General features: G+C 36.7%; 2 protein-coding genes and 2 pseudogenes across 3 annotated transcripts; 1 reads left to right on the top strand and 3 right to left on the bottom strand.

Annotated features, from left to right (window-relative positions):
* Positions 1-178,067: 178,067 nt before the first annotated feature.
* DYNC2H1 (dynein cytoplasmic 2 heavy chain 1) lies at positions 178,068-503,323 on the bottom strand. 2 transcript variants are annotated; one of them, XM_045817992.1, is made up of 90 exons: positions 503,084-503,323; positions 497,693-497,863; positions 497,208-497,343; positions 495,481-495,599; positions 494,078-494,222; positions 493,145-493,377; positions 490,668-490,796; positions 490,452-490,565; positions 490,225-490,336; positions 489,768-489,892; positions 488,744-488,919; positions 486,512-486,707; positions 483,844-483,939; positions 480,896-481,048; positions 476,432-476,530; positions 475,294-475,433; positions 474,982-475,210; positions 473,764-473,891; positions 463,609-463,724; positions 462,601-462,728; positions 458,746-458,895; positions 457,863-458,068; positions 456,968-457,123; positions 456,761-456,875; positions 456,093-456,263; positions 454,707-455,089; positions 453,047-453,179; positions 452,825-452,942; positions 451,164-451,276; positions 449,458-449,577; positions 445,670-445,820; positions 443,804-444,009; positions 442,318-442,500; positions 441,542-441,724; positions 439,695-439,918; positions 439,007-439,122; positions 430,195-430,394; positions 428,917-429,181; positions 427,425-427,632; positions 424,624-424,753; positions 421,169-421,324; positions 418,706-418,965; positions 417,657-417,903; positions 416,640-416,791; positions 415,480-415,624; positions 413,758-413,860; positions 412,997-413,164; positions 407,581-407,711; positions 406,195-406,443; positions 405,611-405,719; positions 402,182-402,295; positions 398,981-399,123; positions 396,599-396,683; positions 393,096-393,250; positions 391,324-391,461; positions 385,674-385,787; positions 384,627-384,787; positions 383,571-383,694; positions 382,705-382,826; positions 380,431-380,517; positions 375,160-375,286; positions 373,496-373,637; positions 372,804-372,913; positions 368,180-368,200; positions 366,018-366,116; positions 364,157-364,280; positions 359,134-359,297; positions 357,113-357,232; positions 356,439-356,573; positions 348,725-348,868; positions 345,035-345,124; positions 338,165-338,230; positions 336,372-336,422; positions 334,948-335,025; positions 330,578-330,709; positions 329,541-329,613; positions 311,267-311,427; positions 308,660-308,785; positions 305,696-305,806; positions 301,708-301,863; positions 297,165-297,240; positions 292,791-292,999; positions 289,397-289,501; positions 262,086-262,202; positions 239,482-239,691; positions 224,326-224,415; positions 205,185-205,294; positions 203,939-204,020; positions 187,938-188,054; positions 178,068-178,435 (listed from the first exon to the last, which is right to left on the bottom strand). In XM_045817992.1, exons 1-90 carry the CDS (start codon positions 503,276-503,278, stop codon positions 178,277-178,279), a joined length of 12,939 nt encoding a protein of 4,312 aa, XP_045673948.1. In that variant the 5' UTR covers positions 503,279-503,323; the 3' UTR covers positions 178,068-178,276. The 2 variants fall into 2 exon arrangements, with proteins under 2 accessions (XP_045673948.1, XP_045673949.1); XM_045817993.1 differs by lacking the exon at positions 368,180-368,200.
* Positions 458,949-459,067, bottom strand: LOC123805655 (annotated as a pseudogene).
* Positions 466,242-467,046, bottom strand: LOC123805431 (40S ribosomal protein S6-like). Its single transcript, XM_045817991.1, has one exon. The coding sequence runs from the start codon at positions 467,027-467,029 to the stop codon at positions 466,319-466,321; it is 711 nt and encodes a 236-aa protein (XP_045673947.1). The 5' UTR covers positions 467,030-467,046; the 3' UTR covers positions 466,242-466,318.
* A 23,604-nt stretch (positions 503,324-526,927) lies between the features above and the next one.
* On the top strand, positions 526,928-528,245 carry LOC123805383 (annotated as a pseudogene).
* The last annotated feature ends 48,471 nt before the right edge of the window (positions 528,246-576,716 follow it).

Below are 576,716 nucleotides of genomic sequence, written 5' to 3'. Positions count from 1 at the left end.
AAAAGTAATCTAATCTTATTCTCCATCATACCCCAGTCTTGTCTCCCTGACCTTCCTGTAATTCCTAGAGCACATAAAGAGCGCTCCTATATTTTTTCCTTTTGCCTGTCTGCTTCTTTTTGGAAGCATCCCATGACTGGATCCCTTACTCACTTTAAGTCTTCCCTCAAAAAATGTTCTTATCACAATAACAAGTGCTGGGAGAATGTGGGGGAAAAGGAAACCCTGGTGCACTGTAGATGGGAATGCAAAATGGTACAGCCACTATGAAAAACAGTATAGAGTTTTCTCAAAAATTAAAAATAGAACTATTATATAATATAACAATTGTACTTCTCAGTATATATCCAAAGAAGATGAAATCACTATCTCAAACAGATAACCATATTCCCATGTTTATTGTAGCATTATTTACAATAGCCAAGATACGGAAACAGCCTAAGTATCCATGCCATGGGTGGATAAATGAATAAAGAATATATATATATATTTATACACATATATATATGAATATCATTCAGCCATAAAAATGAGGAAATTCTGCCATTTGCAACAACATGGGTAGATCTTGCTAAGTGAAATAAGCCAAAGACATATACTGTATAATCCAACAAAATCTAACTAAAAAAGCCAAACTGATAGAACCGGAGAACGGAATGAGGGATGCCAAGCCAAGAGGTGGCAAGCTGGGTGGGGGTGAGGAAGGGCAGCAGGTGGCAAATGGGGAAATGCTGGTTGAAGTGAACAAACTTCCCAATAAGCTCTGTGGATCTAATGAGTGGCATGGTGACTACAGCCAACCATATTGTGTTATACACTTAAAAGTTGCTAAGAGAGCAAAGTTTTAAATGTTCTGTCTCAAAAAAAGAAGAAATTATGTGAGGTAATGGATGTATTATTTAACCTTGTTATGATAATCATTTCACAATATATAAGTGTATCCTATCATCATGGTGTAAATCTTACACAGTGTCATATGCCAATTATATCTCAATAAAACTGGAAGAATTCTCTCATCAGAAAGGACTTTCTAATATTCTATAGAAATTAGTGTCCACCCCTGTCACTCCCTATCCTCTTTATCTTGCATTCTCTTTTTTTAAGCCCTGTCATTTTCCCATATTATTATTAACTTCAGTATTTCTTTTTGAGTTTTTTAATTATACTTTTCCATTACCATTTATCCCCCTTACACCTCTTCCACTTCCACCCACTCACATACCCCTTGCAATCACCACACTCTTGTCCATGTCCATAAGTCCTAATGATCCAAATCCTGAAATGTAAGCTCTTTAAAGACAGGAACTTTGATTTATTCACTGCTATTGCTTAATCACCTAGGAAAGGTCTCCCCATGGTGATTATTCGGTGACTATTTGCTGAGGTATAACTTCCTGGTGAGGAGACCTGAGATGGTAAAAGCCACTCCCTCCCCCCAACCCCAACCGCCATCTCTATGTGGAGACCTAGACCTCCACAGAAAGGAAACAGGGATTGTAGAACTCGGCAGGACTGAGATTCATCAGAGGGGGCGGTGGAGCTGGCTCCTGGACATTCCTTCATTCACCTAGTCCCCTAATGTTCTGTAGATTGCCCTGATAAATGGTCATGTCTGTGGGGTCATCTCTTTTTAGAAATTTTAGTAGGGAAGCAGAATGCTGGATATGCATATTATCTAGAAATAGCTATTATTTACTGAACTATCATATCCTTAAGTACTCAGCAAGGTTTTCTTATGACCATCTGAAAAATGTAAGTACTATTACCCCTATTTTATAAATGAGCAAATAGACACTATTAGAGATGAAGGTAAATTATTCAAGGTCACAGAGCAAGAAAAAGTCAAGTTTATTAATTTTATTGCCTTAGTTTAGTTTTCCCCAAAATCAGACCCAGAGTTGAAGATTTGGGTACAAGGAGTTTTTTGAGAAGGTGATCCCAGGAATCTGGAGGAGACACTGACAAGAAAGGAAAGCCAGTGAAGGACACATTAAGTAATGGGTCACTGCTGTGGGAAACTGGGGCCCAACTGCACTGAAAACTGCAGAGAACGTGTGGAGAGCCCACCTCAGAGCCTCTTACAGACGGCCCAGGAAGCCGGGGTATTTCTCCAACAACAATGCCCCTCTCTGGTTAAGGATGGCTCCCAAAGTTCTAACTGGCCCACACTCCTGTCCTGGCCTGCTTGTGGACTGAAGCAGATGCAGGAGGTGTTTCAGCCTGAAAGGGAACTGGCCATAGGTGACCGCAGGGTAGGCTGAGGGAACACTGACAGGACAGTAAGAGTGGCTGCCACATGTATGCAGGTGGAATCAGAGAGCACAGCCCAATGCTGCCCAGATGTTACTCAACCACTAGCCCTATTAGCTCCATGTTGAATCTCAAGTTTATGAAGAATTCTTGGACCCACCTATTCCCCACATCCTACAATCCTATAATCCCCATGGGTTTATTTTTACTTACCCAGCTCATTTCACTCATTTCTTCAGCAAATATTTGTAAAATCTCTTATTTGTGTCTGATCAAGGGATAGGAACACAGTAATGAAGAGGGCATAGTTTTTCCCTCAAGAATTCTGCTCACAGGTTAGTAGGAACGACTTGGGAGAGGCCAACAATGTTGGGGAGACTGCAATGGGAATGGGTGAAGAAGGAAGCAACTCCAAACATTTGTCAGAACCCACTGAATAGCACATTAAAAATGGATGAGTAAGTGATAAACTTGTAAAAATTGGTATGTAAATTATACCTCAATAAAGCTGACAAATATGTAAGTTACCAAAAAGTTAGGGGGGAAAGATAAGCAATTAGACATTAGCACAGCCATTCTGATGTAACATTTTACACCCCCCGTATGCAGAGAACACTGTAACAAAAAACAGACACTGAGTTGCAAAAATTTCTCAAACTTTAACAGGTATCTGAATCATATAGAAGGCTTATAAAAACACACATGGTAGAGCCTATCCCGGCATCTGTAACTCAGTACATTAGAGATGAGGCTGAGAATTTGTGCTTGTGATAGATCCCCTGTAACAGAGATGCTGTTGATCACAAGACCACACCTAGAGAATCACAGCTCTAGAGAGAACATGTTGCTAAGGAAATTCATTCCAGTCACAGTAAGAGATAGGCTGTAGAAGGCAACATTTGTACATAAATAATAAGGGAACGTTTATTTTATTTAGAAAGTTACCCTGAAGCATAAGAGGGCTGCTGGGTTGCTAGTCTGTTTCTTGATATGGGTAATGGTTATATGGAGGTGTTTACTGAGACATTTCACTGCATTTCACTGAGACAGACACTTAGGATTCCTGCACAGTTCAGTGTGTCAAATTGAATAAAAATCTTACTTTGAAAAAGAAGAAAATAAGGACTGTGTAGTCCATTTTCATCCAAGCAGCCTCCTTGCCAAGGGCATTTTGACACATGAATATGTATGTTTTATTTAGGGCCTCTGATAACCTGGTATAAGAAGGAATCAGCTTTCATGAACTTTCATGAAAGTTTGATCACCCCCTGGTGTTGAACCTGTGGAACAGCTTTCATGAACTTTCATGAAAGAGGCTGAGAGGTATGTTCTTGCCTCAGACATTCCTATATAATCCAGAAAGATGTGATGGTCTTGATGCTTGGCTGTCAAAGGAAAAACAGAAAATTAACTAAACACATTTTCTTCATACCCTTTGAGTAGTGGATGGAGGCTAGTGTTTGCTAATAGAAAACACAGCCCCGAAGGAGCTATTCAGAGGCAATCACAGACAATACTTGGTACAGCTACAAAGCAGTTTTTGGAGAATTGCACTGAATTTCTTCCTTTCACATATCTTTCTGGAGGTTTTTTGCCATGGAGCATTTCCAAGAATTGGAGAGTCACAATAACCACAAATACTGCTAGCCTGAAGAATTCCTGGCACTGGAGTTGCTATAGTGACTAGTACATTAGGAGGACATATGAGTCAGTGTGCGAAGTTGTGTACAGGAAAGGAACATCGGGTTCCAATAGCACCTGTAAATTACCCAACATTGTGTAGCTTGAAGCAGGACCATTCCCTGCCTTCTCTTTGCTGTGCAATTGTTTACAGTTATGAGATGCCATGTTTTTCTCCCTCTTGGCATTAAACAGCAATCCCACTGAGGCTATAATAATTGTACTGAGCACTTGTACACCTGTACAGTGCAGAGCCACGGCAAACGTTCTTGACATGCTGTGTTATGTTGATCAGAATCTGTTGAGTCCAACTCTTCCCTGCTTCATGTTAGAGCTCAGCTTTGGAGAAGTGGTCAGTAGAGTGACGTGCTTTGATCACCCCCTGGTGTTGAACCTGTGGAATAGCAATAACTTCTGACCTTGCAGTCCCTTCAAAGCAAATCAGTGCTAAAGGTGGATTGATCAACCGAGACTGCTGAGCATGAGAGCCAAAATTTTGAATAGCCTCAAAAATAGCCTGTAAGTGATGAAGCTGGGGGCGGGGTGAAGGGGAGGAGAAGAAAACTAAGATGTAAGATGAGCCTTTTCTATGGGAATGCTCTACAGTCATTTTCTGTGAGCTAAAGAGGGGAATCATTCAAGTACACTGTTGCAGCACTCAGATACTCAGGACACATCTGGATTCATGAGGGGCAGTGCCTGCCAGGGTGCCCCAGTGGGAGCGTAGTGGGTGGAGGTGCAGCCAGCCATGGTGACTGAGTCCTTCTGCTTCAGCCTACACTGTTTACTGAAGGATTGGTTGAAAAGAATGAACCCCATCCATAAAATAAACCATAGGTAGTGTACTAAAACTCTCTAGGTCACACATTTATTTATACAACAAATTACAAATTTGAGTAAACTATTACCGCCAATGTCTAGACCTTATTTAGCTACTGATTTCCCCTCATTTGAATACTTAGGGTGGCCTGAGCTAAAAATGTCTCGGAAGTGTCCTCAGCCTGGTGTTGTTCCAGAATGTCTTTGCCATACTGGCTTTATGTTTTGATTCAAGTTCTCTTTGTCTACTTCTCACATTAATATGTCTGTTTTCTGGTATTATTAACACACAAATTACAAAAAATCCACTGCTTTCAGCCATAACAGAGATACAGGTAATTTTCATTTTCTACTGTTACTGTTACTGTCCGTTTCTATTTCCAACTTCACTGAGACACACAGCATACAACTTGCAAAATGTGGAACTCCCTAATGGAGAAAATCAGGTCCTGGGAGGACTGGAGCCTGCTCTACACCTGTAGCTTCATCATGTTCCATTTCTCCATCACACCAGCTACACTGGCCCCTTCCTGGTTCTTAACATAACAAGCTGCCTCTCACCACAGGGCCTTTACACGTGCTATTGATCTATCTAAAATCCCCCATTTTTTGTCCCCCATGATAGCTTCCATGTAGTTAATTCTTTGGACTTAAAATAATATATTTTTAAGTCAGAGTGCCTGTATCTGTCCTGCTCCCCCAGTTATTGGCTATTTATCTTGGCCAATTTACTTAAATATGCATTGTCTATAAATATTACCCCTATTACCACTGCAAGGTGTGGTTGTAGGAATTATATGACAATACCTGTATAGCACTTAGAAGATACCTGACAGCTATTATTATTATCTATCCTGATATATCAGCTCACAATCACTTACTCATGGGAGCTTCCTCTAATCCTGGTTGACATTACATTCCTTTGTTAGATGCTTTCAGAAGACTTCTGCCTTTCCCTTAAAGCACTAATATAATCTGTAACTTAGACTTGTAGTTTCACATATGTCTCCTCAGTCTAGAATTTCCATGAGAAATGAGGCTATGCCTGTCTTTTCTTATTACCACGTCTTCAGGTCCCAACACCTAGTAGGTGGTTAGTGAGTTTTTGCCTATTATGATTGCTAAATGAATATCTGAATCCCCCTGAAAGCCATCTGCATGTCTGTGAAAGGGGGAAGGGAAGGGTAGGGAAGATACTTCTCTAAATAGAGGCTGAGTGGAGATCATAATCTAGACTCAAATACTCTTCCTCTGTGCTTATTTCCAGTCCCCCAATCTGTAGCAGCCAAGCTCAGGAGTTTCCATCTTACAACTAAAAAGTGTTCTGTTTGGGGGCTATGATGTCTTTGTTGTTTAACTGTTTGGGGTTCAGAATACATGAGTTACTAATGCCCTTCAACCACCTGGGTTCTGGGGCAGCTGGACCTTGGAGCTGTGGGATCAGGCTGAAACTGGCCATTGTGTGAATTTGGCCACTAGGATCCCTTTTAATAGTAAAGGCATCCCTTTTCATTATAAGTGATTATTGTCTTCTCCCATAAAATTGAATGTTCACTTGGTTTGACCTCCCATGGCCCCAAACCATTCAGGAATAGTAGCTTAAGAAGGTTACAACAGTTACACCAGCTATTCTGGTGAGTTGTGGCTTCGGATTTTCAATCTTGTTAAGTCACTCAGTCAGCCAGTGGGTCAGTCACGTAGACTGACCCAGTCTGGATATGGAAATTACCTCCAGTATATGGTTGGTACTGATTAAATTTATGTTTGGAATAGATAATAAGTTGGCTATAAGGGGAATGGATTAATGGGGAAAGATAAGTCCAGGCTAAAACATAGACTCTCTATTTGCTTTTGGCTGTCAGTCCATTGCCCTGAAGCTTTCTCATGGGGAATTCTTTGTGTTTTAACAGGGAACAAGGGCAAAGGCTGAGGCCTTGACCGCATCTGAGTGTAACCCTGGGATGTGAGCAAGTGGGTTCTTATCTTCTGGAAGCCCATGACTAGAAATAACCTGAGACTTAGGAAGTGCCAATAAATATATGATGAATTAATATAAGTCATTTAGAATAGGATGTTACATGTATTTGCCAATGCTAAGACCATTATCACAGTGATATAATCATCCACATCATCAAAATAACATGTGTGAAATGATGCCAAATGGCCCTTAAAATTTGGTTCTGTGTAAAATGTCCATGACTACATTTGATTCTGTCCAAAACACCCACACTTAGAAAATGTCCCTGGGTTCAAGCAGTCCATAATTTATACTTTTGGTTTATAGGATTAATATATTTAAAAAATACTATCATGTTTCACTAGTCCAATAATTGTGGTACATGGGGTCAGGTAGATGGGCTGGGATTTGAATCCTACCCCAGGGTTTAACTATGAGCCAAATGTCTCCATGGACATGTTGGACAGGCAATTTCAAGGGCCTTTTGGTGTGAACTGGGTGTTTCTGTGGATGTTTTAGGCAGGACTAAATGTCCTGCAAGGTCTCCATCAATTACACATTCTCAGTGTAATGGGGTAGAGCAGGGGTCAGAAAAAAGACCCCAAAGCCCTCATAAGCCTGGCTTGGGGGATCAGAGAAGCAGATCATGGTGATTGGGAGACTTTGCATATCTATGGCAACTTGGCTAGCTTCACAGTTATGCAAAATACCCGTGCCAGGGAGATGGGCATGACTTTAACCTATGATGTAGCCAGGGCTTGCTGCACCTGCACCAGAGCTTGGAGGCAATTCACTCTGTGTCACAGGGCCATGCCTTCCCGGACTAACAATGGCAGCCAGGGAAAGGCAGAAAATACAGGGCATGGACAGATATATCCATCCCATTGTGGGAGGAGTTGGAAATGGGGTCACACAGGAAGATCCGGGCCAGGATTTAATGTAGGCACAGCAGCCATCCACGCTCTTAGTCATGCAGAGTGAAAGGGCGCAGAAGAACCCCCACCAGCCCACCATGAGGAGGTGCCATGCAATTTTGGATTTGGAGCTGGAGAACACAGCGACATGGGTGATGGTGCTGGGGATTACAGGAGCTGTCCAGTCAAGTATGGGTTAATGGGAGATGCTGGAGATGCTCAACTGAGACAGGGGAATACAGAGCTGTGGACCTCTGTTTTTGTTGTTCTTGTCATTGTTGTTGTTGCTTTCCCTGAGAGACAGTACCTCTTACTGGTATATTCTGAAAACTGGCTTGATTGGACAAAAGTGATGAAGGAATGTGTGTGTGTGTGTGTTCCTAGGTATTTTATAGGGAGTGGCACTTAATGGCAGAGTTCTGCCATTATTCTAAATCTATATAACTTTTAAATAAACAATTCCTTTCCTTCTTACCATACTTTGGCATTGGAGTCTTGGCAGTGGGCAATCAGGCCCACACATCTGGTTCAGAATTGCATAGGCTGGCATTCTGTAACATCAGCATTATCTCATTTTCTATTAAATGTCCTTTGAGAAAAGTCACCTGCATAATTACCACTAGAATCTCTGTTAACACTGAAAAGACAAAACTCATCATCCAGAACTTCTGTGTCAGAGATAAATTATTATGAGATTGTGAATATAAGTGTCAAAATTTGATTTGTGGCAACTTAAGTAAGACATAATCAGCTGTGATAAAATAACATCCTTTAGAAAATCCAGACATGGGGACTAGCACAGAATGTACTCCTTCCAAACCTAAAAGCATGAAAAGGGGGTTACAAGGGGCCCTGGGAGACTTTTGGAAGTAGTGGATATTTAGTTATGATTTAATATGTCAAATGCTGGCAAATTGTATACTTTACATATGTATGGTTTACTATATTTCAATAATACCCCAATAAAAATGTACATTTTAAAAAATTATATGAAGTCAACCTTACTTGGCTGAAGTTTCTGAGGCCTTGGATTAAGAACATATATTAAATTCATTAAAATTATCTCTACATGACTCTGTACTGGCATGGAACTTACCAGTCTCTGTAAAAAGTACAGAGTAAGTTTCTGTACTTTTTAAATTAAATTTTGTACCAACCCTGTAAACTAAAAACTAAAACTCAAGGAAGATAACTTATTTATTCAAGATCCCAAACCAAGAATATAGGTTATATGACCACAAATCCAATATTCTCTCCATTACAATTACATATTTGCTCCATTACAAATATATATATCAGCTTTCTATGCCATTGCATCTTTCCTTTCAATAATAATAGTTTTAAAAGCATATTTCTTGTCTATGTAAACTTGCTCAAAGTAAGACTCATAGTTTAACTACACTATATTGTCACCATTATAATTTCCAAACTGAGTCATTTACCTTGAACTAAACAATAAGACCAACCACTGGAGTTCATTTCTCAATAAGTCCTTTTTAAGAGAGGGTACAATTGCCAATACATGTCTGCAAAAGAAATTGTGGCTATTTTCAAGTAATTTGGAGAGTTTGTCATTTCAGAAGAGTTTAAAAGCAGGAGGCTGATATCAGAGAGCTATTTGATAGAGGCAATATTCTGCAACCACAATGCCCAGGACCTAATCCTTGGCTCTGAGTAAATGCCAAATTCTCTTCCTTTGGAGGACAATAAGCAGGGAAATAAAACTAAACAAATGTATGCAATGAGAGACTCTCGCTGTGGCCATTCAAACACTGTTAAAATTCTCTATTAAAGAAATTGAGAGGCTAAACACATCATTGGCAGTCATTTTTGATGAAATTTCTATGACATGCTAAAGGTCTGTCTGTAGAACAGAAAGTGCGGAAACCACAATCTCTATGCTTGGGTTGCCTTAGATGGCACGAAGTTTGTGTGGTAAGGAGCTCATATATAAACCCACACGGACCAGAGAGAGTGATATGAAAGTGGAGGACTCTGAATCCAACCCAGATCTGTGCCATCAGCTCATAAATGTCCCTTCTTGAAAATCACTCCCAGAACTCCACAAGGAACCAACTGTCTGGTTCACTGAGGCCTCTTCAAACTTACTGATAGTATGAATTATCTTATTCATTCCCCACTCCTGTCCCAAAAAGCTTTATTCCAGATGATTTCAACCCAACAGTGGGTTGTGAAATCATTTTTAATAAATTGTGTCTCTCTTACCAGAAAATACACAACTCATTTCCTCACCTGGGATTCAGTTAACATAAAGCAGATGGATAAGCGTGTGGTTGTCCCATTTTGAGAGGTGGAGAAAAATTGGCTGTAGAGAAGCACTCTACTTTAAGCCATAAGATCTATCCAGAAATGCAAATTGTCCCATTGATTGACATGTATAACTAAATATCCGGATGGCTAAAAGCATTGACAGAATTCATAATTGCAAGTTTTAAAATGGAGTCCATTTCTTTTTCTGCAAAAAGCTTCCAAATTTAAAAAAGCAGCAATGAACTAGCAGATAATAAACTCTGCATCACTGATAACAAAGCCTTTTGGTCACAAATTTAATACCCTGCTATTTTATAGTCCCTCTAATGAATACATAGTTACGACTTTCTTTCAAACATCATGCACAGAGACCAATTCAGGGATTTAAGTCACTCATGCCACAAAGCTGTTTTCTATTCATGCTTGCTTAAAACTGCACGGGAGAATAATTGGTGTGTTTCTTTCCTCTTGTGGTTGAACATAACCCTGCTCTAAGTTAATAAAAGTGCAGACATCTCATTCATATTCAGAAGGCAGACGGCAGCAGAGAAGCTCCTGCCACTGCAACCGCCAAGTCATGATAAGTTAACCTAACATCAAATATGTATCACTGGAGTTGCTTAAAAGAAGCACCTGGCCCAACACTTTAAATTATAATCTAGTAGCAGTCACTGAAAAAGCAAAAAGATTTAAGATTGTCATCCTCAGACCAATAAACAAACCAGGCAAAGACAATATGCAAAAAGATTCCTAAGGACTTTTGGTGAAGAAACTCTTCACGTTTTTTGATTCAAGGACAGAATAAAATTCATTGAGAGTCCTACACATTCATTTACTCGACAATATTCCTCAAACCCCTACAGTGTGCTGAGTGCTGTGCTAGGAACTGGGGTACAGAGATACAAGTTAACACAGAGTTTCTTCCTGCCTAGAAGTTATATTTAATTTGGACAAATGAGCAAAGTATATAAGAAACCTGGTTCTTTAAATTATTTTTTTTTTATTTTCAAAGATCCTTTGGAAATTTTATGGGCCCAATTATGCCCAGTAGACACTGGGAACAGACTGGGTCAGTCTGGATCCAGGAGGAATGGCTGCTGAAGTAAGAGTTGGATCAGGAGCTTATAACAACCTAGATTCTAAGTTAATAAAGCATGTCAAGGACAGAGCAATCAGCTGGGCCAAATGCTTTTGAGAGTTTTAAAAAAGATAGCTATGGGGGGCAGTGGTTAGGGGGTAGAGGGATTGAGCAAAAAGGAAAAAGGACTCATGAACATGGACAACAATGTGCTGATTGTTGGGGGAAGGGAGTAGAAGGGGACTAAAGGATAATGAAAAAATATATACAATAAAGATTAAATAAAATTAAAAAACAAAATGAAAAAGACACAATTCACATTGGATTGAAATGTGGTGATCATTCTGAAAAAGGTGAAGAGAGTGAGTGAAGACAATATTTTTGGCACTTCCAGCCAAGATGGAGGTATAGATAGGTATACTTTTCCTCCTCACAGAACCAAAAGAAGAACAACAACAAAGTTAAAAACAAAAAATAACCAGAACTGCCAGAAAATTGAACCACATGGAAGTCCAACCACCAAGGAGTTAAAGAAACATTCATCTATACTAGTAGAAGAGGAGGAGACAGGCAACCAGGGTGGAGAGGGCCCACAATAAGGCAGTATCTAAAGGACCAGGGTGCGAGAGGCAGTGGCTTATAGACCAGGCAGTCACACATTTGCATGTGGATAAACTGGAAGGGACAATGGGGAGCGAGACAGACCACACAACCCAGAGTTCCAGTGCATGAAAAAAAAATAACAAAACACCTCTGACTGTAAAAATCTGTGGGGGTTACAGTGGCAAGAAAACTCCCAGCTTCACAGAAGAGTTTGTTGGAGAGACACACAGTGTCCTAGAACTTGAGCAAACCCACCCACCTGGGAATCAGCACCAGAAGGACCCAATTTGCTTGTGGGTAGCAGGGGAAGTGACTAAAACTGGCCAAGCTAAGTGGGGCATTGTTCCCTCCCGGACCCCTCCTCCACATACAGCACCACAACACAGCACTGTGGGTTTGTCCCACCTTGGCAAATACCTAAGGTTCCGCCCTTTACTATGTAACAGATACCAATTAAAAAAATATGGCCCTAATGAAAGAATAGATCAAAGCTCCAAAAACAGAATTAAGCTATGAAGAGACAGCCTATCAGATGCAGAGTTCAAAACACTGGTAATCAGAATGCTCACACAAATGTTTGAGTATGGTCACAAAATAGAGGAAAAAGTGAAGGCTATGCAAAGTGAAATAAAGGAAAATGTACAGGGAACCAACAGTGACAGGAAGGAAACTGGAACTCAAATCAATGGTTTGGAGCAGAAGGAAGAAATAAACAGATAAGCAGAATGAAGAAACAAGAATGCAAAAGAATAAGGAGAGTATTAAAAACCCCCAGAACAACTTTAAATGTTCCAGCATCTGAATCATAGGGGTGCCAGAAGAAAAAGAGGAAGAACAAGAAATTGAAAATGCATTTGAAAAAACAATGAAGGAAGAACTCCCCCAATCTGGCAATGGAAATAGACTTCCAGGAAGTCCAGGAAGCACAGAGAGTCCCAAAAAAGTTGGACTGAAGGAAGCGCATACCAAGGCACATCATAATTACATTACCCAAGATGAAAGATAAGGAGAGAATTTAAAAGCAGCAAGAGAAAAGGAGAGAGTTACCTAGGAAGGAGTGCCCATAAGACCATCAGTTGATTTCTCTAAAGAAATCTTGCAGGCAAGAAGGGGCTGGAAAGAAGTATTCAAAGTCATGAAAGGCAAGGACTTACATCCAAGATTACTCTATCCAGCAAAGCTATCATTTAGAATGGAAGGGCAGATAAAGTGCTTCCCAGACAAAGTAAAGCTAAAGGAATTTACCATCACCAAGCCCTTATTATATGAAATGTTAAAGGGACTTAGCTAAAAAAAAGTAGTTGATCAAAAATATGAACAGTAAAATGATGACAAACTCACAACTACCAACAATTGAACCTAAAACAAAAACAAGAGCAAACTAAGTAATCAACTAGAACAGGAACAGAATTACAGAAATGGAGATCACATGGAGAGTTATCAGCTGGGGAGGGGGTGGATTGAATGGGAGAAAAGGTACAGGGAGTAAGAAGCATAAATGGTAAGTAGGACATAGACAGGGAGAGGTTAAGAATAGTACAGGAAATGGAGAAGCCAAAGAACTTATATGTACAACCTGTGGACATGAACTATAGTGGGAAAATGCTAGTGGGAGGGGAGGTGAAGGGTGGAGGGGGAAAAGGGGAGAAAAAAATGGGACAACTGTAATAGCATAATCAATAAAATATATTTAAAAAACATTTTTGATAAGTTTTGGAATTTAAAAATAAATATATAAATAAATGGAACAATAGCTAAAGAAAAAAGTGAATAGTTTGAATAGAGGAGTTACTTTTAAGAAGAAAAATATCATGGCATGTTCGCATTCTGATGAGAATGATCCAATAAAGGGGAAATTAATGCAAAGGACAGTGGATAAATACAGAAGCATTTATAGTGAGCTCTTTGTCTCCATTGATGGAAAAGGGCAAATAAATGAGTGAATGAAGGCCACAGCTTCCCTTTGTCTTCTACCAAATTTGTTGAAAGACCTGTCCATTAGTGATAGTTCCTGACCAACTGAGTTTGAACTCTGTAACATCCTTGCCCCCTCCAACTCCCAGCAGGAACTGGTGCTTGTATTTAGGACAAGGACCTTACCTCCTTTTTTCTATGCCTATTGCAGTATGAGCCTCTGAAGAATGATAGAATGAAGCAGAGAAACAGCAGGGTCTATTGGAAACCAGAAGAACAACCAGGTAATTCATACTTTCAACATTAAATTGTGGTACATTTTTTTTCATGATGTCATATCTTTGTAAAGTTGGGTTTTGGCAATTGCTGTGTCAAAAGACAATTACTTCTTGAAAATTAACAAGGGACAGGAAAATGAAGGTAGTGATATGGAATCTGATTCTGAGGTCTGAGAAAGTATGCAGTGTCTAACAAGCACACTCATATTAGTATAGAATCACTTATTTCAGAATAAAATTCATGTATTTTTTTCTTTTTAAAAAAAATTTAGGAGAAAGAATGGGTTCATTCAAAAATGGGTCACCAACCAGCCACATTGGTCTCTGTGGAAGTCCTAGGCCCTAATTCCCACTCCCTCCTCACAGACCACTGCAGAGCAGCCTGGACAGACTAGCGCTCTCATTCTGACTGAATTTCTACAAGAAATCCTCATGGAGAATTTATGATAAATAAAAATCTCTACCTCATTACACATTCAATTATTCATGTATACTTTCATCCATTCATGTGGTATGTAGAGAAAAATAAAAGTTAGTTAAGAAACCAAAACAGATTTCTTTGTGAGGGAAAAGCAAACTGTCTTTGTTTAGGAAAATACAGTATATGGATGGGTCACTTTGGGAAAGAAAGAGTCCAGGAGTTAGACTCAAGAACTGATGCGCTGCTTTGCATAATGAAGGGCGTATTTGAGTTTCTGCCTGGCATTCTCACATGGAGGAAAGAAATAATTCAGTAGGCCCCCTTGTCTGCATTTCACTTTCTGTGGTTTCAGGGACCCACAGTCTCCATGGTCTGAAAATATTACATTTATCCAACCATCCACCCCTGCTGTGCCTGACAATTCAACCATTCATATCATCATGTCTTCATGATCCACCACCACCCTTATAAACACAGATATCTCCTCATGGCCCCAAGCCTTCTATGAATCTTTCTATGCTTATAGTCCTGAGTTGGTGGTACTTGGGGAAGAGGAGGAACTGTAAGCAAAGGAGCAAAGGCCAGACACAGGGAAAGTCATCAGCTTTCCCAGAGGAAGTGTTTCCTGTGCTGGATCTTCAAAGACAAAGTGTTTTAAAGAAAGAGAAAGCCAGTTCAGAAGCAAGGGAACACAAATCATTGGCACCAGTTTAGGAAGCAGAGCTCTCACGTCAATATAATATAGAGGATACAGCTCAAACTAATGGTTAAACACTCCTACCCTGTCCTCAGAAGACCTGGGTTGGAATTCTGACTGTTACATCAGTTGGGCCAACTGGGTAACCTTAGATGAGTTATCTAAGCTCCCACTGCCTTAGTTTCCTCATCTATAAAATAAAAAAATGACAGCCTATCTTGTAGTATTATTGTGAAGAATAAAAAGGCAATACATGACAGGGTGGGGGTTGACTGTGGGAGTGGGGGGTGGGCAGGTCAGGAGAGAGCAATGGGGGAAAACTGGGACTACTATAATAGCACAGTAATTTTTTTTAAAAAAAGGTAACATGCGTACGAAGGTTAGCATAGTATCTGGCCCATGGTAAGTGCTCAATAAATGTCTTATTTGAAATGGATTCATGAGGAGAATATTTTCAAAGCCCTTTTGGTGCCTTGACAATCACCCCACATAAGTCAGGGCTAATTCTCCCTATATCAGTTTCCTGACAAGGATGGAGGTAGTCCCAGCCATGCTTCGTATTTATGTAAGGTCACCTAGTGGTTAAGACGACTGCAGGCCGGTTGTCAGACCTTTATTGAAGTTGGCAAAACAGAGTGTATAAACATAACTTTGATTAAAAAAAAGGGAGACACCCAACAAATTTTGCAGAAGGAGCTTAGCCTTGCCATCCTGAAATCTGGTATGTAAGGTTTTTCAGGGACATGGCCTACTTTGTATTTTCTGTCCCTGGATACAGATATTTCCTTCCCAGGCTGCCTTTCCTTAATATCACTATAGCCAGACTACATTGGGCTAAATGGAATGAATAAATACCAAAATCAGCATGTCCACTGTCCCCTACCTAGCCACTGCAAGATTCTAGAAAACAGCACAGGGCCTGTCCATCACCATCCTTTTATGTAATCTAAGACCAAGGGTTTTTGAAGAAAATGAGAGCTTTTAGAATGGCACAGAGTTTAAAGAAGAAAGCTCTAAGTTCCATCTTTACTTGGTAAAAGCCTAGGAGTAGAACACTACATTGGGCCTGAGCTTAGTTCCTGAGAGAGGATTAAGGCACTAACACTTTATTTGGAAGGTCCAAGCCCAGGAAAGTGAACATGGGAGAATTACCAAAGTGAGCAGAGACGATGCAAAGTAAAAGCATGTGACACATTATCACACTTGCTACTGCTTTACAGCATGCAGCAGGGACATAGCAAGCCATCCAGCAGACATGTTTTCTTAGCATGCAGGAAAGGAAGAGAGCTTATCTTCCTAGAGCCATCCCATCTCCTGTTTTCCATTGATCAAGATTCCCCAAATGGAGAGCTAAGTCTGCTGAGTTTCTGAATTGCACCATCTGGCCTCAGGAAACCAGAGTCAGTATGAGGTGAGCTCACTGAGGCATTTTAACCAAGTCCAAAGTTACCTGGCATGGATTCAGGTGCTATGAAAAGTATGGAGGAGTCAAGGGCTAACACTCTACTCACCACTTTACATTCTTTCCACTGGCTTGGAAACCAGCAAGAAGTGCCTTTTCAAATTATTTTTAAGATTACTTCACATAACAAGAAATAATATAATCTGATTCGGATCCTGGCTCCTGGGGTCCATGGTGTTATGGATGAGACGAGACAAATTCACACAGACTACCAAGTCCTGTGGAGGAAAAGGGATGGTGCAGCTTCTCTCTCAAGGGGAGAGTACCTCAGAGCACCTCAGCCACTCTCTCAAGAGGAGAGCGCCTCCACCCTTGCCTTGACAAGCTTTTATTGGTTCAATTTGCACAGGAATACAGGGTGTATACATAAATTTCATCAACCATTGTCAGGCAGAAATTATTAAATAATAGACAACATTCAAAGAACTCTGAGGGCTTATTCTGAGTCAGGGTCAGATAGTTAAAGGGCCATAAAACTTTGGGGAACAAACTCATTTCATGCTTGGACCCTTATCATTCAAATTGAGGGTATTAGCAAAGTAGGTTTCATAGGATTTTATGCATTCTTTCTTAGGCCTGATTGCCCTAGGGAACCCACCCTTTCCAGCACAGGGCCACACCCACCTCCAGCATTGTTTCAGGCTTACGGCATCATTTCAGGCTTAAGTCAGGCAGGGGAAGTAAGGCAGCCAAGAGATTAGGAGACTTCTCACAGACAGAATGAGGACTCAGGCTATGTCAAAGCCGAGGGGTGAGGGTCCATCACCCCCTTTTTCTATAGCTCCCCAAGTCCTTCCCTGAGGGCCCCTTCATGACTGTACCTGTCTTAGGTCATCCCTCTTTTGAGGAATCTTATCTGTCATTGGCTAACCAGTCATCTGTCCAGGGCCAAGCAGGGTAAAGAGAAAGGGGGCAGAGGTGAAGCCCCTACAAGGCAGATAAACTTTGTCTCCTACCTGGCTTATGGTCTCAAGGTCCTTTACTCAGCCTTAGCCACGGGGGATTACAACTTCGGAAACCAGGCAGGGCAGTTCCCAACAATAATCTAATATAGGCTAATCATCCCTTAATAATACACCATATCCTCCATACACCACACCCATGCTTGGGTTGTGCACTCCCCATATTCCTTTGAATAAAAGGTTACTGTACCTTGACCTCTACTTTGGGGTCTAAATGACCTAAATGGTCTGTTTGTGTTTCTATGGGGAAAAAAATCTCTATCTATTTATCTATCTATCTATCTTTCTCTCTTCATAGGCTTGCTACATAGTCTCTGTAGATTGGATCTGCTGTGAGTATACTACTAAAGCAAGGTCCAGGCAATTAAGCCAGAAAGCCCACCCTCAAACGTTAGGAGAGTCAAGGAATAGCCTTCATCTCTACAGTAGAAGCAAATGCCATTGAGCTATGCAAGCTCAGGATTCTTGTTCTCTGTAGGAGAAACAAGAGGCATTTCTAGTTACACTCTTGCTGAGATGGTCTGTACACCAACAAGCAAGCTCTAATATGTTCGCCCTACATATCATTCATGCACATATGAGATCTGCTAGTCTAATCTCCTGGATGAAGATTTTTAGGGGAAATTAACAACCCTGATAGGATATGGTGGCTATCTATGGAACATGGACAGTGCTTAGGGTTGGGGTTGATAAGGGCTGTGGCTAGAATTGAGATTAAGTGTTGTTATTCATATACTCACACTCTGCATCAGTGACCAAGAGACAGAAAGGAAGAAGTGGTCCAAGCACTCTAAGAAGTTTCACAGGTTTTGTGTCCCAATAGCAGAGGAACACGATTGCCTGTTCTTTAGTCCAGTAAGCTTAGCATAAGATTACTCTACCAATGATAGCAATGGACTTGGAAACACCAAGCATGTTTGCTTAAAGCCCACTAATAAACATATATAGGGTACCAAATTACATAGATATGATTTCTTAAGAAAGAGATGATGATTCTTTAAAATAGTTGCTATTTGGTTTTATTTATGTCTACAGAGAAATAGTCACCTTGATCAGATGTTCTTCAGGGTGGCCACTGGACTATTCCTTTGGTTATCAAGATGCAAGCTGCTTTTTCTTTATCTTGCTAAAACCACACGGCTACAAACTAATATAACCAAGACTTGAGTCCAGCCAGTCTAACATTAGAACCTATACTTTTAACAACTAATGTTAGTGTAGTCACTAAGGTTATATTAGCATGGTGCTCACAAATAGTGGTTAAATAAATATGAAATGCAGTTAAATGATGTGTTCTATCACCTTATTTGAGGTGGCATAGCACAGTGGTTCAATATTAATTCAACAACTCTTTGTTAACTATTTATTCAGTAAGAACAGTGGTTCCTGAGGAAAATGCCTAGGTCTGTGCTAACGGGGGAGCACTGGTCTGATAGGGCTGTTGAGCACTTCAATTGTGGCTGGTATAACTGAGAAACTAAATTTCCAAATTTTAGTTAATTTTAATTAAATCTAAATTCTAATATATACTCAATTCAGGCAGTAGAAACATTCAAGGATGCTTGAAACAATTTTGGTATGTGAACCTACATCTTTAATTATAAGTTTGATAAAATCTAAAACAGACGAAATATTTCAAATGAAAATTTAATGTCCAAATTGAGATGTCCTGTAAATGTAAAATGCATACCAGATTTCAAAGATATTACCCAAAAAGTAAATTAATGATTGTCATATTGCCTACACATTGAAATACGTTTTATTTATTGAATTATATAAACTCTAACAATTAAAATCACCTGTTTTATTTACTTTAATATGCATAGTGCAAAATTTTAAATGACATAGATGGCTAACATTATATTTATATTAGATAGAGCTGGTTTAAAAGCAAATCCTGACTGAACCACATGTAAGTTATATGTGTTGGCAAGTTACTTTACCTTTTTCTACCTCTATATTCAGGTCTGTGAAATAAAACATAAATCAGTACATATATGATGATTGCAAGAACTAAATGGATTAGCACATAAATGTTTAAAGTGCCTGACACATGCTAAACTCTAAATAAAAGTTAACTGTTATTACTACTAATACTAATTTTACACATACTATATAGAATCATAATACTAATTTGATCATTTCAATGGCATTGCCATGAGAATAGGCCTACAGAGACTCAGAACACATAAAAATAAAGGTTGCCATACTTAGGGTTTTACTTGTATAAGGATTTTCAGAGGAGACTGTGGTTGTCATTGAGATTAATTGCCTGAAAAACTTTTTTTCTGTCAGAGCCAGTGTCCCTCTGACATTGGAGGATTTTTGTGCTGCTGCTTATTTGCAATTTTTATTATATTTCAACAGAGAGCCTGGCTTCCTCCAGAGCTATTAAAATTGTAAAGCGGTATACATAATGAGATGGTTTATTTCATCCAACTCACAGTAAGCATTGTAGGTTTTTTGTCTCTTTCTTCATGAAAAATGTGTATTCAATTATAGGGCATTATTCATATTAACATTACCTGAATGTTTCCTTGAGGGATAAAACCTGCAGGTTGAGAAAAGCTCACAACTAGAGGATGGAAGTAAGGGATATCTTCTTCTGGAGTCATCTGCCTCATAAAGTGTCATGCACCACTCCCTTCCTCAACAATGGCCTGAGTCACTTTTCCAAACAATTCTCCAAATTAAGAGAACATTATTTTAGGTGTTCTGGAGACTTCCTAAGTAACTGCAAGATATCCTTTCTTTCCTCTAGGAGTACTGAGATGCATATATTGTGGTAAACACATAACTTCAGATGTAGGGTTCTTTAATCAAAGAGCCTACAGTTGAGTGGGTGACACACACACACACAAAAGTACAGTTAAAACAAACTCACAGACACAGAGAACAAACTGGTGGTTGCCAGATGGGAGAGAGGTTTGGGAAATGAGCGATAAAGGTGAAGGAATTAAGTACATATTGCCAGTTATGAAATTAATCATGGGGATGTAAAGTACAACATACAGAATATAGTTGATAATATTATAATAACTATGTATGGTGTCAGATGGGTAGTTGACTTACTGGGGTGATCCCTTCCTAAGTTATATAAATGCCTAATCATTATGTTGTACACCTAAAACTAACAATACTGTATCTCAACTGTAATTGAAAAAAACTAGAGGGATACATGATCTAGCAGCTGTGTATAAAAGGTGCGGTGGAAGCACAGAGGAGAAAGACCGAACTCTGCAAGAGGTTAGAGGGAGCAGAGACTCTCTCAAAAGGAAAGTAGTCTTTGGGTAACTTACTGCCATGACACTCAGATTCAGCACCTGTAAAAGGAAAGCATAGACTAAAGAACCTGTAAGTCGTGATCCTCTAGTAATCTTCCAAAGAGAGTCAGAACTGCCATAGACCATGGCCACCAGTTTCACTTTTAGCCTTGAATTCCTAGTTGATTAAAAAATTGTAGAGGATTGTCCACCAAGATGGCAACATAGAAGGTTCTCCCATGAACATACCAAATTTACAGATACACACAGAGTGACTACCTCTGAAATGAGCAAATGCCCATATCAAAACCAGTATGAAAGACTGAGACACACTCATCATAAAGCCCTCACCTGGCATCACTCCACACCATTGGGAGGAAACTCCCAACTCCCAGATTCTTCTGAGGAGTGAAGGCCTTGGACCCCGTATTTAGCACCCCAACTTTTAAGAATCCCTCCCAAGGAATGGGCCCTCAACATACCTAGCTCTGAAAGTTGACAGAGTCTGTATCCACAAGATCCACAAGACTATAGAAAAAAAGAAGCAGCTGTTAACAGGTGCTCCAGCACTAGCCATGGCTGTGCCCCCAGCACTCAGCACAGATGGAGCTGGAAAAACGCCCATCTCCTAGTCTTTCCCTGAAAGGTGTCCTTCTGCATACTTTAAAAGCAGCTATTTGCAAGTCAGACTTCAAATGTAGCCCATATCTAACGGCTATAACTTTGATCCTTCCCAGGAACAGGGAAAGCTGACCGATATTTCCCCCATCTTATCCCTCTAGCCTACTCCAAGTTACCTGGAATGAGCTCATACACATGTCTGGGCCCCAGCTATTGTGGCTGATATCCACAAGATGAGTCCCCAGGTGTCCTGGATCTGATAGCCAACAGGTCTTCCATTCACAAGTCCTACAGAACAAACAAGGAAGCAGTTCTCAACAGGCTCAGGAGAAAAACACCCTCCACATGGGCCCAATGCATACTGAGCAGGCAAAAACACCCATCTCCCCATCTCTCCTTAAAAGGGACTTAACTACATACTACTTTCCCAGCTGCTGCCTGAGCATCCAGCTCCCCACCAGCCTTGATCTAGGTGGTGAGTGCAATCAGTCCCTTGAAAATATGGATGGATCTGGGCATATCCTCCACCACTTAGAGCCACTAAGAACAAGAGAGGGGGCTTGGACAATCACAAAAGTTTGAGAGACATTCAGGAGCTTAGGCAGGTCTGATTGATGAAGTTCATCTCCGATATGAAAACACTCTGTTAAGACTGGAGAGATGCATGTTTTATCCCATGTGCAACACATGGAAAGTCAAATACAAAACAAACAGACAAAAAAAAAACCATGAAATATGTTCCAAGCAAAAGAACTTCCAAAAACATATGTCAATGAAACATACATAAGTGATTTGCCTGAACGAGATTTCAAAATAATGGTCATAAGGATGTTGGAAGCATACTTCTTAATTTCAAACTATATAACAAAGCTAAAGTAATCAAAAATATAGTATTTACATAAAGACGGACACACAGATCAATGGAACACAGAAAGCCCAGAAAGAAAACTCTACTATACATGGTCAATTAACTTATAGCAAAGTTGCCAGGAATATACAATGGGAAAAAATTGTCCCTTCAAAATGGTGTTGGGAAAACTGAGCAACCACATGCAAAAGTATGGAACTAGACTACTATTTTACATTACACACAAAAATTAACTTAAAATGAATCAAAGATTTGACTGAAAGACCTAATAAGTCACAAAACTCCTAAAGAAAGGTAGGCAGTAAGCTCCTTTGGCTGATTTTTTTTTAATCTGACTCCAAAAGCAAAGGTAACAAAAGCAAAAATAAACAAATGGGACTACATGACACAAAAAGCTTCTATACAAAAAGGGGAATCAGCACAATTAAAAGGCAACATACTTGACTGGGAAAGAATATTTGCAAATTTTAGATCTAATAAGGAGTCAGTATTCATCTCAATACCAAAAAGTAATAAATAAAAAAACCATCCAATTAAAAATGAGCAGAGTATCTGAGTAAGCATTTTTTTCCAAAAAAGACATATAGATGGCCAACAGATACATAAAAAGATATTCAAACTCACTAGTCACCAGGAAAATGTAAATAAAAATCACAATGAGATTGTTATAGAACAGATGGGGTGGGGTATGAATGATATACTATTACTGAATGAACCCCCCCTTTTTCTCTGGGGGTTCCCCCCACTGTACTAGGTTCACTTTGCCCTCTGCCTGAGAAAAGATATCTCTCAATGCCAAAGATTGGTGAAAAGGAAAGAAATTATTTATTTAAAAGTTATACAGACTTAGAGTAATGACTTAATGTCTTCATTAAAATACTAAAGTTCTTTAGAATACCCACAAATGCACAGTCCTTCCTTTTCCCCTTTGCCCAGTCCAGGATACCATATCTCAGGAAAAGAAGTAGAAGCCCGGGATTCAGGGTCCCAGCACCATCAGCTGTGTCCCAGCCATGATCTCCGGTTAATCCAAAGCCATGTGGCACCTTCTCATGGCCCACCAGCAAGAGTCTTTTCACCCCTTTTCTTCCCAGCAAAGTCTCTCCTACTTCCTAAGCCATGTGGCAAAATGGAGCACCCCAAAGCCACATGGTTCTGATTCTCGCCCAGAACCACATGGTCCCCCTCTCCTGCCACAGCTGCACAGTGATTCCCAACTGCTCCAAAGCCACATGATCCTGACCTCTGCCCAAGCCAAATGGTGATTTCCTGACTCCTTTAAAGCCCTGTGGTCCCCACTGGTATGGCTGCCATTCCTGGGTTTAAATCCCTGCACAGTCTTCCTCTGCAGCCCCATTTCAGATTCCTCCTACAATCAGTTACACCTGCCAGCATTCCTATATCCTTCCAGCTTTACTGGGCTGCCATCACGAGTCTGCGCAGGGCTGGCCCCATGTCGTGCAGCCAATCATCTCCAAGCTCTCATTCAGGCTCTGTAACCAGGGGGAGTTGCTTCCCAGTTACATCCTGGGTTGAAGTCACTCCCATCCCCCTGGCTCAAAGCAAGGCCACAGCTATTTAACATATCTATGAAACCAGTTAAAGGTTATAGATATGTTAAATGACCATGCTAGAGGTTAGCTGCAAAGCTATTGCTATGCAAGACAGCTCTCAATGGCCCTGCTCCATGTGTCCCTTCCCCCAGCTCAGACTGGTGGGGGTGAGGACATCATATATGTGTGTGCGTGTATGTATATATATGTATATGTATATATGTGTATATATATACATATATATATTTCTCTAATATTTCCTGAATACCCTGAGTTCTGGACCCCATTACAAATCCCTATTTGGGCCCCCCCTTGACTGTACCCTGTTACAAGATGTCACCTCATCCATGTCAAAATGTCTATTCAAACATACCAGAAATAACAAGTGTTGTCAAGGATATGGAGAAATAGGAATCCTCATATACTATTGCTGGGATTGTACATTGGTGCAGCCACTATGAAAAACAGTATGGAAGATGCCCCCCAAATTAAAAATAGAACTGCCATATGATCTAGCAATTTCACTTATAGGTATTTATCAGAATAAAATGAAAATATTAATTTTAAAAGATATATGCATCTCCATCTTCGTTGCACCATTATTTACAGTAGCCAAGATACAGAAACAACTTGTGTCCATAGATGATGGGTGAATGAGTTAAAAAGATGTGGTTTTTATATATGTATACAATGTAATACTATTCAGCAGTAAAAAAAATGAAATTTTGGCATTTGTCATAACATGGATGGGCCTTGATGACATTATGCTAAGTGAAATAAGTCAAAAGAGAAAGGCAAATACCATATGATCTCAAATGTGGAATAAAAAAAAACAAGCTATAGGTACAGAGAAATGATTGGTGGTTGTCAGAGATGGGAGCAAGTAAACTGGGTGAACAGAGTCAAAAGGTACAAACTTCTACTATGAAATAAGTAAGTCGTGAGGACATAATGGACAGTATGGTGACTATATTTAATGAAACTGTATTGTATATCTGAAGATTGCTAAAAGCATAGATCTTAAAAGTTCTCATCATAAGAAAAAATTCTGTGACTGTATATGATGACAGAGGTTAACTAGTTTATTGTGGTGATCATTTTGCAATACATATAAATATTGAATTATAACATATACCTAAAACTAATAGAATATTGTTTATCAATTATACCTAGAAGAAAAAAATGGAGCTTGTACATTAAAAATGTTAAAATTGAATATAAATATATTTATAAATTTATGAATTATGAGCCTATATTAACTTTTTAATATGCAATTCTGTGTGCTTATGCACTCTTTCACATTGTAAAAGAAATTGAAGAGACATGAAAATATATTTGCACACCCTTGTCTTTTTTCTATCAGTGCCTGTTTCTCCTTGCTGTTCTGTTTCTTGCTGTTCTCCTCCTTTAGGAGACAAGGAATTCCCTGCTACTTGGCTGTAGAAGAGATTGGCAACATGAATAAGGCATGAGGATGGAGTCCCTTTTGCTTTCCTCTCACTTATAATCAGAAAGTATGACCAAGAAGTCAAAACCTGAGCAGTAAACTCAATCTTTCCTTTCACTATGAAAAAGCTTGGGTGGGGGAAAAATAGAGACAACTGTACTTAAACAACAATAAAAAAAAGAAAAAGAAAAAGCTAAACATGGTACTGAGTTTAGAAGAAATACTCTGGCTGATGAAATGCTAGAAGCTCCGTCTTCAGGTGAAGCTCATCTCTCCTTTCCTGGCTTCCTGTACTGGGCTTGTGGGCTGTGGGAAAACCTGCAGCTGGGGAAACTTTCACAGTCAGCTCTAGCTGAGGGCCTGGGATGAGAGTGTTGATCCCACTTTCATCAGGAAGGACACTTCTACTTCCTAGGTTTACTGTCCCTTACAATGGGAGACTGTAAAAAGGACCTCTTGTGGGGTGGGTTTGGAGTGAGTTCTAACTTCAGCATAATTCTTCTTAAAACTAGCCTCACTGTCCTTGACAGGAGGGGTTATGGGCTACTTTCTTTCCTATTCTGAGTAGAAAGCTCTGACATCAGAGGGAAGCTCTTTATGCATATAGACCATTGTCCTCCAGGTCTCATCACCAGGCTGATTTGATAGCTATCTTCTGCCCCAAAGCCATCCACGCCCCTTTCTGGAAGGACTCAGCATGTCTAGTCCATTTGTAGGATGCTGGCCTTGTCTGAGATTTATTCTTTACAAAGTCTTTTTTAGGGCACAATAGCTGTACTCTAATTGGCTTTCACCAACTCTTTCTTCTGTGGTTTGGAGTCTGTGAGACACAGTGGTGTTTACTTAGGTTCTGATTTCATTTGTCTCTCTGAGATTTGGGAGGCAGCCCCAAGGCCAGGGCATGATTTTATTGGAGCATTGAATGTAGTATCCCCAAGTGGTCATGGGCCTGTTTTTTAGCTCTCCCTCCTCTTTTGCCTTTCAAGCTTGCAGTGTGGTGTTGATTTTGTCCTCACAGGAAAAGCATATGTAGTCCCTCTTCTTGTGTACTTTTGTAACAGGGTGCAGCAAAGAGGGGGGGGGGTGCAAATAGGGATTGGGAATGGGGTCCAGAACTCAAGGTGTCCAGCAAATATTAGGATGTCCTCACTGCCCCCCCTACCCCAAGGTATAAGTTGGGGGAAGGGACACATGGAGCAGGAACACACAGGGCTGTTTTGTATAAGGGCTTTGCAGCTAACCTCTGGAATGGTCATTTAACATATCTATAACCATTAACTGGTTGCATAGATATGTTAAACAGCTGTGGCCATGCTTTGAGCTAGGGGGATGGAAGACACTTCCACCCAAGATGTAACTGTGGGGCAGGTCCCCCAAGAAGAAGAGTGAAAGGCCATGAGAAGGTGCCACATGGTTTTGGATTAACTGGAGATCCTGCCTGTACAGCAACACAGCTGATGGTGTCAGGAGCCTGAATCACGGACGTTTGCTTCTTTTACTGAGATACAGTACCCCAAATTAGGGCAGAGGGAGAAGGAAGCACTGTGGATGTCTGTGGGTATCCAAAAGGACTTTGATATTTTAATGAAGACTTTAAGTCTGTATAGCTTTAAATAAACATTTCTTTTCCTTTTCACAAATCTCTGGCATTGAGAGATGTCTTTTCTAAGGCGGCAGACAATTGAACCTAGTGGGGGTCCTTTCAGTAATAGTATACAGTAACCCCCTTGGCCCTATGTGTGGGTTTGTTCCATAAAAGTTTTTGGTGTCCCTGGGTGGGCCAATAATTGCCCACACATCAGTCTGTTCTGTAACACTTTCTAGGCTCCTGGATATTCCAGTTCTTGAGACTAACCCCCCAAAAAAGTAATAAACTGGTTAATAAATAGAGAACTCTTTCAAATCAAAGGAGCCACATTACAACTTAGCTGACTGCAGTAATAGATGAGCAGTCTAGGAAGTCACACAGGCCCTGCATGTGGTCCAAAACTCTGTTGTCTCTGTGTTGAAATTGTCTTTTGAATAGGAGGACCTCCTTTTCATTTGCACTGGACCCTGAAAATTATGCAGCCAGTTCTAATTTGTCTGTGAAGTGATTTAGAAGATAAAATTATAGATATATAAAAATAATAAAAATGAGATATGCTGCCACTTTTAGAATCAGCATACTCTGCTAAGCATTTAAATGCATCATACAACTTAATCCCCACAACAACCAAAATCTAGGCCTGATGACACCACTGAGACATTACCACTGAGAAAGACGAGCTCCCAGAGGTTAATGTAACTATGTAACATATATAGAAGTAGTAGACCTCAAATGCAAACTGAGCCTCTGCCTTTAAAACTCAGGTCTTTAACCACTGTTCTGATGATTACTGATCATAATTATAACATATTTATATGTAAATCACTTATTTCTACTGATGGGAGAGGACAGGAATCCCACTTATGTCAGTCACCCAAGGCAAAAATGAGGATTGGACTGAGCAATCAAACATGGCACGAGCTCCTTGCAGAAAAGTGTCGTGATGCCACTGGGGAGGGTACAGATAGACTTTCCCAGGGGGAGTCTGCACAAGCAGCCCTATAGCAGTTAAGGAGAAAGGAAAGGTAGAATTGATAGGGTACTAAAGAGTTGGAAAATTTTAGTTTAAAGTAAATAGTTATAAGCTTAGTAAGTAATGTGTATGTTAAAGCTTTTGTTTCAGATCCTACAGATAAGGCCCATCCTGGCACCGGGGAAAACCGCCGACTCCTGGGGCACTGCTAAAGATTACCTCCTGGAGACAAGTGGAGGCATCCAGGCCTTTGTGTTCCAGGGAGAGACAGATGACCCACTCCCTCATCCCCTGGGAACAGCTACCTGCCCAGGACAGGAATTTTGCAGTTTTGTTCACCTAATCTTCCCTGAACTTCAAAATCCCTCACTGAACCTTGTTTATTCCCTACTATAAAACCTTGGCCTGTAAAGAAGACATGACTGTTCAAACCTACCATTTTCTCAGATCACCAGCCATCCAAATACAGCATCCAAAAAGATTCCATCACTGTCATTGCTTATTGGGTTTGGTAGTGACAGGCAGTCCAAACACCCGCGTTTTTTCAGGTTTCAGAATGATATTCGATTAACTCCTAATTTGTTGTTGCATTTTCTCCTATACTCAGTCTTCTCTAGATCTTGCAAAGGAATCAGGTGCTTGAAGGCTGCTAAAGTATTAAGAACAGTGATTCTCCACAAGTGTGTAGAAAGTCTGTTCTTTCCTTAAAGGGCATGGGAGCAGAGGGTTGCCAGGCAAAGCTCCACTTATTCAGACTTAATTTTTGGAGTTTAAGTTTATGACAAAGTTGGGAGGGACTTACAGAGATTTTCCAAATACTCCTGCCCCCGTGTGTGCATAGTTCTGAATGTCAATATCACTGACTCAGAATGGCATTTTATTGCAAAGGATGAACCTATATTGACCCATCATAACCCAAAGCCCATAGTTTACCTTAGAGTTCAGTGTTGGCATTGTACACTTTGAGTTTGGACAAACATATGACATGTATCCTTTGTAATATTATACGGAGTGTTCTCACTGCCTTAAAAATCCTCTGTGGTCAGGGTCCTCTACTTTTAATCTGTCTTCCTTAATTTTTGCCAAGAAATGTACAGTGTGTTAAGGAGTAGTGTAGCTGTATTACTCCTTTTCCTGAAAGTTATCAAACCCCTCCAAAGTCTAGGGTTAGGACACAGGGTTGGCTCTACAAGGGAGAATTGTCTTGGGTCTTCCATAACTAGGAACAAGTCTGCTGGGACACCTGGGAAAGGCTGTCACCTCTGGGGGAGCCATAAAGAATGGATGGTCTGTACACCCTGTGCTTAATTAGGGAAGGGGTAGTACACCTAGGACAGAAAAACCCTGTCTGTACCTGTGAACACTCTCTTCCCTTAGCTCCATGCTCCACAGTCATGCCCAAAAGTGCAGACTAACCCTCTCCTGAAGTCATTCCCTATGAATGTTAAGCAGGCTTTTCCTTCTCTGACCTACTTTGAGCCTACTAATGCCCATCCTGGCCCTTTCCTCTTGGTATCTCACTATGTTACAGAACAGATTCATGGGGTGGGATGATATATTATTACCAAATGGACCCCCCCGCCTTCTCCTGGGGTCCCCCTGTACTAGGTTTGTCTTGCCCGCCACCAAGGAATTACATCTCTCAATGCCAGAGACTGGTGAAAAGGAAAGGAGTTATTTATTCAAAAGTTATACAGACTTAGAGTAATGACTTAATGTCCTCATTAAGATCCTAAAGTCCCTTAAAACACCCACAAACACACAGTCCTTCCTTCCCTCCTTTGCGGAGTCAGGGGTACCGTATCTCAAGAAAAGAAACAGAAGTCTGTGGCTCAGGTAGCCCCTGGTTCTTCCCAGTAAACCATGCTTAGCTGGCAGGCCTCCCGTGGTTCCTAGCACCATCAGCTGTGTCGCTGCTGTGCTCTCCAGTTCTTAATCCAAACCCATGTGGCACCTTCGTGCTTTCCATCTTCCTAAGCTGCATGGCAAAGACGGCCCCAAAACCATGTGGTTCTCCCTTTTCTCACCAAAAGCCACATGGTCCCCTCCTAGCATGGCTGCCACACTTGGGTTTAAATCCCCGCACCAATCTTCCACTGCAGCCCCATTTCCGACTCCTGTAATCAGCTACACCTTCCAGCATTCCTGTAGTTTTCAAGCTTTTCTGGGCTGCCATAGTAAGTTCGGGCAGGCATGGCCCAGTGGTCTGGAGGCAATCATCTCCAAGCTCCCACACAGGCATCATAACCAGGGGAGTTGCTTCCCAGTTACATCCTGGTGGAAGTCACTCCATCTCCCTGGCTCAAAGCATAGCCACAGCTATTTAACATACCCATGAAACCAGTTAAAAGTTATAGATATGTTAAATAACCATACCCAAGGTTAGTTGCAAAACTTGCTATGCAGAACACTCTCAATGGCTAATATATATATATATATATATATATATATATATACACACACAAAATATATATATATACATATGTATATATATACATGTACATATATACATGTATATATATACATATATATGTACATATATATATACAAAATATATATATATATTTTTTTAATATTTCCTGGACACCCTGAGTTCTGGACTCCATTACAAATCCCTATTTGGGGGCCCTCTGGCTGCACCCTGTTATAATTATACTTTGTTTTTCTTCAAAGTAACTCCACATTGTTACTCTTATCAAAACACTCTCCCTACAACACCCATGCCTCCCCAGGAAGCTGGTTTCTCCTACTGGTGGGGCTTTCCTTGCCAGCCATTTCAGTGGTGACAGTGTCAGTGTTTGAAATCCCTGTGTCTGGGGGCCCATCCTCCTGGAATCTCACTGTGACCTCCAGACAACTGCTTCCTACAATGCCTCACCCTCACACCCCCCTTCAAGAGCAGCCAATGATTTTCCTCCTCATTTTGTTTCATGGTCGCTGTTGACCCACACAGGCATTCAGTACACTCTTGGCTCAGTTTTTCTTTCCTTCTTCTTAGGTAATATCAGTGTTCAACTGGACAAGCTCAGTGATGTCCAAATTTCTGCTTATGAACTGAAAATATAAGAGGTGCATAAGAATCACCCAGGAAAGCTGTTAAAATGAAAAGATCCTTTGATTCATCCCAAACATCTTGAAAAAACCTCCTGGAATGGAAACTTAAAAGGAGTTTCCCAGATAATTCTGATTCACACACATTTGGCAACTACTAGAGTAGACTGAGCTCTTCTTGGGATAGAACACTACTTACTTCCCTTTCTATCTTTAAGGTCATGGCAGAATTATTTACACAGAAGGAATTCATCAAACTTGTATTATACTCAGCTGAAATGAGTGGATGAATGATACAACCAGAGGATCTCTAGGCTCACAATTTACTACTATTATTTTTGCCCTCCTCACTTAAGCAATCTAGTACCATGACAATAGCCTGTATTTTTTTCATCCCTTGGAAATAACTATCTTGAAATTCTTCAGTACCAAAATTCCATTTATTAGAGCTTTCTCCCTTGCTTTGCTCAGCAGTCACTTTTGAGGCCCTTAAATTGTCATTGGTTTTGACCCCCTCATTCCTGATCTAATCCTAACCTGCCACGGAGATCCTTTATTTCCCCTGTGCATGGAGTTAGCCCTGTTGATCTGGACCCAAGGTTCTGCATGCTTGAAGACAGGCCTGGGGAGATGAAATGTTTCAATAAAAGAAACATGGCAAATACACCTGAAACCAATGCCAAATATGAAAGTAAACTAATTGAAAAATTAATTAAAATTAAAGAAACATGGCAGATACCATCCACTAACAAAGCAGGCTTTCCAATAAGCTTTACCTTTTTTGGTCCTATTCATATGTAATGCCTGCCTTAGTTTCCCCTTTTGGTACTTAGGACTTGTTCTAGAGCCATGTTTGGCTTTATGGGTATTTTTACCTCGTGTCCTAGAGCCAGTTCATGCAACCAGATTAATTCATAGAAATAGAATTATTTCAGAAGACAAGGATAAGCCCAGTGCATAAAAGTTTTAAGAAAGAGCATTTTGATTTAAAATAGAGTAGAATTTTCTGACAAGTGGGTCTGTGCAACAATGAAATGGACTGTAGCAAGGCACTGCATTTTTATGCACAATGGACAGCTTAAGAAAAATTAATAAATTGCTTATTAATTGAAATTGAAGTTAAATTAGCTGCATTGATTCCTATAGGAGGATTAAAATCACATATAGGGTCACCCATGTGTACCCATATGCTTTGTGTATATACCTCTTGTCACTTAGCTAACCTATTTTATAAATAGAAGACATAAGTGAAAAAATTTAACCATGCTGTTTATACATTAAATGCTAATATCTGAAGATATCTGGTTCAATTTGCTAAGCAGTTGTATTTTAACTTCTGTCTTTTGAAGGATTTGTTAAAATAAAAGCAGAAGTGTAAAAAAGGCCTACAATTCTCAAAGGAAATAAGGTTGGGGTGATCACAACCAGAAATTTTCACCAATTGCTGGAGGGCAGACAGCAGCGATTTCTTAGCTAATGAGGCCACCTCCTTGAGCCACTGGATGGCAGAGGCCCTGTGGGAAGGAGGCAGATCTACCTGGCAGTGATTAGGACTTCCTGTTCCCCTCAGGCTGATGAAACTTTACACAGGTTTCTTCCTGATTACAGGCCCTTGACCTGCCTTTTCTGAGAGCACTTACTTTTAGAAAACTTGCCATTGTAAATTCTTTGTCCCTTGAGATGTAAATCTTCTCCCAGCTTCCTACCAGTTTTACAGTCCAGAAATGTCTTTCTGAAGGAGTTGGGAGCCTTCCCTTTGAAATGTAATCATCAAGGAAGATGAGACCCCTGCTCCCTGGTCTTCATAACCTAACTTGGTAAAGGTAAGTAATAAGCAGCAAACACAGATGGGCTAATCAAGTTGACCAACCTCCTCAATATCCTCCAGTAATTCTCCACTAGCCCACCCCGGAGCTTACCCACTCTTACCCTGTGTCTCAATGGAGTTGAGTTCAGTCTTTCATGTCTATTGTAACAGTCTTGAGATCTCTATTGCTAAAATCTTCCTTGTCTAACTCCATTCAGTGCAATTTTTTTTTTTTTTTGGCAGCAGAATCTTAATTACCCTCTTCTGTGGTGATGGAATGCTGGATCAGAGGAAGATGAGTCATGTACACCCAAGCAGCACCTTAGCCTCCAGTTTCCCACAAAATCTTCCTGAGCCATACTGTGCTACCAGGGCTGTTTGTGGTCCAAATAGGAGTCCCTTCATCGGGTCCTCACTTCCATTGAGGGATCCAGTCCTGGCCTTAGCATGTATCTACACAGTCAAATCCTGCTCCTTAATTAAGAATTCTAGAAAGGCCCCTCTCTCCATCAAAGTGGTTGCCCCAGATGCTCTTTTGCCCTCATCTGTGCACTTGCATGTGCTGAAAAGCTGTGGTTGAAATTATATTTAGTTATACAGCAACATTAGCATAGCTATCTCCTTTAAAGTAGAAGACAGATGTTGTAGAAGAAATTCTTTCACTGAGCAGGAGGATGGCCTGTGGTAAACTTAGAATCATCTTCATATTAGGTTAGCATGATGCCTATATTATTAGTGTTAGTTTTCATTATTGAAAATGTTATTTGGTAGAAATGGAAACATCTTAAAGATCACAAGTTGAATATATGGCGTAGGGTGAGTACTAACTGTATTGGAGGGATCACTTTGTTTACAAAAATATCTAACCACTATGCTATACACCTGAAACTAATATTGACTGTCAACTGTAATTGAAAAATAAAATTTTAAAAATATAAACCTGTAACTCTCCCTTAAAAAAAAGTGGAGTTGAAATTGCTAGCTGATGGATGTCAATTAACTTGGTGGGGGTTTGAATCCCTTCACAATATAATACATATATTAAGTCATCACTTTATACACTTTAAGTCATTGCATTTTGTATTTCTCAATTATACTTAATAAAATAAATAAAAATCCAAACAACATCATGAAGAAAAATGTATGACTACATCTCCCATCTTGGGAATTCAAGTATCTTCAGCCCCTTCCTCACTCTCTACTCCTTTAGTCTGGAAAGTGTGCTTTTGAAAGAGAGTGGGCAAGACACACATACAGAAGCTTACTTTTTTTTATTATGTTGCAAAGAAGCAGTGATGAATTTTAGCACAAATTAATGTCATATCCATGTGATGCTTAAACTATGATTATAAAAGTGGGAAATTACTTAGTCTATCTTGACGGATTGTGACACAACCAACTGATTTGATTTCCCCATCTTCACCCCAAAACTGAGTTGAAATGGATTGTGGAGCTGTAGCTCCAACTAGACACATCTGTAAATATAGTTAATAGTGTGCACATGGTGGTCTGAGGGATATCTGGAAGGCTTTTGCCCAAATGCTCAAATCCACCAGCCTACGGTATATAAAAGGCATTCTACATTATTCTTTGAATTAAATCAGATGTCCTTTGAAAGTAAGACATATTTCACTTTAGTGGTAATCATCATTTCATCACTGGTGCTCATTAAAATGAGATTGTTGATTGACAGACACGAAGTTACACCCTTCATGAAGCTTCCAATATCAATGGAAGGGTAGTGCAGAGACACAGAGAAGTAGACCATTTTCAGACAGAAGTGAACAAGGTGAACTAGGGGTGGTGAAATGGAATCAGTTTTGTAAGGACCCAAGAATGATCAAAGCACAATCCTTACCCCCAAGAAATTTAGCATTCTGGAATGCTATATGAAAGGGGACCCCAAAAAACAATTTATTAATTAAAAACTTGTGTATTTATTATTACATGTTTAAACTTCAGTCACCTTCAAAGTACTCTCTACTTCATGCAATACACCTGCTGAAATGCTTTTTCCACTGCTCAAAACCATTTTTAACACATTGATTCTAATGCCTTGTAGTGCTTCTGCCATTTTTTGTTTCACCTCTTGCAATTCATCAAAACATTTCCCTTTGAGGACTTTTCATCCAGGGGAACAAAAAGAAGTTGCTCAGGGTGAGAATAGGTGAACCACAGGAGTCATGCCATTTTGGATCACAAAGAGCTAAACACTCACTCAGTGCAGTGTGGGCAAGTGTGCTTGTAAATCACCCATCATGAAGTGGGCAAAAGTGTTGAAAGAGTCTTCAGAAAAATTCACTGAAGCCCAACAGCCTCTCACAACACTGCCAGCTGATACACTGATACCAATGGGTTCCTAGAATACTCATCTGGCAGGGAATGCCTGTACATAACATTTGTAACATAAACATTTGTGAACTGATTTGTACAAGGGGCCTGCCCCCCAGAAGATAATTTTGTGTTTTGGGGGGCTCCTCCTCATAATTAATGTAGACTGAATGTTATGAAATGTCCATAAACTGAATTTAGCTTTAACCTTCTCCACAGTCGCTCACTAAAAGATCATGAAGTCTCACCTGGGGGATTTTCTAACTAGTACCACCAACACACACACACCACACATACATACACATGCACATACTTCTAAAGTTGGCCCAGGAAGAAGTTCTATATCCTCTTGCTTTCTATATACTTTTACTGCAGCCATTTTCATTTTCCCTCATGATATCAGGGTAACCAGAACAATGAAATCTCCTCTTCATCATAAGGTTTTATAAAACTGTGGTTCCCATATTTTACCTGATCCCTTATCTCACCACAAAGACCTGAGGCCCTGAGAGGTTACATGACTATCTCCTTCTATTCACATAGCCAGTTACTGTCAAAACCTGGCCTTGAACCCAGCCCCAACTGTCAGTCCAGAGCTCTTTCTAATAGATCACACTGGGAAAAAATCTGGCTTGTTTTTGTCAAAGCAATGTGCCCATGCTTCCTGGAAATTGCACCTACTGACAGCTGCATTGCTTTTCTAATAGCTAATGCATTTTCTCATGAAAGCATATTCTTCTCTCTCAAAGTAAATTAAATGGCATAATCTTCCCATAAACTGAATTTAGTAACATATTCTCTATGATAAACAGCATTCAAATCAGAATCACCTCCTCTGCAATGTGAAATTGAAGTTTATGTATTTTCTGTTAATGACAATTGACTATAAATGTAAGACCATTTAGTAAGCAAATAAACTATTCAGTTAGGAGGTAACATAATACCCAGCAATTTTTATAAATCTCTTTTCATCTTGCTTTTCTACTGGTTTGGAAGAATTAAAAAGGACACTAAAAATGCATTAGGTAAATTGTGATATTAACAATGCCATTTAAATGGTTGTCATGATTTTTGAAAATATGAAGAATAAAAACATACCTTGGGACTACAAATACAAGTTTAAGAAAGTTGTTTTCCAACAGAATTTGCTGGAAAATAAACATCTCAAGGGTTACCTGGGCAAGAGCAGCAGTGAGGGGAGTTTTGCCAGCCCCCTTCCCAGCCAGGGCAGATTTCTTTGTAATGTCTGCATTTTGTGTGTGAATTCTGTAGATTTCATTTACAGAACGGGTTCCAAGGCAGACAGGAATGGAAGGAGGAAGGAAAGAAGGAAGGAAAAGATTGAAAAGCCCTATCACTGCCTTTGTTATTTCAGGTAGAACAACATACTATTTGTCAAACCTCAGCCCACCCCACATGTTCATTTTATGGTAACATAAACATTTGTGAACTGATTTGGACAAGCACTATAAAATATTAAACATCTCTAAACTGACCATGATTAAAATAATATGCTAATGATATAAGTATAAGTAGACACAGATTAATAAAATGGAATCTATAAATCAAGTCAGATTAAAAGGGAATTTTTATAACTTTCATGGGCTTGGGGAGCACAGCTAGACCAGACTGTTGCATTAGACAGTTCTCCAGTAAACAACCCTAAATGTATATTAAAATATATGTAAAATATACTGTTGGTATATATACATATAGAAAAAGACTTATATACATATAGATGCACAGAGAGAGACTTATAAGAAATAGAGAGATTTATTATAAGAAATTAGCTCACACAATTATGCAGGCTAACAAGTTCCAAGATCTGCTGGCCAGCTGGAGACCCAGGAGAACCAATGGTGTAGTTCTAGTCCAAAAGCCAGTAACTCAAGAACTAGAAAAGCCAATGTTTTAGTTGAGGTTCAAAGGCAGGAAAAAAGCTTATGTCCCAGCTCAGAGTAGTCAGGCAGGATTCAGGCCTTCAACTGATTGGATGAGGCCCACACACATTAGGGAGGGCAATCAGCTGTACTGTCTGTCAATTTCAATGTTAAACTGAGAAAAATGTCTTCACAGGAGCACCCTGAATAATGTTTGACCAGATATCTGGACACCCCATGGCTCAATCAACAACAATTGTCAAATTTCCAGGTTGAAGATTTGTGCTTTCTTTTTGTTTTAAAACAATTACTGCAGATGAATATTGTTCTTTCTTGGTATGGAGAAGGCCTTTTAAGTGCATAGAAAAAAACAAAATTCTAGTGTCACAGGTTAGATTCCCAGTCAGGGTACATGCCTGGGTTGCAGGCCATGACCCCCAGCAACCACACACTGATGTTTCTCTCTCTCTCTATCTCCCTCCCTTCTCTCTCTAAAAATAAATAATTAAAATCTTAAAAAAAAAAGAAAAAAACAAAATTCTGTAAAGAAAAACATCAAGAAATTTAGTTACATAAATGTTTTACTATGGCAATAATTTGCATCCCTTAGTTTGCTTTATTGGTATTCAAACATTTTTAGAGCCAAGGAATCGGGGATAAGAATTACCTTTGACCTTTAGGAACTATTTCTTCAACATTTCTACAAAGCCCGAGCCAACCAATGTCAATCCTTTGCTCTTTTTTTTTAAAAAAAAATACTGTATTGGGAAAGATATATTTAAGGTGTCAAAAAATTATTCCTACTGTTAAGGTAAACAATCAACTCTTTAGTGATGTTTGTGAGAACAAAGAACAATACTGAAGTTTCTAGAACTTGCCCTAAGCTAAGCTTATTTGTGATTTTTTTCACATTTATATCTTCTGCAGCATATGGTATATAATTGTTTCCTGTTATGCATATAAATTTAAGGTCATCCTAAAGTCTACCAATTCTTTCCAGGAATTAATTCTATGAACAAGTTGATATCTAGCATGCAAATTGAGTCACAAATTTGTAGACAGTTGTAAAGACAGATTTCCTTTGCTTGCTCTAAGTACTGAAACAAAATTGTTATAATATATCAAATGAGATGGCTATTTTTGCAAGCAATTGAGTGGGATTTTGGACTTGATCCATAGAAACTTATTGAGCACTTACATAGTGATATAATTTGCAATGTGCTGTAGTGGTCGTCTCAGTGGCCACATATTAAACTGCCTATAAGATATGCACCAATGAAACACAGATTTCAATGACATTCCTCTTCACTTTAGAAGCTATTACTTCATGAAGATAGAAAATGTTTATTTTTCCCCCACTGGTGTTTGATCAAACATCGAACCAAATGAGGGCTGCCCCATTACAACACAACTAGAGAGCTGTGCAGATTGGGGTGTGGGTCACCTGGTACCGTACACAGGGCACAGCACCATAGACCAGTGAAAAGCTCTGCCTTCACAGGTAAACTGATTATAGCAAACCTCTTCATAGAGTAAGCCATAAAATACGGCAGTTTTAATCCATATCTCCCTTCAGTACCCATCTGAAGAAAAGGGGACTACTTTGTGGTATGCTGGACCACCTATAACTGGCTTGTAAGAGCTGAATGTACACATTTTTTCCCAACTCTGTGTTCTATAACAATATGTTGGTAGCATGAAATAGGCCATGGATGAAATATCTACATCATAGAAATCTGAAAACTATATACAAGGCTTAAGAAAAAAAAATTTTTCCCTAGAGAACTGTTTGTTAGACACCACTGGACTCTGTTATGGAGGACTGCGCAGACTTTCTAGATTATACTGGGAAACATCAGCTAAAAGTATAGGTTCATACACTTTGTTAGGAAAAATAGGATTTAAATGCTGCTCCTAGCTATCTACCTAACATACAGAGGGGCTCACTATAAGAAAGATCTAAGAGTCACGTTCCTACCCTAAGTTTAATCAAAGGGTCAATCATAAGAAGTGGTAAAACACCTGAAGCATTCCAAAAGCCTTTATTAAAAAAAAGCCTGACAATCTCTGAAAGGAAGGAAACAAAAAGATAGAGTCTTCTCAGTCCCTAGCATAGCTACACCTTAGGTCTTTTACAAAAAATACTCTGCATTTGCGAATTCCATAAATGAAATTTCAGATTTTTAATTTGTACCATATAATCCATATTGGCTTTACTGTCCTCCATTGTCCACTCTGGTACTCCAGTACACTCTCCAGTGTCACAAGACCTCCCCTACCAGAGGTACAGATGCATCATGCAAGTTTAAAGAAAAGCATTATGAAATGTAAGAGCTTCAGAATTATACTTTTGTCAAAAATAAAGTGAAAAATAAACACTTTTCACTATATAATAAAAATACATTATATTGTCTGTAATGTGCTTTTAGATGTTTTAGCATGAATTACATACTATGTGTGTGTGTGTATATATGTATAATACATACATAATCTGTGTTTAACTTTAATCCTCACCAAGAACAGAATACCTAAAGTAATCTAATCCAAAGTTTACATGTATGGCTTGGTTAGTAAGCATTCAAAACACCCTAACCCAAATGTGCAGCATTGTTTATAATAGCCAAGATATTGAAGCAATCTAAGTGTCCATTGGTAGAAAAATGAATAAAGGAGATGTAGTACATATACAGAATAGAATATTACTCTGCCATAAAAAGAACATAATCTTACCATTTGCAACATGGATAGACCTAGAGGGTATCATGCTAAGTGAAATAAGTCAAAGAAAGAAAAATATGATTTCACTTATATGTAGAATCTAAAAAACAAAACCAAACAAACTCATAGATACAGAGAATAAACTGATGGGTGTCAGAGGGGAGGGGTGTTGAGATGTTGGGTGCAAAAGGTGAAAGGAAGAGCCCTGGCTGGCGTAAATCAGTGGATTGAACGCGGGCTGCAAACCAAAGCGTCGCAGGTTCAATTCCCAGTCAGGCCACATACCTGGGTTGCAGGCCACGGCCCCCAGCAACCGCACATTGATGTTTCTCTCTCTCTGTTTCTTTCTCCCTTCCCTCTCTAAAAATAAATAAACAAAATCTTTTAAAAAAAAAGAAAAGGTGACAGGATTAAAAAGTACAAAACTGACAGTTACAAAATAGTCATGGGGATTTAAAGAACAGCATAAGTAATATAGTCAGTAATATTGTAATAACTATGTATGGTGTGAGGTGGATGCTAGTTTTATTAGGGGAATACTTTGTAATTTATATGAATGTCTAATCACTGTTCTATACATAAAACTAATATAATATTTAGTGTCACACTTAAATTTAAAAAAAAATTAAAAAGAAAATCCCCAATCCACATTCCAGAATAAGCAACTCCAAGAAACTTCTAAAATGATGAAGTCAATACTAGAGTGATTAATATTATTAATTAGCATAAGGGATGTTAAATGTAATTTTTATTGGAGAAATGAATAGTGTTCCAGATATGTTTGGTTGGAAAAATTATACAGGCTCCTCCATTTTATAGGAAAACTTAAAGACTGCAGCAAGCCCAGCACCCTAACACTTTCATGTTTATTCAAATGAAATAAAAGCATAAGGTGAAAATGAGCAGCTGTTACTTTGAGTAAAAAAAATCACAGGTACTTCTTTGCAGTAAGATATCATTGCTTGTTGACTTTTTCTCTCAAAGAAAATTCTGCAAAATATCAATAAAAAGATTTGTTTGATCCATTTTATTAAAATACTAACAACAGAATAAGCCACTTAGTAACATGTTTCTGTTGTGTAAAAGCTGACATGCAGCAGTCTTTAAACTACGATCTGCAGTGTTTGAGAGCAATTCCACCTCAAAGGGTTGCTCCCCTCGGCCTCAATGCACAAGGAGAACAAGATCAGTTAAGATATATCAACCACTACTATCAAACAACTTCCAATTACATTCTTTTGTTTTTAGTGTATTTTCTGTGGTTCATGTAACTATTTCATTTATTTTTTTAAAATTTTAGAATATTTTTAGATATACAAAAAAGTTATAATGTCAGTGAGAGGATTCCTACATAAGATTTGCCCAGTTTCTCCTATTATTGTCCTACACCATCATTGTCCATTTATCACAACTAAAACCAAGACTAGTACATTAATGTTAACTGAACTCAGCAGTTTATTCAGATTTTATGAGTTTTTCCTCGGTGTCTTTTCTGCTCCAGTCTCATACAGGGTACCACCTTATGTTGTCACTGTGTCTGCCTGGTCTTCTCTGATCTATGACAGTTTCTCAGACTTTCCCTGCCATTGAAAACATTAAATTTTGGAATAGCACTAGTCAGAGTTTTGGCAGAAACTAAGTTTTGTTTTGTTCAATGTTTTCTCATGTTCATACTGGGATCATGGGTTTGGGGGAGAAGGACTGTAGAAGTAAGTTGCCATTAGCATCATTCACGTCAAGAGGATATGCTGTCAACACGACTGTCTCTGACGATGTGTGCCTTGATCCCTGGATGAGATCACCTCTGCCAGGTCTCTCTACAATAAAGTTACGCCCACTCCTCAGCCCTTCCCAAACTTTGCTCTTTGCAAGCAAGTCATTAAGTGTGGTGGGCGTGCAGTGAGAAAGGTGGCATGGGAAAGAAGATGAAGAGCAGCTGAACTCTACTTCTTGGAGATGAGACAGGCCTACGTAAATTATCTGGAATGTTTTGAAAGGAAGAATAATCTCTTTTCTTCCCCTTATGCATTTACTCAATTTATTTATATTTAGTGTGGACTCATGACTATTTTAGACCTTATATAGTCCAGCACACTTTATTTACTTGATTGCTAAAATTGTTCTAGCTTTGGCCATCAGGAGTACTCATTTTATTTTTGCAAACGTATATTTCTGTAAATAATTTTGAAGGCTGAAGAAGTTCCAAAGTTTTATTTTTAGAAGTAACAAGAGTTGAAAATTTTGTTTTAAAGGAAATGAAATGATAAAATCTGTATGAGCCATTGATAAAATGAGTATTCAACTTTGTGCATTCTTATTAATAAGAAGGGACAAATAAATTCTTAAATACTTTATCTCTGATTATTCCAACTGGGGGGAAAAGTATATTAAAACCTCTGATAATGTATGTCAACTGTAATTGAGTTTTTAAAAAATAGTTCTGAGAATAAGTTGCATATTGCCACAAAAAATGTTTTTGGGGTGATTTTATCCAAAGATAATGGATCAAGGTTGTATCTTATGTCATTAAAACAAAAATGCAAGAAAAATTAGAGAGGAATATTAAGTGACACAGACACAGACCTGCAGTGCCCATGGCATTATGGATGAGATATGAGATAAATTCACACAGACTACCGAGTCCTGTGGAGGAAAAAGGATGGCACGGCTACCCTCTCAAGGGGAGGGCACCTTAGCGTGGCCTGGCAACTCTCTCAAGAGGAGAGTGCCCTGATCATTGCTTTCACTGTTTTTTTTTTTTATTGGCTTTTAATTTGCACAGGAATACAGGTAAATTTCATTAATCATTGTCAGTCAGTAAGGATCAAACAATAGATAGCATACAAAGAACTACAAGGGCTTATTCTGAGTCAGGGTCTGTTAGCTAAAGGGCTACAAAACCTCAGGAAACAAACTCATTTTCTGCTTGCACCTTTGTCATTTAATTGAGAGCATTCTTAGCGAAGCAGTTTTCACAGGGGTTTAAGTATTTTTTCTCAGGCCTGGGGAACCTGCCCTTTCCAGCACAGGCCTGTACTGCCTTCTCATTGTTTCAGGATTAAGTCAGGCAGAGGAAGCAAGGCAGCCAAGAGATTAGGAGACTTCTCGCAGACCGAATGAGGACTCAGGCTTTGTCAAAGCTGAGGGGTGAGGGTCCATTACCCCCTTTTGCTGTAGCCCCCCAAGTCCTTCCCTGGGGCCTCCACATGATCATGCCTGTGTTAGGTTGTTCCCCCCTTGGGGAATCTTACCCATCATTGGCTAACTGATCAAGCATTGGGGCCCAGTTATGAAAAGAGGAGCAGAAGTGGTGCTCCTGCCAGGGAGATAAGCTTTGTCTCCTTAATAGTTTCTGGTCTGAAGGTCGCTCACTCAGCCTTAGCCATGGCGGGGTTACAGCTCCTGAAACCAGGCAGGACAGCTCCCAACAATTAAGTACGGTATTTAAATGGTAAGCCATCATTTTTCAAAGTGTTTTTCACACTGCAAGTACAATTTATTAGTCGATCATGAAACCAATTTAGTGGGTCTCAATCTGAACTTTTTTCAAAATTTAAAAAATTCTAATAGATACTAGAATAAAAAATATCAAAGTGCATGTATTAGATTCTACAAACAGAACCAATATGATACATATGTATGTGTGTGTATATATTTATATATGTATAGGTATGTAGTCATATCATATAGATCTACATCTGTATCTATCTATTTATTTATAGAGAAAGATTTATTTTAAGGACTGGCTCACATGACTGGAGACTGTTAAGTTCAAAAATCCGCTGGGTAGACCACCAGCAGGGAGACCCAGCAGTTCAGTTGCAGTTTGATCCAAAGACATTCTGCTGGTGGATTTTCCTCTTCCTCAGCACAGATGGGTTTGTTTGCTTCTATTCTGTTAAGGCCTTCAACTTATTAGATGAGACCCATCACATTGTACAGGGTAATCTGCTTTACTCAAAGTCATCAATTTAAATATTAATCTCATTCAAAAACTATCAGAAGAATATTTAGCCAATATCTGGATATTGTGGCCTAGCCAAGGTGACACATAAAATAAATCATATCATGTTTTTCAGAAAGAGGTAGCATTTTTTGCAAAACTTTCATGGGCATGAATAGAAGAATTATTTTATAAATCAGAAACTGATATTCAAAAGTTTAGGTAATTAAGCCTATAGTTATACAGCTGATAAACTACAGAAACTTGAACTCAAGACTGTATGTCTTCAAAGCAGATTTTCTTCCCTTTATGTGAGGAGTAGCAAAGAGGTCCTGACTCTCTGCGTGCTTCAGGCATATTTATTGAGAAGTGAGAGGTTCCATGTGTGCTCAGCAAAGGAAGGAGCCTTGTCACGGAAGCAGAATAACGTGTTCATATCTCATTTCTTAGCTCCCCATTATATTGTTACAAAATTGCAAGGAAGATGAAGTGAGCAATTTACTCAAGGTCATTTTTCAATATGATAAGGAGAGAATTTAAAATTCACCAATTTTCAACACTTAATATAAAACTGCATTGTTTATTTCTTTCAGGATCTCATTAGCACTTCACGCAAGTAGTTTATTTGGGTGCAGGCAGAGAAGATCAAGAAATGTAACCTTGTCTGGCAAAAGGCAAGGGAGAAAAAAATAACTTGTGGGTTTTTGTTTGTTTTTTTTTTACCTTTGAAGCCACCATGGTGTCTCTGCACATTCCTTTTGTACATAGGAGCTTAACTCTAAGGCTTTCTTTGAACTATTTCAAGACCACCTTATAAAAAGTTTATTTCAGCAGAAAAAAAATAAGGCCGGTGCATGAGATCTAAGACATCACATTATCCCAAACTCAATTCCACAGTAAGTTACTGGGATGTTTCTTTCAAGTCCTATGAGGTGTTTCTTCTCCCTTTGTTAGACCATGACAGTTGCTATCTGTTTCATCCTGCATACCTTTTTCTGAGAGATGGCGTGTAAATGTGAGACAACCGCTGCAGTTTCTCAGGTGAAAGAGATTACCTGCAGCCACACTTTTATATCTTTCTCTTTTACATTTCTATTCTGTTCTGTTAAAGAGTTTGCAATTTTTTTTCTTGAACTGTGAGATGGACTTGGAGTGTGTGCACAGCAGCACAACATACCCTCTGGGATAGTCACAGAACTTTATAGGCAAACTCATTCACCCCCCAAAGTGTATGAAGGCAAAATTTTCAAAACATAATATTAAAATCTTTACAAGGTATTATTATTCCTATAGTGATAACAAAGCAAAGAATTAATTGAATTCTCCATAGATCCCCAAATTTTCAAATACAAGTCATTAGCATGGCCATTTCCACCAATATAAACTATCATGTTTTACTAAATGAGTGCCCCTGGTTAACAATCCATCTCAGGTGAATGATGGAAATGGCACTTTTATACAAAATATAGTATTTTATTTCTTCATCAGTACTCATTTGTGATATAAAACATGAAAACACTATTTAAATTAATATAAATGTTACTTAGGAACCTTACCTCACTATTTTCTATTGCATTTCCTTTAGGAAGTCTTAACCTAAAAAAAATGATAGCCAAGAAAAGTCGGACAGCAGTAATAGCGTTGTTCACTAGCAGAGAGGAGGCGATGTCTCCCGTGCCTGTCTGCTTACACAGGCTCCTCAGTCACTGTCCACCCGGAGGGCCAAGAGCAGATGATTCATTTTGGAGCCTCATTTTGGCTCCAAAATTGTCCTGTCTCCTGTATACTCTTTTTTCACAAACATACGAAAGGAAAAGGGAGGATGTTGTCAACTTCACCTAGGTTATTAATAAAACACAAATATGAACAAAAATTGTGTCTTTGCTCATGCAGTTAATAACCATCTGAGATGACCTTCACCCATGAGTGATGGAGGAATTATCATCAGAGATATTTGAAACAAGATTGCACAGAACTCTTGTGAAATAATTTATAAGACCAAATAGGTAGAGAGAAATATATAGAGTGATATTTTTTCTTTTTTTCATTTGGGGCTAAGATCCATTTTGTAATTCCCATTCATCCCTCCTAAATCAAAATCTGACAGAGGGAATAGCTCTTTAAAGTTTTTTTTTCAAGTTAAATGAATGAGCCCTTTACATATTGTCAGATTTGAAAAATCACAACTGTTTTGTGAAGTCCCTGTAAATAAGGTTACCATTATTGTACCCATTTTATAAAATTTAAAGAAGTTAAATGGTTTGTTCAAGATGACAAAACTAGTTCTAGTCATAGAAGTGAAATCAGCTTGTAATTATCCCTTATTCTATTACTAGTGAAATACTTTATTACTGGTAAAAAAGTAAACAATGTAAATATATATATTTACTTTTAAATTTTAAAACCTAAGCTAGTCAGAATCCAAAACTAATAAGAGATGAGCCTTGATGGAAATAAAATATAATCTCCTATATTATTTACTGAGTTTGTTTCTCTGGGACATATAAAGATATAATTTTATTAATATTAATAACTTACATTTACTGTTTTTACTACATCATTATTTCATTTGATCCTCATAATGAGTCTATGAAGTATTATTATTAATCCCATTTACAAATAAGGAGAGCTAAAGACAAGGGGTTAAATAATTTGCTCAAGGTCACACAGTTAGAAAGTTGCAGGCTGGGCTTTAAATTGAGCTTTGTCTTATTATAAGCCTACTACTTTTAATCACTACATTCTAGTGGTGAACCTAGCAGTGAGTGAATAAATAAGCAAATGAATGAATAAACCTGGCAATTCATTCTTTTTATTGACATTATTCTTAAAGTCTAATTATGTAAATCATATTTCTTGTTACAAAGGTAGCTGCCTGCATAAGGCTCTTCCTTCAACAGGATTGTGACTCAGCAGGCATAATATGATTGGCACATTCTCAAAAAAATCATCTCTGATTAAACCAGTGTAGCTGAGCAAAGGCCCCAAGAGGCTTTTTCTCCCAAGGGCCTCAAAGATTATAGGTAAAAGACCCTTCCTATTTTTGTGCAGCAGCAAGTCATAAATACTCCTCTTGACAAGAGTCCAATCATCTCAACCCTCCAGGAATCCTGTTATCAATCACCTCTCCTTCAATGTAAATGTCCTTTGTATGCTAATTTAAAATTTCTATGATCTATGCTCATAGCAAGCTCTCTACACTGCAAAAGGGTCTGTGGTCTTCTAAGAGTTCATCTTGCAACTGAGACCAACATTTCCATGCAGAAAGACGTCAAAATGACTCTAGAGTTTGTTCACATCTTTCAGATACCTTATGTCACAGAAAAAAAAAAGGGCCAGAGATTCTTTCTGCTAATGGAATTGTGTGTGTCTTTTTGCATTCATATGAAAATTTTTTCTTGAACAAATTTAGAATACTTTCTCTTCTGTATTAAGCATATTGAAAGTCTCTCTTTGTGAATGTTGATTTCTCCTTCCCACCTCCCACATCCCTCCTTCCTCCTCAGCCTTAAGTGTAGGTTTGGTCTCCTCTCAGCAGTGAGGGAAGGGTAAGTGATCTAGGAGGGCGGGGTGAGAAAACTGTCCCTCTTACTTTGCTAGGGCCCTTAGTGCCAGCTCCAGAGCACACCAGTCACATGGCATTTTGTGAGAACAAGGCCCCTTGGAGATATACACTGTAGTTGTCTTGCCATGGCCTATCTTAAACCAAACTATGAAACACAAAGTTGGCCATAGGCCCATCTTATTTTTTATTGTTTCTCTCTTTCAAAAGGTGATGGTCTCTGCCACTCCCCATCCTCCCTTTCTCCTCAGCAAAGCACTCTGTGTGTGGTTGGCATGAGCAGTCAGCATGTGTGGTTGGCCTTGGTTTCATGCCTTATGAGCTGTAATCTTGGGCATGTTACTAACTTCTTTTTGCTTCAGGTCCCTGACTGTAAGATGAGGTCACAGGTGGCATCTACCTCCCGGGTTGTTGTGAGTACTAAAGGAGGTAAGTGAAGTACCTAGCTCACTGCCTGGCCCTCAGAAGAGTTCGTGAATGCAGTTTTACTGCTGTTATCATGATAACTGCCATCCAGTTGCCCAACCACCAAATACCCAAAACACAAGAAGCTCTTGGCATCCTCAAGGAAGAAAAATGGAAATGTTAGTTAGCCCTAAGGGATCTAATAGAAAATGCAAGTTCATTCTTCTACTGTCAGATGAGTTAAACTGAGGCACAGAAATGACAGGAAGTGCCCTAAAATGCATAGCTGGTTATGGAAGAACTGGAGACAAGAACTGAGGTCACTGCCTCACAATCTAGTACATTTTTCAGTGCATCAAACATTTGATGAAATTTCCATGGGACCATCAGGCTTCAGGTATCAAGTCTTCAATCTTGAACAATTTCAATCAGGCACATGTATTTGGATGATTATAATCAGCTGCTAGGAAACAAAGTCCTGATTGATCTACTCATTTCCATCCTCTTCTCCCTAAAATGGGATTAATGAGACATACACTTTGACTTATAAATTCATAGCAGTGAAAGGCAGGGAAGTTTAGTGCAGGTCTACTCTCCCAGGTCCCTGTAATACAGAGTTCACTCTAAGCTGTGCCCCCAACTTTCCTGAGGCCAGAAAACAGAAACAAACCTGTGAGCCTGAGGGTTGTCTTGTTCGAGTTACAGAGCGAGGTTTCTCTTTGCCTGGGTTAATCCCACTTGCTCTTGAGAGCTCAGCTCAAACCTCATTTCTTCAGAAAAGTCTTTTCTCCAACCTCTAGACTAGGTTAGTCCCCACCCCCACCCATTATGTTCCACAGCCTTCAGAGTAAATAAGTAGTGCTATCTATGCCATTGTTACTGGGAGATATTTTTTGGAGAAGATCATGTTATCATGTGTTTTCAGGTTATTTTCCTTCATGACATTTTACCAATGAATTCTGGTTTTTCTCTGGTCACTAACACAGTGGGAAGGAAATTCTAAACTTTTCATTCTGTTCTTCATCTAACCCCTTTTTCTGCTTTAGAATACCACTGCATTTGGTATGTTTGTCTTTTAATTAAAGGGCTTAGCCCTTTTCATTTTGTGTGATTTCTAATAATCTTTAAAATTATTTTTAGCACCTTATATTATGCTGTTTGCACTGCTTTTGCTGCTTCTTTTTCTTAGATTTCTATTCTATGAATTAACTTTTTTATTTGAATCATTCACCTTTGTCCTTAACTAGTATAGAATTTATACAAGTGATTTTCTAATCATTCAGTCATTATTCCAGAAATTTAAACAGACATAATAGCCTAAAGTCAATCAGTGTTAACTCCAATCACCTCCCTTCCAAAATGCACACTAATATTTCTAGGAATTCTAATCCTATCTTGTTTTAAGTCCATTATATATTCTTATTGTTTTTTATACAATGCTTATTTAGATGTAGCAACATAGTAAATTTTATCTTTATATCAGCCCATCTTTCACCTAAGCCTGCCCATCTGAGGTATTTTTTCCTTCTAACTGAAATTATTCTGCCAGTAAAGATCTATTCGTGGCAAAATGCCTATTTATCTTAAACAATGTCCTTATTTTTTCATCCCTCCACTGTAGTTATAGTTCTTTGAAGTTTCAGTATTATATGGAGATGGATGATAGGAAGGTGGTCTCATTTTATCTCCTGTCTCCTGTGCCCTTGGTAGCCACCAAACTAGCAAGGCAAGGTTATCAAGTTTGGCAGATGTCACCAGGATGAAAGCTAACATCAGAAATAGCTTACATTTCTGCAAGTCCAGGTTCACGTCATTAGAATCTAAGGATTTCTTACCATCTTGCTGTTTCATCAATGTATATTTAAAATATTTTATGTGTCATCTTTAGTCATTGTCAGTGGATCTGTTTAGCATATCAGACTGTGACTGACTAGAACAGAATCAGGAGAATTTAAACACTACAGGCTCGCACTAGAAGCAATTTTCCACAACTCACCACACGCCCCCCGCCCCCCAAAATCACTGTATAATTCAGCTTCCAGATACTGACTTTTTGGGAGGTGGTGAAACTTAGAAAATTGATGGAATTTCAAATCTACTATATTATCTGATGACTAGTTATTAATCTCTCAAATTATTAAAATATTTATTATATTAGTTCATTAAAACTTCTGTGGTAAATTACCACAAACTGGGTGGCTTAAAATAACAAGTCCTCTGATAGTGAAGAGGGATGGAAACCCAAATCGATATTGGAATGATTGGTTCCTCCTAGAATCACTGAGGGAGAAGCTGGCCTCACGACTTTCCTAGCTTCTTGTGACTCATGGCCATACTTGGTACTACTTGGTGTGGAGACAGATTGAAGTGAAGTAGCTACATCTTCACATAGCTTCTCTCTGTGTATTTCCCTCTTTTTGTAAGAACACCAGTCATTGGATTTAAAGCCCACCCTAATCCAGTACCACTTCATTTTAACTAAATACACACAAAGAATATTTCCAAGTAAGGTCACATGCAGAGGTTGCAGGTGGGCATGAATTGTGGCGGGGGTGGGGGGGACATTACACAACTCTCTAAAACCACCTTAAGCTTTCTCCTAAAGATAAAGATCCATGTTACTTGGGAAAACAAATTTATATTGCATCATATTAGAACACACTTGTGGACCTAACGTCACTTCCCTTTGTCTTACAGTGTCAGGCATGGTTTGCTACTATCTTTTGTATTTAGATAAGTTATTATGTATTTCCAAAATCTCTTTCAAGGACTTCACAGCCCAGAGTTTATTACTTCTTTCTTCCCAACATCTGAATTACATTTTCTAGGCAAAATGACAGCTTTGAATTCTCAAAATGGCCCAGCAGAACACAGCAAGCCATAAAAGATTTAAAAATATTGAGACTTTCATGGTGCAACAAAGCAAGCTGGTCAATTAAATTTCAGCAGCAAACTTCATCTATCAAGGACATTCCATAGTCTGGCTCCAATCTAACTCTTCAGCATATCTCTTGCCAGAATTACTCCCCTACCCACTCTCTTGCACTTACATTCTTCGCTTTGGAAATATACAATTACCTGTGATTCGCTAAATGTGGGGTACTACACCATGCCGCTGTGCATTTGGACAGCTTGTTCTTTCCATGTGGCATGCCCCGGCACCTCTCGTTCAACTGGTGATCTCCTACTGCTCCTTCAGGAAACTGATTGATAATATTCTCCTCCATAAAGGCTTCTCTGATCTACCTGTTCAGGTTATTATTTTACTCATAACCTTCCTAGATGTACCAGTATCTTCCTAGGGGTCCTTAGGTATAACAGTTTCATATTCGTGATCTTAGTGAATTTAATGTAATCGTTAATCTTAAGTCTCTTTAGCAGCATGTAAATTCTTGTACGCTCAGCCCCGTGCTGACTCTGTTACATGGTTAGCACCTGCAAATGAGTGAATGGATTCAGCAAGATAACTTATTATCTATTTATATGGCAGGCACAACTTAGTAGAAATAAAAGAATAAATAAGTCTTGATTCTGACTTTCTGGGTATTTGTATTATATCTCTATCAACCTCCACCTGGTAACATGAACTTTCAAACTCAGGATTTGCCAGTTGCTTGCTCAAAACAATTCTGATTTTTAAGAGATGTGATTTATTATACTGATGTCACTTCAAACTTACAAGCAAAACCTTTTAAGCCATCATCCACAATTACTTCTAGACAAACAAATGCTCGCTCCTGTCTGCCAAAATTACTTTATTAGTATATTAACCCCTGGTATCTCTGCAAACAGACATGCACTTTCATCCTTCACTTCATGCTCATCGGATCAGCCACCTCCATTCCATTTAGATTTGATAATGTAAGCCTTCTGAACAGAGCACCTTTTCCTAGGTGTAGGTATATGTACCATTCAAGTTATTTAATAGAAAAATCCATGGGTCATCCTACAAAACTCTAATTCTTGTTAACAAAAAGCTTGTCTTTGTCTCCCTAACCAATCCATTCTAAAAAGCCTTATTAGCTCATTTCTCCTGCCCCATGTTTCTGCCTGCACTTTTCTTATCAATGTGCCCTCACATATCTAAGACAAAATGCCTGATATTCAAATAAATGAGAATCTATATTTAAAGCATCTTGGCTACTGTCAATATACATCTTCACAAGGACTTGGTAGTACAATTATTTCACTTTTTCAAAAGCTTTCCTCTAAATAGAGGGCAATCTTACCCTCTGTACTTTCAAATTTTATAATTTTAATTACAGAGTTTACTGTGTTTTATTTTTTAAATCACTATAAATGAAAACTTTAGGGGTTTTTTTCTGTCTTAGAGATTCTGTGATAAGAAATTCTCTGAAAAATTGAAGATATGAATCAATGTCTTGTTCAACATAAAGGCAATTTTGCTATTGTCCTCCTGAAAAAATAATCTGTGAACTTTTGCGAAGAACTTAGGTTGCTAGTCTAAATTAGATCCTTTCATGCCAAATAGTATTATAGTATTTAAAGTATTATAAATCATTCATTTATACTAGTTTTTCTTTGCGCTAGAGAAATTGAAGGGTACTTCAGTCAAATGTCATCCTTCACTGTTTTGTAATCTGAGTTTTCTACTTACTAGATTAAGTACAGAAGTATAATAATGTGTACTTGGGGGGGGGGGTGCTGGTGGTGGTGGTGCTGGTGCGAATGGTGTATATGGGAGAAGTTCCTTAACATGAAAGGTAATAAGGATATGGATCTGGATGATTTTACTACATGACCTTGGAATATTCCAATAAACTATTTCTCACTAAGTAAATTAATTAGATGTTCTCTATGCCCCTCCTGGTTTTAACATTCTAAAACATCATTGATTATTGAGACCTGACTTTTGACTTTTACCCACAGCAAATATAGACACAAGTTTTCCAAGAAAATTTCAGAAGTGTTTAGAAGATACCAGAAATGTCATCCCTCCCCTGGAAGGCCTTCATTTCATTCTTCCATTTATTCTACAGGCCATTATTAAATATTTATTTCATGCAAACATCAAACAACCTGCTTCCATGGCACTTAGGCATATTTCCAGCAGAGCCCTCACCATATCGAATCAAATATCTGATTAAAGTCTGTCTGCTCCTTCAGAATGTGAACATCTGCAGGGCACCTAGTGTGTTTCTTCCATCACTGTCTTCCCCGGGATCTCACCTAGTGTTGAGTGCATAGTAAATGCTGAATTACTGGTCCCTAAACTATCATAAAGCCAAGGAAAGGAGACTCATGACTCTGAAACTTCACCTTGGAATTAAAGTGGACTTCCTTGAGAAGCACAGTTTGAGGTATATTTTAGTGGCATTGTTGATTTAAGTCTTTATCTCTTACTAGACATGTAATTCCTAGCTTAAGAGTAGTGATACTTTAAACAAAACATCATCTCTGTGAGAAGGCCAGGATAAATTAGCATTCCTTTCTTATTGACACTTTCAGAGACATCATTTTAACACCCTCACCCCAAATAATAAGTCAAAACTTTTTAAAAAACCTTTGTGATGAGTGCATATAGAGGAAGGAAACCTTTATGACTACTACACGTATAAAGGGATAAAACTGTTTTCTCTTTTAGGGAAAATACAATATTTGGAGAAATACTTTATAATCATTGGGGTAAGGGTATCTTATTTGAAGCAGACTGTGAAACAAAGGAGCTTATTTGGGGGGTGAACTCACAAAACATGGGAAAGGAATGCAATGAGAAGAAGAAAAAGAACCAATCAACTATGTGTTATCCACAGGAGCTGAAATCTGCTGGAGAACTATGAGAGCTTGCATAGAACACAGGTGGAGAGTCATCCTGCTCAAGGAGGTGAGGCACCTGGGGCAGCCATATGAGGACATCCGCCCGTCATTGGTTGAGGACTGCCTGTAGAGAGGATATTCTTCAGCCACTTCTGGCTTGACAGAACATGGGCACAAGTGTAGCACAGGTTCTGACAACCAGAGAAAAACCCCAGACAAAGAGATACGGGTGCTCACTGTTAGCTTTCAGACCTGCAGGCACTGGTGTGGTATCTGTAGGAGGAAATAATAGAGATTCCAGGATCAAGGGAGACAAGGATGTAAAACTAGAATGGAGAAATGGAGAAACAATCAAAACAAAAACTACTGCTTTGTCATCTGAAACAGCAAACTAATATCCCCAGCAGCAAAATGACTGATGAAATTTTATAAACAAGAATGTTTAATGTTCAATTGGTGGTTGCTTGTATTTCTAAGATGTAAATGTTTCCTCTATGACAGCCCAACTCCAAATTTTCTGCATAGTCTTCTTTACATAATGCCTGTGAATGGGTGTTTTTTTTTAATCAATGGAAATCAAGAAAAGGCTTAATTGTTATATTTTGGTTCAATGTGATTCAGAACAAAGTCGGGCAAGTGAGATGCAGGGATGACACTTGAAGTCTTCTAACTCAGAGTAAAGAGAAGTTCATAGCCACAGCTAATCACGAGTCCAAAAGCACCTCAAGAATTTTCAGATTTTTTTTGAGGAAGGAAGTGGTGAAGTTATTTTTTTAAATAGTGGTTTGTGGAAACTTATCCAAATCTCAAAGATCAGAAGATAGAGCTAATGTAAGATAGCTCTTGATTCCATGTAAGATATGCATGTAAGATAGCTCTTGGTTCCATGTAAGATATGCATGGAATCAATCTTTCACATCTTAACAGTCCACTTCCCACCACTCCTACCTGCCTGCTACAAGCCTTCAATTTATACATGAAAGGCTATGTCACACAAACAAAAATAATGGTTGAGAAGTAAATCATCTTCCACTTTCCCAGAACAATGATAGGACTAAAATGCCATGTGGCCATGTTCTGGGCCATGTTTCTGTAGATTGCCTGTGAGACCCGGAGCACCCAGCAAACTCCTTGGTTATCAGTTTCCACCCCTTGCTGAAAGAGAAGTTTGAAGGGAGACCTTCAAAGTCTTCCCGTATTTTACTAACTCTTTTAGATTCTCAATTTGATTCTAAACATTTGCAAACACGTAGAATTAGACAGCAGGAATGTTGAAGGCCAAGGTTAAATTTCATTTATATTATTTTGATAAGAATGCTCCTCATCATTTTAATTGCCCTTCTCTCATTGCATCCTGTCTACCTGTTAACAGTTCTGATAAGCACTTGTCACATACAGTGTTTGCATGCATCCAGAGAGTGAGCTCCTTAAGACGGGGCAATAAATGTTTGCCTCTATAACCCTATCACTTAACATAATACATGAATGTAATAATTACTTAATAAATGCTTGCTGAATAAATTAGTAAATTCATGACTGCCATTGCCCCCACAATTCCTAACTCACTTTGGTGATGATGCAAGTTAATAAAATCTGTAATAAATTATTTTGTTCAAGACCTTCTAGAATTGTTTCAAGGCATTAGAGAGGTAGTCAGAGTAATGGAAGGGCAAAGAGCTGCTTGGGTGTGAAGTGAGTCTTTTTGTTTTCATGTAGATTAAGACTGTTTTGAATATCTTCAAGTGACAGTGTTTAGGGTTTTAATTTATACTCTTAACTCCTGATTACAAATAGGTGAGAGAATTTGTCTTATTCTGAATTGCTTTTTCTGTTTCAAGACACACCAGAGAAAAGTGATTAGATTTGATTCACACAGGATTATTACTGTCATAAAATATTTATTGAGAACCTAGTGTAGTCGAATCTTTGCTGGGGGTTACAGAACATACACAGTAGAAAATGTGGCTCCTGCCACCAAGGGACTTCTTTAAACTGGGAAATGAGCCACAAAGTGACTGTTGATAGATCTGCCCAAAACAATATGCAATATGTGTCCAATGGTTCTTGTTACGGAACTCAAGTTTGTGTGGCCAATGTTTCAAAAGGCCAAAACTCAAAACATTAAAGTGTAAAGAAAGGTTTCTTGATCTAGAAGGCAACAACCAAGAAGATGGGAGACCTAATAGTGCCTCAAACCCATCTGGCTCTCACTAGACAGAGTTAAGAACTTTTAAGGGGTTAAAAGCAACAAGTATATAGAAGTGTTGGTGAGCAAGATTTGATTGGAGAACCTTAGAACTTGTCCATTTATGGCAAATGCAGTGTCAACACTGCTTCTTCCTGGACAAAAAACCCTTTGCTTCTGAAAAGGTTCCAGTGTTCAAGTTTCAGTATGTCCTGATCCTTTTGTTCTGTGAGCATGGGTGAGTGAGATGTAAGGTGTTGGTTCCAGGTGCAGCTGGAGGGCAAAGTTCTCTCCTCTGCACATAGTTCCACTCCATGACTTGTGATTTTTACCTGTTGTCTGAAAAGCAACTCAGAATCTCATTAAACAGAATAGAACTATTCTGAGCTGGTTCTGTGGTTGTGTAAGAAATTATGGAAAGCACTTAACATATTGTATAACACATTTTTATGCTCAATAAGCGTGAACCCAGAGCCAAAGTCTTAACAGAAACACATACATGGAACCAAAGAACTAGGATATAATAAGTATTTGAACACTGGAACCCTTTCAGAAGCTAAGAATCTGTTTCCAGGGAAGATCCAGCATTGATGTCCCATTTACCATAAAGGGACAAGCTCGAAGGTCTGCCAATTAAAACTTGCCCACCAGCACTTCTGCATACCTGTTGCCCTTAATCCCCTAACAGGGATGGGCCACATACAGCCCTGGATGGCTATAAATTCAGCCCAACACAAAAACATAAATTTACTTAAAACATTATGAGATTTTTTTGTGTGATTACATGTTGCAATGTATTTAATGTTTGTCCCAAGACAACTCTTCTTCTTCCAGTGTAGTCCAGAGACACCAAAAGTTTGTGCACACCTGCAAAATGTTCTTAACCCTGTCCGGTGAGCAAGATGAATTTGAGGCATCACTAAGTCTCCCCTTTTCACAGTTGGTGCCTTCTTGATCAATAAACCTTTCCTTGCTCGTAACCCTGAGGTTTTTCATTTTTGTTTTCAAAGTATCAGGCACATAAACTTGAGTTCTATAACAAGACTGAAGCCCTTTGCTTTCACCTGCAATCTGTGAGAGTACTCAGAAAGACCTTGGATTTTAAAGATTGCCACTAGTTATTTTATTCAAGACTCAGTATTGCATATGTCATTTGTACTAAACCTTTTGGTTTTGAGGAATCTTTTAACATATTTGAGAATTCTGAATTATATTCCAAAGGCTCATAAAAGTATCTGAAGCTTGTTTGGCTTTTATCTTAAAACAAGTGTTAAACAAACAAACAAACCTTCTTCCTAGGCTAGAGTGTCATTAATATATCATGGTAAAACTTACATAGTCACTTTAGGCCCTTAATATGAGCTCTGCGTCCTTCAGCACTGAATAGAAAGGCTTTTATGATTATGCAGGTCCAGCACTCCTAGTGTTTGGTGGAATTTGTGGAATTCCAAGAATGTTGTCATGAGCACCCAAATGCAGGATAGGAAATGACAATTTTAATCAGCAGTTGAAATTAGTTTCAGACTCTGAGCCTAACAAAGAAAAAGACCTGTAGACAATTAGGCCTCCTGTGGTTGCTCAGGGAAGGACTAGTTGAGAGTTTCTATATTCTTCTGTAATTCGTGATACAAATTTATGGTCATTGTGTTCTGCCTAAGATCAGGACATTCGTTGCCTGGTTGAAGAAGAAGCATTGTTTACCATGGTAGCACCCAACTAGCTTCATTAAATTAATAAAATAAATAAGTTGGCCTAGAAACTTTAATACTTAAATTTTTAAATCCTCACCTAAGGATATGTTTATTGATTTTAGAGAGGGAGGAAGAGAGGGTGGGAGAGAGAGAGAGAAAGAGATATACATCTATTGGTACCCTCCCTGACTGGGAATCGAACCTGCAACCTTTTGGTATATAGAACAATGCTCCAACCAACCAAGCCACGTAGTCACAGCTACTTTAACACTCAGACACCACGTATGATCCTGTAGACGGTCAGGATAAACACAGATGCTACAATCTGCTGGGCCTGCAGGCTTTGTCTTTATTTCTCATTGACCCTTAGCCCAAGCTTCAGACATGTGTTTCTAACTGCTTCCTGAGTTGACGGTCTCCCAGCAAAGACCATATCTAGTTATTTATTAATTTAAAACTACAGGTGCCTTCTCTTTCCTATATTTTCCAGACAACAGTACTATATCCAAAATTAAACTCATTCCTCAAAATCTCTTTCATCTTTTCCATTCTGTATCTTGATGAGAAGCAATATCATCCACCCATAATAGCCATGCTCACCCAATGTTTACTCTCCTCATAAATCTGCTATAGAATTTTTAAGTTCCACGTTCTGAGTATACCTTGGCTGCATGTCACCTGTCCATTCTCATTGCCAGGAACCTATTCATGGATTTAACAACTTTCTCCTGAACTATAACAACTGTTTCATAATTGTTCTATGTTTCTCTATTTTTTATTTTAGCAATGTTTACATAGCTAATTTTCTAAATGTTTAATTTTTGCTAAACACTTAAAATGTATTTTCTTTTTTAAATATATTTTATTGGTTATGCTATTACAGTTGTCCCATTTTCTCCCCTTCATTCCCCTCCATCCTGCACACCCCCTCCCACCCATATTCCCCCCCTTTAGTTCATGTCCATGGGTCATACATATAAGTTTTTTTGCTTCTACATTTCCTATACTATTCTTACCCTCCCCCTGTCTATTTTCTACCTACCATCTATGCTACTTATTCTCCGTACCTTTTCCTCCTCTCTCCATCTCCCACTCCCCTGTTGATATCCCTCCATGTGATCTCCATTTCTGTGGTTCTGTTCCTGTTCTAGTTATTTGCTTAGTTTGCTTTTGTTTTTGTTTTAGATGTGGTTGTTAATGATTGTGAGTTTGTTGTCATTTTACTGTTCATATTTTTTATCTTCTTTTTCTTAGATAAATCCCTTTAACATTTCATATAATAAGGGCTTAGTGATGATGAACTCCTTGAACTTGACCTTATCTGAGAAGCACTTTATCTGCCCTTCCATTCTAAATGAAAGCTTTGCTGCATAGAGCAATCTTGGATGCAGGTCCTTGCCTTTCATGACTTGGAATACTTCTTTTCAGTCCCTTCTTACCTGCAAGGTCTCTTTTGAGAAATCAGATGACAGTCTGATGGGAACTCCTTTGTAGGTAACTGTCACCTTTTCTCTTGATGCTTTTAGGATCCTCTCCTTAATTTTAATCTTGAGTAATCTAATGATGTGCCTTGGTGTGTTCCTCCTTGGGTCCATCTTCTTTGGGACTCTCTGAGCTTCCTGGACTTCCTGAAAGTCTATTTCCTTTGCCAGATTGGGGAAGTTCTCCTTTATTAATTGTTTAAAGAAGTTTTCCACTTGTTGCTCTTCCTCTTCTCCTTCTGGTACCCCTATAATTAGGATGTTGGAATGTTTAAAGATGTCCTGGAGGTTCCTAAGCCTCTCCTCATTTTTTTGAATTCTTGTTTCTTCATTCTTTTCTGTTTGGTTGTTTCTTTCTTCCTTCTAGTCTACACCATTGGTTTGAGTGCCAGTTTCTTTCCCATCATTATTGGTTCCCTGTACATTTTCCTTTATTTTAATTAGCATAGCCTTCATTTTTTCATTTCATTTTCGACCAAATTCAACCAATTCTGTGAGCATCCTTATCACAGTGTTTTCAACTGTGCATCTGATAGGTTGGCTATCTCTTCATCAGTTAGTTGTATTTTTTTTCTGGAGTTGTGATCTGTTCTTTCATTTGGGCCATTTTTTTTATCTTGACACTCCTGTTATGTGGTGAGAAGCAGAGCCTTGGATATCACCCGGGTGGGGTAACCCACGTCGGTGTGTTGTGATGCTATATGTGGGGGAGATGTCTAAGAGGAAACAATGGCACTTGCTCCACTCTCTGCCCGATTTCAGTCACTTACCCTGCTTCCCACAAGCAAATTGAGCCATTCTGGTGCTGATTCCTGGGTGGGTCTCTCCAAAGAACTCTCCTGTGAAGCTGGGAGTTTCTCTTGCTGACTCAACTCCCACAGGTGTTTTCAATCAGTGGTTTGAGGCTTTATTTCCCCATGCTAGGGCCCTGGGTTGCACAATCCTTCCAGCTCCCCAGTAGTTTCTCCTGGTTTATCTGCACATGAACGTGGGACCAACCACCCAGTCCACAATCTGCCACCTCGCCAGGTCCACCTGCTGCCACCTTGCCAGCCAGCTGTAGCCTTGAGCACCCCACTCCACAATCCACTGCCTCACTGGGTCCCCCAGCCACTGCCTTGCTGAGAGTCCTCTCCACCCAGCCACCCATCCCCACCCCTTTTGCCGGTCTGGATGAATATATCTTCTTTAACTCCTTGGCTCTCAGACTTCCATACAGTTGATTTTCTGTCAGTTCTGGTTGTTTTTTGTTTTTAAATTGTTGTTGTCCTTTTATTAGTTGTTCAAGGAGGCACAGTTTGTCTTCTTACACCTCTATCTTAGCCAGAAGTCCTCTAAAATGTATTTTCTTAGTTAAACCAATAAAATCGGAGAGAAAAAAATCTTTCTTGTATTAACCTGTATTAACCATACAGGATCAAAAACTAGGAGTGTCTATATTATTAAATTACTTTGCTATGCTAGAAAATTCTCATTCATGAAGGTAAAGTTGTAAATGTTATTGTTTGTCTAAGAAACATTCTTAAAATCCATTCATCTACACAACAGACTTCTCAACAAACCTCCTCTTCAGACAACAGACTGCTAACCAGGATTCATAGCTCTTGTAATATAATAAAAATATATTTGGTCTTTGCCCCAGTTCCTGGCATTAGGTTCCTAAAATCCTTGGAATTTCCTGAATTATATGAATGTCTTTTGTTGTTCATAATGAGTCCTTTTCAAATATACTTAAGTTGATGTTGATGAGGTTGTGAGGAGCCCTAAATAGCTTCAGGATGGGGACTGGTTACCAAATGAACCAACTTCGTGATAAGAGTGTTGGAATTTTTAACCCCACCCCCAGGCCTCTCTATGGATGGGACAGGGACTGGAAATTGAGCTCAATTACATAGCCAATGATTCAGTCAATCATGCCTATGTAATGAAACTCCATGTAAATCCATAAACAGTGAGGTTAATAAAACTTCCTGGTTGGCAAACACATTGATGTACAGGGAGGGTGAGGTGCCCAGAGAGGACGTGGAAGCTCTGTCCTCATCCCCAGACCTTTTCCTAATCTTTTCATCTGGCTATTTGTATCCTTTATAATAAACCAGCACTCTTAAGTGTAATGTTTTCCTGGGTTCTGGGAATCATTCTAGTGAATTATCAAATTTGAGGGAGTGTCATAAATCCCCAAATTTGTAGTCAGCCTGGCAGAGCACAAGTAGTTTGGGGGACACCTGAGACTTGCAGCTGGTGTCTGAAGTGGGGGTGGTCTTGTGCCCTTAACTTGTGGGGCCTACACTAAGTCCAGGTGTTACCAGTCCAACGTCCATATGCCTGATGCTTCAAAAGGCCAAAACTGAAAACATTACAGTATGGAGTAAAGATTTATTCATCAAGAAGGTGCCAACTGAAAACCTGAGAGACCTAGCAGCTCTTCAAATCCTATCTCCTCACAGTACAAAATTTAGGCTTCTTTTTTTTTAATCCTCACCTGAGAATGTTTTTATTGATGTGTGTGTGTGTGTGTGTGTGTGTGTGTGAGAGAGAGAGAGGCATCAATTAGTTACTTCCATATGTGCCCCAACCAGGGATCGAACCCACAGCTTAGGCAAGTGCCCTGACCACAAATCAAACCTGCAAACTTTTGGTGCATGAGATGCACCTGAGTCACCCAACCAGGGCAGTTCAAGCTTCTTTTATGTCAGCAGAAGGGGAAATGCATAGGGCAGGAGGTGACTGACCACTGTAGACATCTGAGCACAAGTAGGAGTCCAAGAAAGATTGTGCTAATGGATGTGAGTCTAGTGACAAGGTTCCTGCAAACCTTTGACAAACAGTACATATTTCCCTTATCTCCTCAAGCTACAAGAAGAATTCCTCTAATGACTAGCATTTCTATATGCAAGACTAAATAGAAACTATTAGCCTGAGGGCCATAAGAACAAAGCAGGCTTGAGAAAGATGGAGTCAGAGAAACAGAACATTTCACTCTTTACACAGGTAATGTCAGAATTAAAGTGCCAGACCAATAGTTTGCTCAACTCTGAGAACTCAGAGAACTATGTGTTTTCTAAGATCATGACTTCCAATATTAAGAAATGTTTGCTATTTGGAGAAGAGTGTGGAAAAAGGAGCAGCACTCTTACAAAGATACAGTGAGTAGGGGTGATCTTTCTGGATAACCCAGCGGATAATCATTCACATGACTTGCTGGCAATTCACTTCAAAATGTAGCTATAAGCAGAGATAAATCATTCTACTTTGTTTTGGGAGGAGGCAGCAAAATTATGCTCCAGAAACTAATTTTTGTCTTTGCCAGCAATTCATTTCGCACAGATTCTCCGTGGGAATTATCGTTTCTCAAGCCAATAGCATACAGAATAACACGCCTTAGTAAGCTGATAAAGAAATGACATACTCCAAACAAACGGTAGGTTAATCACACTAATGTTACAGTCAAGGGGAGGCAAAGGAATAAAATCCAAATTTAATGTGAGGTGTACCTTTTTATACAAGGAGGCACTGGGGAGAGACAGCAACAAAACAGAGCTGATTTCCAGCTGCCAGACCAGAGGTAAGAGTCCCCTGTTGCTAGAACACATTGCTAGGGAAGGAAGATGCTGGTGTTGGCAGGCAGGCTGATGTCCTTTATGGGGCCACTGGGAGGCTTTTTGCCACTGCCAATAGGAGAGTAGCCCTTATCAGACAGCAGCTAATGCCCCAAGGGCCTTCAGAGAATTTTAGGTTAGCAAAGAGACATTCTCACTGAAACTGAAACTCTTAGTCCTCACAAACTCTCAGTATTTATAGTGTAAATGTTATTTTGCCATATTTGCTTCTTCATGAAGTGATGATATCCTGAAACAACATACTTCATTCTTATGCAAAAACAACTTTACTTCTAACAACTTCTTTTTTTTCTTCTTCACAAATGGGTGGGTTAAAAAAATTAAGTCATAAACAAGTGGGTTGGAGATTATATAAAGTCAATTCTCAACACACATTTCCGGATTCTGGCCTGAAAGAATTGTTTGGTGAAATAAGACCCATAGCTATTATCTTGCATCAGTTTCCAGTCTTTGAATACCCAGTTAATGTGGTCACAGTGAGTTTCATCCTTGCCATTTCAGGTTATATAAGCCATCTCCCTAATGACTTAAGCTAGTTCAGGATGAGTTTCTGTCACTTACAATACCAGAGTGTAATTCATTGTATTATTTTTTAATGATAAAAAGAAATTACTTGCCATTTTACTTTTGAATTGCCCACTAAACAAAATGACCTTCAAATTAGCATGGCTCAGAAGTATTTAAAACTCAAAGTACTGAGGCGATAATGAGACAGTACATAATTACTAAGGATAGAACTCCTGGTTCAGATATAATGTATGTCAGGATACTGGAAGTAATTTTAGACTTGTTCATTATTGCCATCCACAGGAGCAATGTTTTAACAACCCTAAAGCAAGTACAGGAGCTTTGGACCTAGACTGACTCTTAAACTTGACTGCAGGAGAAATAACTATAGACAGACATTTCAGAGAAAAACTGGGCACGCCCTCATGGTCAGAAACTCTATTAGGGGATATATCTCAGGATAGATTAGAAACTTGAAAATAGATCAATACTGTTTTCATATCCTAAAGTATCCCAGTTAAAAGAAGAAAGTTTGATGTTAAATTTGAAGATAATTTCTACATAAAATTACCTTGTCCCTTTTGTTAAATATTATAAGTATTGATCTAGGTGAAATCATCAGAGGCATATAGGTAACACATAGTTGACATCTGTCACCATCTCAAAGGACAGAATCAAAATTTAAACCAGCATGTTAGTATTAGAAGCCCTAATCAACAATATAACATTTAAAATCCATTGCCCACTGCCCTAAATCATACCCTCATCATCTCTCATTTAGATAACTACAACAACTTCTAATTTCAAAACTTATCCATGATCTATACCTTTATACCTTATTCTTCTAAAATACCAGAATATTTAAATTGTTAAAAAATACAAATCTGATTATGCTTCTCTTGTGCTTAAAAACTCCCACTGTGTCAACATTTCCTACAGGATAAAATTTGAAGCTCTCAGTATGATGTACAAAGGTATTTTAGGACAATGTCTCACTTCAGCATTGTCCCATGCATCATCTTCCAGTGTCTCTTGTGGATTCACCCCAACAAATCTCCTGGCATTCCTCAAACAGAGCCAGGTACTTAACACTCCTGCAAGTCTATGCACATACTTCTCCTACACCTCAGTGTCCTCACCCGCTCTGTACCTGGAAAATCCATTTGTCCTTTAAACTGGTACCAGAGCCCTGACCGGTGTGGCTCAGTTGGTTGGGCATTGTCTTACAAAGTGAATGTTTGCTGGATGGATTCCTGATCAGGACACGTGCCTAGGTTGAGAGTTCAGTTCCCAGTCAGGGTGAGTATGACAGACAACTGATCAGTGCTTCTCTTTTACATAGATGTTTCTCCTCTCTCTCCCCTTCTCTATCCCCCTCTTTCAGATTTTTTTAAACTATGTAAGTAAAATAAATAGCTAAAATTAAATAACTAAACTTTGACTGGATGTCCTTGCCCCTGATCCTTCAGCTTTTTAGCCATTCCTCTCTCTCCACTCCCACAACACTCTTTTAATCTATATTTTAACACTTACACATGTTTTACCTGTTTTCTGCCAGTGACTTGACCTGAACATGAATACTTCCAGGACAGAGATAAGGTGATTTTTGTATGACTCAGAAGCCAGATCATCTGGAGTTGATTTCTGACTCTTCTATTTCCTACCTGTTTTTAGTTCAGCCAAGCTATCTAATCCCTCTTTACCTTAGTTTCATCATTTATTATAGGTGGATGACAATGATGTCTAATTCAGTGGGTTGTGTATGGATTAAATGAGCCAATATGCATCCAACTTTGGTGGCATGTCTCCAAATATTTCTGCCTCACTTTCTGACCAGGGGCTTATATGACTCTTTATTTCAGTTTTGGTGGGATCCAGGAAACCACTAGTGACAAAGACCCTTTGGGGTACCAATGAGAGCAGAGATGGAGAGTGATTACACTCTAAAAAAGAAAACTTAAGAGTGAAGACTTTGATATGTAGCATTGCTATGAATGAATAAATGAGTGAAATTAAGCGACCATCCAATAAGTGCATGTATGAAGGAAAGGACAAGATGAAAAAGATGTGAATATAAAATATCGTTGACAATACAAATAACTCAAGTGTCAACACAAATAACAATATAACATATAAGCATCACTTCAAAATCATGACACTTTGCAGTGTAGCATTGATTATTTTACTTTATAATGGAATTATAAGCTCACATTTGTTGAGCACTTGTTGCACATAGAATCATTCCAAGTATTCTATATTTACTCTCTCATTAAATCTTCAAAACGATTCAGTTACAGATGAGGAAGCAGTCATGAGGTTAAGTAAATTGCTCGAGGTCATACAAATGGGAAGAGGTAGACATGGGAGTAGAACCAAAGTGGACTAGGCTCTTAGCCACTAGTTACAATTCAAATGCATGTGAACCTTGTATACATTAAGAAATTTCAAGTACTGGAGTTCCAGCCAAGACGGATAGAAACCCTTTGCTTCTTTGAACAATCAAAAGGAGGATAACAACCAATCTAAAAACAATAAACAACCTAAAGTGCCAGAAAATTGAATTGCATGGAACCCTGACAACCAAGGAATTAAAGAAACAATCAACCAGACCAATAAGACCAGTGCACCAAGACAAAGAAATATGACCCAAATGAAAGAACAAAGCAAAACTCCAGTAAAAGCTAAGCAATGAGGAGATAGCCAATCTATCTGATGGAGAGTTCAAAACCCTGGCAATGAAGATGCTCACAAAACTAATTGAGCTTGGTCACAAAATAAAAGAACAAATGAAGGCTACCTGAAATGAAATAAAGGAAAATATATAGGGAATCAACAGTGACAGGAAGAAAACTAGGACTCAAATCAATGATTTGGAACAAAAGGAAGAAATAAACATCCAAGTGGAACAGAATGAAGAAACAAGAATTCAAAAAAAAAATAAGGAGAAGCTTAGGAACTTCTGGGATAACTTTAAATGTTCCAATATCCAAATTATAGGGGTGCCAGAAGGAGAAAAACAACAGCATGAAATGGAAAACTGTTGCGGGCCACCCTGCCTGGTCTCAGGAAGCTGTAACCCCCTGTGACTTAGGCTGAATGAAACACCTCCAGACCAGGAGCCACTGAAGGAGACAAAACTTATTTCCCTGGCATGATCGGCAGTCAATGACGGGTAACAATTCTCTAAGAAAGAGAATGAATCTAAGACAGACACGATCACGTGGGATTGCCCTGAGAGAAGGGGCTGTGGAAATGAAGGAGTGATCAGACATCAACCCCTGCCCCCTTTGGCTTTGTCAAAGCCTGAGTCTTTGCTCTTGGATGTGAGAAATCCAAGTTACCTGGCTGCCTTTGTCTTCTCAGGCCTGCAGGGGCAGCCCAGACCAGAAACAGCGGACCCCCGGGGTAATCAGGCCTGGGACATAGAATATGCAAGATCCTGTGAGATCTGTTTGCTGGAGGATGTTATTATCTTGGAATTTAAAAGCACAGGCAGGACTCTTGGAACCTGTACCTCTTTCATATGTTAAAGACCACAAATCTTACCCAGAATCTCAGCAGGAGTCCTGTCCCCACCTTTGTAAGTTGTTTACATCTTTTGATCTTTTCTGCCAGACTATGAATCAACAAAGTCTGTTTTCTCAATAAATATCTGCTTGGGTATGGACACGGGGTGCTCCCCACATGAGGAGTGGCCATTCTGTCCCAATTCCCCCACAGGACCTGGTTGTCTCTGTGTATGTTTTTCTCATGCTTCTATGAACCATCCACAGCATTCCGTGCTCACTGCAGGCAGGTGGGCACATGTCAGAAAACTTATCTGAAAAAATAATGAAGGAAAACTTCCCCAATCTGGCAAAGGAAATAGACTTTCAGGAAGTCCAGGAAACTCAGAGAGTCCAAAAGAAGTTGGACCCAAAGAGGAACACACCAAGGCACATCATCATTAAGTTACCCAAGATTAGACATAAAGAGAGAATCTTAAAAGCAGCAGGAGGAAAGGAGAGAGTTACCTACAAAGGAGTGCCCGCCCATAAGACTATCAGCTGATTTTTCAAAAGAAACTTTACAGGCAAGAAGAGGCTGGAAAGAAGTATTTGAAGTCATGAAAAGCAAGGACCTACATCCAAGATTACTCTATCCACTAAAGCTATCATTTAGAATGGAAGGGCAGATGAAGTGCTTCCCAGATAAGGTCAAGTTAAAGGAGTTCATCATCACAAAGCCCTTATTATATGAAGTGTTAAAGGGACTTATCTAAGAAATTGAAGGAAATCAAAAACTATGAACAGTAAAATGACTACAAAATCACAGCTATCAACAACTGAACCTAGAAAAAAACCAAAAACAAAAATGAAAACAAATGCTAAGCAAACAACTAGAATAGGAACAGAATCAAAGAAATGGCCCTGATTGATATAACTCAGTGGACTGAACACAGGCTGCAAACCAAAGGGTCATCAATTTGATTCCCAGTCAGGGCACATGCCTGGATTGTGGGCCAGGTCCCTAGTGGGGGCCAGGTGAGAGGCAACCACACATTAATGTTTCTCTCCCTCTCTTTTTCCCTCCTTTCCCCTCTCTCTAGAAATAAGTCAATAAAAATCTTTAAAAATAAATAAATAAAATGTTTAAAAGATAATCAGAGAAATGGAAATCACATGGAGGGTTTTCAGCAGGGAAGGAAAGGGGAAGAATGGAGGGAAATGTACAGGTAATAAGAAGCATAACTGGTAGGCATAAAATAGATGGGGAGAGGTTACGAATGATATAAGAAACAGAGAAGTCAAAGAACTTATATGTATAACCTATGAACATGAACTAAGGATAGGGAATGCTGGTGGGTTGCATGGTGCAGGGTGGAAGGAGAATAAAGGGGGAAAATTTCAAAAACTGTAATAGCATAATCAATAAAATATACTTAAAAAAGAAATGTCAAGTGTTGCAGAAAATGCACAGCTATTCATGGTTAGGTGCCAGTCCAAAAATATGCAGCCAGAAATTCTTAGACCCTAACATTTAATGTGATTCCCAAAACAAAGAAATTTATCTCAAATTCTAAGGTCAAATCACTTGAAATATCAGTATTCAGATATGCTTAGAATTTTCTGATGGTCAGTGTGTATAATAAAAGAGGAAGAATGTAAAGGTAAAGAAAGGGAAGGAAATGAGGAGAAGGATTATTGGCCCCAATACTATAGTAATTCTGAGTCACTAGCTGCTTCCTATTACACACTTATTCCAGTAAGCCCCAATGAGAAAGCAGGCATTAAAGCTAAAGTTATTTCATTGCACCAATTCCCTTCAACAAATACTTACTGAGCTAAGTGCTGCTGATTTAGCAGCATACAGAAGCTCATCCTCTAAAGGGGGAAAGAGAAGTAAATAGACCACATGACACTAGCAAGTGCTGTGATGGAGGGACAAGGAGGAAAACATTTGAAATATCCTGGGACTTGGGAAAGTCTCCTGAAGGAGGGGATTCCTGAGGCAAACCTTTTAAAATGTGCTGATAGAAAGAAGGAGAGATGGGCACTAGTAAACTTGATGAGAAAGGGGTGGTTCTTTCAGGGCAGGAAAAATAATCTGAGCAATTGTTCAGAAGTTTGGTATGAGCAAAGACCTCCAAGGTCTATGATGCAGAGAGTTCTGCTGCAACATTTGTTGTGCTTCATGTTGAGGTGGGGAAGGAAAACACTTTCCTCAAAGTTCTTTAGGCTCATCTAATAATCAAATGAACATGAGGCAGATTAGCAAGAGAAAATAACCAAATCTAATACATACATATGGGAACCTGACAAACATGAGAGAGCCAGAGGCCCTACATGCACAAGAGGTTCAGTGATAGAAAGAATGACTGAGGTATGTAAGACATTCTGAGCTACAGATGAGATAATGCACCTTGGGGGCTTCAATGGCTCATTGCTGGATGATAAGAATGGATGTTTAGTGAATAGAAGTTTGCTCTACCATATAGATAGGTCAAAAAGAGATTATTTCTGATAATCTCTTTTTATGGGCATGGCCCCTAATTCAAGTTTTTCTTGGTAGTTAAAGAAAGGGGCAGCAGTTTTTCTCCTGAGCCTGAAGCTAAAATTACCTTTAACTCAAAACGATCCCCATAGCACAGAAGTACATCTTCTGGGTGCTTTGCTCTGAACAAACCATGCCCTGTATCCAACATCATGTACTAATTCATACAGAAAGGATGAACTGCTTCAGGATTGCCCCCATTTAAACACATAAAAAAGAAATTGCGTTATTTTCCATTTGTCTCCCCTTCCTGTCCTCTCCTATGGAAGTCATCCTCCACTAGTCCATATAATCAGTTTAAACAGATCTATAGAAGCAAACACATTCTTGTACAAGGAATCTGTAAACTTCTATTATATAACCCTTAAAATGCGGAAGATATCTATTTTATGCAACTACAATACCCATACTTGATCTGCTCCAACACTGATGAGTGCTTTTTGGAGTGAGAGACTACACAATGGCTTTATGTATCTTTCCTGAGCGACTTGTATGTGGTAGACATCTTTATTTTGCTACTGCTTATCTGAGGATGTTTAGGTGCTTATACATTAACAATAGAATTCATAATCCTCCTAATTGTGATCTAAGTCTTCACATGCACATCTATTGTTTTGGAATGTGGTATTTGAGCCTGAGATTCTTAAAGTTCTGTGGAGTCATTTGTTTTGAAGTTGGTTCCTGTAAAGTAATGGATAGCTATCCCTATCCAGTGAAAACTGTGGCAGAATTTTTATTACTAAATTGTGCATTTTTGGGGTGTAGTGGACATTTGTTAACTGCCTTTCTTCCATTTGATTCATTCACCCTCCTTTCATAAGCACCAAGATCTTCATTTTATTATCTCTCAGGAAACCATGGACTTGGTACATGATTGACCACTTGTCTAGATTTAGGAATGACCTTGATTATTGTAACCCAGTGAAGGTGATCTAATTCTCACTAGCAGAAGACCAGACTTAGTAAATTAATGCATGGTATTTCTCTAGGCAGAAGAATTGGGCATGTAACCCAATTTGTTCTAGTAAAATTTAAAGTTTTGGGGGACTTATTAGAAACAAAATCTCTTGCTATTCTAAGGGAAACATTCTCTCTCCTTCTGGTTTACATAGTCATATAATGTGAATGTAAGTCCAGGAACTACAGTAGCCACTTTGCCATTATGAGGGGAGCTGACCTGAGAATAAAGCTAATATTCTGAGGAGGGCAGAACTGAGAGAATTATCACAGAGAAATAGAGCTAGTGTCAAACCATGCCCGATGCCCATATTTAATGTAACTTACCACTTTTATGAGCCTGTACATCTCTACTCAAAGAGAGTGTGTCTTACAGCTCTTCTCACTTTAATCCATTATTATTATACTGGAACCAACTTGGCTTATGGAAAAGAAGGCATATTCTATAATCATAATAGATTGTGATTAAGATTATATATTCTGTAATCTTAGCATTTATGTGGGCCTGTGTGTCTGGGCAGTGGCTTCCACAAGAGTTTCTCATCTTCAGTGGAAAAGTGTTTCCCCACCTACTTCCCTACTCTTGTCTTTGTCACCAAACTATATCCTGAAAGCCCTGACTCTTTTCACTGTGTCTCCAAATCCCTCCCCCAACTTCCTTCAATGAGAAACAGAAAGCTGGAGGGAGCTGGAATCATCCCTCATTGATTAGGTGGGAATGGAAGAATTTCAAGCTCACCTCCTTGCCCAGCTCCCTAGTCCAGAGCAGAGCAGCTCACCACTTTACCCAACTAGTTGCCTCTTAACTCCAGTTGTTCAGTTTTCTCTGGAGCTGTGTTTCCAGGTGAAGAGTTATTTGGGAGAGATGATGCCAGGATGAAAAAAAATGTTGATGGCGATCCTGATTCAGCCTGTGACCACTCAAGCTTCTTCAAGAGATCCTTCTTGTAGTGTTGGAGGTTTAGTAGCCGCTGAGGAGTTTTATGTGCAAGGCTGGAGAATACACATTACACAGATGTTTTAAGAAATCCCTCTACCTTCTGGGACACCAGTTAGGAATCAGAAGAAAGGTGGGTTCTACTGCTTGGACAGGTCACTGAAGGGAGCTTCACTTGATGCCTGAAGCTCTTCATGCTCTACTCAGCTAATGCTCATTAAGCACTTGCTGAGAAAGTGATGAGCTTAGTAGTTAATTAACAATTACTCATAAACTGAACTTAGTTATTTACTGGTTCTGATCACAAAAAGTTAAAATGTAGATTGGAGAATGACTGAGCCTGAATACATAAATTGTGTAAAAATCCATAAAATGTAAAGATATCCATAAATTCTTACCATGTAAAATTCCTGCCCTGAAGGCATCTGGTTTATGGTGAATGAGCCATGTGACCTTTAGTATTTTAGTTCAGAATATTGCTTGAGGTGAAACATGTCTCTTGGGCTATGTATTTACAATGCATGTGGCCCTGCTCTGGCCACAAAATGACGAGAGTAGAGTGTGTTTAAAACAGTAGTGCTATGCACAAATAACCATGGACAAAGACAGTGGGGCAAGGGAGTGGGAAGGGTTGAATGTGGGAGGTGGGGGGTAGGTAGGGCAGGGGAGAGTAATGGGAGGGAGATGGGGACAGCTGTCATGGAACAACAATAAAAAAATAAACAGTTGTTCTCTCATGACACTAAACAATACAAGTGTGTTCTCAATTCTCGTGCCTTTCAGATGTTTCAAATTTCTGGTGTTTCTGCCTGGAGATACTGCCTATGCCACAGCTGTCTCCTGACAGCCCTGTGGTTATGAGCTGTCACATGTATGACCACCAGTTCAGAACACGTAGAGGAGATTTGGGGTCTCCTGTTGGGCTACAAAACAAATATTTATATTAACTTCTATGTCCTTGAAAATGTCTTAGATTTCTAAATCTCTACTTACCAAGTAGAATGTCTCAGTGATCTACCTCTGTGGCACTGTTTTGCCTGGCAGAGGGTAGTAGTAACCTCAGGCAATACCCTGTGTTCCACATTTGAATCAGAAGCTAGGTCACAGAACAGGCTCCTGAATGCTTTGTTTTCACCTGTGATACTGAGAGCATGAATTTACAAGATGTCTGGCTGGAGAAAGTGTGCTTGTCTTTGGCTGGGGAACCTACAGTGCACTGTAAATGCCTGTGTCCCCACTGCACTGGGGACAGGAATGATCCTGCAAGCAGGGACAGTGCTGTGCCCACAGTTGTAAACCTAGCTCTTAGAACACAGAAGCATACTGTGTCTACAAGACAGCATATAGAAGATGCTCATAAATATTTGTCAAACTAAAGAGTAAAGTCAGTGTCCTAGTTACTACCAATCCTAGGGAAAAAAAATCTTCAACCGAGGGTGGAGACCTTGGCAGGACTGCAAGGTTACCAGAGGAAGGGTAAGACTGAACCCTCACACTGGACACTGGGTAGGGCTGAGATCCTACGGTTGGAGGGTGTGTGGAAGATTTCAAAAAAAGATAGAGAATGGGTTTCCATTCTCTATATTCCAAGAAACAAACAAAAAATGATGGTGGTTATGCTTGGGGATAGGAGAATGAAATGCTGAGAATCCACTTCACTGTTAGCTCCTTTGTGACATTTAGATAAGTCATAAGCCCTCTCTCTCTTCCTCTTTCCTCAACCTTCCACCTTCTCCAGTCTGCCAGGCTGACTGCTGCTCCACACTGTTTTGCCAGTGATTGCTACCCTTGTTCATAGTCCTTCAGCAAGCTCTCCTCCAAGACAATCTAAATTAATTTTGCAAATAAGGTTTCACAAGGCACTGCATAATATGCTTCAATGGAATCAAAACATATTATATTTACTGTATATCAAATTAGCAAATTAGCTTTTGCACAGATTAGAAGTTACTGTTTTGCACAGATTAGAAATATGCATTTCATTACATTTCTCTCCTTTTTTTCCAACTATAAAAGCTGCCTAAATAATCTGTCTTGAATAATACAACATGTTCTCATGTTACAGCTCAGTAGAATTTTTTTCACACACATGCCACATGGGTAATACTGAACTATACAATTGTACAGAAGTTCATTAAAGGCAAACTTTTAGAAAAAAAGTCAGAAAAGAAAATCATATCTTATGAAATACACATATAGAGTTCTGACTCAAAATCTAGGGAAAAAAATGAATCTTAGGTTTATAAGAAAATTTTGCAGAAATCATTTGACATTTATGACAGCCTCATGCCTATGAAAAAACTGTTTGGTGTCTTAGGTTGGTTCAAGTAAAATAATTTTAGCACCTGAAGCTAGAATGTGAGCTACAAAGGCATGCAATGGCACACAAAGGAGCTGGCGCTTGCTGTTAGGCCTGCTAAAACGTCCTCCCTGCAACAGACAGAAAACAAGCTTCAGAGAGAAGTCAGCCTCCATTCCTGAGATGTCCATAGTCACTCTGTTCTGTGCGAGCATGTGTGGATATGAAGGTAAATGAGGGCAGCGTGTTGATCTTGAGTTGTGACATCACTGTGACTTTTGCACAATCCTCATTAGCCATTGCTCTAACTTAGCAAATAGACATGCTCTGTGGCCTCTAGGTAAGGGCGGAAACATTTCTGAGTACTGGCCTTAAATGACTCACTTGTAACCTAGAAAAGAAAGGTGGGTTATGAAAGGCAGATGGAATGAGACATAATAATACTTCTCCAAGTTCTTTTTTTGTACAGGTGTCTGCTAACGTGCCAAACATCGACACAGCTGCTTCTGTTGGCACTCTACATGGCTTAGAGCTAAGTGTTAATAGGGAGTAGGATGGTACTAGAAAACATTTTTGTGCATTTGATCTCTTCAGGTTGTGAAAGGTGCTTATCCTCAGCCTACTGATGCAAGATGTGTCTAAATAACATAGCTGGTCACAGAACAAGGAGGTTTGAATCCCAAACGAAACATTGCTCAGGGCATCAGGGGGTTGTGTGGTGAGGGGTATTCAGGAAGAAAAAAAAATTACTTTACCCTTCTAGGTTGTCTTGGCTGGTCTACAGATTAAATTGACATTAAGCAGATTAACAGGAGAAAATAATCAAATTTAAATATGTACATTGGTACATAATGGGGTTCCATAAGAATATGGGACCCAAGAGCAAGGTGGGCAGGTGATGCTTATATGCCATCTTGAGCTACAGAAAAGAGGGTAGTGGTTTGGGACTTGAAATGAGAGGCAATTCGCATAGAGATGGAAAAACAAATGTTTGGCCATGCAGGGACAGTGGGTCACAGAGTGGACACTGATCTCTAGCCCCTGCCACACCTAACTCACATTATACTTTACTTATCTCTGGTGATAGCTCCCTTCCTGAAATAAGCTCTCTATCTAAATTCTTTTAGGCAGTAAGTGGGAAGGTCAAAGATTCTTCCCTAGTATTTTGTTTCTTAATAATAGAATAATCCTCATGCCAGAAAGGGGCATTATGTGGTGGCAAATTTTGCTTCCCTACCAAGGGAAAAAGTTCCCTACACTCCACCCCTCTTCCTTTTCGTTTTAACAAATCTTGGATTCATTTCCTAGCTATGAGAACTTGGGCAAGTTACTTAAAATTTATGAGCCTTAATTTCCAATTTGAAAATGAGAATAAGATAATTTCTGTCAACCAATGGTCATTGGAACCAATTAAACGCCAACATGAATCCCTAATTTGGGGTGTGGTGAAGAAGGAAACTTTATTTGGTGCAAACAGTTCAACAGTGATACTGCCCAGCTGTGAAAACAGCACTGCTCTGGAACAGTTCAATTGTGATGCAGCAAGGCTGTAAAAACAGTACAGCTGGGAGGGCCAAGCCCCAGGTCTGCTCTGCTGAGACATCCTTATGTTTCAGCTCTGGCCTGGAAAACACAGTCTTCAGTTTCCTATGGAAAGTGGGCTCCCTAAATCACAAGAGAGCTGGCTTAGGTAAACAGAAGTCCCCGCCCATGGTCCCTGATTGTTCCATCCTCATGTAAATTAGGACTCCAAATCATCACAGTTTGATTGGTCCAAAGGCACTACCCTGACTGATCAGAAGAGAACCACTCTGATTGGTGGAATCTGTGCAGCTCTGATTGGATGGGGAAAGCTTCAGTCCCATTAGTTGAAAGAGGACTCCAGAACTCCTTTATAAGGTCTGGCTCAGATGGCAGAAACACAGTGCAGAGGCAGGCAGTTTAGCACGGAACCTTCTTCTGGAAGTGTAGTTTGTGTGTGAGGCCTCTGTGCAGGAACAGCTGCTGGGATCTGGCCTTGTTTTGTTTTTTTGCCCAGTTAGCCACTGGGAGCCCTTCTTAGTAAGTGTCTTTTTTTTTTTTTTTCCTTTCAGAGTTCACACTTACCTTTCCAGATTGTTGGGACATTTGGTAGATGCTTAGGAAATAATAGTTGCCTTTCTCTCATACTAATCATTGTCACTACCAAACAATAAGCATTTGAGAACCCTATGTGATGTATATGGAAAAAGTGGCTGCCGGTTGTTCTGTTAAGTGCTTCTGTAGCAGGACATTAACTATTCCTCATGTGGCCTAGGGATGCAGCAGTGATTATTGTCCCTAACAAGAAGATTAGTGCTTAACTCCTGTAAGATGAGAGCTTTGTAAGTAGACATTACACACAAACATGTCACAATTCCCAGGAAATCTGTGTAACTCACTCTCAGTACCCCTCTTTGAAGTTATATAATCTTCAGACAAGAGAATTGTGGGTGGATGTCTTGGAATCTATCATCCTCTGCATCCTAGGCACTCCTGAGGTACTCAGGAAGGAGCCTTCCCACCCACCCAGCCAAGCTATAATTAATAATAATGGAAACATAAACACATCATTGTAGAATTTTCTCTTTTAAATGTGAGAATAGAAAAAGAAAATAATAATTATTACCTCTATTTTCTCTCCTTTTTGGTTTAATGTTCACATGCCTCTGTTCAAAAATTCTAGAAGTAATTAGACTCAGTGTTGGTACCTCTGACTATAGGTAAAATCTATCAATGCTATCCAATAGAATTTTCTGCAATGATGAAGTGTTCTCATATCTGCTGTCCAATATGTTAGCTACTAGCCACATGTAGCTATTGATGACTCGAAATGTAGTTAGTGTAACTAAAGAACTGAGTTTTAAATTTTATTTAAAGTTTAAATTTAAATAGCCACATAGCTGGTGTCTCTTAAGCAGTACAGGTATGTGCTGTAGATTAGTTTTGGCTTAGTGAATAAAATCCTAAAGTAAAGAAAGATTGGCATTAGGAGGAAATCCATCTATTGCTTCTACTTCTATCTGTTAAATTGGTCTGGCCCTCAAGGATTTACAAACAAAATGGAATTATTATTAAATGTGACAACTATCACATTTCTAAGCAGTAATGTTCCAAACAGGATTACATTATCGTGCCATTTTTGCAAGATTTGACATCAACATTTCAAAACCCAACTTATTAGAATTGCTTGATTATAGTCACTTCCATATGAGAATGTTTGCCAATAGAATTTATATTCAAATCATTGTGCCAAGGGGCTTAATTGAAGAGATGTTTATACAATATATCCTTACCCTTCTTCCTTTCCTCGACACATCAAAACTGCCACTGTCTTTTCCTAAACCATAACTCACTATCTTACTATGTTTTTAAGCTGCTACACACATATAGTGCTTACTAGGTCAGGCACTATTTTGGGACAAAATGTCTTGCCTACCCATCTTCATATTGTAAAAGAGAACATACAAAAGTGCACTGAAATTTTTACTGATATGTAAAATTGATTTTGGCTCAAACTGAAGAAAGTAGCTATTGAGGTGATACCTGTGAGCTGAAGTATTAGATTGTCTCATGTAATGCAGATGTGTAACAAAGTATAACCTGGCAGGAACAGGATATTAGCAACATGGTACTGTATCTGACTGGCACCAAGGAAAGATGGGGTCTATCTGTAGCATGCAAAAATATATAGATATTATACATTTTATATATATTATATGAATATATATATAAATATAAACAAACTAGAGCTTGCTCAGGGCAGTCAATAATTATCCTCAGTTACATGGTGCTAAGTGGCCAATTAGTGACTGGTAGGTTTACTGTAGATGCTTTTGTAAGAGACACTGCTGTACTGTTGCAGAGTTTTGATTATTTATGCTACTTGTACTTTTTTGGAGCACTTGAATATTCTATTCTCTTGAGCATACCCACCAAAGTCCTAGGTGGGTATATTTAAAAATGTATGTACAAAAAATAGCATGCAGACCATTATTATATAATATCTGTATTCTCCCCCCAAAGAGTTATTTTGTATCATTCTGAATGAATCCATTCTTTTTATCCTTCCTTGCAAAAAAAAACCCATCCTCAAACCCCCCAGTTTATCCCCAGAACTGTACCTCTCATTTCTCCCTCCAAAATAAGGAGGGACTCTGTATCCCCATCATAACTATTACCAGAACAGAATGAGCCAGTGCGTCTGGGAGCACCATTTCCCTATAAAGATACATGGACCAAAAAAGCTTCAAAGGGAGGAAATCATAAATATCTCTGTAGACATTAAGATAACTGTGCATATTAGCCTGTAATCGGAAAGGGAGGAGCAAAGGCTGCAGGATAACCATGCCCATGTAGACTCCCTCCTGGTGGCCTCCTTCCCCACAAAGGAGGGGAAACTGTCCCCATAGAACTACATAGAAAGAGTGCAAGCAGTACTTGTCAAGCATGGGATTGGGGAGCTTGAAGACAACAAAGTTCAAGGAGCCACTCTTTCGGATTCTCATTTTTTTCTAGTTATTAAATTATTATCTCTTCCTAGCTCACCCTTGAATACTTTGTTTCAGGATGCAGGAGCTGGGACTTAGAAAACCATTTCTTCTTTGTTAGCGGGGTCCTTTAGGCTCTGCCAGTAGGGGGCGCTAGAGGAAGACTGATCTGCTGGAGAAGGGAGAAATGCAAGCAGTTTCCCTTTGCTCCCTGTGAGTTTCCTGTAGGTATTAGAGTCACCTCAGCAATGGTCTTCAGCCCAGCAGTTGATGAATCAGTTTTGGTTTTTCCAACATTTGCTTCATTGTGTCTCACCCTGGCCTAGAGACAATAGCACCAGGCAAGCTATGCTCTCTCTCTTCTTGGAGACCTGGGACTGAAATCCACAGGGCCTCCTTCCAGGGTTCAAAATTGAAATAATCCCAACCTCTTATCTCTATGTTCCTTCAGCCCTAGGAGTCATAGCTGCTTCCTGCAGTTGCCATCCTCTGAGTTTTGCATTTACCCATTTACTTACCTCGTTACAACTTTGTATCTAGTTAACCATTCTTTATATTCAATTCCCTCTGATCAAGTAACAGGTGTAGTTTCTGTCTCCTTACTGACACATTCATGAAATGGCCATTTCAATCAATTTGTAGACACAGAGGTACCAAAAGTTAATGACTCCTTTTGTAGAATGGTAAACTGGGAGATCTGGCTGCACCTCGTGGTGGCTGCGTGTTACCAGGTGGTGGCAGTAGCTGAAGAATTCCACAGTAAAATTCAGTCATGTGAAGAAATCACATGAAAGTGTCCCAAGTCATATGCTATTTGGATGCTCTGTTTCTTTGTCTGTCTTCCAGATGGCAAGCTCTGTGAGGGGAGTAACAATACTGTCTATCTATTCTAGGCTTTACCCTAGTATTTATTTATATTTCCTGAATGAATGAACGAATGAATGAATGAAAAATTAAACAGTAAAATTTTAGGTGACAACAAATTTAATAACATGGCCAAGGATCTACCTCTAAAGTAAAAGTCTGAAAATCAGGCTAAGTAAAAAATTAAATACTTAGTGCAGTTTTAGATTATTTAAATGGGAAATAATCAGTTTAAATATGTACGGGTGGACAGTCCATATTCTCTTTTTGTGTCTTCAAAACGTCTGCCTCCTGTGTTTCCAGACAAGCCTGTCAGCTGTCTAGGGCCTGAGTGCTGGGAGCATCATTAACTACCTTAAAACGTCACTCAACTGTGGCTGTCTTGGCAATCTTATTATCTCAGAGGGACAAGGAGCAAAGATTAGTTGTTTTATCACTTAAGTAATGAGAATTTTACACTTCTCTAAAGAGATTTATGGGAGTAATTAGTCTAAGCAGGAGTTTTCAGAATGTTATTAGGTGTAGTAATTAACCCTAGTGGGGTGAATTACTAACAACTTAACAATCATTGAGGATGGCATGAAATTTCAGTTTCAGGCATTTGAAAATACATATAACTGTGCATTATAATAATTGTTTAATAAAACATTAGATTTAATTATAAAATTATGAATATAAAAAATGAGAGGCCAGCAAATTTTATACATCTAATCAATACCTTATTTTCTCATGTTGGAATGCAATTACTTGGCAAAGAAACTGGAGGGTGGTATGATATCTAAGCAAAGTGTCGGTCTTAGATTTAGACCTTAGCTCTGCCATTTACAGACTCTATGAGGCTCAGTAAGTTATTTAACCATCTAACACCTTGGATTTCTTCAGCCGCGAAACAAGGAGCAGAACTAGCCATTGAAGGGCCTTTCCAGCCCTGGCCATCCATAACTGCAGAAGACATAGACATGCTTAAGTCTGGCACCAATAGTTGATACCTAGGCCATCCAGGTTATGAACTGAGCTCTTGATCCTTAAAGAGAAAGTAAAATTAGGATTTAAGTGCTTGCTATGTGCTACAACTTTTTATAACCATGATCTTATTTATACTCCTTCAAGTAAGAATTATATCCCCATTATATAGATGAGGATAGTCAAGAAATTGGAGGAACTTGCAGAGTAGGTAAAAGTTTGATTCAAATCAAGTATGTTCAAATATCAGTTCCATTACTTTCTGGGTGACATCTGAGAATGGGGATAATCATGTTTTTACCTTACAATCCCTGGGAAAAAAAATGAAACCATGCATGTGAAGTTCTTAATAAAATATCTGCACAAAGTACACATTCCATAAATATTAACTATCACTGTGATGATTTTTAATACCTATGTCAGTCAAGTTTTGTACCCATGTCATTTTGGTAATATTCAGTAAAACCCATGAAGATTTTATTATAATCTTGATAAACTATGAGAACTTGGAAAAAATTGTTTCTTAATTACTATGCATCTCTTTTCTCTCCTATTTGGAAGCATAACTAACAGGTTAATATATTAACAGACATTGATTTTATTGTCAGTTATAAAACACGTGAAACAAAACTCTCTATGTTACTTTATATTTCATTAAATCAGATCCTATAAATGGCAAAATAAGGATAGCTTACTTTAAAAGACACTTTTAAACAAATTAGTCTGAACCTAAAGCAACTAAAATTTTAGTTCTTTGGTTTAATTTAACAAGGCCCTAAGTAACATTATAGCAATTATAGGACTTAATCAATTGGTAGGGGAGTGGTAGGCACATGTCATCACTCATAACCAATGTCCAAATAATTTGCCTTAATCTTTCTTATTTTAGAGAGTTTTTTTCCTGAGCCACAAAATACAGAAAATTATTGTAGTACTTATTTTCTCCATCTTCCCCAAAGTGGTACATAATTAGTACTTCAGAAGATTTTATTTATCATATTTTCCAAAAATGGAAAATACATCCCTTCCCACATGCTTTTTTTACAACATGACTTTGATATTTCTCCATTAAGAGACAGGATCAACATTCTTTCCTCTTGAATCTGAGCAGGTCTATGTCTACAGCAGAAATGATGCTGTGTGATTTCCAAGGCTAGGTCATGAAAAATTTTTCAACCTTCTCCAACTTGCTTCCTGGTCGTCATAGAAGCTTTTCCCTAGAACTCACTGTGTTGTGAGGAAGCCAAACAGCCATGAAAAGGTCATGTGTAGGTATCCAACAACAGTCCCAGCTGAGATCCCAGCTGAGATCCCTGCTGAAATCCCAGGCAACAGCCAACACTGAGTGTCAGACCTATGAGGCCTTAAGAAGATTCTGGCCCTCAACCTTTGAGCCAGTCCAGCTGACTCTGAGAGGGACAGGCACAAGTTGTTTTTAATGAGCACAACACAAATACAGATTTGTGAATGAAATACATGTACTTGTTTTAAGCTACTAAGTTTTTGAGTGCCCTATTATGTAGTGATGATAATCATAATAACCATCATTCAATATATACAATTGGTACCTTAAAGCAGTAAAGCTCATTTTTAATTCAAAATCAGTTAAGTAAGCATTAAACAAATGATGATTCTAATTAAACACACTCTTTTTTTTTCTGCAATAGTCTTATTCTTCATATAGAAGGAAAAAAATTCTCTTCTACCCTTCTATGTTCTGGCTGATTTAGTGATCAAATTGACATGAGCAGATTAATAGGCAAAAATCACCATATTTGTTACATACATACAGGATTCTGTAAGAATATGAAACTTAGAACAAATCAGGCAGTTGACTCTTAAATGTCATCTTGATCTAAGAAGAAAGGAGGGTAGTGATTTGGGCCTTCAAAAGGCAGGAAAGCAATTCACATGAAGACAGAAAAACAAATGTTTGATAAACAGATATTTGCTGGACCATTTTTAACAGTGGGACGCAGAGAGGACTTTGATCAAACTGGCTTTGCCAGATTCCTCCCTGTGTATCACTCACTAGTTCATATTAAGCTATATTTATTTACGATTATACCCCCATTAGGCAGCTAGGCAGAAGGTCAAAGGTTCTTTCTCAGTCTTTTCTTTCTTAAAAATAACCAACATAAAATAATCAATATCCCCCAAAAAGACATATTTGGGAGGTAACAAAATATGTTTCCCCTCCATATTTATATAACTATAGATATAAAAGGTATAAACTAATGCTGTGAGAGGAAAAGAAATTATGAGATTGATTTTAAGTTAAAAACTTCAAAAGAAAGCAGATTTTTAAAAATATCAGTTTCAGCATCTTGTGATCTTGTAAAACAAATAGACTGTTGTAATGGGTACAAGCCATTGGGAATATATAAAGCACCTCAAAAGACTTAGACGACCCCTGATGTGGATGGAGGCTGATGAGAAATGCACTCTGCTGCTATGTGATAACTATCTCCTTTTTGAACACTGTACTGTCAATTTCCAACAAATTAACCCATAACCCTCTTTCAGGTACTTCCATTTATTTGTTCTCACTGCAGAAACAGCTTTAAAAGAGATCTTTTTCTGTTTTTCTTCCTGTCCATTTTAATTGGTGTTAATCCTAGACAAATTTTTCAACCCTCTCCAATCCCCATACGCCATTTTGGTCCACGCCGTCCTGAGTGGTGCTGTCTTCCGTATTGCAGCACCTCTTCCAAGTCCTACAATTGTGCTGTTTCCCTGGACTGCTCATACCTGTCCAAAATATTTAACCTTGGTCAGTCTTCTGAGTTCTCCTGTCAATATCCCAGAACATTCCCTTGCAGTATCTGGAATTTTAACAATTGGCTGAGTTTCAGGGAGATTTAAAGACGCATAAGGAAGTTATTTTGCTCTCAGGATGGGCTATGAATTATACAGTTAGTTTTCCTTTTATTGTTTACCCTTTAACTATGTTAACAGTATCTAACAATCACCTGACCCACATCCTCCTACTTCCTTTCTGATGCCAATCACGCACATCAATAACCAATTATGATATTTCCTGCTATACTCTGACTTTCCCTAAGCACCCTTCATTTTTTACATAAAATATTTGAATAATATTGCACACAATATTGACTTTAAATGTTTGTCAGAAGATATTAATACATAATTCCATCAATACACGGTTGCCCAGTATCAATCAAGACTTCTTAACTCCATGCTTTGTGTGACTTTAATTTTGATAGAGTCACATAGCAATGGAAGATGTGTCCTGGCACCAAATAGCATTTGATGAAATGTAGAAAGTTTTTAAAAGCTAGACATGGATTATAAATGTAACAACCACTTGAGCAGGTCACCTTAATTTGGTTGATTTGCATGTCCATGGCAAATGACAAAGTTCCCGAGGCACTGAGTTCTTTCTCTTTTTCAGTTGTCCAAATCAACAACACACTTCTTGAAACAGGATCCAGGCAGCCATGACCAACTAACCTGGAAAGAGAAGAGAAAAAGAAGCCTATTTGTCAACTCAAACATGCAGTAACTTAACAAGCCCTTTGTTCTTCTGGGATGAGAACATTGTTCCAAGTTTTTGCATTTTTAGTCAAGGTGTTCTCTTGTTGTTACCGGTTTTTAAGTTGTGATGGGCTTCCCAGGGTTCCCAGTACTCATTCAGAACTGAGTGTTATTCTTCCATAATTTTTTGCAAGTAAAATAGGTGTAACTCCTACCATATGTAAAAACAGGCTGGGCTCTGACAAGTTAATGCCAACCAAAGAGCCTGTCACATAACACTTAGATTTTCTTTGGTGTCCTTTATTGCTAGGTGATGACCTTGCACAATGTATTGCAACCAGAAAGAAGAAGAAAGCCAATTATGATATTAAAATTAGAAAGAAAAAGAAAAACATCATACATTACCAACTGAGCATTTGTTTGCCTCTTCAAGGGCATGGTGAAAAGGTTTGAATTGTAGAACCATCATATACTAGTGCTTCTCCATCAAGAAAAATTTCAATTTTGGAATGACATAGACAATTCAATAAAAATAGTAAAATTGTTGATGTTTCTTTTCAATACCTTATTTTACTTTTCCCATTGTTGGTTTTTTTTTTCCTTCTCCTGCTTGATCACACTTCTACTAGTAGTATCTATTAAGGCCCAAGGTGGAGTCCTATCAAAAAATAAAGAGGTAAAGGAAAGAAGAAAAAAATCAACAGTTAATTTCTGTAAGTTATAAGCCAGTAAAATAACATTGTCATCCACATTTAGGAGTAGCTTAAGAAACTATGGAGGGGGAAGAAGGGTTTTCAGGAACCACTATAAAGGACACATGGACAAAACCAAGGGGGAGGATGGGAGCAAGGGAGGGAGGTGTGTTTGGCTGGGGTGTGGGGAGTGGTGGGGAGAAAATGCAGACAACTGTAATTGAACAACAATAAAGTAATTTATAAAACAAACAAACAGAAAGAGCCAAATTGGTAAATAAAATGGAGGTATGATGGAGACTACCACCTTGCATCCTGTAGAATAGGGTCATTAAACTACAACCTGCAGATCAAATACAGATAGCTTTATGATTTTATAAATAAAGCTTTATTAGGAAAAAAAAACTATGGTTAGAATCCTCTGACATCTTATTAAAACCCTGGATGAGAACAGAGTACAATGATGGTTAGGGAAGTTTATTGGTATGAAGGGAAAAAAATATGTTCTGAATATTGATTCTGATCATTTCTGATTTGCAGTCTTACTTAAATATGCTTGAAGGAAAAATTACTTGAAGGAAAAATCCCATGTTACTATGGGATTTTTATCCCTCTCCATGACTTTATTTATGTTAGATATGCCTTTATTTTTAATAAATTTTACTAAACAGAATATTCTTATAAAGATTATCTAAAATGTAATTTACAATTCTTTCTAAGAGAGCTCATTGTCCTTAGTGACTTTCAACAGACAGATTTGCAATTCTTTTCAGTAGGCATTGTGTAGTAGCTGCTTCTAGTTTGGATGTTTCAGATCAGGTGAAATTGCCCGGCATTCCATATACCCAGTGTCTGATTAAAGTTACTCCACAGAGAGAAAGAGAACTTATAAAGTTAGCATCATCAGGAGTTGATGTGTCATCACCTAGAGACAATGAGCTCTGAATTATTGATTACGACCAGACCTTTTGGAAAACACAGGTATGATGAGAGTTAGAAGGGCCATTCCAAGAGTAAAACAATAACATTTCTCTAAGACACCTCTTGCATAGACACCAGCTCTGTCAATCACAAAGTAAGCAGTTTCATCTGCCCTAATTAATTTGGGAACAAAAGGTAGATGGCACATACCAAATGGTAATAGTCTGAATAAATTCAGCAGCTGCCTTTGTTTACAAGTTGTGTATACAGAGTCAGATGGAAAGATTTTTAAAAGAACAGTAAATGGCAATCAACATGGATAATGAACTGGATTAATGTAGCAATTAAAGTTTATTAAAATGAAATATTACCCTTAGACAGAACCTGACAATGATGTAAAAGCTGAGAATCTGCTTTCAAAAATTGAGGTTTAGCAAAGGAAATTTAAATTCCCAAGAAGTTATGAAGTGCCTTGTGAATATGAATGGCCATGCTGTGACAGTTGAGGTTTGAGAAGTAATCTTAGAAGAGTGAAAGATTGAGATTGAAGATAATTAAATATTTCTCATCTGGGATGTAGGTGTCCCTTAGAGAAAGGTCGCAGGGTTTTCTGCTGCTAAGAGTCTCCTGAGGGATAATGCTTTGTTCTTATTTTATCATTACAAATAAAAACTTGTAAATTATAAGTACTTCACCTGAAATGCAAAAAGTAGATGGAGATGGGAGTATAACAGGAAAGGAGATGGTGTATCAATTACTTTACAAATGTAAAATGAGGCATTTAGGTGTTGAGAGAGGCTTGCAGCAAATGAATAAACCTATTCTTAGGAGGTGGTTGAAAGGATAAGATTTTATTAAATCCCATTATACAGATTATACCCAAGGCAAAGTGGAACTTGGGCCTTGAATTTTTCTAATACTCCTTGGTAATATTGGGGATGGGGAGGAAGTTATGAAACTGGAAAAGTCAGTGTTTATGCTGCCTGTCACTACTAGGACCAAAAAGCAGAGACAGGGATTGAATCTATATGGGCACTTTATTCAGATTGCCGGTGATCTGAGAAGACAGCGGGTTTGTACCCTAGGAGACCATCTTATGTTCCATTACAAGCTGACCCTTTTTTTCATTAACTTTATTTTAATAATTCAAGTACAGTTTTCTGTCCTTTACTCCCATCCCAGCCCACCCTCCCATCCCCCCCCAGCACCCTCCCATTTCTACCTCCCCTAGTTTTTGTCCATATGTCCTTTATATTTGTTCCTGTAAACTCCTCCCCTTTTCCCTTGAAATTCCCCTGAAATTCCCTCTCCTCTCCCCTCTGGTCACTGTCAACCTGTTCTCTATTTCAGTGTCTTTGCTTATGTTTTACTTGTTTGTTTGTTTTGTTGTTTAGGATCCTGTTAAAGGTGAGATCATATGGCATTTGTCTTTTACCACCTGGCTTATTTCGCTGAGCATAATGTTTTCCAGTTCCATCCATGCTGTCCCAAAGGGTAGGAGCTTCTTCTTTCTTTCTGCTGCATAGAATTCCATTGTGTAAAAGTACCATAGCTTTTGATCCATTCATTTACTGATGGGCACCTAGGTTGCTTCCAGCACTTGGCTATTATAAATTGTGCTGCTATGAACATTGGGGTGCATAGGTTCCTTTGGATTGGTGTTTCAGGGTTCTTAGGATATACCAACCCTTTTTATAAGAAGAAGAAACGTGTAGGTAAGAGGTTTGAAATTCGGAATAAAAGCTTTTTCAGATAAAAAGCTGCAGCATTCTTTCATCTGTTTAAGTGATTCTTTATCTGTGTCCTGGGCAGTGGACGGCTCACCCTGGAGGACAAAGGTGGAACTGCTGTGGCCTCCGGGAGTCAGGGTGGGTGATACCCTCAGTTCCTGAAACAATAGCTTTTTACATGCATTAATTACTAAGCTTATTGACTATTGCCTAAAACTAAAATTTTCCAACTCGTGAGCCCCTCATCAGCTTTTCAGAGAGAATAAGCATCTAAAGTTCCCCAAATTTTACTATTACAGTTTGTTAGAGTTTTAGTGTGAGGTTTTCCTTTCTGCTAGGTCTTTTATTATTATATTTGGTTTGTTATCAGCTATATGCAAACATGAAGTACTTTTAGTTTTCCTTAATCGCTGTCCCCACAGGTGCTGTGTTGAATCCCTTTTCCTGGTGTGGTGAGAGATAAAATAGCCTTATGTAGAAAACATCAACTTCTAAGTTATTTTATGTGCAGTTTAAACTTCCATGGATTGAAACCTTCCCCCACTGTAGCCAGACTCAGTCTTCCAGGAACCCGACATGGTAAAAAGGTGTGGTCTGGTTTTGTCTTTTTGTTTTGTTTTGTTTGGTCTGTCTTTTGATTCCTCCTTCCTCACTTTTACCTTGAAGTAGAGGAAAGATTTTAATCTGTTCCTGTAACTCCTCTTTCATCCCCTTTCATAGGATTTTTGGAAGTTCTCAACTCCAGCTGCTTATTAACATAACCAGGGTCCTTTTAAAAAATAACTATCCCAGGATCCTCCTCAGTCTCATACAAAATTTTAAAGGTAAGAGAAAAAGGGCAAGTGTTCATTATTTCAAATGCTACTGGTATTGTCCTCTGTGTTAGTTTTGACTGGTTTTCATGGCAGCATTGACTGCCATTGATATGCTCTAGGTGGCAGGCACCCAAATGGCATGGTGGAGGATGAAGTGTATGTGGAAAGAGTCTTCAGCTGACCACCCCATTATACAAAGAGAAGTGGAACATTTGGCCCCAGCCTGGCCTCTGCAAAGCTCCTTAATTCCCTCTCCTGACAGCACCGGCGTTCAATCATTGTGCTCTTGCTGCTGGGCTGTCCTTGCCCCAAGGCCACCTCTCTCGGACGGTAAAATGGCTCTTTATCAGCTATAGTCAGTCATGTCTAGCTGAGCTGTAAGACACTCCAACATCCTGAATACACCTAAAATGTTGAGTGGGTAAGCAGATAGTCCCGCTGCTGCCCTTGGTCCTTACTGTGCCAACTTCCTTTGAATGCTTTTCCTCTGCTCAAATAGCAACAGGGTGCATTTCAACATAGCCTCTGTATAAGCAGATTACCCAGTGATGGGACACCCTGCTCTGCTTTCTGGGATATCCCAATATTTACACCTGATGTGGCCAATGCCATCTTCAATTGGCAGGAGGTGGAGTGGGGAGTTCTTAATGTTCCAATTCGAAAGCTCAAGATCTTTCCACTAGGCAATAATGGAGGTAAAAGGAAAATCAGGACACAGAACACAGATGTGAGATGGTGGGAATGCTTAGGATAGCAATGCCATGCCAGAAGCTACTTCCAGATAGAGTCTTCCCTTGATACAATCGGAAGGACTTGGCGTTTCTCTAACATTTGACGTGTGCAATTTCTCTTGGCAGTGTTTTTCAACAATAGAAACAATAACTAATTTAGGCATAAAACTAGAAACAAAAATCCACTGCTCATACAATTACAGAATACTTGATAAAGTGAGAAAGAGCACAGTTCCCTTCTCAGATGTACAGGTAGTATAATAGTCTTGTCCTTTGGGGGAATTTAATAGGTATAATAATTTTTAAAGCTTCACAAAGCAATTATTTATAATGCCATGGTGGCAGATTTAAGATAGATGAATATTTTAATAAGCTGATTTCTAGAAGTTTCAATGACACTGATAGGAAAATCTACCTGTGCTGTTTAGCACTACATCCTAAAATGTGTACTAATATACAGACCTGAAAAGGACTTCCAACCAACATCTTTCCTCGGGTACTAGGTAGGCCAAAAAGTTCATTCAAGTTTTTTCCATAAAATGGCTCTAGTAACACTTAGTGGTCTTTAACTTCATTCAAAAACAATTTTGTTGGATTGTATTGTGACAGCTGTCATATCTTTAGGTAGGATAGATAGCAAACCAAGGCAGGGAGGAGGAGGGAGACATCTCTGCCCACTCACTCAGCAGTCCTGAGCCTGGTCCAACGATATTGCCAGATGTTCCAACACTACACTAACACCAGAGGAGGAAAGTCCTTAAAATTCTATGTATCATTTCCACTATCTGAGAAAGAAAGCCTTGAAACTATGTATTCATCCCAAGGCCTGAAAGATGAGAGAGGGTCCACAGTGCCCAAGGAAGAAGCCCATGAAACAACTTTGGTTAATTGTCTACCTCTGGTCACTATCTGTTTTACAAGGGAGTTCCTAATGCTGACAGAAAGAGCCCATAAATAACTTTGAGTAGCTGCCCCAACTTTAATGAGTGGCCTTCTGTCATGTACCTATTTTACAATAAGATGAACAAATGGAGTCTGGAGCAAGATAAGGATTCGGGCTAACAGACTTCCACACATACCTAAGTTTGAGTAGTCATGCCCCACCAGGAAAGCTGATACCACCTCTACCCATGAATCAATATGTAATTTCTTCACCCTCATCCTGCCAACTATATAAGCCCTCAAAACAAAGGACTCTCTTTCTGCTCTCTGGCTGCCTTGCCTCAGGCCATCCGTGGTGCACACTTGCAACCCAAGCCTTTGGCTGCCATTACCCTGCTTTGTCCTGAACTTATGCCTTCCACCACCCCCTGAGCAAGGCCTATTCTCTTCCATGAAAATATATCACCAATAAACCCTGCTTACATGCTAATATGTTCGCTGATCTGTAATTCTTTACTGCACCAGCAGGAAGAATTGAGTTTCTCGGAGTTTCTCCTATAACAATATCAATGTGCATTTAAAAAAACTTATCGAAATGGGTGATTTTTTTGTGTAGCCATTTTATTACTGAAAATGGAAGAAAATATGCAACATTTCTGGCATATTATGCTTTATTATTTCAAGAAAGGTAAAAATAAAACTGAAATGCAAAAATAAAAGATTTGTGCAGTGTATGGAGAAGGTGCTATGACTGATCAAACATGTCAAAAGTGGTTTGCAGCCCTGGCTGGCGTAGCTCAATGGATTGAGCACGGGCTGTGAACCAAAGTGTCACAGGTTCAATTCCCAGTCAGGGCACATGCCTGGGTTGCAGGCCAAGACCCCCAGCAACCGCACATTGATGTTTCTCTCTCTCTCTCTTTCTCCCTCCCTTCCCTCTCTAAAAATAAATAAATAAAATCTTTTTTTAAAAAAAGCTCTGAAGTCATATGGGGAAATTTTTTTAAAATTTATTTTTAAAAAAGTGGTTTGCAAAATTTCATGCTGGAGATTTCTCTCTGGACAATGCTCCATAGCTGGGTAGACAAGTTGAGGTTGATAGAGATCAAATTGAGACATTGAGAACAATCAACGTTATACCACACAGAAATAGCTGACATACGTAAAATATCCAAATCAATGAAGTTATTGGTGAAAATTAGAAATTTGTCTTTTATTTTATGGAAAAAAACATGGACTTTTTGGGCAACCCAATATGTAGCGATGCTTTTAACTCAGGTAGTCACCTAGCAGATCTGATACTCTGTGAGAAGTGGGTAATTTCACTATAGGGACAACACAGATATAAACAATAAAAAATTTACTCCCTGACCGGTGTGGCTCAGTAGACCGAGTGCTGGCCTATGAACCAAAGGGTCACCAGTTCTATTCCCAGTCAGGGCACATGCTTGGGTTGGAGGCCAGGTCCCTAGTTGGGGGAGCATGAGAGGCAACCACACATTGATGTTTCTCTCCCTCCCTCTCTCCCTCCCTTTCCTGCTCTCTCAAAATAAATGAATAAAATATATGTAAATCCTATACAGAGGAAGTTGATAGCATCTAGGACTTCAAATCATTTCCTCATGTATAATGAATGTTACACAGAGATAAGGTATTATAAACAAAAGCAAAAGAAATAGTAAAGAGCAGAAGTAAATGAAGGGCTCCAATACTAGAGTTAGTGAGCACACCTTTTAAACAACTAAGCCTATATATTCAGGGAAATGAAAAAGAGAAATTAAAAATTGGGGCAACAAATCAAGAATTTTTAAAAAGAATCAAATATATGGTTTTGAACTAAAAAAGTAATAACTAACATTAAGAATACAATGGATGGGTTTAAAAGCATATTAGACATAGTTGAATAAAAATTTGATGAACTGGGATATGGGTCAGCTGCAAATATCCAAATGAAGTATGGAGATATCAATGAATAAAAATGCAGACAAGAACTTAAGAGAGAGAGGGGAAATAACTAGGTCTAACACAATAGTGACTGGAGTTCCAGATGGAGGTGAGAGAGTGAGAACAGCAATACTTGAAAATGTGATGTTGAGAATTTCCCAAACTGACAAAAGTCTTCAAACCACAGAATCAAGAAGAAATTCTCACCATAAGCAGAATAAACACACCAAAGCACAGGTAAAAACTGATAAAACTAAAAAATGGGAAGATAATTTTTAAAGCAGCTACGGAAAAAATATAAATTATCATCAAAGAAGCAAAAGTCCCAACCCTAGGAAACCAAATTAAAGATACACTGTCAGAAAGTATATCTGATGCACAAGGTTATTCATTGTGGCATTATTTTTGATAGCAAACAATTGAAAAAGAAACAGATATCCATTACCGAAGGACTTGTTGCATAAAGCATGGTGCCTACACAAAAAATACTGCTCTGGGACATTCAGACACTGTGTGTTCCCAGTATGAGCTAACAAAGTTCGCAGCAGCCCCTATGAAATATTCTTGTCAGAAACAGTTGATCCTGAATCTCATTGGGTCTTTAGAGTTAACTTCTAATTTATAGCACAAATGGGACTAAAGGAACAAACAAATGACACTTTAAGGAAACAAACAGACAAATCCAGAATTTGGGACATTCTCCAGAACAATAAATTTCAGCTCTTCAACAAGACACTGGCATGAAACAAAAAAGGTAGTGGAAGGGAATTTAAAACATATCAACCAAGTGATGTTATGGGACTTTTTTCTAATTAAAGTCATTTAAAAATAGTCAAAGCCATTTTTAAGACAATCAGGGAAATTCAAATAATGACTACCAATAGGTTACATAAAAGAATTGTTGGTTATGTCAGGTGTGATAATGGCATTGCTGTTAAGTAAGAAAATGATCATGTTTTTAGAGATGCACCTTAAAATATTTGAGGGTAGAATGACATGAGCTAGGATTAATGTCCTAGCAATGACTAGGATTTGTTCATGTGCCATGGAATCCCTATCTTGCAAAGTGGACTATTTAAAGCAACCAGTTTCCCTGTGTCTACTCTGCTTAAATATACTCTGTCTTTCACTATACTTCAATTTTAGCTACTCTGAACATAAAACTATGTCTCTGAGATGACCTCCTTAGGGCCCTCAATGCAAATTTTGCACAACTCATAGTATTTATACTTTGAATATATGTTTCTGGAACATACCCCGCTCCCCTGATTTGGTTACAATCTGCCTAGCTGATTATACATCATGTGGTAGCAAATCAACCAACACAAGCTTCATTTTCTTTATGCAATTTTAATTCTAACAACAATCTCATTGTAAAAGCATTGATAGTCCCACTTTAGAGATGAGGAAACAATAGTTCAGGGAAATTAAGCAACTTGTCCAAAGTAATGACCTAGGATTTTTGTGAATGAAATCAGTTACCTATCCACCTCCACCCACACCCCCAAATACATTCTCACAGCTTAGGTTCATACCTGAAAGGGCAATTGAAGCAGAAATCTTGTTGGTAGTCCCCAATATTAGATAAGGGATGTGCTAAGGGGCTGGTAATTCTCAGCTAGTTGAAGACTGTTGCAACAGTTCTAGAAGTGCCGGTTGAAATAAAATGTCATTATGACCAAGTACAAGACAACTTCCCAGGACTGTATTGAACAAATGACAACTTTCTATTGAATTCATGCTTATCTTCCTCATGAAAACATGTTCTGAGTTCATAATATAATTTTTTAGGAATTGTATAATATGTGAGGATGTCACTTTCCCTTCTATCTCAGCTTGGCCCATCCCTTATGTTTATCTCATTGCTGGTCCTTGATTGGACTTGACTCTCCAGTGTGGTCGATGAATATATGGAATACCATCCTGGATAGAGACACATCTAATTCCCAGAAGCAGAGAGAATTGCAACAATGGTTATGTGGTTTAAATGAATATAGCAACAGTAATGCCAACACAATGTATTCCCATGGTGAAAGTAATTTAGCAACCCTGTTCAGACATCTCCTGCTCTCCACTAATTACCAGATCAGCAAGAAATGACAAATTCCAATGGAGCCACCTGGATAATTGTAGAAGTCTTTTCCACTTGCTTAACCCAGTGATGCTGGGCAGAAAGCAGGGCCGAGAAAGGCCCATTACAGCAAAGCAAACTTGCTCCTGTTTTTCTTTAGCAGCCTCATTCTGATGCAGTGAAACCTGGAATAAGTGGCTTTTTTTGTTTTATTTAAAATGCAGCAGCACTCTTCAAATCCAAATGAGGCTATGCTACACTAGCAACAGCTTCTACTTCTGGGTGAAATGGGAATATTTATGAACAAGGTAATAGTGAAACGCTGTTAACATTTATGGAATGCTTATTGCACATACATTATATCATTCCACATAGCAATCTTATTTCCACTTTTACAGACCAAGAAACTGAGGCTGAAGAAGGTTCAGTAACTTGTTTAAGCTACTAGGTGACAGAGTTTGGCTTCAAATTCAGGTGTTTCTTTGAGTCAAGAACCTGTGTGCTAAACAAATATGTCCTGCAGGCCTTACATGCAGTATTTGAGGAAGGCTTTGTCTTTCTCACTAGTGTAGGATGCCCAGTGCTGCAAGTAATGGGAAAACATAGAAATGGCTTAAACACCAGGCATTTATTATTTCATTCCACAGGGCACCAAATACCAGAATAATCCAAGTCTTATTCAGAGACTCTACAGTGTCATGTAGGACCTGGGTTCCATTTCTCTCACATTTCTCCCCTGTGATTATGGGTCAGTGGTTCCGGTACAGCTTTCCTCCTACAGAATCTTCCAGATGCCAAAAAATGTGGGGTTAAGGGAAGGTTTCTCCACATACCTCTCATTTTTACAGTAAGGAAAGTCATTTCCAGAAGTCTCTCTGGAGAGTTTTCTTGCTGTGCAATTTGCCAGGGTATAGTCACAGCCCACACTTACGGCTGTTACTGATAATGGTTTTGCAATGACTGGTTTAGCCTTATCAAAGTTTACCACCCCCACCCCAAAAGCTGGGGAGAAGCCCCATGAAGCATATGTATTTCTTTTTTGTGTGTGTTTTGTTGATTATGCTATTACAGCTGTCCCATTTTTCCCCTTTACCCCCCTCCACCCAGCAACACCCCCACTCCCTCAGACAATCCCCCCACCATTGTTCATGTCCATGAATCATGCTTACAAGTTCTTGGGCCTCTCTATGTCCCTTACTGTACTTTACATCCCCATGGCTATTCTGTAACTGCCTATTTGTACTTCTTAATCCCCTGATCTCCTCACCCATTCCTCCATTACCCCCTCCTATCTGGCAGCCAATCAAACTGCTCTCTGTATCCATGATTCTGTCACTGTTCTTCTTGTTTGCTTAGTTTGTTTTTTTGGTTCAGTTGTTGACAGATATATATTCATTGCCATTTAATTGTTCATAGTTTTGATGTCCTTTTTCTTAAGTAAGTCTCTTTAACATTTCAAATAATAATAATTTGGTGATGATGAACTCCTTCAGTTTTTTCTTGGCTGGGAAGATCTTTATCTGCCCTTTGATTCTAAATGATAGCTTTGCTGGGTAAAGCAATTTTGGCTGTAAGTCCCTGCTTTTTATGACTGTGAATATTTCTTGCCAATCCCTTCTAGCCTGCAAAGTTTCTTTCGTGAAATCAGTTGACAGTCTTATGGGGAATTCTCCTGTAGCTGACTAACTTCTTTTCTCTTGCTACTTTTAAGATTCTCTCTTTATGTTTACCCTTTAGTATTTTAATTATGATGTGTCTTAGAGTAGGCCACTTAGCATTCATCTTGTTTGGGACTCTCTGTGCTTCCTGGAGTTGCATGTTTAGTTCCTTTATCAAATTAGGGAAGTTTTCTGTCATTAATTTTTCAAATAGACTTACGTTTTTTTTGCTCTTTCTTTTCTCCTTCTGGTACCCCATGATATGGAAGCTACTTACTCTATCCCCATTTGTTTTTCTTCCCATTCTTTTTTCTTCTTGTTGTTCTGATTTGTTGTTTTTTGCTTCCTTGTGTTCCAAATCATTGATTCGATTCTTGGCTTTATCCACTCTACTGTTGTTTCACTGTAAATTGTTCTTTATTTCAATTAGTGTATCTTTTCTTTCTGACTAGATCATTTTTATGCTATTGAGGTCTTTGCTAAGTTCCTTGAGCATCCTCATAACCAGTATTTTGAACTCTGCATGTAATTGCTTATTCCCATTTTTTTGTTTTAGTCCTTTTTCTGGAATTTGATCTGTTCTTTTATTTAGGCCATGTTTCATTGTCTCCTCATTTTGGTAGCCTCCTTGTGTTTGTTTCTATGTATTAGGTATAGCTAGTTTGATTCTGTGTCTTGGTAGTGTGGCCTAATGTTGTAGGTGTGTCCTGTAGGGTTCAGATGCATAGCCTTCCCTATCACCCAAAATGGGTACTCAAGGTGAGCCCTTTGTGTGGGCTGAGTTCACCCTCCTTTTGTAGTTGAGCCTTGATTACTGTTGACAGGTCAATGGGAGGGATTTATGTGGGAGGGCCAATCAGCTGCAAGGGTTGGCTGTGTCCACTGATCACTAACCTCCACCCTCTGTGGAGGATCAGCTGTGCAATGGCACAGTGGTGATAGTACTATGATGTGGTCTATTGCTGTCCACTGGGTGCGTTGACCCTGGGATTTCCCAGGTGGGGCAGGCCAAGGTCATCTCCCACTTGTGTTTTGCCTGGGGCCACTTTGCCTGAACTATAAAGCAAGCTGAGTTGGCTGTTACTTGTTCTGGCTTTGGAGATTACCAGGAAGAACCAAGCTGTGATTCTAGGCTGGTTGCTGCTAGTGCCAGGCCTGGGAGCACTTAACAAGAGGTATGTGTGGGTCTTGGGGCTTACCAAGGCTGCCTGTTGCTTATTTGGGAGAATTTAGGAAGTTGTGAAGCACGAGCCAAGAGAAGCCATTCATATGGAAAAGCAGCTCAGGTGGGCCCATAAGTTGGGTGGGATGGAATGTCAAGAGATCTCCAGAGTGGGACAAACAGTGTTACCAGGTTGATGGAGTCTCAGAGATGGCACCAGCCTGCAGGCTCTGTGGCTCTTTGGGGGGAAGGTTGAGGAAAGGGACAATGGCCCTGGCCTTTTTATCTGGGGAAGGCTGTCTGCCAGCTCTCACCCTGATGCCAGGTACTTCACTTTCTCCCTGTGAGCCTTTCAAGCTGCTGTCCCGGTGCTGGAGCTCAGAGGGAGTGAGTAAGAGTAAGTCTGTGTGTGGGTTCCTTAAGAGGAACTGCTTGGGACTCCATGAGTGTCTTCCATCCACTCAGTCCCCACTAGTTTTAGCAGGCAGAAATAAAGGCTTATCTTTCTGGCACTGGAAACCTAGGTTGAGAGGCCAGGTGTAGGACTGGGACTCCTCACTCTGGAGATATCCGTCTTGAATTTGTATCCACCACACGTGGATGTGGAACCAGCCCATTCTACATCTCCACCCCTCCTACCAGTCTGGATAGATGCATTTTCTTTAATTCTGTAGGTGTCAGACTTTCACTGAACTCAATTTCTGATGGTTCTGAGTGAAGGTTGTTCTACATTTTAGTTGTAATTTTGATGTTTGTGCAGGGTGGCGAGCCATCCTTACCTGTGCATCCATCTTTGTATATGCATTTCTAATACCAGAAGGGAATTGAAATCTTTAAACAAGGCAGTACATAGTGACAAGCAGAGAGAATGGTTACATATCCAGCGATAGTTTACCACCTTCTACACTTTTGGCTGCCTGATATCCACCTGTGCCATTCTTTATGCTAAAAATAATAGTCTCACACTTAACATTTATTCTTCCATTTCCTGAAGGGAGAAAACTTCAGGTCTCATCCATTTTTACATCTGGCTCCAGTTCCTGGACATCTGGGTGATGGAGTTTTCTTTATTGGTTCCATATGTTCAATCCAATAGCTAAAAAACAAGCTATCTACCCCATAACACACAAGTGTACACTGGGACAAATGGAAGAAGATAATGTTACAAAACTTACACTTAAACAGGAGCATAATGATAAGCAATACAGAGACCCTGGTGCGACCATTCCTACTCATCTGGACAGTCAGCTCCCAGGACAGCCAATGGGAAGCCAAGGTTTGGGCCTTTAGGAAAACGTCCCTTGTCCATTTTCTTCAGTAGACCTAGTTCTGCCATCTGGGAGGGTCTCTCTTGCCCCCTGCCCTACATAAAACTGGTTCTGCTCTCTTGGTGGCTCATCCTCCCTGACCACATCTAAAAAGAGCGGCGTGAAATATTTCTGAAGGATGCACACATTTAGCTGCTTGCATCCTGTTGGTTCAGGTTTAGAGGCTGCAATTTCCTTAGAGGTTGAGCATTCAAGCTGTTCTCCACCAGCATCAGGTTTTCCTCAGCAACAAAGTGATACACAATCACGGCAGACACTTCCAGTCATTTACAAGGGTTATAAATCAAAGGTAAAATTTTTGATTTGACATGGTCGCTACTTTTGAAATATTTGCTTCCCACCATTGTCCTTTGACCTCTGTTCCTCTCTTTGGTTTCATGGACTCTACATTAAGACCTTTGAAAAGCGGTCTTTTTTGGAGAAGCTTCCACCTTTATTCATTCTTTGCAGACAGGCTTGCCTCTCTTCCACTTAGAAATAATTAATAATGGGGCATATTTGCAAGAGAACTAAGGCACTAAACTTATTAATTATATTTTCTGATAAGTCTCCTGTGTTCCAGCTGCTTCATAAGACTAGCTTTAGCTTGTGAGGGGTAAGGAGACAGAAATGACTTTTTCAACACTGTAAGACTTCAAATTAAAAGACTCTCAGCCTATTCAGTTTTCAGCCTGCAGGCATAAAACCTGCAAAGCCTGTTTTCTTTCTCTTTGTTCTCATGGGGGCCACAGTCAATTTGTCTCTTTCTTGTAGAACCTTACTGAAGGAGTCTACAGATAGGTAAAAAATCCTCATGCACTGAAGTTTAGTTTCTTCTAAACTAAAGGCAAATCAAAATGTAATCTGCATCCCTAGGAACAACTGGCTGTTGGAACAAATATTCTGTGACTACATAACATTTATCTCCAATTTCCTAGATTGGAGTAGTGCATCTCTGTCCTCTGTTCTACTTCATTCAGCAAGTTCTATATGTTCTGGTTTGTTCCTTACAGCTTTCTAGAACAAAATTTGCATCATGCTGATGCTCTAAACTTTAGATAACAGCATATTTAATGAAGAGTACTTGAAATTATATGACTTATCTCAACAAGTACAGTGATAAGATAATTTAAAGGTTGTTTTAATCATTGATAATGTTATCAAGAACACAGTTTTTCTCTCTTTCTTTTCCATCATCCTCAGTGTGTTGGCAGCTCAGCTTACCCTAGAATCTGGCTGTAGGAACTCCAGATATTATCTCCCTTACAGAGCTTTTTCTAAAGGCAAAGAAAATTTAAAAAATATAGCAATGGCTTGATGCATTTCTGTCTTCTTTTGGAGTGAAACACTTACCCAAAGACTTACCATTTTATCATATTAACCAAAGTGATATTCCATGCCCATGCCTATCAAGTGAATGGAATTCTAGTTACTGGTTTGATCAAATCAATATTCATCACCTTGAACTAGAGAAGGGCCCATAATATTCAAGAATCTTTTTGATGAAAAGACAAAAGGAACGATTGTTGGGTAAGTAACCACATTGTCTCTAATAGCCTAAACTTATATTTTGGAACAGTGTTTCTTAAAATTCATGAATGTAGTGTTCTGATTAATATAAACATGTACCTGGACCCCACTCACACCTAAATTAATAGACATTCCAGTATAAGGTGCAGGAAAATTTTAACAAGCTCCCAGGTGACTCTTTAGCACATTAAAGATTGAGAACCACTGCAGGAATCTTTGGGATCTCATCTGACTCCAATTTATATCCTCATGTCCTCTATATAGAACATTGTCCTTGGTAGATATTTAATGGAGCTTAATTAATGTCATGTTCAGAAAATGATGGATTCTTCTTTTCTTTAAAAAAAATTTTTTCCAAAGATGTCTAATTTCTTTATTACTTCCTATGGGATCAAGCACTTTAGAAGCCCAATGAAGGCCATTTTAAAGGGTTGTATTTTCCATTTCTACTAATTTTATTCCCACAAATGAACTAAGAGAAAATATGAATTTTTAAAAAAATTAGATGGAAAAGTAAAAGTAAAATTCAGTTTTTATTATACACTTTTGAGGAAAGCATTTTCTCTGGGCTTGCTTTGATGAAAATTGACATAGCATCTAGACTGAGAATGAAGTAAAGATAATAACATCCTAAAATTGTATAATTGTTCATATTAATCACTTGATGGCTGCATAGAACTTTCTTCTCCAAAGAAAGCTAACTTATTTCCTACTCAGCTTGTCACTCAGATCTATACAAGTTTCTCATCCATTGTGAATGATTGATTTCATTTCATGGGACAGATCATAATAAGAGTTAATAATTATAAGTGCTAGCATAGTGCTTACCATGGGCTGAGCACTATTCAGGTGCTTTATTTGTATTAACTTACTGAATCCTGATACCAATTATTTGAGGCATATACCCTCATTATGTCATAAGTCCAATTTTACTAATAAGAGAACAGAGGCAAGACAGATGAATGACTTACTCATTCATAAGGATAAGGTGGGCATTTGAACTTGAAGTCTGGCTGCAAAGACTGTTCTTGTAACCATGAATCTGTTAATGGCCCTCAACCGACACAAAAACTATTATCTTCTTAACAACTGATGGCATGTGTTGAGTTTGTAAAATTTTGTAACTAGTTTAAAGCATCTAAAAACCAACAGAATACTTTTAAAAAATTCTGGATATGGCATTTACTGAAAAATCAGATTTGTGCTGACAATATTAGGCCAGGAACATCCCATGGCAACCAATAGTTTGATCTGAGTAGAAAATATCCCGTCAAAGGATCATTCTCCTGTTTGCTGGTTTCTCTCACTCCCATTACCTCCTGAGACTGATGCTGGGAGCTTCTGCTATTTGTTTCATTATAATAAAGTCAAGGACCCACAGCTCTATTTAAGGGAAACAATGTAATTTGGTGATTAAGCACATTGATTCTGGAGCCAGGCCACTCAATATATTATTGTATAATCGTAAGAAGTTACTTAACTTTTCTATGCTTCACATTGCTTATCTGTAAAATAGGGTTAATAATAATATACACTAAAATTTTTGTTATTAAATGAGTTAACACATGTAAAGTGTTTAAACTAGTTTATGGCCCCTGTGAGTAGCATGAAGTTATTTTCCCATCAGAAATGGGAAAATGAAAGATGGACCAAGAGCACCCTTGCTTTGTGGAAAATGGATGAGAGCATATCACTTTGGATAAATGAAGAATCTTCCTATGTGATGTTCAATATGCAGACAAGTTTGCGACTTAGCATAGGTAGATTGGGTCCTATCCCACTGCATCATCTCAGCTCAATTTCTAAAGAGCAAGGAGCAGGGAGAACGTTTCCTCTATCAGTCTCCAAGAGTTCCCTGTTGAAGAAGCATTACTTCAATCCACTTTTCATATCTGTGGAGCCTGAGGCTCAGATTGCCCTGTGACTCCACCTCATGTAATGCAGACTTGCAATGCCAGAGCAAGGACTCACAGCCCAGCCACCGGTGCCAGAGGCAGGATGCCTTCCACCAAGCCTCCCAATCCCAAGTTCTACCACCTCATTGTATTTACTATGAAATAATTTATTGCACCCAAAATCATCTTTGAGGCATTCTGTGTCACTGCGTCTTTAGTTTACTTCTAAGTGGGAAAGTCAGGGGCTTTTTGACTCCTGGGTCCATTCTTACATCAGTAGTTAAAGATTAATTAATTTTTTTAAAGATTTTATTTATTTATTTATTTAAGAGAGGGGAAGGGAGGGAGAAAGAGAGAGTAACATCAATGTGTGCTTCTCATGTGGCCCCCACTGTGGACCTGGCTTGCACCCCAGGAATGTGCCCTGAGAATCGAACCTGCGATGCTTTGGTTCGCAGCCTGCGCTCAATTACACTGAGCTATGCCAGCCAGGGCTAGGATTAATTAATTTGTTTGGGGGTGTAAACTTTACTGTTTTCAAATGTTATGCATTTTTTAACTTTATCCAGAAGTTTGAAAGGTCTCTGCTTTTGCTAGTTTCCAGGTGAGGATGCTGTGGGCAGTGATGTTGAGGAAGATCACAGCTCCTTTTCACTCTCAGAATCTGCACAAAATGAATAAAATGGCAGGTCTTTTAGTGGTTCTAATACACTGTTTCTGATTAGCATATTCTCATTTGTTCCTTTATCCCACATCGCCTTACTTAAAACATTATCATTCTCAGGTATTTTTTAATATACAGAGAAATTAATCATTAGAAGGAAATGTCAGGGTATCTAATGCATCCTCACACTGTATATATTTTCCAAGAAAGTGTTGGGTGAATAAACTCACAGAGTAAGTAACAAAGTCCTAACATCATGGCTTGATATTTAAGACTCTCCATAAACCAGCACCAATAAACATCACTCTAAACCTCAACACACCTCACAGCACCTGGCACAAGGGTTTTGCTGCCACCATAGTGCTCCTTCTGCCTACATCTCAGGCATTATGGACTCTAAGAAGTATTTCTGGATATTTTATTTTCATTACCACAGGCTTTATCACTTCCTTTTTTAAAATATCTTTAAAATATGTACCCATAGTTCTGTCTCCTCCCACAATACCACGAGGTCCCTGAAAGGGGAGACTGTGTCTCAGGTTTCTGCTTAAATTAGTTTTATTCACTTAATAATTTTAGTTTTTATTTTATAATCTATAATTACCATGCAAGCATTCTTTCAAGATAGGTTGAAAGACAGATCCCTTTATAATCAACTGTTTATTTTCCACTAGCTATTCTAGGTCCACTCCAAGTGTTTACATAATTTCACAATATTCTGGCACAGCACAGATACCACAATAATGGCTGGTATATATTGAATCTGAACTATGGCCAAGGTGTCTCTGCTGCACTTCATAGTTAGTATTTTATTAAAAATGAGGTCAGATCCATGTATCATCAATCCCAGCCTGGAGCCAGGTAGGTTATATAAGTACCAAGGCAAGTGGTAGGGCAGACATTCAGAATCCACACTGCGCTTTCTCATCTACTGCTCTACACAGCTTCTCCAAACAGTATTTGTAATCTGCCCATTTTACACTTGACATTGTATCATCATTTGCCATATAATTTAGCTTTTAGGGAGTATTTATATAATAGCAATGCAAATAATTTCAAAATCCAAAAGACTGTTAAAAAAGGAAAAGAAATCAGTAACAAGAAATGTCTTATTAATTTACTTCTCAGAACCTAATACAAAACTTGTACTTGAATTGTGGAATCTGTTGATTTGATTTTATCAACTTTCTTAGATCTCTATAGGAAAGTGTAGAATCCTTGTCTAATAGGAAGTGTTTCTCCAGGGAGACACATGCTTTTTAGAAGAACAAGAAGCATGGTTAACACAACCTGGATTTCTCCTTGTGCCACCACTGCAGGGCATGACCCGTAATGGGTGTTTAATACATGTTCTTTCTGTAATTCATGCATCAGTTTAGCTGAATCAATCTTGGCAAAGATGCTGAAATTTTGGACTGAGCAAATCAAAACATTTGTACTATAAACAAATACTTTGTAGCACTCTTGAAAATTATTTGAAATCACACATATTTGTGACTTTGGAGAAATCTATAAACCATCTTCCCACTGTCTCTTGCTGCATCTTTCTTTTCCTTAATGCCATGCAAGTGACAAGGAGACATGCTGAGGGCTCCTGGTTTGCTGACAGTGCCTTTGGTCATGAGTGTGTTGCTGAAATCCAGCTTTATCAAGTTGCAAGTAACAAGTAATTACCATGCAGCACATCACCTGGAGTGCCATTATGCAAATTTGCATATGGCTCAGCTGCACAGTTTAGACAAATATTTATCATTGTCCTAAAGCCTGCCTTGCAAAGAGAAAACAGGCCAAGCGGTATTCTATCATCGCACATTCTCTATTTTTCAAAACAGAAATGAACTAGGCTGTGTTTATCTAGGACACTCAAACTTTTCAGATGAAATATCCTATTAGTCTTTTGTAGAGGAAGGAAGTTTTAAAAAAACTTTGATTAACCTTAAAAAGAATTCAGAGAAGAGAGCTGTCTTTCAAAATGTAAAAGGCTGTCATGGAGAAGAGAAAATAAACTCGATTCTGTTGTTCTGAAAGGCCCCTTTGGAATACGTGGGTCAAAATAAAAATTACAGAGATAGTTCTCAACCCAATCTAAGGATCTAAGGCAGAACTTTTCCCCAGAGAGGCCATTCGGGGAAAGTTGGACTTTTTTTCTTTTTTTTTTACTGCTTACATACAAAGCGTTTATATTCTTTAAATTTTTGGATTTGGGTTTTTTGTTTTCTTTTTCAGAAATGAAACAAACATCCAGTTGAATATGTTGCTTCCCAAATTGTCATCTTAGAAGGTAATAGTTATCCCAGAGAGGCTACCTTTGTTAAGAATTTCAGAGCACACCAAGTGAAGTCTCCAAGAGAAGAGACTTTACAGTCTATGGGCCATTTTCCTGAAATGCTCTGCAATGGCAAATCCTTGGTATTTGTTTTGTGAATTGGTCAAAGGTATCCAGACCCAACACTCTCTCATGAATAAAGTGAGTAATGGAGCTGGGTGACACTTTTGAAAAATTAGAATGTCAAAATCAAAATGAAGGTGGTACTGTCAGAGCTACTTGGGAGATGTGCAGAACCAATTCTTGTGGAGAGGCCCCCAAAGATCCCCTTAAGCCTGCTACTTTGGGAAGTGGAGGGTCAGCTATTCACCTATGCAGGAAAAATTTGTGTATGTTTTTCTCTCATGACTCAAGCCAAAAGTAGAACAAAAGGACACCACATCACATGCTAGAGATGCTCTTCAAGCTCCCAGGAATAGAGAAAAGTGAACCATGACAACTGGTCGGGGGTTGAAACCATGGCTCTGCTGCCACCAGCTGGGTTAGGGGGTGCATGACAGCACCTCTCTGAGTCTCTGTCTCCTCGCCTATAAAATTAGAATGATGACAACTACGTTAGAGGAATGTTGTGAGAATTTAAATATATATTGCAAATAATTATCCAACATGGTGCTAGGCACATATTAATCTCTCAACATATCATAGCTGCTGTAAGTACTATTACCATCGCTGTTTTAATTCTGAATCACCCTTCTCATTATACTTCCTCACTTCCCCCATTCCGTTTTGCCTAATTTTAAAATTATTTTGCATAAATCCATCTTAATAACTTTACCAATTTTCAGCCCCCTGTAATCTTCTTTAAGGGATTTTGTCAAATTCCATGAGAGTATTTTTATACACAATGTGAGGTTTAGAAAACAAAACTGTCTATTAAACAAGTTTTACCATCCAACCATACACAAACTGCGTTGAGTGTACCACAGTACAAGCTAGTAAAAAATTGTAATTTTTTTACAATTCTTTAAAGGAATTCTTTAAAGATTTGGGACAAGATTGTTTGGTTTGCTAGGTTTGCTATGAACAGGAGATCAAGCATATGGACACTGGAACAGACTGCTGGACAAGACACCCTTCCTTGTTCTCTAATCCTGGGAAAGTGTCCTGATCTTTAGACTGAGCATAAAACAGGACATACCTTATAGCGCTGGTGTGAAGACTGAATGGGTAAAAATATTTTACTTATGAGCAAAGAGCACTTAGTAAGCTCTCAGTGTATGCTAAACACTGTTCTGAATGGTAGCTATGATTACTGTTGGTAGTAGTCCATTGTAGCAAAGACATAGAGATTAAAGTTATGGAGGAAATAGACAGAGTAATAGAAATAGTGGATGCAGATATTGTTTTACAGAAAATATATCTCATTGTGGTGTCCAACATAGCTTGTTAAAGTTTTCTTCTGATTAACTGTGGAATGCAATCAAGTGACTAACAGGCATGCTATAGAAGGTTATATAGGGGCATCAAACTCATTTTCACTGGGGGCCACATCAGCCTCACAGTTACCTTCACAGGGCCAAATGTAAGTTTAGGACTGTATAAATGCAACTACTCCTTAACAGTTAAGCGAGACTTGGCACTGCTGCTGGGTAGAAACAAGGTGCTTGGCCAGATAAAACAAGGTGGAGGGCCAAATTTGGCCCATGGGCCTTGTGCTTGCCACCTTTGTGTACATGCTGTAAGTCATGATGGCCTGCCAACTGATCTTTATTCCTCAGCCTTCACTGCCAAGTCCAACATGGACTACCTTTGAAATCACTCTTCAGTATTCATTAGATGTCATATTAAACATTTTCCCCTAATTACTTTTATATCTGATGCATAGACATTAGATGCATAACTTTAGCAATACAAAAATTAATTTGTGAGCACAGCAAAAAATGCTACATATTTGTGAAAAGCAAGAAAATGATAAATAGATAAAGAGGTCTACAGCCTGTGTATAAGTCCCAGGTCACCTAGGAATTAGCTGTACTTTGGGCTACTCACTTGTCTTCTGGGCCTCAGATTCTCCTATGGAAAGGAGAAAGTGTGTCAGTGTTTCCCAAACTTTAGTCATCCCTAAGAACTTTACAGTAGTGCCGTATTAATTCTATATAATAATATCCTTGAAAACATAGAGTTCTTGCACTATTTAAATTTTACAACACATATTAAAATAAATATTTATTAAAATTTTTAAAGTAATTATTCCTTATACAATCTAGAATCATACCTTGTACAATTTAGAATAGACTCTTTGGGAAACATAAGATTAGATGATCTCTGAAGTTCCTTACAATTCATAGACTCAATCATGCTATATGTGGGGGAAAAAAAAAAAGAAAAGATAAAGAACAGTGGGGAGACAAACAGTCTTTACTTTTGTAATCTTGCATGATTTTTAAAAATATATAATGTTTACTATATTTTCCATTACCATTTAGACCCCTTATTTCCCCCTCCCCCAAGCAATCACTACCCTGTTGTCCATGTCCATGAGTCCTTTTTCTTTTTTTCTGCATGATTTTTTAAAAATGTTCAGTTAGAGGAGCTATAATCAAGAAAATATCTCTTTAAATAGAAGATCCATCTAATCTCAAAGTCAATCCTTTGACCAACATATAACAGACACTATTAGATACAGCAAGAAAATTGGCAAGCCAAACCATAAGACTGTCCAGAGAACTGAGGCACAGCCATCAGCACAAATGGGGGGCAAGAAGGCATGAGCCAATTTCAACCTGGGAAAAAGTCAAGATGTGATACAAAAGGGTAGCATTTCCACAGTGAAAAAAAAAAATGAGGAAGATGAGATGTGATGACAAGGGGAAAACAAAACGTTTGCTCCTTCTCCCACTTACTTTTTCTCAATTGTCATTTTTGTCATATAAAATGTACTGCCTCAAGTGAATTAGAACATCCTAGTAGGTTGTTAATGACCTTCATAAATCAGGTAAATTAGTTATTTTTTCTTACCATTTTTCTTCTTCAATGATTTTATGATCAATTTATGCTCCCTCTCATTCAAGAGCAAAAGTAGGGTCGCTGCCTTTTGTATGTAAGGGAAGTCTAATGGGAACCAAATGCCTTACCTCACCTGATATCTGCTTCTATCCTTCCTAAGTCTCAGGGCCCTGTCTCTGTCCAGGTTGAGAACTGTCCAGGGGGTGGTGGGAGCTAGAGGAAGAATGGAATCTTCCCTTTGAGGGCTGAATCTGAAATGGTCGTCTTTGGAAATGCCAAACTGACCACTTCGGGATGAATAAGAAGCAGGTGAGAGGGAGGACCTTTTGCTGCCTTGTCTGCTGGTTTACTACTGGGGCCTGAAGCTCTGCTCCCTTATAGCCTGTGTCTGAGTTTGTTGAAAAGGACCCTTGGATTCCCACGAGTTATCTTGTTAGAGATATTGAAATAATTTACTGATGGCAAAGGGAACATGCAGAAAAATGTCAACATCTACACTAGTGTCACAGAAAATTCAGCAATAAGCTGAACCCACAGATAGACCCTAAGAAAGATTCCATAGTTTCACTCTGTCTACTCAGCTTCATTTTCTTCCACTGCAGCAATGAATTATTCCCCCATCTAGAAAATTGTTCTTATTCTTGAACCAAAAAAAAATTGCTCACTCTAACTGAAGATTTGTGGGTGCATGTTTCTGATGGTTTTCTTTTATAAAATTAGTCACTCCCAATCTTCTGAAAGTGCACAGAAAGGGATAATATGCATGTCTCAGATTTCCAAGGAATTTTAAGCATTTTTCATATGTGCAGGTTCCCAAACTTTTTCTGAGAGGTACACTGCCTTTTCCCAAAGCCTTGAAGTGTCCATGTGAGTGTACATTCCTAAGTGCACACAGATGGTGTTGGGGCTGTGCATCTCAGAGAGACCATTGTCGGAACCCCCAGTCACCTCTGTCGCCCCCACTCCCAGAAACTTTCATGAGCCTCCAGAGAGGAGAATTAATCTGCTGACTATGGATTTCTGCCCTATTTCACTAAATGATTACCTTTAGATAGAGGTCAATTGATGCTTCATTTTATCAATGGGGAAAATGAGCCACAGAGCAAGGTAAGAATCCTTTCTCAAACTCAAACCTCATGCAGAAGTTGCTTCTTGCTCTTTGTAAGCCTCATGGCTCTTTCTGTCCTAGTACTCACCCTGCCGTAAGTACCATTTAACTGTTGTTAGGGTTTAAGTGACACATTGAATTTCACATAACTCAAGAAACAAAAAGCTCCAACTATGAGAGACTAACATGGAAAAGATAAGTTTGGTGTGCTTACAACAACAAAGTTACCACCATTCTCCAAACAGGGCGTGCTGCTCCAAAATTTTCCATATACCATCCATACTGTCTAAAATGTCTTTCTCCCGCCCTCGTCTTTGCCTGTCAAGCTCCTATTCATCCTTCAAGACCCAACTCAAGTGTTACTTTCAGTGAAGCTTCTACTGGCTTCAACCTGGCTTCTGCTGCCCTTTTTTGGTAAACTTACTGTAGCAGTTATGACAGTAAACTATAATTGCCTGTTCATACATGTGAAAACTCCATAGCACTGAGAATGTTAGGCACATAGCAGACCCAATACCTTATTGAGTAAATGTAATTCCACACTGACATTTCAACTCATAGTAATCTAGCAGGAATTGGAAGCAGATTGTACAAACACCCCCAATTAGAAAACCAAATTACACATCATTTGGGATTTGTAAAGCAAATTGTTGTCAATCACTGTCCTTCTTCTCAAGTGAGATGATAATTAATACAGCCACAGCATAGAAGTGAGGGGGGAATATGCTATAGAGTGTACAATTGATATTAATCAGGAAAAAGAGTGTAGTATGCAGGGATTTTACACCTGAAAATTATTTTGGAGGCCACTTTCACCACTTTTACAGGAAGACCTCTCCACTGCTTTGATAACTGAACACAAGCAGGTACTATTTTCTACCTGTGAATACTAATGAGTCACTTTATTATGTTATTTTCAAGTCCCTGCACACAGTGATTTGTAAAGCCTATTTTCTTCTAGCCTTTGTTTTGTCTGGCATGAGCTCACACCCTGAGGAAAGAGCAGCTACCTTTACCCAAGTGCTGCTGTGTCTGGAATCACTAAGTAGGTGAACAGCATCCAGTAAAAGAGATAGAGGTTTTATGTGCCTCCAGAGAAGCGATGCGATGTGACTTGAGGTAACCGGCCTAAGTTATGAATGGGCATGATCAATGCCACCCCTGATGGATGACTGCCCTGGGAGCCTTTTAAGAAACACAGCAAGACTATGAGAAACACCATGGAGGCATGAGTACCAAAATGAAAGATGTAGCTTTCTCCCTGGAGCATCAGGTCCCACTGTGCTAATGCTGAAGCCATAAAACCCTGGCTGTACCCACTGTGAGAAGGAAGGTTTCAGCAGTCATCCCTCATACACAGGTAATTACCCTTCCTCTCCCTTCATTGTCCTGCTTCTGTACACGTTCAGCTTGGAGGCAGGTCACTTACTTCCCATTGTGATGGACTGTGTTGTCCACTCTCCCTCTCCGAGCTGCCAAAGGCCACCCTCATCATTTCAGATGAAAGATCTTTCTGTAATCATGGTAACTGGTGAAGCAAAGTGACCATTAACCAGCACGGAATCCTAGACAAATACACTTGACAACATGTGTAGTCAAAAACCATGGGCTCTTTAGTTCCCACAGTATAAGAAGCTATTCTGTTATATTTCTTTAAAACACTTTTAAGATAATTTTCAAACAGCATTGCAGATAGTTTTCAGAACCAAGTAGGCTGACATCTTCCTTTTGGACAGAACTATGCATGCAGCATGGTATAGTGGGAAAAACGTCGTCAGCAATCTGAGCCCCTTATTAAGCCTATGACATTTGGTTATGTTATTAATGACTCAAGCCCTGGTTTTCTCAACAGTAATACAGAGCTACTAATATTTACTCTCGAAGGCTATTGTGAAGATAATATACATATATACAAATGTTTCTGGCATAAAGTCAGAAACAATCAATAGTAGCTTTTAACATGATTAATTATATTGTGATTTTATGTCATTCTTTCCCCAAATTTATACCTGCATCTAACAAACCCTGTCCCCTTTCATGGCCATCACAGCTAAGTATGTCCGTAGAGGCAGTTCTGGGAAACTTAGCTTTTAGTTAAATCTTTAAAATAATACCAGATTTTATACACCTTGGAATTTGCAATATTAAGGTACTGTCCTACTTTCCTAACAACTTAGATGGTAAAATCAAACCCATAGGTTATGGGTAGAAGCAGGCTCCTCCGACAGCTCATGGGAGGACATTAGAAATTTCTGCCAGGCCCATCACACAGAGAGACCCAGAACAGGGGCTTGGAGCAAAAGCTATACGGCAAAGCTCTTAGGCTTCTCTTACTTATAACGTAGTGAATCTAATAGAGACATCACAGCACCAAAAATTCATGGTGCATTCACTACGTGCCAGGTGCCCTTCTGGGCACTAGAAATAAAGTAATGAACGGAATGAAGTTCCTACTCTTCTAGATCCTTCCTTCTAGTTGAGGAACTCAATTAAATAAACACATTGATCTGTAAAGATAAATACTACAAAGAGAATTAAAGCAGTAAAATAGGGCAAGGAATTGCAGTTGTGGGAGGGGGTGGTGACGTTTTAAGATGACCATTAAAATGATCAGGAAAAGCTTCACTGAAAGGTGATATTTGAGCTGAAACCTAAAGGAAATGAGGGAGCAGCCATGTGGATATATGGGGAAAATTGTCACTCATAGGAAATAGCAAATGCCTCTGGAAATTTTTGAACAGGAAAGTAACATAATATGGTGTGTGTGTGTATATATGTATATATATTCCCTCTGGATGCTATATTGGAGGTAGATTTTATATAGAGATCAGAAACAAGGACACCAGCTATGAAGCTAATCCAGGGAAGGAGGTAGTGCCATGGCCCAAGGTAGAAGTGGGAAAGGTATTAAGAAGTATAGAGTTTGGATGTATTTTGAATAGCCAAAAGGACTTCCCAATGAACTGAATGTGGGCTATGAGAAAGGCATGGATAACATGAGTGTATTGTGCTGAGTGTCTGAGAGAGTGAAGGTGCCCTTTACTGAGTTTAGGAAGATTGAAAAAGGAGTAGGTTTTTGGGAGAGATAAAGAGTTCCACTTTAGACATGTAAGTTTAAAAGACCAATTAGACAAGCAAGGGTGGCTGTTGAACAAGCAGTTGATTATTCAAGTCTACAATCTTAAGGAAAGGTCTAGCATGAAGATATAGATTTGTGAGCCATTAGTTTATAGATATTTAAAGCAATGATGCAAATGAAATCACCTAGGCAGTGAATAGAGAATGGCAAGAGAAGAAATTTGAGTACTTAAACATTGTTAAGCAGTCAAAACAGATTAAAATAGAAGTAGCATACAATTATATAGACTCTCCCCAAATCCGATGTTTTATAGAAGAGGTTCCAGAATTTCTTCCTGCTCTGTGGTGGAAAAGGAGACTAGTTGATATTGCTAGAGGGCAAACCTGTAAGGAAAGGTGGCTTTACTGGGAACAAGTGGTGAGAGCAACAAAAAGTTACCAGGAAGACACTCAGCCCTAACCTGGACCAGGTGGGGGACTGAATCCTTAGGCTTTGACTGAATCCTTAGGATCTGACTCAATCAAGAAAGAAAATATTTGAGTTCATGAGCTGCAGACTTAACCATCAGGTGCCAGCAGGACACCACACGCCAGAGAACACAGGGCATTGCCTGGGCCTGGGGAACCACGATGCTACGAGGGCCTAGGCACTCAGCTTCAGGATGGTTCCTCTTCCTGTCTTCATGTAGTCACGTAAGCCCCTTCTTCATCTTTCCAAATCCATAATGAAGAGAAGCAGAAATGGGAAAAGCATAAAAACAGATTTATCTAAAAGACTGAATTATATGTCAGATGCTATGTAAATTAGCAACTGAGTTTAATGAATTAGACTAAGTTTAGTATCTACTCCCATCTGCTATCCAATAAAGAAGGGCTTCTTAACATGATTAGATGAATTATGAAAAATACAGAAGCTGTACTTTCTTTGCATATTAAATGTGGTATGTAAATTTACAATCAAGCATCTTGTCAACTGTGAAATATTTAGCCTGAGAGTGTAGGAGTGTGAGAAGTCCCAGAGTGTCAGGAGTTTGGAACCCAGAACACATATTTGGAAGTTACCATAAGCCCGTGCTTAGGTAAGACTACTAACAGATGAATTAGACTTCAGTGCCTGGGAAGAAAACAGGACTGAAGAAGACGTAGTCACTCTCTCAGGGAATTGACAGTCACGTCAAATATTATAAGTTGTATGATGTGTTCAGGGATTTAAGAAGCAACTTGTCTTATCTTTCATGTGTTTAATCAAATTCAAACCAGTCAAAGCCTAGTAGGCCAAATTATCAGAAAATCCAGGGTCTATCTTCCTTTAGAAATTATCCAAGAACCATGGGAATTTAGTTCAAAGGAATGGCATACCCTGATCTGCCTGTCACTCAGCCTGTAGAGATGCAGCATAGAAGACCTGCATGTCAGAATACCTAACCAGACCCTTCAAGTGTGTGGCACAGGCAACTGGATCCCACTCCCTAGGTGAGTGTTCCACAGATGGGGCAAATGCTCCTCTCCTTAGCTAAACACCTGATGTTCATGTCCAACTGACAGTACACAACCAGTACCACATGGAACCTTAGTTTTTCTAAAATGAAACTGATATGGAGTGTGTAGATCTCATCCGTCTGGACCAAAGGCACTGATTTCTCCAGCCACCCAGAGGTTTGCCAACTAGTGGCTCACAGCTGAGTCCCTAGCCAGAAGACAGTTTCCTCCTCCTCAGTGTATGCACCTTCCTCTGAGGTAACTCACACTCAAGGACAGACAAAGACAGCCACCTGGTCTAAATTTGGGACACCTCTGAAGAGCATCTCAGCTTCCACACTGTTCACAATGAAGTGCATCACAGTTCAACTTCTTCCTATGGCCAGTCCTGTTGGGCCTGTGCTTTTACATGTGTCGCTCCTGAGAGCTCTCCCTAGTAACCCACCCAAACGCAAGTCTCTACCTCAGAGTCTGTTTCCAGAGTTTGTAACCAACCCTGACAGGTGGTTAGTGATCTTTTGACTTTAAAAGTCTTACCCATTTTTTTCCTCCCCATTCACATTTTCCATTGCCTGGATTCTGTGCTGGATTGGAATACCTCTTGGGCGAACAAACCTTTTCCATTCAGTGCTCAATTTTTGGTCTCTTAATCTTTATTGGGAGGCTGTTCTATCTCCCAATACTTCAGGGAGGTAAACAAAAGAATCTAGCCAGTCTACTGTTTTCAGACGCTTTTATTGTACTTCACCACTTTCACCTGTTGTCCCTGTTCAAACCAAATTATCAAACCAGCAGAAATTCCATCCTGTCCACTGCAGGGCTGAGGCTCTTGATGGTTCTCCACACTAGCTTTTTAACTTGCTCTTCATACTCAGATACAGCTCACAAAGGTAGCCACAGTGCCAGGATAGCTGGAGCCTGAAGAGCTTGCAAGTAAATCACAATGGCCAAAACCAAGCCTCTTCCAGTTACAATCCCAGCCAAGGTACTGGCCATGTAGAGTTTTCTCTTAGGGCTCCTTATTTTTTTAACTTCTTTTTATTTGTTGCCCTTCAACCTCATCAAAAGCTTCTAAACACAACAGAGAGTTCTTGATAACATTAATTTCAAACATTTCCCAAGTAAAAAATTTGAAATTCTTAAATGCATTTCTCCCAGGAGATTTCAAGGATTAACTCAATTTGCTAATTCCCTACCCACGAATTTAGAAGAGTTCTATTATTTCAGGCCAAAGAGCCTATTGATCACATCTACATCACTAAGACAGCTCTGCCCAGACTCCAGAAACAGCACCCAGAAGGCAAAGCCACTGGTAACTGTTAATGAAAGCTTATTTACTTAAAAATAATTAAGTCCCTCAAATTAAGCAGTCCAGGACATTACTAAATACTGAATTCTGACTAATAATTAAACCATTAAACTGCAAATAACAAATCCCTTAATCTACTGTTTATGCTTAATTTCAATTTTTAATTTGTTTAAGCTGTTCTCTAAGCTTTCTTATGGAGTTCCAATAGAAAATATAGACTGAACTTTTTTTTCCCCCGGGGAAAGATTACAGATTAACAGAACACAAACACAATTTAATTGAATAAATTATTAATAGGTTTCAAAATGGTAATTAAAATAATGGCATAAAGTAAATTTATATACCTTGTTTGTTTGACTTGTAAATAACAGTTCATGAATATTTCTGATTTTTCCCTGCAGTGGATATTAACCTATCCTTGGATTTTGCCTGAGTTGTCCATCTCAGCTTACTAGATGAAAACATCGAGAACACTAAATAAATAGGGAGGGAGGGAAGAAATAAGTGGTAATGTATTATTTTTGCTGCAGTTTCCCTTTTGAGGCAAGACACTGAATTCCACATCCTACCCCAACACCATAAATTTGAACACTTCTTGCTTTTTCTGTCTTGGTAAATAGCACCATTTATCCAAGCAAAGGATCCAGAGATTGTTCCAGCTATCTCTCCCACACATCAAATCTCCCACCTCGCCCTCTCTGTGCCACATTTACAGAGCTCTTCTTCATCCTTATGCTCCTCTCAACTCCCACTTCTACTTCCTTCCTCAGGCCCTCTCCCTTCAGTTTCTTAGATTCTTGCAACTATTTCCAAACAGGCTTCCTGACTGCTCATATAATCCACCTCTAATCTTTCCACTACATTACAGTTAAATTGACCTTTCTAAAATGTAAATTGAATCAAGTCACTTCTTCCCTTCCCTCTGTATAATCTTTCAGGGGCTCTATATTGACCAGAACAAAATCATTTTCCCTGTCCTTAATAAGCCTCATCTGGTATGTACATCTCTGATCTCAACTCTTGAAAATGTGCATGTTATGTTCTAGCCTCACTGAACTCCATACAGTTCTCTGAATACTCTGTCCTCTCCCTTCACTCTGTGTCCATGATACTCCCCAACCTCTGGTTGAATACTTACATGCTATCCCCTTTATAATATGCTGCAATCTCTAACCCTTCAGGGCAAAATCTTTACTTCCGTGTATTACCGAACTGTCCTGTTATAGTCCCTTGGTTACAATAGTTACACCACACAACTATTAGCTAGCTGTACTTCTGTCTTTGTCTTCAGGTTCTACCATCTTTAAGAATAGGGGCAAAGGTTTAAGTTTTAACCCCCAGTGAATAGACAGAACCTAGTAGTTAACAATTTCTCAGTAAAACTGTTGAATGAATGAATGGATGAATGAATGAATGCAACAAGAATATATAATAAGTAGTAGTCTGGGTTTATTTGACTCATTGCCATCCGATATAATTGCCATATCATTCAGTAGCAAACTTAGCGCAAAAGTGAAAAAGGTGTTGCTACAAAAATTTTTACCATGAAGGTGTACATATACAACAGACCTGCAATACACACTCAACTGGAAAAAATAAATTAAATAGGCTATTGATATATAACAGGATCACATCAGTTAGAAGTCTAATTTGCTAGTTACAAGTACCCCAGTGGCATAACCAAGTAAAGGGTTATTCTCCTATAGAAATGAAGTTTGAAGACAGACTTTCCAGGGCCAACTGGTTAGGCCTAGAACACTAGCAGCTCCACAAAGTCATCAGGGACCTAAACTTCTGTTTTCTGCTCTCCCAGCCACACTTCCAGGCTCCACTAGCACTCACAGCATGACACAGCAGCTAGGGCTGCACCCAGTACATCCATGGTCTCAGCAAGAGAAAGAAAAGAATTTGCCTCCTCCTTTTGAAGGCATCTTCCTAAATCTCCCACTCGATATTTCAACTTTCATCTCATTAGCCAGAATGAAAGATAGAAAACATAATTTGTCATTTAGATACTTTGTCCTGGATGTCTATTCTGTATCACTTTTAGTAGGAAATCGTCATTAATATGCTTCATTGTTTTACTTCTATCACCCATTTAATATTCACAACAATCTTAGTAGATAGTTCTATGATTATTCCCATTTTTATAGATGAGCTTAGGCAACAGGTACAAAAGGTGAAGTGATTTCACCAAGGACACAGCAGACAAATGTGAGAAATGTGGAGGGAGGGATGTACCTAGGAAAGGCATTTAAGAAACATTAGGATCCTTATTTCTTACTTAAAGACTATGTATATTAACTGAATAAATATTTACTGAACACTTGCTTTTTTGAGATAATACATTAGGTTTTAGAGAAAGTATACATATATTCTCTCTCTCTCTCTCTCTCTCTCTCTCTCTCTCTATATATATATATATATATATATATAGTCAGTGAACAAGAGAGATAAGCCCTTTGTCTACACAGAGGTTACATTTCAAGATCAGAGAAAAAAGACTAAATAAACCCATAAAAAGGTTACAGACTATGAACTAGCAGGTTATGCTGCAGGAAAAAATAAACTGCCTCCACTTGTACAAGGTGGGTTCTCAGGGGTCCTCTGCTCACTGTGATCAGCCAGGTACAGGCTGAGAGAGGCACCGGATCCACACTCCACAGTCACAATAGCAAAAGAAGAATTGTGCAGGTTTCACAAAGGTAAAACTGCTTCCTCACAGAAGCAGTAACTCATGTCACTTCTACTCACATTTCTAGTCAGGCAGTCACATGCTGAGAGGACCCTGTGCCATGCATAGGGAACAGAGTAGGTGAACAACTTGGCCTGAAGAGGCAGAAGTGCATGCTCTGTTCTGCAGCAAGAGGCTGTGGTAACTTCACCTTCCGGGGCACTTCACTGGCGATACTCTCAGGCCCACGTTGGATCTGCTGATCATTATTTTGTTTGGGATATTTTCTCTATAAACACAGAAAGAGGCAATCATGCCTGGACGTCCACCTCGTGAAATACACTCTCCTCTTTACCACAAGGGTTTTTTATTATACCCTATGAATTTGTTAGTATTATCTCTGTCATCTTGGCACCATTAGTCAATTTCTCCCCCTAAAACTACCCATTCAAATCTGAAAGAAGCAATTCATCACTCTGTCAACTGCTTTTACTGAAAGCCCAGTCACAGTGACTCTGGTGTTTTCTAAAGCTGCAATGCCAAGAAAGTTTTGTTTCATGGTGTAAAACCTTAATCAGACTCAGTACTCCATTCTGGAGGGTATTTTATAATCACCAATCAGAGTTCTCACTGGCAGAATGTGTCTATGTTCCTACTGCTTTCTCTGGATTCAGTAAGAGGGAAATGATAATCTCATTTCTCATGGGGCATAATTGGTCTACATCATTAATTTTACTAAATGGTTTCACTACCTGGTGGATCATTGTAATTTTTTGAAAACTGATAAAATTTGTGAGCCATCCATCTTCTCTTGGCACCTTTCTGCTCTTTGAGCCTCTAATGGTTTCCATGATTTCTTCCCTTGTGATATACTTCTCTAATTTTTCTTTATTGCTCTGTTGTTACTGGTGCATGGCTGTTTTGTAAAGAAATATTGAATCCTGGTATACCCTACAAGTTTTGTTCTGATTCATATTTATTTTTATGAAATGTTACTAAAGCAGAATTAATTTAAAATTGGCCAAATTGAAGCATTCTAAAGCCTACTTTTAAGAACTGGAATTGTGCCAAGTATTTTATATTAAACAACAAAAAAATGAACAATAATTTCCATGTTCATGAATAAAATGCCAATGTAATAATTTTGTCCTAAAAAGAACTATTTTAGTATTTAGTATTTACAATTTGATTCACGTTAGCTGATGTTCCTGGCTCAGGGATATGATTCAGCCTGAATTAAATATATGTTGTACTAGACACTGCTATTTGCTTATTCAATAGCTATTCTCCCTTTTCTTAATAACAGAATGCAGTTACACTCTGGTGGGCAATGTGCCTGTCTAGGAACTACAACTCCCAGCTTCCTTTGTTGCTAGAATGGCCCTAGAGCTCAGTTTGGGCAAAGGGGAGGAAAGTGGGCATCCTTGGACAAGGTTTCTGGGTGGCTACTTAAAGAACAGGCTAACTGAAATGTCTTACTTACACTAGTGATAGTGAACCTTTTTCATCTCATGACACATATAAACTAATTATTAAAATTCTGCGACATACCAAAAAATATACCTTTGCCAATTTGACAAAAAAAAAATAGGCATAATGTTGATTCATTCATACTGGATGGATATTATTGTGTTGACTATTGTCATTTTTTAATCTGACAGTCTAAGGGAAAAGAGGTCAGTGCCCCTGAATAAATAGTCAGCTATTGAACATTTTAAAATTTCTTCTGACACACCAGTGTGCCGCAGCACACCATTTGAAAATTGATGCCTTCAACACTTGCCCTTGACCTTCCCCCTTCTTCAATTATGGATTGCAAACATGATTATAAAACAATTGTCTTGAGTTGATAAAATTATATCAGATACTAAGTTTTTTTAAAAGCAAAGATGTGACAATGTGTACATGTATGTTAAATTTTCAATATTTCTGGGGTTTTAAATATGGGTTGGGATTTTAAAACATCCAACATAGACTTTACCTTTTCTACCTTTATTTTATCCATTCAAATACTTATTGAGCATTTTCTCTGCTTTAGGAATAATGCCTCCCATGGGCAGTCACTTCATCAGTAATCCTCTCTTTTTTTCCATATCATCAGCCTTTCCTTCTCAACTCTTTCCTTGCCTTCAAGCCTTAAATTTTTCCTTTCCATCAACACCCTGCCCAACCACCCCAAACAAAGTCTATATTATACTATAGCTAATAATCATCTCTCCCTCTTTCTTTAAAGGCAGGCTTATTATAAGAGCTACATATGCTCACTAGATACGATCTGCCTTCAGTTATTAATGAGTTACATCTGAAAAGACCCCAATACTATGCAATGAGTACTATTCCAAAGTCTCCAAAAGCTTCTAAGCTGAAAAAAAAAATTAGTATTTCCTCTTCCCCCTCTCAGTATGTGGCCTCATTGACCACAGCGTCCGCAAAGTCTGTCTCTTACACGCTGCGTGGCCGCGCTCTGACGGCTCTCCCCCAGCCCTGCAGAAGGCCCCCTTCAGGCGTCCTCAGGATCCCTCCTCTTCTCATCCTGCAGACGCTGACATCAGCCCATTTCCATCCTCCCTGTTTTCTCTGCAGGCCGCCCTCCTTTCATGTCCATCCAGATGAAACAATTTAAAACCCTTTAATTTCCCTTGCCAGATTCAAAACAATAATGGTTTTGAAAGTTCTTTAAAATAAGGATAGTGCTTTATAGAAAATCACATAAGAAACACAATTTTGTGGGGAGTGTCTGAGGGGATGTAGGCACTAAACTGGTGTACTGATTTTGTGGAGTGACTTCTTAAGTAAAGGTGTGTAAAGAATAAAAGTGTTCATCAAGGTTATTTTGAATGTTTCAGTATCAAAGGATTATATCATCAGAGGACATTTCAAACAATTTGGGAGGCTAAAATAATGTTCAAACATGTAATAATTATGAATAAAACGTAATCCCCTGCCTAATTAAATATAGTACTAAGGTCAAAACTAAGTGAGGGGAATTTCCAGTTACCAGAAATGAAGAAGAAACTAAAAGCCACAGAAGTGGCTTCACAGATGAGACACAAACAGAGGATTTAGGCCTAAAATATAATGCTCACCAAGGCAGAGGCATGTATTTCTAGCTTGTTAGTGCCATGAAACAGCTCTCTGTATTACTTCAGCAGTCCTATCAGACTGATCCACATGTGAACTGAATTCTACAATAGAAGATTTCTGTTTGCCAACAAAGAAGAATTTGCACATTCTCTATCAAATCAAAGCCCTTATATAAAAAACACAGATATTATAAAATATATGCAGATAAATAATATTTAATCATTCTGCTAACACCTGACTTTTATAGCACCAACACTCATGGATAAATGTTCGGAATTAATCTTTCTCTTCAGGCACAAAGTTAAAGTGTGGTCCAGGCCAGAGGGTATCGATGGGCCCTAGGCAGAGGCAAACTCAAACATTTTGTGAGCACCCTTCCAGAACTCTACATCTCCAGAGGAGATAATTAACTGGAACAGGAGATGCCACATTTAAATAAAAAGTTATAAAGCTCCCTGACTGGTGTAGCTCAGTGGATTGAGCTCGGGCTGCGAACCAGGCATCGTAGTTCGATTCCCAGTCAGGGCACATGCCTGGGTTGCGGGCCATGACCCCCAGCAGCCGCACATTGATGTTTCTCTCTCTCTTTCTCTCTCCCTTCCCTCTCTAAAAATAAATAGATAAAATCTTTAAAAAAAGAAAAAAGTTATAAAGCATGAAAATAAACAAACTACCATAATGAGAGAATTAGTATCCTGAGACCTGAAGAATAAAATTATATGAGAGGGACTTTAAAATAAGCATGCTAAAATGTTCAGAGAGACAAAGGAAAACATAAAAATTATATGAAAGGACAGAGCAGTATAGAAAAAGAATAGGCAGTTTGAAAAATAAGAAAATAGAAATTTTATAATTAAAAATCAAAACAATCCTCAAATGCTGATTACTGTAATAGAATTCAAGAGAGTCAATGAACTGAAATGAAAATATGAGACTAATATAGAGATAAAAATATGAAAGGGAAGTTAAAAAATTGAGAAAATGTAATGAAAAAATTGAGATATATATGTTTGTACAAATGCACACATGTGTGTATGTTGAAGTTCCTGAAGAAGTAAATAGAAAAAATGAAAGGGAGGTAATATTCAAAGAGATAATTAGGATTCCAAGTGGTGGAGGAGTAAGAGGAAGATGTACAAACTGGAATTACAACTCAATTTTTATTCAGAGAAATTATCCCAAATAACCAAATGGAGACTAGCTGGAGAAGAGCCTTATAACCAAGACAGATAGAAGAAACCACTTCTCCACAACATGACTGGTAGAGAATGCAGAGGAGGCACAAGAGGGCTGGCTGGGCTCCCACCAGAGGGATATTTCAGTGACCTGGAGGTTACCCTTAAGAAATGTGGGGTCTAAACCCCAAGCTGGGTTCCAATCCTATAGCACCAGAACTGGGAAAGGAACCCATCTAACATCCAGCTGCGAAAATCGCCAGGGTTTCTGTCTGCCAGAGAGAGATGGTTGGAGATGCAGGAGCCTCATAAAGGGCCAATACATAAAATTCCATTTGATGACACTTACCCTGGGCTCCAGGAGACAGCAGGCAGAGTAGACTACAGGCACATGAAGAGAGTATGGGGCTGCTTGCTCTAGGGAGAGAACTGAAAGAACAGAACCAGGATCCTTGTGCTGAATCATTTCCCATACTGCAGAGGCCATCTTTCTCAGGCACATCGCTCCTCTCCAAGTGACATCAGCCTGAGGGGAAGCAATAGCCCCACCCACAGGAATTACTTTGCCCCACCCTACGGTGCTTAAGTTCCACTGCTAAGGAGTACAGCTGGAGGATAACTCAGTGATTAACTTTAACAACTAAGGTGAATCTCTGGGAGATCTGAGACTTTAGCTGACCCTGCCCTGAGCCCAGTCCTAGTAAAGCTGGACTTAGTGCACAGCCTGGTTCTTTCTGCACACATTAAGGACTAACAGAGGGAGCCACAGATGTGAATGGCTAATAACTTCAAACAAGTGGCCCAGGGACACTCACATGCAGGGATTGACTTACGCCTACACCAGAGCCTTTGCAGATCTACTTAATATATGGAAAGAAACACAAAGAGGCAGCCAAAGAGGGAAAACAAAAAAAAAACAGGCCCCAAATGAAGGAACAAGAGAATCCTCCAGAAGAACTAAATTAAAAGGAGGCAAGCAATTTATCAATATAGAGTTTAGAGTAATAATTATAAGGAAACTCCACAACATGAAAAAAGACGTAGACACAATAAAAAAGTACCAGTCAAAATAAAGAATGCAATATATGAAATAAATAATACACTGGAAGGAATAAACTGTAGGTTAGATGAAGCAGAGGATTGAATCAGTGACTTGGAAGACAAGGTAGAAAAAATATTCAAGTGAAGCAGTGAAGAGAAAAAAGAATTTAAAAGAATGACAAGAGCTTAAGAAACGTTTGGGACAATAGGAAACATAACAACATCTGCATCATGAGAATACCAGAAGGACAAGAGAGTGGGCATGGGATCAAGAACCTATCTGAGCACTTTCTCGGATCACAAGGGACTGAAACTAGAAACCAAACCCAAGGAAAAAAATCCAAAATACTCAAAATCATGGAGATTAAATAGCATGCTATTAAACAATGAATGGTTCAAGAATGAAATTAGGGAAGAAATCAAAAAGTTTCTGGAAACAAATGAAAATGAACTCACAACAACCCAAAACCTATGGGACACAGCCAAGTCAGTTCTGAGAGGGAAGTTTATAGCGATACAGGCCTACCTAAAAAAGATAGAAACATTTCAAACAAACAACCTAACCCTACATCTACAAGAACTCAAGGAACGACAACAAAGATAGCCCAGAGCAAGTAGAAGGAAGGAAATAACCAAGATCAGAGCAGAATTAAGTGACATAGAGACTAAAAGCACAATTCAAAGGATCAATGAATCCAGGAGCTGGTGCTTTGAAAAGATAAACAAAATTGACAAACCTTTAAGGAGGCTCATCAAGAATAAAAGAGAAAAGACCCAAATAAACACAATCAGAAATGAAAGAGGAGAGATTACAGCTGATACCACAGAAATACAAGGGATTGTAAGAAATTACTACAAAGAACTGTATGGCAAGAAATTTGAAAACCTAGGTGAAATGGACAAATTTCTAGAAAAATATAATCTTCCAAAACTCAATGAAAAAGAAGCAGAAAGCCTGAATAGACCAATAACAGCAAAAGAAATTGAAGCAGTAATCAAAAAACTCCCAACACACAAAAGCCCGGGACCAGATGGTTTCACAGGAGAATTCTACAAAGCATTTAAGGAAGAGCTAACCCCTATCCTTCACAGACTATTCCAAAAAATCCAAAAAGATGGGAGTCTCCCAAACTCTTTTTATGAGGCCAGCATCATCCTAATCCCAAAACCAGACAAAGACACAACAAAGAAAGAAAACTTCAGGCCAATATTGCTGATGAACATAGACACTACAATCCTCAACACAACATTGGCAAACCACATCCAACAATACATTAAAAAGATCATACACCATGACCAAGTGGGATTCATCCCAGGGATGCAAGGATGGTACAATATTTGCAAATCAGTAAATGTAATACATCACATAAAAAAAAGCAAAGACAAAATCACGTGATAATATCAATAGATGCAGAAAAAGCATTTGATAAGGTGCAGCACCCATTTTTTATAAAAACACCCAGCAAAGTGGGAATAGAGGGAGCATTCCTCCACATAATAAAGGCCATACATGAGAGAGCTACAGCCAACATCACACTCAATGGGCAAAAACTAAAATCTTTTCCACCAAGATCAGGAACAAGACAAGGATGTCCACTTTCACCACTTCTATTCAATATAGTACTGGAAGTGTCAGCCACACTGATAAGACAAGAAAAAGAAATAAAAGGCATCCAAATCAGAAAGGAGGAAACAAAACTGTCACTGTTTGCAGATGACATGATAGTGTACATAGAAAATCCTATAGACTCGGGCAAAAAACTGCTTGACCTAATAAGTGAATTTGGCAAAACAGCAGGATACAAAGTCAATATCCAGAAATCAAAGGCATTTCTGTACACCAACAATGAAACAGCAGAAGCAGAAATCAAGAAAAAAATCCCATTTGATATAGCAAAAAAAATAAATAAATAAAATACCTAGGAATAAACCTAACCAACAAGGTAAAAGACTTGTATTCAGAAAACTACATAACACTGAAGAAAGAAATCAAGGAAGACACAAACAAATGGAAACATACAGCATGTTCATGGATTGGAAGAATTAACATCATCAAAATGTTCAAACTACCCAAAGCAATGTACACATTCAATGCAATACCTATTAAAGTACCAATGGCATATTTCACAGACATAGAACAAACACTTCATAAATTTATATGGAACCATAAATGACCCTGAATAGCTGCTGCAATTCTGAGAAAGAAGAGTAAAGAAGGAGGGATCACAATACCTGATACTAAACTGTATTACAAGGTCACTGTAATCAAAACAGCTTGGTACTGGCATAAAAACAGGCACGTGGACCAATGGAATGGAACAGAGGGTCCAGAAATAAACCCAAGTCTCTATGGTCAATTAATATTTGACAAAGGGGGCAGGAACATAAAATGGAGTAAAAATAGCCTCTTCAACAAATGGTGTTGGGAGAACTGGACAGCTATGTGCAAAAAAATGAAACTCGAACACCAACTTACACTTACACAAAAATAAATTCAAGGTGGATAAAAGACTTAAATATAAACTGTGACACCATTAAAGTTCTAGAGGAGAACATAAACAAGAAAACCTGAGATATTTCATGCAGAAACACTTTTACTGACATGTCCCCTAGAGCAAGGGACATGAAGGAAAGAATAAATAAATGGGATCTCATCAAAATAAAAAGCTTCTGCATGGCTAAAAAAAAACAGTATTAAAATAAAAAGAGAACCAACTGTATGGGAAAACATATTTGCCAATGATACCTCAGACAAGGGTTTAATCTTCAAAATATAAAATGAATTTACACAACTCCACTCTAAGAAGACAAGCAACCCAATTAAAAAACGGGCAAAGGACTTGAACAGACACTTCTCCAAGGAGGACATACAGAGGATCCAGAGACACATGAAAAGATGTTCAATATCGCTAACTATCAGAGAGATGCAAATTAAAACCACAATGAGATGCCACTTCATACCAGTCAGAATGGCCATCATAAACAAAGCAACAAATAACAAGTGTTGGAGAGGTTGTGGAGAAAAGGGAACCCTAATGCACTGTTGGTAGGAGTGCAGACTAGTACAACCACTACGGAAAGCAGTATGGAACTTCCTCAGAAAACTAAAAATGGATCTACCTTTTGACCCAGCAATTCCACTGCTGGGACTATATCCTAAGAACCCTGAAACACCAATACAAAAGAACCTATGCACCCCAATGTTCATAGGAGCACAATTTACAATAGCTAAGTGCTGGAAGCAACCTAGGTGCTCATCAGTAAATGAATGGATCAAAAAACTATGGTACATTTACACAATGGAATTCTATGCAGCAGAAAGAAAGAAGGAGCTCCTACCCTTTGCAACAGCATGGATGGAGCTAGAAAGCATTATGCTAAGCAAAATAAGCCAGGCAGTGATAGACAAATACCACATGATCTCACCTTTAACAGAAACCTAAACAACAAAACAAAGAAACAAGCAAAATATAGTCAAAGACACTGAAATAGAGGACAGGCTGACAGTGACTAGAGGGGAGAGGGGAGGGAATTTCAGGGGAGAATGGGAAGGATTTACAGGAACAAATATAAAGGATACATGGACAAAAACTAGGAGGGTGGAAATGGGAGGGAGGCGGAGAGGGATGGGTGAGTGGGTTGGAATGGGAGTAAAGGACAGAAAAATGTACTTGAACGTTGATTAAAATAAAATTTAAAAAAAGAGCCTATTTGAGCAAATAATGACTGAAAATTCCCTAGTCTAGTAAAAGAAAGACACACAAGTCAAGGAAGCACAGAGAGTACCCCAAAAGTTGGACCCAAAGGGCCTACAGCAATATACATCATAATTAAAATGGCAAGGCTTAAAGACAAGGAGAGAATCTTAAAAGGCACAAGAGAAAAGCTGGTAGTTACCTACAAGGGAGCTCTAATTAGACTGTCATCTAATTTTCAATAGGAACAGTTCAGGCCATAAGGGAGTGGCGTGAAATATGCAAGGTGATGACAAGCAAGGACCTACAACCAAGGCTACTTTACCCAGCAATGCTATCATTTAAAATGGAAGAATAAATAAAGAGCTTCCCAGATAAGAAAAAGCAAAGAGTTTGTTAATACCAAATCAGTACTGCAATAAATGTTAAAGGACTTGCTTTAAGAAAAAGAAGAAAAAAAGAGGAAAACAATTTAAAAATAAAATGGCAGTAATATGTATCTATCAATAATCAACTTAAATGTAAATGGCTTAAACACTACAGCCAAAAGACATAAGGTAGCTAAATGAATATGAAAACAAGACCCATATATATGCTGTCTCCAAGACACCCACTTCAAATCAAAAGACACACATAGATTAAAAGTAAAAGGATGGTAACAGATATTTCATGCAAATGGAAATGGGGAAAAAAGCTGAGGTAACAATATTTATATCTAACAAAATAGACTTTAAAACCAAGGCTATATATAGTAAGAGAAAATGAAGGACGCTGCATAATGATAAAGGAAACAATTCAACAAGAGGATATAACCCTAGTAAACATTTATGTACCCAACAATAGAGCACCTAAATATGTAAAGCAAATCTTTTCTTAAAAGATTTTATTTGCCTTGGCTGGCATAGCTCAGTGGATTGAGCTCGGGCTGTGAACCAAAGTGTCACAGGTTCGATTCCCAGTCAGGGCACATGCCTGGGTTGCAGGCCACGGCCCCCAGCAACCACACATTGATGTCTCTCTCTCTCTCTCTTTTTTCCTCCCTTCCCTCTCTAAAAATAAATAAATAAAATCTTTTTAAAAATCTTTAAAAAAAAGTGCTTTCAACTTAAAAAAACTGACTATACTACTACTACTAATAAAAATATTTTATTTATTTTTTTTACAAGGAAGAGGAAAAAAGGAGAAAGATAGGGAGAGAAATATTGATCAGGTGACCAGCAATAGAACCAGTGAGATTTTTGTTGACAAGCCAGTGCTCAGCCCACTGAGCAACACCAGCCAGGGCTGTCAAGCAAATCTTGATAAACATAATAAAAGAGATATACAGAAAAACAGTAATAGTAGAAGATTATACCACCCCATTGACTTCAACTGATAGATCTCCCAGAATAATAACAAAGAGACAGCAGCCTTAAACAACACACTAGATGAAATATATTTAATTGATATCTTCAGAGCATTTCACTCCAAAACAACAGAATATACATACTATTCAAGTTCACATGGACAGACCACATGTTAGGATACCAATCAAGTCTCAATAAATTTAAGATTGAAATCATATCAAGCATTTTCTCTGACCACAATGCTATGAAACTGAAACCAATCACAAGAAAAACACTGAAAAATATACAGAGAGACATGGAAGCAAAATAACATGTTATTAAACAATGAATGGGTCAACAATGAGATCAAGGAAGCAATCAAAAGTTATCTTGAAACAAATAAAAATAAGGACACAATAACCCCAAAACAGTGAGACACAGGGAAAACTATCCTAAGAGGGAAATTCAAGCATTATAGGCCTATCTCAAAAAAACAAGAAAAAACTCAAATAAGTAGTCTAACTTTACACTTAAAGGAACTTGAAAAAGAACAACAAATCTAAAGTGAGAAGAAAATAAGTAATGAAGACCAGAGCAGAAATAAATGAAATAGAGTCTTTAAAAAATGATACAAAAGATCAATGAATCCAAAAGCGGGTTCCTTGAAAAGATAAGCAAGATTGACAAACCTTTAACCAGACTCATCAAGAAGAGAGAGAGAAAAAAGACAGAACCCAAATAAATAACATCAGAAATGAAAGAGGAGAAATAACAACTGACACCAAAGAAATTCAAAGAATTGAAAAAAATTATAAACAACTATATGCCAACAAATTGGACAACTTGGATGAAATAGATAAATTCCTAGAATGATATAATCTTCTAAAACTAAGTCAGAAAGGATCAGAGAATCTGAGTAGACAAATTACACCTAATGAAATTTAGGCAGTAATCAAAATACTCCCAACAAACAAAAGCCCTTGACTGGATGGCTTCACAGGTGAATTTTACCAGACATTTGGGGAAGAACTAACACCTCTCCTTCTCAAACTATTTCAGAAAATTCAAGAGGAGGGAAAGCCTTCAAGCTCATTTTACAAGGCCAGATTTATTCTAATTCTAAAACCACATAAAGACACTACCAAAAAAAAAAAAAAAAAGAAAATCACAAGCCAATACCCCTGATAAAATCTAGCACCCATTTATGATAAAAACTCACAGCAAAGTGGGAATAGAGGGAACTTGCCTAAACATAATAAAGTCTGTCTATGACAAATCCACTTCCAGTATCATACCCAATGGGCAAAAACTATAAGCATTCCTCTTAAGACTGGGAACAAGACAGGGATGTCTGTTTTTGCCTCTCTTATTCAAAATAATACTGGAAGCCATAGCCAGAGCAATCAGACAAGAAAAGGAAATAAAAGGCATCCAAATTGGAAAAGACATGGTAAAACTGTCTTTATTTGCAGATGGCATGATACTGTACATAGAGAATCCCAAAGATTCCACCAAGAAACTAGTAGAACTGATAAATGAATTCAGTGAAGTGGCAGGATACAAAATTAATATCCAGAAATCAGTTGCATATTTATATGCCAGTTATGAACTAACAGAAAGGGAAATTAAGAAAACAACCCCATTCACAATTGTTTCCAAAAGAATAAAATACCTAGGCATAAATCCTACTAAGTTTGTAAAAAACCTGTACTTGGTAAATTATAAGACACTGAAGAAATTGAAGAAGATACAAATAAGTGGAAGCATATACTATGTTCATTAATAGGAAGAATTAACATTATTAAATGTCCATACTACCCAAAGCAATCTATAGATTCAGTACAATTCCCATCAATATTGCAATGACATATTTCACAGAACTAGATCAAATATTTAAAAAATTTATATGGCACCACAAAAGGCCCCAAATAGTAAACATGATCCTGAGAAAGAAGAACAAAGTTGGAAGATTCATGCTACTTAATGTCAAACTGTACTATAAGGCCATAGTAATCAAAATAGCATGGTACTGGCATAAAAACAGATACATAGATCAATGGAACAAAACAGAGAGTCCAGAAATAAATCCACACCTTTATAGTCAATTAATATTCAACAAAGGAAGCAAGCACCTACACTGCACTAAAGATAGTTCAATAAATGGTGTTGGAAAAATTGGACAGATATGTACAGAAAAATGAAACTAGCCCACTTTCATACACCAAACCCGACAATAAATTCAAAATGGATTTAAGACTTAAATGTTAAATCTGAAACCATAAAGATCCTAGAAGAAAACATAGGCAGTAAAATTTTGGACATTGCTCATAGCAATATTTTATCTGATATATCTCCCAAGGCAAGGGAAACAGAAGAAAAAATAAATGAATGAGACTACAAAATAAAAAAGCTTTGCACAGCAAAGAACACCATCAACAAAATAAAAAAGACAATCCATGGAATTGGGGAACATATTTGCGAATGCACGTGACAAAGGTTTGATGTTCAAAATGTATAAAGAACTTACAAAACTCAACACCAAAAAACCAAACAACCCATTTAAAAAACGGGCAAAAGACCTAGACACTTCTCCAAAGACATACAGATGGCCAATAGACATATGAAAATACGCTCAACATCACACTAATCATCAGAGCAATGCAAATTAAAACTACAATGGGATATCACTCCGCGCCTGGCAGAATGGCTAACATCACTAAACCAACAAAGAACAAGCGCTGGCAAGGATGTGGAGAAAGGGGAAACCATTTGCACTGTTGGTGGGAATGCAAATTAGTACAGCCACTGTGGAAAGTGTTATGGAGATAACCTCAAAAAACTAAAAATGGATCTGCCTTTTGACCCAGCAATCCCACTTCCAGGAATATATCCAAGGAATCCCACAATACTAATCTGAAAGAACATAAGCACCCCCATGTTCACTGCAGCATTATTTACTATCACCAAGATATGGAAGCAGACCAAGTGTCCATCAGTAGATGAGTGGATATAACAGCTATGGGATGCTTACACAATGGAATACTACTGGGTTGTAAAAAAAAGAAAATTTTACTCTTTGCAACAGTGTGAATGGACCTGGGGAACATTATGCTAAGTGAAATGAACGAGTCAGAGAAAGAAAAATACCATATGATTTTACTCATATGTGAAGTCTAGCGAACAAACTGAACTAACAAGCAAAATAGAGGCAGACTCATAGATAGAGAGCAGGATGCCAGCCATTAGAGGAGGAGGTTAGGGGGTGGAGGGCTTGAGCAAAAAGGGAGATGGGTTCATGGACAAGGACAACAGTGTGGTGATTGCAGTGGAAAGGGAGTTACAAGGAGTTTAAACGGTAATGGAAAAAGTACAATAATTTTTTTAAAACAAGAGTTAATTGAGCTAAGACATTTCCAAAACATATGGAATACATGATTCCTTAGGTTGAAGAAACATGCCAATATTTGAGGGGAAGCAAATAAAAACAAATCCAGTCTTGGACACACAGTAGTAAAATAGTAAACACTCAAGATATTCGACAGCTACTAGAGGGAATAAACCTTGAAATACTGATTGTCTTTGCTTATGAAAACAATGCATGCCACTGGATTACTCAAAAATCATTCTTCATAGTTAGGGCTTATATTTAGAATTATATCAGATTAGTTCTAATATATGGAGAATTTAAAACAACTGAAGTTATACCATGGGCTTACTAATTCATAGACAGATTTTGGTTTAATTGCAATCTTCCTGCCTAACTACTTAACAAAACTCTTTATCCCTTAAACCCGTGCTGATGTTGACAGCACTGTGTGTGGTTTTGTATACAAGTCACTGGCTACATCTCTAAGTCATGTTCATCGTCACTGTCCCTGGGTCTCAACTTATTTGATCTTTGACTAAAACCTTTCTGAGGGAGGGTGAGACAATTCAATGTTTGTATTTACCAAAAGGAAGAGTCCTTTAAGATAAACATGTCTATTTTAAAATCCAACACCGTATACAAGACTCTACCTGCTCCTTTCCCCACTGAACCTCTCCTTAACGTTTCACACAAACGGTCACTCTCTCCCTTGGTTACCTTTCTCCCTCAGACTGCTGTTTCCTTCTCCCCCTCTTCAGAGAATCCACCTGTGGCCCATATTACCTTGGTGGAGTATTAATGGGACATCAGAAAATACTTGTGGAAGTAAAGGTAGATGTTAAGGTGAAAAGAAAGATTATATCTAAATTCTAAATTTTTTAGTATGGCATATAGAATTCTGCCTCATCTTGGATCTCATTTTCTATCTATCCTTTTTCCTCCTTGAGGGTCAACGACTCAAAATTGTTTTTCCCTAAATTAATAATGCTGACACAAAATAAATGTTGGTTCAATAAAGGTTGTTAAACAAATAGCTGCCTGAAGCCTAGTGCTCTAGCTATTAAAAAAAAATCTGTACATAAAAGATCTACCAAAGAAAGTCTTCCCGTGGGCGGACATGGCTCACCCCTCAGAACTGTGGGTCCTGCTTTGCGGTTCCAGGCTGTGGGGTGAACCTCACAGCTGGCACGTACAATTGTGTGTTTACTGTGGTAGGAAGTCAAGAAATACTACACTACTACTTCTTTTTTTAGATGGAATAATACTTATACTTAGAGGAGCTGTGGTTCCTAACTTCTGATTGGAATTTTTTCTCAAGATGTTAGGTGGAGACTGATATTTTCCATCCAAGAGTTGGAAACAAACACACCAGGAAGCTGGATTTCCTCTTTCCCTCTTCTTTCCTTCCCCCTCTTTTTTTCCTTCTCCCCTCCCTCCCTGCCCTCCTTCCTTCCTTCCCTCCTTCCCTCCTTCTTCTAAGTTCTAATTTTGGAGTTGGCAGGCTAGAGAAAACACCTTATCATTTTTGAACTCCCAGATATTTCTGGAGAACACTGCACAGGTAACAAACCCCTAGATGCCTTACTGCTTCATTCTCCTTTTGCATGTTGCTCCTTGGACATTAGCATTCCATACAGATTTTCTATTGCAATTCTTTATTTTTGGCCACAGCCAACCGCACCCCCACCCCACACCTGTCCCCATCGATACACAGAATACAGACAGAAAAGACATTTAATTATGTTCTCTTTTGAAAATGAGGAATGACATTTATGTTGCCCCATAACACAGCTATAAAACAAACTTTAGAAATGAAGAGACTCAGGTGAATCTCATGACCTGAGCAAGGGCCAAGATGACAGGCGGTGGCTAATCCAGGGCAGAAACAGACTGCAAGGCCAAGAGACTCTTCTCTGTCCTAGGTCACTGTGAATCAGACAGAGTTTAGACTGCAATAACTAACCTGTTCCCTTTCTAACCTATGGCCTTTTTCTAGGAAAAACAATCACAGAGTCACCTTCTTTCCACGAGCATGACTGACATGCCCCTGAGTCCCAGATCCCACAGAGAAAGAGGAGGTGGGGTCTTTGCCTCTCTTTTCACCCCACCTCTCAAGTCACATGCTAAGGAGAACGTCCAGGCTTGTCACCAATGACTCAGAGAAAGAGGACATGGATCTGAAGCAGCAAATGTCCTGTCATCCTGGGGGCTAATGCTACGTTCCTAAACTGGCCTTATTTCTAACAGCCACTCACCCACCACCACCATCTCTCCCCCAACTAGTCTCTGCAATTCTGTTTTCTGCTTCCCCTGGTATCCTCCTCTGGTTTCTCCTGCAGCAAAACCTAATCGTAAGAATGCTCCGCCTAATAAGCCTCACCTTGGATTTTGCCATCAGGGCTTTCCTCTTATGTTTGGGAATTAGGGAGAAAGAGGAGGAGGTAATGGTTTGTACACATTTTCTGAATAACCTCAAGAATCTGCAAATTTTAAGTTTAAGATACGGAATGTGAGTCATCTCAGAGGGATATGCTTCCCAATGTGGCCTTGTTTGTAGCAGAGCTGTTTTTGAAGAAATGTGTCGTTTAATATAGCTTTGCAGAGAGATTCACTGAAACCCCAAGATTTCCTGGCACAACTGATAATACTGCTGTAATCAGTGATAAACAGAGTTGAGGCCCCTTGAGAGCAGAAGCTTGAAACATACTAATGTAATTGCTTTTCACCTAAGTGAAACCCTTATCTTTATTTACAGTAATGCTTCTGCCTCCAGACCCCCCAAACAAAGCCAGATTCTCTGCTGATGCAGAATTGTGTAATTTCCTCCCAACTAGCTCAGAGAGCACTCTGGCTGCTGATGCTCCCAGCTCCTGGAAATGTTTTGACGTTGCAGTTCCTGGCTTAGAGCTTATGAGCTGTTCTTTTTAGCTGGAAGTGAATAGTGTTCCTAATGCAATCTTGTTCTTTTCACGGAAACACCGTGTTAAATCTTCTCTTGCCTCCTTCTGAGAAATGAGGGAAGATCCTCCTATAACCAAGGACACCAGGGGAAAGATGCAACTGAGAGAGGGATATGTTTCAAGGTAATTTTAAGGAAGGAAGAAAGTCGGGCTCTCTTCCTAAAGAAGTAGTTCCAGTCAGGGCACCTGGACCTGGCAGTGAGCAGGCATTGTCCACGCCCAAAATCTGAGAGACCCACCATCTCCCTCCTATGGCAGCTCCCACCCAAGCACCCCCACTTCCTCAGACATCAGACTCTGTAACCCAGACGGGTTTTGGCTCTATTAAGACTGTAGCCCTGCCTCTCCACTTTTTCTATTTTACTTAATTTATCCTTGTCAGTGTTGTTCATTTGATTATGAAACAAATTATTTTAATCTTTTGGGCATTCCATTTTTTTTTCCAGTAAGTCATTCAGAAAACTGGACCAAAATGTTTCCAAAGGCAGGACTGTTTTGTGCTGCTTTCCTGTAGCCCCCTGGCCACAGTTAGGCTGATGTAGAGACAGTGGTGTTCTGGTAAACTCACTCTCTGGAGAGAAAATCTTCCTAATGCGTGCTGATCTCCAGGGTGTAAATACCACCCCACCCCCCCCAGCTAAACTGAAGCTATTAGAGTGGAGTCACTGAGTGCAGAATTTGGGAGAGATGTGCACAGTCAGCTCTTCCAGGGAGTACAAGCTGGCCAGAGCAAACCGAGTCTCACCCTACTTACAGCAATCTTCTGAGATTAAATTATTATATCATAGAAATGTAAGGAATTCAAATTGTAGGTATTTTCTCAAACTTAATTAAACAATCGCCCCCCCCACACACACACACTTCATCCCAACCCTTCTTGTGTGGAGGGATGGAATCAGTAAAGAAGTTAACCATACGAGTGGAAAGTAACATGGAGTCCAATTAATTTTATTTTGCTTTTTCTTTCTGTTAGGAATACACTTTCTTGTGGTAAAGCTGAATCTCTAGAGTGATGGAATATCCTTCCCGCAACCCCCTACCCCAACTCCACTAATCCTATGTCACCTTCCTATTTTAAGCTCCATTGATCGAATGTGACATTTTAAAGATAGCCATGACTTTGCAACATTCCTCCCATGGAGGGGTGAGATCTCTGTCCCTCCTCCTGTATAACTATTTACCCATAGACTGTGGTAGAAGTGATGCTCTACCAGTTTCTGAACCTGAGTCTTAAGAAAATAGCAGCTCCCATTTCCTGGCTCTTGGAAATACTTGCTCTTAAACCCACCTGCCACTCGATGAGGAAACCCAAACGGCCCCATGGATGGATCTGTGTGAAAGGAACCAAGGGCCCTGCCTAGCTGATAGCCTCTATTGACTGAACTCCAAGTCAGTAGCCAGTACCTGTTTGTTAGTTACATGAGTGAAACCTCTTAGAAGCAGATCTTCCAGCCCCAGCTGAACTGCTCCAGCTGAAGCCACATGAAGCAGAGATGAGCTATCTCCAACGATCTTGACCACTTCGCACATTCACAAGCAAAGTGATTGAACGTTGTTTAAAGTCACTAAACATTAGGAAGAATAATCAGAATATTGATCAACATATCCCTCTCTTTCTGTCACTACCTTACCACAATTAGCACGTGAAGTATTATCTGCCTGGAATGAAGCTCTTCCCCTTCCCACTCATCTTCCAGATCTAATTCATATTGATCTTTGTGAGGCATTTCAAGTGTCACTTCCTCCTCTTCCCCAGCCCTCCTCCACTCCATCTGGGTTAAATGGCCCACTTCTCTGTTCTGTAACTCTGTGCGTCACTCACCATGCTGTTCAGATCTACACCACTTACCTGAAGACTGTAGGGCCAAATATGTTTTGGAACTTATACTTTTCATCTTTTAAAAAGGTGATGTGGTACATATAGTGGATAATATATAAACTGCAGTTGAGTCTATAGCAGCACCATATAATCAAAAGCCAGTGGGCTAAGTAAAAACTATAAACAGGAAAAATAAATAGGCTTTAAGAATTACAGCTAAGACATTGTGGATCAGTATTCCAAATTCTAGATCAATTATCTTTCCCTTCCACTGGGCATCGAATCTTTTGAAGACAGAACATGCTGCCTACATCTAGCTCCTCTGCCTGACACATGATAAGGTTGCCAGAAGAAAAGATGCTGAATTTGTCACACACATACACACACACACAACACAAACACACCACCACCACCACAGGGGTTATCGACACAGACTGAATTTCTGGAACCATGTTTGTTTCTGGAAAGCACACTGAAGCAGAAAACACCTTGTACCTCTCACCCTGGACTTATTTGGATCAATGGTGTGAACTAAAAGCTCTCTGCTTAATTTTAATATTTGGTGAGGTGGTTTGGCTGCAAAAGGAAATAAGATTGCCATAAAGTACTAAGTAATAAGATTTAAATAAACAGCTAGAAAACGAAATCCATGATAGGATTACATGGACCACATATAGGACAGTGATTTTCAACCATTGTGCTCTAAGAATTTTTAAAATGTGTAATATCTGACTATTTAGTCAGGTGCACTGACCTCTTTTTCCTTAGATTGTGTCAAATTAAAAAATGACAACAGCCAACATAACAATAGCCATTCAGTGTGAATGAAACCAAATCATTCCTATGTTGTGTCAGATCAGCAGAAAATATATTTTTGGTGTGCCACAGAATTTTAGTAATTAATTTGTGTGTGCTGTGAGTTGGAAAATGTTGAAAATTTCTGCCATAGGATAAAAAAGTTGTTTCACGTCCCATATGCTACTTAAACTTCATTTGCTATTTATGAATCACATAATTATTTTAAATCAAAAACTATGTTTCAAGTTTGTGCCTTTCAGTAGACAAAGTATCAATAATAGCACATTAGATAATTCTCTCAAAGTATCGAGATTACAAAAGAAATGATTTCATTACTCATCTCTAACTCTTCTGCTCAGTTGAATACATATCATCTGTGTTTAATTGAAGATAATGAATTTTTACCACTTGAGAACGAATCATGGCAACACACATCCTGAAATGTGCAAGGTCATCAACTGCTTAAATATTAGCCTGTTTATTCATCTAAGATCACCTTTCCATATGATTGACACTTGAATTGTTTAGTGACAAAGCTGTGTCACTCTTTTAATTAAATTCATTTTTTGAATTATCTGAAGTACAAACAAGATATGAAAGAAAAAGAATGAAAAATTTACAGATCTTGAACATTTCAAACTTCCATTTATGTCTGAATAAATTTGAAGAATTGAAAATGGAAGGGAAGACGGTGCACACTACCATAATTAAAACGGGTTCCGTCTGAGCTTCTTCTGACACAGGGCAGATCACAGAGCTAAGTTTCTTTTCACAATCTTTATGCAAATTGTAGAAGAAATCACTCATAGCCCATGCCTGGCTTGCAAAATCAGATAAATGAAATAGCATCCTTGACACATTGCCAGTTTCATATAGTAATACATTATATTTGGGTGCTAGGTAGAGCTTTGGACTTCATTACAGTCACATAAAACTGAAGTTTTTTTTTATGATTTAGGGATAACTTTTTAATTTACATCAAACAGCTCTTTGAGAGCAGGCTTATTTTTTTCTATGCCCATTGAACATTCAGGTTTTTAGTTTAGTTCAATAAAAAGAAAAAATCAGTCCTGGAAATGGTTTCTATAAAATCGTGAGTACTAAATGTCAGGCCTACATGACTCTAAAGTGAGACCAGGATGGACTGACAATGCTCATGAAAAGACAGTTCAGAAAGAGGCTTCACTTTCTCTGCTCCACTTAGTGCTAGGTGCCGTGCCAGACATCATGTGTGATTTCTGTCATTAGCAACCTTTGAGTCTGAGTACAATTTCTTCCTTTCTCTGTTTTACTTCATTTTACTTCTAGATTTCTATTTGTAGAATTTCAGGAAAACTTTCAGTTAGCGGTAATTTAGGAAATGACGGAATCCTGGCTGGTTATTATTCTGGACGCTACAATCTGAAGTTGTTAGTTTTCCCACTTGAATTTTTCTAGAATGAGGAACTGCCAGTGTGACTGCATACAGCCTTCCCTGGCCGGGCTCCCTGTTATTCACCTCCCACAGACAGGTCATGGTCTTTGGCCTCACCGTTTTAACCTTAGGACCTAATTGTCCAGACATTTCTAGATCCTTTGGCCAGAGCTACTCATTACAGAGTCAAATAGAATAACAGGATACATGAAGAAGTCCTTTAGAAGGAGAAAATCAATAGAACTGATAACTCTTGAAATCAGTTAATGAAAGGGATGAATCAAAAATGAAACTAATGTCTCAAAACTGAGCTTAACAAACATTTGTCATGAGAGGTATAGGTATTTATCAGTCTGAAATAAAGAGCTAGAGGACCCAGTTTTATGTCTATTAGTGAGTCTATACCACATTCTTTCACAACAGTCATATAAAACATATAGCTTATATGGCTAGAAAGACCAGATAGGAAGGTCATTACATTTGAAAAATGTAATTGAATGAAATGTAATGTGAACTTAATCCTTATAATCTTAAAATTTGAAGTGTTCAAGCTTCTTCCTTGAAAGTTCCACTTGTCTACATGTATCTCTCCCCCACAGAGTAAAATGCTTCCTTTTCTGGTAAAAATATAGTAATGCATTAATGTTCTACAGTCACCTGAGGGATCTCAAGAGTAGGAAGATGGCAACAGAAGGTGGAATTCCTGATCACTCCCACGGTGGCTCCAGCGTGGAGCCCAGAAGACCTGCTCATCGAAACAGGGAGCATGGCTTTGCTATTTGAAGATGAGAGTAGCTGAGTTCACCTGCTTTTCTGGAGTTCTCGCATTAATTACATTGCCCTCTGTGGCATCACAATAACAGCGTGGCATTTCTCCACCTGAAGGCTCATGGGTTATTTTTGTGTGTTGTAGCCATGCCCAGACAGTGGCTGCAGTAGCAGGGGGAGTAGGCCACACACTTTGATGTCTCTAATGTAAATAAAACAATTGTCATCATTTTCAAGTTCCAGATTTGTGGATAGTTTCTGAGCATAAAATGTTTCTATTTGTTAATAGTGCATTAGAACTCTCCAGAGAAACAGAACTAGTGGCATATATAATTTATAGAAAGAGATTTATTATAAGGAATTGAATTATGGAGCCTAAGAAGTCCTGACAGCTGCAGTCAGCAAGCTGGAGACTCAGGGGAGCCGATGGTATAGTTTCAGTCTGGAGGCTGGCAAGCTTGAGACCCAGCAATGTTCTAGTACCAGTCCAAAGGCAAGAAAAACCTGTCCAGTCCAAAGGCAAGGAAGGTTTTAGTACCAGTCCAGAGGCAATAAAAAACTCACATCCCAGCTCAAGGCAGTGGGGCAGAAAAAAAAGAGTCAGACACCCCTTTGTTCTATTCAGGCCTTGAGCAGATTGGAAAGGCCCACCACATTAGGGAGGGCAATGAGTTTGATATTAAAATTCATTGAAAAACTCCCCCATGAAACATCCAGAATGATGTTTGACCAGCATGGGGCCATCTCGTGGCCCAGTCAAGTTGGCACATAAAATTAACTATTACAGTTAGTATTCCCATTTGATAAGTTACTTTTGGTAACCAAACATTATCTAGTCAATGTCATGGCCACCATCTTCCTATTATGAAGCCTTCTGGAAATTGGAAACATGATTAGGGTTGGTGAAGTCCACTATCATCATCGATATTGTGATTAAGAAGAGCTAAGAAACTGGGACTTGGAGGGTAAGTCAGAAGTAATGTCTAAGACTCCAGAAAAAAAAGAAATCATTGTAGCCTCACCAACACCTTAAACAGACCAAATTAAGCAAAGGGAAGGATTTTAAACCCTCCTTTTCCAGAGACTGGGTTAAAAATGACAAATTCTAGAATTTATATGAAATATACTTATCAGCTAAAGATCCAAACACAAGGCTACCTTAGCATCCTTTTAATGTCTTTACTGCCTTAAACATTTACTGAATACAGTAATCATATTGTGGCTTTAAGGAGATTTGTAATTATATCATAGTTTCAGAGAAGTTTCTTTTCTCCACATCAATAGGACAAATAGCACTGGCAAATCATTTGCTAAAGATATTGAATATCACTCCTGGCATGGGGAAAAAAATAGCAAGGACATCATCTATTTATTTATAATGTGTCATGCAAATGATGCCTTATATCAAGCATACAAATTAGGTTGTAGCTTCTTAGACTTACTCCCTTCTAAAGAGTAAGTCATACAACCAATTCCCATCTGTGTTATGTAATGTGTCCATAAAGTATATTTAAAAAGTGACATATTCAAAGTCAAAGAGAAGAACTTTGTGTGTTTGTGTGTAGGTTACTTCCTTGAAACTAAAACCTTATAAAAGCCAATAATATTTTGCTTTTTAGAAACAATTTTTAAACATTTCCAACATTTAAATTATTTCTAAATTTTCATTTGGTTCTATTTCTTCATTGCTAACAGCCAGCTGAATTCATTAAGCATCTAATTGGGGCTAAAAGTCACTGCTTCAGCTTATGTAATGATGACTTCAATTAGGGTGAGTTCAGAAGTACTGTGCTGCTTCCTGTTGGCACAAGCATGTTCATTTCTCCCACTGCACTCATTTTAATAAAATAAAAAGAGCAAATGCATTGAAATTTTCAGATAACTGGACAAATACTATTAAACAAAGACAACCAACCATGTAATACCCCAAAATGCTTACCAGCTAAGGGCAAAAGTTTGAATTTGACAAGAGGCAACTGGATATCAATGTGCAATGTGTGAAAGGGCTGGTGTTCAAAAGCCTATGATAAGGAGGACCCAGGAAGCCATTCTAAACCACACCATAAATGCAGCAGCAGATTAGTCCATGACGTATTTATATCTGCTGTTGAGGGGAGTTTTAGGGGATACTGCGTATTTTAATTTCAATACAGCAAACCTCCTCCATGATTACTCTGAATGGTAAGCACATACTTTAAGAAAAACATTATGGCTACACATGTTCATATTATAATTTTTAATAAAACAATATTTATGAAAGCAGCAAAGAACAGATATAAAGGCTTTACCTAGCATGGAATCCTGAAAAATAAATTATAAAAAAAATGCCTGCCACTGGATGCCTTTACTTACTAATCCATTCAATCTCAAGGCAGGAGCCGTTGTGGGGGCTGGGAGTGAGCACTGTACACCCACTTAGAACAACATACCAAAACCACACGGATGCAGTTTGAGAAGCATGCTCTGAAGTTGGCTTGGCTTGGCTTTGTTTTTAATCACAGTATCTAATTGATGTTTTCCTTTTTTGACTCTATTTCTTTCTTTATTAAATATTTCATTGTTTGAACCTCAAATAATATAAGTGGGGTGTTTTATGTTTGTACAAAGAGGTTAAGGATATTAACAACTGCTGAGAGCCCTGACTGGTATGGCTCGGTGGGCTGGGTGGCATCCTGCAAGCCGAAAGGTTGCGGGTTCTATTCCTGCCTGGGTTAGGGGCCAGGGCCCCAGGTGGGGGCATGCCAGAGGCAACCTATTGATGTTTCTCTTGCAGAGAGGTCTTTCTCTCCCTATTTTTCTCCCTCCCTTCCCTTCTCTCTAAAAATAAATAAAATATTTTAAGAAAAGAACTACTGAGAAATATTAGTCTACTACCAGACAATGACACTTTAGAGGCATTTCTAAGTTATGAAAAATTGATATAGGCAAATTTTATGTAATATATTGTATGAAGGTGAGAGTAACATGCAATTTGTTAAATAATGTACTTTGAATCTGTAGCCAAGCTTAAGTAGAGAGATTGTTTAAATGTATCAGGAATCTTGCCCAGGCCTTGGCATAAGAATAGAATTTCAGGGGGCACAAGAATAAGAGGGAATCATCTTAAAATCTTTGGGGTCTTGAGTATATTCAGACTAAAGTTCAGTATTTTAGTGAATTTTAAACAAAGCTACTCTGTGTGAACCTGGAGTATATTGGATGTGGAAGAAGCTCCAATGTATAAACTTCATCTTAGAGTTATAAATATTTGTCTTTGTCTTCCCCTTCTCCTGTCAGTCCTTTTGATTTTTCTTACTTTTAAAGTTTCTTCTTCCAACTTGTGAAATCATCCACTCTTAACTACTGAATCTCACACCGCTTGCCCTCCCTGCCTGCCCGTGTACTGCTCTCACTCCGCATTCCTCCACACTGAAGATCCCACTAGAGAGACACAAATGGAGCCCATTATCTCCTTATATTTCTCTGACACATTTCAGCAGAGAAGTCTCCTCCACCCTCGTGGTCCTGGCAGAGGCCCCCAACTGTTCGCCTAGCTGGAGGTGGCATGCAGATATCTCAAACTTGAACAGAACAGTTCTGACCCTAACCTCATTATGCACCTCACTCGAGGCTGCATTAGCAAAAACAGATGGTCTAGCTGCAAAGCCACAGATGCCAATCCGGTACACTGTGGGCAAACATGTTCTCTAATCAGGCCCCTTTCAAGTGGCATCTGCTTCTCTTTCCCTGTAGGTATAGGTAATGATTCAAAACCTTCTGTGCATTTCCTGTGGCATGTGGGGTCTAGCAATGCCCTCCCAGAACAGTTTCCAGTCTAACGCAGGCCAGCTTACCTAGGCCAAGACAGAAAGGCAAGCTGCAGGACTTCAACTTAGAGACTTGCAAGGGGCACATGTATATCTGGACTTTTCTTGTGGGCGTGGAGCTGAACTTTGGAAAGAGGGGAAGTGAGGCATAAAGGGGGAGTGACGGGACTTGCTGCTTCTGGCATCACAGAGGCTGACCCAGCAGCTGAGGGGAAAAATGTATAACACTGCTAGACTAGAAGATAATATAAGAGAACATATATGCTCACGTGATGTCTAAAGACAGGAAAAACTAATTTACAGTTATAGAAATCAAAGCAGTCATTACTTATGAAGAATGAGTGTTGACTGGCTGGGGCATAACAGATTTCCTGGGGCGGGGGAACAGAATGCTCTGTGTTTTGATTAGGTTATACTCATATGGATATACAATTGTTAAAGCTTATCAAACTGTTGGCATGTCTTTTCTGATTATAAGTTCCATAAGAGCTAGGACCATGTCTTTTTATCACCATTTCGTATTTATACTGAGTACAGTATCTGAAGTATTATAGGTATGTGATCAATATTCATTAAAAGGAAGGAAGGAGGAGAAAAAGAATAAGAGGAAATCAAGGAAAAGCTTGAGAAGCCCGTTTTTGTCTTTGCCCATTTGAGGTGGAAGGGAGTGCTGCTTGCCAAACCTCAGTCTTCTCCCATCTTTATGTCATTGTCATAGCACAAAGACTCTCAGCCTGATTAGGACATGTATTGCCAGATATTAAACAAAGTATTAAATATCATGATGAAAATTACGTGTTAGTAATAAAGACATAGATAAACAGCAGGCTTTTAAATCTTCTCAAAATATCACATCACTTCCAATCATATTTCAGTGGCCAGAACAAGTCTCACAGCCAAGAATGATATCAGTGCTGGTGCAGTAACTGACACAATTTTCCATAGAGTCTGTCTTTCTTTCTTCCTTTTATCCTTACCCAAGGATATGTTTGTTGATTTGGGGGATGAGGGAAGAGAGAGAGACATCGATGGGAGAGAGTAAAAATAGACCAGTTGCTTCTCATATGAGCTCCAACAAAGGATGGAGTCTGCAACCTAGGCCCACGCCTGACCGGGAATCAAACCTACAACCTTTTGGTGTACAGGATGACACTTCACCTGACTGAGACTCCTGGCCAGGGCTTTAATTAAAAAAAAAAAAACAAAAAAAAAACACTTTTCAGAGACAGCGTTTAGTTGATGGGGGGGGCGGGGGTGGGGAATCAAAAGACAATTTTAAAATGTAAGGCCAAATAATGCCAAGCCACTCACCTGAACTTAGAAAGTGACTTCACTCAGGAGGTTTGTGAAGGTGTTGGCTCCGCAAGCTGGCATGTGGAAGAGGCACCCGGACCCCCAGAAGCAGACCACAAGCAATTCCTGTGGCCCGTGTTATCTCTGCAAAGCTCAGGGCTCAGAGACCAGCGTAGAGCCCTCAGAAAACCTCTGCCTCGGAGATATCACAATATGATTCTTCCAGTGTGAATGTTTATAAAGAATGTATAGGAATGTTTTATATTGTTAAAGAAAAAAGGCAAGAAGCTTGTTAATGTTAACCATGTTAGTGCAAACTCATTTTATAAAGACTAGGAAAATTTGCCTTTGCCAAAATTATAAAGAATAATTTCCTCTGATTTTCTTCAAAAAATGTAAAGCTTTATTTAGGAACAATTGAGCATCAATAAACTTCACATGTTTAGTGTTCAACTTGATAAGTTTGACATTTGTCTACAACTGTGAAACCAAAACCATAATTAAGACAATGAACATTACATTATACCTAAAAGCTTTCTTTTGCTCTTTAAAATCCTTTCTTCCTTCCCTTACCCACCACTATCCAAAGGAAACCATAACTGTATGCTTTATGTCATTATACACTAGTTTGCATTTTATTAGAATTTTACTAGAATTTTCTAGAAATGGAATTATAAAGATAAAACTTGGACCTTTCTTGGTTTGATTCTTTTCAATAAGCATATTTATTTTCAGAATTATTTATTTATGTTGTATGTATCAACAATTTATTTCTGTTTATTGATTAGTATTATTCAATCATCCACAGTTCATTCATCCATTGAAGAGCACTTTGGTTATTTTCCATTTGTTTTTATTACAAATAAAACTATCATAAAGATTTGGGCACATTATATGTGGACACATGCTTTCATTTCTCTTGGGTAAATTCCTAGGAGTGTAATGACTGAGTAATTGAGGAGTTCATGTTGAACTTCCTAGAAAAGCAGCACACTGTGTCCATGTTTCCAAAGTAGTTGTGCCATTTTACATCCTCACTAGTGGTTTGTAAGAATTCTAGGTACTTCCCATCTTCAGAAATCATTTTGACTAGTCCTTTTAAATTGAAACATTCTACCAGTTTTTATATTTCCCTCAGTAAATAAGATATTGACCCTCTTTCCATTTGCTTATTTGTCATTTATATATCTTACTCAGCAAAATGTCTGCTCAGTTTTCTTAATGTGTTTTTGTATTGAGTAATTTGTTTTGTTATTGAGATGTAAGAGTTCCTTACATATTGAATATTTTTAAAGTCCTTTGTCAGATTTATGTTTTCTAAGTATGTCATCTTAGGGTCAAGATGTGTCTTTTCATCTTGTGTCTTATGAAGAGCAAAAGTTTTAAATTTTTATGAAATTTAATTTAAGAATTTTTTTCTTTTACACTTTAAGCTTTTTGTGTCCTCTTACAAAAGCTCTGCCATATTCAAGACTAGTAAGAATATCTAATGTTTACTTACATAGTTTCATAGTTTTAGTGCTTACACTTAAGTCTATGATCAATTTCTTGTTAATTTCTGTGCCTAAAGAGAAGTAAGGTCAAGGTTTTTTTTTTTTCGTTTTCTACATGGCTGCCCAATTGTCCCTCTCATTAAACATAGTTTTTTTTCCTCATTGACTTGCCATGATGACTTTTTCAAAAATCTATGGAATGTATAATAGTGTTTATTTTAGTGTCTATAGTCTGTTTCTATAATCTATATATCTATTTCACCCCAGTGAAATATTGTTTTCATATTTATAGCTCCATAATAAATCTTAAAATAGAGTAATATAAGAGTTTCAACATTAGTGGTTTTTAAAAAAAATGGGGGGCTGTTATAAGTCCTTTGATTTTTCTCCACAAATTTTAGAATAAGTTCTAAAAATTCCTACCAAAAAAAAAAGGTTGCTGATATTTTATTAGGATGCATTGTATCTATAGCTCAGGTTGGGGAGAATTGGCATCTTAACAATATTAAGTTTTCCAATCTGAAAACACAGTAATTGCTCACTTATTTGGATCTTTTTCAGTTTCCCTAAAGAATGTTTTTTAGTACTCATGAACATGTCTTGCACATATTTTAACAACTAAACTGGTAAGTGGGGACCAGGAAAGCGCACACCCCTTAAGGTTAAGGGTTAAGAAAGGGGACACATGCAGAGTGCATCTCAAGCACAAGGCAACCTCACACCAGCACCACCTGACACACACTGAAGAGAGCAAATTTTAAACACTGGGTATTTATTGTAAGGGATATTTAACCAAATAATTATTTGGTAAGTCTAGTTTGATTCCAAACTTGCTTTCTTAATCACTATGCTGTTTCCCAATCAAAAACAGGGATGATAAACACTATAGTGTGCTGATTTACGCTTTGTTTGTTAACGGTTTCAATTCAAAAATTAACTTTAAAATATTTATGAACATACGTAAAAATAATTTTATTGGCTTCTCCATTCTCTCCCCTCAGAACTCCACCAGTGCTCACCCCATCCTCTGCTCCACACCCTCCATCACATACCACATTGCAATCATTTATATTAAAGCTCAGTGGTTCTTTATGCAGTTGCCCTTTCTTACAAAGTAATTCTTTCCAAATGGAATTGCTAACATATGACACCTCATTGGACCTTCTTTAAGGGACTAGAATGGAATAATTTCATTCTTTAAACATAAAGGTTTAAAAGAAGATATATAGTATATTTTGTGTGATGAATTTCTAATAATACTCCCATAACTTAGATGCACTACTATCTGCTATGGTAAAATAGGGTTTAGTTTGAATAATCTATTTACTGTCCTGATGTCATTACATGATAAAGGCACGTTCTGTTCTTCCCTGTAGTATAAATTTCCTCTTTTCTGTGGATTCCTCAGGTTGAATTCAGCAATGGTTTGTAGGCACATTTCAAAGGCATGGCTCAAATGCATGTTTCTCCATTAAAGTCTTTAAAAAGGTTTTGTCGCTTATATGTTATTTAAGATATTTATCTTGAGTGCTGCTAATGAAACAGAAGGCAATCCATCCATTCCTGTAGATGATAAAGTTTTGTGTATTGTTAATATGAAGTCAATTTCTGTTTTTAGCTATTCTACAAACAAAAGTAATTGTCTTCTCTTTTTCTTGATATCTCCCTCAGCTTTCTCAAGGTTACTTTGCCAGTTTCAAGCCTCATGACAGATTGAAGGAAGAAGGTGGGGCCCTCAGAAGTCTAACTTTCATCTTCTCGTAGGGTGAGAAGTTCAGCAAACTCACAAGGATATATGGGGTTCCCAGAGTCCTCTGGGCCTGCTGCAAGCAAAGCCTGAAAAGTAGGCTTGTAGGGTATGTCGTGACAATTCAGGTCAGCACTGGGATGCATCAAAAATAATCTTTCCCTCGAGGATTTAACCCCTGTCTTTTTTACCATCTAATACTTAACAGGCTAAGAAAAAACAAGGAGTTGATTCTTATCTAAGAATCCTCACTCATATGCCAAAAGGTCATCCTACTTAGATACTGCTTAGGTCAAGAGTGAGCTTTACATGTATATACTTAACCCCTTCTCTCACATTTCCTGAAGTTTTCCAAAATTCTGATTCCACTTACTTTACCTCGCTTCATTTTTACTCATCTACTCAGTCAGTTTGTTTTGTTATGTACTAGGGATTTAGAAACAAGTAAGTCAACATCTTAAACCAGGCATTCATAGTCTGGTTAAAGTGTCAGACAGTGATCAAACAATTCAGACTTTTAAATCAAACAGTCTGACTTCAATGTTTTGCTTTATTACTACTCATTAGCTCTGTGACCTTGGACAACCTACTGGTCCAAAACCCAAGGTGATAGTTTATACTGAGAAGAAACAATTTTGGAACATATGTCTATATCATCCTATGCTGCCAATACGTCTTCCAGTCTCAATTTCTCCACCCATTATATGGAGATAATAAATCACCTACCGCATGAACTTGTGGTAAGGATTAAAGGAGATAAAATAGACAAAATCAACACATAGTACTGACATTAACTATTACCTACACAATAGAGGGTAATAAGGGCTAAAGAGTTGGTTGAGGATATGAGACTGAGGTGCAAGGTAACATCTGAACTATAACCACAGAATTTTTACAGGCAACATAGAGGAGAAAGAGAAAATAGGCTTGGTGGGATGGTATTTCTTTTGGAATCCAAAAAAGGGAGTAGAAGAGAGGGCAATTTTACAGGTTGTTTCAAAAGGCGCTAAAAGAATTCAAGTGCAGTTCACTAGGCAGTGGGAAGCTATCAAGAGTCTCCAAGTGGGAAAAGGACATGACAATGTCCATGCTCAGAAAGGAATGGCTGATGACCATTGAGGTGGTTTTACAAGCAACCAGTGAAGCAGGAGAGAGGCCTGAACCAGGAAGAGAAATGTGGTGATAGAGAAGGACGATGCAGCTCTGGAGCAGTGGGAGGGATCAGGGATGCCTGAGGGCAAGCACCTGCTGATTTGTCTGAATCTGCTGATGGCTACAATATGAAATACTTAGCAAATGTCTGTTTAATGAAGAGAGTAAGGAAAAATAAATAAAAATTAATGAAGATCTAGAGGTAATAAGATGTACAGTGAACTATAGCATGGGATAATTGAAAATTAGGATGAATATTTTTCTACATCACTAGGGAAGAAAAGATATTTTTCATTTAATTTCCTGCATCAGTCAGGATTTAAAAAATATACTTATATTGTGTGTTTGTACAGGTGTACACTATGTGCTAAAGGTAGACCATGATTTATAAAAAACAGAGAATGAAGTCTTGGAAATGGGCATTTAAAAATCCCCCCAGTGTAAACTATACTTTGACCTCTAGTGCATTTTTCAGACTCTAGCTGGGCCTCCTGCTAACCCTTCCCCTTTGCTCCTAATAACTTTGAGGGAATACGATATCCACCAATTTTAAAGCCTATCCAAATTCCATCACGACCAAACCTGGGAAGATAAAGGAATGGTGTTTCCCTCTGGTTTTGATCAGCCAGGGCCACTCAGATGGCAGCGTCCTCTCATGGTAAGACCCCAGGCTTTCTGCTGCATTAGACAAACCTGGAATTGCACTACTGATGCTTTATAATTTTGAAAGCATTAACAAACCACTCACTTCCACTTCCCCCTCTATAAAGCAGGGATAATATTGCCTGCCTTGCAGAGTTGTGGGAAGAAAGTAGGATGATGATGTAAATGAAACAGGTGACAATGACCATGATTTTGCAGCTCCAGGCCCAGTTCTGGGTGTTCTCCATATCTTCACTCACATGATCCTAAAGTAGTTGCTTCTACTGTACATATGACACATTTAATAATAAATGCTTAAGTAATGACTCAATCATGTTTTTTAGAGAGAGCAGAAGGGAGGGACAAAGAAAGGGAGAGAAACATGATGCAAGAGAGAATCATCGATTAGCTGCCTCTCTCACATGCCCCAACCATAGATTGATCCCGCAACCTAAGCATGTGCCCTGACCAGGAATTAAACTGCAACCTTTAGGTTTATGGGACAATACCCAACCAACTGAGCCACATGGGCCAGGGTGGAGTACTGGGTTTTGATGTCATAAATTAAGACCATATCACTCATTAGATCTGTAGGGCCCCAGGCCGAATAGCTGAGAGTGACTTGTCCTCACAAGAGAAGCACCTGGACCAGAGACAGTAGATTATTCTTCCCTGGGCACGGCCATGAGAGCAGCGTGGGATTTTTGTAAGGGGTGGGTGGAGGTGGGCTTAGCTGCAAGCAAGAGAGAAAGGAAGGTGGCTGGAGGCTGTGTGCCCACACAAATCCACAGTGACACTGCCTGAAAAGGTACCAGCTGTGCTCCAAGGCGCTTCCAGGTATGATAAGAGAAGACAGTGCCGAGTGTGGAGAGATGTAGGACAGCCACAGAGTAGGGGGGCCAGAGGCTCCCTGAGCCCAGAAATAAGAAAAAACCTTGTTCAATCTTTGGTGACTTGAGTGATGTGATGATATTGTCATATGGAACTTAAACCCCACAGATTTAATATTTCACCTCGTTAGCAAGAGGTTTAGCAATTTTGGGTTTGTCCTTTAGTTCAGAAGAGCCAAGATGTCCAGTGCAGCATATTTATACCAGGTAATGTTTGACCAGAGGGTTACAGACAGAGAAGCAGGGAGGTAATATAGAGTGATATGCTGAAAACATGGCAAGTGGTCCCCAGAGGGATCTGTTCCAGCCAGGTCACTTCTCATCCCACGTTTTCTCTTCTGTTTCCCTCTGGGTCTGATGACCAGCTTCCTTACCCCAGTGACTATGCCACCTTCATTTCTGGAGTCAAGTCCTATCCACGGAGGCAATACAAAACCCAAGGACCATGCGGGCCCCGCCCTCTAGAAGTTTGTATTTGCCATATGCTAGTACAGTAGTGGAATGAGCACTTGGCCAGAAGTCAGACGATCCAGATTCTGGTCCTAACACCAATGTTCTCTAGACATGAGCTTGGAAATATTTATTCAGCATCTCCAATCCTCACTCTCTTCAATTACAAAGGGTAATTATTCAAATTTACCTCATAGATTTACGAAGAGTATCAAATAATACAAAGAGCTAACATGTATATAAACCATACTTTTTGACAGGCACTGTTCTAAGTGCTTTTTATATGCCATTTGATTCATAAACAACCCTCTCATATGCATGCTAATATTATCTCCATTTTATAGATAAAGATCTGAGGTACACGAGGATGAGGACCTTGTACAAAGTGACAAAGCTAATGAGGAACAGAGCTGGGATTTGAATCCAGACTGTCTGCCTCAAAGTGGGTCCAACCACCAAAACACGTAAAACATTGTTCAACTGAGGGGTCATTGTTTCTACAAATTGGGATGCAGAGAGTGGATGGACTTTAAAGAACTAAAAGAAACCAACCAGCACAGATCCACCTGGCACATCCAGTAAGAGGTGCACATCCTGAAACGATGCTGCAAACGTTTCCACAAAGGTTTCCAATGAGTGGCTTTCCCTATTAGGTAAGAGAGGGGTAGACATTCTGAGAGTACCTGCCTGTGTGTCAGCGTCCTTGGCAGCACAATCATAGGGGCCTCGATGTGTGCCAGATGGGATCTTTGCTGAAACAGTGCTCCTGCCACGGAAACTCTGTTTCAAAGTGATCATTCAATGTCGATTATCCAAGCAAAAAGAGCACAAGCACTTCCATTTCTGTGTCCTCTGGTGGTTTGCAAGCTCCTTCTCCACGACGGGCACTCAAAAACCAATTTAAAGTGAGGCTGAGAAGAAGGCACTTCTTTACAGCTCAGGAAGCATTAACAGATCACAGTCTGGAACATATAAATAAAGCCTTGGTGAGTTTATTGTCAGTGAGGATGCACAGGACTTATTTATAAGTAGGTTACACAGCAAGGCAAACAAAGATTCTGGAAAAACTAAGTGTACTGGATCCACACGTTTCATTTAAATCTTATACTCAATTAACAAGTTAGAATCTGGTGGAATCATGCTTAAAGAACTGAAAAATTAGCCCTGGCATAGCTCAGTGGATTGAGCGCAGGCTGCGAACCAAAGAATTGAAAAATTACTGTGAGGACATACGACTTCCACACAGCTGTAAGGTAATGTTTACTTGCAGATGTTGGACAATGTTATCAGGAAGATGTGAGTATAGCTGTTTTGCAGGTAATATTTTACTTGGGGTAGACTTTAGATTCAATAAGACCAGAAACAAACATATTCTCATTATTTTCCCAAAATAAACACACCCACTCTATGAACATGAGCATCGGGAGTTGTAGTTGGGTGGTGAAGGCTTGAGAGATAGTCTGCTCTAAGTGTCAGTGAGAAGTAGACTCATTCTCTCTGCTGGCACATGTTTGAAACAAAATACATAGTCTGGCACAGACAGCATCCCATTTTTATTATAAAATCATACACATGTAATTCTGTAACATAACATTATCACATTCAGGCACACCATTCTGACATTTTAGGTGAAATGTTCAAATTAAAACTCTAAATTATTACACCCATATGATTGCCCTACCAACCACACTCAAGCAGGCATTACTTCTGCCAGACCCTGTATTTCTCGGCAATTCATATGACTGCAATGACCTCAGTGGCAGCCTTGCCAATTCTGAAGGAACGAGAAGCCATGACACTTGGTGTCACAGATCTGCTTGTCACCTCTGGCATCAACTCATGCTGGCCCAGTGACTGGACTGCAAGAATGTGTCATGCACTAATCTTGGAGTGTCGAAAAAAAAGCAGAGCTGAAGTCTTGACGTATGTGTCTTCTGTCTCGAGCACTCTCCGCTGGGCTCTGATGGATGCACAAAGAGGTGACAGCTGAGTGGAGTTTTGATTAACTGTGCTGGTATATACCCACTCAAGCTTCACTGAGACCGTGTATTGTCAGTCAGCTGTCTCCTGGGCACTGAATTCTCATTTAAGCTTTTGTATTTAACAGGAAAATCAGAGTTCTCTCACACTCTGGAGTTTCAAATGAAGTTCAAATCAGATGTAATTTACAGTTTTATGAAGGCTGTGTAATATTGTCTGTCTCTGTAAGTGGCTCAGAAATGGAATTGCCTTTAATGATGATGACTTCTCATTCTCAAATTTGCATTAATGTGTGCTCCCTAACAAGATAAAACCACTTCTCTACAAAGCACATCCAGATGGGGGTTATGCTCATGCATGTCAGTGTTCCCAGGTATGGAGCTGCCTTGTTTTAGCTGCTTTGGCTTAACTTCTGCTGTTTTAAGGGCAATTTGAATGCATGGGGCTCACTGAAACACAGATGCACTCTCCCTACCCTTCAAAACAATCAGCGGTTAAATTAAAACAGGCTGTGATTAATGTGGGGCTAGCATGGAGATGCAAGCCAACGTGTGTCTAATTGTTTAGCAACAAACATAGACCCCCATCTAAAGCTCTGGAAGTTCACATTCTCTTTGAGAGTGAAATCAACTATTACTGTTTCATATAAAATAATTTTTGGTGGAGGTCTGTGGATTTTACCAAGATCTCTAAAAAAGCTGAAGTTTGCTAGTCTTACCCATACATTGGAATTTAATGTCAGTACCACTTAACCAAGCATAAAATCTGCAGTCTGGGTAAGACAATTTCCTTATGAAAGACATGTTAATCGAATACTAAAATCTGACCTAGGTGAGAGCAAATAATTGTTTATATTCTACATTTCAAAACTATTTTGAACATGTCTTCAATGTGTTCAAAAGTAGTTTGAACACATAGAAGTCAGAAGCTTATATATAAGCTTCTGAAAAACAACCGAACTTTCAGTGATATCCCCCAAAATCCGCAACAGCCTCACCTTAACAGTGGGGGTGTAACAGGGTGCAGCCAGGGTCCCCCAAGTCTGGCTGGGGCATGGAGACATGGAGACATGGAGCAGGGCCATTGAGAGTTCCTTGCCATATCAATAACACACTAGCTTCATACCTATATGCAAAAATGGTTACTTTGCATATCAACAACAGGCTAGCCAGAAAGGTATGCATGGCTTAAACCCATGATGTAACTGGGAGGCAGCTTCCCTTACTACACCTGCATGAGAGCTTGGAGATGGTCCATGGGGCCACACCTGCCCAGACTGACTATGGCAGCGAAGAAAGGCTGAAAATACAGGACTGCTAGCAGGGAAAGCTGATTGTAGGAGCAGTCAGAAATGGAGTTACGGAGGAGGTTCCAGGCTGAGGTTTAAACTAAAGGCGGGTGCCATGTGGAACAGGGAGACAAGGACAATGCGAGACCATGTGGGAAGGAAAAGGGTGAAAGGACTCTCACTGGTGCGCCATGAGAAAGTGCCATGTGGTTTTGGATTAAGAACTAGAGATCCTGGCGACACAGCTGGTGGTGCCAGGGACTGCGAGAGATCTGGTCAGTTGAGCACAGTTTACTAGGAGGAACCAGGAGTCTAATCGAGCTACAGACTTCTTTTTCATTTCCTGAGATGCGATGCCCCTGACTTGCCTAGTTGAGCAAAGGAGAGAAGAAAGGATTGTGTGTGTGTTTGTGAGTGTTTTAAAGGGACTTTGGGACTTAATGGTAACATTCCACCATTACTCTAAACCTGTATCACTTTTGCATAAATAGTTCCTTCCCTTTTTACCAAACTCTGGCATCGAGAGCCACCATCCCTAACACCTGGTGGTGGCAAGACAAACTCACAGTCATACAAAGACCCCGGGGCAGGGGACTTCTTTCAGTAACAGCATCTGGGTTCCCCATGGCTCTGTTCTATAACAGGAGTCCCTGTTTTTACAACCGATGATGTGAGACGTCAAATAAACATGAAAAACTTAAGGAGGATCAGTCAGAGTCCACTCAGGAAAAAAGAAACCATACCACTTATGGGAAAAAAATATATATATTATATATATATTATACATATATATTATATATATAAATATAGTTTATAAATATATATTTATATATATTTTATATATATATAAAATTTTATATATATAAAATTTAACCGAGGGCATTGTTTAAACAGAATTAGAGAACCAAAACAGCAAAAAAGGGAAGACAGAGGTAACAGAAACTGGCTGTCGAAGGCTGCCACCACCACCCAGGACCGGGGAATGAAGGGAAGGGGTTGGGCTTCTGAGAGCCTGTTAGTTTGAACCAGAGCTTCAGGGTGTGTGACTTAAGCAGCCACACAGCAGCCCCCACTCAGAAGAGTCCCATGCTCGGTTTAATGCTCTGCTGTCATTGCCTTGTGATTCTTAATATTTTTGACAAGGTCTCCTCATTTTTGTTTTGCCCTGGGCTCCACAAATAATGCAGCCCGTCCTGGTATGAATTGTAGAAAAATGGCTCTCTTTTTAGATCAAAATGTTCCAATATCAGCAATTTCATATGATTCAACATAATAAAAGCTAAGGAAATGGGACTGAAATGCCAGGAGAAAAGCTAGCACTAGAGTCTCTAAGCAGTCCATAAGACTTGTTCCAGGGAGTGAATAAAACTGAGGTCTGAAAGCAACTGCCCCTGCCAGGAAAAAGCCATGTTACTGCAAAGGACACTGACAAGAACAGGAAGCACACAGGAATGTGTATCCCTTCCCCAAGTCCAGCCATCCAGCCTCCACTGTTTTCTCATGTCCTGTTGGCAAAACTGAACAGGGAGACACCTGGAAAAGGAAAAACAGTGCTTTGTAGAGGCCCAGGCCCGACTTGCAAAGAAAGGAGGAGTGAGGTTGGAGCCCAGAATCAGTAGCTTAGAAAATACCCAATCAATACTCCTCAAATCAAGGAAAGAATGAGTATCACAGACCACTGGAAACTGAGACATGAAGAAGAAATGTAATGTGTTATCTTGGATTAGATCCTGAAACAGAAACAGACTTTAGTGGAAAAACAAGTGAAAACCACATAAAGTCAGTAGTTTTATTAATAACAGTGTACCAGTGTTCATTTTTGTGTTGTTACAAATCACTACAGTAATATATGATACTCACAGTGGGAGAATCCAGGTGTGGGGTGTTTGTATTTTCTATAAATCTGAAATTATTTCAAAATAAAAAATTTCTTGAAAAAAACATATTAAACTTAATTAAAAGCTCTGGCAAGCTAGGTGGATATAAGAATAAGCATTAAAATCACAAGTTATACTAATATTAACAATAAAATAAAAATTAGCCCTGGATAGAGTGGCTCAGTGGATTGAGCACTGGGCTGCAAACCAAAGAGTCACTGGTTCAATTCCCAGTCAGGGCAGAACAGGTTCCCAGTAGGGAGCGCTTGACAGGCAACCACACATTGATATTTCTCTCCGTCTCTTTATTCCTCCCTTCCCCTCTCTAAAAATAAATAAATGAGATCTTTTAAAAATTAAATGAACATACAACAGTACAACTACGAAAATTTTTAGGAAAAAATATGAAATCTCTAAAATTAGTGTGACCTGAATATATTGAGTATAGTGGTTTATTCCTGAAAGGGAATATTTAATATTTCAAAGAATTACTAAATCTTTTCCAATTGATAGGTATATTTAACTTAATTCCCAAAATAAATTTTATATAACTACAAAATGATAATAAAGATTACATTTAGTAATCAATATTAAAAATTGAGAAGAAAATTTTGAAAAACACAGTCAAAGGAGACTTACCTGATAAATATTAAAACTTCTCAGCAATCTTTCACTAATCAAGAGCAAATGACTCAGGAATAGATAGAAATAGGTGGAATAGGTGCAAATAGTGGAACAGGTGCAAGTGTCCACAAACAGATCAAGACAACTTAATGGATGAAAAAGACAGCATTTCAGTTAATTTTCAAGCCAACAATTTTCTAATTAAATCAATTCAACAAATATTTGGTGAGTGCCTACTAAGTATCAGATACTAAGATACAGTAAAAAACAAGATAAGCTAAGTCTGTCCTCAGGGGATGTTCATTCTAGCAGGTGAGAAAGATGATAAGCAAATGTACAAATAGACATATTACCAGGTAGTGCTAATGAAAAAAAAATACAACATGAGAATAACAGAGGAGTGAGAAAACTCTTTTTTTTTTTGATGAAGTGACATATATTACAGAGATCTGAGGAAAAGGAAAGGTTAATTTTACAAATATTTGAGCAAACCATATTTTTGAAATAGGATAAAGCAAGTACCATAACCCAAAGGTGGGTGAATCTTGTCATGCTCCAGGAGCAGAAATAAGAATAGACAAGAATCAGAGAAGGCTGGAAATGTTGCTCAGAGTCAGAAAATGTCACACTTTGCTGGCTTCTGGTCTGACTGAGATACAGAGATTCTGGGGGTTGTTTGAATAGGGGAGATTTGACTTATTTTGCAAAAGAATCGCTATGACAACTTTATGGCCAATAGGCCACAGAAAGTCAATAATGGAAATGAAGAGCCCAGTTAGGAATCTATTGCAACATTCCAGGAGAAAAAGAGATCATGGTGGCTTGGACTAACTCTTAGAGAGGGTGAAATGTTGGGTTCTCAATATATTTTGAAGGCAGAGCCAACTGGCTGTGTTTACAGAATAGATGTTGGGAATAAGAGGAGTGAAAGTAGGATTGACTCCAAGGATTTCAGGCTGAGCCACGGGGTGAATGATGGTACATTTTTTTAAGATGGCAAACTTAGGGATGGAACAGGGTTTTTTTGTTTGTTTGTTTTAAATTGGTGGAGAGCAGTTGGTGAGTTTAATAAAAATCAAGAGCTCAATTTAAATTTTTGATGACTTTCTAACATTCAAGACAGATGTTGAGGAAACATTAACTATGAATCTAGAATTCATAAGAGATAAATTTGGGAATCATCAGTTAGAGGAATCTAGAGGACCAGGCCTGGTATCCCTACTGGAGGTTGAGAAGAGACTAGGAAAGAGAGGCCAGTGAGATGAGACAGAAGCCAGAATCCTCTGACCTCCCTAAGGTCATATGAATAATGGAAAAAAAGATGTGTTAATCAATGTGTTAAATCTAGCTATAAAACTAAACAAGATGGAGACGGGGGCTCAATTTTTGTATTTAGCGATGTTGAATGCCTTTTCTTAAAATGCGAATAGCACAACCCATTAATAAAACAAAGCTAAATTTATTACTTACTGAGTAAATTGCTTCTGGATAAATTAAAAATTAGACATGTATTCCATATGATATACAAACATTTGGATTGTCTAATTGTGAAAAATGAAACCAAAATATAGTATATTTTTTCTATTAATATAACCTTGAGAGTTTTGGTGAAGAGGGAGAGTACAGCTCTTGAGTGAGATAGGAAACCCGGAAGCAGTGAAGGAAAATATATAGATTTTTATCTCAGCCACTGAGAATTTCCATATGGCAATAGATCTCTGAACAAAGCCCAAATACACTTTTAAAAGAGAGAATGAGAAAAAATAGAAAACATGACAAGCAAAAGGTTCACAGCACAACTATATCAGGAAGTCCTTCATGTTGGTAAAAATGATACAAAAGAAAATCTTGTAAAAATCCTGGCCAATATGAGAAAAGAAAATGTACAAAAGAGAAAATGCAAATACCTAGTAAATATATGAAAATGTACTTAATCATACTAATGATGTTTTAATGCAAATGAAAACAATAATGTCCTGTTGCTATCACCTTATTTGCACAGTTAAAAAGATCAATTACAACAAGTACTGATGAGGGTATAAAAAAGTGAACTGTCTTTTTTACTATTGGTATAAGGGTCAATGGCTATTTTCTTTTTTTAAAAAATATATTTTATTGATTATCTATTACAGTTGTCCCATTTTCCCACCTTCACTCCCTTCCGCCCTGCACACCCTCTCCCACCCACATTCCCCCCCTTTAGTTCATGTCTGTGAGTTGTACATATAAGTCCTTTGGCTTCTATTTCCCATACTATTCTTACCCTCCCCCTGTCTATTTCCTACCTACCATCTATGCTACTTATTCTTTGTACCTTTTGCCCCTCTCTGCTCCTCCCACTCCCCTGTTGCTAACCCTCCATGTGATCTCCATTTCTGTGGTTCTGTTCCTGTTCTATTTGTTTGCTTAGTTTGATTTTGTTTTTGTTTTAGGTGTGGTTGTTAATAATTGTGAGTTTCCTGTCATTTTACTATACATGTTTTTTATCTTCTGTTTCTTAGAGAAATCATTTAACATTTCATATAATAAAGGCTTGGTGATGATGAACTCCTTTAACTTGACCTTATCTGAGAAGCACTTTATCTGCCCTTCCATTCTAAATGAAAGCTTTGCTGGATAGAGCAATCTTGGATGTAGGTCCTTGTTTTTCATAACTTGGAATACTTCTTTCCAGCCCCTTCTTGCCTGTAAGATCTCTTTTGAGAAATCAGCTGACAGTCTCATGGGCATTCTTTCATAGGCAACTGCCTCCTTTTCTCTTGCTGCTTCTAAGATTAGAAGCTGCTCTCCTTAATTTTAATCTTGGGTAATGTAATTATGATGTGCCTTGGTGTGTTCCTCTGTGGGTGCAACTTCTTTGGGACTCCCTGAGCTTCCTGGACTTCCTGGAAGTCTGTTTCCTTTGCCAGAATGGGAAAGTTTTCCTTTGTTATTTGTTCAAATAACTTTTCTACTTGTTGCTCTTCCTCTTCCCCTTCTGGTACCCCTATAATTTGGATGTTGGAATGTTTAAAGATATCCTGGAGGTTCCTGAGCCTCTCCTCATTTTTTTGGATTCTTGTTTCTTCGTTCTGTTCTGGTTGAATGTATGTTTCTTCCTTCTGGTCCACACCATTGATCTGAGTCCCAGTTTCCTTCCCATCACTATTGGTTTCCTGTACATTTTTCTTTATTTCACTTAGCATAGCCTTCATTTTTTCATCTAATTTGTGACCATATTTAACCAATTCTGTGAGCATCCTGATCACCAGTGCTTTGAACTGTGCATCTGATAGACTGGCTATCTCTTCATTGCTTAGTTGTATTTTTTCTGGAGCTTTGATCTGTTCTTTTGTTTGGGCTACTTTTTTTGTCTTGACATGCCTGTTATGCAGTGAGGGGTGGAGCCTTAAGTGTTCACCTGGGCAGGGTAACCCACATCACTTACTTGAGATGCTGTTTGTGGGGGAGGGGTCTGAGAGAGAACAGTGGCACTTGCTCCACTCTCTGCTGGTTTTCAGTCACTTCTTCTGCTTCCCACAAGCAAAGTGGGCCCTTCTGGTGCTGATTCCCAGGTGGGTTGGCTTGTGTATGTTCTAGAACCCTGTGGGTCTCTCCAATGAACTCTCCTGTGAGGGTGGCAATTTCTCCTGCTTCTGCCTCAACCCTCACAGGTGTTTTTAATCTGAAGTTTGAGGCTTTATTTGCCCACGCTGGAGCTCTGGGTTGTGTGGTCTGTCTTACTCCCCAGTTGTTCCTCCCAGATTATCTGCACACAAATGTGGGATTGCCTGCTCCACTAGCCACTACTGTAGTCTTGTCGGCCAGCTGCAGCCTTGCGCACTCTGCTTCACTATCTGGTGCTGGGTCTGCCAGCCGAAGCCTTGCGCGGTCCTCTCTGCATGCCCATCTCTGTCCCTCCTGCTGGTCTGGATGAGTGTGTCTTCTTTAACTCCTTGGTTGTCAGACTTCCATACAGTTTGATTTTCTGTCAATTCTGGTTGTTTTTTGCTTTTAAATTTGTTGTTGTCCTTCTTTTGGTTGTGCAAGGAGGCACAGTGTGTCTACGTATGCCTCAACCTTGACCAGAAGTCACTATTTTTTTTCCTTAAATTAATCTGGCAGCATCTATTAAAATTAAAGAGGAACATGGGGTTTTATCCAACAATTTTAGTTATAGTTACCTAAGAGAAGTAAAAATATATACCCACAGTTATATTTTTTTAAAGAATTGCTGTTAATAGCAAAAGAGACCAAAAAAATGAACCCAATTACATAAGAATGATAAAATAAATTATACTGAATGTAGACTATGCAATGTTATTTTGTAACTACAGGAATGACTGGTGAAATGTCTATGATACATTTTCAATGGGTTTGTTGAAATATAACTCACTAACTACAAAACTCACCTATTTAAAGTATGCAGTTCAGTGACTTCAGTATATTCATGGACTGTGCAACCATCACCACTAATTCCAGAACACTTTTATCCTAAAAAGAAGCTGTGTACCCATCAGCAGTCACTCTCTCACTATACCATCAAACCCCAGCCAACTACTCATCCACTGTCTGTCTGTTATGGTGTTGTGGTCTGAATGTTTATATCTCACTCCATACTTTCTATGTTGAAAACTTGATGGCCAAATATGATGGTATTAAGCAGTGGAGCCTTTGGGAGATGCTTAGGTTATGAGGGCAGCAACCTCATAGCCGGGATTAGTGTTCATATAAAGAAGAGTTAATATCCTTTTAAAAATGATTCTTGAATTTCTTTTTAAAAAGATTTTATTTACTTATTTTTTCTTTTTCTTTTCTTTTAAGTGGCATCTTTTTTTAAAGATTTTATTTATTTATTTTTAGAGAGGGAAGGGAGGGAGAAAGAGAGAGAGAGAGAGAAACATCAATATGCGGTTGCTGGGGTCCGTGGCCTGCAACCCAGGCATGTGCCCTAACTGGGAATCGAACCTGTGATGCTTTGGTTCACAGCCCACACTCAATCCACTGAGCTATGCCAACCAGGGCTATTTATTTATTTTTAGAGAGAGGGAAAGAGAAGGAGAAGGAGAGGGAAAGAAACATCAATGTGCGACAGAAACATCGATCAGTTGGCTCTCATATGTGCCCTGACTATGAACCTGGCCCACAACCCAGGCATGTGCCCTGACTAGGAACAGAATCAGTGACCTTTCAGTTTGTGGGACAATGCCCAACCAGCTGAACCACACCAGTCAACATGGTACTTGAATTTCTTAAAACAGATGACCATAGTGAAAAAATGGAGTATGCTTTGAAGTAGAAAATCTCCCAGAAAGCACATGACATGGTTGGAAGTGAATGGTTCTCTGGTATTACTCCTGGTCACTGACCTGCTACACAGCTTGCAGGGAAGCTCAGCCTTGAATGTGTAGTCTTCTACTAAAAGCAAGTTACTAGAATGAAGTTTTAAAGCAATTTTCCATGTGGACAACAAGACCCATTGATAACTGTGAGGATCGGAATGTCTGTGACAATTAGAAAGAAGTGCCTTCTTGCTAGAGGCTGCGGCTCTACCCCTGAGGGTCAGATGGGCCAGCCAGCTGCACTTTGAATTCCAGGCCCCCGTCAGCCCTTAGAGGGTACAGCCGGCACAACCAGGGCAATGGCTATGACCAAATCACCAAGTATGTCAAAGTAAACTAGAGGAAGGAAAAGCAATCTGACCCTTATGAGAAAGTAGCAATGCAAAAGAAACAGAAGACGGCAGAAACAAATCTGTGCTTCAACCAGTTCTAATCCATCATGTAGGTTTCCCTCATGAAACAGAAGAATGAAGTATCTAACCTAATGAGAATATCTGTAATTCATTTTCAGGGAGATGGAAGATCAGAGCAACATTATGAAACAAGGAGAGATCAGGACAAATTCCATGATAAAACAGACACTGACTAGAATCATGAGTAGTAGGATTAATGTTTCAAAAACAGATGAAAAGAACAGAAAATAGACTTAACATATACAGACTGCAAAAGAAAATAACAAAATGACAGTTCAAAAGTGGATGACAAAGTTATAGAAGATAGGACACAAAGAAACAACCCAAGATTAATTGAATTTCCTAAAGGAGAATACAGAACAAATGGGAGAAATTTATCAAGAGTATAATTGAAGAAAACTTTCCAGAATTTAAAAATACTCTGGAAACTTGAAATTGATACCCAGATACCAGAAGAACAAATAATAAGCAGGCTCTAGCATTAGAACACATTTTAAAGGCATTCTTGATCTTTAAAAAAAAAAAAAGGAAAGAAATTCTTATCTTTGAAATAAAAGTAAGGAAAAAATTGCAAAAGTGATTTCTTTAAAAAAGTTAACATGTCTACATGACCAGAGGAAATAGGTTTGACGTTTCTTAGGGAGAGGTGACATGATGCTATAGAAATAAAAAAGTCTGAAATTTCTAAAAAGTAGCAGAAAAGCACAGATTTTAAGTCTCAAAAAAATTTACCCCCTATGTTTTTCTTCAAAAATAAAAAAGAGAGTTATGATCTGGAAAGAAGTGTAGCATTTACCTCCACTGTTGTGCAAAATTTGTTCTCAGTAAGGACACCAAAAATCAACTAATTGCAAAATCTCAGTGGTCAGTTTTCAATGCAGATTTTATTAGATTTTTCTATGAAATTTGACTTTTGTATAAAATTTGAAATTATTAGCCACTTCTTCCTTGAAAAATGTTTCTGTCTTAGACTCCGCCGTAACACCTCTTTCTATAACAGTGGCTGTCATAACCTGAGAAGCTCACTAAAGGTTAGTTTCCCAGGTCTCACTCCCAGCATTTCTGATTCTGAAGATCTGATCTGGGCCCAGGAATCCCATCTTCTAAATAAGTACCCCAGGTACCTTTGAGCCTGCAGACAACTTTGAAACACATGCTGTTAGTCATCTTCTCCTCCACCATTGCTCCTCCCTCTGTGTCCCTCTAGCTGCCCTGACACCAGCCTCCTGAGAACAGGCTGTACGTGGGGCTCAGTGCTCACCTTGTTGAGGCGCCCCTTCTCTGGTGGCACTTCACCCTCTGTCACGCTGTCAGCTGTCACTGATTTGTCAATAACATCCAAGCTCTTTCCTGAGCCCCAGGTCCATGATCCCTCTTGTGTTTTGGACCTTTACCCACAAATATCCCACTGCCACCTCAAAATCAAGATGTGCAAAGCCAGTTTAATCTTACATCCTTGAACCTGTTCCCACTCCTAAAAGCTCTTGGACAGAAACGGCACCCATCAGCCAAGCTAGAAACCTCAGCTTCCTACATACGCAGCAAAGCTGTCACCAAATAAATTATAACTTACCATTACAAGTACTATAACAAATTATGAATGTAGAAGAATATATAACATAAGGAATCTAAGTAAGATTGAGGAGCTATCAGAAAATATTTCACAAGGAAAGGGACAATGAATACATCTTTCATGCCTCTCATTTTGCAGGAGCTGGAATAGCCACATGCCAGGACTCCCCTAAGCACCTCCCACCCCACCCAGCACACTGCCTATGCACGTGGCAGGCTTTCACTGACTCGAATGTCACCTCCTGAGCAATGTGTCTCATGCCTGTACAGGGACAGCCTGCCACTCCCTACCTTTCAGACTCTTCTATCTTGCTCTCCTTGGCACATGGCTAACTTTAGTGTCTGTCTACATCCTAAAATGGTTTTTATTGCAATATTATCTGGACACACTTGTTTGATTCCGGTTTTCTCTGAATCACTACTCTTTTCTCCCTTAGCATTCCTGCTGTGATCCTCATTATTTTCCATATGTGGAATCTCATGAACAAACTGAACTAATAAGTTAATTGAGACAGGCTCATGGATGGAGAGCAGAATGACGGCTCTGGGGGAGGGCCATTAGGGGGTGGAGGGACTGAGCAAACAGGAAAAAGGACTCACGGATGATGTGGATCCTGGCTACTGGGGTCCGCAGTGTTACGGATGAAATGAGACAAATTCACATGGACTATCAAGTCTGGTGGAAGAAAAGGGGTGGCACAGCCACTCTCTCAAGGGGAGAGTGCCTAGGAGGACCTCGGCCATTCTCTCAAGAGGAGAGTGCCTTGACGCTTGCCTTGAGAGACTTTTGTCGGGTTCAATTTGCACAGTAATACAGGGTATATACATAAAGCTCATCAACCATTGTCAGGAAGAAATGATTAAACAATAAATAACATTCAAAAAACTCTGAGGGCTTATTCTGAGTCAGGGTCAGATAGCTAAAGGGCCATAAAACTTTGGGGAACAAACTCACTTCCTGCTTGGACCCTTATCATTTAAACTGAGGGTATTAGCAAAGTAGGTTTCATAGGATTTTATGCATTCTTTCTTAGGCCTGATTGCTCTAGGAAAACTGCCCTTTCCAGCACAGGGCCACACCCACCTCCAGCATTGTTTCAGGCTTAAGTCAGGCAGGGGAAGTAAGGCAGCCAAGAGATTAGGAGACTTCTTGCAGGCAGAATGAGGACTCAGGCTATGTCAAAGCCAAGGGGGTGAGGTCCATCACCTCCTTTCTCCATAGCTCAAGTCCTTCCCTGAGGGTCCCCTCATGACAGTGCCTGTCTTTCAAAGGTCATCCGTCCCTTGAGGAATCTTACCCGTTATTGGCTAACCAGTCATCCACCTAGGGCCATGCAGGGTGAAGTAAAAGGGGGCAGAGGCAGCATCCCTGCCAGGGAGATAAGCTTTGTCTCCTTAGTGGCTGATAGTCCCAAGGTCTTTTACTCAGCCTTAGCCATGGGGGGTTAACAGCTTCTGAAAGCAGGCAGGGCAGTTCCCAACACTTACTCTTCAGTTTGTCACACATCCACTTTCACTCTCCCTTTACTGTCAGATCTTTCTGTTCCAAAAAATTCCTCTGTATATCACAATATCTCTAGCATTGCTATGCATGGCTTGATTCTAGCTCTGACTGGCCAGATGTAAAAACAGTTTCAAAGTTTGAGCAAAGATAAGCTCTGACAAAGATTTTTCACATGGAACAGAGGCACTATAAAAAGTGGCCCATGGGCTGTAGTCTTAAAAAATATTAGTGTCATACAAGACAAAAACAAGCTGGGGAACTGTGCCAGATCTGAGGAGACTGCGGAGCTGCAGTGAGTAAATGCAGTACATGCTCTGCACCCTGTGCTGAGGGAAAACTGTGCAGGAGAGGATGTTTCTGGGCAGGTGAATTGACAAGACTTAAATGGACAATAGATTAAAGTCCTGTTTTCATGTTAAATTTACTGAAGTTGGTAACTGTACTCTTGGTGTGTAAGGGGATGTTTTCTTTCTCAGGAAACACACTGGATTGCTTAGGAGTAGAGAGCCATGATGTGCACAGCATATTTTCAAATGTTCAGGAGAAAGAATAATGTGTATATCATGCTTATAAAGAAAGCAAATAGGACAAAAATATTAATAATAGATGAATCTGCATAAAGCATATAAATATTTTTAGACTTTGTTCTGGGATTCAGTTAAGTTAGTTGGAAACAGTTTGATGCTTTCAAATCTTGCTTTTAACGTTTGCTACCCTGGACTACAGTACTGCTCAGTCTAAGGCTAATTACTGCCTACTACTGAAGCCAAGTGTATGCTGTGTATTCTATCCAATGCTCTGTGAATCTTCCAGTTTTCTAGTTGTATTAGGCGCTGTTCTGGGAACTGTTAGCTCTAATCAAAAATTTTAAGTGCTCTCTTCCATGACTTCAAGTAATCGCCTCACACATATGAGCTGCTCAGTACTTACCTGAGTGCTCAACTCTCTGCAGATCTCTGGAGTTTTCTGTCTGTGCAACTCTCTTCTCTCTAGTACTCTTTCCCAGGAATGCTAACTACCCTGGACTCTAAAAAGCAATTCTGCAATTACAGAGTTGGCCAAGCTCTGCCTAGGTTTTCTTTCTCTGTACTTCAGCCTGGAAATTTTCTCAAGGCAGTAGAATGGGACAATCATAGGGTTCACTGCTACTTTGTATCTTTTGCTCATTTTTTGGTTGTTTTAGATAGGAGGGTAAATGCATTGTTGCTCCATCTTGGTTGGAAGTGAATGTCCTATACAATTTTGCATTGTACTTTGACTCAACAAAGTTTCACTGAGTATCCAATCTGGTACAGGACCCATTCATAAGGAACAATGACATCCAGTCATGTTCTGCTGATGATTTGGTGGTAAAAGAGAATGGAGTATAATCAGGAAGTGATGAGAAGTGTGGATTAGTTGGAGCTCTAAGAAAGTAGCAGGTAAGAAACAAAGAGCTGGTTTGTGAAGATTTCTAAACAAAGTAAATTGCTGAATGAAGATTTGAATTAAAAATCCAAGTCCAAACCATAGCAACATTGCCTAAGTGCCCAAATCTGGGCAATCTTGAAGGACTCATGTTAGCTATTCCTGACACAAGCTATTGAACTTCTGGACTCCACAGGGATTTCTCCATGGAGGAGAGGCACTAACATTTCCATAGCTTTTTGGGTTTTTCCCAAAGCTTTTTGGGTTTTCCCCACCTACTGGATGGGGATAAAAGGTTGAGGAATGAGTTCTGAACGAGGTAGAGGGGAGTGCCTCCTGGTTCTGTTTGACCAGAGTGTGCAGCACCCTCTCCCCACCCCGGTTTCTCCCTGGTCCCTTCAGCCTCCCTCCCACAAAGACTCTTCACTCTCCATTCTGCACATCCTCTTCCCTTCTGTCTACAAGACATCCTTGTTTAATCAAGTTCACTCCTCCTGCACGAAGGGTATGGATGAGAGACCTGTTAGACTTTGGACCTATTGTATTAATTCTGCAACTTACGGTGACTATATCTTTTTGTTAATATCTAATCCCAGGTGACTTTTGAGGCCCCATGCATTTCATGGGTATTGGTTCCCCCTACTGACCAACACCAAGACCTAGAAACAGGAATTTGAAATACATTCAGAAATCAAGAAGGAGTATTACAGTGGCTCTAAACTTTGAGTCATATTAGAATTACTTGCAATGTTTTTCTAAAAAGCCGTAAGCCAGTGCCCTGTTTCCATTTTTTGATTATTGGTGAGGATGGTTCCCAGGCATTGGTATATTTAAATAAACTCAGTGAGTTCTTCCACTCTGCACCTAAGACTGAGAATCGCTAGAGTATTGGATAAGTAAGGGTCACAGTTAGGAGTATAACGGGTGCTACAAATTAATTTGTTTAAAAGTAAGTGGTAAGGAAATTGATAATTACATCACACTAAGAAGACTGAGTAGAACATATGCCAGGCCCATATCTCTGAAGTGAAAAGACTGAGGACATTTTAGGAAGGGGCATGTATGAGATTAATTTGTAATTCTTTGTTTTCCCATGAGTTGCACTGTTATGTAATTTAAATCTGTTGACCCAAAACATTAACATAGCTACACATCCTTGAGTAGGTGTACTTTTAAGGGAGAGAAGATCAAAGGCCAGTCCAGTAGGGCGACAAGGTGTAGGAAACAGACACACAGCATGGGAGCAGCAGTCGAAGAAGAAGAAACGAATAGGGGGGAGAGAAGAGCTGTGAAATCTCAGCGCCCTTCACAGCACCTTCCTTTATCTCCAGGAGCACCCAGAAATACTGCTTGGAAAGCATTTCTTATTCAAGTGTCAATGAACAGCCAAGCTCAAGAAGACTTTTTGGTTGTAAATACAAAGCTTGGAAATGACACAGTTAAAAAAATAAAATGTTTCAACTTTTTGTCTCAGAAGAAAGAAAGAATTTAAAAAACAGGAATTTATTTCAGCACTAGCTGAAGTAGGAAGAATGTCAGTCAAGGTCAATTTAAAATCAATGTGACCGTAATACTTAACATAATTTTCTCAGCCAGAATGTCAGTTTTCCTCAGTTCAGCTCCAGGGACAAGGTCTGATGAAATATAAAGCAAAATAACGTGACTGATTCTTTTATATCTAATGTGGGTTACATTGGTCCTGCTTATGTCACCAAAAATATTCAGATCAGCTCTTTGTTTTGTATTTTTAAAATAAATTTCTCTAAATATCAAAGAATCTTTATTATCTACATTACTTAATCATTTTTATGCCATAACAGTAAAGTTTAAATGTTTTTTCTTTTTTATTGTATTTTTTTCCATTACAATTTATCCCACTTATACTGTTCCACCCACTGCAGCCACCACACTGTGGTCCATGTCCATCTGTTGGGAACTGCCCTGCCTGCTTTCAGAAGCTGTTAACCCCCCATGGCTAAGGCTGAGTAAAAGACCTTGGGACTATCAGCCACTAAGGAGACAAAGCTTATCTCCCTGGCAGGGATGCTGCCTCTGCCCCCTTTTACTTCACCCTGCATGGCCCTAGGTGGATGACTGGTTAGCCAATAACGGGTAAGATTCCTCAAGGGACGGATGACCTTTGAAAGACAGGCACTGTCATGAGGGGACCCTCAGGGAAGGACTTGAGCTATGGAGAAAGGAGGTGATGGACCTCACCCCTTGGCTTTGACATAGCCTGAGTCCTCATTCTGCCTGCAAGAAGTCTCCTAATCTCTTGGCTGCCTTACTTCCCCTGCCTGACTTAAGCCTGAAACAATGCTGGAGGTGGGTGTGGCCCTGTGCTGGAAAGGGCAGTTTTCCTAGAGCAATCAGGCCTAAGAAAGAATGCATAAAATCCTATGAAACCTACTTTGCTAATACCCTCAGTTTAAATGATAAGGGTCCAAGCAGGAAGTGAGTTTGTTCCCCAAAGTTTTATGGCCCTTTAGCTATTTGACCCTGACTCAGAATAAGCCCTCAGAGTTCTTTGAATGTTATCACCTTCCCATATACACCTGTATGTCTATGCAAATTAAAGCCAATAAAAGCCTCTCCAGACAAGGATCAGGGCACTCTCTCATTCAGAGAGTGGCCATGCCATCCCTTTCTCCACCGGACTTCTGCAGTCCATGTGAATTTGTTCATCACATCCACAACGTCATGGACACGGCTGGCTGGAGTCCACATCAACTAAGTTCTTTGAAAGCAGTATATGTATATATGTACTTGTATATACACACACCTACACACACAGCCTTACATGAATATACAGTATACATACACACAGGGCAGGCAAAAGTAGGTTTACAGTTGTTAGTACGTGAGACAGTTTATTGTTATTTTATTATTTATTACTGTATTATTTTCCATACAAACTGTAAACCTACTTTTGCCCCATCCCGTGTATGTGTCTGTGTGTATACATACATATTCTTGTACATAGATATAGATATAGGTATGTTGCACGTGGGTCACCGGCCAGCAGTGACCACGGAACGCTGTGGATGGCTCGACGAAAACACGCGAGAAAAAACACATGCACAGAGACAGACTAGTTTCTGTGGGGAAGTAGGGACGAAATGGCCACCCCCCTAGTGGGGAGCACGCTGATTTACCATCCATACCTGCTTTTATTGGGCTCACTTTGCATAATAATTCAGGTAAAGTACAGTACTCATTAGGGGGAAGTAAGGAACCATAGAAAACAAAGAACTCTGCCGGTCTATTTTGAGTCGGGGTCAAAGAGCTGTAAGACTGAGGAACAAACTAACTTCCTCCTAAGACCCTTCTCACTCAACTGAGAGCATTCTAAACAAAGAAGGTTTCACAGTAATTTACATGTTCTTTCTTAGGCCTGATCACCCCGGGGAATCCGCACTTCTCAGTACAGAGCTGCACCACCCTGTCATTGTTTCAGGCTTAGGTGGAGCAAGGGAACTAGGGCAACTGGGAGACAAGGAGGTTTTTTCCCAGACGCTGACAACTCAGGCTATGTCAAAGCCGAGGAGCGAGGGTCCATCACCCCCCTTTTGCTGCAGCCCCCCCAAGTCCTTCTTTTGGGGGACCTCCCAAAGTGATCATGCCTGTCTTAGGTCGTTCCCCCCGTGGGGAATCTTACCTGTCTTTGGCTAACCAACCAAGCTTTTTGGGGTTCAGTCATGAATAAAGCAGCAGAAGCAACATTCCTGCCAGGGAGATAAGCTTTTGTCTCCTTGCTGGCTTACAGTTCCAAGGGCGTTCCCTTAGCCTTAGCCTAGGCGGGGGTTTCAGCTTCTGATACCAGTCAGGGCAGTTCCCAACATAGGTATAGATACAGATATAGACATATAATCTTTAAGACAAGGCTTAAAAGTAGCGAAGGAATGAGAACTTGCTCTGTCCATCAAAGGGAAGCAAAGAAGATGGAACCAGGCAAGAGGTCCTCCCACTGGCTAACAATGTGAGATATAAGTATTATCAGTTGATTTTAAAGGTGGAGCTTGGGAACTTCCGGCCGAGATGGAGGTGTGGGTAGACACTCTGTGCCTCCTAGCACAACCAAAAGAAGGACAACAATTTTAAAATAAAAAAAAACCAGAACTGACAGAAAATCGAACTGTATGGAAGTCTGACAATCAAAGTGTTAAACAAGACATTCATCCAGACTGGTACGAGGGGTGGAGACAGGCCAAGCAGAGAGGACTCACGGTAGGGCAGTGGCTGGAGGACCAGGGCAGGCAAGATGGAGGCTGGCAGACCCAGCAAGGCAGCAGATTGCGGAGCCTGTGGTCCCACATTCACATGTGGATAAACCGGGAGGAACACCTGGGACACATTGCACAACCCAGGGCTCCAGCTTGGGGAAATAAAGCTTCAAACCACTGATTGAAACACCTGTGGGGGTGGAGGTGCCAGAGGGAGAAACTCCCAGCCTGACAGGAGAGTTCTTTGGAGAGACCCACAGGGTCCTAGGACGTACACAAACCCACCCACATGGGAATCAGCACCAGAAGTGCCCACTTTACTTGTGGGAAGCAGGGGAAGTGACTGCAATCCAACAAAGAGCTGAGCAAGCGCCATTGTTCCCTCTCAGACCCCTCCCCCACATATAGCATCACGACTAAGTGACGTGGGTTACTCCACTCCAGTGAACACCTAAGGCTCCGCACCTTACTATGTAGCAGGTGTGCTAAGACAAAAAGGCCCAAATGAAAGATCAGGTCAAGGCTCCAGAAAAAATACAACTAAGCAACAAAGAGACAGCCAACCTATCAGATGCACAGTTCAAAGCACTGGTGATCAGGATGCTCACAGAATTGGTTTAATTTGGTTGCAAATCACATGAAAAAAAATGAAGGCTATGCTAAGTGAAATAAAGGAAAATGTACAGGGAACCAATAGTGATGGGAAGGAAACTGGGACTCAAATCAATGGTGTGGACCAGAAGGAAGAAACATACATTCAACCAGAACAGAACGAAGAAACAGGAATCCAATAAAATGAGGAGAGGCTCAGGAACCTCCAGGATATCTTTAAACATTCCAACATCCAAATTATAGGGGTACCAGAAGGGGAAGAGGAAGAGCAACAAGTAGAAAAGTTATTTGAAAAAATAACAAAGGAAAACTTTCCCATTCTGGCAAAGGAAACAGACTTCCAGGAAGTCCAGGAAGCTCAGGGAGTCCCAAAGAAGTTGCACCCACAGAGGAACACACCAAGGCACATCATAATTACATTACCCAAGATTAAAATTAAGGAGAGCAGCTTCTAATCTTAGAAGCAGCAAGAGAAAAGGAGGCAGTTGCCTATGAAAGAGTGCCTATGAGACTGTCAGCTGACTTCTCAAAAGAGACCTTGCAGGCAAGAAGGGGCTGGAAAGAAGTATTTGAAGTCATGAAAGGCAAGGACCTACATCCAAGATTGCTCTATCCAGCAAAGCTTTCATTTAGAATGGAAGGGCAGATAAAGTGCTTCTCAGATAAGGTCAAGTTAAAGGAGTTCATCATCACCAAGCCCTTATTAAATGAAATGTTAAAGGGATTTATCTAGAAAAGAGAAGATAAAAAACATGTATAGTAAAATGACAGGAAACTCACAATTATTAACAACCACACCTAAAACAAAAACAAAATCAAACTAAGCAAACAAATAGAACAGGAACAGAACCACAGAAATGGAGATCACAGAGAGAGTTATCAACAGGGGAGGAGGAGGGGGAGACAGGGGGAAAAGGTACAGAGAATAAGTAGCATAAATGGTAGGTAGAAAATAGACAGGGGAGGTTAAGAATAGTATAGGAAATGTAGAAACGAAAGAACTTATATGTATGATCCATGGACATGAACTGAAAGGGGGGATCAGAATGTGGGTGGTAGGGGGTGTGTAGGGCGGAGGGGAATAAAGGAGAAAAAATGGGACAGCTGTAATAGCATAATCAATAAAATATATTTAAGAAAAAGATGGAACTTGGTATTTGTCTTCCACCACCTGGCTTATTTCACTTAGCATAATGCTCTCCACCCATGTGATCACAAAAGGTAAGAGCTCCTACTTTCTTTCTGCTGCATAATATTCCACTGTGTAAATGTACCAGTCTTTTGATCCACTCATTTACTGATGGCCCCTTAGGCTGTTTCCAGCAAGTGGCTATTATAAATAATGCTGTTTTGAACATTGGGTGCGTGGGTTATTGGATTGGTGATTCGGGACTCAGAGTATAGTCCCAGCAGTGGGATTGCTGGATTGAAAGGCAGTTCCACCTTTAGTTTCCTGAGGAAATTCCATACTGTTTTGCACAGAGGCTGCACCAGTCTGCATTTCACCAGCAGTGCACTCGGGTTCCCTTTTCTCCACAACCTCACCAGGACTTGTTGTTTGTTGATTTGTTTATGATGGCCGCTCTGATTGGTGTGAAGTGGTATCTCACTATGGTTTTTATTTGCACCTCTCCAATAGCTAGTGATGTCAAGCATCTTTTCATGTGTCTATGGGTCCTCTGTATGTCCTCCTTGGAGAAATGTCTGTTCAGCTCCTTTGCCCATGTTTTAATTGGATTGTTTGTCTTGCTGGTGTGGAGTCTTGTGAGTTTCTTATGTATTTTGGAGATTAAACCCTTGTCTGAGGTATCATTGGAAAATATGTTTTCCCATATAGTTGGTTCCCCTTCCATTTTGTTGATGTTTTCTTTAGCAGGGCAAGCCAAGGAACCTGAATAGAGGACTCGTGGGCACGGACAATGGGAGGACTGACTGTGGGAGTGGAGGGGGGGCAATGGAGAGTGATGGAGAAAATGGTGGGACAACTGTAACTGAACAATAAAAAAGTAAAATATATGTATCTAAGTAATACAACTTAGTATAAAACTTAATAATAAAACTAAGTAATGTTTTAAGAAAAGAAAAAGATGGAACTTGGGTTCCTGAATTTGGACAAGCTGTTTAACCTCCTAAGTCTCCGATTACTCCTCCCATCTAATAATACCTGATCTGTGGCCCTCACAGGGTCATTTTGGTAATGTATGCAAGATCACTTTATAAGTCATAAAGCACTGTACGCATATGGTCCTTACTATTGTTAGCATGGACTATTTGACCTTGGAAAAGAATTCCTGAGGGTCTAATCTTTGTAATCTTGCACAATCTGTCCTTAAAGAGCCATTCTACTCAGTATCCTATAAGATCCCTCTACTTCTGCCACATGTAACCAAGTATACTGTTTTCCTGGCTTGGAGACCTTGCCCTAAAGAAGTGACCAGCTCATAGGAAAAGATGACTGATCCATTCCCCCTTCTTTCCTAGTGCCCTAGTTTTGCCATGGGCTATGTATGCAATTCCAGGGCCCCAAGAATGGCCTGGATTCACATGGAGAGAGAAACCCATAGGGAAGAGGATGTGAAGGGAAGTCTTACAGTGAGGAACAAAGTAGTAAGGAAGAGAGCATGTGACTATCAGCAAGCCTGCCAGGCCTTCCTGGCCCCCTTCTGCTTCTGCTTGTAGCTTGTCCCTTCTGTCCCTACAGCTTCCTGGGCAAGCATCCCATCTACAGCAGCTTTCCACAAAGTTTCCCTTTCAGTGAAAGTCTAGACTGTAAGTACCCAGAAAGTTCTTCTTATTGTTCTGGCCATCAAGCTAAGTCTTTTTTTCATTGTCACTGAATCATGAGCTTCAAAATTTAACTTCTATACAGGAAGCCCTTGTTCATGAATATGTTAGGCACATTACCTGCTTTACTCTCTACTCATAAAATTCTGCGAATCAACTCTCAGACTCAATTAGATTTTTCATTCCTTTGCCCCTTGGATAGTGACATGTTTTTCCAGTATAACTCTAAAGACATGTGATATCTTAAGACATGTAAATTTTCTACCTGATGATTACCGGTCTAAATTGGTAGACACCTATGATGTGCAAGTTTGTTCTATTGATAATAAGACCTCAAACGGACAAATCTTGTACTTAATAAAAAGAAAAAGCATTTACAGACACCTAAGTTAGATGAGACTTGGCAAGATAGCTAACGATCAGGAAAACAAGCGACTGAAATTAGCAGCAAAACAGACTGTTACTGAATTTATGATTATGCAAAACTTATTTTATGTATCCTCTAGACATAACCTATATTTTCCTAAGCTAAATTTGAGCCTGAAGCAATTTGGAGTTTTGACTTTAAAACCCTGTACCAGCAATCTTCCCCCAAAGGCTATCTACGTAGAGACATTCCCAGTGTGTTTGCATGAAGCTGTTAAACTTCTGCTTAGAACTCACTTGTCTCGGAGTTTTCAATTCTCCTCTAACAAAAAGGAATGAACTCTTACATTGTTTCTTTTTCTTAGCAGGTAACTGCTACTGAAATGATTTGCAACTGAATTTCTGATGTGCACATGGCTTCATCTGATTTCTGATTTAAAGTTACTATTTGGAGACATTCTACTAACAAAAACCAAAACTTTAAAATGGAACGGAAAAAATGTCATTTTAATGACCCTGGGAAAATAAACCAATGGGAAGTCTGAAAAATTCTACTACATTTAAGCAAAACAAAAGTACTCATCAAAATACAACATGAAAATGACAACTCAGGACTTCCAGCCAAGACAGAGGCATAGGTGGATGCACCGTACCTCCACGCACAACCATGATTGGGACAACAATTTAGAGGCAGAATAACATCCAGAACTGACATAAAATTTATCTGAATGGAAGTCGGACAGCCAAGAAGTTGAAATAGGCCCGTTCATCCAGACCAGTAGGAGAGGTGGAGACAAGCAGCCAGGCGCAGGTCGCAGAGCAGAGAGCAGAGAGCAGAGAGAGTTGGGCGCAGAAGGCATCTGGGGTGTGCAAGATGGCAGTGGGTGGACCCTGAGTACACAAGTGGCAGCTGGTGGACCCAGTGAGGTGGCAATTGTGGAGCAGGGCAGAGCGTGCAACCCAGGATCCCAGAGAAGGGACTGAGGTCTCACAGAGAACGGAGCTACTGCCATTATTCCCTCTCGACCCCACCCCCACATACAACGTCACAATCTAGTGACTGGGGTGCCCAGCCCTGGTGAACACCTAAGGCTCCGCTCCTCACTGTAACAAGAGCAACCAGACCACAAAAAGAGAGAGAGAAATGGCTCAAACAGAAGAACAAATCAATGCCCCAGAACTCATCCTTTTAAGCGACCGAGAGATAGCTAACCTATCAGATGCACAGTTCAAAACACTGGTGATCAGGAAGCTCACAGAATTGGTTGATTTTGGACACAAATTACATGAAAAAATGCAGGTTACAATAGAAGAAATGAAGGAAAATGCACAGGGAACCAATAGTGATGGGAAGGAAACTGGGACCCAAAACAATAGAGTGGACCAAAAAGAAGAAAGAAACAACCAAACAGGAAAGAATGGAGAAATAAGAATTCAAAAAAAATGAGGAGAAGCTTAGGAACCTCCAGGACATTTTTAAATGTTCCAACATCCGAATTATAGGGGTACCAGAAGGAAAAAAGGAAGAGCAATGGATTGAAAATGTATTTGAACAAATAATAAAGGAAAACTTCCCCATTCTGCAAAGGAAATAGACTTCCAACAAGTCCAGGAAGCACAGGGAGTCCCAAAGAAGTTGGACCCAAGAAGAAACACACCAAGGCACATCATAATTACATTACCCAAGGTAAAAATGAAGGAGAGAATCCTAGAAGCAGCAAGAGATAAGGGGACAGTTACCTACAAAGGAGTTCCCATCAGAATGTCAGCTGATTTCTCAAAAGAGACCTTACAGGCAAGAAGGGGCTGGAAAGAAGTATTCCAAGTCATGAAAGACAAGGACCTATATCCCAGATTGCTCTATCCAGCAAAGCTTTCATTTAGAATGGAAGGGCAGATGAAGTGCTTTTCAGATAAGATCAAGTTAAAGGAGTTCATCATCACCAAGCCTGTATTTTACAAAATGTTAAAGAGACTTATCTAAGAAGATAGAAAAAAACATGTGTAGTAAAAGGACAGCAAACTCACAATTATTAACAACCACACCTAAAGCAAAATCAAAAGAAACTAAGCAAAGAACTAGAACAAGAACAGAACCACAGAAATGGAGATCACATGGAGGGTTAGCAACAGGGGAGTGGGAGGAGGAGAGGGGGGAAAAGGTACAGAGAACAAGTAGCATAGATTGTAGGTTGAAAATAGATAGGGGGAGGGTAAGAATAGTATGAGAAATGTAGAAGCTAAAGAACTTATAAGTATGGCACATGGACATGAACTAAAGGGGGGGATGTGGGTGGGAGAGGGTGTACAGGGTGGAGGGGAGTGAAGGGGGAAATGGGACAATCGTAATAGCATAATCAATAAAATATATTTTTTAAAAATGACAACTCAATAGGAAAAATTGGGCAAAAGATAAAAACAGCATTTCACAGAAGTCTCAAATGGACAATAAAAAACAAAAAAATTGCTTAACTTTATTTGTAAATAGGAAAATGTAAATTAAAATTACTGTGTAATACCATTTTATATCTACCAAGTTTTCAGAAATGGTACATATTAATAAAGACTCAGAATGACAAGAGCTCATATGCACTGTTGGTTGGTGGGACTGTAAATTTGTTCAACTACATTAATAATCATAATTACAATGAAACTAATGCTAGGTACTCTTTCAAGTGCTTCACATATGTTAAAGCACTTAATGAGATAATGGCAAATGATTTCCCAAATGATTAAGTTGATGATATTCCTACTGGAGACTCAACAATTCCCCTGCTAGGTGTATGTCCTACAGGGAGTCTCATAAATGTAAGTCAGGAGACTTACCGAGAAAGTTTACAGCAGTGTAGTCTGTAGTAGTAAAAAGCCACAACAATTCAAATGTTCCTCAAGAGGAGATGAACTAAGCAAATTGTAGTCAATTCATATATTCATACTGAATGAAAAAGAAAGGTATGAAAAAGAAAGACCTCACAAAACATATGAGGTCTGTCCAGAGAGAGTTTCCAGCCATGTACTATGAAAAATAGAAATTTATTGAAGAAGATACAAGAAACTTCGTACATAGGACAATGATGCCTTCGTCACCTTCAAGTAGGCATCTTGGGACCTCACACAGTTCTCCCAGTTGCCATTTGATGCCTTGTCATATTTTCCTGACTCTCATTGAAGTTCTGAAATCTCTTCCTTTTCAAAGGTGATTGTAGTTTTGGGAAAAGCCAAAAGTCACTGGGTGCTCAATCTGGGCTGTAGGGGAGCTGAGTCACCTGGATGATTTGAGGTTTTGCCAAAAAAGTCTGCATGAGATGTGATGCATGAGTGGGCATTTTCCTGATGAAGCAGCCAATCACCAGTTACCCACAACTACAGCCTTCTGAATCATCTGAATAGTTTCTGTGGAGGAATGTTTAAGCTTAATGCTAAATTTGATGCAGATTCACTGCTCTACTCAGTCATTTTTAATGTGCTGGCCACACAGTACACATGCTCACTCAACAGCGTCTACTGTCCCCCACTTACTAGTACAGTGAAGTCCTCATTGTTCACACATGCACATTCCAGTCCACTCTCCTCTGCTGACAGGTTACATGGATGTCACACAAACTGTTCTCATTATATTAACAATGGCTGGACTTTTCCCAGACAGACCACGTTGTGTACTGCTTATGTAAAAATGAAAACTATATAAAAGTGATAGGGCTAAAAAGGGGGTAGAGTGGCCCGAGGAGGTTGGCCCAGAGTGGGAGCAAAGCTGTGGGGCAACAGTGAAATGCAGCACCCAAGTTTCCTCCACTTGCTCTGTTCACCTGCTGGCACTCTCCTCTCCACTGGCTAAGAGGAAAGACAAAGTGAAGAAGGGCGGCCCTGCCCCGGGAGCAAGTGCATGGAGTGGACCTGCACCCCCAGCAGCAGAACTGCTGCAGAGTGGGTTTCAGCAAAGGTTCCTGTGAAGCCCAGCTGCAACGCATCCTGTGCAGGGTGCCAAGAACCTGGAAGAAGGAATTTGGATCCCATTGCAAGTACAGGTTTGGGAGCTGGAGACCATGTGATGGGGTTTGGGCACCAAAAGCCACCAAGGCACCCTGAAGATGTGGTACAATGCCCAGTGCCAGGAGACAATCTGCACAACCATGCCCTACAACCCCGACCAAGGGCTAGTGGCCAGGCCTAAGTGCCAGAGAGCCCCTGGCCTGTCCCCCCTCCCACAGGCCCAAGATAGAACCCACTATGCCTTCTGTTAATCGGCTTTATCAGTCATGCCCTGCCTCGTCCCTTCTCCTCCCCCCCAACCCCAAGGACCCAAAGTGGAGACAGGGATTCTGGGCCACTTGAGCATCTCCCAAAGGGATTTGATTCCCGTGCCCCTTTTGTTGTTACCCACAACGATCCCATCACCAAGAAAGGAATCAACTCACTTTTTCCTAATAAAGGTTTTTAAATAAAAAAACTGATGGGAAAAGGCTAGAAATAAATTGTTATTCTCATTCAGAAAAAAATGTGAAGAAACCCAAGGGAATTATAAAGACAAAAATTAGGGGAATCATTGTCTTGGGTGGAAAGTGGGAAATGAAATAGTGACTGAAAATATACTGAGGAGCTTAGGTGGAGTTAGGGATGTTCTTTTTCTGAAGCTGTGTGTTGGGCACAGGTGTTTATTCTATTATTGTTTATACTGATATATATATGTGTACATACAACCATACACATAACATAAACAAACATATATGCTTGAAATATTTCAGTGTTCTTCCTAAGTCAAAAAATAAAAGTGGTTTTGATTTTATTTCCTTAGTATAGTGATAGAGACAGAAAACCCCCAAGCCCTAGAACAGGACTGCACGCAGAGGGCACTTGCTGTTTGAAATAAAGGAAGCTTAGGTTGATCGTTCTGAGAGCTAAGTTCACAATTCAAAGCGTTCCTCTGCTCCCCGGCATTCTTTTCCTTAGTTTTATAGAGGTAACTTTTCAGTGAACATGGAATCTGACAAATGTTTTGACTGTCACTGCCCATGCATTTTATCTTCTTATCAGAACCTCTGCTGCAGCAAACATGCGTCAGAATGAGGAACTGACCAACACGGGTGCTGAGCTATCTCTGCTCATTTCTGCCTGCATACTCAGCTCCAAGAAGACATGTGCAGGAGAACTCACCTTTGCTGACTTTGTTCTTTCCTTGAGGAGGGTAGGGGGAGTTGAAAGAGTGAGTTTTCTCCCTTGCCACTTTACCAATTTATTAGTGGAGCAAGTTACTTAACCAGTGTGTCATTTTTCTCATTAGTAAAATGAATATTAGTAAATGAATGGAGTATCTATGCATTTATATGTCTATTTATATACTTACCTATGTATTTACTTACCTACCTATCTATCAATCAATCACTTGGAGCAGTGCCTAGCATCATGTACTCAGTGCTATCTAAGCCTCAGTTATTATTATTATATATTGGTAATATATAGTCCATTAGTTTTGAACAAAATTCTACAAATGAAAGCTATTTGATTAAACTGGTTTGTCGTATGAAAACAGCATGGATCTTCAACACTTTAAATATAGAAAATTGTAAGATTATCTTATATTTTATTAAATAATTACAATGCAAACATAGTAGACACATTTACTAGTGGTAGTATATAGAAAATATACTATTTTAAACATTTTACCTAAAACATTAAATTACTGTGCTGTCATTGCCCATTAAAATAACACCCAGTGAGATCAACAACACAGAGTAACTGTATGCTAATATTTTGAATTAATATTTCAAATGTAGATTCAACATGTATTTTATTTGAAGCTTAAACAAGAAATGTTTCTTTTTGCTAGATTCTACTGATTTTTCAGAAACAGAGCTGCTCCACATTGGATCCACTGGTCTTGATCGCCTCCACACGGAACGTCGATATTGGTCACCACACGGTCCCTTTCAGCACTTGTGTACACAGGCAAAGATACACACTCTTCGGGGGAATATGGGCCATATGCACCCTGTTTAAAAAATTATTTTTGTTTTAAAATATACCAATATACTGTTTTGAGGTTGATCATTAGGCAACCTAAGAGACAAACACAATATCCTCTCAAATAACTTTTACTTAAAATTTTATTATGAAATATTTTAAAATAAAGATTACCATAATAAAATGCTATCATCCAGCTGTGGCACAGAAAATTTTATCTATAAATATATAAATATGTGTAGAAATAAAGCAAATATCACAATAGCACTATAATATTTGAAAATATTAATAATATCATATATCTATTATCTCAAAATTTAAAAAAATTATTAGAACCATAATTCAAATAAAGCCCATACTAGCATTTTGTTGATATGTCCCTTATGTCTTCTGAATTTATAGGATTTTCCTTTTTTGCTTTTCAGTTTGCTGAAGAAACTATACTGAAGCACTTCCCACATTCTGAATTTTATTGGCTGCTTCCCATGGCACCACGTTCATCTGTCCCCTGCATTCTCACAAACCGGGTCTGGAGGCAAGCTCAGATTCAGATTCAATTTTTGGCAAAAACACTGCACAGGTGGTGCTGTGTATTTCCCTCAAGAGGCATATATGTCTGGCTTCTCTCTCTAGATATTAACAGCCATGGTGATCATTATTACATTCAAGATTATAAAATGGTAATTTAATTCTGCTTTTCCTTTTTCATTTCCAGGTAGGAGTATATCCATGGAGAAAAATTTTTACTTATCAATTTTTTGATTACCAAGACAATTCATAAAGTCTAGATAAATGCTGTTTGCTTAGTTTTTTTTTAAATTAGGTTCAGTTGTTGATAGTTGTGAGTTTGTTGTAATTTTACTCTTCATAGTTTTTGATCTTCTTTTTCTTAGATAAGTTCCTTTAATATTTCATCTGATAAGGGCTTGGTGATGATGAACTCCTTTAACTTGACCTTATCTGGGAAGCACATTATCTACCCTTCCATTCTAAATGAAAGCTTTGCTGGATAGAGCAATCTTGGTTGTAGGTCCTTGCCTTTCATGACTTTAAACACTTTCAGGGATCATTTCTGTAGTTCATTTCTAGTACCTTTTCCAATCCTTCTCTCCTCCCTTTCTCATATACTGACTCTTTGTCCCTGATAGGCATATCAGTTACGTCCTTTAGACTACACATTCATTTCTAAATCTTATCCTGATTTACATATAACAAAATTCATTTTTTAATGGTGGATCATTGACCAAATATATAAAAACACCATTTGCCCTGTATCTTTCTATTTTTTCTTCAGTTTTCTAAAGATTCTGTCAGTTATTCATCTCTCACTTAACAGTATTTTATGTGTCAATGTGTGTCTAGAATTATAAAGGCTAAGCATTTCAGTGTATATTTAAGTAAAGAAAATAGTAATCTTCTTCGAAGCTTAAAATTTATTTTAGGAAAAATATGTATGTGAAACATATAGTATATAATTTTTGAAAAAATGATTACTTTAGAAAACAAAATACTATCTTAGGATGTGTTAACCTAAGAAGGATTAATGGATAGAATCCTGGTTGGGCCTGACCAAAAGTAAAGGATATGAAGTAAAGAGAATTTTCAAACATTATTAGTCACTGCCTAATCTCTTCCCTCTTCTCCAATTCTGCTTATATGGCAAAGCTTTAAGATTCAGAAATTTCTGTAATTTTCATAACTCCTTAGCCATTTCTAAAGTTAATAACCTAGTACAAGCTCTCTTTTGGTGGTGCCTTTAAATTCTTTAGCAAGCAGCAGATAAATATCATATATTTGTTGGACTGAAATGATCTGACTCTATGAATGCCTAGTTACAATCCCAGGAAAGGTCTTAAATTATCTTTCTCTACCACCTGATATTTGCTTTGCTGCCTGTAGCTTCTATGGTCAAAAACAAAAATAGAAACATCATATTGAAATGTTTTACAATGCTATTCCTTTCTATTCAGGAGATTTTAATCTATATTTCTTCATTTTAATGCCAAGCAATTTTCTCTGTAAATTAGGAACTTAACAGTAATGCAAAGTTGATTCCTTACATATTCAAAATCAATTTACTAGTTCTATATATATTTCCAAATACTTCCAAACCTTCTTTGGTTATAGGCTTTTTGCTTGTTTTAAAGTGAGGGTATAAATATTTATATCAAGACCTATAGTGTTTTAAAAATAAAAAACTGGTTACTTCTTAAAATTTTGTTCGTCACTTCTCAAAATCTCTTAAATGTTATAATCTTCTGTAAAAAACAGTTGAACAAACTTGCTCTAAAGTCACCAATAAATTATCAAAATAGTGAGCTAATTACTTTGACATTCTCACTGTTAGCACAAGACCTCATGTGCTAGAACTTCATGAATGTCATTTAACTAAATTAAATTCTTATGACACAAGTCCTTCTTTGCTATGTTTACTGAAGATATTACAGACAAAGAATTAGGCTCTGCTGGACTAAAATACTTGGATGAAACTAAGACTTTATTAATAACTATTAGCAAATACATTAAGTGCTTGATTAATGCAAAATAGATATTCTAGGAAGACTTCAAATAATTCATATTATGATATGGAAACAAGTTAGTTTGATGTAAATAAAATATAATAATTAAAAACCTATATATTGTGATTACTCTAAATGGTTAATGTACTTATATCCTACTTCATTAAAATAGAAAGTGGTCCATTTGGCTCAGCCAATATTGAGGCTAAACTTTGAAATTTCATACTCATGCCCATAGGAAGTAACTTAAAAGTACACATGTATTACAAGTAGCAGTTGAGAGGCTAATACTTGAGAGAAGACAATGTATCTGACAAAGGTAAATGGTGATATTAAGTACCATTTAGCCAAAATCCAAAGAAAATAACAAAATAAAACAAAAACAGACAAAATCCCCCAAAGAGAAAACAAAATTACCTAGATTATGTTAACTATTTTAGTGATTTTAACTCAATTTCATTACAATAAAACATACATGAAGGCAAAGCAAAATGTAGCTCTCATCACATTGTGCATGAAGTTGAACTAACTTATTCTAACACATGTTTTCTGAATGTTTATAAACCAAGTCGATGAACAACCCTTTTTTATAAAAGATGTTAGGAAATCAGGCCCTGGCTGGCGTAGCTCAGTGGATTGAGCATGGGCTGAGAACCAAAATGTTGCAGGTTCGATTCCCAGCCAGGGTACATGCCTGGGTTGCAGGCCAAACCCCCAGCAACTGCACATTGATCGATCTCTCTCTCTCTCTCTCTCTCTCTCTCTCTCTCTCTCTCTCTCTCTCCCTTCCCTCTCTAAAAATAAATAAATAAAATCTTAAAAAAAAAAGAATTAAGAAGTAATTATTAAAAAAAGATGTTAGGAAATCAGAGCTTTAATCTACATAAAAATGGCATAATTTATTAATGCAATTCTGAAAAAAAAATACACATCTCAAAACAGGAAACAAAACAATTTTCCAACAATAAACATTTTGAGAACTGGTTCTATCAAGAATGTCTAAGTACTCTTTAAAATGTATTTTGGTAGAAAAACACGTCTCACTTATTTTTCAATAACATGATGCTAACAACAATGCTTTCTTAAGTCCTTAAGGAAAAAAATACTGTCATACAGAAAGGATATTAATTTAATACTTATTTTTTTAACTAGAGTGCATATTAGGCAGAGCTTTTGGTATATATCTTTTGAAATACATGCTGATAATATATATAATATATGTAAAAGTAATGTAAATGTTGTGTTTTTGAGTCACTTACAGAGTAATTTTACAGAAGTATTTTCCCTGGAAATACAATTGTTTCTGAAATTGAATTGTCAATTGTGGTGCCTCTAGGGAGGTCTAGGCCAAGGGCATCAGGCTGGCCGATGGACCCTAAACAGCACCTTTTACTGAAAAGATAGAACATGGGCAAACTGACATCCTGTGGACTGTCAAACAGGGCATCATCTCAGACTTCTCTATCACATTTGCAAAAGCCGTGTTTCCAAATGGCATTACATATCCCAATAGATCCAGATGAAGGATGGGGTGTAGGTGCAGGAAAAAGTTGTGCTAGGGAATCTTTGGAACTTCTTGGAGTTTTTATTATTCTCAAATACATCATGAATTTGCAAGGCCAGAGAATATTCTGGTTATTAAAACAGTTCACTGAATAATTTTTCACAAAGAACCATTATGAAATAATGTATAGACTACTTTTTGGGAAATGCTTTGGAGAAAGGCAGTGCTTTTTTGGGCAAAATCCCCTAAGGAAACCTTAATTTAGACCTATATTAATTTAGCCACCAACACTGAGCTGAAACTGGAACTTCAGAATCTGCATCACGAGAAATAAATATATGAATAAACAGGTGTGAGAGTAAGTTATACTATCTTGATGTAAATAGATAAACAGAAACACTAGGAACATATTACTTTTAATTATCCTTGAGAATTCATAATTCTAGTTTTGTCAAGTGGCAAAGTACATTCCATTTATAATAGAAGCAATGGAGAAGGGGAGAAGCTCCCTTCTCCCCAGAGAAAGTCTTAGAATTTGTTGCTCATATCCTTATGTACCATCACATATTACAACAATGTCAAAGAAGTTCTTCGATTTCTTCAATCTAAAATGTTCTTTAAAAAATGGAGGTACTATCTACCTCAAAGGAATATTGTAGAAATGATGGGTTTGTTGGGCATGTTTCTGCTGAAATCAGGACTATTAGGTGCCAGATAACGTTGCATGGGTCCCCGGCCAGCAGTGACCACGGAACGCTGTGGATGGCTCGACGAAAACACACGAGAAAAAACACACATGCACAGAGACAGACTAGTTTCTGTGGGGAAGTAGGGACGAAATGGCCACCCCCCCTAGTGGGGAGCGTGCCGATTTACTGTCCATACCTGCTTTTATTGGGCTCATTTTGCATAATAATTCAGGTAAAGTACAGTACTCATTAGGGGGAAGTAAGGAACCATAGAAAACAAAGAACTCTGCCGGTCTGTTGAGTCGGGGTCAAAGAGCTGTAAGACTGAGGAACAAACTAACTTCCTCCTAAGGCCCTTCTCACTCAACTGAGAGCATTCTAAACAGAGAAGGTTTCACAGTAATTTACATGTTCTTTCTTAGGTCTGATCACCCCGGGGAATCCACACTTCTCAGTACAGAGCTGCACCACCCTGTCATTGTTTCAGGCTTAGGTGGAGCAAGGGAACTAGGGCAACTGGGAGACAAGGAGGTTTTTTCCCAGACGCTGAGAACTCAGGCTATGTCAAAGCCAAGGAGCGAGGGTCCATCACCCCCTTTTGCTGCAGCCCCCCAAGTCCTTCTTTTGGGGGACTTCCCAAAGTGATCATGCCTGTCTTAGGTCGTTCCCCCCGTGGGGAATCTTACCTGTCTTTGGCTAACCGACCAAGCTTTTTGGGGTTCAGTCATGAATAAAGCAGCAGAAGCAGCATTCCTGCCAGGAAGATAAACTTTTGTCTCCTTGCTGGCTTACAGTTCCAAGGGCGTTCCCTTAGCCTTAGCCTAGGCGGGGGTTTCAGCTTCTGATACCAGTCAGGGCAGTTCCCAACAAGATAATATTGTAGAAACAATTTGTAAAAAACAAACAAACAAGCAAAAAAAAAAAACCCCAACCAACCAAACAAACAGAAAAACTTCCTTCTGGCCTAAAAGGAATTAATCATTAAAGTTCTAAACTACATTATTTCATCTAGGTTCACAAAAGGATTCTGTACTTTCTGCAATAAGGTAGACATAGACTAAATGACAAAACTAACTCTTTTCACTGGCTTACATGAATGCATGTTGATGCTTCTTTCTGGTTTATGCTGGTTCCTTCCCTCCCACTAAAAATGCATTAGAATGTTGATGTCCACTAATCTTTTCTGTAAAACTTACTAAAAAATAAATATGGCTGCCCTAAAAAAAGTCCAGCAGAAGTTGGAGAGTTTAATAGTTTGTACAGAGTTGTAACCTTTTCTGTAAGGGATGTGATGATATATATTTTAGGATTTGTGGGCTCTATGGTCTCTGACATACTACTCAACTCTGCTGTTACCATCTGAATGGAGTCATAGACAGTATCTACATAAATGGAATCATTCTTTTCCAAACAAAACTTTACGGACACTGAAATTTGAATTTCATATAATTTTCACATGTCATGAAATATTATTCTGAGTTTTTCAACTATTTTAAAATATAAAAACCATCCATAGCTCACATGGTTATGGGCTCTGTGGGCGGCACAAAGGCAGCACACTGGATTAGGCCGGTGGGCTTTAATTTTCCAAACTCTGGTTTATATTATTAGGTTGGTTCAATATTAGGCCCAAGATATAAGAGCCATTACCTGATTTTGAATCTTATTTGCCTACCTATTAATATGTTATTTTGGTCAAGTTTTAAACTTTAGTTTTCTTAGTTTAAAAAGAGATGGCAGCCCTGGCTGGCATAGCTCAGTGGATTGAGCGCGGGCTGCAAACCAAAGTATCGCAGGTTCGATTCCCAGCCAGGACACATGTCAGGGTTGTAGGCCATGGCCCCCAGCAAGGCAGCAACATTGTTTCTCTCTCTCTCTCTCTCTCTCTCTCTCTCTCTCTCTCTCTCTCTCTCTCTCTCTCTCCCTCCCTTCCCTCTCTAAAAATAAATGTATAAATCTTTTAAAAAAGATAGAGATGACAATTCCTATTCAAAAATTTTTAGAAAGCCTAAATACCTTGTATTTCAAATATTCTGCACAGTGCCAGCATATACATAATAGAAATAAATGCTAGTTACTGCACAATGCTAGTGCTGTCATTATGGGGCCCATAACCAATCACTAAACTCACCTAATTCTCAGTTTCTTCATCGGCAAAGCAGAGAATAAACCTGCTTCACCAAACTCAAAGGATCACTGTGAAAAGTAAGTATAACTGTATTTCACCCTGTGCCAGTCAAGCACCCTCTCACTGTTAGACTGGTTTTACAAAACCACAAGTCAGATCTTAACCACACTCCTGTTCTAAATTCTTTATGGCATACTACTGACCATAAGATGTAAACTCCTTGGCGTGGCTATGTGGCTTGTCACACTTGGTTCTTGGCCTTCCTTTCTACCCATAGCCCCTACCACTCTACGATATGAACCATACACTTCCAGATGTACTATACTTGCAGTTGTCAGAATAACTTAAGTTTTTTTCATATCTCTATGCATTTAAATATGTTACCCTCTATCTGGAATGACTTGTCCCTACCTTGTTTGAATTCATCCTCTCTTTCTGAGGTCACCTGACTTTCCCTCAGATGCTCACACGTGATTGAGTTGAGGCCTCCCTCATCTGCCAAAATACTGTATGTAAACCTCTGTAAGTGTACATGTAAGTCCAAACTATAACAGTTCCTTTACCTGTTTGCTCCCCATTCAACAGAAGACTTGGATGTGTTAATCAATCATTAATGCAGCCACTTTAAAATGGATCTGGAGCTGCCATGCCAGAGGAACTGCCCCATACATTTTATCCCTCTTTGGAATATTAGAACAGGGCAAAATAACCTTTGGGATATTAGAACAGGGCAAAATAACCTTTGGACTTGGCCCAGGGCAAAACCGTGGCCTATACAACTGTGTGCAAAGATAACAAGAAAGCAGTTACTATTACTTGGCTGATTACTACTGAACTCAGTGCTAAAAATCACTGTTTACAAAGAACATAAATGCCTCCCTTCTTTTGATGGGACTGTGCCCCTTCTCATAAACACCCCTTGCCTTTGTCTTTTTATCGAAACATGACGTGGGCTTCTGCCTGAATCATTGCTTTCCGAATAGCTCTGCTCATTGATCTCAAATAAACACTTGCTGCCTCTCACTTTGAAAGGCCTCTTTTCTTCTAGATTAACACATGGAAAAGGTTTCTTTATCTTTGTAACCCCAATATTCAGCAGAATATATGGTATATAGGAACTTAAGAAGTGAGGTAATGAAATTGGATAGAAATGATACATGAAATAAATACTGTGGAGGGATAAATTTCTAGTTTTGCAACATCATGTTGCTGTTTACCCAACCCACTAACAGACTGGCTTTGTCCCTAACAACACTACATTCCTGATTTGCATTCAGTCTGTGGTCAAGTATGTGGGTATTGCTCCAGAACATTTGCTTCTGCATTTATGCCTACTCAGTTATTCTTCATCATCTACTTTTATTGCTGGGGTTTCTTCTTAAGTAAATCAGTTTATATGTGTCCTACTTTCTTTTCTCCCTATGTGGCTTTTAATATGGTTTGCCAGAGAATTAATACTTCATATAATTTAGATTCACTTAAGTTCCTCTGTTATCATATATAACCTACAACCACTGGCAAATTCCAACCTTAACTCTTGTATATAACTTGCAATTTGGTTCACATACCTAATGTTTGTAATCTCTAATTTACCAGCCTTTTGAAAGAAATTTCTTATGTAAAATAATAGCCAGATTGAAATAAAAATAAAGATTATTCCAACTTGTCCCCTATCTGATATGTCATTCTAATATTAGAGACAATGAAGCCAATGGGGGGAAATAAGGGACTTCACAGGTATGTACGCTCCTTTTGGTCAGAGTATAGCTCTCTGAGTAACGACTTCTGATTATTGATGGTTTTATTAGTTGTGTTTTTAAAATTATTCTGATACTTTGATTTTTATTTTATAAAGAGAATTACAATCAGAAGACAATTCAAAGTAGTATAATTGGAAAATTCAAGGTGTTATTTCCCAGTGAGAAAACTCATTTTCTTCTAGTAAAAGCAGACTATGAAATGCTTTTGTTAGTCCTTAGATACAGAACCAGAACTGTAAAGTTTTTTCACATATTCACACTTATATTTTAAAATTATATTAAGTAAAAGCTATGTGCTTCATCTATAATTATGTTCTATTTTAAAAATAAATATCTCCCAAGTCCTATTATTGAAAATTTTAATAATTGAAGATTTTAAAAGGGGAAAAATTAATCAAACAAGTCTATGTCAAGACTTTTCTTCATCTGCCTATCAGCAGCATAGTGACAGGGTGTGATAGAAAACCAGGTGTGCATTACCACCTCGAAACTGTCAATTTCTGCATGTCTAACTATGGAGATGTCATCTAATATGTGTGACCATGCATTTCCTCACTTGAAAATGGGAATAATAACTTACATCTTGCAGGGCTGCTCTGAAGAGTATACGAGGTCAAGTTTGTAAAGCATTTAGCACAGTGCTGAAAATAACAGGAATATAAGCATGATAGTTCACATTGTCATTAAAGGCTACATATTAATTAGAAATTAAAAATTATAATGCTATTCTTTCCATTACAAATTAAAGATTTTAAAATGTCCCATACATCTTAAAAATTATAAAGGACACAATATTTTGACTGTCAACTTATTCAAATGCAGGTGAGATTAGAAAGTAAAAATGCATAGGGTAACTATATCTTATTAAAAAGATAAAAATCTAAGAATGAATTGATTAGTTAAAACTTTTACCAATTAAAAGTGTATTACCTGTGAAATCCAGCCCATAAAACAAGGGAGAACTGATGATACACTAGGAGAATCATGCTGATTTTCAGAAAGTCGATTTCCATCAAAACTGCATCCTTCCAGTAATAAGCCACTAACCTATCATGGAAACACATAAACCATTAAACTCCATATTAAAGTCTGAAACATCAGGAGTTACTGTATTATACCCTAAAGGTAACACTGTGACTATGTATTCCAAATGATATAAAACAAAAATTATAGTATTTTATCTGAGAATAAAGAAGGTGAAGACCTGGACCATTGGGTACCGTGAACTCCCTCTAGACTGAATTCTCACTGTCAGCAAACATTTTAGGAAAAAAATACAAGTGCCATCATTTATATAGCTGCAGGTGCCCTAGCATTATATCAACAAAAATATAATGGTAAAGGCCAAAAATGTCATTCTTTCTCCAGGAGGGGGAAAGCAAAGCATAACTACAAATCAAGAACATGTGTTCTCTGATTGAAATTTTAACATCATTTTTTAAGGAACAGAAAAAAATTCACATAATTTAATGCAAAAAATTCTTGACATAAGATACAGAGCTGAAAGAAGAATTAAAAAGAAAAAAGCATTAATCCTTTTCTCTAAATTAACCTTAATATAAATTTAAGAAATTATGAAAATAAATATATACTTATTTTTGTGATTTTGTTTCATATTTCTTTTTAAGAGTGTTCTATGTGCTTTCAGTTTCTGCAGTGTTAATCTACCCTAAGTTTATCTAAAGGCAACAAATGTATAGTCAGTATCTCACATTCAGAAACACATCTATGATCTCATAATTTAAACTTCATAGAAAATATAAACAAATATATATTATTACATAGTGCCTAAATTTTAACATGATAAATGAAAGTACCATACAGTTTAGAGTCAAGGTAACACTTTTTGTTGGAAGAATTACAATCATTTTTAGCTGTACTATAAGTTTGGGAATGGTTTAGGTACAAGGAGGTACTAGGGGAGAATATGCCTTGACAAACAATTCTGAATAGCAAATTTTACAGTCGGATTGCTCTACATGGACAAGATAAACAATTGTTTTTTGTGAAAGAGGTGAGATAAAAGTATAATTGTTTAAACCCTAAATTCAATATTCTTTCTCTGTACCACTGATATGATGATATACACACCACTTCAATAGCTGCTGAAGTATTTTGGCCTTCAAAAAATGTAAATTAAAATTTAGAGAAAGCCTACTAATTTCAGTGCTAGAAAATCTCTAGGTAAGACAGTTCTTCTAAGGCCTCTTCTAGAAATGTCATTAAGTTTTAAGCTCAATTATTTTGCATAATCTATAAAAGTAGTTCCTACTGATAGGGCCACAACTTGACAATGTATGATGCATAGATACTGAGATATAAACTCATCATTTTCCTCTTCTAACTTGCAAGTGGGAAGGGTGAGGAATGCTATTCTTGGAGCCTTGTTTCAGTCACCAGCACTATTGACCATGTAGTTGCTTAATCAGACCACCTGGGAAACATTCTTGGTTCCTTCTCCCAAACTTTCCCCATGGCCATCAACTACTATGCCGTGCCACTTCAAATAAATATTTTCTAAATCTGTCCTTTTCTCTCTATATCCTCTATTACTACCCTATTTTTAAATGTAATTTGTAGAATTTAAAGAAAGACATTCTTGTTCCTGAAAATAAAGTGAAAACATAAGGAGGACAAAAAGCCATACTCTATTGATGTTTATATACTAAAATGGTAATAAGTCAGGAATCGGAGTGGGAACAACAAATGGTAAACTGGAGTTCTGCATTAGAAGGAGTAAAAGCAGACAGGCCCCTACATATCACCTTCAACACTGAAAAAAAAATGGTTTGGAGGATACAGCCGGTCTCCAGGCAAATGAGCTTTCTAATACTAAATTCAAGAATTTGGCAGGCTTAACTTCTAGTTACAACAAGACTAAGCTAAGGAGTCAACTGTACTAAGTGCAGAGACTCCCCTGAAGGAGCAGAGCAGAATGTGTATACCCAAGACAAAAGCATAAGGAAGGTGTGGTATTCAGCCCTGGGTTCCTGACTCAAACTCATAATCAGATACAGTGACTTCTCTCCTGGGAAGGGAGGAGTGAGGTAGAAGGTAGAGGAGTCTACCAGTATTCACATTAGTAACTCTCTCTCCACACAGAAGAAAGCAGGAGTGAGAAATAAGAAATCCTTTCTAAAAATAATTGGAAAATTGCCTGATACAGAGTAAATGCTCATAAGTATTAGCTATTATTGTTCATTAATCTAATCCATCTCCTAATTACTAGACATTTAGCATTATTTTATATAGTGTATCCATTCAAGTGAGGCAAAATAAAAGACTGAATAGAAATTACTTGAATAATTTCAGTCAAAAAACTTTTGCCTATCATATTTAATGTGCAAAATATTTTCTAACATTATTCTGGATCACTGAGTCTACTCTATCACTATATTTATACATCAAAGAACTAGGTGAGATAGAAGAGCATGCTTTCTAATTTTATCAGTGATGTACTTCCACTCTCTTTTTCACCCCCATCAAATGACAAACCATTTAAAAATGCTACTTATACTTATGTATATACTTATGGGATACACTTCATACTTTTTACTAAATTTTTTAAAAGTCTGTGTTAGTCATTAATACCTTATTGTGCACGACACATATCCCTTGGATGCAAAGAAATATTTATTGAAATGACAGCTCATTTGTTTACATTATATTAAAAGAACCACATTATTCAGGCTACCTCTTGACATCTGTACAAATGTACTATTTGAGTCAAATGCAAATAATTAAATGAAAGGCATCTAAATGCCCATCACTTGTCATAATATAATTTCTTCTAATTACTCTTATTTTGCTTATAAATGCACAGCTTTCAATTTAGCAGAATATAAACAGTAAAATCATTAAGCCAAAAAGAAAAAATCTGTACTCAAATAATGTTAGTCACAAGTGAACCTCTGATTAAAATATCTGAATATTTACAAGAAATTCTGGTTTTGTTTATAGTTTCAAAACAACATTTAAAGAGATGGTGGAGGTCAGGCTGACCATAACTGCATAAGTATATTCCAAATAACTAATTGCCATGACTCAATCAACTTTGAAAGAAATATTTATAACACCTTATCCAACTTTCAATTTCTCACCTCAAAAAGGGTTAGCAATAGTAATAGTAATAACTGTGTTCATTAAAAACACAAAGCTACTCATTTATTTCATATACGATGTTGAATTTTTAAAATTTATTTTTAATTCTTGTTTATTCTATTACAGTTGCCCCAATTTTTCCCCTTTGCCCTCCTCTGTCCAACACCCCCCTCCCCACAGTCCATCCCCACACCATTATCTATGTCCATGGATCACTCAGACATGTTCTTTGACTAGTCCCTCCCTCGTCTTTCCACCATCTTCCCTCCCCTCTTTCCTCTGGCAGCTGTTAGTCTGTTCCCCATTTCCATGTCTCTGGTCCTGTTTTGCTCATTAGTTTATTTTGATCATTAGATTCCACTTATAAGTGAGATCATATGGTATTTGTCTTTCATCAACTAGCTTATTTCACTTAGCATAATAGTCAAGAGTTTCATTCATGCTGTCGCGAAGGATAGGGATTCCTTCTTTTTTCTGCTGCATAGTATTCCATTGTGTAAATGTACCAGTCTTTTGATCCACTCATTTACTGATGGGCACTTAGGCTGTTTCCAGCACTTGGCTATTATAAATAATGCTGCTATAGACATTGGGGTGCATAGGTTCTTTTGAATTAGTGATTCAGGATTCTTAGGGTATAGTCCCAGCAGTGGGATCATTGGATCAAAAGGCAATTCCATCTTTAGTTTTTCGAGAAAATTCCATACTGTTTTCCATAGTGGCTGCACCAGTCTACATTCTGTCAACAGTGCACTAGGGTTCCCTTCTCTACAACCTCACCAGCACTTGTTGTTTGTTAATTTATTAATGATGGCCATACTGACTGGTATGAAGTGGTACCTCAATGTAGTTTTAATTTGCACCTCTCTAATGGCTAGTGATGTTGAGCATTTTTTTATGTGTCTATGGGCCCTCTGTATGACTTCCTTGGAAAAGTGTCTATTCAGGTCCTTTGTCCATTTTTAAGATGGATTGCTTCTCTTTCTGGTGTAAAGTCATGTGAGTTTTTTATATATTTTGGAGACCAAACCCCTGTCCAAGGTATCAATGGCAAACATGTTTTCCCATATGGTTGGTTTCCTTTTCATTTGGCTGATGTTTTCTTTAGCCAGTCAGCTGCTTTTTATTTTGATGTGGTTCCATTAGTTTATTCTTTCCTTAATGTTCCTTGCCCTAGAGGATGTATTGAAAATATTGTTAAGTGGGATATCTGAAACTTTTCTGCCTATGTTTTCCTCTAGGACTTTCATGGTGTCACAACCTGTCTTTTATCAATCTTAAGTTTATTTTGATATATGGTATAAGTTGGTGGTCCAGTTTCATTTTTTTGCATGTGCTTGTCCAGATCTCTCAACACCATTTATTGAAGAGGCTATTTTTACTCCATTTTATGTTCCTTCCCCCTTTGTCAAATATTAACTGACTGTACTGACACTGGTTTATTTCTGGGCTCCTATTCTGTTCCATTGATCTATGTGTCTGTTCTTACGCCAGTACCAGACTATTTTGATTACAGTGGCCTTGTAATATAGTTTGATATCAGGTATTGTGATCCCATCTACTTTGTTCTTCTTTCTCAAAATTGCTAAGTGTACCACAGTTCTTTAATCCTTTCATCCACTGATGGACACTTAGGTTGTTTCCACCACTTGGCTATTGTAAATAGTGCTGCTATGAACAAAGTGGGGAATTTCTTGCATACTTCAGGTTTTAACTTGAATTTAATACTCAGTTTTCACTCAGTCTTCATGTTATACTCAGTTTTATTCTGATAAGTTATTATATAGTTTTATTTGCCAGAACCCCCCTTTTAAATTTAAAAAATATTTCAAACACACATAAAATCATAAAAATACATTTTAACCTATATGTTCTTACCACTCGTTTTCATTGGACTTTCACATACAGCCATGTTTGTTCCATATTTCTAAGCAAATAAACCATAACAGATATAGCTGAAATCCTCTGGATATACCTTGCTTTTCCTGTTTCTCTTCTGTTCTCACCTTATACTAAATGTCATTATACTAAATTTGGTTTTACATGATTGTTTATGAGGTCTGTCTGGAAAGTATCCAGCCATGCAATATGAAAAATAGAAATATTTGTTGAAGATGACACAAAAAACATTGTACATAGGACAATGAGACCTCACTCCTCTTCAAAGTAGGTACTTGGGGATCTCACACAGTTCTCCCAATTGCTATCAGCTGCCCTGCTGTATTTTCCTGAATATCACTGAGGGTCTGAAATCCCTTCACTTTCAAAGGTGATTCTAGTTTTGGGTAAAGCCAGAAGTTCTAGGGCACCAAATCTGGGCTGTAGCGGGGCTGAGTCACCTGAGTAATTTAAAGATTCACCAAAAAACTCTGCACCAGATGTGATGCACACACAGGGGCAGTGTCACGACGAAGCTGCCAATCACCAGCTGCCCATAGCTGCAGCCTTCTGAATCATCTGAATAGTTTCCATAGAGGAATGTTCAAGCTTAATGCACCATTTGACACAGATTTAATGTTCTACTTGCTCAGTCATTTTGAATGTGTTGGCCACACAGAACACATGCTCACTCAATGGCATCTACCACCCCCACTGACTAGTTCAGTGAAGTCGTCATTGTTCATGCATGAGTATTCCAGTTCCCTTTCCTTGGCTGCCCATTGTTGTTATGCAAACTGTTCTTGTTATATTAACAATGGTTGGACTTTTTCTGGACATAAACAATAAACAGTATTGTTTTTCTTATTTCCAAATTGTGTATAAAGGGTAGCATACTTTATTATACTATTTTGTTACCTACTCTTTTCTTTCTTCATTGATCTAGGGGCCTTCATTTTATTCTTTCATTTTTAACAGTTGCAAAATATTTTGCTGTATTGACATACAACACATTATTTATCCTTTCTTCTACTATTGAACACTTAGTTCATGTCATTGTTTACTATGAAAACGCTAAAATAAAGATTAAGTGTCTTCTTATACACCTCTGCATGGACTTCTCTGGATAGAAATGAAATTGCTAGATTGAATTATACTCTCATTTTCAATGATACTGGCAAATTATTCCCAAAAGTAATTCTATCAATCTATATGCTCACTTACCATGTACAAGAATTTACATCATGCCACAGAACTGCCAGTACTTGATCTGCTTAATTTCTTATGCTTTCATTCCATGCCTTAATCTCAATAATTTAAGAATTTATTGTTTCGTTCTGTTTTTGTGTCTATATTTATTTCATTCATTTATTTATGTTTTGGAAGTTTTTCCACTGATGGGCTGACAACTACAACTGACAGCTGACACTCATTCACGGAGGATGTTATCTAAACCTCGTAACTCCCACTTCTGATGGGCACATTTTACTTACAAAACTTCAAAAGTCTAAGTGTCTAGTTTCTTCACTCCTTTAACATGTGTCCTAATAAACTCTGTGAGGAAGGGAACTGAAATATGAACAGTAATATAATGACTTTGTACAAGGGCAGTTTCTAGCCTGACATGAAGCAACGGAGGTCACCTGGCAAGCACAGTGGCTCTATGACTCTACCGTGTTCCAAAGAAGCAGCCTCTTCTAGGTACACTAGGGAATCATGTTTAGGATGCAGGAAGAATGGGCCTGACTTACCAAGGCAGAAGAGTCATTTTGTCTTTTGTGTGTGGTGTTATCGGTAGGATAGCCGGTAGCTGAGAGCTCCCCAGACTTGCCAGGGCAATCCTGTCTGTCTCAGCTGAGGGCAAGACCTAACGTGCAAGCTGAACAGGAGCTTGATTTATGCATTTTCCAGTACTAAGTTTTAAAACTTCTGTTTAACAAATTATCTATCTATCTACATATTTTCTTAAGTGGATCTGGAGGGTTTGAGATACTGATTGATTGAGGAACTATAGCCTTCCTCAAACATTCTACTGATTTAATTCAATCTTGCATGGTAGATATTAAAAAATTCAAAACTGATTAAATTGTAGAGTGACAGATTTCAAATATAATTCAAATCCAAAGTCCTCCCATTGAAATAATGATTTTGTTAAAATTATGATTAATAAGAACCTAAGTGGATTATTTAACTTACTGGGTTTACCAAGTGCAAAAATAAAGAAGCTAACAAAGACTTCTAATCTGACAAATATTGCTGGAAACTATAGGTGAGAAAGTTAGAAAACATGCTTTAATAGCTGACATAAATAAGGAGCCAAGAGATGAAAAAGCCTGTGGGACTCCCTTACACCTCACATGCAGGGGTGGCCTTTCTTACCTCAAGTTGTAGGTACATTCAACTTACAATGTTCTTAAATATAAATATATTTATATACCAGTGAGTGTTTTAGTTTTTAACAATAAAATATCTTGTGAGTGCTAAATGAAAAAAATGTAAGAATTCTGCTTTACTAAATAAAAATATAGAATTTTTTATGAAAAACACCTTTGTTTCTAATTAAAAATACTGCCTAATAAAACATAATCCTAATTGCATTGAGAAATAATAAAAATTGCACATGCACACATTTTCAGAGATCCTTGTAATAAGTATGTCAAGGAAGTTATTCACACCCATTGATAAATGAGATAACAGAAGCTCAGACTGCTCCATTAATTGCTTTAAAAAGTCACATGGCTCTCTTTTTAAGCACTAAAATTAGAATCTTGTTTTACTGTCAGCCTTTTTCTTTTTTCAACCATATACAAAACAACATATAAGCTTAAGATATTCTTGTTGTAGATGATTTTATCCTCAATTTGTAAGAATAGGGGTATCACAGTTCTGGAAGTATTAACAACTTTGACACAGAATAAATCTAGTTTCCCATGCTTTTTATACCACCATATCTGAATAATAATATTGCATACTATACTTGTCCAGAGCTACCAGAGACGATAAATTGGGTAAAATATGTGGTTCCTGGATTACATGTCGTGCGTGCTCTTCCTCTACTGAACATCTGGGCAACAGTGTATAACGACCAGTAATAGCTAAGGTAGCTCACTGTATGTGCTAGAAGCTCAGTTTAAAATAAAATGCAATGGGATGAAAGAGAACTTTTCTAAGTCTTTTAGTTTCCAGGGAAAATTTTGTAGCAATATACACAGCTAAAAAAAGACAGATCTAGCTTATTATTAATGGCTAATTCTGGCATACTATTCCATTGTAGTTGTTGCTAATAAAACCTACTATAGTGCCTCATCTATTTACTATATGCCCTCAAGTAACAATTCAATAAGGGTTTAAGTGAGTGCTATTGTTTGAGACATCTGCCATACAACAAAATGGGGGGGGGAACCCTACTCTCATGGGACTTATATTCTAGTGAAGTAAGATAGACAACAAACAATAAACACAATATATTATATGGTATGTTAAATAGTAGTAGTGATATGAAAACAAAATGTTCAACTGGGAATTAGAACTATATAAACAGAATTTCCGAAAAGCTTGTTCCCTTAGATTAAATTAAAGAACTACTGTCTTATATTTATTAAAAAATTTAATTATATACAATCGCACAGGACTAGATACTGGGGATCTGAAGATAGATCAGGCAGTCTTTGTCTTTAATAACATCAGAGTCTCATAAGACAGACCAATATGAATGTGCAGAGATAATCGTACTACAGCATGCAACACATGAGCAGTGGGAAAAGACGATATGAGGACATTGCTATGTGTGGGAATAGGAAAGAAGAAGCACAGAGAATGCTACTGATGTGAAAGAAGGCTGGAGTTATTTGGGAATTTCCATTACACAATCTTTTAATTAGCTTTGTTATTAACATTTGAATGATCATCTGTTATTATCTATTTAAAACCAATGAATTTTTAACAAGAAAGTTAGCTAGGAAAATCTATACTGCAAAAGATGATCTTTTTTTTTAACACAGATGGCTTGATCTTAACAGCAAATCAATATATTCACAAAACTACACATACTTCAAGGACAAGATTTGGTCTATTTTTTAAATTTTGTTGATGTTATAGGAGTAACCGTGGTTAAAAACTTATATAGATTTCAAGTGTACAATTCTATAATACATCATCTGTACACTGGATGTATGTTCACCACTCAAAGTCATCACTTACTGTCAGGATGACCCCTTTACCCTCTTCCGGATCCCCTCCCCGCTCCTCCTCTGGTAATCACTATGCTGTTGTCTGTTTCTATGAGTTATTCTGTTTCTACTGAATCCTTTCATCTTTTTCATCCAGGCCCCAAACTCCTTTTTTTTTCCTGACAGCTGGCAGTCTGTTTTCTTTATCTATGAGCCTGTTTCTATTTTGTTTGTTTATTTTCTTCACTAAATTCCACAGGTAAGTGCAATCGTGTGGTATTTATCTCTGAGTGGCTCATTTCACTCTTCAGGTCCATCCATGCTGTCGAAAAAAGTAAGATTCCCTTCTTTTTTTACAGCTGAGTAATAATCCATTGTGTAAATATATCAGAGTTTCTTCATCCACATATCTACTGATGAGCATATAATGTTTCGAATTAGTGTTTCAGGTTTATTTGAATATGTTCGCAGAAGTGGAATTGCTGGGTCATATGGCAGTTCTATATTTAATTTTTCTTTTTGAGGAAACTCCATACTGTTTTCCACAATGGCTGCACCAATCTGCATTCCCACCAACAGTATGTGAGGGTCTCATTTTCTCCACGTCTTTGCCAACACTTGTTGGTTGATTTACTGACGGCCATTCTGACAGGCATTTGTTGCTATCTCATTGTGATTTTATTGCATTTTTCTGATGATTAGTGACATTGAGCATCTTTTCATCTATCTATGTGGGCTATCTGTATGTCCTGTTTGGAGAAGTGTCTATTCAGATCATTCATCCTTTTTAAAATTGGATTTTTTTTTGGTGTTGAGTTACATCAGTTCTTTATACATTTTGGATATTAACCCCATATCAAATATATCACTGATGCATATGTTCTCCAATTCAGGAGGTTGCCTTTTCATTTTGTTGATGGTTTCCTTGATGTGCAAAAACTTTTTAGTTTGATGTAGTCCCATTTGTTTATGTTTTTTGTTTCCCTTGCCTGAGATAACATCACAAAAAATACTGCTATTAGTAATGTCAGACATTTTACTTCCTATGTTATTTTCTAGAATTGTTATGATTTTGAGCCTTACATTTAAGTCTTTAACACATTTTAAGTTTATTGTTGTGAATTATGTAAGAGGGTGGAGTAGTTATCTGTCCAATTTTCCCAGCACCATTTATAAAACAAACTGTCTTTGCCCTATTGTATTATGTTCTTGGCCCCTACGTCAAATATTAATTGACCATAAAGACATAGGTTTATTTTGGGGCTCTCTATTCTGTTCCACTGATCTGTATGTCTGTTTTTATGAGAACACCATAATATTTTGATTACTGTGGCCTTGTAAGATAGTCTGATATCAGGTAGCGTGATTCATCCAACTTTTTTTTTTCTTTCTCAAGATTGCTGTGTCTATTAGGGTCTTTTATGGTTACATATAAACTTTTGGAATATTTGTTCCGGTTTTATGAAACATGTCATTGGTATCTTGATAGAGACTGTATTGAATATACAGATTTCTTTGGGTAGCAAGGACATTTTAATGATGTTAATTCTTCCTATCCATGAGAATAGTATATGCTTCCAATTATTTGTATCTTCTTCAAGTTTTTTCTTCAGTCATAATTTTTCTGAGTACATGTCTTTTACAACCTTGGATACACTTATTCCTAGGTATTTTTTTTATGGAACTGTAAATGGGATCATTTTCTTCACTTCTCCATCTATTAATATGGTTTTTATCATTCATGTTGTTTATGTAGTATGTCACATTTATTGATCTGCAGATACTGTATCTACTTTGCATCCCTGGAATACATCCCACCTGATCATGGTGTATAATGTTTTTTAGTCTATTGCTGGATATGGTTTGCTAATATTTGGCTGAAAATGTTAGCATCTATGTTCATCAGAGATATTGGCCTATAATTTTCTGTCTTCATAGTGTCCTTATCTGGTTTTGGAATTAAGATAACGCTGGCCTGGTAAAATGTGCTTGTAAGTCTTCCCTCTTCTTGAATTTTGGAATAGTTTGACAAGGATATATTTATCAGAGAATTCTCCGTTTTTCAGAGAATGTTTAGTAATATTCACCTGTTAAACCATCCAGGCCATGACCTTTGTTTGTGGGCAGTTTTTAAATTAATGCTTCTATTTCATTAGTTGTAATCAATCTAATCAGATTTTTAAATTCTTCCTGATTCAGTTTTGTAAGATTCTATGTTTCTAGACATTTATCCATTTCTTCCAAATTATTCAATTTCTTGTCATGTAGTGATTTGTAATATTTTCTTATAACCCTTTGAACTTCTTTGGTGTCAGCTGTTATTTCTCCTCTTTCATTTCTGATTTTATTTATTTGGGTCTCTCTCTTTTTTCTTGATGGATATGGGTAAAGGTCTGTTAATTTTATTCATATTTCCAAAGAACTAGCTCTTGGTTTTATCAATCTTTTCTATTCATTTTAAGACTCTGTTTCATTCTGTTTTGACCTTTATGATTTCCTTTTTTCTACTTACTTGGGATTTTATTGTTGTTCTTTTTCAAGTTATTTTACATGTAAATTAGATTGTTTGAGATTTTTTTTTTTTTTGAGGAAGGTCTGTAATGCTATGAATTTCCCTCTTAGGGGTGCTTTTGCTATATCCCATAAATTATGGATTTTTGTGTTCTTTTTCTCATTTGTGTGAAGGTATCTTTTCATTTCTTCCTTGATCTCACTGTTAACACATTGTTTAGTCACATGTTATTTAATCTCCATGTGTTGGTGTGTTTTCTATTTTTCTTTTGCTTGATTTCTATTTTAATACCATTATGGTCAGAGATGATGCTTGGTGTGATTTCAATCTTCTTAACTTTCTTGAGACTTCTTTTGTGTGCTATATATGATCTACCCTAGAAAATGTTCCATGTGCACTTGGAAGGAATGTTTATTTTGCTTTTTTGTGATGTAATTTTCCAAAGATATCAAGTAAATCCACCTATTGTACTATGTTATTTCAGGTCTCTGTTTCCTTGCACGTTTTCTGTCTGGGCTATCCATTCTTTGATGTCATTGGGGTACTGAAACCTCTGCTATGACTGTTTTTGATCTCTCCCTTTATGTCCATCAAGATTTGCTTTAAATATTTAGGTGCTCCTACAATGGGTACATGAATGTTTACTAAGGTTCTATCCTCTTGTTGGATGGATCCTTTTATCATTTATGTAGTGTCCTTCTTTGTTTCTTATTATAGCTTTTGTTTTACAGTCCATGTTGTCTGATATAAATGTTGCTACCGCAGTTTTTTTCATTTCTATTTGCATAAAATATCTTTTATGTGTCTTTATGTTTAGTCTGCTTGTGTCATTCATTCCGGTGTTGGTCTTTTGTAAGCAGCATGTATATAGATCATGCTGTTTTTTTTCCATTCAGCTATCCCGTCTTTTTTTTTTTTTTTTAAGAGAAGGAGAGATACATCAATGAGCGGTTGACTCTTGCATGTTCCCCACTGGAGAACCAGGCACATGCCCTGACTGGGAATCGAACCAGCAACCCTCTGGTTCAGAGGCCAGCACTCAATCCACTGAGCCACACCAACCAGGGATACCCTATGTCTTTTTATTGAAGTCTTTAAGCCATTTACATTTAAAGTGATTATTGGTAGACATATAGTTATTGCTATTATTTTATTTTTTAAATTATGTTCTTCTGCATTTTTTTCCCCTTAAGGATGACCCTTTAACAGTTCTTTTAATTGGGGAAAACAGTTCTTCAAACAAAGTTCTTTAACTGTTTGGTGGTAATGAACTGCTTTAGCTTTTTATTGTCTGAGAAGCTCTTTATTCTTCCTTCAATTTTAAATGGTAGACTTGCTGGGTAAAGTAGGCATGGTTGTAGATCCCTGCTTTTCAAAACTTTAGATATTTCATGCCAATCCCTTCTGGCCTGAAATGCTTCTGTTGAATAATCAGCTGACAGACTTATGGGAGCTCCCTCTTAGGTAACTGTCTTTTTTTGCTGCTTTTAAAATTCTCTATTTGTCTTTTTGCTTTGCCATTTTAAGTATTATGTATCTTGGTGTGAGTTTCCTTTGGTTTCATCTTGTTTGTCACTGTCTGGGTTTCCCATACTTGTGTGACATATTTTCCTTTAGAATGTTAAGGAAGTTTTCAGTAATTATTTCTTCAAACAGATTCTCAATCCCTTGCCTTCTCTCTTCTCTTTCTGGTAACCCTGTGTTGTGGGGGGTGTTACTCTTCATGTTGTCCCAAAGCTCACTTAAACTGTTTTTATTTTCTTAAAATTTTTCTTTTTGCTGCTCTGAATGGGTGCTTTCTGTTATCTTGTCCTCTCTCTAAATCACTGATTTGATCCTCTGTTTTATGTAACTTACTGTTTATTTCTTCTTGGGTATTCTTCATTTCTGACTGGTTCTTTTTGTAAGGTTTCTATGTCTTTTCATGCTGTTATAGTTCTAAGCTCCCTGAGCATCATTATAACCATTTTTAAAAATCTACTGTCTAATAAATTGATTGCCCCCATTTAATTTAGCTCTATTAATGCAGACTTCACCTGTTTTTTCATTTGGGGCATGTTTGTTTGTCTCCCCATTTTGGCTGCTGCTTTGTATTTGTTTCTTTGTATTAGATAGATGTGCTTCACCTCTGATTCTTGGTATAATGGCCTTATATAGTAGGTGGTGCAATCTCCCTAATCACCTGAGCTGGGTGTTCCAGGAAGGTCCCTTGTGTGGGTTATGTTAGCCCCCCTGAAGTAATTGAGTCTTAATTGCTATTGGCTCATTCCTGTCTGGGTTCAACCCTCAAGTTGGCTGACTCTGAAGACTGACTCTTACCACAGTGTAAAAACTGCTTTGCAGGTACTGACCAAAAGAGTGGAATTTGGTTCAGCAGGGCTTAGTGCTTGCTGAGATCTTTCTTTGGATATGCCGCTTGTGAAAGTATTTGGGTACTGTTCTTATGTTGCCTAAAGCTGGCAAATTGGTGTGTTTGTTCTGGCACCTTTTGCAAGGGACTCTAGTGCAGGTCGACAACAGATGCTGCCTGAGACTGGTCCCAGGGAACCTGTTTGGTGATACAAAGTGATCCACAGTTTGTGGCTTCCTTTGTTGGACCTGTGTGTGCATGAGAAGGTTCAAGCTGTGCACCAAGTACCAAGCCAATACTGAGCCTGCGGGTATGTAAGCAATAGGCACAAGGTATTCCAAGATATGCCTCCACCTGACTCTGCCTGCTAGCTGCCTGTTAGGCTCAGGCACTGATAGAACCTCTGGCAATAGTCAAGTTGCATGAGGCAGGCTCTCAGTGAGTCACCAGGTAGAGGCAGATTTGATACAGGTTAAAATTTGGTGCTAGTACTGGGTCTGAAACTACCCAGCAAAAGTCCCACTGGGTGCCCATAGACCTTTGTTGGACGGGGAGGTTCTCAAGGAGTCATTAGGGTGAGCCCTGCAGAGTTTGGTTCAAATAGACCAAGATTGGACCTTGTGAAGGAAGGGCTCTACACGGTCAGGTTGCAAGGGATAAATTGGTCCCTGTCTTAGAGACACTCAAAAAAGTCTGTATCAGATTCTGCTAGGAACTTCTGGACAGCCTGAGCTCCACAATGTGAGGCCACCAGGAGTCAAGAGGGTGGGGCTGATAGATCTCCTATGAGGGGGAGGTGCGGTGGCCAGGATCACAAGAAGGTAAGGTAATGGCCTTCACTTCAGAGTTACACAAGTCATCACTGACACCCCCTGATCTGCCTGAACCTCTACATGTTGGCCCAGGTGTGAATTACATGAGACTACAGGGAGTCCAGAGGGTGGGGTTACTGGGTTCCCCCAGGTGAAATACAGTATCTGCAGTGTGTGAGAGGGACTTGGTATGGCAGCTGTCCCTTCAGCTCTTCCTTGGAGCCACAAATCCCAGTCTCTCTTCACACAACTCTAGTTTGCCCCACCCTCCCTCTTTTGGAACCCAGGATGAGTAGCTCTGAAAGAGATTTTGTACACTGGCCCTTTAAGAAAGCACTTTGGTTTCTAGCAGATTTCTATCTCTCCCTGGTAGACAGAATCCCCACTGTTTTTCATAGCCAGATGTTATATGGACACCTCTTCCTGGCTCAGGTGCTCTGGGCTGGGAAGCCTGGCTTGGGGTTGAGGCCCCATGCTCCTCATGGAGTCCTCTGTAGCTGAAATATCCCTGCAGAATCTTAGCCGCCATACATGAGAACAGGGCCAGCCCTTTTTATGTCTCCGTTCTTCCAACCAGTCTTAATGTGGATTCTTCGGTAAATCCTTGGTTATGAGACTTCTTTTCAGCTAGTCTTCAGTTGGTTATTCACATGATTGTTCTATATTTTAGTTTTAATACCAGTTTAGTCTTGGAAGGAGGTCAGTAACTTCTATCTACTCCACCACCATCTCCTGGATCTCCCAGTCCATTTTTGTATGTTATATTTCTACATCTACATTCTTTATTTATAGTAAATATTTATTGAATTGAATTTTAGAAAAGGTAATCTAACATAACTTTGAGATTTGTATCATCTTTTGCCATTATTTTCAAATATGTTGTATCTCTAAGGTTCTTATTTTTGCCTTAGAAAAAGTTGTATTTTGTACAAGTCCTCATGCTAAATCTTAACTTATGTGATTTCTCACGTGTGTAATACAATCTATCTCTGTGAATCTTACACTATAAAGATAGAAGATTTTGAGATTGGAATTACATAATATTTTCATCACAGTTGGTAAAAATGGAATTTTGAGACTTAAAAAAACATTTAGAATTAGTCTAATACCTTAATCTGCAGCTTTGCTTCTTGCAGTCGACCTTTCCAGGAGGCTACAAATTTAAGGCTATCCACAGAACAGCCCATTGCCCTGCAAAAGTAAAGCATCAAATGTTAGAGGAAGGACAATGTAAAGAGTAATAGAAGCCCTGGCTGGCGTAGCTCAGTGGATTGAGTGAGGGCTGCAAACCAGGCATCACGGGTTCAATTCCCCGTCAGGGCACATGCCTAGGTTGCATGGCCCCCAGCAACCGCACATTAATGTTTCTCTCTTTCTCTCTCTTTTTCCCTCCCTTCCCTCTCTAAAAATAAATAAATAAAATTAAAAAAAAATTAAAAAAGCAATAGAAGATACATATATTCTAATTTATTTAAAATTAAAACATTTACAATGTACAAGTAATAAAAATCTCTTAAGGTAGAATTCTCACTGCATTTTTTAAGTTAACTGATGTTATGTCAGTCTCCTCTTCAAGGTTGTATATGTTCCTTGTGGGTAGGGCCTTTATTTTACATTCTCCATTTTGACCATCATCCTCAAATTCAGACATTTGAAGGGTATGGAATAAACATTTATTAGCTGAACTAAAATATTAATATTTATAATATGATCCTCATGCATTATAAATTAAAACCCCCCTAAATCACTGAACTAAATTTTATCCAGTATATTTTTGGAAGTGTCTCTTTTTTTCCCATTCTATCTTTGTTAAAAATTATAGACTATACATGAAATTATAATGCAAATTTGTCACAAAAATAACTTAATCATCACATACTGTTCCCTATGAAAAAGCCTGGTTACCACCATCCAATAGAATTTTCTGCAACGATAAAACATTTTCAAGTAGTCTGAAATTATAGCCACTAGCCACATGTAGCTTTTTGAGCAATTCAAATGTGAATAATATGAAAAATTATATTCAAAACTTAACTTTATTTCATTTATCTTTAATTAGCTCTATTTGACTTCAGCCTACCATACTTTTCACGAAAGGTCTAGATAAATAAATAGCCAAAGTTTTAAAAGTTAAATATTACCTTTTTCAATTCTAATAAAAAACACATCATAATTAAAGCAATACCTTTTAAACTAAAAGTAAACTGTATAATTAAAAGTCAAGTATTAGGAAATAACACAACTATCTGGATTCAACAATAATTTATTTCTTGACAATTAAAGGGATATAACCAGAAGTGAATAAAGAGAAGTATAATTACCCTCACAGATAAATAAGCATTTCTTTTTAATTACCTTGCAGTTTCTTGGCGGAGAGCATTGAGAAATGTGTCTGGGTGAAAGAGTTCTGAGAGGTCAAGTGTATCAGAGAGAAGAGTCTGTATTTCTGCTTTCTCTACCCAGCTCTAAAGGGGAAAAATGCACACACACATACATTTTAAAACTTTGTAAATTTGAAAGATAAAAAACTCTATTAAAGGATTATTATGCAGAAGTCATTTTCATTTGGAAACTTATGCTGTTCTAAATGCTTTGAAAGGCTGCCTATAGAAAACAAAGATTTCCACTGTACATTGTGAAACCTGTTATAGTTTTTGACATAATATCCATTCAACACAAAAAAAAGCTTCCTTGCATAACTTTTTGTTAGTAAAAATCTACTCAAAATGAAAAGTACAAAATGTGAAAATTACTCTAATATATGGTGTTTCAGTTGGGCTGGCACTTTTCATAGTGACTCTCCTCTCAAAGCATGCTTAGGAGACATTGAGGAACTGGGTCTAACTCCAGAGTCCCCAGGGCCCCCAAGTCTTGGCAATGCAAACTGAATGAGGGTTCCAGCTTTATATCTGACAGTGAGTTTGCCAGTTAGTGAAGCAAGTATTACAGCGGAGGGCAATGTCCAGAAAAAAATAACTTTTTGTTAAATGATGTTTTTAAATAGTCTTTTCTACTTATCTGCCATTTGGTACAGCAAATTATACACCATTTAAAAAAATAATACATAATGATAAAGAATGCTTAATGAGTATAATTAAATTGCCATTTGGAACAAATAACAAAAATAACATGCAGTTTTGTGCAACTTTTACTATATATTTTCCATGTATCGACCAAATTATGCTTACCACAACCCTGAAAGTCAGTATTAATATCCCATTTCTCAATGATGAAATAGAGATATGGTGAGCTTAAAGTCAGGCCCAAGGTCACAGAGTTAGTAAGTGCTGGAGTCGGGTAATAAACTCAGGAAGCATTATGTGATTTGTTTCTCTGTAATATTTGCTGGAGGTGCTATGTGCCTTAAGAGGAAGATAGCTTACTGATGACTTTTGAATCAGTCTGTTATTTCACCTGCTGTATAGAGATGATACCATAGTAATGTCAGCTATGAAAAACATGCAAAATTTTCTTTACTAAGTAATTTATTATGCATGCTTTCTAAACAGTCTAAGAAAAAACTGTGTTAATTTATTACAGTGTAGAGAGGCTGTGTCTTGTGTACTGCAACACCCTGTTAACCACCCACGCATTTACACTTGTCAGCCAGGTCTAGAATAAGAGAAATTAAAATCGCCACAGCTAGGGTGTTTGTATTTTTATCTTAATGCATTTGACTACTACTCCTACATTGTAACAAAAGTGTTCCTATGTTCTCCAACCAATTGAAAATATATTGATTTTACGTGTAGAACTAGAGATCATTTAACAAAGTATGATTGTTGCTTCTTGGATATTATCCTTTATGATAATACAATTTCATAAAGTACCTACTTTCAATTAAATAATTTAAAATTATGAACATTGCATATTATTTACTCCCTATCAAATGTGCTCATTCTATTATCTGCCTTCTATTTTTATTACCTAAACAGTCAACAAAGATGCTTACATGATAATATTTATTTCTGTTATTTTAAAACAGTTGTTTTAAAAAATATTTACAGAGATTTCAAATTAGATTATTATTTCATTGAATTTTTTAAAATTAATTTTGAATTTAAAACCCCCAAAAGAGCCCTGCCTGGTGTGGTTCAGTGGATTGAGTGACAGCCCACGAACCAGAGGATCACCAATTTGATTCCCAGTCAGGGCACATGCCTGGGTTGTGGGCCAGTATGGAGTGTGCAAGAGGTAACCACACACTGATGTTTTTCTCCCTCTCTTTCTCCTTCCCTTCCTCTCTCTCTAAAAGTAAATAAACAAACTCTTAAAAAAAAAACCCTCCAAAAGTTTATGCCATAAATGGGTATGCACATGTTCAACTTAATTAAAAATTACAGTGTGGCAGATGGATTTTTACTTCATTAATGTTTAATTAATATAGTTATTTTCCACAAATAAGAAAATGAATTAACACAATGATAGATGGTTTTCATGTTTATTGAAACATGTAAGATAGGATCATCCTTAATAATTATGCAAATTTAAAAACTAAGTTATGTTTTTAAGGTTAGCAGAATGAGGAATGATAATACTCAAATGTTAGTAAGTGTGCAAGATGGATAAAATTTTAGTAGAAATATATACTAGTATGATATTTCTATAAAACAATTTGGTAAAATGTGCCAAAGCTTTAAACATATTCAAGTTATTTTACTCAGTAATTCCTTTTTTTGAAATGTATTTTAAGGTATAATCTAGAGGTGATCACACATGGTTTGCTCACTTAAAATTATTTATCATATTAAGAAACTGGAAGCATAATTATATCAGAAACTAGAATAATTTATAGAAAATAGAAATTAGCTAATAATAAGTATTAGCTAATTAAATTATGGTACATAAATACAATAAAAATTGTGTAACAATAGAAAGTCATCTTTGAAGAATATTTAATGACACTGGGATCTGCTCACAACCTAATGAATTTACCAGAATCTAAAAAGGTATGCATAGTGTATTTATGTAACCTAGTTATGTAAAAACAGTATTTGAATACATAGAACAAATATTGAAGGGAGAATATCAAAATATTCAGCTGGGACTGGCCTACAGCCTATCTAAGGGAGAATATCAAAACATTTCAGCTGGGACTGGCCTACAGCCTACCTGTCTGCATGCCTTGGCCTGGGTAGCTCAGTTGGTTAGAGTGTTGCCCCAATACACCAAGGTTGCGGGTTCGACCCCCAGTCAGGGCACATACAAGAATCAAACCAATGAATGCATAAATAAGTGGAACATAAATAGACACATCTTGTTTCTTTCTATCTCCCCTCTCTCTCTCAAATCAATAAATTAAAAAAATTAAAAAGAAAAATCTGTCTGGAGTTCTTTATTCACATATAATAGCAATTATTTAGTATAAAATAAAATGCATTACTAAATTTATACCATTTTATTTCATTTTAATGCTATGTGTTCCTAGAAAAAAAAGTGTTTAAGGCAGATAAGAAGTAATTTAGGTAATTGTTCTTTTCAATGTGTCTTTTATATTCCTTCATCTTTTCTTCAAAATTATTTAGTATAAATTTCAAGTCTTAAAAATCTGAGAATAAATTCATCAACAATTAAAATCTAATTTATCCAGAACAAAAATAACACCTCTAGGTTATTGTTCTGACCAGAGTAAACAGAACATTAAAAGTTATTAGCATGTTAATAACCCAGGGTATTTCAAGTTTCTCAAATCACTGGATGAATAGATGGCAATAAACTGGAGCTCAACAGCAAGGGAGATTACCATGAATTATACTGGAATTTAAAATTTCAGAGTCATTAAACAAATACAATATTTCTTACTAAAGTTTGTTGTACAAAATTCAAGAAGTAATGGGTATACTACTATATATTTGTCATTTCCGAGTCTGAATTTTTCCTAAACTCCAACCTGGGTTTACATTCTTCTTCTTCCAAACTTGTGCATTAGATTTAATAGTTATATTATCTAACCATAGGAGAAAAAGATTAGTTTTTTTTTCTCCCAAGTTTAATCTTTTGCTTCTCAATCTTAAATCATCTTTAAGGAGACTTCTGAGATTGGATATAAAATCTGTCTGCTTACCCTGGCTAGGGTAGCTCATTTGGTTAGAGTGTTGCCTCAATACATCAAGGTTGAAGGCTCGATCCCCAGTCAGGGCATATACAAGAATCAAACCAATGAATGCATATATAAGTGGAACATAAACAGATATTTCCTATTTCCTTCTCCCCTCCCCCCTCTTTCTCTCTCTCTCTCAAATCAATAAATAAAAAAATTTAAAGAGAAAAATCTGTCTGGAGTTCAAGAGAACAAGATTGAGTTGAAACAGTTTCCTAGAGTTTTAATCATTTTGACTATATGATCTTTAAAAACAATTTCTTGCTTCACATACTTCATTAATAAGGTAACCTTGCCTACCAATTTTAGAGAACTGTTTTAAAACATGTATTGAGTACACTGTAGTTAAGATTCTATCCATTAATGTTTGGCTATCCATTTACATTGACTTTAATTCTTTACATCTCCCAATTTTGATGTGTTGTGGTTTGACATTTATTTAGCTAAATTCATTTCTAGTTTTCTGTTATATCTTCTTTGACCCATGAATTATTTAAAAGTAGGTATTTAATTTCCAAATATTTTAAGATTTTTCTACAAATTTATTATTAATTTCTACCTTAATTTAATTTTTGCCTGAGAGCCTACTTTGTGTGGATTAAATACACTTGTATACATCTACCTTGGTAAAATTCTGTGTGTACTTGAAAAGAACACTGTGTATTCTGCTGTTGTTGGTTGGAATGGTCTATAAGTATCAGTTAAATTAGTTAATAATGTTGTTCAAGGATTCTATATCCTTACTGATTTTCTGTCTACTTATTCTGTCAATTATTGAGAGAGGTATGTTGAAATCTCCCACTTTGTGGATTTATCTATTCCTCCTCACGGAAGTATCAATTTTTATGTTTTTGCATTTGAAACTCTTATTAGATATATAAATGTTTAGTATTGTGTTCTCTTGATAACTTGATCACTTTATCATTATAAAATAACACTCATTATGCCTCGTTACAGTCTTTCCTTTTAGAATTGTTTGCTTGGTATTAATACAGTTGCACGAGCTTTGCTTTGATTAGTGCTTTCGTAGTATATCTTTATTCATCATTCTACCTTTAAAGTGCAATGCCTTGATACCTAATGCCATCACCATTAAATTTTATTTTATCCAATCTGACAATTTTTACCTTTTAGTTGGTTGCTTTGAAAATTGTCAATTTCTGAAAATTGATGATTTAATATTATTCAGGGAAAAATGAGCTTATAAATTGCCATATCTTGCGCAGGACAATTTTAGAGTTTAGGCTGAGCAAAATCAAATTCAATGAGTAAAATTATGGCTTTAGTAATAATTATTATATCAGTAACATAACATAATTACATAATAATTATAACATGTACTTCCCTAACAGTAGAAATAGATGTCCTTATAATAGCATATAGGGCCCTCGCTACCGACCTCTGCCCCAATTCCAACCTCCCTCTCCCAAATCATAACATTCTAACCTTGCCTCCTCTGACCGCCTTTCTGAAAAAAACTCTCTGCTTCAGGGTACTTGCTATTCCTCAGCTTGAAACTTTCTTTAGCGGGCACAATTTCCTTACTTTCTTCAAGTCTCTGTTCAAATACCACCACATCACAGATGACTTCCCTAATTCTCCTATTTCAACACCACAGGTTTTCTGTGTGTTTTACCTTTATATACAAAACTCTGCATGCTACTAATAAGAATGAGGAAAGAAAAAGAGAATCTAAGGTCAAGTTGGTCAAGTTAATTCAAAAGCAATCCCCACCCCTCATGAATTAGTTAAAGTTTTCATAAAGGAAGGACTTTACTGATGTTGCTTTTCTGTCAGTGTTTCAAAGAAAATCATCTAAAAAATCTAAAATTTCATTTTCCCATTTTCATATTCTTAGGCATTTTATCTCAATCAACTTTGAAAGGAACAGGTGTGTTGGCTTTTGAGTCTTCAGTATTACATGCTTATAAATACATTCTGATGTTCTTGGCCACTCTCACCCCCATCAAATCTAGAGACATGCTGAAAGCTGCCTAAACCGCAAGAAACCTCTTGGTGCTGTACTACTCTTTAGTGTGGATCTACATCCCTAGAAGGCTGGGTAAGATTTCTTAATCACTTCCATTTCTCCTCCTAAGACACAGAAATCATATTTGGAAATAAGACCTTGTTTTTGTGGTAATTTAACCTTTATTCATTTTTGAACTCCTTATGAAGACGCTAACTATTCTGTAGAATGTGAATGCCAGGATTAGTGGGTAGATCTGGAGCCACAGTAAAGTAGGTGCTATTTTCCTGTAAGATATCAATATTAACTAGACTAGGAAATTTCTCCACACACTGATTTATAAATACAACTTGACATTGCTAAATGGTATTGTAGAAAAAAATATACACAAACTGAACACCCACATTTATTTCAGTGGAAAAAACTACATATAATATAGTAATCTCTTCCCTTTGCTTACTATTTCTTTAAACTTAATATCTTAATTTTCCCACACAATGTTAATATTTTCTTCCTGTTTTTTAAAAATACATATATTGATTTTAGAGAGAAAGGGAGGGAGAGAAGGAAAGAAATATTGATGTGAGAAACATCAATTGGTTGCCTCCCATATGCGTCCCGACCTGGGATTGAGCTGCAGTCTCGGTATGTGGCCTGACCAGGAACCGAACCAGCAAGTTTTTGGTGTGTGGGATGATGCTCCAACCAAGTCACACGGGCAAGGGCTATTTTCTTTCTGCTGTAACCCTTGTCATAGTGAGTACCATGCCTGCCTCCGTGGGGATGAAAAAGAACACTTTTGAAGGATTTTCAAACTATTTGCAATTTATTGTTAGGCATTCTTTATAAGTGCTTCTGGTATTTTAAAAAAAACTAAGGTTTACTACCAATTATTTATTAGGCAAATTGCAAATAATATAAAAAAAGAAAAACAAAAATTTCTAGTACTTTGGGTCAAACTTTAATGGTTATTAATATCTGGATTGTCAAAAATACTTTTAAAAACACTCCCAAACAAAAAACCACCCAAATCTGGGGACTTCCAGCAAGATGGAGGTATAGGTGGACGCACCGTACCTCCACGCACAACCAAGATTAGAACAACAACAATTTAGAGGCAGAATAACACCCAGAACAACACCCAGAACTGACAGAGAATTTATCTGAATGGAAGTCGGACAGCCAAGAAGTTGAAGTAGACCCATTCATCCAGACCGGTAGGAGGGGCGGAGAGGAGCAGCAGCCGGCGCAGGGCTCGGCCTGCGGAGAACAGGGAGAACTGGGCACTTAAGGCAACCGGGAGCGCGTAAGCCATAAGCCGTCTGGGTGCGCAAGCGGATTGCAGCGGGTAGACCCTGAGTACACAAGCAGCAACTGGCGGACCCAGTGAGGCTGCAATTGTGAATCAGGGCAGAGCGCGCAACCCAGGATCCCAGGGAAGGGACTGAGATCCCAGGAGAATGGAACTACCGCCATTGTTCCCTCCCGCCCCCGCCCCCGCCCCCACATACAACATCACAATCCAGTGACTGGGGTGCCCAGCCCCGGTGAACACCTAAGGCTCCGCCCCTCACCGTAACAGGAGCATCCAGACCAAAAAAACAAAAACAAACAAACAAAAAAACAAACAAAAGAGAGAGAGAGAGAGAGAGAGAGAGAGAGAGAGAGAGAGAGAGAGAGAGAGATGTATCAAACAGAAAAACAGATCAATGCCCCAGGGCTCATCTTTTTGAGCGACCAAGAGATAGCCAATCTATCAGATGCACAGTTCAAAACACTGGTGATCAGGAAGCTCACAGAATTGGTTGATTTTGAGCACAAATTACATGAAAAAATGCAGGTTACCATAAAAGACATGAAGGAAGATGCACGGAGAACCAATAGTGATGGGAAGGAAACTGGGACTCAAAACAATAGAGTGGACAAGAAGGAAGGAAAAAAAAGCCAATCAGGAAAGAATGAAGAAATAAGAATTAAAAAAAATGAGGAGAAGCTTAGGAACCTCCAGGACATCTTTAAATGTTCCAACATCTGAATTATAGGGGTACCAGAAGGGGAAGAGGAAAAGCAACAGATTGAACACGTATTTGAACAGATAATAAAGGAGAACTTCCCCATTCTGGCAAAGGAAATAGACTTCCAGGAAATCCAGGAAGCTCAGAGAGCCCCAAAGAAGTTGGACCCAAGAAGAAACACACCAAGGCACATCATAATTACATTAGCCAAAGTAAAAATGAAGGAGAGAATCCTAGAAGCAGCAAGAGATAAGGGGACAGTTACCTACAAAGGAGTTCCCATGAGACTGTCAGCTAATTTCTCAAAAGAGACCTTACATGCAAGAAGGGGCTGGAAAGAAATATTCAAAGTCATGAAAGACAAGGACCTCTATCACAGGTTACTCTATCAGCAAAGCTTTCATTTAGAATGGAAGGGCAGATAAAGTGCTTCTCAGATAAGGTCAAGTTAAAGGAGTTCATCATCACCAAGCCCTTATTTTAGGAAATGTTAAAGGGACTTATCTAAGAAAAGAAGATAAAGAAAAAACATGTATAGTAAAAGGACAGAAAACTCACAATTATTAACAACCACACCTAAAGCAAAATCAAAAGAAACTAAGCAAAGAAGTAGAACAAGAACAGAACCACGGAAATGGAGATCACATGGAGGGTTAGCAACAGGGGAGTGGGAGGAGGAGAGAGGGGGAAAAGGTACAGAGAATAAGTGGCATAGATTGTAGGTTGAAAATAGATAGGGGGAGTGTAAAAATAATATGGGAAATGTAGAAGCTAAAGAACTTAGAAGTATGACACATGGACATGACTAAAGGGGGAGATATGGGTGGGAGAGGGTATACAGGGTGGAGGGAAGTGAAGGGGGGAAAATGGGACAACTGTAATAGCATAATCAATAAAATATATTTAAAAAATAAAAAATAAATAAAAAACAACCCAAATCTTTAACAAAATAAGGAAAGAACCAAAAAATGTCACTCAAATTAGTGAGATATCCAAAATAAACAAAACAGTAGTAAACCTAGGTACTTATGAAATTGAAAGCTTGTTACAAAATTCTCATTGCTTTAAATGAAAAGCAGCTAAGATAAACTTTTTAAGAAGAATAAATTATGACCATGTAGCTTAGTAATGAATACAGATTCCGGGACCAATTAACATCTAATATGAATTTAGTAAGAGCATGATAGATACCTAGAAGGCTACTTACATCTTCTAATTCTATAGTTGACTGGTCTAATTTTTAAAATGTAAACCACTCTCTAATTGGGTTCTGTTAATTGGGTCCCTCACATTGTATAGATGACTGAAGCACCAATGACAACAACAACAACAAACCTCAAGCTGTACAAAGGATGTGAGGAAAACTTTAACCTCTATAACTGTCTTGATTAAATGATTTTTGCTAGTTTGTTTACAATATTAACTTAATAGACATGGACTTGATTGATTAGAAACAAACAAAATATGCATTTGTCTTACCTTTGGAACAGGAAACCTTTACTTTTCTTCTACCCTCAATATATACACCTATTAGAATACTAGAAAGTCTAGCTAAACAGAATATTTTTTAATTTGAAAAAACTAAAAGCCATAAATCTGAGTTTCTAGGCTCAATGTTCAACACAAGGAAGTGTTATCTTTCAACAGAATCCTGTGATTTTCTTTCACGACTTTATAGAGAAAACTCTGGAGAACAAAACTTGATTATCTTTGTTTTATTGACTTCTCTCTGACTTTTCCAAAGACATGAATGAGTTGAGATGCACGGTTTAAACCCAAACAGGCTTCAAATCTTGTGAGAAACCTGAACATAGCAAATCTTGTGAGAAACAATAAGATTATTAGTAATGCCTTTTGCATAGTACTTAATTTTTAGTGTGGCAAACCAGAAATCCAGAAAGGCTACTCTATTTGCAGGTCCCTTCCTAATGATAAGTTATAATTTATGATTAGTCCAAGTTCCTATTCAAGGTTAATCCTTCCCATGTACAGGGAAAATATGTACAGGGACATATTTTTAATTCTTTCCAAGAATTTCACTCCTAAAATTAATTCCTTTTTCTTGCATTGTTAATTTTTTATCTTTATTGGATACAGAATGGTGAAATATCTCTCATATTAAAAATCAGGCACAAGAAAAACTAAAGAAAAAGTTCTTCCTTGGTCCTTCACCCCACCAGCTACATATTTACCTGTGACACCTTATAACAAAATTCCTTTAAAAACTATCTATGGTCTTATGGTATTTGACACAGTTGATGACTTTGACCCTTCAAAACACTTTCTTCTCTTGGCTTCTTGATCACCATCATTTCCAAGTCTTTCATCTGTCTTCCTGACTAGTACTACTTGGTCTTCATTATTGACTCCTCATCCTTATCTGGATTTCTCAGTACTGGAGTGTACCAGTGCCCACTATTTGGGCCAACTTTAAATCTCTTACTATAACCTCTGTCCTTCACCTACTTCCCTGACATTTTCACTTTAATGTCTAAAAGGTATCTAAGCTTAACATGTTCAAATCAGAACTCTTAATTTGTAAAGCCATCTCCCTGTTCCCTAAGAAATATGCTCTATCACCATATCCTTTAACTCAGTGAAAAACTCAACCAATTGCTTGGGCCAAAACCTTGAAATCATTCTTCCCATCTCTCCCCCATGTCCTATAGCTAAATCCATAGGTCTAACATTAAAACTTACCATTGCTTCACTGCCACATTCACCACTCTAGTCCATAACACCATCATAACCTCAGTTGCATTAGTTTGCTCCCATTTTTTTCCTTACAGTTTGTTCTTCACGCACCAACATAATAACCTTTTAATCCCCTAATCTCAACCATCCACTGAGTATCATGGCTCAGACTAAATTTAAAGCCTCTTACCAAAGCCTTCATGAACCTATGGCAGGGACCCTGGAGATACATTTAGCCTCATTTCCAGTGGCACTGCTCTCTATGTGCATGTTCCAGCCACCCTGGCTTCTTTTTTATTCCTTAAGCAAGAAAGTACATTCCTTTCTCAAAGATTTTGCATGTGCTTGTCTCTCTGCCTAGATTCGCCCCCGCTTCCCCAGCAAGATGTTCATGGTTTGCTTTCTTATTTCATTAAAGTCTCTGTTTAGATATCGCCCATTAAGAGTTCATTTAACTTGACCACTCATTCCAAGGTATTAACCTCTCCAACCCATTCACTTTCTAGCTACTTTAATCTATATATTTTTTATAGTATCTTGATGTTTACTAGAAATAAAATTCAGTTTAACTTAAGTATTTGACCAAGATCTATTATTTGCCTTCACTTTCTTGTTGGCCAAATAAAAAATAAGTGCCTACTTTAGAAGTGTTCTGACAGCCTAGAAATGAGCAATACATATATTTGTATGAGCACAAATGCTACTACCCTATTTAATAAGTGTAACAAAGTTCTTAATGTCAACAAGGCATGCCATTTAGATTTACTTTAAATATTAGATTACTTACTATCATATTGAGATGGCCATTTTATATGCCACTTACAGTGAAAATAACCCCTTATTATGCTTACAGGTTAAATTATTTTAGTCTAAATTTTGGTATGCATGCATTATTGCAAGAGCGAAATTTAAAAAATGATTGTAAAAACTTAATTTTATGTAAAAATTAAGAACTTTAGAGTTTAATAAATAGAAAAATATGGATAATAATACAAATATGAGAATGCATTAAGTAGATAAGTGTTAGGAATACTGTTAGAAGCATTTTAGCTAAGGAATAGTAATAAAAATTTAACTAATACAAATAATCATATACTTATCTGGCTATGTTGAAATCCAGATCTTTGTAAAATTGCTTGGCATACTTTGGCAACACTATATAAAATTACTTTTAAGGGCAAAATTCAGTTATGGGTTATTTAATTTTATATAATGATGAATACTTCAAAGGTTAGTCCTAGATGGGCACACTTGCTACCTTGTGAGGATGAAACAACAATGAAACACTTCAAAATGAACATCTCTGCCATCTCAAAATTTCTCAAGGAGAAAATGCCCTGTAATGTCATCTACAAAAATATCCTGTATAAATCATCTTCAACCCAGATATAAAAATAAAAAAAAAGGAATTAGGTAGATTAAATATTTATTTCTCACAAAATTTCAAACCAAAAGACATGAAAAAGAATACTTACTTAGGAACAATTTTTAAATTGAGGTTTTGCATCCATGAAGTTTAAAAAAAAGCCTGACAAAATCATTGATATAGATTACAAATCATTTCAGACTATGAAATCAAGGAATTTTGAGATTTCTTTAACCTGTGGATCTTATGTTCAAGATTCTTCCTAGCAAACATAACACTGAAATATATTTTACTATATACAAAAAAATATTATTAGTGCTATTATTAAATAGCCTACTTCAAAATTATGGGCAATAGACAATTAGATAAGCATATACATCACAAAATCCTTTTGAAGTGACAACATGTAACTTAGTAATAAAACCTATCACCATTTTCCTTGTTTGTGAAGTTTTCCAGTTTGCAAATAGATGTCAACAAGGTGAATCTGATAGAAGATATATTATAGAATGGAAAATCAGTATTCAATTATCATTGACAATGGAACAAATTTTGCAAAGGCTATGATTGATTTGGAAATTAAAAGCACACAATATTTTGTTTATACCCTTCCACTATATTTTCAGAAATATTAACAGTATTTGATAGGACAGACTCATTGACTATAGCAGAAAAACTGTCAATCACTATTATTGTTGTTCTTTAGCCAAAGATAAAACTGTACGACATAAAAGAAATTTTGCAGTTGTCTTGTTATATACTAATAAACTATATTCAAATAAGATGTAATAGAAGCTTTCAACTGGTAAAAGTGGCTGCATGAACCAAGGAAAGCCTATCGAAAGCATTTGGAGCACTATTTTGAAAATAAGGACAACAATATAGCAGGGATTACTAACAGAATCCCTCCTTACTTGCAGGGAAAGTAGTTTGTTGCTAGAATCTGCTTATTCTTTAAGAAACCAAATTTGTCATAAGAGTTTAAGTATTCTCTGCATGTTCTCTGCTGTAAAGATCCTTATTATGCTACTCCAAAGAGATGATGAAATTAGTATGCATGTGATGAAAGCTGAGATGCAGATAAAAATTCAGGGAGAATTTTGCTATGTTGAAAGCCAATTATGTTGCTATACTGTCACATTTCTAGAACCAAGATTTATCTTCTGCAAGCAGTACCAACAGCATGGTTTATGCGATTGCTTCTATCACACTGCATATCATCACAGACCACAGACTACTGTTTAGTATTCTAAATGTGCAAGATAGTTGACCACAGGCAGAATTTATCAGCTGACAGTGTTGAGAAATTACTGTCTCTGTACAGAATTTGACTCCTAAAATTTTATAATACTACTGCTACAGCAATACCTGCATTTTACTAGATAGAATTTCAGATATATAGCATAAGTTTATTTTATGATGATGGTAATCCAGTTTAAAGTCTGGCTGTATATTAATCTTATAGCTCAGGTTTTGGGCCAAGATGTATTTTTCTATGCAATTCCACTATTAATATATTATTTGTTTATATTTCTATCACCTTCACTAACTGTAGAGTTTCTGTTGGCAAGAATTTCTTGTTTTCTTCTCTGTGTGAATTTCCAGCACTTAGAGAGGTAGATAGTACATCATAAAAGCTCAATAAATATTCACTGAATGAATAAAAAAATTAATGGTTTTTGCAAAATTAATGCATATAAATAAAAATATCTATAAGGTAGCTATTCTAGCTGAGTATAGTATATAAAAATAAGGGTGCTGGAGATCTTAGACCAGATACAGACTACTTTTAGAATTTTGTTTATCTAAGTATTCTTATAAATGATATTACTGAGTACCTACTATGTGTAAAATACTGTGAGAGTTAATTAGGGTAAGTTAGGGTGTAGACTTCCCTTTTTCAGGAATGTGAAGTACTGAAGAACCTTTAAAAATAGAGTGAGACACCTCAGAAAATGATTAAAAAATAAACATTGCAATTTTAATAAGAGTACTTTTAAAGTTTGGAATCTTAAGACAAAATAAAACAGTCTTCAAATGTTAGATTGTAGAGGAGGGTAAAAACAAGAATCTTCACTGGACAGGTTTAGACAGAAGCTAAAATCTCAAATACATCATGGGTATTGTAGAATACACCTAAATCATGATGATTGGGAAACATGAAAAAGATATATGTCAGTTTTCTTGACAGTAGCCCTAAGATTGACTGAATCATTGACTTATTCAACAGAAATTTATTGAAAAGCCTACTTGTGCAAGCCACTGTTCTACATTTTTGGATAGAAGAGTGAATAAGCAAAAATTTCTGCCCTCATGAAGCTTCCATTCTAGTGGAGGAATACAGAGAAAATATATAAATAAGCAACTCTATTTATTGTTTCAATCTCCCCAGACTTCAAGATCCCTACTGGTTGGTATAAACAATAAGATTCCTTCATAAAAAGGAAAGGTGTCAGGATTTGGTAGTATGTAAATGTACCAGTCACTGACTGGCTTGAGTTATACCCATCACCCCTCCCCCCCCAAAGAGGGGAGTTTAAGAAGTCATTATAAATTTAAATTAAATTAAATTTTTTTAAAATCTCATGTTTTCTTAGAACTTTATGGCTTACTTTTTTAAAAAAAGATTTTATTTACTTTTAGAGAGAGGGGAAGGGACGAAGAAAGAAAGGGAGAGAAACATCAAAGTATGGTTGCCTCTTGCATGCCCCCTATTGGGGACCTGGCCCACAACCCAGGGATGTGCCCTGACTGGGATTTGAACCAGCGACCCTTTGGTTCCCAGGCTGGGGCTCAATCCACTGAGCTACACCAGCTAGGGCAGAAGTCATTATAAATTTCAAAACCAAAGACATAGACCCTAAGGAGAAGCTCAGTCCTAAAAAAATGAGCATGTGAAAGCTTGCCATTGGCACATGGCACTCCAAGTCTGATAAGCAGAAGTATAATGAGGAAATATTCAGGAATCCATTATACATCTCTAGAATAGTGGGTCTGTTTAGCATATTCAGATCTAGCTGAGTACTGGAGATGAAGATCTGTGAATCCTAACTTAGAGTTAGTTCATGAGTTAGGTTGGAACAAAAGTCATAGGTGCAGAGTGAAGGGCTCCAACTGTGAGAAGCTGAGAATATGAAGACAGAGAACAGAGTGGCAAATGCTGGCACCATAAGATTTATAAACTGGATAGAGAACATGCTGGAATTTAAAGTGATCAACAAGAAGAATCAGAGTATATTGGGGCGATGGGCTATGGGGACTCATTCTGCAGCCCAACAGAAAAACAAAAGTGTGGAAACTGAAGAAACTCTCATAAGATGTTATTTCTAAAGAAAAGACAGAAGAATTTGAAGTTAGGAAAATAATTCTAGGTTCCCAAAGAAAATAACCTATCCAGTCCATTTATTTGTTCATTCATTAGTTCATTTATTTATTCAGTGGACAATATACTAGGTATTGGAAATACAATGGAATTAAAAAAAATCCTTGCTCTACAGATCTTAGAGTGGAGACCAAAGAATGAATACCAGGTTGCCTGCAAGACTCCCTTTGGCTGAGATTCCCTGAGTACCTAAAGGTTTCCTGGCTTCTTTAAGTTACCAGCATCAGAGGAGAGTCCTAAACCTTATACCGCCTTTGACTCTATCCATATTGGAAAACAGTCCCTCTAAAACTTAATCTGATTTCCCTCATTCATATCCTGCAATGTTGCCCTTTTCAGCCTTTGGATCAAATATAATTCCTTAACATAGTGACATGACTTGGCCTTTCTTGCCCCTCCAGCTTAATCTCTCAATACCTGTTTTTCTCACACTCCATGCTGCTTTTAGTTACTTGAAAGCACAAGGCTTATTCTTAACTCTGCCCCTCCCCTTGTCTGGCACATTCTTCCCTCTCCTCTTCACTTGGTCTATTCCTACTAAGTTCTCCACTTGAACATCACATCCCTGTTCCCAAGCAGGTTAGGTACTCAGGGTATTTGCTTTCATAACACCGCACTCCCATTTCACTCTTACTGTTGTCATTCAGTTGTCTACCTCTTCTGATAAATTGTAAGAATAGTTTCTTGGGATACAGTGTAAGTCTATTTCACTTATCATCCTACATTCAGCAGCTACAGCATAGTGTTTAGCACCAAGATAGGAACTATATATATTTACTAAGCATTGCATCTCCAGTACTTTATTGAGAGTCTAGCATAAAGTAGCTATTTACAATATTTTTGATTCAATAAACAAACAAAGAAACAAACAAAGCTGCCCTCGATCCCAGTTAGTCTCACCTTATTTGTACAAAACCCTGGTACTGAACAGGCACTACGCATGATACTCAGAGCTGCTTGTTCTGTTTTCCCATGTTATGTCCTAAAACGAAAGGCTCTGGGATCTCAACTAATATAAACTTCACCTGAGGACACATTTATTAATTTTGGAGAGAGAAAAAAGGGAAGAAAGAGAGACAGAGACAGAGAGACAGAGAAGTGAGAGTAAAACATCGACTGGTTGCCTCCCTATGTACCCTGACCAGGGATCAAACCCACAACACAGGTATGGGCCCTGACTGGGAATCAAACTTGCAATCTTTTCATGTATGAGATGGTGCTCCAATGAAATGTGCCATCCAGCCAGGACTTTTTAAAAAAAACAATTTTATTTTATTTATGGTTTTTTTTGGGGGGGGGGGGCATTAAACTATGGCTGGAGCAGGGCTCAAGCAGCTCTATGCTTCTTTGGATTCAGTCTGATCATTATACTTTCATAAGAAAGCAAAAGCTGCCGTTTTCCTTTGCAAACAGGACTTCCAATTCTCTGTGCCCATCCTTCCCTTCCTTCATCCCTTCCTTCCACACCTGTGTAGCTACATTGCTCTTCTAAACTTCACAAGCTGCTCTGCGCATGAATCTATGATATAGAGAAAGCATATCTGAAAACAAAGCTCCTAACATATCTTGCAAGAGATGGAAAGTGATTCCCAAATATTAAAGCGTTAGTGGGGTGGATATTTTTGTACATCTATAACTGAAAAAAATATTAAGGCAGGAAAACAAAACAAAAAAGTCTCTAAGTGGTGATAGAAATAATGAATATTACATAATCCCTGGTTGGAAGGGATACAAAATAAGCTATTATTAAGCCTGAAAGTTATTTGAGGGTTAGGAGGTATATTAGCATTTCATTTAAGGCTAAATGGCTATGAAACTTTTAAGAAAATTACATAGTAGAAAAGTTTTCAGTTTTGATGACCAGTATTCGATACACTCAGTATAAATCATGCCAGAAAAATGTGACAATTTATGTAAAATTTTTATAACATTAATTTCAGTATCAACAATAGATCGTTACATGCGCATAGCATACTACTGTTTATTTGTACATACAGTGTAATGTAGGATGACACTGCAACAAATGAAGTCTCTGCCCTTTACAAAACTAATCGAAAGCAAACAACACTGACAAATACATGAAGCGGTAAATTATCACAGCCATGCAATTATAATATACCAAGACCTTCAGAGCATTTCTGTATTATTCTAAGAATATTGATGGACTATTTGTCCTTTCTTTCTGCCTTCCCTATCCTTCTTCCCCTTCTCCCCTCCATTCTTTTGGCTTTTACTGATAGATTATATCCAGGCATATACACAGCAGGTAAATGATTAAATCAGAATACCTGGTTCTTCCCTACCTCCTAATTTTAACCTCATTTTCATAGCCAGTAATTTTTCCTCCAATAATCAACAACCTAAAGCTTGAAGCCTAACAAACATTCAGATGAGTCCTGGTCCCTTTAAAGGAGTGCCATTTGTAGGCTGACAGGATAGAGTATGAAGAGAGGAAAAGATGTAAATACAGAAGAACAACAACTCATCTCTTGGAGGAAGTGTCTAAAGAGATGAGAGCAGAGGGAATCAAGGTCTAAGGATGAGCTCTCAACAGCAGAAAGTCAACTTCTTTGGTATTGGAGCAAAAATGAGGAGGGTGGGCTCATACAAATGCTAGGTGGGAAAGAAGGGTAGGAATTTTCAAGTGGTCGTGTTTCATAGCTTGTATTTTCTCTGTAAAGAAAAGGTGGTCTGCTAAGAAAAAGGGGAAGCAGTGACAGAAGGGAAGTCTTCACAAAAGTAATGAAGGTTTGAAATAGCTGCTGCAGAACACAGGAGCAGTGCTCAGGGTAGCTCCAATACTGAATGCTCTACATCTGAGGTTTCACTGGCAGAGCTTGTGTATGGACAGAGACTGATCCAAGTTGAATGTTTTTTTTTAGGAAAATAAAACATGAAGGAAAAATCAGTTAGCATATTGAAGACACTGGACAGAGAATGGTTCAAGTTATAAGCCATAGATTCCACGCTGGATTGGGCAAGATCAGGACAAAAGGTAATAGACTGGGAGAACACTGAGGAGGAACAGTCTGGAAAGTCTAAGAGAGCGAGAAATTAAGAGGGAAATACAGTTGCAGTAAAAGAGGGATATATCCATTTTAGGGATCCAAAGGTGTAGCAGTGATGAGTGATGACAAGGTTACAGATGTTGGCATGAGTGTGCACTACTGACACAAGCATCGATGAAGACTGCTGCATCCAGAAGGACACTGGTCAAGTCACCATATGATATTAGAAGTTGATGTGGTAAAGAAGGCTGTTTGTGAGGCAGGTGCAACAGCAGAGAAGACAGACAACAGTGCAACATCACAGGAAAAGGGATACACTGCATCCACTAACTATCCTGCACCATTACACACATACATATATGCACAGCCCATGGACACAGGCAACAATGTGTGCAGGCTGGGAGGAGGGCGGGAGCTGGGTGGAGGGGAACGAAGAGGATAAAATAGGGGACATCTATACCAGGGTCAACAATAAAATAAACAAAATAAATGAAGTAAAATAAAATCACTTTTTTCTCCTCTATGTCATTTCTTATTCTATTCAATTTTCCTGCATTTACCTATTTGTATCACTCTGAAACACACTTGATCAATTTGAAAAAACAAAAACAAAAACAAAGAAATTTAAAAAGCAGCTTTCTATGGGGGGAGTTTGTGGGGGGTGGTACAAGCCCTAAAGCAAATTAGTCAGAGCTATGAATCAGTTTCAGTTACTGTACAATCCATCTATATTATAGGCTTTTCTCTAAATTCTCAAAAATTATAAAAAGATACACTAAGCAAAAAAAAAAATTAAAAAATTTTATAGAAACTCACAGATGACAAAATGAGAGATAAACAAATGGTGCTTTATGTACAAAATCATGATATTCTCACTAGTTGCTAGCAAAAAGGCTATCTTGATATGCATGTGTATAATATAATATAGTCAGACAATGCAATATTAAATAATTTAGTCTTACCTGTATTGCAAGGGCCCGAGATACAAGACCTCTGAGGTACTGTAAAGGATCCTCTGGGCCTTCCCACTTGCTCTGCCATATGAGAGGGCACTGCAATTTAAAAAGGGCCCAAATTAAGTTTATATATACCATATTACATATTTGCAATAGACAAGATATGGAAGCAACCTTAGTGTATACTGATAGATGAATAAGTAATTAAACTGAATATCATTCAGTCATAAAAAAGAATAAAATCTTGTAATTTGCCTCAACATGGAGGGTCCTAGAGGGCATTATGCTAAATGCAAAATTCAGACATGGAATGACAAATACCATATATGTGGTATAAACTTATTTGGGGAATCAAAAAAAGAAAACATACAAACAAACAAAAAAACAGAAACAAACTCAGATTCAGAGAATAAACTGATGGCTTCCAGAGGGGAGGAAGGTGGGGAGATACATAAAAAAAAAAGGTCTAGGTAAATAAGAGGTACAAACTTCCAGTTATAAAATAAGTAAGTCATGAAGATATAATGTATAGGACAGGAAATACAGTAAAAAATATAATAAATGTATGGTGACAGATGGTTACTAGATAAATAGTGGTGATCACATTGTAAGGTATATAAATGTTAAATTACTATGTTGTACACTTGATATACATATTGTTGTACAACTAATATAATATTATATGTCAACTATATTTTAATAAAAAACAAAATTTTAAAGTGCTAAGATACCATTTTTGAGATTAGATTACAAAGTCCTATCTTCATAACCTAGCTCACTCTTACTCTCTCCCTTCCTCGCTCTAAGTGAAAAAGTTACCAAGTCGGAAGCTGCCTCAGGAAGAGGCCCACGTAGTAAGGACCTGATGCGTTCAGTCAACAGTCGGTGAGGGTCTGAGGCCTGCCAGCAGCCAACTCCTCTGTGCTCCTAGAAGCTGCAACCATTGAAGCCTTGACTGACTCCTGATTGTAGACTTGAGGGAAACCATGAAACAGAACACCTACTTAAGCTTTGCCCAGCTTCTCAACCCACAGAAGTTGTCACTTAATACATTTTTGTTATTTTGTGCCACTAAGTTGTAAGGCAATTTATTATGCAGCCATAGTTAACTAAGAGAGTTACTGATATTAGTGGCAGGTGTAATACATTAAATCAATAAATGGTTAAGTCCTTATTATTCATCCATTCAGCAGTTATGTACTGAGTGCCTAAAATGTACTGGCACTATAAGATCCTTAATATCATAGAGCTTGTATTATACTGGGGGATAAAGGCAAAAATATATTATTCATTATAAGAATAGTACAGTATGTTGAATTCTATGTAGGGAAATACAATGTAATATGTGATACAATAAAAGTAATATGACATTATAGTGATATGATAGAAGATTATGGGGAATAAAAGAATAAATATAGTCTTTACTCTAAATAGCAATAGAACAAAGGTAGAAAGGACCACTAAATGAGATACACAGCTAAAATCCCTTGCAGTACTTTAATAATAGGTTATATTGGGTTGGCCAAAAAGTTCACTTGTTTTTTCTGTAAAATGGCTCCAGTAGCACTTAGTTGTCTTTAACTTCTTTCAAAACAATTTATTAGATTGTATTGTGATAGCTGTTACATCAGCATGCATTTAAAAAAACTTATCAAAATTGATGAATTTTTGTGTAGCCATTTTAATATTGAAGATGGAAGAAAATATGCAATGATTTCAGCATATGTTTTATTGTTTCAAGAAAGGTAAAAACATAGTTGAAATGCAAAAAAAAAACATTCATGCAGTGTATGGAGAAGGTGCTGTAACTGATTGAATGTGTCAAAAGTGGTTCAAGAAGTTTCCTGCTGGAATTGTCTTGCTGGATGATGCTCCACAGTTGGGCAGCCAGTTGAAGTTGACAGCAATCAAATCAAGGCAACTAATTGAGAACAATAAATGTTATACCACACGGAAGATGGCCAACATATTCAAAATATGCAAATCAATAAAATTATTGGTGAAAATGAAAAATGTGTCTTTTATGGAAAAAAAACCACAAGGAGTATTTTTGGCCAAACCAATATATCAAAGCTGGAGTTTCAACAGTAAAAATGATTTAATCAAGGAAGTCTTGATAGGGAGGTAGCTGTTAAGCTTTGAAAGTTTATTGGATTTTGACAAAAATAAAAAACTGGGTGCTTACTATGTGTAAGTAACTGTGCTAAGTGCTTGATATGCACCATCTCATATGGCGCTCACAATAATCCTCAGAAGCAGGTAGTATTATAGCTTCCACTTTACAGAGGAGACAATGGAGACACGCAGAGGATAGCCTGCCCCAAAATCACAGAACAGGGAAAGGGCAAGTCCAGGATAGGATCCCACACAACCTGGTTCTAGAGTCCACTTGTCAGCATCAATACTGCCTTCAACATATTTCACATTTTTATAGTGCTCTACATATACTACACAATTTGAAATTAAACATAAGATGATATATATTAAGAATTAATATTATAATGATGGGGAAATTAAGGATTTAGAATAGATTTATTTAACTAAACAAACATTTTTAAAAAATATCAAAGGACTTGAACCAGGTCTAACACTAAATGTGACATAGTTTTGCTCTCTTATTCTTTTTGTGAGATATCACAGGAACAGAACAGGATACAAGCAGTTGTTCATTTGTCCATTCCCTCTTTGAAGTATCAATTAATTGATTATTTAGCAGGCCTCTATCTGTTCAATAGCTGCTATTTGGAAATCATTTGTTAGGTGCTGGGGATACAAAGTTATAAAATAATTTCTGCCCATAAAAGCTTGTGCTAGAGGAGGAAACAGAGAATAAAAGACACAGCTACAGACAGTACAGTAAGTTCCCTGGTCATGGCAAGAACTGTTCTTGTCAAACATAAAGATGAGCTACACCAAATCCAAACCAAGTATAAGAGCAAGAGTCAGGAAAGGCTTTCTGTTGGAGATTGCTTGAGGTGAGTTTCAGAAGATAAAGAGCCTACAGTCAAGTATAAAAAGACACACAGAGAATAGCCTGCCCCAAAATCACAGAACAGGGAAACGGTAAGTCCAGGATAGGATCCCATGCAACCTGGCTCTACAGTCCATTTGTCAGCATCAATACTGCCTTCAGCAAATTTCACACTTTTATAGTGAAGACAGCAGGGAAAGGAAGGCACACCAATAAAGTAAACATGGGAGAAGACAGCAGGGAAAGGAAGGCACACCAATAAAGTAAACATGGGCTGATGAGTTAAGGACAAGACCAGGAAGTGTTTGAATGTTTATCCTAATGAGTTTAACCTGGAAAGCAATGCTAACACTAAGTCAAGCTTTACCCAGCAAGGTGACACAATCAGATTGGGTTTTTAGAAAAATTACCCTAGTGAAATAGGCAGAGCAGGCATTGTGGGGATAAAACTACCATCAGGGAAGTCTGGAAGCTACTTCAATACAGACATGAGTCATTGAGGATCTATGAGAAGGGCAACAGCAGCAAACACTTCTGCAGCATGTACGTGTGCAGGCACTGTTCTAAGCACTTACTTATATCAACACAGTGACATTTCCCAACAACTCTCTAACATGGATATAATTATTATCCCCATTACAAACATTTAGAAAGAGAAGTAGGAAAGGTTAAGTTACGTGCACAAGGAAATATTCCAGTACAATCTTGAAGGTTTAAATTCCATTACACAATCTTATTATGTTTATTATCTGACTTTAAAAAGAGGGCTACTTTGGGAACTCTTCCTTTTTCCACGTAATAATGTATTTATTTATACTATGGTAATTATTAGTGTAACTATATATACTAATTATTCTACTGACAGACACCACTATCCCACTAAAAAATATAATGCACTATTCCTCAAATATGAGTGAAATCCCAGTAATCCACTACCAGCAGCCTGCTGAAAGTAAACCAACACCAGATTTAAGGTTTGTGACTCACACTTACTGCAGTGCCTGAAACAGGGAGACAGCACTGTCACTGCTGCTTATTGCAAACACTAGAGGATGCCCTGGGCTTAAAGTGTGTGTGGGGAAAAAGGATTCAGTTAATAATATTTTTTAAAAAAGAAGAAGGAAACACAGTGAGTTAATTTTAATGTCAATTTTACACGAAAAAATTAACAATAGGTATAGTTTACAAATTATCATTAACTTCTACACTAGCCATAATTTAAAACTTTATACAACTAATTAAATTAACCTACTCTATTTCAGAAACATATACATAAAAAGAATATTTCAAAAGAATAAAGATAGATTCAAAGTAAAATGATTTCACAGTAACAGAGGCCTTATTGTTTATACATAAAAGAAAGCACAACTCAGAAGATAGATGATATGTGATAAAAGTTAGAATAGATTCCAATTTAATCTTACTAAGGCCTTTGCTTAGCTTCAAAGCTTTCAATTTTCTTATTAGTACAGAGGAAAGATTTATAAAACAGCACCAGGACAAAGTAAAGACTTTCAAATCCAAGATATTTATTTAATCAACTTATTCTCTTCTTAGATATGAATCTAATTATCATTTTTTAATTTTGTGTCTTCCCTTCTTTTTTTTTAAGATTTTATTTATTTCTAGAGAGGGAAGGGAGGGAGAAAGAGAGAGAGAGAAATATCAATGTGTGGTTGCTGGGGGCCGTGGCCTGCAACCCAGGCATGTGCCCTGACTGGGAATCGAACCTGTGATGCTTTGGTTCGCAGCCCGTGCTCAATCCACTGAGCTACGCCAGCCAGGGTGTGTCTTCCCTTCTTAAAGAAACTTATTTGTTTTCTCAGAACATGTAACTTTTAGTTTCAGTTAAAAAATTATAAAATACTTGGTAAGAGGTTACACTAAGTTATAAAAAGGGAAAAAGATGAAAGCAAACCGAGTGTTCATCAATAATGAATGGGTAAACAACATATGGCATATGTCCATAAATGGAATATGATTCAGAATTTAAAAGGAAAGAAATACCAACGCGTGCTATAGCATGGATGAACTTTGAGGACATTATGCTAGTGATACAAGCCAGTCATGAAAAGATAAATGATTCTACCTACATAGGTACCCACAGTAGTCAAGCCAAATTCAGGGAGTGTGAATGGTAGTTGCTGAAGGCTGGATGGTTGGAGGAATGAGGAACTGCTGTTTTCATGAGTTAAAGTTTCAGTTTTGCAAGATGAAAAAAGTTATAGAGATTGACTGTATGACACTGTGAATGTACTTAATGCTATTGAACACTACACTTAAAAAGGTTTAAGCTGGTAAATTTTATGTATATTTTGCCACAATTAAAAAACAGCATTGGAAAATGTTTTAAAATCTAAATTGTATTTAAAATAAAGTTAAGAAGGACCCCAAACTCATTAATTCCTAATTAAATTATGACATTATCATGATCTATGTATTTCTGATTATTTATGTATGTTGTATTTGTAAGGTGAGAAGACCATTTTCAGTGTGCTAATGGGCATCTCTTCCCAACTCCATTTAGTCATCTGGCACTGGTAATTTGCAATCAGCCATGGTAGGAATATTTATACCACAGGAATCGGTACTTGGTACAGATCAGGGCTTCTTTTTGGGAAAGAGCCAGTTAAATATTTGCCAGAACAACATTGGATTTATCCATATTGTTGCATAAATCAATGCTGATTTTTTAAAATTGCTGATTAACTTTCCATTTTATAGAGACATCACAATTTGTTTACTATTTCATCTGTTGAAACTTCAGTTGTTTCCAGTTTTGATTATTAAAACTAAAGCTGCTATGAACATTCATAAATATTTGCATGTGCTTTTACTTCTCTTGGGTAAACACCTATGAATTAGTGGGGTTATATGCTACATGTTTGTGTAACATTTTAAGAAAAAGCCAAGCTATCAGCAGTATGAGTTCCTCTTCCTCCTGTTGTTACATGGTACAATTTGTCATTTCAATTTAAGCCATTCTAATGGAGACACAATATTGTCTCATTGTGATTTTTAGAAATTTCCTTTTTATTGAGCTATAGTTCATATGACATAAAATTCACCCTTTTAAAGTGTACAGTCTAGTAGGTTTTAGTTGTTTCATAAGGATGTGCAACTATAACCACTATCTAATTCCTGAAAATTTTCATCACCCTCTAAAAATACTCTGTATCCATGGAGTCACTTTTCTATTTCCTCATGAACAAAAGATCGCTTTCATTTATTTGAGTTTTCTTTAATTTCTTTCTTTATAAAGATTTTATTTATCTATTTTTAGAGAGAGGGGAAGGGAGGGAGAAAGAGAGGGAGAGAAACATAGATATGTGAAACATCAATCAGTTGCCTCTCGCATTCCCCTGTCCTGGGACCTGGCCTCCAATCCAGGCATGTGCCCTAACTGGGAATCAAACCAGAGACCTTTTGGTTTGTGCGACAACACCTAACCTACTGAGCCACACCAGTCAGGGCTTCTTTAATTTCTTTCAAGGCTGTTTTACAGTTTTCAATGTAAAAATCTTGATATTTTTTGTTAAATTTATTCACATCTATTTATTCTTTTCCATATTATACATAGAATTACTTTTCCTAATTTCATTTTGTATACTATAAGTCTTTATAAACTAGCATTTATTGCTATTTGTATAGAAATACAACTGATTTCTATATATTTATATTCTCATTATAATTTTAATTTTCATTTCCCTAATAACTAACTATACTGAGCTTTCTTCATGTGCTTCTTGGCCATCATATATAACCTTGATTAAATGTCTATTCAAATCTTTTTTCCCTTTTTTAAATTGAGATATTTGTCTTTTCATTATTGACTTGTGATTTAATTAAACATTTCTAGATACATGTCCTTTGTTGGATATATGTATTGCAAAGCTTTTCTCCTAAGACTATGGCTTATTTTTCATTTTCACAACTGTGTGATCAACTTGGGGATAATTTTTGTATATGTTTTGAGATATGGGGATAGGCTAATTTTTGAGAGGGGAGGGAGTTGGCTATTCAATCGTTCCAGTAGCACTTGTCAAAGAGATTTTCCTTTCTCTGTGCAACTGTCTTAGTATATTTGGTGGAAATCAATTAATCATATCTCTGTAGGTCTGTTTGGGGATTATTTATTGTGTTCTATTAAGCTACGTATGTATCTTTATGCCAGTATCACACTGCTTTGACTATAATATCTTCATAATGAAGAAGACTAAGACCTTCCATTTTATTCTTCTTTTAAAAAATCATTTAGACTGCCCTGGCTGGCATAGCTCAGCAGATTGAGCATGGGCTGTGAACCAAAGTGTCACAGGTTCGATTCCCAGTCAGGGCACATGCCTGGGTCGCAGGCCACGGCCCCCAGCAACTGCACATTGATATTTCTCTCTCTCTCTCTCTCTTTCTCTCTCTCTCTCTCTGTCCCTCCCTTCCCTCTCTAAAAATAATAAATAAATAAAATCTATAAAAAAAAGAAAGCTGCTTAAAAAAATCGTTCAGACTAAACTAGGCCCTTTGCAATTTTGTAAAAAAAAAAAAAAGAAAAACATTAGAATCAAATCGCCAATCCCTACAAAAAAAAATCCTGCATAGGTTTTGATAGGGATTGTGTTGAATTTCTACATCAATTTGGAAAGAAATAACACCTAAACCACATTGGGCCTCCTGATTCATGAATATATCTCTCAGCACATCTTTCTACTTACTTAGGTCTTCTTTAATTTCACTAGTCATGCTTTGTAGTTTTCAGTCTATAGAAAAGTTTTACACATCTTTTTTCAATTTTATCCCAGGACACATCATCTTCCTGATACTATGGCAAATAATGTTTTTAACTTCAATTTTCAATAGTTTGTTTACAGGATATACATAATTTTTTATGTATTTACCTTGTATTCCATAATGTATACATTCACTATACATGGAATGTATTTCACATACTGAATTTAAAATTTCCTACTAGCTCTAGAGCTTTTGTGTAGATTCATTAGGATTTTGTGGATAATCATATCTTCTGCAATAAAGGTAGGTTTCTGTCTTCCTTTCCAATCTGTACGCCTTTTCTCTTTCTCAAGTTGTTCCACTAGCTAGACTTCAGTACAGGGCTGAATAGAAGTGGTGAGAGTGGACCTCAGTGCCTTATTCCTGGTCTTAGGGGGAAAGCATTTAGTGTGTTACTATTATGATACTGGTAGCTTTTTCATGCCTGCCCTTTATCTGGTTGAGAAGCTTCCCTTCTAATCCTGATCTGATGAAAGTTTATATCATGACTGGGTATTGAATTTTGTCTAATGCCCTTTCTGTGTTTAGTAAAATAATAATATAAATTTTCTTTATTAGTCCATTAATATGGTAAATAACATTGGTTATTTTTACTAACCCAAATTTGTATTCTTAGGATAAATCCCAATTGATTATGATGCAATATGCATTTTTATATTTTGTTGAATTTAATTTTCTAATATCTCAAGAAGTTTAGTATCCGTGTTCATTAAAGAAACTGGTCTGTAGATTTATTGTGATGTCTTTGTTAAGTCTCATTACCCTCATAGAAAAAAAACAGAGAAGTACTTCTGCCTCCTCTACTCTCTGGAAGAGTTACACAGAGTTGGTATTATTGCTTCCATTTTGATAGAAGCTCTCTTTGTGGGTATGTTTTTAATAACAAATCCAACTTCTTTAATAGATATAGGGTATATCTTATCTATTTTTAATAAGCTTTGGTATTTTCTGTCTTTCAAGGAATTAGTACATATCATCTAAGTTGTTAAATTTATAAGCATAAAGTTATAATATATTATTCCCTTGTTATCCTCTTAATGACTATAAGGACTGTGTGACATTCTTTCTCTTCGGACTTCTCTGTTTCTTGATTTATCTTTTAGATTGATAAAACTTATGTTTCCATCATATGTCTTATACAGGCTCATTATGCATACCTCTGTGGTATTTTCATTTTATTTTTATTAGTTGCTTTAGGGTTTATAGTATACACACTTTACCACACTCTATATTTAAGAAATATTATTAAGAATTCAAATAATATTAATAAAACTTCAAATATTATATCAATAAAACTTCATGTATATAGCATGTAAGCCATACAACTTTGAACTTCCAATTCCATTTGCTATTGAATAAAGGTGGACAAGTAAAAGAATAAACTCTGGAATTAAAAGTCACTGCTAAAAAGAGAAAGTATACTCACTTACCTTGGCACAATAACAGTATTAAGTTAAGGATACTGAAGGAGAATTCTGAGAGACTGGAGATTCCAGATATGCACAGGCCCCTATGTTCTTATGTGCGTCAATAGGAACAGAGGGTGAGAGCGGTAAATTCGACTAGCACTACAAAAGCACCCTATAACTGGTCAAATGTCATACAAAACAGAAGCTGTTACTTTATTCTAATGGAAAAACACAAATTACTTAATGTTAATAATTACCTTTTGGTAAAACGCTTTGGGTATGACTTTCCTAATTACTTGTTTGCAGGAAGGTAGGTAATTTCTTAAAAGGGGGCCTTTAAAAAAAGGTGTGGCCCTCAACCATTTTATAAGAGCTAATCTTTTCTTTCCCCCAAAGATCTGAAGTTGAATGACGGAGGTCACAGATGTTGATAAAGTGTAGTTGAAGGGGATAGAAAGGTGATGTCCTTTTTGATGGGAATTCTGACTACAGATCAGTATTTGTCAAACTTACCATACACTGAACCATTTCACAGACTTGATAAAACACAGATTTCAGGATAACACAGAGTTTCTAATTCAATAGTCTAGGGTGGGTCCTAAGAATTCATACTTCTACAAAGTTCTCAGGTAATGCTGATGCTCTTGGTTTAGAGACTGTACTTTGAGAAACACTGCCATAGAGAAGGTAATGGCAGAGAAAGGAGTGAAAGGCAATACCTCTCTAGCAGATATCTTAAGACTTAGATGTTGTGAAGTCATATAAGCTCTGTGTATGTGTATGTACACATATTTTAAAAGAGTGCATCTCTTTCAGTTTTCAAAGGTGTCAGTGATCCAAAAAAGGTTAAAAACCAGCTATTTGCAAACTTATTTTTTTAAAAATAGGCTTTACTAGCAATTTTGCTACACTGTTGAAGAACTACCTGCTATAAAAACTTAAATAGCCATTTAGTGTTAATATTCAGAATGTTAGGATAAATTGAAATGTATAGCTAATACAAACATTGGCTTTACAAGGCGTATTATTAAAATAATTTGTAAAGAAGCAATACAGTCTATTAATTTCTACAAAATAGTAATTCCCTTAGTGATAATTCAAAAGAAAGATGAAATAATTTGACATTGTAGCTTCTCAATTTTTGTTGTATATTTTAAATTATTAAAGTTTTCATTCAAATATGTAAAAAAGTTAACAATATTTTACAATATAAGTTATCTCTAATAACAAACAAATTGTAAGCACTGTGACTTTTTACAAAAAAAATGTTCAGTAGATCACCAGAAACCACCAATGAAATAAGTCATAATTCTCTCTAGGAAAACTTCTACTTTAATCATGTCAGAAACAGTGAGGAAAATAAAAGCTTCTGCACAACTAAAGAAAAAAACATTAACATGAAAAGAAAACCAACATATGGGAAAACATATTTGCCAATGACACCTCAGACAATGCTTGATCTCCAAAGTATATAAAGAACTCACATGACTCCACTCTAGGAAGACAAAAAACCCAACTAAAAAATGGGCAAAGGACTTGAACAGACATTTCTCCAAGGAGGACATACAAAGGGTACAGAGACATATGAAAAGATGCTCAGCCTCACTAGCCATCAGAGAGATGCAAATTAAAAACACAAGGAGATACCATTTCATACCAGTAAGAATGGCCATCATAAACAAATCAAAAAACAAGTGTTGGAGAGGATGCGGAGAAAAGGGAACCCTAGTGCACTGTTGGTGGGAATGCAGACTGGTGTAGCCACTGTGGAAAACAGTATGGAATTTCTTCAGAAAACTAAATATGGAACTCCCTTTTGACCCAGCAATTCCACTGTTGGGATTATATCCTAAGAATCCTGAAACTCCAATTCAAAAGAATCTATGTACCCCAATGTTCATAGAGCACAATTCACAATAGCTAAGTGCTGGAAACAACCTAAGTGCCCATCAGTAAATAAATGGATCAAAAAACTATGGTGCATTTACACAATGGAATTCTATGCAGCAGAAAGGAAGAAGGAGCTCCTACCCTTCATGACAGCATGGATGGAACTGTAGAATATTATGCTAAGTGAAATAAGCCAGGCAGTGAAAGACGAATACCATATGATCTCACCTATGAGTGGAACATAATCAATAAAACAAACAAGTGAGCAAAATAGAACCAGAGACTTGGAAATAAAGAACAAACTGACAGTAAGCAGAGGGGAAGGGGGAGGGTGATAATGGGGAGGGGTAGTGGGAAGGGTCTTCAGGAACATGTACAAAGGACACAGGACAAAACCAAAGAGGGGAAGGATCAAGGGTGGGGGTGGGGAGTAGGGATAGCTGGGGTACGGGATAGTGGTGGGGGAAAAATGGAGACAACTGTACTTGAACAACAATTAAATAAAAAAAAATTGTTGGAAAAAAAGTCTTAAATTGGACCATAAAAAAACCCCAAACTGCCCTGGCTGGCGTAGCTCAGTGGATTGAGCGTGGGCTGTGAACCAGGCATCGCAGGTTCGATTCCCAGTCAGGGCACACGCCTAGGTTGCAGGCCATGGCCCCCAGCAACTGCACATTGATGTGTGGCTCTCTCTCTCTCTCAAAATAAATAAATAAAATCTTAAAAAAAAAAAAACCCAAACAAACAAAAAAGAAAATATCAGGTACTGATGTATTTCCTAAACACGTTAAATCATATCACATAACAGAGAGTTTGTCACACAAATGTAATAAAACATTAAATTTTTACCCTGAAATAAATAGTACAGTACTAGATTCACACTTTTTGGTAAAACTCTTTAGAAAGTAAATGTCAGAAAGTACTGTAATGATCATCTCTTAGTGAAAGTCAGCCTAATCTCATTTGAGTTTCACCAAACATCCCAAAAATATTTCCAAAAACACTCCATAAAATAATTTAAATGTGCTCTGCAAAACACATTTTATATCCTTTGAAAGAAATTTAACAAAGTCATTTCCATGAAAATAATAAAAATGTTTTAAAAACAGTGATATTTCAGAGGCTGCATTTTTAATTCAAAGTGTAATATATGGCACTTAACAAATTAGTAATGAGATTGTCTAAATCCTACATTAACACATTTTAATTAAGAAATAGGTAATCAGGCCCTGTTGCTAGACAAATATGTTAAAGGGTCAAGGTAAGAGGAAGAAAAGTTATAAAGAATTAAATATCTATGACCTGTTCCTAAAACATAATCCTTTGGCTTAAGCAAGAAAAGTATTTCTTATGACAAAGCCTATTTAGTTCTTTATCTTTCATATGATCTAATGTAAGCCACATTACATTGCAATCATAGAAATAATTTGTTATTAATTTTTCAAATGTTTACACTAAAGGTTACCAGATAGTTAACAGTGAAAACATTAAAAAAAAAACCCACAGGTTTGCCGATTACCTTTTATATTCTTCATTAACATAACAGAGAACCCTCTTGAGCTTCTACTCTATTCCATACCCTAACCATCTCTTGAGATGAATAGAGAGCAACCTACGTGATATCTCTACGTCTATAAAATAATTTTGCACAATGCTACCAGACAGATGCTCCAAAAGCTGTCCTTTACATAATAAAATCCCCTAAAGTAACAATATCAAAATCAAGTAACATTTATAAGGTATTGGCTACAAGCCAAGCACTTTACTCATGATTTAATTTAATTCTGACAACAATCCCATGAGGTAGGTACCTTGACTATTCCAATTTACAAATGAGGAAAGTAAATTTTAGAGAGGTTTAAGTCACCTACCTAAAGTCACACAGCTGTTCAGTGATACAATAGGACTCAAACAGGCAGGCCTATTTTTGAGGCCACATTTGTAGTCATTTTGCTACATTATTTCTACATAAAAACATTCATATTGCCTACGGTAAATAATAAAAACTTTTTTCTTTGGCTTTAAAGATGTCAAAACCTAATCTAACCTTAATTTTACTACACTTCATTGTATACCACTTCTACTTGACTTTCTGTTCTCTTCTACTCTTCTTGTTTTCATGTTATTGTTAGGCTCCTAAATTATTCTATACCATACGCTGTACCCTTATAAAGTATATCATTCATTTTAAAGAAATAGACTCTCATGAGTAATAACCTTTTATATAAATTTTAAATAATTCACAGCAACCAGACCTGCCCTGGGTCCAACCCCCACTCTGCAACCACTCTCTCCATGAGTCTGGTTGTGTGACTTAACACCCCTCTGCCTCAGCTTTCACACAATGAAATGGGGGTAATAGCAGTACCACCTAGTAGCTTCAATGTGGTGATTAAACTAGTTAAAGTTCTTCAACGCTCTCAAACTTCTTTAGTTTTTTGTGTGCCAAGGAGTTCTCATGACTAATAATATGCCTAGTTCAAATTAAAAGTTAATTAGTTAAAATTTGTAGTAAAATACAGTACTGTAGTATTTTGATAATCACAGTTGATTAACAGCAATAGTAATCTATATACAAAGCAAAAACTATGGAACAATGTAAAACAGATTTTTTTCAAGGTAAAGGAAAAAGGAACATACACTTCTTTGAGTGGGTCTTTTGTATATGTGGAAAAGAATTGGATATCATGATGGGCTGAGTTTCTGTGCTCCAAAATTCATATATTGAAGCACTAATGCCTGACATAATGATATTTGTAGACAAGTTTGTCAGACATAATTAGGTCATAAGGGTGGGGCTCTCATGACAGGATTAGTGCACTCATAAGAAGGTATAAGAGAGAGCTCGGTTCCTCCTCTTTCCTCTCTGCTATGTTAGGACAGAGCAAGAAGATGGCCAGCTGCCAGCAAAACCAGCAGGCACTAGATCTACTGGTAACTTGATCTTGTATTTCCCAGTCTCCAGAACTGTGAGAAATAAACTTTTGTTGCTTAAGCCACCCAGTCTATGGTAATTTGCTATAGCAGTCCAAACTGACCAAAATAGAAAATATTTTATATTAGTGAGTAAGATATAGAAAGTTCTAGGAAGGCTATATTTTATATTGAAACAGAGAAGACTTTCAGGTTGACTATCAGAGGTTTCTCTATATTAAGACAAACAGCTTTTTTCTTTTCTTTCTTTTTTTAAAATTTTAATTGTTGTTCAAGTACAGTTTTCTGCCTTTTATCCCCATTCCAGCCCACCCCCCAGCCCTCTCCACCTCCCTCCCATTTGCTTTTATTTTTTTATTTTCTAAATTCCTATCAAGCACTACTGAAATCTTTTCCAGGTGCTTAGTTTTGTAAACTTTATATTCTTCAAACAGCTAGTCAATCTACTCTATAGTTTCTATCCAACACATTTAAAACACATGGATTTTACTATCATTTAAAATGGTCCAATTATTCAGCAAGAGACATGGTGATTTCCCTTTTTTCTGCTAAAAGTACTCTGGTTTTCTACGGGGTACCCAAACTTCCCTTTCATGCATATATGTGTTAAGATGGAGCTGAATCCGTTTTCAGCTCCTGGGAAAGGAATCTGGCTGAAGTCCTAACCAATGAGAGCTGTGCACACACTGTCCACAGAATTAGTATGGGACTAGGCATAAAACACAAGCCAAGCAGACTGGATCAAAGCTAATCCCAAGATTTTTACTTGAGTCATGAGGAGACAGTTATTCCTTCTGTTCACTTGGGGCTTAGATGATGTAAGGCTCAGGCTGCTAGAATACCACCATGTATACAGAACCTGACCCAAACTGAAATCAACATGGATGATACACACACACACACACACAATATGACAAGATGGGTAGATAAATAATACAAGCTGAGATCTTTATGACAATCTTAATCTTCCCTATTAACCTGACTTAATGGACTTAATGATAGCTACCTTGGATTCTTCAGTTACATCAGCCAATTAATTCCAATATGCTTAAACTAGTTTAACTTGCGTTTTCTGTTACTATTAACTATAAGATTTCTGACAAATGTATACACAATGGAAGAGTCACTTATAAAATAAAATAAAATAAAAACACATATTTAGTACAGGCTTACCTTCTGGTTTAACAAAGCACTTGCCAATTTCTGCACTTCTGAACTCAGTAAGGTAGTTCCTCTGATGACTTTGCTGAGAGCAGCAAGAGACTGATGGACACTTTGGACTAAGCGAATGGCATTAAATTGTTCCAGGGTGATGAACGACAATATTGGAGATCCTTGTCGATCACTAGGAGGAGACACTTTCTGATGAATCAGATTTGAATTCTAAAAGAATAACATCATATTTATTGAAAAGCAACATAAATCACAGATATATTAAAATACTTAAAAAGTTATTAAAACCCTTTGTTCTTCTAATCTGTTTTGATATATGCTTCTTTAATCACCAAATTTATGAAATCTGGAAATATACAGAAAGGGAACTCTGAAGTTCACCACTGTTTAAGTGATAAGGGAGTGGGAATTGAGAACTGAAGGTGGGAATTTAGAAAGGAGAGCTACACTGAGAAGCAGTAGTCAACACAGTAGAAAAGATGAACGAATGGCACCTTGTAATACGCCAATGTAAAGAGAACAAAATAGCTACAATACTAGTCTACTACTATAAAGAGAGAAGAATAGCCTTGACATAAAATGTTAATGGGCATTTAATTTGAAAATTACCTGCATACAAAAGTGAACAAAAATAGGTCCACTCTTGTAAGTATACAGATCAGAGCTTATTTTTGTATTATTTATAAATTATTACATTATTTATATGTATGACAGTTGTAAACCTACTTTTCCCCACCTTTGTGTATATTGAAAAACCACACTAAAGATCTTATGCTCAAGACCAGTATAGATTAGTATTCATTTTTACCTCTATATATTAACAGAAGCTCTGACATATGGAATTTCTAGGGCCTCTCAAATTAAAAAAAAAAAAATTCAAGGAATCCCAGTAGTTTCTAAACAGTATCTAAAAGGAGAAAATATCACCTTTAATAGTTTTCCAAAAATTGTTAAGGAACTGTCAAGAGAGCAAACTGGGAAGTCCTGTTATCTTACCTACTATCCATTATCCTAATTTTCTCTATAGCCTGCTTACAATCCTAGTTAAAGTTCACTTCACTTTGTTCTAATAGCTATCATATTCTTATGTTCTATGAAGCATTGTTTCTTTTTCATCTATTTAGCATGATAAATAATATGATGATAATCTATGGCATGGCCATTAAATAAATCATTATTAAAAAAACCTTATTGCCATAAGATAAATTGTGTAGTCCAATTATTTTAGACTGTAAAATCAAATTTAGGCATTTTTATTTCCATTACTGCTATATTTAAAATATTAATGCTAATGAACTCATTTTTGAGATACACACAAAAATGTACACCCTAAAGTAAATAATTGGTGGTAAACTCAAAATTAAATCTGGAAGAGAATAAAAGTATACTATCAAAATTAGATAATCCCTTACATTGAAATTGAATTAACTATTTGAATAAGAGCATGCAATAAATAATACTGAACACATTGCTGACCCAAATCAACCAAAAAATAAAATTAACATAAAATATGGTTTATAGACTTTCCATAATTCCTTATATTAAAACAATATCCCTGGAAGTGAGTATCTAAAAGTAGACTTTGTGGATTTCTATCCATTCTATTAAATTGCTGGGACTAATTTGCACTGCCTGCACTGTTACTTTATAGAACAAGACCACCCAAATTTATATTATTTAAGCAAGATTCTATTTATCTGCAATCTAAGGAAAGTACCCAACTTTTTAAAAACTTTATTTAAAAGAGTAATGATCAAAAATACTTAATATTCAAATAGAGTTCCAGTAAGCCTTCAGGTCTAGAGAAGTATAGTAAGTGTAAAATAGAAGCTGAATTCCAAGACTTAAAAGAAAAAAGATGGTAAAATATCAAATTAATATTTTGTGTTAATTACATGTTGAAGTGATAATATTCAGGATATATCAGGTTAAAGAAAATGTATTAAAATCAGCTTCACCTCTTACGTTGTACTTATTAAATGTGGCTAATGGAACATCAAAAATATATATATGGGTCTCATTTGTGTTTCACATTATATTTCTATTAAGAGTGGTCTAGAGACTTTCAAGTAAAGGGCTGCGAGTTCTGAAATAACAATAGACAGAGTAAAAAAGAGAATATAGCTGGGTCTCAAAAAGTAAATGATTAATAAAAGATGACAGATTTGTAAAGAAAGAATTAAAAATAGTAAAGCAGACCGTAGTATAACCTGTAATAAATTTGTAAGTGGGAAAAATATAACAGCACAAGACAGTAAAGTACTGTAATATTTTTATAACATAATCCACTGCCTATAGACCTTCACAGAATTTTAATAAAAAGTAATGTAAAATGACCCTATCTATAAAAATTAATCTAGCTATTTTACGTATTCTAAAAAGATGAAGATTTATAGCAGTAGTAACATGACAATGTTACATAAATTTACGAAAAAATATCAAATTATTATTTAGAATTCAAATATAGCTAAAATCACAAGCAAATTACATCTAAACTGTATAACTTTAGTGAAACTACCAAGGCTGTACAGTCATATTTTAGTCAATTAATTATTTTAAGAAGCTTTTTTTCTTTAATGAGTTAATACAACTGACTGAATCATGTATTTTTAAAGGATGGCTCTGACATGTTATAGTTCATCTTGTCACTAAAAAGCTAAGTGTATTCAGAGAAAATCTTATTTGATTATGAAGCTGCTGGAGGAAAAGATTATAGGGTATTTTTAAATTTAACTTTTATGCAAGGAATATCTTTTAGACCAGAAGAACTAGTCCAATTTGGTGCAATTTAGAAGTGAATCCAGAAATTTTGAGTTTTAACTGAAATAGTTTTTTAAGTGGGATGCTATTTCAGGCACGTAAAATGGATGACACATGAAAGTATATATATATTTGGATCTTTTAGAAAATGGTTCCCTCTCAGAAAGAGTTTTTGTCAGCAAAGGAAATTCAAGCAATGGCTAGATCACATGTTAGCAAGCTTTTCTGTGAAGGTGCAGACAGCGAATATGTCAGGCTTTGCAGGCCATAAGGTCTCTGTCATAGCTACTCAACTCTGCTGCTGTTGTGCAACCTATTTCCCAGCAACTCTCTGAAGCAGAAATAACCTTTCCTAATTCTTAGTCCATATGTTGGGGTAGAGTTGACTCAACTCTATTCCAGAAATTAGTATGTAATATAGAGCATAACTAATTAGAGCATTCCATTTTCCTGACCGCAGAGATTAGCTCAAGGAAGTCCACATGATGAAATAGAGATAACAAAATGCAATAGAATTTTGCAATCATTTTGTGACAATACAGAGCGTGAAAAATAATGCAAATAGAAGAGCAGGGCATGTGTGTATGTATACATATGTACACAAATATGTATATACAAACTCTGTCCAGAAAGTACACAGCCATGTAATATGAAAAACAGAGACATTTACTGAAGAAGATAAAGATACAAGAAACACTGTACATAGGACAATGACATCTCAGTCCCCTACAAAGTGGAACCTTGGGACCTCACAGTTTTCCAGTCACCATCAGCTGCCCTGTTGTATTTTCCTGAATCCCACTGATGGTCTGAAATCTCTTCCCTTTCAAAGGCGATACTAGTTTTGGGAAAAGCCAGAAGTTGCAGGGTGCCATATCTGGGCTGTAGTGGGGCTGAGTCACCTGAGTGATTTGATGTTTCACCAATAAACTGCACAAGACATGATGCATGAGCAGGGGTGTTGTTGTGATGAGGCTGCCAATTACCAGTTGCCCACAGCTACAGCTGTTTTCATTGTACTGCATCTCCCAACCAACAAAAAACACTGAGGTGTTACTGATGGGAGAGAGAGAGAGACCCGAAGAGGTTCCCTCCACTCCCTTAGTTCTTGTCTGCAAGAGAATATTTCAAGTAAGAGACAAACACATATAGTGGAAATGAGGTAGCAACTTTATTTATGAAATATGCATGAGCACAAAACTGCAACTAGGTACCCAGCTAGTCTACATGTCCCATGTATAGAGAGAAAGTTGCTATTTAAGTTAGTTTGTTCTATATGAGTAGGTATTTAGCTCATCTAAATGGGGTTCAGGGGTTAAATGAGGTCTGTTTGGGAAAAGTCCAGCCATTGTTAATATAACAAGCATGGTCTGTATGACATCAATGTAACCTGGCAGCCAAGGGGAGTAGACTGGAATGCACATGTGTGAACAATGATGACTTTACTGTACTAGTAAGTGGGGGCAGTAGATGCCACTGATTGAACATGTGTACTGTATGGCCAACACATTTAAATAACTGAGCAAGTAGAGCAAGGAATCCACATAATATTTTGTGTTAAGCTTGAATGTTCCTCCACAAAAACTATTCAGGTGATTGAGAAAACCACAGCTACAGGCAACTGATGATTGGCAGCTTCATCGTGACTTGCCTGCTCATGCATCACATCTCTTGAAGAGTTTTTTGGTGAAACATCAAATCACATAGGACTCAGCCTCCCTACAGCCCAGATTTGGTGCCCTGTGACTTCTGGCTTTTCCCAAAACTAAAATCACTTTTGAAAGCAGAGATTTCAGACCACTGATGAGATTCAGGAAAATACAAAAGGGCAGCTGATAGCAATTGGGAGAACTGTGTGAGGTCCCAAGGTGCCTACTTTGAAGGAGTCTGAGGTGTCATTGTCGTATGTACAATGTTTCCTGTAGCATATACAGTGATCCCTCAAGACCCCCGAGAGACCCCCGAGATAGGTGAAAATCCGAGAAGTAGTGGCGTTATATTTATTTTATTATTTATATATACTTTAAGGTTTTAAAAACCCTTCCCACACTCCTATAAACCTTTCCCACTCTCTTATTAACCTTTCCCGCACTCTTATAAACACTTCATATGCTCTTAAACACTTTCTACACTCTTAAACCTACGTAATTTTAACAACATAGAAAATTCTATATGGGTACTCACCAGTGAAGTATACTACAACTTGAATGATGAAGATCATTAATTACGTAGCTGTGCAGTACTGATGGTGATGAAGGTGATGATGATGATGAGATGACTGTACTGCACAGCCAAGAAGAGCATTACAGCTCATTACAGATCAGGCGCTTCATCAGGTAGTACAGTATCTTCACCCTGGGCCATAATTTCTATTTACGCTAAAGGCATAGGAGTAACTGATCTCTTTGTCCAAGTGATGAACATAGTTAAGGGGACTTGCTGGCACTGCATTTTATCTGCTGAGGCAGCTTCTCCATGCAGAGAAATGCTCTTGAGTCCAAAGCATCTCTGAAATTTGTCAAACGAGCCCTTACTGGCACTGAATGGAATTGGTCTGGTGGGAGAAGTACTTGATGGTCCTGCTTCTGCGTTGTCGTCCTCGTTTTCATCCTCATCACCATCGTTAATGTCTGTGCTTTCCGCAAAACTATCATAAAGTTTCTTGGCCTTGGTCCAGATGGTGTTGGTATCCAGCGAGGTATTCTTCCTGCAGTTATTTATCCACAGGGCCAATGCAGACTTCATCCTCACAATGGCCTTATTGCGGGAAGTGACCACTCTTTTTGCAATCTTGTTAAAAGTCATTGTTGCCATAGACCTAATATTCTTCTCATCTTTCTTTATGCAGCAAACAGTAGATTCATTGATCCCATACTGGCAGCCTACAGCCATGTAGCTTTTGCCTTCCTTTAACATGTCGAAAAGTTCCACCTTTTCTTTGATGGTAAGCACATTCCTCTGTTGCTTGGGTTCACTGCCAGAAGCCTTAGAAGCCACAGAATGTTTGGGTGGCATCATAGGGCTTGAAATAAATTCAAACTTTTACGAAAATTTCACAAAAACACAACACTGCAAAGCAACACTATGCCCAGCGATCAGACATCGATGTGAGGTGGACCAGGAAAGATGCTGAATATAAGGGCACGGTGCTGGAGAGCAAAGAGATCGATGCTACAGTTACTGAGCCAATCAGTGCCCACAATACAGAACACAGTGCTGTGGTTGGTTGCCTTCCATTCCATCAGCCAATAGTGTCCTGTCTACAGTCTCGCGTTGGCAAACTTGCGCAAGCAGTAGTAGCATACTGCATTTCCATTGTGTCCAGTATGGTATTCATACACTGATGAAATACATACTGTATTTTATTTCGATTTAATATTCTTTTAATGTTTGAATTAACATTTTTTATATTTTTAGTTTTAAATTTTTTTAAGCAAAAATAATTAAAATAATAAATATTATATAAATACCTATATACCACAAAACCCCATGGTACAGCAAAAACTCCACAATACAGAATTAGGTATATATATTTTTAAAAACCCGTGATACAGTGAAGCCACAATAAGTGAACTGTGATATAGCAAGGTACAGGAGACCGTTCTGTGTGGTGTGGGCCCAGCTCCCACTCAGAGATGCACAGACCATGCCCACGGCCAGGTTCTCTCACAGGAATCAGACCTGCACTATACCTAGACTGCTATGAAACTTGCTTTTGCTAAAACTCCCCCACTCTGAATTGAGACAGCAAGTGCTTACTGTAACTTCTTAAAATCCATGCTAAACCTTCCAAGGAAAAGTGTAGGTTCAATCACTTTTCCCTTTGCATTTGCAAATATCTTTCTCTGGTGTCATTAGCGACATCTCCTTTGTTTTCTGTAAAAGGTAACCACCTAAAGCAAACCTGTGTATACTAAATAAGGACCATCATGTAATGTGAAAAGCAATAAAAGCCGATTGAGGCAAGGGCCAAGGCTTTTTCTCCTTTTGAGAGAGAAGCCACCAGCCCTTTTACTCCAGAGGATTCGGTAGCCCATGTGAATTTCTTTTTTCTCAGCTACAATGCCATTGGCTCCACGAGCCGGGGTCCCTGACAGCGAGGGACAACTGTATCTTCTTCCGTAAATGTCTCTATTTTTCATAGTACATGGCTGGATATCTTCTGGATAGGCCTCATGTACCTTAGCCAGCTTTTAGGTTCCCCTCCTTCTTCCCTTTGGAAATAATGTACAGCTACAAAGGCTTTCTTTCTCAGTTAGTAAATGCTCTTTATCTTTGTGAAATTATTACAGAGGCCCCCTTTCCCAGCATAGGACCCCTCTTCCTCTTGTGCAATTCCCACTTGTAACATTCAGAACACCAGCAATCTTAGTGAGATTGTTACAGAAGCCCCCTTTTTCTCAGCACAATCTCTAGGACTCTCCCCTCCTCCTGTGCTATTTTGCTTGTGATGCTCAGGGCTCTGAGTTAATTGATGAGACATGTCTTCCTTTTGCTTCTAGCCTCCTGTATTAAGTTCTTTGTTAGATTGTAATGACAAGGGCCCTGACTTTATTTCCCCCCTGGATGCTCATTCTTAGTTGCTACCTAACCTCTGTTAGTATTCCTTATTAATTGTTTGGACTAGAGGGGCATACACATGATGGACAACACCTTCCCAATCAAAATATACAGTTATGGTCCTGATCTTGCTGTGACTTTGCCGAACCAGGAGACTTCTATTGGAACAACTGGGCCTTTGTTTTCATATCCTAGCCAAAGACCCACACTTCATCTCTGGTTATGACCTTCTTGTGGAAATCTGGTTCATTGGTAGCAGTTTGAATCAAGTCATTAGTAATTGTGACACAATGTCCCTTCTACTGGGGTAGCAGAAGCTGCAAAACAAGTTTTGCCACAACACGTTTCATGTGTCAAAATCTTGGACACAGTAGTTTTTGGAATCTCCAGATCAGTTTCTAGTTCTCTCACTGTGACTTGCTGATCTTTGTTGACTGTGGCCCTTACACATTCAACATTCTCAGGTGTTCTGATTGTTGCAGGCCTTCCAGAATGTGGATCACTTTCAACAGATTCTCAACCATCTTTGAAGCATTTGTGCCACACATTTATTTGCATTGCACTCATTGCATCATCCCAGAAAGCCTTCTGAATCATCTGAATAGTCTCCACAGAGGAGTGTTCAAGCTTAACGCAAAATTTGATGCAGATTCCTTGCTTGATTTACTCAGTCCTTTTGAATATGATGGCCACACAGTACATATGCTCATTCAACAGCGTCTACCACCCCCACTGACGAGTATAGTGAAGTCATCATTGTTCACACATGCACATTCCAACCTACTCTCCTTAGCTGCCAGGTTATATCAATGTCATGCAAACTGTTTCTATTATATTAACAATGGCTGGAATTTTTCCAGACAGGCAGGATATCATATTGGTTTCAGTAAATCAGATTTTTCAGAGTATGTATAAAAATTGTATATATAACACATATAATATTACTGGGTCCTGATTACACCCTTTCAAGTTTCTTGAAAGAAGCTGTGACTGAAACCAATTAACCACTTTTTCAGTTATGTGAGCCATAAGTTTCCGTTTTTTGGCCTCAGGCAGTCTGAACTGGGTTTTCCATCACTTGAAATCTAAAGAGTCCTGATTAATTTAAGTTCAACATCTCCTGTCCCAAACATTCATAATCAGAATGACCAAAAATCTGACATAGCTGCATTAAATCATGCCTATCCAGAAGTAGATTTCTGACAAGACTGTGAGAAAGAGAGAGCAAGGAAGGGAATAAAAAAAGGAAAGAAAATAGTTCTGTGAGTTGAGTGAATTGAAAGATTTGAAAGATCTATATTGAGTTTCTGGAAGCCCATTCTCCAAGATAGCTGTCTGCTTTATTGCTTTGTTTTATTGTCCCAAAGCCAGTTAGTAGCAAATAAATACATACATAAATAAATAAATAAATCGGAGCTAAGATTTCTAAATGTGGTAATAACTATTCATTTTCATACCAAATTGTCAGGTGAATCAAAGGCAACCAAAGCTATCACATTTTAACACTCATTTCACTTAGTTTAGTTCCAATGAAAAGTATTTAACTTAAAGAAGAGGTCAACCAGAACAAGTGTGTGTTAATTACCCAATAAAGCAGTTAAATCAGAAATGCTGAAGCGCTAAAATCAAAGGCAAAATTGCTGGTGACTAGTAAAGCAAGGAAAGGCAAGGCTGTGAAAGAGAGAGGAGGGAGTATTTGAGTTGATGTACTGAAGCTAATATTGGAAGCTATAGCATCTTTGTCAAAGTAAAATCAAGAAAAGTTAGCAAGTAAATAGAAAGAAACTTGTGTTTTAAGTGTACTTATTTGCTCATATTATATGCCTTGACAGTTTCAAAGCTTCTTATTTAAAATACTACAATATTCATTAACACCAAACTCAGCAGGGAGAGAGGTACACAATTTCCAGACATCATGGTGAATAGGACCTTTAGCCTTGTCTATAACTCTTGTTTCTTTGATAGAAAGCCATTATTCACACATAACTTAGGCATGTAAAACAAAATGGCAAAACAAAGTTTTTTAAACTAGGTGATTAATTTTAAAATGGCATATTAATAAGAGTATACTTATTTCAAGGAAAGTGTATTTAATAGGCTATCTGCTCCAAAATTTGGCCAGGGGAATGATTCTGCTGTTCTGTGAAGCTATCAAAGAAGGAGGTATTCTAGTGGAATAATGGATGGTGATGCAATCTCATGTTGAAGAGACCTAGTGCAGACAAGGTCATCTAGGTGGAAGAATGACTAATGTTCTAAAGTACTGACTTGTCACAGGAGCATCATGAATTTCCACATTAAGTTATTTTGTTACATTTTAACAATTACAGCAATATAAAAGAGAGAAAGAAGAGTGGATTATGAAGAATGATAAGAATGTCATAGAATTTCAGCATTTTTATCTGTTTAGAACAGTGATTTTCAATTTTTTCATCTCGTGGCACATACAAATTAATTACTAATATTACATGGCACACCAAAGAATATATTTTTCCTGACCTGACAAATAATACAGATATAATTTTCATTTGTTCACACTGACAGCTATTGTTGTGTTGGCTTTAGATATTTTTTTAGTTTAAAGTCTAAGTGAAAAGAGGTCAGTGTCCCTGACTAAATAGTCAGGTACTGCATGCTTTAAAAATCCTTGCGGCATGCCAGTGTGCTGTGGCACACCAGTTGAAAATCGCTGGTATAGAGCAAAGAATAGTAGAACATTTTACTCAAAATAGGCATATAATGAATAGTTTTATATCTTCTTCCATGTCTTCCTAACAAGTAATGTATATTTTTTCATGACAATGTTATCCTTCTTGGTATGTTTATGTGTACACCTGACTCATAGAAAGACAGTAAGAGAGCATAAAGCATGTACACTGTTTTAAAGTCTGAGAAGATTCCAACTTTTCTAATATTAGAAAAACTGGTTTACAACCTTAAGGCTGAAAGGATTTCAATAGTCAGTGCACAGATTCAGTGAGAAATAATTTTTTAAAAAGTCCAACACTGCACAATATCATTATTTAACAGAAAAAGAAAGTCTACAAAGCATAATTACTTAAGAGATACACAAAGCTTATTTTTAAGTTGCTCAAAATATGAAATAGAGAATTTCAGCTTCTGTCTTTAGCAGAGGTAGATACTGCTAAAAGCAACTAAATATGTTGACTAAAAAATAAAAGCATCTCCTTAACATATACAACTATAACAATTACTGAGAAGACAGTAAGGAACAACAAACAACTAAGTGCTGGGATTTCCATCACATCCTGAATGTGAACCCAAGGTATTCTGGATAGGTAACTAACAATCTCTAGAGAGAGAGTAAATAATAAGTATGTTGTTACTACACCTTTGGGGTGACAGGTTAGAGCCAGACCAATGATCTTACACAAGGAGCCAGATGCACAGCGAGTACAAGGTTGTGAGGAATGGTTATTCTCTACTTTTAAAGAGGAAGGTGGCAGTTGTCCTTCCCATCCAAAGAGAACTGTTCTAGGGAAAACACGGGCTAGAATTCTAATCAACACTGCGGTGTGTAAATAACATTCTCTAGGAGCCAAGCGCTCTAGAGATGTTTTCAAGTTTGGGATTTATCCCTTTTGACATGTAGTACCCAGGGAGATAAATGCTCTGGTCTCTCCACTCTCTGGGCTTAAGAATGTAGGGCTGTAACCTTAGACCCTCTTGAAGAGATAATAGAGGTTTTATTATCTATTCTGATCAGAGCAATTACCTAGAAAAATGGTTGCAAAGCTAATTCTCAGGGTATGTGAAGAGTTACCTAATAAGGCAGGAACTTTTTAAGAGAACACAGAAAAATCCAGAAATGTTTTTATTTCTCCACAGTAAGGGTGGCAGAATGGCAAGCAAGTTGCTGAAGTTCACAGATGCCAGTAAACCTGACCTTCAGTATTTGGGGACATGAGCCTGGAGGCCAGAGATAAATTCAGTATTTGTTCAAGTTGAAGATGTTAAAAAAAAATCCTTCAAAGAAACAAAAACTCCAAATGACTACAGCCTCAGTAGAAGGTCAAATAGAAATAAACTGATTTCTAACCATCACCTCTGTCTCTAGAACTTCAAGGAAAATTTCGAATTACAATTTGCTACTATTTAGAGAAGGGAGAGAATGTGTAAGAATCTTTCCTCAAAACCAATTGTCACAATTGAAACTTTATTAGTTTGTATATACTACCTTGGAGGTTACAATAAGCTTCAAGAAGATAATTTAATTTATATGGTTACAGAGTAGTGGTATGTCAAAGTATTTGAAAAGAGCATATTCCTGACCCTGACCCAAACCGAACCCTAATTTTACACTCTAAATTGGATATAGAACCCATTTAAATTGTCAGCCACAAATAATTCCTGTGAGTAAAGTTACCAATATAATTTAGCAGTTCATGGTTTTAATAAAAATACTATACAGGTAAACAAGGCCCTACTATGAAGTTATCAGGTACTATGTAAAAAAAATCAAATATACCTAAAACAAAAACAAAAGCAAACAAAGCAAACAACTAGAATAGGAACAGAATCACAGAGATGGAGATCACATGGAGGGTTATCAACAGGGGAGTGGGAGGGGGAGAGAAGGGGAAAAGGTACAGAGAATAAGTAGCATAGATTGTAGGTAGAAAATAGACAGGGGGAGGGTAAGAATAGTATGGGGAAAGTAGAAGCCAAAGAACTTATATGTATGACCCATGGACATGAACAAAATGGGGGGGGGGGATGTGGGTGGGAGGGGGTGTGCAGGGCAGAGGGGAGTGAATGGGGGGAAATGGGACAACTGTAATAGCATAATCAAAATATATTTAAAAAAATAAAATATACTAAGAGTTCCTGGAATAATCACACATAAAACAAAAACATTTAAGTTATGTTCAACATTTCAAAAACGATAAAAACATTGCAATAAAAAACAAGCAGATTTGGAAAAGAAATATAGAATTAAAAAAAAATAAAACTATTAGCCCTGGCTGGCGTAGCTCAGTGGATTGAGCACGGGCTGTGAACCAAAGTGTCGCAGGTTCGATTCCCAGTCAGGGTACATGCCTGGGTTACAGGCCATGACCCCCAGCAACTGCACATTAATGTTTCTCTCTCTCTCTCTTTCTCCCTCCCTTCCCTCTCTAAAAATAAATAAATAAAATCTTAAAAAAAAATCTTCCGACCAAAGTCCAGGAATAGATAGTTCCACCAGCAAATTCTACCAAATATTTAAAGAAGATTTTTTAAAAAATTGAAAAAGAGGGAATGTTTCCAAACACATTTTACTAAGCCAGCATTACCCTGATACCAGAACCAGACAATAACACCACACAAAAAATAAAATTAGAGGCCAATATCCATGATGCATGTAGATGAAAAAATCCTCAACAAAATATCAGCAAACCCAACACAACAATACATTACGAGACCATACTCACATACCATCTTTAATGGGATTTATTCTAGGGATGCAAGGATGGTTCAATATTCACAAATCAATTAACATAATATATCAAGTCAATTAAATAAAGAATAAAATCATGATCATCTCAATAGCTGCAGAAAAAGCATTTGACAAAATTCAACATATGATAAAAACTTTCAACAAAGGGGGTATAAAGGGACGTACCTCAACATACTAAAAGCTGTATAGGATAAACCCACAGCTAATATGATACTCAAAAGTTTAGAATAAAAAAAAAGAATGTGTTATTTTTTAAATATATTTTATCATGCTATTACAGTTGTTCCATTTACCCTCTTCACTCCCTTCCACCCTACACAACCCACCCCCCCGCCCCGCATTCACCCCCTTTAGTTCATGTCCATGGGTCATAGTTGTAAGTTCTTTAGCTTCTACATTTCCCATACTATTCTTACCCTCTCCCTGTCTATTTTCTACCTACTGTCTCTGCTACTTATTCTCTGTACCTTTTCCCCCTCTCTCCCCCTCCCACTCCCCTGTTGATAACCCTCCATGTGTTCTCCATTTCTGTGATTCTGTTCCTGTTCTAGTAGTTTGCATGTTCGTTTTTGTTTTAGGCGTGGTTGTTAATAATTGTGAGTTTGCTGTCATTTTACTGTACATGTTTTTTATCTTCTTTTCCTTAGATAAGTCCCTTTAACATTTCATATAATAAGGGCTTGGTGATGATGAACTCCTTGAACTTGACCTTATCTGAGAAGCACGTCATCTGCCCTTCCATTCTAAATGAAAGCTTTGCTGGATAGAGCAATCTTGGATGTAGGTCCTTGCCTTTCATGACTTGGAATACTTCTTTCCAGCCTCTTCTTGCCTGTAAGGTCTCTTGTGAGAAATCAGCATACAGTCTTATGAGCACTCCTTTGTAGATAACTGTCTCCTTTTCTCTTGCTGCTTCTAGGATTCTCTCCTTATCTTTCATCTTGGGTAATGTAATTATGATGTGCCTTGATGTGTTCCTCTTTGGGTCCAACTTCTTTGGGACTCTCTGTGGTTCCTGGACTTCCTGGAAGTCTATTTCCTTTGCCAAAATAGGGAAGTTCTCCTTTATTATTTGTTCAAATAACTTCTCTACTTGTTGCTCTTCCTCTTCTCCTTCTGATACCCCTATAATTTGGATGTTGGAACATTTAAAGATGTCCTGGAGGTTCCTGAGACTCTCATTTTTTTGAATTCTTGTTTTTTTATTATTTTCTGCTTGGATGTTTCTTTCTTCCTACTGGTCCACTCCATTGATTTGAGTCCTAGTTTCCTTACCATCACTATTAGTTCCCTGTACATTTTCCTTTATTTCACTTAGTGTAGCCTTCATTTTTTCATCTAATTTGGGATCAAATTCAACCAATTCTGCGAGCATCTTGATTACCAGTGTTTTGAACTGTGCATCTGATAGGTTGGCTATATCTTCGTCACTTAGTTGTATTTTTTTCTGGAGCTTTGATCTGTTCTTTCGTTTGGGCCATTTTTTTTTCTCTTGACACTCCTGTTATGTATTGAGGGGCAGAGCCTCAGGTGTTAACCGGGGTGGAGTATCCCAGTAGCTGGGTTGTGACGCTGTATGTGGGGGAGAGGTCTGAGACAGAACAATAGCGCTTGCTCCGCTCTCTACTGGATTTCAGTCACTTCTGCCGCTTACCCCAAGCAAACTGGGCCTTTCTGGTGCTGATTCCTGTGTGGGTGGGTTTGTGTTCATTCTCGGACCCTGTGGGTCTCTCCAACGCATTCTCCTGTGAAGATAGGAGTCTCTTCCGGAACTTCAACCGCCACAGGTGTTTTTAATCAGTGTTTTGAGGCTTTATTTCCCCATGCTGGGACCCTGGGTTGTGTGGTCTGTCTCACTCCCCAGTTTCGCCTGGTTTAGCTACGCGTAAATGTGGGACCGCCGGGTCCACCAGCCTCCTTGTGCTCTGCACCCCTCCACAATCCATCACCTCAATGGGTCCACCAGCTGCCGCCTGTGCACCCGGGGTCTGCCAATTACTGCTTTGTCATGACCCCTCTCTGCATGGCCACCCAACTCTGCCCCTCCTACCAGTTGAATGAATGTGTCTACTTTCACTCCTTGGTTGTCAGAATTCAATTTTCAGTTGGTACTGGTTGTTTTTTGTTTCCAAATTGTTGTTGTCCTTATTTTGGTTGTGTGAGGAGACAGTGTGTCTGTCTATGCCTCCATCTTGGCCAGAAGTCTCCCCTTGGGAGAATTTATTATTCTCCCCCTGGGAGACATTATGATTCAACATAGCACTGGAGATCCTAACCACAGCAGCCAGACATTCAAATTGGAAAGTAAGAAGTTAAACTGTCACTATTCATAGACTGCTCACATTCCTTCTCTTACTGCTGGAATATTGGATTGATTTCCAGGTGGCTATTTCAGCTGATTAGTTTAGCCAGGCACCTTCTACCTCCAGGCCTCTACCCCTGTTGTTTACATCTATAAGAGTAGATATGTCTTTATGAAAATCTGCACCCTGCTTCACCTTGTCCCACCTCTTTGCCCACAGCTCATGTAAATTTCTTTCAGACTACTACCTTTTTTTCCCCTTTCACCTACTTGATATATAAAAATTCTGGCAAAATTCTGGGACAATGGATATGTTGTCTTTTCTATCTAGCCATGTTACTGGTGGTTTAGACTCTGTGTCCCAATACAGGTCTTCCTTTTGGCTAGTATTTTGGCTCAATAAAATCTTACTTACAAAAAGACTTTCAGGTGTAGAAGTTATAGACTTTTGTTTGTTTAATACTGTGTTCACATCTATTTTCTATTAGACCCATACAATAGCCATGTGAATACTGATTCTACTTTCAAAATATCTGACTCTTACTCTGTAAACAGATTGCCACAATACTCAATAAAGTTCCCACCATCTTGCTCTTAGAACATTGAGTTACAATGTTCTCAATGTTCTCCCTCATAACTGGTTTTCAGACCTCTAGTATCTCAATCTAACCCAGTGTTTCTATCATTATCAATTCTGTCTTTATAAACATAGATCTTTACCTATTATTTTTACACCCCCTTATTAGATCTGTTTCAAACCCACTGCCTACAGGAAAACATGTAACCACTCTGATACAATATTTAAGCCTTTCCAACCTGGCCCTACTTCAGTATTTTGCTCTTATGTCTAGCCATTCCAATCCAAGTATCCTTCACTCCAGTCAGGTTAAAATAACAAATATGGCAAACACATGAATGCAGAGAACTCATGTTTCACCCAAGGAAAACCTTAGAAGAAGTTCAGAAGTGAGTCAGCTAAGGTACTTTATTTACTTTTTTAAAGATTTTATTTATTTACTTTTCAGAGAGGGGAAGTGAGGGAGAAAGTGAGTGAGAAGGCAAGGGAGAAATTGATGTACTAAAGAAACATCAATCTGTTGCCTCTTCTATGTCCCCATCCAAGGACTTGGCCTGCAACCCAGGCGTGTGCCCTGATCGAGAATCAAATAGACCACCTTTTGGTTTGCGGAATCATGCCCAACCTACTGAGCCACACAAGTCAGGGCTAAGGTACTTTATATATTTAATGGGAAGTGCTTAGAACCTAGATGACTATTATTTACTTTTCATCAAAAATTTATTTTAATTGCTTAAATGTAATTATTCTTTAAGAAATTTTTAACACTCACCTGAGGGTATATTTATTGATTTTTAGAGAGAGAGGAAGGGAGAAAGTAAGCGAGAGAAATATTGATGTGAGAAACAACTCCATGTGTGTCCCAACCAGGAATCTAACCCGCAACCTAGATATGTACCCTGACCAGGAATGGAACCTGCAAACTTTTGGTGTGTGAGATGATGCTTCAAGTAACTGAGCTACCCAGCCAGGGCTGTAATTATTCTTTTAAGTTTAGCTAATATTTAACCATAACCTGAAAATAAAGATTAAAAAGATCATATAGGAATGTGGCATTAAGTTGTTTCACTTGAAACACTGACATGCATAAATTTCAAAACTCTCCAAAAATTTAAGGCAATTCCTATATCTAATTACCATATTTTAACTGGCCTAATTTAAAGTACAACTTTTATGGAAATTATTATGCAACTTATAAATTAGTACTACAAAAACATGGAGACAAATATGAGTAACAGCTGAAAAGGCTTCTATAGGATGCTGGGACTTTGCCTGGCCATTACTACTCTAGCATAGTTAGAAAATTTCAGAAAGAAATAGCATTTCTATGCTTTAGACATTGTTTTGATGAACAAACAGAATCCCCATGGTGTGTTTATATAACACTGAGATCTGCCTTACTATGAAATAGGTGCAGAAATAAGTTATACATGGAGCCATGCTGTGAGAAAAAAATTATTTTAGGAAAATTAATGTGATGATGATATACAATATGATTTGGAGAAAGTATATATTAAAAGAAAAGTAAAATTTGCAGTTTTCTGCAATAATTCACCTGAGAAAGACTTAAAACCTAAGTTATGACAATGGTGCCAGGAAAAAGAAGAGAGATAAAACATTACAATGATGAAATTTAACATACTTGATAGATTAACTTGGCCATTATGAATTTGATGAATGACTTTGAGAAAACTTGTATTTACTATACAAATAAGAATCTCCCACTTAAATGTTTCCTAGATGCTAATAAGTTCTAAATGTATGCCACAGATCAAACATCCTTTTTGAGCTCCACACTTGTGTACCCACCTATCTATTAGATGTACTAAATTAAGCTTTTGATCATCTCTGTGGCATCATGGTCTATACCATTCCTACCCTTGGATAATTTATACTCTCGCAGTTTTCCCTGTTGCAGTAAATGGTGCTGCTTCCACCCAATAATTCAATACAGAAAACCAAGACATTTTTTAACCCCTGCATCCAAGTCCATGTTTAGGTTCTTTCAGTAGTACTTCCAACAGGTAACTTAAATGCACCCATTTCTCCATCTGCTCTACCACCATATTCCAAGCCACCATCAACTCTTACGTGGACTACTTCAAAGGACTCCTGACTGTTCTCCTTCTTCTTCATCTCATTCAAAACTCATGTCTACTACACAATAGCTAGTCAGACCTTATGAAATTATAAACAGGACTATAGCAACTCAAAATTTAAGGCTCTTTCATGGTTTCCCATTGCCCTTGGAATAAAATACAAACTCCTTACTCTATCTTAATCATTCCCCTTATCTCTTTCCACACTATCCTTTAGTTCCTATACGCCAATACAACTGACTTTCAGGTTTAACGAATGTGCCAACTTTTTCTCTTCCTGAGAAATTGGTGCATGATGTCCACTCTTCTTAGAATGGCCTTCCCCTCCAACTCTGGCTAACATCTTCTCACTGCTTACTTCTCAGGTTCAGTTTTAAATAGGTCTTTTCTCTTTTCCTTTATAACAGCACCTGTCCTTCCACAGCATTTGAAATAATTTTAATAGTATTTTTATTTCCTTATTTTCTTGTTTAAGAAATATCTCTCTTACAAACTCAATGTAAACTCTGCAGAGTGGGTACTGTGACTATTCTGCACACAACACAATCCCTAGCATAAATCTGCTGAAATAAACTAGGTGCTCAATTAAGATATTTTGAATGTATGACTGATTAGTAAATAATTATATAAATAATAAAAGCAATCTGCTTAGAAAAGGGGTAAATGAAGAAGTGGTCATTATAAATCTTTGTACCATCAATAAAAGTAAAATGAATATTTAACAGAGAATGCTCACATATGCCATACACAATACAAAGGTTTTACATACATTAAATCACTTAATCCTTATGAGATGCCAATGAAGCAAATACTACCATTATCCCTATTTTATAGGAAATAGAACTGAGGCACAGGGAAGTTGAGTAATTTTTCCTAAGTCACATAGCTAGTATGTACTAGGGCTAGGATTTAAACCCAGCAGTCTGGCTCTAGAAGTCACATTCTCATACTATTATGTTATATCAGTAATGCACATTAAAAATATTTAACTGTAGTGTCGCAGGTTCGATTCCCAGTCAGGGTACATGCCTGGGTTGCAGGCCATGACCCCCAGCAACCGCACATTGATGTTTCTCTATCTCTATCTCCCTCCTTTCCCTAAAAATAAATAAATAAAATCTTTAAAAAAATATTTAACTGTCAGGTCCCCTACCAGATGACCCAAGTAACACCCATTCAGAGGAGAAGTTGGCTGTATCTAAGTGAAATGGCCGTGGACATAAAAACCAGCTGCATATCAGCTTTGGCTAAACAATTTTTTATGAAGTCTCTAAACAAATTCACTTCAATCTACTCACCAGAAAAAATGTAAATTTTCCATCTAGTGGGAACTTTTAGCAAACTGTATTTACTAGATCTTTGAGCAGGAATTAAAAGTAGTTATGCCCTAATATTGACATTATACACCATGGCAAATAATCTCATAATTCAAATATGTTACTTTTATATTAACATGTTGTATGTGGGAAACATATTTATACGTTTTACATTGACTGGTAGTAGAGCGCGTGATAAAAACTACCCGCAAACAATGTGTTAAAATATAACTTCATAAACTATAAATTTCACTTTAGGAAAGAAAATTATAATCTTTTTCAATTAGAAATTCATTAACTCTTAAGTTGCTTTGTATAAAGAAATAACTAGTAAATAGGAAATAAAGAAAAAGTAATTTTTCAACAGATTACTAAAAGGAGGCTCATGTACTAAGCTAAAGATGAAAATAGGAGCTAGACTGATCCTTTCTAACATGTATCATTTCTGTAAAACTACACATTAAATATTTTGTGAGCTTATTAAGGGCAGAGCAAGAATGTACTCATATTTATCACCACAGTGTTTGTAATGTATAGCTCTGCAAGTTATAAAGTGATATTTGTGTTAGACTAGTAAGAATTTTTTAAAGTTATCCCACTGAACAGAGAGGAAGGTAAGTCTAGAGGAAATCACAAGAACAGATACAAATGTTAAAAAGTAGCTGGCATGTTAAAAACAACAAAAACCCCAGCAAATATTCGGTGTAGAAAAACATGAAACATTTGGTACGGAGAAGTCAGAATGGGTACAGGCAGCCAGTCTGGGATGAGGCCACCAATGCCCACGCTAATGAGTTGGCATTTTATTTTATTCCTAAGTAACCAAGTGAATTTTCAAAAAGGTGAATTATATAATTTAGAAAGAAATTAAGAATATGGAATATGAACTCAGAAGTGTGGATCCCAGGTTTAATCCGAGGTTACCCATCTATCTTTAGCAGAAATAATAAAAGCCAAATGAGCCACATGCCAATGGTTTGAACCTTGCCTTTGATTCTTCATTTTAGGTTGGGATTCCTGCTTTCCTTCTCCTCTATGTGGCCCTTTAGAATGATGACTCAATTCAAGAGTTTACTGAGCTTATAAATGGGGCTTTATATGACCTCATATGACCTTAATATGAGCGTATAAATAGGACTCATAAACATGAACCCAAGGAACTTCCCCTGAAATAAAATCTTTCAACATCCTATACACTTTAATCAGTACTTCTGCCCCCAAATTACTTCCATGTTCCTATGGTATTTTACTCTAACCAGGCACCCTCCTTTTTCCTTTGTGTGTAGGAACTGAGGAGTGAGCAGTAATGGACTACAGAGAGCTAGTAATGGACTATATTTCTACATCCCAAATGAGAAAAATGAGGAGTGGAAAAATAAAAAAGATAGAGAATTAATGAGTTTCTACTATTGGGTTGGATTTTAGGAGGCAAATAATTTATATAGATATAAATATATATATATATATCTGAAGTCCCTCCTGTGGTTTTCTTCACCTAATAACAGAAAAAAATTCTCCAGAGTTACAAAGAAAGTATCTGCATGTTTTGGCAAAGTGGGTAGGAGTGAAAGGGATTGGGCAACAATAAAATATAATGGGTATGATGGAGAGAACCAGGTACAGCAAGAAAGACTAAACTACATATTCCAGAAACCATCACACAGTGGGAAAAGTCAACTTCAGGAACTTTAGGAATTGCCCAAATTTAAAAGAATACAGTCCAAGGAAAGTGAGTTAGTAGATGAGCACATACTCAGCAACATGAGGTGTCCCTTGCAACTTCACAAATGCTCATTAAAAAGGCAAGATTCAGCACAGGACACTTTGGTATACTGAATATTTTAAATGGAAGGAATATGAGAAACCACAGGTGCAGAAAGAACTCTCTTTACCTTCTGTGAGGCACATCATAAGACCCTCATCTGTTTGATGTGCCCACTCTATGGCCCGAACAAGGACCATTCTTTTCTCTGAAGATAGAGGGGTGTGCTGAGAGGAATCTAAACAAGCGGGCCTTGCTAAGTTCTACCCACTTTACTCCCTTTAGCTTATACCTCCTTTGGCCTTCATGTTTTCCACAACTTTGCATGCTTCATCAAACCTGGCATAAAAATGCTCAGGTTTAACCACTTGTTTGAGTCTTCATTTCTTTATGAAAGGTCTCATGTTACATAAAATTTGTATTAAATAAATCTGTATGCTTTTCTCTTGTTAATCTGTTTTTTGTAACAGAGAACCATCTGAGAATCCAAATGTGTAGAAGAAAAAGACATTGCTCCTCCTTCACAGTAGAAAATAGTATCACTAGATTTCTTGTGAAATATATAGACAGAAGTTTCACCTTAAAGCCTAATGTGAGATAAAAATAACCAATGAAAATTCAGAAGTAATGATAGAAAAAATTACAAGAAAATTAAAGTGACAAAATCCTGTAGCAGACTTCAATCTCATAATTCAGAAGGAAGGAAAGCTATCAATAGATACCTGGGCTACATCTCTAAAACTTAAGATGAGATCTATGCAACCATTAGGATTACTTTTACAATGGGTTTTGCTATTTAGTAAAGGATAAATTCAGTCAATTATTGAAATCATTCAATTTCTATCTTATTGTCCAAATGAAGACTTTGAAAATTTTATATTATTATTCTCAGAATAGCTGTATTATATAATATGCATACATGTGACTATGTATGTGCTTATATATGTAGACAGATTTTAAGAATTCCATGGAAAATCATCAAAAAATTAAAAATAGCCAATGTTATATTAAAAAAAAGTTTCCGACTGTTACAAGAAGCTGATTCCTGACAAGGAGAATATTACCCAAATATCAAGAAAAAAAATGCTAAAGGAGAGAAATGAACAGTTGTGTAAATTTGGTTATTACTTGAAAATAAGCAAAGATTGGTTTAAAAAAAGAGTGGTTAAAGAATAATAACTTTAATATGAATTGGTTTGAACCATGGAAATCAAAGCCATAACTTCATGGTCAGAAATCTGGCAGAGGCACTTTTATAATATTACTAAACATATGAATTATAAAGTTATATTTTTTAATTCCATAGAATAACAATAGAAACAGTAACCGTAATATCCTAATGGCTTTGCCTACTGAGCAAACAACTATTCTATTATCTACAAAATACCTATTCTACAATATAAAAACAAGTTGAATCCAGCTGATAAATTGTTATTTTCCTTAGCACTTTCACTCCATGGACATACTCCACCTTTAATCAGTCACTGACTTTATAGAAAGGAGAGAAGGCAAGGTGTGAGCAAAATCGGTGGCAGGCACCGGAGATGACACAGCACGTGCCAGGACAAGATAAACTGGACCGGTGACACTGCTGCTTGGACTGGTCTACTTCTATTACTGTTACTTCCTCCATCTCATTCCAGGACCTTGTGTATGTTCCGAACAGAACAATGAAAAGTTTTACCAACATGGACAATTGTAGATAAAACTGTAAAAAAAGGATAGGAAGCAAAAAGGGAAAAATCAGAAGGATATACCACTACTAACCTGGTTTAGTTTCTTCCAGAGATTGAGGACAGGAGAAAGTTCATTAGACCAGATTTCTCTATCAAATTTGCAACCAGCTGTTACTGATCTGCCCAAGATTCTCAACTGTGAAATAACCTGAATGAACAAAATAAATAACAATAAATGAAAATACCTTCAGTCAAATTGAAACAGCATAGGTACAAAAAGAGCTATATTTATTTTTAAAAAATAAAGACAAAATATAAATTTTAATTCCATTATATCTGCTCAATTGGTTTAATATTTTAATGATTTATTTAAGCAGTTAAATAACAAAATAACCTAAAAACAGTATGGAGGCTCCTCAAAAAATTAAGAATAAAGTTACCATATGACCCAGCAACCCTTCTTCTGGGTTATTACCACCAAATTTTGAAAACATTTATTTGCAGACATATGCACCCCTCAGTTCACTGCAGCATTATCCATGGTGGCCAAGACATGGACACAATCATAGTGTCCTTTGATGAATGACTGGATAAAGAAGATATGATACATAAGATGAAATACTGTCGTTTGTGACAACAGGGATGAATCTTGAGAATATCATGCTCAGCAAAAAAAGTCAGACAGAAAAAGGCAAGAACCATATAATTTCATTCATATGTGGGATATAAAACTAACAGCAACAAACAAATAAAACAAACAAATAAAAACTTATAGACACAGACAACAGCATGGTGGTGATCAGAGGAAAGAGGGACAGGGCAGTACAGGGTAAAGGGGGTCAAATACATGGTGATGGAAGATTATTTGACTTTGGCTGGTGGGCACATAATGCAATATACAAATGATGTGTCACAGAATTGTACACTTGAAAGCTATATATTGGTAATTTTATTAACCAATGTCACTCCAATAAGTTTAATTAAAAAAAAAATATATATATATATAATAATGATTCTTATTTGAAATGCTGTTTCTTTAGCCAGAAGCTCTAATTATCCATTAATAACCTCTTAGTGTCTCTATTCGTTTATTTCTGAAATCCAATTTTTTTCAGTTTGATTGGTTTAATTTCACAATTTCAAAATGTTGGTAAATTAAAGACAGTTTTTTGTAAAAGATAAAATGACAGGAAAGATAGTAAATATAACACACTGTATAAAACAGTAAAACAATTTTAAATAATAACTGGTTCGATAAAACACCGAAAACTATACATTTTAAAGCTCTATATTAATTTGGTGTCATCTTCATATTTCCCCTACAATTAAGACTTAAATGAAAGAAGTATAGATCAATTAGTTAAAACGAGGCAAGGAAACAATTATTCCCTATTTAGGGCTTTAGTTTCTGTAACTTCCTTATCATTGGCTATTTTTATCACATACTCAAAATCAATTCACTCACATTTTCTTTTATAAAATAGTGTTTAATGATTTCTATTTCAATAGCATTAATAAACCTTCTTAATACTTTGCTAAGAATGATCCAGAATATTACCAAGTATGCCAAATATTTCATTGTATATATTGGGGAATGTACATAAAAACCAGTGATGTGTCCATTGATTATTCATAAATATGTCAACTAAATATTAAAACTGTGCTCTTGCATGGCTTATCTGACATAAAATAAACCCCCAAAACTATGGGCATATGTTTTTCTAAACTAGTATCTAAAATATCAACATTTGCAGCACATTGACTAGCCCTTTTCTATTGTACTTTTTCAAAGATGTTGGTTGTTTTTCTTCTTTAACAGATTGGACTATATTTCATATTTTGTTGGGTTCTTGTATTATTAAAGTTTGTAATAAAATAAGGGCCATAAATCTTTCTAAATGAATGCACTACTTAACTGTTAAAAAACCACAATCATGCTGTTAAACTCAGACACTTCTAGTTTTTGATTGATTCTCTAATCTTGAAAAAACTGTGGTACTGATACAGTGTTTCATTTTCTTTGTTTTTCTGATGAATTATTTTCATTTGCTCTAGCTGAACCCTAAAACAGCACCTAATTTATCAGTTTTGCTAGACCACAAAATATCACTAGTTGGTAGTCAGAAGTAGTGCTATTTTAACTCTAGCAACATTTTCTATCGCTTATTTGTGTTTTAAATATGTCAAATACGACAGAAAAAGTTAAGAATCCAAGAGATATCTGCAGGAAAAAAGTTTTAAATACTTTTTATATATGATGTTAAAAGCTATTATAAAATGTTTGCCAGCCCAGAAAAGCTCATGTTTTCTAATTTAGAAAAATAGCATTTGAGGCTGCTTTTCTTAATAATAGTGTCATAAATAATAAATAAAAATAAATAATAAAAACATTTTTATAATGAGGATAAGAGCTATTAACATAGCAATGGACCATCTTTTGTTTTTAAAAACCTACACATTTATCTTTTTTACAAAGCACAGATAATAAAATGTTTTTCCATTATTCATGTACTTAACAACAGAGATATTTTCTGAGAAATGAATTGTAAGGTAATTTGTACTTGTGTGAACATTATGGAGGGTATTTACATAAATCTAAACAGGACACAAGGCCTGTCCAAGAACAGTCCAACCATTGGTAATATAACAAGAATGGCTTGTGTGACACTGATGTAACCTGGCAGCCAAGGAGAGTAGACTGGAATGCACATGTGTGAACAATGATGACTTCACTGTACTAGTCAGTAGGGGCAACAGATGCCATTGAGTGAGCACGTGTACTGTATGGCCATCGCATCCAAAATGAGCGAGTAGAACAACAAATCTGCATGAAATTTTGTGTTATGTTCGAACATTTCTCTGCAAAAACTACTCGGACAATTCAGAAGGCCACAGCTATGGGCAACTGGTGATTGACAACTTTATCACTACATGCCTGCTCATGCATCACATCTCAAGCAGTTTTTTGGTGAAACATCAAATCTCCCAGGTGACTCAGCCCACCTAATAGCCAAGATTTGTCACTCTGTGACTTCTGGCTTTTCCCAAAACTAAAATCACGTTTGTAAGGGAAGAGATTTCAGACTATCAATGAGATTCAGGAAAATAGGATGGGGCAGCTGATAGCAATTGGGAGAACTGTGTGAGGTCCCAAGGTGCCTACTTTGAAGGGGACTAAAGTGACTTTGTCCTATATAAACTGTTTCTTGTATCTTCTTCAATAAATGTCCCTAGTTTTCACTGTATGGCTGGATACTTTCTGGATAGACTTTAGTATGTGTACATGTATATGTATGTTTGTATATGTCAAACTTTAACAACTCACATACTCTAAACATGTGCAATTTACTTAATGTCAATTAATTTCAAAAAAGCTATAAAAACTGGAGGAAATTGTTAAGACAAAGTAGTTTACAAAAGAACCATGAAAATGGAAAAGTGGGCTTTAGGGCCAATAAAACCACTCGTTATCCTGGTGAAAAAATGTAAAAAAAAGCTGGTATGGCTACTGAACATCCCAGCAATGGTTTTTCTCACTCTCATCACTGGTGTTAGCTCAGGGTGCTGTCCAGGAACCAGAACTTGCTTCAGATGCTATTGCCTCCAAAACAAGCAAGGAAACCAACTCCTTTGACTCACTAAGTTCCAATTCACAGGCTGGTGCTGGTGCCTGTCATGGCTGTGCTCTAACTGTGACCATGATCGCAGTGTGTCTGTCATTTTCAACACCTACCATGGCAGTCACATGCCCCCCAAGAATGTTTTTGAGAGAAGCACTAAAAGGGGTCTATGTTTTGAGTGACAAGGTCAAGAAAACACCTAAGTATCTATCACATTTATTTAAAGTTTGTAAAATTAATTTCACTATGAACATTTTCAAAAATAAACAAAAATTTTATTAGAATACTTTCAAAGGTACATGAAGATATTTCAGATTCCACCGTAGTCAAGATTGTCCCATATTTGCTTCTTCCATCCTTAATTTACTTACTTTTATTTCATTACTCCTTAAGTCTTTTAAGACAAATCCCAGACCACATGTGATTTCACTCTTACATACTATGTATCTCAAAAAAATGAATATAACCACATGCCATTATTTCACCTAACAAAATTAATAAAAATTCATTTGTGTAATAAAATACCCATTCCATAATTAAACTTACCATGTGGTCTCAACATTTGTTTGCCTTGGACTGTTTGAATCGGTACCCACAGAAAGGGCATGCAGTTATTATATACTTTAAGTCTCTTTAATGTAGTTTCCCTATCCCTACCCTTTCTTGTTCACATGCCCTTTACCCTGCTGATAAAACTGAGTCAGTCATCTTGGAGAACGTCCCACAGTTAAAATCCAGTGGTGTTGTTCAATTTGTTCTTTTCCCCTTTCTCCCAGTTTTCTGTTGAGATAGCAATTCTAAAGGTTTGATTACGTTCAGGTTCTTTTTATTTTTTTTGAGGGGGAGGACACTTAGTCCCTTTAGTGGTCACCAATGTTCATTCTCTCTCTCTTTCTTATTGTAGTTACATACAATATTATATTACTTTCTGGTATCACCAATATTCTCTCTTTCACCTTTTAAAGTATACTTGACATTCAATATTATATTAGTTTCAGGTATACAAACATAGTGATTTAACATTCACATTTCTCATGACGCAATCACCACGGTAAATCTAGTATTCATCTGTCACCAGGTTTGAGTTTTTTAAAAATACATCTGGAAAGTGTACTTTACATGACCTCACATCAGGAGGCACAGAGTGCGTGAATGCCTCCTTTTTGAGATACACATTGATCATTGGGTAAGAGTCATAACAGTTGATCTTTCTCTTGAATATTTTTCCATCAATCTTCCATCAAATAATTTTAATCTGTGATAACTCTATGAATTGATTACTTTACTGGAATTTTAAAAGAGTGACTTTTCAAATTCTGTCATTCCTTCTGTATTTGGTATTTAAAATTAATTAATAAAAAACTTTCAAGATCTGAGATGGCAATGGGGTAGGTAGGAGGAAGTTACGCCACCTCCTTCCAGGACAAAACTGGAATTACAACTAAATTATAGAATAATCAGCCTGAATAACCAACTGAAGACTAGCTGAACAGAAGTCTTACAACCAAGGATTTAAAGAAGAAACCAAGTCAGAACTGGTAGGAAGGGTGAAGACACAGAAAGGACTGGCTCTGCACCCCAGTGAAGCCGTAGAGAATCCAAAGAGATACCTCAGCTGCAAAGGTCACTCCCCCCTGAGTTGTGTGGGGTCTCAATCACACCCAGGGCTCCACAGCTCAGTGCACAAGAGCTGAAAAGAGGAGCCCACAAAACAACTGGCTGTGAAAATCAGCAAGAAGTCTGTCTGCTGGGGGTAAAACAGGAGTCTGACAGAAGCATAGGTACCCTCTTACAGGAGAATTAAAGGTATGGAGCAGACTGGATCTGTATGAGGAGAGACAGGGTTTTATGACTTAGGAGAAAGGGCTGAAGGGACAGCTACCAGGATCCCTGCGTTAAGTCTCTCCACCACACCACTCACAAACACAAATTTTCCTGGGTCAGGACCTCCCCCTCCATTGGGCATTAGCCTGGAGGAATGCACTAGTAACTCTAGTCTCCCAAGTCCCCACCTACAAAGGTGTAGGCTGGCTGTAGCCAGCCTGGGCTCCCAGTGAAACCTTTGCTGGAAGCCTCTCAAGGAGATCCAGGCAGACTAAAGGAGAGACTAAGTTGTGAGACTCTAGGGCAGGGGTCCTTTTCCCCTCACACACCCACCCACTGCCACTGTTCCTGTGCAGAGCCATCTCTGCACACCACCAAAACCCGGTCGGCTTGCATCTGATGAACTCTGCCAGTCTCACCCTGAAGGCTCTATGAGACCCCACTCCACTACAAAGAACAGAGGGCACCTGGAGGGTGGCAGCTGGTCTTGGTGTACCCTGAGAATTTTGCTGAATGGCCTCAGATCCAGCAATGGCGCTGGGTTTAAATCTTCATCAATCTACTGAACACTACTCACTCCTACTTGGTGCCTCACTAAGAAACTACATTGTGCAGCTTGTGTAGCCCCACAGTCTCTTTCAGTGACTGAGCCTAACAGGCAGTGGGCAGGCCAAGGCAAATCTCAGACTGCCTTAAGCTTTTTTTGCTGGCCTGTCCCTAAGCTCAGGGCTGGTGGAAGCCAGCTTTCACGTGCACATTGGCCATACCCACACCCACCCAGGCCAAGCAAAAGAAGACACAAACTGTGGATTGCTTTGTAGACCAGGGCCAATCACAGGCAGTGCCTGATATTGATCTGCACCAGAGTCATTTGCAAAAGGCCCCAGAACCAATATACCCAGTGGTGGACTTCAGACCAAAGCACAGTACGGCCAAGTAGCTCCACAAGTGGCACACCCAAAAAGACCTTGGCAGCACTGGACCCTGCTGGGGCAATTCCACTTCATGGGGTCAGCATCTATACTGTGGTTGGGGTTGATCCTAGTAGCCAGCTAGCCTAGGAGTAAACCCTACCCACAGATGCCTCAACAACAATCAAGATTCAATTACAACAGAAGGGTTCATATACCCCACATGATGGACATTCTGGGAGCACCTAGCTCAAGTGATTAGAAAGACTGAGCTATGGAGCCCCACAATGTACCTAACTACATAAGGTCCCTTATACCAAGACTGAGGGACACAGCAGATAACACACAGAAATAAATACATAGAGGCAGCCAAAATGGGGATACAAAGAAACGTCTCAAATAAAACAATAAGAGAAATGCCCAGGAAAAGTACAAAATAAAGTGGAGGCTAGAAATCTACCAGATATAGAGTTTGAAACAATGGTTATAAGGATTTTAAAGGAAATTAGAGAAAGAATGAATGACCTTAGTGAGAACTTAAAGCGATAGTAGGCATTAAAAAAGGACACAGAACCTGGCTGGTGTGGCTCAGTGGATTTAGTGCTGGCCTGTGAACCACAGGGTTGCCGTTTAGATCCCTAATGGGGGTACATGCCTGGGTTGTAGACCAGGTTCCCTAGTAGGGGGCACACAAGAGGCAAGTACACATTGATGTTTCTCTCCCTCTCTCTCCTTCCCTCACCCACTGTCTACACTAGATATACACTAAAATCTTAAAAAAAGGACACTGAAAACACAAAAGAAACAATCATAAATGAAGGATACAATAATTGAAATGGAAAATACACCATAATGAATCAAGAGTGGGTCAGATAAAGCAGAGAACTAAATCAGCAATTTGAAAGACAAGGTGGCAGAGAACACCTAATTGGAGCAACATAAAGAAAAAAGAATTAACAAAAATAAAGTATAGTTTAAGAACTCTGGGACAATACCTAGCAAAACAACATTCACATCATAGAAGCAACCAGAAAGAGAAGAGAGAGAAAAAAGGACTGCGACCCTATTTAAAGAAATAATGGCTGAAACTTCCCTAACCTGGTGAATAAAAAAGACACACACAAATCCAGAAAGTGCAGAATTTCAAACAAGGTAAACCCAAAGAGGTCCACACCAAGATACCCCATAATTAAAATGGCAAGGGTTAAAGACTAAAAAAAGAATCTTAAAAGCAGCAAAAGAAAGACAGTTTCCTACATAGGAATTCCCATGAAACAGCTGATTTTTTTCAACAGAAATATTTCAGATCAGAAGGAATTAACAAAAAATATTTAAAGTGATAAAAAGCTAGGACCTACAACCAAGACTACTTGACCTAGCAAGGCTATCAGTTAAAAATGATAAAGAACCCTGGACAGTGTGGCTTAATTGGTTGGGCATTGTCCCATAAACTGAAAGGTTGTAGTTCAGTCCCTGGTCAGGGCACATGCCTAGGTTGTGGTTTCAGTCCTGGTTGGAGCACATTTGAGGGACAACCAATCAATGTTTCTCTCTAACATTGATGTTTCTCTTCCTCTCTCTCTCCTTCTCCTCCCTCTCTAAAATCAATAAACATGTCCTCTAGTGAGGGTAAAAAAGTAAAACAAAACAAAATAAACTGAAATTAAAAATAAAATAAAATAAGAAACAACTTTGCAAATAAGACAAAGCTATATCACTTTATTACAACCAAGCCAGTATTATAAGAAATGTTAAAGGGGCTTTTATTGAAAAAAGGGGGGAAAAAGAGACAAATATAGTTATAAAGAATAAAATGGCGCTGTCTGGCATAGCTCAGTGGATTGAGTGCGGGCTGTAAACCAAAGTGTCGCAGGTTCGATTCCCAGTCAGGCCACATACCTGGGTTGCAGGCCATGGCCCCCAGCAACCACACACTGATGTTTCTCTTTCTCTTTCTCTCTCCCTTCCCTCTCTAAAAATAAATAAATAAAATCTTAAAAAAAAGAAAAAGAGAAATTCTAAAATGAATAGATAATAGATAATAAAAAAAATAAAATGGCAATAAATTCGTACCTATCAATAATCACTTTAGTCTAAATGGCTTAGATGCTCCAATCAAAAGACACCGGGTAACTGAATGGATAAGAAGACCCACGTACACACTGTCTACCACAGAGCCACCTCAGAACAAAAGACACAAACAGACGGAAAGTAAAGTAATGGGAAAAAATTTTCATTTAAATCGGAATGAGAAAAAAAGGCTAGGGTAGCAATACTTATATCAGACAACACAGACTTTAAAACAAAGGTTATAATAAAAGACAAAGATGGACACTACATAATAATAAAGGGATCACTCCAACAATAAAATATAACCCTTGTAAATATTTATGCACCCAACACAGGTGACCTAAATATATAGAGCAAATCTTGATGGACCTAAAGGGAGAGATCAACAGAAATATAGTCATAGTTGGGGATTTCAACACACCATTGACTTCAATAGATGGATCTTCCAGACAGGAAATAAACAAGGAAACAGCAGCCTTAAATGACACACTAAATTAAATGGAATTAATTGATCTTTCAGAGCATTTCACCCCAAAACAGCAGAATATACATTCTTTTTAAGTATGTGTAGAATATTTTCTAGGATAGAACACATGTTAGGACATCAAACAAATCTCAATAAAATTAATAAGACTAAAATCATATCAAGCATATTCTACAGCCATAATGATATGAAACTAGAAATCAATTATAAGAAAAGAAACTAAAAAACACACCAACACATTAAGGCTAAATAACATGTTATTAAACAATGAATGCATTAACAATTAGATAAAGAGGAACTCAAAAGATAACTTGAGACAAATGAAAACAAAAACTCAAACACTCCTAATCTATGGGATACAGTGACAAGAAACCTAAGAGAAAAATTCACATTACAGGCATGCCTTAACAAACAAGGAAAATGTCAAATTAACAATCACATCTTACACCTAAAACAACCAGAAAAAGAAAAACAATGGCCAAAGAAGAAGAAAGAAAACAATAAAGATTAGAGCACAAATAAACAAAATAGAATCTAAAATAACAATACAAAAGATCAGTGAAACCAAGAGCTGATTCTCTGAAAAGATAAACAAAATGGATAAACCTTTAACCACTCATCAAGAAAATAGAGGGAGGTCAGGGGGTTTTCGGGGTTGGGTGAAAAAGGCAAAGTAATTAATTAAACAGAAAAACTTACAGACACAGGTAATAGCATAGTGATTAAGAGGTGGGGAGGTGGATGGGGGAGGTAGAAGAGAAAATAAATGGAGCTAAATGGTGATGAAAAGACACCTGACGGGATGGTAAACACACAGCACAATATACAGTTGATGTATAAGAGAACTCTACACCTAAAACCTATATAATGTTGTTAACCATGTCACCTCAATAAATTCAATTAAAACCAAAAACAAAAAAACTAACAAAGTGAAGCATAATCTCACTTCAGGGAGGTCAACTGATTTACCAGGAACCACATAACAAGCCAGTAAGTATAAATAATGACAGAAACAGCAGGATGCTTCAATTAACATAGAGAGAGAACCCAAGTAAAATCAGAAATGAAAAAGAAGTGGTAACAGCTGACACCACTGTACAAAGGATTATGAGAAAATATTAAGAATAACTATATGCCCCAAAACTGGATGATCTGGAAGAAAAGGATAAATTCCTCGAAAGGAACAATCTTCCAAACCTGAATCGAGAAGAAAAAGAAAATCTGAAAAGGATTATTATTACAGCTAATGAAATTGAAGCAATAATCAAAACACTTTCCACTAACCAAAGTCCTGGACCTGATAGCTTCATAAGTGAATTTTACCAAACATTCAAAAAAGAACTAAGATATCCTTTTCAAACGACACCCAAAAATTCAAGAGGAGGGAAGACTTTCAAGCTCATTTTATGAAGCCAGCTTTATCCTAATATCAAAACCAGATAAAGACACTACAAAGAAAATTATAAGCCAATATCCCCAATCCTAAAAAATCCTCAACACAATATTAGAGAACAAAATTTAGCAGTGCTTGAAAAAGGTCACCATGACCAGGTGGGATTTATTCCTAGGATGCAACGTGGGTACAATATCCACAAATCAATTAATGTGATACAACACAAATTAATGGATAAAATCATATGATCATATCAATAGTTGCAGAAAAAGTATCTGACAATATGAATCACCCAGTTTTGATAAAAACTCTCAGCAAAATGGAAATAGAGGGAACATACCTCAACATAATAAGGGTCATAATGTGACAAACCCACAGCTAACACCATACTCAAGGAGAAAAACTAAAGGTGTCTCTCTTTACATCAGGAACAAAATAGGGATTGTAGGAGACCGTTCTGCATGGCATGGGCCCAGCCCCCACTCAGAGATGCACAGGACCCACGCCCACAGATAAGTTCTCCCATGGGGAATCAGGCTTGCAATGTGTCTATGCCTCTTTGAGTCTTGCTCTTGCTAAAAAACTCCCTCACCCTGAATTGAGGACATTTACTGCAAAGTAACTTCCTAAAATACATGCTAAACCTTCCAAGGATGAGTGTAACCAGCTCAACCACTTTTGTCTTTTCATTTGCAAATATCCCTCTTCTGTGATGTGATTAGCGGCACTGGCTCCTTTGTTTTCTGTAAAAGGTAACCAGTTAAAGCCAACCTGTGTGTGGTAAATCAGGACCATCATGTAATGAGACCAGAGATAGAAATAAAGGCCTGTCATGGCAGAGGCTGCAGCTTTTGCTCCCCTTGAGAGAAAAGCCATGCTGTCCCTTTTCCTCCACTAGACTCAGTAGTCCATGTGAATGTCTTATTTCATCCATAATGACATGGACACTGCGGGCTGGTGTCTGCATCAGGGATACTCACTTTCACCACTCTGATTCAACATAGTGCTGGAAGTCCTAGTCACAGCAATTAGACAGGGGGAAGAAGAAAGAAAAAAAGGCAATCTATTGAAAAGGAAGAAGTAAAACTGTCATCATTTGTAGATGACATGATAACTCTATATAGAGAATGTAAGGATGCTATGGAAAATACTAATAAAAGAATTCAGTTAAGTAGCAAGATACAAAATAAATATTCAAAAATTGGCTGCATTTTTTACACCAATAATGAACTATAAGAAAGGGAAATTTAAAAAAGAAATCCCATTTACAATCACAACAAAAAAGAAATAAAATCCCTAGGAATAAATTTAACCAAGGAGATAAAAGACTTGTAACTGAAAAAACATAAGATGCTGAAGATACAAATAAATATAATCATAAACCATGTTCATGGATAGGAAGAATTAACATCATTAAAATGTCCCTACTACCCAAAGCAATCAAGATTCAACATAATTACTATCAAATTACCAATGGAATATTTCACAGAACTAGAACAAATAATCCAAAAATCTACTTGGAACCACAAGTCTCCAAATAGCTACAGCCATATTACAAAGAGGAAAAAAGTTGAAGGTAAACTGCTACTTGATATCAAAATATACTACAAAGCCATAGTAATGAACACAGCATGGTAATGGCTAAAAACAGACATATACACCAATGGAACAGAATACAGCCCAGAAATAAACCCATGCCTATATGGACAACTAATATTTGACAGAGGATGGAAGAATATACAATGGGATAAAAACAATCTATGCAATAAATGGTGCTGTAAAAATTGGACAGATAATTGCAAAAAATAAAAGTAGACTACCTTCTTATACTATATACAATAATAAACTCAAAATGGATTAAAGACTTAAGTATAAGACTTGAAATCATAAAACTGTTAGAAGAAAGAAAATCTCTGACATTTCTCATAGCAGTATTTTTCTTGTCAGGCAAGGGGGACAAAGGAAAAAATAAACAAATGGGACTACCTCAAATAAAGATGTTTTTACACAGCAAAGGAAACCATCAACAAAAGAAATGAGAGGCAACTAATCGATGTTTCTCTCCCTCTCTTTCTCCCCTCCCCTTCTCCTCTCTCTGAAAATCAATAAAGATGCCAGCAGAGTGATCTAGTTATTACCATGGTTCACTCACATGTCTCAACATTATAAATTCCCCTTTACCTCCACAACCTCCTGGACTCATATCCCCTCGCCCTCTCCATTGTGCTTCAGCTACACTGGTTTCTTTTTTTTTTTAAGATTTTATTTATTTATTTTTAGAGAGGGAAGGGAGGGAGATAGAGAGAGAAACATCAATGTGTGGTTGCTGGCTGTGTGTGTGACTGGGAATCGAACCTGAGACACTTTGGTTCGGAGCCCATGCTCAATCCACTGAGCTATGCCAGCCAGGGCTACACTGGTTTCATTGCTGTCCCTCCAATCAAAAAGCAGGGATGGCTCATAAATATAGCAAAAGATATTCAATATTATTAATAACTAAAATGCAAATTAATATCACAATGAGATATCACTTTAACCCACTAGATTGGTAAATACAAAGGCATGACAAAATGTCAAGTACTGGTGGGAATAAAAGGATGTAGATATTATATACCTCTTGTGAGAGAGTAAATTAATAAAAGCACTAAAAACAATTTGACACAACAATTCTATTCTTGAAAACATACCCTAGAGAAAATCGTGTACAAACATACCAGGAAACATGTATGGGGTGTTCATACAGCACTGTTTATAATAGCCCCCCAAACCGAATAAACAAATTGTGTCATATTTACACAATGAAATATTATGCAGTCATAATAATAAATGAAACTGCAGCTAAATCAATGACATAAATAAATCTTAGAAAAATAATTGTGGAATGACATAAGCAATTCCTAGAACCACACATGCAGTACATTGTTTATAAACTTCAAAAATAAGCAAAATGAAACAATGTATTTTAGGCACATGTGTGTGCGTGTGTGTGTGTGTGTGTGTGTGGATGCATGCATTCACTACAGCTATTTTAAAAAGTATCAAACTATTAAAAAATGGTATAAACAAAACAGTCATAAACAAAACAGGGAATGGTGGCTCCCTCAGCAGAAAGCCAGCAGGATGAAATAGCAGAGACTCACAGTTGTTGAAATAAGTTGGTAATAAGGTTCTTGGGTTGTTACTGGTTCATGGGGTTCATTATATCATCATGCTCTTAATGTTGTATTTATGCATTAGTGTTACATATACAGTCTTTTGTATGTATCAAAGATTGTGTTTTGAAAAGACTACATTTTAAAATTAAATATATTCAGATTCTGTAGAAACATAAATTATATGTACATAAATCCTATGAAAGAATACAAAGCAGATTAATGGGAATAATCAATACTAAGTGTTGAGAGAAGTTGCTATTTTATATAAGTGGTAAAGAAGGACTTTGATAAAGTGACATTTAGAGGCCTGAAGGAAGTAAAACAATAAGTCATGCAGAAATCTAGGGGATGAATGCTCCAGGCGACAAAGGAAATAGAAAACCCAAAAGCTGTCAGGCAGAAACTTAAGGTAAGTGTGGCCAGTGTAGCTACCCCAGACTGAGCATGGAAAAGAGGATTAGAGGACAAAAGCAGAAGGAATAGGCCTGAGCACTGGTGCCTATAAACCTTTGTTATGAGTGTTTTTCTGAGATGTTAAGTGACTGGAGGAAAATGATTATCGCTATCAACATCTACAGAATATGAAATCATCGATCCTTTAGTTAGGAGACCTTATTTCTTGGAAGTCTTTGTGCAGAGGGCAAGTTTTATTTGACTACATTTAAACTCCATGGAAATATTTAAGTCCTTGTTTAAATGTGGATTAAAACAACTTTTAAGACCTTTCTTTTTCCAAATCATGGTAGGTACTGGGTAGATGCACAAAAGTAAGAAGTATTTGCACCAAAATTTTATAGCAATTACCTCAGATTGCTCTAGAGACGCACTCCTTTCTGAAGAGAGTGACAGAGTAGTTTTGTTTAACACTATTTTGAGAATCATACTTTACCATTCCTCCAAACTTATTAATTTCAACAATTATAGCACAAAAGTATTAAAATGTAAAGTCTAAAATATGATATTCAATTACATAAAATTTTTGTTTATGCCACAGAACAAAATCACAAACTCAGTACAAAGAAAACGCTTCTTTTCACTATTTGTTTCTTTTTGTTTTTAAATGGAAGAACAAAACATGCAGTTACCAAATTCAGGAAATGCCTAGATTTAAAACTGTAATCTGAAAAAGAAAATTCTTAAAAATTCAAATTCTTGGAAATAATTTTTATGGGGGTATTTAATAATTCTAAAAAGTGGGTTTATAGTGCTGGGCCTATGCTTACTAGTTCATGAAAATAGGAACTCAATTCCCTCTTAATAAAGTTTTGAATATGTTATTTCTAAAGTCTATTCCAGTTGTTTTTGTTTGTTTGTTATTAATTCTATAACTATAGTCAAGTAAGAAATATGACTTTGTTTTGATCAGACTGTAAAACAAAAAAAACCTGATATGCAGATTTCATGTCATTTGCAATCCAAAATAGGAAATTCTCTGCAGTTTTTGATGATTCTAATGCAAATGCTTTCAAAAGTTAGGAAACCTGTGAATCACCCAAAAATACAGATTCCAAAGGCCCAACTTTCAAATAGCCTAATTTTAAAGATCTTGGATGGAATTCAGGAAGCTACCTTTTAAAACAAACTTGCCAGATAACTCATGTGTATGGCCAACACTACCACCCTGAGAGATAATTTCTGGCATTTAACTAAGCTAGAAAGACAATTGTCAGTTTGATGATTACATTAAGTAATCGACATCTGTGATGGTGGGTTACCTGTTAAATTCAAAAAGGAAAAGAAGAACATTAAGATTTGACTCTGTGGCTTTTACAATATCCTGGGATATATCTGGGAAAAAAACCAGAAAACATACAATTACTTGGTTAGTTTATAGCTTATGGATCTACTGCCAAGATACTGAATGAAATGTTTCCAGGAGAGATGTAGCATACAGATACCAACTGGGTGTTATTGGAGCAGATGAGTACATATGGTTATTGAACAAAGCAGCTTTCAAAATAATCAAGTAGATAATCTTGTTACTTTTTTGACTATTGCACTCCAGCTTTAAGGTTTCACAAATATGGTTAAAGCTTTGAGCTCCTTATTAATTTACACACTTAATATCCAAATTCTGGTTGGAATTTATATCTCTAATCTTTACAGATATTATGAAGTATTTTTCATCTTTCATATGGTCATATTCACTTGCTTTACAACTATAATTTGTTTTTATAGGATAAATTTGTTCTTTACAAAGTGAATCAACAGTTCAGGCAAATGTTCAAGCATCACCGCTAGCTGAGCCATTACATAGATAAAATATCCTAGCTAGGCAGTAGTGGTGATCGCTGCCCTCTGTCCAGACTCACCATCTAAGAGTTTAAGATACAATTATGAGTTTCAGATATCCAGGTACCATGGTACTGAGATCAGTAATGAATACAAATCCTACTGAGTCTTTTAATGACTATTTAACATAGAATCATGATGGCATGTTTGGATAATACTGAGAAACTGGTATACCCTTCATGAAACTTAAATTACTTTTGCACAAAATTTTATTTGCCCACAAAAACTCTTTCAATCAAGTTGTAAAGCAATTTCAGTGCTCTGACAAATCTCTGAATATGGAGGCTAAAAATAATATTTCATAGGAAATTGATTTAATTGCAAAATATTTATTTTAATGTCAAAATCCTTTAATAAATTTTCTTAATTTTTGAAGTATTTTATTTTTCCCTACCTGTAAAATACATTAAAATACATATTTGTAATTTAAGATCTAACCGTAATCTCTATGTCAACAGATACTAAAATGCAAAAAAAAAAATATTTTACCAATTACTTTTGTATAGCAAAAAAAATTTCTCATAAAAGGAGGCTATGTGAAAACTGAAACTTCTCTGGAGAAAAGCTATCAACTTTCAAAATTAAAAAAGCTCACATTCAGTGATTTACTCCTGCTCTAGGAGTGTGTCATGAATGCATGAACTGGTGGCATTCACTGACATGTTTAAGTCCCAGTTTATTAACTTACTAAAAGTATGATCTTGGATAAAATAATAACCTTCCTTGGCCTCAATTCCCTCAACTATAAGGTGAGTTCAATAATAATACGTATATTATAGAATTATTTTGAGAGTGAAATAAGATAATGCATGTAAAATGCTTACCACAAAACCTATTACAGAAGGCTTGATGAATATCAAAATTATCAATCACTACCATTGTCATCATCAACATGGATTGACAGGATGACCACAGATGAGCAGTGAAGACTAAAGTCACAATCTAAAAGGGATCTAAGTAAGACTACCTGACTGGCACAGCTTGGTCTGTAACACAACGGCTAAAATGGTGTGTTGCACTTCCAGCAATTTCTGCAATAAAAATTACGTAACTGTTTTGAGATGAGAAGCATTCAAAAAACAACTTTTCAATTTCACATTTTCCTTCTTATTGTTAAATGTCTCTTGACCAGAGCTGGGTTTTATCCCCTCAAAACACCCTATTTTTCTCCTTTCCTCCAGTATAATAATTTCCATATAACTACCTTTTTTTTTTCGCTTTTGAATCTATCAGAAACCTCTAATTAAAAACTTTCATATAAACCAGGGCACACAGTTCTGTGGTGCAAAAACCTAAAGAATCAAAATCATATAGCATTTAAAAGATCAGGAACACATGTTACTAGCCTCCTATAAACTTGTAAGTTGATTATTCCTTCTATTTCCTCATTTCTTCTCTCAAAAAAAAATGTCAACACTGGCTCACAGAAATAAATTATACAATTCTTATAATGCACTATTGGATATTAAATCAAAGAAATGCCATGACAAAAATAAGTGACATTGAAAAATACCTCTTTTAAGTCATTTTCCCAAAAGATACTTCAATCTTTTAAAGTCCTAAAGTATTAGAATATATTAATTCAGTAAAGTTTCAGGATACAAAATTAATAAAGGAATCAGTGGTGTTTCTATCCATTAATAATGAGTTATCAGAAAGAGAAATTAAGAGAACAATCTCATTCAAAATTGCATTAGAAAAGTACCTAAAATAAACTTAATCAACTAGACAAAATACCTGTACTTTGAAAACTATAATACGCTGATGACAGAAACTAAAGACAACACAAATAAATAGAAGGATATAATAAGCCCATGATTTGAAAAACTTAATCATTAAAATGTTCCAAAAGCAAGCTACAGATTCATTGCAATCTTTATCAAAATACCAATATATATTTTATAGAACTAGAACAAATACTCCAAAATTTATATGGAACCAAGTAGTAACACACCAAGGCACATCATAATTACATTACCCAAGATTAAAGATAAGGAGAGAATCTTAAAAGCAGCAAGAGAAAAGGAGAGAGTTACCTACAAAGGAGTGCTCATAAGACTGTATGCTGATTTCTCACAAGAGACCTTACAGGCAAGAAGGGGCTGGAAAGAAGTATTCCAAGTCATGAAAGGCAAGGACCTACATCCAAGATTGCTCTATCCAGCAAAGCTTTCATTTAGAATGGAAGGGCAGATGACGTGCTTCTCCAGTAAGGTCAAGTTAAAGGAGTTCATCATTACCAAGCCCTTATTATATGAAAAGTTAAAGAGACTTATCTAGGAAAAAGAAGATAAAAAGCTAGTACAGTAAAATGACAGCAAACTCACAGTCATTAACAACCATACCTAAAACAATAACAACAACAAAAAAACCCTAAGCAAACAACTAGAACAGGAACAGAATCACAGAAATGGAGAACACATGGAGGGTTATCAACAGGGGAGTGGGAGGGGAAGAGGTACAGAGAATGAATAGCATAGATGGTAGGTAGAAAATAGACAGGAGGAGGGTAAGAATAGTATGGGAAATGTAGAAGCTAAAGAACTTATAAGTATACACATGGACATGAACTAAAGGGGGAAATGTGGGTGGGAGGGGGTGTGCAGGATGGAAGGGAGTGAAGGGGGAAAATGGGATAACTGTAGTAGCATAATCAATAAAATATATTAAAAATAAATAAATACATAAATAAATAAAAACAAACAAATAAATAAAATTTATATGGAACCACAAAAGACCCAGAATAGCCAAAGCGATCTTGAGAAAGAAGAACAAAGCTGGAAGTATCATATTCCTTGACTTCAAATTATACTACAAAACTAGAGCAACCACAACAGTATGGTACTGGCACAAAAACAGATACATATATCAACAAAACACATTAGAATACAAAGCTCAGAAATTATTCCACACTTTTATGGTCTTTTATTAATCTATGACAAAGGAAGCAGAAATATACAATGGAAAAAAAGACAGTCTTTAGTAAATGGTGTTGAAAAAAACTGGAAAAATACATCCAAAAAAATAAATTAGACCACTTTCTTATACCAAGTACATAAATAAAGTCAAAATCGTTTAAAGATTTAAATGTAAGACATTAATCACAAAATTTCCAGAGGAAAATGTAGGCAGTAAACCCTTTGACATTGGTCTTAGCCACAGTTTCTGGATGTCTCTTCAGGCAAGGGCAACAAAAGCAAAAATAAACACATAGAACTACATGAAACCAATAAGCTTTTGGACAGGGAAGGAAACATTCAACAAGGTGAAAAAGTCCACTAAATGGGAGACTATATTTGCAAATAATCTAACCAATACATGGTTAATATTTAACATATATAAAAAACTCTAATTACTCAACATTTAAAAAATCCAATTATAAGAGGGAAGATGGTGGCGAGGTAGGAGGGAGCAGATTCCACCTCACCCCACACACGGGAGAAAACCTAGCCGATCTATGGAGGAACACAGCAAACAGCCAACAGTAGCCCAGCATATATGAAGATAGGAGACCAAAAATTATGGAGGACATTTAAAAACCAAACAGTAAGGAGAGTGCTTCAGGACAATAAGGTCCCAGGGACCAGTGTGGGGACCAGGGCAGCTTCACTCCCGGGCCCAGTGACCACTGGGTCTACTACAGGGTTCTCAGGAGAGAGCTGGGTCAACTGCTCCCTCCCGGGCCAAACAGGGTTTGAGAAGAACTGGGAGAGACCTGGATGCTTGAAGTTGCAGAAACGGGAATAAGGACTAAGTGGCAAACACACAGGGGCTATGAGCACCCAGGGAGTCTGTGGATGCTGTCTGGGGAGAGTTGAGAGTTGGCCTGTGATGGGCCCTGAACCGGAGAGTCCCTGGTCTGGCTGGAAAATTGGGCTGTGCAAGAGGCGAGACCTCTGTGCAGAGTGGCAGGCTTGAGTAGGAGGAATTTCTGAAAAAGAAAAAGTGAAAAAAGGGACACTATTTGGGGAATTCTCCTAGAGCAGCGGCTCCATCTTCCTCCCCACCCAGCTGGGCAGCGCTCCTGAGGTGGTGCAAAAGGCCCAGCACACCCCCCTAGCCCTGGAAAGGATAAGCATGGAAACCTGAGAGACCAGAGGCAGCATGGCCGGGCATGAGCATGCGCACCTGCAACCCAGGGAGAGTGTGCTCCGTGGACCACCCTGGGCCCACAACTCTACCCTAGGGGAGAGTGCGCTCTGAGGACAACCTGGAGCCCACACTAAAAGCCCTGGGGAGAGACACCAGGCTGGTCCTGGACAGAGTGCGTGCCCAAGGCTGACTGAGTGCAGATCAGGAAGCGAGAAGAGCAAAACCAATTGCCCCTCAGTCTGTTGCAGCCAGCAAGACTAACAAAACTGGTTTGGCCAGTTTGAAAGCAGCTCAAAACTTTATTTTTAAGGTAATTCTTTATTTTTTTACTTTTATTATTTTTTCTTATCTTTCAATTCCTTTTTCCTCTCTTTCCTTCTTTCTTGTTTTATTCCTTATTCCTGTCTTTCCAATTTTATCTCTTCTTCCTTCCTTCCTTCCTTCCTTGTTTTTTTTAAAATTATTATTATTATTATTTTTAAAGATTTTATTCATTTATTTTTAGAGAGGGAAGAGAAGGAGATAGAGAGAGAGAGAGAAACATCAATGTGCGGTTGCTGGGGGTTATGGCCTGCAACCCAAGCATGTACCCTGGCTGGGAATCGAACCTGCAACACTTTGGTTTGCAGCCTGCACTCAATCCACTGAGCTACGCCAGCCAGAGCGCTTGAATTATTTTTTTACTTTTTATTTTTAAATACCCCTATTTGAGACAAAAAAAACCCCAGGAACTGTAAAAAGACCAGAGTTGGCCCTAAAGAGGGGTCATCCCAACAGCTGAGAAAGTGAGACAAATTTCACTTTGCTATTACAGAGAACCTGCAAGTCACTGCATATTTGTATTATTATTATTTTTTCATTATTCTTACATCTTTTAATAGTATTTTTGTATTCTTCCTCTTTCTGTTTAGTCTTCTTTGCTTGGCTTATTGAATTGTATCATTTGACTGCTTTCCCCTGTTCTCCCTTTCACAATGTATTGTTAATTTACTGTCCTTCACTTCACCTGTGTTCATTAGCACACTACTCAAGGCCCTATACTCCCTATTCTTGTTATCCAGATCACATAGATTCTGTCATATGATTGTTGCTCTAATAGTATTGTAAATAATAGCTGTTCCATTCAATTGTAAATACTATACAACACCCCCCCACCCCAGATCTTAGCCCACTTCACAATGCCCTGAACTCTATTACTGTAGTGGTTGACTCTATTCTCTCACACACTACACCTATTTACTATCCTTTACTCTCACCTTACCTCAGAATCTGACCTCCCACAACCTCACTGCTTTCTAGATCCAACTCACAATCCTTCCTTCCCCAACAAAAGTTTTATCTTCTTTCCATCCTTTCTAAATAGTGGCTACCTGGGTGGAATATCATAGTTAACACTATACATAGCCAAAGGATCTCCAATCTCTTCTCTACTGGCTGCTACTGTAAATATCATAGAATACTCTCTTGCTGTCTTAAACTATTTTGCTTTCCCCCTCCAAATGATCACAAAAAAGAGTAGGTGGAAGCTGTGAACACCAGGATATGTGCTGGAAGAGGAAACCCAACAGCAAAGGGAACCAGTAACAGATAAGAACAGAAGAAGGTGAAAGAGGGAGTGGAAGCCACACTAACCTCAATCAAGGGCCTATCTGGAAATACAACTAAATTGTGGAGAAATTACCCAGAACGAACAACTGAACAAGAGCAAGAGAGAATCCTCAAAACCTTGTACACATGGAAGAACCAGCTTCAACACAACCTGCCCTCACCAGCACAACAAAATGCAGGAGGTGGTAGACAGGATGATCCTCAGTTAACTACCTGGTGGGAAGGACCCACCAAAGAAAGACCCAACAACAATCAAAACCCAAACACAAACACAGAGCCAACTTAAACAACAGCCCAAGACCAGTGAGCTTGGGAGATCAAGGAGACTGCACCACTGAATCTGACAGGTATTCTACCATAGAAGTTCACACCATAAACCCAGGGAGTCAGAACAGATCAATTTAAGAAGCTGAGGCTAACAAGAACAGTCTCACAAACAATGGGAAGATAAAGAAACAATCCTCAAATGAAAGGAAAGAAGGAAGCCTCAGAAAGAATGCTAAATGAAATAGAGGCAACTAAACTATTGAGTTCAAAGCAGTGATTGTCAGGAAGCTCAATGAGCTCACAATGAGCTACCAGAAACTATAGAGAAACTAAAATGAGCTCACTGCAAACTATATCAGCATGAAAAAGGAAATAGAAACTATCAAAAAGGGTACAGAGGAAATGAAGAATACAATTTCTGAACTGAAGAACACAGTAGAAGGAATCAAAAGCAGACTAGATGAAGCGGAGGATCGGATTAGCAAGCTGGAGGACAAAATAGGAAAAAACACCCAGAAAAGGCAAGGAAAGGAAAACAGGCTCAGAAAGAATGAAGAAGGATTAAGAGAAATACAGGACAATATGAAATGCAATAATATCCGGATAATAGGGATACCATAAGGAGAAGAAGAAGAGCAAGGGATAGAACCCCTATGAAAAAGTAATGATGGAAAACTTCCCTGATTTGATGAAACAGAAAGAGATTTGACAAATCCAGGAAACAGAGAGTCCCAATCAAGAGGAACCCAAAGAGGGTCACTTCAAGACACATCATAATTAATATGGCAAAATTCCAAGACAAAGAGAGAATCTTAAAGGCAGCAAAGGAGAAACAGGAAGTAACATACAAGGGAGCCCCAATAAGGCTAGCAGCTGACTTCTCAATGGAAATGCCCCAAGCCAGAAGAGAATGCCAAGAAATATTCCAAGCAATGAGAAGCACAGGACTGCAACCAAGGCTACTTTACCCAGCAAGGCTCTCAATCAAGATAGGAGGACAAATGAGAAGCTTCCTAGACAAAAGAAGTCTAAAAGAATACACCTCCACCAAACCAACTCTGCAACAGATGCTAAAGGGACTGCTTTAAGGAAAGGAAGGAAAAGAAAGGGGGGGAACACAGGTATGAAAATGGCAATGAATAAGTAAGTACCTATCAATAATAACCTTAAATGTAAATGGCTTAAATGCACCAATCAAAAGACATAGAGTAGCTGAATGGATAAGAAAACATGACCCACATGTATGCTGCCTACAAGAGACCCACCTCAGGACAAAAGACCTACACAGACTGAAAGTGAAGGGCTGGAAAAAAATCTTCCAAACAACTGGACAGGAAAAAAAAGTTGGGGTAGCAAAATACACTTCAACAAAAGGGCCATAAAGAGAGACCCAGAAGGTCACTTCATAATACTCAAGGGAAGAATCCACCAAGAAGACATAAACATTGTAAATATGTAAGCACCCAACATAGGTGCACCCAAATACATAAAGAAAATCTTAGAGGACTTCAAGAAAGATACTGACAGCAACACAATTATAGCAAGGGATTTTAACACCCCACTGTCAAAAATGGACAGATCTACCAAACAAAATATCAACAAAGATATTGTAGCATTGAACAGTGCCCTAGATGAAATAGACTTAAGTGATATATATATATATAGCCCTTCATCCCCAAACAAGCTAAATATACATTCTTTTCAAATGCACATGGAACATTTTCAAAGATAGACATGATAGGACACAAAGCAAGCCTCAACAAGTTCAAGAAAACTGAAATCATATCAAGCATTTTCTATGACCACAAAGAACTGAAATTAGAAACCAATGCCAAGGAAAAAAAACCTAAAACACTCAAAATCATGGAGATTGAACAGCATGCCATTAAACAATGAATGGGTGAAGAATGAAATTAGGGAAGAAATCAAAAAGTTTCTGGAAATGAATGTAAATGAATTCACAACAACCCAAAACTTATGGGACACAGTTGAAGGCAGTCCTGAGAGGGAAGTTCATAGTGATACAGGCCTACCTAAAAAAGATAGAAACATTTCAAACAAACAACCTAACCCTACATCTACGAGAACTCGAGGAACAACAACAAACACAGCCCAGAGCAAGTAGAAGGAAGGAAATAACCAAGATCAGAGCAGAATTAAATGACATAGAGACTAAAAGCACAATTCTAAGGATCAATGAATCCAGGAGCTTGTTCTTTGAAAAGATAAAACAAAATCAATAAGCCTTTAAGCAGGCTCATCAAGAAAAAGAAGAAAGGACCCAAATAAACAAAATCAGAAATGAAAGAGGAGAGATTACAACTGATACCACAGAAATACAAAGGAATTCTCTGCAGCAGAAAGAAGAAGGAGCTCCTACCCTTTGCAACAGCATGGATAGAACTGGAAAGCATTATGGTGAGTGAAATAAGCAAGGCAGTGAAAGACAAATGCCATATGATCTCACCTTTAACAGGAACCTAAACAACAATACAAAAAAACAAGCAAAATATAAGCAAAGACATTGAAATTGAGAACAGGCTGACAGTGACCAGAGGGGAGAGGGGAGGGAATTTCAAAGGAAAAGGGAAAGGGTTTGCAGGAACAAATATAAAGGACACATAGATAAAAACAAGGGGGGGTGTGGAAACGGGAGGGAGGTAGAGAGGGTTGGGGGGGTGTTGGAATGGGAGTAAAAGGCAGAAAACTGTACTGGAACAACAATTAAAATTTAAAAAAAGAAAAATAAGAAAAAAATCCATTAAAAATGACCAGAAAACACATCCTCCAAAGAAGACACACAGATTACTAACAGACCTATTAGAAAAATTCATCAACAACATGGAAATACAAGTCAAAATCACAATGAGATTCACACCTGTCAGAATGCCCATTTTCAAGATGAACAAAGAACTAGTTTTGGTTTAGATGTGGGGAAAAAAAGAATCTTTGTGCACTGTTGGTGGAACTGAAAATCAGTGCATCCACTAAAGAAAACATATGAAGGTTCCTCAAAATTTAAAAACAGAACTATCACATGACCCAGGCAGTCCACTTCAGGGGGGCAAGGTGCATGGTGGAGTGGAAATGGAGACAACTGTACTGTATTTTTATTATTTATTTTTTAATTTTATTGAACAACAATAAAATAAAAAGAAAATGAAATCATTCAAAAGGTCTTTGTACCTTTATGTTCATTGCAACATTGTTTATAATAGCCAAGATATGAAAGTAACTTAGTGTCCGTCAATACATGATGGGTAAAGAGATGTGGTTTGCATGCACACGTGCTTGCGCGTGCGCGCACACACACACACTCACACACACTGGAATATTACTCAATCTTTAAAAAGAATGAAATCTTGCCATAGTGGCAACACAGGAGGACCTAGAGGGTATTATTCTAGGTGAAATAACTCACACAGAGAAAGATAAATCTGTATGACTTCACTTATATGTGGACTTGAAAAAAAGAGAAACAGACTCACTGATACAGAGAACAAAGTGATGGTTGCCAGAGGAGAGAAGGTTGGATGATGGGTGAAAAGGGTGAAGGGGATTAAGAGGTAAAAACCTCGAGCTATTAAAAAAAAGTCATGGCATGCAATGTACAGCACAGGGAAAATAATAATTCCATAATTACTTTGTATAGGGACAGATGATTCCTAGGATTATTGTGGTGATCATAAGGAATAGCTATGTCGAACAACTATGCTGTACACCTGAAACTAATATAATGTTCTATGTAAATTATAATTAAATTTAAAAATAAAGTGTTTTTCATATACTCATACTCTCTTCAAAGCAAAAACTCTGTACATTTAAAAAATTATCTTCTAATTCATTACATATCAATACTGTTTTTAGCCACAGAAAAAGCATATACATTCAAAGAGACATAAATTCACAATATATACATTTAAATAGCTAGGATACATGCTTCTACTTTACCCTTTATATTTCAGAGCTGTTTTCATACATTTCTCCTCCACTAGACTGAATTTCTTTAGAACAAGAACTATTTTTATTCATCTCAACAAAATAAAAAGGGAACCCACTAAATGGAAAAACATATTCTTCCATTATCATTGTCAATGATACATCTGATAACAGGTTATTAATTTCCAAAATATGTAAAAAACTTATTCAGCCCTGGCTGGTGTGGCTCAGTTGGTTGAAGCATTGTCTAATAAACCAAAAGGTTGTGGATTCGATCTCCAGTCAAGGGCACATATTTAGGTTGAGGGTTCGATCCCTCAGGTCAAGGTGCATACAGAGAAACAATTGATGTTTCTCTCATATTGTTTTTTTTCTCTTCCTCCCCCTTGCTCTCTCTCTAAAAGCAATGAAAAAAATGTCCTTGGGTAAATAAAGAGAAATAAAAAATAACTTATTCAGCTCAATACCAGAAAGGCAAACAACCCAATTAAGAAATGGGCAAAGGACATGAATAGACATATTCCAAAGAGACCTACAGATGACCAACAGACATATGAAAACATGCTCAACTTCACTAATCATTGGAGAAATGCAAATTAAAACCACAATGAGATAATCACCTCAAACCTGTGAGAATGGCCACCATCAACAAACAGCAAGTGCTGGTGAGGATATAGAGAAAAGAAAACCCTCATGCAATGCTGGTGGGAATGCACACTGGTGCAGCCATTGTAAAAAACACTATAGAGTTTCCTCAAAATATTTAAATATAGAACTGCCTTTAACACAGCAATCCCACTTCTGGGAATATATCCTAAGAACCCTGAAATAAAATTTGAAAGACTACAGGCACTCCTGATGTTTATCACAGCATTATTTACAATAGCCAAGATCGGGAAAAAGCCCAAGTGCCCAGAAGTAGATGAGTGTATGAAAAAGCTGTGCTATGTTTACACAATAAAATACTACTCATCCATAAAACAAACAAATAAACAAACAGAAAACTTACCATATGTGACAGTATGGATGGACCTGGAGATTACAATGCTAAGTGAAATAACCAGTCAGAGAAAGAGAAATACCATATGATCTTACCTATATGTATAATCTAATGAACAAAATAAACTGATGAACAAAATAAAAACAGAGGCGTGGATACATGGAAGAGACAGGCAGCTGTCACAAAGGAGAAGGTTGGTGGACTGGATGAAAGACAATAAAGGGATTAACCAGAAAACATATATGCAAAGCACAAAGACACAGACAACAGCGTGGTGATAGCCAGAGGAAAGGAGAGTGGGGGCTAGGTGGAGATGGGCAAAGGAGGGGAGAATGGGAACAGAAAGCCGACTTTGCTTGTGGTGACGGACACACGACGCAATGTGCAGATGATGTTTTACTGGGGCGTACACCTGAAACCTGTATGGTTTTGCAAACCAGCTGTCCCCCTCATAAATTCAATTTTAAAATTTATTGGTAAATTTGACTTAAACTTTAATGGCTATTTGAAATACAAGAATATACTTAGTTTTATATCTGAACAAACACACTTAAGTATCCTTTTAACAATAATAATTTAAATCCAAAGGAAAAAAGATTAACAGTGGAGGGGTTATACTGTGCTAAACAAAATAAAAATTTTAAATAGAAGCTTGTGGGGTCTATAGTATTAAATAAAGTTTAATGCTGTTTCTGTTAGGCTCAGTAGCAACAATCTTTTCTAAAAGTTAATCCTGTCCTGGGTTACCTGAGAACTGATCATGCGCTGGGAGGAGCGAGCAATATTGGCAGGCAGACCAAAGAAACTGGGTTTGTCATCCTCTGGAAGTTTTTCAATGACAGCACGATAGTCCTGTGTATAAAAAAGTGGAAAACGATTTTTCAAAGGATTGAATTTACAACTTGAAATCATGGCCAATAGATGTTGTGAAGTATTAAGTTATTAGTACATTACATTTTCTAAATAAATCTCACTTGAGTCTTACAATCAGTTATGTATGAAAAATATTCTTTGCCATAGTTAACTTTCTCATAGTTAAATTATTTGATTAGTTAAAAATATTCTTTGCCATAGTTAACTTTCTCATAGTTAAATTATTTGATACTATATTTTCCTATCCTAACTTCCCTGAATTGTTTAAAACCAACATATTTGAGTGGCTACAACTAGTATGTATAAAATATTATGTTAGTTGTCTTTATGAAAGCCCTGTTAATTATTTTCCTTGTGACCTACCAGAGTGCAGTTCTGCTTTTATCAAAATAAATATTCCAGCAATTCTTTTTTAATTTATAGAAACTCTTGTATGAAAGCACTGCTTTGTAAATCACTTTATCATAAAGCAGTTCCACTGTTTGTCTTCAGTTAGCTGTTGAGGTAATCCAATCTGATCCTTTCATCCCAAGAATCACTGTAAGCACTGCAAAGCCATGATTTGCCAAGAACGCATCTGAAGAGTTACTCATGACTCTAGATGGATAACTAAGTGTGGACCAACAGGATTTATCCAGTGTGGCCCAAAGATGGAAACTTTTGTTTATTTTCATGAACAGGTAAGTTATTTCATATGCATCTAAACTGTTCTTGCTTAAGTAGGAACAACTACTCCTTGTGAAGACACTCATCTTCTGCTCCCTCCATATTACCATCTTTTCTATCCTTGGCAACTGCCCCTGAAGTATTTTCAAGGAAACAATTGGATGGAAGTCCAGGACCTATAGATATGTCAAATTTGGGAGGACCTGCTATGCAGTGTCTTTGAAATTTTTCCTTACCCACAGTTCAACATTTGTAAACTTCCACAAGGTATTCAAACACAATGTGTAATGTGTAAACATATTATATTTGTATATGTGAGTGTAAGCTTATAGATGAGGTCTGGCTACAAGGTACCCAGCCATGTAATATGAGAAAGAGACATTTATTGAAGAGGATACAAGATATAAGAAACACTGTACATAGGACAATGATGCCTCAGTCCCCTTCAAGTTAGGCACCCTGAGACCTCACACAGTTCTCCTAATCACCGTCAGCTGCCCCCTTGTATTTTTCTGAATCTCTCTGAAGGTCTGAGACCTTTTTCCTTTCAAAGGTGATTTTAGTGTTGGGAAAAGCCAAAAGTCGAGGCACCAAATCTGGGCTGTAAGGGGACTGAGTCATGTGGGTAATTGGATGTTTCATTTGAAAACTCTGCATAAGGCATGATGCATGAGTGGGGTGTGTTGTTGTGATGAAGCTGCCAATCACCAGTAGCCCATAGCTGATGCCTTCTGCATCATCTGAATAGTTTCCATGGAGGAAATGTTCAAGCTTAACAGAAAATTTGATGCAGATTTATTGCTCTACTTGCTCAGTCATTTTGAATGTGATGACCACACAGTACACATGCTCATTCAACAGTGTCTACTGCCCCCACTGACAAGTACAGTGAAGTTGTCATTGTTCATACATGTGCATTCCAGTCCACTCTCCTTGGCTGCTGGATTACATCAATGTCACGCAACAAGTTCTCCTTTTAGTAACGATGGCTGGATTTTTTCTGGACAGACCTCTTTTATGAATACATTTGTAAATGTGTATGTGAAGGGGTATGTGTTTGTGTTCCTGTCTCCCTGGAAAATTTCTGAATTCTTCTTTCTAACTCAATTAGATAGAAAGCTATTCTATAAATTTAAGAGTATTAGTTTTTTAGTATTAGTAATATTTATTAGTATTACTTTGTTAATTTCAAAATGACTGTGAAATTTTCTCAGACTGGCTAGCGTATTTTTTCTACTTAGGACTATATACTGACATGTTTTCAAAATAGTAACTTTATATCCAAACTGAATTATCCTCACATGGACACAAAAAGATATATAATAAATGAGACTGTTTACATGAAACACAAAAACAGAAAAAAATAGGCTGTTGAATGGAAACAACGGGAACAAGGAGGACCTCTGGGGAGCCGATAATGTTCTGTTTCTTGATCCTGGTGCTGGTTACACTCATTTGTTCAATGTATAAAAATTCATTGCAATGTTCATTTATGACATACTTTTCTGTATGAATTTTTATTTTTCAATTTAAATCTCAAACAATAGAGGTGAAAAACTTTTCAGGATACACCTTCTGAAATAAATATGTAATAAATATGTGGTATATCTGTTTGCTCATTCACACTAAGATTCTCCTAGTAGAAAGTGAACTACATACATGCATCACAGGATCTACAATGTCTGGGACAAGGCTAACACTGACCAGATGTTCAAAGTATATTACTGAATAAATAAATAAATGAAAGACTAAAAAACAAAACAGATGGCATACTTAATAACATAATATGCAAAATATAAAAATAATATACTTAATATTGATTTTAACCTTTTATTTTTTGACAAAGGAACTTTCTTAAAAAATATCTGAATGAGAGAAAAATGCACAATACTAAGAGAAAACCTATAATCATGTATATATTATTTGTAGTTCATGAAGAAATATAAAATCATAACACTATGTCATAAAAATATTATTTGGGCATTTATATAAATATAGGTTTGTGGTCAAGTACTCTTGAATTAATGTATTTGGACTACATTTTGTGCTATTTTCTGGAAAAGATGATGACATTCTAGGAGGTTTTTATAGGATGACACAAAGCAGAAAGCTACAGCTGGTTAAAATAAATACACATAAACAAATATGTTACTATAAAAGCCAGATAAAGTGATTCCCTGTTATGTTCTTAGAACTGCTTTAAATTTGTAAGCCTGTAACAATAAAAATTTGTTAAATGTATTTGATTTCCTTTATATTATTGAATATATCAGAACACTCTTATGCCTACAAGGAAACAGCATATTCTCCCATTCCAGATGTTCACAGCAGTCCTACATTTAAAAACTTTTCCTTGGCTACTCCCTTCAAGATTTACCTACACACTATATCCTGTTATCATCAGTCCATCATTAGTAAGTATTCAAAAGCATACAGGACACATAACTAGAGTTTAGAGGCTGTATATTGACATAACAAATAGTCCATATATATGAGTAATAACTACTTGTGCATTTGAAAAGAAACAATACATATTTAACAGTGTAAAAAGTGACTCAAGTATCTACCTGGTAATAGATTGAAAATGACTAATTTTACCTACCAAAATACTGCAGGATTTTGGTAGAGATAAGGAATACGGAAAAACACTTTTCTTGTTCCTTTGGTTTAATACATCAATAATTGAAGAATTAAAAAACTGTTTCAGGTATGACTGAAGAACTCTAAGGTCAAAATAGTTATCTATACGTCCTCCATAAATAGCATTTTCAAGTAAACCATGCACAAATTCCCATTGTACATCTTTGGTACCTATAATTAAAAAAAAATTGCATTAGTTTTGTTTCTAAGCTATTAGAAATATTCTAAAAATATTCTAAAATTTTCTAAAATATCAACTAACTTCCAGGCTTCAATTACACTTATAGAATATAACAATATATATTTAATTTAGCTAAATCATTTCTTAAAATGCTCATTAATATTAATAATTAATATATAGTAATCACAAACAACTCCACAACCAGGAAGACAAACAATTCAATTAAAAAATGGGCAAAGAAACTCAACAGACACTTTCCCAAGGAGGACATACAGAGTGCCCACAGACACATGAAAAAAGTTCTAAACATCACTAGCCATCAGAGAGATGTAAATTAAAACCACAATGAGATACCACTTCATACCAGTCAGAATGGCCATCATAAACAAATCAACAAACAAGTGCTGGTGAAGCTGTGGACAAAAGGATACCCTAGTACACTGATGGTGGAAATGCAGGCTGGTGCAGCCACTGTGGAGACAGCATGGGATTTCCTTAAAAAACTACACGTGGAACTGCCTTTTGATCCAGTGATCCCACTGCTGGGATTATACCCTAAGAATCCTGAATCACCAATTCAAAAGAACCTATGCACCCCAATGTTCTTAGCAGCATTGTTTACAATAGCCAAGTGGTGGAAACAGCCCAAGTGCCCATCAGTAAATGAGTGGATCAAAAAATTGTGGTACATTTACACAATGGGATACTATGCAGCAGAAAAAAAGAAGAAGCTTCTACCCTTCGCTACAGCATGGACAGAACTGGAGAGTATTATGCTAAGTGAAATAAGCCAAGAGGTGAAAGACAAACACCATATGATTTCACCTATAAGTAGAACCTAATCAATAAAACAAACAAATGAGCAAAATACAACCAAAGACATGGAAATAAAGAACAAACTGACAGTGATCAGAGCAGAGGGGGGAGTGGGGTAACAGGGGAAAGAAGAGAAAGGGGCAAGTCAAGGAACGTGAATAGAGGACGCACGGACAGTGGTGGGGGGGACTGAATATGGGGGATATGGGGCGGGGAGAGCAAGGAGGAAATAGGACAACTGTAACTGAACAACAATAAAAAAATATTTAATAATCACTTAGCTAATATTTACTGAGATTATTTTATCAAGTAAAATTTCCCAAACATTTTATATTTATAAATTTGAGCCTCAAAACATAGAAGTATTAATATTATCCAATTATCCAGATGGAGAAATTGAGGCATAAGGAGGCTGAGTCACCAAAATCAGAAAATCACACACTCTCACCCATCTGGACTGAGACAAGGTACACTTAAACTAGCACTACATTTTTACCTGCCACACAATACTGCCTCTTTAAATTGAAAATTTCTTAGAAGAACATATTCAAAACATGATTTTATACAATGTTGAACTCAGTTCATAAAATAATTTGATTAATAGGGAAACTACTAAATACATTCACACAATAGTCTCAATGTCATGATTTTTATAGTCAACTGTCCATTTTCTATTCCAATAGAAAAGTAAAATGTAGTATAAAAATCCATATGGGACTTTTATATACACTTTCACTTTTCATCTTCTTAATCACAGTTCAGTGGAAATGTTAAAATATAAGAATTATACCTCAGGTCTGCAGTGCAGAACCACAATTACATTTAAACGAGCTAGTTAACATCACTACCAGCATTACTAGTTTCTTTGTATTTCATTAAAAATTTTAAAATTCAGAGAGAATCACAAAGCCTGATGGCAGTGTCACCATTTACCTTTGGGCACAGGCAATTTACTGTCCCCTGCAGAACTGGGGCCCCAGAGGGTGCACACAGGACCAGTGAAAGTTGTTTGCCATTTGTAACTTACTATTGACAGTTGCTAAGTAGCGATAACAAGAGATTTTACCAGAATCTGCCTGTTTTCTAGTTCTGATGTTCAATAAATAATATACTAGAACTGTGTATATCATTCACTCACTCATAAATCTCTAGGACATACAAAAACATTAACATGCCTTTCAACTTAAAAATACAAACAGCCAAAACAGAAAATGTTTTATGGAATTTCTATAAGAAAATCTTATTATTGTTCTTATACCCATTGTTCAAGACGTTTTATTTTGTTTAAGAAAAAAGAAACAAAATAAAATATAACAGCAATATTAATAACAGTCAATAATTACTGGTAGCTTATTCAATATATTAAATGTACAAAGTGTTAAAGACTTTATGTATGTTTTCTCATTTAGCTGTCTCACAAATTTAATCAGTTGAACTAGTGCCTATTAATATTCTTACTTTACAGATCAGGAAACTCAAGCTGAAAGGTTAAGAAACCTGTTCCAGGTCCCAAAGCTACACAATCTCTGTAAAAACAACCCCTATAATTAGAGCTCTTTCTCTGTTTTTGCATTTAATTCTATCTATGTGCAGATATGTGCAGTCTCTTAATAACAGGAAATTTGTAATCATAACATTATACAGTTAGATTTTTACCATGAGATTTAATATTATTTTAAAGCATCTGCTTTTTATTACCAACAATTCCATGGTGTTAACAGATGTAAAAAGTCATGTGACACTATTAATTCCATCAGAGCCTTGAAATACAATGATAAATCATTTAAACCTCGTGCTTCGGTTTCCTCATTTTAACAGGGCAATAATAATTTATGCCTCATAGTGGTATTATAAAAATCAAATAAATGTTCAAAAGCATTTGGAAAATTACCAAGTTTCCATGTAAGGTAAAGTATTAGTCTATATCCTCCAAAAAAGTCTTGTGTCAAGTTAAATACAACAGCTCATGGAAATTAGGAGAGTGGTTACTCTCAGCATAGAATGGGGAAGGAGGAGTCAAGTGCAGAACAGAGTCAGGGTGGTGCTTTGGAATGTTCATAATACTTTTTATTGATTTGGGGCTAATTACATAGGCTTAATTTATAAAAAATTATTGAACATTTTTGTGTACTTTTCTGATGTATAATTCAGAAAGGTTTTTAAATAAGCAAAAACTCAGAATACTATTTGGCATTAACTAATAGCTATTACTTGATGGAGTAGAAAGAAGTGAACAGAACAATGATGTGATTTGTACATGAAAGGAACAGAAACTGTCAAAGCACTGGATGTCTGAGGATGAGAAAAATAAAAGAATCCATGGTGATTCATAGGCTTTGAACTTGAACAACTACAGGAGTGGTGGTGCCATTTACTAAAATGGGGCAGACTCGAGAAACAGCAGTTTGACAGGGTTGTAGGATGTAAGGGGTTGGGGGATAAGAATCAAGAGTTCTGTTTAGGACATTTTTTTTAAGCTTGAGATTCCTATCAACATATTTTCTTTTCAAATCCATCACTGTCTCAATTCTAGTGTCCCTTTGCCTTGGCTCTGCATGGCAAACTTCAGGGACTATTTCTGTCTTCAGGAGGCAGAGAGCTGGTGCCCTCAGGGCACCGGATTATATGGTCTTGTTTGCTGCCTTATTTCAATCTATTATTTGTACTTTGAGTCCTGATTCCTGCTTAATCATACAATTAGGTTTCTAGAGGGCCTTGTTACTGACCTCAGTCTACCATACTCCTGAATTTAAACAGTTTCCTTAAAAGAAAATTGAGTGATTCAGCTGAACTCTGAAACTTCTGATGCCCACAAAGTACAGTCTTTCTAGCTTTCTGCTTCCTAAGGGCTACAAAGCAATAAGAAATCTTAAGAGTTATATCAAAAACAATGACCGTGCCCTGGCAGGTGTGGCTCAGATGGTTGGTGCATCATCCAGTAAACCATAAACTGAAGGGTTGTGGGTTTGATTCCTTGTGAGGGCATGTGGCTAGGTTGCAAGCTCTGTTTCCAGTCAGGACACTTACAAGAGGCAGCCCATCAATGCTTCTCTCTCACATTGATGTTTCTTTCACTTTCTTCCTCCCTTCCCCTCTCTCTAAAATCAATGAGCATGTCCTCAGGTGAGAATTGAAGAAAAAAAAAAACAAACAATGATCGCAATAGATAAGAGCTCTCAGAGAACATAGCATGGCAGTCGGGACAGAAATCATAAAATCAAAGGCAAAAAGCAAATTTTATGAAAGAAAGTCATTTTTGAAAAAGCCATGTTGTTAACATGACCTCAAATTTTTTTTTCACTAACACTAGGGATAAAAATTTTTACCAATAAAACTTACCATCAAAGAGCCTGTCAATAATGTTGTACCCAGCCCGAAGATCTGATAAAGAAAACTCATAAAATTTGGTCCAACCCTATCAAAACAAGTTTTAAAAAATTAAAGAACTATAAGCAGTTCAAAGATATATATGTATGCATTACTTCCCTTACTATCTTTAAAACAATGTTCATTACATGCTAAAAAAATTCTGAGAATTTTTAATAAAAATAAATCTATAACAATAGTAATATTTTTAAAGAGGTTTATTTACCTCCACAGCATGCAAAAAAAACCTTTATAGTACCATAAAAGTTTTTATCATTGAAGTATGTGGAAATACAGTCAAAGAGAGAACAAACTAGTATAGTAAATTTGGAGTCTACATACTATATATACATTGAGATAGTTCCCAAAATTTTATAACTCAAAATTGTGGATTTTCTCCAAAAAATATGAAAACAGAAAGGTGACAAAAACTTTTTAAAGGCTCAAAGGCATATGGCATTATTTCCTGTACATTTGGTCCATAAAGCATTCGTACTGAAACTACATAAAATATAAACCTACAGCTGGTAATTACAATGCCTGAATAAAAAGAACATTCATAGAAATCTATATTTTGTCAAAAATATACAAAACATTTAAAAATAATTTCTATGGGGCTCCTATTAATGAAACTACTTTTATGCAATTAAAATGTTACGAAATGAACATTTTTATTGCATGAAACTAATACTATGTCATGCTTTGAGATAAAAGAATGAACAAAACGTAACTAATCCTGCTCCTCATGAAGCTTTCAGTCAAATGTGGAGTGGGAGGGGAAGAGTGGGATGGATACAATCAATCACTTGAATAATGTATGATTATGAACTGTAATATGTGTGATGGAAAGAAACGTAGTTGGTATATATAAGAAAGAGATCTGACATAACCTAAGAGGCCAGGGAAAGAACCTTACTGGGGACAGGACTAGAAGTGATAGAAAGACAAAAGTAGATAGTAGGACAATAAATTAAAGAATTTTTGTACTGGACTGTAGTGGAGGTAAAGATACAAAAATAGTGTTAATAATGACTTCTAAATTTATGGGCTATTTAATTGATGGTGGTGCCATTGATAAGTGGAACACTGAAAAAATAAAAAGTTTGGAAAGGGGTATCATGAGATCATTGAACAAAACTGTTCAACCAAAACTTACTGCGTGCCTGCTGTGTACCAAGCACTGTTTTGGTCAATGAGAAACCAACAATGAACAAGACAAAATCTGTGCTTTTGAGAAGTTTGTGTTCTAGTATTTGTATCCAGAATATGTGGGATTTTCAGTACTCTGTAGACCACAGTTACTGACACAGTGCTGGATAATTAATGATTCCTAAAATTATGATACAAAAATTTGAAAGATAATTTTTGTTTTTCCTGTCATATCTTCTGATAGGAATAATGTAAATTGTGGAGAGGTTCTCTATACAGCCAATCAACTCCTATTTAGTCCAGTTGGAGACCCAGGCACTGTGCTGAGTGATCTTACAAAGACGAATGTGCTGGAGGCTGTTAACAAGGGCTCACAATCCAGTAAGAATAACAAGATGTTGAATAACAATCATGAAACAAAATTGATATTGCACAAAGTACTGTATTAGAAGCACCTGTATAAAATAGAGGACATTATTTCTGTAACCAAATATAGGACTGCAATAAAAATATCAAAAAATAATCATTTACTAACATGGGTAATAAAACCTGAGTGGAATTAATAGATCTTTACTTCTGACAGTTGGCATTTAAGGAGAAAAGAAAAAGAAAACCAAATGAGGAAAACAGGTAAAATAGAGAGTTTGTAGAAGTACATATTCATATAACATGGTCTCTAGCAATTAATGGTATTCTCAATTTTTTCTGCTTTTACCTCCAATTTTATGGTTTTCATAAAAGCAAACTTAGAATGTTAAAAATAACATTTTAAATTTTTTTGTGTGTATGAAAGTGAATTTCTGTATTCTCTATGAAGAGCATTTTGAAAATATTTATGAACTTTTAAAAGTACATATTAAAAATACATATATAACAGCGTAGTGATTGCTGGAGGGAGCGAGGGAGGTGTAAGGGGACTAAATGATGATAGAAAAAATACAATACAGATTAAATTAAAAAGTAAAATGAACAATGTGGACAAAATAAAAGATCTAAAAACACAAAAAAAAGTAAAAATAAAAATACATATATTTTTTGACCCAAACATTCCACATTTAGAAAATGGCCACCATAAATAAGCACCAAAAGAGGCAAGTATATGCATATATTTTATAAGAGTAAAGATTGAAAAAAAAGTGCATGCCCATGCAGCAATATAAAACTACTTAAAAATAGGTATATTGGTATAATGAACACAATAGATATTAAATTAGATATTAAATGGGTGTTAATATTCAATAATATCTAAAATGTACTAGTTATTAAAGCAATTTACGGACAGTGTTTGTAATGTGCTGCCATTTGAGTTAAAAAGAATATATGAGTGTATTAAAATACATAAAATATGTTTGCATGTTTCTATCTGTCTCTGAAGGGCACCCTGGAAATGGTGAAGAGTTGATGCCCTGACAATAGATGGCAGAAGGACAGAAGGGAGGAGACTAAATTATAATTGCAAACCTTTTCATAGCTTTTTAATTTATGTTGTGTGAATATACCATTTAATAATAAATAAAATCTAATTTCATTAAAAATATATTTTTTGTGTTCACAATGAAAGTGCATCATTATCACTATTCTTCAGGTATCCATCAAGATTAACTGATCCATTAGGGTGAGGATGAATGTCAGAAAAAATGGCAGCAAAGGCTTTAGAAAAAGGTGGAGCTGGCCATTTCCAATCTCTTATAGTTTTTTGGGTATAATTCCTTCAGCAAGTTAATTACCAAGTTAATTACCATTGACATACATTATGCTAATTGGTAAAATGAGAAAATTAAGAATATGTCCCCATAAAGGTAGTATGTGAATTCTATGAAACAATACATTGCTATTAATATTTACTATTTTATGACTTTGACATATATTATTGACAGACTATGCATTGGGCATTATGTTAAGCACTTCTGAATATACACTATTTTCATTCGATCATCACAACAAAGGAACACATAATTATTGTTCCCATTCTGCAGCTGTGGAAACTGTTGCTTATTGGGGTTAAAGTAATTTACCCAAGGTCACATAGCTAGGAAATTCTAGAGTCAGGGCTCTAATTCAAGTCTGTAACTCCATAATCTATACTCTTATTTTGACACGTAACTGAAATAGAGGGAGGCTAAAAGGGGGGCAGGTAGAGAGAGAACTTTGGGGAGAGATTATCCCAACAGAATTAGAAGAAGTTAAAAAAAAGAGGATGGGAAAAATGTAAAGATGAGAGAATAATGGAATTGGTGGCTAAAATAGGCGGCTGGCAAGAACAGATTACTAGTACCAGGAGGGATGCCATGGCATGTGGTCTACTATTGCTTGTAACAACAGTGACAGCTAGGGCCTATGGTGAGAATAAGTTTGATGAATCCAAAGTCTATATGACTATACTTCTTGAGGAATCCAGAAGTCTAGTGTGACTGAGATGTAAAGAACAAGTTGGAACAGAGGGCTAAGAGGATGGTGAAGAGATAGGCAAATCTTTCCTTCTGGACCATGGTAAGGAATCTGCATATTTTTTTTCCCAGATACAACAGAAAGCCACCTGATGGCTTTTAAGGAGAGCAATAAGATAATTAAATTTATATATTAAAAATAATTCTAGATGCTAAATGTAAGACATGAAAGGCTATCTCAGAAAGTGGTACAGGTGAACCCTGACCCATGTGGCTCGGTAGGTTGGGCATCATTCCTCAAAGGGCAAGGTTGCCAGTTCAATTCCCAGTCAGGACACATGCCTGGGTTGCAGTTTGGGTTCCCAGTTGGGGTGCATATGAGAGGCAACCAATCCAGGTTTCTCTCTCACACCAATGTTTCTCTTCCTTTCTTCTCCCTCCCTCCCCCTCTCTCTAAAATTCAATAAATGAACTCTTTAAACCATAAATGTAATACAGGTTAGAGGTATATAGCTTACAAAAATGGAACAGAGAAATGACAAATTTGAATTATGTTTTGGAAGTAGAATCAATAGGACTTGATAATGAATTGGGTAGGAAGGCTAAAAAAGAAACCAAGAACTCCCAGGTTTCTAATTTGAAGAAAGGAATCAAGCTAAAGAAAAAACAGGAACTGTTTTTATGGGGAATTCAGTACTTGAACATTGAGATGTCTGTTAGATATGAAACTATAAAAATGATGCCTAACAATTATTGAAGGCTTATGATGGTTTTACACACTGTTCTGAACACTTTAAAGAGATATGAACTAGACAACTATATACAATACAGGAGATTAACAGAAAAGATTGAATTAGGGATATAAATTTATGAATTTATGAGCCAAATTATGAAGTAATGCTAGCCACTTCTACCAAATTATAAAAATATTCTATTATAAAAAATATGTACAACTTGTGTACAAGATTAATCTTACTTGCCTGTGGAATATAATTTCTTCTTTCTTGACATGCAGCGTGAAACCAAGCAAAACTGAAGAGAGCATGAGCTCGATGTAGATTACCCTTTTTGCTAATTTGCTCAGGAGTCCAAGATTCATAAGTACGCATTAAATTTTTCTTTAAACCTGGAGGTGACTAAAGAAAAAAAATAACAGACCTCACATTATTTAATAATAAAATGAATCAGTCACTAAATGAGCAGCAATAAAATGAGCAACAACCACACATTGACATTTCTTCCTCTCTTTCTCCCTCCCTTACCCTCTCTCTAAAAAATAAATAAATACAATCTTTTTAAAAAATGTACTATTAAAAAATAAAATGAATCAGTATTTAATACATTTGAGAGCATATTTTATTTTTTTAAAGGTTTTATTTATTTACTATTAGAGAGAGAGGGAAAGAGAAGGAGAAAGAAAGGAAGAAAAACATCAATGTGTGGTTGCCACTCACACACCCGCTACTGGGAGCCTGGTCCACAACCCAGGCATGTGCCCTGACTGGGTAACCCTTTGCTTCTGAACTGGCAACCTTTTGCTTCTCAGTCCAGCACTCAATCTACTGAGCCACACCAGCCAGGGCTGAGAATATATTTTAATGAAGAAAATTTTACACTATTACAAACTGCCTTAAATTGTTATTACGTTACTTTAAAATGTACAAGTATACAACTCCTTACACCTAACAGTTCATCTCAATTATAAATCAAAAATATTTTTAATTAAGAAACTTATAAACCAACAATATTCAAAACAACTAAGTTTTATATGATCATTAAGGCATTTTACTAAAATGGTCTTTTATTAAGTATATATCCAAATTTACTTTTTTAAAATGAAAAGGTTTTATTTATGAAACATTTACAAAATATTATCATAAATAGGCCAAATTTTCTGAGAACTATTCAATAAAATATGACATTAACAGAAAACTAAACAACTATTTAGAGTTTTTAAAGACACTATTCTAGGGATTATGCAAAATAGATAAAAATATAAATTACAGAGAAAAAGCATACAAAAATACAGACTATTTGAAAAATAACAAAATGGAAACATTAATGTCAAATTATGAGATAAGGTCAAAGATATACTTGACTATAAAGTCACAGATATAAACTAATTTCAATATTTATGCAAGTAAACTTAAACCAACTAAGCATTCAACATAAAAGCAGAAAAAAGGAAAAATAAAAGCAAACACAATCTAAGAAAAACATTAAGAAGAAAAAATAAACAAAGCAGCTAATTCAGTGAACAGAGAAGACAAGTATGGCAACAGTTATTTGAAATAAACTTTTTAAATGTTCTTGCAACTAATCAAAAAAGAGAAGAAATTAACAGTAGAATAGAAATGTAATCGTTTAAAAGACAATAATGTATATTTATGTGAGTACATATATATACATATATAGTCATAATTTTGTATATACATAGTAATAACAATGCACTATGCTATTTGCTAGCAGAAAATTATCTACATTGATATAAGAAATAGCAAACAAATTCACCAAACATTTAAATAAAACTAAAAATTTCCATGGAAACACCATAACATTATCTCCTTAAAAGGATCCTGGATAAGATTTGAACTTTCATTTCAACATTCAAGGAATAGTTCCCCTGATATATTAACTCTTCATTAATTGAAGTGTTTACTGTGTTCTTCCTGCATTCCAAGTATTATCTGATAAGAAAAAAAAGCAAAACAAAACAAAACAAAACCTCCCATGCTTATGACTTGCTCATATAATCCAGTTCTAGAATGCAGTTTAGTAAAAGAGTATACTGGGAGAGTGGCTAAAGAAGATTTGTAAAGGTTATTTCTTACTAGACATTGTAATAACACTCATTCAATTAATATATTTCCAAATATTAAATCATCCTTGCATTCCCTAGATTAATTTCATCCCTTTTTCTCCTTAAATGAGACTAATAACTTCAGATGAAAAAGAAAAGATGTACTGATCTAAAATAACAGGTAGGTATAAACAGTAATAAAATATTTTTATTGAGAAAAAATATTTTATACAAAGAACTTTCTACAAATTGAGAGAAAATGAAAGCAGAACCCCTTTTTAAGAATTTTAAGAAGTTTTAATTCAGTTTATTATTTATGACTTTGACCAGTTATATGATATTATAAACACATATAGCTTTGGATATATCAGGTTTAAGAAGGATCTGTCAAGCATTACTTGTTAGAAGGATGTATAAATCGATGGATGGAAAAAAAGGATAGAAGAAAACAAACACTGGAAACCTAGCCTAACCTTGTCAAAAAACACATGAAATAAAAACTGGATATCCATGTGCAAAAGAATAAAGTTAGACCCTTACCTTACACCATATATAAAAATAAAACAAACCTCAAAATGAATTAAAAATCTAAACATTTAAGACCTAAAACTAGAAATCTCCTAAAAGAAAACAAAGGACAAGCTTCGTGAAATTCAATTTGGCAATGCTTTTTGGATATGACATAAAAAGCACAAAAAATTAGAATAAGGACAAACAAATGACACTATATCAAACTTAAAAATATCTATGCATGAAAGGAAACACAGTGAAACAGCAAACCTGTAGAATGGGAGAAAATATTTGTAAACTATGTATCTGGTAAGGATCCTACAACTCAACTCTCAACTCCAGAATATACAGGGTAAGGAAAAAGTAGGTTTATTGTTGTGAGTATGCAAAACAAAGCTTATTCTTGTATTATTATTTATTGTATTATTTTTTCATATGAACAATTGTAAACCTACTTTTGCCCCACCTTGTAAGGAACTCCTACAACTGTACAACAAAAATACTTATTAAAAATGGGCAAATAACTCAAATTAGACATTTCTCCAGAGCAAACATACAAATGGCCAACAAACATATAAAAAGATGTTCAACATCACTAACATCAAGCAAATGTAAATGAAAACCACAGTGAGCTATCACCTCACAGCGTTAGAATGGCTGTTACTAAAAACACACACACACAGAAAAAGAACACCTGTTGTCAAGGACGCTGATACAATGTGCATTGCTGGTAGGAATGCAAAATGGTGCACTACAATGGAAAACAATATGGAGGTTCTGCAAACAATTAAAATTAGAATTACCATATGATCACACAATCCCACTTCTGGGTATATATCCAAAAATACTTGAAAACAGGATCTTGAACAGTTATTTGCCCATGCACATTCACTGCAGCATTATTCACAATAGCAAAGAGGTAGAAGGCCTAAATGTGCATGGACTTAAGAATGGATAAAGAAAGTATACAATATACATACAGTGGGATATTACTCATCCTTAAAAAAAAGTATGGTTAATCCAGGGGAAGGGGGGTGGGTGAAGGTGGAAGAGGATAAAAGAGGGATGAGTGATAAGGATAAAAATGCAATAAAATACACTTAAAAATTAAAAAGAAAAAAAGAAAAAAAAGGAGGAAATCCTGTCATATGCTACCCGTGGACAAACCTTGTGGACATAATGTCATGTAAAGTAAGCCAGTTGCACAAAACACAACAAATCCACTTATATAAGATATCTTAAATAGGAAAACCCACAGAAATGGAAAGTAGAATGGTGGCTGCCAGGGGTGGAGAGAGGGAAATGGCAAGTTGTTTTTAATGGATACAATTTCAGTTTTGCAAGATAAAAAACTTCTGTAGATCTGTTGCAAAACAAGGTACATAAGAGTTAACACTACTGTACCAAACTCTTAAAAATTGTTAAAATGGTCAATTTCATGTTATGTGTCTTCTACTAGGATAAAATCAACAAAAAATATAAAATGTGAAAGAAAAATTAAATGTATTTTTATAAATGCCATCTTATACTATTATTAATTTATATTAACCACATCAAAATGTAAAGTTTTGCATAATAAATGGTTGTTTACAAAGCTTTGGAAGGCATGTAGAGATTATTGCACATATACACCTAGTGGTTCGAGTTTTAAATCTTACCTCATATGTTATCTTCAAACTTGACTGTAATAAAATAGGAGTAAAGTTGGGATGAACTTCTGCAGTGAGCCAAAGACGAAAGGTATCTTTAGGCTGAAGAGTATTCAACTCCTTATTAAAAAAAAAAAAAAAAAAACAAGAAAAATCTACTTAAACACATACACAAATTTCCATTTTATAAATATACTACTACTAAGTAATTTTTCTTACTAAAATCTTTCTGTGATTTTTTTGATGTATTACTTAATGTGCTGATTATATTTACCTTAAATATACATCTTTTCTATTATTAGCTTAGTTTAATAGTTAAGAATTTGACCTGGAGCTTGGCCAAAAGGCTTGAACTCCAAATTTTGCCACTTACTTACTATGTGACCTTGAGTTGTATGACTTACACCATTGCTGAGCAAGAATAATAATAGTAACTACCTCCTAATATTATGTAAAACACTTAAATCTGCCTGAGACATAGTAAGTACAAAATAAGTGATAGCTATAATTGCTATGGCAAGTCACCTTTAGGCTTCCAGGTTCCCATTGCTCCAATTCATGCTTTCACAAAAGTTATACAGTGGTATCACTTTCTTTATTAACAATTTTTAGTGCGACCTATTACATAATGATATAAATTGAAAAGTTTACCATACAAATTCATCTGTCCCTGCTATATGCTTTGTCACTTATTCAAATTTTTATGCCCCTGTCTTTACTCATCATATTTTTTCTGCCTGTTATTGTCTTTATAACCTGACAAATTCTTTATAGAATGAATAAACGAAATATAAGAAATGTTAATAACTAAAAAATCTTGATAGCTCTAAAAGTGAAGTCTAAAAATCATTTAAATAAATATAATCTATGTCTAATACTAACATTCATTATTAATGTGAACTGTTAGAGTTAAGATGACCAAAAAATGGCAAATGAATTAAGCATAAAAAATATCATGCTTGCTTAAAGTCCTGAGTTATAAAATGTATCTATACCTAATAATAATTTTAAAATGTAAATTTTCAAAATGCAAAGCTTTATAATGTCAGAATTTGTAGTTTTACCTTTGGTTAGCACATTTTGATAAAAGTTAATAGAAATAATACATTTGTAATATAGATGTATTTAAAATAAATTTATAAATTTATATCCAAATGATTCATCCAAACTTTTCAGAAGAAAAACAAAATTTAAAAAATAATTTTTGCATGATAACATAGTTTTGTTTTATTTTAGAACGTTGTATTTATGTATGCAAATTTTCTTTATAATGTATACTATAAGTCAATCTAAATTGAAAAACAATGGCATAAAACATGCTAATATTTCTGAAACAACTACTTTGTGACAATAACTGTACTGGGCAGCATTACAAATGTCATCTCATTACAAGCCAGACTTTCTCCCCTTGTTCAACATGAGAAAACTAATGGTCAGAAAAGTGAAATAAAGAGTTGGAAATGAATTGAGGTCTATATGATTTTGTAGTTCAAGTTCTTGCCACCATGCCTTGCCACCTTCCCAAAAGATTTAACTGCCTAGATCTCTTTCATTTAAAATTAAAAATTTTTTTCTAAACTTGTAATTCAATCTATACTATATGCTTCAAATGTTAAGATTAACTAATAACTGCAATTATACTTTACATAAATTATCAGCTATCAACATACAATTTAAAACAGAAAGCAAGATTCAAGTATTCACAGGTCTTATTTATATATTTTAAAACATGATTCCTCAGATATAAAATTTATACTTTGTATATTAGTTATTTTTACAGAATGTTGTAGTAATAATGAATATTTAAATATTTGTATATACCTTAGTTCCAAAATCCACACGTTTTGTTGATTAGAAGTAAAGAATCATCATGGGCCATAGTTCATTCATTCAGTCATTAACTCAAAGACTTACTATTTTGTGTAAGGTGCTATGAATGCAGCTTATTAGGACAGCACAAATTTTTAACACTTCACAACTAAGCTAGGGCCTCCCTCAAACCACTCTATTTTATTTGAATCTATTCCAAATAGTACTTTTGTCAGATCAATTAAATTATGAATTCCCCAGCTAAAGACCTCCTTTGACTCTCTCTGTCCAAGGACAAAAATTCCAAACTCTTCTGTGTGGTTCTCAGCATATTCCATAACCTAATCCCTTCATAGACATCTAACTCCATTTCCCCACACTGCCCTGCCAGGCCCTTCTAGCATATGAAAGGGCACCTTCATTACTTGTGCTAGGCATGAACATCTCCACCACTATGTCTCTACCTGCATTGCTGAAATTAATCAGGATGTCATTCCCCACTCTCAACAGTGAGCTCATCCACACAGAGTCTTCAAAAAACAACTGTCTTCAGAGCTACCTCTAACCACCGAAGGCCAAGGTCATCTTTGTTAAATCAACACTGGCCTTAAATCCAGGTTTGCATTTAATATCTACCCAGCAATTAGTTCCATTTTAAGGTTATTTTCATGTTGGGAATACTGAGTTAAATGAAATAATCACTTCAGTTTACATCCTAGTTGTCTTAGCAACTATGATGTTTGTTCTACAGTTCCCTTTGACTTGTCTACATCTTTTCTCACCATACAGGCACAACAAAACAAGAGCATAGAGAGAAAGTAATGTTATAAACAGATCTTCTACAATCCTTTAATGCACTTCCCTATTTTTTTTATGAAAAAATTATCTAAGCCTCTCTTTAATCATGATTAAGAATTTCTTGGCTTTCCTGAAATGCCTTTAAAAAACAAAGTTTTATAGACTTTCTACTAAAAGGACCATCTTGGTCTGTAAAAGGTATATATTTATTAAGAAAACACATAAATTTTAAATGATTTCTCAAATACTAATTTTTAAAAAATATCATGATAAATAACCCATGACATATTTTAATACTGATCTCCCTTTAAGAATACTGAATTGAGTAAAGTTGGTATTATTTGTACCACATCTATCTGAATCTACCTTTTCCAGCACTGGGAGCCAAGATACCACAAGATGTAAGTTTTTCAAACACAGCCAATCTCCATTGTGGGCACATTCTTTCAGCATTTGAATTGCTAAATCAGCTTGACCTTGACCCATGGCAACCTGTGAAACAAACAAAAAAAACCTAAGAAAGTAAATATAACATGTTATAACATGTAATCAAGATTCTCAATTTTTTAAAAATTTTAATTGTTGTTCAAGTACAGTTCTCTGCCTTTTACTCCCATCCCAGCCCACCTCCTAGCCCTCCCCACCTCCACCCCATTTCCACACCCCCTAGCTTTTGTCCATGTGTCCTTTATATTTGTTCCTGCAAACACTTCGCTTCTTTCCCCTGAAATTCCCTCCCCTCTCCCCTCTGGTCACTGTCAGCCTGTTCTCAATTTCGATGTCTTTGGTTATATTTTGCTTGTTTGTTTCTTTTGTTGTTTAGGTTCCTGTTAAAGGTGAGATCATATGGTATTTGTCTTTCACAACCTGGCTTATTTCACTTAACATAATGCTTTCCAGTTCCATCCATGCTGTTGCAAAGGGTAGGAGCTCCTTCTTTCTTTCTGCTGCATAGAATTCCATTGTGTAAATACCATAGTTTAAGATTCTCAATTTTTAATAAGAAATATCAAATTCTATATTTTCTACTTATTAAAATGTATTATCCTTACATATTTGCAAGTAATAGAAAAGTATAAAATTATTCAATAGTTTTTTGCTCCTCATTCCAGAATTTCCTGTAATTCTTCCTCTCTCAAACACAGACCATTAAAAATGTTTTTAAATAACTATAGTCTCATTGAATACTTCAAAATTTACTTCTCTTAATGTCTCCAACACTGCACATATTTGGCGCTGAGATTACTGGTCTAACTATTTAACTATCATTCATTCCCTCACCCATCAACATCTAACAAATCCTAACATGTTGGTGAGCCTAAGACTCTACACTCAGCCGTCTGCTCCTCCATTGCTTCTCAGAGAGAGGAAGTAGGCAGAAGAGAGGAAAGAGGAGGGGAGAAAATAAAAGGGGAGAAGGGAAAAAATCCTGATGTCACTGGAATTCTATTCCAATGTTTTCAATTCCTGTAGTGCATCAGTACCAGAACAGGCCACTTTATACCACAGAAAACTTCCAAGCATTATAAGTGTTCAAGCAGAAGTGGGAAGATCCTAGATAATACATTCAGTAATAAGATTTCTCTGTTATTTAAATGCTTGGCCTAGGTTACTAGTTAAGTCTAAAATTCTTTAAAAATTTTAGTAAAGAATCTGAAATAAGTACATGCCACTCATCATATCAAGTCTAAACTCCTCCATTTTTTTTTAAGATTTTATTTATTTATTTTTAGAGAGGGAAGGGAGGGAGAAAGAGAGAGAAACATCAATGTGCAGTTGCTGGGGGCCATGGCCTGCAACCCAGGCATGTGCCCTGACTGGGAATCGAACCTGTGATGCTTTGGTTCGCAGCCTGCGCTCAATCCACTGAGCTACACCAGCCAGCGCACTCCTTCATGTTTTTAAGGACAATTTATATCATACTTGTATATCAATACAACTATATCTGTATATATAAATTATACATATATATAATTTGTAAGTACATATATATTGGGAGTCCTAGCTTAAATTTTTACTAGGTACATAGTTGAAACGTTTTTGAAAAGTACTTTATAGATTACTTGAAACAACAGTGATTTCTTTTTTATAATGAATACAAAGTATCATTTCATTGAATTTTTAGTTGACTTTTATAAGTATTGACTTTCGTCTTCAATAGTCTTCAAGAATGGGAATAATGTCTAATTAACGGCATGCTAAAGCATACAATAAAATGGGTAATAAAAACTTGTATATTGCATTTTTAATTTTCAAGGTCTAACCTGGAACTAAGCAAATAGAGAAATAAAACAAATAGTAATTGAATTGTTTCAATGCACAAATTAATTTCCCATTAATTAAAATAAAAAAATAAAAACAAGGAATGTACAACATAATCAGAATTTTAAAAAAGAATATTTTGCAGAACTGAAATATAGCTAAAAATAGACAATTCAAAATTTTCTATAAGGCCTAAATTGTGTGAAAACAGCTTAAAGGTTCATGGAATCTTAGAATATATTGCTACATAAAATTTTTTATACAAAGCAGAAAAATTGTTGGCCTCCCCCAAAAACCACACTAGTTTCTTAAATTAAAAATTAATTTTTTCATTAACGTATTATTATCCTTAGCATATACATTCAGCATAGCAACACTCTTCACATCTCTCTAACACCTGCTGCTATCATCACATCCCCTTCCCCTTCCTTTACTTGACTTCTTCTGCCTCCCTTTTCTAAAGACCCTTGTGATTGTATCGGGTCCACCTTAATACCCAGGATAACCTCTCCAAATTAACTTCATTACATATGCAAAGTTCCTATTACCATGGAGGGTAATAAATTCACAGGTCCTGAGGATCAGGACATGGACACCTTTGGGGAACATTACTTGGTTTACTACAACAACGAATATCTGTTTACTAATAGGACCAACTATGGCAGAAAGAGCAATAGCTGTTGTAAAAACAGTGGGGCAATATGTACTGACCTGGTGATAACACTCTCCACTTCTTTCAGCATTAGCGAGTTCTTGAAGTTCCTGAGAGGGATCAGCACCCGGAGAAATAATTATCAAGATGGGTTCAATTTCTAATGTCTCCTTGTACAAACGTTTGAGATTTAGAGGAAGTGGGGACAACTCTTTTAGTCCTAAAAGATATATTAAAGAAATTAAAAATATAAAGTAAAATGAGTCAGAAAAATCTACTAAAACTAATTATATAATACATAATATACAATAATTATGTGAAGTATAACCCCATGCATATTAAAGTTTTCACATTCTACAATCATTTACACACTAGTAATAACTAAGATTAATTGAATGCTTAGGATGCCAGGTATTTTTCTAAATGCTTTAGATCTATATCCTCTAATCATTACACCATTATGAGGTTAAGTCCTGATGACCACATTTAACAGAGGAAGATCAACACAATCAGCATTGTGGTCTTAATATACAATTTTCTCCCTACAGGATTGACCCAACGGCCCATCTATATATATAGCCTTTCCTTCCTGTAAGTGATAACAGAGCACTCACTCTGCACAATGAATATGAGGTATCAGAGTTCCAAACTGATCTGCTTGACAATTTAACTGTTACGGTATAGCATAAAGTTATTTATTATGTCCATGCATTAAGAGAAGGAAAAATGATATAGATGAGAAGAATGCTTAGTTTGGAGACAGAAATATATAGCTCTCAGTTTACATCTGTTAGATGTATGATATGCTAAAATATGTCAAAATATATATAAAGATAGCACCAAAACTGGGAAGGGAACCCAAAGAACCATATATCATTTAAAATGACTACTGACTGAAACGTGTTGTATTTGGAAAATATATGCAAATATAGAAACTACCTTTCAAAATTTAACTTCAGATGACCATATCACTTCTTAATTTAACAAATATAAACTGTAAACTCCACGAGGGCAGGAATCATATCTGTTTGGTTCAACATTTTATATCTAGGGCTTATCATAAATTCATTTATTACTCCTCTAGTCAAAGTTCCATAGAGGATAAATATATGTTCAGTTCATTTTACACACTATTTGAAATTACTGACACATTTTGGAATAGCAAAAACTCATGCAAAATATCATACCACTTAAGATAACATAGGGGTCACATACATATTACTTCGAATTCTTTATTAGACGTTCTGTCCACAGACCTCCAATAAAAATCTCCATTGCATTATAAGTGAACTGAGTCTATATATAATCATCGATTTTATTAACACAAAGTAATTCTGACTCATGATACCATTAGAACTGCAGTGTGAATCATTCAAAACTATTCAACAAGGTTAAAGGTCTCAAAATGTTCATTGCATTATGAATTATCATAGTGTAGAACTACTTGTAAATTACTGGGATGGTACAATCTGACCATGAATCTGTCAAATATGCAATTTCTTTTAAAATAACAATAAAGAACTAAAAATAAATTAAATAACTTAAACCTTTACTATATCTTGCTTTACTAGGATAAAATACTAAGGTAATAAAAAAGAAATAATTTGCAGTTTAAAAAGAAAAGAATATAACTCCTGCACTTTTGTGGTATCTAGGTAACTAAAGAAAGTAGAGCATTAATATCAAACTATTACAACAGGTGGTAAGTATAATAGATTCATTCTTCCTCACTCAGCTCATCTTCTCTAACAAAGAGAATAATAAGCATAAGTGTACAAAAATTATTCTTCCTTTACTGGAGAGAAAAGAAAACTCTAAAATTGTAACACAAACATCAATAAAAGAAAGACAATCAGCAATAAATGTCTGACTATACATTAACCAAGTGGGAAAATATTCTTTAAAAATAGAATAAAAAGAGATCCAAGATGGTGCAGGAGTAAGTGGAAGCTACACTAACCACTATCCAGGACCACTCTGGAATTACAACTAAACAGTAGAAAAATCACTCAAAATAACCAATTGAACAGTAGCTGGAGAGATACCTTATAACCACAGATGCAGAATAAGCCATTTCACCACAACAAGACTGGTAGGGAGTGCAGAGGAAGAGCAAGAGGGCTGGATGGGCTCCCGTGGGCAGCAGCTGAAGTTCTGGGGGGATATTTGGGTGGAAAGCAGGTTCCTCCTGAGAAGTGGGATCTAAACCAAAGCTGGGCTCCCCAGCCTACAGCACCAAAACCAAGAAAGGAACCCAAATATCATAGGGCTCTAAAAAGCAACAGGGATCCTATCTGCCAGCAAGAGACAGCTGAAGACTCAGAGAGCCTCTTAAGGATTAATGTACAAATTTCATTTGCAGCCACTTATCCTGGGATTCAGCAGAGGGAGGGCAGAGTGGACAAGAGACACTTGAGGAGAATCAAGTTCTCCTCAAGAACTTGGAGGGTTGGAGGCTCTGGGGAGAGAACTAAAGGGACAGATACCAGGATACCTGTGCTGAGTCATTCCCCATTGTGCAGAGGCCAGCTCTCTCAGGCAGAGCACTCCTCTCTGAATAGCATCAGCCTGAGAGGAAACAATAGCCCCACACACAGGAATTACTCTGCCCCATTCTGTGGTGGTGCCTCAGTCAAGAAGCAGATTACAGTTTAAGGCTGTATCATTGATTAGTTTCAAAACTAAGGCCAATCTCTGGGAGCTCTTTGAGACTTTAGATGATCCTCACGAGGGCATGATGCTGATAAAAGTCTGTTTCATTCTGCACACACTGAGGCTTAGCAGAGGGAGTCACAAGCCATGGACAGTGATAGCTTCAAACAGGTTGACCAGGGCCAGTCAAAAGCAGCATCTAACAAAGGTCTACAATGGAGTCTTTGCAGATCTACCTAATACATAGAAACAAATACAAGGAAGCAGCCAAAATGGGAAGACAAAGAAACAGACCATACATGAGAGAAAAAGAGAATTCTACAGAAGAAGAACTAGATGAAATGGAGGCAAGCAATTTATTAGATAGAGAGTTTAGAGTAATGATTATAAGGATATTTAAGAGAATGAAAAAGGACAGCATAAAAAAGGACCAGTCAGAAATAATGTAATATCTGAAATAAATAATACGCTGGAAGAAATAAACAGTAGGTTAGATGAAGCAGAGGATGAAATCAACAGTTTGGATACAAAGCAGGAAAACAAAACAAAACAAAACAAAAAAACACCCAGACAGAGCTGCAAAAAGAAAAAAGAATTTAAAAAATGAGGAGAGCTTCAGAAATCTTTGTGATAACATGAAGTGTAACAAGTTCTGCATCACGGGGATACCAGAAAGAGAAGAGAGCTAGCGAGGGATCAAGAACTTATTTGAAGAAATAATAGTTGAAAACTTCCCTATTCTGGCAAAGGAAAAAGACACACAAGTCCAGGAAGCTCAGAGAGCCCCAAAGAAATTAAACCCAAAGAGTCCTACATCAAGTTGTATAATAACAGAAATGACAAGGATAAAAGACAAAGGGAGAATCCTAAAAGCTACAGGAGAAAAGCAGGTACTGTATTTTTCAGACCATAAGATGCACCTAGGTTTTAGAGGAGGAAAATAGGGAAAAAAATTTTGAAGCAAAAATATGGTAAAATATTTAATACAGAAATGACATAGTATTTCACCAATGTAAATGTAAACAGAACTCAACAGCAGCATTAATAGCCATTATTCCTCCCAAATTTTGGGGGGACTATGTCTTATAGCCCAAAAAATACGGTAGTTACATAGAAGGGAGCATCAATTACACTGTCATCTGATTTCTCAAAAGAAACATTTCAGACCACAGGGGAGTGGCATGAAATATTCAAGGTGATGAAAAGTAAGGACCTACAACCAAGGCTACTTTAACCAGCAAGGCTATCATTTAAAATCAAAGGAGAGATAAGGAGCTTCTCAGACAAAGCAGCAGAATATACATACTTTTCAAGTGCACATAAAACATATTCTAGGATAGACCACATGTTAGGACACAAAACAAGACTGAATCAATTTAAGAAGATTAAAATCATATCAAGCATCTTCTCTGACCACAATGTGATGAAACTAGAAATCAATCACAAGAAGAACACTGAAGAATACACAAAGACATGGAAGCTAAATAACATGTTATTAAGCAATGCAAGGCTAAACAAAGAGACCAAGGAAGAAATCAAAAGATACCTTGAAACAAATAAAAATGAGGACACAACAATCCAAAATCTTCTGGACACTGGGAACGCAATCATAAGAGAGAAATTCGTAACATTATAGGCCTATATAAAAAAATAAGAAAAAGCTCAAAAAAAAAACCCCAGAAACAATTTAACTTTATACTTAAGGGAACTTAAAAAAGAACACAAAGACCAAACTGAGTAAAAAGAAGGAAATAATAAAGATCAGAGCAGAAATAAACAAAATAGGGTCTAAAAAATGATACAAAAGATAAATAAATCCAAGAGCTGATTCTTTGAAAAGATAAAAAATATTCTCTCCTTCACTTTCTCCCTCCCCTCCCCTCTCTAAAAATAAATAAAATCTTAAAAAAAAAGAAACAATGAAGGAGAACCCAAATAAATAACATCAAAAATGAAAGAGGAGATGTAACAACTGACACTAAAGAAATGTAAAGAATTGTAAAGAAATATTATGAACAACTATATGCCAGCAAACAGGACAACCAGGATGAAATGGATAAACTCCTTGAAACATACAATTTTCCAAAATTAAATAAGGAAGAATCATATAATCTGAATAGACAGATTACACCTTGTGAAATTGAAGTAGTAATAAAAAAAACTCCAACAAACAAAAGCCCTGGACTGGATGGTTTCAAAGGTGAATTTTACCGAACATTCAGGGAAGAACTAACACCTCTCCTTCTCAAACTATTTCCTAAAATTTGAGAAGATAGAGGGCTTCCAAACATTTGACAAGGCCAGCATTATCCTAATTGCAAAACCAGATAAAAACACTACAAACAAACAAAATTACAGGCCAATATCCCTGATGAAAATGGATGGAGACATTTTCAAAAAATTATCAGCAACCAAAAACAGAAATGCATCAAAAAGATCATATGCCATGAGCAAGTGGTACTAGTCTGGGAATGCAAAGCTGGTTCAACATTTGCAAATCAATAAATGTGATTCACCACATTAAAAAATGAAGGATAAAACTTTATGATCATATCAATACATGCAGGAAAAGCATCCGATTTAAGCCAGCACCCATTTATGATAAAAATGTTCAGCAAAGTAGGAATAGATGGAACATATCTAAATATAACAATGGCTGTATACGACAAACCCACCACCAGCAGCATCATACTCAACAGGCAAAAACTATAAGCATTCCCCTTAACACATTTCGTACTGCTCACGAGTTCTTGTATTTCTCATGGCTCAATCCACAAGCAAAAATGAAGTATAAACAGTTTCTGCTATCAGAAGAGTCTCACAAACAATGGGAAGACAAAGAAACAATTCCCAAATGAAAGGAAAGGAGGAAGCCTCAGAAAGAATGCTAAATGAAATAGAGGCGACTCAACTATCAGATACTGAATGCAAAGCAATGATTGTCAGGAAGCTCAATGAGCTCACAACAAGCTACGAGAAACTACAGGGAAGCTATAATGAGCTCAATGAAAATGATATCAACATGAAAAAGGAAATAGAAACTATCAACAAAGGCCAAGAGGAAATGAAGAACAGTTTCTGCTATTGGTGGCGAGAGACTGGTGATGAGAGACTGGGTAATGGATGACAATAATGAAGGCTCTCCAGAACCAGAGACAAATCTGCCCAGCCCTTCCCCTGGGAGTACAAGGAGAGCACCTCATAAAGATCCACCCAAAAGGTTGTCAGGTGATATGAAGCAGCATGAACCTACGTGTATTCCAGCGAGCAGAAAGAAAAAATTTCCTACGAGAGCCTGCAGAGTTTATGCTGCCCATGGAAAAAGGAGCAAATCTAGATATTTATGTAAATTTTGCTTAGTCCCTCTTCATAGAGGAAAATGTTTTACCCAGTACCATACGTTAAAAAAGTACTAGGAACTTTGTTTAATTAGTTGTTTAATTGTTTTTGTAAATAAAAATGTTATAATTATTGAAAAACAACACCTAAAGTGCATTATGATCTGTAGTTATGATGATTTAAATAACGTGCAGTTTGCCCAAAAACGTGTGGTCCCTGGCATATGTCTTAGAGATTTCTATGCGGTACACAATGTGTTAAGATTGAGAACAAGACTTTGACATCCGCTTTCGCCTCTCTTGTTCAACATAGTACTGGAAGTCCTAGCCATAGCAATGAGACAAGAAGGAGAAATAGAAAGCATCCGATTTAGACAGGAAGAAGTAAAATTGCCTTTATTTGCAGATGACATGGTACCATACACAGAGAACCCCAAAATTTACACCAGTAAATACTAGAACTGATATACGAATTGAGCAAAGTAGCAGGGCATAAAATTAATATCCAGCTATCAGTTGCATTTCCATATGCCAATAACAATGTAACAGAAAGTGAAATTAAGGAAACAATCCCATTCATAATTGCTACTAAATGAATAAATTACCTAGGAGTAAGCCTAACTATGGATGTATAAGACCTGTATTCAGAAAATTATAAGACACACAGAAGAATGAAACTGAAAAAGATACAAATAAGTGGAAGCACATATCATGTTCATGGGTAGGAAGAATTGACATCATTAAAATATCCATGCTACCCAAAATAATCTATAGTTTCAATGTAATTCTTATTGAGATTCCAATGACATATTTCACAGAACTAGCCTTAATATTTTAAAAATTTATATAAAACCACAGAAGACCCCAAATAGCAAACATGATCCTGAGAAAGAATAACAAAGTTGAAGGAATCACACTACCTACTATGAAACTGTACCATAAGGCCATAGTAATCAAAACAGCATAGTAATGGCATAAAAACAGACACACAGGTCAATGGAACAGAATAGAGAGCCCAGAAATAACCCAATGCCTTTACTGTCAATTAGTATTTGACAGAGGAAGTGAGCACATACAATGAGCTAAAGAAAGTTTATTCAAAAAATGGTTTTGGGGAAATTGGACAGATACGTGTAGAAAAGTGAAACTAGACCACCTTCTTATACCACACACAAGAATAAATTCAAAATGGATCAAAGACTTAAATGTTAGACCCAAAATCATAAAAATCATAGAAGAAAACATAGGCGACAAAATCTCAGACATTGCTTATAGTAGTATTTTATCAGACATATCTCCACAGGCAAGGGAAATGAAGAAAAAATAAATAAATGAGACTACATCAAACTAAAAAGTTCTTGCACAGCAAAGTAAATCATCAACAAAATAAAAAGACAACACACAAAACTGGAGAGCATATCTGCCAATTGATATATCTGATAAGGAGTTAGTATCCGAAATTTATAAAGTTCTTACAAAGCTCAACCCCCCAAAAAGCAAACAACCCAATTAACAAATGGACAAAGGACCTGAATAGACACTTCTCCAGAAAGGATATGCAGATGGCAAATAGACATATGAAAACACGCTCAATGTTATTAATCATCAGACAAATGCAAATTAAAACTACAATGAGATGCCATCTCACAACTGTCAGAATGGCTATCATGAATAAATCAAAAAACAACAAGTGCTGGCAAAGATGTGAAAAAAGGGGAACTCTTTTGCCCTGTTGGTGGGAATGCAGGCTGGTGCACCCACTGTGGAAAGCAGTATGGAGATACCTCACAAAATTAAAAATGGATCTGCATTTTGACCCAGTGATCCCACTTCTGGGAATATATCCAAAGGAACCCAAAACGCTAATTTGAAAGAACATAAGCACCCATATGTTCATTACAGTGATATTTACAATCACTAAGATATGGAAGCAGCCCGTGTCCAACAGTAGATGAGAGGATAAAACAACTATCAGACATTTACACAATGGAATATTACTGTGCTATAAAACAGAAGAAAATTTTACCCCTTCTGACAGAATGAATGGACCTGGAGAATATTATTCTAAATGAAATAAGCCAGTCAGAGAAAGATAAATACCATATGATTTCACTCATATGTGGAATCTAATGAACAAACTGAACTAAAAAGCAAAATAGGGACAGACTCAAAGATGGAAAGCAGGGTGACAGCTATTGGGGGGAAGGTCAGGGATAGGAGGGACTGAGCAAACAGGAAAAGGACTCATGGACATGGACAACAATATGGCGATTGCTCAGAGTGGTTATAAGAGGATAAAATTATAAAAGAAAAAAAGATCAATTTTTTAAAAAATACATAAATAAAACATTATATTTTAAAAGAATTTAAAAAATGGGATAATAAATAATATGCAAGCCTGGAAAAACAACATAAAAGTCAAATATTTTGTGGTATGCAGAATTCTAAAGATACTCCTTTCAAGATTCCCATCCCTTGGTTGCTATGTCAAGCACAGATCTAGGTACTGTTGTGAAGGGACATTGCAGATGTAACTAAGGTTATAAACTTAAAATAAGATTGTCCTGGATTATCCAAGTGGGCTAATTTAATCACTTGAGCCATTAAATGCAGAAAAGTTTTTCCAGCTAAAGTCAAAGTGATGAACAGAAGAAGAGAGAAGCAGGACATTGAAGCAGAGGAAGAGATCAGAGAGATGTGAAACGTGGAAAGAAATCAATCTTCCACTTCTGGCTTTAAAGAAGGTCAAGAGGCTGATAGACAAAAGAATTCAACTAGCCTCTAAAAGCTGAGGACTTCAAACAACAGAAATGGAAATGGAGACCTCAACCTGCTTGTTGCTGAATTCCATAAGAAACCTGAATTAGTTTGGAAATGGATTCTTTCCTGAGTCTTCCTATAAGAGCCTAGATGGCCAACACCTTGGAGGACTTGGAGCAAAGAAACCAGGGGAGCCCACCAGACTTCTGACATACAGAACTGTGAGATATGGATACTGTTTTAAGCTAATTTGTGACAATTTATTACAGATGCAATAGAAAATGAATACACATTTGTTTATGTCCTTTCTTTCCCCTCATACGCAAACTTTGTGAGACAGATTGAGCAGCTATGGTATCAAAGTGCATGGGATTGGGATGGGTTGCTAGCGTGAATAGGAGAAGCAGAAGGTTGTCAAGATAGGAAACAGCAAGGCTCACAAAGGCTTTTTGGTAGAGAACTTTTAAGAAGTCCTGATTCTGTAGCTACTGTAGCACCTTCCATGAACATGTCTTGTAATACCTCAGTACACAGCATATCTTGCTCAGAATAGCCAATAGAGAGAGTCAAATATATCAGAATTATAAAAGTCAGAATATTTTCATCCGGTAACTATTTTCAAAAAGTACTCTAGCAGATTTTGCTAGCATATAAGGCTGGATTTGTAGGAGTATATTAAAGTGGCATGCCTGAAAGTTTTGACGATTGTGCTACTAACTTCTATCTGCAAATCAAAACTGCTTTCATTAACACATTTTTAAGTAACTAAAATTTACAGATTATAAAACGGATTGCTAAAACTGAATAAAAATCTTTCTGTATGAATGACATGCAAGAAATTACATTTGAAATCAAATCTCTAAAATTTGATTAAAAAGAAATAGTGCTTGTCATTCTCCAGCAATTTGAAGTTTTAAAACTTCTTCATACAGTGAAAACTCCAATTTTATATAAAACTGAATTAATAAAACTACTGGACCAAATAAAGTCATCCATCCATATACCAGTATATATATATATATACACCTTCTGCTTAGAAATAGGTAGAATATGGTTTTAGAAATATATTAAACTTTCAAAGCATTTGAATATGTGACTATCATGAGTTTCTTACTTAATGCTATTAAACTATAAATGTCATTTAACCTGAAAATTAAATAGTACCATAACAGAATTATTCCAAAGAGATAGTAGAGGTTCAAACTACAAAGTCAGTGAAATAGGTCATGTGCAATGTGCAACAAAAAGAATATATTTAAAGACTAAGTGGTTGAAAAATGAATTCTTTAAAAACTCTATAAAAATTGCCTTATTTTACTTAAACTTCCATCTAGTTACATAAGCAGACAATAAATATATAGATATGCCAGAAGTACATCTGATAGTGTTATTATGCAGGGGATTAAAACAATTTGATATACTGATACTGATTAGCCATCCATGAAAAAAAGGAGAACTGAGCAAACAGTGCAAAGGTCCTAAGGCTGTTTTGCCCATGAATGCACATGGGGCAAGCAAGAGGGTTACAGAAGGAGGTCAGGGAAGTAAGTAGAGGCCAGACTTATGGGGCTTTTTAAACTTATATAAGAAATATGATTTTATTCTAAGTGTTTTGAGATTATTTTGAAGATTTCATGCAGAAAACAAGGATGATTTGGTTTAAGATTTTAAAAGACTGCACAGCTTTTTAGAGAGTACAGATGGTGAAGGAAGGAAGAAACAAAGTAGGAAGACAAATTAGGAAGGTAGTCATTGATTCAACAAACATTTATGGTGCTTCTACATTCTTTCTGAAAGCTGTGTAAGACATTGGGGCATAATTGTGAACCAAAGTCTGCTCCCTCATATGGCTTATGTTCTAGTTGGGGGACAATTAATACACAAATTAGAGCAATGTGTCAGACAGTGATAACTGTCACAGAGAAAATAAATAGGGTAAAGGAGGATATAGAGAGCTGAGGAAAGAGTATGTTATTTTTATATAGTGTGTTCAGGAAATCTTCACTAAAAAATGACATTTGAGTAGAGAAGTGAGGGAGATAACTGGGTGTAGAATCCTCTTGGAAGAAGGAATAGCAAATGCTAAGATCTTGAGATTGCAGTAATATTCTGAAGCACTAGAAGAAAAGGAAAAAGGTGATTGTGGTTAGAATAATATTTAGCAAAAATGAGAGTAGTAGGAGATTAGACCTGAGAAGAAACGAAAAATCAGGAGAGGTAAGACCCTGTAACACTGTAAGGACTCAGAAAGATGAGACCCCATCAGAAGAGTCTGAACAGAGTGATGTGATCTAACATATTACAAAAGGCATCTATCTGGCTACTGTGTTGAAAATAGGAAGTGGGGAAGAAAAGAGGCCTGAATGACAATAATCTTGGTCATATGATAGTGGCTTGAAGCAAGTGGTAGATGGTAGTGAAGGTGTGAGAAGTAATGGGATTCTGAATTTATTCTGAAGACAGATACAAAACTATGGCATAATTGAAGTGAGAGATGATGATTGTTTGCATTATATGGTTACAGTAGTGACAAAAAGTAAATGAATTCAGAGTGAATTTTAGAGTTGGAATTAAAAGGACTTGCTGGTAGATTGTATATTTGAAGTAAAGAAAGAGTCTCCAAATCAGGTGACTCAGCTGGTTAGTGTCTTCCTGAAGTATTGCTCAGTGCTTCCTGAGCAATGTTGTGGATTCAACCCCGGGTCAGAGCACATACAAGAAAGAACCAAAGATGCATAAAAAAGTGGAACAACAAATTAATGTTTCTCTCGCTCTTTCTCCTTCTCCTTCTCTCTTTCTACAGTTAATAAAGAATTTTTTAAAAAAATTAAAGTAAGGAAAGAGAGTAGGATTACTTCTAGCTTTTTGGTTTGAACACCTGTGTGGATGCTCGCAGGAAATAACAAGTGTTGTGCTGGTCATGTTAAATTTGTAATGGGACATTCACATGAAAACATCAAATGAGCATTCAGATATCTGAGTCTATAGAATTCTAGGCAGATGCCTGGGCTAGAAATAACAGTTAAAAGAGGCAGTGATTTTATTAAATTAAAGCCAAGGACTAGGTGAGGTCACGTAGAGAGAAAACATATAATAATGAAAGAAGGAAAAACAGTGTAAGAGTGCAGTGAAGACAGCTCCAACATTTAGAAGACACTCATATAAGCAGCCAGTAAAGGAAAGTGAAAAGGAACCCTAAAATTGTTGAGGTATGAAAGAAGAAATATAATATTCCAGACAGAATAAGAGTTAGGTAAATGAGTTACTGTATTCTCTGATTATGGACACATCTTCAACATGTTTTCCTGCAAAAGGAAATAAAGAACTGGGATGATAGCTACAAAGGGAAATAGAGCCACAGGAGACATTTTTAAGACAGGTGGTACTAAAATGTCTGTATGCTGACAGAAATCATCCAGTAAAGGATGTGAAATTGATAATGCAGAAGGGGATAATGGCAAGAATAGGAAAAAAAAGAAAAACAGCAAATGGGTTTGCCTTTAGTTGGAACATGTGTAGGAGCGTGCAGCCAGGGGGCCCCCAAAAGAAGAATTTGTAATGGGGCCCAGAACTCAAGGTGTGCAGGAAATATCAGAAAGATATATAGGATGTCCTCACCCTCCACCACAGGTGTGAGTTGGGGGAAGGGACACATGGAGCAGGGCCATTCAGAGCTGTTTTGCATAGCAACTAAGCTTTGCAGCTAACCTCTAGCGTGGTCATTTAACATATCTATAACCTTTAACTGGTTGCATAGATATGTTAAATAGCTGTGGACAAGCCAGGGGAATGGAAGGAACTTCCCCTCAAGATGTAACTGGGAGGCAATTCCCCCTAGTTACAGCGCCTGCATGAGAGCTTGGAGATGATTGGCTCCACGACATGGGGCCAGCCCTGCACAGACTCATGATGGCAGCCCAGTAAAGCTGGAAGGACATTTAAACCCAGACTCGGCAGCCATTGAAGAGAAGGAGCAACGCGGCTGCAGCCATGTAAGGAGAGGACCATGTGCCTTTGGCAGAGTGGGGACCCCCACAGCCGTAAGAAGAATCACCATGTTACAGAACAGACAAGAGGGGCCTGGGACAATATACTATTATTGAAAGAAGGACCCGGGTCCGTTATGTCCGCCACCCTAGGAAAGACGTCTCTCAATGCCAGAGATTCGTGAAAAGGAAAGGAAATGTTTATTTAATGCTATACAGACTTCAAGTAGTGACCTAATGTCTTCATCAAAAATCCTAAAGTCCCTTAAAACACCTGCAAACAGACAGTCCTTCCTTCCTTCCCCCTTTGCCCAGTCCAGAGTACCGTATCTCAGGAAAGGAAATAGAAGTCCATGGCTCAGGCAGTCCTCTGGTTCTTCCCAGTTAGTACTCCATCTCGACTGGGAGACCTCCCTGGCTTCCCGGCACCCTCAGCTGAGTCGCCAGGATCTCTGCTAAAACCAGGTGGCGGTTCCCCTTCTAAAGCTGTGGGGGTCCCCACTCTGTCCAGGCCTCATGGTTCTCTCTCCTAAAGCAGCACGGTTCTCCCTCAATGGCTGAGGTCCTCCCTATTCTACTAAAGCTGCATGGTTCTCCCTCTCAGGGCTGTGCATGGTTCACCTCCTCAGGGCTGCGCATGGCTCTCCTTCTCAAAGCAGCATGGTTCTCTTTCTCAGGGATGCGGGAGTCTCCACTCTGCTAAAGTTGTGTGGCTCTCTCTACAATGGCTGTGATCCTCTCTGCACCTCCACAGCCACATGGTTCTCTCTCTCTGGGATGCGGGAGTCTCCACTCTGCTAAAGATGCGTGGTTCTCCCTCCTCAAGCAGCACAGTTCCCCTCAATGGCTGAGGTCCTCCCTATTCTACTAAAGCCACATGGTTCTCTCTCCTAAAGCAACATGGCTCTCTCTCCTAATGGCCGCCAAGTCTGGGTTTTAAATCCCCGCGGCCAATCTTCCTATGCAGCCTCATTTCCGACTCCTCCCAAACTCGGCTTCACATGCCAGAACCCGTATCCTTCCAGCTTTACTGGGCTGCCATCTTGAGTCTGGGCAGGCGTGGCCCCGTGTCTAGGAGCCAATCTTCTCCGAGCTCCCACGCAGTCACTGCGGCTTGGGGGATCTGCCCCCAGTCACGTCTTGGTGGGGAAGTTACTTCCATTCCCCTGGCTCAGAGATGATCACAGCTATTTAACATATCCATGCAACCAGCCAAAGGCTATAGATATGTTAAATGACCACGCCAGAGGGTAGCTGCAAGGCTGTTGCTATGCAAAACAGCTCTCAATGGCCCTGCTCCATTTGTCCCTTCCCCCAACCCACACCCTGGGTGGGGGCGGATGGAGACATCTTAAAATCTCCTGGACACCTTAAGTTCTGGACCCCATTTCAAATGCCCATTTGGGGTCCCCCCTCTTGGCTGCACCCTGTAACAACCATGCAGCTTTGGCAAAGAATCACCACCCGGCTTTAGCAGAGATCCCAGCAACACAGATGATGGTGCCGGGAACTGAGGGAGGCCTACCAGCTGAGCATGGATTACTGGGAAGAACCGGGAGCTGCCTGAGTCACGGACTTCTATTTCTTTTCTTGAGATACGGTACCCCAGACTAGGCAAAGGGAGGAAGGAAGGACTGTGTCTGTTTGTGGGTGTTTTAAGGGACTTTGGGATTTTGATGAAGACATTAAGTCACTACTCTTAAGTCTGTATAACTTCAATACATAATTCATTTCCTTTTCACCAGTCTCTAACATGGAGAGCTATAATACTCTAGCGAAGGGAAAGGTGAACCTAGTACAAGGGGACCCCAGGAGAAATAGGGGTCAATTCGGTAGCATTGTGGGACCCTCTTCCCTGGTGGTCAATCAGGGAAAATCATGGGAGACCACATGCGCAGTAGCTTTAAAGTAATACAACTACTTGTACACGCTCAGTAAAAGCCCACCAAAACTAGCCAGGAAACATCCGCCCTATAAGAATAGAGTCCCTCCAGCCCATGAGGTCAATCTCTGCTTGCAGTTGGCCTGCTCCCATGTTCTCTGCTATAAACTCTGGGTGTTTGGTTCAATTTTTTGTCCCGATCACCAAGAACCTGGTTACCTGTGCTCACCTGTGATACTCATATAGTTATAACTCAATATGTGTTTATATTTGGCAACATATTACATTATTCAGTTATAAGATATGTATGCTTATAAGCATTTTTAACATGAACACTAATACCTTTATTTAACTGCTTCATTCTTCATATTCAAATGTTAGATATTTTATATCTCTTAAAGGAATCAGACTCTCAAAATACACTTTATAAATTACAGGTTTAACTATCAAACTACTTAAATATGAGAATTAGTTAGGACAGATTATATGTAAGCTGATTATAATGGATATCTGTTGTTTAGTACCAGCTCTTCTCAAAAACCATTTCTGGTAACAGCCCCCGCCACACCTTCTTTTGGGGAAACTGCTATTCCAATTATTTCTGCTAGGACTAATGGCAGAAGTACCTACCCCCAAATTTTTTATGATGAAGTTGGCAGGGAAAGTTCTCTTTAATCACAAGCTTTAAAATATATCCTAGGCAATCAGCAGCCTTATCCCCAGAATATATATAAACCCTGAGGCTAAAGTCAACACAAAGGCAGGAATTCAATAAACATCTAGAAGAAACAGAGAGATAAAGACACAAAGAAAAGGGGAGAAAAAGCCAGCACTATCGCTTCCTTTCTCAGTACTCTCCTTTGTTCATTTAAGTGAGTTTGACAATGGATACCTGTCACCTGCAACCAAGAGTTAAGTGGGAATATGTTCTGCCCAGTATAAGTTGTAGGAGACCATTCTGCGTGGTGTGGGCCCAGCCCCCAGTGGCAAACATTTACTGCAAAATAACTTCCTAAAATCATGCCAAACCATCCAAGGACCAGTGTAACCGGTTCAACCACTTTTGCCTTTTCATTTGCAAATATCCTTCTTCTGTGATGTGATCAGTGGCATTGGCTCCTTTGTTTTCTGTAAAAGGTAACCAGCTAAAGCCAATCTGTGCATGGTAAATGAGGACTATCATGTAATGAGACCAGAGATAGAAATAAAGGCCTGTCATGGTGGAGGCAGCCGTGTTTGCTCCCCTTGAGAGAAAAGACATGCTGTCCCTTTTCCTCCACCGAACTTGATAGTTCGTGTGAATGCCTCATTTCATCCACAATGATGCAGACACTGCGGGCCGGTGTCTGCATCAATAAGTAAAATGTATCTAGTGGATAAATATTCTAACAGAAATGAAAGAAACAGGACATTTCTTCCTGTTTAAGAAAAGAAAATCAGAGTATCCAGGTGTACTTCCATATATCTATCATCAACCAACCGAGTGACCAGTCTAAAGGGAGCCTCAACATGTGTGTGTGTGTGTGTGTGTGTGTGTGTGTGCACGCGCGAGCGCGCATATGCATGTTCTGGTGGAAGGTGTAGCAGAAGACAGCCATCATGCAAAGAGTTAGATTAGTAGGTCTTACAGGTTGAATTATGTTTCCCATAGAAAGAAATGTTGAAGTCCTAAACCCAATACCTCCAATTGTGGAATGTGACCTTACATGGAAATAGGGTCATTACATATATAATTAGTTAACTTCAGATGAGGTCATGCTGGAGTAGAGGTCCCTAATCTAATATGATTGGTGACCTTATAAGAAGGCAGCCATGTGAAAATGGAGACATACTGGGAAAATGTCATGTGATTACAAAGGCAGAGATTTGAATTAAGCATCTGCAAGACAAGGAAGACCAAAGATTGCCAGCAAACCACCAGAATCTAAATAGAAGCAGGGAAGAATTCTACACATTTCAGAAGGTGCATGGCTTTGGCAACAGCTTAATTTTGAACACCTCATCTCCAGAACAATAAAAGAATAAATACTGTTTCTTAAAGCCTCCCAGTTTGGGGAAGTTAGTAAAGTTCTAGGAAATTAATACAGTACATTGGGGTAGGGATAGATTTGTGTATGGAATAACCAAGGTTTAACAAGACTTTTATATTAATATGCACCAAAAATACCCCTCTAAACTGATAATAAATTTGACTCTTTCAGTATTTAATAAGAACAAAGGCTTTTGAGCTGGGTTTGAATTCTGTCATTTATTAGCTATGTGGTCTTATGTCCTCATCTTTAAACGGATATACAAAGAGCCCCTCCTTGTGCTGTGTGTGAGGATTAAAAGCTGATACATGTAGAGCATTTAGACTAATACCTGGCATATAGTAAGAGCTCTTTAAGTTTTAGCTGTGATTATTATCATTATGCACATTCAAGTTTAAAGGAAAAAGTGTGTCCACTAGAGTAAAATTGACCACCTAAAGATAAGAAACAATTTCTCAAAATAATATCCTGATCTAACCAACTAGAATAGCTTTATAAACTAACAAAAAGGGATTATTCAATACTCCAAAGTTTTCCAAAGATAAGTCTAGAAGGCCCAGTATATCTTTTCAATTTCATAAAACTCTGTGCTAAACTTATTTATATAAGAAAATCTAATTTAGAGAAACATAACATAAAATGCTGTTAAGCTTATTAATTGGAAAATATGTAAGTTACAATTAATAAAAAGTTTCTCTATAAAATTTCATAAACATACATATGGAAAAATTAAATAGAAATGAAGGATTTCTAGAAAAATTGTCAGCACACTATTTTAATTATGCCACTTTCCTTTTCCAAATATTTCTAAAACCTCCTGTAGTTTACAATAATAAAAATCCATTATTCTTGGATGACTCTATGCTTCAACTAAAACACTTTTCACAATCTTTCCTTAACATAGTTTTTCCAAATTTTCTTGTATAAATGTAAACATGGTATAGTTTATTATTTCCAAATGATTAAACACTGTTAATCCTACAGGTAAGCCTATATGAAAGACTTAAAAAATGTATTATCATACAGTTTGTTTATAATCTTCAAGACACACAAATGTTCACTTTTTGTTTTATACACAGCAACAATAACTCATTTTGAAGGATTCTTTTCCTAAGACTATGGTAGCTGTATAATTTGCTTTAATTTTCTAAATCAAACATTCAATTTCCAGCTTTGAAATCCTCATCTTGGACAAATGTCTGAATATCTAAAGTACTTTCATAAGAAAATTATTTTTAAAACTTCAAACACCTTAACTAAACATCGGATGTCAATTATGTATCAAACTTAATACATTAAATAGGGTCATATTCTACCTTGACAAGTGTAGCTCAGTTGGTTGGGCATCATCCCACAGAGCAAAAGGTAGCCAGTTTGATTCCTGGTCAGTGCATCTGCCAAGGTTGCCAGTTCAAAACCCAGTAGGGTTGTGTTTGAGAGGTAACCAATCAATTTTCCTCTCCTCTTTTTCCCTCCCTTCCCTTCTCTCTCTAAAAATAAATAATTTTTAAAATAGGGTCATATCTGACACAAAAATCATTTTTTAAACCAGGTGGAAATTGTAAAATAAATAAAAGAAAAAATTACATGTACTCTTCTAAACTAAGGTCAGAAGCAAATAACATGTAGATTAAAAACAAATAACTCAGGTCAGTGGTCTAGTTTTAGAAAAGTATTGCACTTACCGAGAGTTTTACATGCAAAGAGAGCCATGGCACTTTGCAGTCTGTCTGGTCTGAGAGCCTGTACCACAAGAACCTCAAGATAGAAGTTCAGAATATTTTTAAATAAAAAAGTTCTCACAACATTTTTTCACTAAACAATAGTTAATGATAATTAAATAAATGTTTACTAAAATGTGTGAATACTTATCGCTATTACACAATATTTACTATGCTTCAAAGTGTCACAACAGGTTTGTACAAAGACACATCTTCATAGGTGAAATTTACTAAAATCCATTTATTTCCTCAAACCTATCATCAAAAGTAAACATGAGCTAGTGCAGGACAGCTGCTCCTTCAGAATGTAATGATACAGGACCAGATGGCAGGGTAAATAGGGAATGCAGGTAAGGTATTTCTGATGACAACAGAACAGAGGCCCAGATATCTTTCCTAATATTTTCAAATCACTATTTTTATGTTGAATCATGTATACATTTTCAAATACAATTTTTCTTTTTTTTTCTTTTTATTTTTTAAACATACTTGGTAAAATAGAATTAACCAAGGAGATACACAGGGAACAGAACTACTTCCAGGAAATGAAAGGGTCACTTTCAGAGTATCATCTCGTACAGAGCTTTGGAACTTTAAGCCTTTTTCCTTCCCCAAACACAGGGTGGAACCTATCGGTAGGTTTCATCATTCTATTTTGATGCAGAATGAAAAAAATTCCCCTGTTCCTCATCATGAGATATATTCCTTAGATAGAACCCTGCAAAATGAGTGAAAAACCTAAATTTCTTTCTGTAAGACATTTTCTCTACTGCAAAATCGCCCTTGGGTCAGAGGGAGTAAGAAAAGCTACAGTGGGCAACAGCCTACCCAGGAATTTTGCCAGTGATTTTACTCTCTGGATAAGATGGCAAAGGTAGAAAGTCCTTTCCTACCTACACCACAGTAAGGTTACATGACACCCAAAAGCAGAGCTTTTATTTAAATGACTTCTGAACAACAAGAGTAATGTCTAAATACTTTTACACATTTAGATAACTTACCTGCTGAAATAAGGAAACTTTCTTTCCAAGAATAGATGGAAACTCTTGCTCACACATTGAATGATGATAATAAGTACGCCACAGAGCTACATCTTCAAAACAGAGGGTCTGATAAAGACTGGGAAGAGCAATCTTAAAAATAAAAGCAACCATATATAGTGAGCTACAAGTCAATATAAGTATATATATGTAAATATGTATATGTAGTATATATGTATGTGTATTAGTATGAAAGGAAATGGAAACCAATTATTGATAGGTATTTATTACTTGTTTTCTAGTTTATATTTGCTTATCAAATCATTTATAGGTCAGAAATAATACAGCAGACTTATTCAATCCATAATTAAATTACAGAAAAAATTTCCCAAATAGTACTAAATCAAAACTTTTAAGTTAACAAAACCTTTCTTTAGTAAAAACATTTGTACCTATCTATCTCCACCTTGTGGAGAAAGGAATGCTTTCATTAAAAACAAGTGCACATTTTTTTAAACCTTTTTTTAACAAGTGCAAATGTTTTTAACAGTGATGTACTTGACACATACAAGCACCAATTTTCAACATTGCCATACTAAGGATCATAGATTGTAAAAATATGTCAAGTTTCGTATCGATATGAAATCTTTAATAGGGCAAGTTTTTCTAAACCATATTCATTTCTGCCACTATTTGTGAACATTTTGCTTCCTTTGCCTCTTACTATTCTAAATTTCAACTCATAAATTTCTATTCAGCATTCAATATTCACCTTAAACAGTATCATCTCTCAGATGCTTTTCTCAACCTATTCATTTTGTCTACCTCAAACAGCACTCTCTTTTTCAAACTTTTTTCAACAGTGATCTACAAGATCAGAAATGTAAGTGTGTACAGATGGAGAATATTTTGAAAATGGTGAATTTGGAAAATCTATATACGAATATACAGTATTAAAACTTCATGTAATATAAACATAAATCAAGTATTTAAGAATGCTGTATCTAAATATCTATCTTCATTACTAAATAATCTATTAAATTGCCTAAGTACCATTCAGTAACCTAACAAAATTACACTTATACAGCAGGAAATTAACAAAGTATATTTTGATTTGATTATTTTCAATAAATGATCTAAGCCTATTATGACAGCACCTGATGCTTGTCTATTAATTTTAGTTGGCAATTATTGTATAAGGCCCCAATGCCACTAATTTATGTGTGCTACACAGATAATCATCGTGTATGTAGCTAGAAATGGGAGACAGGCTAGGAGAAGTGAAGGGGCTCTCTGGCTGCGTGTTAGACACTGCAGGTCAGATCACCAGGGGTATAGCCCTAGTACGGCATCAACCACGCCACAAGGCAATTATTTGTTGTACTCTCTACTTTGTAACTTTATTCAATGCAGAGTCTATTTATATTATTAAATGCCTGTATTTGTTATTCCACTAGCACTACACTGAATGGCAATAGATACCAAATAAAGATTAATGAAGAAAACAATTAATGATATGATGCAGAATCCACTTATTTTGTTCAACAAACATTTATGAAATGAAGGCAGTAAAAATAGTGGTAAGAAGCTCAGACTTTGTACCAAAAAGCCTAATTTCAAATCTTGAATTTACTTTCTAAATGACCATAAGCAAGTGACTCTATCATTCTGTACCTTAGTTTCCTCATCTGTTAAATGAGGACAATTACAGTAGCTACCTCATAATCTTATTGCATATATTTAGTGAGATAATTCATTTTCAAATTTTGCATTATGCCTTGAACATAGTCACTAATAAATGCTAGCTATTCTTACCGTTTCTGCTATATGCTACTGTACTATTATAATATTGTAGTTGTGAAGAAAATCAGAGGAAGGTAAACAAGAATGAAAACATATGTATAGATTTTTTTATTCTCATCTGAGGACATTTTTTCATTTCTTTTTAAAGAGAGGGGGAGAGAAACATCTATGTGAGAGAGAAACATTGATTGTTTGCCACCAGGAACTGTACAAGGCTGAACAAAGGATCCAGCCCACAACCTAGGCATTTGCCCTGACTGGAATCAAATGCTCAACCTTTTGGTTATGAGACACACTCCAACCAACTGAGCCACACTGGCTAAGGCAATATATATAGATTTTGAGAGAAGTGTATTTGTCTTTTATTCTCCACAAAATCAACACTTTGGCCTGAGTAAAGAACACAGAACTGTTGGAAGTTAGGCTTCTGAACTGCTTTTTCTTCCTCATGCTCCCATCCTCACCAGCCAAATAACACTGAGGAGCAGGGAGGGTGAGAAAGAAAGAGACAGAAAGGGAAGAAGAGAGAGAGGTAAAGAAAACACTATATCTGGAAAACCTAAATATTAAAGGCATGGAATTGGTGTCAGAATAGCCTGATTTAAAATCATAGTTCCAACACTTCCCAGCTATTTGATCTTGGGTCAATTATTTAACCTCTACAGCTCAGTTACCTCCTTCCTAAAACAGGCATAACTATGACCTTATCATTAGCTTACTATGATGGTAAAATAAGGTTATGCATCTAAATTATTTAACATGATGCTTAACATATAGTAGGTCCTCAACAATACGTATGAAATTTTTTAAAAACCTTAGATTCATTCATTTAACAACTCACTACTGCTGATTCTCCTTTCGCATCTGTAGAAAGAGTTAATAACACCTATCTCTTAGACTTTTTGTGATAGTTAAATGAGATAGTTCATTTGAAAATGTTTTGTAAACTGAAATGATAATACAACAGTAATGTAGACCATAACATTTCTGAATGTAAAGCTGCCTTTCCTAAATGTTTTGCATTTCTTATAACATTTACTTAAACTGTTATCTTTATCAAGTGTAACCTCTCAGTATATCAATTGTTTAAACAATAATTGTCCATACCATGTTGATTATTATTAATTTTGCCATTAGGAGTACATGAGCTAGTTCAGAAATCCTGCCCAATAATCCAGAAATCCCTTCAAATTCACTTTTCTTCATTTTTTGCATTCTATTATAATTGTGTAAAAAAATGTCCTACACCAGGTGGTATACACCTAGAAAGCAAGAACTAAGACTTTAATATATCTGTACTCTCCATCCTCAAAGAGCACGTTATAGATACCTGATAAATAATTTAACCCTGTGGAATATATAAACAACGCAAAATTTACCTTATCCACATGTCATTAGTTTGTCTACTCATACTCTTAATTTACCCAACCAAAAAGCATTTAACAAAATTTAACCATGCTAAATTTAACTAAATCTAACTCACTGAATAAACAAAAGAGTAAATGAGTCAGGTTTTGCACTAAATGCTAGGTAAATAAAGTTTAAGAAGGCCAAGATTCTAGGAGAAAGGGCAGACATGACAAACCACTTTGTATCAGTGTGGTAGGTGCTATGACATAAGAATGTCCAAGATATATGCTGATAGAAAAGACAGAATGGAGTAATCACGCAAAAGCTATATAGGAGGTATTGCTTAGGGTAAATCCTAAGAAAAATAAGACATTTGATAGTAAAAATAGTCTAAGGGCATTCCAGGTAGCAAGAACAATGTAAACAGCAAATGTAAGAAACATTGAGGAAATGGACTGGAAGTAAAACTGGAGAGGCAGTTCAGGCATAGGTCATGAATCATATGTTATCTGAAAAAACAGTGGACTTCATTCTACAAGTGTTAAGAAACCATGAGAGGTTTTAAATAGGGCTCAACTAAACTTACCTCAACTAAAGCTGTACCTCAACTAAACTTAAAACATAGCAGATAGAATGAAATGGAGAAGTCTGAGTTTAGAAGCATAGTACCTGCTAAATCCAGTTGAATAATGACAGCTGAAACTAAGAGTGATTGCAAGTCTGGAGAAATAGTACGGATGAGAGATATTTAAAAGATGAACAGAAGTAAAAAAGTGTGATATTTGAGAAATTCTTTTCTTTTTTTTAATATTTTAAAATTTTACTGTTGTTCAAGTACAGCTTTCTGCCTCTCCCCTGTACTCCTACCCCCTACCCTGAGAAATTATTTTCAATGTTAAGTATTATACTGCATCTCATTTCTAATCCGGAATTACTGTATATTTAAGGCTTCCACCAGCATATTAGAGGATCTTTTATTTACTTACCTTTATATTCTTTATGGGTACACAGCACAGAACATTGTGCAATGTAGACTCATGATGATATGTTGAATAAAAAATGTAATTAATCAATAATTAATAAAAGGACTAATCAGAATTATTTGATATCCTTTTACCCAGAGATGTTGTCATACTCACAGAAATATCAACACCAAATATGAATAATATAAAATAAAAATATGAACATAATTCAAATGCAAAAAAATTTTAATATCCCTCATACTGAAAAAGAAATACCTTTAATGTGGCCACTGCCCAGCTTCTTTCCTGATCTATCCAAGAGGGAAGTTGATCACGTATTCTTTGTTGAGAGTCCTTTAATAAGAGCAATTATTTTCCTTAGTATATTAGGTAAAATTCAATAAAAAATTTCAACTATTGACTAGCTACTTTTATAAACAAAATGTTTTTAAAAAGTTCATTCTATGTATTATTTCTTTATTTTGTATATATTACTCAGGTTAGTATTGAGAAAATGTTCCATCAAATGGCAGTTTTGTAGTTTATTTTATACACTAAAATCAACAGAGGAGGCATGAAAAGCATTATGAAATCTATTGGTGGTAGATTAGAGAGGTGGGAGAAAGCAAAGGACGGAAATCTCTGGGATTGGATAAAAAGTAAAATGGAGAGACACATACTCTTTTTATATGGGTGTGTACAGGATGGCTAACAATGAACATTTACAGGACATAAAGAGGGGTTCTGTGGTCTCTTTCCTGCTCTGGTGGGAGATTATGCCCTGGGGGGTCTGGAAAAGAGGGAATTACTCTAACATTAGATACTGGCCTAGGACATGACTACCCATTATGACTCCCTTTTAGTTTGGAAGTTTTAATTTCAGACCATCCCATGGGGTTACTTTAGGTCTCTGAGTTTGTAACGCCACCATGCAGGTCTCCCTGAGCTGGTCAGGTTCAGTTTATGGCTCCTTTTTGTCTACAGCTGCATTCATTTTCATTGTGCTTAATCTTCTCTGAAACTTTAGTAAAAACTCAAACATAAGAAACTGCCATAAAATTGTATTATTTTTATATATCTTACATTTCAGACATAAGCTAGGTTTTGCATTACAGTTTAGCTGTGCTCCTTTGAAGAATAATATTATCCATTACATGTTCAAACAGAAAATTACTAGACAAAAAGCTAAGTTTGAATATAGTTACCAAAAGTTTAAAAAAGTAACTTTTAAACTTCAATTATTGAAAAAGTTTTTCAGAGAAAGAAATCATGAACATGGACAATAGTATGGTGATTGCAGGGGTGGGGAGATAAGTGGGGGTAGAAGAGGGTATAAAGCGGATAAATGATGATTTAAAAAACATTAATAAAAAAGAAAACCTAAAAGAAAATTTTTCTAGTAATAATAAAAGATTTGATTTTCTTATAATTATAAAAATCTTCCTGAAATAAATCATATATACTGAAAAAGTAAACTATATTAATTTATTAGTATTTAATATTTTAAAAATATGTCTTCAAAAACAAAAACATATACTTAGGTCCATTTTACAGAAGTACAATAGAGACAAGGACATAGTCCTCTAATTAAAGTATAATTTCAACAATAATTTAAATCTTCTCTGAAGCAATTATATTAATGAAGTCTAAGCCAGAACTATTTTCCTTAAGAGTAGAATAATTTTATTATTTTTACTTACAGCTTTCCGCAACATGTCCCCAACAACCACACCAGTAAACGTATCCCATTCCTATTGAATGAAAATATAAGGAACACAACAAATGTAAAAATACTAACCAGTTAACAAGATATTCTTAATAACGGTATAAGATGCCTCACCATGAAGCTAAGGCCATGTAAAAACAACAACAGAAAAACACCTTTCACATCTTCCCATTTCTAGTACAACACTATGAGTTCATTTATCAACCTGACACTTGAACATGAAATCTACTAGAAATAATTTTATTAAAACAAAAAACTATACCATATATATGAGAGTCTCAATATCTAAAAAATGTAAATTTCACATTCAATTAGCATGTCACTACCTATTAATTTGTCCTATTATACACTATTTGTTAATAAGTAAGCAATAAGGTACACCAAAAGTTTAAAAATTGCGTATGTTGGAAAAATACTTCTATTATCTTTTCTGAGAGAGAGAAGACGGTCATTCTTTTTTTGTTAATTCTCAGAATCAAAGTTGGTCAACTCTTATGAAATCTAGCACTCTAAGAAAATCTATTTCTTCACTCTGCATTCCCCTAATCAGATAATAATGGACACTATATTATTTTTTACACATTGATGAGCAAAATAAAGCAAAAACCTATTAAAATTTGAAAGCAATATAGAAACATTACCAAAATAACATACTCCCTGCCTCCACCCACCCTGACCATTCACTCTTCTCACTAACATTATGAAATCACTAATAAATATGAATGATTATTATCCTATGAGTCAAAGAAAAGTGTTCTCCTCTCTCAATGATAATGTATTCATATTCCAGGAGGAACAAATAGGTAATATTAGATCTTACAAAGTGTGGAACATACTGATTACAAGGAAAAACACTAACAGGAGGAGATTAAGACATCAAAGTTACTAATAGATATAAAGGGAGGCAAGTTAATAAATTCAGGAGAAACTGTACAAGTCAGCCAGAGTATGTGGAGGTAAAGAGAAACAAAGAGCAAACATAGGCATGGTCTGTATGGTTTCAACTATTTAAATGAAGGGAAACCCCATAATTAAAATCTAGTCATTAAACATTAAAGGTCACTACTAGGTCCAAGTTGCACTATCCATGCACTATTCCCTCCCACCCTAATAATGGACTCTCACTTTATGATAATGTCATAATGAAAAAATCACTTACAAATATATATAATTTTTAATATTAGAAACACACCAGAGATGGGTTAGTTAGCTGTAACCTGAAGGAGGTCCTTTTCAAGTTTGAGAGGGCATTGTATGGTAGCCCAGAAACGAAGTCATAGACAAAGAAGATAAATTATACATTAAAAGATTAACAAACTTTCAGGCTCAAGGAAGCTTCTGAGAACTGTCTGCCCTCTTGCTTCATCTGCTGATTCTGAGCATGTCAGTGAATATAATAAACAATGGAAAAAATAATGTAGTATACCCATATTGTTTTATTCATTTATTTTTATATTTATCACTTCCACTGCTTAGATCAGGGCTATAAGAAAGCTGATTCTTCTGGTGACTTGAGTAAATGGACTTGAGTTCAGAAAAATCTAGGCAGTGTGGGTGTTACTTATATTACTTTTTCTGCCTTACCTTCACTTCAGAAAACTGGGTCCACCCACAGGGGAGTAGAATTGGATATCAGCTTCTTACACTAAATTTCTAACTTAGTAAGTCAATATATAATTTCTACCTAAAATAATTTCTAATCTAACCATGAATCTGCACATTACCAAACTTCTTTGTAACTCTAACATTTCCTTTGCATTCACTTACATTTTCTTGAAAATGTTCAGGATGCATGCCTCGAACAAAGTGCAAAGCGAACATCAACTGATCAGCCTGAAAGGAATAACAGACATTATCTTGCTTTTTCTAAATGTGTGGTTTTGGAAAAGCATAATCCTTAAATCTTGGTTCACAAAATTTGTATTCTGTCTTTGAAAAGTAGATAAAATTATCTACTTTTATCAATGTAAGAAATGACTATTTGAAAATATTTACATAAAACAACACTTGCAAGTTGGGGGAAGGGAGGATAGAGAAAATGCTGAAAGTTTTAAAGAAACTGCTAAATAAGATTAATTATTGTTTACATCTCATTAAAAATAAAACAGATTGAAGTAGCTAAAATCCAATTGTGAGGTTTGAATCAGCCTTCATTAACCAGATCATTTTTAACCTTCTTACTCTTGCATTAGTGATCTTCAATTAGACATTGTGTATGTTTATGTGCTCCTGAATAATCTCTATACCCCCAAATCCAGATATTTCTAGTTATTTGTGCAAAGGGATTACAAATGTCCTCCTAGATAAGCAATAATATTCATTGTAAGATTGTTTATAGTAGAAGAAAAATTGAAATAACCTAAAGGTTCAAAAATCTATCATGAAAATAGTCATATCAAAATACACAGCATAACCCATATTTTGAAAGGAGGGGGATATGTTTAGAAACATGTATAGATATATATCTTTTCCAAAAGTTTTGGGAAAAGGTATCAACATTTTTATTAGTCACTTATGTTTGAGATTACAGCCTATTTTTGTTTTCTTCTCTTAGGTGCTTATTTTTAATCTTTCTAAAATAAGCTTACCTTATTTCTGTTAAAAAGAAGTAAATATTCACTAACCAAAAAATAAAAATTAAAAAAAAACCCTCATCTATTGAATCACCATTTTTCAAAGTTCTAATTTAAACACTTTATTTAGCCTTTTTGTATTGTAAATAATACTTTATTTATGTCTAACATGTGTGTATGATTACAAACATAGGCAGAGATACATATAAGGATAGATAAGATGTGGTACATACATACAAAGACCCTCTTGTAAATACCACCACCAAGCGATCCCCTTGCCTGCTGAAATTACTCCTCTGTAGGAGAGATACACTGTCTTCAATAATACAACACAAAATGATTTGATAAAAGTATATGTTGTACATATTTCTATATAGATACAGCAACTACTCAGTACATATCTACTAAGCAAGTAAATAAAAAACAAACATGCTCACAACTATAGTGAGTGAGTACAAAAATATACTCAAAATGTAAAATTAGGAAGCAGATGGTCATCAATCAAGTGTGCAAAAAAAAAAAAAAGGAAACATACAACCAACTGCAATCTGTGTAAAATAGCTATCATGTGACTTAAAATATAAAAAAACAGGGTATGTCATTTGGGAAGATGTACAGTGTTCTCAGGCATTAGAAGGTCATAATTCAGGTGCGGGGTTGAACAATGATTAGCTGAATGAGTCACTAAGATGCTTATTTTATAAATTAATGAATATGTAGAATGCTTATAATAACAGCTTCCATCTAAGGTAAAGAAATAATGATTAAGATAAATAAGACAATAAGTATATTACTTAGAAGGTTTTATCACTTAATAATATAATTAATTCTTTATTATAGATATATATAGATAAACACAAATTCATGTACAGTATAACTACATTGATTTAAATTTGAACTGAGGGAGAATAATGTAGTTTCTAATGTTAATGGAGAGAGGGCAAAGTCCTAACACTCTGTGGTTCTCAAATTACCCACTGGAGTCCATAAGCTAATTGTTAATGATTACTGAGGCCATATTCCAAAATGTTGGCAAAAATAAGCATAATAACATATAGCTAATAAATTGGGTGATGGTGGTTATCCTTCTCTTTGTTTTTTGGTCACTGAAGACACCCTGCCCTCAGGGATAAGTGTACAATCATAATTAGGCCACATTGCCTTGCTCCACACATAATTGTACAAGGGATGAGATATGCCCCAAGCCAGGCCAACCAGTATCTTCTATGTACTCTAATGAAGAGATGGCAGAACAAAGGTGTTTATGGCAGCTGTTTGACTGCCCAGCTGTACCAATGATTCTTTTTAGCCATAATTATTAACAATAATATTATAATAGAGAACAATGATGACTTTTATAAAAACTAAGAATATAATTTACTGAGTGCAGAGAGAAACCATTATTTCCAATTACTGAAGCAAAATTAAGAATGAATAAATCAAACTGAAGGATTTTCTGAATACTAATATCAGAAAAACAAAAACAAACCTGACAATATCCAGAGCTGAGAAAATATTTTGGACCTCTAATATCCTTGACTACAGTACAGTACAGTATCCTTGACTTACTTATCAGATCAGAAAATTTGGCTGTTTCATTCAATGTCAATTTAGCTCAGTATACTTAGGTTCTACTGCAAAATACTTTAATATCAAGAGGATATATAATAAGCAAAATCTCAAATGATCATTTATATAATTAGCTGAAATTTTAAAAATTAGTAAGAGATGTTCAGCTTCTAGGTGGTAAAAATCAGTCACACACTCCATGCCATCCCAGTAATCTAGTAAGTATTTAAAAACAGTAAAACTGTGAGAGAATTAATAAGTATGAGGGAATCTTAAAGTCAACTTTTTGGTGAGATCAAGCTCACATTTCCACACATAATGGTTTGTTTCAGCCATATCCTCTGAGCAAGAAGTCTTCAGCACTGAGTCTATTGGGTTTGAAGTCCAGCTCCACCATTCACCTGAGTAACCCAGAGAGAGGTTACTAGCTCTAAAACTTGGTTCCCTCCTTTATATAACAGCATTGTTGTAGGGAAAAAATCACAACATATTTAAAGCACTTACATAGTGCCTGAAATACTTTAAGTCTTAAAAGGTGACAGATAATGTATCTGCTTTAAATTTATACACTATATGTGTTAAAAAGAAAATTTATTTCAAAAATATTCTATAAACCCTACAATTCTCAGAGACTAAGAAGCAGTGGAAAGTACAATTCATTCATTCCCTCTATTTTTACTCTACATGTCCATTGCTTTCAAATACGTTCAATAAAAGGTATAAAGTAGATGTTACCACATAAAGAAAAGCCTTGCTTTAAACTCAAATGAATTGATATAGCATAGAATTTGAGTATTTTCATTTGTGCTTAAAGTTAAATCATTGTGGTGAACAAGTTTAAGCATGTTCAACTACATTTCCAGAAAATCTAAAGGTTTAGGTATAACACTACAAGTTTCAAAGTTTTCAAAGCAGCAGAAGAAAATTATCTAAATTATTGATATTCACTTAGTCACAGGTTATAAATTTCTAAACCCCCTACCAGAGAACTTCTACTTTTATAAGAAAACACCTTTCATAAGGGGAAAAATCAAAATCCAAATTAAATAATTTGTAAGATACATACAATCATCAGAAGCTATTATTTATTTTGAAAACATAATCTTTTTATTTCATTCAATCAACCAGCAAATACCTTTAGAGAGAGAGGCAGGGTGAGCTTCAGAGGCAAAACTTACAAGGAGTTTTCATGAGAAAACTTCTATTCATATGTCACTAAACATGCTTCATATTATCTTTTCAGATCTGTCTTAGACAATATGTCCATGAGGAAAGGGAAACAGTAAGAATATGTGCTTTACCAACACTCCTTCCAACCTTTTTCTGTACTCTTGCCCAATACAGTTGGAAATTATTTAACAGTACAACAACTTCTATGATTTTGAATATATTCCAAACAATAAATTGAAATGAAGAAAGGTTATATAAAAGTACTAACTTGTACACAGTTTTTCAATGTTAAGTTTTATGAAACTAAGTATGCTACTTATCCTATAATTGTCTCAATTTACATTACCCAAGATTAAAAATAAAAAGAAAATCCTAGAAGCAGCAAGAGAAAAGAAGACAGTTACCTACAAAGGAGTGCCCATATGACTGTCAGCTGATTTCTCAAAAGAGACCTTGCAGGCAAGAAGGGGATGAAAAGAAGTATTTAAAGTCATGAAAGACTTTACTACATCCAAGACAACCTAGCTAATCTTGGATAACACATCCAAGATTACTCTATGTAGCAAAACTATCATTTAGAATGGAAGGGCAGATAAAGTACTACCCAGATAAGGTGAAGTTAAAGGAGTTCATCATCACCAAGCCTTTATTATATGAAATGTTAAAGGGACTTATCTAAGAGAAAGAAGATCAAAAGTGTGAACAGTAAAATGACAACAAACTCACAATTATCAACTGGACCTAATTAAAAAAAAATTAAGCAAACAAGTAGAACAGGAACAGAATCACAGAAATGGAGATCATATGTAGGCTTATCAGCAGGGAGGAGGAGGAGGGGGGAAAATGAGGGAAGGTAATAAGAAGCATAAATGGTAGGTACAAAATAGACAGGGTGAGGTTAAGAATAGTATAGGAAATGGAGACGCCAAAGAACTTACATGTATTACCCCTGCACATGAACTAAGGAGGGAATGCTGGAGGAAGGGAGCATGCAGGGCAGAGGGGAATGAAGGGGAGAAAAAAATGGGATAACTGTATTAGCATAATCAATAAAATATAGTTTAAAAATGAATATATTAGAAAAAATAAAAATTAGAAAAAGAAAATTGTTAAAAATAAAATAAAGTAAAATATTATAAAAGAACAATATTTATAACAAAGGAGGCTTGTTCTATAAAGCAAAGCTTATTCTTTAAAATAGCAAGAAAAAAAGACAAATATGGCAAACAGACAAAAATGGCAAATAATGGAGGAAGGTAAAAATAAACAACTTTAACAAAAATACACAGAAGAATTTTAAATATAATATATTTATAAACTACAACTTGGTAAAAATTAAAAATTATACCCAGGGTTGACAAGGACACAAGGAGTATGGTAGCCTCCTTACTGTATAGATATGAGAATTAACTGCTGGCTGGTATAGCTCAGTGGATTGAGCTTGGGCTGTGAACCAAAGTGTTGCAGGTTCGATTCCCAGTCAGGGTACATGCCTGGGTTGAAGGCCATGACCCCCAGGACCACACATTGATGTTTCTCTCTCTCTCTCTTTCTCCCTCCCTTCCCTCTCTAAAAATAAATAAATAAAATCTTAAAAAAGAAAGAATTAACTGGTAAACAACTTATAGAAGGCAATTGGATAATACTCAACAAAATTTTAAAAGTATATATTCAGCAATTGTATTATATTTTATTGAGAAATCTATTTAATACCTATTTACACATGTATATAAAGAGCAATATACTGCACAGGATTTCACTGCATTCATAATAGTAAAAATAGTCTAATATCTATCAATAAAGCAGTAGTTACACAAATTAGCATATAACCACATTATGGAGTACCACACAATCACTAAACATAATGAGGTTAACATATTTATGTTATGGGAAGATCTTCAGGACCTACTACAACAAGAGATGAAGCAGAACAAAATGCCCAGGTAAAGAAAATAAAAAGCTTTATGTATTTGCACATATGAATATGAAGAGAAAGGAAATGGACTGTAAGAAACAAATCAAACTTTGAAGTGCTTTACTCTAACGAAGGAGTAAAAGTTGAAATAACTCTTTAAGGTTTTTTCTATATTTTTCCACAAAGTCTGAGACGTTTAAGAAAATGTTTTTAAGTTTTTTTCATGTATTAAATTTTAAAGTATTATATGATGATTATTTATTATACAAATATTAGCAGTATCTGAGATCCATAACTGATGAAATTCTACTGATATGCCATCCTCATATCTAGGATCATAGCCTTTTAGTGACATTTGAAATCATTTGCTTGTAATTCCTAATTTTACACAAGTTAAAATAGAGAGCCAAACAGGCAATTTTTAGAATGACCATAAAAGAAAAATATAAATCCACAGTTTTCATTAAAGAAGAAACTGTGTGGAAACACTCAACTATAATTCTTTGAACTGCCAATAATACTCCTTAAAGAGGTGCTGAAAGGCACTGTGAAGGATTTATTCACTATCTCAAGTAAAGATCCTCAACAATATCACTCTAATAAAAAAATTACTATCTCTTTCTAAAGAATATATTAACTACAACTTTTTCAAGATTTTTTAAGAAGCCTATATAATTGAACCATAATAACTCTACTTGTCACTTGGGTGTCTTTACAAAGCTCTTCTTTCAACATATATTAAGCTATACCCAAGAACTGATTATTTTTTAAATTCTTAAATGAAAAGCCTCTGTGTTGTCTGTAATATTAAAAATTTCTAAAATATGTTTCATTGTATATTCCTCTGCGGGCCTTATAAAGACTCCCATGACAAATTTCTCTCAACTCAGAATCAAGCATTAGTCTACTTTAATACCAGGAATAGGAGACAGCTTTGTCCCCAACCCAAGGAACATCTAGAAATGTCCAGAAATATTTTTGATTGTAACAACTGAGGTTAAGAAAATACTACTGGCATCAGCTGGTAGAGCCCAGAGAACAGTAACCTACAACAAGTAATACTGTGGCCCAAAGTGTCAAAGTTGTTGAGTCTGAGAAACCCCAGCTAGAAAATGGCCTGCATAAATAACATTGCTGTTTCCCCTTCAATGGCTGCGGGGATGTCTGGAGCTAAGTCAGCTAACCCAGTGTTAGCTCTCCCTTCTTCCCTGGTCACGTTTTCCCTATGATAACTCCAAATGCTGCAAGACATTCCAGATAGTAATGACTATTATTTTGGAAATATATCAGAAATGCCAAACTCAATAAATACCTTTCTAGTAGGTAAACGTTTATGTAATGAACTGTAATACTATAGTAAATCAAGGGTCAGGTAGTACTCTATAGGTAAAAAAAAGTAGCATTTCTTACCTTAAATAGACAACGGCATATATATTCATATACCATATGTTTTAATGAGCTGATAAGAGACTGAATTCGCTGTTCTGTATTTTCAGAATCCTGTAAATTAAAATTTGAAAATTAAAAAATTTAGAAAACGTATAAAGATTTAAAAGGTACCCCAAAGTTTAACCACGCTTATAAATTGTTCCTCCACACTCAAAGCTGATTCTGGAACCATTATCTTTGGTAATCAAATTCAAAGATCTAAACAAATAAGTAAATTAAACTTATATACTATACAATAAAAAATAATGGTATCTTTTTCTTTAATGCATAGAGCTTAGACAACCACAGGCCCAAAATGGCAACACTTGGTCTGAGGCCCGTAAAGAAAATAAATAAATAAAAATAAAAAAAATAAAACTATTAAAAATGTACTACATCAGTTTTTGTTAAAACCATCTCATTACTTCTATTATCATTATCAGTCCAGCCCCAAAACTGTATGACCACAACCACCCTATACAGAATTTTCTCACCCTCAACATAAGAACCTAAGCAATCTTAAACCATGCCCTCCAGATTGAATAAGGATGACCAATAACTCTGACATTGGTGCTATAATTCATGCATACCTTTAGTGTTTTTATTTGCTTCTGTACTTCCATTGTACATGATTTGCCATAATTGAAAAAAAATAGCAGTAATGGCTATTTCCTTTGATTATGAAAAATGGCTTGGGGTAGAAATGGGGGAGGAGGTTATGAAAACCATGAAAGCTGGTTTTTCCATAAGTGTGATATGAATTTCACATCTCACTTGCGGGAGTATCTGAAGAACACATGCTTTGCAAAATTCAATTCAGGTATAGAATCTAGACTAAACTTGCTTGCTTCCTTATAATTGACAAAAAAAATAATTCAGTCAGTTTAGAGAAACACATCCAAGATGAACACTGTAACGTGTGAATTTGGTAAAAACATCATGAACTGGCATTCAGATACATCAGACCTACATTTTTGTCCTAGTTAGCAGCATATTCTGAGAGAGCTCATCATTAATAGTTTACATGGCAAACACTCTTCATTTCACTATTTATTACCAAAGATCACATGTGATATTGAGACTTCACTAAAAGATACTCTTATTGTGAGACAGAGTAAAGTACTGACAATATTCAATGGATTTTCAAACCATTTGGAAGCAAGTTTTTTACTCTGCATAAAATTTTAATGCAAAAACGTAAGCAAAAATGACTCTTTATATGAACCAACACTCACAGACATTATACCATTCTGGTTTTTTAATAAAAATGCTTCTATGAGTACATTTTATAAATGGCTTGGTTAAATTTAACCTATTTTAAAACTCAAAAATATTTTTAAAACTAAGGACCAAAACAGCAAGTATTCATTCACCTGCCTTTCCCCTGTTTCTTGAAACCTAGTGTTTGCCTAAAGGAAATAACACACAAAACAAAAATGTTTACCTTGTCTATCATTACTGAGTAGACACATTTTTGCTAACAAAACATACCCCAAAGCATTAGGTCTTCATTTTATTTCCATATTGAATATAAGAACCACTTCAAATAAGACATATCAGGGGAAAAATCAGTAAACTTTAATCATTTATAATCAAATAAAGATTTCCTAAAATAACTCATTCCTGAAAATGGTAATTAGCCATGCCAATGAAGAAAATAATATTTGTCCTATTTTATTCTCTGGTTATATTATATAACACAATACCAAGAAAAATGTCCGGCATATAGTGAGTCTGCAATAAATATTAATAGAATAATCTTTTCTGAAAAAAAAAAAAAAAAAAACAGATTTAAGTAAATCCACTTGCATATAACATTTTGTTCCCTAATTTAACTAAAAGAAAAGACTACTTTCCTCCCCAAAAATAATTTTTATAAAATCACCCAAGTCAGTATTATACCAAATACAAGAACTACAAAGAATAGTTAGATAAATTTTGTCTCATAAAAATATTTTGGAAAAACATAAAAGGGTAGATAAAAATTCAAAATATTTGCAACATATGACAATGGTTTAATGTCCTCAATATGTAAGATATCTTAAAACTCAATTTTTAAATATGAATAACATAGGATGAAAAATTCACCAAAGAAATATGGATATAAAATAATCTTATATTTATATTACAAGTAATATTTCTTATAAATGACCAAAGACTTGCAAATACAATAGAATAGTTTTCAATGATCTAAAAGGACAATTATTCAAAGATACATAATATCCACTGTTGGTTAAGGTATGGATAGAAAAAAGCTCCCTTTGCATCAGTTTAACATACCAATAGCATATATTTTCAAACAGCAATTAGATAATGTGCAAGGCTTACAAATGCACATTTTTGCCCCAGATATCCAAATTTTAAGAATATGACTATGAAAAATAATTGGAGAAATGAAACACCAAAAAAACAAAAACCAAAAACTTATAAATATCTGTAGCTGTTTTAAAATATAACCACCCAATTTTTTATACTCTTTCCATCAAGGGGTAAAGTCTATTTTCCCCGTGTCCTTAAGACTGGGTAAACTTGTGACTACCTCAACCAATAGAATAGAGCAAAAATGACACCAACACAAGGCTGGGTTATAAAAGGTGATTCAACTTCCTCATCCCCCAGAACACAGGTTTGGTGCTCTAAGATGTAATATGAGAACTCCAACTACTCTGCTCTGAGGAAGCCAAGTCTCATGGCTAATCATCAAGTCCTCCCACCCCAAGCACCAGACATGCAAGTAAAGGCTCTTCCACCCTCCCACTTACAGTCTGTGAGTGTTGGTTCATAATATATTATTGATATTTTATAATTCACATGTCAGCAGATAAAACTAGAGTTATTTTTGCTTATATTTTTGCATTAATTTTTTTGACTCTCTGGTCTTCAGGAGGTCCCGAGCATTGTTAAGCAGAGATAAGCCATCCCTACTCTGCCCTAACCAAATTCCCCACAGAATCTATGAGTATAAGAAAAAATACATGAGCATACAAAAAACAGTTTTAATCTGCCAAAATTGGGGGTCAAATGATTTTCAGCACAAGTAACCAGAACAATGTCCACATAGGAAGTAAAGTATGGTACAGTGTCACAATCTCTCCATAATATTGCATAGCTTTGTATTTATTAACATAAAAGTTGTCTACATATACTAATACTTTTTTAAAGGACCATATGACTCTTTTTGGTTAAAGCAATTTATATTCCTTAATATAGCCTTCCCTCCATCAGAATATAAACTTCATAAAACAGCATGCACTCCTGTATCCCCATTATCTAAAACAGTAACTGCCACATCTTAAAGCTCCAAACAAAGGGATATACAATAGAATTTTAATTGTTGTTTTCTCCAAGTAATAGGAGTATGTGAGTAACTTCTTATCTTTATATTTTCCTAAATCACTTGGGTTTTGTTTAATAAATAATCACCTATTACTTTTTAATTTATACTAAGAACATAACTCATTTCTGGTTAAGACTGTCACATTGGGACAGTTTGTTAAGAACATAAAATACAATTAAGGAGCTACTTTCTTTTAAATACAGTTTAAAATTGTTACATGTGGTTTTTTGAAGTATAATTCCAAATAAGTTTGCTTAGGGAATTATTATTATAAATTAATCATCAGTAAAGTTATCTTTCTTATTCTATCTCAGCCACAGAAACCAACAGCATACCTGTTTGTTTTGCAGAGCTCGCTGGAAAAGTCGAAGAAATGCAGCCAGACTAAAACGGTACATGTTATTAATTTTAGACAAGTCAGAGATAATGAAGTACATCCTACTGGCACTCTCTGCCAGAGGAAGATAGGCATCCCGCTCCTGTGGATCATTAATTGGGGGAGAAAAAAATAAATCTGAGTAACATTGCTTTACTGCCACCTACAGACCATTATGCACATATCCAGCCACAGCCTTACTATTTGTATATACATCCAAGAAACAAAGTCGACAAATCACAGAATTTTAAAACTATAAGGAATAGCATGATCCAGTTTCTATTTTTAGAAAAATGAAGGCAATATATTTTAAATGCTTCTCTACCCCTCATATTACAAAGTTAGAAGTGGTTCATGGGTTGATCTTAATGAAGAGCAAGAGCACCTGTATTAAGGGAAGAGACTAAGATGCAATTTTAGATTTCAAAAGACAATTTCAGTAATGAAAGACGGCATGGCACTACTAGGCTAGTCTTGCAGCAGAAAAAAATGAGAACTATGATTCTAGTGTGTGGGACTAGTGTCAGCAAGAACACGGATGTAATTAGAGTAACGAAGGCTGTAACAAGTGGCCACACTAAGATAATAAAATACCTAGCATTGCTCGACATAAGCACAGGGAAAGAGCCAATAACCACAAGGGCTTTGATTCTGACTGAAGGTAAAAGATGATAAAAATGAGAGGATTGTAGATTACATCATCTCCATGTTCTGAATATAACTCTAAGAAGTTCTCCATATCATTTGATCACAGCACCAGGATTACAAATATGACACCAGTAACATTACGTCTGTGACTTTCTTATGCCTGTTAAGGAGAAGAAAGCAAAGAGAGCTCAAATCCCTTTTGGCACAGAATGACAGGCATGACATCTGCCAAGTTTAGAGAAGGTGGGGTAACTGGATTAGAATTGACTATAATTTTGCTCTTATTATAGTATTTACAAAGCTCTTTCCCAAATGAAAAAAGTAATAATACATAATTGTGAAACTTGACCAAGGGCTGAAAAACACTAAAATAAAAATTTGAAAACGTTATCGAGGTGAATAGGAAAGAACAAAAGATGTCACTGAAGACTGAAGCCAGGTTGGAGCCTAAGAATTCATAACAACATTAATCTGCTTGGTTGTCTGACTTTCGTCAAGCAAAGCTCAGTCACTAAAATGTAGGAGAGGAAAAATATATTGTACTGATAAAGGGCTGGAATTTTACAAAAGGAAATATCAAAGAGTTAAAAGGATTTTAACCATTTCTAAGAAAATACTTTAGATCAGCATAATCACATACTCAAGGGCAAGCAGGTAAAAATGTTTTTAGTGAAAAAAATAGCTTATACCTCTTTTAATTAACATAGTTAACTTACCTTAAGTTCCAAGATGACAAAGATGCTTTAAGAGTCATGTTCAATATGCTTATTTTAACTTTTAATGCAAAAGTGTAAGTCTAGAATTTGAGACATTATATCTGAGACCAAAAATGGCAGAGAAGTGGAAGCTATGCTAACCACCTCTAAGGACCAAACTGGAATTACAACTAAAATAAAGAAAAATCATCCTGCATAATCAACTGAACGCTAGCCTTATAACCACAGACACATGCACGTACTAAGCCACATCAACCCAACAATACTGGTAGAGAATGCAGAGGAGATGGGAGAGGACTGGCTGGGGTCCCACGGTCAGCAGCTGAAGTGCTGGAGAGATTATTTCATTGGCTGGGGACCCCCCCCCCTTAGAAGTGTGGTGTCTAAATCCCAAGCTGGGCTCCCTGGCCTACAGCACCAGAACCAGAAAAAGAACCCAAATAACATACGAATGTAAAAAGCAGCAGGGTTTCTGTTAGCCAGGCAGAGATAGCTAGAAACCTGGTAAGCCTCTTAAGGGGAAAATGCACAACATTTCATTTGCAGCCACTTAACCTGGCTTCCAGCAGAGGGAGGGCAGAGTGAACCAGAGATGCTTGAGAGGAGCTCGGGGTGGTGGCTCTGGGGAGAGAACTGAAGGGACAGCTACTAGGATCCTTGTACTGAGTCACCCCCCACACTGCAGGAACCATCTTTCTCTGACAGAGCACCCCTCTCCTATTGGCATCAGCCTGAGGGGAAGCAATAGTCCCACCCACAGGAATTACTCTGCCCCACTCTGTGGTGCTTAAGCCCTGTTGCTGAGGAGTACAGCTGGAAGACATTCACTGATTAACCCTACAGAAAGTCTGCAGGCAGTGGCACATCAATGGGGGTTCTGAGTCTGTAGCTAACAAACCGGGCACCAGTGCCCGGTGCTAGTAAAAGCTGGCATTGATACATAGCCTGGTACTTTCTGCACACACAGTGGCACAGCATGGGGAGCCACAAGCTGTGGATTGCTGATAGCTCCAAGCCAGTTGCCAAGGGCCAATCATAGGCAGGGGTTGACTTAGGCCTGCACCAGAGTCTTGCAGGTCTACCTAATACATATTAAAAAAAAACAAAACACAAAGATGCATCCAAAATGACAAAACAAAGAAACAGGCCCCAAATTAAAGAACAAGGGAATTCTCCAGAACAAGAGCTGGATGAAATGGAGGCAAGCAATTTATCAGATAGAGAGTTTAGAGTAATAATTACAAGGATACACAACAGCATGAAAAAAAAAAGACATAGAAACCATAAAAAAGGACCAGTCAGAAATGAAGAACACAGTATCTGAAATAAATACTACACTGGAAGGAATAAACAGTAGGTTAGATGAAGCAGAGGATCGAATAAGTAACTTGGGTAGAAAAAAAACACCCAAGGAGAGAAGAAAAAAGAATTTAAAAAGGGAAGAGAGCTCAAGAAACCTATGGAACAACATAAAGCATAACAACATTGACATCATGGGAATACTAGAAGAAGAGAATGAGTAAGGTACCTAGAACTTATTTGAAGAAATAATGATTCAAAACATACCTAATCTGGTAAAGAAAAGTCACACAAGCCCGGAAAGCTCAGAGAGTCCCAAAGAGGACTGCACCCAGACACATCATAATTAAAATGACTTAAACATAAAGGCTTAAAGATAAAGAGAGAATCGTAAAGGCTGCAAGAGAAAAGCATGTAGTTACCTACAAGGGAGGACCAATTACACTGCCATCTGATTTATCAACAGAAACATTTCACACCAGAAGGAAGTGGTATGAAATATTCAAGGTAATGAAAAGCAAGGACAGGGCTACTTTTCCCAGCAAGGCTATCATTTAAAATCAAAAGAGGAAAATAGTCTAACAATAAAAGGGCACAAAATATGCCTATCAATAATCACCTTAAATGTAAATGGTTTGAATTCTCCAACCAAGAGACAGAGGGTAGCTCAATGGATAAGGAAACAAGACCCATATACATGCTGCTTCCAAGAAACCCATCTCAGATCGAAAGATAAAAGTAAAGTACTGGAAAAAGATATTTCATGCAAATGAAAAAGAAAAAAAGCTGGGGTAGCAGTATTTATATCCGACAAAACAGACTTTAAAATCAAGGCTATAAAAGAGACAAAGAAGGACACTACATAATGAAAAAGGAAGCAATCCAATGAGAAGATACAAACCTTGTGAACACTTATGTCCCATACACAGTAGCCCCTAAATGTGTGAAGCAAACGTTGATGGATATAAAGGGAGCAATCAATAAAAATAGAGTCATAGTTCAGGATTTTAATAGCCCATAGACTTCAATGGATAGCTCTTCCAATATATCAACAAGGAAACATCAGCCTTACACAACACACTAGCTCAAATGTATTTAATTGATATCTTCAGAGCATTTCACCACAAAGCAGCAGAATACTTTTCAAGTGCACATAGAACATTTTCTAGGATAGACCATATGTTAGAACACAAGACAAGACTGAATAAATTTAAGAAGATTAAAATCATATCAAGCATCTTCTCTGACCAGAATGCTATGAACTAGAAATCAAACAAAAGAAAAACACTGAAGAATACACAAAGACATGGAAGCTAAATAACATGTTATTAAACAGTGAAAGGCTAAACAAAGAGACCAAAGAAGAAATCAAAAGATATCTTGAAACAAATAAAAATTAGACACAACAATCCAAAATCTTTTGAACACTGGGAAAGCAATTCTAAAAGGGAAATTCATAGCATTACAGGCCTATATCAAAAAAAAAAAACCAAACAAAAAAAAAAAACAAGAAAAAGCTCAAATAAACGATCTAACTTCACACTTAAAGGAACTTGAAAAAGAACAACAAATAAAGTCCAAACTGAGTAGGAGGAAGGAAATAATAAAGATCAGAACAGAAATAGAGTCTAAAAAACTAAATGTTACAATAGATCAATGAATCCAAGAGCTAGTTCTTAGAAAAGATAAACAAGATAGACAAACCTTTAACCAGACTCATCAAGAAAGAAAGAAACAGGAACCAAATAAATAAAATCAGAAATGAGTGAGGGGAAATAAGAACTGACACCAAAGAAATACAAAGCATAGTAAGAAAATATTATAAACAACTAAATGCCAACAAACTGGACAACCTGGAGTAAATAGATAAATTCCTAGAAACATACAATCTTACAAAACTAAATCAGGAAGATTCAGAGAATCTGAATAGACAGATTACACCTAGTGAAACTGACATAGTAATCAACAAATTCCCAAGGTACAGAAGCCCCTGAACTGGATGGCTTCACAAGTGAATTTTACCAAACATTCCAAAAAGATCTAACACCTCTCCCTCTCAAAATAGTCCAAAAAATTCAAGAGGGAAGGCTCCCAATCTCATTATACAAGGCCAGCATTATCAAATTTCAAAACCAGATAAAGACACTACAAAAAAGAAAATTAAGGCCAATATCCCTGATAAGTATAAATGGTAAATTCCTCAAGACAATATTAGCAAACTGAATATAGCAACACATCAAAAAGAACATACAACATAATCAAGTGGGATTTTTTCTGGGAATGCAAGGTTGATACAACATTCACAAATTAATAAATGTGATTCATCACATTAAAAAAATAAAGGATAAAAACCACATGATCATGTAGATGCAGAAAAAACATGTGATAAAATCCAGCATCCATTTATGATAAAAACTCTCAGCAAACCCTCTGTTCCTCAACAAAGTAGGAACAGAGGGAACATATCTCAACATAATACAGGCCACATGTGAATGCCAGCACCACACTCAACCGGCAGAAACTACAAGTGCTCCCCTTGAGATAGGGAACAAGACAGGGATGTCTGTTTTCACCTCTCTTATTCAACACAGTACTGGAAGTCCTGGCAACAGCAATCAAACAAGAAGACAATATAAAAGGCATCCAAATTGGAAAGGAAGAAGTAAAACTGTCATTACTGGCAGATGAAATGACCCTGTAATAGAGAACCCCAAAGATTCCACTAAGAAACTACTAGAACTGAAAAATGAATTCAGCAAAGTAGCAAGTCACAAAATTAATATCTAGAAATAATTTGCATTTTATATACTAATAATGAGCTAACAGATATGGAAATTAAAATAATCCCATTCACAATTGCTTCAAAATGAGTAAAATACTTAGGAATAAACCTAACCATGGATGTAAAAGACCGGTACTTTGGGAATTAGAAGACACTGAGGAAAGAAACAGAGGAAAATATAAATAAGTGGAAGCACATACTTCCACTAGTTCATGGACAGGAAGAATTAACAGCAGTAAAATATCCATACTACCCAAAGCAATCTATAGATTCAATGCAATTCCTATAAAGATTCCAATGACATATTTCACAGAACTAGGTCAAATATTTAAAAAATGTATATAGAACCACAAAGGGCCCCACATAGCAACAATGATTCTGAAAAGGAAGGATAAAGTTGGAGGAATCACGCTATCTAATATGAAACTGTACCATAAGACCATAGTAATGAAAACAGCATAGTACTGGCATAAAAAAACAGACATATAACTCAATGGAACAGAATAGAGCACCAAGATATAACCTACACCTTTACAGTCAGTTAGTATTTAACAGAGGAAGCAAGCACATACAATGAGCTAAAGAAAGTTTATTCAATAAATGGTGTTGGGAAAATTGGACAAATATGTGCAAAAAAATGAAACTTGACCACCTTCTTACACCATACACTAGAATAAATTGAAAATGGAACAAAGACTTAACTGTTATACTTGAAACCATAAAAATCATAGAAGAAAACATAGGCGGCAAAATCTCAGATATTGCTCATAGCAATATTTTATCAGATATACCTCCACAGCGAGGGAAACAAAAGAAAAATAAATAAGTGAGACTACATCAAACTATAAAAAGTTCTTGCACAGTAAAGGAAATCATCAACAAAATAAAAAAATAGCCCACAGAAGAATTTATATACCAATATATCTAAAAAGGGGTTAATATCCAAAATTTATAAAGAACTTACAAAATGCACCAAAAAAACCCAACGATCTAGTTAAAAAATGGGCAAAGGACCTAAATGGATACTTTTCCAAAGAGGACATACAGATGGTCAATAGACATACGAAAAGATGCTCAATGTCAGTAATCATCAGAAAAATGTAAATTAAAACCACAATTAGATATCATCTCCCACCTGTCAGAATGGCCATCATCAATAAATCAACAAGTGCTGGCGAAGATGTGGAGAAAGGGGAATGCTTTTGCACTGTTGGTGGGAATGCAGACTGGTGCAACCACTGTGGTAATCAGTATGGAGGTACCTCAGAAAATTAAAAAGGCATCTGCCTTTTGATCTAGTGATCCCATTTCTGGGAATATAGCCGAAGGAACCCAAAACACTAGTTCAAAAGAACATAAAGACCCCTGTGTAGAATTGTTTACAATCGCCAAGATATGGAATCAGCCCAAGTGTCAATCAGTACATGAGTGGATAAAACAACTATGGGACATCTACATATTGGAATTCTGCTCAGTTATAAAGAAGAAGAAAAGTTTATCCTTTTCAACAGTATGGATGGACCTGGAGAACATTATGCTAAGTAAAATAAATCAGTTAGAGAAAAACAAATACTGTAAGATTTTACTCATATGTGGAATCTAACAAACAAACTGAACTAACAAGCAAAGCACAGACTCATAGATGGAGAGTACACGATAGCTAGTGGGGGTGTTGGTTAGCGGGTAGAGTGATTGAGCAAAAAGGAAAAGATTCATGGGGAGTAGGTATATAAGGGGACTAAATTGTAACGGAAAAAATACAACAAAAACATTATGTCTGAGCCCTGGATGGTGTGGCTCAGTGACTGAGTGCCAGCCTGCATAGCAAAAGGTCCCCAGTTCTATTCCCAGTCAGGGCACATGCCTGGGTTGCAGGCTGGGTCCTCAGGAGGGGGCACATGAGAGGCAACCACACATTGATGTTTCTCTCCCTCTCTTCCTCCCTTACCCTCTCTCTAAAAATAAGTAAATAAAATCATTAAAAAAACAATATACCTGAAATAGTAGAACCCAATAGGGTATACTGATCATCAGTCCTTATTCTCCAGGCCCTCAAATCTCATCACCCTCCCTATAATAACATCAACCAGACCCAAGGCTATGGTTTTGTGAACTGCTTTCTTTTTTGGCAATCATTGTTCCTCTGAATTCCTTATTGCACATATTAAATACTATTAATATGAAAGTTTAATGCAACACGTGTAAGATCACAAAGAGGAAATAATTACTTGATCAAGAAAAATTTGGAGTTTGTAAGATTCCTTCAGTGATTCTTGAATAAGTGCACTGCTTGCTTTTGTCTGATTCAAAGATTCAATCAAATCCTTATTTTCCAAAATATTGCCTTGAGATGTGGCGAGTGTCTGTAGAAAAATTAACAAAATAATTTTAACATTACTGTATACATTAGTCAATTAAGAAAATTCACATTAACTATCATTAACTTAATGATATTTATAACTTACATTATTGTAAACAATCTCAACATTTTATGTCCACAAGATTGATATAGGAAATCTTTATACTATATTGTCAAAACAGTGCACATATATTAATTTTATCAATCTAATAAAAAAATAAAGTTAAATCATAATTTCCTACTACCTTTTAATGCTTCTTTGAAATTCTGACCATAAACAGGTAATTAATTAGTGAAATAATCCAGTATAAAGACAGTATTTGTTTAAAAATTGCTTGTCTTAAACATTATTTCCTAAAATCTCATACTCCAATACAACTATTTTTTTCTGTTTGAATTTTGATTTTAAGATATATATCGATAAGTCTTTGACATAACCAAAAACATGCTGAAGATACTATTAATTTTTAAGAAAACAATAGTTTCTTATATTCATTAAAGAAAGAAATATAAGACAAAACATCCTGAATAACTAAATTTTACCTCTAAAAGTGATTCTTCAAGCTTGGCTAACTGTATTTTCTTATCTTCTTCCTGTTGTAAGAGTTTTGTTTTCTGTTCCTCTAAATCAGGTTTTTCATGCTGAATAGTTAAAGCCAAAAGCTTAAATAAAAAATTACAATCATGGTTATTCCAACGATAAAGTTCAAAGAACATAAAACAAAACAAAAACTTCTCACACACTGTCCTTATGTTTGGCCAAATATTACAAGTAATAGCATACTACGTATTCCTTTGTTTCTTTCTCATCAGATAAATGAGACACCTTCACAATTATTTCTGTGAAGAAATAAACTGATTAATAAATTGTTAAATATTACAGGACAGATATAAGAAATTGTATTATTTAACATATCAACATGGACTAGTTTCAAAATTAGATTACATATATAAAAATTCTGGAAGCTAGTATTTTTTAATGGTTAAGTATTCGCATAATGAAATAAGAGCTATCTTACTTAAATTACAGTATCATCAAAACAACAGTGAGATACCACTTCACATTCCCTAGTAAGGATACAATTAAAAAGACAAATAATAAGTGTGTTGGCAAGAGTGTGGGGAAAGTGGAACACTCATACACTGTTGGTGAGAAAGTAAAACAGCTCAGTCACTTTGCAAAACTTTGTTCTTCAAAATGTTAAGTTACCGTAAGACCCAACATCACACTAAGAAAGTTGGTGTATTGTACACTTTGTATGGGTGAATTGTATGGTATGTGAATTAAATCTTAATAAAGCTGTTTTTAAAAACTACTCTGTCAAATTCTTAGTTTTGAAACTTCTAATTAGGAAATGACACTGGCATATCATAAAATGTATAATTCAAAATCTACTATATAATCATCTTCTCTTAGTTTTTGTTAAAGATCTAAATAGCCACTTTCAACAATTACTATGGAGAGCTTTTAGAAAAAAGAAATTTTGGCCCTGGCTGGGTGAATCAGTTGGTTGGTACATACTCCCACACACCAAATGTTACTAATTAAATGATCTGGGCATATACACAAGGCAACTGATTGATGTCTCTTGCACCGATGTTTCCCCCTCTATCTCTTCTCTCTTTTTCTTCTTCTCCTTTCCTTTCCCCTTCTGCTTCTTCTTCTTCCTGTCTTTTCTCTCTCCCTTTCTGTCTAACCCCCTCCCCAGGCATGTATAGGAGACAACCGATCAATGTCTCTGACACCCATGTTTCAATTTCAATCTCTCTCTCTCTCTCTCTCTCTTCTCCCCCCTTACTATCTCTGTAAAACCAATAAACATATCCTCACAGGAGGATTAAGAAAAGAGAAGTAATTTTATCAATTGATTCTGCCACATTTTGAATAATTTGTCCATTGTTTTATTCATAAGAAATATCAAGTCAAAAGATAATGTTCATTAAAATATATGTGGTGAGCTATATATGATATGAAAAATATTTTTAAAGGAAGTTTTTAAAATTATAATAAAGTAAAAATTGTAGCAATTACACATGCTATCATATAAATCAAAAGAGGAAAAATCTATTGTTAGATTAATAAAAACACAAGATGATATTCAAAAACTCAACAGATAAACTTTCAAAGAAAAAATGTATACCATACCATAATAAACTATAAACAGATAAAGGGAATTCAAAGATTCATATATTCTGGAGGAAAAAGTAAACTTGAATAGGAATCAAAGGTCCTCAACTAGTTTAATATGCCAATTAAATGCAATTTTCGCATTTAAACTTCATTTTTTATAATTAAAAAAATAAAGTACCTGTTCTTAACCTCTATGATCCTTAAAAGACTCAACGTTATACTGAAAGAATCAGCAATTTGCCGTTAGCAACAAATGTACAAGTCTACCACAAATGATAGATGAAATAAACCCATATGACTTATGCTAACTTTAAAGTATATTTTCAAAAGATTAAACGCTAATCAGTTTAACAAAATAGGTTCCCACTCAAAATATCTAAAGGGTATACAAAACTAAAAAAGAGTTCTAAGGTAAATAATGATAGATGTATACCTGTCCACGTAACCCACTTCTTGTTGTAGTAAAGTTAACCTCAGTAACGATGGAAGCTGCATCCGGTGGAATAAAGGGATTTGGGTTTCTCGTTGACAGAAAAAGGCGAAATTCTTCATTGTAATCAATCATTTTTTCACCTATTTGTACCACATAGCGTGGTCCTATTTTTTTAAAATGACACAATTAGTTGGCCCGAATATTCTCTATTTTGCTACATGACATTAAAAATATAATCTTCTGGTATTTCTAAAAGTAGTTTATATTATAGGCTTTTCAACAGAGTCCAAAAGATAGCAACAGTTAGGCTTTTCAAGGTACTATTAACCAGCATGCTTTATGGACTGGCATGTAGGCAAGTCCATAAAGCCTGAACTGGCCCGAGATGACCTGGGATACTGAAGCATCAAAAGAGTATCTATGCTTACATTCAATATGGTTTTAATGTTGACTCTATGTTTTATATTCCAAATCTTTCTAAAATAATACAGTAAATTACAGATTCCAAAAAATAAAAACCCAATTATATATTATTCTGTATTTCTAAATCAATCAGTTAAAAAGTGTTTCTTACACTAGTAGTGAAGATGTAACTATAGGAGACAAATTTAACTGGTAAAAACCTAGGATTATCAACATATGAGTAATTACAAAGTTACCATTAATCAATCAAAAAGGGATTTATTCAGACGGTCATACACAGGTTAATTTATGACAAGAAGATAAACTAAGAAAAATAAACTTCTGCCTTATAAAGGAATACATTCTAAAATAAAAAACAATGATATTCACTGTAAAACATGAGAGAAATTATCAACAATTATATCCATAACTTATGATATTTTAAACTGAAAACAAATAATTGATTTTTAAGTATAAAATTCATACCTTTAAAGATTATTTTGAAAGGTTAAGAAAAACATTGTAAGGAATTTTTCAGAATAGCAGAATAAATTTTAAAATTTTACTTAAAAACTTTATGTTAATGTGAAAACAGTTTAAAAAGCACTTTGTGATAAAGGAAATACTAATGCCCCAGAAAACAAAATCAAAATAACAGTGAACTTCTATCATTATCAAAGAAATACAAATTTTAAAGCCCAATGTAATACCTCTACAATAACTGGTATGATTCAAGAAATCTTATGCAATGTAAAGGCAAAGAAAACCACCCCTCATAACATCTGAATCAAAACACTAAAACGACAAACATTTTACAGCATCAGAGAAAACTGACACATTGCCTACAAAGAAGCAACAACAAAACAAGCAGGTTATTTCTCTACAGTAATGACATAAGTAATGACATAATGAAGAGGATGGAATAAAAACCCTGAAGTGCTAGAGAAAATAATTGTTAACCCAGAATTCATGACAAAGAAAAATCTTCAAAAATGAAAGAAAAAAAGATTGTGTCCACTGGCCCTTCACTAAATAAAATATTAATCATTCTGACAAAAAAAGGATAATTCAGGTGGAAATGAGAAGATAAATGGAAGAAATGCTGAGAGAATTTAAAGATACTAGAAAGGGTAAATATGTGTAAATACAGATTTCAAACACAATTGTTAGATGGAACATGATAATGTATCACACCAAAACTGCAAAGGCAGGCAGAGGGTATGTGGAGTGAAAGGGAAGTCCTTGGAGAAGTGGCAAAGTATGTATTTGTAGTAAAATAATAAGTCAAAGATGTGTATTGTTATACGTAGAGTAACCATTAAGAAATCATAAAAACTAATCCAAAAAATCAGGTTTATTAGAAAACTGTATTTGTTATTGCATGAATTGTTCAACTGTATTAATTTATATATATATTGTATATATGTATGTGTGTGTGTATATATGATATATATACAATAATAAAGACTGCATAGTAAATAAAAATGCAAAACCAAATGATATATCACCGATAAGAGGCATGCTTTATAAGACCAACAAAACTTCACAATAAAGGCATGGAAAAGAATTACCATGCACTCACTAGCTCCCAAAACTTCTTGAAACAATTCTAACATCACACTAAAAAACTTCAGAAATTTCTAGAAATAAATGAGGACATTTAATAATGCTAATAGGAAATAACAGAACAGGAAGATACCACATTTCCAAAAGTGTATGCATCTAAAAACATAGCTCCAATATATTTAAATCAAAAATTGACAGAACTTATAGCAAAATGAACAAATTAAAAATCATAGAGACTTTAAAATATTCTCTCAATACACAAAACAGAACAAAGCAGTAAAGATATGGAAGGTAACAATACAATTAACATGACTTAACTGACTTTAGAGAAAATTAAAATAACCATTACCAAGATTTCCAGCCAAGATGGTGATGTAAGTAGACACACTGTCCCTCCTCCCAAAACCAAAAGAAGGACAACAACAATTTAAAAACAAAAAACAACCAGAACTGAAAGCAAATGGAACTGATGGAAGTCCGACAACCAAGGAGTTAAAGAAACATTCATCAAGACCAGTAGGAGGGGCAGAGATGGGCAGCCGGGCAGGGAGGACTCACAGCAATGCAGCAGATTGTGGAGCCAGTCAGGCAAGGCAGCAGCTGGCAGACCCAGAGAGGTGGAGGCTGGTGGAGCAGGTGGTCCCACGTGGTCCCACATTCACATGCAGATTAACAGGGGGAAACAACTGAGGAGCAAAACAGACCTTGCAACCCAGGGCTCTAGTGAGAGGAAATAAAGCCTCAAAACTCCCGACAGAAACACCTGTGGGGGTTGAGCGGCAGTGGGAGAAACTCCCAGCCTCACAGGAGAGTTCATTGGAGAGACCCATAGTCTCCTAAAACATACACAGGGCAACCTACATGGGAATCAGTACCAGAGGGTCCAATTTGCTTGTGGGTAGTGGGGGAAGTGACTGAAATGCAGCAGAGAGTGGAGCAAGCGCCATCGTTCCCTCTAGGACCCCTTCCCCGTAAACAGTGTCACAACCCAACAACTGGGTTACCCTCCTGGGTGAACACCTAAGGCTCCATCCCTTACTACACAGCAGGTGTGTCAAGACAAAAAAAAAATGGCCCAAATGAAAGAACAGATCAAAACTCCAGAAAAAATACAACTAAGTAACAAAGATATATAACCTATCTGATGCACAGTTCAAAACTCTGGTCATCAGGATGCTCATAGAATTGGTTGAAGTTAGTCACAGATGAAAAAATGAAGGTTATGCTAAGTGAAATAAAGGAAAACGTACAGGGAACAAATAGTGATGGGAAGGAAACTGGGACTCAAATCAATGGGGTGGACCAGAAGGAAGAAAGAAACATCCAGTCAGAAAAGAATGATGATACAAGAATTCAAAAAAATGAGAAGAGGCTTAGGAACCTCTAGGACATCCTTAAATGTTCCAATATCCAAATTATACGGGTACAAGAAGGAGAAGAGGAAGAGCAACAAATTGAAAAGTTACTTGAACAAATAATGAAGGAGAACTTCCCCAATCTGGCAAAGGAAATAGACTTCCAGGAAGTCCAGGAAGCTTTATACACTTTATACACTTCATATATGGGACATATATGAAAATTAATGAATATCAGATCATAAAGACAGCTTCAGCAGAATTCAAAAAATCTGAACACATAACAGTAAGTTCTCTGACCACAATGTAGTTAAACTAAAAATCACCTACAAAAAAGGTAGTTAGAAAACCTCCAACTCCTTGGGAATTGACACCAAAAAATACTAAATAATATATAAATCAAAACAGAAGTCAAAATTTGTGGTATAAAGCTAAAGAAAAACTTAGAGGGAAATTTGTAACATAAATACATATATTAAGAAAAAGAAAAAAAATGAATACCACTATTTTTTGAATACCAAGATTTCTAATTCCCATTTCAAGAATATTAAAAAAAAAGATGACCAAAGATAACCTAAGTAAAATAATAGAAATGAAATAATAAAGAGTAAAAATCAGTTTAAAAATACAATAGAGTCAAGCCCTGGCTGGCGTAGCTCAGTGGATTGAGCGCGGGCTGGGAACCAAAGTGTCCCAGGTTCGATTCCCAGCCAGGGTACATGCCTGGGTTGCAGGCCATAACCCCCAGCAACCGCACATTGATGTTTCTCTCTCTCTCTATCTCCCTCCCCTCTCTAAAAATAAATAAATAAAATCTTAAAAAAAAATACAATAGAGTCAGAGGAATGTAATGTACAGCATAGGCAATAGAAGTTAATGATAAAGTTATATCTTTGTACAATGACGAAAGGTTAATAAACTTATCATGATCACTTTGTAAGGTATACAGATGTCAAATGACTGTTGTCCACCTGAAACTAATACAACATTAGTTGTATTAGTTGTAATTGTATGTCAACTACAATTTCAAAAAATTATATGAATACACTGTTTCAAATATAATAAACAATTATACTTTTTCATGGTTGTTAATAAAATGGTCTATCAAATTAAAATGAGGTATATATGTAAAAAAGTAATATAACTGAGAAAAATCAACAAAGTTAAAAGTTAATATTTTAAAAAGATTAATAAAATTAATAACCCTTATCAAGACTGCTGAGTGAAGAATGACTAGATTAACAACTGAAGGAGTCAGCCACAGATGGTACATCCCTGGTAATCTCGGAAAGGCTGCCTTAGACTATAAGACTCTTGCAAGCCTGCACATGGTTTCTTGACTCCTGACTTCATACAATGTGTCTTTTCTCTTTTCTGACTTTGCTTCATATGCTTTCCCTGCAATAAATATTACCTATTAATACAACTATGTGGGATCCTGTGAGTCTTCCTAATAAAACACTGGACCTGGGAAGTCTTGGAGATCCCCAACACAGTGGCTCTTCAATAAAGGCATTTTAAGAATTTGTTTACTTGCTGTTACTATTAGATTATGATGACACTACCATCAACCTCTCAAAAAAGTTTCCAATATTTCCTCAGAGTCAGTGGCAAGACAAAATAAAGTCAGTTAGTTATTTAGCTGATTATTTTGAAAATTTTAAAAATAGTTAACTGTATGGAAACCATCATATATTTACCTTGAGCAACCAGATCTCGTCTCAGTAATGGATAAAGAACAGGTTCTACACCATCCATCTCTTGTATAATAAGGGTTTTCCCAAAACGTACTGCCAACTCAAGAGCTGTGATAAAGTTACCATCCTAAGAGAATAAAAGGAGTATATATTAATTCCTTTATTTCCTTAAGATTTATAAAAATCCTTACAAATAATGAATAAAAATATTAACAAGAATGCTATGAATATTTTAAAATTTAATGTTCATGTCAATAATTCAAATTATTTATGATTGCTTTTCTCATTGTAAGTACTTGGCAGTGAATCATTTTTGTTGAATAAATTATCAAATAAGTAATTTTATAAATAATTTTAATAGAGATATAAGGAAAACAAAGATTTTTACATTAACAATAAAAAAGTTTTTTTTCAATCTTCCATTATAGTTTCAAAATGATGCAGAAATATTTTTTCAAATTCTATATGCAATAAGTTACTTATCCAACTCCTAGTAACGACTGCTTTGACCCTGGCTGGGTTGTTCAGTCGGCTTGAGTGTCATGCCATACATCAAAAGGTTGTGGCTTTGGTCCCGGATTGGGACACATTCGGGAAGCAACCAATTGATGTTTTTCTCTCGTATGAGTGTTCTTCTCTCTCTCTTCTCTCTCTACCAAAATTGGTGAGCATAGCCTCGGGTGAGGATTAAAAAATAAAAAGAACTACTTTGGTTATGTTCAAAATCAAACACTGGATGGAAGAAAAAAGGCAAGATGATAAATTCTAGCAAATTTTTCTTTGTATAGTAGGCCTAAGCATAGTGAAAAGAACCTTTAAACAAAATTCTATAAACATGTTAAGAATTCTGAGGCTTTCTGGCTAGGAAAAGAATAGTTTTGAGTATCACTTCAGGCCTCCAATTGCGGTTAAAATAAATTAAATATCTGAATTAATAATTATTAAGATCTCCTACTGCAAGTCATAAGTGACATCAAAGTGTTGTGTATATTATCTAATTTACAGTTATTCTTAACGCACAAACGAGGTAAATATCCCTATGTGGTAAGTGAAGTATACTTTAAAGAGGTAATTTTTCAATCACCTGAAGAATATCTATGAAAATTAATCATATACTAAGCCTTCCTCAAAAGGAAAAAAAACTGGCCAAAAATAATTTCTTTTGCAAGATAAATATGATCATAAGAAGTCATAACCCAAAAGAATATGATTAAATTTCAGTGACAGTATGTCAAATTTTAGGACACATCAAAGACATCCTTGGTGAGATACAGGAACAGGAAATTATAAGAGACATTGAAACTATAAGTATGCTAAAAGTCCAGCTCACCAAGCTAAAGTAGTAACTCTTCTTTCTGCAAGATCTTATACTTGTGACCTTAATCATTATTTAGTGTAAATGCTTATTAACTTGACTGTCATTTCCATGAGGGCAGAACTGTGACTACTCACCATTAAATTCTCAGGGCTTAGATCAATGCCCTGCACTTAAAAGGAATCAAACAAATATTCTTTTTAAAATTGATTTGGAGGGAGAAACACAGATTATTGTTCCATTTATTTATGTAGTCATTGGTTGATTCTGGTATGTGTCCTTACTGGGGATGGATTCCGCAAACTTTGCATAATCGGAACAATGTTCTAACCAGCTGAGCTACCCAGCCAGGGCTCAAACACATACTCTTATTCTTCTTCACAAGTTAGAAAACTGAAGCTAAGAGAGTTACATTTCTTTCTCCAGATCCCAGATCTGGTAAGTTATAGGACTAAATTTTGAATCTATGTTTTCCGATTGTAGACCCAGAGTTCTTTTCACCATATGATGCCATTACTAGTTGGTAACTACATTAGAAGCAATACACACCTGCTGGTTAATAACTTCCAAACGCGAGTCTTTCAAATGTGTTTTTAACCATTCTGTAGCTTGAGAAGAAGGGTCTATAAGAAATGGGCATACTCGACTCTAGGTCAAAGAAAATTGTAAGTTTTTATTAAATGGAAATAATTCCATAAAAATTACGAATCAATTACTGAGTTAGTTTTTCTCTTAAGCTTGGGGAATATAAATATGCAACCATGAAGAAAAATGAAAGGTACAGATTTTAGCTGAACCAGAGGCTACATTAATAAATTTTAGAGTGATAAGTAATTAATATTAGATAATTAAATCTACCACAATAAAATAAGTATACTCCCATATACTATACATTAACAAACAATGGGAATTAACAATATAGTAAGCAAGAGTTCTAGAAACAATCAAGTTATTGCCTAACTTTATTCTTTGGTTGAATAAAACATAAAGACTTTAAAAAGTATAAACTGAATGAAACATAAAGGCCTTAAAAAGAGAAGTACGAACTAATCACAAAAGTATTACTAAACTACTCATCAATATAATTGCTTATATTTAAAACATTAATTCTTATAAAGCAGTACATAGTTAATATTATAAAAGAAGTATCCTAGAAGAAAAAAATTACATAGATAATAATTTAAGATATAATGAACTAAGAACTAAATACATTACAGAATACCCTTCACTAATTAAACTCTGAAATAAATATATATATGGTCTGTCCAGAAGGTATCCAGCCATGTAATATGAAAAAGAGACATTTATTGAAGAAGATACAAGATACAAGAAACATGGTATGAAGGACAATGACACCTCAGTCCCCTTCAAAGCAGGCACCTTGGGACCTCACACAGTTCTCCCAAACACCACCAGCTGCCCCATTGTATTTTCCTATATCTCATCGACAGTCTGAAATCTTTTCCCTTTCATCTAAAAATCACCTAAAAAACTAAAAAAGTGATTTTAGTTTTGGAAAAAGCCAGAAGTCACAGGGCAACAAATCTGGGCTGTAGGGGGCTGAGTCACCTGGGTGATTTGCTGTTTCACCAAAGAACTGCCTGAGATATGATGCATGAGTAGGCACACTGTCATGATGAAGCTGCCAATCACCAGTTGCCCATAGCTGCTGCCTTCTGAATCATCCAAACAGTTTCTGCAGAGGAATGCTCAGGCTTAACACAAAATCTGATCCAGATTCACTGCTCTACTAACTCAGTCATTTTTAATGTAATGGCCACACAGTACACATGCTTACTGAACAACATCTATTGCCCCCACTGACTAGTACAGTGAAGTCATCACTGTTCACACATGTGCATTCCAGTCCACTCTCTTTGGCTGCCAGGTTACATCAATGTCATGCAAACCATTCTTGCTATATTAATAATGGCTGGACTTTTTCCAGACAGAAAATATATATATGTTTTATATATATTATAAAATATCCATATATACACACACAAACATAAATGAAAATTTTAAATATATGTAAATATATATAAATTTTAAAAGCCATCTAATAATCATTGTTACCTAGTAAATCAGAGTTAAATAACAATGACTGGCCTAATTTATTTTTTAATTTTCACATTTATTTGATAACTGTAATGCAGATGTGGGCTATAGGGATGAGATAACATGTGAAGTCTAAGTGAAACAAAGACTTAGAATGGAGGTATGTCTAATAAGAACAAAATGGTTTTTCAGTGACATACCAAGAATGAGGTAGGGAATATGGACCACCTGCCCCAGGAACGAAGAGCATTTTACCATCAATATTGTTTAAAATTGCCAGCATATGCTGATAATAAAGAGCCCATTGAGTTTAAAACAGCTTTATGATTGCTTTAAAATTCTCTCCAGACAATGCATCTCCTTTTTTCTTGCACCCAGAATGGACATCCACCACAGTCCCTCTGTGTCACTGCTTAAGATCTTTACCCAGCATCTACGTCTGGAAGTTCCGCTTACTGCTCCATCACATAGATCTCCTATTCCCAGCAAAATGAGACGGTTAGTAAAGATCCTCTCACATATTACTAACAACACTACATGTGGGATTTTAGATCTTATTTTATGTTAGCACTCAATAGCAAACATTTCTTTTACAAGTCTACCAGGTTTTGCCTAACCATGAAAATATTTTAAAATTTTAAAAAAGTTCTTACCCATGATTTCAAACCAATAATCTGATGCAATTTAAAAAAAAAAGAAGATAAAGTTTCAGAAAATCATGTTTTTAGCATAGAAAATATTCTTAGGAATTTCAAAGAGTACAATTTGTATTCATTTATTTATCCTTCTCCAGAAAGATTTAAATAAAATCTATAAGGTATATTTTAGGTCTGTGTTTTAAAAGTAGTTGAAATCTACATTTAACAAATTATAACAGGTCCAAAACTGTTGAGCTTTTATTTATTCATGTATTCATTCATCTACTGTATGCTGCAAAACTACCACAGTAAGACAATGTGAGCAATACAAGTAAGATATATCTCCTCACCCTTAATGACTGCATATCCAATAAAGAAGAAAAATATAAAAATTCTATAACAAAAGAGCACACAATATTCTATAGCATCATAGGTGGCGTTAGTAGCAGAAATGCTAGGAGGCAACTGAAGTCAAACTAAGAAAGGTAAGTTTGATTTAGTTAGGCAAAGAGATGAAAAAGCATTTCAGGCAAAGGCAACAGCATGATGGAGAGAATAAAAGGCCTGGGTGCATTTGGAAAACTGTCAGTAGTTTGACAAAGTTTGACTAAAACAGTGTAGGCAAAGACACTATATATAAAATGACAGGAGTAATCACAGTCTTTCTGATCAAGGACTTTTCATGCCATGTTTAGGGGTAATGAAATTTTTATACTTCAGGAAATTGAAAGTCACTTAACTACATTAATCTAGGGACTGTCATGATCAGATTAACATTTTGAAAAGATCACGGCAACAACAGTAAAAGAAGTGATACTGGGGGCAAGGGACAAGTTGGTATAATCATGCATTTATCCCGGTATAAAATGGTGAAGGCCTGAATGAAGCTACTGGCAGTGGGTGTAGTTAGAATAGAATAAAATCATTACACGTTTGAGAAAAAGATTTCACAAGACTTGCTGAATAAGTAACTAAATGTAAAATTAAAGTGGGAATGACTTGCAGATTGGCAGCTTTCATTACTGGGCCAAGATTTGTGACATTTCTATCAGTAGGAAATAAGTGAGAAGTAGTTTATAGGGAGTGGGGGAGGAAGAGAAAAGTATAAAGGTAGACAGCCCCCTTTACCTACCCTTTATGCCCCACTCAATGTGTTTCTAATGGGATTATCAATCACCTAGCACTGCACACAAGGGGCGAGCAAGTGACCCCAGCTACCAATCAGAAACCTTTCGGGGTGCTGACATAAATGTACTGGTGGAGGCAGAAAAGTGAAGACATATAGTTGGGTAACATATACTCTGACAATGGTAAGTCTGAAGACACCAATGTCAATCCTTAACTCAGGGCAGAGAGAACTTATCTAACAATGAATCCATCCCTTAAGATGGAAACAGAGAGAAGGAACAATGCCCTGGTAAAATCATTTGAATCCTAAAGCCAGTCTGAATTTTTTTAATATCTCAGTTATTTAAAATTGTAAGTTGCTGTTTTTTCTTGCCTAAATATACTGTGCTTGCCCACTGAGAGAGTCTCCACTAAAATAATAATGACAATGATGATGATGACAATTAATAAAAAGACAGAGCTTGAGCTAGCTAGGAAGGGAGCTTCAGATAATATCTAACCAGGAGCTGGAATTATAGGTCAGAAGTTCAGAAGAGAGGTCAATGGCTAGAGATAGATAATAATTATGTTAATTCTTTCCTTGGGGGTGCGGGCAATTGGGCAGAGGATATTATTGAAAGAGATTATTTTAAAACATCTGGGATACTCTATAATTTTATTTTTAATAACTGTGAGATAAGAATAAAAACACATTTTATAAATAAAACTAAGGTTAGCTAAGAATTACATTAACAGGAATAATATAAAACTTATAAAATAAACATGTACAGAAACACACAAATGCACAGGTGTGAGAGGCAGTTTTATAGCATAGACTGGCCAGATGCCAGTGTTTGAATCTTGGCTCTGCCATTGGACAGCAAGTTGTACAAGCAACTTAACCCTTCACTGCACTTCAATTTCATATCTACAATATAGGCTAGATTTGAAAATTCAATGACTTAAGTATTTAAGTGCTTTACCTGTATAAATTCTTAAATAGTAATATATGCACAAGGCAGTAAGTACTATGTAAATGTTCATTATTATTTTTATTTATTTGGGATTTAATTGATAAGTGATTTACCTTTATAATTTCATATTCTTTAGATTAATATTAAATGAGTTTACATTTCCTCATCATACATTGAATGGCAGGAAGAAAAAATAATCTCAGAAATTTTAAATGGTTTAAAATAATTAATTTGAAACTGAACTATTTACAGAAAAAAATCAAATATTCAATACATCTCTTTACAAAAAAAATATAAAATACTGTAAGATTTAAATCAAAAAAATTATACTACTGTGACATTTAAATTATTAATCATCCTTTCCATCTCCTTTTTGAATGCTTTTCACTCACACTTTTCTATAGTTTCTAACAGCCTTATAGTCTCCATTATTCAATGAGTCCTACGATACTAAAAATATCATATAATTTATTACCCAAACCAGGACACTTTTGAGAGTAAAAGGAAAACTATTAATAATTCCACTGGGACAACAGGCATAAATCATAACAATCCAGGACATACAGGCATCATAACCAAGTTCTCCCCTGTTCCTCAAGGACAAAGGTCATACAAGCTTTTAACTATTCTAAGAAAACTAATTCTTGTTACAAGGCCAATGATGGACAATTATGTAACTACTTCCTTTCCCAGGCAATATATGCACTTCAATATTTAGCTCAACATAAATATGATCATTTCAAGCATCTTTGTAAGACAAAGGAATAATTTTGACGCAAAAGGCTTTTCTTAGCACCAATAAATTAATGACTACAGCCTTAAATGTGGGAAAGCCTTCCTGAGAGGGAGAACCTCAGAAAAGCTCTACTATAATTAGTGAGGAGAGCTGATATCTCTGTTACTCAAAAATATATTTTTATTCATTATGCTTAACCATTTTTCTCAGGGAAGACTTCCAGAAATCCAATCTGTATGTTTTTAGAGATCTAATTTCACACACATCCCAAAGTAATGTTAAAGACATGTGCTTTCCCAGTCATACCCTTAACTGGAACAGCTTATTGTAAATCTAGTACACTTTAAAGTTGAGATATAGTATTGACCATAATGGCAAATTCATCTCAACAAAATAACTAATTACCCTAAAATTTTTGTCCAAATGATATTTGTTTTGTCATATAAATACAGATAAGCTTCTCTAAGAAACTTGGCAATATTAAATATAAAATATATCCAAACATATTATTAAAATTAATTTCAAAACAATTTTTCATGTACTTACCATGAAAGATAATTCAGAACAAAAAGTATTTTCATCAGCAAAATTAAATTATCATCAGTAAAAAATAAAAAATTATAATAAATATATTTTATCTGAAGGCTCATCCCTACTCCAATTTCTTAGAATAAAAAGAATATTTAAGCTGGGTCTTTTAAATCTGAAAATGATTGCTTTCTTAGATTACAGAAAAGCAGGAAAAGGTGATTAAAATCCTTGGAGAAGGAATAACAATAAAAATCACATAGTTTACAATAATATAATGACTCGATATACATACATATTTAGATTTCCAGATCTGTATTTCTAGTGTGAAAAACATGAATGAAATGTTCAAAAATAAAGAATAAGCCAAATAATTTACAAAAAGACAAAACTATAATTTTTGGTCAGCAACTTCTCTTCTGGTAAGATGGCAATCTAATAAGCCAAAGTATATCAGCTGATTAATAGAACTAATCAAACTAAATTATCCAGGAATGAACAGAGCCCACAATACAAATATAATAATTCTATGAACATTTAGTATTCATATTTTCTTTGATACTCTGGAGTTATGGAATAAAGAATTGTGTGTGGGCAGAAGACATTAGAGAAGAGAAAACTGGTGTTTTATGGAGTATACACTATTTAAGATACAAACAGGGGAAAACTCATATTATCAAGGAGGGAAAATTATCTTCCAAGTTCCATAATAGAAAGGTAAACCAAGTTAATTGTAAATATAAAACTTCATTTGAAAAATATTCTGTTTGTATACATGATTTGAAATCTGTTTTTCATATTCACTGCTAATAATATTATAATAGTTTCAACTTTAAATGAATTTTTGGAAACATATACTATGTGAAAGAACAATTTTCCAAAATATTCCTATGGTCCTCTCTAATTTAAACCCAAAACTTAGCTCATCTTCACTTTGTATGACTTTTTTCTACAAAACAAAATTAAAATATAAAATTATATATGCTAGATGAAGGAACTGCACAACTAGATGAATCAGATGTTCCTAACATATTTCTATTACTATTAGAGAGATCAATTTAGCATAGTTTGTCACCAAAATAATGCCACTTTAGTTTACACTTTTATATTCAGGTAAAAAAATTATACTGAAAATTATAGATTCACCAACTGAATCATAAATGGATTTTCATTAGCAAAATATTTTCACACTTTAGAAGAACACTGTGAAAGACTAAGAATTCGAAGAAAGTGCTTCCTGGAGCAACATTCAAAAGAACTACTTCTAATGAGAAAATTAAAATTGATTAATTACCTGTAAGATAACAATTGCATTTTCTATGGAAAGGTCATCTGATGGTAGGCCTTCACTTTTCCAAATTAACTGCTCACTTTCAGTACAAAGAAATCTCCTTAGATCAAATTCTGAAAAGTTAAAGATATCAATAATATTGTATTTCACTAAACTAATCTTGTCTTTGATAAGCGGAAACAACTCTTTCAAATATACTCAAACAAAAATCTCATAACCGTCTTTAATATTGAATCCATTCTTCCCCATTTAACACCAGATGCTAAAGGGAAAATAAGCTTACCCAAAAAGTACAAAGAAATGAAACTCACTTCATGTATATTTCTATCTATTAAATGAATGTTTCACAAGTATAATAATTGTGAAAAGCACAAAATTCACAAGGAATTTTGTAGTTCCTGCATCTCAAGATATGGAATTACAGTAAATATTAAAGTTATAAAATGTTTAACTGTACTCATGCAATATCAAAAACAATTCAGTGGTTTCAGTCTCATAGAGTGATTTTAGGAATAAAAGATCAATATAACAAAATAATTCTCAGAGCATTTGTAGAACTCAGCAAATCTAAAGTAGCTACAGTATGTTTTAACTTAGATATTTTTTCCCATTTAAAAAAAGTAAAATGACAAAAAAACAAAATATGTATTTTTAGTGTACTGAAATTTCAAACTCATGAATAACTAAATACAAACTTTCAAGACTAGCTGACTTGGTCCATTCTTCCAAACAGGTTTTTCTCAGACCCTCGGGAGCAGCAGAAAGATATGTAATAAAGGCAGCAGCTAGCTGGGCTCTTTTAGGAAGAGTAGCTAATTCTTCTGTTATCTCTGCAACCTGGAAAAAGAGAGAGAAAGAGTAATGTATGGATATGTTTTAACATGGAAAAAAACAACAGCTTCATAATTAGAGTTTTGACTATAGAAAAACAATCATTTATGGGTTAAAAGTAATAATTTATCTTGAACACAACTGTCAAAATGTAAAAATATCAACAAGATATTCGATCCTGCTGATATTAAACAAATGTGTAAAATCCCAATATATTTGTAAAGATGAACGTATTTTGTCATTGAATGTTCCTAATGATTTTAATAGAAGCAGTATTATCACAATCATAAATACGTACTATTAACATCACTGTAAAATATAATAAAGAAAAAGAGAGTATGAACAGAGGCACAAAACAAAAATAACTTACTGAGGCTCATCAGTTAAAAGCATAATGTGGCTAAAGCATAAGCTTGAGGAGAAAAAGTAGCAGTTCAGAAGTAATGAAAGGAGAGAGGTAGAAGGACTGGAGGGAGAAACACTGTGAAAGGTTTCACATGCCATGTGAAGGAGCTTCTATTTTACCCTGTGGTAGCAATGAGACATTTAAAGTGTTTAAACAGGGCAGTCCATGACTGATGATATGGACTGGGACTTAGACAGATAAATAAACTGACGAATAAACCAATTAAATGGTCAGATAGAAGTAAGACAAGTTGGGAGAATTCAGGAGAAAAAAAGAACTGGCATTAAGGAATTAAGGATAGAGGACAGATATGAGAGATATTTATAAATGGAGGATCACAAGCAAACAGGAAGAGTCTAAGACAACCACATGCTTTCAGATTTGATGCCTAAAAGAAAGATGCCTCAGAGCTAGGAAATAAAAGAGATTTGGGATGAGAAAAAGAAAATATGTTAATTTAGACATATTATGTTTGAGTTCCAGAGACAGTTAAGTGCAAATATCTAAAGTATAGTTGGAAGTATGAATTTAAAACTCAGCAGTCTAGATATATAGCTCTAGTCAGCATCATAGCAAAGGTGATATTCTTTGGATGAAGTAATTCCAGAATAGGTGCAAAGAAAGGAGCTGAGGGAAGGTACACTGAGGCCAATCAAACATTGGATGAGCAGATGAGGAGAATGTGGTGAGGAAAGGAATCTAACTGGTTAAAGAGAAGCAAGCAAAAAAACAAAAACATGAGACAACATTTTAACAGAGTATTTCAAGAAGAAATAAATGGCTAACAGTGTCAAATCCTAAAATTACTCTCCTAGTAAAGGGAAGTTCAAAAAAATCTCTAAAGAATCCTCCATTTTCCATGAACTCTTTTTCATCCCTGCCCTTCCCCTCAATAGCATAGCCAAAAAAAGAGAAACAGGCTGCTATGTCTAAAACCTATTCATGTAAAGACACTCTGCTTAAAGATTAATTCACATAACAGCCATTAATACCTGGATCATTTATCCTAAGCCAGCTGAAAGTTAATGGATATTTCTCTCCTTTTTATTTTTTTAACAAATATATTATAAATTTCCAGTATTTTAAGGAAGCCCTTTTATGATGTTTCTCTCTTAAACAAACCTGAGCATTCCATCTCTTGTGTTCTCGGTCAAGCTGATTAATTAAGACTTCTGCAGCTTTAATTGTTTCTTGTGCTTTGCTTAATTCAGCTTCAAGCTTGGCTGCCTCTGAAGTCCTGCTCTGAAATCTATGAAAACATTAAAAGCAAAGAAATTTAAGAGAGATTGGATTAAATTATCCTTAGGTAATAAAGAAAACTTATTTCTATGAGAATTTAATTAATGATAATACTAATAGTATTTGTATTCAAAATCTCATTTACAGAACAGGCACATATACCAAATGTGTGTGTGTGTGTGTGTGTGTGTGTGAGAGAGAGAGAGAGAGAGAGAGAGAGAGAGAGAGAGAGAGAGGGAGGGAGAGAGTGTGTGTGAGAGAGAAAGAATTCTCACAGGGCATTAATCCACTGTACAAACTGTTCCATATGACATTCAAGACCTTGTCATAAGATTAATCCAATTTATCTTTTCAGGTATATTTCATTCTATTCCAGTCCAAAAAAACTATATATAAACATCTGAGTAATTATTCTCAGAAAATGCTCCACCCTTTATCTGCTGTGCCCTTCTTCAGGATGTTACATTTGCCTAGAACACCTTTGATCCCTTCCTTGTCCCTACCTCACTCTTCACTTTAATTCTCTTAAATATCTAGCTATCAAAAATAGAAATAAAATTTTTAAATTCACCTCAAATACCCAGTCAATTATATATATTCTATCCCTATTTGCTCATTCACCAAAATGTATAGCTCTTTTAAAATTAGTTTCCTCAAAAAACACATGTATGAATTTATTGTTTTACTAAACATAATAGTAATATTCCACATGGTTACTTAGTTCTTCAACAAATATGTAAGTAAGCACTTACAAAATTCCCAGGATATAGAGATGTATATCCAAACAGCTATTTACAGAGGTCTCACCAATAGTTAGCAGAGGGTCTAAAACTTCACATGTAGTTGTGTCTGACATTAAGTTGCATGAACTTTACAGTACATTTTATTGTCTCTTGAAGTGCTCTTTTCCTTCTTCCCTTAGACATAAAACTCTAGAACTCATGTATCCAATATGGTAGCCACTAGCAGCAGGTGGCTACTTAAATTTAAATTAATGAAAATTAAATAAAATTTGAGATTCAATTCCTCAGTCATATTATCCATATTCCAACTTCTCATTAGTCACATTGTATCATTAATAGCTATCACAGTGGACAGGAGATTACAGAACATTTACATCAATTCATAAAGTCCTTTGGACACATTGCTCTAGACCTGGAAACAGAAACCACACCTCTGTTCAACTTAATAATTATTACTATACCTTGTACACATTACACTTTGTTTTGTGATAAATATTTGATGAATTAAATTGACTTGCATGTTTCTGTAGGAGTTGTATAAACAATGGCAAATGTATCCTTAATGTGGTCAAATTATGACTTAAAAATTGATACATCATGCTTACTTTTTCAACTCTCTCATCTTTTTAAAATGTTTTTTTAATTTAATTGTTGTTCAAGTACATTTGTCTCCATTTTATCCCCCCACTCCGCACCACATCAGCCATCCTGGCTTCCCACCCTTGATCCTAACTCCCTTTGGTATTGTCCATGTGTCCGTTATAGATGTTCCTGAAAACTCCCTCATCTTTATAACTATACAGGAAAATAAGATTGTTACTCACAACCTAGAGTCAATTAAATTTTAATTAAGAATCATAAGTAACTGCATAGTAACCAGAATTAATTCATTCTTGATAATGGCTCTAAAATGAAAAATGCCATTCTGCTTTACTTGAAATTCAAAGTTAATCCTGAAGGTTTTCATAATAATCTTTACAAAATATCAGTAGTAGTTTGTAGTGATTAAAAACAAACTTCACGGAGTTAGGCAATTCTATAATCTAATGCTAGCTTAGTAACTTACTAGCTGCTCAACTTAGGCAAAAATAGCCTTTGTAATCTTCAGCTTTCTAATATGTAAAATGGAAGAATATCCTGCTTTCAGTATTGTTTTAAGTACTAAAAAAATAAATACACAAAGTGCCTAGTACAATACCTGACACACATACATATCAAAACATTGCTATCACATGCTAACTACTCAATAAATACTGGACAATGAGCTGAATATAAGTACTGATTCTGAGCATATAATACTTTAAAAAGAATACACTATTTCTTAGTAATTATTTCATACCTGGAAGAAAATGATGTGATTTTTCTCTATATTTCTAACATAAAAAATATTCAAGAATATTGAAAGCACTAAACTTATAGGTTTGAGATTTTCTTTTTGGTTTATTTTTTGAGAAGTAAATATATAAATATAGATAATTATTTCCCAAGTAAATAGAGAAAAAAATTGAGTTTTTCATCTGATGAAGTTCTTTCTTGGTGCAATAATTTCTATTTCTTCCTTACAAAAATGGATATGTAGCACACAACTTGAAAAACACTTGGAAAAAAAGTGTTTCAGAAAAATTTTAGGTTCATAAAACAGAAAGCAAACCATAACAAATACTATATTTAACTGCATACAGTAGTCACCCCTGTGGTTTTGCTTTCTACAGTTTCAGTTACCTGTAGTCAACCACAGTCCAAAAGTATTAATAGAAAATTCCAAAAAGCAAATAATTCATAAATTCTTAATGTGAGCCATTCTGAGTAGTGTGATGATATCTCACATTATCCAGCTCGGCATGCCCGCAAGTGACTCATCCCTTCTTCCAGGGTCTCCACGCTGTGGTGCACACTACCTGCCACAAGGCACTTAGTGCCCATCTGGGTTATCAGATAGAGAGAGACTGTTGCAGTATCACAGTGCTCTGTTCAAGTAACAATATTCTCCTTAATGGTGGCCCCAAAGCTCAAGAGTAGTGACACTGGTAGTTCGGATATGCTGAAGAAAAGCTGAAAAGTGCTCGTTCAAGTGAAAATGTAAGATTTCTCCACTTAGAAAAAAGTCATATGCTGAGATTCCTAAGATCTATGGTAAGAATGAATCTTCTACCCATGAAATTGTGAAAAAAAAAAAAAAAGAAAACAAGAAATTCATGTTAGTTTTGCTGTTGCATCTCAAACTACAAAATTTATGGCCACATTGCATGGTAAGTACTTAGTTAAGATGTAAGAGGCATTAAATTTGTGGGTAGAAGACACAGACAGAAAACCTGTTCCAACTGAAATGTGTATAATATGAAGACTTCAACAAAAGGTCCCCTGAAACTAGTGACCACATTCACATAACTTTTATTATGGTACATTATGATTGTGTTATTTTATTACTTGCTATTTTTCATATTTACTGTAATTCATAAATTAAATTTCATCATAGCCATGAATGTATAAGAAACAAATATAGTATAAATAGACTTCGGCACTATCCACAGTTTCAGGCATCAATGGGGGTCTTAGGACATATTCCCCTTAGATAATGGGGGACTACAGTATGCTCCCTTTTCCAATCTTTACATTCTTTAAAAAAAAATGTTCCCACATTTATAATAATTCCCATCCTAATACTTTCTATCCTACACTAAATAGCATTCACAGGAACCCAGAGGTACATGAAAGGTTTTAAGATTGTAACAGTATGCAGCCAAGAGCAGGGGCCCCAAATAGGGATGTGGAATGGGGTCCAGAACTCAAGGTGTTCAGGAAATATTAGAAAAATATATAGGATGTCCTCACCAATGCCCCCCTCCACCGCCCCCCTCCACCGCCACAGGTGTGAGTTGGGGAAAGGGACACATGGAGCAGGGCCTTGAGAGCTGTTTTGCATAGCAACAGCTTTGCAGCTAACCTCTGACAGAGTCATTTAACATATCTATAACCTTTAATTGGTTGCATAGATATGTTAAACAGCTGTGGCCAAGCATTGAGCCAGGGAGAAGAGAGTGACTTCCACCGAAGACTTAACTGGGAGGCAACTCCCCCTAGTTACAGCACCTATGTGAGAGCTTGGAGATGATTGGCTCCAAGCCATGGGGCCACACCTGCCCAGACTCACTGTAGCAGCCCAGTAAAGCTGGAAGGATATGGGAGTGCTGGCAAGTGCAGCCGATTGTGGGAGGAGTCGGAAATGAGGCTGCAAAGGAAGACTGGTGCAAGGATTTAAACCCAGACATGGCAACCACTGAGGAGAGGACCATGTGGCTGCAGCAGTCCGGAGGGACCCATGTGGCAAAGAGAGCCATGTGATTTTGCCAGGATGGTGACCCCTGCAGCTTTGATGGGTGACCCCCGTGGCTTTGGCGAGAGTGGGGACTCCACAGTTTTGGGGTGCTCCTTTTGGCCACATGGCTTAAGAAATAAGAGAGACTTTGCCTGGAAGAAAAGGGGTGCAAGGACTTTTGTTGGTGGGCCATAAGTAGGTGCCACATGGGTTTGGATTAACTGAAGATCTTGGCAGTGACACAAATGATGGTGCCAGGAGCCTGAATCACAGACCTCTACTTTTTCTGAGATACAGCAGCCAGACTAGGGCAGAGGGAGAAGGAAAGACTGTGTGTGTGTGTGTGTGTGTGTGTGTGTGTGTGTGTGTATCCTAAAGGACTTTGATATTTTAATGAAGACATTAGGTCACTACTTTAAGTCTGTATAGCTTTAAATAAACATTTCCTTTCCTTTTCACAAATCTCTGGCATTGAGAGGTGTCCTTCCTTTGTCAGCAGACAATGCGAACCTAGTGGGGGGTCCTTTCAGTAATAGTATATTGTACCCCCCTTTGGCCCTGTTCTGTAACAAGATTAATAATATAATAATATTCATAAATGGTCCTTAAGTTTGGGTATAATATTTATACAGGGAATATTTTTCAACACCAAAAAGGACAAAGTTAAATGAATAGATTTTTAATGTGATTATACACCCTCATGGACAATTATATAATAGCATCATCTGAAATAAAGGAGTCTAAAATATTAAAGTCAAAACAATAAAGAAACAGGAATACCAAATGTAAATACTCTCAGCATTAACTCATTAAATTTCATTTTGCTCCATTTTCCAATGCTTGGAAATAAACAAATATATACATTTGTATTTATATAGTGATAACTATTTCAATACAGACTTAAAATACTTTTATTCTTATCATAAAAACTTCTTTTTCAAAGGAAGTACCTTTTATGTTATTTTATACCTTTCCCAATGTTAGTGATAAATAACAAAAAGAAGTAAAAATAGTAATTTAACAGATTTTCAAAATTACAATGTAGTTGAGGTATGTTTTCAAAATATCCAAAATATATTATAAAACTTAACTTACTTCTCTTTGAGTTCTGATACTCTTTGACCAACAGAATTAAGAAGCTCTTCTAGTTTCCTTTTTCTATCTTCAGTTTTCTTCAAATTTCTAAAATATAATTCCATTTTTAAAAAGTCATTCCATTTTAGATTATCAACAAAATGCAACATTAGCTCCTTAAAATGTAATCTTGCAATAAATAAATGACAATAAAAACTCAATAATTCAGGAGTCATAACAACTTATAATTTGAATTAAAAAGCAATGCCAAAGTTAAAAGTATATTATGACTTAACCATACCATTTCCAGGAATCTATATTTAAAAATACTCATGTGTGTAGATTTCTGGATAAAAAACATAGGTAGATTTATCTACTATCCCTTCTTAAAACTCTACCAAATGAAACCAAGGGAATAAAAAAGAAGAAAGGTAATAAAGGAGGGAAGTATTACGAAAGAATAATTTAACAAAATTTTGAAAGGTGATAACTAACATACCAGAATGCAAAAGGCCAGAAGGTGAATGGCTGCAGGAAGGGGAGCTGAAAGAAGAATTCTAAAATGCTCAGGAAATGTAGACAACAGGTACCTCTGAAGATAATGAGAGCTAAATACAGAGGATTGTTTAAGAGCTGACACTACAAAGAGTTTGACCTTAGACTGTCTCCCCCACTGAGAGTGACCTATCTTAGCACAGTCCTGGAAATCAAGCTTATCCCCCTCACCCACCCCCATCCATTGCTGCCCACATGGCAAGCAGAAGCTATGAGGATTCTTCTAGAGAAATGACTGACCTCTTCCCCCCAGAATACCCATAAACATTGAGAGGTTGCTATCAAATGGCCAGGGCATACTGCTGCATACTGCTAGGCATTCATGCACTGCAGTCTCCTGGTGGGACTGTCAAAACAGACCACAGGGCCTCACCACCCCCGCCCCACCACACCCAGTGCATCTGATTCAGTAAGTATGACTGCAGTTCAAAAACGTATATTTTTAGCAAGTTCCCAGATGACACTGAGGCTGCTGGCTCACAAACCACACTTTGAGAACCACTGTAATAGAAAAAGCCTTCAAAATTGAGAGATCAAATGATATCTAGCCTAGTGTTCTAAGCCCAGACCAAATGGTATAATATAGATAATTTTAGACATTGAAAGATCTCAAAATACTTTTTACCCTGTTTACACTTTTTAGGAAGCTAATGTGGAGGAGGCACTCTTGAAAATGAAGGACTAAACTAAAAGATAAAGGCAGGTGGTCATAATAAAAGAATACAATGAGAAAACAAAGATAATTCCACAAAAATGGTGAGAATTCACAAGAACTAATCTACAATGAAACAGAAGGACAAAAGGCTCTAGGGTGGGTGATGCTAAGAAAAATCAAATAGAACACATAGACACTGAATACGTTTTAGGGTTTGACAGGAAGACCACAAATAAATACGTGATATGTAAATAGAAAAAAAATCATTTGAAAAAAATGAGGTAATTATTATTATTACAAAAAACAAAGAGGTGTACAAAAAAGGAAATACACTCATAAAACTTATGTCTCAGCTGTGAAAAATATATTTATGTAGTAAAAAATGTATGAATTTAACATGATTTAACACAAAAAATTCACAAAATTACATTATGACGTTTAGGAGCTAAAAATCTTTTCTACAGTAAGAATGGATATTATCAAACACTGAACAATCAAGAACATAATGTACCTCTTAGTCTTCAGAGAGCAAATGAGATAAAATTCTATGCTAGCCTAGTAACTATAACAAATTGAGATTTTTAAGACTCGAAAACAAATGGTTTAATTTTACCCCTACTTGCCCAATGTTTCAGAAAATACACACTAAACATCTGCTAGAACATAGAAGACAAAAGCCCTATATATATAGGCCCTATATAAAAGCCCTATATATTTTTATATAGGCCATATATAAAAGCCCTAAATTTCCAAAACCTACTATTTTGTACTTTAATATTATCCCTTTACAAAACGTCAGCTCTTTCTAAAAAAATTTATACTGACTTATCCTTCCAACAACATAAAAATGGTAGGAAATAGAAAGTGATTGGTTCTACTTCCCGTCTCCTTCTAACTGGTTTTTCTCGGTCTGTTTAACAGTCTAATTTACAATTAACTGACTCAGTTTATATGTTGTAGTGTTGTCAGCTTTCTTTGTAGATATAGACAAGAAATCCTAAATAAATCCTAACAATATAACTAAGTCATCAAATTGTTAGTAATAAGTCAAGGTTAGAATTGTTTATATTTTATATGTCACTTACGATTCTAATCCAGCTTGTTCAGTTTCCAAAGGCTGAATTCGTTCCAAGACGTGGGAATACTGCACATTTGCTTTAACCCAGGCAGCCAAAGGAGCAGCGGCAGTGCTGGCACGCTTCGCATTCTGAAAAACCCATCAGAAGTTATCCAGCATCTTAATTTAAAGTAAAAGCCAAGTTAATTCTAGTATAGTTTACTTAAGCATGTATTTCAAAAATTATCCTCCAAATGAAGGTTTGGGCTTAGAGTTCAATTAAAACAAAGTGAATTATTTTGATTAAGGTGCTCCTTACTTTTGCTTCAAAATTTTTGAACTCCATACAATCTTTAATATAATGACGTTTTATCGACATATTAACTACTCTATGTTTCTGCCCACAACAATGTCCAAGCATCAATTCTTTCTCTTCTCTACATGGGATACATCTTTATTAAATAAAAGCAATTTTCAAACCATGGCTACTAGTGTCAGAGAAGATGTACATAACATTTTGAATAAAGGATCTAAAAAGAAAAAATACCAGAATCATGGAATTTAAACTATTCACTGAAATTAGATACAAGTGCCCTAACACAGTTATCTGTTTCATATAACAAGCACATAGGAAGGAAGAAAAGCATACCAAGCACATTGGGAGCTAAGACAAGACAGACTGACAGCAGTGCATGAGAGATGCACTGCCTCCCACCTCCAACCTGGATTCTAGTTTACCTAATTTTGCTGGTTAGTGCTTCTAAATATAATACATATAGCTTACTTTTATCTTTAGTTATTAGACAATCTAAGCAATTGATAATAACATCACTTTTTAATAAGAAGAATATTATATACTATGGAAGAATTTATGGCAGAACTCTTAAAAATTACCTTTGGATCAAAAGACCCTTTATTTTTAAACAGAAGTTCTTCAACACTCTCTCTTATTTCCTTTGGAATGTTTCGTGCATCAAAGGTTGCTATATCTTCTCTCACACCTCTTTTTGCAAGAAAACTAAAATTAAAGCACATTACTTCAAATGAGGTTGGATAAAATTTGCTATTTCTTAAAAAAATATCAATTTAACAAAATGGTGTATACCATAGTTTTAATTTATTAGCTAACAAAAAATAGGAGACTAAAGTATGTAAGCTTCAAATAGACTATCCATTTTTTTTAATAAACAACAAGGAAGAACTCCAAAAAGATGCACAACAGTATTCCTAATATTCCATGAATAACCTGGTACACTGAAATACAGGAATTACAACTCCACTATTCTACCCATGTCCCTTTATGTGAATTACTGGGTACTCATATGTTCTAGGATGTACAAGAAATTTTTCCTGCTTTCTAAGATCAGTATTTAAAGTGTTCTCTGAACCTATATCTCTTCTGCCATCTCCAGACAGAAAAGGATTTTACTATCATCCGAATACTTAAAGTGGAATTGAGTACCATAATAACATTGCTGTAATATAAAATCTGCAGCTGCACAGTTTCATATTTAGTGACTACTCAGTCTTTCATAGTATACATTTTTCTTGAATTACTTATGGGGCTCTCACCTCTTGTCTCTGCCAAGAGTACAAGACTCTGGGACTAGTGACTATATTTTCTTCATCAGTAAATTACAGTAAACACAATGCTCAACTGTGTAAGGACCAAATATTCCAAAAAATTATCATATTTATTGAGAAATTCTTAAAGACTTGAAAGCTTTCCTTTTCTGCTCTTTTGACACTTTTAAAAATAACTTATGGAGGAAGGAAAATATAGACCTCAATGTATGTTACATAGAAAATCTTGAAATATCAGGACAAAGTGTACAACTAGGCAATTAGATGAAGTTCAGTTTGAGAAACATAACACATACTTTTAAATATTAATATAAAGGAATATGTAATTCATTGAAAATAACATTTTTCACAAATATAAAACTTTACCTTTTCATGCTCACCCAAGATGTATCAAAGATACCCATCAACCTTAAAACTCCTTCAAGAATGTCTCTGATTACATCAGGTGGCATACGCAGTGAGCGAATTTCTGAAAGAGATTCTGGCTTAATGTTTCCAACTGCTAGTTTTGCTTCATTCACCAGAGGCTAAAAGACAAAACAGAACCAGAGACATGGGAACACAGGACAAACTGACTTGACAGCTGCCATAGGTAATGGGAGAGGGAGAAACTGTAGAAAGAAGGGGAAGGGACTAGTCAAAGAACACGTATGAATGTCCCACAGACGGACCACGGTTTGGGGATTGACTATGGGAGAGAGGGGTGGGCTGGGTGGAGGGACAGCAAGGGGGGAGAAATTGGGACAACTGTAAAAAAATAAACAAGAAAGAAAATAAAGAAACAAAGAAACAAACTGGCCAAAAAAGGTGTTTTCACTTTCAAAAGATATACATAAAAATGGTTAACTCATTATACATTATTGAATATTTATAATTTTACTAAAGATAACTCTAGTTACTAATATGCTTTCTCTTCCAATATCAAAATGCTTTAAAACAAAGTACAAAATGCTCTAAAACACATAAAGTACAAAATGCTCAAGGTGAGAACGTAAGAGTCCTTGCCACCAATAACTACAACATCTAATCTGGAAAATCTACTTTGTTTTGAGACAAATTGCCATGTTCAAGGCTCTTTATATTCTAGAACTAATTCGTTAATTTAGTCAAGTCTCAGGAAAAAGAGCTTAAGAGTTTGTCTTAATTTACCCACACCACATTTTTTCCTCTTCATTCAAAACAACATGATTCACAGAAAACAAAGATTATTTTTAACTCTGATCAGTTAATTTGGTTACTTCCTCCAGAAGATTTTCCTTCATGCTTCTCTTTTACAAATAATATTCTAGTTAGAGCCACATTTGCTAATACTATTAGAAAAATAAGTTGAACAAGTAATGTTTAAAATCCTTTACACAACTAGCAGTCAAAAATGTAAATGGCTGTTACAATGTTTCCGTTTTTTTAACTTACCTGTACTTCTTTTAATTCATCATCAATTTTGTTTTTTCTTTCTTCAATTTTAACAACTTCATCTGCTATCCTGAGCTTTAGTCTTTCAAGTTCTGTCTTTTGCTCACTAGCATCCTATAAAAATATTTAAATGGCATTCTGATAAATTTTAATGCACTCAATAGTTAAAAGCATACCAAAAATATGAGTTGCTTTGAAATGACATTTTCTGTTAAATGCTTTTTTAACTCATGTTGACATGTCAATTTCTAAAGTGCCTGGGAAACCAATGATACAATTTACTCTATTTACTCTCAGAAAGTTCCTATGCTTTATTTGTTTTAATTTTTTTAAACAGCAAAGCACTAAACTCATATGTATAAGAACCAAATGAGTCAGAAATGTATAAACTAAAAAATTATCATAATGTACATTTAACATTAGCTACAAATAACCTAGAACGATTAGTACTATTATACTCATTTCATAAAGAAGAAACTAAAAATGAGATCTTCTGTAATTCTAATAGTAGAGACTCTTAATTCTTAGAGACTACAGTATATTAGAAGTTTGTGTTTCTTTATTTTAGAGAACAATTAATTGAAATCATGACAATAAAATAGTGGCAAATATATGAACAAAATTAGTAAAAATTCAAAGAGCACTAAATCACATACTAATAACACATGAACTCTTTGCTCATCAATGTAAAGTCAAGGGTCTTACATATATAAAAATGCTTGAATATTGTGAATGTTTGTGTTTGGTTTATTTATACTAACAGAAAAACCAAAGAGGTAGTTCATCAAGAAAACTGTCAAAAGTCCTTACAACAACAGTTCTCAACCATATTATAATCATTCAGGGAACTTCAAAATTAACACCTGGTGTCCTATTGCCAAATATGTTGATATACTTAGAACCAGATGAGCTAGGGCACCGATATTTTTAAAGACTTCCCAAGTGGTTCCAATTTATAGCCAAAATTGACAATCACTGAGCCAACCAAATTTTCCTTATATATCCCACTCTTCAGGCACCTTACACATCATCAGCTCAATCGAATTTTTACATTCCACAACAACTTCTACCTTTGTATCTCTGCTACCATTACTAGATAGGAAAAGCATTTTCTCCATCGGCACAAACCTAATTCTTCCTTAAAGTCCCAGCTGATGTGTTCCTTCTTTTATTAACGTTCTCTCCCAATGGAAGTTATCCTTAACTGTGAGTTCTTATTGCATTTAATTTATACTTTCCTTATGCCACAGGCTTTAGAAATTACACAGTTTGGTATTCAAGCTGTCTCTCCAGACTATAGTTTTTTTTGTTTTTTGTTTTTTATAAAATAACAAACAAATGTCTGCTATTTACAATTAAGCAAAATTAATTAACTTAGGAGATGTAACCCTGGCTGGCGTAGCTCAGTGGATTGGCTGTGGACTCCCGGAACCAAAGTGTCCCAGTGTTCGATTCCCGGCCAGGGTACATTCCTGGGTTGCAGGCCATGACAACTAGCTACAGTGTTAGAAAAATGTCTTCTTAGAATATACCAGAGGAAAGAGTATTAAAACAATGTATATTACTAATGTTCACTAATCTGAGGGAACACAGGCACATATAGTATTGAATATTTTCCTTTATAAATACAGTTATTAACTATTATTTTTTATTTAGCCTTCACCTTTTTGGATATTTCAAATTACTCTTTAAATATAAGAAGTACTTCACAAGTATTTTTAACACTCAAACTGGCTTGCTGTTTTAAACAAATATTTGTATTAATTTGGTTCCAAATTGCCTTAAGAAAAAAATTATGCTTAAGTTTTACAGTATGAAAATTACATTTGATTTTCTGATACATTACTGGGTCAGAAACTCAATAATATTATCTTGGAAACACTGAATGTGTTTCATAACCATCAATCATGTGGAAATATCACCTTTGAAAATTTCCCATATGCCAATGAATTTATTTTGACATATCAGCTGAAATCTTCTTTCCATTAAGTAATTCAAATCAGTCCAGATAGCCTTTTTCTGAAGCTCACAATACATAAGTCTCTTCTCATATTCAGATTTCCAATGAAGATGACCAGACAAAAAGAAAGCGTCTTGTTTAAATAGTGCGAAGAAAGCAAAAAAATAAAATGATATATTCAAGAAAAAGGGAAATTTCATAAAATACCCTCCTAAAGTTAAGTGGAGACACTGCAACACTGAAACAAAACAAACAAAGTAAAAAGGACCCTGCAAAATGGAAACATTTAGAGGTTTAAATAACCCTCCTGAGAAATAATAGAACAGAAATGAAAAACTCTGTAGGAGGTCCTGGCCAGGTGGCTTGGTTGGTTGGAGCATCATCCTGTGCAACTAAATGTTGTTAGTTCGATTCCAGATCAGGGGATCTACCTAGTTTGTGAGTTCAATCTCTTGTTGGGGCACATAAAGGAGGCAACAATAGATGTTTTTCTTTCTTTCTCTTTCTCTTTCTTGCTCTCTCTCCCCCTCTTTCTCGCTCTCTCTCCCTCTCTAAAATCAATAAGCATGTCCTCCAGTGAGTATTAAAAAAAAAGGAGAATTACAAAATAAAGTTGAGGAAATTTTAAAGAAAGTAAACCAAAAATATAAAAAACAGGTTAGAAAACAAAAAAAGAGAACGAGATGAGTAAGTCTCAAAGACAAAATAATAAATATTACAAACAGCAAGGAAAAAGAAATAGAGGAAAAGGAATTATCAAGCAAATAATTTAAGGAAATTATCCAAAGTGAAAAAAATTAAGTTTTCAGGTGGAAAGAACCCACAGTGTTTGGCACAGTGAATGAAAATAACCCTAAACCAATACAAATATCATAACTTTCAGAGCAAGGAAAACAAAGACCTAAAAAATTTCAAAAGAGAAAAAAAAACCAGTTCACTTAAAAAAGATTAGGAATTAAATAACTATGAGTGTTTCAGTAAGAACAATGGGAGATAGACAAAATGTGACAATAGCGATAGCGTCAGCACCTGGAAGAAAATGTATCCTAACCTAGAATACTATTCCCAGCACCCAACCAACCAACCAAGGACAGAACAGAATGTTCACAGACATGCAGTCTCCAAGTCCTTTCTCATGTATCCTTTCTCAAGAAGCTCTTAGGAAACAGACTTCACAGAAACAAAGGAGTAAACCAAGTGGTAACAAAGAAGGATCCTAGAATGGCAACTGTGACCAGGCAGACAGGCATCCATTCAGAATGAAACTAGTCAGGAGACTCTGAGAGAATGCTATATAGGTGGCTGACGAAAATTATAGAATACCTGATGCTTTTCAAGTCTCACCAAATATTTCTTTAAAATTTTGAAAATATGCAGTTCATTGAGTCATACCACTCCCCTTCCTGACCAGCAGAAGACTGGATTAAAGATTACTTTTCAAAGAAATTAAGTCAAAGAATTTCTGTATTTGGGATTACCAGGCACACTTAAGGACTAGGACGAGGCCTAATGCTGAAAACAAGGGGATTATATTTTTTGGTGACTAATGATGCTGAGCATGTTTTCATGTGTTTACTGACCTTCATATGTCTTCCTTCATAAATAATGTGTTCAAATCTTTTACCCATTTTTTAAATTGGGTTGTCTGCTTTATCAAGTTAACATACTTTCTGTATTGTTGGATACATGTCATTTATCAGATATATATTTTGTAAATATTTTTTCCCAGTCTGCAATAATTTTTCTTTTTAATTTTTTTGGAATTTATTTCCATGAGCATGAAGTTTTTAATTTTGATGTGATCCAATGTATCATTTTTTTCTTCTATTTTGGTATTACATTTGAGTAATATTTGCTTCACCCAACATCATGAAGATTTTCTCCCATATTTTCCTCCATAGTTTTATAATTTTATGTTGTATATGCACATATATGATCCATATAGGGTTGATTTTCATGTAAGTTTTAAGGTAAAAATCTGGGTGTTTTTCTCTCCACATGGGTTACAAATATTCCAGCACAATTTTTTTTAAGAAGGCTGTCCTTTCCCCATTTAATTGATGCCTTTGTATAAAATCACTGACCATGTGTGTGTAAGTCTGTTGCTGGGCCCCACAGTGTTCCAGTAACCTCTGTGCCTATCACTATACCAGTAGTGCCTTGATTATGCAGCTTTGTGAGTCTTTAAACCATAAGTCTTCTAACTTTATCACTTTTAAGAACTTTCATGCCACTTTTATTCAGATAGATGCTTTTTGAAGTCTTGTAAATACATGCTTTACATTAGTCTTGTAAATATTTTAGTTAACTTAAATGAAAGGCATTAGCCTGGAAGTGAGTTTAACGGTCACCAACACTGAGGGACACAAATATATTTAAGACATAATCAAGGAAGTAAAACAAAATTTAATGATTCATTAGATGTAAGAACTGAGGGAAAAGAAGTTGAATATGTTTTATAACTTCCATCTTGAATAATTAGGTATATTGTGGTTCCATAACCCAAGGAAAGGAATATAGGAGAGGAAATTATGAGTTCAGATTTGAATCTTTTTCAAATTATAATGTTCACGAACTTCCAAGAAGACATAACTAACAGATTATTAGATATCTGAGTCTGAAGCTCAGAGGAAGGATTAAGACTAAAAAAAAGAAAAGATGGATTTGGTAAGGGTCAGTATGTAGTTGGTAGTAAAAAGTAAGGTGATGTGCAAGAGCACCCTGAGAGGGTGTGAAGGTGTGAAAGAATAACCAGGCAAAAAAAGACCTCAGAGAAATACTTGAAAGGACTTAACAAAAGAAAGGCAAGGAAAAAAGGGGATACAATGAAAACATTAAAGGTCATGAAAATATAAATAGAATAAATAAAGACATTTTGTAAATATTGAGAAAATAAAGGCAGGGAAACCCCTGGTAGCCTAAAGGAGATAATTTAAAGAAAAGTAAAAGAAAATCAACCCTGGCTAGTGTAGCTCACTGGACTGAGTGCCAGCCTGGGAACCAAAGGGTCACAGGTTCAATTCTCAGTCAGGGCAGATGCCTGGGTTGTGGGCCAGGTCCCCAGTTGGGGGCATGCAAGAGGCAACCACGCAATGATGTATCACTCACTCTCTTTCTCTCCCCTTTCTCCTCTGTCTAAAAATAAATAAATTAAATCTTTTTTAGAAAAAGAAAAAAATCAACTTAACTAGCAGAAGATAACATCATTTATAGACAAATCTATATATAGGGTTTAGATAAAGTATTATATGGTGAATTGAGAATACAGTTAAGATTTAAAGAAAAAAACAAACACCTCATAAACAACAGTATGATCGTTATCAGAGGAAAATGGGGGTGGGGGAGGCAGGCGAATAAATGTAAAGGGAGGATAATTGGTAATAGAGACATGACTCAGGGTGGTGAACTCACAATATAATAAACAGATGGTGTGTTAAGGAATTGTACACCTTAACCCTATATAATTTTATTAACCAATGTAACCCCAGTAAATTCAATTTAAAAAATTATGGGAAAATACCATGCTCTTCCACAAAAGCTCAAGTACACAATACTATCAGTCTGACTTACTGGAGATAAGCAGTGTATTTTTAATCACATAACTAAAAATGTTATTTCTCACAATGATTAACAATGAGGCATAAATAGTCTCCCTATTGTTTGTATTTTTGTGTTCACCCTAGACATTACCTGCATCGATACTGTGATCTCCTGAAGAGCAGCATCTGCTTCATCTTGCTTAGTTTTAAGTAATACACTTTGTTCTCCAGCTTTTCTGTTCAGTTCATCCACAAGCGCTTTAGCTTCATTTAGTTTAGACACACCAGCCTACATAAATAAAATATTGGCAACATTTTTAGACAGATATTTTATAGTCGTGCAGAAATAAATAAATAAAGCCAATAAAAATTAAGCAAAAATGTAATCATGAACATATAAAACATTTATATAAAAACTTAAGTTTTTTTCTTACTGCTAATTATACTATTTACTCAGTTGTACATCCCTAAAATGTAGAAAAATATTCCAGAGGCTTAAAAGAAAAATATTTATTAAAACATCACAAAACAGCTGAGCCCTGACCAGCATGGGTCAGTTGGCTGAGCATCATCCTGCAAAGCAAAGGGTCACGGGGTTTGAGTCCCGGGGAGGGTGCATGCCTGAGTTGCGGGTCAGGTCCCCAGTTGCAGCATGTGTGAAAGGCAACTGATCAATGTCTATCTCACACATCAAATTTCTCTCCCTCTCTTTTTCTCTCCCTTCCCCTGTCTCTAAAAATAAATGAAGACAAAAACAAAGATGAACAGATCAACACATATTTGATGGACCAAACACTGGATTTTTATCTACTGCATTAAATGGGAAAGAAATGGAAAGCAAAAGAATATATACAAAACTCAGTAAATCTTTTCCATTTTTACGTCTCACAGATAGGGTAAAAGAACTCAAAGGCCACTCTTTTTATACTGGATAACATCTGGATTTGTCTGTCCAGTACCTATATTTTTTGTAAGATACTGCCTCCCATATGGTTATGGTGGGCTCTCATTCTAAACAGCTTATCAATTCTTTGGGTGGTCATTTGACCCTGGCCTGGCAATATGGTACACATCCTATTGTCCATGAAGAACCCAAGGAATGGACATGAAAATACTCACTCTTTCATATATTGAGGTGGCTGTTTGTCAGATTTCAGGAGATAAAAATAGAAAAAAAAAAGGTAATGTAACCAGTATTTCCTGAGGCTCCTACACAGAGGACAGGCATCATGCTGGTTCTGTAAATGTGTAATTTATCTAATACACAACAACCTCTGACCCAATTAAGCTGCAACTCAGCAAGTTTAAGTGATTTATCCACAGCTTCATACAGAACTAAATCAGGAAATTAACCCTCCCAAAGCATGTAGTTAGTGGCTTAGTATAAATAAAAGTGAATCACTAGAAAGAAAGATAAAGATAACTGTCAATTAAGATAAATCCTAGTTCTGTAACATTCACAAACAGAAGCTAAAACTCTGGAGAGGAAGTGCTCTCTGACAAATTCTGAGGATGGCATTTTATTGCCACATTTAAGTTTAAGCTTCCATTAGAGAAATATAGAAGAAAAATGTTCAGATTATACTAAGTGACATACATAGAATATTTTTATAAAATATCATTTTAGTTTTAATGTTTATTATAAAGCATAATCTTGTATACTATGTTTTAATTAGTAACAGGTATTTCTGAATTTCTAAACTATAAAAGCCCAAAAATATATCCAGCTAAGAGGAATAATTATTGAATAAAAATAAATACAAAACCATTACTACAATCTAGTGGGCAATACAGATACACAAGTGAGTTTGTTTTGAGGCATTTAATACAGTACAATGTTTATTATATTAAATATATACCATGGACAACATGGATTGTTGTTCTGTACATACATAAAATATTTCAAGATTACCAATACTATACCTGCAAATGACTCTGTCTTTTTAATAATTCCTTTTTCTTGCTGCTACTAATGGCAGAATACACATGTAAAAAGGTCATGTATCGGCTTGGAGTAGCACCATATGCTTTACAAGATTCATGGATTAATAAAAATGATTTTAGAAAATCAGGATCAACTAGAAAGAGACAGAAAACAAAAATGACTTAATATATGCATAATCGATTACATTTAGAAAAATTATCTTAATTATATTTAATTCTACCTATATAACTATAAATATGAGATATCATTTTTACTTAAAGATACACAGACATTCTTAGACATTTATTCATAGCTCCCATTTCCTTATGAATTTTGAATTATTTAATGTCAGTGGTCATTTAATTATTTAATCTTTCCATTGTTATATATTTCCCCTGAACAGTTTTATCTCTGCAAAAAAGATAAATTCACAGGTTATCATACCATATAAATTGAAACAACGTAACACATGTAATTCAGAAGTAAGCTCAATGAAAACTACTTAAATGGAAAAACAATAGCAAACCAAATAACACCTATCCGCTCTCATTTAACATAGGAAGAAACTGGATTTAAAATTTAAAAAAATTAAGAATATATTCATATTAGATTCAACACATCCATGACCAAATACATCATCTTTCTCTCATTGCTACAATCTATTTCCCTCTGTAGTCCCTATACCAGTAAATAAAATCAACTTCTAATGAATATTCTAAACCAGAAACCTGAGAAGAATTCTTGACTCCTTCCTTGTATGCCACAGCCATTGTATAATGAGGTTCCCTTTAGATTACCTCCTGTTATCTGCTTAAATCCATTCCTTCCTCTTAGATTATAGAAGGCAATAGCCTTCTATAGTGGTCCAATTGCCTTTGATTTCTCCCTACACCAATCTATTTTACAATAACTGAACAAAGAGAGGGGCCCAGAGATTTTTCTATCTAAGACACTACTCTGGATATATCGATGCAACAGAATAGACAGCCCAGAAATCAACCCATGCCTTTATGGTCAATTAATATTTGACAAAGGAGGCAAGAGTTTTACAAAGGAGTAAAAATAGTCTCTTCAATAAGTAGTGTTGGGGAAATTTGACAAGTACATGCAAAAAATGAAACTAGACCACCAACTTAAACCATACACCAGAATAAACAAAAAGTGGAAAAAAGACTTAAATGTAAGTCATGAAACCATTTAAATCCTAGAAGAAAACAGGCTTAAATCTCAGGCATCCCACATGGCAATATTTTTTGCAGATATATCTCCTAGTGCAAAGGAAACAAAAGACAAAATAAACAAATGGAACCACATCAAATTAAAAAGCTTCTGCACAGCTAAAGAGACCATCATCAAAATGAAAATGGAACCCACTATATAGGAGAACATTTTTGCCAATGATACACCTGACAAGGGTTTAATTTCCAAAATATATAAAGAATTTATACAATGCAACCCCAGAAAAACCACCCAATTAAAAAATGCATAAAGGACATGAACAGACACTTCTTTAAGGAGGACATACAGATGGCCCATAGACATATGAAAAAATGCTCAACATTTCTAACCATCATAGAGATGCAAATGAAAACCACAATGAGATATGAACTCATACCTGCCAGAACTACTAATATCAATAAATCAACAGACAAGTACTGGCAAGGATGTGGAGAAAGGAGGACCCTAGTACACTGTTGGTTGAAAATGCAGACTGACACAGCCACTGTATGGAGTTTCCTCAAAATATTAAAAATGGAACTGCCTTTTGACCAAGCAATCCCACTTCTGGGAATTTATACTAAGAATCCCAAAACACCAATTCAAAAGAATATATGCACTCCTACATTACAGAAGTGTTATTTATAATAGCCAAGATCTGGAAACAGCCTAACTGCCCATCAGAAAATGAGTGGATAAAAAAGTCATGGTACATTTACACAATGGAATACTATGCAGCAATAAAAAGAGGGAACTCTTATCTTTTGTGACAGCATGGATGGAACCGGAGACTATTATGCTAAGTGAAATAAGCCAGTCAGAGAAAGACTGACATGTGATCTCATGTATATGTGAAATCTAATGAACAAAATAAACTAACAAGTAAAATACAATCAGAGACATAGAAACATGGAACAGACTGGCAACAGTAAGAGGGGAGGAAGGAGGGGAAGACTGGTTGAAAGAAAGTGAGGAGATTAGCCGAAGAATATACATGTATAACTCACAGAAGGAATGGCAGGATGGTGATGACCTAAGAGGGGGAGGGGGAGTTGGGTGGAGGAGCGCAAAGGGGGAGAAATTAAGGCAACTGTAAAAGCATAAACAATAAAATATAATTTAAAAATAAAATCAAATCTCTCAATCACCCCATATCATGCACAAGTCAGAATTCAAATCCCTTAGTATGATATGGAAGGTTCTTTACTCCCTGGCTCTGCTCCTTTTCCTCTTCATCTAGTACTCTACTATTTATACATCCTATGTTTCAACTGTCTGGGCTATTTATAATTCAATAAAAGTTCCTGTTTTATTTCTCCAACCCTTTTCCATGCTAATCACTCTAAACAGCAAACTGCCTGTCTGGGTAATATTCTACTCCTACAATATGTGCCAGTTAGAGGTTTTACTTTCCACAGTACTTCATAAAATCTTCTATCATCACTTATCTTACTTAGTATATCAGTTTTGTGTTTATATATAACATAATTTTTGCTATCACTAGACTATGAGCTCCAAAGTCATCTCTATTATCTAGCTTAGTACCTAAAATAAAACAAGTTCAGTAAGTATTTGATGATTAGATGGTTATACAAATAAGTGAATGACTATTTGGTAAAAAAAATATATAAGTATCTCATTGAAAATTAATTTGGAACTGGAGAACATAATGAGAATACTATACTTAAGAAAATAGTATACCCATACTCAAAGAATATCATAAAACTTTTTCAGGTATAAATTGAGTGCCATGACATATATACGTAATAAAATAATATAAAAATTGTAGGCTATTAGCCAAAGACCCCTAAATGATACAAGCAGGCTCTTCAGATCATTAGGGTGAAATACACAGGGTCCGGCACAAGAAACACCTGCTTGAGTGTGGTTGGTAGGATGATAATACGGGTGTAATAACTTATAGTTTTAATGTGAACATTTCACCTAAAATGTCATATGGTATGATTGGGTATGATATTGTTATCTTACAGCATTACATGCTTATGATTTTGTAATAAAAAGGGGCATTATTTGTGCCAGAACCTGTATAATCATTAATTTCTTAAATTCAAACAATAGATATTCTGTTAGGTCTTACATGAAATGACATAAACATTTATTTAAAATAAAGAGGACTTTAAAGTTTAATTTTCATCAAAAGATATAACTTTGTTAGTTTTATATTATTCAAGTTAATAATCATTGTGAAACTTTAATGGCTCTGTAACATTAGATGACCATTTCATAGAGAAAAATCAGTTTAAATCAATTTCATCAAAATTACCTGAATATCTTTTCTTTTCTTCTTTTCTTTTTTTGTCACCATATTTTTCTCCACTACCTGTTTCACTGAATAACATTTCAGGTATCTAAGAAATGAAGAGCAATTCTTTAAATCTCAATAAGTATAAAAAAGTTTAAGTAAATGCAATATCAAAGATTAAAAACCTTTACCACACACACCCACACAAAGTATTAATTGCATTTTTCTTCTAGGTTTCTTTCCAGACTAAAAGAAAAAAATCAATATATCTATCTTTAAAAGACATTATTTCCTAGACAAGATTTTGACAAATATTAACATTTAATTGATGACATTTAAGGAAAAGCTCCAATACCTTGCTTAAAAGACTTAGATTTGAAGTGAAGAAAATTACAATTTGGATTAAAATCACACAATAATTAACACATTTGCATAAAATTAACAAAATACCTTTATGGCATAAAGGGATAGTAAAGATTCTTAGCTTTCTCGTATAAGAAAGAGCTAAAAGAAAAAAAAATCATAATTGATAACTATAAAAACTGTCTAGCTATAACTAGGTTTTTGACACTATTACAAATAAGAAAATAAAGTCTCAAGCAGATTATGATAGAAAATATGATAACTCATAGATTATTATTTCAAAATATACAAAAACTCTTAGTTTCCCAGAAATAAAATAAAGTAATAGAACTATGAATTTTTAAAATAAAGCCAAGCCCTGGCTGGTGTGGCTCAGTGGACTGTGCACCAACAGTTCAGTTACCAGTCAAGGCACATGCCTGGGTTGCAGGCCAAGTCCCCAGTTGGGGGCATACAAGAGGCAAATATCTCACACATAGATGTTTTTCCCTCTCTTTCTCTCTTCCTTCTCATCTGTCTAGAAATAGATAAATAAAATCTTTAAAAAAATAAAATAAAACAAAGCCAAAATCTTCCATTTTTATCACCTAATACGGTTAATATTAATAGCAAGGAAAGCGCCCTGGCTGGTGTAGTTCAGTGGATGAGCATGGGCTGCGAACCAAAGCATCCCAGGTTCGATTGCCAGTCAGGGCACAGTCCTGGGTTGCAGGCCACAGCCCCCAGCAACCACACATTGATGTTTCTCTCTCTCTCTCTCTTTCTCCCTCCCTTCCCTCTCGAAAAATAAATAAAATCTTTAAAAAAATAGCAACAAAAGCACAAGTAATCCAAGAAACTAGGTAAAAAAAAATCTTTTTCTGAAATTTCTCAGATTGAATAAAAGGTAAGCCAAAAGATTCCTAAACTAATGGAGAGTTTGAAAGTGCCATGATTCTCAAGCCAGAGATTTTTCTTCTCAAACACTTTTACTAATTTCTAACAAAACACTTAAGCTTCTGTGAGAATATTTTAAATTTATACTTTAGGCTTCGAATGTCTTCCCTTCACTCCTACGCTTTGCTTGTCTCCACACTCTCCTGGTTTTCCTCCTATTCTCTAATAGCTCCTTCTCAGTGTTTACGTGGGTTCCTCATTTTCATTTCAACTTGTGCCCCAGGGTTGAGTCTTTGGATTTATTCTCTCTTTTGTCAACATCAGCCCTTTGGTAACATCATTCAGTCTCGTAGCTTTAAATACCACCTATAGTCTGATAATTCCAAACTTTTTCTCTTTATGTATGTCTGACCTTTCCCCGAACTCCAGATTCGTACATCCAGACTCCTCAACCTTTCATTTTGATTGTCTGGCATTTCATATTTAAAACACATAGCATAGTAATGACAGATTTTTTTGAAAGATAAATATTTTAACATAAAAATATGCTAAAATTATTACTGTGATGTTTTTATTATAAGCTAACCTTGACAGGTTAGTGAAATGTATATATTTTTAAACATACAACAAATATCTCTATGGTCCATGAGAATGTAATCTTCAACCTAAAATTCTAGATGCAACTAAACTATAATATCATACAAGAATATGAAATAAATAGAGTTATCTTCAAACATACAAATAATGTTCAGAGCCACAATTAAGGCAATTTAACAAATACCAAAGGAAAGTTGTGCAAATCAGTAACTTCATATGTGGAATCTAATGAACAAAGTAAACTGACGAACAAAATGGGACCAGAGGCATAGATAAATGGAACAGACTCACAGATACTGGGGAGGAGGGTACTGGAAGAGATTAGGCAAAAAACATATACACATACATGCAAAGTCCATGGACACAGACAACAATATGGTGAAGGTGGGGGAATGGACAGAGGAGACATAATGGGGCAATGCGGGGACAAGTGTAATAGTGTCAACAAAAAAAAAATAAAATAAAATAGTACATAAAAAAGAATTAAAGAAATTGAAAAACAGAAAATCAGTAACTTCAAAAATAAAATGTGTTTTTTTTATTTCCATATTCAAATGTTAAACTTACTTTCTTCATACTGTTATCTGACCAACTCTCCATCCACAACACCTGGCATTTCTTATGCAATGCTGGATTACTCTCACAGTTTATTATGAAGTTTAAATTTGCAGAATCCATTATTAAGACAACATGTAAGTTTTGTTGAATTCCTAAAAATTATATAAGGAAATCATAATTATGTAATATTACAGAAGTAATAATATACAGTAATATGCAGTAATAATTGGGGAAACCTACACATGATCTTGCTTTATAAGATTAAAATTTTCTGGAATGGAAGAGTAGGAGTTATTAAAAAGAACAAGCTACAAAACAGTATTATATTATTTTTATTTTGGTTAAAATATTACTTGTGTTTTTACTTTGGTTAAAATATTACTTATTATATCTGAAAAATATTACTTCATATTCATAAAGAAAATAAGTATGTATAATATATTGATTTTTGTTTGTTATTTTTCAACTGTGATACTCAATTCTATTTTATTTTTCTTTCGAGGACTTTTGTCTCAATATTGACAAGCAAAATTGGTATCTGGTTTTCTTTTAAGAGAAATATTATTTTCCCTGTTTTAATATCAATGTTATTTTCCCTTCAAAAAAGGAATTTGGAAACTTTCCTACATTTTCTATGTTCTGAAACAGTTGAAAATATTGTAGCATCAGAGTTCCAGCCAAGATGGAGGCATAGGTAGAAACCCTTCACTTCCTCCCACAAACAAGAGGGTAATGACCAATGTAAAATCAATAAACAACCAGAAGTGCCAGAAAATCAAACTGCATGGAACTCTGACAACCAAGGAATTAAACAAACAGTGAACTAGACCAACCACACTGGTAAGACAGACAGATGGAGAGAATCCACAGCAATGTGGCAGACCATGCGGGTGGGGCTGGATGAAGGAGAAACTGAGACTCAGAGCTGACTGTGGACATGGTGGGGGTTGCCACAGTGAAAGAAACTCCCAGTCACACATGAGAATACCAGAGTTCGTTGGAAAGTGGGGCTACAGCCAAGCAGGCAAGCTGCATTTTTCCCTCTCAGGCCCCTCCCCTACAGATAGTGCCACAGCACACCATGGAGGGTGGCCTTGCCCTGGTGAATAACTAAAGCCCTGCCCCCCACAACTTAACAGGTATGCTGGGACAAAGAAATATGGCCCAAATGAAAGAACAGAGCAAAATTCCAGAGAGCTAAGCAATGAGGAGATAGCCAACCTATCTGATGGAGAGTTCAAAGCCCTGGTAATCAAAATGCTCACAGAACTGACTGAGCTTGGTCACAAAATGAAAGAACAAATGAAGGATACCCAAAGTGAAATAAAGCAAAATATCTAGGGAACCAACAGTGACAGTAAGGAAACCAGGACTCAAATCAATGTTTGGAACAAAAGGAAGAAATAAGCATCCAACCGGCACAGAATTAAGAAACAAGAATTCAAAAAAATGAAAAGAAGCTTAGGAACCTCTAGGACAACTTTAAATGTTCCAATATCTGAATTATAGGGGTGCCCGAAGGAGAACAACAACAGCAAGAAATTGAAAACTTATCGGAACAAATAATGAAGGAAAACTTCCCAAATCTGGCAAAGGAAATAGACTTCTAGGAAATCCAGGAAGCCCAGAGAGTCCCAAAGAAGTTGGACCCAAAGAGGAACACACCAAGGCACATCGTCATTAAGTTACCCAAGATTAAACATAAAGAGAGAACCTTAAAAGCAAGAGGAAAGGAGAGAATTACCTACAAAGGAGTTCCCATCAGGTTGTCATATGATTTCTTAAAAGAAACCTTGCAGGCAAGAAGGGTCCGGAAAGAAGTATTCAAAGTCATGAAAGGCAAGGACCTACATCCAAGATTACTCTATCCAGCAAAGCTATCATTTAGAATGGAAGGGCAGATAAAGTGCTTCCCAGATAAGATCAAGTTAAAGGAGTTCATCATCACCAAGCCCTTATTATATGAAATATTAAAGGGACTTCTCTAAGAAATTGAAGAAGATAAAAAACTACGAACAGTAAAATGACAACAAACTCACAACTATCAACAAATGAACCTAAAAAAAAAAGAATTACAAAAACTAAGCGAACAACTAGAACAGGATCAGAATCAGAGAAATGGATATCACATGCAGGGTTTTTGGTGGGGAGGGAGAAGGAAGGAATAGTGTGGAAAAAAGTACAGGGAAGAAGAAGCATAACTGGTAGACATAAAGTAGATGTCAAAAATGGTATAGGAAACAGAGAATTCAAAGAACTTATATGTACAACCCATGGACATGAACTAAGGGGAGGAATGCTGGAGAGTTGGGGAGTGCAGGTGGAGGGGAGTTAAAGGGGGAAAATTGTAATAGCATAATCAATAAAATATACTTTAAGAAAACTGTAGCATCGGGATGATGTTGCTTAGAGATGTGGCAGAATTTCCTTGTAAACATGAAGGAAGGGTAGCTCTTTAATAACTTTCTCTATTTCACCAATAATAAATATTCCTTTCAAAAAATAAAGAAGATAAGTTTAACAGTAAGGTCTGGGTGATATTATTGACTTATTTTTTCTTATTCAATTTTAGATCTAGTAGAGTACACATAAAACTGTTCCTGTACCCTGGCTGGTGTGGCTCAGTTGGTTGGAGTGTCATCCCATAACTGAAAGGTTGCGGGTTCAATTCCTGGTCAGAGAACACACCTAGGTTGTAGGTTTGACCCCAAGCTCAGGCACTCTGGTCTGCGCACATATGGGAGGCAACCGATCAATGCTTCTCTCTCTCTTTTCCTCCCTCTCTAAAACAAATTTAATAAGCTATTCTCAGGTGAGGATAAAAAATATATTTAAAAAAAATGTGCCTGTAATAGTAACAGGTTATTTAGTTTTTAAAAATGTACAGTCTGGCACAAACTAAATAGTTCATTAATTCTCTTAGGAGCAATAAACAGTAATTTTACCACATGAAAACAAAGGCAGTAAAGTAAATGTTCCAAAGAACATTACCACACTTTCATCCTTTCCTTTTGCTAAAATTTTGCTAACATGTTTTTATTATAGTGTTATTTTCTAAAAGCTCCACCAAAAAAAAAAGTATAAATTAATTACTACCTGGACCCAAAATTTAAGATACCTTTGCAATCTATAGAAAATAAGGTAAATTAAATAATATTTATTTCACATGAACCAGAGTTTGAACTGATTAATAAATTGTATGTCACTTACTATATGTGAAGTAATTGAAAATTGGTCCCAAAAATCCATCCTGTGAAGCCTGATCTTTAAGAGGCAACAGCAAGGGCTCTAATTCTTCCAGAGTATAGAGTCCAGGAACTTCACCTACCAAAGAATGTAACATTTCTTTTGAATTTTAGTTGCATCACACTAATTCAAAACACATTTTACACACACAAAGCTTTTTCTATTTTTGTATTATATAATCTGCCCTTATTTAATCTTTGTTTCCAAAAATATACAAACCTTATCACCTCAATATTATTCATAAATCTGCATCTGCTCCCTTCATTTAATAATATTCAAACTCCTAGGCAAGCCATTCAAGACAATTCATAATCTATCCTTTTATCCGCCTTCCAAGGTTTTTCTTCAACCCTCCCCAAGACCTTGAGTTCTCGCCTCAATGAACTTTTTTGTGTTCCATAAATATAATGAAATACTCCCTTTCTGCAATATGAACCCACAGTCTTCCCCTGGCCCTTATGTTCCCCCCAAATTAACATTTATCTTTCAAGATACTACTTTGCCAACTGCTATTGCTATGAGTCTTCCTAACTACCCATATACCAGGTAATGGACTCTTTTCTATTTCACATAATATCCCAACATATCACTGTTTAGCATTTATCACATCACTGAGTAATGAATGAATTACTTCTCTTGCCTTCCAGTGAGATTCTGAATTCCCAGAAGACAAATATTTGATCATGTTCAATATTAACCCTAGGGAAATCTTAGCCAAGTACCAGGCAAACAAGCATTTGTTAGATAGATAAATAAATAAATTAGTGAGTAGACGGGCAAGTAAACTTATACTAGATATCAGAAGAACTAATCCATGAACTGCTACTAGGCAACAGAATGGTGAAAGGCAAATCAAAGTTAAGACTAGAAGCATTTTATAGAGGGCCTGACCCATGTGTTATTCACCTCTGTAAATCCAGTATTTAGCACTGGGTCTGGCACACAACAGATGTTTAATAAATATTTGTTAAACCAATATATTTATACTTCATAAGAAACTGTAAGACTAAGTGAAAATTCTTTTGCTATACACCCAAAGCACTGCATCCATGTAGGGCACACCATAGTTTGATTTCTACTTTTCTTTAGGCTCAACTCAGAGTATCTGACCACTCACCTTTCCCCAAGCTTGTACATAATCAAACACATGCACACATATAGCTGCTCTATATTTTTCTCTAAATTGCAGCCATACAAAGATACTTTTTGATTCCTCAAATTTAGCACAGAAAGCTGGCTCTCCTAACATATTATACATGATAGGGAATAAGAATTTGAAATAAAAAGAGAAACAAAGGCCTACTGAGTACTTTCTCTGGAAAATTTTTCAAAAATATTTTTTGTCACCCTGACTGGAGTAGCTCAGTGGGTTGGACGTTGAACCAAAAGGTCACTGGTTTGACTCCCAGTCAGGGCACATGCCTGGGTTGCACTCCAGGTTCCTGGTTGGGGGTGTGTAAGAGGCAACTGATTAATGTTTCTCTCCCTTTCTCCCTCCCTTTCACTTTCTCTAAAAAAAAAAAATACATTTGTGTGTGTGTGTGCATGTGTATTCTCCAAAAATGTTGGCGAAATTTAAATTTACCAAAATTAAACTTTACTCATGATTTTTGTAGTTGTATCTTCACAAAGACCAACTTAACCTGATATACAATAATTATTGGGTTAATGCTTATCTGGGTATTTGCTTTCACAAAGAAAAAGACTGTAAAGCTGGTCTATTTCACCTCATCCAAAATGAACAAGGTCTCCATCTAGTGACAACTTCAGCAATATGCAACACAAAGAATACGCACCTTAAAAATAAACAAGTTATTCTCTAAAAAGACCACAAACACTTCATGCTTTCTCAAGACCTACCACTCGCACTTGCCATTACCTCAACTCTTTTAACAGAAATTGGCCCACCATGTTTCTAACTAGAGTACTGGTCTATACATCTCATTAGGGCACTAAAGTATAGATAGCTCATATTAGAAATGTCTTTTTCAACAAAAGCTTTTAAAATTCTAAATATAATTTTATCTAGAGCCTACCTAGATGATACAAAACAAGTATTTATTAATAACCAGTTCAGCCCTGACTGGTGTAGCTCAGTTGGTTGGGAGTCATCCCGCAAAGTGAAAGGTCACCAGTTCAATTCCCTATAGGGCACATACCTAGATTGTGGGTTCAATCCCCAGTCAAGACAGGTATGAGAAGTGACCCCTCAATGTTTCTCTCTCACATCGACGTTTTTCTCTCTCTTACTTCCTCCCTCCCCCACTCTCTGAAAATAAATAAATAAAATCTTTTTTAAAATAAAATAAAATAACCAAGTTGGTTGGAGCATTGTCCCAATACACTATGGTGTGGGTTCGATCCTCAGTCAGAGCACATACAGGAATCCGCCAATGAATGCAAGAATAGGTGGGAAAACAAACCAAGCTGATGTCTGTCTGTCTCTCTCTCTCTGTCTTTCTCTCTCTCTCTTCCCCCCCATCTAAAAATCAATAAATACAAATATTTAAAAATTGAGATATGTAAAAAAAAATGAATCAAACATGAGCATCATGCAATTTTGTCCTGGGAGCCCCACAATAGAAGAACCCAGGAAGTTGAAACTAGCATTTAACAAGGTTTATTTCGTATTTAAATAACAAAATATTCTTGGTCCAAGTTTAAAACTAAGCTACCACAATACCAATTCTACTAACAGTGATTACTCATTACAAAGACATTCTAATAAATTTCATAAATTCTTCAGAAAAGGAAAAATACAAGAAATTGCAGGTATGCTGCCTAGGAAACCACCAAAAAGGTCAGGTGGTTCCAGAGACAACAGGAGTACACCATGACTGGATATAAACAAGATCTCATGTTGTCTGGATGATTTCTGCATTCATTTGTCCATATTAAGATCACACCATAATTATTCAAGCATTCCACTAATGGTGGATAGTGAGGTTCTACAAATATTTTATTATAAATTATACATATTTCCTTACATACTACTCCTTTCATTTCTGTAAGTTAAATTTCTACAGATAATATAATTGCTATATCAAAAGGTATGGCACATTTTTTAAAGTAAGTAAGCACTGGTTGATAACTTTCCCAAAGGATTATACCAGATCACAATCCCATCAAAAACTAGTGAGAGGGCCGATTTTTCAGTATATTCACCAGTATTCATTATTAGTAATTATTTTACATAATTCTTTAATCCTTTGGTTTTATAGAAACAAATTTCTCAATTCTCCTATTCTGAGAATGTTTAACCCCATGTCTCCTTAATAAAAGCTATGCCAAAGTTCTCTGAAACATAATTTTACATAAAAAATTGTTTATTTTGTGTAAAAATAATGTTTACACTATAACTTTATTGTCTATAATTAGAAACCATTCACTTGCCTGAAGACAAAAGACTATTGATCATCTCCAAAAATGCAGGATGTACAAACTGGTGATCCTCAAGAAGTAAAATTATCTGCTGTGCTTCAACACCAGCAAGATGCAGCACCTGCACAATAAGAAAATGTATATTGGAACAGCTCATTTAGTTTATTTCTTTATTTGTTATCAGTAATCAAAATTAAAAATTCAACATTAGCATTATGGTTTGTAAAGTAAATCCAGTTCATGATCACCACATACTATTGGGGGAAATTTTAATTATTTTATAGCTAGGACACAGGAAAACGAAACAAGACAATCATTTTTATACTTATGTACATATGTCCCAGATAAACTTCCCTTTGCTTCTTTCATGTTCACCTAACATTCCATTCTGGGGTAACTGAGAGTTTAAAATCCTAACGGGAATCTTTTTCCTATCTGTACATAGTAACATGATTTTCTGATAATCATGGGAAAATAATCATCAAAATTAAAATAAAGACTATGTTGTATACCAGATATCTAAAGATCTTTAAAGGCTTTTAAAATAGCAACTAATTATGACTTAAAACCAAATGAAGAAAAAGACTATGACTCACATGTCTGAGATCATTTTTGAACTGCTTGAGCTCATATCCTCTGGAAATCTTTGGGGAGAACAGCACTGCTCCATGCATGTGGCCGACTAGAGATGTGATGGTTCGACGGCCCACCCCACTGCGTCCCGCTAACAGAAGGGAGCCTCCAGGAAAACTCAGCACTCTGTCTATCCTGGACATGTACTCCAGAACTTCTTGAAAAAGTAAAATATCTAAATTCTGGTTATCTCGTCCATAATGAATAAGGCCCTTTTAAAAAATCACAAAGAATATTTTACAATCAATATAAGCCACAATTACATAATAAAAATGTTAATATCTCGATTAAGATATTCACTTTAGATTCACTCTACAAATGGGGTTAAGTAAATACATGTAAAAGCACACCCTACATTTTATCTATCCAATATTCAAGCTTTATGGCACTTTCCACAGAAAAGCATGTATGATATCAAACAAGTCCAAGGGTTCACAAAAATCAGATACTTTTGTATACAAGTACTATAACTAGTAAAAAGCAGTGTGAGATACCACATTCATTTTAAAAACCTCAAAAGCCCTCAAATTTTACCAGCTGTTACAAATCAAATCAGTGTGCACAGACTATACATAATAATCCTAAAACTCTAGAAACCCAGTGCCTAGAAAATATTTTGTGAATTCTTAGCTCTTCTGCATTGCTTAGACATGAATCAAAAGCCCACACACAGGTAGCATACCCTGCCAAGAACTAAGTGATAGAAAAAAGGAACAGAGAGAGAACAATCAGACTTCATATACTTACCTTTGAACATTCCCAAATTTTGCAATATCCATTCTGGGCAAATTAATCAACTTAACAGACCATAAAAAACTTGTCTTGATATATAATCCACACTAACTTCCAATGTAAATATTAATTTTTAAAGCAACATATATAATACTGTTTCTTGTTCTTTATTATGATTAAACTTAAAAAATTGTCTAAGGCAGTGCTACTCAAAGTTTCAGTGATCTAGCAGCATCAACATCATCTGCGAAACTTAGAAATTTGGGTTCTTTGGGGCCCATTTACTGAATCTGACTTCCTCAGGATGCGACCCAGGAATCAGTATATTTTCTGGCTCTTATACTAAAGTTTGACATCACTACTCTTAGATGATCTCCCCATTAATATTAAGCCTTATTAATATTCCCAACATCAAGTATCTTGGCAATTTTACATATATCTGTGTAAGCCCATGTGCATCTAATTAGATCTGCCACAATGAACTAAATTCCAAAATAATCAGCTTTGTCTATTCTACAATCTTGTATTCCACGCCCTCAAAAAGCTTGTACTAAATGTTTTCAAAACTGACTATAACAATAACCAAATCCCAATCCAAATTCTTGATCACATTGTACCTTTTTAATAACATCCTTAAAATCTACAGAATTTAGTTTTCCAAGTGGTTTTCCATGTGGAGGCAGTGGCTGTCCTGGAGCTGCCCTTCCTCCTGAGCCATGTCGGGCACCCCATGTAACATAGAAACTGTCTGTGGAAATAAAAGATATTGTTTTATATGTGGTGTCTGTAATGGAAGAATCAGCAAAATACATTTCTCATTAAATTATTTTTAAGTTAATTAGTTCAAATAAGATCATCTGCACAAAGGCAAAGATAAGTTATGTTAAAGTTTGCCTTGGAAGATCAATACGATTAGTTAAATCAGAAAGACAAATTGCTGTATCAAATTCTACCCAAAAACAAACTGATGGGATCCCTATTTTATCTTTGCATCTATTTCTCTTGCCCCTCAAAAATGACTTCCTTCAAACTTTCTCCTATTTGTCCCCTTCTAATCTGTCCCATTTTCCTTCTCTTTCTCCAGAATCTCTATATAAAATTTATAGGTTAAAAATAACATAAACCCAGGCCAGTGTGGCTCAGTTGGTTGAAACATCATCCTATCCACCGACAGGTGGCTGCAGGTTTGATTCCTGGTCATGGCATGTGCCTGGGTTGTGGGTTCATACTCTGGGGCATGTGTGGGAAGCAACCAATCGATCTTTCTCTCTCACATCAATATTTCTCTCTCTCTCTTGCTCACTCTCTCTCCCTTCCTCTCTAAAATCCATGAAAATATATCTTCAAGTAAGGATTAAAAATTTATAACATATAAAATTTCCAAGAAAATAATCTCAAAACTTTCTTTGAGAAAGAGCATAGATTTATTAATACTGCCAGAAGCCCCAACTTCTAAAATAAAAGTTAACCAAATTTTAATTAGAAAACAAAAATCCCACATACTTCCCTGAAATTTATCTATAGCAGTGCTGCTATTACAAAAAAAAAAATCTGTTCACTATTCTGTTTATCCTTTTTCTTCCCAATTCCTCTGGGAACTAACTGTTCCATCAAGTATCCTCCTTGTCACATGCCCAGCTAAAGAGCTTACCTTCCCTAGACTCACAATATTTTCTATTCCTCTCCTCTCTTTCATTATCATATTTCTTACACTATCTTCTTACTACCTCTCTTAAATTCTCTTCTATCTTTGGAAACCAATAGTCTAATACTCTTATTTCAGGGCGAAAATACTGCCCTGATTGTCAAGTCCAAATCTTTTTTGTGGTCATTTTTTGTGTGTGCAGCTCTTTATTGAAGCTTTTTCCCTTGGTTCTGTATTACCATACTCTTCAAGCTATAACCACTCCTTCTTTTCAGTTTTCTGTTTATCCTTTATATGTTAATTTTTCCCTGCATTCAAGTTCAGACTGTAATTCCTTAATTCTAAGCAGCCTCTTGAATTATTTAGTCTTAGTCTGTGGTTTAAATATCAACTATTTATATACCCAAAATCCACTCACTATTTATCTCTGGGCAAATCTTCCAAGCTCCTGTTTAGTTTTATATTTCCAATTGTTTAGTAGACATATAATTCAGACATTCATTCATTAAACACTTAACATACACCTGTATTTAAGCATTGTACTCTGTTAGAGATAAGTAGTAAGACAAATATGATTCCTACCTTTAAAGAGCAATGAACTTTATGTAGATTCCCAGAAGACACTCAAAAAGCTTGCAAACATTCAAATACACATCTAAAACTGAACTCATTATCTTTCCATCTCATCATGTCTCACCTGGACTGTTGTAGTAGCCTCCTACCTTACATGGTATCCCTGCTACAAGTCTCTGCCCCTTCAACTATATCCACATTGCTACTAGAGTAACACACATGAAAACAAAATTGTTTAGCTCCACACCACTCCATTACCACATGTAGTTTTCTACCACCAAAACAAACACACACAATTGTCATAATCAAGGCCCTTTACAATCTGGCTCAAATAACTGCTTGAATCTCCTATCTCCCTCTTCGCCTCATTATATACTCCAGCTTTCTCCAGTCTTTGATTTTTTTTCCTTTCCTTTTGTATGGAATGCCTTCCCCTCTTCTTCATTTGATATAGTCAACCTTTCAGACACAGAGTCTCTACAATTGCTCAAAAAAGAATTTAAAGCCTTAGGTGTTAATCTAACAAAATATATATAGGACTTGTATGCTAAAAACTACATAAAACTAATAAAAGAAAACAAAGGCTAATTAATAAAGAAATGTATCATGTAAATGGACTAGAAGATGTCAACTCTCTCCAAACCAGTAGAGTTAAAGCAGTTCCTAACAAAATCTCAGCAATATTGCTTATATATAAAAATAAGATTATTCTGAAATTTATATGGAAAAATAGAGAAACCTAAATAGCTAAAACAATTTAAAAAATAATAAAGCAGAAAGAATCAATCTACTCAATTTCAAGACATTATATAGCTACAGCAATCAAGAGAGCATAGCATTGGCAGAAGGACTCACATATACATTAGCAGAACAGAATAGAGAACCCAGAAATAAGCTAATACAACTAATTTTCAACAAAGGTACAAAAGGAATTCAAGGCAGAAAGGTAGCCTTTTCAAAAAATGGTGTTGGAACAAGTCGACATCCATAGGCAATGAAATAAACCTTGACCTAAATCTCGCTCTTTATACAAATAATTAATTCAAAGTGGACAACTGCCTTAAAATATAAAACTATAAAACTTTGAGGGGGGAAAAAGTCTTCAGAATCTAGGACTAAACAGAGTTGTTACATTTGACACCAAAAGATCCTTAAAAATAAAAATTAGTTGGACACCATAAAATGAAAACCTTTTTATGAGTGAAAGACCCAATTAAGATGATAAACAGACAAGCTACAGAGTGGGAGAAATATCTGCAAAACATGTATTTGACAAAGGATTAGTATCTAGAATATATAACTCTCAAAACTCAACAGTAAAAAAAAATAAACAGTACAATTAGAAAATGGACAAAAGATCAAGAAACATTTCACTGAAGAGGATATACAGATGGCAAATGAGCCCATGAAAGATAGAAAAGGTGCTCAACATCATCAGCTGTCAGCAAAATGCATATCAAAACCACAATGTCATCAATACACACGTATCAGAATGGCTAAAATAAAAAATAGTGACAATACCAAATGCTGACAAAGTTACAGAGCAATTCTGTCATTGAAATATCACTGATGAGAATGTAAAATGATACAGCTACTAGAAAAAAGCATGACAGTTAAAAAAAATAAGCATATAAGCACCAAACAACCCTATAACTGCATTCCTGAGCATTTATTCCAAAGACATGAAAATGTATGTTTACAAACAAACCTATACATGTGTTTATCATAGCTGTCTTCCTAAAACCAAAAAAACTCAAAACAGCCCAAATGCCCTTCAGCAAAATGGTTGAAGAATTGGTAGTTGATCTGAATAGCTACTCTCAGCAATAAAAACAAACAAACTACTTAAATATGCAACAACCTACATATGTATATCTCCAGAGAGTTTTACTGAGTGAAAATGAGATTCTTGAAACAGCAATATTAAATACGGAACAAGCTGGCAGTTTCCACAGGGTAGACAGACTACATAAGGGCAACATGATAGATTTAGTGGTGTATTCTATCTCTTAAATTTATCAATATCAATATCCAGGTTGTGACCTTGTACCATAATTTTGCCAGATGTTGCCACTGGGGGAAACCAAGTAAGAGATACATGTGCGCTCTTACCCTTAACATCAAATATTTATTCCAAATATATTCAGAGAGGTCATGTTAATTGTAAAATACTTCATGCTGTATTCTAATTACCAGTATAACCACCTACTTGCACAAATCTTTGTGGCATCTAAACACAGTTCTAATTGCAAGCAAGGGCTTTTCATAATTATCTGCCACTGGATTAGAAGTTTCGTGAACACAATGATGTGTCTAGTTTATTTTTAAGTCTCAACATTAATTTTTCTTGATAAATATCTCTCTATACAAAAATCCTATTTTCCTAGATCTAACATATATCAAACCTGTATTTAAAAAAATACAACTTTCCATTGAAAAGTAAAGTACTGAGGAAAAAAGCATATATTATTTATTGAGTACTACATAGGAGCCTATAAAAAAATAGCAAACTTTAGAGAATTCAGATACCTAATAAGGCAGTGATACCATCTAATCCCCAAAAGATATGCCACTTTCTTTGCAAGAATAGACAGTATTAACTTGATTTTCAGACTGAGAAAGATGGCACCGTTTAAGAAACAAAACCTCTTCACACTAAGCCATGAAAATATAGGCCACATGGACATAATCCCTCACTAAAAAGCAAGCCAACTGTGTACCATTATCAGGTTTTTCTCAGCATTTTCTCCTACATGAAGTTCACTTGAACTTATTTCCTTACTGCAAAACTCAAACAGCACCTAGAAAAGTACTTCTATCAATCTCAACATCCTTACCACCTTCACAGTTCATTTTGGCTTATGTAACATGACCCTGGGACCAATATTGAATCCAGAAATGTACAAAATACTGGGTTGGGCAAAAGTAGGTTTATAGTTGTGAGTTCATGAAACACAGTTTATTCTTACATCATTGTTTATTAATTATTGTATTATTTTCCATACAAACAACTGTAAATCTGCTTTTCCCCCACCCTGTATAGAAGGTACTCTATGAAATATGTTTGAAGCTTCACTTTAGAGTCTGATAGAATAGAAACCCATTTTGTAACTTAAAAGCTATTTCATTAGAAAGTATTTCCATAATATGGTCCTTTTTTACCAAAGGTCCTTTCACCAAGATGATTTTCATCACATGCATTAATCCCACAGCAGTTTTCAAAATGCAAATTTGTTATTAAGCAGTAATAATTTCAAATGCAACATAGCTGCTTTCACTATATGATGTTATGCTTTGTTTATCATAACAATAGGTGAAGCTAGTAACAAGAATACATAAAAAGTTCTCTGCTGACATTATGAACAGTGACCAGAATGAGAACGTGCATTAGTTTCAAGCAAAAGTTTATTACAATCAAATATGGATTTTCACAATTATCTTTAATTTTCATATATATGTAACATATATGTTTAAAAACGTTATTAGTGAAAATCCTTCAGAAAATACAACATTGAATTGCAAATGTAAAATGCTACAGCCTGAGCCCTTTTCTGTCCTCTCAAAACACTTATCATCATCATAGTTTGTTTGGAATATAATTATTTAAATCTAGCAAAAATGACAGAGCAACCCCTTATGATAAAAATACATTAAAATTATCCAATGTTTTTATTTGTTTAGACATATTAAATCATGCTATTAGTAAATTCAAGTTCCTATAACATGCACATATATGTATATATTTACACATATATGTAAATTATATATTTACACATATGTATTATATATTTACATAAACTCAATAACTATATTACCTGCCATATTGTCTAATATATCTGACCCCCAATCTCCTTGAAACACCGATGTTAAAATGCTGTCGAATAAATGAAGTTCCTTTGCACCAACAATTTTGTCACGAAATAAGCGCCGTGCTTCATATGCTACAATTTCTAATACATAATCTGGTGGATGGTTTGAAGGTCCTAAAAAAGGCAAAATTTTCTCTAATTGTAATCAAATTCAACTGATTTTGAAATGGCCAGTTTCAACATATTAGTAGAAATAAATAGACAATAAGAATCTACATACCATAATTTTGGCATCAGATAAATAGAAAAAAAGAGAAAGAAAAGTTTAGATTCTTTGGGCTAATAAGTTGGTAAATTTTTTTGATTACTTAAAGTATATATTAAGCACTATTATCTCTACTTGTTCAATAAAAATGCCAATCCCAAAAAGCACTTAAATATGCTTTGGCTACAAAGAATAATAATTTCATTTTTCCCAAAATCACCTTTTCATCATGATAATCATAAATACTTTAGATGAGAAGATACAATAATTATTATAATTTTAACATTAATGTTTAAATTTAATGTTTATTTAAATTTCACATTAATGTTATTCTACCTATAGTTTTTTAAAATACCATAAATAGTTACAATACTCATGTCATGTATCTATCACAAACACAATATATAGTGTAAAGACACAAACATGTACACATGCCCACACACACACATAGTCTGTGGCCTAAGAAAAAAAAGTGATTTAAAATCATGAAAGCAAAACTTACCTCCTTCTAAATCATATCTGAATAAGCCAAGAACCCACTGGGTAAGGATGCAAGGAGTGAAAACATAGTGACTATAATCATCAACTGTAAATTTGGCCCGCACCTGAAAAAGAAAATACAGTAAGTCATCTGTCTGCTTTCTTAATATGATCACAATAAATTTTCCAGTGTCCTTAGACTCACATAAATGCCAATTTCTACCAATGGTTGGAAGTGTATTTCAATTTAATTGATTTCCTTAGTTATCTTGTATATTATATTTTATGCACTTTAAAACATTTTCTAAGAAGGGTTGTTCATAGGCTTCAACAAACTGCTAAATGTTGTCCATGTTAAAAAAGAAATGAAATGAAATGAAATGAAATGAAATGTTAAAAAGTGCTGCTACAGAAATTCAAACCTAAGCTTTATAAAATGGCGGCTGCAATTCCAAGGTACTCACAGATCTAGTAGGTAAGGCCCATTTTCTAATACTGGGAACCAAAGAGTTAACTTTATGTTCAAGGAGCCACTGAGCTTTTAACATATCAAAGTGTCACTTTTCATTATATAACCAGTACAGAGTCTGCCCCTTTCTCTCTATGGACAGAGACATTGCTCTTATTCTGGCCTTGATCACTGAACAGTTGAATTAATTTTTTTTAAATAGGGAATTTCTTTTTTTAAGATTTTATTTATTTTTTTTAGTAAGGGGAAAGGAAGGAGAGAGAGAGGGAGAGAACCATTAGTGTGATGTTCTCATCTCATACGCACCCCCCCGCCCACCAAGACTGAACCTCCAACCCAGGTTTGTGCCCTGACCCAGAATCAAATCGGGGACCTTTACCTTTGCATGATGATACCCAACCAACTGAGCTACATTAGTCAGGGCTAAAAAATAAGGAATTTCTTTCTAACCTATTTTTCCCTACTTCAACTACAATATTATAAAAAGCATCTACCACAAACACTTTCATAACTTTCACATACTATTCACTTTACCTAGGTAGACCTTTTCATCTTCAATCACTTTGTAAATTTCTATTCACTTTTTAAAAATTCAGATCACATTTCACCTCCCCTTATCAACTACCACACAAAACAGTTATTTAGTCCCTCTTCTATGCTTTCTTTGTATAAATTGTGCCACTGCTGTTATACTTATGACACTGTATTATATATGACTAGGTCCCTCATTAGAACGTGAACTTCAAAAGAATAGAGACTCAGCCACCATTGCATCCCTAGCACTAGCACTAGAAAGATAATGTCTTCTGCCATCCTTAATGGCTATTTTCAAGTATCACCCTACTTTACCAAGGAAGGATACTTTAGGCATTTCCTCACAGGTAAGAAGAAAGAAACAAACATCAAATACTACTCTCTTGAGTTTGAAGCCTGGAAGACAGGAACTAATAAAAGTCAGGAGAAAGATCTAGTTTTGGAAAAAAGATGAACTCCATCCTAAATATTCTAAATTTGAGCTAACGGCAGAATAATTATCCACCCGCTGATTCATTCAGTCAGTATTTATTGTCTACTTGAAACTGTGCCAGGGATACAATAGGGAATAAAGAACAAAGAGCATCTTTGTATTCACGGAGCTTATACTGGAGTTAAAAGGCCTAATACACAACAGGAAAAGAAAGCCTGAATATCAATACAGGTCAGGATTAAAGACAGTCCCTGGCAAGTGATACAAATAGACATGAAAACCAAAGTATACTCTAAATAAATATATACCTGCTCATACACTTGTACCATAGATCCTGCTAATAGATAAATTTTTGATGAAGAACCCCAAATAGAATGATTCTTCAAATTTTTATGTAAAACTGGTTCCAAATATGCTCCATAAATTGTCTGTAATTGCTCTCGTTCTGGGTAACTAAAAAAGAAAGTTGAAATAAATATAAGAAACAAGTTGAAATAAATCATTGTTCTAAATTATTATTTTAATGTTAAATTATAGCAGTGGTTTTCAAACTGTGATGTTTGAGATCATGCAGATTTACTCAGGGGGTGAGGCCAAGCTCAACATCCCTATTCTCACTGCAACCAAATTATATCCCAAATTATCTGTTTTCAAAAACTGAGGGTCCTAATAAGGACTCCAAAGATATCACTTAAAAACATAACTGCTTGAAAAACCACTGATCTTTAGAAAGGGCTAAAAGGAAAGCTTTGCTAAGAGGAAGGATTTTGAGTTATATAGGGCCTGTACATAGTGTGGTAATAATATACCTCAGAACTGTAACAGTAGAATACAACAAATCAAATCAAATTCTTTCTCCCAAACTAAAGTCAATCTCAATACAGCTTAATTGGTGGCTGTTTAACATTTCTGAAAGAAGAATGTTAATAGATGGTTAAAATTAGCATGAAAACACAAAAATTAGATTTTATAAGGCAAAATATAACAGAAGGAATAGATCCATAACCATGAAATTCAAAAGTCCTGTAACAGTTATGGACCATGGAAATGGGTGGATGTATTAGGAATAATGCTGTCAGCCATTAACATTCTTCAGATTTAAATTCTACTTTCTTCAGATTTAAATTCTCTGTTTAGTTATCTTCCTAAATTTCTATAGTGTTTTTGTTTTTCGAAATCATAAAACATTTAAATCTAAAATCTAACATTCTGATTCCTCATGTTGATGGTTTAGAGCACAGACAAACAAAACAGTTCTATTTTATTCCTAATATATAAGAAATGTTGATTAAAGTCTTTATTATCCTAAAGTATTGCCTATCATTTGAGAAGGGCAGGCAAAAATTAGTATCAGAGTTTAAGTTTGACTATTTGTATATTCTACATTTTGAAGAAATATCATTTATGGATACCTTTAATAAAATGTAACTGTGTCTTTCCCCCAAAATTAAAACACTAAGATACATACTCTATAGCACAAAGGCGAACAATAGAGGTAAATCTGGTAGTAAGCTTATGTCTTCCCAGTCTTCCTCCAGCTGACATAGAAGCCACAATATGAATATTTTCTAAACCAACCCATTCCAAATTTTCATCATAAAATCCTTGATATGTCAATACCTATTTGAAAAAAATTAAAAAAATAAAAGTTTAATGCTTACTATTTTTAATCATGATAGATTTTTGCATAGAATTCATTTCCAAATGAAGGCAATCATCATCCTCTACCTACTTCAAGAATTTAAAATTGAAATATACTTTAAATTCTTACATCATTGAAAAAAAATACTGCTCAAGACTGTGTTCAATGAACATTAGCTAAATAGTTATCATTTTTTAAATGCTTTCTCTCTAGTAAAACATTAAAATTCAGGTGATAGTATAAATTCACAAGCAATTATCAAAAATAATGAAATAAGAAAAATGTTAAAAATTTTTGGTTTTTCTCTACAAATATTTTATTATATTTTGCAGTTATGTGGTATAGGTAAAGTTGAAGACATAGAAGCACAGAAAGTTCTAACTTAGAATTTAGGATTTCTAATGTGATGTGAAACAGATTAAATAAAACCTTCCACACTGAGTGAGAATGCATGGTCTCCAATCCCTGCTACATGACAAAAAGGGAGACTAATGAACTAACACAGCCAGAAAGGGACATGACAGAAAGTCTAACTCCAGCACCATCCTCAGCTTCTGTTTTCCTCCTTTTAGGAATAAAGGACATGTAACAGGTATAGATAAAGGCTGATTTTACTCTTCCTGTCATGTATGAACTCAATGTAATACTAACTTCTAAAGGGAGGAAGATCCGAGAAAGTTGACCTAGAGCAAGACTGAGACGCTTCAAGAGTTTAATTTCCAGGACACATGCTAGATAAAACTGGCTCTAAGGAGGAAAGCAGAATTTTCCATCTATAAGAAAACTTAATGAAAATAAGTTGGTTCCCAATTATATCAAAACACTTCAAGTGATAAGACTCACCTGTTGTAAGAAAGCTACCAAAGTACTGGTTCCCCATTTATCAAGTTTGGGTAAATTGATATCTTTTAAGTACAAAACAAGTCTTTCACAGTCTTTTGGTCTGTATACTCGGCCAGTATTAGTACTGATTACCATGCAAGTCTGGCTCAATTTCTGTAGGAGGTGTCGAGATGTGGTCTGTGCACTGCAGTGAACTGTAGCAATCTGGGTGGAGCGCAGCTGAGAAAAGGCATACCTGAGCAGCATCCTATGAAAGATGTGTAACACCAACTTTGAAAATGCAACCAGTAAAACACCTTTTATTTTCAATATAAAATTTCTATTTCATAAATATTTCACTTTCTAAATTATATATGATGTTTAAGGGGAAAATGGTAAACATGGATATGGTAACTATTTTAGACTGAAAAATATATTCACATTTTAAGGCAATTTTGGGACTATTTTAGCAGAAAGGAAAAAAACGAAGTTTACAGAAATAATTTAGTTTGGTCAACTATATATTAAGGACACCAACTGTTTCCCCACAGTTGAAAAAAAGATTTTAAGATGTTAAGTTCTTCAAGTTAAGGAAAATTACTATGGCTTTATAGAATTTTTAAAATTACTATTAGAAATGTGAAACTAATAATTCATGTCTCCTTTATTTCCAGAAACTATACTCAGCAGGCACTAAAAATAGGCTGAATTCCATGTAATTAAAACCTATTCTCAAAATGAGAGCTAACGTCAAGATTCACTTTTTATAAATAAAGTAAATGCTAATTTGTAAATATCTAAGGTATTCATTTTTTGTTTTGATTTCATGAACAAACTATTTTATAAGCATGTTTCAGACTGCTCTCTGCCCATTAGAAAACATAACCTGGCAGAAAAAAAAAAACATATTCTTCTCTAAGTTCATATTGTTACACGTATGATAATGAAAGAGTCCATGAAAATGTAAGTGCTAATTTAACCAAAAAAAGGTACCAAAGCTGTTAAATCATTTTAGAAGGAGAAATATAAATTCACAATATGTGCCTCCATCAACATTTTTATGCTCTTACCCTTTGCCACATCCTTCTGGTCCTACAAGAATAAATGGCTGTTTAGTGTCAGAACTTAACCAAGGTCTGAAAGAATCTAGACCTCGTTGCATGTCAGGAGTCTGAATGACTGGAAGTGTTTGGCCATTACTGAAATCATCAGCAGTCAAGTTTTCTGGCTTCTTCAGCACATAAGATGCTAATCGTCCTTTACTTGAGTCATAGTAGGTGTCCATTGGTTTGTGAGAGTCTGGCGGAGATTCTCTCGCCCAATTAAAAACCTTAAGAGGAAAAAGTTGGACAAGTTTTCATATACTCCAGAATATGTAAAATGTTAATTCTTTAAAGTAAATGTCCCAAAGTGAAATAGCTTAGTTCAAAAAAGTTCACATACTATAAACATACTAAATATCCCTTCAAATTACAGTAAAATTTTATCTCAAATATCATTTTCTAAGTGATCATTTAAGCAAATGACTGCCATCTAGTTTTCATATACACTAAAATACAAATACATTCAACTTTTAATTGAGTTATTGTGAACTCTAAATTATAAATTGCACAATGTAGGAATCCTAGACCTTTATTTCCACCATATTCTGGTGTTGCCGATTCACTGCTCTCTACCTGTGAAAACTGTTATTTTCCAAGATATAAGGCTGAGAGTTAGGCCCTAATGCTACTCTTCGACACCTTTATTCCGAACTTTGGCAAGAGAAGGTCCTAAATGAAATATGTAACATGGCATTGAGTGGTAACAATGAGAAGTATTCAGTATCTGACAATAGAATGACCCTGGAAAGGAAAACAATAGAGAAAGCAAAGAAGAAACAGAATGATAAAAACGAAGAAGCATAATATTGGAGTCAACTCAAAGGAACATATGTTCAATTATTTCAAAAAAGGTCAATTAAAAGAAATCCCTTAATATGTCGAATTCAGTGTTATAAACAACTTAGGTAAACTATACCTTTGTAATGAAGCTCAGAGGATATCCCACACAAACCTGGCTTGGGGGATGGGGAAGGGGAGGATAATTAAGAGGTACTTTACATATCAGTGGTAACTTTGCTAGCTTAATAGTTATGTTAAAAAGCTGTGCTGCCTGGGGCCAGGGAGATGGGCATGACTTGGACTGGTGATGCAGGGAGGTGGTTCCCGTTACAGCAGCCCTGAGTCACAGGACCATGCCTGCCTGAACTGATAATGGCAGCTGAAAGAATGTGAATTGTACACTAAGAACAAGCAGATGGAACCCATTGTGGGAAGATTCGGAAATGGGGTCACAGTGGAAGCTCCAGGCCAGGATTTAAATGAGGTGCAGCAGCCATGAGGCACTCTCTCTCTACCATGCAGTTTGAAAGAGTACAGAAGGGCTGTATGGGACCACCATGAGGACTAGTGTATAAGGAGGTACCATGTGGTTTTGGATTAAGTGCTGGAGAAAACAGCCACATGACTGATGATGCTGGGAACTGTGGAACCTGCCCAGGGGAGCAATGACTACTGGGAGAAGCTGGAGATGATGAATTGTGACCAGGAGTGCTGAGCCAAGGACTTTTGTGTTTCTGAGAAACAGTACACTTCTGACTGACATATTCTGTAGCTGGCCTGATTTGGTGAAGGGAGGCAGGCCTGTGTGTTTGTGGGTATGTTAAAGAGAGAGGGATTTAATGGCAGAATTCCATCATCATTCTAAATCTGTGTAACTTTTAAATAAGCAATTCCTTTCCTTCTCACCAAATTCTGACACTAAGAGTCATGCTTCCTGGTGGCGGGCAATGTAACCCCTCACAACTGTTTCAGAACTGCATAGGTTCGGAGTTCCGTAACACTTCTACATTTATTTAAGCAAATATTGATAGTGATTAATTTATCCTAACAATCCTAACTGCTAAAACTATTCTTGTTAAGCAATTTAAAAATATATACTATTCTAGGATTAAAAATAAATAATTATTTATATTCATACAGCTAAGTAGGTTCAAAATGTCTAACAAAAAATTTGTTCCAAATTTTAGCCTATTAAAATATAATATAAAATTTTAATAATACCATCAAATACAAACTAGTTTGAAAGTTAAACATAAGTATACATGCATATGTATGTATATGCAATATTATTCTATTGAATGTATAATTTCAAAATTAAAACATTCTATATACTATAGTTATAGGTAATTGTATTTTGTCAATTAAGAGTCAGTGAACCCTGGCTGGTGTGGTTCAGTGGATTGAGTGTCTGCCTGCAAACCGAAAAGTTGCCAGTTCAATTCCCAGTCAGGGCACATGCGTGGGTTGAGGGCCAGGTCCCCAGGAGGGGGCATGTGAGAGGCAACTGATCAATGTATCCCTCACACATCGATGTTTTTCTCCCTCTCTTTCTCCCTCTGTTCCCCTGTCTCTAAAGATAAATAAATAAAATCTCTTTTAAAAGAGTCAATTTTTAAATGTGGACTGAATATAGACATTAAAATGTATTACCTCTTTGGTAAATTCCAGACGTGATTTCATGTTCAGATTTCCACCAAGCCCCCTTATGAGATTAATAATAAATTGGTCATGATTTCTGCATTCATGTAGATGTGACAAACCATTCATCACAGTCCCAACTAAACTTGTTTCGACCACGTAGTCATTCTGTTAATTAAAATCCATGATACACACAAAAGGCAATTAATTAGTTAACTTAGAACCACACAGACTGATATTCACATATCTTTTCTAATGATCTTCTTTAAATTTATCCCTCTTTTCAACTTGTAAAAAGTTCAGATTTCATTCAATTTATATATACTGTACAAACTTTGAAAATAAAAAATAATCATAAAAACAGCCGTATATTTCTAGCTATAAGTACAAAAGTCCCCAAACAGATACATAGTTTGTTTACTTCCCAAACAGAACATAAAAGAAGAATATACAAGAAGGTAAATCAATGAGCATCGGTCTAAAAAGAATCATTCCTCAGTTCCTCTTACTGTTAAAAAAGGAAGCTAGAAGCAAGGGCTATATTGATGGCACTGAACATGAAAGTCTAGTAAAAGCATGCTTAAATAAGAAACCATTTGGAGCTCTGTCTCTACGCAGAATTGTACAATGAAACTTTTAGACTGAGTTTGTAGTGATGATTTTGATCTGTAGTTCTCTGGGGTCCCTGTGTGACTGCTGGGGAGTTAGAAGAGGAAAGGGTTCTCATTATTCTGTAGGAATTTACTGAGAACCAGCCCTGGCTGGCATAGCTCAGTGGATTGAGCGTGGGCTGCGAATCAAAGTGTTGCAAGTTCGATTCCCAGTCAGGGTACATGCCTGGGTTGCAGGTCATGACCCCCAGCAACTGCACATTGATGTTCTCTCTCTCTCTCTTTCTCCCTCCCTTCCCTCTCTAAAAATAAATAAATAAAATCTTAAAAAAATAAAAAATAAATAAATAAAAAAGAATTTACTGAGAACCAATTATGCACAGAATCTGTATGTAGTACTAGATATTTTTTAAATGATCTAAACAGAGTATATTTATCATAGAACTCGAGTCTAGTAGAGGAGATGGTTAACAAGTTGAAGTAACAGCTACAGAGCAGCATAAATATTTTGAGAAAGGTAAGTCATACTGAGGGCTCAAAGCCTCTCTGAAAAAGGTGACATTGATGTTAACCTCTGAAAAATGAGATCTGGTCATGCAACAATTGCAAAGGTAAGTCATTGGTATAATTCAGGAACTAAAAGAAGTGTGTGCCTGAGTTAGCAAAGGAAGAGTCATTTAAGTCAGAGGGTACGCAAGGGCCAGAGTGCACAGAATTATACAGGATATGGTAAGGAGTGCAAATTTTATTTTCACTGCCTTTAAAGTGTTTTTAAGTAAGCATGTAAAATTATCCAATCTGCACTTTTTTTAGAAAACCACTCTTCCTGCAAAATAAATATTTTTATAACATGGAGAAATGGGAAGAAGAGCAGGAAAAAGGAGATGGGTAGGAATCCAACTGCTTAGGCCACGCCAAGAGTTCAAGGCTTTAAAGGCGAGATGGAGGAACCCCACACATTTTCCTCCAGATTGTCTAATTTGCTAAATTCATACAAGAAAGCAAAACTCTAGTTATAAACAAAATCAGTTACTTGACTAGATATAACAGGGACCTAACATCAAAACAAATTAGTTTCTAACTGCATCTTTGATATCCACGCTATGGCTCAATAATCTTATCCTGTCATCGTTCCTACAGTCACAAACCCCTACATATCTACATATTCCATTCAGCATCATTATATTTCTCATTCTTACATTAACAGCATGTAAATAGGTGACTTCAAGGTATTTACACTGGAGAACCTTGTATGTTTTACATTAATGAAAACAATGTATTTACTGAAAATGTGCTACAGCATAGGCATCAGGTATTTAACTGAGCACATACACTCTCATTCATTCACTACTCTGTTATTAGTGCAATTGGTTCTGGGGATACAATAAGGTATATGGCAGGCTTGGGGCTCCCCTCAACGTGCTTATAATAAATGTAAGCAATTATAATATAGTTGAAAGACACTGCACTGCTGCAAAAGAACAGAGCAGAGCCCTGGCTAGTGTAGCTCAGTGGACTGAGTACGGGCTGCGAACCAAAGTATCGCAGGTTCAATTCCCAGCCAGGGCACATGCCAGGGTTGCAGGCCATGGCCCCCAGCAACTGCACATTCGTGTTTCTCTTTCTCTCTCTTTCTCCCTCCCTTCCTCTCTAAAAATAAATAAATAAATCTTTAAAAAAACATATTTATTAAAAAAAAAGAACAGAGCAGACAGCTCAGTCAAACTGAGGGCTGGTGGGAGTGGTTCTTTCCCTGAGGCATTCAAATAAACCTATCTCACTTGTATCACTTCCCAAAAATCCCTATTCTTCCATCTTTCATGCTTACAAAATCGGAAAAGAAAAAGATTCAAAAACTAAAGTAAGATCTCCATTTCTTTGTATGTCTGTTCAATCCCAAAGTATTGAATTCTAAATCAAGTTCAAATTAACAGAGAAATTCAAAAAACTCACTGCTACTTATTTCCTCTATTTTTTCCTTTTTATTGAATTTATTGGGGTGATACTGGTTAACAAAATTATAGAGGTTTTAGGTTCACAATTCCACAACACATCATCTGTCCACCATATTATATGTTCACACACAAGTCAACTCTCTTTCCATCATCGTATTTCCTGTTTTTGTTAACATTTTTCGTAAAAGCAATGACATGAAAAGAATACCAAGAAAAGCTGAAAAAATCATGTAGAATATCTGAAAGCTTTCCACTGTCTTCTTTGCATGCTAACCTTCTAGTCACATTTCAAATTCAAAATTAATTAATAATTAATTTCCTTTTAAAACTTTCCTAGAAGACAGTAATACTCTCTTCATCCCATTATATTGTGATTAAATTTTCCCATTCATTTTTCTCCATTAGAAAAACCTTCTCAAGAGGAATTTTCCTGTGAATGTTCAACTCCCAAAGTCTTGTCTAATGGTATATTTGACATATTTTAGATACTTAATAAATATCTGTTGAATAAGCAAATGTTTTAAAAATATTATTAATAACTCACCATTCTACTTTAGTAGTCACTTGACACTGTCTTTAGAATGATATATACATGAGTATTTACTGATATAGTAAAATGTGACAAGATGGTTTTGTTATTAAAATTTAAAAGACATTCCAATATTCAAGATTTGGGGGTAAGCAGTGCAAGATATTGTGGATGGGAGAATTAAAGAGTTTTAAGACTAATATGATAAAACATTATACCAAGAGATACAGAAAGACAGCAATGAAGACATCTACCTGCCACTCCACCCCATATTCCAGCAGAGCTCTACTAAAAGGCAGCTATAGGTAAACAACTCTTGATCATTATATGTCTCACTTAAGTGATGAATTATGAAATATAATGGCAACTTACCTGCTTCAGAACCCATTGTAAAGCTTTTACAAAATAATCTCCAATCCAGTTTTCAAGGTTATTTCTATATTTAGGAGGTTGATTCCTCAACCAGGATTTTATCAGAGAATTGATATCTGTCTCTTCATCACTAGAACAGATTAACAAACACATAAGAAATTATTTAAGGAGACACTGTCTGTTTACTTTCAAAAACATTCTGGTCCAATAAACATTATTCTATATATGTATCTGCTAGTATACGAAGCTGGTTGAGTGACTTCGGTATGTTTATGCATACATATATTAGTTACTTCAATATATATTTACACACACATACATAAAGGTATCATTTTCTATAAAATAGAGCAAATTATTTATTAAACAATTACATATCTGCAGCTTAGCCAAAAAATAGACAAATCCTTCCTACTCAAAGTGTGGTCCACTTGTTGAAAATACAGAATCCCAAATCCCATCCCAGACCTACTGAAGCAAAAAATTCACTTTAACGAAGTCCCTAGGTGATTCAAATGCATATTAGAGTTTAAGATGCACTGTATCTTAACATAGACCATTAACAATGTTTTGTCTTGCCCTAGGTGGGCTGCTCAGTTGGTTGGAGCATCACGCCACACACTAAAAGGTTGCAGGTTCAATGCCCAGTCAGGGCACATATAGGAGGGAACCAATCAATGATTTCTCTCTCTCTCTCTCTCTCTCTCTCTCTTTCTCTCAAATTAATAAACATATCCTCATGGAGGATTAAAAAAGAAATTTAAATATTTTTTCCTTTCTTTCTATCCCAAAAAAGTCAACTACCTAGATTCACATGGCATCATTGCAAAATCTATCTGAGGTAAGACATAATTATTTTAGCAAAGTACTTAATTTTATAATTAACGTCTAATGACTGACACTAAATATAATAATGACATATTACTCAAAAATTGTATCTTACATAATTACAAAATAATTATATTAAAAACTCTTAAATTAATTTTAGAATTGACAGGGGCTCACAAGTTCATCATTTTTCCTATCTTCTAATGCTGCTTCATAGAGACACTATTAAATACTGAGCCCTTAAATTTCTCCTCTCACATTTTTATCCAGTCTAATAAGGAAAATAAAATGGAAAAGTCAAGAGTAAATATTTAACTTACATTAGATCAGCTCAAAACAAACAAACAAAAGACTCTAAGATCTTTCAAAATAAAGACCAAGTCATCAATGGCTTATCTTCTTACTGCCTAAGGAACTATCCGTCCAGGTTTGTCCATGACAATCCTGGGTTACGATAGGTACCCCAGAATAATTAAAAGCAGTCTCTTTCACTATTTTTTTATTTTACTTTTCAGTTACAGTTTACATTCAGTATTATTTTGTATTACTTTCGGGTGTGTTCTCTTTCACTATTAAAAGGTACTTATATGGCCTATTGCATAGCAAGTGCTCAATATAAATATTCTGAAGAAATAATGAAACCTACAAGCAAAATACAGCTAAACAAATGGCTACAAAAAATGTTAATATGTATTTATATTTTACATGCAATCACACATATTCATCACGCCTCTCACAAACAATAACTGGTTCACCAACAATTTTTGAACCTCTACAGCAATATGTGGTATCTTTTCCAGCTAAATATCCATATCATTCTACTTATCATTTATTTTATTTATATTGTATCTCATATTTTAATTGTTTTTATATTTATCTCCTCTATTTGAAGATATTCTCCATAAAAACAAGCTCCACATAGTGTTAGTTTTACTCCTTTCTTGCTTTGTCTCTCCTAAAATGCCTAACTCAATGTCACATATATAATAAACATTTTTCAATGTAATTATAATCTTTCATTTTATCCTATTTTCCTCCTAAGGTTTCAAGAATAACAACACATAAAATAAAAAAGATAATTGTGAGATATTGCTACAAAAGCTATAAACCCAATGTTATATATTAATAAAATCTCAGTATGTTAATTAGAGTTCATGACAAGTTTAATATAAATGTTTTCTACAATACTATTAAAGAATTAAGCAATGAAAGAATTTTCAAAAAAATAAATTTGAACCAACTTAATAACACTATCATGTGTCATACAGCTAAAATGGCTTTAAGTGGCCCTAAAAGAAAGGAACACTTTATATAAATTGATAAATATCAAATTGTAAACATAAATTCAAAAGTAAAAGAAAGTTTTCTAATTACTCATTTCAGGAAATAAAACTGGCTCTAATGTCCATGTTCTGAAATATGACTACTGTCCATATCTAAAATTAGTTCAGTAATTTATTTTTGCTTTGTAAGCCTCTTCCAGATATGATGAAGAAGAAAGAAAATATTAAGAGCCTTCCAATCTGTAAAATTAAAGGTTGGACCTTAAAATCATTTAAACTTAGGTTAGTCCTCAAATTCTATAAATCTGACATACTCCAATTAAAATATTAACACTTAGCTTTAAATTATTAGCTTCTAGCTCATAACTAGTATGTTCATTTCTCTGAGCTCAACCATAATATTTAAATAAAAGTAACAGAAAAAAGAAGGAAACAAATTAAATACTGGCTGTTTTACTTAAGCAAACAAAAATTATCATTTAGTAATTGTGATACAACTACACTGCAGAACTAATTCAATCACAGTAATCCAGGAATTCCCTGAATGAACTCAAACCTAACAAAAAATGTTAATAAAAATGAGAAAACAAATTATACATTATTCATACAACACATATTTCACTTAGCTGTGAAACCAAAATAATACTTGAAAACTATTCTAATATAACATATGCAAGTGCTTTTATGTTTTACCTAAGGAAGATCATTCCCATTCTAGATATTGTAGCTGGTGAGGCACAACTTAAATCATGAGTTTCAAATACAAAGTTAACATTTGGGCCAAACTGAATCCTTTCTCCACTGGGCATAGTAAGTAGTCGATTATCATCCAGAACCGAATTCAGAGATTCTATCCATTCGGGATCAATATCACCATCACAGATTATCCATGAGCTGACATCTATTTTCAAACCATATAAGTAAAGACAGAATAAACATATAAGTAATGATGATTAAGTAAAACTAAAGAATAAACTAATTTTCTTATTCTTTAGAAGTGATTTCCATAAACATTATTTTATATGACTAAAGCTAAATATAAAGAACAAAAAGATTCAACAGGTTGAAATTTTTCATGTAAATATGTACTACAAATGTGCTGGAGAATCCATGGACTATCCTGGCTTACCTGGCCAAAGATTCAGTTACATACCAATGCTCTGTTTATCTATGAACATAAAGAACTGAAATCTCACTAAAGAAAACATAGTGTGCAAGACTTAAGTATTTCTATTCCCACAATCTTGTGAGATATCCTTCAGATTGTTGTCTTGTGCCATGTCATAAGAATGTATGAATGCTTGGTATGTAAAATCACTTCTAGAAAATATTGATAACCCACTCTAGTGCCCTACACAAGAAATTTTAAAAATTTGCCACTGACTAATGTATTTGATATATAAAAAGAAGTAGGGAACAATCTGCATATACAACTCTTTCCACAAGACAAACCATTTTTACTCATGCCTTTTAAAATGAGAGTGGTTTCAAGTTGTACTTGAATCTTGGAAACAATGCAAAGAGAAAAATATCACCAATAAAAGTGTAAGAAACGAGTAAGGGTAGTATCTGGTTTCTACTTAGTGTAATATTATTGACTACAGTGAAAATAAAAAGACTACACTGAAAATCCTTTTCAATGTGTTACAGTTCTTTCACTCACTGGCTTAGAAAAACAACAATAATTAAATTATAACCTAACAAAAAGTAGGGACACTTCTCTGATGCTGGCCAAAAACTCCCTTAAACACCAAGCCAAAAAACTGAGACCTTGAAGTCTACTGTTTTATGACTTAGGTTTTCAAATTTATTTAAAACACTATATTCAAACTGATGAGTTAAAAAGTGTTTACACAAATACCAGCTAAATGAAAATCTGTCATGTTGCATATTTATAAGGCATTATGTATCAACTCAGCAATCAAAATTTTATATTTCTTCAGTAAATTCATCTAGTTGTGAATTTCAATATACCCAGATTACTGAGTTAATATTATAATAAAAGTTGCTAGAGTATAGGTTAAAATGATAGCATCTCTCCAGCCTCCCCAAAGTAAAATATCACCATACATCATGAAAACACAGTTCCTGGTCATGTGTAAGACTTGGTAAAAATAACATTATAGACAAGATTTATCATCCTCTACAATTAAGTAAAGCAATGAATCAGACAGCAAAGACCAACCTTGAGGTTCTCGTACTACTTGGCGAGCACTATTTGTCAAAACACCATCAGACCATTCCCTTGTATCCATGTCAATATGGCCTAATAATTGATGTCTCGGCATAGCTTTGGGATTCATGGTATACTGTTTGACCACTTTGCCAACTTTAAAAAGTGCTGCCCTTAACATTCTCCAAAGAGTTGATTTCCCAGCACCACTTGGACCAACAATAACAACTCCCATCCTCTGGCGTAACTGTTCATACAATTCTAAAGCCTTCTTGATCTAGTAGAAAAGGAACATGTTCACGTATGATTTACAGTATACAATCATACACAGTTCTGCTCTCATTCTATAACAGTTACTCTATTCCAAACATATAAATTAACCCTTTGATTTCTTCAGTGGAAGAGAAAGCCTTAAATAAAAAATATATATACCTAAGTGAACCTAAATATATTTACAATGTGATCTTTAAATACAACATTTCTTTAAAAGAAAACAGTATGTTTTCTGTTATTTGACATATAATATGTTTATTATGTTCTTCACTCATTCATCAAATATATTATTTTATTCACTTGTTGATTTATATCTTATCTCCCTCAAAAAAAAAAACCAGAAGGAAGTGTTCATTTTGAACATGTACTCGTGCTATGTAAAAAGACCTACTAAAAAGAACTAAGAATTTTCAAAGTTTTACTAGTAGTTTCACTTTGACAATTATGTATAAAATTTATATAAAATGGGTCTATTCTTTTTTTTTAAGATTTTATTTATTTTTTTTTAGAGAGGGAAGGGAGGGAGATGGAGAGAGAGAGCGAGAAACATCAATGTGGGGTTGCTGGGGGTTATGGCCTGCAACCCATGCATGTACCCTGGCTGGGAATCGAACCTGGGACACTTTGGTTCCCAGCCCATGCTCAATCCACTGAGCTATGCCAGCCAGGGCTTAAAATGGGTCTATTCTATGCCAGGCTCTGTAAAAGGCACTGTGAATAAAATGGTGAGCAAAAGTAGACATGGATCCTGCCTTTCATGGAGACTACTAACTCATGAGGGAGACTCAATATTAATGAAATATACAATGAAATATTAAATAACTATATAAAACAGAGTAGTGAAAGCACATAACAAGGTCACCTAATCTGAATTTAAAATCAGGGAAGGCTTCCCTGAGCAAGTGAAATTTAGGTTGAAAGACAAAAGGTAAGTTGAAAGATAAAGAATAAAGATAGGTAATACGGAATTTACTAGGAGAAAGGATCAATATATTATAAAACATTCTTGAGAGTTACCTGGTTGGGTATGATTTCATAATTGGCCTCCTCAAAGACTTGCTTTAATGCAGCACTCAGTTCATCATATTCTACTTCTTTAAAGTCAATTCCAGGAAACACATCTTTGACCAGTGCATCAAACCGAGTGCAATCAGCAAATGTAAACTTTGACATTGTATTAAGCCTCAATGCTTGTACCACAATATGACTTTCATTAACTAAAGAAAAAGTTTCATTTAAAAATCATTAGTTATGAATTTAATGACAATAAAGATAACATGTAAGTTCCTTGATATGTGCATTGTTAGTAATTAAATAATGCACTATAATTTAGTAACATTTAAAGACCTATGCTATCACATGAATTAACAAGTTTACTTTATTATCTTTTCACTGCTAAAAAATAAGTATCCCTAAGCAGAGTCATGAACTCTCTTTCATAAAATTTGAATTGCAGGTATGCTCAGACTTTAATAATAAAAATTATTATCATTTATATTTGCATAGTACTTAATAATTTTGATGTGAACTTTGTAACAACTGTGTAAAGTAAGAAATTATTACTATTATTACCCTAATTTTACATATGAGAACATTACATCTCTAAGGGTTTTAATGACTTACCTGAAAGAGCACAACAGTATTATTTTATATAGCTAGAATTTAAACCAAAATAAATTCCAAATTCAAGTATCTCCCCAAATATACCAGTATTGCTTCCAGATAATGACTAGAAACTAACAAATGGAGCAAAACTCTGTTATCAGCATTGCTCAAAACAGGATCATAAACCTATTTTTATACCAAATGTAAATCTCATATTATTGCCATATTTTTACTTTTTAAGGATATTAGCTGCTGATTGATAAGTCATATACATAAAGGCAAAAAAGTATTTTTAGCCTGGTATTTTGCTCTGTTTTAATATTTCTTTGTTCAAGTACATATAATGAGACTTGGCTGCACTAGAGTTTATTTTAAGCACTGAACTCACAAATTAGCCATCTTTATTTACTATGGGTATAGTTTCAATATTTCTTAAAAATCATCAGAGACAGACAACTGAAAAATAGTAATTTAGTTATTTAACCAAATAACTATACTGCCCTGGCATATGTCTACCTAATAATAGAGCTAAAGTAGCTTCTTTTTAAAGATGTATACTTTGATCACTTATAAGTCCAAATAAGTAATTTCATGTAATCCTTTTTTCCATGTTGTCTTATTTTCAGTGTTTTAACTTTTTATTTTTTAATTTCCTAATATTTTTATTTTTCGATTACACTTGACATAAGATATTATAGTAGTTTCAGGTATAACCAAGTAATTAGACATTTACATAACTGATGAGGTGATCTCTGATAAATCTAGTACCCATATGACACCATACACAGTTGTTACAATATTATTAACTATATTCCCTATACTGTATTTTACATGCCCATGACTATTCTGCAACTACTAATTTGTAACTTCTTAATCCCTTCACCTTTTCACCCATTGTCCTAAACCCTCTCCCATCTGGAAATCATCAAAATCCCCCTGTCTCTGAGTCTGTTTCTAATCTGTTTGCTTATTTTTTTTAGGTTCTACCTATAAATGAAATCATATGGCATCTGTCTTTCTCTGTCTGACTCACTAATTCAGCACAATATCCTCTAGCTCCACCTGTGTTGTGGTAATTTCAGGTAGTCCTCCTTTTTTTCTGTGCTGTCCTATTTTCATAGTGTTTTAGCTTAGTTTTTTAATAGTAACATGAAAAACCCAAATACTCAGCCTTTCATGAAGGCATAGATCCATGGGTGGGGGGAATCATTTATAATATAAATGGAAAAAAGAAGTGGTAAAAGAAAATGAAATATACCTGCATCCATACTGATCTAAATAAATGATTTTTTTAAAGATTGTATTTATTTATTTTTAGAGAGGGCAAGGGAGGGAGAATGACAGGGAGAGAATTATCAATGTGTGGCTGCTTCTCGCAAGCCCACTTCTGGGGACCTGGCCCACACCCAGGTATGAGCCCTGACTGGGAATGAAACCAGTAACCTTTTGGTTTGCAGGCCTACACTCAATCCACTGAGCCACACCAGCCAGGGCTAAATAAATGATTTAATAAATACATATGTAGGGGAAAAGAGACAAATGTTCAGTGCCGAACAGTTTCATATAATATCCCCCCACCAAGAGATGGAGCAAATCCTTGCCACCTCACTTTGAAGATAAACTAGATTTAGTAATTACTTTCCAACACATAGAATAAGAAAAGATGGAAATAATAACTTTACAGTGGAAAACCCTGAGAAACACTAAGATAAGTGATGAAGGTGAACATCACCAGTGACAGCATGTGGTTATTATGCACCCACTAATACAATGTGATAAGAAGGGCACTCCACTTCTGTGATATTCTTTCCAGATACTCATAACTCAGTCTAATCATGAGAGAAACTAAACAGATTGAAGAAAAGTCTACATGATATCTGACTAGTGTTCTTCAAGATTGTGTTATAATCTTCAACACTTGTATTATAAGTGTCTGAAAAACAAAAATAGACTGAGAAACTGTCGCTAAGGAGAGGAAGCTAAGGATATAGAACCACTAAATAAAATGGGGCACCCTAGATTCAATCCTGGAACAGAAAGGATCATAATAATAAAACATCAGAGACTTCTGGCCAAGATGGAGGCATAGGTAGATACATTTTGCCTCCTTACACAACCAAAAAAAGGACAACAACAAATTTAAAAACAAAAAATAACCAGAACTGCCAGGAAATCGAACTGTATGGAAGTCCAACAACTAAGGAGTTAAAGAAGAAACATTCACTCAGACCAGTAGAAGGGGTGGATATGGGCAGCCAGGGCAGAGAGGACTCACAGCAAGATGGCAGCTAGGCAAGGGAACAGCTGGCAGATCAAGCGGTTCCACATTTGTACACAGATAAAACGGGAGGAATAACTATGGAGCAAGACAGACCATACAACCCAGGGTTCTAGCACAGGAAAACAAAGCTTCGAAATTCCTGACAGAAAAAACCTGTAGTGGTTAAGGGGGACAGGAGCAACTCCCAGCCTGACTGGAGTTTACTGGAGAGACCCACAGGGTCCTAGAACATACACAAAACCACTGACCCACAAATCAGCATCAGAAGGGCCCAATTTTCTTGTGGGTATTGGAGGAAGTGACTGAAAGCCAGCCAAGAGCTGAGCAAGGAGCATTGCTCCCCCTCGGACCCCTCCCCAACATACAGTGCCATGATACAATGAAGTGGGTTGCTCTGCCCTGGTGAATACCTAAGGCTCCACCCCTTACTACATAAAAGGGGAGCTGAGACAAAAACAAAATATGGCCCAAATGAAAGAACAGATCAAAGCTCCAGAAAAAATACAACTAAATGATGAAGGGATAGCCAACCTATCAGATGCAGAGTTCAAAATACTGCTTAATCAGCATGCTCACAGAAATGGTCGAGAATGGTCACAAAATAGATGACGAGTGAAGGCTATGCAAAGTGAAATAATGGAAAATGTACAGAGAACCAACAGTGACAAGAAGGAAACCAGGACTGAGACCAACGGCTTGCACCAGAAAGAAGAAATAAGCATTCAATCAGAACAGAATAAAGTAATAAGAATTTTTTAAAAAATGAGCAGGCTTAGGAACCCCCAGGACCACTTTAAATGTTCCAACATCTGACTCACACAGGAGCCCAAAGGAGAAGAGTAGGAACAGGAAATGGAAAACTTATTTGAAAACATAATGAAGGAGAACTTCCCTAATCTGGCAAAGGAAATAGACTTCCAGGAAGTCAAGGAAACTCAGAGAGTCCCAAAAAAAGTTGGACCCAAGAAAAGACACACCATAATTACATTACTCAAAATGAAAGGCACATCATAATTACATTACCCAAGATGAAAGATAAGGAGAGAATCTTAAAAGCAGCAAGAGAAAAGGAAAATAGTTACCTACAAAGGAGTTCCCATAATACTATCAGCTGATTTCTCAAAAGAAATCTTACAGGCAAGAAGGGCAGGAAAGAAGTATTCCAAGTCATGAAAGGTAAGGACCTACATCTAAGATTACTCTATCCAGCAAAGCTATCATTTAGAAGGGAGGGCAGATACAGTGCTTCCCAGATAAGGTCCAGTTAAAGGAGTTCATCATCACCAAGCCCTTATTATATGAAATGTTAAAGGGACTTATCTAAGAAAAAGAAGATCATCAAAAATACAAACAGTAAAATGACCAACAAACTCACAACTATCAACGGCTGAACCTAAAACAACAAAAAATAAAAACAAACTAAGCAAACAACAAGAACAGGAACAGATTAACAGAAATAGAGATCACATGGAGGGCTTTCAGTGGGGAGGGGGAGGAAGGAGAATGCGGGAAACAGCACAGGGAATAAGTGGCATAAATGGTAGATACAGAATAGACAGGGGGAGATTAATAATAGTAACGGGAGCCCTGGCTGTTGTAGCTCAGTGGATTGAGCCCGGGCTGTGAACCAAAGTGTCGCAGGTTTGATTCCCAGCCAGGGCACATGCCTGGGTTGAGGCCATGGCACCCAGCAACTGCACACTGATGTTTCTCTCTCTCTCTTTCTCCCTCCCTTCCCTCTCTAAAAATAAGTAAATAAAATCTTAAAAAAAAAGAATAGTAATGGGAAATAGAGAAGCCAAAAAACTTACATGCATAACCCATGAACATGAACTAAGGTGGGGGAATGATGGTGGAAGGGGAGATACAGGGTGGAGGGGAATAAAGGGAAGAAAAAAATGGGACAACTGTAACAGCATAATCAATAAAATATATTTAAAAAATTTTAAAAACATCATATGAAGTCTAATAGTTAAGTTAATAGTATGTAACAGTGTCACTTCCTTCATTTTAACAAATGTATCCTGGTCAATCAGAAATGAAAGAGGAGAGATTACAACAGATACCACAGAAATACAAAGGATTGTAAGAAATTACTACAAAGAGCTGTATGCCAAGAAATTTGAAAACCTAGGTGAAATGGACAACTTTCTAGAAAAAATATAATCTTCCAAAACTCAATGAAAAAGAAGCAGAAAGCCTGAACAGACCAATAACAACAAAAGAAATTGAAGCAGTAATCAAAACACTCCCAACACACAAAAGCCCAGGACCAGATGGTTTCACAGGAGAATTCTACAAAGCATTTAAGGAAGAGCTAACCCCTATCCTTCACAGACTATTGCAAAAAATCCAGAAAGATGGGAGTCTCCCAAACTCTTTTTATGAGGCCAACATCATCCTAATTCCAAAACCAAATAAAGACACAACAAAGAAAGAAAACTTCAGGCCAATAACACTGATGAACATTGACGCTAAAATCCTCAACAAAATACTGGCAAACCGCATCCAACAATACATTAAAAAGATCATACACCATGACCAAGTGGGATTCATTCCAGGGATGCAAGGATGGTTCAATATTCGCAAGTCAGTAAATGTAATACATCACATAAACAAAAGCAAAGACAAAAAACCACATGATCATATCAATTGATGCAGAAAAAGCATTTGATAAGGTACAGCACCCATTCATGATAAAAACACTCGGTAAACTGGGAATAGACGGAGCATTCCTCAACATAATAAAGGCCATATATGAGAGACCTTCAGCCAACATCATACTCAATGGCCAAAAATTAAAATCTTTTCCACTAAGATCAGGAACAAGACAAGGCTGTCCCCTTTCACCACTTCTATTCAATATAGTACTAGAAGTTTTAGCCACAGCAATCAGACAAGAAAAAGAAATAAAAGGCATCCAAATCGGAAAGGAGGAAACAAAACTGTCACTGTTTGCAGATGACATGATAATATACATAGAAAATCCTATAGACTCTACCAAAAAAACTGCTTGACCTAATAAATGAATTTGGCAAAACAGCGGGATACAAAGTCAATATCCAGAAATCAAAGGCATTTCTGTACACCAACAATGAAATAGCAGAAACAGAGATCAAGGAAAAAATCCCATTTGAAATAGCAAAAAGAAAAATAAAATATCTAGGAATAAACCTAACCAAAGAGGTAAAAGGCCTGTATTTAGAAAACTATATAGCACTCAGGAAGGAAATCAAGGAAGATACAAACAAATGGAAACATATACCATGTTCATGGATTGGAAGAATTAATATCATCAAAATGTCCATACTACCAAAAGCAATTTACACATTCAATGCAATTCCTATTAAAGTACCAATGGCATATTTCACAGACATAGAACAAACATTTCAAAAATTTATATGGAATTACAAATGACCCCGAATAGCTGCTGCAATTTTGAGAAAGAAGAGTAAAGTAGGAGGGATCACAATACTTGACACTAAACTATACTACAAGGCCACTGTAATCAAAACAGCCTGGTACTGGCATAAAAACAGGCACATAGACCAATGGAACAGAAAAGACAGCCCAGAAATAAGCCCAAGTCTCTATGGTCAATTAATATTTGACAAAGGAGGCAGCAACAGAAAATGGAGTAAAAATAGCCTCTTCAACAAATGGTGTTGGGAGAACTGGACAGCCACGTGCAAAAAAATGAAACTTGAGCACCAACTTACACCATATACAAAAATAAATTCAAGGTGGATAAAAGACTCAAATATAAAATGTGACATCATTAAAGTCCTAGAGGAGAACGTAGGTAGGAAAATCTCAGATATTTCACGAAGAAACTTTTTTACTGACTTGTCCCCTAAGAGCAAGGGACATAAAGGGAAGAATAAACAAATGGGACCTCATCAAAATTAAAAGAGAACCAACTGTATGGGAAAACATATTTGCCAATGATACCTCAGACAAGGGTTTAATCTCCAAAATATATAAAGAACTTACAAGACTGCACTCTAAGAAGACAAGGAATCCAATTAAAAAGTGGGCAAAGAACTTGAACAGACACTTCTCCAAGAAGGACATACAGAAAATCCAAAGACACATGAAATGATGTTCAATATCGCTAGCTATCAGAGAGATGCAAATTAAAACCACAATGAGATACCACTTCACACCAGACAGAATGGCCATCATAAACAAAGCAACAAACAACAAGTGTTGGAGAGGTTGTGGAGAAAAGGGAACCCTAGTGCACTGCTGGTGGGACTGCAGACTGGTACAACCACTATGGAAAGCAATATGGAACTTCCTCAGAAAACTGAAAATGGATCTGCCTTTTGACCCAGCAATTCCACTGCTGGGACTCTATCCTAAGAATACTAAAACACCAACTCAAAAGAACCTATGCATCCCAATGTTCACAGCAGCACAATTTACAATAGCTAGATGCTGGAAGCAACCAAGATGTCCATCAGTAAATGAATGGATCAAAAAACTATGGTACATTTACACAATGGAATTCTATGCAGCAGAAAGAAAGAAGGAGCTCCTACCCCTTGCAACAGCTTGGATGGAGCTGGAAAACATTATGTTTAGAGAAACAAGCCAGGCAGTGAAAGACAAATACCATATGATCTCACCTTTAACAGGAACCTAAATACCAAAATAAAGAAACAAGCAAAATATAACCAAAGACACTGAAATAGAGGACAGGCTGACGGTGACTGGAGGGGAGAGAAGAGGGAATTTAAGGGGACAGTGGGAAGGGTTCACAGGAACAAATTTAAAGGACACATGGTCATAAATTAAGGGGAGGGTGGTAATGGGAGGGAAGTGGGGAGGGTGGGAGGGGGGGACTGGATTGGGAGTACAAAGGAGAAAACTGTATTTGAACAATGATTAAAAAAAATGTATCCTGGTAAATATGATAAAACAATGGAAATGTTATCTTTGCAACTTTACTGTACATTTAAAATGATTATTTGTTAAAAAGTATTTTTCACCCTGGCTGGTGTAGCTCAGTGGATTGAGCACGGGCCTGTGAACCAAAGGTTTGCTGGTTCAATTCCCAGTCATGGCACATGCCTGGGTTGCAGGCCAGGTCCCCAGTAGGGGGGGTGTGAGAGGCAAGTACACATTAATGTTTCATTCCCTCTCTTTCTCCTTCCCTTCCCCTCTCTCTAAAAATAAATAAATAAAATCTTTTTTAAAAAATTATTTTTCCCTGGCTGGGTAGTTCCGTTGGTTAGAGTGTTGTTCCCATAAGACAAGGTTGTAAGTCCAATACGCAGTCAGAGCACATACAAGAATCAACCAGTGAATGCATAAAATAAGTGGAACAACAAATCCTTCTCTTTCTCTCTCTCGCTGTCTCTTCCCCTCCCTTCCTCTCAGTCTTAAAACCAATAAAAATATTTTTAAAAATGTATTTTTTATATTCTTAAGTTTTTTTAAAGGGTTATTTTGTTCGGTATACTGTCTCTTTGCAAGAGGAAATCTAGGTGTTTCTAAGGTTTCTATTGTTTTAAAACCAAAAAAATTCGTAGGTTCTACTCCAAACCTACTGAAGTTTGGAGGTTGGAGTCCAACAAATTTGGTTTTAGCAACCCTCCAGGCCATTCCAGTGCACTGCAGACTAGACTATTCCTCCATATATCACAACTTTTTAGTATTTAATGCACATTTTAAAGTCAGGATAAAACAGTAGGCAAAAAACTAGGGAAGATCCTAATAAAGTTAAGAACTTCAGTTAAAAAATAACATATCAATATTGCTTCATTAGTTGTGATAAATGTACCATGCTCATGTAAGATGTTAACAACAGAAAAAACTGGGAACAGGATATTCAAAAACGCTATATAGTATATTTATAATTTTTCCATAAATCTACAACTACTCTAAATTAAAGTTGACTTTAACAAATAAAATGATATTTAGAATAAGGAACCATACCTTTAGGTTTAATGCCAGTTTTCTTCAGTTGTCTAAGAAGATTTCCACTTCCTCTCAGAACTGTCTTCAAAGCTCTCAAACCCCAGTCATAATGCTGCTGAGGTGTCAAAAGCTCCCTTAAGTAAAAACATGAAAATCAAATCAAAACATAAAGTTTTAAATAGCTATCAAATATTCTTTTATCATTATATCCAAAGAAATACAGCATATAACTCCTGACAAATAGAAATGAGTACTGATATTCCAGCACTGAAATTCTAGTTCGATCTTTTAAATGATATAGACTAATTGTCCATAGCATTTGCTCAAATAAACTAGAAGTCAACCTCTACTACCAAAAATAAGACGTAGGAAACACTATAAAGGATTCTTTCTAAAGAGCAGTTAGTTTTTAGTGCTCAGCTTGTAAGTTAGATCAGTTAAGTATTTAGATGGAGCACATCAAAAAAGTTTTTTGCAGAAAAAAAGTGAGATCAGATTTATAGTATTTATGAAAACAGGTGGTTCTGGCCCAGATTCTTTTATTATTCAAACTAAAATCGTTCCTGTAAACACCTTATGTAAAGGCAACACCAATATGAAAATCACTGAATAGGTAAATTAGACAAATGTGAAAAATAGTCGCTAAAAACCATAATCAATCATTGAAACCACAAAATATAAAAATATTTAAAACAATAAAACTCACCTAGATAGATTAAAGATAGCTACCAATTTTCTGCCCAATACTTTAGCATCTTTAAAGCCTTCTGAATATAGAATAACTTCTGCAATAAGCTCATTATCTGGACGAGACATGGCTACTGGCCTGAAAAGCTGTTTAAGATTATCAGGCAGTTTTTGTCTTCCTCCATAACCTTTTCCAGCAGGGTTCATAGTGATAAAAATTCCAGAATTAGAATTTATTTCTACCTGAAATATTAATTAAAATACAGATATCAATATTTAAAACTATAAACCATTACCAATAGAAATTTTATTGTGCCATATATCTACACATAAACCTTATTCCTTAGCAAAAAAGTAACAACTAATGTGCTTACCATCTCCTCATTCAACATATAATAAACTCCTTAGGAACAACACTGCTTTGTACAGGTTTTTTAAAATTAGTTTTCGAGGCTCAAAGTTTAAGAGAACTACTTTGAATGCCTATTCATGCAACATATGTTTATTGAAATCCTTCCTCGTCATATGCAGTTTGCTAAGTACACAGAGACAACACAACTTTGGACCAAAGTCAGTAATAGTTTATGCCCCTTTAAAGCTTATAGTCTACTGAGTAAGGCAAAAAGGAAATCCTAGTGTGATAAATGCTATGACAGAGAAGAGCAGAATATTGTAAGAGTACCAAGCAGGAGCATTTCAAAAAAGCACAAAGAATAGAAGCTAAATTAGAATGTGTAAACTATTAATGGGCAATTAGGCAGAAGAAATATCTAGAGTATGAACACCTGGCTAGAATATAAAGAGAAGGAAAGAGAAAGAGCAGTGACTGGATGAAAAGATGAATTAAGGGACGATTTCCTTATGTTTTAATTGTATTATACAGGGTCCAGCACAAATAATGCCCCTTTTTCATTACAAAATCTTTTATTCCAAAATCATAAGCATGTAATTCTGTAACATAACAATATCACCCTCAAGCAGACCATATGACATTTTAGGGTAAATGCTCCAATTAAAACTATTTAGGTGAAATGCTCTAATTAAATTATTACACCCATATTATTACCCTACTAACCACACTCAAATAGGCATTACTACTGCCAGACCCTCTATAATAGTATTATATATAATATATTATTAAGAAAGAAAGGATGTGATTTTGTTTAAAAGTTAAGAAGGAATGGGTAAAGGAAGGCAGGCTAAAACTGTGGCAGAGGGGGGTAACTAAGAGAGGGTTCCTGGGAAGCAGATTCTGAAGTCTAGGCGGGAAGGTCAGCACTGGCTGGGAAAAAGAATCACTTTTTTAGTGAGAGGAAAGAAAAAATGAATGTGGAAGAAAATAAATTTTGATGACAGAGAGGTAAAAACTTAATAGTTTCTCAAGAGCTTAAGCATGAGGTAAATAACATGTTAATAATTTACCACTGGTCTTACATTTTGGCCTACCCAGAAAAACTTGTATTGTGAAAATGTTACTATGGATAAGAGGACAATTTTACAGTTCTTTTACCTTTCAGTGTGTTCAACATCACTGCAACAGAACCTAGCTCAAAGGACTGTGGGAAGCACTAAATGAGACGATACATTAAAGCACTAAGCACAGCACCATCACAGAGTAATGCTCAATGTTAGCACGTATTGTAACTTAATTATTCAATATAGTTTGAAGATAAGAGGTAGAGTGAAACCAAAAAGGGGGGAGAAACCTCAGAGACAATGCACAGGTAAAAAGACGTAACACACTGATCATAGGTCAGAAACAGGGCTGCCAGGAGAAATAAAGATAGAATATTATATTGCCTGAGTATGAGCAATGCAGTCTTACAAAATATTTTAATTCTTTGAATTTCAAACATATTTCCATACCTCCTTGCCAAGCAGTTCACATACAGTTCTATGATTCTTCAAAGCATCTTGAATTGTCTGGATTTGCATAGAAACTGCTGACAGTACAGATTCTTCCAATCTGTTGAATTCATCAAAACAACCCCAGGCCCCACACTTGACCAAACCAACAAATATCCGTCCCATTGACTTCACATCAATGCCCTTAAAAATAACAATAGAAATTATATTCACTAAATAATTGAAATCTATAATAATTTAATACTGTACCTCGCTTAGTGATAATGTAATCATCTCACCCACCTATACCTCTTTTGCTCTTTTTAAAGCAGAAATTAAGCAGCTACTCTTTTCAAACTCAGGGTGGTTTTAAGAAATAAAATAATTCATGTGAAAATATTTTGAAAAGTACACAGAAATAAACAAACACAAGTTTGCTTTAGTTATTCTTTAAGTCAAAATATAAATCCTACTCAAAATGTTTTAAAAATAAATTTAAAAGTTTTCCTTTTCTATGTACTATTCTCCTTACTAAAAACATTTTTCTAAATACTAATATAAATAAATCTTCATTCTGCATTTAAAATTATTTCTTTGCAATAATTCTCTTCAGAATAGCTTTGGGACTATATGGCAACCTTTCTTCATTTTACTTTGCAAACAAAACAAATTCTATTTTCAAGTAATTTAAAAGCAGAGTGATTTTAAAATAGAGCATTTCATATATAAATACATAAAAACTAATCCAAACATACAACTAGCACACTATCACATAGTTGGATAATTAGTTGTTCTACCTCATCACAATTAAAAACTAAAACTTGTCTTCCAAGAATCCCTCCTAAAGCCTTGACTGATTCAGTTTTTCCAGTTCCCGCTGGTCCATACGGATTTCCTCCAAGTCCCATCTTCATAGCTTGAGTGAGAGTCAGATAGCACTTGTCTGTCAGTGGAGTATAAACCAACTTGGGAGCATTACCCTACATAAAGGAAATATAAAGTTTGAAATATGCATGTTCTATTTGAGATTCTAGTTAAAAAGATAAAAAGGCATCAAAAAAATAAAGTTTTCAAAATAAAAAATATCTAAAGTATTTTTAATGAAAGAAACTTTCTAAAGCACAAACTGAGATTAAACTTGTTATTTTTTTTAATTTCGATTTAAGAAAGTAAAGAAGTGGGGAGGGAGGGAGGAAGGGAGAGTGAAAGAGAGAAAAACATCAATTTGTTGTTCCACTTATTCATGTATTCATCAGCTGATTACTGTATGTGCTCTACCTAGAATCAAACCTGCAACTATGGTGTATCAGCATGATGCAGGGCTAAACCTAGTTATTTTTCAAGCATGCATTTATTCTTTCCCAATTAATACATTATTAGGCTTTCCAAATAATCACTTGAGATTTTGACAATGGCACAAAGATATACTTCTAAGGCAAACAAATCCAAAAATATAGTATATAATAATCAAACACAAAAAGACAATTTGTTTTATATTTTAAAATTCATGTAAATTATTTTCTTAAATTGTATGATCTTCACAAATCAGAATTACATTGGAGACCTCAAAGTTTAATTAATTTGGAAAGTTTCTTATGAAATTAATCATTTTAACTTACATAATTTTCAAATTTTCTACTAAATTTTAGGGAAAATCAATCCCAATTCTAGCTGCAGTTTGCAGAGTTTTTCCTTAATTTGGGTGACAGATTGGGTGTCAAAATACTTTTCCTTTTTGAAAAAGCCATCTGGCAACTCTCCTGACATATGTTTATTAACATAATTACCAAAATATTCTGATGATTCATTCATAAAAAATGGCAGAAAGGATACAGATCGGGTTTTTTTGAGAATAGGTTACATGAGTTATTTTATTTGTTCAAAGATTGTTTTACCTTACAAAACATGAAAACACTCAGCAAACATATTGCAGCATATTTACAATTATACTAATGTTTGCCTTGTATAAGGAGGTACAAACCAAATTGCTTCCATTGAGGTTGCCTATATTCAATTTTATTTAAAGTAAAGATATACTCCAAATTCTATATAAATGCTACTCTAAGTAAAGGCACATTTAGAGAATTCAGTACAACATTACCTTATTGTCCTTTCTGATAAAACATCTTTTTTTAATTATGATTAAACAGAAAGAAGACAGTAGCAAAAAAATTCTTGAAAGTTACAACTAAACTAAAAATAAGGCTTTCATCTAATAACAAATTTATTTTAAAGTACATAATTTCTAACAGGAAAATAAAACATTTATGCAACAAGTCATACCTGATACTCATAAGTATACTGAAGTTCAGTATCCACCATTTGAACATAACAGGTGTGATCACTTTTCATATAGAATCTGACTTGTTTTTTCCAAGCCCAGTCTTCAGTAGTATAAACTTGGACTTGGTTCAAATGTTTCACCACATCAATATTATGAATAATGTCAAGGATTAGTGCTTTAAGTTTAAGCTCCAGAATCCCAGATTCTATATACAAATAAATATAATAGAAAACCTGTTAGATTGTGCCTTACACACTTTATTGTATCTGTATACAGGTGATTTCTTAAGTAATTTAAATGGCAATTTCATTACATATAATGAAAAGTATAGTAATATAAATCACTCAAGCCAATCCATATCAAATCTATCAGTAATAAACAGCAGTTCTGTAATGTGAAAACAAAAGCATCAACATTCAACAGGAGAGAGGTTCTGGTTCCTTATGCAAGGAAGTGAGCACACACTGGCCTTCTTTCCTTCTGAAGGCAGGTGTGAAAAACATAGACAACATGCACTGAACTACTTTTAGGACTCTGAAAAGTAAAAAGTATTAGAAAAATTGGGGAAGCTGACAGAAGTGCCACCAAAAAAACAAAGAAGTTATCATTTTACTTATTTTTTCTTTTTGTCTGGCCTCCCTAGTCTTGGATGCATTGTAGCCAAAAACCCAGATCGCGGGCAGACAGGGAGATCTCCAGGAGAAGGAATCTCCAGGAAGCTACAGTGCTAGCAGTTGAGACCCACAAGTGCCTTAAACTCTGAGGGAAGGGAACACTCCTCTAAAATCAGAGGAACTACAATCTGAAGAGAGTAGGTCAAACCCCCACTGCTCTTTTTCTCTCTGTGTTCTCCCATCAATTTGCCAAGGACATGGTTACAGTCACAGAAAGTGTACAGGAGAGTATACAGTATATGAAACTTCAGCTTTCTGGCCAGAGGACCAGAATGGGAGCAGAAAGGAGATTGGAAAAAAGATCCTATAAACTTGCTTATGAACTCAGGCTCACCCCCAAGCTGTGCAGATCTCATCCTCCACATCAAACCAAAGACTTTGAGAACTGGCCACTAGATGACACAAGTGTGACACAGATCTCAATAACATTGTAGACTCTGAAAAAGAACCCACAGTGGAACCACAAGCCACAGAAGGCTTGCTGGTAATTTGTGGCCTGAACCCAACATGATCAATTGCTAAATGAAAAATATCAACATTATCCAGAGGTTTCAAACAAGACCCAGACTCTCATCACACAATGTTCAAAATGTCCAGGATTCGATCCAAAATCATTTAATATGCAAAGGAAAAAAAATAACCTCAAGTCACATAAGAATAGTGAAAGGAATGAAGACATTCTCAGATGAAGGAAATCAATGAAAATTCATACACGGCAAACAATCCTACTCTAAAATAAATGCTAAAGGAAATTCTTCAAAGAAAAGCAAAAATGACACCAGAAGGAAACTTGGAGCATCAGGATGAAGGAAGGGCAACAGAAATAGTAAGCATCTAGGTACATATAATAGACTATTTTTGTCTTGAGTCCTTTAAACATGTTTGATGGTTAAAAGCAAAAAATATAATATAACCTCATGGAAATATAGAATGGAGTTTTCAATGTATAGAGATATAATATATAACACAACTACAAGATAAAAAGGGGAAGATAAGGAAGCCTGTATGATGGTAAGGTTTCTACATTTCATTTAAGTACAATATAAAAGTTAAGTATGTATATTGTAACTCCTAAAGTAACACTAAAAATTGTTAGCTAGCAAAAAAAATAAATAAATGAATTAACATAGAATCAAAAAAAATGTTCAAGTAACTGAAAAGTAGGCAGAAAACAGAACATTTTTTTCTTACCAGTGTCGCCCAAATCCTCGGCACTTGTATCAATGTCAGTATAGTGCTCTAACTTTTTCACCAGTTGTGTTTCAATCTGATGAAGACTGTGATCTTGTATAGCATTTTCTACATCTTCAGTAAATTTAATCTGCTCTGCCAAGCATAATATCTATTGAATTAAGAGAAAAAATATTTTTAAAGCTGAGTTTACTTAGAAATAGTTCATAAACATATGAAATGACACCTTTTTCCCAAATTTTCTTTTTTTTTAATTTTTTTAAGATTTTATTTATTTATTTTTAGAGAGGGAAGGGAGGGAGAAAAAGAGAGAGAGAAACATCAATGTGTGGTTGTTGGGGGCCTTGGCCTGCAACCCAGGCATGTGCCCTGACTGGGAATCGAACCTGCGATACTTTGGTTCGCAGTCCGGGCTCAATCCATTGAGCTACGCCAGCCAGGGCCCAAATTTTCAATTGTATGTTGCATCTCTGTACCTGAATGTCTTTCTGGCACCTCAAATATGAATAGGCAAATACAGTCATAGAAGAAGCATTGTGTGATGCAGCCCAACCTAACTTCTCAGAACTCATATTACTCTCCTATAGGCCTTTTTGGTGGGTCCTAGAATCTACCAAGCTTACTGTAACATAAGGCAATTTGTACTTTCTTCTCAACTCTCCTCACAAATGGCTTCTTTTCAAACAGTAGGATGCAAAGACATCAGAGTATGACACATTTTGTTTAGTAAAAAAGCAATCTGCTGGCATTCCAAATAATCTCTCAGTATATTACTAAAGTCTACCATCTCAAATTCCAATTTTATCTAAAATTTTATCCAAATTTTATTTTATCTTTATGCTATATCTTTCCATTTCATACCCATAAAAGGAACTAGCTAAAGATCAATATTGACAGCTTTACATTTATAAACAAAATGAAATGTTCACACTGCTTCAGAGGCTTTCTTTAATAATATTTATACAGCAAGGATACTAATAAAGCAAATTACATATTAAACACCAGTTTTTGAAAACATATTAAAAATAGTTTCACAGTTATTAGATGAACAAGGTAAATCAATATCCTCCTTTAAACTAAAAATAATCCATCATCATTTAAAAACACTATATCTATTCAACAATTATTATTGAACAGTATACACACACACATTCAGCATCCAGATGAATATCATCAAATGCTTCTATTTATCAGAATAACTCACTTAGTTATCTATACATGAAGCTAATAATTTAATATAGCCAGCTAACCTGCTGTCTTGTTCTAGCTTAAAACACTGTATAAATATCATATTAGATTTCTTTTATAGAAGAGAAAGCCAATTAGTAACTCTTTCAAGGGCAAAGTTATCTACTATTTTTTTGTAGTACAAAACTCACCAACATCTTTAATCAGATATATGGTTGAGCATTTAAGCACATCCAAATCTGCTTTTTGTGAAAAGACTTTGCTTTTTAATTATTTTCACATGAAAATGTTCTCTTGCCAACACTATACTAATACTGATACATAATTCCTTTTAAGCAACTCCTGAATTTTGATATTTTAAATGCAAATCAATCATCTCAATTTCTAATAGTACGCTATAAAATTTCTGTGAGAGGCTAACAGAAATGATAGTCAAGATACAGTCTTGGCTAATTGTCAAGTCACATTACCATTAAGATATCTGCACAGGTACTAACATTATTAGTTATCTATAATGTAATGGTTGTTAATGGTGCTCTGCAAACACTTTATGATTTAACCATCAAAATGAGTTGGCATATCAGTATTATTACATTCTCTTAACTAAGTGTCAAAAAGAATCGCTCAGAAAAATAACTGGAAAAGGCAGGATTTGAACCCGGGTCTGTCAAATTCTTTCTACTTTACCATGCTGCCTCTTTCACAAACCATAGAGTACATCCTCCCATTCTTACAAACATACCCTTGAAGAACTGAATTAGCAGTACGTAAAAACCTATACCAGACATTCATATGACGAGTTATATTTTTCAATCCCCTTATGAGAAAGCTTTGACATAAAGTTTTCTTAGCATTAACTGCTAATAAACTAGAATTCTTCATTTTGATAAGTTAATTAACTATAGTGGACCCTTAAAACATGGGTTTGGACTGAGCTGGTTCACTAGTATGTGAATGTTTTCAATAAATACAGGGTCAGGCAAAAGTGGGCCTACAGTTGTTTGTATGGATAATAATACAAACATTAATAAATAATAATACAAGAATAAACTGTTTCGCATACTCACAACCGTAAATCTCCTTGCCCCACTCTGTATACTATTGGCACTCCATGTCCCTGGGTTTTGCTTCAGGGGATTCAACTAACCATGGACCAAAAATACTGTTTCTCTGCCACTTTATATAAAGGACTTGAGCATACTTGAATTTTGGTATTTGCAGGTAGAGTGGGGACGGGGGGTGAGGAGGCAGAATGAGGACTTGTTCTAGAACCAATCATACACAGATAACAGAGGGACAGCTGCAGATCATTTTGGGGGTAGTCAGAAGTTATTCACATTGCATGGCAAATCAGCACTCCTAATTCGCAACTGTACAAGGGTGCACACTATTTTTAAGAGCCCAGTAGTAAGTTTCAGGTTCAAATCCAGCAACTCTTTTAAGCCTGCATTCCCAGTATATCTCCTATTACAGCTGCCATTTCCCTAGTCCAGTTATTATGCAATTCTGACTCTTGAAGACTGTTTTTAATATTGTGTCTTTTATTCTACATCAATTTAAATCCTACCTCAAAGTTCACAAAGATATAGGAAACATTTCCAGAGGTAATAAAGCAGCTTAACTCTGACTTTGCAATGACATTATTCATTGCTGATTACTTTTATTTTTCTCTAAGAACTTAAGATTTTTTAAAACATATTTGACTTTGACTCAAAGTGCTAAAAGATACAAATGGTGTGAATGATAAAATGCCTAAGATTCTAAAAGTTCCAAGCTTCTGATTTAACTTCCCACGCTTTAAAAAAAAAAACCTGTTTCAATAGCTACTAAATGTTTTAATCTGAATCATAGAACATCTCAATACCTACTTTTCACAATCCCCGAGAATTAAAGTTCCTGATGTCCTAAACCTATAGTGCTAGTCTCAGCCATCAATAAAACAAGTCCTGAACAAGGCAGAATACTTAATACAACTCTGAGTATTACATTTATGTTAAGGCCTAGAACAAATTTTGTAAGATTCATATCTAGTATCCAGTGTTTCAGGAATCAGTTCCTATTAACATAGAGATGCAGCAATACCCACCACGTAACCTAGCTCTCAGCTGTGCTGCCAACACGTTAGTTCCGTGGTGTGACCATACTTCACTTCTACACTGACACCCTACTAAATTCCTGTCTGTACCTCCCTCTTAGATAATTCCATGGGAGGGGTGGGGGACAGGATTATATATCCAGTGCCTTTCCATCAGTGATGAACTACTACTATCTGGACAGAAGCAGCTGCTGCATGACTACTTCTCCCTCCCATTCTCTTCCCCACAGCTTGAGTTGTTTAGATCTCAGCATGCGCTCTGTTTGAAAGCATCTGAATTACACCAAACTAATGGAGACAGAAGAAAACTTCACTACGATACAGTTCTTCATCCCTCACATTTTACAGTTGAGGGAACTGAGACTCAGAACTTAAGCAATTTGTCAATGATAACTGCTAGATACAGGGAACACAGAGATGCCAGCTGTGTGAGCCCCATGACCTCCAGGTCAGGGGTCATGCCATGATACCATGCCTAGCTACATTTCAGACATAAGCTCCTTACCTGTGAAGGGAACAAGGATGGATCAATTGCACCTTGAAAACTTTGTCCAGTAGTAACACATTCTGCCAACAATTGTTTCAAAGTTTGTTTCATTTCCAAGGCCAAATCATTTAACCAAGTCTGAATATAAAGTTAGAAAATGTCATAACACATGTATACAATTGATTGACTAACCCTATTCTTTTATTTCAGGAGGGTGGATTATATAACTTCTTATTAACTCTTACAAATATAATATGAACATTTAAAAAGTAACCCAGTCATCCCATCATTATGACTAATTAAACTGGAGAACTGGACCAGAGTCAAAGTGACTAGCTGACTCCCCTTACTCATACTATCCAGATGCTCACATATTCAAAAACTTGCATCCACAGGAAGAGATTGCTTAGTCAAGACGAACTATCTTGTTTGAGAGTTAAGCTGCCTCTTAAATAAAACTAAGTTTGTTTCAAGGTCAAAAAACACATGTTTTCACTCATGTGATCATAGATAAAATAAGTTAAAATAATGATTGATAAAAATTACAGTAAATATTTATGAATCACTACTTTAAAAGACTATCATTTGCAATAAAATCTAAGGGCAAGAACTAAAATCTTAAATAGCTTTTCATCATCACTTACTTTAACACTAAGTTCTAGCTTTTCTTTTTAACTTTAGAGCACTTTCCAGTATTACAAGTAGCATGATACTTTACTCAGCTCAAGGCCACTGAAGCCAAATAGTGAGTGAGAATCTGTGCAAAACAGAGGCACCTGCTCTGCTAATCATCACAAGAGCATCCAGACTTTTATTTTTCTTCGCTGGAAAAACTGCTCCAGCCCAGCTACTAAAACTTAGGCTCTTCCACTCTCTGTTCATCTGATCCGAAAAAAACTAAAAAAAAGGAAAACAACACCAAAAAACAACAAAACTCTCCACCAAAAGTGGAAGTTTCTTAACAACACTGTGCTTTCAATCGCCTGATAAACTGTTCAGGCCTAATCAGAAAGAGACCTCTGGCTAAGCTGTATAAATACATCCACGGTAAGACATGGCCCTTGACTTCAGTTGGAGGATAATTTTGGAGCCTAAAAATTATAATTCAATGTGATGCAACCTATTGCTATTTGGTTTTAGCCGAATACCTGTAATAGGCCTTTGATGGTTCTCTTCCAGTCCTACATAACAAATTAATCACAGCTATGCAGTAAATGCACTAGCGTCAAGCTTACTAGTTCACTTAAAAAATCTCAAACATCTCATATTTTAAAAAGAGACTAAGACTTAATGAGTACTTATGTTCCAAACACTATATAATGTAAAGACAATTATCTCATTTAATTTTTCCTTTTTTATTTATTGTTACTCAATAGAAAGCCTGTAAAACAAATGTAAGATTCCCACTTTACAGGTAAGAAAACAGATCCTAAGGCACAAAACCAATACGTTTTGGAGCTAACATTAATATCAAAGTCTTTTTTGACTCTAAAGCAAAGGCTTTTTTCATAGTTACAACATACCGCCTTTCTTCCAAAGACTGAAAATCCATGTTCTCTTTAATATCAAATCATTCTGAACCACACACAAAAAATCATTTTTTAAAGACATGAATTTCCTAAAAGGCCTAAATTACCAACTTTACCCTACAAATTAACTAAGTAATTTTTGATACAAAATTCATATAGTTAATTCTTTTATTTTCACACTTGGGAATTATTTACCTCTACATTATCTGATAGAAGGACTTTATTTTTAAAAGGTACAACTTCTCCTTCTAAAGATTTCATTGCTGTTATATGTTTTGAATCCTCATCAAAACACACACTGTTAATACCTATAATATAAAAGCAACAATTTAAATACAAAATGATTAAAGATAATTATTAAACATCATATATAATTACTACATGGTATATACTTCATAATATGCATTACAATGCAATAGAATTCTGTTAATTATATTATATGAAGCAGTAGAACAGCTTTTCATAACCAAAAATGGGAAACAACTCATTCCCATCAACAGTTAAATGAATAAACTGTGACACAGTCAAACAATTAAATGCTATTCAGAAATTAAAATAATACATAGTTGTAGGTATCTCAAAAACATTATAATGAGCAAAAACAAGCCAGAAACAAATGAGTGCATAAGAATATATACATGACTCCACTGATACTGAGACAGAAAGATGAGAGGAAGGGAGGAGGGCAAATAGGACTTTCCTTCCCCAAAATTTGCACACTGCTTTATATTTGACAATAACAAAGAAAACCTGAACATATTACCTAATTTTGATCTTCAGAAAAACCAAATAAGTTACTATTTTCAAAATGTCAGAGACGTAATAATTAATTAATAACTGACTAATAGAGTAGTTGAGCTTGGATGCAAGCCTTCTGATTTCAAGAGCTCTTTCCACTACCTCCCACAGCCCACGGTTACAGATAAAAACACCTGAAAGCTTCAAATCTGCAGTGCTTATGAAAACTTCTGCAGAGCACCAGAGAGTAAATATTTTAGGTTGTTACAGGCCATAGGTGACTGTGTTCCAACAAAACTTTATTTAAGGAAAAAAACCTGGCAGTGAGCCAGATTTTGCCTGTGGGTTTATAGTTTGCTGACCCCTAATTATAAGTGAAGATAATGAGAATTTTCTTCTTCTTAAAGTTAACTTGAAAAATATGACTCTTTTTCAACAAATTAAATAATTTAAGAAAAAAATAATTCACCATTATTTTTGTAGTAAACCAATTTTATTTGCAATCACCCAAAAGTGATTCAACTAAGTTAAAGAATACACACTATCACTCTACACTTTTTTCAGATAATCTTACCGATTTTCATAAAATAATTATTATCACCAGGTAATCTTACCTATTCCCTTCCATACAGTAATTACTAACTATATACAAATCACTCCCAATTATACATCTTCATCCCAGATCTCTCTGCTGACAAAATTGCCTACTGGATATCTCCACCTGGATGTCATTCAGGAGACCTTAAACTTAATAATGGAGGGACATGTTCTCCTTTACCTCCAAGCCTCTGCAGAGACTATTCACTGTGAATCTCCATCTTTGTTCTAGATAAGATAGATACATCCTTCAGATTTCATGTTATAAACCACCATCTTTGTGATGTTCCCAAACTGACCTAAATGCCTTCATAGATGCAGGTATAACACCACATACTTATAGAAACTATAGGAACTGTCATACTATACTTGTCAAATTACTAGCTTATCTCCCACACTAAACTAAGTTCTTTGAGTGTACAACCTATATTTTACTTAATAGTCTACCTAAGAGTCTAATGTTATGTCTGGCAGATATCTGAAACACAATAAATACCTGTTGAATAAACATTGAATCTTACCAGCAAACAACTTCTTAAGGTGAGACTGAATCACTGAAGGGTTAGTAGACTGGCCCAGTATTTCTAACAAATCATCATCACCAATAAAATAAAATCTTGGAAATGCTGAGCGTTTTTCCTAATAAAAATAAAATAAAAAGAAAAGCTTTACCTTTTCAAATAATTATTATAGTAAGAAGTTTATAATTTATTCTATAAAGATAGAAGAAAGGAAAAACATGCCTCCAAAAATTCATTTAATGACTTCTGACATCTCTGAAGCTGATCGAGTATTGTCAGTAAAGAATTTTTGATTCCCGCATGAGCAGTTAACGTTGTGACTCTGTTGTCCTGCTTGATGTCAGTCATTATTGATCTACAAAAGATGAGCAGCATTTTCACATCTATTTTAGTTTGATATCAATATATTCATTTTTTAACCTGCTTAAAACAAACTAGAGGTAACACTATAAAACAACTCATAATTATGCTTCTAATAAATAATGCTAAAAATTAATAACACCCCATTACCATTTTAACTTCCCATATTGCAAATTCTATAATTTCATTTATTCACTAAACAAATAGTAAGCCCTGCATAATGGAGCTAGTATTCTAGTGGTGGAGAAAAACATTAAATAATTTCTCAAAACATTTAAGTGAAATTATGATAACTGCTAAAAAGGAAAATTACAAAGTATTATTAAAGTGGCTAATAGGGCAACCCTAATCTATGGCTTTTTTGAGGAAGAAAAAGTTGGTGATTACAAGGGAAAAAAGCTTGGTATGCCTGAGAAACTCAAGTCCAGAGCCACTAAAGCAAAAAAGGAGAGCTGTATAAGAAAAGGTAGAGAAGTAGACAAGGATCATTCTTCATCCTTAGGGAAAAAAAAAGCATTTTAAAGTTTTTCTTAAAGCAATAGAGGAAAGAAGTGATGAAGCTTCATTTAGAAAAAAATTACTCTGGCTGTTACATGAAAAACTTACTAGAGAAAACAAGAATAAGTCAGAAGTTTAGGCAATAGTCAAAGTTAGTGACAACAAAAGTATTTTAGAATAAAATCAAACAAATAGAAATATAAAGGGTATATTAAAATATATTAAATGGGTTATAATCAACAAAATTTGCTAATTTAATGGATTTGAAAATGCAGGAGATGTCAAAGATTCTATTTTTGCTTTTGAGCATTTATTGAGACAGAAATCTTAAAGAGAAAAGATTTGTGGGAAAGGCATAAACTTGTGATTTTAGCTCTGACTTGATGATTAAAAATGCTTAGTATAATCTGAGCTCAGAAAAGAAATATGACTTTGACATAGAGTTGAGGAGACATCAGCAAATAGAAGAGAACTGATACTTAAAGTGCCTAAGATCACCTAAGAAGAAAATACAGAGTGAGAAAAGAATCTAAGGCTGAAACCTTGAGAATATCTACATTTAAATGTTTTGAGAGCTCTCAGCACTAGAAACTAGGAATAGAAGCAGGGAGACATGCAAACAGCCACATGAGGACAGTATCACAGAAGCCAAGGGAAGAGACTTTAAAGAAAAAAAGAATTGCTTAACTCCATTAAATACTAATCAGAGATAAATCAAAATAAGAAATGAAAAATGTCCATCAAATTTACAATAGCAAAGGCATAAACTGGTTAACTTTCAGAAATATTAGGTAGATACAGACGATGGTAAAACAAAAGTGGTGGTTAACAATTGAAAATGGTTCAAAAAGTACATGGCTGAATTGGAGAAAACAGCTCCTCAGAAACAGCTATGTATCCCGTAAAGAAAGAATTGGAGTACACAGATGATTCTAACATTGCAAAAGTAACCAGCTTCTATTAAACACCTCAGCATATGAATAAAAGTGCCATTTGTGTCTGTGGCTCTTGTAGTTGCACCAACCTAAAGTCTTCATCGACTCTGTTGAAGCGCGTCTGTTCTTTAGGCAGTGCTCCACGGCCAAAAATGGGTTCCAAATACACCCACTTTCTCTGAATATGGTTTAAGTTCTGCAGGTACTCATCTAACTGTGCAAGTTTTCTTTCCCAAATTGACACTTTATCTTCAAATCCTTTATAATAAGGAGAATCCTTTAAGGATTGAAGAAGGCATCTATTATCTCCAACTTGATTTACTATGTCTTTCCAGTCTTTAATCAGCTTGATGGTTCGACTTTGGCTGTCTTCATAATCAGTCAGTGTAAATACTGCTCCAACTCCCCAAAGATCAAGTTCACGTAAAGCTTCTCTGATTGTAACTTCACCTTGTGCACGACTATTTAAATCCTATTTAACAGAAAATATCCATATTTATTATTTCAACATTAATTATCATATAAATAAATTGTAAGAAATCTATTTTATCAAAAGATATGTATTTGATCTGGCTTTATATCATATGATAAAAAATGTAAGTAGATATAATTTACATGAAATAAAAGAGAATTACTAGCTAATGTATACATGGATATCAGATACCAAGTATCCAGGTTCACATAGTCAAAGCATATACAAAGTTCTGCCTTATGCTTTTTACTTCTAAAAAAGAAAAACAGAAAATTCAAGCATCCATAGCAAAACACAAAACAATCTGGTTCATTTGAAGTTTTGCATACCTTAGGCATTTTATTGTAACTTAATTTTAAGTTCTGGTATATCTAAAGTGATTAGCAATGATCCAGATTTATCTTCTATAGTAGTCGTGCTTTATACCCTCTCGATTACCTACATATGCTTCAGGGTTATCAACAAACATACATTTTAGATAGGAAATAGAACAGGAGTCCTTTTATTATTGTATCGGTTGGACAGAGCACAACATAGAAAGTCTGCCATTTATGACAGAATTGTGACAAGTTTTACTTTATCTGAAACCTTTTTAACCTGAAACCTTTTCTAAATCTGGTTCTTGGTTTAGCTCTCTGTTTTTTGGTATCCCTTAGCTTCTATTTATAATATACCCCATGATTTTAAATGTATTATATGTAAGATGATTTGTATTCTTTTGCTTTTTGATCAAAACTGACTACATTCTTAAAGTAAGACATTTTTTATTTCACATTTTTTCTCTCTCAAAGAAGGGGTTTATATTATTGTTTCTGTAGTCCTATATACAGTGCTAGATATATTCAGAAGTATTACTAATGAAAGAATGATGGAATAATGGAACACTGTCACTATTTAAGAAGAAAAAAATTAACTTGCTGTTTTATTATATAACCAAATACAAAGCAAAATCACATGTGAACAAAGGTCAGATATATCAGATAACTATAAAAATGATTCTTACTTTAAGGTCTGAAGCTTTGGCAACAATTGTATCAGCTAATCTGAGAAGATCACCAAACAATAATTTCTCTAGACTAGTTCCCCTTGGAAGTCCAAGTAGACGAAAAAGGTCAAGCCAGTGATCTGGAGAAAGATGCTCCCCTCTCACATATTTCAAGATAGGAATTACAATCTGTTAAAAAAAAAAAGACATATGTGCATGCACAGTACACACATATGAGCAAAATGCAAATTTCCACTCACTGTTTTCATTATTAGGTAGAAAATTTTTAATTATCTTATTTGACAATCTTGAATCACACTCTTAGAAATTATATAAAACTTTTTATTATGGAAAAACACTAATCACACTTTGTAGCCAATATTTCTATTTTTATTTTAGGATATGACCTATATTCTAAACACACTAAATGACCCATATCCTAAATTTTTTAGAAGTATAAATACTCTGATTTATAACTTTAACCAGAAATTTCTTTCATACCTTCTTTCAGATTGGTAGCTGGAATATCAATTATTTCTATGGTTTACTTTATACTTCCTATTTTTTCATGTAATGGAATTATTTAAAAGTATAGAAACTAAAGTTACAGTTCAGCCACTACATAATCAAAGGATACATAAGAGTTCCAGGATCACTTTTAAATAGAATAAGTAAAACTATCTTACTTTATATCTGTCAACTTCTGATTGTAATTTCACTGTCATTACTGAATGTTCTTCAACTTTCCTCAATCTGTCATGCCAATTCATCAAGAATTCCTCAAACAGATATGTCTTAGTCCTATAAAATACCAGAAACACATATTAAATTTAACTTATATCTCAAAAAACATCAAAAATTATAAAAATCTAAATATTGTTTATGAATCAAACCGAAAAGTAATCCAATCTTCATTGGCCATTTCCTGAAATCCTTGCTGAAACTCTTCATAAAGTGCCCAAATTTGTGCACAGCCCTCAATGTCTTTAGAGATGCTATTTGCCAAAGAGAAGTTGGGTTCTTCCAGTCCAAAATGTTGGCAATCATCACTATTAAAAAATAGTGAAATCTCATTAAATTAAAGAAAAAGGGAAAACTGTGAAACACCAGTATTATTTAACTGTGTTCCCTGTGTGTATGCTGTAAGCACATGGATTTGATAATGGAGGTGCACACTGGGAGTCTATGCCAACTTTACATGAGAATTTTACTTAGTCGTGAGCTTTTCTAAATTCATTAATATAAATTTTTCATAAAGGAGTCAAAGTAAAGTTGGTAATATATATATATATATTTTATGGACATAATATGTAATAAATATTCAAATTATATACATTTATATGTTAATCTGAGAATACTCTCAGTTGAAAGGGTTGCCTTTTAGAATCAAAGATATCCTTCATCTAATTGGTATAATGCCATTTCATAAATGTGATACTAAAATTTCTATTCACCTACGAAAGCAATTAGTTTATGGTTACACTTGCCTAAATAGACCAAACCTAAAACAATGTTCAAATTTAATACCTTGAAGCATTATAACATAAAACAACCAATTTTTTTTGAGCTCTCTTTTTATTATTTGCTAGATTTTTTTATAAATCTTCTGAAAGTAATATCCCATTAATTTTATATGTTCCATAAGCGGTAGCATGAGCACTTGCTATTTTTGTTGAAGTTTATAAAGAAAGACATAAAGATAACAGATATAAGAAATTCCTAACTTAATATATAAATATGAAACATTTTTTTCAAATGAGGACTATCAGTTTTAAAGAAAAAACATACACCAGCTTTTTTCTTATGACTTCAAGATCATCAAACTCAATTTTTTTCTCTTTTATTAACTTGGCACTTTTATCAAGGGTACTTTGCTGGCCAGTTTCAATAACATCATCTCCAGGCTTCAGCTGGTCCCAACGAGCTTGAAATTTTTCCAATTCTTGATAATAGATCTGAAGACGTGATTTCACATTTCCTTTCATCACTTCAATCTATAAACCAATAGAGTTTATATCATTTACTTCAGAGTAAAATCTCACTTTATTTTCACATGTCTATCTCTATTTTCTATTTAAGAAAAAAAAATACCAATAGTACTTTTCAAAAGATTGTCTTAATTATTGAATTCAAGTGCAATAAAATGATTCAAATGCATAAAATTAGATCACAAATTTACAACAAGAAATAATCTACAAACGTCATTAGGCAATAATTCATGTGATTAACAGCACCCACAGGCAAAAAGGTAATGTGATTTTTTTTAAAAAAATCCTATTTAATGACTGTCAGTTGTTCTACCTAAGGGCATTGCCCAGTCTCCAATACAGCTAAAGGGCTGGGCAATGGGGCACGAGTGCAATAGATACGTACAACTTCCAGGCTGTACCGATTGCAAGACATGATACACAGGCAATAAAGGAAATTTTTAGAAGAAAGACTGAAGATAATGTTGCATGCATTCTTGAATGGCAGTAGGTGAAGATAACCTATGTGAAATGGTCATCATTACATAAAGTTTCTCAGTATATAGAAGTACTGAGGGAGGTCAATTTCATCAGCAATATAAAAATTCTTATAAGCCTGAGCTATAACAGAATGCAGATAAGCAAAAAATCTTAAGTGAGAAAAAACTGTTTCCATTTTAACAAAATGACTAAAAGATTCTTACCTGATCTTTAATCATAAGTTGGTGACTTTCCATCATCAACTCAAATTTATCCCATTTAGCCTTCAGATTGCTAATAGTTTCTAAACCTCCACCTGCCACAGTTCGTAAAAGTCTGTTTTTATCTTCAGCCTCTTGAAATAAGGGCAAAATCTAAAGGTAAAATATAATAATTTGTGAAAAAGAACCTATTTTATCAACTTTCTTAAAATTCTATTTTAATTTTTGTTTCATGATTTGCTTGATTTAAAAATCAAGATATTTCCTTTTAAACTGATAAGAACAGATACTACACTTGATCTTAGCCAAAAGGCCGAGAAGCGATGAGGATATTTCCTTTTAAATAATTTGTTAAATTCCTGAACATAAAGTTTCTAATGCTTACTTAACTATTATTATATACAAACTCAACCATGGCACTCTGACATCAGAAGTCAAAAAAGGAAAACAGAAGTGGAAATTTGAGACTGAATAAAACCGTAAATCCATAAAGAAAATATTATAGCTGTTCAAAGTAAAGTTCTTACAAATGTTCTACACATTAGAAAATACTAAAAAAAATGAAATGACTGATTACCTAAAAGTGTAAGTTAACTAAATTATCCAACTTAATGAAGAAAGAAAAGCCCTGAAACAGACAAATAATGAAGTAAACTCAAGCTCCTGCATTTAGTTTCTACTTGAAATGTCCTGAGTTGTGTAGAGCTAGTTTGTTCAACAGTCTGGGTATAGGAATGGGTGCTAAACTGCTTGAATTGCTTCTAAGTCTTTTAAAGCACTGTAAAACATAAGTGTCCTTTAAATTAAGACCTGTACTTTCACTAATCAACAAAGCAATAATTTCTATAGGAAGATTTTTTAAATCACTGTGCATATATAATACACGACAACAAAAAAAATTCGAATATATCTCAACAACCATTTTACAACCTGAGCAGCATCAGTTCTATCTGAGATACAGAAAAAAAACAATAGACCAAGGAGCCATGTTGTATATAAAAATCAGTAAGAAAAGAGAAAAAATAGTCAGGTTCCAGTTTTCTACCTGAGAACAGAACCAGGGTTAACCTGTCAAGACTTTACAATAATTTCCTAGTCTATCTGCCTCCATTCCTACTCCTTCAAAAACACATACCAAAGGAGAGACATATCAAAACACCGTTCTATACATCTTGATCCTAAAAACCTAGCTTGACTCCCCAATGTCCACAGAATCAAGCTTAATATCGTTAATATGGTTCATATGACCTAATTCTGCTTAGCTCTTTATACTGACCCATGTCACTTCTTCCTGCCTCACATGTTGTTCCCAGCATACAACATTCATTTCTCTCAGGTTCTGTGATGATATACTTCATGCTTTTCCTCCCACTTCTTTCTGTCTCATTTGCTGCCTCCACATGGGCTTGAACTCTGAATTTTGGAATGCTCACAATGGACTACACCCTCTGCTGTTGGCTTATCAACCAGGTGGTCTTAGTCTAAACCCATGGCTTTAAATATTGTAGATGTAAAAATGACTTCCAAATTTGTATCTCTAGTCTTTACTCTAAATTCCATATCCCTCATTTAACTTCTACCTGACATCTCAGTGCAGACCACTTTCAATCTCCAAACACCTTCCTAGTCATCCTCATCTCAGTAAATAGTACCATTAGCTTAGCAGCTGCTCAAGCCAAAAACCTAAGACACATGTTCATTTCTCTTTCTCTAGCCCCCCTCTGACTATGCATGAGAAAATCTTCTTGGTTTTAATTCTAAAATATATCATCAGTTTAGCCAGTTCTCTCCATCTACTCTGCTGCATGGTACAAGTTTCTACAATCTCTCATTCACCAATTGCAACATCCTACTAACTAGACTCAGCCACTCCAATACATTCCCTACAGAGCATCCAGAGTAATTGCTTCCAAATGTAAACCACACTGTGTCACTCCCCTGCTTAAACACCCCTAAGGACTTTCAATTACACTTAGAAAAAAACTCATATGCCTCATGATTGTGTAAAGGTAACTTCATAAGCTGGTCCATGCATATCTCTCCAATTTCACCTCATACCGTTTTCTTCCTTGAATACTATGGCTTCTTCAATAACTAAATTTATTGACAATATTTACATCTATCTCTTCCTTGAACATATCAAGTCCATTTCTACCCAAATATGTATTTTTTGTTCATTTTACTAGAATGATATGCCTCCAAATCTCAGAATATTTGCCTCCTTGTCATCCAAGTCTCATTTCAGATGTCATCTCTCTGAGAAGGTCTCCTATGAGCACCTACCATAAAAGTAACTTTCCTGAGTTGAGCATGCTCGCTCTCTCACTTCTCTCGCTCCTTCCTTCTCTCTCTTTCTCTCACCTCTCCTTCCCTTCCTCTTTCTCCCTCTCCCTCTCCCATTGTCCACCCACAGGAATGTGTATATGTGCATTCCATAAGAATGGAGCATGTTCACAGCTACAACTGCTACTCCTAGCACAATGCCTGGAATGAACATAGTATCTATAAATATGTATCAAATAAATAAATGAACAAATGCCTCTGTGCTTTAGCTGACTGCCACAGCTCATATTTCCATTGCTTCTTTGGTTGATTCCTTCTACTAGACAAGAAGGTTATTTTGTCTTTAAATCTTCATTTATATATTTAAGCCTATATACGTTTAAGTCTATTATATCATAAAAAATGTTTGTAATTCTTCCCACTATGAAGGTATATTACTTTACTCATCTTTAAACTGTCAATAATTTTAAGTCTATCACATTTCAGGGACACATAAAAGCCTATATTCTCATTGGAATTATTTCTCCTCCTTCCTATAAACATAACTTATAGGGAGCCGGTCGACATGGCAATGGTGAACGTAGCTCAGCCCTGGCTCAGAAAACTGACAGGTGTGAGGTGGCACACAGGAGCCAGGTGCACCATGGGGAACCAGGCCTGCATTGTATCTAGGCTGCTTTGAGGCTTGCTTTTCCTCAAACTCCCTCACCCTGAGTTAAGGCACCAAATGTTTAATGCATTTCTTTGAACTTCCTAAAGTCTGTGCTAAACCTCCCAAAGACGGAGTGTAACCAGTTCAACCACTTTTTCCCTTGCATTTGCAACATCCTTTTCTCTGTTATTCATAAGAAGTAATCAACAACATCCTTTTCTTTGTTATCTATAAAAGCTAATCACTTAAAGCAAACTTGAGCATAATGAATGAGAACCTTCTTTGATGTAATGCTCCCAGAAAGCAACAAAAGCTTGTCCAGGCACTGGTCAGGGCACTCTCTCTCTCAGAGAGTGGCCATGCTGTCCCTTTTCTCCACAGGACTTCTGCAGTCCATGTGAATTTGTTCATCACATCCACAACACCATGGACACCACTGGTTGGAGCCCACATCAATAACTAAAAGCATCCTTAATATGTTTTATAAAACTTTAGCTTGCCTCTTCTGGACTCTATCCTTCTGGATGTTGTTGCTATGAACCTTTACCATCCTGTCACCTTGGTCTCTAATTATGAGCTCCTCCATTGTAAGTGTGTATGTGTATGTTGCTACTTCAATTCTAACTTTACAGTTTACCATGCTAAGATTACAACCCTAGAAGTACCAGCATGAATTATTTAAGTTTAGTATTATTCTAATATGCCACACCATAAAATATATTGCAAAAATAGGCATTATTTTTACTGCTTAATTATACCAACAAAACATCAAGAATCCAATTGTGAACTGACCATTTGGACCAGATTATATGGACTTCCTTATAATACTGAAATTATACATTTCTAAATTGTTATAGAATATCAAATTTTAACATCTCCAGTACAGTTAAAATAATTTTAAAAATTTACTTTGTGCCTCTCACCTCTGGCTTCTGTTCTTGTAGCTTCCTGTACTGCATGTTTGCATCACCTATCTCTTCCACAGACTGGGGCATAACTGATAAGATTTCCATAGCCTCAGAGACAAACGTATCAATTTCATGTAAATGAGCTAAATAGGTAACATTGAAATACAAAAAATACCATTAGCACCAAAAATATTCAATTGGACAATTCTAAATCAAGGAGTATTAGAAGTATCGTATTTTTCGAACTATAAGACATACCCCCCAAATTTGGGAGGAAAAGGGGGTGTGGGTGTGTCTTATAGTCCGAATGTAGCTTGCCTGGGTCGCTGTGTGTGGGGAGAAGGGTGGCAGTCTATGTTACTTATGTTATTAAATATTTTACCACATTTTTTGCTTCAAAATTTCTTCTCCTATTTTCCTCCTCTAAAATCTAGGTGCATCTTATGGTCTGGTACATCTTACAGTCCGAAAAATTTGGTAATCTAATATATTAACCCTAAATTACCATTTACTTTCGTAAAACATAAATTACAAAATGTAGAATAATCAAAGAAATGTCTTCTCATGAAAGTTCAGTTATTTTACATTGCACTTAGAAATTTTGAGTAGGAAGTTAAAATGTATTTATTCTCAGTAAAATTTACTCAAAACTGGGAATTTTTCAGTTCAAATAATATGCTAAAAAATATCAGTTTAAAGGTAAAAAGAAACTGTACAGTATTTTGCAAAATAGCAGTCATTGGAAGAGATAAAGAGAAACACATTGTACCAGAATTAGCTACCTGTCTCACTAACATATGCAACAAACTGAAGCAAGCTAAGACCAAAAATAACAAAAATGCCTTAAATTTTTAGACATCTTAAGAAACGAGCATGAATTTTCACACTTTTTTAAAGGTTATCACTTCAATCATATATTATTTCATAATACCTTCTATATCAGTATTGATTTTAATCACTGGGATTCACATTCCATAACTATCAAAGTACATTCATCTATAATAAAAATATAAGTATCTTTACCCTGGATAGACTTCTTCAAAGAAAGAACAAGCACATCAAATAACTTCTGGATGAGATCATCAATCACAGTCTTCACAGGGCTACAATTAATATTTAAACAATCCACCTTGACAGCACTGAAAAATGCCAATAGACATGAAAAAGAATAACTAGAAGGAAAGATTATCATTTTGAATTGCAAATGTAACTCAAAAGTATAAGTATAAACCATATTTAGAGTTCATTTAGCAAATATGCCATCCACATACAATTATGACTTTTTCATTTATTTTTTTATATTACACTTTTTATTATCCATCATACTACTTTATTAAAAAGGCAGGAGCATGAATTACTAATATATCAACATAAATATATTTAAATATTCACAAATTTTATTTGTCACAGCACATAACATACTTTTTTAAATGCTTATAAAATATATTTACTATCCCACAAAGTATAAACAATAGTAATAAGGGAAAGAAAATTAAGTATAGAAAGTGAATATAGATTACTGAGGCATTTAGAAAATAAAAAGAATAGATAACATATACATATCAAATTGACAAACGTATGATGAGCTGTTTTTTATGCTTTTTGATTTTTTATAAATATTTTAATTTTTTAAATCATTCAAGTACAGTTGTCTCCATTTTCCCCACACCGCTCATCCCCACCCCACCCATCCCTGCCTCCCACCCTCGATCCTACCCCCTTTGGCTTTCTCCATGTGTCCTTTACATTATTCCTTGGTGACCCTTCCCCTATTTTCCCTCAGTATCCCTCTCCCCCCACTCCTCTGGTTACTGTATTTGTTCTTTATTTCAGTGTCTCTGGTTATATTTTGCTTCCTTGTTTGTTTTGTTGATTAGGTTCCACTTAAAGGTGAGATCATAAGGTATTTGTCTTTCACCACCTGGCTTATTTCACTTATCATAATGCTTTCCAGTTCCACTCATGTTCCTGAGAAGGGTAGGAGTTCCTTCTTTCTTTCTGCTGCTATAGTATTCCATTGTGTAAATTTACCATAGTTTTTTGATCCATTCATTTACTGATGGGCACTTAGGTTGCTTCTAGCACTGGCTATTATAAATTGTGCTGTTATAAACTTTGGGGTGCGTACACCATTTTGAATTGGTGTTTCCAGATTCTTAGAGTATAGTCCCAGCAGTGGAACTGCCAGATTGAAAGGCAGTTCCATTCTTAGTTTTCTGAGGAAATTCCAAACTGTTTTCCACAATGGCTGTACCAGTCTTCATTCCCACCAACTACTGACTAGGGTTCCCTTTTCTCCACAACCTTGCCAGCACTTTTTGTTTGTTGATTTGATTCATATCTTCAATTGTGTGGGCAGAGTGCTCTCAAACTATTGGCAGGAGTATAAAACAACACAACTTTTGTGAAGAGCAATTTAGCAATGTGTATCACCTAATTTTAAAATAGGCATACCCTTTGTCTTAATAACTTCATCTTCATAATTTCTTCTAAGGAAATTGTCAACGCAGACTCCAAGTTTATACACATTTTATTTGTATAATAATAGTAAATAGTGATAAATTCATAATAGTAAAAAATTAGAAATGAGCCAAAAGAAGGAATGGCTACATAAATTATTTTTTTTACTTTTATTCTGTTTTTTAAGTATATTTTAATGCTTATGCTATTACAGTTGTCTAATTTTTTTCTCTCCTTTATCCCCTTCTGCCTTGAATCCCCCCTCCCTCCAACATTCCCCAGACCTTAGTTCATGTCCATGGGTTGTACATATAAATTCTTTGACTTGTCCATTTCCTACACTATTATCAACATACTCCTGTCTATTTTGTGTCCATTTTATGCTTCTTGTTTCCTATACCTTTTTCTCCCATACTCCCTCATGCCCTCCCCACTGATAACCCTCCATGTGATCTCCATTTCTGTGAATCTTTCCTGTTCTAGTTGTTTGCTTAGTTTTTCTTTTTGCTTTTTAGGTTCAGTTGTTGATATTTGTGAGTTTGTTGTCATTTTACTGTTCATACCTTTTATCTTCTTTTTCTTAGATGAGCCCCTTTAACATTTTATGTAATAAGGGCTTAGTGATGATGAACTCCTTTAACTTGACCTTATCTGGGAAGCACTTTATCTGTCCTTCCATTCTAAATGATAGTTTTGCTGGTTAGAGTAATTTTAGATGTAGGTCCTTGCCTTTCATGCCTTTGAAAACTTCTTTCCAGCCCCTTCTTTCCTGTAAGGTTTCTTTTGAGAAATCAGATGAAAGTCTTATGGACAATTCTTTGTAGGTAAGGGTCTCCTTTTCTCTTGCTGCTTTTAAGATTCTCTCCTTATCTTTAATCTTGGGTAATTTAATCATTATGTGCCTTGGTGTGTTTCATCTTGGATTCAAATTCTTTGGGACCCTCTGAGATTCCTGGACTTGCATGTCTATTTTCTTTGCCAGAATGGGGAAGTTTTTACTCATTATTTGCTCAAATAAGTTTTCAATTTCTTGTTTTTCCTCTTCTCTTTCTGGTACCCCTATGATTCAGATGTAGGAATGTTTGAAGTTGTCCCAGAGGTTCCTCAGCTTTTCCTAATTTTTTGAATTCTTGTTTCTTCATTCTGTTCCAATTGGATGTTTACTTCTTCATTTTGTTCCAAATTGGGTTTTTTTCTGATGTTTAACCTTATTTATTTGTTACTCTTAGAAGACCTCATTTTTGGCTGGACTCAGACTTAGAGGTAGAAGCTCTCAGAGAGGACAGCTACGTCTCTTGGCAATTTGTTCCTGGCATTTTTCTTTGGCCTCCTTCATCCTCTTAGCCAAAAGTTTAGCATACTCTGCAGCCTCTTCCTTATTTTTCTTAGTACGTTGCTTCTTCAGAGCAATACGCCAACGTTTGTGTTGTAGGACACATGGAGTAACAAGACGCTGAATCTTAGGTGCTTTGGTTCTAGGTTTCTTACCTTCCTTGTTTAGGGACTTTCTCACAACATATTGACGGACATCATCTTCTTTAGAGAGGTTGAAAAGTTTTCGGATTCTGCTAGCTCTTTTGGGCCCCAAGCGACGAGGCACAGTAGTATCAGTGAGACCAGGAATATCTTTCTCCCTTTTTTTCACAATGACCAAGTTGAGGACACTGAGATTGGCATCCACAATGCAACCCTGAACTGATTTGCACTTTCGCTCTCCAGTCCTCCTTGGTCTGTAACAGGAGTGCCCCTTGCTCAGCAGCAGGCGGACGCGGCCATGGGTCAGGACACCCTGCTTTATGGGGAAACCTTGTTTGTCGTTCCCAGCACTGATTCGAACAACATAACCCTTCCACTCTTCACCCAGAACATCAGCAGCAACTTCTGTGGCCATACGCTTCTCATAAAAAGTACAAAGTTTGCATTCATCATCCACTTCAATGAGTTTCTGACAGCCAGTGGCTGGGAAAGAGATGTTCAGCTTCATCTTGAAGCAGCCGACCGCCTCCCGGGCGCCACGGAAAAGAGCCCAAATTGTTGATTTGAGTCCTGGTTTCCTTCCCTTCACTGTTGGTTCCCTGGATACTTTCCTTTATTTCGCTTTGTGTAGTCTTCATTTCTTCCTTTATTTTGTGACCATACTCAATCATTTTTGTGAGCATCCTGACTACCAGTATTTTAAATTCTGCATCTGATAGGTTGTCTATCTCCTTGTCATTTCTTTTTCTGGAGTTTTGATCTGTTCTTTCATGTGGGCCATATTTCTTTGTCTCAGCATACCTGTTACATTGCCTTAGGTATTTGCTAGATCCAAAGGGGGATAATCCACTTCTCTGTATTGTGTGGTGCAGTCTGGATGAATATTTCTTCTTTAAGACCTTGGTTGTCAGACTTTCAATCAGTTTGATTTTCTCACAGTTGTGGTTGTTTTATGTTTTTAAACTGGTTGTCATCCTTCCTTTGGTTGTGCAAAGAAGCAAAGCGTATCTACCTACACCTCCTTCTTGGCCGGACTCTCTAGCTAAATAAATTACTATACTATATTCATATAATTAAAAATCACAGTTTTGAGAACTAGGTAAGAGCATGGCACAATACTATTGAAAGAGTGTTAACTAAAAATAGCAGGATACAGTATGATCCAAATTTTGGAAATATATGTACTAATATGCCCAAAATATCAAATATCAACAGCAATTGCCATTGTACTCTTTTGTATTTTAGATAATTAACCAAACAGGTTACTGGTCAAGATGGCAGAGTATGTAAGTGCTATGTTTGATTCCTCCCATGACCACATCAAAATTACAACTAAAGTACAAAACAGCCATCACTGAGAACAACCTGAAGTCCAGCTGAACAGAAGTCCTATATCTAAGATATACAGAAGAAGCCACATAGAAACTGGTAGGAGAGGTAGAGATGTAGAAGAGGCTGGTCCCAAACCAACATGTGGTGTTTAAAAACCAGGAGGGATATCTTGACTACCACGGTGACCCCTGAGAAGAAGGGGTCCCAACCTCACACCACACCCCCCAGCCCAGGGTTCCAGTTCCAGGAAGAGAAGTCCCCATAGCTTCTGGCTGTGAAAACCAGTGGAGATTATGGCTGAGTGAGACAGAGAGCTCTCAGAGTCAGAGCTCTTCCTATTAAAGGGCCCACGCACAGGCCTACTTACTGATGGACTCACTCACTCTTAGCCATAGTGCAGGGACAGTAGCTCAAAAGGCACCAGAGAAATATGGAGAGCAATTGATTTGTCCAGCTTTGGGGACAGGGCTAGAGAAGCAGCTTCCTCCAAGACAAAAGTGCTAACAAAGACTATTGTTACTTTAGAGTCCTTCTCCCACAAAGCCCGCTGGCTGGCACCTCTGAATCTCCATTAACCTGGCAAGAACTGTGAACTGCACCCTAAAGATTCCCTGACATTCAACCCCACTCATCCTGCCAACCCACCCTAGCTGCTGCCAGTGGCTTTTCCATATAAATGGCCTGTCTTGGGCCATGCTGCAGATTTTCCTAAAATCTCTCAAAGGTTCACAAACCCTAAACAAGCAGCACCTGGCCTCTGTGTACCATTTACCTCTTGCTAAGTAGTCCCAAACCCAGTACTTGCAGCAGTTATCCTCGATTCAAAATGGCCTCTCCCCAGTGTCTCTAAACTCAGCACAAGTAGTAGCCATCTACAGATGGTTTTGTACCTAATGCTAAGTGGTCTTGGGCAAGGCAGAGGTAGTGGCTAACCTTGACCTGCACCTCCTGGAAGGCTCCAAACACAACACATCTAGTGGCCAGCTTCTGACACCAGAGCACAACCCAACCACCTTCACAAGCAACATACTCAAAGGGCAAACTCTGCAGGCAAAAGAAGCCCCGTGAAGCAAGTTCTGCTCTGTGGAGTTGGTCCCTGCAGAGCAGCTCCTCCACTGTACTCACAGCTGGTCCTCATAGCCAATCGGCCTGGGAGTCAATCCTTCCCACTAAAGTGCCAATGACAATAAAGGTTCAATTACAACAGGAGAATGCACACATGGGGGACACACCTGGAGCACCTGGCTTAGACCACAAGGAGACTGTACCACCCGGCCCAACAAGATAACTACTACATATGGCCACCCAACCAAGACTCGGAGACATAGAAGATCTACCTAATACATAGAAACAAACACAGAGAAGCAGCCAAAATGGGGAAACAAAGAAATGTGTCCCAAATGAAAGAACGGAAGAAATCCGTTCAGGAAAAAGGACTACTAAAATGGAGGCAGGCAAACTACCAGATACCAGGTTCAAAACGTTTATAAGGATGCTCAAGGAACTTAATGAGAGCCCTGGCTGGTGTGGCTCAGTGGATTGAGTGCCAGCCTGTGAAACAAAGGGTCACCAGTTCCATTCCCCAGCAGTGCTGGGTTGTAGGCCAGGACCCAGTAGGGGGCACTCAAGAGGCAACCACACACTGATGTTTCTCTCTTTCTCCTTCCCTTCCCCTCTCTCTAAAAATAAATAAGTAAAATCTTTTTTATAAAAGGAAATTAGTGAGAACTTCAACAGCATAAAAAAAGATATGGAAAACATAAAAAACTGCTCAGAAATGAGGAATACAGTAACTGAAATTAAGACTAGACTAGAGTCCTGACTGGTATGGCTCAGTGGGTTGGGCGTTATCCCACAAACTGAAAGTTCTCTGGTTCAATTCCCAGTCAGGGCAATGCCTTGATTGCAGACCCAGTCCCAGGTAGGGGTCACACAAGAGGCAACCGATCAATGTTTCTCTCACACATTAATGGTTCTATCCCTCTCCTTCTTCCTTCCTTGCCCTCTCTCTAAAAATAAAGTCTTAAAATAAAAAAAGAGACACTAGAAAAAAGTCAGTATCAGATTAGATAAATCAGAGGATCACATCAGCAATTTGGAACACAAGGTAACAGAAAACACCCAATCAGAGTAGCAAAAAGAAAAAAAGAATAAAAAAATGAGGGTAGTCTAAGGGACCTCTGGAACAACATCAAGATTAACAACACCTGCATCATAATGGTATCAGGAGGAAGAGAGAGATCAAGCAACTGAGAACCTTTTTTATAAATAATGACTGAAAACTTTCCTAAACGGGTAAAGAAAAAAGATACACAAGTCCAAGAAGCAAAGAGAGTCACAAACAAGATAAAATCCAAAGAGGCCCACACCAAGACACATCATAATTAAAATGCCAAAGGTTCAACACAAAGAGAGGCTCTTTAAAAAAAAGCAACAATCAGTTATCTACCCACTAAGGAGCTTCCACAAGCCTGTCAGTTGATTTGTCAAGAGAAACTTTGCTGGCCAGAATGGACTGATACAAAATATTCAAAGTAGTGAAAAGAAAAGACCTATAACCAAGATTACTCTACCCAGCAAAGCTATCATTTAGAATCAAAGGAAAAACAGTTTCCCAGACAAGAAAAAGCTAAAAAAGCTCATCACCATCAAACCAGTATTACAAAAAATAAGTCAGAGGGTCTTCTTTAAGAAGAAAAAGAAAAAATATGAATAAAAAATGATGATTAATATATATATCTATGAACAAATATTTTTAATGCAAATGAATTAAATGTTCCAATCAAAAGACATTGAGTGACTGCATGGATAAGAAAACAAGACCCTCATATACGCTACCTATAAGAGACTCAGTTCAGATCAAAACACACACAGACTGAAAGTTAAGTAATGGAAAAAGATGTGTAATAAAATGGAAATAAAAAAAAGTTGGGATACCAACAGTTATACCAGACAACATAGACTTTAAAACAAAGGCTATAACAAGAGATAAAGGACAATCCAGCAATTCCACTTCTTGGTATTTACCTGAAGAACCCATAACACTAAATAAAAAAAAAACAAGACATACATCCCTACATTCATTCCAGCACTACCTACAATAGCCAAGACATGGAAGCAAGTTTAATATCCACCAATCAATGAATGGATAAAGAAGTGGTGCATATATAAAATTACAATTCAGCCATAAAAAAAAATCTTGCCATTTGCAAAAACATGGATGGGACTAGAAGGTATATGGTGAGTCAAATAAGTCAGAAAAAAAAAGACAAATTGCACATGATTTCACTTACAAGTGGAATCTAAAAAGCAAAATAAATTATCAAGCAGAATAGAAACAGACTCATATATACAGAGAACATTTTGACCATTGCCAGATGGGTGGGGGTTTCATGGGGATGGGTGAGAAAGGTGAAAGGATTTAGAAATACAAATTGGTAGTTATAGAATATAACTACCAATGGGAATATAAACTACAGCATAGGAAATACAGTCAAAAATATTATAATTCTTACGTATGGTGTCAGATGGGCACTAGTTTTATTGAGGTGATCACTTCATAAATTATATAAACGTTTAATCAGTGGGTTGTACATATGAAACTAATATAATCTTGTATGTGAACTACAATTGAAAAATTTTAATTATTGTTAAAAATTATAAAATAAGTAAAAACTTTTAATGATCATGGAAAAAACGGCATATATTTTTAAGAACACTAATTCTTTTTACTGTACTCTTAATGCAAACTGTATTGTTCTAAGCAAACAGAGGATGAACCAAACTTGTTCACCTGATGAAAATTTTATATTTGGCTTAATTTACACAAAGTTTTTTTTTTAAGTCTGCTAATTTTGGTCACAAAGATTTTTTAAAAAGCTACCGTTCTTTTGCATACATAAAGCCAGGTAGTATTCTTAGAAAACAAGTTACTTATATTAAATTCTCAGTTTTTATTTTTAAAATATAATGTTCTTTAAAGTCTCATTTATTTATTCTCATTCACCCACTAACTGGAGAGATTTAAACTCCAGTTCTTAACCATCAACACATATAAGAGATAATTTTTGCCTGATACATAGAGTTTATGTGATTTTTGAGATCCTCAAACAAAAAGTGTCCAGATTTCCAATATCTGATACATGAATAGAGATGATTTGGGTACACCAAAAAATATATTACTGTGTATATGAATTAACATGAAGTGATATGATTAAAGCAGAGTTGTAGTCACTGACTACAGAATCCTGTAGAGAAGACTAACATTTACTTCTCACTTAAAAATATTGATAACATGCAACTGAGACTCTATTCAGTCACAGATAGAACGGAATAGCCATAGATAGAATACCCCCAAATTATACTCTTACTACAGTATCAGAAATACATCATAAGAATATGGCTTTTCTAAGTATACAGCACATATCCAGAAAGTACCCATAAAATAAATATCCATGTATATGTATGTGTATATTAACTAGATGTATACATGTTAATTCATTAGCAAGAAATAATGAAATGAAAAATGAAATGTGAGACAGGAATTCTTTTTACTCCTTTTAGGTTTGGCAGGAAAGCAAAATTAGAAGAGCTATCTAGAGTAAGGGATAAACAAACAGCAGCATTAGCAGTAGAGATCCTTGTGCAGTCAGGAGGCAGCATAAAGTCAAATAAGACAGACAAGATTGGGATCAAAGACAGTATCCCACAGAAATTAGAAAACTCATATATATAACCTACAAGAGCTCTGTCTTTTCCTTACTTTAAACTAATATTAAAGGCACTATCATTGTCCTAATCATCTAAGCTCAAGCCTTTAAGTCATTTGTCTCTTTGCTATTCTTCATCCCTCAACTTCCTCGACAAATAAGGACTCTTAATACCTCATAATATTTCCTCCTCCCCATTTTGTGTCCAACAACTTAATTCAATTAATTATTACTAGTCTTCTGGATGATGAGAGACTCCCTCCCTTCCTCTAGGATCTCTCTATTCAACCATACATTATTATTTCCAAATTAACTTCCCTAACATATAGCTTTTGTATTGGCACACTTGTATTTAGAAATCTTCAATAGCTAACCATTCTAACATGAACAAAATCCAAATTCCCAAATATAGAATGTAAGGCTCTCCAAAATCTGTACCTGTCTACCCCTTTCCAGGAGTATCTCTCTAGGCCCTAATAAAACATTAACTCTAATCAAACTTCTAATTAACCACCTTATTTTCAGCATATGAATCCCTCTCCTGAGAGGCTCTAATTTAATCACCAATTCTTATAACTACCTGTCCAAATCCTAGCTCAAATATTTCTACCTTAAAATGTTCTCTGATTTTGCCCCAAATGGATGGGATATCATCATCCTGTATATCTCCATAGCCTAGTTCAATCTCAAATATGAAATATAAAGAATTCTATCTGGTATTTTAACAGTAACAACTAACATTTATTGAGAACTCACCTTGTGCCAGTAATTTATATGCAAATTACTCATTTAACCCCCAAAACAGAGTGAGATAAATACTATAGGTGTAGCTATTTTAAAGGTAAAAAAATTAATGTCCAGAGTCTAAATGATTATCAAAGTCATGCAGCTGGTAAGAGCCACCTATTCCAGAGCCCACTCTATTAACCCCTGTGTGCACTTGACTAAATCATCAAATACACCTGACTTACTGTACTACCAGAGAAAAAGCAACTTGATCTCACATACTCTGCCTCCTTTGTCTTTGTATTTGCATAGAACAAGAGTTTACATATTATAAATGCTTGCCAAATAGTTATTGAAAGAATAAACAAATGAATTAATAAGTGATATTATCCTTTATAGATAATATATGCACAATTAAACAAGGCCTTTCAGAAAGCTTATTACAAATAAGTACTATTACATTAACTTCTAATACCTTGGAAGTCGTTCTACCTCTTTTCCTTTTATTTTCAGTGCTTTAAAATTTTTTTCCCAATCATGAACAGTAGAAAGATGCTTTTCCACTAGAGCTTCCATATCAACTTGCCCAATTACAATCCACTCCTAAGAATGAAAATATTGTTAAAGAAATAGAACTAATAAATTAACATTTTAAAGTTTATGGTTCAATTATTAACACAGATCAGGGTCCAACCAATAAAAAGAGACAAGTGTAACTGTAAGTAAATTTCAACTTAAGTATGTAAGTATAATTGTTATTGTGTCATCTAAAGAATGAACAGGTAAAAAATGACAATAAAAAGTAGAGTGATCACAAAAATGTTTTGAAGAGACTAAAAAAACCTTTTCTTTAGTTTCTCCTGTCAAATATGATGTGCACTAAGATAGAATCATCTCTCCTAAGCCAATAGACACCACAAGCTACAAATTTAAAAGTATCCATAGTCAACTGATTCTAAAAACTTTAAATGCAGAAGCATTGTAGTATCAGTTAAAAAACTTGTTGAGCTCTAGGTGGTTGTGCCTCAGCTGGCTGGAGCACTGTCCCATAACCAAAAGGTTGTGGGTTCAATCCCCAGTCCAGGAGTGTATGATCCCTGGTCCAGCTGCATATGGAGTGCAATTAGTCAATGTTTCTCTCTAGCATAAATGTTTCTCTCTCTCCTCCTCCCCCTCTATCTAAAAAAGCAATGAAAAACTGTCCTCAGGAAAGGAAAGAAAAAAACTGGTTTAATTCTCAATCATAGTCTCAGAGTCAATATAAATGAACAATGAATGCAATTAGGATTTCACTTCAGAGTTAGTGGTAATGATGCACTTAAACAAAAGTAAGATATTTAATCATCTCAGTTTCACTAACTTCAAAGACATTCCTTCATGGATTGCTCTTGTTCCAAAGAATGAAAAAATATATACATACATATTTCATTAGAAGGAATTAAAATTGACACAACAGAGTCATGTCACATTCCAAGTTGACAAAACCAATTTTTAAAAAATGTAGTTTCTCAATCTTCAAATAGTCAAAGACATAAATCTACCTTGTATAAGAATCCATAACTCTGGTTCTCAGGTTTGCAGTATTTTTATTTCATGCCACTCAAGATAAACTATTGATTTGTACATTTAATACTAATTCAACCAATCTGATGAAACAGCATAACAGAAGGAGGGAAAATTACATGTTCCATACCTTATGTTGGTGTAAAACAGCTGACAATCTCCTAAACAGATCTTCTGCTTTCCCAAAAATAGTCAGAAATCCACTTGCATTTCTATCAATCATAACAGAAAAAATAGATTCATCTCCTGCCTCACCCACTCCTTTAAACTGATTAGGAATGCCGATAAATCTCTTCATTTCTCTGTAATATTTAGCACGGATTTCTTCAAAAGGAGGCCTGAATTGCAACCGTCCTTGTCTGAAAATAAGTAAGTAACTTTAAAGTATAAAGTATTAGAAAATTTTAGATGGAAAAATAAAGTGGGTTTCAAAAAATCTTACTTGTACGTTAAATCTATATTTATTTCTGGCAGATTCTCATTAAGCGCTTCTAAGCCCATCTGATACTGATGTTCCAGAGCTTTGTACAGTTGATGATTCCAGTGTAGTTTCCACGCGTGCATGTCACTTGCTTGGAATCCCTAATATGTTATATTTACATATTTTACTTAAAAATATAGGTAGTAGAGTAAGGTTTTCATTTAATGCTTTCACATCACATAAAGTAAAATTATAAACAATAAAAAAACTTATTTTAAAACATGCAACTCCTTAACTGCTAATTGTAGCATGAGAGTTTATAGAGTTAAATCTCTAATATTTATGTCTATAGATAGAACACAAAAAAATTAAGTTAATACTAAATAGATTTACATTTTGGCTTTATTTTATGAAAACATTAACTGGAACAACTGATTTTTTTGTGAAATTTTTAGTCTTTTTTCAAAATACATATCAAATAATGATCTTTTCTTCCCTTCTCAGCCCCTAAACAATCCTTCCACATTTTAAAACATGTTAAATTTAAAATATTAGAGTGCTCAGGATAGTTTACATGCTCTTTGCTTCTACATAATCATAAACATATCAATTCTAATATTTTAATTTTGTTTTTTCTAGGAACTGAAAAATATGTGTAAATATATAAGACACCTAACTCATATACAACAGAGATCATACATAATATGTAGCAGGCATTGTGCTAGCCACTTTTGTGTACATCCTGTCTTACATCAAAATGTGTATAAGACTAAAATTTTGCCCAAAAAAGAAAAAAGCTCTGATATAGAGTTATTTTAATCATTAAGCTTCTGCCTAAACTTGACTTCATGCTCTACAAATATCACATTCACCTGAAACTAAAAAATGATAGATATGTAAGCACCAAGTCAAAAAATTATTAACTCTGAATTGAGAGATCTGCCATTCCATAAGACAAACAGAAACTTTTTATATTTTTTAATGTGAATTCAATGTTATTTTATGGTCTTTATATATAATTCAGTCAAATTCCAGCTTTATGAGGAATTGATTAGTAACGATTTATAAGTAGCCTTTATAAACTTTGTATCAGTTCATATATTCACATTCTGAGACAGTCATGATTTGAAGCACAGACACAACATAAAACATACTCTACCTGTGCTTCTACACTTGCTAGGCCAGTTCTCAGTTCCTGTAATCCATCTTTCCAGCGCTGTTGCTGCCGAAGCAGATCGATATTCATAAGAATTACCACCTATTAAAAATAAGAGCACAATAATCTTCAAGTGTCACCTGAATAGGTAACTTTTCAGTGGAAAAACTGGACTTTCGGTCAAAATGGAGGCTTAGGTAGACTAACTGTGCCTCCTCCCACAACCAAAAGGACAACACTAAAAAAAAAAAAAAAAAAAAAAAACACACACACACACATAACTGACAGAAAATTGAACTGTAAAGAAGTCAGACAACCAAGGAGTTAAAAAAGACACACTCATCCAGACAGGCAGGATGGGGGGAGATGGGCAAAGAGGACGTGCAACAAGGTGGTGGCTGATGGACCCAGGAAGGCAGCAGATGGTGGAGCAGGGCGCACAAAACTGCAGCTGGTCCAGAAGGCAGCAGCTGGCGAACCCAGCAAGGGGGCAACTGGTAGAGCAGGCAGTCCCACATTCACGCTCAGATAAACCGCGAGAAACAACTGGGGAAAGGGATGGTCTGCACAACCCTGGGCCACAGCGCTGGAAAATAAAGCCTCAAACCACTGATTGAAAACAACTCTGGGGGTTAACATTGTAGTGTGAGAAACTCCCAGCCTCACAGGAAAGTTTGTTGGAGATACCCACAGACTCCTAGAACATACACAAACCCACCCACATGGGAATCAGCACCAGAAGGGCCCAATTTGCTTGTGGAAAGTGGGGGAAGTCACTGAAATCCAGCAGAGAGAGAAGCAAGTACCAATGTTCCCTCTCGGACCCCATCCCCACACACAGTGTCACAAACCAGCGACGTGGGTTGCCCTCCCCTGATGAACACCTAAGGCTCCGCCCCTCACTACATAACAGGTGCGTGAAACAAAAAAAAATGGCCCAAATGAACAGATCAAAGCTCCAGAAAAAACACAACTAACCAATGAAGAGATAACCAACCTATCAGATGCACAATTCAGAACACTGGTAACCAAGATACTCACAGAATTGGTTGAAACTGGTCACAAATTAGATGGTAAAATGAGAGCTATGCTAAGTGAAATAAAGAAAAATGTACAGAGAACCAATAGTGATGAAAAGGAAATTGGGACTCAAAACAACGTTGTGGACCAGAAGAAAGAAAGAAACATCCAACCAGAAAAGAATGTAGAAACAAGAATTCAAAAAATGAGGAGAGGCATAGGAACCTCCAGGACATCTTTAAACATCCCAACATCTGCACTGGTGTACCAGAAGGAGAAGAGGAAGAACAAGTGGAAAACTTATTTGAACAAATAACAAAGGAAAACTTCCCCATTCTGGCAAAGGAAACAGACTTCCAGGAAGTCCAGGAAGCTCAGAGAACCCCAAAGAAGTTGGACCCAATGAGGGACACACCAAGGCACATCATAATTACATTGCCCAAGATTAAAATGAAGGAGAGAATCCTAGAAGCAGCAAGAGAAAAGAAGACCCTTACCTACAAAGAATTGCCCATAAGACTGTCAACTGATTTCTCAAAAGAGACCTTATAGGTAAGAAGGTGCTGGAAAGAAGTATTCCAAGTCATGAAAGACAAGGACCTACATTCCAGATTGCTCTATCCAGCAAAGCTCTCATTTAGAATGGAAGGGCAGATAAAGTGCTTCTCAGAAAAGGTCAAGTTAAAGGAGTTCATCATCACCAGGCCCTTATTATATGAAATGTTAAAGGGATTTATCTAAAAAAAAGAAGATAAAAAATATGAACAGTAAAATGACAGCAAACTCACAGTTGTTAACAACCACACCTAAAACAAAAACAAAAGCAAACTAAGCAAACAACTAGAACAGGAAGAGAACCACAGAAATGGAGATCACATTGAGGGATATCAACAGGAGAGTGGAAGTGGAAGAGAGGAGGAAAAGGTACAGAGAATAAGTAGCATAGATGGTAGGTAGAAAATAGACAGGGGGAGGGTAAGAACAGTATAGAAAATGTAGAAGCCAAAAAACTTATATGTACAACCCACAGACATGAACTAAAGTGAGGGAATGTGGGTGGGAGGGGGTGTGCAGGGTGGAGGAGAGTGAAGGGGGAGAAACGGGACAAGTGTAATAGCATAATCACTAAAATATATTTTAAAAAAAGAAAGAAAAACTGGACAGACACCACCTTAATTAACTAAGTGATCGATGTTACCTCAACTGAAAGTATAACAAATAAATACCTAATTAATGCACTGAGAAAGGCAAAAAATCACTTCTGTGGTATTCCTACCAAAACTGCTAACCATAATCTCATCATGAAAAAACCCATATAATCCAAATCTGAAGATATCCTACAAAATAACTAGCAAGTACTCATCCAAAGTTTCAAGATCATGAAAAACAAGGAATGAACAAGGAAAAGGAGACTGCAGAGACTCAACAACAAAATGCAAGGTAGGATCCTAGACTGGATCCTTGGAAAAAAAAAAGACATTGTGGAGAAGTTGTGAAATTCAGAAACAGTTTATTTCCTAGTTTTGTTAACTATACTATAGTTATATAAGTTGTTAACAATAGGGGAAGCTGTGCCCTGGCTGGCGTAGCTCAGTGGATTGAGCGAGGACTGCGAACTGAAGTGTTGCAGGTTCGATTCCCAGTCAGGGCACATGCCTGGGTTGCAGGCCAGGCCCCCAGCAACCGCACATTGATGTTTCTCTCTCTCTCTCTCTCTCTTTCTCCTTCCCTTCCCTCTCTAAAAATAAATAAATAAAATTTTAAAAAAATACTTTATAAAAAAAAGAACTCAAATTAAAAAAAAAACAATAGGGGAAGCTGTGTGTGAAGGTTACTGTATTATTCGGACTATAAGACCAACTTTTTCCCCAAATTTGGGAGGAAAGTGGGTGCGTCTTATAGTCTGAATGTAGCTTACCTGGCTCTCTGTGGTGAGCAGGGCAGCAGTGGTAGAGCAGGGTCACAGGTTATTAAATATCTTACCACATTTTTCACTTCACAATTTTTTTTTCTATTTTCCTCCTCTAAAACCTAGGTGCATGTTATGGTCCAGTGTGTCTTATAGTCCTAAAAGTATGGTAAGTATAAACACTGTTCTGTTTTTGCAACTTTAAGTCTCAAATTATTTCCAAATAAGAAGTTATTTTAAATTGCATCCTAAATATTTTTAAAAATACTATTCATAGCTCTTTAATTTTATTTCTGAACAAAAGAGATAAATCCCTAGACAAATACAATCTTCCAAAAATGAAGCAGGAAGAATCAGAAAATCCGAATAGACAGATTACAACTAGTGAAATACATTAAAAAGGTCATACACCATGATCAAGTGGGATTCATTCCAGGGATGCCAGGTTGGTACAATATCCACAAATCCATCAGTGTGATACACCACACAAATGAAATGAAGGATAAAAACCACATGATCATATCAATAAATGCAGAAAAAGCATTTGATTAAATCCAGCATCCATTTATGATAAAAATTCTCAGCAAAGTGGGAATATAGGGAACATACGTCATCATAATAAAGGCCATATATGATAAACCCACAGCCAGCATCATACTCAATGGGCAAAAACTGTGAAGTGTTTTCCATAAGACCAGGAACAGGACAAGAATGTCTGCTTTCACACTTATTCACCACTCTTATTTCATAGTACCACAAGTCCCAACCATAGCAAACAGACAAGAAGAAATAAAAGGCACCTAGACTGGAAAGGAGTAAGTAAAACTGCCATTATTTGCAAATGCCATGATACTGCATGAGTATATAGGGAACCATAAGATTACGCAACAACTACTAGAACTGATAAATAAATTCAATAAAGTGGCTGAATACAAGTAAATATCCAGAAATCAGTTGCATTTTTATATGCCAATAATGAACTGTCAGATAATGAAACTAAGAAAACAACCCCATTCAAAACTGCTTCAAAAAAAATCTAGGAATAAATTTAACCAAGAATATAACAGACTAGTACCCAGAAAACTGTAACATAATGAAGAAAAAAAACAAAAAAGACACAAATAAGTGGAAGTATATACCATGTCCATGGATAGAAAGAATTAACATTAAAATGCCCATACTAACTAAAGCCATCTATAGATTCACCGCAATTCCTACTTAGATACCAACAGTGTGTTTCATAGACATATAGCTGTCGTGGGGGTGGGGATGCTGGGGGCTAAGTATAGCAGTGGAGGAATTGAGAAAAAAGAGAAAAAACTCATGGAGAGAGACAACAGCATGGTGACTGCCAGGGGAATGGGGGAGTTGGAGGCAGATATGGGGGGCATAAATGGTGATGGAAGGAGACTGGTTGGGGTGGTGGACACACAATACAGTGCACAGAAGATGTGTGGTAAAACTGTGTACCTAAAACCTATATAATTTTGCTAGCCAGTCACCCCAATAAATTAAATTTTAAAAAGTATAAAGTATACCTTTTCACAAAATGTAGTGTGCCATTTTCTCAGTTTCCTATTTTCAGTGGCAAGTCGTTCAGCAGCATTTTGGAGTTTTTGAATGTAGCCTTCCAATTCTTTAGGATTATCCCAAGTAATTTGTGACTTTTCCCCACTTCCTGCTTTTGAATTCTAAGGTACAACAAAATGACATTAAGTACTTAAATGACTTTTTTCCAAAAAATTCAACATTAAAATTCAACGTGTAAAATTCAAATTACACCACAAGTCTAATTATTCCTAACAACAACCTACAATAAAAAGAGCATATCATAATTTTTCCATTTTATATATGAGAAGGCAATCGGGTCAACACTGAGCAGCCCCATTCCTCCCAGGTTCTCCCTCTTACAAGTAAAAAACCCCATATATAACACAATAAAGAAGCACAGGAAAAGTGAAAGGTGGAAATTAGAAGACAGTCAACAAACCTTGGAAGTGGAGGAACAAGACACCTAGGTTTCTTTATTGCCTCCCAAATCCCCAGGAAAGGACACTGGAGGAGCCTGCAACCTGGAACTACCCATAGGGACAGACACATAAAATTCCAGAAAATGCCTATGTCTTTTAGCTCAAGGACCAAGAAAACAATGGCCTCATAGAAAATCTTCTTAGCAATACCCAACCTACTCCAGCCAACACGAATGGAACACCCACCCTCTCCCCAATTTCAGGAGGCCAAGTGAAGAGCTGAACTTCCATCCCCTGCTTGGCAAAAGCAGGCAGTACTCTAATTCCCCTGCCAAGATAATGTCCACAGGGCTGAACTATCCTACTTCTCATGAGTTTCTCAAGTCATATTTGAAACAAAAATTTCATAACACCATCTGATATGGTGTTCTACATATGTAGAGGAAATATTTAAGACAAATATGTAGGAGTGGAGAGGATAAAGAGACATAAAAAAAAGCAAGGTTTCTATGCTTCACTTGAAGTAAGGGTAAGGCAGGACAAATTTCTGGAATATAGTAGACACTCAATAAAGAGCTGATGAATAAATGTAACTAAACAATTATATAATAAATTCAGTAAAATACTCTGTGAATCAGTTCAAAAGCATTTATTGATAATTATTACACACAACTTAATGTTAGATTGCTTGAGGGCATGAAAATAGAGTCCCTCCAATTTTCTACAACATAGTGAGTGGCCAGAGAATTATAACGAACCTGAGTGTTCTCTCTCCTCCTATCTCAGTTTTTTATCCACTACTGAGTCTCATTTAACATATGTTACATATAATTATTTAGTTCTTACTACCCAATTTCTTAAAATAAGTTTTCTCTTCAGAAATATCAAGATATTATTTTGAATACATTTATTAGAAAAGAAAAAGTTCTAAAAGCTTACAAATATAATTTATATATTAGATGAAAAGGTCAAAATAATCAAATATGATCCCATTTTCAAAAAGTATACTTGTAAATATACATAGAAAACAAAGTTTAAATGGATACATACCAGACTATTAAAAATGACCATATCTTGGTGGTATGATTATAAGACGATTTATTTCTTTTTTTGTTTACCTGTATTTTTTAAGTTTTTCCATTATAAACTTGTATTGAGCTTTGGCAATGGGAAAAATGTTTTTTATAATATCTATCTTTTACAGGTTTTATAAAACCTTATATGTAGATTTCATGTAGATTTATGTAACTTCTAGTTAATTTTAAGCCTGTGTACTAGCATGCAGAAAAGAGTTAACACAGCAAGTCTGATTGTTATCCCTTAACCTACTTAAAAGATCAGCCCTTAACAGGCATCTGAGAAGTAGGACTTTGGGAGGGTTCCCACCACACTAAACAATATGGCTTATGCTGAACACTGATTTTCTTCTGGTAACCTGGAATTTTGGTACATACTAGGCTGAAGATTTCTGCATGACCAGCCTCCAATAAAGCCAGGGCACTAAGTTGCTAATCACCTGTCCCAGTAAGACAACGGCTCACAGTGTTACAACCTGTTGCTGGGAGAACTGATCATCCCCTGTGTGACTCTACTGGGAGAGGACTCTTAAAAGCTCCACCTGGTTTCCCCAGGTCTTCCCCCCTATACCTTTCCTCTAGCTGATTTCTTTTGCATCCTCTCACTGAAATAAGTTACTGCTGTGAGTACAACTTAACCTTGGTCGGTCCTGTGAGTCCCCTACCAAATCGCAGGACCTGGGGGTAGTCTGTCTTGAGGATCATTGGCATAACTAGTTCTCTACTTCAAATAGGAGAAGAATAAAAGGATATATTCCTCTTCTATATAATTTTTCAAATATTTCATGTTTATGAAGACTAAAAATGTGGATTTCAAAAAGTTAGCAGTCACATAATAATGTGTACATTTAAAACTGTTGTGGGTTTTCCTAATTTCCTATGTGTTAACATTTCTATAGGCACAGATAAAGAGCAATAAACCTTAAATTACTGTATTTGTTACTGGTTCATAAAAGCTCATTTATGATTAAAGATGTTAACCATTTGTCATGTACTGCAAACTCAATACCATGTTTCTTGTTATCATTTTACTGTGGTGTTTTATTTGTTGGTTATACAAAGGTTCTGTATGAAAATATAATCATGTTCTCCTTTTAAATAAATAAATAAAATCAGGAGATGATGGAAAAGCACTAGTCCTGTGTATAAGGATCATGTCATACTTCAGTGAATAAGTAAGTATAATGGCACACAAATTGTATACTATACATACTATTTCAATTGATCAAAATCAGCACTAAAATATGTGAAAATTATAACTGTGTAAACCCACTGTTGGAAAAAAATGTTACTTGTTAAAAGTGAAAGAAGTCATTTGGGGAGCAAAATAAAGCCTTAGATCAATGGCGATATTGAGCTGAAGTATACACTAAAAAAGTAAGAAATAAAAAACATTTCACATGTAAAAACCAATTACAATAACATGAAAAGTCCATTTACCTTAATTATTTGTTCAAATGCTAAGGCAGATTGTAACATCATTGGTCTCTGACTTTGAATCATTTGTTGATCAATAGAATTGTAAAAATGTGCCACCTACAAAGTAAAAGTCCAATTAGCAAAAATCAATAACAAATAGCATACCTAATTATTTATTTTTCTTCATTTTTAGTTGTCTGGATGGAAATAATAACTTGTCAATTCTAAGATTTAACAAAAAATAGTTTTTTCTTCTCTATTATAGTATTTATGTATTATTATATACAATCAACAAATATGTTTTGAGTTCCTATAATTTGCCATGTCCCGGGGGGACAATTAAACAAAGATTATAAAAATCTAGTCCCTGAACTCAAGAAGTACAGTCTCATAGGGAACATAGAGGAAACCAGTAAAGTATGCAAAGTGCTAAAATAACAGAACTCTTATCCTTGCAACTCTCCCAACCTGCCCCCTTCCCTTTTCATTATATAACACAATGATTTACCCATTTCTCAGACCAAAAAAAAACTTTGCATTGCCCTTACTCATCTCTCACATCCAATATTAGTGAAGTCTATTAACTATACTAATATAGTCAATATCAAAATATATATTGAATCCAACCATTTCACCCTCCTCCATGAATTCCATCCCAATCCAAGCACCCTCATCTCTTGGCAAAACCAGTGCAGCAGTCTCCTAACTGCTCCCTGTGTTTCTTTGGATCAGGGCCTCCTATTATCCATGCAAACCCTTCAAAGCAACCAGAGCAATCCTTTCTTAAACATAAATCATATACCTTTTGCTTACACAAAACCTCCCAAATGAATTCCAAATACATTTGTGAATGAAATCCAAAATCTGGAAAACTAGAAGCAACAGAACATATACTATTACAACAATCTGGCAATACTGCTATCTATCCAACATTCTACTTCACACCCCCTGCTCTAGCTAAATATCTGCTCATAAGTGAAGGTACATATAAATAGTTTTTCCCAGTTGTTTTTCCAGAGGTCAATACAAATAGTATATAATCATTCATCCATCTTCTAAGCTCCTATTGTGTTCAGCTAAATACTCAGGATACAAACATGAGCAAGACTCTCTGCTTTTGAATATGTAGTCCCTCTCTGTGAAATGATCACCTGAAACTGCAACCCCCATGCTCTTAATACAGCATATGTATACTCTTCCAGACTCACATCAAACACCATTCCTTCGTAAAGATTTATCTGATACTCCCTCTACTCCTATCCAGGAAAATAACCGAAAGTTACCACCTCTATGCTCTCTCAGGACATTCTGAACATCTATAATATAGTACTCATAATATATTAAATATCGTATCTATACAGTCACGTATCTGCCATGTCTCTATGAACTACAATGGAATAAATATGGGCTATGGAGTCATAGAGACATGGTATAAAATCTCAGCTTCACAACTTGCTAGTTGTGTGGCACTAGGAAAACTGTGTTACAAATCTGATCCCTCATAAGACTAGTGAGGAATTTAACATAAATAAGGTATCTACCAGAAGGTTTCATATTTAATGAGAATTCAGTGTTTAGTTTGCTCTCTCCCACTAGACCAGTGGTTCTCAACGATGGCTAATTTGCACCCAAGGTGACATTTGGCAATGTTTAGAGATATTTTTGATGTTAGAACTAGGCACGTGCTACCGGCCAGAGACACTGCTAAAAACATCCTACAATATACAAGACATCCCCACAAAAAAGAATTGGTACAAAATGTCAAAAGTTGAGAAACTCTGCACCAGAGCATGATAGCAATATATTCATTTTTATATTCTCACTACACTGTGACTGGTAGTACAGGTCCTCAATGACTCTGCTGAATGAAAAAATAAGCGAAACATCATAGTGTCATTCTATCAGCCTAAAACAAGACCCTGTTCCTGCCCTCTAAGTTCTAATAATCAAGTGAGAGAAAAAAAATTTACAAAAAGAATGATTTGCACATTACACACAGAATAAGCAACAAACAACTAAAAGAAGTCACAACAAAGAAAGTGAATTTTGAGTTGAGAATTAAAGGAAGACTGTGTATTTTCTAATCAGAAGGAACAGATATCAGTACATGGAGACACATTCAAACAGCCACAGGGTGCAATATGGGAGGAAGAGTATAGGCGGTTAAGGTCACAACCAGTAAGGACAGTCAGTGCAAAATTAAGAAGTGCCTTGTACACTGTACCAAGGAGATAAAATGAGGTGATAATAGTTGGTTTTAAACAGGTAAATGATACGATGGCAATGTGCTGAACAAGTAGACTGAGGAAATGACCAAGAAAAGAGACCAGTCCATCCACCTGGCAATTCTCTAAGAATATGCCCCTCCAAGGCAGACAGAGGACTCCCTCTAATAAGAAGGTCCTGTAACACCCATGCAAGTAACATAAAAGAAAGATGAAAAACACAGAATGTTCAATTTCTCTAAAGGCTTTTAAAATGAAAAGCAATAATAATACTTTAAATTATTAAATGCCTATATAGTTTACAAAGCAAATTTTGTAATGAGATCATTTAGCGAATCAATTTCATAAGAGTTAATAGTATCATTCTATTAGCCTAAAACAACCAAAAGTAGAAAACAAAGCTCTTAAAATATCCCATGCAATGAACTCAGAATAGCCATGTTGTCAAATATATAATTTCATACTTGTTTAAGAATAATTGCTTGCTTGCAGAATTTCTGTGCAATGTTTGCAACTTGCTGTATTTTTGCAGGAATAACAAAGCCAAGGGCAGAAAGCTGACGAACTTCTCTCAGAAGAATCACCAACCGATCTGAATAATGCACTTTGAATGATCCATCATTAGGATCCAATTCCATAATTCTACTATTAGCCTCAATGCTACAAAACAAATTGAATAACTTTAAGTTTTATGTTCTCACTCTTCTGATAAAAAAATAGTTTTTACAACTATAAAAACTATTCTGTAAATATATTCATATTTATAAGCATATATAAATATGTTTATATTCTATAAATATAAAGTTAATACAAAAAAATTTTAATTATAGTTTTCAAATGGATCTTTTTCATATAGTATATCACAATTCAGGTCTTGACAATACACCTGCAATATCTAAACTATAACATTAATATTTCAACCAAGCAGTTGTGAAGCCAGAAAAATCAATCTCTCAACCATCAACTGAAACTCAAAAAAGACATTATATTCACCAAAAAGAGAAAAGGTTTTGACTCATTTTCTAAAACATATTATTTTTACTCCTACTAATTGCTTCTTTAATACTTTTATTAAAAGGACAATGATAAGAACATCAAAATGGTAGGAACAGAGATAGTCAAAAGTTTGATTCTCTAATCTTTGTTTCATTATCTAAGGCTTATCCTTTTATGTGTCTTGTAAAGGCTACAATTTCAAATTTTACATTGGGGCACTCAAGTCCACATGAATTGTAAAAATTAAGTTGAGGTAATTAAGCATAAAGTACTATGTTTTCACAATCTTTCTTTCAGGATCAGGTTTATATAATGTTCATTCTTTTAAATCACTTCCACAAGAGAATTTGCAGGTCTTAGAAAGCAGGATACTAAAAATCAAAGAACAAATACATTCAGTTTATTTAATAACACATAAAACAAGGCATACTTTAAAATGCATTAAAATAATGATTTAGCTTAAATTTTCCTCTTATGAACATAAACAGCCTGTCAGAAAATTATTACAGTGATCCTTTTTGCTTTTATTTGAACCTTATCTTCAAAATTAGCTTCTACAGACCATCATAACCTAAAATATGTTCCAGAACACACTGACTCTATAGGATAATAATGTTTTACAAAAAAAAGAAAGAAAATAAAAAGAAAAAAGAAGGTGAGAGACAGGGTATTTCATTGTCAGCTGTGAAACAAACACCAGGCTGAACAAAGTTCAACAGGCTCTTTACCGCACGCAGCTTAGTCCTTAGGTGCACAGCAGATCTCCACCAGAGCTAGAGTGATGACAATGTGTCTATATTCCAAAATTAGTTGACTAAAAAATTCTTATTTTTTTTAATTGTAGCCTGGAGCATCTCTCCTATTTTAGGTTCAGGATAGAAAGGGAGAGAGTTAAATGGCGTGAGGTTATAACCATTATGCTCTACACTCTCTGGTTCTTACATTCTTCCTGCACAACCAAAATGCAAGATAAAGGGAAAACAATTATTATTCAATTTAAGAAGTTACCACTTTTGGCCTCTGCATCAATATAGGGAAAATAAACAGAATTTCATATTATAGAAAAGTTACTTTTAAAAAGTAACAAGTTCCTAAAAACTAAAATATGACAAGTCTTTAAAAATGCAGACAATAATATGCTGGGAAAGTATACCAGAACAAAAAAACAATGGTTTTTCTAGACCATCCATTGTAAATACCCATTAGAATAATTAGGTTGACCAATTAAATTACATTCAATGTAGCTCAATATTTACCAAACCCTTAGGAACTATGTTGGCACCATAAGGAAATACTCTCTATCCCAAAGAGTTTAAAATTAATGAAATGTTACAATTTACATTGTGTGTATGTGTGTATATGCATGTGCATATACAATATTAATGTAAAAAGGCAGAAAAACATATATATATGAATACAAATAACAAAAAATCATAGAGCAGGGAAACTCCAAAATGGGAATCTGCTGTTTCGAGGAATAGACCTGAGAAAGAAGGGGAAAGCAGTCGACCAACCATATCATCGAATTGCCAACCTTAAAGACTTAAAAGCTGATAAACAAAAACTAACAAAATAATTAAAGGAGCAGCAGTAAGTTTGAAGAAAGAGAACAGAGATGATTAATTCCATCTTGCCATGTGGATTAATAACACAAAGAAGATTCTTGTGTAGATTTTCCTGTTTAGTATGTTTAAACTTACCACAAACCAGATCTAGAATCAGATAAACCGGACTGAATATCCCTGGACCAATCATCAAATTGTTCTTGTTCATAGAGTTTAAACTGGTCTAAGAGATCTTCAGCACTTCGATGGAAAGAGCGAAATCCTGACAAGTCAGGCAAAAGGGCCTCTGCTATCTTGATGGTATCATCCACCTTAATAAGCCAAATTACAAAAAAAATGATTATTTAAAATCTAACAAAATTAGCATAAAATAAGCCACTTCTCTGATCTGTGATTCAGGAATTATTTTCCCACTTATCTCTAAACAGTACAATGGAATATTTTCCAGTGAATACAATAATATCAACCTCAGTTTGCTTCTAAATTATACAACTTCAGGATAGCAAAACATAGTGGGTAATGCATACAAGGCATAATCTGAAAGGTAAGATAAGGGAAATTCAGGTATGCCTCCAAGAATTCAGCAATACTCCCAAACATGCTAAACAGCAATTTAGGCTCTTTGCTACATGCTCTGGTTAATATCTTAAACAATAGTTAGGCCAACATAAAAGGGCAATTTAAAGGAAAGAAATTCCTTTGCTTCATAACTTTACAAAGAACACTGTAGACACCCTGGAAAGCTGATGTACAAAATTAAGCAGCAGACGATTCCAGAAAATAAAACATCCAAAATACAAACTTTGGTAAGTAGAAATCTTAAACATGCTGGCCTTTATAATACTCTGTATCTATCTGTGCAGTGTAAAGGATGCTTTTCTCTTCAATATTTTTTAAGAAGACAATTACCTGTAACAATTGCAATTGGAATGACAAATTATTCGATAATTATCTCTATACAAGGAAGGAGAAGAACCATTACAATCTACTCTGCACACTTTCTCAGAATTCTACATTTCATTCACATAAAATTAAATGGATATGCCAAGGAAAACAGAAAATGCTTTTTTAATATTTTCACTACAGGTCTAGAGTGACTTCTACATTAATTTAGCACATTTTACAATTTTTATTCTTCAACTTTTATTAAAATGAATACCTTCAGTTCCAACTGGCGAACCCAAACTATATTATTGACAACTTCTGAAAGGTTTTTGCCAGAAAGTGGTCCAGATGCATCACCAGGGATTCCTCGACACCGATTCTCAAAGTCTAATCGAAAATCTATAAAATTTAATGCAAATAAATGATAACACTTCATCAAAGATTTCCTAAATGTCCTCCACGTTCCAAGAACTATGTCAAATGTTGTAAACAGAAAAATAGTAAGAGTTATTCTCTTACTCTCAGGGACCTTGTCATATCAAATGAGACAGAGAAAAGAATATAGGTTAATTTTTCAAAAATGTGTCATTTGTAACAGAAATAATAAATTAACCTTCAGCAAATACAGGCCATAAATATATTCTTAATTCTAAAGGGTATACAAAAAAGAAAAAAGTACTCTACAAAAATATTTTCTCAAGCAAATGCTATAATCTCTGAAAAACTTTTACCTTTAATTGAGTCCACAAGCCTTGCCAGTAAAGTTTCTCTTTCTAACATCAATTCTTTGCTTATAATCGGACGCTTCACCAACTCTTTATATTTCAGAAATGCTTGAAGAAGCTAGTATAAAATAAAATAAGTATATATTTATCCTAAGTGAATTGACTTGGCAAATACTTACATATCTCCTAAAGTAGTTTAAAAATATTAAAAGTAAAATACTTCAGGATTTTACCTGCTGAGGACTATCTTGAATTTCTGAAATATAATTTTTCAATTTTCCTGCTATTTTTTGTTCCGCAGGAGCAATAATTTTTTCATATTGTGACACTGCAGCTTTCCATAAAGGCTAAAAACATTTTGATATTGTTAGACTTTAATATTTTTTAAATCTTCCTTTAGATATAACAACACAAACAGAAAATTATATTTAGAAACATATATATTCAACCTCAGTATATGGATTGTATTGCACCGGATTCAGGCCAGTGAAAGGTTCAAATACTCGAGCCAGGATTTTCTCTTCACTAGCAGGTAAAAAATAGAGAATCTTCTCATGAATTGTTCTAACAGCCAAGACCTAAAACATAAAATATTAAAACAACAAATTCATTTACATTAATAAATCTCCACAAATAAGTCTAAAACCTAAATACAATGGACAAGAATTTTTTACCTAGGTTCTCTGATGAACAATGAAACCGAAACTGTAATTTTGAGAATTACTACTCATCAATATTCAAAGTTATACATACTACATCAACACATCAATCAGTGTGCTCAAATCTAGTGAAAATATATAAAATCTAAATATTTTAATCCTCACCCAAGAGTATGTTTACTAATTTTTTATTTTTTATTTTTAATCTTCATCTAAGGATATGTTTATACTGAATTTAGAGAAGAAGCGAGATAGAGAGAAACATCAATTGGTTGCCTTCCATATGCACCCTGACCAGGGATCAAACCCATAACTCAGGTATATGCCCTGACCAGGGATCGAACCTGTAACCTTTTGGTGCACAGGAAAACACTACAACCAACTGAGCAACCCTGCCAGGGCTGAAATCTAAATATTTTTAAAACTACACTTAAAGTTCATTTAAGTTTTAGCTTCTCTCCTCCTTAACATAGTATCTCTGATATTCACTATTACACATTAAATTGCAATTCTGATAATGAAACATTAACAACTCTATTATGTATAATTTACAAATAGCGAGAAAACAAATTATTGTATTTTGTGTTTAAAATTTCCACCAACAATCAAAAGGTGATCAAAAGGTTAAGCAGAAACACTATAATCTTCCATTTGAGTCAAAAATATCAGTACAAACTCATGATTTATTTTTTATTGCTAAAAACAAAACACCAGTCCATAAATCCTAACTACTAAAAAGGCCTAAAAGCATTGATAACTAAGCAAAATTGAATACTTCCTCAACCAAATTTTTGTTGCTAAATACCATTTTCCTCTAAGAAGAACCAGGTTCTTTAGAAAAATGACTAATTCCAGGTATGAGGCAGAAAATGCAAAAGAGGGGCTGGTACATTCTGGGGGGCTTGAAAGTAAGAAAACTATCAAAGAAATACTGGATTTACTTCAAAATGATGTAAGAGCCAACTTACAGGAGGCACTCGTTGCCCAAACTTGAAACAATTTAAATAAAATAATAATAACTACAATGCATGGAAATACATAAAATACAACAACTCATGGGTTCATAATAATACTACTGAAAAACATTTCATCAATTGCCTATGGAACTTACTATGATACTAACTTATTAATTCATTGTTCTAAAAAGTGATAAATAAAAGAAAAGAAGTAATTGTCTACACTGTTAATCCTATACAGTCTTTATTTCAAGGTAAGTAATAAATTGATAAGGGAAAGTTCTTCCATCATCAGTAACAAATGTAGAAAGAAAAGAATTAGAAAATCGGCATTTTATATCTCATCATGGTCATTAATGGCTGCTAAAATCATTAAGAAAAAATTGATGGAGAGCATAATAACAGTTGGATCAGGCTAAACATACCTAAACCCACATATCAAAACTAAAATTGGAAAGAATCTATGAGGCAGCTGAGACAATCAGAAAAAAATGAACATTGGTTAGATATAAAATAATATTAAGAAATTATTATAATTTTGTTGGATGTTATGATGATATTATGGTTATGTTTTAAGGGTGAAAGTATATGATTTCTTGAATTGGCTCTGAAAACACTCCAGCAAAGAAAAAAAAGGAAGGAAAGGTAAGAGATAGAACAAGAACTGAATAATGTCAAAAACTGTTGAAAATAGGTAATAGATACATTGGCATTCATTACACTACTTTACTTTTAAGTATGTTTAAACTTTTTCATGATAAAAAGGTTTTAAAAATTCCCAAATAACTGATTCCCATAAGCAGAAAAGGAAAAAGTCAGCTTTGCAATCTTTGCATGTTCTTATTTTCTCTGTCCCTTCAAGCTATATAAGTCCTACATGGAAACTTGTAACTTATGAAAATTAAGCAGCTGTTTCAAGTATTTCCATTAAATACCCCCTAAAAAGCTGTCCTCCTTAAAAACAATTTTGGTCACCAAGAGAATGTTTGGTAGCTTCAATATATGGACAAGTGGATTATCCTTTCTAGAACAAAGAACACAACAGAAGTTCACAACTAACAAGCTGACCAGTCATGTATCGAAGACAAAGAAAGGGGGTGGAAGCCAGCACTCAGTGAACACCATTCTGCACCTGGCTGCACCAGATGACTGTCATACACTACTTCACGTAAACTTTCACTGTTATTCTCTCCCAAAAATATGAATAGTTCCTATCAGATGTGCAGTGCTTTTTAATTAAAAAATACATTCATTAACAAATGAGGACATACTTCACACTTGAAGACAAAGAGCCAAATAATCAAATAATACCTCTTCAAGGCGTTTGCCAAATTTTTCAATTGTTTCAGGGATATATTTTTCATTTTTCCATGGATGAGGAACATAACGCTGCCACACCTGACCTGTTAGATGACTGCAGGCAATCACCCACTGTTCACAAATTGAAATACCAGCTTTTAGATTTTCTTTCACAACATGATAAGGATCTTCCCAAAGGTTCAAAGTTCCCAACTTTTTCTGAACAAACCTTCCAAATGAACCACCTAATAAAACAGAAAGCAAACTTTTTAATGAAAATGTCTTTTTACAAAAACTACAGAATACATGCTTATGATAAAATTAATGTACAAATTATCAAACTAAGGTTCTGTGAAATACCACATGCACGCCCTTAGACTAGGACTGTTAATATTTTTCAAAAAACAGAAGTATTTTTGCATGTTACAATAGATCAATACATCTTTAAAGTACAGAAATATATATATACATTTTTTTAAAGGCTAGGAGCCTACTGTATGGATGTAGCATTAAATAACCAATTCTCAACTGCTATTTGTTACAAATAACACTGCAATCAATATCCTTATTCATACACCTTATGTACTTGTCTAATATTTCCTTAGGATAATAACAAGAAGGACACTTTCTGAGTCAAAAGTATTTGCACTTTTAATATTGACTTACAAGTCAATATATTAAAGAACTTTTCGGTTCATTACAAAATAAATTCAAAATTAATACATGCACAGGGATTAAAAATCTATGTAAATTTAGCTGTATTAATGGTCCAAGAATTTGATACATGATTTAAAGTAACCAACTATGTACACATATCTATTTAAATAATTCTATAAGAACGGCTTTAAGAGTTACTGAAAGCAATAATTATATATTAAGGATCATTTAAAGGAAAAAAAAAAAACAAAATAAAACAGGATTCCAGAATTTTTTCTTTACTAGTACCTATGATATCTAGGAGATGTAACATGCGTGACTCAGGATAAGGGTCATGCTCTGTCTGTCTCCACACATCATCGACAACATCGCGAGTCGTCTCCACCAAGTCAACAACTTCCACTAAAGACAGACTGTCCAAGTTATAAAACTCCTAAAAACCAAAATTCATTCCTTTAAGATAATCATACATTTACCTTGGGCAATATAATCAAAATGTTCTCGGACTTTTTCAACCTCTACAACTCTAGTATTTGCCGTGTTATTTTCTCCTTTTTTAACCAGATGATATATTACTTCCTTACATAAACTCCCTATATGTTTTTCACAAATATTTATTTCATGAAAGCCAGAAAAATCAATAAGAATTGCAAAAAAAATCTATTCATTTATTTTTATACTTGGTCTAATTTTCTTTAAATCTGGATTCATTAATTTACCCAAGTGGAGGTAGTCTTAACACCAATTTTTTTTATTACTTTATTGTTCAATTACCATTGTCCACTTTTATACTACCCACTGTAGTTGGTATATCTTCATTCATTCATTTGCTGTACTGTATAATATCACCAATAATATAATCATAGTACAAGATTTATCATTCTACATTTATCAATGCTACAAAAAGAGTTTAAAACCATTTCAAACACTTAATTAAAACATTATTGAGCCCTGGCTGGAGCAGCTCAGTGGACTGAGTGCGGGCTCCGAACCAGGCATCGCAGGTTCGATTCACAGTCAGGGCACATGCGTAGGATGCAGGCCATGGCCCCCAGCAACCGCACATTGATGTTTCTCTCTCTCTCTTTCTCCCTCCCTTCCCTCTCTAAAAATAAATAAATAAAATCTTTAAAAAAAAAGAACTAGAATAAATATTAAAAAAAAACATTATTGAAATAATATTGGAAACAAGTAGAAAATAACTATATTTATTTTGAAAAGAACAGATTTTTAATAACCATAATTAAAATGGTCACTTATTTAACCTCTCTGTAGATACATCAAGGAATAATTACCAAATAAGTATAAAACTAAGATTTTTTAAATTACAGGCTACTTCAAAATGCTAATTTGAATAAAGTAAACATTCTTTCAAAAGAACCTATATTAACTGCACATAGATAAGCCTCTGTTAGTATATTAAGTTTTTGTTTTTCCCCGATCTAATGTGAAGAAAATTATGTTTGAGAAAAATATTTACTGGAGATTAGAATTTAACTTCTTTAAAAGTTTACATTTTTACATTATACTCACATTAAACACACACCGTAAGTAAACCTTGCTATATATGAAGGATATATTTTGTTCACAACCATCAAGTAATGATTTTAAAACAGAGATAAATTTATTAAAAATAGAATCCTAAAGTACTTTTATCAAAAGCCTAGTATGTAAATATATGAATCACATACTCTTGCAATTGCTTCAAATAATTCTTTAAAATAACTGGCTCTCTCTTTATTGATCTGTTTACTTCCGCGATGAGCCTGTTCTATCCAAAACTGGAACTCATCATTTGGTGTAAGAATACCTGAAAAAGTGAGAAAGGAAAAAAAAATATGTCAATTAAAATGAAAAGCCGAAAAGTAATCAGATTTGCTAATTTTACATATTTCCTGTATTCTTAAGGATGTAAAGAAAAAATGTTTTATAATTTCTATCAACAGAAAGTTCTTACTTGAAGTCACTGGAAACAGTACCACCACCAGATGTTACTTCACATCACGGTTCTTACTCAGTGTGACTCCTACATGCTTTTGTGAGTCAGTCATACCTACACTGTCACTCTGCTTCTCTCGTCTCTGGATTCGCTTCTACAACACAAAGCTTTCCTAAATCTGATTCCAAAACCATTCATACTATTGAATATTACCCAAACCTGAAATGATTATGATTTAATCAAAAATGTTTGCAATTTAATTTCAAAATATAAGCAAATTAAAGTAGATTTGCTTTTAAATTTACTTTAAATTTTCCAATGAACTGGACTACTACTTTCTATCTCTACTTTCCTAATCTCATGCTAGAAACAAATGCACTATTCTTTCTGAGTCTGTGGAATTCAAAAGGCATTTAATTAATAAAGCAGTGAATAACACTATAGCCAATATTTTTAAATAATTATTTGCATATGTTTTGCATTGCAATTAATGATTCATGAGTAATAATTTTTCTATACCAATAACAAAATTTTAAGCTTCAGATAAAATAGGTTTGAAAATGAAAGTCAGTGGCCCATTATCTTTATAAGGTTTATAATTAAGGTCAATCCTCATTATTCCAGGATTCTGGATTGAGAAATTCACCTACTTGCTAACATTTAATTAACCTGCTTGCTAATATTTACTTGTAACTTAAAATCAATGCTCATAGTGCTATAGTGGCCACTTCAGACATGTGCAGAGCAGCGAAAAATCTGAGTTGCCCCGACACAGAGTTTCCCAGCTGAGGATGACTAAAGACGCACTGCCTTCTCATTTCCTATCTCCTAGTAAACAAAATCCTTTGTGCGGTCTTTTATAATTATTTAGTGCCACATTTTCACATTTTTGTACTCTTTGTTGGTGCTTTTCCTGGTTAATATGGTCCCCAAGCACAGGGCTGAAGTGCTCTCTGGTGTTCCTCAGCAGAAGCACACTGCTCAGTGCCTTACAGAGAAAACACTTGTGTTTGATAAGCCTGATTTGGGCATGAGTTATGCTATTGGCAACTGGGTCAGTGTTAACGAATCAACAATACATATTAAATAAAATGGTTTTAAATAGAAACACACATATAACAAAGTTATGTGTTTAGCAGTTGACAAAAACGTTATATCCATAGGCTCACAGGAAACTAACCCTGTACTTCCGCCTAGGAGCCATGGTTCGGTATTCACTAATTCAGTGTTCACGGTGACTTTCCAGGACACAACTGCTGCAAAAAACAAGAACCAACTACATTTTCTATTTCCATGAATTGCACACTGTTGAAGATTACATTTTCACGTTCTCCAAATTTATACAGATCTGTTAATGTAAGAGTAGCTCAAGCTAGATCTGAAAGTGTGAAAATAAATCTGTGAAGAAATGTAGTAATTTACTAATATACTCAATAAACAATCATTTTAATTTCCTTTGATTAACCTATGGTTACATACCTCGTGTATCATCTTCCTTAAATTTTAATTTTGATAAATTAGTATCTGATCTCCGTAGCACTACACCCAATCCAGCTTCTAGTTCACTCAAAAGATTCTGAAGTTTGGGATCAAAGTTTCTGCTCCATTCCTGATCCTAAAAAAAAAAGCAAATAATTATCAGAAGCTTGCCAATCAAATTGACCTCCTATAACACTATTGAAGAACTAAGCCCTAATTTGCCTACTTCACTCAAAGCTTGATACTACTTCATCTCGTAAGGGAGAAAAAGAGTCCATATGGTAATGTAAGCAATTACGTGGAGTCTATTTTATGTCTTTCTCCAATTTCTCTATTTGTCATCAAAGTTTAATTTTTGAATATGTGTTTTAATTGAAAAACTAAAATACTGATATTAACAGCATATAAAGTAATATTTACATTTGTGTTTTGAAAGTAAATATCCAAATAACCTAATTTTTAATGACTATAGTTACTCTACTCACCTTTAATAACATGGGTGCAAATACTTGCCGTACTGCTTGATAAAGGGAATTTATAGGTGATTCTAACATAGACGAAACAAGAATGTTATTATGTAGATTCTGATCGGTAATTACTTCAGGTCGCAGCTTGAAAAACACCAGCACTTTATCCTTTGTGTCAGCAAAATCAATCTAAAATGATAAATAAATGACTTTTAATGTTATCTTCAGAAAAGTTAGTTATTTGAAAGAAATGTTTCCTAAAATGTATCACAGTAATGTTATCCCTTGCAATAATAGTTATTTTAAAAATATCTCCTTAAGAATATCTAGGTTTTAAGCCCTGGTTGATGTGGCTCAGTGGACTGAGTGCCTGCCTGCCTGCAAACCAAATGGTTGTGGGTTCAATTCCCAGTCAGGGCACATGCCTGGGTTGCAAACCAGGTCCCCAGTAGCGAGTGCATGAGAGGAAACCACACATTGATGTTTCTCTCCCTCTCTTTCTCCCTCCTTTCTCTTCTAAAAATAAATAAATAAAATCTTTAAAAAAGAAAAGAATTTCTGGGTTTTTAAAAGATTTCTCCACTTACAGGTAATTGTATCATAAAACTATTCTGATAAGTGATTTATAAACAGAAATCACAACATAAATATAGATGACATACACTGCTAACCATTCAAGCCAGATTTGGATCAAAACTGTGCGTCCCAGGTACACACTGGTGAGCAGTACACTTCTCCTCCACTTGTTCAGAAAGTCTGTAACAAGGATTTTAATTACCCTCTTACCTGAAACTAGCATTTTAATAGGTTCTTTTTAACTTGTACATAAACTCAAAACTACCAAAAAGAACTTAGTTGTCTGTCTCTTAAAATAATCTTTACTTGATCCAAAAATTTGTTCTTACATGTAGTTGATCATCAAACTTTTTATTAAGTTACCATATAACTATTTAAAATTGGAACTGAATGAACTAAACTAGAGTTTACTAAAGCAAACATGTTTAAAATCAGTCAGTTAATAGTAAGAAATCCATTAGCTGGAAAGTATACTGCCCAAAAGAAGTTTTCGCATTACATACACATTTCCAGTTGTTATTTCTTTTCCCAGAAAGAGAAGCCCATGCATTAAAAAGCTTTAAATAAGTTCACTGCTCTGTATGAAAAATATCTTATAGATGAGTGAGTTTTCATGCTACTTTTCTTTTAACCCAATCATTCTATTTTTTTAGCTGCTAGAAAGAACTGACATTTATTTATTGGTGTAGCTGCATTACTCCAACTCTCATTTTCACACATTAGAATTCCATTGCTAGTATGATCACTTTATTCTAATTATAAACAAATGGTATAACAAAATGCAGATCTGTAGATTCGAAAAATTCACTTTTTAATAATGAAGTATTACATATCCTTGAACTTTCTCTTCTCTCCTACGTGAAAAAAAATCACATTCCATGATCATACTTTGAAAAGAGTAACTATAGTCACTGGACAAGTCTCCCTGGGGTGCCAGTCAGCTCAGTAAGTTTCGTCCTGGCCAAAGCCAGAGTTAAAGCAAAGGTTCAGTTGGCTGTAGCTGCTCATCATTCCCTGAGAAAAGGAAAACTGAGAGTCAACACTCCCAGCTGCCTCTCCTCCCAGTTTCCCTATCATTGGCAACTACTGCTTCCTCTTAATTTATAGCACATGGTTTGGTAACTATTCATTCAAGGTGCAAAGTTGTTCTTTTTGAGGATGCAAAATACCAGTCCCCTACTGGGATAGATCACAGATCAACACACTGTAACTGGCTGCCTGTTTGTGTACCACCCACAAGCTAAAAATGGCTTCTACATTTTTTAAAAAAATCAAAAAAATAATGTTTCATGGCACATGATCATTATATGAAATTCAAATATCAGTGTCCAAAAATAAAGCTTTATTAGAATGCAGCCATACTCATTCATTTACATAGTTTCCATGGCAGCTTTCATACTACAATAGCAGAGCTGAATTTGTCACAGAGACCTTATGGTCTGCAAAGCCTAAAATACTTTTTGTCTGGCCTAATATGGAAACATTTGTCAACTCTATCCTGAAACATACACCAGATCAGATCTTTCTCTTGCTCAATATTACCAGTGACCTGTTTAAAAGTATCAGTGACTTCCTAGTTCATCCAAAAGGTATACAAGGTCCTCAATGATCAGCCTGTGGCAATCTTCCATACTCTCCAGTTAATCATTCAACTTCAGCAATCGCTCTGTAATTTTTTTCCTGCCCCTTGAGACCAAGGTGAGACCAAGCTCAGGGCCCTGATACTTACATTCTCTTTTGCTTAGAACACTCTTCCCTTAAATCTTATGTAGAACTACAATTCACCATTCAAATCTCACTTCAAAGGTCACTAATCCAAACAGGTATTCCTTCCTACTCTATTTTAATACAGTTCTCTATGCCACCCCCATCACTATTTTATTTTTATTTTAAGAGGACTTTTTAAAACTCAAAATTATGCTACATTATGTATCTGTGTGTATGTGTTTAGCCTAGCTTTGTCCACTCAAATGTTACTCCTTGAAGACAAACTCTGACATGCTCATGGCTTTATTACCAGCACCTAGAACAGTGCCAGACCTACAGAAGGTACTCAGTATTTGTTAACTTACTATAAATTATTAAATCATGCTGACTCTGACATCTAAAGTACAACTTAAGACATAATAAAACATTTCAAACATTTCAAATATAAAAAATCTGCACTGTAGTATAGAACTCAAAAATAAAATAAAATGCATTTGTTGGGCTCTATTAGTAATGGCATCAACTTTTCAAAGTTATAGCTTCAATTTTCAATATCCAACCCAAGACACGCGAGGACGAATTCAAACATCTCTTTATCTTGTTTTCCTGTTACACTTTAAACTTTCAGTGGTGTTTCCAACAGTATGCCCCAATTTTATCATTTGTTAAGTAAGTCACTGTAGGCCACTGGAGTGATGTTCTGGAAGGCAGAAGCAGGGGGTCCTATTCTGACTTAAATATTACCTATTAGAGAAGTGGAATAGTTAACACACAGGATGTAACCTTTGTGCCTCACTTTCTTCAGCCATAAAATGGAAATAAAAATCGTTTCTATCTTAGTGTTGTTGTGAATACTAAATGTGTCAATACGTATAAAATGCTTAGGAACCATGCCTGACAATAAATGTTAGCTATGACTATACATCCTTTGCATATTTTCACAAACCCACCAGGCCTAGCAAAGTGCTTTCAAATATTGAGATCAAAATAAAAATGTACTGACCAGAACTGAATTAAATACAAGACTATAAAGATTCATAGTGAATGGGGTGAGTGATCCAATCATCCTACAAAAATGTACTCAGTGCTTGCTGTGTATTAAATACTGTCAGACCCAGAGATATGGGTGAACGCCATAGGTAAAGGTTTAAAAATGTCAGTGATTTGCTATCTTTCATTCATCTATGAGCCCCTTTAACATGTGAGGCAATGTTTTCTGTGTATTACTCTTAGGTGTGTAAATACATATGTACTTGCTAGCTTATCAACATATATGACCTGATTACAAATGCAAATATTTCTTGAGCAATCTTTCCAGGGAAGGCAGCAGTGCAATAAATAAATCAATTCATCACATACTGATAAATAAAAAATGCCCTAACTGACTGCGCCAAGTTGTTAAATAACAGGATGTGAAAAAATCTGAAATAAAGTACTGGGGAAGGTGCAGGGATTGGCATCGGCCTGGACTTAGATAAACCTTCCAAAATTTAACTTCCTGGGAAATCAGCAGCAGTATGGGTGGAGGAGGCTAGGATGCGGCCAGTATACACCAAGTTTCCTTGGTGAGGAAAATCAGTGAAGGTAGGAAAGACTGGGGATTGAGGGGGCGGTACCGCAAATCGACCCCCAGTGTGTCGCATTACTTGGGACGCTAGGACCTTGCACCTCAGCATAGTGCTCCAGGCCCAGTGATTCTGAGATGCACCACTCTTCCCTCTAGCATATTTAGGCCACCTCCTAGTGAATCACAACCTCCTGCCCTACGTGGTGGGGCTCCGGGAAAACCAACCCACTTAGTCCGTTGAGGCCTGGGAGGGGAATGCCCGACTCACCAGAGAAAAAACCAAAAGGGGAGGAGGTCTGAGAGGAAGTAATTACAGAAATATTTACAGAGGACACTTGGAAACTGATTTAATTCCTTATGGACAGTGGTATTTCGATTCCTTCAGTTTGTCTCACCTATGACCTCCTCCCTTTCCTTGGCCTAGATACCCCCCACCCAAATCAGTAAGCTTCCTTATAGGCAGCGAGATATACATGAACTTTCATTTTTATTAGATAACTTCCTGGATATGGCTAGCCCATTGACTACTGACTTCGCAGGATGTTCCAGATTGGGGCTGAGGAGACAGCGGAGTCAGTTGTTCCATCCTGGGACACCCACAAAACTCCAAGGTTTTTCTGTACCTAAACGATCCCCCGATTACACCTGATCCTAGAATGCATCTCTTCATTTCCACAGCTGCAAATCTTTACGGCCCGCAGGTTCCCAACCATTTACAATGCCATCTAGACAGCCTCCCGGGAAGCAGACCAGAGAGGCCAGCTGGCTGCCCAATGGTAACAGCTGCAGAGGTCGTGGCTGCAACTCTTCCAGAAACCCAATCATCACAAAAAGGCTGTCGGAAAGACAAGAAAAGGAAACCGAAGTTTACAGATTCATAAATTCCCTTTGCTCAGCTTCGGTTTCCAGCCCCAGAGGCTGGCGGGTCGGTGCAACACAAGCCACCGTCCGCGTCAGAGGCTGGGCGGGGGTCAAGGCAGGGGTCATGGCGGGGGTGAAAGAGTGCACGTGGATGTACTGCGCTCACTGAAGGGGGCGGCTTCCAGGGCAGCGGTCCGCAATCTTCTCCAAGTAGCCTCTAAATGAGCCACTCCCAGCCGCCAGTTTCATTTGTTGCGCTTTTTTCCTTAGACACAAAAGTCAAATTAATTGAAAAAAATGCATCACATACTGTACATCAAAAAATAATTTAAACCTTGTATCACCATTACGTAAAAGATCTGAATTCCTAACTATTCCTAACGAGTAAATTAAACCCCAAAAAGATACACTAAGAATTGGCCTCAAAGAACCTAAGAGAGAAAAAAAATGTTTTAATAACTAAATAATGTACATTTTTATTTGTTTCTTTGCTTGCTTCTTTTAGTTATAACCAATCTGCAGTCCTTAGGGGCGAAACTCTAGAAAAGAATATAATTGTTCTGTTCAAGTGTGTGGACAGGCAATCTCCTTCGGTCAGGTGAGGATCAGACAGGGAAAGTTGAAGAGGGACCCGGCATCCCTCTGGGTGAGACTAGAAGCAAAAACGGAGCTCAGGTCAGGGGTGCAGAGAACCATACCGTGTTAGAAAACGATATTCCGGTGTCAGATCGTTGCACCCTAAGGAGCATCTGGTTCCCGTCATCCAAGAAGTTGTTGATTTCAGGACTACAGTACAGCAGTGGCTGGTTGCAGGGTTCCGACAGCAGTCCAAAGTAATTCTGGGTAGTAGCGAAGATGAAAAGCTTCCGAACATCCCCAGTTCCGCCCTCCATGATTTTGGAAGTGGGGGAAGGGAAAACAGGAAAGAGAAGAAAGAAGAAAACCAGTTGCGAGGGAAGTGAGGAGCAGAGCTCTACTCAAATCCAGAGCTTACTGGAGGGCCTGCGGAGCTTCGCGGTTGCCAAGGACAGTCGCTATGGCGACGGTGCGCCACGGCCTCAGACGCGCACTGTACGTAACCTTCTCGGGAACGCGCACGCAAAGCTCTTAGAGACGATCACAGTCTCGGAGTTCCTTTGCTGCTCACCGCTGTCATCGATTGCAAGGGATTCTAACAAGTTGGTGCCAAATAGCAAAACCTGTCTTTTCAAAAGTCCGAGGCGCACGGAGTTTGGAGAGTACGAGGTACTGAAGAAGGCAGGGCAGCTAAAAGGGAGGATAAAAGTCCACCTTCATCTTGGAAGCGCCATGGCTAGCCATTGAATGAGTGCCTCAGCTTAAACAGAGGTTAAAAGTAATTTATTTTTCAGGACACGAATTAACTTGCATCAGATGCATTTCTACAGAATGGTATAAAATAATCCATATTGTTTTGGAAGGACTTCTCTTAAATCTTGAATTTTGAATAAATATGATTTAACAATTAGAAAAGAACCCTGATTTTTATTCTTTTTACTGATTTCCCTTAACACATTGTTAGATAAGATACATCTCGTCTTCAAGTGCTGCAGCGAGACCTGTCTTGAGGAGGGCTGGGTTCTTGTGCTTCCTCTCCAACCGTTCCTGTGAATAAACCGCGCTCAGTGTCAGGTTTCACCTCTGTAAAGCAGAAAATACTATCTAGGTTGTAATGAGAATTTAAAAGATTACCATTTAAAAGGGACTGGTTTCAAAAAAAAATAGGAGTTCAATACAATGTTAATTTATTTTCTCAATTTTCATCCGCTTTTTTCTGTGTTGGTAAATATCCCAAGGTTATTTCCGTTATCCTGCTATTAATTTCAGAAAACTTTAACCACTAATTTTTCATTGTAATTATACCAGAACACAAGTCATATTATAGAATAACTAGAATATACAATGATTATGCCTTGTTAACCTCAGACATTCATTAAAATTCATAAACATAGCCTGTCAATGGTGTTAAAAGCCTTTCAGTTCGTCCTGAAAGAAAGGGCTTCTCGAGCCAAATGGTAGCCAGAAAAGGACCAGGTCCTGGGCACAGGGTAAACCACCAGTCACAGGGCTACATGGAGAAAACAAACATGTGCCTTCCTGGAGTTGATGGTGGCTCTTTTACACAGTGAGTTTGGGGAAGAAAGATGTAAGTTGTTCTGAACATTAACTTTACGTGGGGCGTGGCAAGGTGACATGCAAAGTTAAGAGTCCTAGGAAGAAATACTTGTTTACTTGCAGCAAAGTTCGTGCATAGCAGGATATGGTGGTGTCGGATGGTCTGCTATTCTTTGTAGATAATTGCTGCAAACAGCTGCCTGGAAGTGGATTCAAAGTTTTTACATTCAGAAATGTAGGCAATCTTTTGTTGGTTTCAACCTCTATCAGCTCACTGATTTCCCTTGTCTCTTCCTCCCATCCTCTGTCTTACTGTAATTTAGGACACCTCAGAATGTCTTTTCCTGTCAATTATTTGCACTTATCCAATTCTTTTATCCTGGAATTTCGTAGGTCCCAGTGCTGGAGATGGTTTCCAGCTGCCTCTCCTGGCTTCTGATAGTTTTGTTCAGCTAAAACCATCTGATCTAATATGCCCATCTGTATATTCTTAATTGTTGGACAGAGATGAAGAACCTTTGACCTTTTTGGTTCTAACATCATATTCTATGTAATTTATTTCTACTTCCTGGTATATCTATGGAAGAAATTAAAAGTAGAATCAACACAAAATGTTGCTCAAAAAAAGGGAGATAGACTGATAAATTTAAATTATACTGGATTCAAGAACTGGACATATAGATCTCTTTTGTATGTTCAACTAATGAGGTTTATTCATTTACTTATTCAAGATAGTTTAAGTACGATAATAATGAGAGGAAATTACGGAGTTTGACTGCTTAGATTTGAATTCCTCCTCTGCCACTCACCAGCAGAGTAAGTCAGTTAACCTTTATGTGCCTCAGTTTCCTTGTCTAGAGAAATGAGAACGATAATGTTAGCTTCCTCAAAGGATTGATGAGAATTAATCGGTTAATGTATATGAAAACTTTTAAAGCACTGTTTGGCATGTGGCAAACTCTACATATATTAGCTATTTATTATTAGTAACTATTGTTCTCCTACTACATGTCTAACATAAGTAATACTGTACATATTCTTGGAGTCAAAGAATAGTCAAAGAATAATTCAAAATGATATTATTTGACATCCCATATATAGCAGAGGATATGTGGGATTTGACACTTATCCATGGGATTTCTTCCTCTGCTCATCATCCTCATAATCAGCATGACAAAATTTTTTGAGTGTTTGTGCCTGGCACTCTTGGATGTCTTTCATGATTTTTCTTATTCAGCTTCAGATTTACAAGAAAGTAAATTATTTGCCAAAGGTCATATAACTTGAAAATGATAAAGGCAGGATCAAACTCAGGCCATATGATTCCATTATTCTATGCTATTCATAGCATTGGATGTCTACAAACTATGTTGAGATGTGGCTTGCACTAGCTTCACTCAATATACACACACTTTCTGAGAACATGCTAAATCCTCAGTGGGCAGAAGCCAATCAGACTCCTGCCATCACACACCTCCTGCTATTAGGAGATCAGTTTCATAGTACAGATACAAAAGTGAAAATGGCAAAACTGTAGAGTGTGCTATAAGGTGGTATTCCCAGAGCAAGTCGAGTACCAGCATCTCATTTGAGGGAAGGTCAAGGAGACGTGTGAAAGACACTTCAGCAGTGTCAAGGCTGAAGAGGTAGCAGGTAAGTAGGTGTACCATAGGAATTTGAGGTAGAAAAATGACATGTCAGAAAAGATTCAATGCATGTGGGAAGCTATGGGACTTTGTGCCTAGAGAAGATATATATGAGCATCCAGAAGATGTGGACCAGAGAAGAAAACAGGGATGGCCAGGAAACTTCCGTCTGCTAATGTGAGGAGTTTGACATTTAACAAGAAGGTTTGGGGATTCTTTGAAAACATTTAACCAGGAAGAAAACGAAATCAAATTGGCTTGGCAAAGACTATTGTATTATACAAAAAGTATTAAGGAGTGTTTTTATCGTGTCTTTAATGGTATGCTTTATTGAACTGTGTGTCAATCTCCTTGTTTTTGTGGATTTACATGAATGATTTTCAGTAGGTTGTATTATTAGGTTGGCCAAAAAGTCCATATGGTTTTTTCTCTAATATAAAACATACATTTTTTGTTTTCACCAGTAATCTTATTGAATTGGGTATTTTGAGTATGTCAGCTATCTCCTGTGTGGTATAACATTGATTGTTCTCAATTAATGTCTCTATTTGATAGCTCTCAACTTCAAATTATCTACCTAACCATGGAGCATCGTCCAGTGAGAAATCTCCAGCATGAAACTTCACAAACCATAACTGACAATGTTTGATCAGTTATAGCACCTTCTCCACTCATAGCACAAATCTTTTGTGTGTTTCAGTTGTGTTTTTACCTTTCTTGAAATAATAAAGGATAATATGCTGAAAATGTTGTGTATTTTCTTCCATTTTCAATATTAAAATGGCTACACAAAAATTCACCAATTTTGATAAATTTTTTAAATGCACACTGATATTGCAGCTGTCACAATACAATGTAACAAAATTGTTTTGGATGGAGTTAAAGACAACTAAGTGCTACTAGAGCCATCTTATGAAAAAAACCTAACGAACTTTTTGACCAACCCATTATTAACACTACGTACTACTAATACCTACTACTCCCCTAAAGCCTGTTTTTAATGACATTATCTCCCATAACTTTTAACTGTCTTATATTTATTACTATAATCAATTTGCAGATGAGGAAACTGAGACTGAGCAATGTTAGCCATCACATACTTACCTCAGAACCACAACCCTGAAAAAACACCCTGAACATGGAAACTTTAAAGGGATAGCACATAAACATCTTTTTCTATCCCATGGTGTACTGTTATGCTTGAGACCCCTCCTGTGAATCCCCAGTGCTCTTGGGTATCTCCATTTTTTTTTTTCTCACAGGTCTGGAGTTTGGGAATTCCTGGATCAAGGCACTGGCAGATTCAGTATCTGGTGAGAGCCTGCTTCTTTGTTCATAAACAACCACCTTCTCCATGTGTCTTCATATGGCAGAAGAGGTGTAGAAGCTTTCTGGGCTCTCTTTTATCTGGGCACCAATTCTACACATAAGGGCTCCACACTTACCACCTAATCACCTCCCAATGGGCCTGCCTTTAGATAACTATCACACTGGGGATTAGGCTTCAACCTAATATATTTTGGGAGACACAAACATTTAGTCCATAATACTACCCAATAGTCAGCCCTCAGACTTCATTTTCTTTGGAGATTGTCTCAGCTATACAGAGTCGCCTTGCCTAAAGTCACATCCTTTTCCTAGGGGAGCCAATATCCCCTGACTGATAGGCCAGAAGCTACAAAATCCCAGTATTTTTACTACAATACAGGACAGCTATGAAGAGTTATCCAATCATCAAAATTCTTCATGGGGGTCAGCTAAGGTTGTCCTTTGGTGTTCATAACAGCTTGACATCTTTGTCCAATGCTGCCTCTTTGTCTTTCCTTCCACTCTCTTATAACCCCAAAAGCACTCTCTCATAAGCTCTTGCAAACTAAAATCAATCTTTCTTGGGGAACACCCCCTGCAACTGTCCCTGATGACTATGATTTCAGGCTGCTGAACAAAGAATCACCTGTATTATGTTAAGCTAGCAATAAACACGTGGCTTAAGTTATGATTATGATCACAATGTTCTGTACTGATCTGTTGACCCATCAGTCTTTCTGATCAGACAGTGATATCTTTCAAAGTGTTAGTGTGCCTCCTTCCAGGTTTATAACCGTAAATGGAACTGGGGCATTCAACAAATATGTTAAATGAGCAAATAAAGCCTATACCAATTTTAACGTCTGATATTCACAGCCATGTTCTAGTACAGTGAACTATTCCCACAGGCCTACATTTTGTACATGGTAACTTATCTAAATCGTATCTTTTTCAGGAAATACACTCAGCAAACAGAAAAGGCTCACATGCTATATCAATTTTTTCTAACAGTGGAATCAGCCCCAAAATGGAAGTTAGCATTTAGATCTTTAAAAAAGAATTCTACTGCTAGTGTAGGATGTCATCTTGTATTACAGTGAGGATCTTAATGAAAGGTAAGTCAAAACTGAGCTTCATTCTCTAAAATTTAGTTCCCTGGAAAAGATGCTCATCAAATTTATTTTTTCTATATATAGTCTCAAAGACTAAACAAAAGAAAATATACAAAAAAAAGCAATAAGCAAAATTCATGATTCAAAAATCACATCTCCGCAATTTATTAGAGTATAATCTTGACATATGCTTAAACTCTTGAGACTCAGTTATTTAACCTATATAATGGGCAAAATCAAATGCTATAAGGATGCTTCTAATTTCTTAAAAAGCTATAATATGGGCATTTATTTCTGATTTGTCTTGTGTTCTCTAAGGATCCACATACTAAATGCGCTCTAGTCTCCATCAGCAGGACACTGTTTTCTGTCTTTGTGCCGGCATTTTTCTCTTAGTTCATGAGAACTCTGCTTAATGTGCTGTCCACCTGGGAGCTGAGAATTGGCTTTAACTCTTAGTTCTTCTTAGAATATTTCTTGTCCTTCATTGATATTATATTCAATTTCTTTCATGTTAGCTATACTATATATAACTATGTTATACTGAAAATAAGGTATCCTGGGAAATTGGCAGGTGTTTGCATTTTTATGAAAAATATAATGTATGCATGTTAAAAAAATAATTTATTGATTATCTTCTATAAATAAGGTTCTTTAGATACATGGTTATTTTTCATCTTCACAGCAACTCCAGAAAGTAAGAAATTATTTGTCCATTTTGCAGCTGGAGAAAGAAAGGCTTGGAACAATCAGGTAATGTGCCCAAGGCAACTCAGGTGAGTAGTAAATCAGTATTCAAAGGCAGAACTCCATGACATTCAAAAGGTTGCATTGTTTCCTCTACCAACAACACAAACAGACAGATAGGCAAATAATTTCTGAGCAAGCAGATAACTATACTCCTTACCAAGAGGCAAGTTAGAGCTAACTATTTTTATGAGTGTCCAGACTTGCAAAGGGCTTAATCAACATAATGATAGTTTTTAAATCATCTAACATAAACTTATAAGAATGATGGACAATGCTTGTTTTGCAACTACATTTCTTCTTAAGGAATTATTCATCCCAGAGATCTTTTCAAGTAAATAAACAGTACTTGATAATAATTTAAATTTAGAAAAACTTGAAATGATTAGATATTAAAAGGTTTGCCTTGTTTTATTGTTTTAAAAAATCAGAGCTGGGAAAGAGATTATTTAATTTCCCCCAACTTATTAATCTGATAAAATGTCAACCGCAGGAAGGACATTCAAAAACTAGATGAAGTGATCTGTGTGGTCACTTCTATAACACGACAGTTGTTTCCATTTTTGTTTTTGCATTTCTCTTGACTCAATATGGGGCTGTGGAATTTTTATATTTGAAACATTTTTAAGAATACCATGCTGCTGGGAACATAGGATCTTAATAAATATGATTTGTGAAAAAATAGCAAAGTTCAGCTTTTGCATCCAAGAGTACAATGTAACCAGATTTATTTATCAAATAAATAAATCGGGGCCTCTGGTACACATCATAATGGTACAAAGAAATATTGAATAGAAAGAGAAAGACATATTTTCCAATGAAGTATTAAAGAGATGAAATGAGCTGAAATACCAGGGAATGAAAAGGTTTTACAAGGGAAAGATGAAGGAAGAGAGTTTCCAGCATACAGAGATATAAGAATACCACAGTGGGCTTTTTTTTTATAACTTATTTTCAACTAAAAGGAACATTATGTCCACTAATGTCCACAAATGTGTTTGTGTGTGTATTTAAAATGTGTGTTTGTTTGTGTATTTTAAATTATTGCTGGGCTCTATACCATGATAAAGATACTATCATGCCCTTTTTTCTGATGAGGAAACTGAGGCTCAGAAAGGTTAAATGACTCATTCTGGGATCCTAACCCATCCTAACTCCACAGCTAGAGATGGAAGCTATTTTTCTGTATTGGGTAAATTCCAGAAACTCACTCAAGCTTAGTGGACCTAAAGACAGGCTCCTTATAATAACCTGGGTTGAGAGAAATCTAACTAACATGCACAGAAGATCACAGTTGGAATCAGAAAACTGATTTCATTCATTATTCATTCATTCATTTATTCATTCATTTAATCAAATGCACTGAATGCCTTATATGTGCCAAAAACTGTTCCAGGAGCAAAACTTGAAGCTTTGTTGGGATTAAACTATCATGGAAGAGTAAGAGAATAACTGCAATATATGAGGCAATGATAAATGCTTTGAAGAAAAATAAGGTAGGATATTATCTTCAAAAGTAACATGGAAAGGAGTTTTGTTAGGGACCAAAGAGAAGATGTTATCTGAGAAGGCCCCTGAATGAAGAGAAGGCACCTGCAATTAGAACTGCAGAGAAAGAGCATTCGCAAAAACCAAAGTTTCCCAGGATGTGAGGAGCCAGGTGTGTGGGCCACGCAACAAGGATGATGTGATAGATGGGATGTGTGACGGAAAGAGGGGCAGGAGGAAGGACAGTGGGGTGGGCAGGGATGGAACCTGAAGGTCCTTGTGGGCTGTGTGTAAGAAGTCCAGAAATCATTTCAAGTGCCATCCATTGGGGCATTTGAGCAGGAGAGTAACATGATCTGAGGTAAGTTGTAAAGACTTCATTTTGGCAGAAATGCCAGTCAGGATGATGTCCAGCTGTCTACAAGGTTGATAGGTGGCTTGGACTAAGGTGATAGCAGCAGAGAAAGAGGCAAGTTTGAGAAACAGAACTTGCTTGAGATCAGGAAGTTTGCCCTGGGATAATAAAAAAAATTCTGGATTAAAGATACAAAAGAAATGAAACTGTAATCGGAGACCATTCCTAAGTGTACTATAAATGATGACTGATAAGCTTCGGACCTCCTGTAACTGGAACACTCTTTCCTGAAAATGAACTTGATGAGCCAAGAGATATTCAAGAAGGTTGCTTGGTGGGCATGGAATTTGAATAACGGAGTCAGAGGAATTGGATGCTGACTGGCACCAGAGAACATAGCCTGAATCAGCACTCTCACAGTAAGAATGCTCTTATCACAGGGGTCAGAAAACCTGAAGTTCTGGGGCCGTGATCCTGGCTGTGCACCCACAGCCATTCCAGGAATCATTTGGCCTTTGGATGACTGCTCAGACTGGCTCAGAGTGTTTGCTCCTTAAACTGATTCTTTTGCTGCACTCCCAGGGCTAACAATCTCCTATTTTTTGTTATGATTTGATTATTATATGATTGTGTGGTAGGGCCTAAAATTTACCCATTATTACCTGGATGTGCAAATGACCATAGCTATTATTTTTCCTGTAATTGATCAAAATATTCACACAAGCATTTATTCCTAGAGGTGGAGTGGGTCAAAGGGTGAAACTAATAATCACCACTTTCCACTACAAAATTTCGTGGGTTATTTCCACTAAATGTATTCTCTTCGGACAAACTGTAGGGTCAAATTCAGTGTTCAAACACTCCGATGGGGTTGTTTCTTTCTGCCAAAGGTTCTCCTCCCCTCCTCCTTTTCTCTGACACGTCATGTTGGTGCAGGGGGAGAAAGTCACATAACCTCAAGACAGCAGCAAAAGGGGTTCTAGCTGGGGTTGTGTCCTCACTAGCTTCTCATAAGTGCAGTTGATTTGATGGTCTCTGTATACCTGTTTTGTTTTGTTTTGTTGTTTTTTTGTGTGTGTGATCATACTCCTTTTTACTCATTTTTCCACCTAGGCAAATGCCAACTTTTAAAGCCAACTTCTATCACCTTAATATATTTTTTTCCTTTTTGTCCTTTTTCCTTCATCTACCGTGTGACTGACTTGGTGCGGACATGTATCAACTCTCATGTCAACAATAGAATAGAATCCTAATTGGCTTATTCCATTTCATGCTCCACATACTACAGAGCAGTATTTCTAACATAGAATTGCTCATCTCATGTCCTCACTGAAAATTCCTTGGTTGCTCTCCTCCATGCATCCTAGCGTTTCACTTCCATATCTTTGCTTTTGCTGTTTCCTTGGCTTCAAGTGCCTTTTACTTCTCTGTCTGTCTCTGTCAGTCTTCTTATTTTTCAAAACAAATCCAAGAGTAAAGCTTTTCTAATGTCCCAGTTAAGATCAATCCATTTCTCTAGGATGCCATCTTCTTCTTTGTGTATCTGTAGTTATCCAGTGATATTTGTTTGTATCTCTTGCACCCAGAAAATTCTTTGGTTCTTAGTTAGCATCTAGTAAATATTCAACGTCCATGTTGAAAAGAAGGCAAAAAAGGATAGGAAAGGAAAGAGGAGCCAAAGAAAAAAATATAAAAGGTAATGGGGAAAAATATAAAAGGTAATGGGGAAAAATATAAAAGGTGATGGAAACAAAAAGGGAAGAGAGATGGAGAAGGAGGTAGAATGGAGAATTATTAGTCAAAATTGCTATGTCCACATCATGTGATCCATAAGCATTTGCTCTGAGAATAAGATAAAGACAAATGTGGGATCTACAATGTCTGTTTGAGAAGTTATCAGACCTGGAGCACTACCAGCTCACCTCTCTGTTTTTTCCACTTAAGTCAAGGCTGGGCATCCCCTGAGCAAAAACAGTGAACATGAAGCTGAAGTAAATGCATTTAGTTCTACTACTGTGATTTTCAAGAAAGATGAGTCAAAATACCTGTTATCTACATCAAGACCAATTATCAGCCCTGGCAGCTCTGGGTGGATTGCCTGACCTCCTAGACTGTGACCTGGGTGTTTGACACAGACTGCTTTCGAGAAGGCTTCCACCTGACCCTTGGGTTCAGGAGCCAGGAGACACAAGTACTGAGTAGTGTAGAAGCCAGGCACCACCTGCCATGGATTGAAACAGGAACTTCTGAAGTCACAGACCATGGTAGGCCTATAACCAGAAGAAAAATTAAATACGTGGACAAAAAACATAAGGCTTATTGATTTGATTTATGGAAATAAAACATTACTTTGTGGTACTACAGCTGTTTTTGTGCCATATCTGTGTCACTTCTGCTATGCCTCCTTCTTCCCAGTAGCTATGCTGGAATAAACTCAGATCAGACAATAATGATAGTGTCAACCACAGCAGCAGCAGCAGTCAGTAACAAGTACCACAGCTGTCAGGGTTAAATACTAAATATATTATATAGAATAGTATCAATAAATGCAATTCTCAACATAATTTTTCAAGACAGGTATTATGATGCCCATGTTATAGAAGCAGCAGCAAACTGGAAGTAACTTGTTTAAAGTCACATCTGAAGTAAAAATATTTGTTCAAGCCTCCAGTGGGTTCCCATGCCTCTAGCAGGGGTATCCAAACTTTTGGCATCTCTGCGCCACACTGGAAGAAGAAGAGTTGTCTTGGGCCACATGTTAAATACATTGTGACATGTAATCACACACAAAAAATCTCATAATGTTTTAAGAAAATTTATGATTTTGTGCTGGGCTGCATTCACAGACATCCTGGGCTGCATGTGGCCCACAGGCTGCAGATTGGACACCCCTGTGAGTAAGTTCTGATGCCCCTGGACCTGTCTGATTTATCTCCAGCTGCTTCCTTCTTTTCTCACTGTGTCTGATTACACCCATCAGTGGCATTTGAGTTTTCCTTCATGCCTTCCTCATAAGTGTCTTGGGGGCCTCTCTATTTTCTGAGCTCCTTTTCTAGTCTATCTATCCTCAGTCTTTTACATGGCTGGATCCTTCTTTTCAAAGTTCTGCCCAAACATCAACTCCACAGAGAGGCCTTTTTGGCCACTCAATCTGAAATAGTTCACAACACTCCGTTATACCATATTCCAACTCAAATGACAGATAGTGCCATCAGCTCCTGTATTTGAAGCCATATTTCAAAACATACTAGATCATGAATTATTTGGTAAGTGAAAGGCATAGGCATTATCTCCATTTTATTGACAAGGAAAGTGAGGCTAAAAGGGGCGTGTTGGCAGTGAATGTAAAAATTTACTAGGTGTAGATCCATTGGTTTGATTCCACCACAGTGAGCACTTTCACCTAATTCCCACACACAATCTGTTATCATAGAGCCTACCTAAGCAGACCTAAGTTTTTAATAGTTTGGAATTCCATGTCTATTAACTATTTCACCCCATCTTCTAATATCATAATTATACAAAATTTTTTAAAAAGTAAGTAATTTTATTGATTATGCTATCACAGTTATCCCAATTTTTTTTCCCCCTTTGCCTCCCTCCTCTTGGTACTCCTCTTCACTCCAGCAATCCCCCGCTTTTAGTTCACATCCCTGGGTCATGAATGTAAGTTCTTTGTCTTTTCCATTTCCTATACTATTCTTAACCTCTCTATTTTGTACCTACCAATTATACTTCTTATTCCCTGGAGCTTTGGCCTATTCTCCCCATTCCCCCTCCCTGCTGATAACCTTCCATGTGACCTCCATTTCTGTGATTCTGTTCTATTCTAGTTATTTGCTTAGTTTGTTTTTGTTTTTATTTTGTAGATTCACTTGTTGATAGTTGTGAGTTTGTTATCATTTTACTGTTCATAGTTTTTATCTTCTTATTTTTATTAAATAACTCTCTTTAACATTTCATATAATAAGAGCTTGGTGATGATGAACTGTTAGCTTTACCTTGCCTGGGAAGCACTCTATCTGCCCTTTGACTCCAAATAAGAGCTTTGCTAGATAGAGTAATCTTGGTGGTAGGTCCTTGCAATAATCATTTTGAATAATTCTTGCCAGTCCCTTCTTGCCTGTAAGGTTTCTTTTGAAAAATCAGCTGATAGTCTTACGAGAACTCCTTTGTAGGTAACTTTCTTCTTCTCTCTTGCTGCTTTTAAGATTCTCTCTTTATCTTTAAACTTTGGCACCTTAATTTTGATGTATCTTGGTGCGGTCCTCTTTGCCTCCAACTTGTTTGGGACTCTCTGTGCTTCCTGGACTTGTATGTCTATTTCCTTTGCCAAATTAAGGAAGTTTTCTTTCATTATTTTTTCAAATACATTTTAAATTTCTTGCTCTTCCTCTTCTCCTTCTGGCATCCTTATGATTTTGATGTTGTTTAGAGATTCCCAGAGTCTTCTTATTCTCTCCTCATGTTTTTGAATTCTTATTTCTTCATTCTGTACTGCTTGACTGTTTATTTCTTCCTTATATTCCAAATAATTGATTTGAACCCTAGCTTCTTTCCATTCACTGTTGGTTCCCTGTGGATTTTTCTCTGTTTCACTTAGTGTTGCCTTCATTTCTTCCCTTATGAGTTTGCTGTACTCAGTGAGATCTCTAAGCATCCTTATCACCAGTGTTTTGAACGCTTTATCTGGTAGGTTGGTTAACTCTGTTTTGCTAAGCTCTTTTTGTGGAGTTTTTATCTGTTCTTTCATTTGGACCATATTCCTTTGTCTCCTCAATTTGGCAACCTTCCTTTGTTTGTTTCTGTGTATTAGATGGAGCTGCTTTGACTCCATCTTGGCTCATTCGTCACATTGTAAGGGGTGGAGCCCTAGGTACTTGTCCGGGTGGGGCAACTCCCTTCCCCGCTTTGTGGTGCTATATGTCAGTGAGGAGTTGGAGAGGGAATGATGCTGTTTGCTTGGTTCTTTCCCCATTTCCAGTCACTTCCCCTACTTCTATGCAACTGGTGCCCTTCTAGCTGCTGCCCTGGTGCTGAATCCCAGAGTGGGTGGGTCTGTGTACATTCTAGGGCCATGCAGCTACTTCAATCATACTCTCCTAAAGACTGGCAGTTTCTTCTGCTGCTGCCACCCCTGGTTTTTATAGCCAGAGTTTATGAGGCTTTATTTCCTGGCACTGGAACCCTGGGCTGTGCAGTATGACCTAGGGCTGGGATGGCTCTCTCCCTAGGTGTCCCTCCTGGTTTTTATCTGCTACACATGAATGTGGGATCAACTGTTCCTCTGGCTGCTATAGCCGCTGCCTGGTCAGGGTCACCTAACCACAGCCACACCATGTCTTTTCTGCCCCAGCTCCTCATCTCTGCCCCTCCTACCTATCTGGATGAATATTTATTCTAAAATCGTTCATCATTGGACTTCTACACAGTTTGATTTTCTGGCAGTTTTTGTTGTATTTGGTTTTGAGGTTAGTTGTGAGTCTTCTCATGGTTGTGCAAGGAGGCTAAGCATGTCTACCTATGCTTCTATCTTGGCTGGAAGTCCCCATTCTTCATCCATTAATTAGTTGCTATATATATTTCAAAGCTCAATTCAAATTCATTTTCACAAGGTTATGTAATATTGTTTAATGCCCCCACAATTCCCTACAGGGTAGATAATTTATCCTATTATATGTTCTCAGAGACCCTGCATTTCTTTGTAGCCCTTATTAAAACAGAAATTACAGCCATGGCTGGTATGGTTCAGTGGACTGAGTGCCAGCCTGCGAACCCAGGGGTTGACGGTTTGATTCCCATTCAGGCCACATGCTTAGGTTGCTGGCCACGTCCCCAGTAGGGATGCACAAGAGGCAACCATACACTGATGTTTCTCTCCCTCTCTTTCTCCTTCCCTTCCCCTGTCTCAAAAAATAAAATTTAAAAATATTTAAAAAAAAACTCTGAGATGCCATATGTGTTATATGATTATTTATCTGAAGGCTCTAATCCCTGATAGAAATCAATCTTCACAAGTTGAAAATTGTCATTCCCTATTATTCTCATAGACAGCTAGTATTTAACAAAACAGAGGGAACTAGACTGGTTCAGCTTGATTAGGTCTAGAAGCTACAGCTTTAGACACCCAGAGAAAAGCCACATCTTCCACCAAAAGGGACTTAATCCCCAGAAGATCAGCTTTCCAATCTTCCCTGGGGACAACCAGCCACTAGTCAGCATTACCAGGCAGGAATAGGAGAAATTCCTTTGTTAGGGACATATGCAGTAGAAATCAAGATGACAGAATAGGGGGTCAGTAAGCACATGCTTAGTAGAACCAGATGATGCCGCAGAACTTTGGGGCAAGCCCAGTAGGAGCCCAAATGGCAACATAAAGAGGTGAGTCTAATCTGGGAAAAGAATCAGATTTTATAACAGCATGGAAGCCCTGAAAGTCCAGGAAAAAGGTTGGTTGGGGGAGGACCCAACACAACCTTAGGAAAACCCAGGAAGTAGGTTGGATAGTTGGAAAGCAAGCTTGCTTGTTCAGGAAAAAAAAAAAATTCTGTATCTATATATGGAGAATTATCAAGGATCTCAGAGCAGTTGCTCCTAGAGCCTATTTGCCATCTACATTCCCAAGGGCATATTATTTTCTTTCACCCCAATAAATCTTGCCACGACATTTAAATTTTTCCCATGCATGTGCCCTTTGAAATTCCTTTCCTGCTACACTTCAAAAACCCATTTCCACTAGAATCAGCTTTCTAGTGACCACAGTGGAACTTAAGAAACAGCAGTGTGTGGTAAGATTTGGGATTTCACTACCCAGTTGAGCTGAGGTTCCCTCCTCCCCTTGTCCCCCATCCTTTTCTCCTGTCTCTCTTTCTCCTTACTCTACATTTTGTCCTGGGTGTTTTCATGTCACAAATTAATAGTGGGCATGGGTGAGGCATTTAAAAGGCATTAGGGTGCTGCCACCAGAAAAAAAAAAAGTTCCCCATGTCTGTATAATCTGGTGATGATATGGGTCACATGTGCTAGGTTGCCTCAAAAAAAAAAAATTCCACCAAGGAACACTAGTTCACAAAATATAGAGCTCAAACCCAGAGGAAGTTACATGAGAGAACAGTGGAAAACACTGGGATGCTCTAACTAATCTTTCTCTAATGTTTTCTCATATTCCTTACTTAGCCTCTACCACTGTATCAGACCACTGTTTTTGTGTCTTTTTGTCCCCTATGTTTTGGGCCAACATTGCATTTTTTTGCAGGCTCTCATGTCAGTTTTGTTATTTTATACCCTTCTTGTTGTATATGTTCCCCCCAGCAATACCCTCAGGTGGCTGGAAGCACATGGCAGCCCTAGTTCATGCAGCCAGCCTGCTCTGGCCTGGGCCAGACCTGGGACTTCGCTTCTCCCCTCAGGCCCACCTTCCTTGGAATTCATCTCCCTTCCTCAGGTGTGAGCCACATACCCTTGGCTCAGCCACTGCAACCAGAGCATGATGCTCCCACAGCCCAATGCACATGAGAAAGGGTCCACTTGCCATGGGCCTGCCCAGTGGCACCCTTGTGTTCAGCACCACCACTACAGTACCCCATGACTCCATCATGCAGGCAGGATATTTTCCTTCCCTCCAGCCCCTGCACAGTCACGCTCCAGTGCTGTTGGTCCCTACAGGGCTATGGGCTGATGGGCACAGGGGTGTGCAGTATAGGGAGGGCACCTACTCTCCTGCTGCTGCCATGGCTTTTGCTCTTGGTGCCCAAGGCCTGAGGCATGCCTGACTGTCCAACCCCATCTGCAGGCACTCCAGGAAGCAACCCAAAGTGCTAAGCGATGGTTCCCCAATCTGGCATGCAGGGTGGTGGTATATGGTGCTGAGGAACTCCTGCAGCTGCAGACTAGCCAAGATGCATATCCTTGGACCCATGACCTACCACTGTGTGGCCTGGGGCCTGGCAAAATAGGAGCTGCAGTGGCTAGCGCACCCACCTGAGGCCTGTGCCCATGGCCACCACCTTGTTCCTTGCCCTTGCTGCAGCTACAGCTGCTCATGTGTGCCTGAAAGCCACAGGGCTGCAGGGTACCAAGTTCACCTAGCTGTTTAGTTAAACATAGGAAGTCCTGCCTCCAAAGCAAGAAACTCCAGGATCTCAGACCCTCATGAATGCTCCTGTAGGTAGACAATAAATATGAAGCCTTTACTTGCAAGTACACACAGAAATGAGAAGGTTTATGTTATACTAATTGAAAAGTAATGATTTTAAAAGAACCTACACAAGAATAAACTAATCTTGATACTGACTGAATGTTTATTACCTTTTCCTATAACTTTTGTGCCTGCTCATGCCATAGGTATCCAGCAATTTATGATATTCCTAGAGAAGGCCAATTATAGGATGAGTTTACCACCCAAGGCAGTGGAGGTACTAGCAACCCTAGTACAAACAGACCTGAGGGTGAAGACCCCTAGTAAGGCTAGCTAAAGCTGGATGCCATCAAGATTGTCTGTGTGGAGTCAAGGCAACTTGACTGAGTTGAATGAAACCCAACTAGCTCTGCCTGATCGCCACTGTGACTATTGGTAAAGCTGCTCTCAGAAGACAAGTTAACACTCCACATCTGGACATAAACTGTATTGCAATCTTCAGCAAGGCCTTTGCCTCACTCAGGAGAGGGGCAGGAAATGGGCCTTGGGACACCAAGACCAGCAATGAAGTTGGGCAAGGAACTGGCCTTCGGATGCCTAGGCATGCAAAGAAGGGGTTTCCCCCCATCCTATTGTCTGGCTACTTCACACGGGGGTTCAGAGCACTGAGGACATCCATGCCTCACTTAGCTACCCAATTTCTTCCTCTTTTGCAAGGAAGAAAACCTCTCTCTCTAAATACAATGGGTAATACCACATCTATCCATAGTGCGTCAAGAGACACCTTTTGAAGCACATACTCAGCTGCAAGAAATTTAGCCCTGGGTCCCTCAAAGTAAAAGCTTATAGACAATTGGCTTTAGGAAACAGGAGTCCTTCTAAGAGAAGCTTACACTTCTTCCTCTATACCTTTGAGATGCAAATACCTGGTCTTCAGAATTCTTATCTGTGCTACCATTAGAATGCAAATTTCTGAAAGGTAAATTTTATCAAGAGAGGAAAAAAGTTAGTCATCTGAGTAAATCAATTTAAGGTATTTCAGCTGTTCCTTCTCAGATCAGTAAGTTCTGCATTACAATACCTGTCTCAAGGAAGTATGTCGCTTAACAGTATAAGTTTTTGCCAATAGAAGAGCCTATGTTTCTAGAAGTTATAAAATGTGTTTGTTCATTTAAAGAATGCTAAGTGCTTACTTTTTAGATAATACACAGTTGCAGTTTGGTCCTTTTCACTCTGTTAAAGGGACAAGAATTTTCCTTTTGCTTTATATTTTTCTCCCTATCTGATCCCTCCGAAATTTGGTAATTTTTAATGAGTAAGTCATGGCAATATGTTTGCCTAAATCCATTAAGAATGTGTTCCTTTTATAATAGGACACATAAAGCCAGTTTCCAACTGCGGTTTTACTAACCAAGATTTTGACTGAAAAGTCATATCTAAGAGAGACATGCCTGGACTCTGGACATGACCAGAGAGCATTAAGTAATTAAGACTGACTTTGAAAGCTGATAAAAACACATTGGAGAAATTCCTTGGTACTTTGTTTATTCATGTGGTTCAGGAAAATCTTTTCAGGAAAGGAACACAGATTGTTCTCCTGGGAGTAGATTAAGAAGGAACCTCAAGACATTTCTGGGGACCTCAAGAACTTGAGGAATTTATCCAAAACTATCGGTATTGCAGGCAAACTCCAATAGCAACTGTGTGGCTTGGCTACTTTGCCCTGAGGGGCTTAAAGCTTAATCTGAAGATTCCTTATGAGATCCCAGAAAAGGAGATTTTAAGAGTCTCCTGCTCTACTAACTGAAGTAGCGAGGCAAGGCTCAGAAAAGCTGATTTTAAAGAGCCTATTTTAATATAATCAATTGCTATTCTCACTATGTTTACAAAAATAATCAGGCAAAATTGAAATTGATTTAATTCTTAACTTTACTCTTTGATAAAAATAGGAGTAATTTTAGGAAGAGGAATTGTGTTTCAATAGAAATCACAATGCTCAGTTGTGAATATTAGACTCTAGTTCAGTTCATTGTCTTCAAAGCATTCTGTTATTTACGTATAAGCTGAACTGGTTCCTGAACTCTTCTAGTTTTCTTCAATCCTCCAAACAAATGTTTCACTTTGTTCTTTTTTTTTTCATTCTTTGGCTAAGAAGCATTAAGAACTAAAACTTTTTGTCCAAAGCTCTGTTTGTATACACCATACAGAATTTACTTGAGCGCCTTATGATATCACTAGAGATGTTCAAACTGAAGATGAGAAGGATCAGACTGTCTATCAGTACTTGCTTTTATTCTAGCAAAAGACTTACATCGGGAAGTCTTCTCAATTGACAGTCTTGCAGACTTAAAAACTGGTTTATGATTCTCTGTGTTCATTAATTGTGTGTGTGTGTGTGTGTGTGTGTGTGTGTGTGTGTGTGTTTTGCTGTTTTCATAGCCCTTATTAAAAACCTGATTTGCTTATTTACACAGTAGAAACCTCACATTGGAAGCCCATCTGCATTACCACCTCCTGAAATGCGACTCAACAATTTGGCTGAACTGACTTGTTTTTAGGACTAGGTAGTTGAGTGGGTGAAGTGTGAAGTGGTCTATCAGCTTTGCTTCTGGAGTATAAAATTCCATTATTCAAAGGTAGGACTGAAGGGACCAACTCCTACCATCTTGAAGCTTACTTTTTTTTTTTCTGCCCAAGTAATTCAGGTGGAAAGACCTGCTTCAGGGATATCTTAGAATCCCTTAACATAATTTAAATTAAGTATGGTAAACAAGAGGGCTTCAGACAGGTGTGACACACTTTCTTCAAGAGATACCCCTCCTCCAACATAACCTGGGACACTGTAAAGTTGATCCCTCCCTCTATCACCTGGTTCTTACCTGTCATCATATTTTTAATTGCTATAGTTCTTATTCTCATTTTGGACCATACCCCCTTTTTAAGGCATTATTTATTTATTTTTAGAGAGAGGGGGAGTGGGGGAGACAAAGAGGGTGAGAAATATCAATGTGTGAGAGAAACATCGATCAGTTGCCTCTTGCATGCACCACTACTGGAAACTGGGCCCACAACTCAGTCATGTGCCCTGACCAGGAATCAAACCAGTGACCTTTTGCTTTGCAGGATGACCCCCAAGCAACTGAGCCATGACATCCAGGGCAAGACCATGACTGTTAAACTTGTCAAATTTGTTATCTCTAGAATTCAACAAGGATGCCAACTTGTCTGGCAGCACCATCCTCTCAACACCATGCACAACAACTTCCCAGAGACAGCAACAGACTGACCCAGACTTTACATAACCTATCCACCTTATGTTAAGCTTCCCCTTCCCTTTTGCTACTTTCTTCCTTTGATAAATAGCAAGAATCCCTGGGCCCAGTGATAGGCAGTACTACATCCATTGACAGCAGAAAGAACCTACAGAAAAATGAGATCTTTATCTATTTACCTTTGTAAGATTACAGGGCCCAGAGTTCTTCACAGGGGAAATGGGAGAGTGATTTGAGGTTGCCAGGGGCCACCCCCAAGGCAGTTGTGGGCACATCATCAGGTTGGAGATGGACAGGAGCATAAGAGAAGCAGAGCTGAGCCCAAAGCTGTTGCTGGTAAGAATGTGTTTTTGCAGTGTTGTGAGGAAGGAATTTCAAAGGGCACACATGTGTGAGAAGTTAAAGCACAGTTGCAAGATTGACTGGGGTAAGGGAAAATAATATGCCTTCGGGGAAGTAATGTCAGGCAGGCTCTAGTAGCAACTGCTCCAAGATCCTTGATCATTCTCCATATGGTATTTTGGTTTTCGGGAAAAGCAAGTGTGCTTTCAAACTATCCAACATACTTCCTGAATTTTCCCAGGCTTATGTCAGGCCCTCCTCCTAACCAATCTTCTCCCTGGATTTTCAGGGTTCTTCTCCTTTATTCAATCTGATTCTTTACCCAGATTAGACTCTGCCTCTTTGTGTCACCATTTTGGCTCCTACTGTGTTTGCCTCAAAGTTCTGCCTTATTGTCTGGTTCTAGCAAACACCTACTTACCTGTGCCTGTGCCATCTTGACTTCTACTGAGCTTAACAAAGGAATTTCTCCTATCCTTCCCTTGGTAATCTTGGCTAATGTCCAGTTGTCCCCAGAAAGACTGGAAAGCTGATTTTCTTGGGATTAAGTCCTCTTCGGTGGAAAATGTGGCTTTCCCTTGGGGTAACTGAAGCTGTAACTTCCAGACTTAATCAGGCTCAGCTAGTTTGGCTCCCTTCTCTTTTGTTAATTCTTAGCTGCCTATAATAACACTATCACCATGCCTGGTATTCAGTCAGCATTCAATAATCATTTGTTGAAATAATTACTTTAAGATTTTTACACACTTGTAAAATAGAAAGTGGCTTCTGCCTTTCTACCTGGAAGGGGTCTGGTGGAGTCTGGACATTCCCTTACCTTTTGAGGTGCATGCACAGCTCACAATGACATTCCCTTCTACTCTGAAAAATATTCCCCTTAGTCTCTTAACAAAATAGGTTTCACAAAGTAAATTTCAACAATCATTTTTGTATCAGACCCAGCTGGGTGGATTCCAAACTGATCCAATCAGGAGTCACTTATCAGGAGCTTGGAATTGAGCCTGCAAGATGTCAATTCATTCTAGACTTATTTTTGAATGGGGTGGATATATGGAAAATAAACTAATTTTAAAAAACCACAAATAATAACAACAGCAGCAACAAAAACCAAAACTAGTATCAGAAAAGCACAGAGTGGACAATTTCCAGATTTTGAGCAAGAAGCAGAAAAAGGTGATATGCAGAAAACAAAACAATGGTAAAGATATACAGAAAGTAGCTAAAACAGAATTAGAGAAAAATCCCTCATTTCCTTATGACTTTCCCTTTTTCTGATTCTCCTTCCTTTATGTGTCTTGGCTGCCTGCCTGCCCTTGAGCTGGTTCCACAGGATAGCTCTGTATCCTTTATAATAAGTTCTCCCTTTCCCTGCATAAGCCAGTTCCTCTGTGTCTATTGCTTGCAATGAAATGAATCTAAGGAAAATACATTTTTAATACTTATAGAACATAGTAGGTACTCCATAAATAACAATATAACTATGATTACTGCAGATGCCACTTATATGGATTAACATTTAGAAGCATCTCCTACATGACTGGTGCAAGGGCTTTTTAGTGTAATAGCTCAATTTTGTAAAACCCCTGTAAAATAGATAGATGCATTTCCTATTGAACTAGAATTTGTTCTATATGTACCTATATTCTTTACCACAGGTAAACATGGCGATGAGAGAGGCTCTGCCATTATTTTTTCTCATTGGCGCATTGAACATCTCCTACTATACTAATATGTATGAAGCACATACTTGTTAAGTAAATAACTGAGTGGCCTTGTGTAAGATTTTAAATATCTTTGAGCCATCATTTTCTTACTTTTAAGTAGAGATTCATACCTGTTTCTCAAAATTGGGATAAAAATCAAATATATAAAAGTCATCTGAAAACATTGAAATAAAGTATCAATTGCTATTCAGCTCTTTTAGTACTTTGGCAGGGCAAGCACCATCAATCTTTTTATGAATAAGAACTCCAAGGCCAGAGGGGTCAAATGGCATGTACAAAGTTAACAAATGTTAAATATTAAACAGACCATAACCTCTCTATCCTCCATATTTAAATATATCAAGATATCAAGTATGGGCAAAATAGACCTGAAGGGGAATTTACTTTTTTTGAATGACAACATATGTCAGCTGGTAATTAAATCTGTGACATTGGGATAAGCAGACAAAGCAAAATGGAAGAGGAACAAACAAAAGGAGGTAAGGAAGAGGAATTCAACCAGTAAGACTGAGCTGCATCAGGAATACTCCCAGATGGCTCATTATGGGGTGCTACCTCATTAAAATATTATCACAAGAAAAACTACTGAGCACCATATGGTCTTGGTAGGTACACCATGGGGAAATTATGGGGGGAAAGGGGTTGATTTGACACACAGGACAAATGATACTGCAATGAAGAGGGGTTTGACTTGTAGATAACCCCCTCCTGGGTGCATGTCAGGCAGAAGTCAACATGGTGCAGGGGAAGGTGCTTCTCCTACGAGGCATGCGCAGTAGGAGCTAAAATGGTGACTACAAAAGCCTGTCAGTCTAGCCTGGGAAAAGGATCAAATTGGATAAGGAACACAGAACCCAGGAAGATGTAGGAAATGCATTGGTTAGGGAGACAACCCAGCATCAGTCCGTGAAATATTGGAAAATTGATTGGTTAGATTGAAAGGGTACCTGGTCCTTCCCAAGGCTGAGATAATACAATCCAGTCTTAACAAAGAAGCTCTCTTTCTCACTCTTCCTTGCTCGGTAATATGTGTTCCTCCTCCCCACTTTGCTTGCATGTTCTTTCTCTACAGCAGCTACGTGGCCCTAGCAGATGCCTGGGGTCTGATGGCTGCACGGATTCCAAGTGCAGGCCTGGGTACAGCAATGGAGTGAAGCCAGGAACAGAAGCTAAGGTAGCCAGATAGGGACAAAGGCTATACAGAGCTAAGTTATGATATGGACTAAATAAATGGCCCGGAAATTTGGACCTATGCCTTTATATTGAACTTGATGAAGACAATACTGAACTTTTTCCAAGGTGGGATGGATGGAGATGGAACCCTGGGAACTCAGGAGCAGTCCTTTGATTTTGTCTCTACAATAAAACCTTACCACACCATTACCTCCCATACATAGGTCCCTGAAATGCTTTCTTTGCGACTTCATAAAAGAGCCCTGTTTCCACTAGCAACAATACTTATGGCCTCATCTCTTCCACCTGGTGACCATCTCTTCCTGAATATAAAAATATTGTCTCCAATTTAACATGATAAATATATATTTCCTGGTCACCCTTACCCCCACCAAAAATCAAAACAAAACAAAACACTCTCTTCCCTCTATAGTCTTCTCCATGTCAGCAAATGATATCCTTATTTCTTTAATAACTAAAGCTGAAGTTCTCCTTAATTTTTTCTCATATCCACAGTCAATCTATCAGCAAATTTTGCTGGCTTAATCTTTCATATGTGACCACTTCTCAATAATCTATTGTTATCACCCTGGTCCAAACCATCATCATTACTTGGCTAAAGGCAATAGCTTCCCTTCTGGCCTTCTGACTTCTTTCCTACTTCTCTTTATTTTATTTAAAATCCAGCAGCCATGTTGACCTACACAAGTTTAGAGCCTTGGCTGGGTAGCTCATGTGGTTAGAGCACCATCCTGATATGCCAAGGCTGTGGGTTTGACTTCCAGTAAGGGCACATAAAAGAAGCAACCAATGAATGCATGGATAAGTAGAACAACAAATCGATGTCTGTCTGTCTGTTTTTCTATCTCCCTCTCTATCTTTCTAAAAAAAATCAATTAAAACATTTATTTAACCCTCCTTGTCTAATAGTTTTTCATTTCATTTAGAGAAGATGTCAAAATTCTTATAGTGACTTATAAGACATGACAAAATCTCCAAAGATGGTCTACACATATATATTGTAATAAATTTTTAGCTATTGACTTGAAAGGGTATCTTAAACATAGCTATTTTTATTTAAGAAATAACAGATTATGAAAATAGCATGGAATTGTACAACCTGAACTTCTCAGGAGTACTATTCAAGTGGTAAAAAGAAATGCGTAGGACCTTACTAGTATCACCATTTCCCATCAGTTGTGGGAGGGCTGGCCAACTTCTTCCATGGATGATGCAACATGTCTTGCTGAATCAGGACTCTCAACCCTGCCATCCACTGACAGTGGTAAGATCTTCATCTGCACAGACCCACTCTGAAGAGACAGTACCAATGTTCAAATGGCTAATGATAGTGATGGAGATGATTTTGAAGATGCTCCAAATTGGGGTGGATGATGGGGAAGTATTCAGCATGGTATCATCTGCTCTGAGAAAAATCTCCAATGATGCCAGATAATGCAGAAAATGAAGGAGATGCCTTATTACAATTTACAACAGAGTTTTCTTCAAGATATGCAAACTACCATCCTGGAGCTTTTATTGGTCCAATAGAAGCTGCTTTTCAAGAGGCCTCCTATGTGAAAGACCAAGATACAAAGCTTCTTGCTATCTACCTCCACCATGATGAAAGGTATTAACCAATGTGTTCTGTTCACAAATGCTTTGTACTGAATCTGTTGTCTCTTATCTGAGTCAAATTTTATAACCTGAGCTTGGGATGTGACAAAGGACATCAATAGAGCAAGATTTCTGACAATGTGCAAAAGACACTTTGGCAGTGTTGTTGCACAGACCTAAAAAAACAGATCACTTTCTACTTTTTCTGACTATTATGGGAAAGTGATCATCTAATGAACTGTTACATGCAATACAAGGTACAACAGTGGATGAGTTAATGATGAGACTCAGGGCTGCAATGAAGATCTCTACTGCCCAACAAAAAGACGATATAAAGGATGAGGATGAATGTGAAGCCAGAGAAAATGTGAAGAGAGAGCAAGATGAGGCCTGTCACCTTTCACTTGAAGCTCACAGAGCAAAGAGGGAAGCTTATGAGATAGTGATGACAGAACAGTTTTGTTTGGAACAGAATCACGAAGAATAAGAAGAGCAAGGAATGGGAGGCCATTAGGCTCTCCTTAATGCAGGCCCTGTCCCCAGAGCCAGAAGAAGATGCCAAGCCTTTAGCAAATTGTGGATCCACCCCCCTTAAGAGTTCCTCCAGCAGCCTGTGGCATTTCCTGGCCAGCAATAAGCTCCAGATGGTCTTTGATTTTGTAGCTTCCAAAGGATTTCCATAGTATGAGTTCAAGTTACTGGGCAACTTTCCTAGGAGGAATATAACCCAGCTGAACCCAAATAAATCATTATCAGAGGTAAAGTTGTTCCCTCAAGAAACCCTTTCCCTTGCAGCAAGAGAGTAAACACAGACCAGCAGGGGACCCAGCCATTTTTTGGTTCCTTGACCAGCCAGGCCTGCATCAAGAAAAGGAGTTTGTACTTACGCACCTGGCTCACTGAATTCAATGCCACACTTCTGCCTCTTGCAATATTGCCGGAAAAAAAGTAATAATAAATACAGCTATTCTAAAAAAAGAAAGAAAGGAAGAAAAGAACATACATGTAAGGCCATTAGGTAGAAACAGCCTGACTTGATGAAAAATCAGAGAAGGCCTAGGTGCTGAAATGGAGCAGGCAAAGGGAAGACTAGCACATGGTGATTTGCAGGGCAGGCAGGAGCAGCTCACAGACTGAAATGTTTTAAAAGTATGAAAGCATATCTCTAATGTTATAAAAATCTAATAGTTTGAAATTTGAAAGACACACCAACTAATGGAAAAAATTTTTTTCTTTGAAGGCAGTTAAACATACAGTTAATATGATTTAATTTTTTGGTGTTCACTTGTTCAAAATACTTTTTAACAAAAATACAAAGTCTTTTATTAACTAGGTATTTAGCTTTTCAGTTAGAAAATATGGTGATCTTACATTTAAGCTATAAATATTATCTTCTTGTGTGAGTAATTTAGCATCATTTTTAATAAGTCATTTCATAAATAAAGCTAAACAGTATTTCATGTACCATTCAGCCAATAAAAGTGCTCTCTGACTACCTAAAATGTTTGTAGAAGGGAGTGGGGATAGAAATGCCTATATTTCAGTATGTCCAAGAATATTTTCTTTGGATTTATAAATATAAGTGAGGAGATTCTAATGAGAAAATACGTTTTATATTTCTGTTTTCAAATATACTTGGGGGTGGGAGTAGCATGTCCATAATGGAAGACAGTAAAACTAAAGCCTAAGAACATTAACTACATGCTGCTAACTTATTGAAGCATTTAGGCATGTTTATAGCTTATAGGATCTCAAAAACATAAAAACAAAAATGCTGTTACATTATTTAAGCAATATTTAAATCAAAATATTTAGAGCAATGTTTAAAACTGTGCTGTTTGTAACAAGAGAAATGACCATTAAAAATGCCATAGTTCTTACTTAGCAGAAGCGCAGTGGTCCCATTGCTTATTCACCCATGCTGCCTGGTAATGAAGTTCCTGTTCAGCACAGTGCTCTTTATTTCCATGAGCTAATCCTCCCAAACAGACAGAAAGAAGATGGCAGAGTCCCAGATTCTGCAGCACCTGAGTGGAAGTTTAAAAAAAAAAGTAGTAAAATATAGAAAAATAGAGAAACAAAAATAATAATCAAACATGAAAATTAACTTCTAAAAAATTTTAGTGGGGCATAATATATCACTAAAAATTTCTGAAATATTGGTTGCTATGTTGCCCCAGAACACTAAGATAGAGCTCAAAGAAATCTAACATTTGGTGGAAAAATGGTTAAGGAATATTAGCCAGCACAGAAATGAAAACTTCTGGGCCCAACTCTGATGCAAACTATAAGAAACAGTTTACATGAGATTATCCAGGTGAAGGATTTACTCACTACCTGGCATGTTGTACATAGACAAGAAATGTTTCTTATTGTTAGCTAGCACTTTTATGATTGACAAATCTACACTATCTTTTAGGTCAGTGTAGGTCCAATTGGTTAGGTCCAATTTACCTGTGCATCCCTCTGACTTTTTAGCCCAATGTCTGAAACACAGATACTTTTCTGTTTTATATCTAGAACTTATCTGGCTATATAAATATTCTCTGATGTACTGAAATAATCTCAGCACTGCACTGGTAGTGCTTTTCCAAAGCAGAAAAATCAAAGCATCTGAATTATTCCTGCCTGGTGGGGTGGGTGATGAGGAGGTCACTGACTCAAGGGCATGTGTTATTGGGGCTTTCTCCCACACTGCTTCATGTTCCTATGTTCATAGTTATAATTAAAGATTTCAAAATACCTTTGAGTTCTACATGCATGTAACTCCTTTACAAACAGGATTCCAATACCATTACCTAAAAAATGCAATTCACCAGTCAGGGGTTGTAGAAGTTTCCCGCCATACAGATTATCTGGCTCTCCTATGCTTCTGTAGACTTCTGAGAGCAGATTTTAAAAACATGGAAACAACAAAAACTGGAGAGGAAAACTATCACTGTATGAAGTTAACAAACTGGAAATTACCAACATGTAAATCCCATCTCTAAATGCTATGTTAGAAAGTAAAATACGAGATTGAAATATATATTCAAGGTTTGGATTAGCAACACAAAAGGATTCCAGACAACAGAACAATGATGTAATTAATACCTGAGAAGAGTTTCAGAGAATTTCATGAATTAGGTAAGAAGCAAATCTCAACTGACCAGGCTTTTCATACATGAAAAAATAATCATTAAAAAAAGAACAAATAATCCTGTCAACACCTAAAACTGTAGATGGGAAAATAATGTTCTGAAGCAAGGTCTGAGTCTTGAAAACACAATTTGGTAAAATCAAAGACCAAGAATTTTTCTTGGGAAGAAAACTCAAAATTGTATTATGTCATAATTGGTAAATGTTATATAGATAAGAAGAGGTTTGATGAGTCAAATCTTTGCTGTGGAATTTACACACAAAAATTTAATTCTGTTTAAATCATCTCAGTAAAATTAAAATTAAAAAATTTAGAACTTCTATTGCACAGAACATTGAGGAAGAAATTTAACTGCCTAAAGGTGATTGCTCCGGAGACTGTCTCCTAAATGAAAATTCATTGGCATTGGTATCCTTCTGTAATTGCAATTAAACCATTTCTATTCGTAAACATGAACTCAAGCCCTCAGTGCTAGAACACTCAGTACTTAAGCCTGGCTCAGTGCCAGGAACATGGAAAATATTTCAAAACTCAGTAAAAAAGAATAAGCCTATTAAGAAGCAAAAAAGGGGTGCAGGAGGGGTGACTTAAGGGGAAAACTGAGACTCAGAGCTGACTGTGGGCTACAGCACAGGTTGCCGTGGTCGGAGAAACTCCCAGTCTCACATGAGAGTTCATTGAAAAGTGTGCTATAGACTAGCAGGTGAGCTGCATTGTTCCCTCTCTGGCCCCTCCCCACAGGTGGCACCTCAGCGCAGCAAGGAGGGTTGCCCTTCCCCAGGTGAATACCTAAGGCCCTGTCCCCTTACAACATATCAGCTGTGCCAAGACAAAGAAATGTGGCCCAAAGGAAAGAACAGACCAAAGTTTCAGAAAGAGAACTAAATGAGGAGGAGATCGCCAACCTGTCCAATGGAGAATTTAAAGCCCTGGGAATCAAAATGCTCACAGATCTGACTGAACTTGGTCAAAAAGTGAAAAAACAAATGAAGAATACCCAAAGTGAAATAAAGCAAAATATTCAGGGAACCAACAGTGACAGGAAGGAAACCGGGACTCAAAGTAACGATTTGGAACAAAAGGAAGAAATAAACATCCAACTGGAACAGAATGAAGAAACAAGAATTCAGAAAAATGAAGAGAAGCTTAGGAACCTCTGAGACAACTTTAAATATTCCAATATCCAAATTATAGGGGTGCCAGAAGAAGAAGAACAACAGCAAGAAATTGAAAACTTATTTGAACAAATAATGAAGGAAAACAACTCCAATCTGGTGAAGGAAATAGACTTCCAGGAAGCCCAGAGAGTCCCCAAGAAGTTGGACACAAAGAAGAATACACCAATGCACATCATCATTAAGTTACCTAAGATTAAACATAAAGAGAAAATCCTGAAAGAAGCAAAGGGAAAAGAGGGAGTTACCTACTAAGGAGTGCCCATAAGACTGTCAGCTGATTTCTCAAAAGAGACCTTACAGGCAATAAGGGGCTAAAAAGAATTATTCCAAGTCATGAAAGGCAAGGACCTACATCCAAGATTGCTCTATCCAGCAAAGCTTTCATTTTGAATGGAAGGGCAGATAAAGTGCTTCTCAGATAAGGTCAAGTTAAAGGAGTTCATCATCACCAAGCCCTTATTATATGATATGTTAAAGGAACTTATCTAAGAAAAAGAAGATAAAAAACATGTATAGTAAAATGACAGCAAACTCACAATTATTAACAACCACACCTAAAACAAAAACAAAAACAAATTAAGCAAACAACCAGAACAGGAATGGAACCACAGAATTGGAGATCACATGGAGAGTTATCAATATGGGAGAGGGAGAGAGGGGGAAAGGTACAGAGAATAAGTAGCATAAATGGTAGGTAGAAAATAGACAAGAGGAGGGTAAGAATAGTATGGGAAATGTAGAAGCCAAAGAACGTATATGTATGACCCATGGACATGAACTAAAGTGGGAGAATGTGGGTGGGAGCGGGTGTGCAGAGTGGAGGGGAGTGAAGGTGGGGAAATGGTACAACTGTAATAAAACATATTTTTTTTAAAAAAGTGGCATCAGACCTGGCTGGTGTGCCTCAGTGGATTGAGTGCTGGCCTGCAAACCAAAAGGTTGCCAGTTCTATTCTCAGTCAGGGCACATGCCTGGGTTGTGGGCCAGGTCCCCAGCAGGGGGCGTTTGAGATGAAGCCTACATTGATATTTCTCTCCCTCTCTTCCTTATTCTAAAAATAAATAAATAAAATCTTTAAAAAATAAAAAGTAAAAGGACCATCAGAAGTGGGAGTGTAAGGCAAAGACTTCCCAGAAACCAAAATAGCTCTTAAAACTAGGAAGAAAAACAGTCTCCATACTGAAGTCAGAGGTTAACAAGTTTGTGTTATGCATTATTCAGAAAAGATATTTCTTAACATGATCCAGTGTTATTTCACTTTACTCAGCTGAGAATTTATCATTTTAATAATAGACTCTGAAGTCCCAGAGGCAAGAACACTTTCTGCTTTTGTAAACACAACCAGATTTCCTTTGTTTTAAAAATGTGACTGAAATGCAGGCTTCAGGTACCAACAAGGAAATTAATATAATCTGCCCACACAATGTTTTTCTCCAAGAACAAACTTTAGACTACATGTTCTGACGTTCCTCCTAACACAGTCTCTCCAGACACTTCAAAGACTGAAATGTGGTTATTTAGCCTACGTTGGTTTTTTTTTTCATCTTTGTTTTTGCACAGAATATAATTCTTGCAGAGCTGGTGAACTTGCAAGTGCTAGCTTGTCCTTTGAATCAAGTCCTCTGCATCTCTCTGCATCTCAGCATCCCATTTCCCAGGCTGTAGTCATTCACAGGAAAGAGTACTTAGCTACCTGCAATCCACAGCTTAACATTTTCTTTGCATAAAACTGGCTAGACCACTTTAAGAAAGAATAACTAGTGCATTTATTTTTGTGTTTAGTTTTGGTTTTATTTTTATCTATACTTTTAAAACCACATTAGGTTTGGTTTCATCTACTTGCATCTAGAAGCATCCTAAGAAGAAACATAATTTGTAAATGCTTTCTCTCTTCTAGTTTATTATTTAGTTCTGTTACATGCTTTTTTTCTCAATTTTTAACAATGTGGTAAAATACATATAGTATAACAATTTACTATCCAATCTTTTTAAGTGTATAGTTTAGTGATATTAAATACATTCATACTGTTGTGCCACCATCACTATTTATCTATAAACATATATGTGTTTATACATATATTTAAGTCAGCAAATCACTCTCAGTCGATAAGTCACATCTGTGGTCCACATAATAATCCACACATGTCACAGGCATGAGAAGGTGAGAAGGCGGACAAGGAGGTCTTCGTCTCCTTGAAGATATGGGTTTTTGTAGTGTTTTGTAGTGTCTGGTCAGATTAAAATTTGGGGAGCTATAGAAGATAAGACTAGGCCAGAAGGAAAACAGTTTTCATGGACTGGATTTTCTATTTTTTATTTAACATGTTCTCTTCTATCGTATGAGGAACCATAATTCAGTCAACAGATCTTAGTTCTCATTTAATTTGCTTTTATATGGGCTTTCGATTCTGAAATTAGCATAGTTCTAAACCATTCTATTTTTTCTTACTAGATTGGAAGAAACTTGATGGCATATATCTGTATTTTTGTGCTTTTTACAATGTTCTGGGCCGTAAATATTGCTTAATGAATGAATTTTTCTCTAATCTAGAACCCTTTCTTCTGGAAGTTAAATATTTAATGCACCGAAAACCCACCAGGTGGCGTTCCTAGACTGCCTAGTTTAGATCGCACTTGCTGAAAAGAATTTTGGGCACAGGGACAAGGAGCTGAAGTGTGATTTCTGGTTTTAATGAAGGAAAAGGGAGACAAAGAAGAGCAAATGCCTTCAGTGTCAGCATTCCTGGCATCCACAGTTAAGCCATAACATGAGACCTCTAGTGGTTTTACTTAAATGTTTATGCATCCCTTATATTTGATTCATTTTCTAGCTCTTCAAGTTCGGGGGCTCTCCTCTTTTTCTTTGTGCTCAGTTACAAGATCCAGTGCATCATAGCAATCTGACAAACTCTTGTTGGTCTGAGATGGCTGGCTCTGTCTGCATGTTGGCCTCTATAACCTTTCCATGAATTAGGCTTCCTGCTGCTCTGTTCACTTCCTGGTTGGTGGCATCAGCTGCCCCGGCATTGTGGTTGAATCATCAGAGCCACTCTGCTACCCAGCAATCCCTCCATGAGTCTGGATCCTCCATGGTGGGGATCCAGTCCCATTTCCTATAGTAACTTTGTCAAAACTGCAGTTCTCCCCTCAATCCTCCCTCCTCTCCTTTGCCACCTGTCCTTTTCAGGAGATGATTCCTTACCACCCTACCCCCATCCCCTCAACTCACAGATAAAGTAAAAGACATCTTGTGGAGACCCCCTCAGCTTCCTAAGGCTGCACCTTTGAATTTCCTCCTATTCCCCTCTATCCTCCTCTGTTCTCCTCCTGTGATGCTGGAAGAGGTACTTTTTATTTTGGTCAGCATGAATTCTATCTACTGACACTGTTTCATTCTTCTATTTGTTCATTTATTTACTCGTTCCTCAATCATTTATTAGTTTTTGCTGTGTCCTAGGTTCTGGGAATACAGTGGTGAGCAAAACTGACAAAGTCTCATAGGAGAGACAGCTGGTTATTCATTGAATAATTAGCCTTGTAGATGAAGTGATGTACACATTTCCATGCTATACTGAGACGTGCTAAGAAAATATGGCTTTTTCATTCCTATAACTGATATGTCTTCCTCATAAGCTAGGTATGGTTTAGACTAAGGAATCAAAATAAACATACCTGGGAAGGTCATTCTCTTTGAGAATATAGTCACCTGCACCTCCTGGGGAAGGGGTCTGCTTGAAGCCCAAAGGAAGGCTTTGCTGGACACCATGGCAGGAAGGACCACCAACAGGCTAGTGACTGATTTCTCATGTTATGCTGCCCTTGTGTCTGTGGTTCAGCTCTCCAATAGGCTGTGGGGTGGGAAGCAGAGGGAAGATCTGGGTGGGGGCAGCATAGATGTGTGGTAACTATGGCTAGACTTTAAGAGAAAGATTCTGGGAACAAGTGGAGGCAAGTCCAGTGGGTTTTCAGGCCAAGCCCATGCCCAGGGTTACAAATCCCAGGTGTTATGACATGAGAATTAAGTTAAGATGGAAGCCAACCCAGTCAGTGATTGAGGAAACCCAAGCGTGAGGAGATTTTGAGCAGAGAATGGGAAGGCAAGGTCTGCCTGAAGAGCTTGCATTGAAAAGTCGGAATCTGCCTCATAGCTCCCTAGTAATCTGTCACTCGTATTTGCAACTCCACTATTCACTACTTCTTTTACTTCAATATTTCATCCTATATTAAAAGGGAAATAGTGTTTGGGGAAGAACTGCTCTGACCACTTAATAAATATTCTTACCAACAGATGTAAATAACATTTGCTGAGCACTTTTGCTATGTCAGAGATTATGCCTATCTTCACATTCTGCTATAGACTGAATTTGTGTCCCCTCCAAATTCATATGTTAAAGCCAAACCCCCAATGTGACAGTGTTAAGAGATGGGACCTTTGGGAGGTCAGTAGGTCATGAAGGTAGAGCTCTCAAGATTGGGATTAGTACCCTTATAAACGAGACTCCAGAGAGCTCCCTCGACCCTTCCACCATGGGAAGATATGACGAGAAGGCAGTATCTATGAACCAGGAAGTGGGCTTTCACCAGGCACTGAATCTGCTGATGCCTTGATCTTGGACTTAACCCTGCCTCTAGAACTATGAGAAATACATATTTGTTGTTTAAGCTAATCAATGGTAATTTTGTTACAGCAGTCAAATTGGGGCTTTTTAAAAATTTGCTCCCCACAACAACACTGTGAAGTAGGCACCATTATCTTTATTTTGGAGATAGAGGCTCAGTGAGGTTGCCCCAGTCACATGGCTGGTAAGTGGTGTCCAGTCTATCACTCCCAACCCAGTGTTCTTTCTCCTGCATCACATTGCCTTCATTGCAAGAATGTGCCAAGTTGTCATATATAGAAAGGAAGTCCCAAAAGATGAGGCCAATGTACCAAACATACCCCAAAGAGAGACAAGGTAATACAACCTGCCACATGGCAAAATAAGTGAGGCACCTCCACCTCTTTCCTTGAACACATTTCAACATGCAGCAGCAGTCGTGAGAGACAGGCACTTGTCAAGTCTGGACAGTGTGGCCAACAGGAGAGGTATTTAGAGCTAGGTGTGACCCCAGAAGGGATGCATGGGAGTGAAGGTGGGAATGAAATGGGTGGATGTGGGAAGGCATCAAAACCACGCCATGCTGACTCCAACATTTTATCCATGGCTGGCCCCATTCATGCCTCCTCCATGACTCAGAATTCTCTCTGCTGGGAACTTTAATTGTGTCCATAGTTTCCAGGCTTATGCATTTCATAGAACTATAAAATTTAAAAGAAAATCAGGTAACATGAGGTTGACAATATTTTCTTTTCTTGAGAAAAGACAAACAATAGCAAAGCAACAAACCCGAACTGAAATCCACTGTTTCCAGCATTAAAGATTTTTAACACCAATAGGTGAATGGACTAATAACAAAATAGCCATATACATTCATTGCATTTAGCTGAATGGACATTAATTCAGTGTCCTTATTTTTCTCACTTTGTTATGGAATGGTGGACACTCCTGTGGAGGGGTGTTTGGGAGTCTCTGCATTAGAAAATTTCTCATAGAGCAACCACTGAACCACACTCTTAACTGCTCATCTTATCCATTCATTTGATTGATAAATGATGTGATTACACTTTGATAGGAGAGATACTTAAGCTAAAAAGAATCTTTGCAGAATATGCATTTAAAGGCAAGTCCTTTTGGGGGGTAACACCTTGGCTGTTAAAGTAAGTAAAACCCTCATGGAAAATGGTGGAGACAGGTATCATTTATTCCCCTTCCCAGATGATGAATACCATTCATTCTGCTCCCAGATGCAGGTCTACAATATGAAAGATTCCAGGACAAGTTTAATAAAGAATATACTCAAGCAAATGTGACTGAAGCTTATTTAATAGGGACCAAAATCCAAGACCTGGGCTTCTCATTAAAGGAGCCAGATTGGACACATCTATTCATATCTGCTCTCCATATTATGAATGATAAGAAGACTTAAAAGAAGTAAAAAACTCTTACAGGTTAATAAGAGAGAAAAAAGAGATGATAGAAACAAGACATTGGAAGCTGGAAAGGAACCAGGCTAACTCTGGGATAAAAGAAGAGGACTTCTGGAGAAAAGCCTACAACAATTTCCACCACAGGACGCCCCTTGGACTCAGAAGTTGGTGGTGCTAGGTCCCTTAGGAATGAGCAAGAAAAGGTAGGGCTAAACATCAGAGGATTGGCTAAAATTCTGATTAAGTAAGTGTTAGGCCCCAAATCCCCTCCTCCACTCACAAAGTAAAGTAAAAAATTGGAGATTTTTTTCTCTCAAGAGGCCAAAGAAGAGAGTCCAACAGACACAGTTGAGGAAGGGCTACCATGTGGAAAATGGGGGATAAAAGTGGTATGAAAACAACAAGAACACAATGCTTGGTGAAAGTATGTGGACCTATTTGACTATACGAAAGATTATTTGAAATTGGAAAGGATTAAGAAAATTCTGGTTTTATAGCCTTTTCTCTATAAATGGGCCACACTAAGACTATTTACCAGTAAAAGGAGGCCTCAGTTCTCTTTCTATTTTAAACTTTTAAACTATTGCCTTTTTTTAGTTTCCCAATATCTTCTACCACATTCAATGTTTCATTCATGGATCTTTTGACGTTAGGCCTCTAAGGGATTTTATTTGGAGTATTACAAAGCTTCAGATACCTGGAGTCTTTGTGGAATGAGCCTGTCAAAGTTTCTCATCATCGTCTACCTCTTCAGAAATACTCGGGTTCTCAGTGTAGTAGTAATGATCTTCCTACTAATAATTCCCAGACTTCCTTGCAGTTAGGCTTCTACACGTGACCTAAACAGACCTTCTGAGACTTGGATGACAGAAGTGAGGAATGTAGGATGGCAGACTATAAGGTGGTGGCTATGCAGAGACATTGGGTCTTGTTGGTTGCTCTGCTGGAGCATCTATCCTGGCTCCAGAGATGCCAAGTGACAGACAACAGCAAGAGTGGGGTTTCTTCTAGAATCATCTCATGTTGTGATTGTGTGTATCTCTTGGCTGCCTTGCCCTAAATTTGTAGCAGGCAAACTTAATCCCATGTCTCCCTTAAATTATGTAAGTTATTTTGTAACAAATCCTTTTCCGTTTGAACTAGTGGAGTGGAATAGATATGAATCTCTATCAGTGGAGAGACAGATATGAATCTGTCTCTCTCTCCATCTCTAGCCCAGACTCTGTTTCTAGACCCCTGTACCCAGTGGCCACTGGGCATCTGCACTTGGGTACTGTGCATGCACCTCAAACTTAACATATCCCAACTGAACTCAGTATCTCTCCATCCACACCTGGACCTCCTCCCAGGCTTCCAAAATACAAACTATTCCAAAAATACAGACTTGATTGTGCTTTTCCACAATTTGCCACTCTTTAGTGGTGCCCTTTGGTAAAGTTTTTTATTTTGGTTCTTACCACTCACTTATTCTTCACACACACTAGGACATCATCCATAGAGAATGCCTTGTATTTTTCACACTCATGCTGTCTCTCACCTCTGGACCCCATGTCTCTGTTACCTCTGACTAAATGCTTCATTTCCCCTCCCTGTTCTGGGGGTCTCATGCTCTTCTCTTGGGCTCTCCCTGAGTCCTGAAGACTAGGAATGATAGTCCTGCTATATATCCCTGTGGTGTGGGCAGGGGGAATGGAAGGCAAGAGGCCAAAGGGGACACGTTTTGAGAAGATGGAGCCCTGGCCATAGGAAAGAGCTGCTGTGCAGAACATTCATTGTTCAGATATACTTTAAAACCTAATTCTGTGACTCTATTGAAAGGATAATCTTGTTCAGGGCCCAGAGCAGCAGAATCATAACACAGGTCTGTCCCAAACATCCCTCCAATTACTGGCTATAGCCATGCTAAGGGGTGATGCCCAAAGCATGAGACTTCAGTGTTTATGCCTTCCAAAGATAGCCCACTTTTCTTTTTATGAGAGCTTGAGATAAGAGTGATCAACTCCATTGGCCCTTAGAGGGGACATCACAATGACCTCTTTGACCCACTCCCCAAGCCCAGTCCCTCAGAGAGAAGAGCTGACCAAGCACAGGGAAGGCCTAGCCCTGACCTGGGGACTGGGATTGCTTGCTCTGCCACTGGCTTACATGTGGCCCCAGATAATTTACTCATCCCCTCTTGGTAGTCCTTTATTCACCTATAAAATGGCTATAATAGTTTTTTTTACCTACCTCAGAGGTGCATTGAGAGGTATAATTAATGGTGGTTAAAATACTTTGAGAGGCACAGATGAAAGGCCCTATGTAAGTTTACATCGTTATTATGCTTAATGATATTTTTCTTCTTAGAACACACTGGGAGACAGCCCTCTTAATTTAAGTCACTTAACTGAATCGCAGCTCCCCATTCACACTAGAGACAGTACAGCCTGCAGGCTGGCCACACAAGAAACCTTTAATACTTTGGAAATCTACAGACATCCTAAACATGGTTTAAATCTCTTTTATTCACCCTCTTTTGAGATTCCTCCCAATTACCTGACTTGAAAAATAACAGCATTATATAACATGAACAATCTCTTGAACCCAAAGCATCTTACCAACTGTGAAGTGAGGAAAAAATGCTCTCATTTTTTAGGACTTTTGTTCAAGATGGCAGCTTAGGCAGGTATGGCTTGCCTCTTTGTACAACCATATCAAAATTACAACTAAAATATAGAACAACCACCACTCAGAACCATCAGAAATCAAGTTGAGTGGAAGTCTGACAACTATGGAATTAAAGAAACCACATCCATCAGACTGGTAGGAGGGGCACGGACACAAAACAGGCTGGTCACACACCCACATGTGGTGGACAAAAATTTGGGAGAGATAACCTAGGAGCGAGGAGTCCCAGACTCACACCAGGCTCCTCAGCCCAGGGTTCCAATGCCAGGAAGATAAGTTCCTACAACTTCTGGATGTAAAAACCAGTGGGGATTAAGTTGGCATAAGCTGCTGGATCCCCAAGTAGTTCCTCTTAAAGAACCCACACATGGACTTACTCAGACTCATTCCTTCAGAGCCCCAGCACTGGGGTAGCAGCCTGAAAGTCACCAGTGACATAAAGGGAGGGACTGAAGTATCTGGCATCAAAATGAGCAGAAGCCATTGTTCCTTTTCTGAACCCTTCCTGCACAGAGCCACAGAGCCAGCAAGCTGGTGCCATATATGAGACTCCATCAACCTGGCTAACACTGTTTGACCTTCTTAGAAATACCTAGAGACTCCATCCCACCCAACTTATGGGCCCACTCAAGCTGCTTTCCATATGAATGGCTGGCCTTGCCTCATGCTTCACAATTTCCCAAATTTTTTCAAACAATCAACAGCCAGCCTCAGTGAGTCCCAGAACCAGCACCAGCAGCAGCCAGTTCAGATTGCTTTATAATATAACTCAGGCAGGGTGACCCTAGGAAGGACACAGGTGGGGACTGACCTTGCTTTCCACCACCCAGGAAACCCAGGGCAAGTATACTCAGTGGACTGCTACAGGTCACATCAGAATACCACCATCCTGCCTCTACAGAGCTGATCCTCCACAGAGGGCAGAGGTTGGTGGTCAGTGGTCACAACCAGTCCTTGCAACTGATTGGCCTGGGTAAATCCCTCCCATTGACCTTCCCACAGCAACCAAGGCTCAACTGCAATAGGAGGGTGTATGAAGCCCACATGAAGGGCACATCTCAAGTACCTAGCTTGGGCAATCGGAGAGGCTATCCCACTGGACCCTACAGGACACATAATATATTAAGCCACACTACCAAGACACAGAGTCAAGGCAGCTCCACCTAATACATAGAAACTAATAAATGAGGCTGTCAAAATGAAGAGACAAAGAAACATGGACCAAATGAAAGAACAGATCAAAACTCCAGAAAAGGAGCTTAAAGAAATGGAGATGAGCAATCTATCAGATGCAGAGTTCAAAACACTGCTTGTAGAGATGCCCAAGGAAATTAGTGAATACTTCAACAGCATAAAAGAGATCCAGTCAGAAACAAAAGATACACTAATTGAAATAAAGAAAAAATTACAGGGAAACAAAAGTAGAGTGTATGAAGCTGAGAATCAAATCAATGATTTGAAACATAAGGAAGCAAAAATCAACCAACCAAACAAGAAAAAAAAAAATCCAAAAACATGAGTATAGTATAAGCAGCCTCTGGGACAACTTCAAGAAGTCCAAAATTTGTATCATAGGAGTGCCAGAAGAAAAAGAAAGAGAGCTGAATTAGAAATCTATTTGGAAAAATAATGAAAGAAAATTTCCTTCAGTTGGTGAAGGAAATAGACATGCTAGTCCAGGAAGCACAGAGAGTCCCAAACAAGATGAATGCAAACAGGACCACTCCAAAACACATGATAATTAAAATGCCAGACGTTAAAAATAAAGAGAGAATTTTAAAAGTAGCAAGAGAAAAGCAGATAGTTACCTACAAAGGTTTTCCATAAGACTGTCAGCTGGTTTCTCAAAAAAATTTGCAGGCTAAAAGGGACTGGTAAAAAGTCATGAAAAAAGTCATGAAAAGTCATAAAAAGTAGAGAACTCCAGCCAAGATTGCTCCACCCAGCAAAGCTATCACTAAGAATTGAAAGACAGATAAACACCTTCCCAGACAAGAAAAACCTAAAGGAGTTCATCATCACCAAACCATTACTATATGAAATGTTAAAGGGACTTATTTAAGAAAGAGAAGATCAAAACTATGAACAAAAAATGGCAAAAAAATACATATCTATCAACATGTGAATCTAAAAAACAAATTAAGCAAATAAGAGAGACAGAATCATGGATACAGAGAACATTTTGATGGTTGTCAGATGGGGGGCGGGAATGGGTGAGGATGTGAGAGGATTAAGAAGTACAAATAGGCAGTTACAGAATAGCTATGGGGATGTAAAGTACAGTATAGGAAGTGGAGTAGCCCAAGAACTTATATGCATGGCCCATGGACATGAACAATGGCGTGGGGAATGCTTGAAGGGAGTGGGGATGCTAGGTGGTGGGAGGGGATGGGGGAAATATCAGAACAACCACATTAGCATAAACAATAAAATATAATTTAAAAATGCTCATTCCTGTTAATTAATATGCCCTGATTAAATTGGCACCAGCCCAAGCTACTCCCAGATTACAGAGAAAACCCAGGTATATGTGAGCCAGTGAGGAACCGATTTCCCAAGGTAAGAACCCAGGTGACTTATTTGGGGGCAATGCTAACACCCTGTTTGGTCCTTGGGTCCCTGGGAGTTGGGAACCCTGCTTCTGAGAGGAGAATTCTTTTGTGATTCCCACCAGGACCCCACCAGCCCCATTGTGGAGAGCATAGTGTTAAGTGTAGGTTGTGACTTCTACAGAAGATGGAGGCTCAAGTAGATACACTGTGCCTCCTCACACAACAAAAACAAGGACAACAATGAATTTAAAAACAACCAGAACTGACAGAAAATCAAACTGTATGGAAGTCTGATAACCAAGGAGTTAAAGAAGAAACATTCATCCAGACCAGCAGGAGGAGCAGAGATGGGCAGACAGGCAGAGAGGACTCATGGCAAAGCAGCAGCTGGTGGACTGGGAAGTCCCAAATTTCCATGTGGATAAACCAGGACTAACAAATGGAGAGTGAGATAGACCACGCAACCCAGGGCTCCAGTGCGGGGAAATAAAGCCTCAAAACCTCTGACTGAAAAACCTATGCAGGTTGAGGAAGCTGGGGAAACTCCCTGTCTCATAGGAGAGTGTGTTGGAGAGACCCACAGGGTCCTAGAACACACACAAAACCACCCACCTTGGAATCAGCACCAGAAAGGCCCAATTTGCTTGTGGGTAGTGGAGGAAGTAACTAAAAGCTAGCAGGGAACTGAGCAGCATTGCTCCTTCTCAAATCCCTCCCCACATACATTGCCATAATGCAGGCACATGGACTGCTGTGCTCTGGCAAATACTTAGGGCTCCACCCCTTACTATGCAATAGGCATGCTGAGACCAAAAAAGAATGGCCCAAATGAAAGAACAGATCAAAGCTCCAGAAAAAATACAACTAAGCAATGAAGAGATAGACAACTTACCCAATGCACAGTTCAGAATGCTGGTAATCAGGATGCATACAGAAATGGTTGATTATGGTCACAAAATGAAGGAAAAAATGAAGGCTTTGAAAAGTGAAATCATAGAAAACATATAGGGAACCAACAGTGATGGGAAGGAAACTGGGATTCAAATCAATGGTTTGAACCAAAAGGAAGAAATAAACATTGAACCAGAACAGAATGAAGAAATAAGAATTTTAAAAAATGAGGAGAAGCTTAGGAACCTCCAGGGGAAACTTTAAATGTTTTAACATCTAAATCATACGGGTGCCAGAAGGAAAAGAGGAAGAGCAAGTAATTGAAAACGTACTTATTTGAACAAATAATGAAGGAGCACTACCCAATCTGGCAAAGGAAATAGACTTCCAGGAAGTCCAGGAAGCTCAGAGAGTCCCAAAGAAGTTGGACCCAAGGAAGTACACACCAAAGAACATCATAATTATATTACCCAAGATTAAAAAGAGGGAGAGAATCTTAAAAGCAGCAAGAGAAAAAGAGACAGCTACCTACAAAGGAGTTCCCATAATACTATCAGCTGATTTCTCAAAAGAAATCTTACAGGCAAGAAGGCCTAGAAAGAAGTATTCAAAGTCATGAAAGGCAATGACTTACATCCAAGATTACTCTCTCCAGCAAAGCTATTATTTAGAATGGAGGGGCAGATAAAGTGCTTCCCAGATAAGGTCAAGTTGAAAGAGTTCATCATCACCAAGCCCTTATTATATGAAAGGTTAAAAGGACTTGTCTAAGAAAAAGAAAAATGTCAAAAATATGAACAGTAAAATGACAACAAACTCACAACTATCAACAACCAAACCTAAAACAAAACAAAACAAAACAAAAAACTAAGCAAACAGCTAGAACAGGAACAAATTCTCAGAAATGGAGATCACATGGAGGATTATCAGTGGTGAGGGGGAGGGGGGAATGGGGGAAAAGGTACAGGGAAAAAGAAGTATAGATAGTAGGTACAAAATAGACAGTGGGAGGTTAAGAATAGTATAGGAATGGAGAAGTCAAAGAACTTAAATGTATGACCCATGGACATGAACTAAGTGGGTGGGGGAAATGTAGGTAGGAGGGGGTACGCAGGGTGGAGGGGAATAAAGGGGGGAAATGTATATTGAAAAATAGGTTCACAGTCCCAGCATTTGGTGAATGGACTCCTCTGCCCCTGAACTACCGGACTAAGAAAATGCTTCGGCAAGATGGAGGAATAGGTGGACGCACCGTACCTCCTCGCACAACCAAGATTAGAACAACAATAATTTACAGATAGAATATCACTCAGCACTGATAGAGGATTTATCTGAATGGAAGTCGGACAGCCAAGAAGTTGAAGTAGACCCGTACATCCAGACTGGTAGGAGACGATGAGCCGGGCGGGCGCGGGGGTGGCGCTGGTCGGCGGCGCGTGGAGGTTGGGGAAAATTTGGCGCGGAATCGGCGCGACAGCCATCTGGGGCGCAAGAATGCAGCGGTGATCCCTGCGTATGCAAGCTGCGGCTGGGGGAACCAGTGAGGCAGCGATTGTGGACCAGGGCAGAGCTCGCAGCCCAGGAACCCAAAGAAGGGCCTGAGCCCAGGAGAACGGAACTACCGTCATTGTTCCCTCCTGCTCCCGCCCCCACCCCTACATATAATGTCACAATCTAGCGACTGGGGTGCCCAGCCCTGGTGAACACCTAAGGCTCCGCCCCCCACCGTAACAAGAGTGACCAGACTGAAAAAAAAAAAAAAGACAGGGAAAGACATAAGACATGTTTCCAACAGAACAGATCAGTCCCCCAGGACTCATCCTTTTGAGCGACCAAGAAATAGCCAATCTATCAGATGCACAGTTCAAAACACTGGTGATCAGAAAAGTCACGGAATTGGTTGATTTTGGGCGCGATTTAGATGAAAGGATGCAGGTTACCATAAAAGAGATGCAGGAAGATACGCGGAGGAGAGCCAATAGTGAAAGGAAGGAATCTGAGTCTCAAAACAATACAGTGGACCAGAAGGAAGATAGAATCAACCAAGCAGGAAAGCATGATGAAATAAGAATTCAAAAAATTGAGGAAAAGCTTAAGAGCATCCAGGACACCTTTAAACGTTCCAACATCCGAATTACAGGGGTACCAGAACGGGAAGGAGAAAAGCAACAGACTGAGCACGTATCTGAACAAATAATAAAGGAGAACTTCCCCAATCTGGCAAAGGGAACAGCCTTCCAAGAAATCCAAGAAGCTCAGAGAGCCCCAAAGAAGTTGGACCCAAGAAGAAACACACCAAAGCACATCATAATTACATTAGCCAAGGTAAAAACGAAGGAGAGAATCCTAGAAGCAGCAAGAGATAAGGGGACAGTCACCTACAAAGGAGTTCCCATCAGACTGTCAGCTGATTTCTCCAAAGAGACCTTACAAGCAAGAAGGGGCTGGAAAGAAATATTCCAAGTCATGAAAGACAAGGACCTACATCCCAGATTGCTCTATCCAGCAAAGCTCTCATTTAGAATGGAAGGGAAGATAAAGGGCTTTTCAGATAAGGTGAAGTTAAAGGAGTTCATCATCACCAAGCCCTTATTTTATGAAATGCTAAAGGGACTTATCTAATTAAAGAAGATAAAGAAAAGACATATATAGTAAAAAGGACAGCAAACTCACAATTATTAACAACCACACCTAAAGCAAAACCAAAAGAAACTAAGTAAACAACTAGAACAGGAACAGAACCACAGAAATGGAGGGCACATGGAGGGCTAGCAGCAGGGGGGGTGGGAGGAGGAGAGAGGGGGAAAAAGGTATAGAGAATAAGTAGCATAGAATGTAGGCTGAAAATAGATAGGGGGAGGGCAAGAATAGTATGGGAAATGTAGAAGCTAAAGAACTCATAAGTATGACACATGGACATGAACTAAAGGGGGGGGAATGTGGGTGGAGAGGGGGTAACAGGGTGGAGAGGAGAGAAGGGGGAAATGGGACAACTGTAATAGCAAAATCAATAAAATACATTGAAAAAAAGAAAAATAAATTAGGAGAAAAGACAGAACACAGAGAAGATAGCAAAAATACTTATTCCACTAAAACCTTAGCATATTTAAGATTAAAGTGCTTATCTTTTTTTGTATGTGTACACAGTTTTTTAAAAAATGAGGTGATAGTATTAAAAAAAAGTGTAGGTTGTGATAGAAAGTGATGGCTTCTTTGGTGGCTGGTCAGAGGGACATACTATCCTGGGCACCTAGGTCAGGATTCTCATTTCTACCTGCCTTTAATTAGCTGGGTGGCCTTAGTCAGGTTTACCAAATGCTTTGTGCTCCCTGAAGACAACACATGTCTCTCATAAGGTGATGAGGGGATAAACAGAGAGAGTAATGTGAAACACCCTAGTTTCTGGCACATAATTGGTGCTCAATACATTGTCCCTTTCCTTTTCCTCAGTGGGCCTGAAGAGGGCTGACTCTGCTTTTGTAAAGCCTCTGGGTAAATGCCCAAGGTGTCTGACAACAAGGCAGGCTTCTGGGAAAGGCTGAGTGCTGTTGCTGCCTCATCTATGAGACATCATGACTATATATCTGAAGTGAGGCTGGTCCTTCCTCCCAACCCATAAACCAGTGTTCAGAAACAGCCCCACACTCAGGTAGGAGGTCCTGGTGCAGCTCCTGAAGAGGCTCGTAGTACCCCTGATTCCTAATCTCTTAACTGCTATAGCATTCATGACACTAATTGAAATGGAAGGCACAGAGGAAAAAGGATTAGCCATGTGCTTTTAAATTGTTTAAATTTTTTTGAGTATTTTAAAATACTTTTTATTATTTAACAGGCTTACAAACATCTAACATGTATTTATATATGGTATTCAGACATGGACTCGGATATGTGCTAATGAGGACACATCAAGATGGCATTAGCTGTAGTTGTATCCCAACCCGTTAACTGGGAGGGGAATCACTTCCTAACGTTCTTGATCAAACATGCCATGGAATACAGGCCTGGGTTCTGAACACCACATTTCAAGAGGGACATAGACAAAATCAGAGTGAGTTTGGAGGTGAAGCTCAACTGGTGAAAGGAATCACAGAGAAGAGAGCTGGAGGGAAGGAAGGCTCAAGGAAGACATGATCACTGCCTTCAAGTATCTGAAAGTGAAGTGAAAGACAGAAGAAACCCAGGGTCAAACTACAAAGCTGCAGAGAGCTAGCTCTTGGCCCATTAGAAGGAAGATCTTTCTAACTGTGGCCATCCAACATGGAATGGACGGACTTGGGGATGGATTCCCATCAATTAATGTCTCAACCAATAATTGACAGACCATGATCAGAGGATCCAGGCACTGGGGAGGCATACTCACTTAAATCAGATCTCTTCCAAATGTCCGAAATGCATGCTTTATGATTCTAGAATTTGTCTAATTTAGCAATCCACATATAGGACATATGGCAGCTTTCTATTAACCAAAATATTCATTTGGTGGGAGTGCCAGTCCTTGGCAGTGCTTTATAATATAAGGTTTTGTATAATTTTTTAAATTCTGAGAACATAGCTTTTGCTTTGTACTAAATATTGCTAAATATATCAGTTTAAGCTTTAGTATTAAGCTGCTTTGCCAGGCCCTACAAAGTTGGGAAGTGTTGCCACAATATAATCTCTTCTTAGCAATCCACAGTCCTCTTGACCACTTCGGTCAGTGTAGGTGGGAGATGCTGAAATAGTGTGACCAATTACTTGTCTTAGTGATGCTGACAACACCCTTTGGAGGTTCATAAGCCCTTGGGAAAATGCTCTAGAACAACTGCACTCAGAAAGGTGTAAGCCAGTGGAGGCCTAGACTTCAATGTAGACACTGGAGGATACTTTGGTCCACTGTAGGGTCCAGTCTTGTTTTCAGCCAGGTGCAGCACTGGCTGAGTAGCTCGGTTGTTGAGAGTGTCATCCCCATACACCAAAGTTGTGGGTTCCATTCCTGGTCAAGGCACATCCAAGAAGCAACCAATGAATAATTCAATAAGTGGAAAAACAAATCAATGTTCCTTTCTCCCTCTCCCCTTTCCTCCCCTTTTCTCTAAAATAAATAAAAATAAAAGACTGAGGTGCAAACAGCTTGTGAGTTAAGAGAGGGGTTCTGCATGGGGAGTAGGCTAACTAGAGATGTGACTCTGGAGCCAGTTTCTCTGGCAAATGACTACTTTTTTTTTTAAGTCCTCACCTGAGGGTATGTTTATTTATTTGAAAGAGAGATAAAGTGAGAAAGAGAGAGGGAGAAACATCAATGTGAGAGAGAAACATCTATCAGTTGCCTCCTATACCCACCTGAAGGAGAATTGAGCTCACATGTTTTGATACACGGGATGATACTCCAACCCACTGACCCACCTGGCCAGGGCATGACTTCACTTCTTTGTGTGTTTGCTGATCTGTGAAAAGGAGACAATAATAATAGCACTTGATTTATGAGATTGTTGTAGGATGAAAGGATCTTCCAAATGTTTTAGATTAGTTTTGTCTTACTGTATTCAGAATGATGAATGATACAAACTTAGGAAAAAAATCAATTTAAATGATTCAAATGAATGTCATTAAAACACTTTTGAAGAGTGCCTGGCATATAATAAGCAGAATTCACATTTGGGAAAACTCTGGTTTGTTGGGAAGCCAACCCTGAGATCTCACAGATGGAAGGCATTTACTAGATGGTTTCAGGGTATATTAGGAAGAAGAAAAGAAACCTGGGACCCAGGAGCCAATGGTCCCCAAACTGAAGGGCTTGTTAAAACAAATTGCTGGGCTACACCCCAGAGTGTCTGATTCGGTAGGGCTGGGGTAGGGGCCCCCAAATGTGTGATGTGGTACTGCTGGCCTGAGGAGCACACTTTGAGAACCACCATTTCAGGGGAATGGGAGGAGGAAGCTGATCTGGTTTTCACCTCATCTTCCCTGAGGAGGGAAAAGTTCAGGAGAACAGGTCAGGACAGGCTCTGCTCCACACACAGCTGTCTGTGAGTGAGTGGGTGACGAGAGAAGGGAGACCCTTCCAAAGGCATGAAACAACCCGTGGCTGAGGTTGGAGCAAACACCCCAGAAGCTCAGGAGTGGACATTAAGAGGGAAAATGGTGACCACGTAGGGCATGTCCTGGTAACCAGTCTGATAAACACACTTGTGAAAGTTACTTTTATGTGTCAAGTTGGCTAGGCCATAGTAACCAGCTATTTGGTCAAACATTATTCTAGATGTTTATTTGAAGGTTTTTAAAATTTATTTAACATCTATTTTATTGATTATGCTATTACAGTTGTCCCAATTTTTCCCCTTGTGTCCCTCTCTACCCAGTACCCCCCTTTCCCTCCGGCAATTCCCCCTTCTTAGTTCATGTCCATGGGTCATGCATATAAATTCTGTGTCTACTTTATTTCCTATACTGTTCTTAACATACCCCTGCTTATTCTGTACCTACCAATTTGTACTTCTGAATCCCTACAACTTTCCCCCATTCTTTCCCTTCCCCCTCCCATCTGGTAACCATCCTAATGAGCTCCTTATCTATGATTCTGTTCTGTTCTGCTTGTTTGCTTAGTTTGTTTTTTAGATTCAGTTGTTGATAGTTGTGAATTTATTGCTATTTTAATGTTCATAGTTTCAATCTTCTTTTTCTTAAATAAGTTACTTTAACATTTCATATAAGAATATGCTTGGTGATGATGAACTGTTTTACTTATACCTTGTCTGGGAAGTGCTTTATTTGCTCTTGATAGCTTTGTTGGATAGAGTAATCTAGGTTGTAGGTCCTTGCTTTTCATCACGTTGAATACGTCTTGTAGCCCCTTCTAGCCTACAACATTTCTTTTGAGAAATCAGTTGGCAGTCTTATGAGAACTCCTTTGTAGGTAGCTCTCTCCTTCCCTCTTGCTGCTTTTCAGATTCTCTCCCTATCTGTTGTCTTTGGAATTTTAATTGTTATGTGTTTTGGAATGGGCCTCTTTGCATTCGTTTCGTTTGGGACTCTCTGTGTGTCCTGGACTTGCATGTCTGTTTCCTTCACCAAATTAGGGAAGTTTTCTTTTATTATTTTTTTAAGTAAGTTTCCAATTTTTTGCTTTTTCTCTTTTGCTTCTGGCATCTCTATGATTGAAATGTTGGTAAGCTTGAAGTTGTCCCAAAAGCTACCTATACTCTCCTCTTTTTTTTAATCTTTTTTCTTCTTGCTGTTCTGATTGGATTTTTTTCTTCCTTGTGTTCCAAATCATTGATTTGATTCACAGCTTCATCCACTCCACTGTTGATTCCCTGTAATTTTTTCTTCGTTTCAGTCATGTAATCTTTACTTCTGCCTGGGTGTTTTTCATACTGTTGGAGTATGCAATGAGTTCCTTGAGCATCCTAATAACCAGTGTTTTAAACTCTGCATCTGACAGATTGCTAATCTCCATTTTGTTTAGTTCTTTTGCTGGAGTTTGGTTTTGTTCTTTCATTTAGGCCTTATTTCTTTGTCTCTTCATTTTGGCAGCCTCCCTGTGTTTGTTTCTATGTATTAAGTAGAGCTGCTTTGACTCCCTGTCTTAGTAGCATGGTCTAATGTAGAATAGAACAACCATAAGTTGGATGGGGCAGAGCCTTAGGTAATGACCAGGACAGGGCAACTCATGTGGACCAGGTTTATGGAATCTCCAATATGGTGTTGCTGCTCTGTGTAGGGGAGGGCTCAGAAGGGGGACAATGCTACTGTCTGGCATCTAGAGTTTTGTCTGGAAGGAAGCTGTACCCCAGCACTTGCCCTAATGCCAGACACTTCAGTTTCTTCCCATATGCCACTGGTGCCCTTCTCCAGTGCTGGAGCCCAGAGGGAGTGAGTCTGTGTAAGTTTGTTGTCAGCCTGTTAAGAAGAGACTCCTGGGAATCCTGCAGTTTCTTTCACTTCCCCAATCCTTACTGGTGTGTCCAGCCAGAATTATGGGGACTTATCTTCTTGGCACTGGAACCTTGGGCTGGGAGGCCTGATATGGGGCTGGGATCCTTTGCTCCCAAAATATCCCTCCTAATTTTTATCCACTGCATGTGGGTATGGGACCACACATTCTATGTCTCTGCATCTCCACTCCTGCTAACAGTCTGCTTGAATGTGACTTCTTTAATTTCTTTATTGTTGGACTTCCTTACAGCTCTATTTTCTGATGATTCTGGGTGATATTTTGTAGTTTAGTTGTACTTTTTGGTGTAGTTGTGCAAAGAGGTGAGTTGTATTTACCTATGCTTCCACCTTGACTGGAAGCTCTCTGTGTGTAAAGGTCTTTTAAAGATGAGATGACATTTAAATGAGTAGACTTTGTGGTTAATGCGGGTGGTCCTCATCCAACCTGGTGAAGACTTTAATAGGAAAAGACTGATCACTTTGAGTAAAGGAGGAATTCTGTCAGAAGATGGTCTTTGGGGTTGAACTGTAACTCTTCCCTGGGTTTCCAGGCTGCCAGCCCCCTCTGCAGATTTTGGATTTAACCAAGCCTCCATAATCATGTGAGCCTGTTCTCTCTTTATATATATTTATCCCATTGGTTCTGTTTCTCTGAGAACACTGACTTAATACAGCCCTCATGGGGATGTGCCCACTGGCATGTTAGGAATACACATATAATCTCTTATTCTTGTCAAAAATTTGAACTCTGGCTGGGTGGCTCATTTGGTTGGAACATTGTCTCATGCACCAAAAGGTTGTGGGTTTGATCCCTGGTCAGAGAGCATATGGGAGGTAACCAATGGATGAATCAATGTTTCTCTCTCACATCAATGGTCCTCTCTCTCTCTTAAATCAAAAAAAGTATACACTGGTGAGGATGAAAAAAATTGGAAAGCACATTTTGTCAATATAGTTGTTTTAAATATTTATTCATGCCCTGGGCTGGAGGTGGGTGGCGGGTGGCAGTGTGTTATTTATTGTGGTGTTCTTTGAACGGATCTCACTCATCATGAGTCAAAGAAAGTCAGTCCTGTGGGGAGGCACATCCCTGATGACAAAAGGGCAGGTACTAGTTTGGTGTTTTTCTTCTAACAAATGATGGAGCTTTTTATTTTCTGTTTTGAGAGACTCAGCACTTTCAGCTTCAAAGGTCCTGCAGAAAGTAATTAATGTATTCTTACAACATCCCCAGGAGGCAGTAAGTGTTATTTCCATTTTATGTCTGTTGAGACTGAGGTAGTAATATTGTGACATATCTGAAGATGTGAATAGAGACCTAATTTGGGATTCTCTGGCACCTAGTTCCATGTTTCCTACAGGCCTTGCTTCCTTCTAAAGACATTCATAACTGGAGAACCAAAAATATTTTCATTAATAAGAATAGCTACCATGCCTTGACAGGTATCATGTGGCAAATGCTATATAAAATATTCTTCATACACCACTTCACTCAGTTCTCCTAGTAACTCCATGTAGCTGATGAGATTACCATCCACAATTCACAGAGGAGAAATTAAGACTTAGGAAGGTTCAGATATTTTTTCAAGTAGCTCAGCTGGGAACTGGAAATGCTAGGGTTTGAACTCAGTTCTCATTTTCTCCAAATTCCATGCTTACACCACCACATCCCAAGGCTTTGTAAGAATGCTGAGAATCCACTGGAGAACAAGAGCATGGCAGCCAGTACGTCTGAGCATTAGAGATTCTGAGCACCATTGGATTGTAAACTACATGAGGGCAGTGACCTGGGTTGACTTGTTCACTGCTGCAACCCCATTGGTTAGCATAGACCTGACACCCAGGAGGTACTTAGTAAATACTTGTGAAATAAAAGAATGGATAGTAGTGCTTTGGAAACTCTAAGGCACTTATTCTAGCTCTGTAAGATATTACAGATAGTATTTTGGTGCCCAAGAAAGAGAGCAACCCCAGAGACATCCATAAAGGTATAAAATTGGAAATGGTGTGGCACAAAAGTGCTTATGGATATGATTTATGGTGTTAATGGCTTCTTTTAGATGGTGTTTTGTTTGGGTGAGTGACCATATTTTATCTCCCAGCAAAGCTGGAGGAATAGTATTGGGATTCAAGATGTCATGTTGACAGGATGGGATTATGTACACACTCCAGCAGCAATCGGTGACAAGGGCTTGAACTTTTTTTTTTACAGTGCTTTTTTTTACAGTGACAAAATGTGTTTTCCAGTTTTTTTCATCCTCACAAGTGTATATGTTTTTTGATTTAAGAGAGAGAGAAGACCGTTGATGTGAGAGAGAAACATTGATTCATCAATTGGTTACCTCCCATATGCTCCCTGACCAGGGATCAAACCCGCAGCCTTTTGGTGTATGAGACAATGCTCCAATTTCTGTCCATTAGAGCAGACCTAACCTATGCTAGTCCCTCCCTCAGTTTAGAATCCAAAAGCTTCTCTCTGATGACGTTATTCCTTTCTAAGACCCAGGTGGTGGAGAATAGTTCTACCTATTATTGGCTTAATCATATTATCTTAGGTAGGACTGAGTTGAATATGATTATTTTGAATTAATGACGTACTATAATTAATTAATATTCTTTTATTGTGGTAAAATACACATAATAGAAAATTTAACATTTTAATCATTTTCAGTGTATAATTCAGTGGCATTAAGTACATTTACATTGTTGTGCAACTGTCCTCACTATCAATCTTCAGACTTTTCATTTGCTCCCAAACTGAAACTCCATACTCATTAACAGAAACTCCCCATCACCCCCTCTCTGCATCCCCTGGCAGCCACTATTCCACTTTCTGTCTCTATGAATTTGTCTTAAAGTTCATTTTATTTCTCTTTTATCTTTTAGTTTTGAATGGAGGCTAAGAAGTTCCCGCCCCAGGTGTATGGTTATAGAGATCATCCACACTCCAGAAAGATTAGGTGCTTTTTTTTCTCCTGTTATCTGGGAGGAAAGAGTGAGGAGAAAGGGAGAAAATAAGATACACCAAACAACCTCCCTGAGTCAAGCCTTGGTTACTACACAAACACCTGCAAAGGGGCTAATATTATCTTAATCTTACAGTGGGCAACTGAGACTCAGGAATGGTGGTGTGACTTCACTGAGGCTGTAAGTGCAGAGCTGGAATTTGAACTCAGGTCTAGACCCCAGTCCTGTACTTTTTCCTTCAATCTTTCTTTTTTTTCAATAATAGCTTTATAATATACCATAAAATATATCCTTTAAAGTGAACAATCAAAATATTGTATATTGTATTTTCACAATGTTATACAACTATCACTACTAATTTTAGAATTTTTGGCCCTGGCTGGCATAGCTCAGTGGATTGAGCACGGGCTGCAAACCAAAGTGTCGCAGGTTTGATTCCCAGCCAGGGCACATGCCTGGGTTGCCGGCCACGGCCCCCAGCAACCGCACATTGATGTTTCTCTCTCTCTGTCTATCTCCCTCCCTTCCCTCTCTAAAAATAAATAAATAAAAATCTTTAAAAAAAAAGAATTTTTGCATCTTGCTAGAAAGAAACCTGGTGTCCATCAGTGCCAATCCTATTCCTCCCTCCCCACTAGCTCTGCCAACCACCAGCCCACTCTGTCCCTTTTGATTTGCCTATTTTTTACATTCTAGCTAAATGAAATCATGCAGTATGTGTCTTTTGTGAATGTCTTCTTTCAGTTAATATCTTGTTTTCAATCTTTATCTATGTTGTTGCATATATCAGTACTTCATTTTTTCTTATGCTAAATAATATTTAATTGTATGCATATGTCACATTAGAAATTTATTCATCAAATGATGAGCATATGCATTGTTTCTACTTTCTGGCTGTTAAAAATAATGCTGCTATGAATATTTGTTTACTAGTTTCTGTGTGGAAATGTCTTCATTTCTCTTGGATATGTACCTAGGAGTGAAATTGCTATGTTTAACATTTTGAGGAGCTGCCAAGCTGTTTTCCAAAGTTTTCCACCAGCAGTGTATGAGGGTTCCAATTTCACCACATTCTTGCTACAACATGTTATTATCTGTCATTTTAGAGGATGTAAAGTGGTAACTTATTGTGGTTTTGTTTTGCATTGCCCTAACAGCTAATGATGTTGAGCATCTTTTAATGTACTTATTAGGTATGTGTATATCTTTTTTGGAGAAATGGCTATTAAGTCCTTTGCACATTTTAAAATTAGATTATTTGTCTTTTATTGTTGTACTGTAAGAATTCCTTACATATTCTGGATACAAGTTTCTTATGAGATATACAATTTGCAAATGTTTTCTCTCATTCTGTGGGATGTCTTTTGACTTTCTTGACACTGTTTTTTGAAGCACAAAACTTTTAAATTTCATTGAATTCCAATTTTCATATTTTTTCTCTTTTTGTTTACTTTTGGTGTCATATCTAGGAAACCATTGCCTAACTCAAGGTTACAAAAACTTGCTTCTATATTTTTTGAAAAGTTTCTTAGTTTTAGCTCTTAAATTCAGGTCTATAAGCCATTTTAGATTAATTTTTGTATATTTTGTGATATAGGGGTCTAGCTCCATTCTTTTGTATATGACTATCCAGTTGTCCCAGAAGCATTTATTCAAAAGAACATTTTTCCCCATTGAATTGTTTTGGTACCCTTGTGGAAAATCAATTGACCATATGTATAAGAGTTTATTTCTGAATTCTTAATTCTATTCCATTGATCTATATGTCTATCCTTATGGCAGTACCACAATGTCTTGAAAATTGTAGTTTTGTAGAAAGTTTTGAAATTGGAAGTGTGAGTTCTCCAACTTAGTTCTTTTTTGAGATTGTTTTGGCTATGCTGTATTCCTTGAACTTGCATATGAATTTTTGCCTGTTTTTGTAAAAAAAATGTAGCTGAGATTTTGATAGGTATTGTGTTGGATAGGTAAATCAATTATGGTAGTATTGACAATTTAATAATATTAAGTCTTGTAGTTCGTGAACATGAAATGTTTTTCCATTTATTTAGGCCCTGAATTTCTTTTAAAAATGTTTTGTAGTTTTTACTTCATTCATTAAATCTATTTATAAGTATTTTATTCTTTGTGATGCCATTGCAAATAAAATTGCTTTTTTAACTTTATTTTTTATTGTTCATCACTCATGTAAAGAAATACAATTGTTTTTTACTTATTGATCTTATACATTCCAATATTACTGAATTTACTTATAAGTTCTAATAGTTCATTAGTCAATTCCTTAAGATTTCCCACATACAAAACCATGTCATTTGCTAATAGAGATAGTTTTACTTTTTGCTTTCTAATCTGGAAGTGTTTTATACCTTTTATTGTCTAATTGCTCTGGCAGCATCTGTGGTACAATGTTGAATAGAAAAGTAGAGAGTGGATACCCTTGTCCTGCTCCTGATTTTGGACAAAAGCTTTGTCTTTCACATAAAGTGTGATAACTGCGGGTTTTTTGTTTTTGTTTTTTTTGTAGATGCTCTTTATCTGGTTAAAGAAGTTCTCTTCTTCTTCTAGTTTGTGGAATGTTTTTGTAATGAAGGGTATTGGGTTTTATGAAATGATGACAAAATCTATCTATTGAGATGATTGTGTGGCTTTTTTGCTTCATGTTATTATAGTATATTACATTGATGGATTTTTAGAAGTGAACCTAACCCTGCATTCCTGGGATAAACCCCTCTTGGTGATGGTAGATGATCCTGTTTTTATGTTTCTAGAGTCTGGCTGGCATTCTTTCATGTGCTACTTCTGCATCTCACAGGCCCTTCCTCTTCCTCAAAGCAAATGTCTAGATCTCATCTCTGACCTAAACACTGCCAAACGGCAAATGCTACACACCATTCATCTGGTTCCTTGTGGGACCTTGGAAGCGCTGAGGAAGATCTGGGATGCTGCTGCTATTCTTTCTTCTATGTATGGGAGCGCTAAGTGAGCTGACGTGCCAGCTCTTCCACCACCATCCTGTTTTCAAATATTTTTGGTGTCTACCATCAGATTACACATCAGAACTTTCAGCCTATAAAACATAGCTTCTGCTTGTCATTATAGCTGAGCCATTCAGATCCCAAGCCCAAATAACAGCACCACTCTGTAATGTGGACCATCATCTACAGCTACAACTTCGGGAAGAATTTGGCTCAAAGCAGATGTTCCTCTGCCTCCAACTCTCAACTTTCTGACTTCATCCTGCTTTTTTTTAGTTTTGTTTGCTTTTTAAATACTACAAATAATAAAAGAGAAATGTAAATTTATTAGAGCCAGTAGCTGGTGGCATGTTAAGCACCCTAATTATAGCACACAGTCCAAAATGTACCCACAGTAAAGGAAAAAATAGTCAGTAAATCATCTTGAAGCAAACTTATAGATGTAATCATAGGAGAAAAATAGCTTTAGGTTTGGAATTAAATCAAATTGAGCCCTCTGAATTTATGGCTTTCTGCACTAAGTACAATTATTATGTATTACTGTTATTTATAAGAACCAATGCAGCAGGATACAAGTCCTGAGTCCTCCATGGAATTTATGGGCCTTAAGAATGTCCTGCCACCCCTGGTGCTTCTTCACTCCTCTTGGAGTGTCCAAGAGGCTGGTTTTTTTTTTTTATTATTATTATTTTATTAATCATTGTTCATATACAGTTTTCTCCTTTTTACTCCCAATCCAGTCCCCCCTCCCACCCTCCCCACTTCCCTCCCATTACCACCCTCCCCTTAGTCTATGACCATGTGTCCTTTAAGTTTGTTCCTGTGAACCCTTCCCACTGTCCCCTTAAATTCCCTCTTCTCTCCCCTCCTGTCACCATCAGCCTGTCCTCTATTTCAGTGTCTTTGGTTACATTTTGCTTGTTTCTTTGTTTTGTTATTTAGGTTCCTGTTAAAGGTGAGATCATATGGTATTTGTCTTTCACTGCCTAGCTTGTTTCACTTAGCATAATGCTTTCCAGCTCCATCCACGCTGTTGCAAAGGGTAGGAGCTCCTTCTTTCTTTCTGCTGCATAGAATTCCATTGTGTAAATGTACCATAGTTTTTTGATCCATTCATTTACTGATGGGCATCTTGGTTGCTTCCAGCATCTAGCTATTGTAAATTGTGCTGCTATGAAAATTGGGATGCATAGGTTCTTTTGAACTGGTGTTTTAGTATTCTTAGGGTAGAGTCCCAGCAGTGGAATTGCTGGGTCAAAAGGCAGATCCATTTTTAGTTTTCTGAGGAAGTTCCATATTGCTTTCCATAGTGGTTGTACCAGTCTGCAGTCCCACCAACAGTGCACTAGGGTCCCCTTTTCTCCACAACCTCTCCAACACTTGTTGTTTGTTGCTTTGTTTATGATGGCCATTCTGTCTGGTGTGAAGTGGTATCTCATTGTGGTTTTAATTTGCATCTCTCTCTGATAGCTAGCGATATTGAACATCATTTCATGTGTCTTTGGATTTTCTGTATGTCCTTCTTGGGGAAGTGTCTGTTCAAGTCCTTTGCCCACTTTTTAATTGGATTCCTTGTCTTCTTAGAGTGCAGTCGTGTAAGTTCTCTATATATTTTGGAGATTAGACCCTTGTCTGAGGTGTCATTGGCAAATATGTTTTCCCATACAGTTGGTTCTCTTTTAATTTTCATACTGTTTTCTTTAGCTGTGCAGAAGCTTTTAATTTTGATGAGGTCCCATTTGTTTATTCTTTCCTTTATGTCCCTTGCTCTAGGGGACACATCAGTAAAAAAGTCTCTTCGTGAAATATCTGAGATTTTCCTACCTATGTTCTCCTCTAGGACTTTAATGGTGTCACATTTTATATTTAAGTCTTTTATCCACCTTGAATTTATTTTTGTATATGGTGTAAGTTGGTGCTCAAGTTTCATTTTTTTTGCACGTGGCTGTCCAGTTCTCCCAACACCATTTGTTGAAGAGGCTATTTTTATTCCATTTTATGTTGCTGCCTCCTTTGTCAAATATTAATTGACCATAGAGACTTGGGCTTATTTCTGGGCTCTCTGTTCTGTTCCATTGGTCTATGTGCCTGTTTTTATGCCAGTACCAGGCTGTTTTGATTACAGTAGCCTTGTAATATAGTTTAGTGTCGGGTATTGTGATCCCTCCTACTTTACTCTTCTTTCTCAATATTGCAGCAGCTATTCGGGGTCGTTTATAATTCCATATAAATTTTTGAAGTGTTTGTTCTATGTCTGTGAAATATGCCATTGGTACTTTAATAGGAATTGCATTGAATGTGTAAATTGCTTTGGGTAGTATGGACATTTTGATGATATTAATTCTTCCAATCCATGAACATGGTATATGTTTCCATTTGTTTGTGTCTTCCTTGATTTCTTTCTTCAGTGTTGTGTAGTTTTCTGAATACAGGTCTTTTTACCTGTTTGGTTAGGTTTATTCCTAGATATTTTATTTTTCGTTTTTGCTATTTCAAATGGGATTTTTTTCCCTTGATCTCTGCTTCTGCTGTTTCATTGTTGGTGTACAGAAATGCCTTTGATTTCTGGATATTGACTTTGTATCCCGCTGTTTTGCCAAATTCATTTATTAGGTCAAGCAGTTTTTTGGGTGGAGTCTATAGGATTTTCTATGTATACTATCATGTCATCTGCAAACAGTGATAGTTTTGTTTCCTCCTTTCCGATTTGGATGCCTTTTATTTCTTTTTTCTTGTCTGATTGCTGTGGCTAAAACTTCCAGTACTATATTGAATAGAAGTGGTGAAAGTGGACAGCCTTGTCTTGTTCCTGATCTTAATGGAAAAGGTTTTAATTTTTTGCCCATTGAGAATGATGTTGGCTAAAGGTCTCTCATATATGGCCTTTATTATGTTGAGGAATGCTCCCTCTATTCCCAGTTTGCCGAGTGTTTTTATCATGAATGGGTGCTGTACCTTATCAAATGCTTTCTTTCTGCATCAATTGATATGATCATGTGGTTTTTGTCTTTGCTTTTGTTTATGTGATGTATTACATTTACTGACTTGCGAATATTGAACCATCCTTGCATCCCTGGAATGAATCCCACTTGGTCATGGTGTATAATCTTTTTAATGTATTGTTGGATGCGGTTTGCCAGTATTTTGTTGAGGATTTTTGCGTCAATGTTCATCAGTGATATTGGCCTGAAGTTTTCTTTCTTTGTTGTGTCTTTATCTGGTTTTGGAATTAGGATGATGTTGGCCTCATAAAAAGAGTTTGGGAGATTCCCATCTTTTTGGATTTTTTGGAATAGTCTGTGAAGGATAGGGGTTAGCTCTTCCTTAAATGCTTTGTAGAATTCTCCTGTGAAACCATCTGGTCCCGGGGCTTTTGTGTGTTGGGAGTGTTTTGATTACTGCTTCAATTTCTTTTGTTGTTATTGGTCTGTTCAGACTTTCTGCTTCTTTTTCATTGAGTTTTGGAAGATTATATTTTTCTAGAAAGTTGTCCATTTCATCTAGGTTTTCAAATTTTTTTGGCATACAGTTCTTTGTAGTAATTTCTTACAATCCTTTGTATTTCTGTGGTATCTGTTGTAATCTCTCCTCTTTCATTTCTGATTGTGTTTATTTGGGTCTTCTCCTTTTTTTCTTGATGAGTCTGCTTAAAGGCTTGTCTATTTTGTTTATCTTTTCAAAGAACCAGCTCTTGGATTCATTGATCCTTAGAATTGTGCTTTTAGTCTCTATGTCATTTAATTGTGCTCTGATCTTGGTTATTTCCTTCCTTCTGCTTGCTCTGGGCTGCCTTTGTTGTTGTTCCTCGAGTTCTTGTAGACGTAGGGTTAGGTTGTTTGTTTGGAATGTTTCTAACCTTTTTAGGTGGGCCTGTATCACTATGAACTTCCCTCTCAGGACTGCCTTGGCTGTGTCCCATAAGTTTTGCATTGTTGTGAGTTCATTTTCATTTGTTTCCAGAAACCTTTTGATTTCTTCCCTAATATCATTCTTGACCCATTCATTGTTTAATAGCATGCTATTTAATCTCCATGATTTTGAGTGTTTTTGTTTTATTTCCTTCGCATTGGTTTCTAGCTTCAGTCCCTTGTGGTCTGAGAAAATGCTTGGTATGATTTCAATTTTCTTGAAATTCTTGAGGCTTGTTTTGTGTCCTATCATGTGGTCTATCTTTGAGAATGTTCCATGTACATTTGAAAAGAATGTATATTTAGCTTCTTTTTGGATGGAGGGCTTGGTATATATCAGTAAAGTCCATTTCATCAAGGGTATTGTTCAATGCCACAATATCTTTGTTGATATTTTGTTTAGAAGATCTGTCCATTTTTGATAGTGGGGTGTTAAAATCTCCCACTATAATTGTGTTGCTGTCCATATCTTTCTTGAAGTCCTCTAAGATTTTCTTTATGTATTTGGGTGCTCCTATGTTGGGTGCATATATATTTACAATATTTATGTCTTCTTGATGGATTCTTCCCTTGAGTATTATGAAGTGACCTTCTGGGTCTCTCTTTATGGACCTTTTTTTTGGAAGTCTATTTTTGTCTGATATGAGTATTGCTACCCCAGCTTTTTTTTTCCTGTCCATTTGCTTGGAAGATTTGTTTCCAGCCCTTCACTTTCAGCCTGTGTAGGTCTTTTATCCTGAGGTGGGTCTCTTGTAGACAGCATATATGTGGGTCATTTTTTTCTTATCCAATCAGCTATTCTATGTCTTTTGATTGGAGCATTTAATCCATTTACGTTTAAGGTTATTATTGATAGGTACTTATTCATTGTCTTTTATGTACGTGTGTTTCTCTCTCTCTCTCTCTCTCTCTCTCTCTTTCTTCTCTCCTCCTTAAAGCAGTCCTTTTAGAATCTCTTGCAGAGCTGGTTTGGTCGAGGTGTATTCTTTTAGACTTCTTTTGTCTGGGAAGCTTCTTATTTGGCCTTCTATCTTGATCGAGAGCCTTGCTGGATATAGTAGCCTTGGTTGCAGACATCTGGTTCTCATTACCTGGAGTATTTCTTGCCATTCTCTTCTGGCTTGAAGTGTTTCCATTGAGAAGTCAGCTGTTAGCCTTATTGGAGCTCCCTTGTATGTTACTTCCTTCTTCTCCTTTGCTGCTTTTAAGATTCTCTCTTTGTCTTGAAATTTTGTCATTTTAATTATGATGTGCCTTGGGGTGGATCTCTTTGGGTTCCTCTTGATTGGGACTCTCTGTGTTTCCTGGATTTGTGTGACTTTTTTCTCTCATCAAATTAGGGAAGTTCTCCTTCATTACTTGTTCAACCAGGTTTTTCGATCCCTTGCTCTTCTTCTTCACCTTCTGGTATCCCTATTATACGGATAGTATTACGTTTCATATTGTCTTGCATTTCTCTTAATCCCTCCTCATTCTTTCTGAGCCTCTTTTCCTTTTCTTGCTCTTTCTGGATGTTGTTTTCTACTTTGTCCTCCAGCTCGCTAATCTGACCTTCTGCTTCATCAGTCCTGCTTTTCATTCCTTCTACTGTGTTCTTCAGTTCAGAAATTGTATTCTTCATTTCCTCTTGACCTTTGTTGAGAGTTTCTATTTCCTTTTTCATGTTTATATAGTTTGCAGTGAGATTGATGTAGTTTCCCTCTAATTTCTGAAAGCTCATTGTGAGTTCATTGAACTTCCTGGTAATCATTGTTTTGAACTCACTATCTGATAGTTGAGTTGCCTCTATTTCATTTAGCATTTTTCCTGAGGCTTCCTCGTTTCCCTTCAGTTGGGGGTTGTTTCTTTGTTTTCTCATTGTTCATGGGTTTCTTCTTTGTTCTTCTTGTTTGTTAATTTGAACTGTTCTGATTCCCTGTAATTATGGTGTGAACTTCTGTGGTAGAATTTTTGTGTGTTTCAGTGGTGCAATCTCCTTCGTGTCTCCTGGTGTTCACAGCTTCCCCCTACTCTTACCGCCACTCGCCACTCGGAGAGAAAGCCGCCCTCTCACCTGCCTCTAATTGTAGCCTCTGTGCTCCTCCCCCGAGGCTGGTTTTCAGTGGCAGGTTTTATCTGTCTCCCTGATGAGCTTTCACATTCAGGCATAACATGGTGTTTTGAATACATTTTTCACCTCAATAGTCTCAGTTGATCCTGCCCCAGTTCTTGAAGAAAAAAATCCAAATGGCTACAGGGTGTATAAGGCTTGCCATGAATAAACAGGCTCTACCCAAGCCTTCTCCAAGGGTAGTGTGATGTGAGAAGCAGGGTGGGCAAAGCTGGAGTTTCAGGTTTCCTGCCTCTTGCTAGGTAGTAATCTTGGGAGATTTACCTCAATTGGAGGCAGAACTTCTATTTCTTTCTCCATGAAACTTAACTTTTCTGTCTGGCTTGTCATGATGAATAAATGAATGTGTGCCATGGATTTAGTAAGAAGCTGGGCACCCAGAAGGTGCTCAGTAAATGTTGATTCACTCCCTTTTCCCCTTCATTGAGGCAAGAACATGTTCTGCTGCTACAGAACTAGAAGAGTTAATAGTACATGGTGGCTATGGAGTTGTAGCCATAAAACCAGGTACAACCATGTCAAGAAAAAGTTAACAGCCAGAAAGTCAGGGGTCAGACTTGGCTCTGTTACTTACTAGTCATGTGACTTAATACAGGTCACCTAAAATGCAATAGCCTCATTTTAATAAAAGAGATGATGATAATATCTCAGGCTGAGCCATTTCTTTGCTTGCTATTTCAATACTTATGTATGGGAGTTTGAGCTTCATGCCTGGACCACCAAAGTCTTCACCTTACCCATCTCTGCTCTCCCCAGCATGCTCCTTGCACCTCTCTGCCCAGATGACTAGGGTATGACCAGACTGGAATGGTGACCATGAGTCTTTTGGTTGTGGCACAGCAACCCACAGTGTATGCTGTGGTGGTTACCAGCATGGGATCCAGGTCAGTCACACAATATGGGCTCTGACATTTACAGCTGGTGACCTTGATAAATCACTTTATCTGTGACTTTCTTTCCTCATATGAAAAGGAACTAATGATATCTAATACTTACTTCAGAGGGCTGTGGTGATGATGAACTTTATTGGTTAATATTTATTAGCATCTAATCTCAGTAAGTTAATGCTGGGCATTGTATTAAATGCTTTGTACAAGTTTCCTCATCTAATTCTCACAACTCTATGAAATTGATAATATTATTATCATTCCATGTAACAGTTGAGGACACTGAAGCTCCAAGAGTAATTAATCTTGTTCAAGGTCACATATGACAAAGATGGATCAATGTCCACATTTTTCTGACTTCAGGGGTAACTTCTTAAGCAGGTAATGAGATAACATGTCTAAAGCACTGAGAACATGATAGGCACTCAAAAAAAAATCCTACTTACTATGATAAGTAGAGTAAATGAAATATGGTGAGACTGATACTTCTTTAGCTTTTGCAGATGACTAAATGCCCTGAAAATAGATGTCAGAAACCCATCTCAATCCTTGCTGCTCTGACGCATGCTCACTGGCCTGCAGTTATCATGGAACACTGCAGATGGCTTATGGAAACATGAGAAAAACATACACAAAGACAACCAGGTCCTGTGGGAAAGTAGGGAGGAAACGGCCACTCTCTCTAGTAGAGAGCACCCCATTTCCATTCCCAAGCAGCTTTTTATTAAAAATACAGACTTAATTTGTGGATTCACAGTCTGGCAGAAGAAATAAAAAGAAACAGGTGACTTTTAAAGATGCTGACAGAAACCCTGCTGTGATTCTGGGCAAAGTTTGGAATTTTATCATTTGAAAGGACTACAGGGCTCAAAGGGCTAGTTTTGGTTTCCTGCCTGTGCCTTCAAATTCTAATCTAATAACATCTCTTCAGCAAGCAGATCTCACAGGATCTTGCATATTCTATGTCCCAGGCCTGATTACCTTGGGGGTCCGCCATCTCTGGTCTGGGCTGCACCACCCCTGTTATTTCTGCAGGCCTGAGTTAACAGAGAAGACAAAGGCAGCCAGGAGACTTGGATTTCTCACATCTAAGAACAAGGACTCAGGCTTTGATAAAGCCGAGGGGGCAGGGGTTAATGTCCATCACCCCTCCATTTCCACAGCCCGAGTCTCTTCTCTGAGGCCTCTTTGTGATCGTGCCTGTCTTAGGCGATTCCCTCTGTGGGAAATCTTACCCATCATTGGCTAACTGATCAGGCACAGAACAGGCAGTGTTCATGGCAGGGGAATAAGTTTTGTCTCCTTAGTGGCTCCTGGTCCGGAGGTCTTTCACTCAGCCTAAGTCACGGGGGGTTACAGCTTCCTGAGACCAGGCAGGGTGGTCCCCAACACTGCTCTCTCTTTCTGTACCTGCTGCTCTCCTAGTGACCCTCCCACACTCCTTGGAAAGGTAGAAGTCCATTCTGCAGCAATATAGCTGCTTCCTTATAAAGACTTCTGGCTCACTCCTGGAGGGCTGAGCGAAAGAAGTGAATGAATAAAGCATAATGGTTAATGAGTCAGGCCCTACTGGAGAGAAGTAGGCCCTACTGAAGATTGTGTGAGGTTTGGCTGGAAGAGATAGAAGTAGAGTTTATGGTGAATGTTGAGTTTCCACCCACTGCCTATGAAATGGTGTTAAGTGTAATGAATATTTGCAAATAGTCTTTGAAATTTCTGAGATGAAGGACCATGCCCTATTTTTCAAGGAGCTTTTCTAGTTCTCATTGATCTGTTTGTCTGCTCTTGGATTGGTGGGCAATTAAATAATTTGTGAACATCAAAGATACCTTATACCACTTTGCATCTTCAAAGCTTAACTGAGTGTCCCCTATGTATAATGGGACCTCTATAAACATCTGTTTTCCTTAGCAAAGATGTGGACCACCTGGTTTTTCTTATTGGCTCTGTTTTTTTTAATGCAGCTCATCCCCTCTTCTGTTAATAGTGTACATAGTTATGAAGTGCCATGCATCTTTATGTGGGGAGTGGTAGAAGGATAACAGTGGTAAAAAGAAGGGGAATGAAGCATTCTTCTTTTTTTCCCTTTTGTATGCCAATCAAAGTATATAATGGTCAACACATGGGAGTTCCTAGCTCTGAGAAGGCCCTCCTGAAGGGCCTGTGAAGCTGAACTAGGCATTTGGACCCAAGTTGTATTCTCAGGAAACCAGGCCTGGGAACACCTCTCAAGCAATGCCTGGGAAGCTTCCACTCATTTCAGAAGCCATGGTCTCAAGTTAGATTAATATTTATTTATTTATTTATTTATTTATTTATTTATTTATTTATTTTACTGTTTCCACTGGCTGAGCAATGTCATTATTGACAGAAAGAACCCTGGGTGTTCCAGGTCTTTATTTCTGGAAGTTCTCAGATTTTCTTTATCACAAACATTGGTGAAGCTCTCCATTCTCCTTAGTTTGCCTTTTGGGTTGGTCAAGTTGCCTATCATTTCCTCCTTGTAGGATTTTAGATGAGATGTTACCTGTGTTTAGGCAAGTGTGGTGACTAGACTGGTTGGGGAGAGTATAGAAAAGTTTCTGAATTTTCCCCAAAAGGTCTATACCACCAGCCAATTAAATAAACTAATTCATTTAAGGACATCCTGGTGTGGTGGGAAGAGCCCTGTATTTTAAATCAGAAGACTGGGGTATAAATAATGGCCTGACTACTTATAAAGCTGAGTGTGTAAACTGGCCAGCTCTCTGAGCCTTGCTTTCTTTACTCAATGACATGAGTATATTTACATCTCTCTCTGTTTCCACGAGCTGTTTTGGGGATCAATACAATGATGAACATGAATGGTAAGGAGCCAAATGAAGAAAGAGATTTGTGAATGGTTTTAGAGAGGGTTAGAGGACTAACCAACATGCTAGACTGTGTATACAATTTAATTATGTTTTCTTGGGAAAATACTCTTTCCTTCATTTTCAAACTCAAAGGAACTCCATTTCAAATGACTCTCAAACCATATAGCTAAGAATCCAGTGCCTAGAATAACAGGTGACATATGGTTACTGAAACCTTCCTGATTGGGTGACAGAATAAGTGGGTGTGTAATGGAATGTGATAGGTAGACACCATCTGAGTATTGTGGGAGGCATTTATTTACTGGGCTTAAAAGCATACCTTTAAGTATAGAAACCCAGATGCCACAAAAATAAAGGAAGTTCCAGAGTTCTCAGAAAAGAATTTTTTAATACCACATTATATATTACAGTTTACAAATCCAGTACTGTTTTTAGTCATTCAAAATAACTGAGTGTGTCTCCAAGCTTCACATCTACTTTTCCATACTGGGTGCTGGGGCAAGTATTCTGCAAAACACTTTTTTCCTTGCCAACTGCTCCTCAGTAGTGTCAACAGGGAGTGCTAGAGGAAGGCTGGGGGAGGAAAAGGGACTTGAACTTGACCCTATCTGTTTGACTATGGTGCCTCTCAGCATCACCCCAGCAACACTTTCTCTTCACCTTGGCATGCCACTTTGTTCCAGTAGCAGCAGGTGAACTCAGTTCACTTTTTCCTGACGTTTGCAAAAATCAGATTTGTGAGGACAACATTCATCCCTGCCTGGCCTGGACCATCACTGTCAGTTGGCCAGTGCCTCCTCCTCAGAAGCCTGGATCCCAGCTCTAAGCTTCTAAGTTTTAATCATTTCACCTCTTCCTTTGGTTTCCCCAACCCTGGTGATAGAATTTGTGTCCTGCCCCTGTTCCCTCTGTGAGACCTTAGAGTTCTCTTTTTGCCTTTTCATTTCGTCCAGATGTAGCCAACCATTCTTTATGTTAAATTATCTCTGTTCAAATAACTGGTGTGGCTGTGATGTGGTGTGGACTGCACTCTGACAGATACTCCAAGTCTTGGAAACCCAGAGAGCTCTAATGAGAAGTTTGGAGGGGTCTCATTACTGGGAGTTAGGGAGCAGATCTTTCAGTAGATATCTTACAAATATCTTTCTTGTAGTTTAGAACTTTTTCTCTAGGCTTTTTCAAATAAAAGGCTAGAAAAGACTTCAATGACCACTTAGTTCAATCTTTTCATTTTATAGGTAAAGAAACTCAGGTCCAGAGTGGTTGATAGGTGCATGGATTCACTTAGTTAAAGCTGTCATCAGGACTGGAACACATATTTCTTGATGCTTATTCCCATGCATTTTTCACTACATCATACTGTACTTAGTTACAAACTCACCTGGGCCTTGCATGGGCTGATTCTAGATCAGATGGCTCTCAGCTCCATGTGGGCCATGTGGGCCATGTGGGCCATGTGGGGGTGCTTGCACTTTTTGGGGCTATTAGATATAGGAAATGGCTCTTCAGGGCTGTGTTGTGACATGTGTTGTATTTGTTCTGGAAACTTCACATCTTACATACTACCAAGAAATGACATTATGACTATGTGGGGGTATATAAGTTTGCTTTGCTGGCTCCTTGCCTTCCATGTCCAAGTCCCCAAAGCCTTACACTTTAAATCTTTTCTTTAGCTACACTCACTCTTTACGTGATCTTATCTAGTCCTGATTTTAAGTTCATTCTGTTTTGCAGATTTATAGCTTCCATCTTGCCCTACTTTCCAGATACATATAACCAACTGCCTATGTGTCCTCTCCCTAGGGATGCCAGTAAGAAACTCAGACTTAACAAGCCCCAAACCAAACTGTTTGTCTTGCCCCAGTCCCTGAACCTGCTTCTCCCCCAGTGTTCATCTCTGTAACTGGTACTGCAATTCACCTAGCTGCTCAGGTGCAAAAGAATTATCCTTGATTTTTCTTTCCCTTACTTCTACCTATAATTTATCTGCAAAGCCTGTGGGTTCTACCTGCAAAATATATTGAGTCTAATTTCCTCTCACTTCTTCCATTGTTCTAAACCAGACTACTTTAGTTGTCTCCTACTTGGTCTCCTGTTTCCACTCTTGCCATCTTTCATTCTTTTCTCCATATCATGGCCAGTCTGGACTTTTAAAACTGCAGATCAAATAACTGGAAACAAGCACAGTGAGCCCCATGATGACTCCAGCTTTCTGCCTGGAAGTACTTTCCAGACCTTAATGCAAGGAGGCAGAAGCCAAGCAAAACATGCTGGCCTTGCTGAGCTGAAGAGAGACTGGAGTTTGGGGAGGCTGAGCTAAAATGTACAAAGCAGAGTAACGAGGAACGAAGAGGAGGAGGGGGGCTACAGAGAGAGAGAGAGATCTTAGGGCTCCCCTGGAGTCACCTAACTCATCTCTTGTCTCTGGTCTTGCTCCTTACCATCAGTTCTTGACACTCAAGCTAGTATGTGAAAAACTGATCACTTTACTCCTCTTTCTTACAACTCTCTCTTCAGAATAAAGCCTAACGTCCTTAGCATCACAATGCAGAAGGTACAATTGTGTTATATGTACTCTCTGTGTTGCTAACTGGCTGAAGTGAGGAAAAACCAAGGTAAAAGAACCCCTGCTAAGCCTGACTTGCCATTCTCTGTGGTCTCCCTGAACCTGACCCCATACCTGTGGCCTGGCCAAACTAAACTGTCTAGGAGGGAAAGACACCAGGCAAGCAATCACTGTACTATGCAGCAAGTGCCATCATAAAAGCAACACTGACCATTCTGTAGGAAACAAAGAAAAAGGTGTTTGACTAGGCTTGAAGGAGTGGCAGAAGGAGGTTGGAGGAAATGATGCTTAAGTTGAATCTTAAGGGATGAGTGGGAGTTTTGCAGGTGGTAAAAGTGAGAATAGGCATTCAAGGCTGAGCAGACACTGTGGCGCAGGTGCAGAAGTGTTAGATGGCAAAGGGTTTGATATGTCATTCACGTGAGTCTGGATATATTCTGGTTGAGGAATCACTGGCAGGCTTTAGAATCAGATTTTATGTGTTGAAAGAATACTTTGGCAACAATATATGGGATGGAGTTAGGAGAGAGCTGGAGGCCAGAAACCAGTTAAGAGACCACTACAATAGTCCAGGCAAGAGATAGGAGGGGCAGAAATTCCACCACTGGCTAACATTGATTCAGAGTTTACTATGTTCCAGGCTCGTAGTAGGTCCCCATTTAATCTCATTTTATCCTAACAACATTCCTTTGAGGTGAGAAAACAGGCAGTTTGCCCAGGGGCACATAGTCAGTGGCAAAGCTGAGATAGAAACCCCCAAAGTGGCTTCAGAGCTCACATTCCATACAGATGGGATGGACTCTAGAGTCTTTTAGATTAGAATAATAGGTGATTAAGGGATAAGCTCTCGTTTTTGTCCCAGAGCAATCCAACTCAGAGTGCTTGAATTGGCTTGTGGGAGGGTCACCAGAAGCCACCAGTTTCCCCTGGGCATGGAGGACATGAGTCAGGCCATCCAGGCTGGTGGCTGGGCCGGTTTGTGTTTCCTCTGAGCTTTGGCTGCTTTGTTTCTGCCTCGCCATACGATGTCACCAGGCTAGAATTATGAGATTTACTGTAGCAGGCTGGTGCCAGTAAGATGCATGATAAACACGCTCTCCAAATTGGAAGGAATGTGCCTTGTGGGCTAAATTTAGGGCTCATCAGGAGGTCCAGAAAATGACAGCATGCAGAGATTTATCAGTAGTCTCTCAGAAAGGCAAAGCAGATGGTTCTGTCTTTTGTGAAGGACTAATGAGAAGGAAATGAACTCCCAACATTTACCACTCAACAACAAGGTAGATTTTGAAGATTAAAGTGACAAAAAGTATTTGCTTGTATTTCCCAAGTTATTTCTACCTAACAGTAATGTGAGTCTATTTTAAGGTTTAAAAAAGCTGTGGTGCATTTACACAGTGGAATACTACTGAGCTGTAAGAAAAAAAGAGAGAAAGAGAAATCTTATCTTTTGGGACAGCATGGGTGTACCTGGAAATTATTATGCTAAGTGAAATAAGCCAGTCAGAGAAATACAAATACCATATGATTTTGCTCTTGCATCTAATCTATTGAACAAAATAAAATGAATGAATAAAATAGAAACAGAGGCATGGATACAAGGAGCAGACTGATAGTTGTCAGAGGGAGGGGCCTTGGGGTAGCTAGATGAAAGAAGGTAAAGGGATTAAGTGTGTGTGATGTATATATAACACAGACACAGACAAAAGTGTGACGATAGCCAGAGGGAAAGAGGGTCAGGGAACTCAGGATAGATGGATGGAAAGAGACTTTGCTTGGGATGATGGGCATGCTATGCAGTGTGCAAATGATGTTTTGTTGAGATGTACACTTGACATCTGTATGGTTTTGTGAACCAAGTCAGACCAATAAATTCAATAAAAAAAATCAAACACCCTAATAGTGATTTGTTAGTGATGGCTGTATTATCATGCTCTTTTAGCCAAAGATTTGTTTCTGCTCCACTGGCAGGCAGATGAAGCAGAAGCAAAGCAAGCAGGACACCCTGCTCCCTGAGAACCTTTGTAGATTCCTGAGAAAACTCCAGCAGCCCTGGTATCCATACAATGTTCACAGTGGCCTTGGGCCTACTGGACTAATGTCTTATCACGTAAATTCACAACATCCACCTAACTAAACAAAAGGCTTTAACATTTGTAGGAAAAAACAAATATAAACATTTTATTGGCAGCATTTTCACTGTGTTTAAACCTGTGGATTTCAGTAATCACTCCACTTCCTTGAGCTCTCTGATTGGAGCCATCCTATCTGAGAGGTCTTCCTGACCATGGAATACAAACACCAACATTCTTTTGCCCTGCCCACCCCTATTCCCTAACCCTGTTGTCATGATTTACTTTGCTCCATAACACTTATTAGCACCCAATAAAAATATTGTTTGTCATCCATTTCTATTCACTAATAAAAACTCCATGAGGGCAGGGACTGTTTTTTGTTCACTGCTCTATCCCCAGTATCTAGAAAAATTCCTGCACATAGTATATGGAATACTGAATAAAAAATACTCCTAGCCTACTTCCAATTACATTAGTCTAATGTGTATCTGAAGTTCACACTGGTCTTCAAGCTGCATACTTTTCCTCATTTCTTGCTGGTGGCTGTCCATTTGTAGTTACAACTCTCCTCACATGTGGCAGAATTTTCTTTGATTTTGAGAATCATTCCTATTGTTAAAGGCCTCAGCCATTAGGATGTGCAATATTATCTGCTCATCATTTTTAAATTCTTTTTAAATCTCTACTTTTGGTTCCACTATAAGATGCTCCTCTTAATAAACTCAGTAAATTCATAGAACTATTTGAGCATAGCCACGTGTCCCAACAATATAACAGAGGGCAAATGACTGCTAATACCAAGTGCAGGTCAAGGACATTTTGGCTCCAGAGTTCAGCTTTGTTGTTGTATGAAAGGTCATACATCACAGGTTCGCAAATATAAGAGCTTCTCTATTCCCAGGTGTGTCTAGTTTTATGCCACTGCCCGTATCCCCTGGACTCTGCAATGTGTCTCTCACAGGCCCTGAGAAGTCCTCCTCCCTCCCTTTGCTCCTGTTCTTCCCTCTGCCTGTAATGGCCTCTCCTTTCCACTTGTCCAGCTCAAGCTCCTCTCCTGCTGAGGCCTCCCTTACTGCTCCAGCCCACAACATGGTGACCTCTAGTTCTTTCCTCTGAAGTGTTACTGGTCTTATCTCGTCAACCAGGCTATGAGCAGTGAGATTTCATGGAAGGAACCCTTGGACTTGGCATCCAAAGTTCAGCTTTGAGCTTCCTATTTACTTCATCCTGGGCAGCCACCTCTGAAACTCAGTTTCCTCCTTGGTTAAATGGTGATAGTCATTTGCCTATGAACAAACAGATGCAACTGACTGAGAGTCAGATACATTCATGTAGGAAAAGAGCTCTGGAAATGATTCAGCCTATGCAAAGCTCCCAGACATTACCAGTATAGAATTTTTGTGTGTTATGCTTATAAAGGAAAAACACTTACCATTTTTCTTTATACTGCATACATACAACACTCTGCCTGCTTCTGTACTCTGATCAGCAAGTGTGGGGTACTTCCCACACCAGGAAATACCATGACACCAGCTGGGTATTGTATGATTCAACTCAATTCTGACATTATCTGCAGACAGCGTCAGATCCCACAGGTTAAGGGCTTGGCCCCACCAGACTGCACTCCCCTTGGTACCTGTGCTTCTGACTACTGGCTATAACTCAGAGGTTCTTAGGACCTCCTTCTCAGTTTCAATTAATTTGATAGATTGGCTCACCGAACTCAGGAAACCAATTCACCTACTAGATGACCAGTTTATTATAAACAGTATAATGCAGGAAGAGCACCCTCCATGTGTTTGCCAGCCTAGAAGCTCTCTGCACCCTGGCTTTTGGGCAAGGGTAGGGTCAGGGGCAATGAGAATTCTGACCTTCCAGTCCTGGTTGGTTTGCCCAACAACCAGCCCCTATCCTGAGGAACTTTCTCAAAGTCACCTTATTAACACAAATTCAAGTTTGAAAGGGGCTTGTGAGGAATGACAGATGACACCTTCATCACTCTTTCCACTTGGGAAATTCCAAGATATTAGGATCTCTGAGCCAGAAATGAAGAAAGTCCAAATGTGTGTGTGTGTGTGTGTGTGTATACATATGTATATATACATATATATAAAATCTTATTTTCAATCACAATATCACAATGCTGCATTTAGAACAACATGACCCATACTAAGAACTTCATGTAACCCCCAGTTGATGGGTGGTGGCCCACGACAGAGTACATTTTAACTACAGCCGCAAAATGACTCTGAATTGGCTTTGTTTCCTCCTAGGAACTTCCACATCTGGGCCAGGATGATGAAAGAGGAAGGGATAAAGAAGGAAGCTAAGTTTTTAAGGAGCTGTGAGTTCAGTCTATACAAACTACTTTGGATAATTACATTTCCTGAACCACTTTGCAGGTTTGGAACATTCATTCATTCATCCTTTTGTGTATTCATCCACAAAACATTTATTGAGAGCCTAGTGTACCTTGGTACCAGAGGGACAGAGATGAATAAGATATGTCATTACAGCCAGGTTGAGGAATTCTGCACTTGAACAAGATTGGAGCAGGGGATGAAGAGGACACCTAGTTTAAACCACAGGGTTACAGATTACTCTTAGAATACTGTTTACATGAGGGGTAAGAGGGTACAGTGTGTATGGAACAGCAATTGTCAGGGCAAGAAAATATCCAATACAAAGGAATCAGTCAGACTCTGCTGCATTCCCGAACCCATGTTCTTGGTCACTGTTGGACTGTACTTCTGGTTTATTAGAGGTGAGGTGGCATGGTACTTTTCTCCATGACATAATACATTTTCTTTAGACCCACTCACAGCATACTGCCCTGGAGGAAGAGGCCAACTCAGGGTCCCTACATGAAGAGCCCTGTGCTCCTCAATAGTGTCTTACTCACTTTAGCTATTTGTGGATAAGGCCACTCACTGCTCAGGCAATGACACTCAGACACTAGTGAGTCCGTGTTCAAGTTTGGATGATTTGGGGTTTTCTAGACAGCTGCTTGGGTAGGTTAGGAAGCTCAAAGCTATTTAGTGGATGAAGCCATGGCTCAAGGAAAGCCATTTCCCTCTTTTTCTCTTCTTTTTAAATAAGAATACATTTCATAAAAATTTGAATTTAAAATAATACTTTTTTAAAATAAATAATACAAATGAGCATTGGATATACTTACTGCTACTGGGATGCCATTGCTTCTAGCTCTCTCAGCAGAAAGGGATAGGAACTACAAGTATATGTATAATAACCCATGCATACACACATATCTGTGTTTCTGTATTGTAACTACCTGTATCTGTATTAAGCCAAACATGATTTATACTGATGTCCTTGACTCTCATTCAATACCATAGGGATCATTCTAGCCTTCTCTGTTTGCTTATCTGTAACTTCTTCCTTTGTCAGTGAGAAACCTGGGTCCCACCATCTATACAGTCTTAGCAGGCTCACAGTTCCAAACTATACCCCTCTAAGAAACAACTTTAGAGTACAGTATTTATGTACAATTCTCTTTGTCTTTAGCCTTACAGTTTCTAATCAAAACAACTTTTTCCAATTTTTTTCAGAGTTCTTTGGTAAGCTTCATTTTCTTCTCCCATTTCCTTTAAGACATCTCCCCCTTTAAAATTATTTTCTCCCCATTAAACTTAGGAAAACTACTGGGTGCTGGTTTGGCAGTGAACCTTGGACCATGAAGTTTCTCTCAAGCTAGTGTAGACCTACAGGAGCATTTCACCAGATGTGGTAAACAGATGAGTCTTCTAGATGGTTCTTATAAAATTATAAAATCAGAATTGTTCATATATATTTATAATTACAAGTCATTCTTTCTTATTCTGGAAAAGATGGAAATTGTTATATGATAGCAAAGTTTAAGGAGTTAAATTCGCTAAGGAGAGCTATTATATCCATATTTTAATAACATGCATATCATATTATATAAGCACTTCTTTCCTGCAGTTAAAAACAATTTTTAATATCCAGAATATGAGTTTTGAGAAAAAAATCTCAGTCAACCCTGCTCTGAAAAACATGTAGTTTTCCTTGAGAGATTCATGGATTTAGAAATATGAGATGTGTTTGAAGACACAGAAATTGAAGTGAAAATAATCACCTCTCCCATTTCTGCCTTACATTTTGGTGGTTGTACACTGAGATTTTGCCCTTTGCTTAAACCCTTCTCCCAGCACACTTCAACCTTCCTTTTCCTAGACACTTCTGCTTTGAACTTTTCAAGAACTCAACAAATTCTTTTCATGTAGCCAAAGAGTAGACCTAAGCCAGCCTTCAAAATCAACAGTTTATTCTTAATTTCAGAGAAGTTTCTTCTACTTGACAATACTCTTTTTAAATTATATTTTATTGATTATACTATTATAACTGTCCCAGTTTTTCCCCTTTGTTCCTCTCCACCCAGTACCCCCCACTTCCTCAAGCAATCCCCACACCATTGTTCATGTATACGGGTCATGGAATAAGTTCTTTGGTTACTCTATTTCCCATACTGAATTTTACATCCCCATAGCTATTCTGTAACTACCTGTTTGTACTCTTATTCACCTCACCTC

Source organism: Phyllostomus hastatus, unplaced genomic scaffold (genome assembly GCF_019186645.2).
Source record: "Phyllostomus hastatus isolate PE091 unplaced genomic scaffold, TTU_PhHast_1.1 phas_scaffold_317, whole genome shotgun sequence".
Taxonomy (NCBI): Eukaryota; Metazoa; Chordata; class Mammalia; order Chiroptera; family Phyllostomidae; genus Phyllostomus; species Phyllostomus hastatus.
Note: the sequence above shows the minus strand (reverse complement) of the source record. Positions and strands in the feature narration are given on the sequence as shown.

Bases quoted from the DNA above. Each gene is read 5' to 3' on its own strand.
- LOC123805431 (XM_045817991.1), bottom strand. From the start codon at position 467,029: ATGAAGCTGAACATCTCTTTCCCAGCCACTGGCTGTCAGAAACTCATT.
- DYNC2H1 (XM_045817992.1), bottom strand. From the start codon at position 503,278: ATGGAGGGCGGAACTGGGGATGTTCGGAAGCTTTTCATCTTCGCTACT. The intron at 406,444-407,580 runs GTACAATGTGAT...ATTTTTTAAAAG, and splicing joins TTAAGGATGTTATTAAAAAG to GGCCTTATTCATTATGGACG. The intron at 356,574-357,112 runs GTAAAATTTAGT...ATTTTTCTACAG, and splicing joins TTGAAGAATCACTTTTAGAG to ACACTCGCCACATCTCAAGG.